Consider the following 576,716-nt stretch of genomic DNA (forward strand, 5'->3'; position numbering starts at 1 on the left):
TCGGACGAGGACATCCGTCCTGAGACGACTGTACATCTCTGTACGTGACAATAGATAGCAGGTGTGTTAACTCATTTGGACGGGAACAAAACAGCCACTAGCTTCTCAGAGTGAAATACTGACTGAGATGGTCAACACAAGTAGTGTGTTTTTAATGACTTTTTTTTATGGTAGATCTATATTGGTTTGAACTGGCACATCTGTTTGATGCACCTGCGTCCTTTCAAAATAACATCTGAATATGGAAAACTTGCTCTCTATAGAAGATCGTCATCAGAGCCATATAAGACCAGGGCTGCATCTGTAATTGCAAGCATTTTACTGTGGATTCTCTACAATTTCAAATACAAATAATTTTGCAGAACTCCCTGCTCTGCAGATGAGAAAAGAAAATGCCTTTCTAGTTGCTTTTCAGGTTATGAGTACCTGTATCAGGTTTCCTTTAGAAATTATAATATGACATAAAAGTAACTGGTGGTGTGTACAAATCTGTATTATGAGGTCAGTCAGTTTGTTTCCAAGAAGACTTGTAGTTGCAACACTTGGTCCACCATTGTCTGGGTACATCATCTCCTCTTGATTTTTTAATTCATTTTTATTTTGGTTCATTGATTTAGCGGATAGAATGTTCTGAGACATTTGTCATTTCTTTGGATGTATTCAGTCATTTTGTGGGGCATTGCCACTAAAATTCCTTTGTTCAATCTGGAATACTGTCTTTTCTCTTTTACTTTTGAGAATGTTTATAACTCGAATGTGATGGCTGCTATGAAGAAATTTTTAAAAGACTGTGCTTTGAATAGCATAGGCACTTCTCATGGTGTACCAGTTCCAGCTGATAGGTTTCTATTTTCCGTTGACCAGTGTCTTCAAGAGATATATTCTTCAAATTATACTTCTGTTGCATTTTGTAGACTGTAATTCCAACCATACATGATGCCACAATTCGAAAATTTGAGCTCTTTGTTTCACTTGCATATTAAACTCCTTTAAAAAAAGTTATTGCTGAAAAAAAAGTTATTGCTGAAGCTCTCCTCTCAAACTATATCACGAAATATGGTAACTGTCTGGACAAAATGGAGATGTAGTTCATACAGTGTGAAAGAATTTCAGATTGAATCCTTCACACAGAGTACACTGAGAGATTAAAACTGTGTTTCACACCAGGACTAGACACTTACCATATGAGCTAGCCAGCTGTGAGTGGTATATAGATGGTTCAGTTGGTTGTTAAGAGCTCTACCTCCACAAGAGCCAAGCTTCTGGTTTGGAATCTGAGTCCAGCTTAGACTTGTAACCTACCAAGGAATCTGATTTCAGTGCGTACTCCCCTGCCGAGTTAAAATATTCATTACAGGTAAACAATAGTGTTTCTGTACATCACTGAAACCATCTTCACCACCTCATACTTTAGGCATACATATCTACACTTAGTGTGTCCACACTGATCCACCCCCCTGGTTTATAGCTCCATTTCACAAGAACTCAGTGGTTTGTGCATCAGCTGAGCTTTGGTGTATTTTTTCCTGTGGATCACATGCCTGTTGTTTACAGCACATCAGATGTTGTAAGAATATGTAAACTGCCACACACATCTTCCACTACTTCATTCCTCACCAAACAGGCATCTTTGATCAGGAAAACACAGTGTTATTGAATCTTTTAACATGAAAAATATTGTAAAATTTGACACCATTTTTTCCGAAGTAATAGTGCTCTTACAAATGACTCATATGCTTCCACTGAGTAAAAACTTTTTCAGATTAAAGAGAGCAAAAGCACTACAAATATTAGCAATGTGCTTGCACCTTCAGAGAATCCACTGTAACCGACAGCATTATCCCACAATTGTCTCTTTTTGTTCATAGGAGGAAAAGAGAAGATAAGGACAATGTTGAGTCACTTATTACTTTTTTTAAATCATCATTTCCTTCATTTTCCTGCACAAGAGATGGTGAAAATGTAATACGCAAGTTTGAACTTGGCTCTACAGTATTATGTGGAAGTGTGCAATGTTTTCATTTGTGATACAGTTTTATGGTAATGTAAAGTACATTGTAAGGGGTAAATGTATATAAGATTTAAGAAAAAGTTCTAATATTAATTCTTATAGTATTTAGGGAGCTGCAATAACCAACAGTCTAAAAGCACTGTCAGCACACAAACACTATTGCAAGAGAACTAAAGCTGGTCTTTAGTAATATCGATGTTATGCTTACAAAACCCCACGTCGAGCTGAGAAAGAAATCCTTTTGCTTTGAAATGATGTACATTTTATTTGATTGAGCCATATTCTGCACAGAGCAGGTATGTGTGCTGTGAACAGTATAGCAATGGGGTATGTTACATTTGTTGAACTTCTGGAATGAACGGAACAGAAAAAAATAGTCATGTATGGAGACTTTTTACAGAAATTTCAAAGAGATCAAAACTGGTGGAATATGGTCCACAAAAACTAAGACTGCTATAAGGTAATAATTTTTTGATGCCTTCTGTTTTAAGCATAATATTTTGCTTCATATTTCATTTTTCACTTTCTTTCATTTTTTATGTTATTTATTTATTTGTCATTTTATGACATAAATATTTCTTGTGTGTGTGTTCTTTACATTTTGACATAAAGAATATATGGGTGCTGATGAACTTCACTCTTGTTTGCTTAAGTTTACCTCAAGTACACTAATAATCCAGTGTTTGAACAGTAGGAAAAAGAAAATGTACTCATTAACTAAGAGAGAGATATTGAAACGGGTAAAAAGGAAACACACACACACCACATTCTTTATATTATTTCCTAATGCTCATTTCAGTTTCCTTACAGTTTATGTCTTCCCTTATTTGCATACACACATACTCTAAAACAGTATCAAATTTAGATGAAAACCTGCAGGAAGGTGGCTGCATGTTTATTTACGTTGAAAGTTAACTACAATTATTTATACAGAATGTTGATACTCTTGAAGTCTTTGGATAAAACGTTTGTGTTGTAACTCACCTACTTGCAGCCCCATCACCTAAAAAACCATTACAGAGTTTTGGCATTACCCTTAGGGTCCTTTATAGATATATTGTTAACTGTAACCGTCCTATAATGAGGAATTCCCAAACGTACGTCCACGTCAAATGCATTTTAAGTGAATAATGGTAGTCTCACATATTCACTGTCTGCCTCTGTCAATTAGCATGTCTGGCTGCTCTATGGAATACCCTAATTCGATTCCCAGTACTGCCAACAATTTCTCCTCAGTGGGAAGCCTGGAACAGGCTGCACTCGGCCTTGCGAGGCCAGTTGAGGAGCAGCTTGACCAAACAACAGTGGCTCCAGGTCACTAAAACTGACAATGGCCAGAAGAACGGTGTGCTAACCACGTCTCCCTCTGTACTGCATCCAAATGACCCCATCAGGTGAGGACGACACGGTGGTTGAGTGGTACCAATTCGTCTGTCTGGCCAGAATGTGGAACTGTGCCCACATATTCCTCCGCATTCTTGTTACTCTCAGCACCAGAATAATAGTGCAGCTGAACTAGACATATTTGTATTTAAAGTCTGTTTATTCTGACACTCACCATTGCCATTATTGTTTCACAAATATGTCTGTTTTATGCACAATAATCTATCTGTACAAGGGTGGTCCCAGAACAAAGAAAACACAAAAAATTTGGAAAAAACTGTCTTTATTTTTCAACATAATTTCCTTTCAGCTCTGTACACTTTTCCCAGTGATGTTCAATACGTTTGAACCCTTTATATAATGAGATCTGTCTAACTCCTCAAAATAGCCATTAACTGCTGACATCACGTCTTCATTTGTTGAAAATCTTTGACCACTGAGTCTTTTTTTCATGTTTGTGAACAGAAAATAATCTGAGGGGTCTAAATCTGGTGAACAGGGCGCATGAGGTAGCAATTCAAACTTTAATTCATTAATTTTGGCCACTGCAATAACAGACTTGTGAACTCGTGCGTTGTCTTGAAGAAACAACACTTTCTTTTTGGACAAATGCGGCTGTTTTTGCTTGATTTCTTCACTCAAATGTTACAATAAGTTTGCATAATACTTGCCATTGATAATTTTTCCTTTTTTAAGGTATTTAATGAAAATTTTCTCATGCACATCCCAAAAAACTGGCACCACAACTTTGCCTGCAGATGAAACAGTCTTCGCCTTCTTTGGAGTCAGTTCTCCATTTTGTGTCCTGTCCATTGTTTTGATTGTTCTTTTGTCTTAGGAGCAAAGTGATGGACCCATGTCTCATCCACGGTTATGAAACAGCACAAAAAATCAGCTTTGTTGCTGCAAAACTTTGCTAAACACTCAGTTGAAACATATTCAAGACACTGTTTTCGCTTGAGTTTGAGCAAACAGGTCAGAAACCTTGCACACAGTTTTCTCGTGTCCAAATGTTCAGATAATTTGCAATGTACCACACTTTTTGAAATGCCTACTATACCTGCTAGCTCGTGCACTTTCAGTTGACAATTGTCCATTACAGCTTTGTGGATTTTATTCACCATTTCTGGAGTCTTCGCCTCATTTGGTCGACCACTGCGACACTCGTTTTGGCAGCTATACGTCCTCGTTTACACTCAGCTACTCAATATTTTACTGTTGTCAGTGAAGGAGCAAACTCTCCCAATCCAGCTCAGCTATAATATTGGTTGAGCTGTGGCCTTTCAAAAAAATAAAAATAAATGTATCACATGATAATGACCAATTTTCTCCATTTTCACAAGTTCACTCACACTGTTTACTATTGATGGCTACCAAACAAATACTAAACAATGTGGTGTCTTCAGACTTGAAACATATGCTTCGTAGATCGTTTACTTTCTAATCCAGAGATATTTTTCAACAACGACTGCCATCTCTCAGTCAGGCCAGGTACTTATGGGAACACCCTTGTATTACAGATTGCATATATCTTCCATTGGCACATTTTTGTGAGCTCAGATAAGTGTACTGCATTTCAATTCCATGTAGTTTGCTACAGTATGCAAGTTGATGCAGTTTTCGAGCATTTGCAACTGACTATAAGTGAATAATTAATATGAGAGTTTAATTCTGGAAATAACTGCCAGACTACAGATAAACAATTGTCCGATGTGTCCTCTTTGTCCAGGGTGCTGCTTCGGTGAGGCACCAAACAGCAACTTCCGAGTGTTACGGAAAGTATGAGAGAGGTGCCAGCAGATCGAGGTCGTGGGGCACATCTAGACAGGTCAGAGTTGGGGAAGTGTGGCAGGTGGAAGATGAAGGTTCCATTTGGATTCTATGTTTGAAATCTGTGCCATATTTGGGATCTGTAGCTTCCTAGAGCGAACCTGGGGTTCCGGCCCTACCGTCACAAATTTTGTGATGAGTCCTCCTCCTCCTCCTCTTCTTCTTTTTTGTATCCTTACGATGTATCTTCACAGGGTCACCACATTAAGTTTGTATTTGGCAATGTTCGTGGTAGAGGGCAGCCATATGCCCTTCCTGTTGCAATACCTTTCTCCATGGGTGGCATTTGAATACCCCATCTGCCTGTGTCTAGCATTATCTAATGTGAAAGTGTGCGAATATTTTTGAAATGTTTACGAGTTGTGTAACTTTGACTGTATGTGGGTATTGGCCAGTATTCACCTAGTTGGATGCAGAAAACCACCTAGAAACTATATTCAGGCTGGCCGGCATACCAATTCTCATCATTTATTTTCTGGGTTGATTTGATCTGGTGTCACTGGGCCTTTCTGAATCCTGGAAGTGGCATTCTAACATGTGTGACTATCTGGGCAGGTCAAATTTGATCATAATTAGCCCACAAACATACCATTTAGAGCAACTTTTGAATAATGCAGCATTTCGCATTTATTATTTAATTATGTAAAACTTTACTGCACAATTTATGGTTTTATGAATTGATGAGACTAAAAAATTGAAATCATTAAGTTATTCCACACAATTTATTAACATCAATATGGAAGGAAAAAAACAAAAAGCAGAAGGTAGAAATTTCTGTTCATTCAAAACTCAGTATTTTATTTTAAGAGTAATTTATTGTACCTATAAGCAAACATGTTTTGTAGATAACATAAAGGAAACAAATTATACCCACATTTTACTCAAGCACAATACTTTCCCAAGTAATCAGTTTTAAAAATGAAGTTTTAAATAATCTTGTTAGCTAACTGATTTGCGTCTAGACTCCATGCTAATAATGTTCCTTAATGTTTTTATAGTTTAGCTGACTTAAAATATACCATTTAATACCGAGCTCATCTACTGATGTGGACATTCGAATCCTGATTGACCCCAATTTTGAAAATGACCTCTATCTACTCTTGTCTGTGATCACAAGTGAGCAGCAATAACAGTATTAGGAAAATACCTCTGACATTTTACAGCTTCTGCTTCATTGAAATGAGACAGTAGTGTGCGAATTAATGTACACTCAGTCTCAAAACGAGTTCGGAGTGGAATCGTCAGAACTTCAGAAAAGTAATACATCTATACTGAGGACACTCATTGAAATGTTTTGCTTCAATACTTTGAAGAGATACATCATACTTGGGGAATCTAACAAATTTTGAGCAACCAAAATTGTGTTAACTATTATTTTAAGTCATGTTTTGCCAACTGAAGCAGCACATGTTCAAATTTAACATGAGGAAGTGCAGGTTCTGAGAAGTAACGGCTCCCTGGAATAATTTTAGCTGCACACTAAACACCTCAGCTGAAAAACCCACAAAAAAAATCCTCTTCACACCTTTTACGATTATAAGTAGGCCGTCACTGCAGTATTAAAACAAAGACTAATTCTCTTCTTAAGATTTTTGTGGAACAGCCTGGATAGCCTCCCTGTAAATGTGGTTCTGATCAAAAAAGCGATCCACTTTGCTCGATGTCTGCTAGTTGCCACTTGTGATTTGAAGTAGAAATACAGTGACGGCATACTTCTGCTGTAACTCTGTATCCTTGAGGTCATTTCTCTTGGAGGAAAGATGGAGCAGTGTCCTTTCACTATCACGGGGACACCTGAAGGTCTGCTCAGAGGATCAGTGTCGGGCCAAATACCTGGGAGAGCAAAATTCTCTGAGTGCCCATCCTGTGGAACTTTAGGTAGAGGACAAGCATTGCTTTTACATTATTTTCTATTTGTTTTTCACGTGACTTTGTGCTGACAGTACAATTCTGCACCAGTCACTCAATGGGGAATCGTTTGGTTTGTTTGGCACGACTATTTTTTCATGTGCATCTATCATCAGGTAGAGTTCTTACAGGATTTCAACTTAAGAATAGCAAACGACATAAAAAATATAAGTAAAAATCACTCCGTGCAAATGATGCAGTGTCGAATTTGTTCTGGGAGTACTGATTTGTGGATTCATTTAATTATGTACATCTTTTGTTGATCCATTTGTGCATGTGGTAAACTAGATTCTAAACTGGGTGCAAAAGTTCGTCTTATGGCTACACAGTAAATGTGAGAAGCACAAACTTAGTTGTGATTTGTCAATGACGGAACAGTGTTAAAACAGATGAAGAGAGTACAAGAAATAAAGCAGAAACCCCTTTGAAAACAGTATATCTGATGCCTAGCTAATCAAAATATAAAGTTATAGCAAATATTTTTTAAAAAAATATATTATTTCACCAACTTAATTTGTGTTTTAAATAATGTGGTGGTGTCACTACCACATAAATCTTTAACGTTATCTGGTAGTCATATGAAGATTTTAAAATTACAGCATTTAAACATTTATGATCTTTATTTTTAAAAACAATTCACAATGTGTGTGTGTGTTACTAGCATATTATAATTGTTAACTTGTTCACAACTTAACATGTCCATTTGTATTTTTGAGTTTTCAAATGTTTCCTTGTCTATGTTCAGCATATTTACATGTGTTAGGAACAGGCAAAAGAAAAATTGTATTTTTTCTTTATGTCTTATAAGTGCAAACTGATTTGTGAAAATTGAGGGCAAAAATCTGTATCACGATTTGTGAAAAGCTGGAAAGTAAAAAGTCTCCATACTAAATATATATCAGTAGCTTATTGGTGCATAGCTAAATGTTTAATGTGGGACCAGCATAGACAAGAGAAGCTATTCGAGAAGGAATGTTTTTCTGTTGGTGCAATTTCTTTGTTGTGATAAACTGTGAGCACATTAGCAACTTCGTACATGGCATTCCAAAGCAGCTCACAGCTTCCAGGCGGTACTGACTGTGAATTTTTCTCTCTGTAAATACGGCATAAAATGCGTAGTTTGATATAGTGTCCACAGGCGCACAAAAAAATGAAATAAATAAATAAAAACAGAAAAAAATGCTGAAATGTAATTGGTGTTAATATCGAAGAAGCAGTATATGTTATTCACACATTATTAATGTGTTAATGATTTACACACATGTTAATTGTTTACAAAGCATTGCATTAATATTGTATGTTATCGTTTGGAGGCAGCTTACGATCTGACTAAAATGTAGGCTCGGTCTGTAAAGTCTTTGTATGTTTGTTGTTGTTTTTTTTTATTGCCAAAAGTGATCAAAAACTGGCTTAGCACATCTGTGATTCTCTTAGGTATTTAATGAATGTCTTGTTAAATAAACTGGTGCGCCAAACATAGCCTTTTCTTTGATGGAGAATTATTTGTTGAATATTACCAACTTGTATCCTTTCAAGATAAACAAGCCTCTTGTAGGTATGTTAAATCTGTGCTTTAGTTATGATTTGGTGCTTCATACAGCTGGTTTGTCCCACCCTCTCCCCTGCCTAAAAAAATCCTATTCCCTTCTGATGCTGCCCCCAAGAAGATCGATTGTGTAAGTGAGACATGCTTATTCCTGATTTTGTTATCCTGTGCTACTATAAAATAGTACTGCAAAATATGAAGACAGCAATTGATAGCAGACAACATTTGAATTTTTATTTTTATTTGTGTGATGGTATGGAATTATTTCATTAGTTTCTATATGTAGGGCATCTGTAGATAATGCCTGAATGGATGGGAAGACAGCTAAACACTTGCTAAACTAAATAAGGTTTTCAAAATCAAGATCAGTATTTATTACCTATTTTGAATTATGACTGTATGACTTAATGCAAATACAGGGTGACACAAAAAAATGGGAATGTTTGAAATGAGTAGTGGCAGCCATGGGCAGGTGGCAACACAGTGGCAGCCATGGGCAGGTGGCAGCACTGCGAGTTCATGACAGCAAATAAAGTCCACCATTTCAATAATCATGGATCAGTGGAATGAACAACAGTGTGTTTAGCCATAAAAATGTTTTATAAAAACAATGATAATTTGGTAGTGGTGCAGAGGGATTTTCTACATTTTTATAATTTAGGATGTCATGACACCATTCTGTCAAAACACGCAATAAAATGTTGGATTAATAACTTTGAAGAGACTGGATCTGCCTTCAAGAACAAACCAACAGGACGACCAAGAAGTGTGTGTTCTCCAATGAACATTGATATTGTACGCGACTCTGTCTTACGGAGCCCATGGCGGTCAATTTGTAAGTGAGCAGCAGTGGTTGGAATGTCCTGGGAGTGTGTTCACAGAATTCTTCATCTTGATTTAAAATCTCATCCCTACAAACTACAGATGGTGCAACAATTGAAGGACAATGATTGCTGGTTATGATTATGATTCTCTTGACAATGAATTTCTAAACAAGTTGTGGATGTCAGATGAGGCACATTTTCGTCTCACAGGTTATGTGAATAAACAGAATTACTGTTAATGGCCAAATACAAATCCTAACGATGTTAAAGAGCGCCCTTTACATGCTAGTAAAGTGACACTATGGTGTGGCGCTTCATCCCATGGGATTATCGGACTGCATTTTTTCGCAAATGAACAGGGAAACACAATAACTGTCAATGCCAATTGTTACGTGGAGATGTTACAAACTTTTGTTACACCTGCATTGAACAACTTTCCAGACGTTCAAGAAGCCTGGTTTCAACATGACGGAGCGACGTCACACACTGCACGGTAATCAATGTGCAAATGTGCTAGAATTGTTTGACGACTGTTTGATTTCACGATTCGGTAACATTCCCTGGCCCCCTAGATCATCAGATTGATCCATTTGTGATTTTTTTTTTCTTGTGGGGCTACCTCAAGAGCAAACCTTGGATGAGTTAAAACGGAGAATTCAGGATGCAGTTAACAGTATCCCAGCTGAGATGTTGCAGTGGTCAATGAGGAATTTCAGCAACAGATTTCATGAATGTATTCATACATGAGGACGTCATCTAAAGGAAGTAATTTAAAAAAAATGATAAATCCCATAAATGTTTCATAAATGGCAAAGTTGTAAGGTTTCAATTACTATGAATGCAATTTCTTTCCTTCATCACTTCTAGTTTTATTGGATTGTGGAAATGTTTCTGGTTTTCTCTGTCACCCTGTACCATTTAAAAACTGAATGTTGCCCTGTGAGGACAGGATGGATCCATACTGAGAATTACCAGCAGAAAACTATAAATCTACAAGCAGACTCACATTCAGCAGATGAAATTCTGTGTACCACCAACAGACACAAATATGAAGGGATGCTAAAAAATAATACCTCCAAATTTTTTTATCCTGTTCTAAATATCAGTTGAAGTATTACATGTCACACATATTTCTCTGTTGACTGTCCTGTTTTTCTGGCGCAATTGCAACCCTCTACCACTAGAGGCCTCCAAATAGTAGTGTGTAACGTGATTAAGTTGGTGCTTGTGGAAACTGAAAGCATATATTCAAAGAGTTTGTTCACACATGGAGCACCCTCTCTTTCAGTGTGATAATTCCAAATCACACAAGAGTGCTGTGACATCTGCAGCCATCCGAAGCCTCAAGGTCAGTGCCACTGTTCATCCTCTGTACAGTCCCGACTTGGTCCCATCCAATTTTCATCTGTTTCCAATACTTAATTAGCACTTTCCAGGACTTCACTTTGACAGTGATGAAGTGGCACAAGCAGAGGTAAGGTTGTGGCTTGGTCAACAATGTTAAACATCCCGCAGTGATGTCATCAACAAATTGTTGTCTCGTGGGAACACATGCATTCATTATTGGGGCCACTATGTTGAGAAATAATGTGGGGACATAAAGTATAAAGATACAGAATGTTAGTCATGCCTGTTTTATTTAAACAGTTTTGTGAATTTTCACATTAAAAATTTTCAGACCAGTTTTCTGCATGCCCTCACAAGTAGAAAAAACTATCCTGCCTAAACAGTTAAACTGTGTCACACCAGACCATGCCTTGCTGAACCACACAGAAAGTAGAAAATAGGTTTGGTGCAGTGTGGAACATCCAGTGACAAAGGTAAACAGTTCTGTGCAGTTTCAAGCGATGACAAACGATTTCCACGCATTGTCTGTACGTCAGAGAAAATGGTTCATTTGTGTGTGTGCTTCATTTGGATGGGGTTTCTCACTCCTGAGCCAGAAAGAGATGGTAGAATACTGACAGGAGGTGTGTGAATTAATTTACATTCTATCTCAAAATGAGATGCGAATGGAATCATTGTAACATAGAAAACTTAATAGATCTATACTGAGAACTCTCACTGAGATGTTTTGCTTCAGTACTTTGAAGACAAACATCAGACATGTGAATGAATCACCAGTAGGCAAAAAAAAAAAAAAAAAGAAATATGCAACTTTATTGCTGTTCTCTCTTTATAAGATATTGTAGTTCCGTAATTGGTGTCTTGTTTCTTTAATACCAGTTCATTCAAACTGACTGAGTACTGGAAGTCTTACAATGACGTGCAACAAAAATTTGCAAGCTTTGCACCATTACTGAAACTTAAGTGACTTAAGATTATTTCCGCCTTATACACTACTGGCTATTAAAATTGCTACACCAAGAAGAAATACAGATGATAAATGGGTATTCATTGGACAAATATATTATACTAGAACTGACATGTGATTACATTTTCACTCAATTTGGGTGCATAGATCCTGAGAAATCAGTACCCAGAACAACCACCTCTGGCCGTAATAACGGCCTTGATACGCCTGGGCATTGAGTCAAACAGAGCTCGGATGGCGTGTACAGGTACAGCTGCCCATGCAACTTCAACACGATACCACAGTTCATCAAGAGTAGTGACTGGCGTATTGTGACGAGCCAGTTGCTTGGTGACCATTGACCAGACATTTTCAATCGGCGAGAGATCTGGAGAATGTGCTGGCCAGGGCAGCAGTCAAACATTTTCTGTATCCAGAAAGGCCCGTACAGGACCTGCAACATGCGGTCGTGCATTATCCTACTGAAATGTAGGGTTTCGCAGGGATCGAATGAAGGGTAGAGCCACGGGTCGTAACACATCTGAAATGTAACGTCCACTGTTCAACGTGCCGTCAATGCGGACAAGAGGTGACCGAGATGTGTAACCAATGGCTCCCCATACCATCACGGTGGGTGATACTCCAGTATGGTGATGACGAATACACGCGTCCAATGTGCGTTCACCACGATATCAGCAAGCACGGATGCGACCATCATGATGCTGTAAACAGAACCTGGATTCATCTGAAAAAATGACGTTTTGCCATTCGTGCACCCATGTTCATCATTGAGTATATAAAGGCACATTTGCATGCCGAGCGTGAGTTTCCTCGGAAACGCGAAATATTAATTAAATAAATAATCAGTGACAAATAAATAAAGCCTATGGCACACAACTGCAGCGCTGTGTCGCTGATAAAACAAAAGCACAATTACGTTACTCTTATGTTTGATTAAGAAATTGAGAGCTCTGGTTGAAGTGGTGCGAGAAGCACGTATTTTATTTTATTGTCTGGCACACCGCCATATTTCATGTTATAGAAGAATACTGCGAGTTGCAACCACACTAGGAACTCGATTCTGTAAAGAATTTATATTTATAAAAGTAAGTAGGATTATGAACTGTAGGCTTATTCATTGAATATATCTGATTTAACTAACTGTGTAACTTTTTTATGTTTAGTAGACAATCACCTCTGTACGACGTATTGGCATGGCTGGCAAATTATTGTAATATTGAGATTTAGATTATGAGTCCGCACCTACCGCAGCAGTCATTGGAAACGATTTAATTACGAAGTCCGATTATTCAGTTTTATTTCACGGTCAACTACGAGTAACATTGCCTTTACGAAAAAGCCATTGTCAAGCGTCTGATACCGAATAATTAAACGTCCATGTTCCAGATAAGCAAATACAATTGCAATCACAATCACCATCATACAGATAGAATAATTAACATATTTAAATAACAATATATTTTTTTATTTATTTTATTTATTTTATAAGTACACCATTGCAGGCGCTCCTGTCTGTGATGCAGCGTCAAGCGTAACCACAGCCATGGTCTCCAAGCTGATAGTGGATGCTGCTGCAAACGTCGTCGAACTGTTCGTGCATATGGCTGTTGTGTCGCAAACGTCCCTATCTGTTGACTCAGGGTTCGAGACGTGGCTGCACGATCTGTTACAGCCATGCGGATAAGATTCCTGTCATCTCAACTGCTAGTGATACGAGGCTGTTGGGATCCAACACGGCATTCCGTATTACTCTCCTGAACCCACCGATTCCATATTCTGCTAACAGTCATTGGATCTCGACCAACACGAGCAGCAATGCCGCGATACGATAAATCGCATTCGCAATAGGCTACAATCTGACCTTTATCAAAGTCGGAAACATGATGGTACGCGTTTCTCCTCCTTACATGAGGCACCACAACATTTCACCAGGCAATGCCCGTCAACTGCTGTTTGTGTATGAGGAATCGGTTGGAACCTTTCCTCATGTCAGCACATTGTATCTGTCGCTACCAGTGCCAACCTTGTGTGAATGCTCTGAAAAGCTAATCATTTTCATATCACAGCATCTTCTTCCTGTCGGTTAAATTTTGCGTCTGTAGCATGTCATCTTCGTTGTGCAGCAATTTTAATGGCCAGTAGTGCATTATTTGACTTTTTGGCACTCATCTCACCCACTGACACTGTTTTCTACATTTTTCACCCTTCAGCTGATGAGAAACAGCTATTGCAATTTTTAGTTTCATGTTCTGTTTTTTCTGACACATGTGCTCACACTTGAACTGTGCTGTGCACCTACAAAAACACCGTTCTATACTGTGCTACTCGGAGCTGCGCTACGCTGTGTGTTTGTGTGTGGTGCAGTACTGTGTAGCTGACTGTGTCCAATGTGTATACTACCTCCCTGAAAAAGGAGCTAACAGGTTTGAAAATTAGAAAAGTGTTTTCTGTGTTTTTATTCATGGATGTGCCCAGCATTGGAACATGGAGGGCACCAAACCCACAACTTTAAACATATCTCAACAAGATGTAATATACCTGAAAATCAACTGAGGATCACTATTTCCGTCCCAGTGTAGTACTGTATTACAGGGATTAAGTCTCAGTCAGAACTCGACTATCCCTCCCAAACATAATTGCTTTCCTGTTACCAATTACGGCACTGTACTCTGGTGACTGTTAAACCTAGTAGAGTCCAAACTCAAAACTCAATTTACTCTCAAAAAAGCACTCTGATAATCAATATGAACTGTAAAAAAGCAAAGGAAAAGTGTTATTTGCACTTTTTAACAATGCTCAATTGTATTTTATCACTGTCCATTATTTCTGTAGCAGCCAGATTTGATTCGGTGTGAATTCTGCAGCATCCACAGGGTGTACTCCAGTATTTCTCAGTTCCAGTAAGTTGGGAGCTCCTTCCTCCACCATAAACTCCTTTGAAATTATAATAAAATTTTACATTAATTTACAATATATAAAAATCACAATTCACATCATTTAGACAACAAAATTTTCGTTACTATTTAGCATAACATTTACCTGCGTGTAAGGTTGTGACACATTACCTATGTGACATTATTCTCATTTTGGCCCATCAAACCTTGGTCATACTAGTAAATCGTTAGCTACATGAAATATTTTCACATGTGAGATGTCATATAGCTGGATGTTGTCTTAGTTATTGATTGAGAGACACTATATATATGCCTTGGTTCTGGGTTGATAATTTGACATTACAAAGTTCTCTGTTGACTGACATTGTGACAAAGGACCTCTATCTTACTGAATATTGTAGAGGCATTTCTCTCAGTGTTCATTACAAATATTCCTCATTCTAGCTCACACTGGGGCTCTGAGTGATCCTCTCTGACTTTGGGACCTTTGTAGAGGTATAATATGTTTAATATTAGTTTCACTGGTGGTTCCCAAACCTGCACATCCATACAGGATTGTTGGCTGAACTATCAATTTATTAAGTTGAATTTTCACCTTCAGATGTAGGTATTTGCTGGTGAAAAGTTTTGTGATTGCCCTGATCATTTTATAAGTTGTTTTCTTCTATCCCATGATGTTAGATATGACTTTTAATGGGGAAAATGAAATATGGGAGGGTGGAACCTATAGCCAAGCAAATGCACTGAGCAATTTGTTTGGCAGATTCCATGTACAGGTAAGGACAGCTTGAGGCAACAACCTAATGGAAGCAGAGTAGATGAGATTAAACAATCTACAGAATTGGCATAAATGTGTGCAGTGTAAGACTGTATTACGTGGAGGGTGACTTTAGCAAACGGTGAATATCAAAGGGCTGCTGCTGCTTGTGGTAAAACAACTGCAGCAAAATTCTCTTCATAATATAAAATGTGAAAGAAAATAAAACATTTGTTCGAAAATAGATTATTTTCTAAAATTTAAAACTTTCCCAGCAGAAATTGCAGGTGAGTTGCCAGGTGTCAGTAACTTTCTGTCACCATATTTCACTGCAGAGTCTTCTGGCCACCTTCAGGTGATACGGGTAACAGTAAACCAAGCTTCCCCATTCACGATCCCGCCAGCACAGGTGTGCCACTGCTGTAAGTATACATACATAACCTGTCATGTTGGAGGCCCCATCGGTTTCCTTGTTGTGACACTTGTACGTTTATAGTACTCTCTGTGCCTGCCAAGATAAATACTCATTGTTCAGGAATGCAGTTTCGAGGTGTTCGAATTCTGCTTGTGCATTATCTGCTCCTCCATTTAAAGGCTGCACAGAACTCTACATAGAAAAACTTTGTGCCCTGTGAAGCAGACATTATTCCATGATTTTATCGTGTGAAGATGATTGATCTGATATTGGGGAGGTGAACTTTCACTGCAGCGGGTGCTCTCGTCAGCACAAAGACCTGCAGCAGAAATGCACTCACTCAAGCAAAGCACGTGCCGTGACAACTGGGTATACTGTGCGTGTGCCAGCAGGCTCTTAAATAGGAAAGCTCAGTGTAATTTTCTCAGTATACACTCGAAGATTGCTTAAAAACTCTTTGTCAAAATATTGTGGGAGCATCTTACTGGCATCCAGCAGTTTGTTCAAAATTTCATGGAACTGATTTTGATTTTATTGCAGATGTTGTAGACTCCTTTAACTTTGAGTAGCATCACAGCCCTTACCCATGCAAGTGGTGGAAATAATTAAAATGTACCCTGTGTGTCAATAACAAAACTCATCATAGAAGCTATTATTTTATTGCGAGTCTCATATGTAGTAGGTTCAGCAATATTGCTATATTGAGTGTTCTTTACCTGCTGAATGTGAATTTTTCATGTGTTCTAAAAAATCTGAATGTTGCTACATCAGCATAGCTTATGCGGAGAATTGCTTCAGCAATTGGGAATGTGGTGCAAGAGTCACACGAAACATGAATGGAAAAGTGGGAAAAACATCCTCTACTTACTAGCTGGTACCTCACCATATTTGTTTCTCATCAGCTCTGTTTTGTTAATTAGTTTCCGAAATTTCATTAACACTGCATGAGAGAAAAAAAAGAAAAGTGCCCAGAAGAAACTGTCAGATGTCAACATAACTTCGTACACATACACACCATTGCCTTGTATGTAAATGATTAGAAATGCAAATCTCTGTCACAGGTAGAAAGGCCACTCGAGTGCATTAGTGTCGCTCATACACTACTGGCCATTAAAGTTGCTACGCCAAGAAGAAATGCAGATGATAAACGGGTATTCATTGGACAAATATATTATACTAGAACTGACATGTGATTACATTTTCACCCAATTTGGGTGCATAGATCCTGAGAAATCAGTACCCAGAACAACCACCTCTGGCCGTAATAATGGCCTTGATATGCCTGGGCACTGAGTCAAACAGAGCTTGGATGGCATGTACAGGTACAGCTGCCCATGCAGTTTCAACACGATACACGGTTCATCAAGAGTAGTGACTGACGTATTGTGACGAGCCAGTTGCTCGGCCACCATTGACCAGACGTTTTCAATTGGTGAGAGATCTTGAGAATGTACTGGCCAGGGCAGGTGTTAAACATTTCCTGTATCCAGAGAGGCCCGTACAGGACCGACAACATGCAGTCGTGCATTATCTTGCTGAGCTGTAGGGTTTCGCAGGGATCGAATGAAGGGTAGAGCCATGGGTCGTAACACATCTGAAATGTAATGTCCACTGTTCAAAGTGCCCTCAATGCGAACAAAAGGTATCGAGATGTGTAACCAATGGCACCCCGTACCATCACGCAGAGTGATACACCAGTATGGAGATGATGAATACACGCTTCCAATGTGTGTTCACCGCGATGTCACCAAACGCAGATGTGACCATGTGATGCGTAACCACAGCCATGGTCTCCGAGCTGATAGCGCATGCTGCTGCAAACATTGCCAAACTGTTTGTGCAGATGGTTGTTGTCTTGCAAATGTCCCCATCTGTTGCCTCAGGGATCGAGACGTGGCTGCACGATCATTTCAACCGTGTGGATAAGATGCGTGTCACCTCGACTGCTAGTGATATGAGGCCATTGGGATCCAGCACAGCATTCCATATTATCCTCCAGAACTCATCGATTCCATATTCTGCTTACAGTCATTGGATCTCAACCAACGCGAGCAGCAATGTCGCAATACGATAAACCACAATCGCGATCGTCTACATTCCGACCTTTATCAAAGTCTGAAACATGATGGTATGCCTTTCTCGTCCTTACACGAGGCATCACAACAATGTTTCACCAGGCAATGCCGGTCAACTGCTGTTTGTGTATGAGAAATCGGTTGGAAACGTTCCTCATGTCAGCACATTGTAGGTGTCGCCACAGGCACCAACCTTGTGTGAATGCTCTGAAAAGCTAATCATTTGCATATCACAGCATCTTCTTCCTGTCTGTAGCACGTCATCTTTGTGGTGTAGCAATTTTAATGGCCAGTCGTGTTTTTAGTGTTGTTACGAGGCCCGTTAGGGTATATAAGGACCACGAACAGTGTCAGATGTTGAGTGAGCACTATGAAGGGCACGGAGATGCCGTGTGCTCATACGAGACACTGTCATTGTAGATTTCAGTTCGGACAGCCGGTCGAATCGAGCAGTATCTGGATTTGTGAGGCATTCAGGTGTGGCAGTGGCTCAATGTCAGACTGTGCAAGAATGTGAGGGCAGCCGTACCTGTCACCATTCTGGTCAATCGTGGCTGACCGCAACTATGGACAATCGCAGTATCGTGCACCCAGCACATCCGTCGTAAGGCCTTCACCTCTGCACCTGCCATCTGGGAATGAGTAATGGACTCCCTGAACATCCTGTGTTGTCCCGCACCATTGGTCTGATAGCAGCAGCTGAGCTAGAGAATTACCGTCCAATGCATAGGCTGCCGTTAATGCCACAGCACAGATGGCTGCATTCAGGACACTGCCATGTCTGGGAAGTATGGACTGCTGACAAGCGGCAGTGACGAATTACAGTTCCATACTACCCTGGGTGATCATCAGTGACGTGGCAATGTGTGAAGAGGCCCCATTCGTCTGATTGGTTCAGTTTGGAGAAGTGCAGTTGTGTTACGCGTGGCGTCACGGTGCAGTAGCTGTCAGGTAGAGAGTGAGGGAACTCTGACTGCATGTCGGTACATCACAGAGATCCTGCATCTCCACGTGTTACCTCTCGAGGACAGTATCACAGTGCCATTTTTTGATAAGATAATGCTCGTCCACATGTTGGCCGTGTCCATACAGATGGTCTGTGTAATGCTGAGCTACTCTTGTGGTCAGCAATATCCCCGTATTTGCTCCCGATAGAACATATGCGAGACAAGCTCGGGTGTCGAAGACGATATCACGAGCTGGTCCCACATGTGTTCTGTCGGGAACAGATCTGGGGATTTTGCCGGCCACAGGAATAGCTACAAACAGTTGTGGGCCGAGCTCACCTCAGGAGAGGACATGACGATCTTATGACAGCCTTATAAGCTGGAGCATATACTGTGTTCAAACATTATGAATCACCTCGAAGGGAATGATCTATTGATACGTAATCAGCATGGTTTCAGAAAACATCGTTCTTGTGCAATGCAGCTAGCTCTTTATTCGCACAAAGTAATGGCCACTATTGACAGGGGATCTCAGGTTGATTCCGTATTTCTAGATTTCCGGAAAGCTTTTGACACCGTTCCTCACAGGTGACTTCTAATCAAGCTGCAGGCCTATGGGGTATCGTCTCAGTTGTGTGACTGGATTCGTGATTTCCTCTCAGGAAGGTCGCAGTTCGTAGTAATAGACGGCAAATCATCGAGTAAAACTGAAGTGATATCACGTGTTCCCCAGGGAAGCGTCCTGGGACCTCTGCTGTTCCTGATCTATATAAATGACCTGGGCGACAATCTGAGCAGTTCTCTTAGGTTGTTCGCAGATGATGATGTAATTTACCGTCCTGTAATGTCATCTGAAGACCAGTATCAGTTGCAAAGCGATTTAGAAAAAATTGCTGTATGGTGTGGCAGGTGGCAGTTGACGCTAAATAACGAAAAGTGTGAGGTGATCCACATGAGTTCCAAAAGAAATCCATTGGAATTCGATTACTCGATAAATAGTACAATTCTCAAGGCTGTCAATTCAACTAAGTACCTGGGTGTTAAAGTTACGAACAACTTCAGTTGGAAAGACCACATAGATAATATTGTGGGGAAGGCGAGCCAAAGGTTGCGCTTCATTGGCAGGACACTTAGAAGATGCAACAAGTCCACTAAAGAGACAGCTTACACTACACTTGTTCGTCCTCTGTTAGAATACTGCTGCGCGGTGTGGGATCCTTACCAGGTGGGATTGACGGAGGACATCGAAAGGGTGCAAAAAAGGGCAGCTCGTTTTGTATTATCACGTAATAGGGGAGAGAGTGTGGCAGATATGATACACGAATTGGGATGGAAGTCATTAAAGCAAAGACATTTTTCGTCGCGGTGAGATCTATTTATGAAATTTCAGTCACCAACTTTCTCTTCTGAATGCGAAAATATTTTGTTGAGCCCAACCTACATAGGTAGGAATGATAATCAAAATAAAATAAGAGAAATCAGAGCTCTAACAGAAAGGTTTAGGTGTTCATTTTTCCCATGCACTGTTCGGGAGTGGAATGGTAGAGAGATAGTATGATTGTGGTTTGATGAACCCTCTGCCAAGCACTTAAATGTGAATTGCAGAGTAGTCGTGTAGATGTTGATGTAGATGTAGGAGGTGCAGTGTCACACTGACAAGTGGCCTCATACTGCCAACTTCTTCGTACATTTGACTCGATGTCCTAATCCCTAAGACACTGTCGTGTAATCTCTCGAGCCGTGAAGTTTCATTTTGTTTCCTCCTCCACTTCTGGGTCCTTCACTTTTTCGTCAGGCACTGTATTTGTCGCACAATGTACGGATTGGGCATATATTAAGAAAGAATGATGGACTGTTAAAAACAGTTTTAGAAGGTTATGTAGAAGGGAAAAGGAAGCGAGGAAGGAAGAGATCCCAGATACTGGATGACATGACGGACGGTACAACATACAGCAGCCTTAAGAAGGAAGTAATGGATCGCAGAAAATGGAGAGGCAAAGAACCTGCTAATATAGCAGATAACTGATGATGATGTACGGTCTTCAAATCGTTTGATTTCCTGTGCAGGGAAAACATCAAGTTTAAAATGAAATAACTGCTTAAAAGTGCAAAAGAATGAACGTTTTTCCATTAGTTATAGCAGTTCCATTTTTGGAGGAGGAGATCCAGAAAATCAGACATCTGTTGAGTTATGTGATTCTCAAAAAGGAGATTTGGCACTCAACAAGAACAGGGATTGTAGTACAATAATTGTACAGTCACAAACTTGTGCAAAACAAAGGTTTCTCAAAATTACTCCAACCAGTCGCCTTCCATTTTGTTCTTCAATTTTTATTATCCCGTTACCGGTTTCAAACCCCCTAGCGATTTGTCATCGGATGGTACTTATTTATTTATTGTTTGCAGAAGTGTGGGAGTTATATAGCTGTGTGTAAATATACTGTGTGAGCACTGAGTGGGTGAGAATGTGGATAATTCTTACCACATTCAGCCATTAAGTGTTTTGTTTATACATCTTGCCACAGCTACATGACTCCCATACTGCTGCAGACAACCAATAAATACGTGCCATCTGAAAATGAATCACTAGGCAGTTTAAAACTGATAATGGGATAATAAAAATTGAAGAACAAAACAAAAGGCGACTGGTTACAGTAATTTCGAGAAACATTTATTTGTCACAGTTGCAGTGATCCTCCTCTGTCATGGAAAAAAGTTTCGTGCAAAACACTTTGAGAAATCTGTGAATAGTTGTTGGACAGTTGAGATGTAGTGAAAAACCAGATTCCACAATATTGTTATCAATTTCCTGCACCAATCACTTACTGACTGCAGACAGATTGCCATTTCTGTCATCAGAAACATTTTTGCTTCCAATCTTCAACAAAAGATGCTCATTACAACATCTTCACTCGTGGCATTCAGTCTGTATACAGCACAAATTTAATGGTGATGATAACAGCTTGAGTTTTGTTGCCACTAAAAATGATATTAGTTAGTTACAATATTATGAAAAGGGTACATTGCTACTCACCATGAAGTGGGGATGATGTGCCTGTCTGCGACTCAACGTTCCCCCATATGGTGAATAACGATATATCCTTTTCATAATATTGTCATTATTCCATTATTCATTAGTTAGTTTTTATGTTCCATGGATCATTTTGCAAATCATATATTAATTCATAAATTTGGCTACAATCTGATCATTATTAGTGGTTTTTTTTTTTTTTTTTTTTTTTTTTTTATATACAGATGTGATACTGTAATTCCTACACACCACCCTTTACACATTACAATAATAGAAACTCTTCTACAGAAGGGGTGGTGTCAATTATCTACATCATTGCTCCTTTCGAACAGTAGTGGAATATTTACAACAAAATTCATGAGGGACTAAATACACTCTGAAGTAGTAGTCAGAATTCTCAACTCTATAAACAAATGTCTGCAAGAATCATGGTTAAGCATCACATATTATTCTTACAGCACATTTTTGAGCAATGAAGACTTTCTTCCTCAAAGATGAGTTACCCCAGAACACAACATAAGTCTGACAACCTCTGGACTGTGTATAAAGATTTGTTAAGGTGTTTCAGCAGGTCTGTGGTGTGCTGTTGCCATTTCAAGTTAATATTAGGCTGTAATCACAATAATTTAACACTGTTAACATCTTCTTCCTGCTTTTCTCTTATTTAAGGTGTATACTGGGAGGAAACATCTTACTAGTTCTGAACAATGTGCAGTATAGTATGTCTTTTCAAAGTTCAGTAACACAGAATTGGCTAGGAACAATTTACTAAAAGTCCATGAAAATTTCATTTTAGTTTAAACTGTTGTGATGTGTACTCTAGGGCAAAAAAGTGCAATGACGTATTCATTCATTCACACATTGTGTTCTGTAAATCCCATCATGAAGGATAGGCACCAGGGATGTGGAACAAGTCAAGTTACATATTAAAAGTTGGAAGCAATGCAGGGTACTACTGTAAAGTACACTAACATCCAATTACAAATAGTGTTAATCTACTCACACTGTTAAGTACAGGTCTTGCTTTTAGATTTCTTTTGTTATGTATTTTGGATCAATATGTAGCTCTCATATAACTAGAAAAGTTGCTACTTTGATAAAAGCCACTTCCAATTCCACTTTTCAGCTCCTGCTTTTTTCAATTATTCCATGGAAATTGAGAAACATACTGCAATCACTCACTAACAATCTGTTTATTGCAGATCTCACTAGATTTCAAGAACTATGTGGCTATCATCAGCCAAAAAAGGTACAAGAATACATTACAATAAGACACATTCGTGAATCATATCACGTTATAGTTCTACAGCATACAGCAGAAGTGACTATGCAATTTTGATGGATAACTGCTCAGTTGGTTGTGTGGGTAGGCAGTTGCATGTAACCTCTTCTGTTGGTAACTCCTCTTCAGTAGCCAAACATTGTTTGAACTGGAGGATATTGGGACTTTGCCACATGTGCAAATTTTTTAGAACAATCAATCTGTGATTGTGACCCAAAGAGCTTTTTGGCAACAGTTCAACATTGCACCAACAGTGTCGTTCCTAACACGAACACAATTCAGTCCTGGTTTGGCAGTTGGAGCAAACTGGTAGCACACTAAGAAGAGATTTACATGGCTGATGCAGATCCATCAGAACTACAGAAAATGTACAGCTTGTGAGAGCAGCAGTAGAGCAATTGCCGAGACGCTCTGCTTGAGGATGTATTGCTACATAGGGGTTTCGGGCCACAGTTTGACAAGGATTCTGCATTTTGATTTGCATTCCCATCCCTTCAAAATAATGATGGTTCAAGAAATGAGCCCAGCAGACTATGCCATCCGCCGAAATCTGAGTGAGCAAGTGCTTACACAGATCCCTCTGGAGGCAGCTTTCTTTAGTTGTGACAAGGCATATTTTTGCGTCAGTGCTGTTGTGAATGAAGAAAATTTTCGCTACTGGGCTAAAAATAACCTCTACTTTCCATTAAACTGATGCTGTGGTGTCCCCATATCAAAATTTTGTGTGAAGGGTCCATATTTCATTGAAGAAAAGGCGTAACTGTCACTGTGTATTCCAGATGCTACATTTCAAAGTTGTAAAATTTTCTGCAGCCAAGAGCAGAACAGACTGTTGAAGAAGAAGGTCTGGGGGACTTGTAGTTCCAATAGGATGGGTCTACAGCTCACACAGTCTGAAATTCTTTTAACGTTCTCAATAACTGTTTCCAGGAGGTCTGGTCTATTTGAGGGGTGATTGGAGGATTAGTGACTTCTTACTTTGAAGATATCTGAAGGGAAAGGTATTTAAACATTGTTGTCACAACCTACCAGAGCTAAGGAAACAGACTGTCAATGAAGCGAGTGCCATACCTTCTAATATATGTAAATTAGTTCTTCAAAACTTTGGAGATTGTCTCCATAAGTGTTTCACTGTGAATGGTCCCTATCTTGAGAACATTGTTTTCAATAGTGAATGAATACAAAATAGTATGAACTGGTAATTTTGATAATACACTACTGGCCATTAAAATTGGTACACCAAGAAGAAATGCAGACAATAAACGGGTATTCATTGGACAAATATATATACTAGAACTGACATGTGATTACATTTTCACGCAATTTGGGTGCATAGATCCTGAGGAATCAGTACCCGGAACAACCACCTCTGGCCGTAATAACGGCCTTGATACACCTGGGCATTGAGTCAAAAAGAGCTTGGATGGCGTGTACAGGTACAGTTGCCCATGCAACTTCAACACAATATGACAGTTCATCAAGAGTAGTGACAGGTGTATTGTGATGAGCCAGTTGCTCACCCACCATTGACCAGACCTTTCCAATTGGTGAGAGATCTGGAGAATGTGCTGGCCAGGGCAGCAGTTGAACATTTTCTGTATCCAGAAAGGCCCGTACAGGACCTGCAACATGCGGTCATACATTATCCTGCTGAAATGTAGGGTTTTGCAGGGATTGAATGAAGGGTAGAGCCATGGGTCGTAACATATCTGTAATGTAATGTCCTCTGTTCAAAGTGCCGTCAATGTGAACAAGAGGTGACCAAGACATGTAACCAATGGCACCCCATACCATCACGGTGGGTGATACACCAGTATGGCGATGAATACATGCTTCCAATGTGCATTCACCACAATGTTGCCAAACATGGATGGGACCATCATGATGCTGTAAACAGAACCTGGGTTCATCTGAAAAAAGAATGTTTTGCCATTTGTGCACCCAGCTTCGTCGTCGAGTACACAATCGCAGGCGCTCCTGTCTGTGATGGACAGTCAAGGGTAACCGCAGCCACGGTCTCCGAGCTGATAGTCCATGCTGCTGCAAACGTTTTCGAACTGTTCGTGCAGATGGTTGTTGTCTTGCAAACGTCCCCATCTGTTGACTCAGGGATCGAGACGTGGCTACACGATCTGTTACAGCCGTGCGGATAAGATGCCTGTCATCTCGACTGCTAGTGATACGAGGCCAGGATGGGGTTTCATATTACCCTCCTGAACCCATCGATTCCATATTCTGCTAACAGTCATTGGATCTCAACCAACTCGAGCAGCAATGTCGCGATACGATAAACTGCAATCGCGATAGGCTACAATCTGACCTTTATCAAAGTCGGAAACATGATGGTACGCATTTCTCCTCCTTATACGAGGCATCACAACAACGTTTCACCAGGCAACGCCGGTCAACTGCTGTTTGTGTATGAGAAATCGGTTGGAAACTTTCCTCATGTCAGCACGTTGTAGGTGTCACCACCGCCGCCAACCTTATGTGAATGCTCTGAAAAGCTAATCGTTTGCATATCACAGCATCTTCTTTCTGTCGGTTAAATTTCACGTCTGTAACACATCATCTTCATGGTGTAGCAATTTTAATGGCCAGTAGTGTATGTAAACCGACAAAAGAAATTTTTAGGAGTGATTAAATTTTTATGTTGTACGCGATATGAAATGTTGTATATTATAATTACTTGTAAATAGTTAACACCAAAATATCCTAAAAATAGAATTTAGCAGAATATAATGTTGCTGGTTTTTCTGTGCAATAAATTACTGACAAGAACTTGTCAAACATTGGAAATTTCAGGTAGGAAAATCAACAATGTAGGAAAAGTCAGACTGACACTTACTGTAAATTACACATGTTAAGTTGCAGACAGGCACCATTAGAGGACACTTACATAACACTTTTGGCCACAGCAAAAAGATATGCACACCTCGTGCACGAGTGATCGTCAACTCCAACAGCTTGGATCGGAATGCCAAGCTGCCGGCCCGTGCTGCTGGATTTGGCGGTCAAGTGTGCATGAGGTGTGCATTTCTCTTTTGCTCATGAAGGCTGTGACCAAAAGTTTTATGTAAGTATCTTTTAATGGTGCCTGTCTGCAACTTAACGTCTCTTCTTTACAGTAGGTGGCAGTCTATCTTTTCCTACATTGTTGATAAGAACTTGTATGTTATGATCAATAAACTTCTGATAATTAACAACACAACAGAACTGAAATGTGCCCCCAGTACCAAGCATGTATTTTCCTTGACCAAGTTACAACATAAATGGTCACTGAAAGCACAAGTGCTAAGAAAAGGACAGAAACACAATACACTGATCAGCCAGAATGTTAAACCACTGACCTGCTATCAATATATAGCTTTGTAGGTGATAGCAGCATCACCTGGAGAGGAGTGACTGCTACTTAGACATACACATGGCACATGTGGTATCAGTGAGTGTGCTTTTCATGTGTAGAATGGAGAAGGTGCACGAGGTTTGACTGAGGGCAGATTGTGATGGCCCCAGGCTCGGCACAACATGTCAGGCGTTTGAGGAGTGCTGTGGTGAATGTCTTCAACACATGGCAAAACCGAGGTGAAATCATGTCCACATGTATTGGGTCGGGCGGCAACCCCTCACTGAAGATGTCAGACATTGTAGGATGGGCAAGCTGGTAAAACAGGACAGGCGGCGAACTGTGGCAAAACTAGCATCAGACTTTAATGCTGGGTAGAGTACAAGTGTGTCTGAACATACAGTGCATCGAATACTCCTAATAATGGACCTCCACAGCTGATGACCCACATGTATGCCAATGTTAACACCATGACATTGGCAACTACAACAGGACTGGGCAGATGGTGATGGAGTGGCAGAGTGTCACACAGTCTGATGAATCCCGATACCGTCTTCATTCTGCCAATGGGAGGGTGTGAATTTGTCATCTTCCAGGGCAACAGCTCCTTGACATCTGTACTGTGGGACAGAGTCAAGCTGGCAGTGGCTCCATTATGCCTGGAAAACATTCACGTGGGCATCCACGGGTCGAGTGGAGCTTGTGCAAGGCACCACAACAGCCAAGGAGCATCGTCCACTGGTTGCGGACCACGTACACCCCTTCATATTTCTGACAGGTGTGGCATTTTTCAGAAAAACAATAAACTGGTTGCCAAGATCACAGGAATTCTTTTTATTCCACGATTACCAGTTTCGGCAAAGCTAAAGCCACCATCATCGGATCTTAGGACACATACAGGTTACATCATCAGTACCTAGCTTGCACTTGTATGATGGAGACACTTAACATTTATAACATCATCTCTCTTGGACACCTATGTGCTACTTACAACAATTTTGTAAGGCCTGCGTGTTGTAGGCAACTATTAATATCACCATTGTCTGCCTTGATGTTGTAACCTATATGTGTCCTAAGATCTGATGATGGTGGCTTTAGTTTCACCAAAACTGGTAATCAAGAATTCCTCTGATCTTGGCGAGCAGTTTATTGTTTTGTAACCTGTATGTGTCCTAAGATCCCATGATGGCGGCTTTAGTTTCGCTGAAACCGGTAATCATGGAATAAAAAGAATTTCTGTAATCTTGGCTACCAGTTTATTGTTTTACAAGCATCTAGATCACTCCCACATGAGCACAATGTGCTCCTTACAAATTTTTTCAGAAAGGTAATGCACCGTGTCACAAGGCCACGAATGTGACGGAGTGGTTCAAGGAATACAGCGGTGGGTTTCAGTTGATGTGCTGGCCCCCCAACTTACCAGATCTGAATCCCATCGAACACTTCTGGGACGTGACTGAACTTGGCATCAGAGCTCATCGCCTCCCTCCCCGGAATTTATGGGAATTAGGTGACTCGTGTGTGAAGATGTGGTGAGATTTCCCTCCAGCGACCTACCGAGGCCTTACTAATTCCGTGCCACAACACACCGTTGTTGTTATCTGTGCTAAAGGTGGACATACCAGCTATTAGGTAGATGGTCATAATGTTCTCACAGTGTACATAAGTGTGTGTAGATGGGACAAAGGAATGGAGGAGGTAGTACATCAGTAAGAAACAACTGAAAGGTTCGCTCATTAATATATAAAATAAAACTTCTCTCTTTTCTCCATATTTAAAACTTTTTTAATGGTGCTTTTGTTGTAATGACAAGAAATGTCAAAGAAAACGCTGCCAGTTTACAGTGCAACTCAGTGAATCTAAGTGAAACTATAGTCAATGCTGTACTCCGACAGACAGTTCCACACTAATAGTCTGTGTCAACTCAGTCTCTAGAGACAAAAAAAATACTTAAGAACTCACTCAAATCTATACATAATACAAAATATATGGAAGCAGGATTGTACAGTTTCTCTGAGACACAACACCAATCGTCGGGCGATCGACCACCTTCTGTCGTAATCAGAGCATGTGTTATGTGGCTCTCACAGTGACGCCGATTGCATTTTCGAGAACAAAATAAATTCACACTGTTTTGTAACTATTTACAATAGAATGTTCACAAAGTGTCAATAGAACGTATGAGCTACTAATGCTACAAAAACTGGAAGTTTCGGCTAAATCTGAGGGAAGAGACAGAGCACTCCTCGGTGGAATGGCCATGTGTGGGCACGGCTGACAGGAGATGGAAGCTGGCAGTTACTCATAAACTGGAAGCTAGGCAAGCCTGAAACAAAGTAGAAAATCATTCGTTAGCACTCATTAAATTAGTTTTCATTCTCAGGGACTGTGCCCTTATTTTTAATTCCAAAACATAATGTACTTTGTGGATAGCCCTCATATTTTTGTCTTTCCCGTTTTCAAATTTTACATTAATTACATTGCAGATAATCTAAAAGAATACTCAGTATATTGTATTTATTTATATTTTTTTTAAAGAGTGTAAAGGGAACAGTCAATAGGAATTTGGAACTGCAAATAAATTTCCAGGAAGGGATTGTAAGGCATACTTCTTATATAAAATTTGGCAGTTTTATCATGTTACAGATGATGGTTTACATGCACGGTGGTGATATTCATCATAAACATGTATGAAGCAGTAGTTTTTGGACCATTTTGCACATGTTATAGATCCTGCATTTTTACAACTACAGTTGTTTTAAAGTCTCTATAGAATAACAAACTTGGTTTACATTTATAAAATGTTCTGTTTCATCACACAATTTGGCAGAAAATTGTGCAGAATGCGCCATCTTGCTCCAATATTGGTGAGGACAGCTGGTGACATACAGTGGAATGTGTTTTGATGCAGCCTTTTTGGATGTGATTGGTTTTCCTCTCTCAGTGATACATCTGTAGTTTTGAAGCTTTTTGATCAAATTCTTTACCTGATGACAAAAACAGAAATCACAGGGTTGCACAAGCGTAGTGTGGGAATCACTTCAATACTGCTCAAAGAAAGAAAGATTGACATTGAAAATAAAAGAAGAAAAAAGAAGTTTGCACAAAGCTACTCAATGCCACAAGCTTCAGAATACCATTCCCCACACTTTCTCCTGCACCAGTTGCTGCATGGAATCTAAGATAACGTAAAGGTGGCCCACATGATGCCTTTCTTGTGCTCAACTTTGCGCATGTGCATAAATTTCCAGCACTGCAACTACACATGCACACTTGTGCATGTGTAATTACCTGGAAATGGAGGCCACATATAAAGCACATTGCTTTCTGGCTTTGGTGGGAGTCTTTGCGCTGTTGAGCAAATGACAGGCAGTTGGGCCCATATGTGTTTGACTGTGTAGTGTGATGCCTTATGTTGTGAAGTGATTTAGTGCAATGGAATGCTGCTCCTAAAGATTATTTGAATAAAATTTTGAGATGTGATGTTCTGAGCATCAAGTAGTAGATAAAAAGCTCTGATCATATTACTTTAAATAATAAGATACCATAAGTTTCAAAGCTGGAAAACAGAGCAGTATAAGCCAGAATTTATGAAAAACATTTATGAAAACTGTGGACAAATATTCATGCTACAGTGACTTAATAGTGCAACAGAGGAACCTGACATCCAAATGAAAGAAATGATGGGGTATGTGTAGGCCCTCAACAAACTACTAGAAATAGGAATGATGCAAAAAATACAAAATTGGAAAGCACAACCTCTGCTCTAGTGGATTCCAACATCTATAAAATTCTAAATTTGTTGAGCCTGAGGATGTTAATCTATATGTAATCTTTCACGATTAAAGTTTTGTGAAGAACTTTTTTTTTATATACAATAAAATACAAAAGATGCAATCACAGTTAATTAACATACACATTATGACCAAGAACCTCCATTAACTATCTCTCACTTTCAGGAATAATGACTGAAATAGTTTGTTTTGAAGTACAAAATAAACAGTTCAAAGTGGTACTGGTATATAAGTCACCTGTTACCAGCTAACAAAATGTTACTGTAGCCTTATTGCTGAAGTTTCTCTGACTAGAAAATCCAGAATCTCGCTGTGACTTGCTCCTGAAATTTGCAAACAAAATATTGTCACTCTGTATTTCTCATACCTCTCATATTTACATACTTTTTTACCTTGCATTTTCTTTTTCTGTCACCCTTTCATCACAGTACACACGCCATAAGGTCCCAGACAAAGATCCACAGCAGACTGCTTGTGCTGTGAGGCAATGTGCGGATGCAAGAATGCATGTGTATGCATGCATTCTTTCCACCAATTTTTGTGCACACCCTTCTGTTCCCGTGTGTCTGCACTTGCATACGTGGAAAGAGGCACCATATGGATCTACCTTAAATGGCTCGTGCATCACCCGATCTGTTCCAAAAACGCTATTTTTTCCAAACACTTAGCCACCTGGAGCTCCAATGTCTGTCACACTTGTTTCTGGTGAAGCCAAGCATTTACCACAAATTTGGACAAAATCAGTGGTGACAAGTAGATGTCATCCCCTTGTCAGTTATAAGCATTTACTACAGTTAGTGGACAGCTCACCCACACATCCATTCACCCACATAGTACAGTATGTCCAGTTGGACTGCCTAGTTTTAAAATGAAATAACATGAAATCAAAGATTGATGGAAGAATGCAACAAATGGTATGATTGTTGTGAAAGTTGTGAGAATTTTATGCAGAAGTTTTGAAGTAATAGACAAAAATGCTGCAAATAGATGGCACTGTCACTGCAATACCTTGGCCTATAAATTGTATTCGAAAGCCCAGAGTGAGCAGTTCCACCTCTGAAATGTGAAATGAGATTAGCATACCAAAGGAAGATACTGAAATCATGTATTCCACTGAACAGCATGCATTTCTGGTGCAGGACACTGTACTACAGCAAAAGGTGCAGTTTTGAAACACAGTTTAATTTTCCAATGTGAAAACCATTTGTAAGCTCTTCAGCACATGTCAAAAGGTCGGTTAATGTGGCTGATGATCTCATATGGAATGTCAGGTCCAGACCAACTGTAGTTACCCCTGAAAATGCCGCCACACTTTCTGGACACATCTGAACAAATCCATCTGAAGAACTGCACTGAACACTTGTTTGAAGCATTCGAGCATGGGTACAATACTGAAAAAAAATCCACACATTTCCTTCAAAATTCAAAGTCAGCAGGTCACACCCACACCCACTGTGTGATAAATGGCTGACTTTGTGAACGCAGCAATTGATAATGAAGGAGTTGATGTTCAATACAATGATGAAAATACAGGATATAACCAGCAGTAAATACACCAACAGCTGTATATTCATCTCTTGTTCACAGATGAAGCACACGTCCACAGGAATAAACAAAAGTGGCAATTTATGTTTCCAAAAATCTCCATTTGTGTTAAGCGTTGCAGTCTCCCAGATTTAGTATTTAGGCTGAAAAGGCATTATCAGTTCTTTTTTATGCAATAATTGATATCTGACGAATGTTATGTTGCAACTTCAGAACAACTGTAGTTTACACAAGGTGGGACCTGTCCACATCACACCAAACAGGTGTTTTGCTTTCTCGATAAATATTTCAGGAATACTGTCTTTGTGTTGGATTACCCAACATATACTGATACAAGCATGAATTGGCCTCTCTGTTCACGCAGGCTGACTTGTGAATATTTTTTGCAGACTGCATTGAAAGACACTCCCTACCAGAACTATACCATCATGCCAAATGAGGTCAGATCATCAATCTCTGTGGCGACTGAAACTATTTCCCTTGAGACACTACAAGATGTGAGGGCAAGTTTCACTGTTCATTCACACCACCTCTATACTGAAGGTAGAGGACATTTTGGAAAGATTGAAATGTGATTACAAAAACTTTTTGTAGAGAATGAATTTATTTATATATGCTGATACAAAATGTACAGCACACAGTGCAATCTATTAGCAGTTTCTACTGTTCTGAAATTGTATGAACTTCTTACTGTATTCACAATAAATATGCTTTTGTTGCACCCTTCTATCAATTTCTGATTTCATGTTATTTAATTTTAAAAACAATTAGTCCTTTTTTAACACCGTGTAAGTTCTGTAAATTCATTCATGAGAGACAGAAGGAAGTAAGTTTAAAGTTTAATATCTTACACATACCAATTTCATCAGGGACAGAGTTACTTATGTTTAGCTTCAAGTTTTCATGGTTCGGTTTTGCCTCAGATAGTTTGTCTTTGATAGGACTTGAGGCTGGGGTTAAGGATCGTGTTGTACAATATGGAGAGGAGGCATACATTATACTTATCTTGGCTTTTGTTGTGGAGGAAAATCAACTCTTAATTCTGTTTATTATGATACCTGCTTCACACAGCTGTACTTAATATGGTTTCTAATCACTACTGAACTTGACAAAACAACTGTTATAAGGTGTATAAAATGAAACACAATGAAGCAAGCAACATGATATATTTCTTGAATGAATTTTCACTCTGCAGTGGTATTGGAATGGCATTTTCTTCCAGGTATGCTAGTCTCGCAACTTCTGTGAAATTTGTAAGATAGGAGATGAGGTATGGGCAACAGTGAATCTGTTAGCATGGGTGGTTAGTCTTGCCTGGACAGCTCAGAGAATAGAGTTCTTGCCAGTGAAAGGCAAAGCTATCAGGTCTGAGTCCAGATCTGGGACACAATTTTAATCTGCCAAGGAAATTCAACATTGCACACTGGTGGCTATATTGCAAATACATATGAATATACACAACCTATATATGTGATATGTACACAAATGTTTCTATAATGCTTTCCTGAAGACGAGTGGCAGTACTGTGTAGGCAGCCAGTGCAACAAAGGATCCATTAAGGCAGGACTGGTGAGCAGTGATAAAACTTGTAACAGCTGATGGATGCTGACCAGTGGCCTCACACTGGTGTATTCAGAAAGGAACTGAGCTGTTAATGTTTGGTGAGGGAGCAGCAGTACTGTGAAGTTCTAGTTAAACCCACAAAGTCACGAATGACACGTGTTCACGATGGGGTTAATACTGCCTGTTAACGAAGTGCTAAAGATTTGACACCAACAAATAAATAATTGATGAGGCACATATTTCACAGATCCAGTATCCTGTGATAGAGCACAGATATGGAAAAAGTCAAGACATTTAATTCATTAATATGTTCGTGTCATTAACAATCACCTACAGTGGTTAAAAATACAAATTTCAGATATTACCTAAACACAGAGCTTGATTCATGGAGGACAAAGTCTGTTTGAATGACTTGCAGGACACAAGCAATGCAGTTAACAAGTTTCCAGTTGCAGACAAACCAAGGAAGTGTAAGAGATTGTTGGAAGCATTTTGGATGAACTGGGTATAGCAGCTTGCATAGATTTAATGAACAGCATCTTATTTCCAAACAAATGCCTCTCTGTTGCCTTTCAATAATTTTATTATGCCACTGGTGTTTGGGTTAAGTCCACCATCAGGAAATCAGGCAGAGGAGGAGGTTACAGACAATCATTCAGTAATGAACCTACATCAACATTAACCTGAAATAGGTTATTTACATCAGATCTGCATTATTTAATTACATAACCCCTATTCATATAAACTGAGAATATCTTATGTAGTGAATAGTCCTCTGTGACTGGAAAATATGATTACATCACTTCTGTTTACAGAAAGAGTAAAAGAATCGATGCAAAAAATTACAGACCGATAACTGATTTCCATCTGTTACAAGGTCCTGGAGCATATCCTAAGCTAAAACATTATGGCATTACTTCATTCCTTCACAGAGTCTTGCATTCAGTAGAGGCAAGTTAACAGGTGGATTCCATTCCCAGATTTCAGAAACTTATTCTACACTGTACAACACGGTTTGTTTCCTAACTGAGCTATGATGAATAAAACTTCTCAGATTCCATCCATTTCACTGTGTCAGAACTCTGCAAACTTCCAATGAGATTCACTCTCACCATCTTCTGGAGAAGTGTTTATGTGGGATCCCACAAGTATATCTGAGTTGCCACTCAGGTACATATATCAGATGCCTGCAGAATTTCAACACTTCTCCAGAAGGTTACGACAGTGAAACTCATTGAAAGTTTGCAGAGTTTCGACACAGCCACACGGATGGAAGCCTGAAAAGATTTCATCCACAGCTTGGAAGTTCTACATTCACATATGAGCTATGATGGTATGGAATATCTTCACAGATATGTGACTGGTACAATCAATTTTAGAATAATAAAACCCTTTATATTGTATTGGGGGGTGGGGGGGGGGGGTGGGGGGGGGGGGGGGAATGTTCAACAGAAATGAAAGTGACATCAGGTGTGCCTTTGTCCTGCATCAGTGTAGGAGTGGCATGGCTAAATGCCCTCCTTGTCACCATGCCATTACCCTGGGATGAAAATACAGGATATAAACAACAGTAAATAAACCAACAGCTGTATTTTCATCTCTGATTGATTTCCGGAGGCAACTAGTTTCAGTATTCCACTATGCCTTCATCAGGCCCTCTATGGTAATGTGGTGGTTCAGTTTCTGTTGCAAACAAAAAAGTATCATGCAAAAGCAAACCAATATCTGCACCAGCATATGTGACATAGCTGTACAATCCTAAACAATCAGTTCTCAGACTGTTAACTTTTGTAAGGACATGTGGAAGAGAAATTTGATAAAACCATTGAAACAAACACATGTGAGAGAGTAATATTTGTTAATTTCATACCATGTTTAGGTTCCAGATTACAAATGTTGCTCAATGTTATGACCATATGCAGCCGTGACAGTCCGGGTACCATTTCACAACTGTTCATGGAACCTTTCGAATAGTGGACCATGGAATGTCATGACAGGGCTTGTACACTGCTTGAAGATCACGTACTGCATCCAGAATTGTCAGCCACGACAACAGTAAATTCTTCAACAATTTGTGGTGCAATTGGCCATCGGGCTCTCCCACCAGTAATTTCCCAAATTGTCAGTTAATTCAAACTTCCAAAGTATGTTCTTCAACTCCAGTGGGGAAAGATCACCTCACCATATTGCTTAAATGCATCAATATTTGCAAAAAGCAGGAGAACTATTACTGTTGTTTTGATAAAACAGCTTTTTGAGTAAAGCCCCGCTCACCTTGTCCAGACTCATGCTGACTGTCTGCAACTGTAATGCACACTGATTCTCGTGTTTCAATCCTATGTCACTGTACCAGTAAGGGTGCCTAATGGCAAGTCATGACACTAACACTGCTACCAATTCAAATCCTGCAGCTCACAGTCTGAACATCATTCCTATAAATTTGGGTACCCATACGGTAAATAATTTTCGGTCTCTTTTGCTCAAGCAGTGAAAGTTTGATTATGCCACCCTGTGCACAAACAATTTATCAGATAGAAGTGGCAGCACTATCAGATTGTTCTCCGAAGCTGTTATGGTCTGCAGGGAAGTATTGTCATTGGACGGTCATAAGAAAATGCAAAATGACTTGGACAAAATCTCTAACTGGTTTAATGACTGGTAGCTCTCTTTAAACACTTGAAAAAAGAGAAAAAAACCAACAGTATCCAATTACAAGACCACCAGTGCTGAACCTCTTGAGTATATCACAGTGATACTAAGCGGTGATATAAAATGGAGGAACATGTGAAATTGGTTTACTAAACATGCTTGGCTTAAAATGTTGAACATGGCTGGAGGTAGCGTTGCAATAGTAGAAAATTTATTGAAAACCCCTTGACCTATAGTTCGTCATCTTTAAAACCATCTTCTTCAGATGGATTAATGAATAACACCTAAAATGCTTAACATTATATACATGTTCAAATATAGTTATAAAGGAAAAGAAAAGCAAATCACTGACTTGCAAAGAATTTTTACACTTTCTGGTTACATGATGTGGAGGTATGTTAAGTATGTAGGCATAAGGCACACATGAAGGTCAGATTCAGCTCCGTAACGACAAAACCACAAAATACCATGTTGACTCTCATCAGAAAGGGCTTCACAAATGCAAATAGTGAAATGATGTCGTGCTGATGTCTCCCGAGTTGAGAAAAGTTTAGGGCACAACATGGCTGTACATGTATATGTGGAATAAGTGTGTAAAAGTGCGGAAGAGAATAGCACTAAATTGCTAAAAATGACTAAATTAATAAAGTACTGATAAAGAAAAAGAGGTACTTAGTAACCTTATGGCAGTATAAAAGAAAAACACATGGCATTGTATTTGGCTGTCACTCAAAAATTTTTATAGAAACCATGAATTAAGTCAAATATAAAATAACTTGAAGTACATCATTTGTATGAGAAGAAAGCAAGGATGGGGCAAGAGGGAGGGATGGGGGAGAGACAAATAGCTGAAAGAGGGGATTTTGAGGATCTGACATGCCAATTGGACAGAATATGGCACGATATCCCTCAGGAGGACATCCAGTGACTATATCGGCCACTGCTAAGCCAAATAACTGCTTGCATAAGGGCCAGAAGTGGAACAACGCATTACTGACTTGCTCAATTTCTGAAAGCTCTTTCTCTCGAATAAATCATCCAATTTTTGTGAAATTGGAAATTGTAATCATTTGTTTGTTTGTACATGTACGTCACAACTGCTGATTTCCATCCCATTTGAATAATTCCTTCATGGTGAGCCTTTTTTTCCCTTAGAGTGTATAATGTATAACTTGCATAGAGATCATTACTACCAGATATGTTATTAGCCCTTTAATTCCTTTGTTAATAATTTTTCTAATCAGTATCCTCTAAACTATGTACTGACTGAAACTTCCTGGCATATTAAAAGCGTGTGCCAGACTGGGACTTGAACCCACTACCTTTATCCTTCACAGACAAGTCTCTTGTATCTGAGCTACCTGAGCACTATGACCTTTATGTACTGACTCATTCCATGACTGAGAGCCTCTGACTGGCATAGTCCCATGGAACCTCATAGAGAAACTTAAGAAATTAAAAGACAATAAAAAATAGGGAATGTACAAAGATATGTAGCCAGCCAATGGATAAACAGAATAGGACACAAAACATTAATAATGGTACAAAGTACACTCTACAATGGACTGATTGATGCTTGTGGAACATGTATGTTGTAGATGTAGATCAGATGACATACATAAATATCAGGTAATGGTTAAAATTAAGTACAATGCAAAGTATTTGCATGTTTTTTGAAACAAGAATAAGTTGCATTACAATTTGAAAAACTACACATTAATACAGAGTAGCAAAACTCCATACTTTTCTGTACAATACATATAACATATGTCTTAACAAGAAGTCAAAGACATGATAACCAGAGGATAGATGTTGGGATAATGCCTCTAGCTTCGATTTAGCCACACTGAATTAGAGGAATGTGAGATATCCCGACAACAGGATTTCATAGACAGTATGAAAAGCAATGAATGTAACTGACTTGAAAGGTGAAGCAACAACCACAACACTGTCAATTATTCCATACATGAGATTTCGAATCATGATGGGCCACTGTGAAAAAATATACCATTATGATAAGATATGATGACTTCTGCTATACTTATGTGAGAAGTAAGGAAATCTACAGTTCACCAAACCAGTTCAGATCCATGCTTGCATCTAAACTAATTAACAAGCTTTTGATAGAAAAATTGTCAAACAAGACAGCATGTTTTCTAAAGTCAGCAGTTATCCTGGAACAAAAGGAAGATCTAACCTTGCATGAAATGTTCTAATAATAGGTGTTTTACATATTTAATTAAAGCTGATATATTTTCCTATCTTCTAACTCATTACAGCATGATGCTCTTATAATGGAATCAGACAAACTGAAAAATAAGGAGAAGATCATAACTAAATATATAGTAGTGTGCAGATACAGCATCTGTTTTTGAAAAAAAGTGAGGCATTTCTTTTAAATAATGTGCAACTATCCTCACAGCAGGTGACATTGTTCTCAGCAAACTAACTGAATCTTGCATGGCAATAAGATTAGGAAGCAAATTAAGGGAAAAAATTACATACAATTTTGCACAAATCTCCTTATAATCTTTCTCATTGTCACTGGACTTCATAAAGTATCGCAGATACAACTGTCAGTTCTCTTTATGACATTTAAATTCCTTACCAGTTATCACAAATTCTCATCCTTAACGCGAAAAAGTTCTTCGTGTCTGAATGTTCTCTTCTCTGAGTTGTTCAGAACAACCTGGAATGTAGAAGCATCACATTAAACAAATGTCAGTCAGATGCAAAACTAGATATATGAGGGGTATTCAATAATTAAAGAAAACAAATTGATATAGAAATGGAACAGTCTGTAGGACAAGTTTTGTACTTTCATTGTTTTAGGTTGGCATCACTGGGACGAGCTGACAAGAGCTGACAGATAAAAATTGTACTGCTTATAACCTCAATACTGCATTTAGCAATGGCGTGTCCACTCAAAGTTTGCACATTAGTTGAACAACATTAAGTGATCTGTTTTCTGCTTTCTAGAGGTAAAAACCAACTACTGGTAAAATCTTTTCTCAAACAATTTCACAGTATGGTGAATGTTGCACAAGCCACATAAATTTTTATAAGTGGGTAGAACAGTTCAAAAATAGTCGAACATCAGTGACTGGTGAGCAGTGTCCCTCCCAGCTGGTAAGAAGTGTCAACTTCTTCATTCAATACCTTCCCTGACAACATTATCCATAAAGGTGAACATAACAGCAAAAACAGTTTTAGTAATTGTTGGGACACTTCATAACATCATCAGTAACACACTCTACTACAGCAAAACAAACATAACATGGGACCCAAATGAGTTAATGCAACAATGCGAGGAAAGAAGATTCGCAGTATTTACAGACTTGACAGAATGCTATGAAAGGGAAGGTGACCCTTTTCTAAACAAGATTTTAATGTGTGATGAAACTTGGTTACACAATTTTGAACCAGAGTCCATAAGACAAACCATGCAATCGAAGCACACCAGCTCACATGTTCGAAATAAATTCAAAATGCAAGCATCAGCAGAAAAGTCACATTGACTGTCTTTTTGGATGCCCGAGGTGTTATCTTTCATGATTATTTGGAAGATCAGCGTAATGATACCTTCATTACAATGTATGCAGATGACACTTCAGGCCTTTGTTGGGGAAATGATATTCTTAATCTCAGCATAGAGGTAAAAAAAATTTATAGATATTGCAAAGGAAAAGTTTGAAAATGACAATCTAAAAGTCAACTTACAAAAAATAAATATAATCCCCTTCAATGTTGGTGATTTGCAAACTTGTATTGATTCTCATGATGGTAATATTGTAGGGAAAATCTGCAGTGAGTGAAAATTCCTTGCTATATGCATAGACAGCAAGCTACTATGGACACAACAAATTGACAATGCATGTGCAAGGCTATCATCTAGCCTGTATGTTTTAAGAAGAATAGCTCCATATGTCAATAACCAAACAATGAGGATGATGTATTTTGGTTTAATACATCCATTTCTAGCATATGGTCTTGCACTGTGGGGCGGGGCTTCCAAAACTCATGTAGACCGTGTATTTAAACTCCAGAAAAGAGCCTTTAGAATATTAGGCAAAGAAAGAGGCTAAAACATCATGTAAGGAGTTGTTTATACAATTTAAAATTCGGACTATCTATTCAATGTATATGTCTGAAACAATAGTATTAACCATAGAAGATAAGAAATATACCTGTCGTAATACAGAAATTCACAATCACAATACCAGACAAGTACAAAATTACCATATGATACACAGAAGACTGAAAAAAACTGCAAACAGTCCCTATACTAATGAAGCAAAATACTTCACTGCACTGCCAAATGAACTGAAGTAATAACTGGAGAGACATTCAAAAAACATCTAACATCACGGCTCATTGAGGCGTGCTTCTATAGCCTGCTGTAGAAACTAAAATCTAAAGTATTATTATGTCAAATAATTTGGACTACATTCTTAAGTTCCTATTATAAAGCAAAATTAGACTGTATACTGTTGTATTGTACTACCAATTGCTATGCATGTAATTACATGTTTCACGCAAATAAATTACAAATTACAAAAATTACCGTAAACTGTATCTACTGCTGAGACAAGCTGACAAACAAAGGAAAGCCAGGAATGAGAGAAAAATACTGCGGGTCTCAAAGAAAAGGCGAGGTATCACTACACGACATGATGCTGCTGCGGTGGATGATGCTGCTGCCAGATATGATCAATAATGGACAGGGGGATCAGTCACAGTACCGCTCATATCATCATGACAAAAGTTCTGGAAAGGTTGTGCGCTGTCAGTTCCTCACAGGCTGCCAGAGGAGCGGAAGTTGAACAGAATGTCAACAACACTGCTGTAAATGTTTTTTATTTCAGTCTTTGATCACAATATGAATTCTTAATACGATGACCAGTTTCAGTCCTAATGACCATCCTCAGATCCAAGGGTGCACCCAGGATCTGAACTGGGGGGGGGGGGGGGGGGGCAGGTCATACTAGTCTCAGGAAACAAGGACTCAAGACAACATACAGCACTTCTTATTAAATAAAACAGTAAACCAGTGAAAAACTGCTTTTAATAAACATTTTAAATACAAGGATGCACTTGTGCAATCCGAGAAAACATGCAGCATTTCTTATTAAATAAAACAGTAAACTAGTGAAAAACTGCGAATATCTTCTGCTGCAGACCGCCCCCCGCCCCCCTCCCCCGCCCCTTGCTGGGTACGCCCATGCTCAGATCTACAATATACAAATATGTACACCTAGTGAGCAGTGTGTCTTTCAACATAATACAGCAATACGTATCACAAAACACTATCATACAACCAGGGAGATGTACAGAAAATATGGTAAAACGTACCTTTTTTACACCATGTCCTAAAGTGATTAGGCCATAATGGCATCGTGAAAACATATAAATATAATCAGCATAGCATCGTCATAAAGATCTAAAATAAGGTGTAGAATAGGCCGCATCGTCCCAACAGCCATTATTGCAACTGGCTAGTGAAGTACAGTAGCTAACAGAAATTTGTTTCCCTGCATCATTATAAGGAGAATGAAAACTGGCATTCTACTGATTGGAGCGTGGAATGTCAGATCCCTTAATCGGGTAGGTAGATTGGAAAATTTAAAAAGGGAAGTGGAAGGATGCAGGTTGCAGTAGGTACTGGGAGATGAAGAAGCTTGCACGGGATAGAGTAGCATGGAGAGCTGCATCAAACCAGTCTCTGGACTGAAGACCACAACAACAACAACATCATCCCTAGATGTCACTACAGTCAGCTTAGATGTAGTCATCATTTACGCAAAAAACATAATCTGATAAAAACACATTGTGTAAAATACGTGTAGCAGACTTTTAAAATTGATAACTATCATAGAACCTAAATTGTGATACATTAAAAGGCGGATATAGTTACCCGTATAAAATTATTAAAAGAAATGTATGAATAGGATAGGACCGATCCTTTTTATGGTGAATTTATGGTCAACAATTAATATGCATATTACATTGCCTGTAGCAACCTATAAATTGCCTATGAAAGATAAAATGTCTATATGACAGCTGAAAAAGGACAGATCAATGATCTGATGTTATGTAGGCGTGCACAGATCTTAAGAACTTAACCACTGGAGGGCTTTACATACAATGTAAACTTTTCAACAACATATTAACAGTCAATAAACAGAATTATATAGTCTGGTTATACATTTGATGAGTAGGTAGGACATTATCAGTTACAGGATTAGTGCAATTAATGAATGGAAGTAAGGTAAATGCCTACTGTTCTCAACATAAGTCATCAAGTAAGGCTAGGTATAAATACGCGAGGCATTATTTGGTTATTGTAGTATGTTATCAAAAAAAGCAAATTAGGCATTGGGCACAAAATCGCTTTGTCCATTGAGCACCCTAGTGGGCTCATGATTTTTTGCTACAGGCAATATAATATGTATATTAATTGTTGACCGTAAATTCATCATAAAAAGGATCAGTCCTATTCTATTCATACATTTCTTTTAATAATTGTATATGGTAACTGTATTCGCCTTTTAATGTATCACAATTTAGTTTCTATGATAGTTATCAATTTTAAAAGTCTGCTACATATATTTTACATAATGTGTTTTTATCAGATTATGTTTTTTGTGTAAATGATGACTACATCTAAGCTGACTGTAGCAACATCTAGGGATGATGTTGTTGTTGTTGTGGTCTTCATTCCAGAGACTGGTTCAGCTCTCCATGCTACTCTATCCCGTGCAAGCTTCTTCATCTCCCAGTACCTACTGCAACCTACATCCTTCCACTTTCCTTTTTAAATTTTCTAATCTACCTGCCCGATTAAGGGATCTGACATTCCACGCTCCAATCTGTAGAACACCAGTTTTCTTTCTCCTTATAATGATGTAGGGAAACAGATTTCTGTTAGCTACTGTACTTCAGTAGCCAGTTGCAATAATGACTGTCTGGACAATGTGGCCTATTCTACACCTTATTTTAGATCTTTATGACGATGCTATGCTGATTACATTTATATGTTTTGATGATGCCATTATGGCCTAATCCCTTTAGGACTTGGTGTAAAAAACGTACATTTTACCATATTTTCTGTACATCTCCCTGGTTCTATGATAGTGTATTGTGATACGTATTATGTTGAAAGACACACTGCTCACTAGGTGTATATATTTGTATATTATAGATCTGAGGATGGTCATTACGGACTGAAACCGGTCATCATCTAAAGAATTCATATTGTGATCAAAGACTGAAATAAAAAACATTTGACAGTATTGGATCACTGTTTCTATAGGCGACCATGTTGTAGTTGGTGAAACACTGCTGCACCTGGAATGACATCACAATGAAGAATATTGCTTCTTGTCTCATATTGTTATGGGAGATGAAAGACAGTATCACAATTTTGAGTCAGAGAATAAGCATCAGAACCAAGAGTGAAGCATACAGGTTCACTTCCACTGAAAAATTACAAAGATCTGAATGCCATTCAAAGAAAGTCATAACGATCTTTTTCTTTGATCTGTTCCTCATTGACTTTCTGGAACATAGCACCACAGTTAACACACAGTGGTACATGACAGTTTGCAAAAACTGAAACACATTGTCAAGTTGGCGGACAGCAATTCTGTTGCAGAACAATGCCCACCCATGTTTTCCAAGGCCGTTTCAACTGTGTTTCAGAAATATCACTGGGAATCCCTTAAACATCCTCCACAAAATCCCCATGTCTCCCGATATGATTTCCATATTTTTGGAGTCCCAAATAATGACATTTGTGGCTGTCTATTTGCCTCTAACACAGAGATGCATGCCTTGGTAGATACGAAGCAACTGCAAACATATTTCTGCGAAGGCATTTACAATTTCGTCTCACAGTTGGATAAATGTATTAACAGTTAAATTTGAAATAATAACAAGTTTACTTACTTTTCTCTCATCTGCCTCATTTTCGTATAACTGCCCCTTAAATTTTGTAAACTCTTCCACAATACCAACATTTGGACCAGAAATTCAGAAGTAAATAAATTACAGCTGTTGCAGAGCTATTTCAAGTCTCTTTTTATTTTCTGTACATGACTAGGATAGCACCTCCTAATGACCTGCATAAAGCGAGGCCCTGCAGTGTGTAGCAGAGTGCACTCACATCTAACAGGCAAGTCAGGCTGCCTCAAATTAGGGTTTTTGACAGTTTCCCTAAATTGGTTAAGGCAGATGCCACCCACCATGGATCCTAGGAACAGGACACAGCCTACTTTTTATCTTGTCCTGGTTCTATGAGTTTGTGTTCCATTTACAATAATAAAATTCTTGGAAAAATATTAAACAGTAACTTTTCTTCCTTCCTAGCAATTTGTCAAATGGTCATATACACTTCCGGCCATTAAAATTGCTACACCAAGATGAAATACAGATGATAAACAGGTATTCATTGGACAATATATTATACTAGAACTGACATGTGATTACATTTTCACGCAATTTGGGTGCATAGATCCTGAGAAATCAGTACCCAGAAAACCACCTCTGGCCGTAATAACGGCCTTGATACGCCTGGGCATTGAGTCAAACAGAGCTTGGATGGCATGTACAGGTACAGCTGCCCATGCAGCTTCAACACAATACCACGATTCACCAAGAGTAGTGACTGGCGTATTGTGACGAGCCAGTTGCTCAGCCACCATTGACCAGACATTTTCAATTGGTGACAGATCTAGAGAATGTGCTGGCCAAGGCAGCATTCGAAGATTTTCTGTACCCAGAAAGGCCCGTACAGGACCTGCAACATGCGGTCGAGCATTATCCTGCTGAAATGTAGGGTTTCGCAGGGATCGAATGAAGGGTAGAGCCACGGGTCGTAACACATCTGAAATGTAACGTCCACTGTTCAAAGTGCCGTCAATGCGAACAAGAGGTGACCGAGACGTGTAACCAATGTCACCTCATACCATCATGCCGGATCATACGCCAGTATGGTGATGACAAATACACGCTTCCAATGTGCGTTCACTGCGATGTCGCCAAACATGGATGCAACCATCATGATGCTGTAAACAGAACCTGGATTCATCCGAAAAAATGACGTTTTACCATTCGTGCACCCAGGTTCATCGTTGGGTACACCATTGCAAGTGCTCCTATCTGTGATGCAGTGTCAAAGGTAGCTGCAACCATGGTCACCGAGCTGATAGTCCATGCTGCTGCAAACGTCGTCAAACTGTTTGTGCAGATGGTTGTTGTCTTGCAAACGTTCCCATCTGTTGACTCGGGGATCAAGACGTGGCTGCACGATCCATTACAGCCATGCAGATAAGATGCCTGTCATCTCGACTGCGGGTGATACGAGGCCGTTGGGATCCAGCACGGCATTCCGTATTACCCTCCTGAACCCACCGATTCTATATTCTGCTAACAGTCAGTGGATCTCGAAGAACGCGAGCAACAATGTCACGATACGATAATCCGCAATCGCGATAGGCTAGAATCCGACCTTTATCAAAGCCAGAAACGTGATGGTATGCATTTCTCCTCCTTGCACGAGGCATCACAATAATGTTTCACCAGGCAATGGCGGTCAACTGCTGTTTGTGTATGAGAAATCAGTTAGAAACTTTCCTCATGTCAGCACGTTATAGGTGTTGCCACCGGCTCTACCCTTGTGTGGATGCTCTGAAAAGCTAATCATTTGCATATCACAGCATCTTCTTCCTGTCAGTTAAATTTCGTGTCTGCAGCACTTCATCTTTGTGGTGTAGCAATTTTAATGGCCAGTAGTGTAGCAAAAACTGAGACCTGCTACAGCTCTCTTTGCCAGTCTTTAGAGGAAAGAAATCTGTATCAACTCACATCTTCTAGAAATGAAAACTATAGTTCAGCTCATGTGACTATATTATGAAAATGATTGACTGCTACTCACCATATAGTGGGGATGTTGAATTGCAGGGAGGTACAACAAAAAGACTGTTAAACAAGTGAACTTTTGGCCAAAAGGCCTTCTTGTGAAGTAGACAACTCACATGCAGGGATGCATGCACGCGCACGCACACACATACACACACACATACACACACACACACGCACACACGACACTGTCTCTGGCTGCTGATGCCAGACTATGAACAACTGTGCATAATGGAAGAAGCAATCTAGATGGTGGGGGTAAGGGAAAAGCAGAGGCACGGAAGGAAGAGATAGCAGGACAGGGGTGCACTGCTTATGCGAGCACAAAGGGATGAGGTGGGGAGAGGGTAGAGTGACTAGGTGCAGTCAGGAGGTTAGAAAGAGGGGGAGCAGAAAAGGAGAGAAGTAAAAAGATTGTCTGTGCATTGGTAGAATTGATGGCTGTGTAATGCTGGAGTGGAAACAGGAAAGGGCGTGAGTGACTGGAGGACGGTGACTAATGATGGCTGAGATCAGGAGTGTTACAGAAAAGTAGGATATATTGCAGGGAGAGCTCACACCCACACAATTAAGAAAAGCTGGTGTTGGTAGGAAAGACCGAGATGGTGCAGGCTGTGAAGTAGTCATTAAAATGTAGAATGTCATGTTGGGCAGCATGCTCAGCAACTGGATGGTCCAACTATTTCTCAGTCACTGTATGTTGGTGGCCATTTATGTGGACAGACAGCTTGTCAGTTGTCATTCCCATGAAGAAGGCAGAACTGTGGTTGCACATTAACGTGTAGATAACGTGACTGCTTTTACAGGAAACCCTACCTTTGATGGGATAGGTGATGCTTGTGACTGCACTGGAGTAATTGGTGATGGGAGGATGTATGGGACAGGTCTAGGACTATCACAGGGATATGAGCCATGAGGCACAGGGTAGGGAGCAGGTGTGGATTAGGGATGGACAAGGACAGTGTGTAGGTTTGGTGGACTGCAGGATACCACTGTGGGAGGGATGGGGAGGATAGTGGGCAGGACATTCCTCATTTCAGGGTATGATGAGAGGTAGTCAAAACCCTGGTGCAGAAGTGATTCAGTTGCTCCGGACCTGGGTGGTAGAAAGACGTGACCGGAATGCTGCGCTGTGGCCAAATGGTGGGACTTTGGAGGTGGTGTGTGATTTGAGGGACAATGCATGAGAGATTTGCTTCTGTAAAAGTATGTGAGGATAATTACAGTCCTAGTGAGGCCCTCGCTTTTAAGAGTGGCCGTTCGTCACTACAGATGCGATGGCCACAGGCAACTAGGCTATACGGAAAGGACTTTTCGGTACGGAGTGGGTGGCAGCTATCAAAGTGCAGGTATTGCCGGTGGTTGGTAGGTTTGATATGGATGGAGGTACTGATGTAGTCCTCTTTGAGATGGAGGTCATATCAAGGATGGTGCCTCGTTGGATTGAGAAGGGCTAGGTGAAGCAAATAGGGGAGTAGGTACTGAGGTTTTCGATGAATGTGGATAGGGTGTCCTCACCTTCAATCCAGATTACAAAGATTTCGTTAATGAATTTGAACCAGATGAAGGATTTGAGATTATGGATGGTTAGGACAGATTCCTGTACATGGTCCATGTGGATGCCCATTACTGTATCACAAATTTGTTTGCAGGTGATGCCATTAAAATTGCTACACCAAGAAGAAATGCAAATGATAAACGGGTACTCATTGGACAAATATATTATACTAGAAGTGACATGTGATTACATTTTCATGCAATTTGGGTGGATAGATCCTGAGAAATCAGTACCCACAACAACCGCCTATGGCCGTAATAACGGCCTTGATACGCCTGGGCATTGAGTCAAGCAGAGCTTGGATGGGATGTACAGGTACAGCTGCCCATGCAGCTTCAACACGATACCATAGTTCATCAACAGTAGTCACTGGCGTATTGTGACAAGCCAGTTGCTTGGCCACCATTTACCAGGCATTTTTAATTGGTGAGAAATCTGGAGAATGTGCTAGCCAGGGCAACAGTTGAACATTTTCTGTATCCAGAAAGGCCCATACAGGACCTGCAACATGTGGTCGTGCATTATCCTGCTGAAATGTAGGGTTTCGCAGGGATAAAATGAAGGGTAGAACATGGGTCGTAACACATCTGAAATGTAATGTCCACTGTTCAAAGTGCCGTCAATGCGAACAAGAGGTGACCGAGATGTGTAACCGATGGCACCCCATACCATCAAGCCGGGTGATACGCAAGTATAGTGATGACGAATACACGCTTCCAATGTGCGTTTTCCGTGATTTCACCAAACACAGATGTGACCATCATGATGCTGTAAACAGAACCTGGATTCATCCGAAAAAATGACGTTTTGACATTCGTGCACCCAGGTTCTTCATCAAGTACACCACCACAGGCACTCCTGTCTGTGGTGGTGGTGGTGGTTGTTGGGATGTTTAAGGGGGACTAAACAGCTAAGGTCATCAGTCCCCCATTCCAAAAACAAGCGAGACAAAGTCGCAGAGCAGATAAAACCCCAAGGGGAAGGAGACTGCCCCCCCCCCCCCCCCACAGGTGCTAAAGAACACAAATTAGGCAACGAACACTACAGAAAAGAAGAGTACAGACGAACACCAGACAGAAAGAAATAGAAGAAAAGAAGATGGCCGGAGACTGGTTGACTGACCACGACAACAAAAAAGGGAAAGAGTCAACCATCCGATGAGACACCAAAACAGCAACAAATATGGAGAGACGCGAGGACAAAAGACACAGAAACGGAAAAGTGCAGGACCCCCCAAATGGATCCATAAAAAGGACTAGCACGGATAAAATGTAAAACATTGTCAGCCATGGAGGCATCGTCGCATTAAATCAAAGGCAAGGTGCCCGGGAAATTAAAAGACTGCCGAAGGGTCCGCAGTCGGGGACACTCCAATAAAATGTGGGCGACCGTCAGCCGGGACCCACACCGACACAGGGGGGGATCCTCCTGACACAAAAGATGGCCGTGCGTCAGATATGTATGGCCGATGCGGAGCCGACACAGGATAACAGAGTCCCTGCGAGAAGACCGCAGGGAGGAGCGCCACACATCGGTCGTCTCCTTGACAGCCCGCAGTTTATTAGGCATTGTCAAGCCTCGCCACTCAGCAGACCACATCCCAAGCACCTTACGGCGCAACACCAGCTGCTGATCGGGAGCCGTTAGGCCGATCTCCAAAGCTGGGGCGTCGAGCGCCCCTTTGGCCAGCCTGTCAACACGTTCGTTCCCCGGGATGCCAACATGACCTGGCGTCCAAACCAAGACCACCGAACGTCCAGAACGGGCAATGGCGGAAACAGACTCCTGAATAGAGGACACCAGAGGAGAAGAGGGATAGCAGCGGTCGATGGCCTGAAGGCTGCTCAGGGAGTCACTGCAGATGACGATGGACCTACCTGAGCAGAAACGCATATGCTCAAGAGCGCACAAGATGGCCACCAGCTCTGCAGTAAAAATACTGCAGCCAGCCGGCAAGGAGCGTTGCTCAACATGGGCAGCGTGAGCAAAAGTGTAGGCAGTGCGACCATCAACCAGGGAACCATCAGTGTAGACAGGCTCACAGCCCGGAAATGATTCGAGGAGCGCAAGAAAACGGCGACGGAGGGCCACAGGCGGAACCGAGTCCTTAGGTCCCTGTGCCAAATCCAGACGGACGGTCGGCCGGGACAAACACCAGGGAGGCGTAGGTGTACGGACCCGGAAGGGAGGCAGAAGAGTGAATGACCCCAGTTCTGACAGCAGGGACTGGACACGGACAGCTACGGAAAGCCCAGACCTAGGTCGCCATTCGGGCAGATGGAGGACCATGGCAGGGAAAAGCAGGCGACGATTGGGATGGTCTGGCGAGCAATGCACGTGGACAGCATAGTCGGCGAGCAGTCGATGGCGGCGAATCCGCAGCGGGGGAACCCCGGCCTCCACCAGTAGACTATGTACGGGGCTGGTACGAAAAGCGCCAGTTGCAAGCCGAACCCCACAGTGGTGTATGGGGTCTAACAACTTCAACACTGAGGGTGATGCAGACCCATAGGCCAGGCACCCATAATCAAGCCAGGACTGCACAAGGGCTCTGTACAATCGCAGCAGCGTGCAGCGATCTGCACCCCAATACGTGTGGCTAAGGCAGCGGAGGGCGTTGAGGTGCCGCCAGCATTTTTGCTTCAGCTGAATAACATGAGGAACCCATGTGAGCCGGGCATCAAACACGAGTCCCAAGAAGCGGCAAGTGTCCACCACTTCAAGCAGGTGGCCGTCGAGGTAAAGTTCAGGATGAGGGTGGACCGTCCGACACCTGCAGAAGTGCATAACTCGAGTCTTGGCTGCAGAGAACTGAAAACCATGAGTCAGAGCCCATGATGCTGCCTTGCAAACGGCGACTTGCAGCCTGCGGTCGGCGGCTCCCGTAGTCGTGGAGCTAAATGAGATGCAGAAGTCGTCGGCATACAAAGAAGGAGACACCGACGACCCCACTGCTGCAGCCAGACCATTAATGGCCACTAGAAATAAGGAGACGCTCAACACTGAGCCCTGCGGGACCCCATTTTCCTGTATATAAGATGAACTAGAGGTGGCACCGACTTGCACCCGGAAAGAGCAGCGCAATAAAAAGGTTTGAAGAAAAGCCGGGAGCCGACCACGAAGACCCCACTCATGCAACGTGGCGAGGATGTGATGCCGCCATGTGGTGTCATACGCCTTCCGCAGATCGAAAAATACAGCAACGAGATGCTGACGTCGGGCAAAGGCCGTACGGACTGCAGATTCCAGCCGCACCAAATTGTCTGTGGCAGACCGGCCCTGACGGAAGCCACCCTGGGATGGAGCGAGGAGACCGCGCGACTCAAGGACCCAACACAAACGCCGCCCCACCATACGTTCGAGCAATTTGCACAAAACGTTAGTGAGGGTAATGGGACGATAGCTGTCCACCGCCAGTGGGTCCGCACCAGGCTTCAAGATGGGGACAATAACACCCTCTCGCCATTGCGACGGGAACACGCCTTCGCTCCAAATGTGATTAAATATCGCGAGAATGTGTCTCTGGCAGTCCCTGGAGAGATGCTTCAGCATCTGCGCGTGGATGCAGTCTGGGCCTGGTGCTGTATCAGGGCAATCGGCGAGGGCAGCAAGGAATTCCCTCTCGCTGAAAGGAGCATTGTATGTTTCAGAACGACGCGTGTGGAATGAGAACGGCGTCCGCTCGGCTCGCTCCTTTAGAGAGCGAAAGGCGGGGGGATAGGATGCAGTCGCAGAGCTCTGAGCAAAGTGTGTGGCAAGCCGTTCAGCAATGGCGGCAGCGTCCGTGCAGACAGCGCCGTCCAAGGAGAGCCCAGGAACACCCATAGGGGCCTGGTATCCGTAAATCAGCCGGATCCGGGACCACACGAGCGAGGGGGAGACATGGGAGCCCAAGGATGAGACATACCTCTCCCAGCACTCCTGCTTACACCGTGCAATAAGACGACGGGCGAAGGCACGGAGCCTCTTAAAGGTGATGAGGGTCTCAAGAGACGGGTGCCGCCTATGACGCTGGAGAGCCCGCCGACAGTCGTGAATAGCCTCAGCAACCTCCGGCGACCACCAGGGTACAGCCCTCCTCCGAGGGTGGCCAGAAGAATGGGGGATGGCAGCCTCGGCCGCTGAAATGATGGACGTGGTTAAAACACGCACCACCTCGTCAATGTCACCCTGTGGGGGAGACTCAATGGTTGCAGCGGAAGTAAAAGCTGGCCAGTCAGCCCTGTGGAGAGCCCAGCGGGGCAAGCGCCCAGAAGAATCACACTGGGGCAGTGACAAATAGATGGGAAAATGGTCACTACCACACAGGTCAGGATGCACTCTCCAGTGGAGGGATGGGACAAGTCCAGGGCTGCAAATACAGAGATCGATGGCCGAGAACGAGCCATGGGCCACACTGAAATGCGTGGGAGCACCGGTGTTCAAGAGGCTAAGGTCGAGCTGAGCCAACACATGCTCCACGGCCCGACCGCGGTCATCGGAGACAGTCCCACCCCCTAGAGGGTTGTGGGCATTGAAATCGCCCAGCAGCAAAAAAGGTGGCGGCAGTTGGGCTATCAGAGCAGCCAGGACATGCTGCGCGACAGCACCATCAGGTGGAAGGTAAATACTGCAGACGGTAATAGCCTGTGGCGTCCACACCCGAACAGCGACAGCCTCTAAAGCTGTTTGTAGAGGTACAAACTCGCTGTGAAGAGAGTTAAGGACATATATGCAGACGCCACCAGACACCCTTTCATAAGCTGCCTGGTTCTTAAAATAACCCCGATAGCCACGGAGGGCGGGGGTTCGCATTGCTGGAAACCAAGTTTCCTGCAGAGCAATGCAAAGGAAAGGATGACAGCTGATAAGTTGGCGGAGCTCAGCTAGATGGTGGAAGAAACCGCTGCAGTTCCACTGGAGGATGGTATTAGCCATGGATGGGAAAGGCGTGAAGGGATTGGGGAGGCAGATTACGCCTCCGTGGCCCCTGCTGCTACTGAGTCACCACCTGGACAACAGCTATCTATTGCATACGAGGGACTGGCGAGATCCATGTCCTCAGTGGACGCCAGAATCTCCACCTCATCCTCAGACGCAGAGCTTGTAGGAAGCGGTGGAATGGGTGCCACCGCAATGTCGGTAGCCTTGGGGAGTTTCTTCTTCTTCTGCTTCTCGCACTGCGCCTTGGGTGGTTCAGGCTGGGAGGGCGTCACTGGGTCAGTCTCAGGGACAGACGATGACCGTGTGTCCCGACGACCAGGGACTGGCGGTTGTTTGAGCCACTTGTGGCTGTCGGCTTTGGAACCGGTCGGAACGTGCGAAGGGAAGTCCCCAAGGGACCCCTTCCTTATGAGAGTAGCCGAAGAAGTCTTACGCTTCTCCGGCTGGCTTATGAGAGTAGCCGAAGAAGTCTTACGCTTCTCCGGCTGGGAAGGGGGGACTGATGTCCCCGATGGTTGGGGGGGTGTTGCTCCTGAAGTAGATGGAGCAGGAGCAACAGGAGGTTTAGTGCCCCCCACCATCAAGGGGGCAGGTGTGGGACTTCGACTCTGAGAGCTGACTGGAGTGGATGGAATTGTAGAAGGAGTGACAGTTGCGGCATAAGAAGCTGTCATGCGCACTGGATGAAGCCGATCATATTTCCGCTTCGCCTCAGTGTACGTCAGGCGGTCGAGAGTCTTGATTTCCATGATCTTCCGCTCCTTCTGCAGAATCGGACTGTCTGGCGAGCAAGGCGGATGGTGTGCACCACAGTTCACACAGATTGGAGGCGGCGCACAGGGATGATCAGGATGGGAAGGTCGACCACAATCGCGACAGACGAGGTCGGAAGCACAGCGTGAAGACATGTGGCCGAACTTCCAACACTTGAAGCACCGCATCAGGCGAGGGATATATGGCTTGACATCACAACGGTACACCATCACCTTGACCTTCTCAGGTAACGTGTCACCCTCGAAGGCCAAGATGAAGGCACCGGTGGCAACCTGACGATCCCTCGGACCCCGGTGGACGCGCCGGACGAAATGGACACCTCGGTGCTCCAAGTTGGTGCGCAGCTCGTCATCGGACTGTAAAAGGAGATCGCGGTGAAAAATAATTCCCTGGACCATATTTAAGCTGTTATGTGGGGTGATAGTAACAGACACATCCCCCAACTTCGTACAAGCCAGCAAGGCTCGTGACTGGGCAGAGGATGCCGTTTTTATCAACACCGATCCAGACCGCATCTTGGACAAGCCCTCCACCTCCCCGAACGTGTCCTCTTAATGTTCGACAAAGAACTGAGGCTTCACAGACACAAACGAGTCCCCGTCAGCTCTGGTGCAGACGAGATACCGGGGCGAGTATCTTTCGCTCTCATTCACAGCCTTTCGTTCCTCCCATGGTGTGGCCAGGGAGGGGAACGATTTGGGGTCATACACATTAGCCTTAAAGTGAGCTTTGGAACGCTTAGAGACTGCTGACGGCTGGCCGCCAGCGAGAGATGATGTACCACGCTTCATTGCGGGTCATCCGCCCTGATGCCACCTACTCCGACCAAGGGCCCTCCCCACGGGCGCCACCCAGCCACAGCAAAGGCCACCTGGCAGGATGGCCATTGCCGGGAGTCCCGATGCCCCAGGGCGATGGGCATCTACTCCTTGGCATACGTGGGGAGTTAACGGCGCAGGTATCAGTAGAGCGATCCCTGTGTTGTCAGGGGGCTACAACCAAGAGGGTACATGGCGGCCCCACCACAATGGACTGGCTACCGTGCTGGATCTTAGGTGCAAAAATGGCCAAGGTCGTCATCGCAGTTAAAAGAAACACTGCAGAGTGCAGCGTGGTAATCGCCCAAGAGATCGAAAACGAGCGGGACACCATTGCAACGATGAGAAAGACGGCTAAAGGTCTAATTGCACGACGGATACAATGCACCATGTAAGGCGCCCTTCCCCAAGTGGCTCGCTCTTCGGAATAATTTAGAAAGATGGAGGTCAAACCCGAGAGGGGACCATCACATAAGGCCAAAACATGTGAGACTCCTTTTAGTCACCTCTTACGACAGGCAGGAATACCGCGGGCCTATTCTAACCCCCGAACCCGCAGGGGGCACTCCTGTCTGTGATGCAGCATCAAGGGTAACCGCAGCCATGGTCTCCGAGCTGATAGTCCATGCTGCTGCAAACATCGTCGAACTGTTCGTGCAGATGGTTGTTGTCTTGCAAATGTTCCCATCTGTTGACTCAGGGATCGAGACTTGGCTGCACGATCCATTACAGCCATGTGGATAAGATGCCTGTCATCTCAACTGCTAGTGATACGAGACCATTGGGATTCAGCACGGCATTCTGTATTACCCTCCTGAACCCACCGATTCTATATTCTGCTAACAGTCATTGGATCTTGACCAATGCAAGCAGCAATGCCGCGATACAATAAACCGCAATCATGATAGGCTACAATCCGACCTTAATCAAAGGCTGAAACGTGATGGTACGCATTTCTCCTCCTTACACGAGGCATCACAACAACGTTTCACCAGGTAACGCCGGTCAACTTCTGTTTGTGTATGAGAAATTGGTTGGAAACTTTCCTCATGTCAGCACATTGTAGGTGTCACCACTGGTGCCAACCGTGTGTGAATGCTCTGCAAAGCTAATCATTTGCATATCACAGCATCTTCTTCCTATCAGTTAAATTTTGTGTCTGTAGCACATAATCTTTGTGATGTAGCAATTTTAATGGCCCGTGGTGTAATTGTGGGTAAGGATACAATTGGTCATGGTGACCATGACTGAGCTTGTAGGTCACCATGATAGAGGTTATACGTCTGGAATCCATCAGGCATTGGGAAAGGTACAGTTGATAGTGGCAAGGTCCTGGACACTAGGGACATTGGTGTAAAGAGGAGTGTCATCAATAATGACGAACAGGGCACCACATGATAAGGGAAGGAGTGTAGGTTGTGGGTAACAGCTTGAAGACGTTGGTCTATGAGAAAAAATGTTCAAATGTGTGTGAAATCTTATGGGACTTAACTGCTAAGGTCATCAGTCCCTAAGCTTACACACTACTTAAGCTAAATTATCCTAAGGACAAACACACACACCCAGGCCCAAGGGAGGACTCTAACCTCCGCCGGGACCAGTCGTACAGTCCATGACTGCAGCGCCTTAGACCACTCAGCTATTACCGCTCGGTGGTCTATGAGAGCAGAGATTCTTTCAGTGGGGGCACAGTAGCTGGCAACAATGGGGTGCCTAGGTGGTTCGGTTTATGGACTTTAGGAAGCAGGGAGTGGTAGGGATGAGGAGAGAGACTCATGGGAGAGGTTCTAGGATGAGCCTCAGGATTTGAGGAGAGACTGGCGATTCTGCTGGATTTCTGGAATAAGGTGACTGTGGCAGGGTTTAGGTTGACGATCTGACAGCTGGCAGAGTTCTCTCACCAGACAATCCCTCACCTCTACCCTGTTAACTCTCCCCCTCTCTGCCCCAGCCTCCTCCTTACCCCCACCACCAGGCTGAGTCTCCCATTGTGCGCTGCTGCTAGCAATCTGCCTCGGTAGCTGGAGGCAGTGGTCATGCATGTGTGAGTTGGTTTGCATGAATGTGTGTGTGTGTGTGTGTGTGTGTGTGTGTGTGTATGTTGCCTAGCTCAGAAGAAGGCCTTTTGGCTGGAAGCTCACTTGTTAAGCAGTCTTCTTGTTGTGCCTGTCTTTGACTCAAAATCTACACCATATGGTGAGTAGCAGTCTACTCTTTTTATAGAAATGTTTTTATTAAATCTTGTATCTTCAGCATAATGTAATTGGGTTGATAAGATACCTACTCACCAAGTGGCAGCAGAACACGCACATAAAAGAAGGTTATAATTAGTCAAGCTTTCGGAGACAGTGGCTAGTTCTTCTGGCTGAAGGGTTGAAGGGAAATGAAGTGGTGTGAAGGAAAAGAACTGGAGAGGTCTAGAAAAATGGGTAGATTTGGAACATTCATGAAGAACCATGGGTCAGGGGTGACTTACTGGACGGGATGAGAAGGAAAGACCAGCTTTGAAAGCTTATTTATTTTATAATCTTATTTTATGGGTGTGTTCTGCCACCATCTGGTGAGCAGTTTTTTTTTTATCTATCCAATTACATTATATGGTCAAAAATTGATTGTTTTCATTATATCTTCAACAGTTATATCACTTAAAGTGTAGCTGTAATGTGGACTCTTTTTTTCAGTAGTTTTACATATTACTACATTATTTAAACAACAATAACTCCCTATGTAACAAAGTATTGACTAACTATACAAATTAGACATTTTTGGGATTGCAAATCATTTAAATTTGGACTAATCATGAGGTCAAAATATCATAGCAGAGGTACTGGATGTTCATTAAGGGAGTGAAATGCTTAGTTTGGTTTTCAGGGAATGGAAATAAAGCCAGTTGTCTCCCAGGGTGTAGCTCCAGATTTCATTTTGCAGGAAAGACTTCAAAAATATGGAATTAGCCAAGATTTACAATAGCAGTAAGGGGTAGCTGTTTTAAAGAGCCTCCTCCCCCTTCTCTCTCTCTCTCTCTCTCTCTCTCTCTCTCTCTCTCTCTCTCCCTCCCTCTCTCTCTCTCTCTCACACACACACACACACACACACACACGCACGCACACACACCTAGGACTGCAGTGAGATCAACATCTGAAAAGAGGTCGCCCAAATGCTAGTGCAACAGTCTGATCTATTACAAGTGTCTATGTTCCGCACTTCAGCCAGATGCAAATAAGTTTCTACCATTCAACAGTTTTACTAAATCCCTACCAATTCAAAAAACAATTAAAAGCATGTGATGTTAGCCTGTCCTTCTACAAGTCTTCTGATTACCTAGATTCAAGGGTCAAAAATTCCTGTCAGCTGTGTAGTGAGGGGATGTGTTCATTGTAGGCCTGCAAGAAAAATGGTTGAGTTCAGTTCTGTTTGCAGGCAATGTATCAACTTCAATTGAAGGTGATGATCAGAAAAAATTCTGACCTTTGTCATCGACACACTTGATACCGTAGAAAACTGTTTTCAGCAAAATGAGTTGAAGTTGCACATTGAAAAGACCCATATGGTTCACATCAAAACTGAACATCCCAAATAAGTGGAGCTTAAAATAACAACTGACTTATGGAAAAAGCTGACACAATTAAATTTCTTGTAGTAAATGTGGACAAGAAGTTGAGCAGCAATTTGAATATTGACTTGTTACGAAATGCACTATGTGATCAAAAGTATCTTGACACACCCAAAAACATATGTTTCTCATATCAGTTGCATTGTGCTGCCACCTGCTTCCAGGCACTCCATACCAGCAACCTCAGTAGTCATTAGACATTGTGAGAGAGTAAAAGGGAGCGCTACACGGAACTCACGGACTTCGCATGTGGCCAGAGCCATAAGACCTGGGTAATGGAACAATGAAAGAAAGTCATTTGGGTGGATAAGTATTCCACAGGCACCATTGTTACTTTGGGAGACACATCATTGCTACAATTGTATGACTGTTTCGCTGATCAGGTCCATCCCATGTTCCCCAATGGTGATGCTGTGTTTCAAGATGACAGGGCCCCTATTCACAAATTGTCACATCCTCCCTGACTGTCACAATTACCAGATAACAATATCATTGAGCCTTTGTTGTCTACTTTAGAGAGACGGATGTGTGATCACTATCCGTCTCCACCATAATTGCCTGAAGTCACCACTACGAGGGTGGTTTAAAAGTTCTCAGAATGGAATAGAAAAAAAGGACTTACATCACTGAAACTTTTTTTTATTTTTCAATGTAGTCCCCTTGTAGATTAATGCACTTGGTCCACTGATGTTCCAGAGCCTTGATACCATTTCGAAAATGACTTTCCTCCAGGCCTGCAAAATAGTTGTCAACTCTAGCTATCAATTCTTCATTTGAAGTGAATCTTCATCCACAAAGAGAAATTTTCAGTTTCAGCAAGAGATGGAAGTATTAACGGAGCCATATCAGGTGAATAATGGCAGATGTGGCAACAATTCATACCTAAGTTCGTGTTATTTTGCCATGTCGAGGGCACACGTGCGTGGGCGCGGATTGTCTTGATGGAAGGTGACTTTCTTCCTTGCTAAACCTGCTCTTTCTTCATGTATCTTTCGTTGCAATTTGTCCAGGAGGTTAGCATAGCATTCTCCAGTAATTGCTTGCCCAGTGGGGAGATAATCTACAAGCAGAATCCCCTTCGCATCCCACAACACTGATGCCATGACCTTTCCCACCAAAGGAATTGTCTTTGCTTTCTTTGGTGGTGGAGAATCAGCATGTTTCCATTGCTTTGACTGTTGTTTTGTCTCTGGGGTATAGCAGTGCAACCAAGTTTCATCCGTGGTCACAAACCGGCGCAAAAAATCTTGTTCGTTTCTCCTAAACATTCTTCCAATATGTCTATTCTCGCGATCTTGCAGATAATTTTTTCACTTCTAATTCTTCAGTTAGAATGTGGTATACCTTATCAGATGACATCTACCAAGCATGAGCAATTTCATGCACTTTCAATTGGTGATCCTTCATGACCATTTTGTGCACTTCTGCAATGACTTCTGGAGTAGTGACACATCTCGGCCAACCACTGTGAGGATCATCATCTAAGCTCTCCCCACCAAATTTAAATTCATTTGTCCACTTGGCAACAGTTGAATGTGAAAGAGCAGAGTTCCCCTATGTATTCTGGAAATCTGCAAGAATGTCCTTTGCTTTCATACCTTTCTTTATGGAGTACTTAATCGCTGCTCGAATCTCAATTTTTTCCATCTTTGCAAACCACTACGTGGGAACAACAACAGAGCCACATCACCACCACAGCTCTCTTCCAAGAGCACTGACGTGGCACGTGTTTACAGGCAACAGTCCAATGAATATCACGTGAGCAACTCATTGCGCTAGCACTGACAACTTATTATTTTGTAATCTTTATCTATCTCTTAAACGTATTTTTTGTAGTGGGACCTAAGTTACTGTTTACTGTTTTTGTTTTGTAATCTCTATCCATCTCTAAAATGTATTTTTTGTAGTGGGACCTAAGTTACTGTTTACTGTTTTTGTTTTGTTTTATGTATTACCATAAATTCTGGCCAAAAGCTTGTAAACTTAACACATTCCATATCCTGTGATAGTGTCACAACATGGATCACCGGAACAAGAGATAAATAAATAAAAATTGTGGTGAATCCGAGGACTTTTCAAACAACCCTCGTATTTTGCAGTCTCAATGGTACAAGATTCCCTTGAAAACCATACAGAACCCATCTTTATACATTCTGAGACAACTGGAAGCCGTTTCGAAAGTCAATGATTTTTCTACACCATTTTGGGGATGGTAATGTCTTTTGTTTTTAGTGTTTCCATATTTTTGTCCATATGCAAACACAGTCAAAAGAATCTTCCCACTCACTGAAACTTCCTGGCAGTTTAAAACTGTGTGCCGGACCGAGACTCGAACTCAGGACCTTTGCCTTTGCAGGCAAGTGCTCTACCAACTCAGCTACCCAAGCATGACTCATGCCCCATTCCCACAGCTTTACAGAGCGGTGCTCAGTACCTCATCTCCTACCTTCCAAACTTTACAGAAGCTCTCCTGCGAACCTTGCAGAGCTAGTACTCCTGAAAGAAAGGATATTGCACAGACATGGCTTAGCCACAGCCTGAGGGATGTTTCCAGAATGAGATTTTCACTCTGCAGCAGAGTGTGCACTGATATGAAACTTCCTGGCAGATTAAAACTGTGTGCCAGACCGAGACATTTGGAAGAGATGAAATAATAAATTTCCACAACCAACATACATGGGCCAATCACAATCCTCTTATTACCCCATGGGCTAGACATCAGCATCAGTTTAAGATTAATGTGTGTGCTGTAATTGTAGGTGACTGACTGGTAGGACCAAAGATTCTCCCAGCAGATCTTACAATGGAGTCTACAGGGACACTATTCGGAACACCCTAAAAGACTCATAGAAGATGTGCCCCCTTGAAGAAGAAGAAATATGTCATTTACGCACGATGGAGCTGCAGCAAATTTCAGTCTCAGTGTTCAAGATTCGCCGACTGGTATCTAGTGTGACAGACAGAGAGGCAAATGAGGACCAGTTCCGTAGCCTGCATGTTCCCCTGACCTCAGTCCTTTGCATTATTATCTCAGGGGACACCTTAAACAATTGGTCTATGGAGCAGACCAGCCAGATACATACACTCTTCATCAAAATGTTACGGGAACCTGTAAAACCATTTGAAACTATCAGGCAGTATTTGAAATGCTGTGATAGTCCATAATTTGACAAGTGCGTGTGATTAGAAGCAAGAGGAGGACATTTTGAGCATTTATTACAAATTTATGTGCAGATGAGCTCCAATCACGTAAATGATTAACTTTCATTATTAACTCAAAAACAAAAGATTTTTCAGCATGTGTTTTTTACAAACATTTTTTCTTCTTTTGGCACAAGGGACCTGTTCCAAAAGTCTGTAAAAATACACTCTATATATATCGTTTCTTTCAGGTTCTAAGATTATTTTGATTTTCAAGGATCCTGATATCCATACGAATTGTAGGTATATGTAATAGGAAATGCTTTCAAATTATTTTTGAATTTCTGATGATGTCCAGTTTTATCCATAATGTCTGTGAAAAACTTTGCAAAGAAGTTAGAATCAGGTTACCCTAATTTCAATGCACAATGAACTTAATTTAGTACTGTAGACAACTTAACATGCATAATGTTACTGCCACATACACCCGTACTCACATCAAACTCCTGCTTGATTGTCACACCCTGAAATGTTGCTGAACACCTCATACCATTCAGCCAGACGTCCACTTCAGAGTTGAGAAGAGGTGTGCCGAGGCGTGAGCAGTCCCGGCTCTGCAAAAGTAAAGTGGTGAGATGTAATCCTCTGAAATAACCCCTCATGTGCAAACAAATGAGCAGGAATTAACACAAATACTTTTTTAAGAGAAACAGTGAGAGAGAGAGAGCACACTAGCATTTTCCTATGCCATTCACAGTGTTTTTCTTCTCTGCTGTAGCAAAATCTACAACTTCACCATACTCTGCAAACCACAGTGAAGTGTATGGCAGTGTTTCTACAGTATCAATTTTAAAGCTTTTTTCCTATTGGATAAGGAACACAAATGGAAAAAATTCAGAAACATCATTCAATATGCCATACACAAATATGGTCTGAGCAAGGTCTTAAGGATAGCAATGACCCACTATGGCTTAATAGCCTTGTTAGTAAACTGCTCCATAAACAAACAGAGTTTCATCTCAGTTTCAAGAGAAGTCAAAACCTCACTGACAAACAAAAGCTGAAAAAAGTGAAAATGAGCATAAGGAGGACAATGAGAGAAGTGTTCAATGACTTTCAACCTAAAATTTTTGTGACCAATCTGAGTAACAGTTCTAATAGGTTTCAGTCTTTTGTAAAATCAGTAAGCAGTTTGAAATCATCTATCTATTCACTCAGAGACCATACTCGCACTGAAATGGAAAATAGCAGAGGAAAGGCCAAAATACTGAATTCAGTCTCCCAAACTTGTTTTGCGGTGGAAGATTGTAACACAGTCTGTTCTTTGCATCGTCGTACAAATGTCAAAATGGCAAATATTGAGATAAATGATTGTTGAATAGAAAAGCAACTAGAATTGTTTAGTAGTGGAAAAGCATCAGGACCAGATCCTGAAGATTGTACAAATATTATGTGAAAGAACATGTCTGCTTGTGGCAGCAGTTTAGTGTAGATCACTGGAGCAACAAAGAGTATCTAGCAACTGGAAAAGGGTGCAGGTCATTCCTGTTTACAAGAAGGGCCGTAGGACAGATGCACACAATTATAGACCTGTATCATTGATGTCTATCTAATGTAGGATTGTGGAACACATTTCATGTTCAAGAATCATCACTTTTTGAAGAATGAAAAACTCTTCTATAAAAATCAACACAGATTCCACAAACAGACACCTTGTGAAACTCCACTCATTCTGTTTCTCCATGAGATCCGTAGCCCTGTAAACAATGGTGCATTACACCCATACAGACGCAAATGTTTCTGGCTGTCTCTGCTTCTGTCATCCTTCTATTGAACTCAACAGAAGAATATGTCAGAAATGTTAAAATTTCTCGACTTGGCACTCCTTTTGCTACCATCCACAGCTCCACTCACTATCCCCAAATGACAAAATGTACACTCAAATATCAACAGTGAACTACAAATAAAAATGACAATTGATAAATAAACCCACAGCAACTGGAATACCAACATGCAAAACAAAAACTCTACACAGTTATGCACCAATCCAACAGATCAGAAGACGGCCCATACAGACATAGGCAGAAGAAAGAGCGCCATATTTGATGATTTCAGTTATGAATACATTAATAAACACTAGAGCAGGTTTGGGCCTCACCCACCAGTTATTTCAAAGCTGCAGAAAGGAGTGTTTGTGATACAGTTTATAGATTTAAGAGAAGATGAAAGTAAAGTTTAACAGTGAAACCCTTGCGAACTTCTCACACACTTGAAATTGTTTGGCTCTCTTCTTAATCTTACAGTGATACTCCTAGTGAGACGTGCACCATATTCACTTTTTCAATAAACAATTCCACATTAAGGCAGGCTGCAACCATGGCAGGCTGGTGGAAGGGTTGTTATCATGTGTGCACTAACCAATTCTCCAACAACGACTGCTGCTCCATGACAATCAGTGAGACGACTACGAAGCGGCAGTGTTCAGAGCACAGTTTTCTTACTGAGACTTCAGAGCTTACTGTCATACTGTGTGTAGCTCTATCGTTTAATATGTGCTGCTAAAATGTGTGAGGAAATGGTGATGTGAACTGTGGATACTAAGTCACTCGTGCACTTCGAGCCTAAAAGAGTGGTTAACAGGATTTTTTCAGTTTCAAGTGATTTAAAACACAAAAGAATTACAGACATTGGCTGTGAGTGGACACCAATTTGCATCAATGGGGGAGATTGAAAATTTGTATCAAAGTGGGATTTAAACCAAGGTCTCTTGCTTACTAGGCTGAGGCACTTACCGCTGTGATATCCACATACAGGGGTCATCACAACTGGACCAACTGCCCTAGCATGCCTCTTGTGAGACCTAAATTTTCGATTTATACACACAAGCTAATATAGTGCCCTATGCTGATTTCCTCATTACTCGCAATTTTTACCAATTCCTGTACAAGTTCAAGTGTGGTTACCATTTGGGTGTCCTCACACTAACTATATATAAGTGGTGTCTGTTCTTTCAGATATGTCTGAAATACAAAGACGATTTTGATCCAACAGCCGCTATGGATTAAGACACAAAGGTGTTCAGCATATCTGCCTAGTAAGGAGACCTGGGTTTGGATCCAGGTCCAGCACAAATTGTTGACCTCCCACATCGATTTAAATGGATGCTCACTTGCAGCCAATGTCTGTAATTCCTATGTGTATTAATTCATAGTGGCTGCTGGACCAAAATGGTATCTGTTCTTTTGGACATATCCAACAGAACAGACACCACATATATAAAATTAAGGTAAGGGTGGCCAACGATCCCTGTACTGCAGATGCATACCGGGCTCAAACTCTTACAGGAATTCACAAAATGCTGGAAGTAATTAGGATACTAGACAAGAGGCACTACATTTGTGCTGTGTGGTATCAATAGCTACGAGCCACAACGTAGGTGCGCTCTACTAGGTTGGCACTATGACACCGACACTGACAACAGCGCCCTCTAGCCGGCGCTGTGCAGCTCTATGAGCGCCGCTCCATATTCAGCCCGTTTGATGACCAAGCAACTTAGTTTCTACTTTATAGGGGGCTAGCCATTACAGACTTTGTTACTTCAGTGATAGTTTCTCCAACTACTAGTAGTAGTTATCGGTGATGCCTATCTAGCTTCGCACCTACGTGCTCTTCAGTGCAAAGTTACGTACGTCATTGACTACTATTCGCTATTAAATGTTCAGTAAAGTTAAACACAGTACCGAAGCATTTCACCTTTTCCTGCTCCTACTCACTTCCTACATTCGGCCTACCCTTCAGTTTACAGGAGCAGACCCACGCACTGCCTTCCAGGTGGGATACAAAACTGAGAATTTTGGTCTGATGGGAGGCGTGCTATGGTAGTCTGTACATCTGTGATGACCACTGTGTCCAAATGGCATGGTGATCAGCACACCTGTCTAGTAAGCGGGAAAGCTGGGTTAAAATCCTGGTCTGGCACAAATTTTCAATCTCCCCCACCGATTCACATTGATGCCCACTTGCAGCCAATGTTCACATATGTACAGTTTGAAGTGATTTTGATTTCCCCCTGAAGCTGATTTCTTCGATACCTGTTGACAGATGCAGGTTCTTGAGCTCCAGATGCTGGAGAAAGATGTTTCAAAGATGACTTCATTCACTAATGAAGTATTGCAAGAAAGTATTGTATTTGGATTTAATACAAGTAAATTTTGGTTTTGTTATGTTGCATTAACCTAACAAACATGTTTGCTTGTAGTTACAACACATTATTATTAAAACTAAAACACTGAGTTTTACTTGCCCATGAGTCTCAAGTTTTTTTTCTTTTTTTCTTTCTAAAAGAAATATAGTTGGCAATAATTACGACAGTAAACTGTGTTGAATGCCTTAATGATTTAATTTTTTTCACTTCTTTGATACTTCATTAAATTATAAATTGTGCAGTGAAAGTTTATGGGGCTAAATGAGAAGTCTTAAAAGATGTATTACTACCTTTAATTCAAAAATTTCTCTGTAATTCTGTTTTTGTGGGCTACTTATCACAAAGTTTCTTCTGATAGAGCCCAAACACAGCATCTACACAGTATGTAATACAGCCCTGATTACAGTCACTGTTTAATGTGAGGACAATATTGGAACAATTTACACCACAATACAGTGAACTTCCAAAGCCTGTAGAATCTTGTTGTTCTGTCTTGGTGTATCTCTCCTCACCTAGAGACACGAATGCTTTCTAATTTGCCCCCATTATGTCTTTATCCTCCAAACCCTTTCTTTTTTGGAAAATGAACGAATATTTGGTTCAGATAGGCAGCATGCTCATAAATATCACTGTATGACATCTTTGGCACTATTCCATAAGTAGAAATACTTCCTACCCCTGTCTGGTTTTACTGTCAAAATAGTTTAGTGAGGCACAAATAAGACTTACAAAAATTACCTGCCTATGTTACTAAAATCTTCTTGGGCTGGTTATCAAAACAGTGGATTTAGAATTAAAGCTTGGAGAAGGCAGTCTTAAGACACAATAAATGAGTACGTCAACTATGCGATCTCACAGCAAAATGGATACATAAAATCTTATCGGGCTGTCAACTGTTCTAGTGGTTGAGTACTTCACATGCCTGCAATGCTGGGAGGGATTTTATAGCTTCATATCACTGTGAGATCCTGCAGTTCTGATACTTGCCTGCATTGATCACAGACTGTTTGCTCCATGCTCATATTCTAAATAGACTGTTTTCCAGAAATTAGTGAAAAAAATGAAGCCCGATGCAGGAAGATGGAAAAAATGACAGAGAAATAAATGAGCAGCGGAGAAAAGCAGAAGTATTTCGGAAGAGTGTCAGAAGCCTGGTATGGAGAAAGGATGTACCCCAAATCAGTAGAAAGGTTATATTACCAGTGATACTATGTCCCGATCCTGACATATGCATCAGAAACCTGGGTTATGAAAGGAAGAGAGAAAAGCAAAGTACAAGCTAGTGAGATGAAATTCTTGAGAAACAATATTGGAGTGACAAAGATAGACAGGTTAAGAAATGAGAGGAACAGAGAGTTAATGAAGGTGGAGTCATTACAGGAGGAGATAGAGAAATCAAGGCTGAGATGGTACGGACATGTTAAGAGAATGGAGGAGAAGAGGATACTCAGGAGGATACACGAGACGAAACTGGAAGGAAAGAGGCCAAGAGGGAGGTGGCTGAAAGGAGTAGAGGAATGCATCCAGAAGAAAGGAGAAGACTGGACCAAGGTGAAGATGGAGAGATGGTGGCAAGACAGATGATGATGGAGAGGCCTATCTTCCATACAGACCCAGCCAGAGGCTGGAAACTGTTCAAGATGATGATGCTGAGTGAAAAATTCCTAACACAACAGTCATCAGGGAAACCATTAAGAAACTGACACAAAGATGGAGTATGTTGTTACTGCAGCAATAGTGGATAGAAATATCACATGTAAATGGTGCTACATTCCAACTGCTTCACCTGTAAACAGCAGGAAGCATAGGCACCTACCCTAATTCTTCTGCAGTGTGGAGTGCAATTGTTTATCACATACTAAGTGGATAACATCAGTTCTCCAGGATGCAAAACAGTTTTAGTGTTGCCTATAAAATGTAGTCCCTATGGCACGACATTCCTTGAAACCAAACAGCTCATTTATACCAAACTGGCAATTTTAGAATCCCTCCACCACTGGCAAAATTTCTGCAAATGCCCACAACGGACAGTGGAGGGTCAAGAGAATTTCAGCGGTGTACTTTTCAATTTTCTTCAAACTTACAGGATTTGAAACTCATTCCTTGGCATGAAATTCCTAAAACAGTACAACACAATTCTCAAAATAAGTCAATAAAATGACCTTCAAAGATTTCAAGATACCAGTACCTGCATATCAAGGCCATTTTGGTTGAGGATACGAGGCAAGATCAGTCCACCATCCAGACTGTTGTCCCTGCAACTGCTGAAAAGACTGCTGCCCCTCTTCAGGAACCACACCTTTGTCTGGCCTCTCAACAGATACCCCTCCGTTCTGGTTGCACCTACGTACAGTATGGCTATCTGTATCACTGAGACATGCAAAACACCTCACCATGGCTGGCCCATGCTTCATGCTTCATGGGGGTGGGGAGGGAGCCACTTTCAATAATCTGACTTAAATGGGAACCTTACAGGCTGGCTTGCTCCAATGTTCCCCATATTTACAGAATTTGAAGATCAGTGCTCAGACATCAGTTTCCGAAAGCAGTATAACACTATTCTCAAAAACACAAAAAGAAATGTTTTGAAGACTACACTATTCCAAGGCAAATATTTTAATAGACTCACTGATAACTAAGTGGTAATATAAATGTCTGCTAATTGCAAAGTCACTGGTTCGATTCTTGCAAGTAGTGATTTTTTTTTTTACTTTTATTTAAAATTTTTATTTTTTAAAAAGTTATCTGCATCTGATTAAGGCTATGGGTTGAAGTATTAAAAAGGTGGAATAATGACAGTATTATAAAAAGGATAGATTGCTACTCACCATATAGTGAAGATGTTGAGTTGTAGATAGACACAACAAAAATACAATCAAACAAGTAAGCTTTCAGCCAGAAAGGCCTTCATCTGAGTTAGGCAAAACACAGACACACACACACACACACACACACACACACACACACACACACACTCCTCCAAACACAACTCACACACACTTGACCACAGTCTCTGGCTGCCGAGGCTCGTTTGACCATCTTTTTGTTGTGCCTGTCTCTGACTGACCATCTCTGCTAAAAAGTGAAATTATGTTGTTTCTATTGGTAACATTGTCAAAAACAGTATAGTAGCTTTTCATAATATGAATCCACGTAATATGCAGAAGTTGTAAGAATTCTGTCGCTACGTGACCAGCATGGCTACCAGAAAGGTAATCCAGTTTTTTAGATTCTGACAAAATATTGTTATAAATGTAAATCACTGAACAAAGTAGACTCTTTCTGTTACAGCAATTGTGAGGGAACAAATGGTGGATTGGATACATCTGCAGCTATTGAAATTTTCAGCCGATCCACAAATAAAATGGGTGTTTGTTATTCTAAGTTCTTAGGTGATCAGGATTCAAAAGTATACAACAGCATAGTAGCATCTTGGCCTTATGCTGATAAGATCGTCATAAAACTGGAATGTGTGGAACATGTCCAGAAGAAGATGAGTAACAGGCTGAGAAAGTTGAAACTAAGGTTGAGAAAGATGAAACTTTCTTATGGTAAAACCATAAGGGTAGGCTGGCAGGCAAAATTATTGATGAATTCCAACAATACTATGGGATGCCATTAGAAAAAACACTGACAACATGATCAGAATGTCAACAGATGGCAAACCATCTCATCAACTTCGCCATCCCAGACCAGATCCACAATGCAAGTAACCTCTGATACTCAAACACTTCATACAGACAGGAACATTCCATCGCGGCAGGAGTCATGGAAGTCACAGAGCACATTTACAGAGATCTGGCACATCCTCGTTCATTGAAGAAGAGTTCACATGGGCAGACTCAGAATCCAAATGAGTCTTCCAAAAATCTCATTGGGAGTCACATGTCAAAAAAATTTTTGTTGGGAGGAAGACACTACAAATGGAGGAGGAGGGGGGCGAGGGCTGTGATACTGTCATTGCTTTTAATGATGACAGCACTCATAGTGTGAAAGTATTATAGCATTGTGAATTATCCACCGAGTAAACAGTATCAGAGAACTTCAACATATGAGCAAGGTTCATATCGATAAAGAATAGTATGCAGTAGAAATGGCCGCTAAGGAATCTGGAATGGAGAAAACAATGAGATCCATGGAAAATGACCAAAAGGATGATACCGAGTATGATGCAGGGAGCTTCTGAGGGAGTAAAAGCAAAAAGTAAAACATATATTAAGTTTTATCATTTCAAACTTTTGAAGCTCTTCATGAAAATTTTAATTTTCAGTTTCACATGAATCACTTTGGGTAGAGTATTCAAATTTTCAGGAAGTTGCAATGCAGGTTTACTGAGTCTTCTGAATTAAAATGAAAACATAATGTTGTTGTTGTGGTCTTCAGTCCCAAGACTGGATTGATGCAGCTGTCCATGCTACTCTATCCTGTGCAACCCTCTTCATCTCCCAGTAACTACTGCAACCCCTCACCACCCCCTCCCCAAAACACACACACACACACACACACACACACACACACACACACACACACACACACTCAACTTACACATGCACACACTTCCCTACAATATTAAATTGGTGATCCCTTGATGTCCTATCAAGTGATCCCTTCTTCTAGTCAGGTTGTGCCACAAATTTCTTTTCTCCCCAATTCTATACAGTACCTCCTCATTAGTTACATGATCTGCCCATCTAAGCCTCAGCATTCTACTGTAGCACCACATTTAAAAAGCATCTACTCTCTTCTTGTCTGAACTGTATATTACCCATGTTTCACTTCCTTACATGGCTGCATTCCATACAAATACTCTCAGAAAAAGTTTCCAGACACTTAAATTTATATTCAATGTTAACAAATTCCTCTTCTTCAGACACGGTTTCCTTGTCATTGGCAGTCTAAAATTTGTATTCTCCATGCTGCAGCCATTACTTTAAGTATCTATCTTCCTAATATAACTCCCTCAGTATCACCAGATTTGATTCAACTACAATCCATTATTTTTGTTTTGCTGTTTTTGATGTTCATCTTATAACTTCCTTTCAAGACTGTATCCACTCTGTTTAACTGCTCTTCCAAGTATTTTGCTGACTCTGCCAGAAATGCAAAGTCATCAGCAAACCTTGAAGTTTTTATTTCTTCTCCATGGACAAGAATTCCTATTCCAAATTTCTCTTTTGTTTCCTTTAGTGCTTATTGAATGTACAGATTGAATAACATCGGGAGTGGGCTGCAACCCTGTCTCACTCCCTTCTCAGCCACTGCTTCCCCTCCACACCCCTTGACAACTGCCATCTAGTTTCTGTACAAATTGTAAATAGCCTTTCATTCCCTGTATTTTACTCCTGCTACCTTCAACATTTTAAGGAGAGTATTCCAGTCAACATTGTCAAAAGCTTTCTCTAACTCTACAAATGCTATAAACATAAGTTTGCCTTTTCTTAACACAATGTTTAGTGTAATTAGAATGTTTCTGTGAAAGTACAAACAATTATACAAAATTGTAGGTGTATAGAAAAAAATTGTAGTATGTAGTAAAGCGAAGCCAAATAATGAAATTTGACATTGTCAATATAGGGCGCCTGAGTTCCCCTTAATGATGAAATGTTGAATAATAGTTCTTAATAACGGTGCATGGCAGAGCATACCTTGAACCACTATTTGTCATTTCCTCTCCTGTTCCACTTGCAAACAGAGTGAGGGAAAGACAGCAATCTCCTATGTCTCTGTAAGAGCCCTAATTTCTGTTATCTTGTCTTTCTGATCTTTACATAAAACATATGCTGGCAGAAGTGGCATCATTCTGTAGTCAGCTTCAAATGCCAGGTCTCTAAATTTCCTCAATATTATTCGTTGAAAAGAATGTTGCCTTCCCTCCAGGGATTCCCATCTGAGTTCCTGAATACTTGCACATTGAGTGAACCTACTGGTGACAAATCTAGCAGACTTTGGTGTGCTCCTCTAATGCAACTTGATAGGGATCCCAAACACTTGAGCACTGCTCGAGAATGGCTTGTACTAGTGTTCTATACACAGTCTCATTTGCAGGTGAACCATAATTTCCTAAAACTCTCTCGATAAACCAAAGTCAACCATTCACTTTCTCCACCACAATTCTTACACACTCATTTCAACATTATGGCTAGACACTTAATTGACGTAACTGTGTCAAGCAGCATGCTACTAACACTGTACTTGAATATTACAGGATTATCTTTCCTACTCATTTGCATTAACTTACATTTTTCTACATTTAGAGCCTGCTGCCATTCATCACACCAACTAGAAATTTTGTCTAAGTCATCTCGTATCCTCCAACAGGCACTCAGCTTCGACATCTTCCTGTACACCGTAGCATCACCATCAGTAAATGGCCGCAGAACGCCGCTCACCATGTCCCACCTGCTATTTGGAATTGCAGATGTGGGCCACTTCTTGCTAAGAGAGTCATGCTAGTTTTGCATACTGGACATTTAACTGCTGTAGAAAAAGATGAGCAGACTGCACAAAAGACTGACACTGTTGTTATGCCCAGAGGAATGACTTCAAAACTACAGGTTCTACTCGCAGATATGGCCACAGATGGGCCCTTCGACGACAAGCTTCGACAAATGTGTTCAGACTGGCTTCCGATAAATGACAGATGCCCTCACACTGACTGGTAAGATTAAGAAGCCATCAGACAACATTCTGTGAGTGGAGTCCCACTTCACAGTCCTCTATATCATCACAGCCTATGATCGAGGGGCTGAAGAAGTGCTGCATATCAAATGCACTGAATGGCAGTGTTGATGATGTACTGTGAGACGAGAATGAAGAAAATGATGACAGTCAGAGTCAGAGTGAATACTGGTACTGATAGTGACCAGCGTAAACAAGACAAAATATAGTACAACCTGCTAGTACATTAGGTGTCAATGTGTTGTATCATTTGTTTTTGCTTCTTCCTCGATATTTAGGTTTGGTGGTTTGGGGGAAGAGACCAAACTGCGAGGTCATCAGTCTCATCGGATTAAGGAAGGACAGAGAAGGAAGCCGGCCATGCCCTTTCAAAGGAACCATCCCAGCATTTGCCTGGAGCGATTTAGGGAAATCACGGAAAACCTAAATCAGGATGGCTGGATGCGGGATTGAACCGTCGTCCTCCCGAATGCGAGTCCAGTGTGCTAACCACTGTGCCACCTCGCTCGGTCCTCAATATTTAGGGATGTGACTTATATGTGGTGGTAGCTTATTATCAGATCAATATATGAAGGGAAAGTAGTATCTAGTATGCGGAAGGAACATAAATAGATACCATTTTAGTGGTGGTTGGTCCTCGATGAGAAGGTCTTCTATCGGACGGGGAGGACGATCTTCACGTGTGAGCTGTAGAGAATCAGGCGAAGTGGACTGGAGAGAATGTATAGAGGGTCTGGAGAAGTAAGCATAAGATGTATTAGTCCTGAACCATGATGACGTACTGAATGAATCTGAACCAAACAAAGGGTTTAGGAACTCGGGTAGATTGAAAGAATAGCTCTAAATGCCCCATGAAGACGTTAACACAGCAAGCTAGTGCTTCAACTACCTTTTGTTATAGCACTGAATGATCCTCCTGAAGATCAATGATACCCCTGGCATCTGGACACCTTACAAAATGTCTCAGTCCATTTTTAAGCTCCACTTTCCTGATAGCTGTCCCGTAGCACTATGTCCCTCTAACAGACCCATGCACTCACCCATCACATTCTTTACATTCTTACCAGAGGTTGGAGCATTTGCTAAAGAAACTACACACCCATTCCAGTCCTGTCACTAGTATGTCCTAATCTGATCAGGAGAAAGCCAACTTGTGACAGCAGACACCATTGCGTGCCAATTGCTTTGTACGAATGATCACAAATCAACTTTCTAACCACATGAAATGCCAGTACAAAACTGTCATCAATGAGTTGCTTGACACAACCAGCTGCAACAACAGGCTGGTCAGCACAACTTGGTCAGTTTCAGTGTCTGATTCAGAACCCATACCATCTGAATCTGCTGCATCTTCTCCCCCCACCCGTACACCCTCCTTTACTATTGCTGCCAGAATGCTAGCCACAACTATTGTTTGTTCATCAGCACAAATGAGAACATGTGATGTGCTCAGTTTTGTAGAACTTACACTATCCAATCAAACATATCTGGACATACCTACGTAATGTGGAAGCGACTGCTAGATGTTACGAGAAGTGGGGCCGCCAGTGTAAAAGGAGGCCGGAACTGTTTTGTAGTAGAGGAGCAGTAACAGAACAATGGTTCAGTGACTTCCAGTGTGGACTAGCCACTGGACATCACCCGAATAAGGAATGGGCATTTTAACTCTTTTAAAGCTACCTGAGCCAATTGTCAGTGATGTGATCCATATCAGTATTTGCGCCGCAAAAATACGAAAATGCACTGTCAGTGATGTGATTATGAAGTGAAAATGCAAAGGAACAGTCACAGCTAACGCAATATCAGGCAGACCTCACACAGCAAAGCACGGGGATCGTCAAGCACTGTTGAGGACGGTTGTAAAAAATCACAGGAAATCAGCAGAAGAAATCTCCCGTGAGTTCCAAAGTGCTAGGAGTAGCCCATCTAGCACATTGACTGTGTGTAAGAAGCTAAAAAGGATGGGGTACAGTGACCAAGCAGTTCCTCATAAGCCACACATATCTGTGGCCAATGCTTGCTGTGGTGTAAAGAGTGACACTGTGGGACAGTGGAGTAGTGAATCACATTATATTGTGTGCCAATTTGATGCATGGGTTTCAGTGTGGCAAACGCATGGAAAATGTTACATCGTGTGGTGCTCTCAGTGAAGCACAAAGGAGGTAATCTTATGGTATGGAGGGTTTTTTTGTCATTAGGGTTTGCTCCCCTTATTACACTTATGACAAAAAAAAAAAAAAAAAAAAAAAAAAAAAAAAAAAAAAAAAAAAAAAAAAAAAAATAATAATAATAATAATATGCTGTGGGGCAGAGCTCATCTAGTGCACATTTCTGCCCCTAAGTGTGTATAGCACAGCTCGTTATCAGTTCAGCACGACCACTGTTGTCAACCTGGCTTGTTATGTTTATCTGCAGTGATTGTTTTTGCTAGTGCTGTTTTGTTCTTGTTTCGTTTTTTATGATGGTACGTTTAAGTGAAGAAAGTGCAACTGTGAAATTTTGTTCTCTACTCAGTAAAAACTCTGCTTTTTTAATGTTAGAAATAACTTAGCAAGATTACACTATGGGAAAAACTAAAGTGTACGAGTGGTTTGCTTGATTTAAAAATGCTAACATGTCGACTGATGACAAACCTCATTCTGGACATCAATCAACTGCCTGAATTGACGAAAATATTGAAAGAATTTGAGATCCTGTGCTCACAGACCGTGAACAGACAACTGATCAATTGTCAGAGATTAGTGGGTTATCTTGGACTTCAGTTCAGTGAATTTTAATGGATGATTTGGGAATGAAAAGGATAGCTGCCAAGTTTGTTCCTCGCACCCGCACACACAGCCATCACTATTAGACAGTTTTTGGCTAAAAATGTCACTGTTCCACCACCCCACAAACCTTACTCACCTGACCCAGCTCTGTGCAGCTTTTCCTTACATGGACGGTTTGAAAAGTTCTCGGAACACCACGAGAAGTCAGCACTAGCCCAACGAGTTGTTCATGTGATATTCATTGGACTGTTGCCTGTAAACACGTGCCATGTCAGTGCTCTTGGAAGAGAGCTGGGACAGGGACGTGGCTATGTTATTGTTCCCGTGTAGTGGTTTGCAAAGATGGAAAAAATCGAGATTCGAACAGTGATTAAGTACTTTGTAAAGAAAGGTATGAAAGCAAACGGTAATTTCCAGAATACACTGGGGGACTCTGCTCCTTCATATTCAACTGTTGCCAAGTGCACAAATGAATTTAAATTTGATCGGGAGAGCTCAGATGATGATCTGCGCAGTGGTCAGCTGAGATGTGTCACTACTTCAGAAATCATTGCAAAAGTGCACAAAATGGTCACGGAGGATCACCGATTGAAAGCACGTGAAATTGCTCAGGCTTGACATATGTCATCTGAGAGTCTATGTCACATTTTAACTGAAGAATTAGAAATGAAAAAAATTGTCTGTAAGATGGGTGCCATGACTCTTGACACTGGATCAAATACGCATGAGAATAGATATATCAAGCTGCAGAATTCTTGGATACATTCTCAGTCTGAATATAATAAATTTTCTTGAGACTGAGACTCTCATGTCCACAAATCAGCACAGTTTTAGAAAGTACCGATTGCATAAAACTCAGCTCGCCCTTTTGTCACATGATATCTTGCGAACAATATGTGAAAAGGGGAGTTGCTGCTCACCGTATAGCGGAGATGCTGAGTCGCAGAAAGGCACAACAAAAAGAGTGTCGGAAAGTTAGCTTTTGGCCAACTGGGCCTTTGTCGAAAGTAGACAACATACACACACTCATGAAAATGCTACTAACACACATGTGACCACAGTCTCTGGCAGCAAGAGCCAGACTGCAAGCCGCAGGGCATTATGGGAGAGGCAAATGGGGGGGAGGGGGGGGGGTAAGGAGGAGTCTGATGTGGGGAGGGGGAATGACAGCAGGGTAGGAATGGGGGACAGTAAAGTGCTGCTTGTTGGACCAGGTAGGGATGAAGTGAAGAGTGGGGCACCTAGCTGCAGTCAGGAGGTTAGATAGAGGGTGGGGGAGAGGGGTGGGTGATCAGTAGGAAAAGAGAGAAGTTAAACGACAGGGTGCATTTGTCAAATAGAAGGCTGTGTAGTGCTGGAATGGAAACAGGGAACAAGCTGGATGGGTAATGACAATGGCTAACAAAGGTTGAGGCCGGGAGGGTTGCGGAAATGTAGGATATATTGCAGGGAGAGATCCTATTTGTGCAGTCCAGCATAGCTGGTGTTGGTGGGAAGGATCCAGAAGTCACAGGCTGTGAAGCAGTCACTGAAATGAAGGACAACTTCTTGGGTGGCGTGCTGAGTAACAGTGTGGTCCAGCTGTTTCTTTGCCACAGTTTGTAAATGGCCAATCATGTGGACAGACAACTTGTTGGTTGTCACACTCACGCCGAATGCAGCACAGTGCTTGGAGCTTAGTTTGTACATCACATGACTGGTTTCACAGGTAGCCCTGCCTTTGATGGGATAGGTGATGTTTGTGACCAGGCTGAAGTAGGTGGTGGTGGTGGGGGTGTATGGGCACGACTTGCATCTAGGCCTATTACAGGAGTATAAGCCATGATGCAAGAGGATGGAAGCAGGGTTGGTGTAGGAATGGACGAGGATGTTGTGTAGGTTTGTTGGGTGTCATAATACCACTGTGGGAGGAGTGGGAAGGATAGTGTGGGTAGGACATTTTTCATTTCAGGGCACAACAAGAGATAGTTGAAAACCTGGTGGAGAATGAAATTGAGTTGTTCCAGTTCTCAGTGATACTGAGTGACGAGGGGAATGCTTGTCTGTGGTGGGATGGTGGGGCTTCAGGAGGTGTTGTGTGACTGGAAAGATAGGCACAGGAGATATGTTTTCGTACAAGGTTGTGAGGGTAATTACGATCTATAAAGGCCTCAGTGAGACCTTCGGTATATTTTGAGTTGGACCGCTTGTCCCTACAGACATGACAGCCATGAGTGGCTAAGCTGTATGAAAGGGACTTCTTTGTATGGAACGGGTGGTAGCTATTAAAATGGAGGTATTGCTGGTGGTTGATAAGTTTGCTATGGACAGAGGTCCTGATATAGCCATCTTTGAGGTGGAGGTCAACATTGAGGAAAGTGGCTTGATAGGTTGTGTAGGACCAGGTGAAGTGAATGGAGGAGAATGTGTTGAGGTTATGGAGGAATGTGGATAGGGTGTCCCCACCCTCAATCCAGATCACCAAAATGTCATCAATAAATCTGAACCAGGTGAGGGGTTTGGGATTCTGGGTGTTTAGGAAGGATTGTTTTAGATGGTCCTTGAATAGGTTGGCATAGGATATTGTCATGCATGTGCCTGCTATACAATCCCACAGTCCTGTATCCCATACCACTCATTGAAACTCTAGCCCTCCAGAAACTAGAGTAACACGTAAAAATGCCACCTCAAAAACTCTCCAACCTGCTCACTTCCTACTCCCCTTTGGACAACAACTGCCCACGTCCCCTCACAGTTGACAAACCCTGCCTCACAGTACTGCTACATTTATCCCACCCTCCAAAATTCCCTCCAACCTCTACATAGAATCCAGAACCATAACAGACCCAAAACGCAGTCATGAACCTTTTCACCAAAAGCCTTAGCCCTTCAGAAGTATGAATCCTTTCCAAAGAGTTCACTTTTGCCCCACCCCAAAATTCAATCATGCAAGACTTGTTAAAGACCTTCTCTGCTTCTCTTGGTCACAGGAAACACTTTTTCACCACCAACCCTACCTACCAATCAGACTCAACTGAAGGACAATCTCTCCCTGCCTGACTCAGTTCACTTCTCCATCCAACTGTGATACACTCCTACTGTCCCCAAATCACTCCACTAACTTTCCAGAATATCTTAATCTCGAAACTTGCCTCACCCTCATTCCCCAAATACCACAACATGGGAACTATCCTCACATCCATAGAAAGAACCACAGTTCACCACCTAAAAACTGATCCCAACATTATAATCCTACCTGCTAAAAAGACTCCACCACTGTTGGTCTCCAGTCTCTCCTCAAATCCTTAGGCCCATCTCAGAACCTCTCCAGAGATTCATCTCTCTCCTCATCCCCACCATTTTTGGCACTCCTACCTTCTACAGGCTTCCTGCAGTCCATAAACCTTACCACTCAGGATGCCTCATTGTCGCTGTTACTGTGCTCCCAGTGAGAGATTCTCTGCTCTCGTAGAACACCACCTTCAGTCCATTACCCACAACCTACCCTCCTACACAAAAGACACCGACACTTTTCTTCACAGTTCCTGTCCTTTTACCACACTGTGACCTGCTCAACACTATTGATGCCACCTCCCCCTACACTAACATCCCTAATGCCCATGGCCTTACCGCTATTGAACACTACCTTTCCCAACACCCCACACATTCCAAACCAGCAACCTTCTTGCCAGTTTGTATGACGAACTATATCCTACCCACGATTATTTCTCCTTTGAAGGCATTACCTACAAACAAACCTGGGGTACGGCTATGAGCACCTGCAGGGCACCATCGAATGCCAACCTAATCAAGGACCATCTAGAGGAACCCTTCCTAAACCCGCAGAATCCCAAGCCCCTCACCTAGTTCAGATTTACTGATGGCATCTTCATGATCTGGTTTGAGAGTGAGGACACCCTGTCCACATTCCTCCAAAACCTCAACACGCCCTCCCCCCCCCCCCCACCCCCACCCCACCCCCCACTTGCTTCACCTGGTCCTACTCAATCCTACAAGGCACTTTCCTTGATGTTGACCTCCACCTCAAAGATGGCTATATCAGTACCTCTGTCCATATCAAACCTACCAACCACCAGCAATACCTACACTTTGACAGCTCCCACCTGTTCCATATCAAGATGTCTCTTCCATGCAGCCTAGCCACCCATGGTCATCACATCTGCAGTGACAAGCAGTCCCTCTGGAAATATACCAAGGGTCTCACTGAAGCCTTCACTGACCATAATTACCCTCCCAATAACAGACCACTCACCCCTTATCTCTCCAGTCACCCACCACCAAAATCCCACTGTCTGGCCACAGAAGAGCATTCACCTCGTGACTCAGTATCACCCAGGACTGGAGCAACTGAATTACATTATCTGCCAGGGTTTTGACTACCTCTTGCCATGCCCTGAAATGGGAAGTGTCCTACCCACTATCCTGTCCACTTCTCCCACAATGCTATTCCACCACTCACTGAACATACACAATATCCTCATCCATCTCTACACTACCCCTGCTCCGAACCCCTTGTCTAATGGCTCATATCCCTGTAACAAATCTAGATGCATGACCTGTTCCATACATCCCCCACAACCACCTACTCCAGTCCTGTCACAAGCATCACCTATCCCATCAGAGGCAGGGCTACCTGTGAAACCAGTCACGTGATCCACAAGCTAAGCTGCAATCACTGTGCTGCATTCTATGTAGGTATGACAACCAACAAGCTGTCTGTCTGCATGAATGGCCATTAACAAACTGTGGCCAACAAACAACTGAATCACCCCATTGCTCAGTATGCCATCCAAAATGTCATTCTTCTTTTCAATGACTGTTTCACAGCCTGTGCCATCTGGATCCTTCCTATCAACACCAGCTTTTCTGAACTGCACAAATGGGAACCGTCCCTGCAATATATGCTTTGTTCCTGTAATCCTCCTGACTTGAACCTTCGTTAGGCATTGTCCTTACCCACCTAGCACCTTCCCTGCTCCTGTTCCAGCACTTCACAGCCCTCCATCATTCCACCAATGCACCCTCAGTCTTCCTACTTCTCAGCTGCTACCCCTTCTCCCCCCCCCCCCCCCCCCCCTCTCTGTCTAATCTTATGACTGCACCTAGCTGCCCACCTGCTCTCCACCTCATCCCTGTATGCACCCACAAGCAAAACTTTACTATCCCTCCTCCTCGTTTCCCCCAACCTCCTCCTTACCCCCACCCAGTTGTCTCTTCTCTAATGCCCTGCTGCTCACAGTCTGGCTCTAGCTGCCAGAGCCTGTGGTCACGTGTATGATGGTTACATTTGTGTGTGTGTGTGTGTGTGTGTGTGTGTGTGTGTGTGTGTGTGTGTGTTTGTGTTTGTTGTCCACTTCTGACAAAGACCCAGTTGGCCGAAAGAGCTTAAGGACCACAAAGATAAGATACAAGAAATTATGGCTCATATGGAGGCATATGGAAAGTTATTTTTCTGTCACCTTATTTTTGAGTGGAAAAGGAAAGGAAAGGACTAGTAGCAATACAGGATATGCTCTGCCATGTGCCATATAATGGGTTGTGGAGTACCTATGTAGCTGTAGATGTAGAATACTGCTCAAGTGTGTGAGATAAGTACCAAGTAGAAATTGTTTTGTTAACTTACAGTTGGCTAACTTACCTTTTTCAGAAGAGAATAGCATTTCTACGCTCATGCTCATAAATTAAGGATAATGCTGACACATGGTGAAACAATGCTCTGGTGGGCGGTTTGTGGGTTTAAATCACCTCAGGGTTTGACCATGCTGTGCATTTGACTTGCGGTCTTCACACGGTGGTGCTGGCAGCAGTCCACATATGCAGAGGTGTGTTGGTGCATGTCAGAGTACAGTGCAGCAAGTAAGTGTGCAGACGTTTTCAGATGCACTAATGGTGATTGTGTGTTGTAAATGGCTGAAAGAACATATTTTGATGACGTTATGAGGGGTAGAATACTAGGGCAACTGGAGGCTGATCAAACATAGCAGGCTGTAGCACGGGCCCTCTGTGTGCCACAAAGTGTGATCTCAAGATTATGGCAACAATTCCAACAGACAGGAAACGTGTCCAGGTGCTACAGTACAAGACATCCACAGTGTACAACCCCACAAGAAGACCGATATCTCACCATCAGTGCCCGCAGACGGCCACGGAGTACTGCAGGTAGCCTTGCTCGGGACCTTACGGCAGCCACACAGTCTACAGACAACTGAACAGACATGGTTTATTTGCCCGGAGACCTGTGAGGTCCATTCCACTACCCCCTTGGGTCACAGGACAGCCCGTAAAGCCTGGTGTCAAGAACACAGTACATGGTCCCAGGTTATGTTCACAGACGAGTCTAGGTATAGTCTGAACAGTGATTCTCACCAGGTTTTCATCTGGCGTGAACCAGGAACCAGATACCAACCCCTTAATGTACTTGAAAGGGACCTGTATGGAGGTCGTGGTTTGATGGTGTGGCATAGGATTATGATTGGTGCACGTACACCCCTGCATGTCTTTGACACAGGAACTGTAACAGGTCAGGTGTACCAAGACGTCATTTTGCACCAGTATGTCCTCATTTTCAGGGGTGCAGTGGGTTCCACTATTCCTCCTGATGGATGATAACACACGGCCCCACCGAGTTGCCATCGTGGAACAGTACCTTGAAACAGAAGATATCAGGCGAATGGAGTGGTCTGCCTGTTCTCCGGACATAAACCCCATCGAGCACGTCTGGGATGCTCTCGGTCGATGTATCGCTGTACATCTTCAAGCCCCTAGGACACTTCAGGAGCTCCGACAGGCACTGGTGTAAGAATGGGAGGCTCTACCCCAGCAGCTGCACAACCACCTGATCCAGAGTATGCCAATCCATTATGCGGCCTGTGTACATATGCATGATGATCATATCCCATATTGATGTCAGGGTACATGCACAGGAAACAGTGTCATTTTGCAGCACATGTGTTTCGAGACAGTTTTCTCAACTTATCATCACTACCGTGGACTTACAGATCTGTGTCGTGTGTGTTCCCTATGTGCCTATGCTATTAGCACCAGTTTTGTGTAGTGTCACGTTGTGTGGCACCACAGTCTGCAATTATCCTTAATTTATGAGCATGAGTGTACCTTCATTTTGTCTGCGAACATTGTGGTCACTGAAATCTTTAACTAAAGGCAGTTGGGTGAACAATTGGTGTGCATTCTCCTTATGTTTCCACTTGTGTACAGCCAGCTCCACCAGGTGGATGAGTTATGTTACTCCAGTTACCGGAAATGTTTGCTAGTACAGGAGAGTCAGTTAGTTTTGTGTTACTTTTTTTTAATGGTACACTATCAAATTTTTGAACAAGTCTCCAGGAGAGCAAGTGTGTTACTGAATTAAAAATATACGGTGCTGTTTAAAAAAGACATACTGTTGTTATCTTCATAATTCGAAAATCAAGAAATACACCATCTATCTGTTGCCTCGATCCAAAGCTTTCAGTATGTGAGAAAAGTGCAAGTTAGGTTTCACATGATCGAAAACATTGCTTGTGTGAAACACAACTCGGACTTTTCTCACATGACATCTGAAAGCATTCGATTGAGGCAACCAGGTAGAGGCACCATTTCTTGATTTCTGAAAAGCATTTGACTCAGTACCACACATATGCTTATTGTCGTAAGTATGATCAAATGGGGTATCAAGTGAAATTTGTGACTGGATTGAGGACTTTTTGTTAGGGAGGATGCAACATGTTATCTCAGCTGGAGAGTCATCGTCAGATGTAGCAGTAACTTCAGGTGTGTCCTAGGGAAGTGTGTTGAGATCCTTGCTATTCCTGTTGTACATTAATGACCTTGCAGACAATATTAATAGTAAAATCAAGCTTTTTGCAGATCATGCAGTAATCTGTAATGAAGTACTATTTGAAAGAAGCTACACAAATATTCACTCATATCTTGATAAGATTTCAAAGCAGTGCAGAGAATGGCAACTCACTTTCAATGTTCAGAAATCTAAAATTCTGCACTTCACAAAATGTAGAAACATACTATCCTATGAGTGTAATAACACTGAGTCATTTTTGGAATCAGCCAACTCATACAAGTACCTGGGTGTAACACTTTGCAAAGATATGAAATGGAATTATCACATATGTTCAGTTGTGGCTAAAGCAGGTGGAAGACTTCAGTTTATTGGTGGAATTCTGTGGAAATGCACTCAATCTGCAAAGGAGATTGCTTACAAATCATTTGTGTGACCAGTTTCAGAGTATTTCCAAGTGTGTGGGACCTGTATTAAATAGCACTAACAGAGAATATTGAATGTATACAGAGAAGGGCAGCATGAATGTTCACCAGTTTGTTTTATCCATGGGAGAGTGTAACAGATATAGAGAAGGAACTGGTCTGGAAGAGTTTTGAAGTAGGTGTAAAATATCCGAGAAAGTTTATTAAAAAAGTTTCAAGAACCAACATCAAATGATTAATCTAGGAATATACTACAACCCCCTACATATCACTTGCATAGGGATCATGAACATAAGGTTACAATAATTACCGCATGCGCAAAGGCATTCAACAATCATTCTTCCTGTGCTCCAAACATGAATGGAGTAGAAAGCAACCCTAATAACTGGTACAATGCACTCATGGTGGTTTTTATAGTATAGATGTAGATGTAGATAACAATGTTACAAGAAAGGCCATCATTCTGGTAACGTCCTCCAGATAGCTGAACAACATTTGCTTGATATCTTTTTTATTTTGCCTCTGCACAAAAAGTTATTTGGTGTGGTCAAGGTAAATGGGACAACATGTGTATAGAGATGTATAGAGTATGATACTAATAAACATGTTTGCTTATTATGGCCTGTTAAATATGAGAGGAAAGAGGGAAAAAAATCACAATATAGCATTTTGGATACTGTGGGTGATTCTAAACATGTGAATGAAATTACCTTAGAGTGGCAGAAATCTTTCAAGTGACCTGCTTAGTTTTACAACACAGCAGTCCGAAGACTAGACCAGTGTGTGTCATATTACACTACTGGCCATTAAAATTGCTACACCACAAAGATGACATGCTACAGATGTGAAATTTAACCGACAGGAAGAAGATGCTGTGATATGCAAATGATTAGCTTTTCAGAGCATTCACACAAGGTTGGCACTGGTGGTGACACCTACAACATGCTGACATGAGGAAAGTTTCCAACTGACTTCTCATACACAAATAGCAGTTGACCAGCATTGCCTGGTGAAATGTTGTGATGCCTCGTGTAAGGAGGAGGAATGCGTACAATCACGTTTCTGACTTTGATAAAGGTCGGATTGTAGCCTATTGTGATTGTGGTTTATCGTATCGCGAAACTGCTGCTCGCATTGGTCGAGATCCAATGACTGTTAGCAGAATATGGAATCGGTGGGCTCAGGAGAGTAATATGGAACGCCATGCTGGATCCCAATGGCCTCGTATCACTAGCAGTCGAGATGACAGGCATCTTATCTGCACGGCTGTAATGGATCGTGCAGCCACGTCTCGATCCCTAGGTCAACACATGGGGACGTTTGCAAGACAACAACCATGTGAACGAACAGTTTGACAATGTTGACAGCAGCATGGACTATCAGTTCGGAGACCATGGCTGCTGTTACCCTTGACGCTGCATCACAGACAGGAGCACCTGCGATGGTGTACTCAATGACAAACATGGGTGCACGAATGGCAAAACATCATTTTTTCGGATGAATCCAGGTTCAGTTTACAGCATCGTGATGGTCGCATCCGTGTTTGGCGACATCGCAGTGAACGGACACTGGAAGCGTGTATTCATCATTGCCATACTGGCGTATCACCCGGCGTGATGGTTTGGGGTGCCATTGGTTACACGTGTCGGTCACCTCTTGTTCGCATTGACGGCACTTTGAACAGCGGACGTTACATTTCAGATGTATTACGACCTATGGCTCTACCCTTCATTCGATCCCTGCGAAACCCTACATTTCAGCAGGATAATGCACGACCGCATGTTGCAGGTCCTATACGGGCCTTTCTGGATACAGAAAATGTTCGACTGCTGCCGTGGCCAGCACATTCTACAGGTGTCTCACCAACTGAAAATATCCGGTCAATGGTCGCCGAGCAACTGGCTCGTCACAATACACCAGTCACTACTCTTGATGAACTGTGGTATCGTGCTGAAGTTGCATGGGCAGCTGTACCTGTACATGCCATCCAAGCTCTGTTTGACTCAATGCCCAGAAGTATGAAGGCCGTTACTATGGCCAGAGTTGGTTGTTCTGGGTAGTGATTTCTCAGGATCTATGCACCCAAATTTCGTGAAAATGTTATCACATGTCAGTTCTAGTATAATATATTTGTTCAATGAATACCCGTTTATCATCTGCAATTTTAATGGCTAGTAGTGTAGAATTTTACCTGTTGGAAAAGCACTTCCATATTATCTGATTCATTACTGCAGTTGTTAGTCAAATGTCTTTCACCTAAAAAAATGTGGATTGGAACAATGAATGTAGCTCTGAAAGCTTCAAATTGTTGAGAGATGTTAGTGTTGAAGCAACAGCTGAAAACTATGAAAACATTAGGAATGCTGGGCAAAGATTTTTGTTTTAGAGAAATAAGTAGACTATGTGAGAGTGACTATTTCTCCAAGTTGCAGTCAGGGCAATCAATTCACAGCAGTTGAGGCACTAAAATTAGCATCATCTCGCCACCTGGATTTACTTCTTTCCTCTTTTCCGTAAATTGACAGGAAAAATAAAATGCCAGAAAGATTCCCTCGAATGGTACATGGTCGATTTCATTTCCCATCCTCGTCCTGCATCTACATGATTACTCTGCAATTCACACTCCACTGATTGGCAGAGGGTTTCTTAGAAGCACTTCCAAACTATATTTCTAATGTTCCGCATACAAAAAATGAACACCTAAATATTTCTGCATGAGCTCTGCTTTCTCTTATTTCATTATGATGGTCATTTTGCCCTCTGTAATGGGAGTCCAAGAAATATTTTCATCTTGCAAGAAGAAAGTGCACAATTGATCTCACCACAATCAAAAACACCTTCATTTTAATTATTGCCACCCCATCTCACTTATCACATCTGTGACACTCTCTCCCCTACTACTCGATAATACAAAATGAGCTGCCTTTCTTTGAACTTTTTTAACCTCCTCTGCCAGTCCTATCTGGTAAAGTTCTCATATCGCACAGCGATATTCTGAAAGAGAATGGACAAGTGCAGTGTAGACAGTGTCTTTAGTAGAACTGTTGCCTCTTCTAAGTGTTCTGCCAAAAAAATGCAGTCTTTGTTTTGCTTTCTTCACAACACTCTCTGTGTGAGCATTCTAATGTAAGTTATTTGTAATTCTAATCCATAATTATTTATTTGAATCAACTGTTCTTAAATCTGTGTGATTCATTGTACAAGTTGAATTTAATCAAATTTTTTTGATAATCGTATGGAGAACACACCCCTTTTATTGTTCAGAGTCAACTGCATTTTTTCCGCTGTGCGAAATTTCACCTAAATAATTTTGCAACCCATTTTGATCTTCTGGTAACTTTATTAGATGGTAATGACAAAATCATCTGCAAACAATCTAAGGGGATTGCTCAGATTGTCTCCTAAACTGTTTATGTAAATTAAGAATGTATCTGTATCCCACCAAAACTGACAAATACAGCCAGTCCGGTATTTACCAACTTACTTGCAACTGCTGTCAATCTATATATGTGGGCCAAACATGCAGGAACTTCAGAACCAGGTATACAGAACAGCTCAGAGCACTGAAAAGCAATAGCTCACACTCAACATTTGCAGACCACCTGATAGCACACAATCACCACCCAACAAACATTGAAACTGACTTACACATCCTAAAAACTAGCAGCAGCCTATACCAAAAATTAATTATAGAAGAAAATTATCACATCAAAAAATCAATAGCCCAAGGAAAGAAAGTTCTCAGTGAATACACATCACTGTGCAACAAAACCCTCTTCGCCACAATAGAAAAACTAACAAATAATACCCACACCACACACCAAAACTACTCATGGGGGAAAAAAATCTTTTTTACCTCTCCCTCCCTCCCCCCCTCGCCCCTCCCTCTCTCTCTCTCTCTCTCTCTCTCTCTCTCTCTCTTTCTATCTAGCTCTCTTTCTGCCCAAGTACTCAACACACACGTGCAAACCCACACAAAATCATACACCACTGACGCCAAATACAATTCAAACTTGCACGCCTCACTCAGCAAAACATGCTACAAAACAAATGAACACCACACAGCCACAACAACACGTAATGGCAGCGAAAACTCTGCCTATGCTTTGAGTAACCGAAAAAAGTGCATTGCCAAGCAACCATAGGTTAAGAAGTAAGCCTGTTTACATCACCAACAACACAGGAGACTGAACCACAACTTCAAAACTGTAAGTTACATGCAGAAAATATGATACAGTCTCATTTCCGGTCATAAATGCATAACAAACAGAAAAATAAATTACATTGTGCTGTTTGCAGATGACAAGTCATATATTGTGTAGCAGAATAGCTACAAAAATAAATGGACAACAACATCATATAAGGTATGTTAACTAATGCTTACACAGACTTTTTGCCAATTAAGTTATAAATGCAACTTTTACATATTGTTGTAAACAACACAAATGTTAATATGTAACAATTTTAAAGTTAAAAATAAAAAATTGAACCCACTGATGATAGCACAAAAGTGCTGAAACATGTATGTGTGAAACAAAACAAAAAAAGATGTCTTGCACAAACTGGAACTTCTCTTCCCATTTTCTTAGCAAGCACGGATACAAGAAGAACTGCACCACAAGATGATTAAGAATGTGCTTGTTTGAAAATGTGAAGATGGGCAGCTTTACCTGCTGCTGTGAGCAACAGTCCTCTGCAAGGTACCTCACGAAAAAATCCACTGTGAGCACAATGTTTGTTAAGAAAATATTTGAGACAAACGAGCAATCATTGACAGCAGCAATTTCTCTCATGTCCGAAGCCAATTCCCATTTGCAAGATGTGACACTCATCTACAGTTCTGGCCAGTGAGGATCTTTTTACCACCACTGTCAGCACACAGTGTTACACAGCTGTGAGTGGAATACCATTCCTCATCATCATGACTCTGCACCGAAACATCGACAAATGGGGCAACTTGGCATGTGCTCCATCTCCAATGAGCATGTTGTGGACTAGGTATTAAACTCCAATTTTACTTCCTTCCCTTCTTGCTCTCAGATTAACTTGCAGTACATCTTTACAGTAATCGGTAATTATAAGAATGAATTAGTGTCGCAATTAATGCACAGTCCATGATAGATAAATACCCTTTGCCCACCCTGCCGAGTTGCTCGGAAAATTATCAGGTGGCCACTATTTTTCCTAGATTTATTTGTCATAAGTGTACCTCCAGCACACCTTGGTTGAGGCCACTACATGCCTCCTCATTGTCAATACACCTTTTGGCCCATACCGATATCAACGGTTGCCTTTTGGCAGTGCTAGTGCGGCCACAATTTTTCAGCACTTTTTGGAATAGCTAACAGCCTCTGTACTGGACTGCATCAATTACCTTGACAATACCAATGTTTTTTGTTCTTCCACTGAATACCGTCTTAGGAATCTCTGATCATTGTTTTCTTTTTTGCAGTCTGCAGGTCTCAAGTGAAATCTTGTCAAATCTCAATTTTTTTCAGCCATCAGTTGAGTACCTAGGTTTTGGGGTGTCTCACACAGGGGCCAAGCCACTGCATGACTGTGTTGACAAAATTGCGGCTTCGCCATGGTCAAGCTCTGTTCTAGGTAAAGCTGTGTACTACCATAAGTTTTTATCAAATGCATCCACTGTTACTCAGCCTCTCCATGCACTTTTGCATTAAAATATGCCTCTTTTGTGCCCCCCAGATTGTGATCCAGCATTCGCTTTGCTTAAATCTAAGCTTCAACCTGCCCCATGTCTGGCCACTTTAAAACCCAGTCAGCATCTTGTGTTGGCTACAGACGCTTCTCAGTAAAGTCTCAGTGCAGTGTTGGTGCACAAATACACTCATGGGTCTGAACGACCCATTTCTTACACTTCTAAGTCTGCAACTCCCGCTCAGCAGTGGTAATCTCAGATTGAAAAGGAGGCTTTAGTGACTGTGTTTGCCCTCAGGAAATTCACGTCTTCTTGTATGATTCAAACTTCCATTTAATCACGGATCACAAGCAGTTAGTTGCTCTTTTTAATCCTTCAGCTTCCGTCCTGGACAAGGCAGCGCATCACTTGCAGCAGTGGGCTCTCTTCATCTCTCAATATCATCGTCAGATCCATTACTGGCTGAAGGTACAACATGCCCAACCAAAGCTTTATCTCACCATCCAATTGGGCCAAACCCAGACTTTGATCAAGACGAGTTGCTTTGTTTCTGTTTAGACACTGTGAATCAAAATGCAGTTGACAGTTTTCTCGTAACTAGAGCTATGATAGCATCAGCTGTCACTGTGGATCCCGTACTTAGCTGGGTCCTCTCTTTTGTGCAGTACGGTTGGCCAGAAAAACCTGCGGGCCTTGCCTCGGATGCCTTGTGTAGTTACTCTTCCCTCCAGTACCAACTTTCTGTGTCTGACAGGGTTCTTTTGTTAATTATGGAGGACGCTGGTCCCCGGATTCTGATTCCTGCTTCCTTATGCCGTGATGCACTCTGGCTTCTGTTTGTTGGTCACCGGGGGCCTCTCGCACCAAAACTTTGGTCACCAGCATGTGTATTGTCCAGGCATACATGGAGACATTACACGGCTTAAGCTGCTTGCACCCAGTGTGTTCTCCAACAGGTGGCACTGCAGGCTTCCTTATCTCTCTGGCCGATGCCACAGTGCCGTGGGAGAGTCTACATGTCAATTTTGCTGGGTCTTCCTACATCATTATAGGCTCATTGCAGTGGATGCCTATTCCAAGCTTCCCTATGTGGCACGTTGTCTGTCCACATCTGCAGCAGACACTATTTTTGGCGCTGTCTAAGATTTTTGCAATAGAAAGACTTACATGCAGCATGGGTACTGATAAAGGCCCCCAGTTCGTTTCTTGAAAATTTGCATCTTTTAGTCAGACTAGTGGCATTCACCATCTCACAGCTCCCCCGTTTCATCCTTATCTAACGGTGAGGTCGAACACACAGTTCAGACATTTAAATCTCAGATGTGGAAGAATGGAACTGGCTTTCTGCTGTCACTGAACGTTGCTGGGGTCAGCACCTATGTGTCATTTGCGCTCCTCGTAGGCAGACATCCTATTACTTTGAGCAGTTGCAGCTGAGCATGGAGAGTCTGTTCTGTAGGGGTCACCACCTCCCTCACTGATGCATGTTCCTGCTGGGTCACAGACTGCCTGGGGCTCCTGCATCTGCCCTCACTCCTCGAGTGCTGCCCCTGCTGCACCTGACACTGCAGCCCACACTGCTGGGTCATTTCTGACATCGCCGCTGATGCCTCTGACACCAGCCACTGACCTCGATGAGGAAGTCGTGTAGAGATGTCACCCCCGGTCCTTTCCTACAGCCTCTCATGAGAAGGGAGATGGTGCACCAACCTGCCCCCTTATTATTTCTGCCCCTACTCACCAGTGCCTGCCCACTACATGATGCAGCAGTTGCCATCATCTGGCAATGAAATGGATATCGGCACTGTTATTGGTGCTTTCTAGGTATCTCTTGTATGCACAGTATATGGCACTAATGCTGACTGCAAAGTTCTCAAAGCAGTTCTTCTTCGGCTGGTGTTATGCCTTCTTTGTTAATAGACATAATTGTTAATGGTGGCCCTCTCTTGAGGGGCTGTAGGAAAAAGCAATGCATGAAATGCAAATCAAAAGTCTCCACTCGGAACAATCTCCTACAGAAACTGGTTGGATCACAGTGGGGTATTCAACTTGAAACAATCCGAACATCTGCAATGGCACTATGTTATTCTGCAGCAGAGAATGCCTGTCCTGTTTGGTATAATTCAACTTACGCCAAACAGGTGGACGTAGCTCTCAATGAAACCTGCAGAATTATAACAGGTTGCTCGAAACTCACTCTAGTCGAATGGCTTTACCACCTTGCAGGAATAGCACCAGCACCTGCTTGAAGAGAGATAGCTGCAAACGAGGAAAGAAAGGCAGTGGAACAGGAGATTACTCATCCTCTGTATGGGCATGAACCACATCCGCAATGACTGAAGTCAAGGAAGAGTTTCCTTAGGACATCAAAGGAACCGCTGCTGAAAAAGCTAGGTAACAACTATGAAGGGCTACGACCCTGGTTGGAAGAGAGTTGTTGAAGCTTTACCTCCAGGCAATGATGGGGAATGGACAACTTGGAAGTCCCTGAATAGACTGAGATCTGGAGTAGGAAGATAAAAACTTAACCTGGCAAAATAGAGATACACTGATCCAAATGATATTCACTGTGACTGTGGAGAAGAACAGACAGTCTGGCACATGCTTCGGTGCCGACTGTGTCCTGTCTCCTGTGCAGAAGATGACCTTCAACAAGCAACAGAAGATGCACTGGAAGTGGCCAAGTTTTGGTCAAAAGTAATTTAATCATAACTGCGAAAAATGTATGTACATGTACCTGTATGTTTCTGACAAGAGAATAATAAAAATTGGTGCTTTCTGTGACTTGTAATCTCAGTGCTTTGCGGGTGCTTTTTTGGTACCAGTGCATTATTTTGGTAGCACACAATTTTTCTGTACTATGTATTTTTCTGCGCCTATTTTTTTAATGAATGTATGTGATTTTCTCACTCCGTAAAAGGGAAGAGTGATGTACCTTCACTCATGACAGGTGCGATTTCAGAGATTGCATATCTGTACAGTTCATAGTTCTGCTAATAGAAATCACCTGGGTCGGTCCTCTGGTGAGCCACCAAAGAAACAGTATTATTTAAGTGATCACCAAAGAGTGCTCGTCCTATTCTTTGCACTGTATTACTGTTGTTCAGTCAATGTGTTCAGTGCTACACACAATCTCTATTTCACTGTATGTGTTGCTCTGTAAAGTACTGTGTTCCACAAACTGGGTTTGTTCTTGTTATAACAATTTGGTGCCCTTCACCTACAGAAACCTACAAAGGATGTTCAGAATGCACAAAACATAGAATTGCTGCTGTTTTTAATTTCAGAGGTGGGCTAACATTTTAATATGCATGTGGTCATAACATTTTGGCTCTCTGTTGTGTTTGTATTCCTTCTTCAAAACACACTTCTTTACCCTTTGAAACCACTCTCCAAACTAGAGTTTCCCTGTGTATTTTGGCTGCTGCATACATATATTGTTCTTCATCTGCAACAGCCCTTCATACATAGAAATTGTCATTCTTCCAGCCAAAATTTCGCTCATGGAAACAAGACAGTCATGTGGAGAAAATTCAGTGTTACAGGAAGGATCGACAAATGCTTGGAATCAAACTACTTTTCAATATGTACATACAGGGTGTTTATAAATTAATATCAGGGTTTTAATGCTTTATAATATTAATTACAATAAACTTACAGTTATAAATGATATGTCAAATGAATGAGCAACTCAAACAGTTTTGTTAGGCACAAGTGCGTATGCGCAATGTTTCTGCTACAATCCAGTAGACAGCGGTAGTAGCGAAGATGGCAAGTAGTGAACAGAAAGCGTTTTGTGTTTTGCAGTTTTCAAAGACTGAATCTGTAGTTACTGTGCAATGTGAGTTCCAGCTGAAGTTCAGTTGTGATCCTGCAGATGATAACAACACTCGTAGATGGTATCATCAATTTGAAGGTACCGGATGCCTTTTTAAAGGGAAGAGCACAGGACAACCTAGAGTTAGTGAAGAGACTGTTGAGTGAGTGAGAGAGTCATTCACTCGTAGCCCAAAGAAATCAGTCCGGAAGGCTAGTCGTGAATTACAAGTTCCCATGTTGACTGTTTGGAAAGTTTTAAGAAAATGCATACAACCACATCCTTACCGTTTACAGTTATTACAGGCTCTAAAGCCAACAGACCATGGATTATGTGCCAACTTCACAAACGAAATGTTGTTTCATGATGATGAAGATTTTCTGGATCATGTTGTCTTCAGTGATGAATTGACCTTTCATCTTAGTGGACATGTTAGTACTCACAATGTTCGCATCTGGGGCTCAGAAAATCCTCACAAGGTAGTACAAATGCAATGAGATTCCCCTAAAGAGACTGTTTTTTGTGCCATATCCCAGCAGAAAGTTTATGGGTCTTTCTTTTTTGGTGAACCTACTGGCATTTCTTACCTTGATACAATAGAGCAATGGCTCTTCCCTCAGTTGGAAGAAGATGAGCCAGAGAACTTCATTTTCCAGCAAGATGGTGCACCACCTCACTGGCATAGCGAAGTACACGATTGGTTGAACTTCACTGTACCCAAGCGCTGGATAGGCCGCAAGGGGCCTAATGACAGGGCTCACTTTGCATGGCCTCCACATTCACCTGACCTAACTCCACGCGATTTTTTCCTTTGGGGCTTCATCAAGGATCGTGTGTACATGCTTCTACTACCAGCAGACCTCCGTTAATTAAGAAACCGGATTGAAGCAGCTGTTGCTACAATCACTGAAGATACACTTAGCAATGTTTGGGAAGAACTCGGCTATCCACTTGATGTGTGCCGTGTGACAAATGGTGCTCACATTGAACATTTATAAGGTTCTTGGTAAAACTGTTTGAGTTGCTCTTTCATTTGACATATCATTTATAACTGTAAGTTTAACATAATAAATGTTATAAAGTGTTAAAACCCCGATATTCATTTATAAACACCCTGTATCTTACTGGTGCGCAGGAGTGTTGTCACAATGGAAGGACCTCCACCAGGTGGTCTTGGTCATACAGTTTGACACATCTCTGCAATGAGAGGCAGTCGTTCTGTGAGCAATTTTCCTACTATTTTCTTGTGAAAGGAAGAAAGGCAGGAGGGAAGTACAAATAGAGTTTAACGTCCTGTCGATATAGAGGTCATCAGAGACTGTGCACAAGTTCAGATTGTTTCAAGGATGGAGAAGAAATTCGGACGAGCCCTTTCAAGGAATCATACTGGCATTTGTCGGGAGCAATTTAGGGAAATCACAGAAAACCTGTATCTAGGTGACTGGATATGGAATTGGACTGATAGTGTCTCAAATGTGAGTCCAGTGTACTAGGCAGTTGCATTAACTGATACGTTTATTTCAAATGCGTGGACTATCACAGCATGCTCCCCAGCCGACTCACATTCCCACCTAGTATCACCTATCTGCATTCCCTGTCCATGTGCTCTGTGCTCACTACTTTGAGATTTCTGCAGGTAATCAATGTTTGACCTCTCACGGGAATCTTGAAGTAGTGAACATGGAGGACACAGATTGGGATGTGGATAGGTGGCATTAGGTGGGAATTTGGGTCGGCCGAGAGGCATACTGAGATAGTTCGCGCAATTGTGATGAACACTGAGTCTGGGTGATACAGCTGTCTAGAAAGCAGGAGAACACAGGTTCGAGTCCCGGTCTGAACACATTTTTATTTGTCAGTGCTGATTCCGCATAGAGTTCTGATGTATCTGATGTCATCAATTCTTCCCCTTTCTTTCCTTTCTTCCCCCATCACCCTCAATTTACATAATACTCAGAGATTGTCTAGCAGTGACAGTGACATACACCAAGTCTCTGACAACAGTGCAAGAAAACATGACACAAGGATGAAGTGCATTCTCTAAATGGTGATTAATAATTAAAATAAATTTACAACAGCCTTCAAAAAAGTTACAGAAATTAATGTTAAGCTACACAACTCACTCCAGAATGAGATTTTCATTCTGCAGTGAAATGTGCACTGATGTGAAACTTCCTGTCAGATTAAAACTGTGTGCCAGACCTAGACTTGAACTCGGCACCTTCGCCTTTCGCGAGCAAGTGCTCTACCAACTGAGCTACCCAAGCACGGCTCATGACCTGTCCTCACAGCTCATCTCCTACCTTCCAAACCTTACAGAAGTTCTCTTGCGAACCTTGCAGAACTAGCACTCCTGAAAGAAAGGATACTGTAGAGACATGGCTTAACCACAGCCACGGGGATGTTTCCAGAATGAGATTTTCACTCTGCAGCAGAGTGTGCGTTGATATGAAACTTCCTGGCAGATTAAAACTGTGTGCTGGAGCTAGACTCAAACTTGGGAACTTCGCCTTTTGTGGGCAAGTGCTCTACCAACTGAGCTACCCAAGCACGACTCACACCCCGTCCTCACAGCTTCACTTCTGCCAGTACTTCACCTCCTACCTTCCAAACTTTACAGAAGCTCTCCTGCAAATCTTGCAGAACTAGACCTCCTGAAAGAAAGAATATTGCGGAGACATGGCTTAGCCAAAGGCTGGGAGATGTTTCCAGAATGAGATTTTCACTCTGCAGCGGAGTGTGCACTGATATGAAGCTTTTTCACAACTCACTGTTAGCAGCCCATAAACGAAAGTTGCCATGAGCAAAACAATACAAGAGTAGCGTGCTCACAGGTAGATAACAGAGACATTGCTATGTGGCCAGTTTCTGATTGACACAACACGTGTGTCTTCTCACAGTGGAGATGAAATAAACAAGAATGCAATTACTTTGTTTGCATACAAGAAAATTTGTACGTTTTTCATCTCAAGTGTGGGTTGTAGCATGAAACTTCTTCTAGATGTGACCCTTCTCTGATGGAACACATTTGCGATTGTATACATTGCATCAGTTAATTTTTGTGTTACATCATCCACAGTCCCACAAAACACAGGTTTACGAGGGAAGATTAAAAAGTAATGGACAATAATTTTATCACTCATAAGTTTAACAGGTAATGAAAGAAAAAATCATAAATGAACTTACATCTTTTAACTAGTTTTCTTCATAGTCACCAATATCCTCAACACATTTCATCCATCGTAGTACCTGTTTCAATATGCCCTGTTCATAGAAATCGATTTTGTTGGAGTATAGTCATCTTTTGACTGCTGATTTCACTTCTGCATCTATTGAAAGGTATTGGCCAGACAGGAATTTCTTCAGAGGAACAAACAGATGAAAGTCTGATGGTGCAAGGTCCGGACTGTATAGTGGGTGCTGGAGGATCTCCCATTCAAATTTGAAGATTTTCCCACAAACAGGAGCAGCAACATTTGAGTGAGCATTGTCACAAAGAAGTCTGATACTGTCACATTAATGTTGTGGCATTTGTCATGAAGGGCATGCTGCAATTTAACCTATGTTTTAATGTAGGCTGCAGCATTCACAGTGGTCCCATGTTCAGCAAAGTCCACCAGTAGCACACCATGCATATCCTAGAACACTGTCACAAGCACTTCCCTAAAAGATTGAGTAACTTTGAATTGTTTTTCATACTGAGGAACCAGCACGTTTCCACTCAACAGACGCCTACTCAGTTTCGGGCACATAGTGGTACATCCGTGACTCATCACCAGTGACAATTTCCTTCACAAACTCGTGCTGTACTGGGCCATAACATGTTAGGTGATGTGAGCCCGTCATCTCTCTATGGCCCTTGTGGTTGTCTGTCACGTTCACTTTACAAAATTTCTTCATGTCATAAACAGCATTGTACTTTGCACATAGGAAATGTTGAACAGATGCAACCATGGTTCATAGATGCACATGCCCATCATTCAAAACTGCTGCCTCAGTGGCTCTGACATTCTGCATGATTGCAGCTGTTAATGGTTGCCTGGAGTTTAACAAATTGCTAAGGCTCACGCAACTCTCTCAGAACTATGCATACCACCTGGAGACATTGCTACAGCTGTACAGTCATCCCCATACATACCACACACGTCCCTGTGAATTTCACTCGCTTTATGCCCTTCGACCCACAAATATCAAACTACACTTCACTGCTCTTTGTGACCTAACAACAGTAACATGCACGCCACGTTCATTTAGTAGTTGAGGACTCTCTCGCTAGAGCTGAACGTGAAAGCAAAATACCATCAGTAGCAAAAACCGCAAATTATATTGTCATGAAAATTCACATTCCAGTTGCAATACCAGGTGAGAAAATAATTACTAAGCATTAATTACCGATCCTCCCTCGTATTAAAGTCCATCCAATACTGATATTCGGCAATTTCGCTTCGTCAGTGCTACTGTAGAACAGCGAGATCATGTACTCGACTTCTGTACTGAGTCATAACTAGTCTCACTCCTGCAACCCAGTTCTCAGACTTACCATACACATATTACTGCAGCAGAGCAAAAGGAAGGTGACACACAGTGACAAATAGGCAGCAGCTCAATTTTTAAAGTACATGAACTGCAATACTAGACACGTACTCGCTCTGTTTCCGATCGGCAGACCTCGCATGCTCCTACAGACAGCACTACTGTGCCTTCATCTGCACCTAACCTAATGTTTCTCCCCCTCTCGGCCCCAAACATTTTCTGCACCACTGCTACCCACCCCAGTAAAGCTCGTCTCCCACATCGCCTGGAGTCAAAGTCGTATCGCAGTGCCCGGAGATGACGGTGTCATTGTGTGTGTGTGTGTGTGTGTGTGTGTGTGTGTGTGAGTGTGAGTTGAGCTCATGTAAAAGGATGAATGATTTGATTTGTCTTTCTGGAAAGGTATCGAGATTCGAGGCCACTTTAAAGAGCAAGTTCCCACTCCAGGATCCAGGGAGACTAGCATTGAGTGGGAGGATCTGAGTAGCCTGTTCGGTGTAGCAGTAGCAGTAGCAGTAGCAGGTCCCCGAAGAGCATGTTCAGCAACTGGGTGCTGGCTGCTCCAAAGGCAGACAGTTCTGTTATGTCTATTCCTGTGCTCAGCCAGTTTTGTGGTGGTGAAACCTACATAAAAGTTAGTCGACAAATGACGAACACTGTTTTGTAAGTTCCTCTCCCTTTGATATTGTAGGATTTACCAGTTCTAAGGTCAAAACAGCTGGTAGTGAATGAGTAAACGGAGCAGGTTTTACAGCGGGAGGTATTGCACAGGTAGGGACATTGGAGTACAGGTAACAGTTTGGGGAGTTGTACAATTTTACTAGGATGTTACAGAGGTTAGGAGGTGACAGAAGGTGTCAGTGGGTGGTTTGCAGAAGATCTTATTTCGGGGCTAGGTTTGAGAAAGTTATGGCTTCAGTAGTATAAAGTATTGAGGCATAGAGGCAGGGATGGCATAGGCAATGCTTCTGAGTTGTTTAGAAGTAGGAGGCGTTTTAGTCGCAGTGTGAGCGGAGGGTGGTGCCACAGCCGTATCTCCTCGTCACTACTCAGTACCAGTCATGCTGAATAAGCTACCCTTCCTTTCTAAACTCCTCTATCCCATTTCTCTTTCCTTCCCACTGAAATAACTACAAGTTCTGAAAGCCAAGTAATGTGTCCCCTCCACTTCTGTATGGCCCAACAGGGTGTTTCAGAATTGCTCTTATGGCCTTCTAGTCCTTGTAGAGGGAACTTAGTACTCATATGTGTGAGTTGTGCTTGCATGAGCGTATACACATTTTCTACTTCAAAAGAGGCCTTTCAGCTGAAAGCTCAAATGTATAGAGGGTTTTTTTTTTGTGCCAGTCTGTGACTTAACAGCTTCTCATTATGATGAGTAGCAGTCTATCCTTTCCATAACACTGGACTTAGTAGGTAATGTTTTGATAAGCAACCCTTGTTCCAAACTGTACCAGCTGGATATAAAATAAATTTCAAAATCACGTGACTTTCAAAACTCTCACTTCACGAAAAATGGAGAAGAAGGTGCCAATACCAGTCTCTGTTGTAATTACCACACACACACACACACACACACACACACACACACACACACACACACACAGAGAGAGAGAGAGAGAGAGAGAGAGAGAGAGAGAGAGAGAGAGAGTCCAGTACTGGTCTGCAGACCTGTCTCATAGTTAAGTAGTTTTCTCAAATGATTTTGAAATATATTTACTGGTTGTGAACTCCTTGGCATCATCTGCACAGGTAGAGATACACACTGAAGTACCACAGAAACTGGTATAGGCATGCATATTCAAACTCACAGATATGTAAACTGGCAAAATACAGCATTATGGTCAGCAATGCCTGTATAAGACTACAAGTGTCTGGCACAGTTGTTAGATTGGTTACTGCTGCTACAATGGCAGGTTATCAAGATTTAAGTGAGTTTCAATGTGTGTTATAGTCGGCACACAAGCGATAGGACACAGCATCTCTGAGGTAGCGATGAAGTGGGGATTTTTCCGTATGACCATTTCACGAGTGTATGGTGAATATCAGGAATCAGGTAAAAAAAACATCAAATCTCCAACATCGCAGTGGCCAGAAAAAGATTCTCCAAGAATGGGACCAACAATGACTGTAGAAAATTGTTCTACATGACATAAATGCAACCCTTCAGCAAATTCGCACAGATTTCAATGCTGGGCCATCAACGCATGTCAGTGTGTGAACCACTCAATGAAACGTCATCGATATGGGCTTTCAGAGCAGAAGGCCCACTTGTTTACCCTCAATGACTGCACCGAACAAAGCTTTACGCCTGACCTGGTACTGTCAACACCGACAGTGGACTGTTGATGACTGGAAACATGTTGCCTGGTCGGACGAGTCTCTTTTCAAATTGTATTGAGCAGTTGGACATGTACGGGTATGGAGAAAACCTCACGATTCCATTGACCCTGCACGTCAGCAGGGGACTGTTCGAGCTGGTGGAGGCTCTGTAATGGTGTGGGGCATTGCAATTGGAGTCATATGGGATCCCTGATAGTCTAGATATAACTCTGACAGGTACATAAGCATCCTGTCTCATCACCTGCAACATACATAGCGAAGGGCTTCGAAGACCTGAAGAAAACAATGGCCGTGTTTATTGACCTAACATCAGCATATGATACAGTGTTGCGGAAAAGCATGCTTCTTAAGTTCTTAAGAATAATTCCATGTAAAAGAATTGCACAACTACTCAATAACATGCTGTCCAACAGGAAATTCCAAGTTCACCTAAAAGGTCAAGTAAGCAAGGAATACAATTTAAATGACGGACTACCACAAGGATCATTATTGGCCCCCCTACTTTTCAATTTATATGTCACTGACTTGCCCGAAACGGAAGCAAGAACATTTATCTATGCTGATGACATAGCCATGGTGATGCAGGCTAACGATTTTACAACTTCAGAAATGACTCTCACTCAGGATCTGCGAATTCTAGATGAATTTTTTAATGGATGGCGACTCAAAGTAAACAGAAATAAAACTGAATCTTCCACCTTCCATCTGAGTAATAGGCACGCTCACTATAAACTGCAAATTTCCTTTAGAAATCAGTTGCTGTTATATAACCCATTCCCAAAATATCTCGGCATGACCTTGGATCATTCGCTAACATATAGAAAACACCTAACTGAAACAGCATTAAAAATGAGAACCCGAAACAATATATTGCACAAACTCTCCAGAACAAGCTGGGGAGCTAAGGCATCAGTACTCAAAACAACTGCCCTCTCACTTGTATACTCTGTTGGGGAATATTGTAGCCCAGTATGGCTGAACAGCACTCTTACAGCCACGGTAGACACGCAGCTGAATGTAGCCATGAGAAGCGTATCCGGGACAATAAAATCCACACCCACAGAATGGCTACCTGTTCTGTCTAATATTGCACCACCGAAGTTACAACGTCAAGCAGCGTTGAAAAGGGAATGGGAGAAATGCTCCAAGAATCCCGAGTTACTGCTACACCAGGACTGTGATGCCACTCAAAGGCAACGTCTTAAGTCCAGGAAACCCTCCTGGAGACTTGGAAAAAGGCTTACTTCTGAAGGATTCCAACTAGAAACAGCATGGCAGGAAGAATGGTTTGCAGCCAATCCCGATTCTGCAGGTCTCATTGCTGATCCTACACGAGTCCCTCCTGGATTCCACTTATCTAGGAGGTCGTGGACCACCCTAAATCGCATGCGCACCAAGCACAGAAGATGCCAGGACTTGAAGCATAAGTGGGGAATTGCTGAAAGTGCCAAGTGTGACTGCAGACACCAACGACAAACAATACACCACATAGTCACAGAGTGTCCCCTACGGAAATATGCTGGAACTCTGACCAGCATACATGAGGTCTCTGAGGAAGCAATCTCCTGGCTGGATACTTTAGATATTAACCTATAGTTTTTATTACAACTTGAAGCTCTGTTTGTCGATATTACTGTTTATAAAAACCACATTTTCTCTTTTACATGTAACTCATCGCAGTGTTTTTATCCGTATGTATATTATTGATTTATCGATCTAATCTAAGACTTTTATTACCATAAATGAATGCAATCTATTTTATTTGTAGTATATGCATATTGTGTTACCAGTAACATCATTGCTGTTCAATTCAAGTAATGTATCCTTGATGCCAAACGAAATAATAAAAACCTGCATCTATTCATGCCCATTGTGCGTTCTGACGGACTTGGGCAATACCAGCAAGGCAATGTGATAGCCCGCACGTCGAGAATTGCTACAGAGTGGCTCTGGGGACACTGTTCTGAGATTTAACACTTCTGCTGGCCTTCAAACTCCCCAGATACAAACATTATTGAGCATATGTGGGATGCCTTGCAACATGCTGTTCAGAAGAGATCTTCACCCACTCGTACTCTTACGTATTTATGGACAGCCCTGCAGGATTTGTGGTGTCAGTTCCTTCCAGTACTACTTCAGACATTAGTCAAGTCCATGGCACATAGTGCTGTGGTACCTCTGCACGCTCGCAGGGGCCGTACATGATATTACGCAGGTGTACTAATTTCTTTGGCTCTTCAGTGTACTACCCAATAGTGACATATGAAAATTTGTACTGCACTGGAACTTGAGCTTGAATTTCCTTCTTATTGTGATCAGACACCTTAACTTGTTTGGCTGTCTGTACATACCCCCTGGACTGAACTAAACTTCCACATATACTGTCTTCATCCTTATGTACACAGAGTATGCACGGAGAGCCTATTTGGTTAAAGGTTTCTGCTTGTGGTAAGTGGGAGATCCAGGTTTGAAGCCTGGTCCGGCAGCCAGTTTTAATCTGCCAATTTGTTTAGAGCTGTAGATTTGATACCAATGTTGTAGACAGTGGTAGTTCTCATCTGTCACTCCTCTGCTTGTAATTTACAAGTATTCAAAGATATATATGCCACAAATTAGCAACTACAATTTGAATATTCTCGGACACTCCTACATCTCCACATACTCACATGCAATAAAATAAAAGCAGTATTTGATATTATGAACTCACAATTTAATGTAGCATTTGGACTGCTTTGCGTTAATTTTAAAATTGCAACATTTGTTGGGGTTTCTAAAAATAAAAGCGATGACAAGAAGGGAAAACTGATAAAAATATACTGTTGTAAAGATAAACTTTCATCACATTTAAATTAAGTCATCTACAGATTGGACACAGACAAAAGGACTAAAAGATTTTTTAACCATCCAGTATCTTTTCTCCAGAGACATGAAAGGAAATGCTAATCTTTTCCAGCATTTGCATAGCCAAAACTCTCTGGATTCCATTCAGTACATACAAATGTCTGTAATTCAGCAAGCTTCAAAACAAGTAATTACTTCTTACTGAGACCCCAGCATGGGCCTCAGACCATTGCAACCAATGTTCGAGTTACCTGGACTAGGGGAAAAATGCAGCCTGTCTATCTGTGTACTCATTTCACAACAGCAGCTAATCAAAGTCTATTAAACAGATATTCCTTCAGTTATTGGCAGAATATTATCAGAATAACAAGAATAAAAATCTGACTGTTGCTGATATTCTACAAAAATTGTTTGGCCACAAAGCGATTTTGGAAATTAAAATCAATTTGTGAATAAATTAACCTTTGTAGAACATCAATAAAACTTTTCACTATTTTGTTGGTTTGTGTATATATGTGTGATTAATCATATTCTCCTTACAAAGTTTCCAAATAAGGCCCAATGATAGTAAAAGAGTTCACTCATAGTTACTTCACATTCAGATTAAAAACTATGTAGCGACGCTTAAAAACTAGATAGCGAGTTTACATTACTGACTGACATTTTTGCCTGTGGATTTACTGACACAGCAGCTCTAATGTTGAATTATTTACAAATGTCAAACCTTCTGCACCCACTGCATATTTATTGTCCTTATTCCTTTTTTGTTTTGGAGATAAGTCACAATTCCAAATACAACAATTCAGTTTTCAAGTTTATGACTGCTTCAGTTTTCACCTAACACTATACAAAGTGATACAATCATTAATTTTACAAGTCTTGCTCCCTGTATGAAATGTAATGCAAAAATAATTGTGAACCTGAAACTATGATGTTTACCTTATTATTGTTACTGAATATTTACACCTGTGTAGGTCAAGAACTTCACAAAAATCATTGAAATTTTTAGTGTCAATACCAAGAACAGCAACACAAACTAGTGTCAGGGAAGGCAAATGGAAGATTTGTTAGAAAGTGAAGTGTACTGATACAGGAAACTGCATAGAAGATTTTAGTGCACTAATTCTGGAGTACTGGGCCAGCATTTGAGAGCCCTACAAACTTTTGCTGAACCCTTTCACATAAATTTAGAAAACTGGTATTCAAGAAATACTGTAATGGGACAATCCTGTGGGGACTGCCATTTATCTCATGTGGACATCATAAGAATATGATAAGCTATATATTACTGTAAGAGAATTCCGAAGATAAGATATGCAGATCAAGTAACTAATGAGGTGTACTGAATCAAATGATGGGTAAAAAAGGAACCTATAGTGCTAACTGACTAAAAGAAGGCATTAATTGGTAGGAAATATCCTGAGGCATCACAGATCTACGCACAATTCCAGTAAGTAGGTTAAATGAATGTGCAAAAATAATTGTGAACATGAAACTATGATGTTTACCTTATTATTATTACTGAATATTTATACCTTCGTAGGGCAAGAACTTCACAAAAATTGATACTGATATATCAGGAATATATCACATCATTGAAATTTTTTGTGCCAATACCAAGAACAGACATACATAAAACCAGTGTCAGGGAAGGCAAATGGAAGATTTGTCAGAAAGTACAGTGTCTGGTACAGGAAACTGCATAGAAGATTCTAGTGCCACTAATTCTGGAGTACTGGTCCAGCATTTGAGAGCCCTACAAAGTAAGCATAATGGCAGACACCAGTTCAGGGATACTCTGCTAAGACTGTAACAGGCCATTATAGTTCACACAAAAGTGTAACAAAAGTGATAGGGAAACTTGTATGAGAATCTTTGGAAGAAAAGTGAAACTGCTTTTGTGGAACCCCATCACACAAATTTAGAAAACTGGTATTCAAGAAATACTGTAATGGGGCAATTTTGTGGAGACCGCCATTTATCTCATGTGGACATCATGAGAATATGATAAGGAATACTGAGCTGTATATTACTATAAGAGAATTCTGAAGATAAGATATGCAGATCAAGTAACTAATGAGATGTACTGAATCAAATCATGGGTAAAAAAGGAACCTATAGTGTTAACTGACTAAAAGAAGGTATTAATCGGTAGGAAATATCCTGAGGCATCACAGATCTATGCACAAATCCAGTAAGTAGGTTAAATGAATGTGCAAAAATAATTGTCAACATGAAACTATGATGTTTACCTTATTATTATTAATGAATATTTATATCTTTGTAGGTCAAGAACTTCACAAAAATTGATACTGATATATCAGGAATACATCACATCATTGAAATTTTTAGTGCCAATACCAAGAACAGACATACATAAAACCAGTGTCAGGGAAGGCAAATGGAAGATTTGTTAGAAAGTACAGTGTCTGGTACAGGAAACTGCATAGAGGATTCTAGTGCCACTAATTCTGGAGTACTGGTCCAGCATTTGAGAGCCCTACAAAGTAAGCATAATGGCAGACACCAGTTCAGGGACACTCTGCTAAAACTGTAACAGGCCATTATAGTTCATACAAAAGTGATAGGGAAACTTGTATGAGAATCTTTGGAAGAAAAGTGAAACTGCTTTTGTGGAACCCTATCACACAGATTTAGAAAACTGTAATGGGAAATACTGTAATGGGAAATACTGTAATGGGACAATTCTGTGGAGACTGCCATTTATCTCATGTGGACATCATGAGAATATGATAAGGAATACTAAGCTGCATGTTACTATAAGAGAATTCTGAAGATAAGATATGCAGATCAAGTAACTAATTAGGTGTACTGAATCAAATGATGGGTAAAAAATGAACCTATAATGCTAACTGACTAAAAGAGGGCATTAATTGGTAGGAAATATCCTGAGGCATCACAGATCTACACACAAATGCAGGAAGTAGGTTAAAATGAATGTACTCATAGGTTGCAGTATTTCTGCAGGGATGAAGATTCTTACTCGGGATAGACTAGCCTGTGCCAGACCAGTCTTCAGACTGAAGACCGCAACAAAAAGATGCTTACAGAGGCAGCAGGTATTCATTTTGGTTGCTGTTGTCGATAAGAGGTCCCCTTCACTACAGACTGCACAGTGGCTTGCAGAGTACAGACGTAGCTCTAGACTCATGTACATGTAGTACACAAATGCACACAATTTTCTGCTATGCAGAAATCAAATATTCAGTTTGGAAGAAAATTATGGGTCACAAATTCACAGTCACAATTACTTGTATATTCAATTTCATGTAAAAATAAATTCAAATGCAGCTACTTTTGTTTTGTTTTAATACTAGGTGGAAAACTGACACTGAAGTAAAGCTAAAAAATCAAACTGAAGTGTGTGAAAGAGCAATTTGGCGCTGAAGTATGTCAGATGTTGTACAAACAATACACTTATGCCAAAATGAACTTTTACTCTGCAGCAGAGGTTGTGCCAATTTGAAACTTCTCGGCAGACCAAAACTGTGTGACAGACTGGGACTCAAATGTGGTACGTCCGTATGTCGCTTTTCACGGGCGAGTGCACTACTGTCCGGGCTATCCGGGCACAGCTCACGATGAGCCCTCACAAGTTTTACTTCAACGAGTACTTCTCGTCCCGCCTTCTGAACTTCACAGAAGTTCTCCCACTTACCTCGCAGGAGTAGCACCCTCAAAACTAAACCTGTGAGAATGGGTCCAGGGTCGTACCCGTACGTCTCGCCGCGAAATGCAAAGGTCTCGGGTTCGAGTCCCGGTCTGGCACACAGTTTTATTCCAACAGGAATTCTCGATTGACATACAGCGGAGAGAGACAGTTTCTTACTATTAAATACCTGAACCTCAGAGAGTTTGGTATCTGCTGAGAGCGAGGAGAGGGACAGGGTTGAAGGAAGGGGAGAGCCCAGAGAACAGAGCCGCTACTCACGAGTATGGCGGACGGGTCGACCTCGTGGAGGAGTCTGCCGTCTGGCAGGGCGACCTTGAGCAGCGGCCTGACTGACATGCGGGTGAGGTGCCCGGGGGCGAAGCAGCTGCCCCCGACCCACACCACCACCGCCTGCCCCGTTTCGAAAGCACACGCCTGCACGACACAGACAAAACACAGGTGGAGACATGCACGGCGGCACACAGCGGGCGAGGGATTGGGTCAAGGGAAGGGGTAAACACAGTTTGAAAGTGTGCGAGGAAAATGTTGCCTGTCCACTTTCGTCTCGGGATCTTCAGCTGGCATTTCTTTAACGATTGTTCCGATGTTTCACCAGCACATCTGGTTGGTATTCTCGAAGATTCAGTTTTCTTCCTGAGGAGAGGGGATTGTGCTCAAGTTGATTCCATGGATGGAGGTTATATGTACTCTACACACTAATGCCCACAGTTTCACAGGTCCTTGTCACTCTAGTTCCTCCACTGTTACTTGTAACTGTGGCAAGGAAATCTGAGATCCATTTACAGTGAGGTTAACTTCTTTCTTGTCAAAACTATTGTCATGTTTGTGAATTTATATGTCTTCCCTAAATGAATGGGCACAACAGCACTTCTTCACAGAAAGAACCAGCATGCTGGAGAGTTTTATTACATGGTCAGTTTCGCACAACGCATGATCTGCCACGTCCAATTTCTCGATGTGTCTCAACCTGCAATATCCTTAATGTTCCACGATTCTGGTATTAGTGGATCGTTCAATCATTTGACACAGACTTTTCCATGTGTGCACACTCCCTGTATTGTGAGTGGGTGTCTTCTAGCCTTTGCTAATCTGAGACAGACTCTGATCTTCCTGGTTGGTTTGTAAATAGTGTTTACACAGTATTTGTGCAATACAAGGCCATTCTGTCTGTCACCCTTGAGATATACGGACAAAGGCTGTACACAACATTTCTTCTTCCAGTATGTCATGTTTTGTGACACTTATAAAAGAGGTGGAGCACCCACTGTTCCTCAAAGTCCATTCTTGGTGTTACATCTCATGTCTGATGAGCTATGATTCACACATTCATCTCACACATATTATGAGTGCATTAATCATACCTCTTTTCTCGTTTGGGTGCCAATTTGAAAGTTTGTGCAGGTATCGATCTGAGTGTGTCAGTTGCTGATATACAATGTTACACAAGTTTTCACTATACCTTGTAACTTGTGCTTGCAGAAAGGGTAGATGCTGATACATTTTTTCATCAGCTATCCTTTCTGGATATGCTGGTTATGAGGAATGGTGAGAGCCCGGGCCACAATGTGCATCAAAAACTGCACACACTAAGTGATACCTGCACAAATTTTCATCACCTGTCTGCGAAAAGAGGTATGGTAAGTATAAACATGCAAGATGAATATGTGAGTTGCTGCACCCCAAATGTGAGATGCAACATCAGGAATGCCTTCAGAGTTACTAAGTGTACTCCATCATTTATATAAGAAATGTCACAAAATACAACACCCAGCTAAGTGCTGCATCAGAAGGAGAAATATCGAGTACAGTCTTTCTCCATACATCGGCCTCATACTGTGCAAATGCTTAGTAAATTGAGAAGGTATATCAGAGAGTGTCTCAGAACAACAAAGGACAAGAGGGTCCCATTCACAATGCGGGGGCTATACTGCAAAATGTGTACATGTCAAAAAGCCTCTGTGGAAATGTCCAGATGATCCACCAATACCACCACGACCAAACATAAATGGTATCGCAGATTGGGACAGGTCGAGAAATCGGCCATGGCAGAGTTCTTACTGTGAGAGACTGACCACTTGATATAATTTCCCAACAGCATTTCTCACTGTGGAGAACAGCTATTGTGCCCATTTGTTCAGGGAACAAGTAGAAATTCACATATGTGGAAATAATTTTAACAAGAAAGAAGATAGCCTCAAGGTAAATAGATCCCGGATTCCCATGCCTCAGAGAATGACTGTACTGAGTAACAATGGAGGAGCTACAGTGATAGTGACCATGGAAATGCTCACCCCCAGAGGCATTAGCGAAGAGTACATATAACCTCCATCCACGGGACCAACTCCAATGCAGCCCCAGCAAGAAGCTGAATCTTTGTGAATGCCAGATGCTCTAGCTGGTGAAACAAAAAAAAGGATCACTATAACAATGTTGGCTGATGGTCTGACACAAGTGCCAAAAGACAAGTGGACAAAAAAGGAGTGACAATTTTGTAGGAGGATCATTAATTAATTAAAGAGACAAATTAGTCTGGAGAAAAAACTGTTAGTAGAGCAAGTTTGATACTTTTATGGCTTTAAGTTGGCATCACTGGGATGAGCCCTGATCAGCTGATGTATCAACATTGTTTTGTTTATAACCTCAAAAATACAACTCAAGATGGTGAATACACTTGAAACATCCACATTAATTTAATAACTTTCTGTTATTTGTTTCTTACTTGCTGAAGGTGAGAAACCAGTAAATATATACTGTAGAAAGTCTAAAGTTTATGGTGAAGGTTGTATTAATTGTGCAAATTTTTACAAGTGGGTAGAGCAGTTCAAAAATGGTCCCTACTCTGTGATTGACAAACACCGTTCTGGCCAACCAGCTGCAGTTTCAACTCCCTCACTTGAAAGTCAAACTGATGACATTATTTGTGCCGACCACCGTGCGACTGTGGAAATGATAGTTGATAAGGTTCACGTAAGTAGTGGTACAGTTCGTAACATTATCTGTAACAAGCTGAAGTACCACAAACCATGTGCAAGATGGGTCCCAAAAGGAGCTGACGCAGCTACACAACAAAACAAGGTTGAGAGTGTGCACAGAGCTAAAGGAACGTTATGAAAGAGAGGGTGAGCACTTGCTCAGCAAAATTTTAACTTGTGATGAAGCTTGGGTTCACTATTATGAGCCAGAATCAAAAAGACAAAGCATGGAGTGGAAGCACACCAACTCACCTGTCAAGAAAAAATTCAAAACCCAAGCATCAGAAGGAAAAGTCATGTTGGCGGTGTTTTGGGAGGCTGACATCCAGTTTTTTGTGATTATCTCAAGGAGCAGCGTACAATGAACAGCCAGTACTACTTGGATTTGCTTTTAAACAAGGTGAAGCCAGCCATGAGAGAGAGACGTGGACCTCAGAGGAGAGGTGTGATTCTCCAGCAAGACAATACATGTCCTCATATTGCTCAACTAATCTGTGAAACCATCAACAAAATGGGCTGGGAAGTACTGCCTCATCCCCCTCACAGTCCCGATTTAGCACCTAGTGATTTTGAATTGTTTGATGCACTGAAGGATGCATTACGTGGGAAGAGGATCCAGGACAATGAGGACGTGAAAAAGTTTGTGGAAAATTGGTTCAAACATCAAGATAAAGAGTTATTTGCAGCCGGAATAAAAAAGCTTGTAGCCTGTTGGAACAAGTACATAAATGTTCAAGGGGATTATGTTGAAAAGTAGAAAAAGTATTATTTTGTAAAAATAAACACCTTTTTCTCCAGATCAATTTGTCTCTTTAATTATTGAATGACCCTCACATGTAAGGGAAAATTTCGTGGATGTCAGATGTTCTGTGTGGAAACTGAACATATCATCTGTAATGTCAATGTACATTGCTGCAAGAACAGCAGGGCAGAAGTTGAAAGATGAGGGCATACAACAGGTCACTGGCATAGTTGTACAGTGAAGGAATTTAACAAATTTGGTTTACTGAAACTGATGCTGTGCCAAGAATGGTCATGGAAGATAAACATAATTCACCATGTCACATAACAAGAGAAATAAAACAATAAATGGGAACACTGGGAAGATAAATTTGGCAAGCTGCATTTATTACTGCCTCTCAGATTTAGCTGCACATCAGTTCCATATGTATTTTTCTTATCACTGATATGAGGGTAACATATGTGAGGAGTGGCGCTAGGTAAGGCAGACACAAATATCACATTTTGATGGTTCTGGTTACCATGCAAACAAATGAGAAAAGAAATAATTCAGAGCTGACAATGAGAAATTAAAACCAGCATGCTGGGCTATTTGTCAAAATGATAAAACCTGAATAACAGCACACAGATGAGATTCTTATGTTTCCTGTATGGCAGAACACAGAGGGGCAGAGAGAGAGGTAAAAACATAAAAGAATAATGGCATGCAGAAGAAATGGTGCGTGGTGTACAAACATTCCAATCACAATAGCAACAGCATGACTTTAAGATGTCAGTGAATAGACTGTTAAACAGGGTTGTTTCTGCTTACAGCTGTAAAACAATTTTTTTATTTTATTTATGGTATTGCACAGGAATCCAGACATCAAGTGAGTATGGACAGTATCCAATTCATAAGGTACACAAATAACCACAAAACCATATAAAAATCATGACCGTGACATATTTCTTATACTCGTATTGTCCTACATGTTAGCCTACTGTCTAAAGGGACCATACAAACATAGGAAGTATGCTAGTTTTGTAATTTTTATGTGGTTCTGTGGTAATTTATACCAGTTGGAAATTGTCCATACTCGCTCGATTTGCGCACTGGAGGTTGTATTTGAAACTTCTGCCTGATGATGTGGAGTTACACAATTAACATAAATAAAAAATAAATTATTTTCTAGCTGTGACTGGAAACAACTGTGTTTAAAAATTACATGAAGGCCGTTGACCTGTCCCACGTCAAACTAGAGAGTAGGTTGCCATGTTAAGTGCCCCAGTACTGACCCCCAAGGCAGAAGACGTTTCAGAATCGATTCAACAGTTTTTGAAAGTCCAAAACTTACTGTTAGTGGGTGGTAAGACTGTTTTCTGTGAAGTAGTGCTGATAATCATAGAAATACTAGATAGAGAATGAAAATGACCAAAGTTCTGATTCAACAACAACTGATTTAAAAGCTCTCTTAGAGTGGTATTATAAATGCTGAATAAATATAGCCAGAAAATTTCTGTGCTTCATTATTACACAAAAATTGGAAAGCTACAGTATGACAGCCAATAAACATTGCAGTCATTAAGAACAGAGCATTAGCTTAGATTGTGAGATTGAAGCAGTCAGTTGTGGCATTGAGGAATGCATAGAAAAATTTGTTTTATGTTATTAATGATGTAACACTTTACGTCACATAATCAGAATGGAATATGAATTTGCATTATGAGATCCCTGATGTGCACAATTAGTGAGAAATACATGATCAACTGAAAATAGCTATGGTATACTCGTGAGTACACAATATGCTACAGGAATTTTTGTATTAGTTTACATATGAACTTGGATAACAACATTATAGCTCAAATATTGTAGACAAGGCAGCAGCAAATTCATCATCACGTGACAAAGATGTGATTGTGGCATGAAGTCTCTGCCTTACTCTTACTCCCTAGGACTATAAGTGGTAAATGAAACCTACCAGGTGGATTAGTATGAACTGCAAAAATAATCATGACTGTAGAAAATGTCATATCTGTATACTGAAAAACTTCTCTAATATGATATGTAAGTGTCCCTCATAAGAGCTGTCAGGCACATTTCCTGTGGTGTTTTGACAGGTATTTGCAATGTGGTTTCTGCAATGTACAGCTGGATTCAGTTCAAATAATTCATCATGTCTTTCACGTGACACCAAGTGTTTTTAGAAAGTGGAAGCTTGTTTCCCATTACAAACAAAATGATTTTTAAAACAGAATTTTATGTGCCTATTCAACAGAGTGGTCCCAAATTAATGATATTTGTTTTGTCAATATGTATTAACAGGGACAGTAAGACAGGAAGAATAACTAACACTCTTGGAGCAACAGCACTACCCTAGCCTGCTTGTCAGTCACTGCTGGAGTATTGCTTATTCTTCATGTTTTCTGTCCGCATTAATACATGTCGACTAAATACATAATGTCCTACACTAATCTGGGACCACTCTAACAAATGGGTATGTAAAATCCCACTTTAAAAATCATTGTGTTTGTAACAGGATTCAAACTGACGCTCTCCATTGAAACCTGGTGTAACGTGAAAGATGACGTGGGCAGTATTTGCTTGACTGACTGCTGCTATGCATTGCAAAAACAAAATTGCAAATACCTGCCAAAGCATCAGAGAAAATGTGCCTGATGACCCTTATGAGGGACACCCATGATACAGTCACAAAGAATACAGTGCTACTTTGAATCTGAATGTTAAATACGAGGGTGATTTAAAAGGTTCTCGGAATCACCACAAGAAGTCAGTGCTAGCACAACAAGTTGTTCACATGATATTCATTGGACTGTTGCCTGTAAACATATGCCATGTCAGTGCTCTTTGGAAGAGAGCTGTGGCTGTGGCACTATTGTTGTTCCCGCATTTGTGAAGATGGAAAAAAATCGAGATTCGAGCAGTGATTAAGTACTTCATAAAGAAAGGTATGAAAGCAAAGGACATTCATGCTGATTTCCAGAATACACTGGGGGACTTCATATTCAGTTGTTACCAAGTGGATAAATGAATGTAAATTTGGTTGGGAGAGTTTAGATGACGATCCGCTCAGTGGTCAGCTGAGATGTGTCACTATTCCAGAAAGCATTGCAAAAATGCACAAAATGCTCATGGAGGATCGCCAATTGAAAGAGTGTGAAATTGCTCATGGTTGCCGGATGTCATCTGAAAGGGTACATCACATTTTAACCAAAGTATTAGAAATAAAAAAAAATTATCTGCAAGATGGGTGCTGTGACTCTTGGCACTGGATCAAAAATGCACGAGAATGGACATAACAGAACAATGTTTGGTCCATTTTAGGAGAAACAAACAAGATTTTTTGCACTGGTTTGTGACCACAGATGAAACTTGGGTGCACTACTATACCCCAGAGACAAAACAACAGTCAAAGCAGTGGAAACAGACTGATTCTCTGCTACCAAAGAAAGCAAAGGCAATTCCTTTGGTGGGAAAGTTCATGGCATCATTGTACTGGGATGCGAAGGGGATTCTGTTTGTAGATTATCTCCCCACTGGGCAAACAATTACTGGAGAACACTATGCTAACCTCATGGACAAATTGCAACAAAATATACGGGAACAAAGGCCAAATTTAGCAATGGAGAAAGTCATCTTCCATCAAGACAATGTGCGTCCACACACATGTGCCGTCACCGTGGCAAAATTACACAAACTAAGGTATGAATTGCCACACCTGCCTTATTATGATATGGCTCCATCTGACTTCCATCTCTTCCCAAAACTGAAAATTTTTCTTGGAGGATGAAGATTCACTTCAAACAAAGAATTTGATAGCCTGAGATGACAACTATTTTGAAGGCCTGGACCAAACTCACTTTTGAGATGGGATCAAGGCACTGGAACGTAATTGGACTTAGTGCATTAATGTACAAGGAGACTAGATTGAAAAATATAAAAGTTTCAGTGATGTAAGTATTTTATTTTCTATTCTGTTCCAAGAACTTTTCAAACCTCCTTGTACTACATTAGAAATGATGTACCCCAATGATTTAACAGATACAACCAGATTTGTTCAAGTGAAAGTTAGAAGACTAATGGGATTGAGACACCTTATGGCTCTAAACAGAAGTCATGATGGTCCAAATATAAAAATTTTACTAATCATAGCAAATGTTACTTAAAAATGTGTAGTAACTATTGATTTGATGACAATTTACTGCTCCTCTCTTAAACCAGCTGAATTTTATTTGTATAAACAAGTTAAAACTGTTGCAACACTGTGAGACTAAATTCATGAGGGAGGTCAGTTAGTGTTAAACTGTTCCCTCTGGAGTCTGGTACTGCTGAAAAAGAAAGCCAAAAGGAACAAAAACATTTTATTAAGCACTTACTGACTGTGGAAACCACAAAAAACCAAGCTGATAGAACATATTTATTTCAGAAGTCCTACCCATTGTTAGACTGGAGGTAGTACACAAAACCACAAGAAAAATGACATCTGAGTTTTGGTACACTGTAATTTGGAGGTGGTCCTACTGGTGCATTATAGAATCCTGTGGACTGGATGGAACTTTACCAGGGATATCCTATTTGTTGCAATTTCTGCAGACCTACAGACCATACAGCTCAGAATACTATCTTCACATACTATAACAGCCATAAAGCAAAATCGTGACAATTTTTAATCATAAAAGGCTTGGATACTTACAGTTATGCCTTGTTATTCTACACATGTATTTGCTAAACTGATTTTGGTCTGGTGTCAAAGACCTCCCAATAAGTCCACAGAACCGAGGTCATGGTTTATGGCTGTAGGGACAATCCGAAAGTAATGCATAAAATATATAGGTATACAGAATCATCCGTCAGATAAAAATGTGCACCAGAACAAGAACTGAAGCACAGTCAGTGCTTATCACGGGCACATAGTAACAACACAAGTCACTCCTGTCTATTTTATAAGACGACTAAAATCCGAATTGAACTTTTGACCTGCCAATCTCTTTTCACCTCTTAAATTATCACGAGGACACACCCAGTTGAAAAGGGAAGTTGGAAAGGGAAGTTTCACCTCTTAAATTATCACGAGGACACACCCAGTTGAAAAGGGAAGTTGGAAAGGGAAGTTTCATTGATAAGAAGGCGCAACATAATAATAGATTCTGTAACATTCCTGTTAGAGAGCAATCTCAGAAGTTAATGAGTAATCCATTCATATTATGAAAATGTATGTATCTGTTGTTGTTGTGGTCTTCAGTCCTGACACTGGTTTGATGCAGCTCTCCATGCTAATCTATCCTGTGCAAGCTCCTTCATCTCCCAGTACCTACTGCAACCTACATCCTTCTGAATCTGCTTAGTGTATTCATCTCTTGGTCTCCCTCTACGATTTTTACCCTCCACGCTGCCCTCCAATGCTAAATTTGCGATCCCTTGATGCCTCAGGACATGTCCTACCAAGCGATCCCTTCTACTAGTCAAGTTGGGCCACAAACTTCTCTTCTCCCCAATCCTATTCAATACCTCCTCATTAGTTACGTGATCTACCCACCTAATCTTCAACATACTTCTGTAGCACCACATTTTGAAAGCTTCTATTCTCTTCTTGTCCAAACTATTTATTGTCCATGTTTCACTTCCATACATGACTACACTCCATACAAATACTTTCATACACAACTTCCTGACACTTAAATCTATACTCGATGTTAACAAATTTCTCTCCTTCAGAAACGCATTCCTTGCCATTGCCAGTCTACATTTTATATCCTCTCTACTTCGACCATCATCAGTTATTTTGCTCCCCAAATAGCAAAACTCCTTTACTACTTTAAGTGTCTCATTTCCTAATCTAATTCCCTCAGCATCACCCGACTTAATTCGACTACATTCCATTGTCCTCATTGTACTTTTGTTGATTTTCATCTTATATCCTCCATTCAAGACACTGTCCAATCCGTTCAACTGCTCTTCCAAGTCCTTTGCCATCTCTGACAGAATTACAATGTCATCGGCGAACCTCAAAGTTTTTATTTCTTCTCCCTCGATTTTAATACCTATGCCAAATTTTTCTTTTGTTTCCTTTACAGCTTGCTCAATATACAGATTGAATAACATCGGGGAGAGGCTACAACCCTGTCTCACTCCCTTCCCAACCACTGCTTCCCTTTCATGTCCCTCGACTCTTATAACTGCCATCTGGTTTCTGTGCAAATTGTAAATAGCCTTTTGCTCCCTGTATTTTACCCCTGCCACCTTTAGAATTTGAAAGACAGTATTCCAGTCAACATTGTCAAAAGCTTTCTCTAAGTCTACAAATGCTAGATATGTAGGTTTGCCTTTTCTTAATCTTTCTTCAAAGATAAGTCGTAAGGTCAGTATTGCCTCACGTGTTCCAACATTTCTACGGAATCCAAACTGATCTTCCCCGAGGTCGGCTTCTACCAGTTTTTCCATTCATCTGTAAATAATTCGCGTTAGTATTCTGCAGCTGTGGCTTATTAAACTGATAGTTCAGTAATTTTCACATCTGTCAACACCTGCTTTCTTTGGGATTGGAATTATTATATTCTTCTTGAAGTCTGAGGGTATTTCGAATGTCTCGTACATCTTGCTTACCAGATGGTAGAGTTTTGTCAGGACTGGCTCTCCCGAGGCCGTCAGTAGTTATAATGGAATGTTGTCTACTCCCGGGGCCTTGTTTCGACTCAGGTCTTTCAGTGCTCTGTCAAACTCTTCACGCAGTATCGTACCTCCCATTTCATCTTCATCTACATCCTCTTCCATTTCCATAATATTGTCCTCAAGTTCATTGCCCTTGTATAGACCCTCTATATACTCCTTCCACCTTTCTGCTTTCCCCTCTTTGCTTAGAACTGGGTTTCCATCTGAGCTCTTGATATTCATACAAGTGGCTCTCTTTTCTCCAAAGGTCTCTTTAATTTTCCTATAGGCTGTATCTATCTTACCCCTAGTGAGATAAGCCTCTACATCCTTACATTTGTCCTCTAGCCATGCCTGCTTAGCCATTTTGCACTTCCTGTCAATCTCATTTTTGAGACATTTGTATTCCTTTTTGCCTGCTTCATTTACTGTATTCTTATATTTTCTCCTTTCATCAAATAAATTCAATATTTCTTCAGTTACCCAAGGATTTCTACTAGCCCTCATCTTTTTACCTACTTGATCCTCTGCTGCCTTCACTACTTCATCCCTCAGAGCTACCCATTCGTCTTCTACTGTATTTCTTTCATCCATTCCTGTCAATTGTTCCCTTATGCTGTCCCTGAAACTCTGTACAACCTCTGGTTTAGTCAATTTACCCAGGTCCCATCTCCTTAAATTCCCACCTTTTTGCAATTTCTTCACTTTTAATCTACAGTTCATAACCAATAGATTGTGGTCAGAGTCCACATCTGCCCCTGGAAATGTCCTACACTTTAAAACCTGGTTCCTGAATCTCTGTCTTACCATTATATAATCTATCTGATACCTTTTAGTATCTCCAGGATTCTTCCATGTACACAACTTTCTTTTATGATTCTTGAACCAAGTGTTAGCTATGATTAAGTTATGCTCTGTGCAGAATTCTACCAGACAGCTTCCTCCTTCATTTCTTTCCCCCAATCCATATTCACCTACTATGTTTCCTTCTCTCCCTTTTCCTACTGTCGAATTCCAGTCACCCATGACTATTAAATTTTCGTCTCCCTTCACAACCTGAATAATTTCTTCTATCTCATCATACATTTCTTCAATTTCTTCGTCATCTGCAGAGCTAGTTAGCAAATAAACTTGTACTACTGTAGTAGGCATGGGCTTCATGTCTATCTTGGCCACTATAATACGTTCATTGTGCTGTTTGTAGTAGCTTACCCGTACTCCTTTTTTTTATTCATTATTAAACCTACTCCTGCATTACCCCTATTTGATTCTGTATTTATAACCCTGTATTCACCTGACCAGAAGTATTGTTCCTCCTGCCACCGAACTTCACTAATTCCCACTATATTTAACTTTAACCTATCCATTTCCCTTTTTAAATTTTCTAACCTACCTGCCTGATTAAGTGATCTGACATTCCACGCTCCGATCCGTAGAATGCCAGTATTCTTTCTCCTGATAACGACGTCCTCCTGAGTAGTCCCCGCCCAGAGATCCGAATGGGGGACTATTTTACCTCCGGAATATTTTACCCAAGAGGATGCCATCATCATTTATGCATACAGTAAAGCTGCATGCCCTCGGGAAAAATTACGGCTGTAATTTCCCCTTGCTTTCAGCCGTTTGCAGTACCACAACAGCAAGGCCATTTTGGTTAGTGTTACAAGGCCAGATCAGTCAATCATCCAGACTGTTGCCCCTGCAACTACTGAAAAGGCTGCTGCCCCTCTTCAGAAACCATACGTTTGTCTGGCCTCTCAACAGATACCCCTCCGTTGTGGTTGCACCTACGGTACGGCTATCTGTATCGTTGAGGCACGGAAGCCTCCCCACCAACGGCAAGGTCCATGGTTCATGGGGGGAGGGTATGTATCTATGTTTTCATAATATGAATGGATTAGTCATTAACTACTGAGAATGGTTTTGAGATTGCTCTCTATGAAAATGTATGTATCTATGCCCCCTATGAACCATGGACCTTGCCTTTGGTGGGGAGGTTTGCGTGCCTCAACGACACAGATAGCCATACCGTAGGTGCAACCACAATGGAGGGGTATCTGTTGAGAGGCCAGACAAAGATGTGGTTCCTGAAGAGGGGCAGCAGCCTTTTCAGTAGTTGCAGGGGCAACAGTCTGGATGACGGTCTTGCTGTTGTGGTACTGCAAACGGCTGAAAGCAAGGGCAAACTACAGCCGTAATTTTTACCGAGGGCATGCAGCTTTACTGTAAGGTTAAATGATGATGGCATCCTCTTGGGTAAAATATTCCGGAGGTAAAATAGTCCCACATTCGGATCTCCGGGCGGGGATTACTCAAGAGGACGTTGTTATCAGGAGAAAGAAAACTGGCGTTCTATGGATCGGAGCGTGGAATGTCAGATCACTTAATCGGGCAGGTAGGTTAGAAAATTTAAAAAGGGAAATGGATAGGTTAAAGTTAGATGTAGTGGGAATTGGTAAAGTTCAGTGGCAGGAGGAACAAGATTTCTTGTAAGGTGAATACAGGGTTATAAATACAAAATCAAATAGGGGTAATGCAGGAGTAGGTTTAATAATGAATAAAAAAATAGGAGTATGGGTAAGCTACTACAAACAGCATAGTGAACGCATTATTGTGGCCAAGATAGACATGAAGCCCACACCTACTACAGTAGTACAAGTTTATATGCCAACTAGCTCTGCAGATGATGAAGAAATTGATGAAATGTATGATGACATAAAATAAATTATTCAGGTAGTGAAGGGAGACGAAAATTTAATAGTCATGGGTGACTGGAATTCAACAGTAGGAAAAGGAAGAGAAGGAAATGTAGTAGGTGAATATGGATTGGGGGTAAGAAATGAAAGAGGAAGCCGCCTGGTAGAATTTTGCACAGAGCATAACTTAATCATAGCTAACACTTGGTTCAAGAATCATGAAAGAAGGTTGTATACATGGAAGAGGAGGCATTGAATATAATTGGGGAGAAGAGGAGTTTGTGGCACAACTTGACTAGAAGAAGGGATCAGTTGGTAGGACATGTTCTGAGGCATCAAGGGATCACCAATTTAGTACTGGAGGGCAGCATGGAGGATAAAAATCGTGGAGGGAGACCAAGAGATGAATACACTAAGCAGATTCATAAGGATGTAGGCTGCAGTAGGTACTGGGAGAAGAAGAATCTTGCACAGGATAGAGTAGCATGGAGAGCTGCATCAAACCAGTCTCAGGACTGAAGACCACAACAGCAACAACATGTATCTATGTGTGTATTTATGTTCCACATTTTGTCCTAAATAACTGGACCAATTTCAATTAAACTTGCTAAAGATATCCCTTACTATATGGCAATAATTGATGTCAGGGTAAGGACCACCTACCTGTCATAGATCAGAAGATATGGCATCATAAACAATGAGATGCACGAAAACTGGCAGATCATGTATGACGCTTAAATTTAGTTCTTCTCACTAAATTTAATTCTACTCACTAAATTTGCAATAACTTTCATAGACAGCGTCCACAATGCTGCTAAATGCATCTACAAAAGTATATCATCATATGTCACATAGCACAGGAGAAATGATGTTACTGACATAAAGATGCCGGCCGTAGTGGTCTCGCGGTTCTAGGCGCGCAGTCCGGAACCGCGTGACTGCTATGGTCGCAAGTTCGAATCCTGCCTCGGGCATGGATGTATGTGATGTCCTTAGGTTAGTGAGGTTTAAGTAGTTCTAAGTTCTAGGGGACTGATGACCACAGCTGTTAAGTCCCATAGTGCTCAGAGCCATTTGAACCATTTGACATAAAAATGCATGGAAAACTGGTGCACTGTGCAAGACATTTAAATTTATTACTTCTTTTCTACTAACTCTATTCACAATATTATGAAAAGGAAAGCTGCCACTCACCATATAGTGGAGATCCTGGGTTATGGATAGGCACAACAAAAAGACTCTCATAATTGAAGCTTTCGACAACTAAGAACTTCGTCACTGCAAGCAGCAGCACCAGCGCATGATGGGTGTGGTGACTGGGTGGGGGTAAGGAGGAGGCTGGGGTGGGGAGAGGGAGGTATGGAGGGCAGGGGAAAGGTGGGGAGGGAAGGGGGGGAAGTAGCTGAGCAGTAAAACGATTGGGTGAGGTGGTGGAATGATGGCTGCGTAGTGCTGGAATGGGAGCAGGGAAGGGGCTGGACGAGTAAGAACAGTGACTAAAAAAGATTGAGGCCAGGTGGCTTACGGGAACATAGGATTTATTGTAGGGAAAGTTCCCACCTGTGCAATTCAAAGCTGGTGTTAGAGGGAAGGATCCATATGGCACAGGCTGTCATGCAATCATTGAAATGAAAGACGTCATGTTTGGCAGCGTGTTCAGCAACCGGGTGGTCCACCTGTTTCCTGGCCGCAGTGCCTATCTGCGACCCAGCATCTTTGCTACATGGTGAGTAGCAACTTTTCTTTCCATGATACAGTGAATAGAGTTAGTAGAAGAGAAGTCAGTGACCATTCGTGCAGACAGACAGCTTGTTGGTTGTCATGGCTACATAGAATGCAGCACGGTGGTTGCAACTTAGCTTGTAGATCAAATGACTGGTTTCACAGGTAGCCCTGACTTTGATGGGGCAGGTGATGTTAGTGACCAGACTGGAGTAGGTGGTGGCAGGAGGATGTATGGGACAGGTCTTGAATCTAGGTCTATTACAGACCTGTCTGATATATCCTCCCACCACCACCTACTCCAGTCCGGTCACTAACATCACCTATCCCATCAAAGGCAGGGCTACCTGTGAAACCAGTCATGTGGTCTACAAGCTAAGCTGCAACCAATATACTGCATTCTATTTAGGCATGGCAATCAACAAGCAACTGTATGACAGAGGCAATGGTAAAATAAAATATTGTAGAGGTAATGATAACATATACTGAATGAGTCAAAAAATTAGGACCACTGTCCGCTGCAAGATTGAATGTCTCCAGAGTGGTATTCTGCCACTTGCCAAACATACACACTATTCTTCTCCATCTCTACATAATCCCTGCTCCCAACTCCTTGCCTCATGGCTGATATCCCTGTAATAGACCTAAATGCAAGCCATCCCATCAAAGGCAGGGCTACCTGTGAAACCAGTCATGCGGTCTACAAGCTAAGCTGCAACCACTGTGCAGCATTCTTCACGGACATGACAAGCCATTTGTCTGCACGAATGGCTGCCATCAAACTGTGGCTGAGAAACAAGTGGACCACCCTGTTGCTGAACACACTGCCAAACATGACCTCCTTCATTTCAATGACTGCTTCACAGACTGTGCCATATCGATCCTTCCCTCCAACATTAGCTTTTTTTTGAATTGCGCAGTCAGGAACTCCCTCTAATACATCCTATGTTCCCGTGATTCTCCTGGCCTCAACCTTCGTTAGTTCTTGTGCTCACCCATCCAGCCCCTTCCTTGTTCCCATTCCAGCACTACACAGCCATCATTCCACCACCACACACAGTCTTTTTACTTCTCTCCTATTCTGCTAGTCTCCCCACCCCCTCCCCACCTCTGCCCTGCCCTTTGTCTAACCTGCAGCACTTTACTGTCTGTCACCCCCTACCATACTATCCTTTTCCATCCCTGACCCAGGCTCCTCCTTACCCCCACCCAGTTGCCACTCCCATCATGCACTGGTGCTGCTAATCGCAGTGTGGTTTCAATTGCCTGAGACTGCAGTCATGTGAGTGAGTTGCGTTTTCGTGTGTGTGTGTGTGTGTGTGTGTGTGTGTGTGTGTGTGTGTGTGTGTGTGTCATCTATTGTTGACGAAGGCCTTAATGGCCGAAAACTTTAGTTGTGAGAATCTTTTTGTTGTGCCTATATGCGACTCAGCAACTCCGCTATATGGTGAGTGACAACTTTCCTCTCCATAATGTTGTCACATTCCACCCTGGATTTTCCATTGTTTGAACTCTATTCACAACATATTTCGCAGACAGTATCTACATATGCCCCTAAATGTACCTACACAATTTATTATTGTATTAAACATAGTTCAGAAGATATGATGTCATAAACATGGAGAGAATGAGAAAATTCCACATCATGCGTGAAGTTTTGATACATTTATCCTTTACTACTAAGACACTCCTACAGTCGAGTCAACTTAAGGAAACCCTTGGCAAGAGATAGCACTTTTGACAACTTTCAACTGCAAAGTGCACATGGCTGTAGGTGAAAACAGTTGCCACCTATAGGGCTATGAACTGAAGTTGCAATAGTGACATGTACAAAATTGCACTGTAGACACATGAAGCAGCCGCACCAAGTGTACAGAAACTTTCTGGGATATTAATATACACACACATTTCATTTTACGTTTTTGTTTCTAACACAAAAGTGGCAAAACAAATACATGTGAATGCCAAGTTTGAAAGGTAGTTTATATACAAAAATGACTGATATGCTTAACACAAAAATTTTTAATGGCTAAACCCTCTCACAAGCTACATACATAAAATGAAATCTTGAAGCTCTTTGATATGATTCTTCAAAGGTCTCTCCGAAAATGAAAAATATGTAATGTGCTATGACTGGAATATCAATGAGTCACATCTGGATTCGGCACGCACATATGCCTATATGCACACTTTGTAGGGATATGAAATGGAATGATCATATAGGCTCAGTAGTGGGTAAAGCAGGCAGTAGATTTTAGTTTATTGGTAAATAGTAGGTAAATGCAGTCAGTCAACAAAGGAGATTCCTTACAAACCAGCTGTGATACAAACTACAATACTGCTCTAGTGTATAGGAACCATACCAAAGAGGACTAATGGAGTATACTGAACATATACAGAGAAGCCCAGCACGAATGGTCACAGGTTTTTTTGATCCATGAGAGAGTGTCACAGAGATTTTAAAGAAACTGACCTGACAGACTCTTGAAGACAGACATAAACCATCCCAAGAAAGTCTATTAACAGTTTTGAGATCTGGCTTTGAATGATTACTCTAGGAATACACTACAAACCCCTACGTATCACTCACACAGCTGATTGTGAGGACAAGATTAGAATAATTACAGCACTTGCAGAGGCATCCGAACAATCATTCTTCCCACACTCCATATGTGAATGGAACAGGAAGAAACCCTAACAACTGGTACAGTGGGACATACTCTCTGCCATGCACTTCACAGTGGTTTGCAGAGCATAGATCTAGATGTAGATGTACTGACACTGTGCTTGCCAGTTGTATAAGAAATGTGATGGATAGCTGCAGAAACAGAGTACGCGAAGGAACTTGCCCCCCTTCTTGCAGCGGTCTCTAGAAGAGCGTAGTGTTCTAAAGGATTGGAAAAGGGCACAGGTCATCCCCGTTTTCAAGAAGGGACGTCGAACAGGTGTGCAGAACTGTAGACCTATATCTCTCACGTCGATCAGTTGTAGAATTTTGGAACACTTATCATGTTCGAGTATAATGACTTTTCTGGAGACTAGAAATCTACTCTGTAGGAATCAGCATGGGTTTCGAAAAAGACGATTGTGTGAAACCCAGCTCACGCTATTCATCCACGAGACTCAGAGGGCCATAGACATGGGTTCACAGGTAGATGTCGTGTTTCTTGACTTCTGCAAGACGTTTGATACAGTTCCCCACAGTCGTTTAATGAACAAAGTAAGAGCATATGGACTATCAGACCAATTGTGTGATTGGATTGAAGAGTTCCTAGATAACAGAACGCAGCATGTCATTCTACATCTACATCTACATCCATACTCCGCAAGCCACCTGACGGTGTGTGGCGGAGGGTACCTTGAATACCTCTATCGGTTCTCCCTTCTATTCCATTCTCGTATTGTTCGTGGAAAGAAGGATTGTCGGTATGCCTCTGTGTGGGCTCTAATCTCTCTGATTTTATCCTCATGGTCTCTTCGCGAGATATATGTAGGAGGGAGCAATATACTGCTTGACTCTTGGGTGAAGGTATGTTCTCGAAACTTTGACAAAAGCCCGTACCGAGCTACTGAGCGTCTCTCCTGCAGAGTCTTCCACTGGAGTTTATCTATCATCTCCGTAACACTTTCGCGATTACTAAATGATCCTGTAACGAAGCGCGCTGCTCCCCGTTGGATCTCCTCTATATCTTCTATCAACCCTATCTGGTACGGATCCCACACTGCTGAGCAGTATTCAAGCAGTGGGTGAACAAGCGTACTGTAACCTACTTCCTTTGTTTTCGGATTGCATTTCCTTAGGATTCTTCCAATGAATCTCAGTCTGGCATCTGCTTTACCGACGATCAACATTATATGATCATTCCATTTTAAATCACTCCTAATGCGTACTCCCAGATAATTTATGGTATTAACTGCTTCCAGTTGCTGACCTGCTATTTTGTGGCTAAATGATAAAGGATCTATCTTTCTGTGTATTCGCAGCACATTACACTTGTCTACATTGAGATTCAATTGCCATTCCCTGCACCATGCGTCAATTCACTGCAGATCCTCCTGCATTTCAGTACAATTTTCCATTGTTACAACCTCTCGATACACCACAGCATCATCCGCAAAAAGCCTCAGTGAACTTCCGATGTCATCTAATGGAGAGAAGTCTTCCGAAATAAGAGTGATTTCAGGTGTGCCACAGGGGAGTGTCGTAGATCCGTTGCTATTCACAATATACATAAATGACCTCGTGGATGACATCGGAAGTTCACTGAGGCTTTTTGCAGGTGATGCTGTGGTATATCGAGAGGTTGTAACAATGGAAAATTGTACTGAAATGCAAGAGGATCTGCAGCAAATTGACGCATGGTGCAGGGAATGGCAATTGAATCTCAATGTAGACAAGTGTAATGTGCTGCAAATACATAGAAAGAAAGATCCCTTATTATTTAGCTACAATATAGCAGGTCAGCTACTAGAAGCAGTTAATTCCATAAATTATCTGGGAGTACGCATTAGGAGTGATTTAAAATGGAATGATCATATAAAGTTGATCGTCGGTAAAGCAGATGCCAGACTGAGATTCATTGGAAGAATCCTAAGGAAATGCAATCTGAAAACAAAGGAAGTAGGTTACAGTACGCTTGTTCGCCCACTGCTTGAATACTGCTCAGCAGTGAGGGATCTGTGTCAGATAGGGTTGGCAGAAGAGATAGAGAAGATCCAATGGAGAGCAGCGCACTTCGTTAACAGATCATTTAGTAATCACAAAAGCATTATGGAGATGATAGATAAACTCCAGTGGAAGACTCTGCAGGAGAGATGCTCAGTAGCTCGGTACGGGCTTTTGTTGAAGTTTCGAGAACATACCTTCACCGGGGAGTCAAGCAGTATATTGCTCCCTCCTACATATATCTCGCGAAGAGACCATGAGGATAAAATCAGAGAGATTAGAGTCCACACAGAGGCATACCGACAATCCTTCTTTCCAGAACAATACGAGACTGGAATAGAAGGGAGAACCGATAGAGGTATTCAAGGTACCCTCCGCCACACACCGTCCGGTGGCTTGCGGAGTATGGATGTAGATGTAGACGTAGATGTAGATGTAGACAATTAAATTTATTTCGTAATAGCAACTATTCAACCAATTAAATTTGAAATGTGTCAGAAAAACAAAAATTAAGTTTTACGTATAGTATTCATCAGGCTTATATTGATACTAAAGCCTGTATGTGTTACCAAAGATTGTTGTTTCCATTAGACAAAAATGTAATTAGAAAATTTATGTTGTCTTCACGTAGCTGGTCGTAGTTTGTGTTCCAAAAATGAGCAGCATAGAGAAAGAAGTGATGACACTTTCTGCGGGACATGACCATCCTTTTGCAGGACAATACTCAAGCACATACAGTGCAAACTGTTACTGATTTGTTTGACTGACGGGGCTGCTAAGTGCTATACCACCTACTGCACTTCCCTGACTTAAGCCCTCGCGAGTTCAACTCATTTTCTAAACTGAAGGAAACACTTCACAGCATTCGCTTCAGAACTGCTAAAAATTCGTCAGGCAATATACTGTGCAACTCGAACTGTCAACACAACCAGCACCGATAAGAGTATTCTACGACTTCCACATCGCTGGCAATGGGTTATACACAATGCTGGTGACTAATTTGAAGGTCAGTAAAACTTCAAAACACATATCTATTTTGCACGAGTTGTAAATAAATAGTTGCCACTATTAAAGTTGCAACTCTCTCTCTCTTTTTTAAAAAAAATCAAAAGGTGTAATACCGGGGGTGTGAAGTGGCCTTGCAATTGGACCTCCCCATCACGTCTGATGACATTCAGGAGGTAAAATAGTCTCCCATTCAGATCTCTGAGCAGGAGCTCCTCATGATTTCATCACCAGGAAGATTGCAAGAATTATGCAGGGATGAAAAGGCTTGCACAGAAAAGTCTTCAGATGCTCTGTGTAGATGCATCTACACCTGACCATGCACATAAGTGCTACAGCCCCTGACAGTTCAGAGCTTGTTCGATGAACGCCTTGAATCTCGCTCTGTACAAACACGGTGGCAGGAGGTACAGTCCGATCAGGTGATCGACAATGATACCGGCCTGTATATTCACTGAAAACTGCTGTCCGTAGTGGTGGTATTCCAATGAGCTGTGAGGATTATGCCACACCCATGTACGGTAGTTAAGACAATGAAAGAACCTATCTCTGGTGAAATGTGCCTCAACTGTATACAACAAGTTGCTTAGAAAATTGGGCTTTCTCACAATGATGAGCAATATATTCATAAAACTCTTTATTGGAAATCATCCACATTAAACCCCAAAATCACCAGTGAAAATAGTGATACAGCCAGTTGTCAGGCAGGACGTGCCACACGCTACTCTCAGATATATCTAGACAATGGAATGCAAGCTTGTTGGAAGTTTTTCTTCCACATGCACAGCTATCTCCTTTACCATATTTACTATTCAAGTATTACGAGGGTAATCCCAAAAGTAAGGTCTCCTATTTTTTTATAAGTACATAGAGCTATTTATTTCTACAGTGGTTTACATCAGTTTACAGCTTGAACATTTAGCTATTTTTTGACATAATCACCATTTCTGTCAATGCATTTTTGTAGACACTGTGGCAGTTTTTGTATGCCCATGTCATACCAGCTCGCTGCCATGCTGTTCATAAAGTTATGAACCTCTTCTTTCACCTCGTAGTCAGAGCTGAATCGCTTTCCAGCCAAATGTTCTTTTAACCTAGCAAACAGGTGATAGTCACTGGGTGCCAAGTCAGGACTACAGGGTGGGTGGGTGATTATGTTCCACTGAAACTGTTGCAGGAGAGCAACGGTTTGCCAAGCGATGTGTAGGCGAGGATTGTCATGGAGAATGTGTACAGCCTTGCTCAACATTCCTCTTCTCCGGTTCTGAATTGCCCGTTTGAGTTGTTTCAGTCTCACAGTACCTGTCAGCATTGTGGTCCCAGTGGGCATAAAGTCGACCAACAATACCCCTTTCCGATCGCAAAAAATGGTTGTCATGACTTTACTGGCAGATTGTGTCTGTTTGAATTTCCGCGGCTTTGGCGAAGATGGATGCCGCCACTGGCGTGATTGTTGCTTGGCCTCAGGTGTAAAGTGGTATGCACAGGTTTCGTCACCCATGACAATTGAGTCCAGAAAGTTGCCCTGTTCGGCTGCAAGGTGGTGAAGAAATGTGCGGGAAGCATCAACTTGCCACATGTGGTCCTCAGTCAGCATGCGTGGCACCCACCTTGCGCACACCTTCCGGTAGTTCAATGTTTCTGTTAAAATTCTGTGATCGGTGCTTCGGGAAACCTCAAGAACCAACGTGCAGAGTTCATCCAGGGTGATCCGCCAATCTTCACGCATGCTTTGCTCAACCTTCAACACTGTCTCCTCAGAAATTGATGGTCTCCTGCTTCTTTGCTCATTGTGAATTTCGATCTGACCATCTGAAAACTCTCTACACCACTTACGAACATTTTTGACATCCATGCACAACTCACCATACACTTCTATCAATTGGTGATGGATTTCAATCAGCGCAGTGCCCTTTGCGTTCAAAAACCAAATAACTGCATGCAATTCGCACTTGGCGGCAACATCCAATGGGAGCTCCATTCTCAACAGCTGCCAAGTCAAGACTGCGCAGCACGCGCATGTTTACACACAGCGCATAAGCACTCTTCATAACAGTGTGACTCTGCCACATAAACAAAGTTCTGTACTTATAAAAAATTAGGAGACCTTGCTTTTGGGATTACTCTCGTACGTGGGCAGCCCACACCATGCACTTTTTTTTTTAAGAAGTAGCCGATGCCAGGATTAATCCCGAATCTGGTATGGTGAACATTCTCAGCTGTTTCACTGAAAGAATTTCATTTAATTTTGTATACGATATATTATATTTCAGACTAAAATGCATAAAAAAAATTAAGTTGTTACAATCGATACAGCTAAAATTCTTCTTCTTTTAGAAATATTTGAAATTGCGAAAAATCTGGCACACTTAAAATTCATATTATTAATTGCACATTCTAATGCTAGATATTAAATTTATTTCTGGATTCATTTACAAAGTAATGATATAACTTATTAAAGATTCTACTTTTGTCAAGTAAGTTTGTAAACTCTTTTGTTTTGTAAACTTTTTGGAATATTGTGAGTTCAGCAGAATGTTGGTAGTAGTGGGCATGCCTTTGATAGAATCAGATGTGTTTTTGATTGTGTCACTAATAATGTATTTTTGTGATGTAATATAATTTGTGGTGTGATAAAAGTGGAAATTGTAAAGATGGTGTAATATTGAAAAATGTGGCAAAGAATAAAATTCAAGAATAATACAAGCAAATCTTCATCAGTTATTTAGTCATCAAGAAACCATTACATTAAATCAAAATTTCAGCTGTGAGTATGTACTCCTAGATGCAAAAACTGGAGCCAACAACAACAAGAGAAAATGATGATAAGTAAAAAGTTGTTGTTTTGTATATCCCACACCTCACGAAGCTTTCAAAACTTGTGCAGAGACAGAGAATTTTAATAGTGATGTGTGGGATGATAAGATTACAACTGGGTGTAATAAACCTGTTTCCTGGACTTGATGGTGAATGGTTGAAATGTTCAAAGCTGTGGTTATTCCTGTTTGGATAATGAGTGTGGTGAGGGTACTGAGCTGTGTGTGAATTACCAATAGCTGTGTGGCGCATGAAATGTATGACTCATACTTCTGCAAATGTGTACCCTTCCATTTCAAACAGTACTGTACATATCACAAACACAGCAGTTACCTTGGTGATAACAGATGGAACATGTCTGAGTGACAAGTAGTTGTTCATACACTACAAAGAAACAGTATATTATGTTGGCTGAACTTGTAAGTTTGCATCGATTGTTCATGTTACTCCTGACATTCTGAAGCTTTCACTGGCTCAGTGTTACTTCCAAGACCGTGAGTTCCTGTTCCAAAATAGTTGTATAAGGAGTTTTCAAATTAAAGGTATGATGCATTGCAACAACCATTCTGGTTGAAATTTGCATAGTCCACTTTGGAATAACATAGTGAGACATCTAGACAATGGAAGCATGTGTCACCATCCCCCTCTAACAAATTGAAGACTGTGTCCTCAGCAGACAAGTTGATCCTCACAGTCTTTTTTTTCCATCCGAGTCCAATGACTCATCGAATTCCTCAAGTGTGGATAAACTGTTATCTGTGACATGTACTGTGAGACACTGTGAAGTCTAAGCAACTCCATCAAGAGCAAACAGCCTGGACTGCTCACAGATTTAGTGCATCTGTCTCACAATAATGCACTTCCACACATCTCTGAGGCCACACAAACTGTAATGGGCAAGTTCAAGTGGCAGCAGCTTGAACATCTGCCCTACAGCCTGGATATGTTCCCTGCTACTTCCCATACGTTTTGTCTGCAAGAATTCTGATAATTACCTTTGGAAAAAAAACTTCTTTTATACCTACAATGCTCTGTCTTTTCTTTTAAACACCCCTAACTGCATGATATAATACTGTGCGAAGAATTGAAACCAGGCCCCGGGAGTAGACAACATTCCATTAGAACTACTGATAGCCTTAGGAGAGACAGCCATGACAAAACTCTACTATCTGGTGAGCAAGATGCATGAGACAGGCAAAATACCATCAGACTTCAAGAAGAATATAATAATTCCAATCGCAAAAAAATCAGGTGTTGATAGGTGTGAAAATTACAGAACTATCAGCTTAATAAGTCACGGCTGCAAAATACTAACACGAATTCTTAACAGACGAATGGAAAAACTGGTAGAAGCTGACCGCGGGGAAGATCAGTTTGGATTCCACAGAAATATTGGAACAAGTGAGGCAACACTGACCCTACAACTTATCTTAGAAGATAGATTAAGGAAAAGAAAACCTATGTTTCTAGCATTTGTAGACTTAGAGAAAGCTTTTGACAATGTTGTCTGTAATACTCTCTCTCAAATTCTGAAGGTGGCAGGGGTCAAATACAGGGAATGAAAGGCCATTTACAATTGTACAGAAACCAGATGGCGGTTATAAGAGTCAAGGGGCACGAAAGGGAAGCAGTGGTTGAGAAGGGAGTGAGACAGGATTGTAGCCTATCCTTGATGTTATTCGATCTGTGTACTGAGCAAGCAGTAAAGGAAACAAAGGAAAAAAATGAAGTAGGAATTAAAATCCATGGAGAAGAAATAAAAACTTTGAGGTTTTCTGATGAAACTGTAATTCTGTCAGAGACCGCAAAGGACCTGGAAGAACAGTTGAATGGCATGGACAGTGTCTTGAATGGAGGATATAAGATGAACATCAACAAAAGCAGAACAAGAATAATGGAATGTAGTCGAATTAAATCGGGTGATGCTGAGGGAATTAGATTAGGAAATGAGACACTCAGAGTAGTAGATGAGTTTTGCTATTTGGGGAGCAAAATGACTGATGATGGTCGAAGTAGAGAGGATATAAAATGTAGACTGGCAATGGGAAGGAAAGTGTTTCTGAAGAAGAGAAATTTGTTAACATCAAGTATAGATTTAAGTGTCAGGAAGTCGTTTCTGAAAGTATTTGTATGGAGTGTAGCCATGTATGGAAGTGAAACATGGACAATAAGTAGTTTAGACAAGAAGAGAATAGAAGCTTTCGAAATGTGGTGCTATAGAAGAATGCTGAAGATTAGATGGGTAGATTACATAACTAATGAGGAGGTGTTGAATAGGATTGGGGAGAAGAGAAGTTTGTCGCACAACTTGACTAGAAGAAGGGATCAGTTGGTAGGACATGTTCTGAGGCATCAAGGGATTACCAATTTAGCATTGGAGGGCAGCGTGGAGGGTAAAAATCATAGAGGGAGACCAAGAGATGAATACACTAAGCAGATTCAGAAGGATGTAGATTGCAATAGATACTCAGAGATGAAGAAGCCTGAACAGGATAGAGCAGCATGGAGAACTGCATTAAATCAGTCTCTGGACTGAAGACCACAACACCAACACATGTGTCAACACCTCTATCAGCTCCTTCAATTTGTGAACAATCTTTAGACTCATCCTGTATATTCCTAGTGCAGTTAAAATAGATCAAAGGTATTGTTGTCACTGATTATAAGAACATTTCAAACAATTTGTTACACTGTTAAGTGTGTATCACTTCAGTCCTAACAACAAAATACACTTTGCTAGTTTACCAGATCTTGCCAAAATGATATTAGAAATTAATGGAACAAGTGAAATGTCTAAACCAACCCATATCAAATTGTTATAATGAGCAGTTGCAGGAAATGATGTAAGAGGAACATGTGGGTAAACACACTTACGAAGGAAACACTTTTATATGTAGTTAGTGTTTGTGTAAGGAACCAGTTATGTTATGTGTGAGTGAAATCGCCTTATTATTGGAAACATATTTGATTTCAAAATATTACCTCTGTGAACTATTCATAGCCAGCAGCTGCAATAAAATCATAAAATCTTTGAGAAATGGACATACTGAAATAAATCAAATAATTTTGTTATTTGGACCTATCATTGGGTATTTTGAAATGTAAGGTTAACTAATCACATATAACCTCTTTGGCTTCCAGCACAACAGCCTGCTACAAGAGTATTTCTGTATTCTGATGACCAGCTGCAGAAGTGCACCACAAACCAGTCAGAAATATAAAAGGAACTATTAAATTAAAAACAACAAATATATAATGAAATAATAAGCAACCAGCTGCATAAAAGAAATTTAATTTCTTTACCAGTTTGGGCACTTGGTGTGCATCCTCAGAAGGTTATACCTATTGCATTATTTGTGTGTGTCAACAAAACAGATTGGCTCTCTTCAGTTTCATTCATACCTAATGGGATTAATGTCTTTGAAAATTCCAACTGCTGTTAAGTACAACTGTTGACACTCGCAAATAATGCCATAGGTATAACCTTCTGAAGAAGGATGCCAAGTGCTCAAACCGGTAAAGAATTTCAATTTCCTTTCTGCAACTGTTTGCTTATTATTTAGTTAAATATGACTACGGTTGCTGAGGATAAATAAAATACTAAAACAGCAAATGTATGTGGATTCATTCCACATTGCAACTTCTTTAGAATCATTGTCACTGCACCATGCACACTTAACTAAATCCACATGCATCAACAGATACTAACTGAAAAATCATGCAGAGTTCATCATATCCTGGAAAGATAATGAACTGCAGGCACTACAAACAAGAACTGCTCTATATATTCTGGAAAGTGTGAAAGTTTAGCTTCCTGTAGAATAAGGTCATGGGAGTCTAAAAATTCTTTTGAATACAAACGGTGATTTTTGCGGACAAATCCAGATGGCTTTCTTTTCTATAGTGGTGTACATGTACAATTTGAAAACTTTTTGTGACATTCCAATTAAGCATAGCTTTTACCTTAGGGAGGGAAAATTCTAACGAGGGGGCCTTACAGATACAGAGTGGCCCTCTTCAGTTTTATTCATATTTAATGGGATTAACGCATTTGAAAATTCCAACAGTTCCAACTGCTGTTAAGTACAAAACATTTTGAGTTCATTAACACAGGTGGCAGTTGGTATTTGTGTAGTGTAAAAGTCTAGTAATTGCGAAGTTGTTGCTTTGAATCTCATCAATTTTCCTTACTTTTATTTCAATATCATATTTACTAACACATGGACATGTTAAGCAACAAATATAGAATCATAATTTTTAATAAAAATAACATCTTTTTATTTTTAATTTCTAATTGCACAAAAATGTGAGTATTCACAATAAATTAAAATTTGATATAATAATGCATGACATCAAATGGAAAAAAATACTTTCTTATTTCTAGAGGCTGAACAGTATTACTCATGTATGTAACTCTTTCATTTCACAATAAAGTGCTTCATATGTCTATAAAATTGTAATTTATTTTTCATGCAGTTAGTAATTAAAAACAGAAGGGTGTTATTTTTATTAGAAAAATGTACAATATTCATTAATTGACATCTTCATCTGTAAATAAACATGGAATTTGAATAAACGGAAAACAAAAAATGCTAATAATGAGATTCAAACTATATGCTTCACGATTACTGGTCTTTCACAGTATGCACTCACCTATATGTTAATAAACTTGAAATATCAAACTATGGAAACTCCAGATAAGAATATCAACAATGTAAGGGAAAGACAGATTGCTAGTTACTGTAAAAATGAAATGCTAAGTTGCAGACAAGCACAATTAAAAGACACTCTGGCAGCCTGGGCCAGAATGCTGTGGCTGAAAGCTAATGTGTAAGTGTCTTTTAATTGTGTCTGTCTGCAACTTAGCATGTCGTCTTTATGGTAAGTAGCAATTTATCTTTCCCTACATTTTTAAACTTGAAGTATTTTATAGTTAACAGTAGTCTGAATTATTCTAATTTTCAAAGATAATTTTTGAGTGTTTTTGAAAATTGTGTCATACTGCTTTATGAAATCGATTCTTTTTTGAGAAAGCGGATTATTTATTTAATTCATCTTTAAACAGTCTGCATGCTATTGATGATAATTTTTGTACAAATTAAACACAACAATACATAACACAGATGAATCATATAGATTTGCATACAAACATACAATGAGTATAAATCACAATTTTAGATCTTCTTTTGCATATTGAAAATATTCCTCTATGGACCTTGCCGTTGGTGGGGAGGCTTGCGTGCCTCAGCGATACAGATGGCAGTACCGTAGGTGCAACCACAATGGAGGGGTATCTGTTGAAAGGCCAGACAAACGTGTGGTTCCTGAAGAGGGGCAGCAGCCTTTTCAGTAGTTGCAGGGGCAACAGTCTGGATGATTGACTGATCTGGCCTTGCAACACTAACCAAAACGGCCTTACTGTGCTGGTACTGCGAATGACTGAAAAGCAAGAGGAACCTACAGCCGTAATTTTTCCCGAGGGCATGCAGCTTTACTCTATGATTAAATGATGATGGCGTCCTCTTGGGTAAAATATTCCGGAGGTAAAATAGTCCCCCATTCGGATCTCCGGGCGGGGACTACTCAAGAGGATGTCGTTATCAGGAGAAAGAAAACTGGCGTTCTACAGATCGGAGCGTGGAATGTCAGATCCCTTAATTGGGCAGGTAGGTTAGAAAATTTAAAAAGGGAAATGGATAGGTTAAAGTTAGATATAGTGGGAATTAGTGAAGTTCGGTGGCAGGAGGAACAAGACTTCTGGTCAGGTGAATACAGGGTTATAAATACAAAATTAAATAGGGGTAATGCAGGAGTGGGTTTAATAATGAATAAAAAAATAGGAGTATGGGTAAGCACCTACAAACAGCATAGTGAACGCATTATTGTGGCCAAGATAGACATGAAACCCACACCTACTAGAGTAGTACAAGTTTATATGCCAAGTAGCTCTGCAGATGATGAAGAAATTGATGAAATGTATGATGAGATAAAAGAAATTATTCAGGTAGTGAAGGGAGATGAAAATTTAATAGTCATGGGTGACTGGAATTCGACAGTAGGAAATGGAAGAGAAGGAAACGTGGTAGGTGAAAATGAATTGGGGGTACGAAATGAAAGAGGAAGCCGCCTGGTAGAATTTTGCACAGAGCATGACTTAATCATAGCTAACACTTGGTTCAAGAATCATGAAAGAAGGTTGTATACATGGAAGAACCCTGGAGATACTAAAAGGTTTAAGATAGATTATATAATGGTAAGACAGAGATTTAGGAACCATGTTTTAAATTGTAAGACATTTCCAGGGGCAGATGTGAACTCTGACCACAATCTATTGGTTATGAACTGTAGATTAAAACTGAAGAAACTGCAAAAAGGTGGGAATTTAAGGAGATGGGACCTGGATAAACTGAAAGAACCAGAGGTTGTACAGAGTTTCAGGGAGAGCATAAGGGAACGATTGACAGGAATGGGGGAAATAAATACAGTAGAAGAAGAATGGGTAGCTTTCAGGAATGAAATAGTGAAGGCAGCAGAGGATCAAGTAGGTAAAAAGACAAGGGCTAGTAGAAATCCTTGGGTAACAGAAGAGATACTGAATTTAATTGATGAAAGGAGAAAATACAAAAATGCAGCAAGTGAAGCAGGCAAAAAGGAATACAAACATCTCAAAAATGAGATTGACAGGAAGTGCAAAATGGCTAAGCAGGGATGGCTAGAGGACAAATGTAAGGATGTAGAGGCTTATCTCATGAGGGGGTAAGATAGACACTGCCTACAGGAAAATTAAAGAGACCTTTGGAGAAAAGAGAACCACTTGCATGAATATCAAGAGCTCAGATGGAAACCCAGTTCTAAGCAAAGAAGGGAAAGCAGAAAGGTGGAAGGAGTATATAGAGGGTCTATACAGGGGCGATGTTCTTGAGGACAATATTATGGAAATGGAAGAGGAGGTAGATGAAGAATAATGAGAGATATGATACTGCGTGAAGAGTTTGACAGAGCACTGAAAGGCCTGAGTCGAAACAAGACCCCAGGAGTAGACAACATTCCATTAGAACTACTGACAGCATTGGGAGAGCCAGTCCTGACAAAACTCTACCATCTAGTGAGCAAGGAGGATATAAGATGAACATCAACAAAAGCAAAACAAGGATAATGGAATGTAGTCGAATGAAGTCGGGTGATGCTGCCAGAATTAGATTAGGAAATGAGACACTTAAAGTAGTAAAGGAGTTTTGCTATTTGGGGAGCAAAATAACTGATGATGGTCGAAGTAGAGAGGATATAAAATGTAGACTGGCAATGGCAAGGAAAGCGTTTCTGAAGAAGAGAAATTTGTTAACATCGGGTATAGGTGTAAGTGTCAGGAAGTCGTTTCTGAAAGTATTTGTATGGAGTGTAGCCATGTATGGAAGTGAAACATGGACAATAAATACAGGGCTATTACAAATGATTGAAGCGATTTCATAAATTCACTGTAGCTCCATTCATTGACATATGGTCACGACACACTACAGATACATAGAAAAACTCATAAAGTTTTGTTCGCCTGAAGCCGCACTTCAGGTTTCTGCCGTCAGAGCGCTCGAGAGAGCAGTGAGACAAAATGGCGACAGGAGCCGAGAAAGCGTATGTCGTGCTTGAAATGCACTCACATCAGTCAGTCATAACAGTGCAACGACACTTCAGGACGAAGTTCAACAAAGATCCACCAACTGCTAACTCCATTCGGCGATGGTATGCGCAGTTTAAAGCTTCTGGATTCCTCTGTAAGGGGAAATCAACAGGTCGGCCTGCAGTGAGCGAAGAAACGGTTGAACGCGTGCGGGCAAGTTTCACACATAGCCCGCGGAAAATTGGCTCATGCCACAACTGGAGACCGACAGCGCCGACTTCATCTTTCAGCAGGATGGTGCCCCACCGCACTTCCATCATGATGTTCGGCATTTCTTAAACAGGAGATTGGAAAACCGATGGATCGGTCATGGTGGAGATCATGATCAGCAATTCATGTCATGGTCTCCACACTCTCCCAACTTAACCCCATGCGATTTCTTTCTGTGGGGTTATGTGAAAGATTCAGTGTTTAAACCTCCTCTACCAAGAACCGTGCCAGAACTGCGTGCTCGCATCAACGATGCTTTCAAACTCATTGATGGGGATATGCTGCGCCGAGTGTGGGAGGAACTTGATTATCGGCTTGATGTCTGCCGAATCACTAAAGGGGCACATATCGAACATTTGTGAATGCCTAAAAAAACTTATTGAGTTTTTGTATGTATGTGCAAAGGATTGTGAAAATATCTCAAATAATAAAGTTATTGTAGAGCTGTGAAATCGCTTCAATCATTTATAATAACCCTGTAGTTTAGATAAGAAGAGAATAGAAGCTTTCGAAATGTGGTGCTACAGATGAATGCTGAAGATTAGATGGGTAGATCACATAACTAATGAGGAGGTATTGAATAGAATTGGGGAGAAGAGGAGTTTTTGGCACAACTTGACAAGAAGAAGGGACCGGTTGGTAGGACATGTTCTGAGGCATCAAGGGATCACAAATTTAGCATTGGAGGGCAGCATGGAGGGTAAAAATCGTAGAGGGAGACCAAGAGATTAATACACTAAGCAGATTCAGAAGGATGTAGGCTGCAATAGGTACTGGGAGGTGAAGAGGCTTGCACAGGATAGAGTAGCATGGAGAACTGCATCAAACCAGTCTCAGGACTGAAGACCACAACAACAACAACATGGCAAAGAAAGCCTTAATTTTAAGCAAGTTTTGTATAACATTTTTGAAAATAGTGTGGGCTTCTGGTAGCAGTGCAAATGAGCAATTAACTCCAGGGTACATATAGCTGTTATGAGGCTCACTTAGTCTAGTAAAGGACTGGTCAATCATTTCTTCATGATGTGTTTTATGGTAATGAAATGATTACCTTAATATTTAGCTCTCTTACTTTTCTTTTGCATAACCAGGCAACTAAGTATAAATAATGAAAGGACTGTCATGACACCTAGTTCCTTGAAAAGTAGCCAATAGACTACACTATTTTTTTTAAAAACACCAGCTACATATTGTACTGCCCTTTCCTACCACTAGGAAACTCTATCTGTCAGCAGAGTTACCCTAAAGCAGTATGTTATTTGGCTATGAAACAATGCCTAATAGGAGCTAAGTATCGCATTTTCACTCTCCCACGCACACTCTCTAAGTTTATGTAACAAGTATAGGTTCTTGATAATTTAATCCATACAGTGTCCTTGTAATGCTTTCAAGTGTATTTTAAGTCCAAGCGTACACCCAGAAGTTTAACAGGCCTATGATCAATGTTAGTACTGCATAAACTAGACAATAAATTTTCAGCTTTATTCTGAATCACAGGTGATTCATTGTCTTTAAACCAGCTATTGGAAATTCTTTGTTTCTCTAAATCCTCTGTGTCATTTCCAGTTGGAATGAAAGTGGTATCAGCAGCATGAAGGACAAATTTACACGGCTGTTCATTAACTAAAATTATATTGTCCAACTGAAGGGGACCAGTCTTTAATATCCCACATAAGAAAAAACTATATCCAGCATTCAAAACTGTCATTAGGAATGAAGAGTAGGTTGGGAAAGAGGCACAGTTCATTCACGACACAGGTTGCAAGGGTTCCACCAACTGAGAGGATCGAGGCAGACAAAGAAACCTAGGTGTATCTTCTTCCAGTTTTGAATGCATCCATCAGCAGTCCTCAGAATTTCATTTCCTGCAAGTAACTATTAGCCAGGCATCCTGTTTCCTTATGATTTTACGGACCTCTTAAGGGTGGTTTCCTCTTCATACAGTTAATCACAACAAATGTCCTACTCTCTACTCTTTCTTTCTCTCTAATGTACAATGTTAGTCTTAAAAATAACCTTAACGTACAAATAATAGCTACAAAGTACAGAAAGGAAGCAAAACAGATGTTCTCACTGAACCTATGGCAATACTCAACAGAACTAGGAACAAGTAAATAACAATTTCGATTTATAGAATACGGCTTTAGTGTTTGAGAAGTGAGAGACCAATGACAGAGAAAAGTGCAGAACAGTTGCCGTACACTACATGTAGGTTGTCTTTTCTGTGGATGTGCACTTCACTCCATATTAGTGGGGGCATCAAGCTGCAAAATGTCTTTTTACGGCCTCACTGTAACCTGCTACAAGAAACAAAATATGCCCACTTGCTGCTGCACATATGACAGTATATAAAAAGTCTGTATAGAACACCAAACTGGCAACTTTGCCCCAAAAAGACATTCTACAAATTGGAGTGTGGTATATTATAAGTGTGCATGCTGCAGTGGAAACCCAAGGAATTTTTACAGAAGAATTGTCTAATTTTAAATTCAGTTGCCCCATCAAGCCAAACAAGGTGACGTGGTGCAGTGGTGAGACATGGGACTTATATCTGAGAAGACAGTAGGCCAAATCCACATACGGCCGTATAGATTTAGGTTTTCTGTGACTTTGCTAAATCTCCTCACATACATTTTACGACAAACTGTGGCACAACGGCTGTTACTAAAACTTTTATGTAGTAGGAATGATACCTTCAACTGTATTCGTAAGTCTGTTCGATCAGTATATCAAAGGTAGAATGTTCATGCGAATGGGCAGTTTGTTGCTGGTCATTCCCACGTAGAAAGCTTCACAGTGTAGACAGGTCAGTTGGTAAGCCACGTGGGTGATATCACACTTGCCTCTGCCTTTGATCGTGTACACCTTTCGGGTTACAGGACTGGAGTAGGTGGTGGTGGGAGGGTGCATGGGACAGGTTTTACACCGGGGGCAGTTACAAGGGTAGGAGCCAGAGGGTAGGGAAGGTGGTTTGGGGATTTCATAGGGATGAACCAAGAGGTTACGGACGTTAGGTGGATGGCGGAAAGACACTCTTGGTGGAGTAGATATACACAAATGCATAAATGATGCAGACAAAAGACAATACAGACGTCTTAGAACACAACACTGACAGAAAGTGCAAAAGGGGAAAGGAGGAAGCAAGGACGTAAAAGCCTGAACAGCTATGAGAAAGATGGAAGCCATCTATAAGGAAATTAAAGAAACCATTGGAGAAAAGACAAGCAGCTCTGTGAATATCAAGAATTCAGATGATAATCCAGTACTAAGCAAAGAAGGGAGGATTGAAATGTGGAAGGAATATACAGAAGGGCTATACATAGGAAACAAACTTACTTGAGGACAATATTATGGAATGGGCAAAGGAAGTAGATAAACATGAGATGCAAGATAGGATATTCAAAATAAATAAATAAATTTGATACAGCACTGAAAGACCAGTCCCTCACAATTATTGAGATCACTGTGGGATCAAAGCCTGACAAAACTGTTAGTTAGTTAATTTCTATGAGATGAGTGAAACAGCCTCAGACTTCAAGACAAATGTAATAATTTCAATTCCAAACAAGGCACAAGCTGATAGGTGTGAATATTACTGAATGATCAGTTCAAGAAGTCATGGTCACAAATTACTAAAACGAATTATTTAGAGAAGAACGGAATAATTGCTAGAAGCTGGTCGGTTTGGATAACAGAGAAATGTAGGAATATGCTAAACAATAGCTTTGTAGATTCACTATCTACACAAACAGCATTTGTAGATTTAGAAACAGTTTTAGACAATATTGACTGGAACACATTCTGTAAATATTGTTTAAAAAACAAATTAAAATCATTTGTATGTCACATATCCACTCCATAGAGGAATTCCTAAGTAGATAGTATGTATGTCACCAGGCTGTTTTTGTCAGATTTTGAGGTAGATTAAGATTAAAACAAAAAAAAAAAAAAAAAACAAAAAAACAAAAAAAAAATGCTAGATTTTTAAAATCCAGCAATAGGCATGTTTTTACAGACAATATGTTGTGTTCACAGACAAAATGTAAGTTATTTATGAACCTACTGACATGTTCCACATCGTAGTGGGTTGTCACAAATATGATCTACAGAAAATACAAAAATCTAACCTTAATTAAACTGAAATGCTGAAGGTAACAAGGGTAAAACACAGAGAAAAATAGGCTATTTACAAGTTTTACACAAAAACTGGCTTCCATTATAAGAGTCAAAGGACAGGAAAGGGAAGTAGTGGTTGAGAAGGAAGTGAGACAGAGTTTGCTGTTTAGCCGTGAAACTTATCCAGTCTGTACACTGGACATGCAGTAAAGAAAACCAAGGAGAAATTTTTAAAGTGAATTACATTTCAGAGAGAAGAACAAAAAATTTTTACATTTGTCAATGACGATGTAATTAAGCTGAAGATGGCAAAGGACTTGAAAGATCAACAGAATGAATTGGTTTATTGAATGGAGTTTTTAAAAAAAAAAAAAAAAAAAAAAAAAAAAAAAGGTGGGGGGGGGAGCTGGAATTTAGTTAAGATGAGATAATTAAATTAGTAAGATGAATATCAACACGAAAAATGCAACTGTATTGGAATTTAGTGAAATTAAATCAGATGATATTGAGATAATTAGATTACATAGATGAACATCAACAAAAGTAAGATGATGGTATTGGAATGTAGTAAAATTATATCAGGTGCTGCTAAGTATCTAGATTAGGAAATAATGCACTAAAAGTAGTATATGAGCATTGCTATATGCACATCTGCTAATGTCTGATGTGGAGAGAATATCAAATACAGAGTGGCAACAGCAAGAAAACTGTTTCTGGAAAAGAAAAATTTATTAACATTGAATATAAATTTAACTGTTAGGAAGTATTTTATGAAATTATTTCTGTGGAGTGTAGCCGTATACAGAACTGAAATGTGGGTGATAAGCAGTTCAGATGAGAAGAGAATAAAAGCTTTTGAAATGTGGTACTAGAGAAGAATGATGAAGATTAGATGGGTGGATCATGTAACTAATGATGAGCTGTTGACTCAAACTGAGGTGAAAAGAAACCTGTGGCCGAACCTGACTAATAGGAGGGAATCATGTGACAGGACACACCCTGAGGCATCACGGATTCATCAGCTTAGTAATGGAGGGACTTGTCAGGAGTAAAATCACTGAGGGAGACCAATGCTCGATTATAGTACACGTGTTCAATAGACGTGTGACGCGATTACTACACTATGTGATCAAAAGTATCTGGACAGACCCTAAAATATTACATTCTTCATATTAAGTGCATTGTGCTGCCACCTACTGACAGGTACTCCATATCAGCGGCTCAGTAGTCGTTAGACATTGTGAGAGAGCAGAATGGAGTGCTCCATGGAACTCGCGAATTTGTTCGTGGTCAGGTGATTGAGTGTCACTTGTGTCATACATCTGTACGTGAGATTTCCACACTCCTAAACATGTCTAGGTCCACCGTCTCTGATGTGATAGTGAAGTGGAAACACAAAGGGACACGTACAGCACAAAAGTGTACAGGCCGACCTCGTCTGTTGACTGACAGAGACCGCTGACATTTGAAGAGGGCCGTAATGTGTAATAGGCAGACATCTATCCAGACCATCACACAGGAATTCCAAACTGCATCAGGACTCACAGCAAGTACTATGACAGTTAGACAGGAGGTGAAAAAACTTGGATTTCATGGTTGAGCGGCTGCTCATGAGCCACACATCACACTGGTAAATGCCAAATGGTGCCTCACTTGGTGTAAGGAGTGTAAACATTGGACAATTGAACAGTGGAAAAACATTGTGTGGAGTGACGAATCACGATACACAATGTGGTGATCCGATGGCAGGGTGTGGGTATGGGGAACGCCTGGTGAACATCAGCTGCCAGCGTGTGTGGTGCCAACAGTAAAATTCAAAGGCGGTGGTGTTATGGTGTGGTCATCTTTTTCATTGAGGGGGCTTGCACCCCTTGTTGTTTTGCGTGGCACTATCACAGCAAAGGCCTACATTGATGTTTTAAGCACCTAATTCTTCCCACTGTTGAAGAGCAATTCGGGGATGGCGATTGCATCTTTCAACACGATCAAGCACCTGTTCATTGTGCACAGCCTCTGGCAGAGTGGTTCCACGACAATAACATCCCTGTAATGGACTGGCCTGCACAGAGTCCTGACCTGAATCCTATAGAACACCTCTGGGATGTTTTGGAACACCAACTTTGTGCCAGGCCTCACGGTCCAACATCGATACCTCTCCTCAGTGCAGCACTCTGTGAAGAATGGGCTGCCATTCCCCAAGAAACCTTCCAGCATCTGATTGAACGTATGCCTGTGAGAGTGGAAGCTGTCATCAAGGCTAAGGGTGGGCCAACACCAAATTGAATTCCAGCATTACCGATGGAGTAAGTCATTTTCAGCCATGTGTCTGGATACTTTTGATCACATAGTGTATGTAGGGATGAAGAGGCTTGCAGCACAGGAGAGACCAGTGTAGGCAGTTGCATCAAACCAGTCTTTTGACTGCAGATCACAACAATACAATCTGTCTAGGTTAATATACAAGAACAAGAGTTCAGTTAAAGTGGTATAGCCATTTATTATTCATGCGCTGTAGGGGCACATTTGAGTAAAAGTAAATAAATAAAGTTTTGCGTAAGGTGAACTCTTCAAATCAGTTTGATGCAATCACAATACTCCTGCTGATTTACTTCTGACAGGTTTTAATTATTATTTCACACTGATAGCTATTTTTACGTACCTGCCGTGTTTGCTCTGTAAGTAGGAGTGGTTAATAGATTTTTATGCACAACATATAGTACCACAGTTACGGTATATGACTGTACTGAGAACTATTTTTTCTTCTAAAACAGATTCAACCTGCACACTAAGAGATGCATATTAACTGGAAATGAAAGGATGACTGAAATAAGCACTTGGGGAAGTTATCACATAAAATTAGATTCTGTAGACATGCATTTCCTTACACAGATTCTCTGTGAGAAAGAATTTTTGATAACAGATTTCAGTCTCTCTCTTTTGACTATCTCACCATTTTTGCAACAGCTTTTGAACATATTCGTTCACATAAATTGTGCTCGGATTGATGTGTCGAGTTTCATGTTATAGGTGACTCTTGAAAATACACTTATAAGTATGAAGGTGATCTCTCCCTTAGCAATTGGAATATTTTAAGTTTTCACAAGCTGACATGTTCTGTGATAGAGGTCAGCAGTTCATAACTACCACCCATACACACAATGTTGAACACACTTTTATGTCTCCCTTCATAACAGACAACTAGAAACTCCAGAGCTGATATACTACAATTAACACACTGTGGATAGATCCTGAGTTTAAACGTGTTTTGTGTGCAATTCATTACAGATGGATCTCGAGATAACTCCTGTTTACCAGATGCTGTCTGAAGATGCCACCTGCTACGACTTAACTACTTGTCAATTTAATTGTTTACAACAGTCAATGTATCAGATGTGATTGGCTTCGTGTACTTTTTGGTTATTTAGTAATTTGATTGTATTTTAATATTTCAAACAGTTACTATTTTCATTTTCAAGTTCCTCCAGTTTTTACAGATGGTCCTATTCAGAAGACAGAAGTAAATGAATGAATCTGAAATAATTTTGTAGGTTTTTGACAATGATTACTCATGTGCTACGAAGTTGCTTCCAACAACAATGATTAAAATGGTTCTGTTCATGTAAATAACTTTGTCATAACATTCGCCCCTTGTCTTGAATGTTTTAACAGCTCGGAGAGTACAGAGCAGGCCACTGCTACAAAATCCAACTATTTCACAACTCTTAATGTATTTACATTCTGAATTACTAAGTAACTTTTTTTACTCCATAGATCATATATACACTCTATCAGAATAATATGGAGCATTTATATGTCTATGACAATTAAAAATCATCACATTTAAGGACAACGAACAGTGCTATGACCATGCTTCTTGTTTGGTCAGAAAAAGTTACTAGCAAGAAAATATTACAGAATACTGAATTTCAATATAATAGGTACAAGAGAAAACAGTTTTGAAGCACTAAAATGTGCTGCATTTTAATGTGAAGACTAATGAAAGTTGTCATAGCCCACTTTTTTAAATCCTTTTTGCTGTGAACATAACTGCTTCTGTTTCCGTACTGTCACACCTTGGCCGTGATAAATTCATGAGAGATGATTTACACTATTTTTAAACTTCCTCACAAATTAAAACTATGTGTCAGACCTTTGCCTTTTGTGATACATTCTAAATTTTTTTATTTTTCATTAGACACTAGAAAACATGTTGAAACACCCTCATGAAACTGACATGCTGAAATTTATTTATGCTGTAATGTGAACTACAGATAACTCATTTTCTAAATTCCATCTCCAGTGAAACAAAATATAACAAAAGCATAACAGATGGCCAACTATTTGCCACATGCAGATATGTTGTGGATGATAAGCTGTATAATTACAGCATTATTGAGTATTGTTTCAAAGGGTCACTCTCTACAAAATATTGTCAAAGGAAGGAAATAATGTATTCAGCTGAAACAGAATTGAATGCAGTAACATTTCTTACAGCCTTTTACATGACACAATGCTTTACTGTTTGTGTAATACAAAATAATGGGGAATAACTGAAAATATAATCCATATCCGTCATTTATTTAATTTTTTTGGGGAACAGAATTGGCTTTAATGATATACCTGCTCAATGCTATATGTTGCAGGGAGGTAAAGTACATAACCCATGAGAGGTAATACTGTGTGACAGAGACAATGGTAAAATAAAATATTGTAGAGGTATAACATACACTGAAGGAGTAAAAAAATGAGGTCCACTGTCCAGTGCAAGATTGAATGCCCCCACAGTGGTATTCTGCTACTTGCAGAACATACACAATATTCTTCTCCATCTCTACACAACCCCTGCTCCCAACTCCATGCCTCGTGGCAGATATCCCTGTAAAGGACCTAAATGCAAGCCATTCCATCAAAGGCAGGGCTACCTGTGAAACCAGTCATGTCATCTGCAAGCAAAGCTGTAACCACTGTGCTGCATTTTGCATGGACATGACAAGCCATTTGTCTGCATGAATGGCCAATGACAAATTGTAGCCAAGAAACAAATGGACCACCCTGCCTCTGATCATGCTGCCATCTTCATTTCAATGCCTGCTTCACTGCCTGTGCCATATGGATCCTTCCCACCAACACTATCTTTTCTGAATTGTGCAGGTGGGAACTTTCTCTGCAATACATCCTATGTTCCTGTACCCCTCTTCTCCTGGCCTCAAACTTTGTTAGTCACTGTCCTCACCCATCCAGCCCCTTCCCTGCTCCCATTCCAGCACTACACAACCATCATTCCACCATGACACCCAGCCTTTTTACTTCTCTCCTTTTCCGCTACTTCTCCCCCCCCCCCCCCCCCCCCACCTTTCCGCAGCCCTCAGTCTAACCTGCAGCACTTCACTATCTGCCACCCCTACCATAGTATCTCTCCCCCCTCCCCACCCCAGCCTCCTCTTTACCTCCACCCAGTTGCCACTCCCATCATGCACTGGTGTTGCTGCTCGCAGTGTGGTTTCAGTTGCTTGAGACTGCAGTCAAGTGTGTGAGTTGCGTAAGCATGAGTGTGTGTGTGTGTGTGTGTGTGTGTGAGTGTGTGTGTGTGTGTGTGTCATTTATTTTTGACGAAGGCCTTATTGGCCGAAAGCTTTATTTGTGATAGTCTTTTTGCTGTGTCTACCTGTGACTCATTTTTTTTCTCACTCTTTCATGTAATTGTTTTAGCACTTGAAAATAATAATAATGGTTAACTGTGGTAGCCTGGGGAACAAATTTTTGTTAGACAATCACTTTGACATGGAAACAACAAACGAGCATTATCTTCAGATGGGGTCTCACCTGCCTCGCTTTCTCTTTTCGCAGTGGTAAAGGCGTCTTCCACAGACTGAAATGTTGCTCAGTTCTGGGTCATATCCATAACACTACAATTTGTCACATGTGATGACTTTTTCTTCAAATTCAGTTTTTGGCTGTCCTTTCAGTTCCCAGCACACGTGCAAACGACTGGTTATTCAGTCATCAGAAAGCAGTTGTGGAATGAATTTTGCTGTAACACATTTCATCTTAATATTTTCAGTCAATATTCATTGACATGAACTCCAGTATATCCCATTCATTTCCACCAGTTTACTGGTTGTGCTACAATGACCAAACATGTCCCAGTCATGATTAGTTTTCAATTGACATCTGACCACTTTTACAACTGGAAAATGACTCATAAACCATTTCTTTGCTCAAAGCTTCCTCCACATAAGCCATCTGTTGCATTGCGAGAATTTCTGCTGCTGATTTCCCTAACAGGAAACAGAATCTGATGTTAGCATGTCGGTGTTTAATGCCCGGCACTGAAAAATTGCTGAATACGTGGTTTTGGCACTTACAAAAACAGTCACACTGATCACAAAAATGTTCCTAAAGCAATGGTGTAAGGGCAATTAAAATAAAATGGTGTCCAGCGAAGGCATCTACTGATTTTGAACTAGTGTTCTATCAACTGTCAATGAAAAATTATAATTTCTTTTGTCCCCCCTCTTGTATGAATGCAGAAGGCACGAGATCATTGAGATTGGACTACAGATCAATGGAAATGTGTCATGTCGGTTGGACGAATGACAGTTTTTGTTACACCAGACTGACAGTCATGTGTAGATATGCTAGCATCCATATGAACGGCTACCGAAACATGCATCGTGCTGCAAATACAGGGATGAGGAGGCAGTATTATACCATGGGGGATGTTCATGTGGGCTTCCACGGGAGCTGTGGTAGCAGTTGGACACACTGTAACATCTGTGGAGTACAAGAATATTCCTGTGCTCCACCTGCAGCCCTTTGTCTTTCACGTTTTCCTAGCAGTGATGGTACAACCATCTGTGTAATAAGATCACAATCATACTAGAGTGCTTCAAAGATGCTGATATGAACTCATGTTGATGTCTTTGCCATCTAATTTGCCTACTCTGAACCTGGAGGAACATATCTGCGACATCTACCAGCTCCACACATCTACAAAACAGCATGTGCAAAATATACCAGTGCATAGACATCTCATGCCATATATCTTCAGAAATCGACTGAGGACTTGTCAAATACTTGCCACACAGCATCGCTGCTGTATTGCATTCCAAAGGTGGAACGACATGCTATTAAGTGTATGGTCACAATCATTTGTATTGTGAATGTGATACACTGTTGCAATATTTGGCACAAAAGAAGTAAATAGAAGATACATAGAGCATCAAACGGTGACAGCAATGAAACGACTGAGTGAAAAAAGTTAACTATGACTGTGAAGATAAAACTTATTCAATATTTTCATCTCAGCAAGAGTCAATTTTTATGGCAAATTTAATATATAAAAAAAGGGAAATGAAATTGAATTGAAATGAGTCACATTACTTTTATAGAAAACTTATTTTCATTACTTTGCTAAATAAATGTAAAATTTATCTTTCATATATTGACCACTGTAATTCTTAAGTCACATACAGATTAAGCAGTGGGAAATGATACCACACTGCCCCAATATAGCAGAAAGAAAAATAAATTAACTTAAAAAACACTTGTTTGTCAGTGTATCCAATGAACTAACTTGCTTGGTCTGCTTTCTTTCACAAGAGATAACAGTCAATGTCTGTCCGCAAAGTTCTTTAATAAAAAGCTTTATTTGCTTCTTGTTTCTTTGCCATATTGTTCCTCTGTATACATTTCTATACCCAGGCAACGTTTTTATACGTGCTCCCCCCTCCCAGTTTCTCATTTTAAATCTGTATTTCAGTACAGTTCACAGAGCTGTCAGTTCTGAAGACTACCCTTTTCTTATTTCTCTGCATCATACTCAACAAATATGTCATATGTTTAAAATGAAATATTTCTTCACTTTAGCATCACCCTTTCTGTCAGGTAACAACTGCTGTTGGGGTAAGAATTACACCATGTGATCAAAAGAATCCAGACACCCCCCCCCCCCCCCCCCAAACATACATTTTTCATATTAGGTGCATTGTGATGCCACCTGCAACCAGGTACTCCATATCAGTGACCTCAGTAGTCATTAGACATTGTGAGAGCAGAATGCGCCACTCTGAAAAACTCACAGACTTTGAACATGGTCAGGTGATTGGGTGTCACCTTTGTCATATGTCTGCACGTGAGATTTCCACACTCCTAAACACCCCTAGGTCCACTGTTTCTGATGTGATAGTGAAGAGGAAACATGAAGGGATACACACAGCACAAAAGTATGCAGGCTGACCTCGTCTGTTGACTGGCAGAGACCGCCAACAGTTAAAGAGGGTTGTAATGTGTAATAGGCAGACATCTATCCACACCATCACACAGGAATTCCTGACTGCATCAGGACTCACTGCAAGTACTATGACAGATAGGCGGGAGGTGAAAAAACGTGGATTTCATGGTCAAGCGGCTGCTCGTAAGCCGCACATCACACCGGTAAATGCCAAACGGTGCCTCGATTGGTGTAAGGAGTGTAAACATTGTTCAACTGAACAGTGGAAAACATTGTGTGGAGTGACAAATTATGATACACAATGTGGGGATCCGATGGCAGGGTGTGGGAATGTCCAGTGAACGTCAGCTGCCAGCATGTGTAGTGCCAACAGTAAAATTCGAAGATGGTGGTGTTATGGTATGGTCACGTTTTTCATTGAGGGGGCTTGCACCACTTGTTGTTTTGCATAGCAGTATCTGTGGTGTCACCGCCAGACACCACACTTGCTAGGTGGTAGCCTTTAAATCGGCCGTGGTCCGTTAGTATACGTCGGACCCGCGTGTCGCCACTATCAGTGATTGCAGACCAAGCGCTGCCACACGACAGGTCTAGAGACACTTCCTAGCACTAGCCCCAGTTGTACAGACGACTTTGCTAGCGATGGTTCACTGCCTACTTACGTTCTCATTTGCCAAGACGATAGTTTAGCATAGCCTTCAGCTACGTCATTTGCTACGACCTAGCAAGGCGCCATTATCAGTTATTATTGATATTGTGAATCATGTGCCATCAAGAGCGACGTTCATCATTAATGGATTAAAGTTAAGTATTCCACCAGCTACGTCCGTTTTTCTAAATTCTAATTTCCTTGTCCTGTTCCAGACCTCATGCCAGCCTGCGTGAGCTAAAACGCGTGCCTTTCGGCCTCCTCTAGTAACACGGTGTTGGCTCTCCTGCTAACCACAACAGTATCACAGCAAAGACCTACATTGATGTTTTAAGCACCTAATTCTTCCCACTGTTGAAGAGCAATTTGGGGATGGCAACTGCACCTTTCAACACGATCAAGCACCTGTTCATAATGCACGGCCTGTGGAGGAGTGGTTACATGACACTAACGTCCCTGTAATGCACTGACCTGCATAGAGTCCTGACCTGAATCCTATAGAACACCTTTGAATGTTTTGGAACACTGACTTTGTGCCAGGCCTCACGGACCAACATCGATACCTCTCCTCAGTGCAGCACTCCGTGAAGAATGGGATGCCATTCCCCAAGAAACCTTCCAGCACCTGACTGAATGTACACCTGCGAGGGTGGAAGCTGTCATCAAGGCTAAGGATGGGCCAACACCATACTGAATTCCAGTATTACAAATGGAGGGCACCACGAACATTTAATTCATTTGCAGCCAGGTGTCTGGATACTTTTCAGTTCAGAAACACAACATCATTCACACTGAGATGTGATAAAAACTACTGCACTGTGCATGTCATTTAAATTTCTTATTCTTTGCTACTAACTCTATTTACAGCATATCTTATAGACAGTATTCACATATGACACTAAATGTACCTACAGAAAGACATATAGTTCAAGACATATGACATCATAAACACTGATATCTGTTAAAAATTGCTGCACGATGGATGATGTTTTAATACATTTGTTCTTTTCTACCAAGACACTCCTACAGTTGAGTCCACTTAAGGAAATACCTGACACCTGGTAACATTTTTGACAGCTTTCAACTGCAAAGCCCAAATGCTTATAGGTGAAAACAGTGGCCATCTATAGGGATATGAAGAGCCATTGCCATAGAAATGTTTACGAAATCACATTGTAGCCCCGAAGCAGCTGCATCCAGTGTACAGAAACTGTTCAGTATCATCTCACACTGAGTCTACTGCAGAGTACATATATGGTAAAAATAAATAAAAGGACAACATTCATCTTGGTCATAAGCCAAACATGTTTCTCTATTGTAGATACACTGTACTAAACAAGTGAAGTTTACAGGTTAGCATATGAATGTAAAGGACACCTTTCATGAATTTTGCGTACTATGTTTCTCACTTTGGATTCTGTACTTACACATTTGTACATTATGCATATTTCTCTGTATGAGTGTCTCATAATTTGAAAGGTGTTCCCACAATTCCAAGGAAATGAAGTTTTTTAATAAGTCAGTACAAACACAGTTCATTTTTTGTTTGTATTTCTTATAGAAAATTGCCCAAATGTATACCTGGACGGCGGCAAGTCAGGTTTGTTAGCTAGGAATCTATAAGTCTCTCCTTATTTAAAACTCACCCATAGTTAACATTCTTGCAGTTCAATTTTCATGGCAATTAATTTCACACTCATATCACAATGAACCACAACAATGACCTCAGGCATATACAGTATATTGTCTGACCAATGCCACAAAAGCTGAATGTCGCTATGATCCTGCCTCTGCCAACAAACATTCACACTATTGTATCCTCCACCCAGGCATTTTAAAATACACCATGCTTGTTTTACAATACTTTTACAATGTGAAATCTAAAACTACTTCCCTCCCCCTTTTCTGTGATTTGAAGCTCACAAATACACAAGCGACTGAAACATGTTTCATACCTTCAGGGATGATGGAGAAGGGTAACTTTGGTCCAGAAATACCAGGTCGAAAGTTATGAGTGAAAATCATTCTGATATCTCTGACAGTGGAATATGAGCACTGGTACTGTGACTGTGATTGTAGGACAGGCAACTTTCAGAGGTGATAGTGTGGACCAAAACAAGAATAAAACGTCTGGTAAACATGGGCTCTAAAATGCAGTGCACTTGTTCATCTTTGATATTGTGGAAAATATCTCTTCAACTGCAAGATCTTTGGTTTCTACATTTTTGGAGGAGGTAGGAAGGTCCAAAAAAGGAAAAATTGTGAGGAGATGGGTTTCACAGTGTTCTGGCATGGAATAGTAAGGGGTAGAAAGGAGAAATTTTTTTTTATTCAAAGTCATTTACATTGCCACAGGCAAACTCAAGTCATGCCAGAGACAGGAAGTGAGCCAGTATGTTGCAATGACCGATGACACTTCATTTGGCCTCTCAATAACAGAACTGAAGATTGAACAGGTGCTCATAGTTCTTAAGGTATCCATTTTAGAGTCCATATTCAATACACTTTTTTTTTTCTTGTTTTGATCCATACTACCACCTCTGAAAGTTGCTACCATACAATGTTAGTGACAGGTGTGAAAAGTATCAGAATGGTTTTCACTTATAACTTTTGACTCTATCAGTTCCAGATCGGGGTCCCTCATCTCAAAGTGAGACACTGAGAACCATAAGAGCCAAAAGCGTAGAACCAAAGTTTTGAGAAAAAAAGAGGTGTTTGTGAAAATCAGATTTATATACAAACCACCTGTCTAGTAGGTCTGTACTGCTTTTAACCAAGTCTCTGCAACGCATACTTTCTACGAAAAAATAATGTACCCACTTTATGTAATGAAACATTAATTAATATTTAAGATTGTATCAGTATAAATTTACAAAATTCCCACATACAGGTTTGTGATGAAGTTTGTAATTAATGTGAAACTAGAATCAGAACATAGAGAATAGACACTAAATGCACCACACACAATCATGATCTATTCCAATTCTTGGTCCTCTTTATCATCATTTTCATTAACTACATTCCGTGGCTTGTGGTTCAGATAAAACTGCCAATACACCTCTGATCATGAAGTATTACTACTGTATACATGATGTAGACACAAAATTATGTCGTCACCTCTAGATAACACTTGAGCAGTCCAAGGCAACAAATTTATGCTTCACACCCATACGGAAATGACTATCCGAGAAATCAGCGAAACAGCTTTTTGTGAACATTCATATACACAAAGTGGGGCTAGATGTACAGGTAAAGCTGGTTCACCGTAAGATCGACAGATGTGAAGTCACACAAACATGCTACAGTCTCAAAATCAATGATAGTGTGGTATGCTTTCTACTCGTATGGTTCTCAGCAACTCAAATGATACATTTACCTTTTTCTGCATATGCACACAGGGTGTACCATGATTCATGGTGTAAACACATAAAACTGAAAGTACTCAATACCAGAAGCAAAAAGTATCAGTCTACATTGGATCTAAAATGCATACCTTAAGCGGTAGGAACAGTTGCCCAATAGAAGAGATGTATTTCACAGTGTTGAAGATGAACAAGTGTTCATAGTTCTTACAATATGCATTTTAGATCTCATGTTTACTTTACCACAAGGGAATGGAAACTTGCACAGTTTTTTTGTGTTTGTTTGTTTGCGATTTCCTTTACTCCTAAATTATTCACATTCTTAACACAACTTTCCTTGCCATATTTGCAACAGGTTTCAATTTACAAATTCTGTCCAGTCACCCGACACCGCCCAAAGCTGGTACGAAACTAAAGATGGAAAAAGTGAAAACTGTGTTAAAATCTACATATACACAGATTTTTCCACCACAGTATTTAGAAAGTACTAAGTTAGCTTAGCAGCCATAGCACTACAAAAACAGAAACAGAAAAAGAAACAATGAGATTTGGAGAAGCATTTAACAAAGCAGGGCAAAGGTTTTGACAAAATAAAAAAAATGCATTGTGTTACTTGTGGAGAGTATATATTTAAAAAAATTATGATGTTCTTTACAACTATTACAACAAACATTCAAGAATATAATCTTGTCATTTTTGCTAAAATTACTGATGTGATAGTCCATGCTCGTATGCCTACCACCCCATTACAATATCAAAACAGTCTTAATAATTGCTTTACCAGTAGTAAAAATAACTAGAAATAAGGAAGCTCTGTAACTTAAATGTAATGATACTGCATAGGCATTTAAAAGAAACAAGAGACTGATTCTAATACAGGATACAGACCATCATCCAATACTCACACAAAATTTTATTTAGTTACACTACACACACTCTGACTTGATGATATACATTTGCAAGTGTTGAAGCTTGTCAATTATAACAGAGGCTCAAAAACAAAGCTAAGGAACAATGCTGTGCGACATTCATTTCGAAATCATAAATAACGTGTACTGTCACAATGATATGATCAGATTTCATTCTAGTTCTCTCTCTCTCTAATGCTAAGACACAAACCGAAAAATTACACAATATATGGCACATTTTCTGCATTTGAGTTGACACACACTGCTCATTCAGTCAATTAACAGAAAATTATGATACACATTCTGCATGCTTAGAATAGTATCCCCTCAAACACTCCTGCAACAATCACACCAGGTAAAACTCCAACGGAAATATACGGACAGGCAAGGTATTTCCTAAACTTTAGATGGATCACAAAGTTCACAAATGTTTGTATCTTGATTATTACTGATGAAGTAAACGTTTTCTAACACAGTTTACCAGTAACTTTGAAAATACTTTATTCCCATTCTAAGCTATTTTCATGTATTGCCAGCTATTCAAACAGACTGATTCTGTGGCCTTTGTGTGATCAGTGAAGTCAGTTAAAATCATCGCAGTTGATGATCTTTTTAAGGCTTTATTGTCGGAATGAGCAGTACTGAGTATCTCATGTCTCGAGCAGGGTGGTGCTCCTAACAGTTCCTCAACTTTTGTGTGGGCACGCCAGGGTTCTGAATACCCTTCTGTGCAATTTTGTAGTACTGAAGTATAATGCAGAGCATTCCAGCATGGCAGCACTAGGTATTTGTTTATCTGACTATACTCCCCCCCACCCTCCCCTCCTCCACTCAGAGCCCCCAGTAATTTGTAATTTCGCAAAGAAAACAGTAGAGGGCACTCCGTATACTGTGCATCCATTCGTGTTATACTTGTTTCTTTCGAACAATTTTAATCGTGTGTGCCATTTCCAATTTATCGACTATGAACAGGAAGATGAAAGTGGGAATGAGGAATAAAGAAGTTCAGAAATTGAGGCTTTCTTAGGAAAAGACAAACTTTCAAAATGGAGTAAAAAACCGGTCTCTAAACCAAATTAAAAAAAAAAAATAAGCAAAAAAATATTACAGAAATTCCGCCCAGTCTCACAAGTTATTCAGGTAATACATCTCATGAAAGGGACACATTTTTCAAGCTTTTTGAAACTGATATGACAGATATGATAATTTCCCATACTAACAAATAAATCAAACTACATATGTACAAGGGTAATCCCAAAAGTAAGGTCCCCTATTTTTTTATAAGTACATAGACCTGTTTATTTCTACAATGGTTTACATCAGTTTACAGCTTGAACATTTAGCTATTTTTCGACATAATCACCATTTCTGTCGGCGGATTTTTGTACACGCTGTGGCAGTTTTTGTATGCCCATGTCCTACCAGCTCGCAGCCATGCTGTTCAGAAAGTTATGAATCTCTTCTTTCACCTCATCATTGGAGCTGAATCACTGGAACCACAATTAACGCTGACAGATACTGTGAAACTCTTGAAAAAAACTCAAACGGGCAATGCAGAACCAGAGAAGAGGAATGTTGAGCAAGGGCGTACACATTCTCCGTGACAATGTTCACCCACACATCGCTCGGCAAACTGTTGCTCTCCTGCAACAGTTCCAGTGGAACGTAATCACCCACCCACCCTATAGTTCTGACTTGGCAAACCAGTGACTATCACCTGTTCCCTTGGTTAAAAGAACATTTGGCAGGAAAGCGATTCAGCTCTGATGACGAGGTGAAAGAAGAGGTTCATAACTTTCTGAACAGCATGGCGGCGAGCTGGTACGACATGGGCATACAAAAACTGCCACAGCATCTACAAAAATGCATCGACAGAAATGGTGATTATGTAGAAAAGTAGCTAAATGTTCAAGCTGTAAACCGATGTAAACCATTGTAGAAATAAACAGGTTTATGTACTTATAAAAAAAATAGGAGACCTCACTTTTGGGATTACCCTCGTACAAGAACAAACTACTTACGTACAAGAGATGTAAAGCTGGGTACTATTTGTTGTTTTATTTTTGATGGACATAAAGAAAGGTCAACATCTAAATGTGAAATAACTTTGGGAGTCAGATGGTACAGGTACGGATATCCTCCAGGCTGCAGTGAGCTATAAAAGATATTTAACTATTTCCTAAAGGGATTATCCCAAAGCAGAAAATGACATATTAGTGAAATTTGTCACACTACCATATTAAAGATAAGAATGTTAAGAAAACCATCACCACCACTGTTACATTTATTTATTAAGCCAGGAACAGTTTCATTCTGTACAAAGATCGTTAAGTGTCAACCTGGGAGATGTGGCATGGCGCCAAGATTTAAATGCTCAGTAATCTTGTCAGGCAATAAAGGTTTTTAAATGGTGACACCAGCACATTTCTGCTACTCTGTACAGAATGAAGCAGGTCACGGCTTAAAGAAATACACGTAACAGCTGTGGTAGTCTGAAGCACACCTTTAACAGTATTAAGGACAGATATGAGGAACAGTTGTACTGGAGACGGCTAGAGTAATTGGTAAAATCAAATGTTGCCAGGCAATCTCAACAACTGTTAAGCTACAAAGCCCCATCCACACATAAGACACAGGATGCATTACAGGAGCACTAAGATTTTTGTTGCTGATTCTACTGTATTCCAACGAAGAGGATGCCTATGCTTGTAAATGCATCAATTTAGTTCAGAGAGATGTCAGATATAACTTCAGCAAACACAGGGATCTATTGCCGGGCTCACTATAATAATGTCCTCTACAGAGGACAGTGAAGCAAGAGAAATAAGAAGCCGAGGGTTCCCATTTTCAGTGTGCCGCAGCTAAAAAATGTTATTCGACATACCAATAGTTGACACGCTCGCACAAAGGAAATGTGGTACCTCATTGAGAGATCAAAAACGTTTTAACAGCGCAATGCGATCTGAGATTCTCGGCACTACCGCTATGAAATCTGACTAGTTTTTATGCATGACAAATGTCTCTAAGTTGTATAAAGGGACTTCAATGTGTCACCCTGCTAGATATTTCACAGTTCTTCACCATCATTTTATTTTATATGAGAGGCTTTGTTTACGCAAAGACTGGTGACAATATTGAAAAAGACGACTGTAGCAACAGGTATAGCAATTACAAGGCAAGTACTACAGAAAGTGAAAAGTTTTAAGTAGCTGAGGAGCACAACGGAAGGCAGTGGGAGCAATGATAAGGGGATCAGTGAAAGAGTAGATGCAGACACAGATTTCTGCAGAGCGATGAAGCCCCAGTCTGGAGCAGACAAATATTACGCCGGGCACATTATGCTACGAGAACTGTGCATGTCACAGAAAAGTACACAATAAAAAAAAGGCAGACGAGTGGGTTACAGGCTTGTGAAATGAAATTTGGATAGGAATAAAAAAATGTGGGGATATCAGTGTGAATTTCGGCCTAAAAGATCAACAACAGATCAGATATTCATCTTGAGGCAAATACACAAAAAGGTGTACGAGCTTCACAAGCTTCATGTAGACCTCATGTAGACTCCATGCAGGCCTTCAATAGTCTCGATACGCCACACATGCTACATGATTTGCTACTACTCAAAGTACATTTCACTTATGCATGCAACACTGGCCGGTTCCTGGGCTGTAGTGCGAGTGGATGGAGAACTCGAAAAAGGGTTTAGTGTTATTAAAGAAGTCAGGCAAGAAGATGCTCTCTCCATAATGCTTTCTATTCTGCCTCTTGAAGCAGCCATTCGAAAGCTTCAAATACCTGGGTATGTAGGTACAAAGTCAGTCCAGATATGCACATATGCTGATGATGTATCAATTATTAGTAAAAGAATAGTTCCACTAGAGGGAAAAATAAGTGAGCTGAAAGAAGCCATACCACACGGAGGCCCTGCTATTAATGAATTTCACAAGGTAGGAAAATAATAACTTGGATAAATTATCACCAGTAGCTTTCAATTTTGAATGGGTGCAGAACTTTGACTAACTGGGATCTAATATTAATGGGACAATATGATGTCAACTGAAATAAAACTTTGTTTCCTAAGTGGTAATAGATGCTTCCACATGTTTCAGAAATTGTAGGTCTCTAGGTTATTAAATAGACAGCTGAAACTGCAAATTTATAAGGTCACGGTCACGCCAGTTGTCACCTACAAATGTGCAATATGGACACTAATGAGTATTGACGATCAACAGCTCATGATATTTGAACGCAGGGGTCTGCACAAGATTTACGGGGCAGCTCAGGAAAGCAATAGTTTCTGGAGAGCTAGAATGAACACTGAGCTGGATTGCTTCACACGAGGACCTGACATCGGAAGAATAGTGAAAGGTAAGGGAATAGCCTGGCTTGACATGACCTCAGGATGGATACTTGATGAAGAACTGAAATTGTCTTCAAATGAAGGCCAACTGGAAGAATACAGAGAGGAAGACCACAAAAGTGGTGGATATATGGTGTGGAAGAAGATGTAAAACCTCACAGTGTCAGAGAACTGCCCTGGGGGAGAGAGCAGAATGGAGGAAATGCCGAAGAGGTTAAGAGGCACACAGTGTAGTAATGCCACGAGATGAAGAAGAACTGATGAAAATGATGGAATAAGGAATGAGATGGTGAGTGAAATAACAAACAAAGAGGCCACATAAGAGGCAAGAAACTGACATTTTACAAGAATAAGAGTTGCCATGATATCAATATAGGCTCATGAAATTGCAATAGGAGGCGAGAGACTTACAGGAATATCATTGGAGTGAAGAAATGAACAAGAAACGAAAAGACAGAGACAGAATGAAAAAAGATACATGCTGGGAAGGTGGGGAAAAATGGAGAGGCTTATATTGTGAACAGACCCAGCCAAGGGCTGCAAACTGTACAAGATGAAGAAGAAGAAGAACATGATGATGACGATGACGATAAATGCAGGCTCTCTTGACGAGTTTCACTTCTCAATTTTCAGCAAGTGTCAAAATAATCATTACATAAGTTTCTAACTTGTCATCTTCAGGCAAATATGATTGGCATGAAACATGATGGAAGATTACTTCTGGACAAAGCTGTTACTCAGCTAACAACACAAAAAGAATTTGTCTGATACTATTTTGATTTGTCATGGGTGTGTGGCCACATTTACCTCCTGTTCTGCACTAATGAGGGGACATTATGGAGAAACACACTCTGATTTCCTTTATCCTTACAGGATTTGGAGGGCAGTGGCCAGACATCAATTTCCTAAAGCAGTGTGTCCTAATTCCCCCATAAAACTGGAAAAACCATCATAAAAGATTCCTGAGTACTCTTAAGCATAAAACATTCGCAGAATATTGAAGAATTTCTAAGTAGCTGAGCATATAGAGTAATGGGAATCTAAATGTGAAGCTGCCAGCTCAGATCTCACTAGTTGTAAAAAATTTACATTTACTTCATTTTTAATTCCATATATACTAACAAGTGGAAATGTTAGTCAACAAATATCAAATTATTATTTATTTAATAAAAACAACATGTTTTAGATTTAGTTATTATTAGCACAAAAATGAAAGTATTTGCAATAAATTAAAGTCTGGTACAAACATTTGAAACATGGAACAGAAAATCAAATACTGTTTTATTTCTAAAATTTTAGTGACATGTACAATTTTTAATTTATTTTTGATTGACCAGTAATTAAAAGTAAAAACACGTTTCTTTTATTAAAAAACACAATTCAAGATTTGTTAAATAGCATTTCCATTTTTTAATAAACATGAAACAAACCAAAGTAAAAAATTACCACTGGCGAGATTCAATCTGGCAACTTTAAGATTAAAACCGTATTACACTATGTGCTCAGTTACCAACAAATTCATAAATAAACTACAAATGTAAATGTAAAAACAAAACACCACTCTATGAATTAGGCCTTAGGCCCGATCCGACTGTCAGACTGCTGCAGTACGAGGAACGATGTGTGACCAACATGTTGCCAATCCCTCCCGCTGTTACAGCCAGTAGGTGAATCCCAGTGGTGGAACTTCTCATCTGTCCTCACAAGGCTCAGTGGATCCATTCCAGACTTCCCTACCTAAAATATCTGAGGAGGTACCGGGAACTGAACCCGGAGCCTTCTGCACTTAAGGAATCGACATTAACCGTTCGGCTATGGAGACAATCTAAAAATTAGAAATTTTTGGTATTTAGCAGCACTCAGAAATCTTCGGCAATGATTTGCAAGTTTTTTTGAGAAATACTGCTTCGGGAAGCTGATGTCCGGGTACTAATGTTTAAGTGTGAAGAAAATAGAAGAGCATCAGTCTGTGAGGTTCCCTTGTAGGTACAAACCATTATGCTGCTACGGGTGTTTATACATATCCTGTTACCTGGTTCCTCAGGTCTTGTGGACATGTATACACATGCTGCTCGGATTTTCCTACAGTGCTACGGGCGTCCGAATGTGTGAGCCACTGACCTCTTACTGCTGTGGCTGAGTTACTCCCATATCTCAGCAAATAAAAGTTTCGAGTATTTCTTGTACGACGTACGTGGCTCATTGCATACGAATGTTTGCAAAAAGACCTCATCTCTTGAATCGTCAATAAGATACGTCCGTGATTATGAACACATGATATGTGATGCGCAAGGATGTGAATGTGTGTGTCGCACATGACTGTTCTTCGGACGTAAGACACAATAACTTGAAAATAAAATGAGCTGTCCTTCCGCTCTCAATTTTACACAAAATTTCAACACCTTATCTATATTTCATTGACTGAAATGTATGAGCTAAAGTCAACCACATGCAAAGTTTATGCAATATGTTTTTACCTCTGCAAAATTTTTAAATTTTGCACAGTTTTACTAAATTTGATGTAGCATAGTAACTGTGGCATATAACGAAACGAAATTTGGTCCTTTAACAAGCAAAGATATCAAACTGCAAAATGTGCACTAGTGAATTTTTTTCACCTAATAGTTTTCATAAGAATGGGCGACCAGTATTTCACAGCAGTCAGCAAGTCCGCACGTCAGTACAGGGTATGTGGCACCCGACCATCCTTCAGATACAAAATGCATTAACTCAAGAAACAAATGAAATACCATTGTAGTCTCAATTTTAAATAAAATTTCAATATCTTATCTACATTTCAGTAACTGCAATGTGCGAGCTAAAATCAACTGTATGCAAAATTTACAGAATGCGTTTCTACCTCTGTGAACTCTCTAAAATTTCACAATGTGTTTAACTTAATTTGATCCAGCACACTAGGTATGACAGATAAAGAAAAGAAATTAAGTTCTTTATAGAGTGAAGATATCACACTGTAAGATGTTCAAACATCAAATTTGTCACCTATTATTTTTCAAAAAATCGACGATAAGTATTTCACATCGGCTGGCAAGCCATCTTTCAGCACACGCACCAGCATTTGCTGAGCAGTACAATCGCGACAAGTGCCACCTCAGCACAGTATGCAAAAGGCACATTCGTAGTGGCAAAAGGGTTAAGTATTATAACCTCACATGTTGCTCTGTGTATATGCTCACAACATTTTATGTTAAGTATTTAATACAATGAAAGGACCAGTTCTTTTCTCTTTCTTCTAATTCATAGGTCATACATGTTCTGCAGTGAGAATATCTAATTGAGAGTGTCAAGTCTGTAGAAATTAAAACAGATATAACTTACAAATTGGGATACTGCTGTACTATATTAAAAAAAAATCTACTAGTAAAAAAGATTGTCTTCCTAATAAGGGGAGGTCAGTATTGAGGAAACATAAAATAAATCTATAAGAAAACAAGAATGATAAAAACAGGCCACTAACTAAACCAAAGAATTACAGAAAGGAATTGGCTATACCCTTTCTGAGAATCCATTATGTCATTTGATTTAAATCATTTTTGGAAATGGTGCATAACATATGTGGCTGGATGGGATTTTCTACCCTACTGCTCCAAAGTACAACCCCATGTCAAGCACTGTACCACCTCACTTGCTGATACATGAAGAAGGAAACACTGAATCTTGAATGAGTACAAACGGACAAAAGTAAGTTACTTTCTTTTTAACTCTGAAAATAAATGTCCTGCTGCATTTCCAACTGATATTTTTAAGTATCACTTCATTATTGTTCTACAAAATTAAAGGAATGTGAGTAGATATGGTTTGACTACTGGGTGTCGCTCACTCTTTACTTGGCTTTTAATGATTATATTTAAATATCGTAAAGGGATCTGAAATACAGTAGGTGTACATATTTTGCTTATTGTTTGGCAAAAAACAAGCATTTGCTATAACATTATTTAGCGCAATGGACCAAAATAAAAGAAGCTATTAATTAACAGGATGTCATACATGATGAAATTAGCCCCACAAATTGTAATCAGTGACAAAAATACTTTTGCAAATAAAAATCAATGTTCACAACTGAGAGAGAAGCTCCTGTTTCTCACTATCAATGAAATCAAAATGCTCATTAAATCACACAAAAAGGAGAAACTGAAGCCAAGCACACATGCTTCTTTGGTCTACTCTTTAATTTTGGCAATAGCTCTTAGTTGTGTAGCTATTTAAATGTTACTGTCTTGATAAGTTTTTAAGTACAACCTGTTCATCTAGTGATATACAGTTTGCAGTTTCAGCTTTAGTTCCAACTACTTCTTGAGTTGCATATGAATAATATCTACATGTAAAAAAAATTCACAACACTGTATTAACCATTATGTGATACACAGCAGTAACAATATCGTCATTTCAGATTAATATTAACAATTATTCTAAAAGAACATAAAAAAACTACTTACCAGCAACTAAATTAGGATTAATTTGGAGTAATATCAAAAGGCCCATTAATTTGAAAATGTTGAATTTCTACCTTCTATTATTTTAAAAAAAATGCCTACACTAGCAGAAGGAAAAAGTAATAATATAGAGTTCGTATACACATTTCTTTTTCTGATTCTTATATGTCCCTTTATCCTACTAAAGTCTGACATTTGTTTTTAAATTTATGTTATTTCAGCCCTGCTCAAAACAAATTTGTTTTCACAGCTACAGAGTAGAAATTGAAAATCATTAAAATTGAGGCTGGCATAGTAGCAGACAAAGCAAAGAAATTCTCCAATTTAGGAAGCAAGATTAAACAAGGGCCAAAAAGAAAATCATCTACAACTTGTACACAAAACAGACTGCTGTTACAAGAGATGAAGGACATAAAAGGGAGTGAAACAGAGGTGTAACCTGCCCATGACATCATTCAAACAGTCCATTCAGCAAGCTTACAGGAAACTGAGAAGAAACTTGCAGAGGGAATTTAAGTTCATGGAGAAAAATAAACACTTTTGAGATTTGCCAAAGTTCTGTCAGAAATAGCAAAGAACTTGTAAGCACAGTTGAATAGTGTGGACAGTGTCTAGAAAAGAGGTTATAATGTAAATGAGGATAATGGAATGTAGTCGAGTTAAATCAGGTCATGGTGAGAATATGAGACATTAAAAGTGGTAGACGAGTTTTATTATTTTGGCAGCAAAATAACTGACGATGACTGAAGTAGAGACGATATAAAATTTAGATTAACAACACCAAGAAACCATTCCTGAAAAAGAGAAATTTATTTAATCTGAATATAAATTTAAGTGTTATGTATGCTTTTCTCACAGTATTTATCTGGAGGAACTGAAATGTGGACTGCAAACATTTCAGGCAGGAAGAAAATAGACTCTTTTGAAACGTGGTGCTACGAAGAATGCTGAAAATTAGAGGCATCAAGGAATTGATAATTTAGTGATGGAGGGAAGTGTTAAGGGAGAGCAGTTCTTGATGGCAGCGAGCAGATTCAAATAGATGTACATTTCAGTGGTTATTCAGACAGTCTCATATGGAGAGTTGCAGCACTTCAGTCTTTGGCTTCTCCTCTCACACTTCCATTTCTTCCAGTAACTTCTGCTAATGAGAAACTTTGTTCTCAGCCCACAAATGCACAGCCACTGTCCCAGTCTCTAGTCAGACACATACTATGAAATCGATTTCTGTGAACTCAACACTGTACTCCATTCGTGCACGCACCACCCACACTGATCACTCGTGCATAGCAGAGGAATATTCGTGTTTATTACAGTACTGTTATTTCATAAAGGCCAGTGGGTGGGAGCAAAATCAGATATATTGTTTGCCTGAAAATTTTAACTTATAACATTTTGATGAGGAACTCCATTGTTGGGGGAAGCGTACAGAATAGCTGGGAGGAATATCTATGTCACTTGCTCTTCTGGCCACTTCTTTCGCATTTTGTAAGTATTTCTAGATGTATCTGGCACACAACCTTAAGCTACTGCACTTTGAGAGTTGACATCACAGTGAGGATAAAAATTCACTATTACCAATATTCGTTGCAACAGATTGTACTACTGTGTTGATATTTAAAATTTATCATTTATTTTGTCATATCAACTGCACATTTATTTACATGGTATAAGTAGTTTCAATCAACTTCAATCATCTTCAGGTCTACGTAGTTGCATGAGCAATTCGTCATGTATATATGGGACTATACATCACAATACTGTGGTCTGAAGCTGTAATCCACAGTATTTTAATATGTAATTTCATACAGGTATGACAAGTTGTTTATGCAGCTATGCAGATCAGAAGATGATCAATTTCGGTCAAAACTAGTCAACAATAAAAATAAATATGAAACTGAGATGGCAAAACAAATGAAAAAACTTTATAAGACAGAAATGTCACAAAGTGAAATGTCACAAAGCAAAAATAAACTTACAGAAACCGAGAGAGTACTTTACAAAGTATCATCACGCACAGCATCATTTAATAATTACAAGTTCCTGGTGTGCTTGCAATTGTAATAACAGACTAATATTTGCAAAGAAATGTCAAATAAAATATAATGCAAACAAAAACATGGTATACAACTGGAGAAAAAGAGCAACCAGTCGGTTGTTGTATTTTTTTCAATTGATTTAATCTACCACCACACGTCACAATTGACATCATTGTGGCTAAAATAATGATAAAGTTATCACATTCACACTCATTTTTTCACAGCTGGAATATTTAATTTATGAACATGTCTCATCCCTTACAAATATAATCTATTCTGAGATAGTCAATCACTACATATTATATACAATACAAAATATTGACTTTATTTTGTTCTCTTTAATTAGCTCTACTTTTAATGGCCATTCCGCTAGGTAAGAATCACAACTACTCAGTTACACCAGACATCATCCCCTGTTACAAACACACTAAATTACCTGAACCAAGAACTTTCAAATATAACACAAACTCTCCAACAATTATTCTGCAAAATATAAAGACTTTCTCTGAGATCAATATCCACATAGGTTTTTGCATATTTCTAAGTTTGGTATTTATTAAAATAGTATCTAATATTAAAAGAATCAGTATATTCTAAGTGCAATGATATGGAGGAAGACATAAATGAAAATGAAATAGCACATTACTTAAAAATGCAGCACAGAATCCTTCTGTCACTGATTATAATGGACATGAAGTTAACAAATTTACAAATAACTCTAAAAAATGGACATGGGATAGAAAAGAAAGAAAACGTTCATTTCAAGTACTGAATCTTAATACAAATTACTTAAATGTGTATTGTATTTGTACAATAAGATACTACATTTATGGCCAAGATGTCAGGCAGTGACTTGTTATGAATCCGCTTATTTACATGTATTATCAAGTGATATTTCTTATTCTGATAAAAACTCTTTATATGTATCACACAAATCTTGAAAATTACACTAATAAATTATGTATGGTTCCTGTGTTTTCTAGCATGGACTTCTTCTTCATACTGATTAACGATAAACAGCTCTGAAATGTACATCTATGAAAATGGAGAAAATTATTACTAGAATTCCACTCATATACGCAACTCTCATTTCATCACTGTCAACTTTTGGTAACAACCCAATTTCTCATTGCCATGCTGAACAGGGATACCAACTGTATACCACAAATAAGACAGTAAGTTCAAAGACCCCCCCCCCCCCCCAACTGAAAAACACTACCATTTATGACCATCCAAACATGCATGCATGTATGAATATACTAACACACACAATACATTATAAGAGACAGTGTGTTAACATGAATATCAGTGTGTACTGTTTCAAATGATGGATCTAAAGAAATGCTGCACTTTGGTTACTGGCACCAATTGAATGCTTTACATAAATCTTAAGATCTGTCCTTGAAAGTATTGTACCATATCCAAAATATCAGCTTTCTACTTCTTAAAAATTGGTAGCATATGGACTAACTAAATGTAGTACTGGGTAGCACCACTCTACATGTACCACCCTCTCTGTGAGTTTCAGTTTCACTTTCACACAGAAACATTTAATTTCTGTCAATTTTAGGCACTAACACAATATAAAAATACACCTCTTATGTAATATCACCTGATAAGAGAAAAAGAATGATGTGTCTTCACAGAAATAATAACTTCCGATGAAATTTTTAGTAATGCCTCACTAGAATGCAGCTGTTCAGTGTCAAATCTACACAAAACCTGGACACAGTAGGTCAAGTAATGCTCAAAAGAAAATGAACAATCCAAAAAATACACATTCTGTTAAAAAACTGACCATCACTTATGAGCTACTTGTAGGGGCTACTGTACAAGTGAGGTGACAGAACAGAAAAAAACAAAATATAGTACCTGTAATGGAATGTAGTGTGGGGCTCCAACAAGAAAAGCAACTGGTAAACCTCAAAACCAAAAAAAGACATAGAATACAGAGTACTACATGATACAGCCAGTATCTAGAGTGTCATGCTCATACTTGCAGCCACATCTCAGCCACTACCAAGCCCATAGCACTACTGTTTCACATAACAGTCTGCAAATTGTGCCCGTCGCTCTCAAAGCACGGTTTCAGATAGAGTTAACACACACTGCACTGACGCCTCGAGGCTGTGAAGGGTAGGGCGGTCGCTGTACGTGATCTTGAGTGCAAACGTAATAAAAAACACTGACTGTCACTTCATATTACAAGGTCTCCCTTATTGTTAATAATATGGGTATCTTCAAGCAGTGAGCTGCATCCACAAATTCACTACATTATACAAAATGTGGGTCGTTTGCTAACTTGTCAGGGACTAACTTATACTGGGGTATGTATTAGCTTCATATGTCTAGAAAGTCTTTGGTATTGATGCAACATTGTAACATTACCAACCGAGGAAAATATACCACTTCATATTTTCTCCTCTTCCAGATGCCAAACATAAAAGCATAAAAATTCCCTCGAATGTATGACAAATGCACAAGCCATGGTTTCTTTTTTTTGAGTAAGTACCATTCTTAAATACTGCTATTGCAGTGACACAGTCCGTGATCGACAGAAGGGTGGCTACACACAGACGCTGTAATAGAATCTATCTTCTCTGTTTGTGTAAGTTTGTGCTTAATTAAAATGATTCAATTAATTAAACACCCTAATGATAGTGAAATAAGTGAAGTGATGTGCTCCCTGTGTACAAAAAATGTGAAAGTAGAAATTTTTCAACAAATTACGGAAGTTTCTGGAGAAATAGATAAAAGGGTAAGAAAATGGTTTACAGTGACACAGCATACTAATGTTCACAGTGCACAGTGAAATGGGCAAAAGGCAGCTGCCATATCTGATTCAACACAGAAAGTTAACACAAAAATTCAAGAAAATGGCTACCTGATGATTTTGTCCTTATCTAGTGTTTTTCATGCAGTTTAGAGATGAGTTATTTGTGAAATTTCACGAAACAGTGGAAAATAAAGACTCTAGGAACATACTGCCACCTCCACATCCTGTAGGATGACAGGATTACACTAATTATACAGTTTGCAAAGGCATTTAAGCAATCATTTTTCCCGCATTCAATAAGTGAAATGGAGGGAAAGAAACATTAATAAATGATACAATGTGGAGTACTCTCAGTAGTTTGCACTGTCTATGCGTACAACAGATTTAGAAATTTTAACAGAATGCCTAGTGATGACAATAATGTCATAATTGCCATTCGACAGTGATTGGCAAACTGATTGGGCGATTTTTTATCGAAATGGAATTGGGAAATGAACTGTTCGTTACAAAAAGTGCCTTAATATTGGTGAAAATTATGCAGGAAAGTAGATTAAGGTACAGAATATTGTGTGATAATATAATAGCTTTTGATATGCTTTTGTTCACTTAATATAAAAACAGTACTTACTCAAAAAAAATTATCTCATAAAACTGGTAGTAGAGCAGTCAGTGCGCAATTAGTTTCTACGTAATGGACTCTGTGAAAGCTACAACATAATGGGAGAAAAAAGTCTCGCACGACGCCAGTCGGCGAGTGCGCAAATTGTAAAGGAGCGTCAGAGTATCGGACAGGCACCACCGCCCGGACGCGGTCGCATTCCCGGGGAGCGGGTCCGCGGCGGCCGGGCTCAGGAGGAGCCCTCGCGGGAGGCGCGCCTGTGCGGCAGCTCGAGTACCTTGCGGGCGTGCCTCCGGCAGCGCGCCTCCAGCACGCTGCGGCAGTCTGGCGGCACGCGCAGCCCGAAGCGGGCGCCCGCCAGCAGGCCGCAGGTGGCGTGGAACGCGGCACTGCAGCCCTCGTGGCAGCAGCGCACGCACGCCCCCGCACGCACTCCGCAGTACTTGCAGTCCTGTGGACAGTCGGAGGCCAGGTCACGGAGGCTGTAACGAGGTAGTTTATGTTTCTTTACCCCCGGCCCTAGTTTTTTTTTTTGCAAATGTCTTCAAGTTTACCACATTATCACTTACCATATTTACTTGAATCTAAGCTGCACTCGAATCTAAGCCGCACCTGAAAAATGAGACTCGAAATCGAGGAAAAACAATTTACCGAATCTAAGCCGCACCTGAAATTTGAGACTCGAAATTCAAGGGGAGAGAAAAGTCTTAGACCGCACCTCCAAATCGAAACAAAGTTGGTCCATTGTAACATGAGAAACAATTTAGGTCGAATGGGTGAAGGGACTCACACCTAGTGAGTACGTGGCTGGCGACCACGGGGTCCCGAGCTGAGTACTGGCATTGCTTCCACTTACTTATGCCAGGCTCCTCACTTTTATCTATCCTATTTGGCCACCCTCGGCCAACTCTTGTTCTTTTCCGACCCTGACGCTATTAGGTTTCGAGGGCTAGGGGTCTTCCATTTCCAACCTATACTTCTACTGAGCCGAATATCTCCCGGGATAAGGAAACTACCTTCTATCAAGTGCCAACGGCCTTGTAGGAGGGCGGATGAGCGGCTAGAAGGAAGGGCACTCTCTTGCCCTTGGGGTGGGAAACTGCTCCTAAAGGCGGAGGAGCCATAAGGTGGTCAACGGCACAGAATGGAGAAGGCAACGGGAAACCACTCCATTAAAGACCCGGGCGGGTATCCCAAGTAATAACAGCTTATGATGGAAAGCTCTTTAGTTAAATTCTCCGGAGGTAAAATAGTCCCCCATTCGGATCTCCGGGCGGGCACAACTAAAGAGATACCAAAATCCAAAAGCATTAATGTAAGAAGGATAGCAACATGGAATGCCAACTCACTTCTTAAATGTGGTAAACTGGAAAACTTGAAAATGGAAATGAAATGAATGGATATTGATGTACTGGGAGTCTCAGAAATGAGATGGCCAAACGCTGGCGACTTTTGGTCAGGGGATTACAGAATCATACACACTGGAACAGCACAAGACAGTCCCGGGATTGCAGGAGTGGGAATTATCCTCAATAAAGAGATGGGGTTAAGAGTAAAAGGATTTGTTCAACATAGTGAGAGGATAATTTATGTCCGATTGGAAACTAAACCAAGAGACACAATCATAATCCAAGTATACATGCCAACTACGAGGCACGAGGATGATGAAATCGACATGATGTATGACCACCTTAAAGAAGTAATTGGCAGAATTAAAGGAGCTGAAAACCTTGTCATCATGGGAGATATGAATGCCATTGTTGGGGAAGGTAAAGAAGAGGATGTGGCAGGGAATTTTGGATTAGGATTAAGAAATGAAAGGGGGGATAAACTTGTAGAATTCTGCCAAAGAAATAAACTTTGCATTACAAATACCTTCTTTAATCATCATCCAAGAAGAAGATATACTTGGAAAATGCCTGGTGACATTAACAGATACCAAATTGACTTCATATTAGTGAAGCAAAGATTTAAAAACCAAGTTAAGGACAGCAGATCATATCCAGGCTGTGGTGTGGAAAGTGACCACATACTTGTTATGATGACGACTGAACTAAAATTCAAGAACATTAAAAGAAGAAGTACATGTAAATGGGATTTGACAAACCTGAAAAACGAAAATACACTGAAGCACTATCAACTAGAAACAGACAAGAAAACAAATACACAGGGCTGCAATGACATCCAAAGCAGCTGGGAAAAAATAAAAACTGGTATTTTAGAAGCAGCAGAAGAAGTAATAGGAAAAGAAAGGACAGAGAAAAGGAAGGAATGGATCACTAATGACCTACTAAATATGATGGAAGAAAGAAGGAAATAAAAAATTCTGTGAAGAAGGAAGACCAAGAGAAATACAAGAGTCTGAAAAACAGAATCAACAGAGAGGCAAAACAAGCAAGAGAAAAATACCTTGATGATCTCTGCATTTCAGTTGAGGACAACATGAGCAAGGGAAATATCGACAAGGCCTATAAATGTGCGAGACATTGCTTTGGAGACAGAAGAAACAAATGTAGGGCTGTGATGGATGAAAATGGCAATATGTTGGATGATGATGATGAAGTTGCAAGAAGATGGAAACAATATATAAGAAAACTGTACAGCGGACCAGACCTGTCTGAAAACATCATGGAAGAAGAAACAGAAGTAGATGCACACAACATAAGTGAACCTATATTAAAGGTAGAGTTTGAACTAGCTCTGAAAAAATTGAAAAACAACAAATGCCTGGTAACGACAAAATCCAGCCGAACTTCTGAAATCTGGAGGAGCAAAACTGAATCAGGAGTTGTATAATCTTGTTTTCAACATGTACGAGCAGGGTAAAATTCCTACAGACTTTGAGAAAAACATTATGGTCCCCATTCCAAAGAAGGCAAATGCTAAAAGATGTGAAAATTATAGGACACTCAGCCTAGTTACTCACGCCTCTAAAATATTAACCTCAATTATCCTAAAACGCATAGAACAAAAAGTCGAAGCTACACACTCCGAAGACCAGTTTGGATTCCGGAAAGATAGAGGAACCAGAGAAGCAATATTTGCTCTAAAACTAATAATAGAGAAACGACTAGATAAGAACCTGAAAACATACATAGCTTTCGTAGATGTAGAGAAAGCCTTTGATAATGTTAAATGGGATAAGATGTTTGAGGTACTCAAAAAAGTAGGAATAGACCGTAAAGATAGAAAAATGATATGGAACCTGTACAAAAACGAGACAGCAGTTATCCGTGGACGGACAAAACAAGAAGAGGTGCAGATACGGAAAGGTGTCCGGCAAGGTTGCGCACTAGCCCCTGTTATCTTTAATGTATACATTGAAGAGGCGCTGAAAAAAGTAAGGGAAAATTCACAGACAGGTGTAGTAATTCATGGCCAGCGAATAGATATGATAAGATATGCCGATGATATATCTGTCCTGGCTGAAAGTGAAGAAGGTCTTGTAGTCCTACTGAATAGAATGGATAAAGTTATGGGTGAAGAATATAATATGAGAATTAATAAAGCAAAAACAAAAGCAATGGCATGCGACAAAGAAGATCAAGTGAAAGTCCAAGTTCATGTAGCCAATGAACTGCTTGAACAAGTTGATAAATTTACTTATCTGGGCAGTAATATTACCAGGGATGGAAGGAGCAAGGCAGAAGTGAGAAGTAGAATAGCTCAAGCAAAGGCTGCTTTTAACAAGAAGAAAAACATATTAACATCTAAGAGCATCAGCCTTGAAACCAGGAAAAGATTTTTGAAATCACATGTGCGGAGTGTGGCATGCTATGGGTGTGAAACATGGACTCTCGGGACAGAGGAACAGCACAAGCTAAATTCTTTTGAAATGTGGTGCTATAGACGCATGCTCAAAATAAAATGGATCGACAAGGTCACAAACGAAGTGGTTCTGGAAAGAGCAGGTGAGAAGAGAAGCTTCTGGAGTTTCATTGTTAAAAGAAGAGTGCAATTTACAGGCCATCTATTAAGACATAAAGGACTCCTGAACACAATCATAGAGGGATATGTCGAGGGAAACAGACCAAGAGGAAGACCACAACTGAGGTACATGGATCAAATCGTGAAAGATGTGGGATGTAACACCTATAAAGAAATGAAGAGAAAAGCTGAAAGACGCACAGAATGGAGACAAGCTGCCATTGTAGCTGTTGCAAACCAATCCTTGGATTGACCACTACAGAAGAAGAAGAAGGGTGAAGGTATAGTACAGTAGTTTGGTTCAAGTCGTAAGCTTAGCCGTTAAGCTTTACCAGGTAGCCATTGCTATGTATCAGGCACTCAATCCATGTTTATACTGGTACCCTTCCTTATTCATGTGCTTCGTCTGGTTTGAATCAATTGTTTATTTTGCTTTGATCTGATAAGTGCCATTCTCTTTGTTATAGGTGTTTACGTCACTCTAAGCTGAAAATGCATTATTTTACTGTGTCATGCATTGTTTGTCACATTCTGATAATGAGTGTTTACGACCTGTCGCCGCTCGCGGCATGGCTTGCTTTTGTGGGCGCTACCGCAGCTTACAATAAAAAAAAGAGAGGAATTGCCTCATAAGCAAAACAATGGCAAGAGACTGCTTTTTGTTGTTACTTACACTGCTGCTTTTTTCGATAATGATCAACAAGAACCAAATAATAGACTGCGTATGATAGATGTTCTGAACGAGAGCTTAGCAAAAATTTTTCTCAGTTTGAAAATCTTTGCAGACACTTCTTTAGTACATTACATTCTGCACAGAAATTAGAGTCATCTTAGATTTAAAAACCTAGTCAGTTGCCGTGCTTCATTTCTATTCAGCATAAGAATAATACGAATATAAACATGACATGATATGTATATTCTAGCGCATTTGCTGTTGTCTCACTCTAGTTTTGCAGTTTATGAGGCATACAGGATTTAAACGAGATAGCAGCCAACACAAAAGAATACATGGCATAATGTTTGCATTCTTCTACCTTTTCTTTTAATTTATTTACTGACGCAGAGGTCTTGCTGCCAGTATTTATCTTTGTCCCTGCAAAGCATGACTGTGTAGTGCTACATATATTCGACGGCAGAACTTAGTTGTGGTGACACCTACCAACATTTTTTAGAACTTCCCCTTACTTTGGACTATTCTAAGCTGCAGGTGGTTTTTTCGATTACAAAAACCGGAAAAAAAGTGCGGCTTAGATTTGAGTAAATACGGTATATGTCGTGTAGTCAAATGCCATTTTACAAAACCCGAGGAAATTAGCAATGGAAAAGTAAAATGCTTAACTCAATTTTCAAATGTTCCTTTTACAAAGGGAAATCCATGAAAATCATCCCAATTTAATCATCATACCAATGAAAAGATGAGCGAAATAAGTATCAGTGCTGTTTCTCAAAACAGCTGAAATTGTTAAAATTGAACAAAGCTCCGGGGCCAGGTGGAATCCCTATCACTTTCTATATTGAATTTGCAACTGAATTAGCCCCTCTTTTAACTTAGAACATATTAACTTAGAACATATTCTGACCTCAAACATAATAACGTATCTCGAACAGAATGCCAGCCTGCTTGGATTCCGAAAACATCAATCATGTGAAACCCAACTCACGCTTTTCTATTATGACACAGTGAAAGTTTTGGATCAATGCAGGCAGGTAGATGCAGTATTTATTGATTTCTGAAAAGCATTTGACTCAGCATCACACATAGGCTTATTGTCAAATATGGGGGTATCAATTGAAATTTGTCACTGGATTGAGGACTTTTTGGCACAGATGATGCAGCATGTTATCTCGGATGGAGAATCATCGTTACATGTAGAAGTAACTTCAGGTGTGCCCCAGGAAAGTGTGTTGGAACTCTCGCTGTTCATGACCTTCCAGACAATATTAATAGCAAACTCAGACTTTTTGCAGATGATGCAGTGATCTAAAACGGAGTACTTTCTGAAAAAAGCTGCATAATTATTCAGTCAGATCTGGATAAGATTTCTAAGTGGTGCAAAGGATGGCAACTTGCTTTAAATGTTCGGAAATGTAAAATTGTGCACTTCACAAAATGAAAAAACGTAGTACCCTATGACTACAATATCAATGAGTCACTGTTGGAACTGGTCAGCTCATATAAACACCTCAGTGTAACACTTCATAGGGATATGAAATGGAATGGCGGGTGGAGATGCCTGAAAGAACAGCCACCATTCGTGGTCCCAAGCCATACATACACACTATTTAATTGATACTCTGACCACAGCCACAATTAAGCATTGAAATAATTCAATGGCAATAAGTGAAAATTTGTCGGACCGGGAGTCGATCCCAAACTTCTTGTTTTATGCAAGTGGTTGCCATAACAACTTCGGCTACCTGAGTGCACTTCACACTGACACAAATTCCAAACTTGTTGCACATTATGTATGTAGCAACCCCTGTCCATTACCCTCATTGCTCACAGCCACACACCGATTCCCACAAGAGGTCAGACAGATGGCACATCTGTACTGAATGAGCAATAATTGCCTTCGAGGTGCATATATTTACATGTGTGGTGTCTGTTTTTGCGGATATGACTGAAAGAACAGACACCATTTGTTTTTGATCCTGCAGCCATTTACACTGATGGAAAAAAAATTGCAACACCCAAAAATATTTAATGTAGAGTAATGAAATTTTGGGAGAACATCTGCCTTGGTGACACATAGGTGATTAACATTGCAAGACCACAGATTAATGTAAGTGTGAAATAACCCACTATAAATGTGAAATGCTGCTACATAATAACAAAATGTTGAATGAAAGCATGCAAATGTGCATGCACTGTGTTGTACAGGTGTCAGATATCAGTTTGTGGCATGGAGTTCCATGACTGTTGTACTTGCATGGTCAATACAGAGACGGTTAAAGCTGTTTGGGGATGACGCTGGAGTTATTGTCCAATGATGTCCCATATGTGCTCAAATTGGGACAAAGCTGGTGATTGAGTAGGCCAATGCAATATGTCAACACACTGTAGAGCATGCTGGGTTACAGCAGTAGTATGTGGGCGAGTGTTATCCTGTTGGAAAACACCCCTTGCAATGCTGTTCATGAATGGCAACCATGTGGCCATCCGGAGCGTGTTCTTCTTGCAACCATACATTCTTGTGATCCTGCTGCCAGCAGTCATGTACAGTGACTTCATTCCTGCCAAGTCTTTCTGCAATATTGGAGAAGGGACATCAAGCTTCTTGTAGCCCAATCACACGACCTCAGTGAGGTGTTGTTAATGGCGTCTGTATCACCTTAAAGCCATTCTTGTCCAACTTCAGGTCACAACATCCAATTTCAAATGTAACTAAGACTCACGGTTGTTACATAGTGTATTTAAAGCAAACCTGATTTGCATTCTCATAGTGGCACTTTAGCGCCAGTGGCATGAAATTTGAAAAGACATCATCTTTCAGATGTAGAAACATGTCTATCCAATTTTTGTTTATGTCACTCAACTCCTTCTTGATGCTGTGATTTTTTTTCCCCATCAGTGTATACATATGACAAAAACAGAAATTCCGACATTAGCCACAATAAGGTAAAGAAATAAATTCAATGGTGACAAGTGAAAATTTGTGCTGGAGTGTGATGCATGTGGCCCGCTATAATATTCACATAGTTCACAGCCCTCACGGTTCCTTCAATTACTGCCACAGGTCCCTGGAAGCCACAGTGAATTTTTCCCATACCCTAAAACTGTCCCCACTGCCTTGTGTCCATGGCATGGTGCACATTTTGGGCATGCATTTGGCGGGATTCGAGCTCTTCTGGACATGACTGTCACCCCGGTGTGTTCACTGCAGTTGTAATTTATGATGTCATCAGGTCACTATGGGAACACTTAACCCTACATTCGGCAGTGTGGGCAAGCCTCTGACCTCTCCATTCGGTGACAGTGCATGGACATCCAACAGCATTTCACTTGTGGTTCAACTGTTCTTTAGGCACTTTCTATCGATGCTCATGACAGTAGCATGCAAACAGCTGACTACCTTCACTATTTTTGAGATGAACATTCCCAGACACCAGACCAAAGGGACCTGGTCTTTCTCAAAGTCACCTGTACCAGTGAATTTTCCCACTTGCAGTCTATATCATGATTAGAATGAGCCTCTGTATGTCTCTGCTCCACTTAAATACTTCAATGACACCAGTTGGGATTCTATCTTGTAGTGGGTGATGGACATAACGTTTCGGCTCATCAATGTAGGTTTATTACAAACCAGATTTTGGTTTATTAGATCATCATCATGTAACATGACTAGCCTTCACAATGCAAAATAGTATGTGATAAACCAAAGCCTTGAAAAATTAAAGATATTACCTACAAAGAAAACCTCTAGTTAGAAAGGAACAGCCTCACCAAATGCTCGTCACTTGTGTAATATATCAAATATATTGCAATAATTAATAGCCTTTAAGTACTATAGTGTTTTATACCTGTGTAATGAGAAGAGTTGTGAAAGGAGAAATTACAACGTAATATTTGCCACTGTATGATGAATACAGTTCAATGACAGTCACATGCACTCTAATTGCTAACACAATAAACACATTGAATTATTGTTATTGTTTTCTGTACTTGGAAGACACAGGATAATATAGATTATGCCATCATCCTGCAAAATATGGTGAACCGATAGATAAAATACATTGCACATCTGGTCATATAGAACAACACCACAATCCTCACCAATTCACTTCGAGACATATGCCTTACTGCCAGTTTTGATATGAGGATCCTGACTACTGCTTGATTTATCTTTTGCTCTTTGGTTTATATTTACAGATGTGTCTAGCCTATCTGTTAGCAACATTATTATTATTATTATTATTATTTCTTTCCTTTCTCAGACATTATGTATGGTTAAAAATGGAAAGTGACGCGGACCTTGATCAAGTGTGACTTCCTTTTAGCTGTACGGTATATGTTACATTGCATTTAGGAACTTTCAGGTAATTGAACATGATCAATAATTACAGATTTCTGTAGTTGTATATATACGTTTGGATGTAGCTGTATTGCGTTGATGTACTGGTGGATACTGTGTGGTATGACTCCTGTAGTTGATAGTATGATTGGTATAACGTCAACTTTATCCTGATGCCACATGTCCTTGACTTCCTCAGCCAGTTGAATGTATTTTTCAATTTTTTCTCCTGTTTTCTTCTGTATATTTGTTGTATTGGGTATGGATATTTCGATTAGTTGTGTTAATTTCTTCTTTTTATTGGTGAATATGATGTCAGGTTTGTTATGTGGTGTTGTTTTACCTGTTATATTGGTTCTGTTCCAGTATAGCTTGTAATCATCATTCTCCAGTACATTTTGTGGTGCATACTTGTATGTGGGAACGTGTTGTTTTATTAGTTTATGTTGTATGGCAAGTTGCTGATGTATTATTTTTGCTACATTGTCATGTCTTCTGGGGTATTCTGTATTTGGTAGTATTGTACATCCGCTTGTGATGTGATCTGTTTTTATTTGTTGTTTGCAAAGTCTGCATTTATCTGTTGTGGTATTGGGTTCTTTAATAATATGCTTGCTGTAATACCTGGTGTTTATTATTATTATTATCATTCTTATTATTATTCCTATAACAGTTTTGACAGTTAATAATGCAATTTCCATATCAGTATAATTGTTTTCGTCCCTACATGTTTTATTTGATAGAAAGAAAGAATATTAGTGACTGTCTTTCTTTCCTTGTAAAATTATTTAACCAACAGCTATTTGACATCACTTACACTTTCCACTGCTGTACTGCCTTCTTTTACATGCCAGTTGTTGTCCTAAAGCTAACTACTAACACCATTATAGACTCAGCATATCCAAAAAGTTTTCACTACTATCATCCTAGCTGGCCCATTAATTACACTTCAGCGCATTTAATTCGTTTTGATTTGTCGCTCACGGCAAGGTCCTCCACTAACGCCGTCCCACTCTTCTTGTTTTCTTGTGGTCTTCATGCTAGTCTATCCTGTGCAAGCCTCCTCATTTCTGCACAACTACCACAACCTACACCCATCTGAACCTGCTTAATGTATTTGTCCTTTGGCCTACCACCCCACACTTCCCTCCATGACCAAACTGAAGATTTTTCCATGCCACAGAATGTGTCCTATCAACAGACTCCTCTTAGCGGAGTTGTGCCACCATTTTTCTCCCCAATTCTGTTTAGTACCTCTTCATCAGTTATTCGGTCTACCCATCGAATAATGCAGGAGTAGGTTTAATAATGAATAAAAAAATAGGAGTGCGGGTTAGCTACTACAAACAGCATAGTGGACGCATTATTGTGGCCAAGATAGACACAAAGCCCATGCCTACTACAGTAGTACAAGTTTATATGCCAACTAGCTCTGCAGATGATGAAGAAATAGATGAAATGTATGACGAGATAAAAGAAATTATTCAGGTAGTGAAGGGAGACGAAAATTTAATAGTCATGGGTGACTGGAATTCGTCAGTAGGAAAAGGGAGAGAAGGAAACATAGTAGGTGAATATGGATTGGGGGGAAGGAATGAAAGAGGAAGCCGCCTTGTAGAATTTTGCACAGAGCATAACTTAATCATAGCTAACACTTGGTTCAAGAATCATAAAAGAAGGTTGTATACCTGGAAGAATCCTGGAGATATTAAAAGGTATCAGATAGATTATATAATGGTAAGACAGAGATTTAGGAACCAGGTTTTAAATTGTAAGACATTTCCAGGGGCAGATGTGGACTCTGACCACAATCTATTGGTTATGAACTGCAGATTGAAACTGAAGAAACTGCAAAAAGGTGGGAATTTAAGGAGATGGGACCTGGATAAACTGAAAGAACCAGAGGTTGTAGGGAGTTTCAGGGAGAGCATAAGGGAACAATTGACAGGAATGGGGGAAAGAAATACAGTAGAAGAAGAATGGGTAGCTCTGAGGGATGAAGTAGTGAAGGCAGCAGACAATCAAGTAGGTAAAAAGACGAAGGCTAATAGAAATCCTTGGGTAACAGAAGAAATATTGAATTTAATTGATGAAAGGAGAAAATATAAAAATGCAGTAAATGAAGCAGGCAAAAAGGAATACAAACGTCTCAAAAATGAGATCGACAGGAAGTGTAAAATGGCTAAGCAGGGATGGCTAGAGGACAAGTGTAAGGATGTAGAGGCTTGTCTCACTAGGGGTAGGATAGATACTGCCTATAGGAAAATTAAAGAGACCTTTGGAGAGAAGAGAACCACTTGTATGAATATCAAGAGCTCAGATGGCAACCCAGTTCTAAGCAAAGAAGAGAAGGCAGAAAGGTGGAAGGAGTATATAGAGGGTTTATACAAGGACGATGTACTTGAGGACAATATTATGAAAATGGAAGAGAATGTAGATGAAGACGAAATGGGAGATAAGATACTGCGTGACGAGTTTGACAGAGCACTGAAAGACCTGAGTCGAAACAAGGCCCCGGGAGTAGACAACATTCCATTAGAACTACTGATGGCCTTGGGAGAGCCAGTCATGACAAAACTCTACCATCTGGTGAGCAAGATGTATGAAACAGGCGAAATACCCTCAGACTTCAAGAAGAATATAATAATTCCAATCCCAAAGAAAGCAGGTGTTGACAGATGTGAAAATCACCGAACTATCAGTTTAATAAGTCACAGCTGCAAAATACTAACGCGAATTCTTTACAGATGAATGGAATAACCGGTAGAAACGGACCTCGGGGAAGATCAGTTTGGATTCCGTAGAAATGTTGGAACACGTGAGGCAATACTAACCTTACGACTTATCTTAGAAGCTAGATTAAGAAAAGGCAAACCTACGTTTCTAGCATTTGTAGACTTAGAGAAAGCTTTTGACAATGTTAACTGGAATACTCTCTTTCAAATTCTTAAAGTGGCAGGGGTAAAATACAGGGAGCGAAAGGCTATTTACAATTTGTACAGAAACCAGATGGCAGTTATAAGAGTAGAGGGGCATGAAAGGGAAGCAGTGGTTGGGAAAGGAGTGAGACAGGGTTGTAGCCTCTCCCCGATGTTATTCAATCTGTATATTGAGCGAGCAGTGAAGGAAACAAAAGAAAAATTTGGTGTAGGTATTAAAATTCATGGAAAAGAAGTAAAAACTTGGAGGTTCGCCGATGACATTGTAATTCTGTCAGAGACAGCAAAGGACTTGGAAGAGCAGTTGAACGGAATGGACAGTGTCTTGAAAGGAGCATATAAGATGAACATCAACAAAAGCAAAACCAGGATAATGGAATGTAGTTAAATTAAATTGGGTGATGCTGAGGGAATTAGATTAGGAAATGAGACACTTAAAGTAGTAAACGAGTTTTGCTATTTAGGGAGTAAAATAACTGATGATGGTCGAAGTAGAGAGGATACAAAATGTAGACTGGCAATGGCAAGGAAATCGTTTCTGAAGAAGAGAAATTTGTTAACATCGAGTATAGATTTAAGCACAAGGAAGTCGTTTCTGAAAGTATTTGTATGGAGTGTAGCCATGTATGGAAGTGAAACATGGACGATAACTAGTTTGGACAAGAAGAGAATAGAAGCTTTCGAAATATGGTGCTACAGAAGAATGCTGAAGATAAGGTGGGTAGATCACGTAACTAATGAGGAGGTATTGAATAGGATTGGGGAGAAGAGAAGTTTGTGGCACAACTTGACTAGAAGAAGGGATCGGTTGGTAGGACATGTTTTGAGGCATCAAGGGATCACAAATTTAGCATTGGAGGGCAGCGTGGAGGGTAAAAATCGTAGAGGGAGACCAACAGATGAATACACTAAGCAGATTCAGAAGGATGTAGGTTGCAGTAGGTACTGGGAGATGAAGAAGCTTGCACAGGATAGAGTAGCATGGAGAGCTGCATCAAACCAGTCTCAGGACTGAAGACAACAACAACAACAACATCGAATTTTCAGCATTCTTCTATAGCATCACATTCCAAAATCTATCCCTTTCTTGTCTTAACAACTAATTGTCAATGTTTATTTCTGTACAAGACTACATTCTGTACAAATATCTTCAGGAAACACTTCCTCCAACACTTTAATTTATATTCAGTGTTAACAAATTTCTCTCTCTCTCAGAGACAACAATTTCCTTACTTCTGCCAGTCTTGATTATATATCCTCTCTACTTCAGTCACTGCCCGTTATTTTAATGGCCAAATACCAAAACTTATCTACCTCTTTCATAGTCTCATTTCCTAATCTAATTCCCTCGGTGTCACCTGATCGAATTCTATCACATTCCATTACCCTTGTTTTGCTTTTGTTGATGTTCATCTTATATCCCTCTTTCTTTCAAGACAACATCCATTCCGTTTAACTGCACTGCCAAGTATTTTGCCATCTTTCACAGAGTTAAAATGTTTTTGGAACATCATTTTTCAATGTAAAATCCCTGACACTGAATGCACGTATTCCACCGCTTTGGAAGTGCACAGATACCATGACAGAAGAATTCTTTTGGTCGTATTTGTAGCCAGTCATGCACTATGGTTTTCACCTCTTTGTCACTTCTGAAATGCCTGCCTCCCATCACTTCATTAAGTGCACCAAGCAGATGACAGTCACTTGGAGTGAGATGTGGTGAGTAACGATGATTTACCAGATATTCAAATTTAATTTCCCAAATAGTCTCAACTCGCTTGGGCATTGTCGCACTGCAGTAATACTCCTGAAGTCAGAAGTCCTTGTTGTTTATTCCTGATTTAAGAGCACAGTTGATTTTTCTGCACATCTGAGTAAGAAGTACTGGTTACCGTCACTCCCCAATCTGCATAATGCTCCAGAATTACTCCATTCGGATCTCAGAAGAGAATGAGCTTGACTTTTCTGGCAGACAGTCGCTCATGGAAATTTTCTGGTTTCGGCGATGAACCCTGACGCCATTCCACGCTCGATCTTTCCATTTCTCGTCAGTGATAGTGGACCCGAGTCTCATCGCCCATAACAATTTTTCCCAGAAATGCATCATCTTTGACGTGGAAACAACATAAAAGTTCTTCAGAGGGGTCGACGCGATCATCTTTAGATTCAGAAGTCGAGTGACGTGGCATCTGTCTTGTGGATGCCCTATTGAAGTGCAGTACACCGTGAACAATATTCTGCACCAAAGCAATACTAATCTCCAAACTTGTGGCTACTTCATTCAAAGTTATGCACCTGTTCCCATTCTCGCCCGTCCCTACACAGTGGTCCCGTCAGAGTCTCAGGGCATCCTCTAGAGAAATACACCATTTTTGAACTTCCTTCAGCACTCATACACTCGCTGCAATGACAAACATGAATCACTGTAATTCTGTGATGAATTTCAATCGGTCTGACACCTTCACTACACAGAAACTGCACTGTAGATCACTGCTCGATCGCGGTGAATGACTTTAGCAGGGTGGACAACTCAGTGCGGATGCTCCTGCTTCTTCCTGTGTTGTAGTATCACTCTGCCATCTGTCTGTCACTCTCTGAAACTCGGGTAACACTACTGCCACCTTCCAACTTCATCACACAACTTTTCGAAATTTTATAGAACTTTTCATGTTTTCATTCGAATCACCCTCATAATATCATTGACGTCTACCTGTTGTAGAATCTCAGAACATGCCCTGTGCAAACTGACAAAGATTCTGTAAACATCAGCCAAGCGGAATGTGATTTGGTCTCTTCTCATGTGCCATACCAAAAGCCGTGCTTCGAGGCAAACGGATGAATCCAGCATTTCTTAACTTCCAAAAATTATATTGACATGGCACCACATGGATGCTTAATAAGGAAAGCCCAATCAAATGGGGTATCAAAGGAAGTTTCTGATCAGACTCGTGGTAATTCAGTCAGAAGGTGCCATTTCTCTTCTCGATAAGATTTCACAATTGTGCAGAGATTGGGAACTTATTTTAAATATTCAGAAATCTAAAATTGTGCACTGAAGAAAAAGGGATGGGATGTTACATGTTACTCCACTGCAGAAATGCTACTACTAAGAAAAAGATTCCATGAGGGATGCACTGAAATTCTAAACAAGATACATTTGTCAACTTTATTATGTAAACGTAGCTGTTTATCTGCAGTAAAAGTAATATTAATGTTAAAATATTGTTGCCCCTCATTAGTTGCAGTTTAACATGAATGAAGCTGAAGAGCAATAAACCCGTTACTTTGTTATGATCTGCAAGTCAATAAACATATCTGCACAAATTTTATTAAAATTTGACATTATACATTTATAACATGTGACTTGTATGCTAATCAAATGATAAGTATATGTATCTAGTGTACAAATACACCACAAATGTGCAAAACCTTCTCAAAAGCTTTCAGCAGGCAATCTTCCCATCTCATGGAGAAGCAAAAGGAAACATATCACAGAATGAATGAAAAGTCTGAGCCCGATGTTTCTCGAATGTGATAAGAAGGCCTCAAAAACATATTAATGCTATGTTGGGTAAAATAGTGACTGCCTGCACCAGGGCTACATTGGGTGGAGAAACACAATACAGTATTATACCTAGTACGGTGTCGCGAACCTGTTGGCATTCAAAACAACTCCGAGTCATATTGTAATAGATAAATACGTGTCCTGTACGGTTTTCAGAGCAATCCTATACCATCTGGACTACCCGAGCCATTTGGATCCTTTCCTCCACCACCAGATTTTCTAAACTGTGCAGATGGGAGTTATCCTTACAACACTCTCTCAGTTCATGCAATTATTCCAGCCTCAACCTACAGTAACATACTGTCCCCACAACCTCCACCCAATAGTTTCAACCCCCTCTGTCCTATCATCTCCTCGCCATTCTCATCTCCCACTCTGTTTATTTGCTGCCCTCTGCCAACTATAATATCCCAGCCAAATCCACGCTAGTCTGAGGTATTTTATTTGTTTAGTTTTTTAAAGCTGCCCCAATCAGCTGACAAGCCAATGAACCTTCTATTGCTAAAGCTGAAATTGATAAAATACGGGAGCAATGCATTTACTCTGAGAAACAGGGTCACTCTGTGGCACGTAGTTGGCTATAATAAAAATTCTGTGATTGGAGATGAGGACTGGCTATAGAGAAGTGTCAATATAGAGACTTACGGGACTCAGATGCACATAATTGTCAGTTGTTAAGCACCATTTTGTAAAAGATAATCTGGTATAGAGTGGTATAAAGAAAGAGAAAGAGATCTGAGATTTTGTCACTGTAAACCTACATAGGAATATAAGGAAATTCAATCAATCTCAATTTTTTCTGAAGTGAATTTTGAGGAAGTAAATTGTGCTAAGCTTCTATAGGAACTTCGGACATTTGGTTGATGATGTTTGTGTGTGGATCTGCAAGCACGGTCAAGAGAATTTAGAAGACTTTCCTGTTATTGATAGAAATATCTGCAAATGGCTATGTATCGTATAACCAAATGTGGACCGAGTCGCACAGAATCTGTAGCCGAGAATCCTGTAAAAGTTCCTATTTATGAAAAGCAAAAGTTTTACAGGTGACCACATGGTACTGGCAGTTGCTTCTGCTTGATGAGATCGATGAGATTTCACCACCACAGAGTTATTATTCTTTTTAGGATAAAAACTTATCACTGGACATTTTTTGACGTACACTGAATGACATCTGCTCATGTTCTGTAAGACCGTGGAGGTGTGATAAGAACAGTAATCTGTACTCTAGTAAATGATAGTTTCAAGCATTAGTAAGAGTGTTTTTGCTTATACACAACACAAACTATCTCAGCACAGAGCAGTAGACACAAAGTCAGACGTTGGCGCATCTCTGTTAGCTTCAAATTATAATTACTTCAATTTTAATTGCTTTCTTTCCTCAATTAATTGCACCTCCAGTACAATATAGACACACATACATACAACAATATACACAAATATAATACGGGATGTACTGTACAATAATCCCACCCATCTTTCGCCGCTCCTCTCCTTTTTCACTCCCTTTTTCCCCGTCTCCCTGCCCCACAATCTCCTGACGCTGTACCTGTCGGCAGTCTAGTCCCTGAACACTCCACCAGACAGCGTTTGTCTCTCTCACCACCTGTACACTACTATCCCTTCCCCTTCCCTGCTGCTCTAGATTGCTGCTTGTGTAACACAAGAGTTTCATTCTGGTTCGAGATGCCGGAGATGGCGGTCTTGTGTGCGTGAGGTTGCTTACTTTTCTATACGAATGGTGTGTTTGTGTGTGTCTCTCTTTTGCTGATGAAAGCTGTGACCAAAAGCTTTATGTGAGTGTCTTTTAATTGTGCCTGTCTGCAACTTACCACGTCTTCTTTACGGTAAGTAGCAATCTGCCTTTTCCAACATTGCTGATTTAAATGTTTATTATATCTGTTGTTATTTCACCAGTTTTCTAATATGTCCCTCATATAGTGTATGGAACAGCTTTGGCAGCCAGAGGCAGTGGTTACATGTATGTGTAAGTTGTGTTTGCATGAATGTATGTGTGTATGTTTTCTAATACTGAAGAAGGCCTTTTGGCCAAAAGCTTACTGATTTAGCCGTCTTTTCATTGTGCTTGTTAGCGTCTCACCATCTCCACTATACGGTGAGTAGCAATCTTATCTTTTTCATAATAATGTCATTATTCCGTCCTGGATTTTTGATCGTATGAACAATGGATGAATTTACACCGCCACATGCTTTTGCTTTTATACTGCTGATAACTGTATTCCAGCATGTCACAGTTTTATGTTAGTGAGTGGGTTATACTATTCCATGTAAATAGCTTTGAAATTTTCATTTTTGAATGTTTGGCAATTTTGTAATTACGTGTATTTTATTTGGTGACTGCTTTCAGAATACTCGACAACGAACACGAGTCAAAACTGCAGTTGCAATAAATAATATTTTAACAGCATGAAGTGGAATTAGGTCACTAGAAAATTTCTAGCTGGCTACAGACCCAGTACTCATCAAAATTTTACATTACAGTTTGATTACATTATTGGTGAAAACTCAGTGGAAACAGCAACAAGTGTAAAATATCTCGAAGTAAGTGTCTGGAGTGAAAGAGAGTGGCACAAACACATACAGTTCAGTGTAGGAAAAGCAGATGCCAAGGTGAGATTCATTGAAAGAGTCTTCAGGAAATATAATTCATCCACACATTGAGATCCTTACAAACTCTTGTTTGACCAATTCTTGAGTACCGTTCATCAGTCTCGGATCCGTACTGAGTAGGATTAACACAGTAGATCCAACGAAGAGCAACACGTTTCATCAAGAGATTGTACTGGCGGTGTGAGAGCGTTACATAGATGCTCAACAGATTCGAGTTGCAGACACTACAAGAGAGGCATTGTGTGTCCTGGACAGAATTACTGTCAAGCTTCTGAGGGTATACTTCTGAGAAGAGTTGGCAGAAATATTACTTCCTCCCACGAGCAGAAAATCAAAGAAAGTAGAGCTCACACGGAGGTACACAGACAGTTTTTTTTTACTCAGGTACCATTTGTAAATGGCAGAGAAGGGGGACAATGATTGTGGTAGAAGATGATGATGATGATGATATTTGGTTTGTGGGGTGCTCAACTGTGCAGTCATCAGCTCCCGTACAATTCTCAATCTGTACACAGTCCAAATCCAGCCACTTTCATGAACGATGATGGAATAATGACGACAACACAAACACCCAGTCCTCGGGCAGAGAAAATCCCCAACCTGGGCGGGAATCTAGCCCGGGACCCCATGATCCAGAGGTAGCAATGCTAGCCACTAGACCACGAGCTGCAGTCTGTGGTAGAAGAGGTACTCTCAACCACACACGAGAAGGTAGCACGTGCAGTGCGTGTGTAGATGTAGATCTGTGGATCGTCTAATTTTGATCGCTTTCATATGTATTCCCTAGAATCAGTTTGTAACTCACCAGATGCCTAGCATACAGACTGATGCCCCTCACATCCAGAGCATCGTGGAATGGCACGCCGGGCAGAGCGGCCGAACACAGCAGGTGCACCCAGGCCCCTGAGTCGGTGCGACGTAATGCTCCGCCACGCATACTGCACAGTGAACAAACCTGCAACGACATGACACTTTATTTTTACTGGGTGACCTTTGTCATCTGCCGGACAGTTTCCATTTGGGTTCCAGATCAATTCATAAATTAACCTCCAATTGGCTATTAAAAATAAACTAATGCTCACAGTTTTGTGACACTCATGTGCTCAGAAAAAGTGACAGTAAGAGGCCAAAACAGACTGTGTTATAGTGTCTCCCATGAGCTGTGAGGTACTTCTGTCATTCGCTCCATGCGAGTGGGAGGAGTCGATGCCACCGGATTCATCATTGACTGTGTAGTGAGTCTGGGGATGGTGTTATGAGTGATAGTGTTCTGAGAGAATGGTGCACATAAATTGATGCTGGGCACAAGAATGTGCACAATGAAAGTGGTCAGCAGTCAGATTCAGATGTAACTAGTGAATTTGCATGAAGTGTTTCAGTTCAAATTTTCTAATCATTCCAAAGATGTAACTCATACTTTGCAAACGACATTTTTTAAGACTGTCACAGAGATGCTGAGTTACCATAAGGTTAGTGCAAAGTGGATAATAGTGTCCAGCCGATGGTCACAAAAGTGAAAGAATGGGTTTGGCCCTACACTCCTTCAGCTCTAGCGAGAAGAAAGGAAGGAATTTCTGAACAGAATTGTAAATATGGACAAGACACAAGTGTAGTATGAAAATCAGAAACTAAGGAACAGTCCAAAATATTCAAACAGACACTGTCTGATCATAAAATAATCATTACAGTTTTTTGGAATTGCAAAGGAATTTCATATGATTACATGAGAGTAGCATGTGAGAATACTGTGACACCACATTTTTGTTGTGAGACCCTCAGAAAACTCTGAACGTCAATGTGCAGCCCCCTACTGAGAATGGAACAGAGGAAAAACTCTCACTTTTTGGCTGGGAGATTTTTCAGTACTCTCCCTGCAATCAGAACATGACTTTCAGGACCCAAAGATAAAGGCCTGACCGGCTACCGAGTACTTCACGACCGACGGTGAGATCGACGAAGCTTTTAAGAAGCACTAGGCAACCCCATTCTTTAATGAAGGGATAAAGAAGCTGGCACCATGGTATGACAAATGTTGTAATTGGGTGGTAACTATGTGCAGAAGTAATGTCAACATGTAAGTACAGACATGTATATACAAAATGATTATCAGTTTTTATTTTCTTCTTTTAGCAACCAAACAGAGGTTAATTTATGAATAGCCTTCATATTTCAAATATGTACATCAATACAGTCTCTTAGAGATCTAGAGATAACAACATCATTTCCATCAAATTTCTTTATAAATAAACTGTTTATATGCAAGTCTTCTGCTGTGTCCGTTTTGACTGATTTGTCAGTCTATTTAAAAGCAACAGTATGTGAAACGAATTATTCTGGATTTTTCCTGCAACCCAGATACCACTAAGAGCTGTGCTTTATTATTCAGAGATTCACGGCAACCACAGTCCTGCGGCACTTTTGGCTGCTAACTCTGAATAGTACATTTCTGGATCAGGAGTACAACTCACCGAACCGAGGGAGCCGAAGAGACACCTCTCACAGCGCCAGTTGCCGCGTATGTTGCCCGCTGCACTTGGGAGCTGCTCACTGGTGCCGTAACACGTTGTGTGCACACACAGCTGACACTCAACACATGTCAGCAGCACCTTCACACCCGTGTGGGAGTCGAAGAAGCGCCGTGACTCCATCTCCTGGAATAATAATGTTCATGACTGTCTTGTTTAAAAAGTATACCAGGTGTACCGGTATGAAATGAGCGTTAAGATACAAATGTGTCGATAGGGAACAATTGTTGTGAACGAGCCTTAATTTTTTTTTTTTTTTTTTTTTTTTATTTGTATGTCAAAGATATTTAGTATAGATCAAGTCATGGAACAAACAACATCATATGTTTTCATCGTGTTAACAATGTCGAATTTTGTACCAGAAAGTGATGATTTGCAGAAAGCATTAATTTTTTGTTTTCATTTGAAAAAAAAAATTGCTGCAGAGTCACATCCAATGCTTGTTAAGGCATATGGTGATCATGCTCTATCAGAAGCAACATGCAAAAGATGGTTTCAATGGTTCACAAATAATGATTTTGATGTAAGAAATGAAGAACATGGAAGACCACCGAAAAAGTTCTTCGAAGACGCCGAATTGCAAGCAATATTGGATGAAGATGATACTTTGAGTCAGAAGCAAATGACAGCAATGCTAAATGTTGGACAACAAACAATTTCTGACCGCTTGAAAGCTATGGGAAAGATCCAAAAGTGTGGGAAAGGGGTACCATATGAATTGAATGAAAGACAGATGGAAAACCGAAAAACTATTTGTCAAATTTTGCTTCAAAGACATGAAAGAAAATCAATTTTGCATCAAACTGTTACTGGTGATGAAAAATGGATTTATTTTAAGACTCCTAAGTGGGAAAAATCATGGGTTAATCCGGGACAACCATCAACATCGACTGCAAAACCAGATCGATTCGGCAAGAAGACAATGCTCTGTGTTTGGTGGCATCAGAAAGGTGTGGTGTATCATGAGCTTCTAAAACCCGGTGAAACTGTGAATACTAACCGCTACAGACAACAAATGATCAATTTGAATTATGCATTGATCGAAAAAAGAGCAGAATGGGCCAGCTGAGAAGTGCCAAGTTGCCAGCTTTTTGGTGACCAAACCGATGCTCTTGGTGACTCCAGTTGTGACAAAGCCAGCTGGGATCTTTTTACTTCCTCTCCTGTTTTGCCACCTGTCTCTTTAAATTCATTTTATTTACTTTTTTGCCTAATTGCCTTTAACATACATGGGTACAGTCTGCATTTCCACAAAAGAGAAAGGCTGGCCCTCAGTTTTAAGGAATATAGCACCGGACCTAATTTTGTGCTTAGTTTTGTGTATGTTATCAATTTTCTAATTTATTTGGACTATTCCTAGTTAATTCCTTTTGTTATAGGGTAAAATCAGTAATTGTTTCATGAGTTAGATTCTATTGTTGACTTACAAACAAATATAAATTGAGTAATGATTATAAACATCTGGAAGAAGAACTACTAGGATACTTAAAGTATTTATTTGGCTCCATTCAAAAACCTATCCGCAAAGCCAGCTCTTAATTAATTCCAAAATAATTATCAGGTTTGTCAAAAGCATTGCTTGCGTGACTATATCTATTAATTTCATTATTTAAACAAATAATTAGGCCTAACCTTTGTGATAGGAGAAACTACTGAAAAGAAGAAATTTTTCAATGGGTTCAGCCATTTTGCAACATGTGATGAAATGGATACCAAGCAAACAAAATAAATCTGACATCTAACAGCAAGGAATATAAACTAAACAATGTATTCATTCCTGCAATAACCGAGCCATGGCACAACTACCAATAGTTTTGACAACATAATACTTTGTAATACGTTTATTCTTTCTTAAACGTCCTGTATAATAATTCAGCAAGAAATATATCACATAAGAATGTACAATCTGCAATGAAATTCATTACTTATTTACCTTACTACGCTCTGGAAACCATACTGGACTCACATACGGTTTCGTCACTGTCCGACTGTTCTTCCATTCGTCTAAGTTTATGTCACCTGAACAGCACTGAAAGAAGAAAGTGGTGAAAATTATAAAGATGATCCACAATGAAAAAAACCATTTTTGATATGGTTCTATATTTTGTAGCTGACACAGCACAAGACAAAATTCCCCAAAGTGAAATAATACACACAAAAATGTAAAAATCTAAGATTAAAATTAAATGTCTCGTCAATGTCAAAGTCATTAGAAGGAGTAAAAGTAATCTCTTAAAATATAGTTAAGGTGTCGGGTGTTTGATAGTCATAAAATCGAGACTGAAAGCGCTGCTACGCTCTCAGAAGCAGCTATCTCATACAGAAAATACATACACACCCACAGGGCCATTGACCTGGCCGACTACATTATTCTTGTGCTGTAATCGAATAGGATAATTTAGTCGTGTGTATTCTGTATTAGCTAACTCTGCCAGAAGGACACTATTCAAAGCTTAGTACAATTTTCAATACTATGTAAACTGAAGGCAGAGGGCGGAGGAAGGACAGGAACTACTCATATCAGCTACATCGGGACTTCATGCGGAATCAGTGGTGACGAGTATAAATGTATGCCAGACTGATATTCAACCCAGAATATCCTGCTTACTATGCAGCTGCATCATCCGGCCATAGAATTTATCGCAATTGCAAGGATTGTCTCGGCACGCATCTCGGCTGACCCACATTTCTACCCAGAGGCACCTATCTGCAATACCTATACACATCCTCCATGCTCATTACTTTGATTCCCATGGGAGGTCGGCTGTAATTGTGTGTGTGCACTGAAGCTGGTGGATTCATTGCCATTTCAGGCAAATCAGTTATACGAATCTGTGGCATCTGTTCTTTGGACATAATTTTCAGCATTGCTTGCATGTCTACTGATCGTTTGACTCCTCAACTTTGTATTCCAGAATTTCTTATTAGAACGAAAGAAATTATGAAGAAGAAAAAAGAACAGATACCACAGATTCATATAATCTTTGATACAGCTTGTATGTCTACTAATCACTCCATCTCATCTTTGCACTCCAGAATTCTTTATTAGAATGAAAGACTTTATGAAGATGAAACAGTACTATGGTGAGCAAATTAGAAGAGAATGTTGTGCATTTTCCTACCAAAATTAAATTCACTTGATGGATCCAGGAGAAAAATGTTCAAATGTGTGTGAAATCTAATGGGACTTAACTGCTAAGGTCATCAGTCCCTAAGCTTACACACTACTTAACCTAAATTATCCTAAGGACAAACACACACACCCATGCCTGAGGGAGGACTCGAACCTCTGCCGGGACCATCCGCACAGTCCATAACTGCAGCGCCTTAGACCGCTCGGCTAATCCCGCACGGCGATCCAGGAGAAATTTTCCCTTATTGTATGTGTGGGTATCTATATTCCCTTAAAATCAAATTTGTTGACAACAAATTATAAATGTAGTTTCACTTGACCCAGTACCCACAGTTGCTTCAACAGATGTCTACAAACCCCAACTGTGATTCAAATCATTCAGTTGACTGAATCGGGTTCACTGAAATGAAACGAAATGAATGAATTGATGGGTATGAGACCAACAGACACACAATGAAATGAAGTGATTACGGTGAAAAATATCAGATACATAATCTCATGACATTTATCAAAACAGGTATACAATAACTAACCAGTACTTTTTGGTTAAGACTGAAATTATCTCACAAAATCTTCTCCTTTAAGCCATCAATGGCCGAATACATGTAAAGTTTCTCAATATTGTGATTAGGTAAACCAGTTAACAGTCAATAAAATGCTATAATGTTTAAATAATTTTACTGTCCATCTGAACAATCAATTTAGACTTGAGGAAGTTCATTACTGGATGGCTTCAACACATATATGGGTGCAAGAAAGGCTCACAGATCTTTGATCAGATCTTTTATCACAGATTTTACAGTGTCTTTTTGTCCTACATTGAAAAACAATAAAAATTAGAAAGAATAATGAAAGTTCCTGTTATTCAAAAGACAAAATACTTTTGTACAGCTGATATGCTCATTCGAACAATTTCACGCTATGTCAATCCTACCACAAATGACTTAGTATGTCATTGAGTATTGACTTTGTGTTTACAAACCATCTCCTTGCATAGGAAAACACTGGGCCTCTTTGATCAGACTGAATATTCTTTAGCACTTCAGTGTAAATGCTGCATACCACTGTGAAGTTTTGGGTGATGCCAGACAGTGAACTCACCATAAATGAAGCAACTTGTTGATGAGAGAAGAGATTCTTCTGCAAGACAATACATGCACCTATACATCAGCTCTTTCAGAACAAAAATTGGCTGGGCTCAGCTGGGAAACACTGAGCATGCTCCCTGTAGGCCAGGCCTATGTACCTGAAATTTTTGTGTCCTTGGACCACTCAGAGAAGCTCTGGGAGGTCACAAAGGTTCTGTGAAAATTCTGCGGTTGAAGCCTGCAGATGTGACAGAGCCCATTCTTCAGGATATGAAAATTACCTATTTTGTGGGTAGCAGGGGGTTACAAATGTCTTGACTTTTAATTTTTTATTGCCAAACTCGTGTACCTTCTACTCACCCTTACACAAGAAAACCTGTAGCTTGCCATACTTGCTCTCTCACTTCTTCACAGTACAGCCCACCTCCGATGATGCAGCATGAGACGTGAGTAGTGTAAAACTGTATTTAGTGATGAGAGCAGTAACTGTTGGAGTGTCTCACACAGTACCGACTGTGGATATCTTGGCGTGGGCAATCGCAGCCACAGCAGTATAACTCTGTTGTTTGTCAGCGGTGCAGGGTATGTCCAGAACTTAATGCAACTCATTTTGTAGCCATTTCTATATCAGGGATAAGTACCCTCCTGGGAAGATAATCCCAAAACATGCATTTCCCACTTTGTCCAATGCACTCTCTAATACGTTCATAACCTGACCGGCATGATCAACTAGCCTGTTCTCAAATTCAGATACATAGACAACGATGATACAGCAATCTCCATTACTGCCAACATCACTTCAATCTGTGTGACAACAGGTGGAAAAATAAGAGAAAAAATTGTATTGATTTCATCAGCTACTATTGCTGTACAGCTATTTTTCTGTTTAATTGTTGAATGAGTCTCGAAACCTAGAAAAGGCCATGCTGTAAACAAAAATTATTGGCCGAGAAATTCTGTATCTATGTGAATGACCCTGATTCATGCACACAATCTTTTCCATTACTTTTGAAGGAGATCAATGAAAAATCCAGGATGGAATGTAACAATATTATGAAAAGGAAAGTTGCTACTCAGCACGTAGCGGAGAGGCTGAGTCGCATATAGACACAACAAAAAGACTGTCATAAATAAATGAAGCTTTTGGCCATTAAGGCCTTCATTAACAAGACACACACACACACACACACACACACACACACACACAGACAGATTTTAGTTCCCTGAGACTGTGGTCATATGTGACAGTTGCATTTGCGCGCACGCTGTGTGTGTGTGTGTGTGTGTGTGTGTGTGAGAGAGAGAGAGAGAGAGAGAGAGAGAGAGAGAGAGTGCGTGTCTACATCTACTGTTGACGAAGGCCTTAATGACTGAAAGCTTTATTTATTTGTGACAGTATTTTTGTTGTGCCTATCTGCAACTCAGCATCTTCGCTATATGGTGAGTAGCAACTTTCCTTTCCACAATATTGTTACTTTTCAAGAAGAATTTTATTGGCAGGTCTGTAGCTGATAAAGTTCTTGTTTTATGAAAAGGATAGTTGCTACTCCTCGTATAGCAGGGATGTTGAGTTGGAGGTAGGCACAACAAAAAGTTGTGTGTGTGAGTTGCGTTTGCTTGAGTGTTCTCTATTTCTGATTCTTGACAAAGGCCTTGTTGGCTGAAAGCTTATTGTGTGACAGTCTTTTTGTTGTGCCTATCTGTGACTCAGCATCTCCGCTATAAGGTGAGTAGCCATCCTGGATTTCTCATTGTTTAAAGTTCTTGCTTTTATGCAGCTACACTTTGTTTTCATTTCATGTATCTATGTTTTGTTTAATGCAACTAATTTTGCAGTAGCAGCCTCGTTCTCAATTAATCATTCCTGCCATCAGGAAAGCTGTCTTATTGGAATCCGTCATGACTACAGGTCACAGACAAACTAAAATTGCGTAGGATTCCTACCATCAGCATGATCATAATTGTACACACTCCCTTGTTAATGACTATTTTTCTTTGTCTTCAACCAGAACCGTTGTCCATTAGGAGTTCGTGAATTGCTGAGGAGACCAATTCCACAAGTACATTTTCTACTACAGTGAGGGCACATTCTGTCCAACAGAATCACAGGTTGCTGCGAGTTGTTGGTCACGAGGTTTTCTAGCTCTTACCTTCAGTTCCACTTGTCAGATCTTAGTCTGCCACTGTTGCTTGAAGTACTGTGAACAGTCATAAATAGTCCGACAAGCATGGTGAATGGAGACAGCATAGTTGTGTGGACATTAAATTTCATAAGTTGCATATATTTTGGTTCTTGTAATAAACAGTTATCATTTCAAAGAGTACACTTCAACATTGCCAGCCAACCACTTGAATAAAGTATATTACAGGTATGCCACTTTTGCCACATCAATTGCAGCATTCACCTGGAGCATTGCTAACAATATTTTCTGAGGATCTTCAGATGCCTTACAAGGTGATCCAGGTCCCGCATTCACAAGTGAGCGTTGGTATAGTGACGGTCTGGTAGACAGAGAGCTACCAAGTGCTGAGGTCGCAGTTGTCAGACGACATATCCCGCAAACAGCATAAAGCCACACTACCATGTCTTATATGATACGGAATCAATATTTGCATTAGTCGAGAGGTGACTTGCAGTAAGGAAAGTGCTTGACATTTGGCAGAATTCCACCAATGATCTCTAAGGTCAGTACTTGGTAAAGGTTGATGCAAAAATTTTGTTTGCCTGATACTGACAACTAAGCAGACGCTCATGTGTACCTCATAGAGTACATTCATAATTGCTTGGAGGGCTTCATATGAGTTCACCATAACAACATTTCATCTGAATACTGGAGTTTGATAACCTTCATTGTAGCTCTCAGTCTACTAGGATGTCAAGGAATTCTATAATGTGAGAATAGAACTTCTCTCGTGGGAACCCTGTTGTCGATGTTTACTTACAGTTCTCCGTTCTCCATCTGTACAGTATGTATAATAGGAGGCTACTGTAAGGAAGAATGCCAGTGCGCTTGTGTTTCATACCTTTGTGTGCAGCAAAACAGTGCACAGGGAACAGTGCGGGTACTGTTCGCTCCAGTATGCATTGAAAGCACGCTCCAGGGCCATATCTGCCGGCGCCGAGTGCTGCATCTCCTTCATGAATCCAGGACCTGCAGATAAATCAGAAAATGCAACTTATAATATACTGTCACCTCCAAGTAAATCGTTACTGGACTGTATAAGTGGGATCGATTGGTTCTGGAGGCGGAAGGGTTGGGAGTAATAATAAGGTAATGGGTGACTAAAGCACTCAAAATGCAAGTGCATGTATGTATAAGTGTCTGCAGAAGAAAAACTAATATAACATGGATGGTCCAGTAAAACATGGTGGAACTTCCTGGCAGATTAAAACTGCGTGCTGGACCAAGACTCGACCTCAGGACCTTTGCCTTTCACGAACAAGTGTTCTACCAGCTGAGCTGCCCAAGCACGACTCACGCCCCGCCTCACAGTTTTACTTCTGCCAGTACCTCGTCTCCTACCTTCCAAACTTTATAGAAGCTCTCCTGCCAGGAACTTTCATATCAGCGCACACTCCACTGCAGAGTGAAAATCTCATTCTGGAAACATCCCCCAGGCTGTGGCTAAGTCATGTCTCCGCAGTATCCTTTCTTTCAGGAGTGCTAGTTCAGCAAGGTTCGCAGGAGAGCTTCTGTACAGTTTGGAAGGTAGGAGACGAGGTACTGGCAGAAGTAAAGCTGTGAGGGCAGGGCGTGAGTCATGCTTGGGTAGCTCCGTTGGTAGAACACTTGCCTGCGAAAGGCAAAGGTCCTGAGTTTGAGTCTCGGTCCGGCACACAATTTTAATCTGCCAGGAAGTTTCATACCAGCGCACACTCCGCTGCAGAGAGAAAATTTCATTCTGATAACAGGGTGGATTCTATTACAGCTTTGCTTTTACACTTTATCACGGCCACTTTCACTTTGTATCATCATCATCTTCTTCTTGTGATTTTGTCTCGCATCAGCACAGAATCAGCATTGTTATTCATGGATTTGGCACGGTTAGTTTAAGGGGTGGCCAGATATCCTTCCACACTGTTAATCCACTCTCCACCCCGCATGGGAAATGTCTACATGTGTACCCCAAATGTCTGTGTATAGTGTTACCCATGTGAGAGTGGGCAAAAATCTTATAAATATTTGCAAATCATGTAAATGAGGTGGGACTTTGATACCAGCCTGGTATTCACCTAGTAGGATGTGTGAAACTGCCTAAAAACCACATCCAGGCTGTCGGCAACTGACCCTCATAGTTAATCCACTGGGCAGATTCGATCTGGGTCTGGCACATCTCCCCATCCCGGAAGCAGCACTTTAATGTGTACGGCTATCCGGGTGGGTCCACTACCACCTTGTATGCTATAGGTAAATAGAAAATCAAATTAATCCCAACAGAATGGAGGTATTTTAATCATTAAGAACAATTTGAATGACATAGAATTATTCGGTAGGATGCTTGAGTGCAATTACAGCAGAAAATAATCAGGAGGAATAAATGGAGCGGGAGGGGGGGGAGGGGGGGGGGGGTTCTAGCTCTATGGGATTTCATTTTCAACTTCCACTTTTCTGCTGAGACAATTATTAATATTTCTTTGGTGTGTTAATTTTGTTTTCTAGTTGTGTGAGATTATAGTTCTTTACCTACATGTAAAGTCCAGAATGAAGAAAGTTTTTTCACATGTTGCGCATATAAAGTTTTTTTTTCTCTCTCTCTTTCTTTCCAGTAATATGTAAGTAAAAATGCAGCTGGTATCATGAAGAAGGTGATTACAGCATAAGAAGGTTGACAAATCTATCATCAGAAGTCATTTCTGTGAATACAGACGTTCAGTAAGTGATAGTCATATTGGGCACATGTTAATAAAGCACTATACTGCATGTATACAATTTATTAAAATTATGTGGCTAGCAATTATATTAATAACATCCGGTCCACTAGTTCTGGAAATCTGAGCTAGCAACATGGAAAATTAATACTGTGCATTCCTCGGTTGTGATTCAGCGATTGTTATACTTTATTGGTAATAATTATCTGCATCCACCCACTTTAATAGTACATCATACACTGAAGAGTGATAGCAACCTCATTGTGAGAGCAGTGTCTCTTGAAACGTGTCGTTGAATTGTATAGTGTACCATTAAAGTGTTTGAATGCATATAATTATTACTAACAAACTATAACAAATGGTACCTCTTACCCAAAGAATCAGTATTATCAAAATGCTAGTGCCGGATGACACACTGTGGTTCTTCTACTTCTTCTACAATTATTAAAAATCTTAAGATATAAACTTATTTCATTGGATAGATAAAAAATCTACTCACCAACATGCACATAAAAAACTGTTGTGATTGGCAGTGGCTCCTCCTTCACGCAGAAGGGTTGGAAGGTTGAAGGGGGAGGAAAAAGGGTGAAGGAAAAGGACTGTACTTCTCATTCCATACGGTAAGTCTGCCCTGACCAACAGTTCAGGGGGACTTCCCCACAAAATCTACCCCTTTTCCTATACCTCTCACACACAATGCACCTAGCTTTTGACTCTTATGAACTCATGTACAATGTTTTAGGAGTTATCTCTGCTTTAGCATATTACCCTGTCTTCCACCTTTAAGGTCTGAGGTTTTCAAATCTTGTCGAGTGTAATTTCCTTCTCATGCCATCTGGTAAGTCTCCCCTGATCTAGGGTTCTGGGAGACTTTTCAAAACTCTACCCCTTCTACTAAACCTCATCAGTCCTTTTCCTTCCCCTTCACCCCTTCTACCAGAAGAAGGAGCCGTTGGCTCCAAAAGCTTGCATGCATAATAACTTTTTTATGTGTGTTCTCCTGCTGTCACTTGGTGAGTAGACTTCTTATATATCCAATTACATTAAGATATAAACTGCTAAAAACAGTCAGTATTATAAATTTTAACAAAGAATGCATGTTTTTATTTTATTTAATAATGCCACAAACTGAGTGTAAACAACCTGATGATGAGAGGATTGTCTCTTGAAACAGATGCATTGAAATGTATAAGAACCATTAAAGCAATATAACTATGTAGGCTCCCACAGTCTGTGTCTACCCTATTAAAATCCTTTCAGATGACATGCTGCACTATCTTATAAAATACTTAAAATAATAAAATAAACTGGAATTTTGGATGAGTTGCAAAAAGAGTTCCTCAGGGGGAGGGGAGGGGGAGGGGAGGGGGGGGGGGGGGGGGGGGAAGGACCCTCACAATCGATGGCTGTGATGCCAATGCTGCTACGGGGGTGTTTGTTATGTCTAGTCAGTCACCCGCCTGTGGATGTCACACAGGGAGCCTTTGCAGTATAATACTACTGAAGTGTGAAAAACTGCTAATAACCTTCGGGGGACTGAAACACACTTTTTTCGGAATTAAAAAGAATTTAATGTTTGTAAATATATGTCGAGATAAAGGAAAAATTACAATGTTTCTGCATTTCAGTGCATATTTTGCTGCGTAGGGGGATTCTAACCTGCATCTCATGAAAGGGCATACAAAACCACAATCTTCAGTGACAATAATGTATAAAGGATAGACTGTTACTCAATATAAAGAGGAGATGCTGAGTCACAGACAGGTACAACAAAAAGACTGCCAAACAAAAAAGGCCTTCTTCTGAATAAGACGACATATACACACACACATTCACACAAACACAACTCACAGACACAGGATCACTGAATCTGGCTGCCAAGGCCTGTCTGCAAATTCAACGTCCCCTCTGTATGGTGAGTAGCAATCTATCCTTTTCATAATATTGTCATTATTCCATAACGGATTTTTCATTGTTTGACTTAACATACCATTGTTTTTATTCCATTCTGGATTTTCCATTGTCTGACAGTCCTCAATGGGAGTGTCATCATTAGCCACATCTCCTATGTCAAATCACTATCTTCACTACTGCTGCTATTGACTCCTAATCTCTTCTAAATAGTCCCACATGTGTGTGACAATACTGTTCCATGTTGTAGGAATAATACTGCCCGGTATCTCAAGCACTAAAATTTCAATCTCTTTTAAACTGAAACTTTTGTTTCTGTCTGCAATATATAATTTCACTTGACTTCTACTGCATTAAAGTGGCAACGATATGGTCGAAGGTGCAAAGCTTTTGACCATTTTCTTCTGCAATTTCATCAATGTCCCAAGTGACATTACACGATTTATACTCTCTCACGATTTCCAGCATGTCTGCCTTTTTCATTTCCCTATCAAATGAATCTATGCTCTTCCTCTCTAGCTCATCCACTATGACCCACTTCCTGCTTCTGCATGTGGGGAATTTGTTTAACTGAGCAGAATAATATGGTGCACAATCAAATATTATGGCGGAGTTATATTCCATGTATGGAAACAATGAATGTCTGAACTGCTCTCTAATTTTCTTGGCCCTCATTTCTGCTGAGAAGTACCCAGATTTCTTCAATGTGAATGATAAAGCATTGGGGACAAACCCACTGACTGTTCCAGCATGTAAAAGAATGAGTCAACAGCTGAAGCTTTCAACATTTCTCGTGCAGTGTCATCAGTCCTCGCGATTGGTCTGGAATGATCAGCATTTACCAACGTTTCATCCAACCAAACAACTTTGTGAGATTTGCACTAACACACTTCTATCGGAGAACAATATCTCCAGGCAATGATATCCTATGCTCGAGCAGAATATTTTCCATCAAAACTCTACCTTCTTTAGCATCACTCAGAGGCTGGTTTTCTGTCTGAGAAACAACTCACTATCTGTCAGTGAGACAAGCAGCTTTCGGGTGGGCTACTCTTTCTGCATGTAACGGTCATACGTATGTCACCAAATTGCGTCCTCATGAAAATTACTAAGTTCTAACATTTTAGCAGGACAGAGTCTGGTTTTTCCTGGAGTCTCACGAACAGCAGTTGGTTCCTGTAGATCACCCCACTTGTTTAGCTGGTCGTGGCAGTGTCTGGCTAAATCATAGCCATGTGGTCACATTCAGCCCGGGATAGTGGGATAGCTGGCAACCGGAGTGTCGATAGTCTGTAACAAACTTCTATGTTGATGTTGTCGGGCTGCTTCATATTTTTGACTGCTTCTATTATTTTGTGTGTACATACTCATGGCTGTCTTGCCAGAATTCGTGCTTCTCGAAACTCAATAGCCTGCCCGCACTTGCGGTGATGTTCTGTTAGTGCCGATTTATTGTCCTGCCGAACCACATGCAGGGCTCTCATTACAGTATATGAGTGCTAACGGGCCTTCCAATTTCCCCCAGTTAGACAGCACTGCATTTACAGTGTATCTTGTAGACACCTGTGGCACTGAACACTTTTACTATGTCCACTACTAGTCCGTAATGGACTCTACCAGATCCTGAATTCTGTGGCCACTCTGGAAAACTGACTCGATGCCTCTTCAGCAGGGCATCTAGCCTACTCGATCACTGAACCCTCAGTGGACCACCGGGAATTGTTATTTTATTTCATTATCTGTATCTGGGTTCCTATTATACTTAGTAGCTTTTCTTATTGTTTTAGCTTGACATTCACTGGCTCAGAAAGTGTAATGCAACTCTTTCAATTTTTATTTGATAGTCTTTTAATCACTGATGCAGTGGGCTCAGGCAGTCAGTGTGTGTAGGATGGAACACTTCTGAGTTGGACAACATTGTGATTCAGGACCCATATGTTGTGGGTGGATTAGCAATAGACCTTGTGCCCCAGTATTCTGCTGGGAGTGCAACTGAGTTCCACACTAAGGGTCAGAGTCACAATGTTACTTTCTTGTTTTAGCATGAACTGGATCTTCTTATACCGGTTGTTTGTATGCTGATGGAACTTCTGCAGCTCTGCTTCTCTGTGCAGCCAAATGATGAATGTGTTGTTAACATATTGCAGCTGACAGTGTGGAAGGCATTGTGGGAAGCTTAATGTAGTTTGCTCAAGTGCTCGCATAAAGACGTCCGCAGCTATCGGAGAGGATGGAGGATCTTACTGCCACTCTGTCCATTTTCTCATATTATTTAAATGAAACAGGCTATCAATAAACAAAATCATACCAGATCACGGATATCAAATGGTATTAGTATCTGAATGATGCCGATCATCTCTTCTGCTGGTATGTTGGCGAAGAGAGACTTTATGTCAAAGCTGACCAATATACCAGTTTCTACATCTACATTTATACTCCGCAAGCCACCCAACGGTGTGTGGCAGAGGGCACTTAACGTGCCACTGTCATTACCTCCCTTTCCTGTTCCAGTCCCGTATGGTTCGCGAGAAGAACGACTGCCGGAAACCCTCCGTGCGCGCTCGAATCTCTCTAATTTTACATTCGTGATCTCCTCGAGAGGTATAAGTAGGGGGAAGCAATATATTCGATACCTCATCCAGAAACGCACCCTCTCGAAACCTGGACAGAAAGCTACACCACGATGCAGAGCGCCTCTCTTACAGAGTCTGCCATTTGAGTTTGCTAAACATCTCTGTAATGCTATCACGCTTACCAAATAACCCTGTGATGAAAGGCGCCACTCTTCTTTGGATCTTCTCTAACTCCTCTGTCAACTCGATCTGGTACGGATCCCACACTGATGGGCAATACTCAAGTATAGGTCGAATGAGTGTTTTGTAAGCCAGCTCCCTTGTTGATGGACTACATTTTCTAAGGACTCTCCCAATGAATCTCAACCTGGCACCTGCCTTACCAACAATTAATTTTATATGATCATTCCACCTCAAATCGTTCCGTACGCATACTCCCAGATATTTTACAGAAGTAACTGCTACCAATGTTCGTTCCACTATCATATAATCATAATATAAAGGATCCTTCTTTCTATGTATTCGCAATACATTAGATTTGTATATGTTAAGAGTCAGTTGCCACTCCCTGCATCAAGTGCCTATCCGCTGCATATCTTACTGTATTTCGCTGCAATTTTCTAATGCTGTAACTTCTCTGTATACTACAGCATCATCCGCGAAAAGCTGCAAGGAACTTCCGACACTATATATTAGGTCATTTATATACATTGTGAAAAGCAATGGTCCCATAACAAATGGTTCAAATGGATCTGAGCACTATGGGACTTAACTGCTGTGGTCATCAGTCCCCTAGAACTTAGAACTACTTAAACCTAACTAACCTAAGGGCATCACACACATCCACGCCCGCAGCAGGATTCGAACCTGCGACCGTAGCGGTTGCGCGGTTCCAGACTGCAGCGCCTAGAACCGTTCGGCCACGACGGCCGGCGATCCCATAACACTCCCTTGTGGCACGCCAGAGGCTACTTTAACGTCTGTAGATGTCTCTCATATGCTGACCTGGGGCAGCTTTTCTTAAGGATTTTACGTACTCCACAAATTTTTGGTGTCTGTGGGACTTTCATGAGCCTTTTCACTGTGCCTTGATTGATTCTGGTGTCTCAGATTAGAGCTCACACCTTCTTACTAATCTTCCCCATCAGATCACTCTTAAGTTCCACGTACATGAGATCGCTTGACAATAGATGATTTTTTATTCATATTGCACAGTATCCACTGCAAACATCGCACTTCCTTTATCTGCCTGGAGAATTGTTATGTCTTCATACCTCTAAGCTCTTCTACGGTTGTGATGGCCTTCCCTAGAGATGTTACATTTAGGTGGTTTTATCAGCTAAGTCCCACCCACACAGAGAATTTATGGAGTACCTAAGATCTATAATGAAAGCTGCCCCTCGGGCCTACCATTAATAGGATTGATACGCATACCTACAGTCTGGTGAGGTGTCGGGGTAGGAAACTATGTCCCCTCGTGGGACACACAAAATCGTATGTAAAAAATTCGACTCAGTTAGCTCAACTTACACAGGAGCAGCATGTACAACACACTGATGTATTGGTCAGCTTTACCAACGTAACAACATAAGAGATTATCAGCATTATTCAGGAATGAAAACCACCCGATATCTGTGATCGGGTGCAGGTATGTTTACCAAAAACCCTACTGAACCTGGCATGACAAATACTCTGAGTAAATGGATGGAATGGTGATGGGTAGCTCCCTCTGTCCAGTGTCAGAGGACACATTTACGCAATAATTTGAGCAAACTGCATGAAGCTTTGTGCAATTCTGTCCACGATGTCGGGTGTGAAATGTCGACAACGCACTCGTCATTTAACGACATGAATAAGCAGAGTTTCATAAATTTCGTCAGCATATTAACAGCCTGCATAAGAAATGTTAAAACAAAAAGTAATGATGCTATTCCATTCCTGGATGTGGAGGCCACACACCTTCCAATGGACATCTGAGACATGTCTAACAGAAACCCATGAGCGGGTAACTGCATGCTAAATCCCATCATCATCCAGCTCAGAGGTGTACTATCCTACACACAATGACAGCTTGAACCCATCCTATCACAGACAAAAACAATACTGAATAAGTATCTAAAGAGCTGCGTAACACCTTCTAAGCCAATGGGTATGACAATAAAATAATAAGAGGATCTCCTTAGTTCAGTAGGCAACGGCCTTGCTGCAGTGCATACACCGGTTCCCGTGAGATCACTTTTCAGGGTGCACTCAGCCTCGTGATGCCAACTGAGGAGCTACTCGACTGAATAGTAGCGGCTTCGGTCAAGAATACCATCATAACGACCAGGAGAGTGGTGTTACGACACCACGCACCTCCTATCCGCATCCTCCTCTGAGGATGACACGGCGGTCGGATGGTCCCGGTAGGCCACTCGTGGCCTGAAGACGGAGTGCTTAGTTCAGTAGGAGGAGAGAAAGAAGTAAAAAAACAGCTTCCAACAATGCACTTACGTTACGTCAAAGGCATCAGCAATTGAGGAGAATAGGTGCTTCGTCGGTGACATCTGACCAGTTTCCGAGAGTTGCGACAGGATTCAGGATCTGGTAGGGTCCACCAATGATGCAGTAACATTCCTTAATGCCACAGGTGTACAGGAGGTAGTGTGACAGCAGCACTGATTACATTGGGTAAAGTGGAAGACCCGTTAGCAAAAGCACAGCAGAAAGTGAGTGCCACGTTCGGTCGGGTCAGCACAACATATCGGCACTAGCAGAGCACCGTCGCAATTGTGGGCAGGCTATAATGTTTCTAGAAGCAGTAATACTTGCTAGACAACTGCGGATGTGCACATGCACAAAAACAGACACAATTGAAAACTTGGAGCAGCCCGACATCAACAGTGAAGACGGGTACATAATTCTGACGTCGTGTCTGCCTGCTAATGTTCGACGGACCACACACGGCAGCAGGGCAGCGGTTTTACTGGACACTATCACGATCGACCGAAACAATGTATCAACAAGTGCCGTTTTTCCGAAACTAACAGGGGGAAAACACGACCCCCAGAAGCTCGTTTCTGATTCGTAATGAGCAACCAATTGTTGGCGAGCCATGCGACCCACAGATAGATGATCACATATCCCCTCCCTGTCTCCTAACATCACAAATTTTAGTTTATGTCCAATGACAAGAAATAAATGTAATGCCAGTAGTCTAGTGACACCCTTTTCAATTGAAAAGCGATATGCCGACATCGCTACTCAGCTAGATAGGTGGTTGCGTGTTCCATTGATCAATCGCACGGTACGGTAGCCGTTATGATGAGGAAAGTGCTACTAATGCTATTCACAATTAATATAACAGACTGCATCCACTTACGCCGCTAAATGCACCTACAAAATTATACCGCGGTACCACACGTAGTACAGGAGCTAAGACATCAAAACACTAAGACATGTGAAAAACTGCCGAATTGCACATGATGTTGTAAGATGGCTATTTTTTGATGACGTTACTGGATGTGTTAATATTTGTAAGGGAAAATGATATATTTGAAGACCTGTGGTCAGAAAAAAAGTTGTTAGGCAACAGTGTGTGTCTGCGATGGCAGCACTGTGGAGTCGTAAACTCTTTGACACTCAGCAGTGGAAAGCTGCAATATGCGCAACAGGTAGGATTCGTTGTGAGTACAGTGTAATGGGTGCCAGAGCTGTTGGAGCTACGTTGAGTTGCAGATTACCACCAGGAAGAACGACGACTCAGAACAATGGTTTGATAGTACACGGACACAAAACGGTTTCGAAATGAAGAACAAGGTATTATTTGCTAAGATAAAAGTTTAATTTTATTTTTGTAGACTTGTATTGTTGATGTAGTTCATTCTCGCCGCAGTCGAGGTTTTGATAATATTCTTTTGATTAATCTTCTGAGTTAATTTACTGTACCATGGAAGTCATTAGATTAATTGAATTTTCATATTAGAGTCTGTAATTGTTTTCTTTCGTAAGATCCTTCCTGACTAAAATTTCAGAACTTACCGGTTGAGTCGCGTTTCATTAACTTTCAGTGTCAAGATTATGAACCCAATTTCCTTTGGACCAATTGTAGTTAGTTTACAATATTTTTTAGCTGTTGTGGGGGTGTCTTCTGTTGCTGTTCCTACCCACAGACCAAGTGAAACTTATTGCTTTACCTACTTGCTTGTTTATGAGTGAGATCAGTTTTCACACACACAAGTAAAGCCTACTCACTCACACTTGGCGACAGTCTGCATAGTTTACGTTAATTTGGTTTTCTTTATTTATTAAGCAAACAGCCAGTAGTTACTACAGTGTTTTTAACAATTTGTGTAATTCCTTTACAGCTTCTGATTTACTGGATGTGTATTCTGTGTGTATAATACGTGTGTGTGTTACGTAGGAAAAGTTACTTTTGTTGGTCACGGTAGATTTGTGCTTTCTTAGATAAATGTATTTTCGGCTTGTGTTTCATAATAAAAAGCAAACTCATTGTTGAAATTCAGTTTCATCTTCCGATTAGGTGTAGTAACAATGAATTTCTTACATCTTTTTTGAAGCAACAGTACTATCTGGCAGGTTTTAACCTCAACAATGGACACCGGGAAACGCAAAGCTTAGCAAAACTCCATCGAACGTGCGTAATCAAAAAAGTGGCGCTTTAACCGTGGAAAAAGTTAATATCATTCAACAATCTTCAGTTTCAGACATGGCTTGTAAATCTGATAACAGTAGAATGGATTTACGCGAAAGTACAACCATCAGTTTTCTGGCGTAATTGATCGATTCGGTCAAGAATTAAGTAATATCAAAGTGCCGGTACCCAGGGCAAATAATATTACCAACATGGATTCGGGATGTGTAACTGAAGACATTATGGATACAAATCCTGACACAAATTTAATAAATGCGGATGGTAGTCCAGTAAGATGTCGGTGTTTCAGCGGATGTTTTCACAGCTCGAGCGAAAATTTGACAACTTAGACGAAATCAGGAGAACAAACTGATTCATTAAATGAACCGTTGAAACAATAGCAAGAGAAGTTGCATTAGCAGAAGAAACAGAAAACCAGTTCAAAGCTGAATTACACCCTGTGATCGATCGCATGCAAATATGACACACCGTAGTTAAGCAACGGACAACGGAGCAAATACGATGGGAATCTTAACAGAATTACAAGCGTTGTACTTTATAAAGTGATTAAAATGTACAACAATACATCACACAACCACAGGAACAAAGGAGACAATATTCGGCGAGATATCATCGAAAAATGGCACAATAAGGGAAATGTTGCTATTCGTCATTACTATTTCGTAAAAAATTCCGTTGTCTTTAAAATGGTACAAATTGCGTAGTCTGTACACCTGAGAATGTTATCAATAAGTTGACCTGGTACACCAACCACAGCCACACTCATTTTGGACCACGAAAATGCTTTAATTAAAGATGTCGTGTTATTTCAACAATATGGAGAAGCTATGTCAAAAAGTCAAACCTTGCACCATACCTTATTCCGCATCTTTATTCCCGATTATACCGCCCAAAAATGATTATGGCAGCAGTTTACCTCCTTGGACCCCTGGTCAGATCAAACATCTTTGTGACAGTGGAGCTTACTTCTCAATTCGTAACTTTTACGCAAAGCCACAGCAAGGACTGTGTCACAAACTTTCACAAAGATTTTCTTAAAGCAAGTAGGTCACATTAATAATGTCATCTCAGGTAACTGAGAAGTTCGAAGTAATAAAAAGCTTGAAAGCTAAAATGTCAGCAGGAGTAGATGAGGTGTCTCTATATGTCAGTGTTATGACAGCTGCACAAATCGCAAGGCCCTTGGCATACATTGCCAACTTATCATTTAGTGAAGGGGTTGAAGCCATTATTCAAGAACGGTGACAACTATCGGGCAATATCCCTCCTTCCAGCGTTTCAAAAATCTAAAAAACGATAACAATGTTGTAGGGATAATAAATTTAGATCACTCCAAAGCATTTGACAACTGTCAATGAAGTCTTTCTTTCAGAAAGACTGGAAGCATTAGGTATTCATGGGACAGGGAAAAAGTGGGGTGCATCATACCTACAAAACAAAACACAGATTGTGACGGATGTCAGATTACTCCAGCCGCAAAGTAAATCTAGTATCAGATGCAAAAAAAAAGTGGAAATAGAAGTGCCACAAGGCAGTATTCTAGGTCCCTTATTGTTCATTGTCTACATAAATAACTTTCACACCTCAGGTGCCCAAAGCAAATGCTGTAAACTACTACTGATAAAGTGATAAAGAATGTCCACACTTGATTCAATGCCAACCGGTTGACATTAAATGCAAATGAAACAAATTTTACGCAGTTTGAGATAATATGTCAAAATGTAAATCTTAATCTGTTATTGGGTGACAAGGCCATAGAGTGGCATTAACAAAATTGCTGGGGGATTCATGTAGATGAAAATTTTAATAATCATGTAACGAAACTTATGCCTGTTTTGCTTGTACAATTATTGCAAATGTTTGTACTGCAGAGCATGCCAGGATGGCATATTTTGGCCATTTTTAGTCTCTTGCAACATAAAAGATAATATTTTGAGGTTCCACCACTTGCAGTCTAAAACAAATCTTTCTGTTGCAGAAGAGGGCTATCCGAATAACAACACACAGACATCCGCAGGCACAATACAAACCTTTTGTTCAACAAGCTTAAAATTCTAACAGTACCTTCCTTATGTATACAAGGTGGTCCGTTGATAGTGAAGGGCCAAATATCTCTTGAAATAAGCATCAAACGAAAAAAACTACAAAGAACAAAACTCGTCTAGCTTGAAGGGGGAAAATAGATGGTGCTATGGTTGGCCCGCTAGATGCCGCTGCCATAGGTCAAACAGATATCAACTGCATATATATATATAGCTGCCTCATCAGGAAAGAGGGAAGGAGAGGGAAAGACGAAAGGATGTGGGTTTTAAGGGAGAGGGTAAGGAGTCATTCCAATCCCGGGAGCGGAAAGACTTACCTTAGGGGGAAAAAAGGACAGGTATATACTCGCACACACACTCATATCCATCCGCACATACACAGACACAAGCAGACATCCTTTCGTCTTTCCCTCTCCTTCCCTCTTTCCTGATGAGGCAACAGTTTGTTGCGAAAGCTTGAATTTTGTGTGTGTGTTTGTTTGTTTGTGTGTCTATCGACGTGCCAGCGCTTTCGTTTGGTAAGTCACATCATCTTTGTTTTTAGGTGTGTGTGTGTGTGTGTGTGTGTGTGTGTGTGTGTGTGTGTGTGTGTGTGTGTGTGTGTGTGTGTGTATATATATATATATATATATATATATATAGGAAGCCCCATTTTTTATTACATACTCGTGTAGTACGTAAAGAAATATGAATGTTTTAGTTGGACCACTTTTTTTGCTTTGTGATAGATGGCGCTGTAATAGTCATAAACGTATAAGTACGTGGTATCACATAACATTCCACCAGTGCAGACGGTATTTGCTTAATGATAACATTACTCGTGTTAAAATGGACTGTTTAACAACTGCAAGAAAACGTCTATACTATGTTGATGTATGGCTATTGTGATCAAAATGCCCAATGGGCATGTTCTATGTATGCTGCTAGGTATTCTGGAAATCATCATCCAAGTGTCTGGACCATTCGCGAGATAGTTATGTTATTTAAGGAAACAGGAAGTGTTCAGTCACATGTGAAACATCAACCATGACCTGCAACAAATGATGATGCCCAAGTAGGTGTTTTAGCTGCTGGCGCAGCTAATCCACACATCAGTAGCAGACAAACTGCGCGAGAATTGGGAATCTCAAAAACGTTGGTGTTGAGAATGCTACATCAACATTGATTGCACCCGTACCATATTTCTATGCACCAGGAATTGCATGGCGACGACTTTGAACGTTGTGTACAGTTCTGCCACTGGGGACGATTACAGGTTTTTTGCATGCGTTCTGTTTAGCGATGCAGCATGATTCACCAAGAGCGGTAACGTAAACCGGTATAATATGCGCTATTGGGCAGCGGAAAATCCAGAATGGCTGTGACAAGTGGAGAATCAGCGACCTTGGTGGGTTAATGTATGGTGCGGCATCATGGGAGGAAGGATAATTGGTCCCCATTTTATCAATGGCAATCTAAATGGTGCAATGTATGCTGATTTCCTACGTAATGTTCTACTGATGTTACTACAAGGTGTTTCACTGCATGACAGAATGGCAATGTACTTCCAACATGATGGATGTCCGGCACATAGCTCTTGTGCGGTTGAAGCGGTATCATGACAGGTCGATTGGTCGTCGAAGAACCATACCATGACCCGCACATTCATATTTCTTTACATACTATACGGGGGGGGGGGGGGGGGGGGGGGAAGCAGTTGATATCTGTTTGACGTATGGCAACGCCATCTAGTGGGCCAACCATAGCGCCATCTGGTTTGCCCCTTCAAGCTAGACAAGTTTCATTCTTTGTAGTTTTTTCGTTTGACACTTATTTCGTGAGATATTTGGCCTGGTCACGATCAATGGACCACCCTGTAGTGTACAGAGTGTCCCATTTATCTTGACTGCCCTAAATAACTGTTTGTCCAGATGCAAATTACAAAATGTTTAAGCAAATGTTCTTTAGCCGTCAGTGGGACATCAATCAGCATGATTGCCTTCATTGTAGCTTTGTTTTTTTGCAAAGGTATGAGCAGTGGTATTACTTTTTTAAATGTCTTCCTGTATTTTTTATTCAGTAATTCATTTCCTCTCCTAAAGACCTATTCAAAAATGTATAACAGTGTACCATTCACTGGAACACAATATTATTAATTACATAACACAACATTGACATTGACGCTCCCAGCACTTAGTGCAGATACTCAGGTTAATGGAGCACATCCATGTGTTTACAGAGGACAAATGTAAACATAGTAGATTGCACACCTGTAATTCTGTCAACCATTGTCAGTTGAAGAGTTGTGTGAGTAGAATGTACACTAATGAAGAGAAGGCAGAAATGCAACTCATCTATGGGGAATTTAAGTGAGCAGAACAGTAATTGCAATATTGTTTTCTTATGTATGGGTACATTTTAGTACAGTAGTTTAGTCCTTTTAAATGCTGTTGTGTAGAGTAGGCATACAGTAAAGACTGTCCTTCCTACAAACTGCATTAACATAACGTTTCTCTTATTGTTGTTTTTGAAGGCAGGCGAAATGCTACGCAGGCAGTGGAACTGTACAGTGAGAGATCCTGACAAGAACCCACCTTCCCGACAGATGTTATCTTGTCTTGTTGTGACGCTTCAGGAAACGGGAAGTTTCAACCCACGACAACGCAATCATTGTAGCACTCGCACAGACGAAGCTGCCGAAGTTACTGTTCTCGCTTCTGTTGCTATGAATCCACATGTGAGCACATGACAGCTTGAACATGAGATTGGCATTCCTAAACCAGTGTACATAGTATTCTTACAAGTCACCGGTTCCATCCTTATTGTGTACACGTACATCAAGAATTGCATGGGAATAATTTCCAGAATTGTGTACAAGTCTGTCAGTGGGCACAGCAGTAAATCCTCGCCAACCCAAACTTCTCCAATGTTCTATTTACCGATGAATGTTCCTTCTCAAACAAAGGACTGGTAAATACAAGGAACATACATTACTGGTCCAGAAACAACCCACAATGGCTTAGACAGGTGGAACATCGGCATCAATGGACAGTTAACGTTTGGTATGGGATTCTTGGTACGTACTGCAATTATTGGCCCTTATTTCATCATTGGTAGTCTAAACAGCACAGTGTATACCAACTTCCTCAGATGCATTCTTCCTCCTTTTCTGGATGAACTGCTGCTAAGAATCAGAATGATTATGTTGTATCAACACAATGGATGTCCAGCACATAATGCCTTGCCTGCACGTCATGTTCTGAACCGATGGTAACCAGCCACAGGGATTGGTCGAGGAGGAACAGTTACTTAACCTGCTAGGTCTCCTGATTTAAATCCTCTGAACATTTTTCTTTGGGAATGCATTAAAAACTTTGTCTATCGTGATATTCCAACAACTCCAGAGGACATGCAGGAATGTATTATGCTTCCTTGTAATTCTCTTCAGCAGCCAACACTGGAAGCAGTAAATGGTTTTTTCATTCAACGAGTGCACCAGTGCATCGTTGTCCAGGGTCACCACTTTGAGCACCTTCGAATTTTCTACTCCTGGGCAATGGAACAGGTGAGTCAAAGTCAATGTTGAGTTCTGTTTTTACTTGGTTTTCATTTGTTTTCTGACAACTCCAGCAAGTGGAAGAGTTTGTGATCTCAGGCTCAAAGTTAGTGTTGTGTTATGTAATTAATAACATTGTGTTTCAGTGAATGGTACACTGTCATTCATTTTTGAATAGGTCTTTAGGAGAGGAAATGAATTACAGAATAAAATATATAGGAAGCCATTTAAAAAAGTCATACCGTTGCTCATATCTTTGTGAAAAAGAAAAAGAGCTACAGTGACGGCAATCATGCTGATTGATGTCGCCCTGATGGCTAAAGAACATTTGCTTGAAACATATAGTAATTTTCAGCTGGACAAAAGGGTCATTTGAGAAAATGTTCCAGCTGATAGTCTCAGATTTGGCTGAAATTTAGCACACCGACGCTACAAAGTGTGGAACACCCATGTACAAAATTCTAAGTTCCCCTGCCAATTAGTTCCAGAATTATGGCTTGTTAAAGAAGGTGATGTGATGTGACCCGGAAATTGTAACCCGCATGTGGCAATTTATCTTCAGACCCAACTTCCGGTCTTAATAACTTTGGAACTATTCCGCACAGTCCAGTGAAATTTTTACAACCCAGTAACATCCACTTAGAGAATGCACTCTATGAATAGAAACACCAACATATTTCTGAGGGAAAATAAAAAATTCCAAAATGTGATTAAAAATATGTAATACGTTAAAAAGTACATATTGTAGGTGCCCTCTATGCCAAATATAATTCACTCAAAAAGGGTATGATTTTTGGTAAGCTTAATGTGCCCTAAACACACACAGAACTCATCTTGCCCATATCAGTCACATAAACAGAATTTCAGGCACACGAAAATATAAAAATTTGAGAAATTACCTGAAAAACGTGTTTTCTGAGTGTGGTAGCACAAAAGGGACAAGTGATATCCAAGCCAAATTTCAAACACTGCATAAGTAGACCATAATATAATATGTTAAAAAATTTCAACTTGTTATTGCAAGGCATTTGTGTACAATAAAAGTTGACAGAAATGTATTTGGTTACATTTCTTTTAACAAGATTTAGCAAGTAATAGTGATGATGCAGACAGCTTGTTTCAGAGAAAGCTGCAGCAATCAGTGGGAACCATTAGGCAACTGAAAGTTAAACAATGGTAGTTTTCAGGGACAGAATGAGTCATTGTTAGGCAGGAACAACAAAGGAAACGAGCAACAATTATAGGTTATTCATGTTTTTAACATTTTAGTTCAGACTGGTCAGTACTGTTGTGGAAAGTCAGTATGGAGGCAGAACAGTGTACTAGTGGTGCTTTTGTTCAAACAAGTTGCAGTATTGGTAGAGCACAAGCATCTGAATGTCATAAAACAACATATGGAACAAAATGTGGCATTCACTTTGTACTGTAATGTCGGGATGAATTGGACCAAGATTTGTTGCTATGGAGATCCGGGTACACCCTGTGGGCACAAGAAGTACAGTTCCAGGAAACTTCAGTGTTTATCATCTGATGAAAGTGTTTCTGGATAAGTATTCTTTCCTACAAAGAAGTTGTTTTGATCCGTTTCGGATTCATAAGAAGACAGTGAAGTGTCGCCTCAGAGATATTGATATAAAATCAATATTGAAAGTGAATCAGTGCATGGGATTTAATATGAAACCAGGACAAAAGTTATGTTCCAGGTGTGTTACACTGCTAAAAAATGAAGAATATTCTTATAATTTACATGACAGTGATGAAGAGTATCAGCCACCTACAACCACAGCGGATGAGCAATTAAATACTTCAGTGACTCTTGGTTTGTCTCCCATGAAGACACACAAATTTGGGAAAAGAGACAGGCCCAGCTATAGTAGAAGAAAACTACAAGAAGCTCAAATTGAATTAAAACACAAAATAGCTGAAACACTAATGGTGGAAGAAGAAGAACTATCTGCTCCAAAGGAACAGAAATCATGCCAGAAATGCTCTTATTTGTACAAAATTGTACACAATTTGAAAGAAAAATGTACCATATCCACATGCCAGAAAAAAGTAGCTATTCTTACCCTTGCACCTTCCAGCTGGTCTATTGACTACACTGCAAAGGAATTCAGTGTATCTACATATATGGTAAAGCAAGCTAGGAAAATAAAATCAACCCAAGGAGTGCTTCCACAACTTCAGCAGGCTCATGGTAAGCAACTGAGTTCAGAAATAAAGGTGCTAGTGTCGGAGTTTTATGAAAATAATGACTACAGTCGAATAATGCATGGAAAAAGACTATGTAACGGTGAAAATGGGAAATGTAAGTGTACAGACGCAAAAAAGATCATTGCTATGCAACATATCAGAACTATATGTAAAATTCAAGGAAAAGTGTCCCAATACCAAACTAGATTTGTCATCTTTTCCAGTCTTCGGCCAAAATGGGTTGTGCCTGTAAGTGCAAGGGGGGCACACAATGTTTGTGTATGTGAGACCCATCAAAATGCTAAGCTGATGTTTGCTGTTATAAAGGATTCTGGTCTGGATTACAAAGGTGCAATGAAGCTGCTAGTGTGTGACATCATTTGCTACCACTGCATGATACACAGGTGTGAAAAGTGTCCTGGTAAGGCAAATCTTGCAGAACACATGAATAACAAACTGTATGGTGAATTCCTTATGGATGACGATGAATTTGTTTCTTATACACAATGGACACACATGGATTGCAAAAGTCTTGAAACAAAGCAAAGTACAGTGGAAGATTTTGTTGAAATGTGTTGTCAAAAAATGGACAAACTGACCACACATGGCTTCACAGTAACAGCACAATTGGCTAATCTTCAGTTTTGTAACGATAATTTGAAACAAGATGAAATTATAGTAATACTAGACTTTTCTGAAAATTATGCATTTATAGTTCAAGATGCCATCCAAGGATATCATTGGGACAACAGTCAACTCTCCAGCCATTTGCAGTTTACTATAGAGGTGAATCAGGTGATGTGTCTGTCAGTCATGAACCTGTGCGTTTTTAGTGACTGTTTAATTTGTGATGCCATTGCAGTTCATGCCCACATTCGCACTGTCATGGCATATGTGAAAAACAAGCTGCCTCACATACATTTTGCGAAATACTAAAGTGATGGGGCAGCTAGTCAGTAAAAATCTCAAAAATTCATGCATGCATTACCATGATTTTCAGATTCATGCAGAATGGAATTTTTTCGCAACAAGTCATGGTAAAAATGTATGTGATGGTATTGGTGCTACCATTAAGTGCATGGCATCACAAGCTAGTCTGCAGCACCCTACAGAAGGTCACATTCTAACACCTCTTCAATTATTTACCTGGATACAGAAAAATATCTTTGGCATAACAATAAACTAAAAATCTCAAAAATTCATGCATGCATTACCATGATTTTCAGATTCATGCAGAATGGAATTTTTTCGCAACAAGTCATGGTAAAAATGTATGTGATGGTATTGGTGCTACCATTAAGTGCATGGCATCACAAGCTAGTCTGCAGCACCCTACAGAAGGTCACATTCTAACACCTCTTCAATTATTTACCTGGATACAGAAAAATATCTTTGGCATAACAATAATTCGATGTTTCAAAAGATGAGGTGAAATCAGTCTAAGAGTTGCTAAAAAGCAGACTGGAACACGTTAAAACTGTTGCAGGCACAAGGAGCCATCACCACCTCTCTCCACCGGACTCTGACAATGTGCAGATGAGCAGACTGTTGGGTTATAACTATAGGTTCAGGCACAACATGTGTCTTCACAGGATTCAGAAGCAAAAGCAGCAACATACAACCAGGTTGCTATGTTATATTTATGATGACAAATGGTACTTAGGATGTGTTGCAGAGTTCTGTGAAGCAGAAGGTGATGTATTTGTTAATTTCATGACACCAGCAGGACCAGCAAGATCATTTCATTGGCCACGTTTGACAGACAGGTGTTGGATTCCTTTTGAACATATTCTTATGACAGTTCCAGGTCCTACCATAGTACCAGGAAGACAGTACAATTTGCCACTCAATGTACGGAGTACAGTAGCTAAAGTGTGGGAGAACTTCTGTTCGAAGCACAATCGACTGGTTTTTAGCAGTTCAGGTGCAGTAAACATTAATGATAGGTTGTGAAAATCTGTCTATATGTTGTTGCTTGGTGATTAAACAGTTGTGGGAGAGGATAAGAGGAGGCAGAACAGTTTACGATATGTTTTTACAAAATTGTGTTGTGGAACAATGGCCACATCACCAAATACATCTGTCAACTTCCATTGTGCACAAATGTCTTGCAATAACATGCTGAAATTTTGAGATATGTATCATAATGGTCTACTTACGCAGTGTGTGAAATTTGGCTTGGATACCATTTGTCCATTTTGTGCTACCACACTTCGAAAATCCATGTTTTTCAGGTAATTTTTCACAATATGTACCTTTTAACGTATTAAATTTTTTAATCACATTTTGGAATTTTTTTATTTTCCCTCAGAAATATGTTGTTGGTGTTTTGATTCATGAAGTGTGTCATCTAAATGGATGTTACTGGGTTGTAAAAATTTCACTGGACTGTGTGGAATAGTTCCAAAGTTATTAAGACCTGAATTTGGGTCTGAAGATAGATTGCCAGATGCGGGTTGCAATTTCCGGGTCACACCACCTTCATTCACAAGTCAGAATTCTGGAACTAATTGGCAGGGGAAACTAATACTTTGTACATGAGTGTTCCACACATGGTAGTGTGTGTACTGAATTTTAGTCAAATCTGAGACTATGAGCTGGAGCTCCTGGTTGAACTGACATAGAATGACCCCAAATAGTTTAAGGCTGGTCAAGATAAATGGGCGTCCTGTATACAAATGTTTTATATGCTGTACAACATACTGCCAGCCAACATCAGAAAGTTAGATGAAAACAGATTTAAAGTAGAAATTATAGAATTTCTATATGAACAATGTTTTTATTTGGTAAATGACTATTTAGGCCAATAAATAATTCTGATAATGTTTATATTAAGGCAAAACTGAAAACACTATCTTTCATCTCATAAAGTGTTACTTTTTTAAATCTGAAGGACAGCTGTTGAGTGTGGTAGAATCTTTACTGAATTATTGTAGTGAATAAGGGCTTCTTGTTTAGGGAAGACAAAATTAAAGCCTTAGGGCAAACAGACTGACTGTTAGTGTACATGTATAAAAAGTTGTATTACTGTGTCTTGTATGACCAGGTATTATTCTTTGTACTACTTAATGTAAAATTTTGTACGTTCATTTTGCACAGATTGTTTCCCATAAATTTACTTTTGGACGACATCCATATAATATTTATTGTCCACGGATGGATAATTAATAAAAATAAATAAAATTCTATTCCAAAAGTTGGTTAAACACATTAAAGGCTCACAGAATACAACCAGTGTTTATATCTTCATATTTGCCTCACTCATATTCCATCTGAGAGGATTATGGAAGAGATTAATAAGCTTTGTGGATTGTACTGCCATAAACAAAATAAGAACTTGAACAAATAACATCTCCTCATTTCAAACCATATTAAATGATGTCCCTCATGACTCTGCATCTTTCCCACCCACCCATTACTGAAATGGCCATCACTCACATTAAGGATGTAGCAGAAAGTCAATTCCACAGTGCTAAAGCTAAAATAAGAGACTTTAAAGTAGGACAGAAGGTACTATTAGAGCACATCAAATCTCCAGCAAAGGTAAGTATATGAGCAAAAAATTCTTGCTGTCGTACAATGGACCATATTGAATCAAACAAATCCCATGTGAAACAGTAGAGGTAGAAACCTTATGCACTAAAGTATCGAGAGATTTGCATCACATGTTGAGCATTTTCTCGAATAGTTTTTGTGTATTTGTCATGACATATTACACTTGTCTGATTATACTGCACTGTGAAGTGAAACATCAGACATACACCTTTGTTTATGACCTATAAAGAAAATATATTAAGTGTGAAATGATGAAATCCTGTTGAATAGTTAGTTTTGTAGAGTATGGCTAAAGGATATACAGTGAATGAACAGCTATGATATTGCCAGTGATATAGTCTTTGTATTGTCTACTTATGTGTGAGCAGAACAGAGAAACTGTGTGTATTGAGTGAGATGAGATAAAGTGTTGATATTTATAGGGTATAGGCCTACTTTATGGAGTTTGTGTTTAGTAGTAGCCTGTTGTGCTTGAAGATTTTTATGGAAGCACTTGCAGTTATATTTCCACTTACAGTTTAATGAGGTAAGGAGAAGTGACACTCGGCTTCTGTTTTACATTCAACTATGACATTACATTAGTCTCACTATGTTTAATGCAAGAATAGGAACCAGTATGTGGAAGTTTGATGTATTCTTTGGTTTGTTGGAGAGAGTACATGTTTTATTTATTGTGTACAGATTTACACCTATGGTTCTTTCATATACAGATGTTAATGGCATTTGCTCTTTATACAGCAGTATTTATCTCAGTGTATCTGATTTGAGGAATTTGCTGATATTTTTGTTTTCTGATCAATTTAATTTGGTACGAAATATATGCTTTTGTGGATTTTGCTGAAGATAAGTGAATTTACTCTGCAAATATTGTCTAAATGATCCAACAGGGACTTGTAGAGTAATGTGGCTCATGCTATTAACTGCTATGTCTCAGCCTGCAGATTTTAAGACAGTTTTCTATAACAGCATTTTACCGAATAAAAAAAAAGAGGAGAAAAGAAAATACAGCATAATGATAACAACTAGTGTCATAGAGCACATAATCCAGAAATAAAAGGTAGTTGTATATGAAAATATGTACGGTTTTGGAAGGCAATAATAATGACCCAATTTTCTTACCTTCTCCAGATTTTTTTCCCTTGCAATGTGTTTTCTTGTTCATCACTGTGTATGGTACACACTGTGAATATGTTTATTTGCTAACAAGTTCTCTGGATATTTTGTTTTATATGTAGTGGCAATGCATCTCTGTATAAGTTTGACATACAGTACTTTTGAGTTTTCTGTTTTATTCACTTTAGAAATTTGCTTCAAGTAGAATTTTTCTTCTCTTGGTATGAATGAATGGGAGAATGTGGGCACCCCATGCACTAGATTAAGCATTAATTTTAAGGTTTCACACAGAACAACAACATAAATCTTGGCCTTGAGTGAGTGAGAAAGAGACTGTCAGAGACAAAGGTATACCTTGGTATGACAGGATTATAAAGTAATAAAGCATAAAGGTATATGAAGTGGCAGATACTGCAGTACATTTTTTGCAACAGGAAAATGAGTTTAAGAGAGAAAGGAAATGAGTGTGTTATATACTTGTGAAATAGTTGAAGACGAGCTTTTCTTGGCAGACGAAATGCAAGCTTGCTAGTAGAATGACAGAGATTTATTAACATTAGGTGATGGAAACAGAGCTTTATGATTAACAAATGAAGAGACAGAGATTTACGTGTAAAACATGATGAAAAAGTGGTCTTAGTCTTATCAAACAGGCATTTGAAAGTACGATGAAATTTTGATTAATATATGGGTACATGGACAATGCATTCACTCCCGTGTGACCTATCTCTAAAACTTTCCCTTCTGTGTTACACTATTTTTTTCCTCTAGGATTTAAGTTTGAAGATTTGTACACACATTTCATAATTCAATTCTGTGGTACTTCAAACGCACTACTATTTGTACAAACCTTGTGTTTTACTATGATATTCACTTACGATTCAACATTCTAAGAGGATGATAATTTTGAACGTTTTGATTTAAATTTGTACTTATGTTTTGCCAGCAGATACGTACAGTTGTTTAGGTTAATTTATGGTTTCTATGGTTTATGATGTATGAGCATTATTTATTTATTTATTTATTTATTTATTTATTTTTTTTTTTTAATTAGATTCTATTGGATTTTTATCCTTCTTCTGCATTTATATGCAAATATTGTTGTACACATGTACTTGACTCATGTGGTTTTCTTCATGTACGTGTAAATATTAATATAATTCATATGTACATGTGCAATTTTTATTCTGTTTATGCTTAGTAGTTTGTAAGTGCCATGGTGATGCACACCACAATCAATTTGCCAAGATATTCTGATTATTGGACAATACCAAACTACATTATTGCAAGTTCTGCAGCACTGTGTGCTGCCAACTACAGTCAATTTGGTTTGCAGAAACAAAATTGCTGATTACTGTGCAAAGAAATTATCATGGTTTATATAAATGTGATCCACCTGATGTGAAAACAATTGAGGAATGGTGTAGGAAGTTCTGGCAACGGGAAGTGTTCTGAAACGTTTTGGTGGTGTAGATTAGAGTTTCCGAAGAGACAGCGGAGTACATCAAACATTTCTCAGAAGCCCACGTAAGTCAATTCGTCAAGCATCTAGGCAACTTGATGTACCTTGATCAACATTGCCTCGTGTAGTTCACCAGCTTCTTTGTATGTGTGCTTACAAAGTGCAAGTTCTGCAACATCTGATGCCGAACTACAAACCACGCTGGCAGCAATTTGCTGCGGATATGCTGCAGCATATTGATATCGATGCCAGCTTCCTGAAGAGATGTTTATTCTCAGATGACGCAACCTTTCATCTGCCCTAAAGCTAAACGTCTGGTGCGGGCTAATGCACGACAGGATTGTTGGATCATTCTTTGTTGTGGAACAAACAGTGAATGAATGGGTCAGTGTATCTGGACATGTTGTAGCAGTTTGTGTACCCTCAGATACAAGTTTTGCAACCCAACATCATTTTTCAACAGGATGGAGCTCCACTGCATTTCCTGGATAGGAAATTTCCCTTTCGTTGGAACCAAAGTGGACGATATTCCTACATTGCGACATCGTATAACTAATGCGATCGCAACAATAACAGAGGAAATGTTACAAGGAACTTGGCAAGAAATTGAATAGACACTCGATATTCTTCATGTTACCAATAGTTCCCATGTAGAAGTGTGTTGATGATAAATAAATAAATAAATTCTTTCAGATGCACTACAAAGTGGTGCATTTTCCATTGTCCTCTCTCTCTCTCTCTCTCTCTCTCTCTCTCTCTCTCTCTCTCTCTATCGCCAGTAATCAAGATTAGTCCACAGCTTCTGCTTCAACTATGTTCCTGTACCATGGATTGGAGTACTGTTTCCAGTGAAAGATTTTACATGACTCATTATTTTGCATTGTAGATGCTACGTTTAGACGTCTTAGGTGAAGGCACCTGCAATAGACAATTATTCCTGCAACAATTTACTGCATTTAGATGATGTATTTAATAATGGATGTGTTATGTTGTGAACATTGAACAAATAGGACTTTAGCCAAGTTTGGTCCTGTCTTAATGGAAGATCTGTGTTGAGAAATGATTTGTCATTTTTTGGACTGCTTACTAATTAAGCTGTGAATTTGCAAATATTTGTGCCTGTGCATCCACACACAGAAATGCAGTACTCTGAGCACATAGTTAAAGCGAACATATATTTTTAGGAATTTAAGTATTTTATGTTTTATACTTCCATGGTAAGTTACAAAAATATAAAATTTTTTGTTTGCGGAGTGAGAGGTGATCTAAGATTGCTGTTTTTCTCAAACATTTCACACTGAGCAAATCAATCAGTAGCGTATTTAGGTTGTCAGTTCACATTCTCAGGTATGTATTTACGATAAAACACAGACAAGCAAAGGCTACTCAGTTACACTTAGTGACAGTCTGCATAGCTTATGTTCTTTTGGTTTTCTTTGAAGCAGTTTATTTATTTTTCAGCAAACAGCTACAGCTAGTAGTTACTACAGGGTTTAACCATTTGTGTAATTCCTTTTCAGCTTGTGATTTACACACGCAAATAAAAGCTTCTCATTTACAGTGTTTAAATTTATAACTTCTTTACTACTAACTCTGTTCACAACAGTTTGCTGACAGTATCCACACATGCTACTGAATATACCTACAACATTATATTATAGTATGAAACATGGGTCAGTAGATATGTCAGCACTGAGAAGCATGAAAAACTGCCGCATTGTGCGAGGATGGGGGTCGAGTTTGGGTTTGTGCTGTGCACCATCACACATTCTGACAACCAACGAGTGTTCTGAGTGCTCTGCTGTGAACGTCGCAGCCAATGTGAGAATTAAACGTGATCTTAACATGTCATTCAGTGAATTTTATTCCAGTTGTCGAACTTGTCACGGCTGATGGTGGTGGTAAGAGACAAAATCTGCACAAGCAAATTCCTGTCATTGTCTCGAGATACATAAACCTCCATCATTCACTGAACGTACTATAACTATTTGCAACATATTTCACAGACAGTCTCCACATAGATCAGGAGATATGTCATAAACACTGAGTTGTGCTAAAAATATTGCATAATGCATGAAGTAAAAGTTTTATTCTTTACTAAGACACTCTTGTTTATTCTTTACTAAGACACTCTTGTTTATTCTTTACTAAGACACTCTTGCAGTTGAGAAACTTAGGAAAATCCCTGAAGCCTGGCAGTGCTTTTGACAGCTTTCAACTGTGAAATGACAACTGCTGTAGGCAGAAACAATAAGCATCTATAGAGCTACGAAGAGGTGTTACCACAGACACAAAAATAGCCTTGTAGACACGTGAAGCAGCTGCGGCCAGCATACAGAAACTGCATGCAGTCATATCACACTGAGTCTACTGCAGGACTATATATAAGGTTCTGTTTGAATACCTGGGGAATGCAGGGCTTGTTAGCTATGGTAGTTACTGATAAAACATAATTATTTTAGTTCTACAGTTGGTTATGTTTATGGATTCTTATATCATTCATTCATAGAACCATTTTAGTTATTATCTTATGGTTGCCCTGTTCATGGAATACATTAATACAATAGTATTATGTAAGTAGCCACAGAGTTCAGCATGTCTTTTTGGCCAGGAAAGTGACTGACCTCCTTCGGGAGACAGCTGAGGTGGTTCGCTGCGAGGACTGTTGCAGGCCGGCTCCTCATCTGCCGGCACCAGAAGCGGGGCGGGTGAACAGGAGCTGCCATTGCCTGTAACATTGGGGACAACTCTATACCTCCACTCAAATAACAATACAGAGCATTAGAGTTCCTGTACGAGTGTGCAGGAATTAAACCTCTGTTAAATTATTTAGTCTTTTATTCTGTATAACCATTCTAACACTTCCTTGTGATCATAGTATATGCCATTACATTAAATGGTTAATGACTAATAACAATAATTTGATCTACAGTTAGGGGTGTATAAAGGAGGGTTCAGGAAGAGCAGATCAAAAGTATAACAAGTCATAAACTTAAAGCACATCTTAGAAACTAGGAAAATCAGAAGCTTTAAATATGCAGCAACGTTTGCTGATTTTAAAAAGGCATATAGTTCTACTGATGAAAATACATTATTGAACATTTTTAAGAGTTTGAAGAAGATAATAAAACAAGAATTACAGCACAATCAGTTTAACAGCTCATGCATCCAAGCTGCTGACAAGAATAATATACAGAAGAATGGAAAAGAAAACTGAGGATCTGTTATATGATGATCAATTTGTATTTAGGAATACACCACAGATAGACAAGCAGTTCTGGCGTGGTTGATAATGGAAGCAAAACTGAAGAAAAAGCAAGCGATATTGACAGGATTTGTCGACCCTGGAAAAAGTGTTCGAACAATTTAAAATGATGAAAGATACTTGAAATTCTGAGCAACTTAGGAGTGAGTTATAGGGAAAGACAGATAATATACAATACGTACAAAACAAAGTGTGAACAGTAAGACCGAAGACCAAGAACGAAATGGATGGATTAAATGGGGGGATATGGGATATGTAGTCTTTTGCTCCTACTTCTCAATCTATACAATGAAGAAGCAATGATGGAAATGAAAGAAAAATTCAGGAGTGGGATTGAAATTCAGGATAAAAGGATATGAATGATAATTCGCTGATGACATTGCTATTCTCAATGACAGTGAAGAAGAAAATAATTGAGGACATAGGTTGCAATTGGTGCTGTGAGATGAAAGAGTTGGCACAGGAGAGGAATTTGACAGGCTGCATCAAACCAATAACAAAAGGTAAGTAAGCTTTAACCAATACAACATCATAAGTAAAATTTATTGGAGAGCTGTCAGAAAAATTTGAAATAAAATTTAGAATTTGACAAGGAGGTGGCTTGTAACCCTTGCTTTTTAATTGTGCATTAGAGAAAGTGGTTGGGGAATGGAGGAAGACCATAAGTACTGAGGGCATGCAACTAGGAAGAAAGCCAAACAACATTATTGTAGATTGTCTAGCATCTGCAGATGACATAGCACTTACTATAGCCTCACTTGAAAGTGCACAAGAACAAAACACAGAACTGCTATGTCAAGCAGCAAAAGTGGGTCTACAAATATAAACATCGGTAATGCGCCTCAAATGTTTAAGATAAATACACTAAAAATATATTTACCTTGGAACACAAAACTGAAACAGTGGTCAGACCAGAAATACTCTATGGAGTGAAAACTCTTAAGCTGATTGATTACAAAGGGCTCGATAAAAAATTGAAAGAAGAATTCTAAGAAAATACTAGGACCCAATATTAGCAGCAAATTAGAATACCGGTTAACACCTAAAACAGAACTTTATCTAAAAGTTGCCAAGTTAATGGATGTACTGAGAAGGAATTAAAATTCTATGAACATGTATGCTGCGTGAACACCTACACAAATCTTTACCAAACAATTGTAAACCCAGAATCACATGGCTGAGAGGAGTGGAAAGCGATATAAAAAATGTGGGTCGGCACAGACACGATAAGAAGCAGCATACTTATTAAAGAAGCAATAGTAAAGGCAAGCTTTTAGAATAGAAAAAAAAAAACACGAACTGAAAGATGTATGCAAGAAGAGAAGCGTCGTCATTCTCAAGGAATGAACAAAGTGCGGGGCCACAGGAAACTACAGTTGAAAATAAAGAAGTGGAAACAATGTTGATGTATCGTACCCTCTAAAAGGGTTAAAAAAAACTAATAAATTATGTAACAGCATTACTGACTGGTACTTAACTTTAGGACGTGAAACTTGAAGCACTGTCGATACATACATATAAAACTAAGTGCCCTGCTTTTAGAGCTAATACTTCCTACATGGTAAATGTTCCAGTTTTCCTGCAGACGTAGTTCTGCTGTGGTACAGATAACAGGTGCACCACAGTGCATGAGTGAAATGGAGCAGTAACTGGAAATGTACTTCCACGTGTAGGTAAGGGAGGCAGTCGACATCGACAACAGAAGGCGCTGAACGTGCGATCGAGGAACTGACTTGCACCAATAGCAGGGTGACTATTGCAGACATTGTTCAGCAAATGCGCAACTCAAGAGGCAGTGCTCATTTCATTGTCTGCAGTAGATAAAGTGCCAGGTTCTGTGATCATTGTCACCTTCACAAAAAGATGTGAGCTCAATGACCGGAAAATTAAATAAAAGCAGTGTTGTACAGCATGAAAATGCAACACCCGATATGTCGACATTTTTGATGGGAGGGTCAGAAGCATCCACCCTACAGTCCAGATCTTGCATCGCGTGATTTCTATCTCTTCTTCAAGCTGAAGGAACATCTCGGGGGGGGGGGGGAAGAGATTTTCTAATGGTGAAGATGTTTATACAACAGTTCTCAAATACCTTCTAAAATGACTTTCAAACACTTGTTTGTATTCAATGTTCACAACTATCTCTTCTTCAGAAATGTTTTTCTTGCCATTGCTAGTACACATCTTATATCCTCTCTAATTGGACCATCATCACTTATTTTGCTGACAAAATAGAAAAACTCATCTACTACACCAAGTGCCTTGTTTCCTAAAAGTCTGAGTATCACCTGACGTAGTTAGACTACATTCCATTATCCTTGTTTTGCTTTTGTTGATATTCATCTCATACCCTCCTTTCAGAACAATTGATGTTTCAAGCCCTTTGCCATTTCTGACGGAATTACAATGGCATTGGCAAACCTCTCTGTTTTTATTTCTTCTGCGTGAAGTTCAATTCCTACTCTAAATTTTACTTTGGTTCCCTTCACTCTTACAACTGCCATCTGGTTCCTGTACAAGTTGTAAATATCCTTTCACTCACTGCATTTTAACATTGCTACCTTCAGAATTTCAAAGAGAGCACTCTAGCCAACATTGTCAAAAGCTTTCCTGAAGTCTATGAATGTAGGTTTGCCTTTCTTTAACCTATCATTTACGAGTAGTTATAGGGTCAGAACTGCCTCCAGGATCCAAACTGATCTTTCCAAAGTTGGCTTCTACTAGTTTTTCCATTTTGCTGTAAAGAATTGGTGTTAATATTTTGGAATCATAACTTATTAAATTGATAGGTCAGTAATATTCACACGTCATCACATGCTTTCTTTGGGAACTGTATTTTTATCTAGTTATTTGCCCATCGGAGCTGCTGTTTATCACGACCACCTTCAATTCTTGCCAACAACTAACCAAAACATATGCTGTAGATTAATGTACACCATTCTGAAAGGTACAAAAGAAGATTCAGTACCACATGGATACAGCTGTTCTTTCTAAAGAAGTTCATTTTGTCAATAACAAACCTCGTGTGACAATACATGTACTTTGTCAGTGAGAAATTCCTAGATAGTCAAATGAGGTCAGCTGAAATGACACTGTATGGCATGAATAGCATATCTTTGTGCCTGAACTGAGTTGTCCTCAAATATCATCCTTTATGACACAAGGAAAAGTAAAACAACTTGACTGTATCACAAACTATCAAACTTCTGACTACAAAGCTGGATGCATTCAAGACGTCCTATAGTTTAGCAACAATGACACTCTTGTAACACCTCACAGACTTACGTCTCTCGTTTCGGAAACAGAATGTAGTTACTTCTACTGAAACTGCATACCAGCTAATTAGCTGTGGACTAGAAACTAATTTCTCCAAAATACTTTTTACTGACTTGAATCTATAACATTTAGGCTCATGCAATTAACAAATATGAGGGCTATTTTTAAAGTAGTAGCTTATTTTTTAACAAAGAGGTGAATGAAATTACAGAATTTCTTTTACAACATTGTGAAAGTACACACTCGGATTTATTTTTCCACAGTTTCCAGCCGCATTGGGACACACATCATAGCATTTGATGATCTCTGAAAATACACAGTCGTACCATTCTGCCTCCTGCACCTGTCGTGTCGCACAAATTTCTCATACTGTATAAACTAGAATGAAACCAACTGTATAATTAATTCTCTAATTTTTGTTCTTGTTTGCTATATCTGCAAGGTGCATTAGTGAATATTTTTTCAAGATGTGACTGCAAAAAAAAGAAAATCATAGTCTGTCCAAAATAACTGACTTATTTTGCAAGACTGCCAGGTTATTTTGGTATTGCAGTATATTGTTTCACATATTTGTCAGTTTTCTGGTATAACGGAGTTAAAATAAATAAGATATGTACTTAGCAAAAGCTAGCAATACAAATACGAGGGCTGTTCAATAAAGAATGATCATAATCTTTTTTATGGTCATAATTTCTCGGCCCTAAAATTTAATCTTACAATATTCTGTTAGTTTAATGTGCAACAAACATGCCATAGTAGTTTCATTGTTGGGACTCCTGGTACCTGCCTGTGAGAGGCAGGCAAGATCAGACATGTTCCGTATCACCCACCGCTGCAATGAAGATAACATGTGAGGAACAATATGCTGCTTTCGTCATCGACAAATGTTCAGCCGAGGCCAATGGAGAGCCTGTTCTTCCCTACAGCACAGCACAGCTCAAAGGTGGTTTAAAATGTTTAAAGAGGGGAGACAATTTCAAAGGTGGACCCAGTGCTCCAGTTACTGCCTTTATGGAAGAAAACATCAACACTGCTGCCGTCATTGTGAGAGAGGATTGATGAATTACCTTAAGATCACTTTCTGAAATACTGAACATTTCATTGAGTGCTGCCCACACGTTGGTGACAGAAAAATTACACACGACATGTGTTTGTGCACAATGGGTTCCAAGACTTGATTTCCAAACAAAAGGACATTCGTGTACAGGTCTGCATGCAGTTAAAGTTGATGTTAGAGGAAGATCCGGAGTTTCTTTCAATTGTAATCATTGCTGATGAAATTTGGCTTCATCATTTTTATCCTGAGAACAAACAGCAAAGCTCAATGTGGAAATCTACATCTACATCTATACTCCGCGAGCCACCTTACGGTGTGTGGCGGAGGGTACTTATTGTACCACTATCTGATCCCCCCTTCCCTGTTCCATTCACGAATTGTGCGTGGGAAGAACGACTGCTTGTACGTCTCCGTATTTGCTCTAATTTCTCGGATCTTTTCGTTGTGATCATTACGCGAGATATATGTGGGCAGTAGTAATATGTTGCCCATCTCTTCCCGGAATGTGCTCTCTCGTAATTTCGATAATAAACCTCTCCGTATTGCGTAACGCCTTTCTTGAAGTGTCCGCCACTGGAGCTTGTTCAGCATCTCCGTAACGCTCTCGCGCTGACTAAATGTCCCCATGACGAATCGCGCTGCTTTTCGCTGGATCATGTCTATCTCACCAACCCCCCAAAAATCAAAAGTGGTTGCTTCTGCTGGGAAAGTTAGATCATCTCATTCTTTCATAGTCATGGAATGGTTTTCAGCATGTTGTACCTGCACACACATCAGTAACTGGACAATACTACAGGGATGTTCTGGAAACATTGCAAGTCCGTATCAGGCACAAAAGACCACATTTCTGCACCACCATAAAAAGCGGCCACATATTGTCAATGTTGTTGCTGAATACCTCTCAAAAATTAACGTGATTTGCATCCCTCACCCTACCTATATTCCAGATTTAGCCCCATGTGGCTTTTTTCTGTTCCCTAACATGAAGAAATGCCTTCGTGGGAGGCATTATCAAACTTCAGAACCAGTGGTGAAGGCTGCGTAGGTAATTTTGAAGGACCTCTCAAAAAATGGTTTCCGGCATGAATTTGAAGACTGGCAGCAGTGCTATTGAACAGCCCTCGTATTATGTAATATAATCACCAATCTAGCAGAGGTCTCGAATGTTCTTCTAATTTTATTCCTGATTTACAGGATTTTTTGTTACCTGATGACATTTCTAATTTCAAAAAAATCAGTTTCATGAAAAATGTAGTTAACACACAACGATAATAGAAACAAAAAAATATACTTTAAATTTTTTTTTCACGGTTCAGTTTCAAAATTCTGGTACAAAGATATCCAACAAGATATCACTGGCCGTAAAGCACAAAATTGTGAATTTTTAGACATTCAAAAGGCTATCTTATCTGCAAATATACCTGATTATCTAGGTTCAAGAACAGGCCTCTATTCTTAAAGAATTGTGGTAGCTGTTATTCTTTGAAAGAATGTTAAACTGGCAACAGTACAAAAAGTGTAGCTGTTCTGAACTAACAAAGAAAAATCAACTGCCACAGTACTGGCTTTCATGCTAATTTTAGTATGCTGATTGTAACCTGTTTTCTGATAGAAACTAGTTCACTTATGTTGCATTAATAATTGCCTGTCTTTGTTAATTAATGCTTTGGTTAATTAAACATCTCTTAAGGTATTTCTTCTTACAGGGATTTGTACAACCTGGGTAACACAAAGGCAGAGAGGGCTAAGGTAGCTAGGACTGCCGCAGTCATGATGATAGAATGTAAATTGCTGATATCTGGTGACTTTTTTATTTATTGTTTATTTTACATTTTGGCTTGCAATGCTGGAGACACCATCAGAGACTATAACAACTCAGAAAGCAGTTACAATCTGAAAGAAGCTCAGCAAGCCCAACTGTTTACACATGCCTGGGCATCGATCAGTTCATAACATCAGACCGTTGACTAAGATTGCAGAGATGCACCAGTAAAGATGCTGAATGAAATGTGTTTGGCTGTTAACAGAGCACCGTGTCAAGCCTTCAGTTACTACCATAGCAGAACATTGTCAAGTGACCTTTCACAGAGCTCAAAGGAGCTCGGGTCATATGTAAAGAGACAGGAACTGAAATTGAAGGTAGCAAAGCAAAAGCTGAAATGCTTAACTCCATTTTCAAATGTGCATTTACAAAGGAAATCCCTGGAGAATTGGCCCCAGTTTAATCCTCATCACACTGAAAAGATGAATGAAATACATATTAGTGTCAGTGGTATTGAGAAACAGCTGAAGTCTTTAGAAGTGAGCAAAGCTCCAGAGCCCAATTCAATTCCTATCAGATTCTATACTGAATTTGCAGCAGAATTAACCCTTCATTTAACTATAGTCTACTGTAGACACCTCAAACTGTGGGCAGTTCTTGGAAAAACCAATGGTCACATCACTACAAGAAGGGTACATTGAGGAATTTCAAAGAAGAGCAGCACATTTTGTATTATTGAGAAATAGGGGAGGGAGTGTCACTGTCATGATAACAGGATTTGGATGGAGGTCACTAAAACAAAACCGTTTCTCACTGTTGTGGGATCTTCTCAGGAAATTTCAATCACGTACTTCCTGCTCTGAATGCGAAAATATTTTGTTGATGCCGACCTATGCACGGAGAAATAATCATCATAATGGAATAAGGAAAATCAGAGCTCGCACGGAAAGGTATAGGTGCTCATTTATTCCGCACACTGTTCGAAAGTGGAATTACAGAGAATTAGTGTGAAGGTGTTTTGATGAATCCTCTGCCAGGAACTTATGCGTGATTGGTAGAGTAGCTGTGTAGATGTAGATGAAGTGTATCATGGAAACTGTGGGTGCCCCTCGTACCAAGTGATTTGTATTCCATGAAAACCTAGTACGTTAGTTTCAAGAACCAATATTAACTGATGAATCTAGCAATATGCTGCAAGCCCTTACATGTTACTCCTATATGGATGGCAACAACGAGATTAGACTAATCACAGCATGCACAGAGGCACACAAACAATCATTCTTCTCACTCCATACATACACAGAACAGGAACAAGGGACGGCAAGTGGTAAAATAATGGCAGTTACCCTCCACCATGTACTTCACAATTGTTTGCAGATTATGGATTTACACATAGAAGATTTCATTACTGAGATAACCAAATCACTGTAATTGGTACAAACAGTAGAATCCTCTGAATGGACCCTTTCCCCTCTCCTGAGCTCTTCATTTATCCTTTCCTTTCTGTCATAGTTGGCTCTTAAAATCTGCTCTTTTGAACTTAATTTAACCTTTGTCACCAAGGACAGAGAACCTGGAGCACATTATGGAATAATGAGAGTGATGATGGCATCCAGTGTTCCATCGCACGTAGCAGACAGTAATTTGTGACTGAAAAGTATAGACGGAACAATCTGCAAAACAGCAGTAGCAACGACACCTAAACTGTGCATTTTGGGACCATTCTTCTGAATTGACAAAGGAATGTATCGGATTCTACTGCCTCTGCCCTAATCTTGTCATATTACAACTGAGGTGACAATAAAAGGCCTTGGTAATTTAGCATATAAACCATACATTTAATCAGTACTACACTGAAGTTATAAAGAAGCTAAGAATTTCTGTCTATGTTAATGCTTCACATTTTACAAGTTTTTAGGACATCACGAAATTACATTATACCATCATTGTGGTGTCTACTCAATAATTATTTCATTAACTACAGCCACTGTGTTTCATGCATATGCTCGAAATTTTTTTTTAGTTATGATTCCCACACAACTGAGAATCTGCCACTTATTGTTCTCACATTACGATCTCACAATAAATTGTTGAAGTTTACCATTCCTGACACATGTGGCTATAAACTCACAATTTACGAAACTACCTCTGAGAATCTAGCAAATTCACATTACGTACACTGTTTTCTGATTTAAATATATTAACTTAAAAGTATCACATTCCATAAGGAAACTTCTTTTTCCTGTTTTACATGAGTCTTTACACCTGTAGGCTCCCGGCATTTCGTTGGAGAATTAGAAAGCATATCATCTCAATTCCAGATCACAACTTGGTATGAACCTTAAAATATGGAGTGCATGTAACATGTATAAATTTATGATAGATGAGGTAAAAGAAATCATTTATAAAAATGGTTTAGACATACAGTGGTCACGTGTGTGCGAGTTGTATGTGGAAGAAAAGAATGTGTGTGTGTTGTTTAAGTCTTGTTTAACAATCTTTTTGTTGTGCCTGCCTGCAACTCACCATTACCTCTATATGATGAGTAGCAACCTATCCTTTTCACATTATTTTGGAAAGCTTTACAAAATGCTTTTTTGCAAAGAGATTAATGGCGATTATCATTTGTTAGTTGTCCAGTTTTGATTTACTCAGCTTTTGTGGAGTGCTCTCTACAGAAAGGAACAATGCAAGTTTGTGAGATTCCATGTCTATCTCAAACACAAGTAACCTAGCACGCCATTATGTCGATGACATGCAGAAAACCTGAAAAATCTTTTATGTCAGAAGTTGGAAAACAATTGCACAAATAGTCAAACGTTTACACTTTCAAAAAAATGCCCAAGGCAGCTCTGAAACTGTATGTACAGTCAAACGCAAACTGTTGTTTATGTTTAATAATAAGTTTTTAATAACAAATAACTGACATGCCAATGAATATTATCATATTTTCCACTGCCGGAGTACATTCAGCGTCTAAGTCTGCACGAATTCAGGCCTGGTCGTAAGCCACATGAATGAACGCAAATGCTATGCTGCAGAAATGAGTTTAAATGAAAATAACAGACATGTCAATCAATATTATCACATTTTCCACAGCTGGAGTACATTTAACATCTAAGTCTGCACGAATTCAGGCCTGGTCATAAGCCACATGAATGAATGCAAATGCTATGCTGCAGAAATGAGTTTCAATAAATATTCCTTGTAAAATTGTATTTTGCCCAATAACAATGCAGTAGTTTATGTCAAATATTAAAAATAAAAACTTTTGTCGTATGGGAAAGTTGTACAGTGTATTTGGCCAGCAGAATATAGCTTTACTACTATTTAGGGAATTGTCCTACTACTATTTAGTGATTATTCCCTTATTCCTGAATTACTTACATAATTATGTTATACATGGTGGTCGGAAATAGTCGAAAATCTTGTAAGAGTGTTGCATGGTAGGCTGCACTGATAAATAATCATTAAGAAAAAATATTCAATAAGCTGCACTGTTTCTGAGTTAATTAGCACTGAAGTTAGCAAATTGAGCTGTTGCGTGCACAAATTTAAGTGGCTCAATAGAGGTGGTGTTGCCAAACGTGTTCATTTGGTTTCCTAAAACTGGACAAAAGAGCAACACAAAAATTGGGCTCAGGGTGATAGTGAAGGTCCAACCCGCGCCCAAGGCTGAGTCTTTCGTGCGCTATCGTCTACACTGTGAGAACAACTGACACTAATTGTACCTGGCGGGCAGCTCGAATTTGCATGGTCAATGACCCAACTGGCTAACTTCAATACTAATTAATTCAGAAATGATAAAAGCACAAAAATTTTTTCTTAAAAATTAATTCTCCGTACAACCTACACTGCAACACCCCTACACGCTCTTTAGACTGTTTCTGACTACCCTGTATAAACATCCCATATTAAAAATGTGTGAAAGAGACAGAGCCAAAAAGTGGAACTCAGAACATCATTTGTCATCTCGCGTCAACAATGTCGACTGTTGTGGGCTTATACAGACAGTTGATACTGTCCCTAGAATATGGGAAGTGTGTGCTTCATTGAAATAAATGCAAAGTTAAGTGGCAACAACTTATGGAACAGGTAAGACATGTGGCAATAATGCTGTAAGCTAAACAAACACAAACTGTTATACCAACCCAAACACTACTCTCTTGTGAACTATCACTTCACCACACTTACTAGTCCAGCACAATGAAAACGCACTTTCACTGAGGAAACACCATTCCCATTATGTCTACATGATTAGTCTGCAATTCACAATTAAGTGCCCGGCAGAGGGTTCATCGAACCACCTTTAAAGCTACTTGTATACCATTCCACCCTCAAAAATCATGCAGGAAAAATGAACACTTAAATATTTTTGTCTGAGCTCTGATTTCTCTGAATTTATTACGTGATAATTTCTCCCTATGTAGGTAGGTGTCAACAAAATATTTTCACAATTGGAGGAGAACGTTGCTGATTGAAATTTCATGCGGACATCCTTCTGTAGATAAAAAAAAAGCCTTTGTTTTAATGACTGCCATCCCGGTTAGTGTAATATATCTGTGGCACTCTCTCTCCCGTTTTGTGATCGTACAAAGTGAGCTGCCCTTTTTTGAACTTTTTCGATATTCTCTGTCGTTAGTGTGAGCAGTCTCTTTAGTAAATCTATTACATGTTCTAAGTGTTCTGCCAATAAATTTTCACTCTTTGGCTTGCTTTCCGCACAGCATTATCTATGTGATCATTCCAATTTAAGTTATTTATATTGTAATCCTCAAGTATTTAGTTGAGTTTGCAGACTTTAGATTTGTGTGATTTATAGTGTAACTGATAACTGAAATTTATCACATTGTTTTCAGTGTTCATGTGGATGACTTCACATTTTTCACGATTTACAGTCAATTGCCACTTTTTGCGCCATACAGATATCTCGTCTAAAACATTTTGCAATTTGTTTTGATCGTAAGGTAAATGGCAGCAGTATCTGCAAACAATCTAAGAGGACTGCCCAGATTGTCTCCTAAATCATTCGTGTAGATCAGGAACAACAGCAGGCCTATAACACTTCCTTGGAGAATGCTGGACATTATTCTCTTATATTCTATGACTTGCTGGCAGTTATTATGAACTGTTATCTTTCTGGCAGGAAATCATGAATCTAGCCATGCAACTGAGATGATGCTCCAGAGGCATGCAATCCAATTAGAAACTGCTTGTGAGGAATAGTGTCAAAATTCTTCTGGAAATCTAAAAAATATGGGATCCATTTGACGTCCCTGTCAATAGCACTCATTACTTGTTGAGAATAAAGAGCTAATTAAGTTTCAAAAGAGTGATATTTCCTTTCCCTTACTTCATTTCTACACCTGGTCCAGAATAACAAAAGTGACTAACACCTTATTGTTTACAAGGCAATTACCTTAGCAACAGCCAGTCACAGTACAAGTTTTGTCACTCTTTCCGTTCTGTTCACAGTCACCATATGATTCTGCTGCCTCAGTAGCTGGTTACCAGTTGGTTGCTGACAATTGTGGTCTGCAACTTAATTGTTGTAATTGATTCTTATATGCTGTTTTTCTGTTGTGGTATGTTTCTTTTAGTGGATATGTGAAGCCAACTTTGAAATTGGTTCAAAAAGTAATAAGATCTTGCAAAGTAAACTGAACACTGTACAGTATAAGAGAATGTAAAAACATACTCCAAAGCTGCTGCTACAGCTGTAAAGTGTTTGCACATAGTGGCAAACAGGCAACATTCCCACCTCCTGTGCTGAACTGTCAACACTTTTGTTATTCTCATCCAGCTATAGTAGAGTAAGAGTGAAGTCGTATGGTATGTTTGAATGGGAGGATCAGAGAAGTGTATTTAGATGTCTAACTGGGTCGGCTTTTCTTAGATTGTCCATGTTGCCACCTTAGCCTCCACAAAGGGGGAGAGTTACATCTCATCCATATCTGTAGAGTCTAGGTGGCTGTAACGGCTGTGTTTTCATTATTATGTCATGCTTGAGTTATAAAATTGTGAATCAACTCTGTTAGTAGCACTATATGGTCATGATTAGCCTCCACAATTACTTATGAGTTTACTCCTCAGCCATTACACAGGGGATTGACCTGTTACCCTATACAGGAGTATATAAAGTTAGAAATGAAAATAATCAATTTTTGAAAATATAATATAATTGGATAGATTTTATGTAATGCAGACAATTAGTTCAAACAGTGCTAATAAGACAGAGTAAAGTATTAAAAATGTATATCCCTAAGTGTTTTATTAAATTGAAATCGTTGCTAGAAAGTCTGTAGGTCCTTCTCAATATTTTTGGGGAAGAGATCTTTCACAAAAGTAGTCATAAATATTTCCAACAGTAATTTGGTTTCTGGGCATAATTTTCCATTACTTCTCTTTGAAAACATTGCTGGAGAAACTCAGTGATCAAAATAGAATATCATCTTCATTGTCATCTCCTTCCAAGGATAAGGTGGAGTAAATCACCTTTTCCAGTCCCTATCATCCATCTCTTACAAGGTCTACCTATTTCTCTTTTTCCAGTTGTGTGACAATTCTTTATCTTTTTTGGAAATCTAGTTTCTGTCGCTCTGTCAACAGGATTCTTCCATCTCCTCCTCTTCTCTTTTATCTTGCCATTAACTGAAAAGATCTTTAAATCCGATCTTATTGTTTCATTCCTTATTTTATCCATATCTCATGAAATTCAGCTCTGCTGCTTTTATACATGATTTTTCTTTCTTTGTTACTATCCATGATTCGCAACCATATACAAGACTAAGTATAGCCATAACTTTGCTGAATTTTACTTGTGTTCTTTTCTTGTTTGTCTTCCGAAAGTTCTTTCAATTGTTCCGCAGATAGCTCGATATTTATTAACCTCCTCCTTGATGTCTTCATCATAGTTAAAATTAATATCAGATTCTTGAGATACTTGTTATAAACTTTTCTTATTTATTGTTATTTTCGATCTGATAGGATTCTTTCCTTTGAAAGCCATTCTCTTTGTTTTATTTGCAGATAATGTTGTAATATATTGCATTTTGGCTCAATATATATACTGCTCTTTGTAAATTATCTTCTGTTTCCTGTATAATTATCTTGTGATCAGCATATATCAAGAGTATTTAATGGTACACCAGATCCAGTTCTAATTCCTAAGTAAAATTCATCTTTCCACTTCATAGCTGGATTGTGATCGTATAAATTAAATGAAGCGGGTGATAGACTGCACACTTTTTGAACACCTTTATTTATTAAAATTTCATCAGACTCTTTATGGTATTAATATGTTTTGGAAAAACAGCTAAATGTGTTTCTAAGCCAAATTCCCAACATTTTTCAATAGTTTGCTTTATAAATATATTATCGTTACACTGACGTCCCTTTCTGATGCCTAATTGTTCTACTGAGATCATTGCATCAGAGATAGTTTGTAGTCGTTAATGGAGAATATATATAATTTTTTTTTTTTTTTTTTTATAAAGAAGTAATTTAAGCTGTGTTCCATTCTTCAGGTACAGAACAGTTTTTCCAAAAGGTATTTAAAAAATAGTTCCTCCCATTTGATTAATTTAGCATTACTGCCACCTAAGCCAGTAGTTTTTCCATTACATTTAATGCTGCTTTTTAATTATTTTATGTCTGTTTGATCGACAGAGTTATTATCTATTTTTCTAAAGTAATTTTCTTAACTATCTTCACCATACCATATACTTCTCTAATGTGTATCTATTGATCTTCTGTTATTAAGAGTATATTGATGCTTGCCGTATCTTTCTGTTTTATTCATCTGCTTCATATTCTGTCTTGTGTTAAAGTCGTGTTCAACATTAGCTATGAATCTTTCCCAGGATTCACAATGGTATCTTTTTATTAAAATCTTTGTTTAGAATATTTGAAATTAATTATTTATAGTCTTAAATCACAATAAACATGCCTTTACAATCTAGACTGTTATAAACTCTTTTCCAAGTCTCTGTTAGACCTTGGAACCTTTATTACCGACTCAGAGGTTTTAAATATTGGTATATTTGACTTCAGTCCAAAGACTAGTTTGATGCAGCTTTTTAACACTAATCTACCCAGTGGCAATCCTCTACATTTCTGCGCATAGCTACTACATCCTACGCCCATCAAAACCTGCTAATTGTATGCAAGCCCTGACCTGTCTCTACAATTTTTACGTCCCACATTCTCTCCATTACCAAACTGACTATCCCTCAATACTTCAGAACATGTCCTATAAGCCGATCCCTCCTTTTAGTGAAGTCTTGTCACATATTTCTTTTTTCCCCATTTGGATTCGGTATCTTCTCATTAGTTGTTCAATGTACCCATCTTAAGTATTCTTAGCAGCGCGTTTCCATTCTCTTCTCATCTGAACTGTTTATCGTCCACATTTCAATTACATACATGACTGTTCTTTCTGGAAATACATCCTAACATTTATGTTTCAGAAATGCTCTTCTTGCCGTTCCCAGTCCATATTTAATATTCACTTAATTTTGGTCATGTCGATGATCAGCTATTAAACAGATTTTAATATTGTATTAACATTAAATAGTTTATTTGAGAATAGCTAGTGACTGTTATAAAGATAAACATTAAGCACCTGGAACATTATCACAGAATTTATAAAGATATTTTAATTGCGGTGATCATTTCCAGCCACTCTGCCAGTCCTGACGTGTGTGTGTGTTACCTTTACAGTGAGTAGAAATCTATCCTTATCGTAACTGTTGATATTCCAACCTGAACTTCCCACGGTTTGACTCACTGGGAAGAGACATATATTATCAACTCGGCACTGACAGTGGGCGAAATTAATCTCATCTAGTACTTAAAAAATGGTGGAGAATGTAGTGTAATCTGTGAAAAGTTAACAGGGTGTTCAATAATTAAAACCAAAACTGACGAGAGTGAAAATATTTGATAATAGAAGTAAAAATGTTCCAGTATACACGTATCTGCAAAGGAATCATTTGCTACATAACTGCGAACTTGTGTTTACGACACACAACTGAATCCAGTGTGAAATATTGTTCTAAGCAGTACAAAAGAATTTTAATTGGAAACCTTTTGGTTGTGTCACCATCCAAATGGGCTCAAATTTAACCCACAATTGAGGAGTGTAGCTGATGGACGAAGGGCAGAGGAACATTTTGCTGTCGACACAAAACAAAATCTAATGCACTGATGCAGTCTCAGATAGATAGGTCAGTTGGGCCTGTACCTTGACCTCGAAGATCGTCTGGCCTCATTGCTTCAGATTTTGTGTTTAGTCATCCCAAAAGTGCAGTGTGCAGCACTCGTGTCACTGCACTTGAAAGAAGCGGAGCAACAAACGTCTCGTATAGCTTTACAAGTTGATTTGGGGTGTTTGAAAGAATAACTCTCACTAAAGATGAGTGTAATAACTCCTTTAACAGGTGTGAGTGAACAGTAAATTGTAACCTGTATTGTTTTCCTTGTTAACATAGGCCACTGGTAACTCGAACCCAATGAAATGCGATCTTAATACTTAAGTTTACATTTTAAATACATTCGTTCCAACTAGGACAATATTTCATACTGAAGTCAGTGACAGCTCATAACCACACATTTGTAATTATCTTGCCAAATGACTCACCTTTTGACCCACATTTACTGAAACATTTTTCTTTTTCTAAGGAGTCTTCAAAACATAGTAACAATTGAACCGATTGAAATCTGTATACATGTCTTTGGGATAACGTAGCAAGATGTCCAGCGACGCAAATCCTGTGTCATCACCTCCTCCTAATAAATTCAAAGCTGTGCCCTCAGCAGGCAAGGTGACACTCTCCATCTTAGATCTGATACTTATCCAGTTCCTCACGTACAGAAAAATTGTTCACAGTTATGTGTACTGTGAGACACTAATTAGCCTATGCAAGTCCATCGAGAGCAAACAGCCTGGGCTGCTAACAAAGGGTGTGACTCCGCTCCATGACAACATGCATAGAGGTCACACAAAGTGTAATGGCCAAATTCAGGTGTAAGCAGCTCGAGCATCTGCCCTAGAACCGGACATGTCCCCATGGGAGAGAGGGGGGAGTGCGTCAAAACAGACAACAAATTGACGGATAGTGATGGGACTGGTTCCTTCACATTCTGGGAACAGGGAATCCTTCGGCTCATGAAACAGTGTGATAGTTGTGCTGAGGCCTCTGGTAATTACTTTTAAACAAAAACTTCAATTATGCCCACAGTGTCATTTCATGCCACTTCTTTTGAACACCCTGTCATATTATCATATATTTTCACCTGTGTTGCTTTTCACTATTAATTACGATATACTCTGTATAGGTAATAGAATGGCCACAAGTTGGGGAAAAATTGCTGATTCTGTGCCCCACAGTTTCATCTACAGAACGTCCCAAACATTTGAAGTCAAATTTGTATCTACAGCAGATGACCATAAATGATCAATATCACAATAAGGAACAAACAGCTGGAAATGAGTATTCAAGGTTACGGCACAACTTGGATGAGCAGTGCATGTGAAGCACATGGTAGTAAACTGCTTAACAACAAACAACAGCCTTCCACACAAATGATAGTGGAAAAAAAAAACTATGATGTATCCGTGGTAAGGTTTATCATAACCAGTTATGAAAGATGGAGCACTACTTATCACAAGACTGGGAGAGATAATATAATACCGATAAAAGTTTTCAGTTAAGTTGCCACATTAAATTTGGATAATATCTCAAGTTTTTGATGATTGCCACCATCATCTCTCCACTGCAGTTCATGGGGAGCAGGGGAAATTATATTACCAGCTATACACACAGCAATCCGCAGAAGCATAACCTGACAAAGAAAGAATCACAGAGGAAGACTTCATACAACTTGCCATCCGATAAGAGTGGTGAAGACACAAGCAAAGCCAGACAGCGAGTGCAAACCTAATATATAGATGAGAGGCCTCGGCACACCCTACCTCCGTGATGTTATCGTAACACAATATAGCCAATCAGCTGCCGTTCTCCAGTATGAAAAGTGAGTGCCTCGCCAGTTTCACAAGAGGCATATCTAGCCTGTGATAAAGACAAGAGAGACAGCTCATTGAAAGTTCAGGATTTTATCTGAATTGGACACGACGAGTTAACAGAGGATTTTTTATCTTAAGAATCCATTGCAAGCCAGCCATACACATTTAATATATATCGCAGAAGCATGTAGTAACAATGTTAGACAAGGAAAGGTGCTACTCACCATATAGCGGAGATAGGCAGAACAAAAAGATTCACACAATTAAAGCTTTCAACAATTAAGGCCTTTGTCAGCAACACACACACACACACACACACACACACACAAACCCAACGCACACGTCTATTGCTGACAAAGAACTTAATGGCCGAAAGCTTTAATTGTGTGTTTTTATTGTGCCTATTGCGACTCAGCATCTTTCCTACATGGTGAGTAGCAACTTTCCTTCTCTAATATTGTTATATTCCATCCTGGATTTTCCACTGTTAGAAGGAAGTAGTAGCTACACAACTGAAAAAATGTACAGAGAGAAGCTATCCTACAGACACCACCCAAAAAAAGTATTACCATGAATATTAACTTACAAAGAAACTATGTCATTACAGCTAAAGAGAGCTGGCCAAGGTATCCAGAAAGTTTGTACAGTAGAATTTGAATAGATGGCACTGGAAGATTCTGCTATAAGCACCCATCAGTTTGGTCAGGGAATGCACTCTTGGAAGAATACAGTATGGAGACTTGACGGGGCACCAGCTACACCCCTGCCACAGTTGGGATAATGATTTTAGAGACAAGATATCAGCCCTCTTTTAATGCATGCACCAAGGCTTGCAGTGGTTGCTTTAAACAGATGCTATGTGTTTAAGTTTTATCTGTGGTGTGTAAGTTGTTTATGATGATTAAAAGATAAATATTAATCTCTAGCAATTAGTTCATTGTATGAAAATACTAAGTTCCAGATTATCTCTGTCTTGGATTTGTATATGCAGTTATAAGAGTAGCAGGTGACAAGGTTGTAGCCTATACCTGATGATATTCAGGTTGTAGCCCATACCTCATGATATTCAGGCTGTACACTGAGCAAGCAGTAACAGAAACTAATAACAAACTTGGATAAGTATTTAAATTAATGGGAAAAAAGCTGAGGTACAGGAAAATCCATTCCAAACAAGCAGTACTGTTACAATGACAATCTTACAATAAACTACAGCAGGCAGACACTAATGGTAATAATTGTGAAGAATGGTTTCAATTCCATGTAAAGCATCCTTCTGCAGGAACCAACTTCAATAATTAACTGCATATGCTATTATGTCTCTGTCTTTAACAGCTTTCCAGTAAATGTGTGCAAATTCTTTACATACAAAACATCAGCAAGAAGTACAAATCTGTGGAAAAATTTTCATTGCAAACCTAGGACACATTTAGTGTTACATACATTTGCAAGTATTTACAGTGTAAACAGTCACAAAAATAACTGTGGTATAAAAACATAATAAATGAACCTCATTTATTATTTAACTGAAAATACATCAGTTGTGGACGTGGGGAAAAATTTTGACAATGTTGACTGAGATATTCTCTTTGAAATTCTGAAGGCAGCAGGAGTAAAACATATGGAGTGAACAGTTACATTCAGCTAGTACAGAAACCAAACATTATTATTAAGTGTCTGAGGAGACAAAAAGGGAGCATTGGTGGAGAAGGGAGGGTCTGTCGCCGATATTATTCAATCTGGGCATTGAGCAAACAGAAAAGGAAACCAAAGAAAACCAGGAATTAAATTTCAGGAAGAAGAAGTAAAAGATGAGCTTTGCCACTGACAGTATAGTAATTGTACATGATCTGGACGAGCAGTTGAATGGAATTTGCAGCATCTTGAAATGAGAATATAACATGAACATCAATAAAAGCAATACAAGGATAACGGAATACAGTCAAATTAAATCAAGTTATGCCAAGACTACTAGATTAGGAAATGACACACTTAAAAGTAGAAGATGAGTTTTGCTATTTGGGCAGCAAAATAACTGACGTGGCCAAAGTAGAAGAGGATATAAAACACACCAGCAATGACATGAACAACGTTTGTGAAGAAGAGAAATTTGTTACAAATTTAAATGTTCAAAAGTCTTTTTCTGGAGATATTTTTCTGGAGTGTAGCAATTGTACAGAACAATAATCAGTTCAGACAAGAAGAGAACAGAAGCCTTTGAAATGTGATGCTACAGAAGAATGTTGAAGATTAGCTGGTGCCCTGAATAAATGTTTAATAACAATAGGTTTACACTGAGTAAATGTATATGCCATTAACTGTGATGATGACCAGCCAACTGATAGTCTGGTACTTCTACAAACAGAACAGGACCACAATTCCATGGCATTAAAAAAAAAAAAAAAAAAAAAAAAAAAAAAAAAAAAAAAAAAAAAAAATACATCTAATGCAGAGACAATTTCCAAATGGTGTAAGCTTTCTGCATTTTATATAATCTGCAATTTTGTTCACAAAAATTTTTGTTTGGCTATCCTGTCTGCTGTTATCACACTTTGAAAATTAATTATTAGTGAAACAGAAAATGCCAATTTCATTAAGTAGCTTACTTCCAACTGTATTTGATGAGTAGTAATGTTCCCAGTTATCAGTGAGTTATCCGAGACTCCATATCTTGATAAATTCTCAATGTTTAACCATAGAGTACATATTGCAAAAGTGTTGAGAAGATAAAAAGAGGTAACCATTACTTGACAGTGCTGAGAGTCACCTATTCCTTGCTTGTGGAGCAATAGGCAAACTGAGAAACCAGGGCCTGCCCTTCTGCCTGCAGTGAATGGCATATAAGTAAAATTTTAGGTTCACAATACCACATGAGGAAACGTTCAGTGTTTCATTTCAACCACGGAGGTTGACAGGAAATATTTGAAACCATTACAGCATATATTTTTGAAAGTCAGTCATTACCATCACTGGCTACTCATGGGATAGCCCTGATTTCAAAGTAAAAGGCTAGCTTCAGGCCATATGCGACACTACATTCATTTACTTTTATTGAATATCAACGAAAACCAGGAGGATAGCATTACACAGAATACTTCAGAAAAATACAGTAGCAAACTCAATAAATCAATTTTTCATCCTACTGAAATAAATGTGTGTGTAGATTAATTTTTTAATTAAGATAGTTTTTGTAGGATTGTGAGAGTTGTTCAGCCTCGTTTCTTTATTAATTACGTGGAAGTTGAGTAAAAATGCAAAGTCTGTGATAAAAATAAGATAAATTGTGGGATAATCAAACAGAACAAAAACGTCCAGGAATTCAAAATAGTTAGAAAACTAGATTTTGAGAGAGTGTTTGTGACACAAAAATTGTAGCACGATTTACTTGTGCGTTTGGGACTGAGAAGCTACATCTATTTTCTTCCTAGACATTTCACAAGATTCCCAGGAATTTGGTTATTTTTATTCTGCTAAAGAAATTTATGTCTCTGTCAATTACAAGCATTTTGTATTCTGAAGAAAACAGTAACTGTGTCATTCTAACATAAACATTAAAAAATAGTAGGAAAAATATACAAAATGTACTCCACTTGTAATGGTTGTATTCTGTTATATTTGGCACTGGGTCTCTTCAGAGCTCAACAAAAGCATACTCAAAATTTTTTAGGTTACATTTACACATGTCAATGACGTGGTGAGTATCTGCAGCTGTCAAATCTCTGGTATAATTTATGAAACAAACATATGTATGATGAGATACAGGTGATCACATAAAAGTAATAATTTCATTCAGTATGGGTTGTGAGAAACAGAAGCATTAACTTTAGGTTGTTGTCATGTGCAAGATATATGCATAAAATATAGCCATAAAGCAAACTTCAGGTTGGAATATCAACAATACATGGAAGAGAGAGATTGCTGCCCACCATAAAAATGCCATGCTGAGCTGCACAGGCACAAAAATGCACTTGCACATCAGCTTTCAGCCAAAATCCTCACCAGAAAAGGAAACCCGTGCGCGCGCGGCCACACACACACACACACACACACACACACACACACACACACACACACGATTTGTTCATGCAAGCACGCGCGCACACACACACACACACACACACACACACACACACACACACACACACACACACACACACGTGACCACCACCTCCAGCAGCTTGGACTAGACCAGGGTTTGCAGGGACTAGACTGCCAGCAGGCGCAGCGTAGGGAGACTGTGGGACAGGGAGGGTGGGGGAGAGAAAGAAAAGGAGCGGCAGGGGGATAGAAGGGGAAGGGGGGCGGTGTTGCGTTGGCAGAAGGTGGGACTCAGTATTTGGGGGGGGGGGGGGATAGGGATAAGGTCATAGGACCGAGTGGGTGGAAACTGTTGTGTGTCGTGGGAAAAGTGGGTCACTACAGGACTACAGGGATTATTTCAGGAACAAAGAAGGTGCTGTAAGGGTACCTCAAATTTGCGCAGTTCAGAGAAGCTGGTGATGGAGGGGAAGATCCAGATGGCTCCGATAGTGAAGCAGCATATTGTGCCACAGCGTGATCTACTTCACCCTTGGCCAGTTTGGCACCCCCCAGATTGCTGCTCCATTTTACGTGACAGTTGCATTCCAGCCGGAGCTGGTGGCTGTACGTGTATGAGGTGTGCTAGCTTTTGTGAATCTATCTTTTCCTTATATTGTTGATGTACCCATAGCAGCTTGTCATCTCATTACTACCTTTTTTTGAAACAGAGGAGGTAATTAAAAGAAACAAACTAGATAGTTACTTATTTGTCCAACACAGAAGTTCCCTATTACACAATCTACTGAGTTTGTAGTGACAGGGCGTAGAAACTTCCAAAGTTATTAAATTTTACTAAGAGATTTGAATTGAAATTTATTATTGAGGATAAAGGTTTCTGCCACCTGCTTGTAAGAATGTAATTCATTTAGTTGAAAGAATGGTATTTAAAGAAAAAAAAAATCACAAAATAAAACTTCAACAAATTAGAGATTATGTACAATTCCAACATAAGACATTTCTTAATGGAAACACATCTCTTAAAAATAAGTGTTCTCAAAAGAAACTGTATATATATTTGATTTTAATTTAAACAACAAATACTATCTTTTGTAACACTGAAAGAATAGGCTCCAAAAATATATACCTTTGTTGAAATGAACTTGAAAAGTGTATTTTTCCTAGAAGGTTCTTTAATGAGCAGCTTAGATACAAACTGCACAAAATGCAGGTATAGTCACGTGTTTTTGGTGCATTCAGTAGTTCAGTTGCCCAGTCACTTCCCTTGTTAATCAATCAATCTTTGTAAAAACGTTTTTCCTGATGTGTATTTTCTGTATGCTGTTTTCTAGGAAATGTTTTTCAAGAAAATAAATGTCATGAATTTAAAATGGTGAAAGATATTTCGATCAAAATAAATAAATAAAAACCTTGCCCCAGAGCTAACAAAACAGAGTTGACCTGCAAGCTAAATATACACTGCAAGAAAAGATTAGTATATTCCCTTGGTATTTGTGATTATTTTTGCCAAATGATAAGTATATTGTGTAACACCAGTTTGAAGTCAGGAAAGAGAGAAGTTCTGGGGAAGCATCCTGCAGTTTGACTGAAGACACTGGGAAGAAACTAAAGCAGTGGAGCAGACAGGCAGAATAGTGCCATCGTTAAGATTTCGCTGTCTTAACCACTGAGCATTGACACTCACCAAAACACAAAATTTCAAGTATGTGGCATTAGCTACACAGTAGACTCGGAAGACAAAGCAGGTGACTTCTGTCTTGTCACGTACCAAAACAGCAGAGTTTGAAATCACCTCTCTACCGTTCCATATTTCACACACTGGCAACCCCAAAGCCTCTCGCAGAAACAGCAGAGGTTCACATCTGACGCCATATGTCCTCTGGCTCCACTCTGTTTGGCACAATATCTCTTCGGATGGTGTGTAAATTGCAAAGAAATGAAGTTTGAAACGTCAGTCGAGATACTGCAACTCGATTTCTTGTACACCTGTATCTATCCAGTCGAGAAATACAGATGAAAGCACAACACTGCAGGTACTTTGCATCAGGTGTGAACCCCTGCTGTGTCTGTTGGCAGAACTGTGGTAGTCTGCATATTAAAGACCTCTGAATCTAAATAGCACACGAGAAGCTAGCGTGCTGTTCTTGCAGTGGCACACGCATATCACCATGCTACGATAGCTCGCCATCTCTCTCTGCAGGCTCACTGCTAACATGTTGTTGCTGGGGGATCGTACAGTGCAATGAGATCTGATTCCCGAATTTTGGTAAATTTCATCAATATGGATATGCAGTTTTTGATGGTACATTCTGTGGTTTTTGCATTCAGTCTGATTATGTTGTAGGTTCCTGCTTGATTTTTGGGTGGTGGTGACGGCACCATTCAGCCTATTTATAATTTGAAAGTATGCTCACTTGGCAAATTACTATTACTTGAACAGTGAATGTTGGGTCTTCATTTGGATCTCATACGATGTAAATTGTGAGAGTATTTATATTTGTTATTGCCTTCATTAGTGATTGGGGGTACATTATGTTTTTTAACAGATATATCCTTTTTTTTATTCAGATACCCACCTGAAGATGTGACCAAGCTACAAAACAGGTCTTTCTAAACAGAGGATCTTACATTCCACGAAATGAACATTCACAGTTGTGCTTGCCCAGAACAGAAAGTTGTGTTGAAGCTCTGTTTCAATGTAACAAGCAGCTGCAATGGAGAACTTGAGCACTGTTTTTGTAATACACAAAATCTTGTGGACTCAAGCAAGACAACACATCAAATTAGCCTGTGGAATTCAGTTAAACGATACATATTGATGGTAACAGGAAGACTAATCGCAGGACTGTGATGACAATATTCTGCAGCAAAGCGGATGTATGCAAACACTGCAGGAAATCTTGGTTTATGTCTGCTGCCAATAACTGTTATCCTCGAATGGAATATAACACAAGATTAATTTCATGCTGTTTCACTGATTGTCTCTAAATTTACACTCTAAACATTTTGTTTCCAATGAGAACGTATATGTTTTCTGTTAACACTGGACGTAAGAAATGTACTGCAAATGCACACTGTTTGGGCTGATTCTACCTATACATCACTGAAACAAAACTGAAAACATCTTCAGAAAAACAGCAGAAAAGTCACCTAATGACTCTTTGGAGGTAATTTCACATACATTGCCAAGGAGAGGGCGACACATGCACATGTGTGATCTAAAGATAAAGCTATACATTTTGCAGCACAGTGTGGTCGTACATACGATTCCTGAGCAGTGACATGTATCGCCAAGTCGCCTTAACAACCAACAGTACTCACAACTGGGAATTATAAAATAAGACATTCTAGGTGGAAGTGCAGATACTGTGTGGGATAACTATTTTTATTTGCACACAGTGAGCTCAATCAGAGGACAGCACACATTTTCGACACAAAACAGTAATCTCAGCGGCTCCGTGAGAGAAAGTAGCTGCTCCAATGCAGAAATAATTGTGCGACATATCACCAGCTTGTCTTACAGATGCACTGTATCTAAACTATAGAGAGAAACAACCGAAACTTGTAAAGGAAAGACTGTGTTGAATTAGTTTACAGTTCTGAGTTCAGATACGATACACAGAGTCAAGAAAATGTTAAATGTAAACATGCTTACGTGCATTTTGTGAAGGTACTGGGAATGGAGGTTGAACAATGTGTAACAGCAACACAAGTACAGACAGACCGCAGGTCTGAGAAGAACCAAGGGGATCGCTGTCCAGAAAAAAAGATGAGCAAGAGGTAAATTAATATTCTAGGTTACTGACAACCAATGAACTCACTATCCCATCAACACTTAGTATCCAGCTGGTGTGTGTATTGTGGAACATAGCTTGTGTGCCTAGGAACAGTAACAATAACAATTCTACTGTGCTGCTATTAGGTGTCCAAGTTTATTACGGAAGAAGTCAAATATTAAGGTAAGGCCAGCAGTGTCTGTGTCATTCTAAAACTTGAAGAAACTGCACATCTGACACTAACAGCAGCTGACTAGTACACATGTAACTGATAGAAGACTTCTGTAGCAATCTTCCTTACTTATTACATGGAATTATTTTTTTAGATAATTTGTAGCATCCCCCTAAAAACCAATAAAATGTACATAAACTGTTTAAGGTTCTTTCTTGCACTCATTTTATCCAGACAAACTGAGTGGCTATTAATTCTTTGAGTTCCTTATCGAATAAACTAGGAGGTTTAATGTGTTTTATAATGAAAGGTAGAATACTCAACAGTACGAAATATAATTTCTCACACTGTCAGCACAAGAGAGCAGTGGCCAAGAGGGTATTCCTTATACTACGTGTGCTTTCATGTAACGCCCATAACACTAAAAATTGGATGACAAAGACATATTTTTGACGAAATAAGAAAATTGAATCATTTCAGTATCTAAAGTTTACAGGTTAATTATGTCCCAATTGCACAAGAACTTGCCATTACTTATAAAATTCACATGGTTACGGTGCTAGAAGTACATATTATGCACGGTTAACTTGCCTTTTAACATGTATGAGATCAGTTTTCACCTTGTTTATATTTACAGTCTCTGCCAACACTTATGCCACCCTTCCCCAACAATTGTTTTTATCATTCTACCTAGATTCCATTGCTGATCTCTACCTACCTAAAATGCCCTGAATTCTTGGCTACAATGACTTTGATTTTGCAGTTGGTTATTTTGTCTATAATTAGATGATTTATCTGTGTCTGCAAACGGTTAAACAATGCACCACAACAATAGTGTCTTCCAAAGAGCTGTTGCCAACTCCAATGTAATGAAGTTTCATATTTTTTGTCAGTACACATGGTGGAAAGGAAAAGATCATCCACATATGTACATTCTCCATGCTGCGCCTTCCTTCAAACAATTGAAAATCACTTCATACTGTTCACGGCCTTACCTTTGCCTTTTAAGAGAAAGAAAGTGATAATGTTTCCATACAGTACCTTCAAACATTCAATTTCACACCTTCCTTCAGCAATAGTTATTGTCTGCATGTAACCATTTTTAGAAGGATTATACATCATATCACAGTTCCAGCTGTACTACTGCTGAAAAAACTCATTACACAAGTAGCCTCCAAAGCTTTACCCACTCACTGAATTTTTATGTCAGTCCGTATTCATGTAAATTACATTGCCTCTTTGAATAGCAGGTAAATAAAAATTGCTGAACAACGTGGCATTTGTGTCGAGCAAGGGAATCCTTCATTCCTGATGATCAGACGATAGTGCTGATGACTAGGTGGTGAATGAGTTTAAGTAATGTGTGCTGTGTGCAGGCAGAAAGTGATCAGTGCATAAAAAGTTCATTGGAGCCATAAGGTACAAAGCCTCCATTAAAAGTGCTTACAAACTGAAAATATTTTACAGCTGCATTACATATTTGAAGACACTGACAAATCCAAAAATTCGTAAGTAGTTTGCTATATTTGATGATATCCATTGGATTATTTAACAGCAAATAGCTGGTATAACGGTAATAGGGGACAATGGTACCAGTTTCAGAGGCAATACTGTCACAAGCTGTAGGACTGTAGCTGCCAATATAAAACACCTTCCTCACAAATGATTTCACCGACTCAATAATTGTTTCCCCCTATGAAAGTGACACCAGATACATTTAGGAAAAACTCCATCCATTATCGTACAGTAGGCAGCCAAAACATACAAAAATTAATGTCTGGTCGTTTCTCTGAACTCCAAGCTCTGGCTAACTTCTCTAAATTGTTCCTTTCTTCATGCGTTTTCCAGAATACTTTCCTCTCTTCTCCTCATGTCATTCCAAGTGTGTGCACGTACACATTTTTTCTAACTTACAAGTGACTGAAGTAAAAAGGTATCACAGTGTTACAGCATGGTTGCCTACTGAAGAAACAGATACAGTATAACCTACTGAAAAAAACATAGCCACAGTATAACCCCACTTTTATATTCTCGGAATTAATGTTTTTGTGCCATTTACAGCATATTTTTCTCTCCCCCATCAAATTTCCTAAGTCCACAATGTTAATTTGCACCAGATTTTGTGTTAATATACAATCCTTTTCCTGCGATTTGTGCATTACGAAATGATGTTCGTGGAGAAAAAACTGATATGAGGGCGAGTCAAATGAAAACCTTAAATTTGTAACGACAAATGAAATTTTGCGCCACTATACTGCAAGTTGTTAAATGTGCTACAAACAGCGTGCAGAATGGCCTGTAGGTGGCAGCATAGTGCAGATGCACACATGCCGTTGCAGTACTAGTATAAAAATGGCCGCCCCACTCGAGACTTGCACCAGGCAAGAACAGTGTTCTGTTATTCAGTTTTTGCGTAGCGAAGGTGAAACCTATTGAAATTCATCGACGAATGAAGGTTCAGTACAGTGATTCATAGTGTTTGTCACAGCAGCAAGTCTATGAATGGAGTAGGAAGTTCGCAAATGGTCGCTCCTCGTCCAGGTCAGGCACAATGAGTTGTGACTCCACAGAGCATTGCAGCAGTTGAAGCCGTAGTGAAGGAAAACTGCCAAGTGACACTGAATGACATGGCAGCATATTTACAGATTAGTCATGGGACAGCACACCACATTGTGCATGATGTGCTCCAGTTTCACAAAGCGTCTGCAAGATGGGTGCCACAGCAGCTGACTCCTGAAATGAGAGAACGACTTGTTGATGCTTGTGAAGAACTTCTTCGGTGCTTTGAACGAGAAGGTGATGGCTTCCTTGCAAGAATCGTTACTGGGGACGAAACTTGGGTTCACTTCCACCAACCGGAAACGAAGAGAGCGATCAAGGAATGGCGGTATTCATCATCAGCAAGTGATTTCCATATGTTTGGACCACTCAAAGACGCAATGGGAGGAAAGAAGTTCCATTCTGATGAAGAGCATGGTGTATGAGGGGTTGTGCGGACTTCCAAAAGAATTTTTTTCTACAGGAATTTATGCACTCTGTGATTGCTGCAGGAATTGCATTGAGCGTGGGGGAGATTATGTTGAAAAGAGATACAGCTTTGTACCACTTTTGCACAGTAAATAATATTTTTAAAAATATTTAAGGTTTTAATTTGACTCACCCTCGTAAATGACGCTGGCATGCACCAGGCCTTCAGGTAATGTTTACAAATTTTTAGACATGAACAAGTACCTAATGAGAATTGTGATGCCTATTGCGTATCGTACATAAAACACAGAAATACAATATGGGATCCTGTACATAACTTTTACTGCTTAAAAAGATATTTCCCACATTTTACATTACATTTTTACAGTATCTTGAAAAATGTAAAAGTGGGGTTTCACTGTGCATTGTGAAGGCCTTCCCAGATGGAGTTAAATTCAACAAAAAAACTTCCAAAAATGAGACTGTATAATGATATAGAATGATTTTCTGATCGATATGTGCAATGGAGGCTAACATTATGGAACCACACAATACCTAGCACAATTTCATTGAATAAAAGAGCAATTGCCTAACTGGTTTTGGTCATAGTGCCTAAACTCAATAGCACTCCTGTATAATTCAGTGGAAACGTGCTAATAATATTTACTGCAGTGACATTACCATGACAGTTCATTTAATAAATGTAAGCACTAATTCCAATGATAAAATTATATCTGTCTCACTTGATAAAGACTCTACAACAGCCTTATACACAGAATGGCAACGAAGTGCGTGTTAAGGTTCTTTAAAGCCGACATTAGACCTTCTTTCAGGTAAATGTTAAATTTTTTGGGGGGGGGGACAAATTTGATATAAAACTGTCTAGAAAGCTGGGATGATAGGATAGGAATGAAATGACTAGAAATTTGAAGACTATTGTGCAAACGTTGCACTGTCTCAAAAATGTCATGCTGACTTTTATTAAGAAATGCCAAGTATTTTATTAATCATGAACACTCTCATCACAAAACAAGATTTTTTTAAATACCAGAATGATACAAATATATGCTTATGGGGAAAATTGAACCCTAGTGAACATAAATGGCACTTCTGCATACGAAAAACTTTGAGGAGTAAATAAAAATAAGACTGTGAATATCACAGTAACATACAGTCTTGGCCATAAACAAGCTGCTTATGGCTGCGTAATAGCTAGCGAAATAGTTCAGTCTAAAACATTTATATGTACAAATATTTCTGCAACAGACATAACATACTTTCTTTATAAATAATTTGTACAACAATAAAAAAGCAAAAATACTATTTGAGGCTACTTAACATTCTACTGCAGAAGAAGATGCAGAAAATTTAGTGCTTTTCAGAGATCTCACATACAGTAAAACCACGATTTTATGCTCTCTACAAATGTTAATGAAAATGGGTCAAATGTAGGAACTGAAAGGTTTTTTAAAAAATGACATTTTTGAGAAACAATCAGTGCATGATGTTTAAAGAGCACAGATACCATACTGAAGCTGATATGTAAAATCGGGGTTTTACCGTATCATCCAGTAGTGTGTGTTATGCATGCAAAACCGAATAGAACAATAAATCCAAGTCAGCAGTTGTTCAGCATTTGTAATTTCTGTATTACATGTGCAGTTTCTTTATAAATTTTCTTTTACAGATAAAAATATAGCGATTTATACTTTTTCTATCATCTATCAGAAGGAATGCAAAATGGCAAGCCACAAGAACATCTAGAATAAAAATTTAAGAAACTGTCAAAAACAAAATTACAAAATAAATTCAATTTTAATCATAAACTGAACAACATTATGGTAACTTTCACAAAAATCAAACGATTTCAATGATTTTCTTGTAACAATATAGGTTAATAGAATATTGGTATCCATCGGTGAGACATATAAATGGCTCTGCACTGTTAGCACAGAATACCACAGGATCATTTCCATCAAAACTTCAGGCATCTGCTGTATAAAGGCACTCTAAGAGAAAACACTACGATTACAGCATTCCTCTTCACAAAAATGAATTTCTCATGTGACTGAAGACTTTCTGAACATGCCATCTGCAGTTTTGAATGAAAAGTTATTTCCTAATTCTGAGCATAACTGGGAAAGCACACAGTACAGGTACAATGTTTGCAATACTGTAGTCTCCGACAATTGGCAGTGATAGTTTATTAACATTGACTAATAAAACTATTGCTTGAATGCTTTCAGAATTACATATATTAGTTTCTTATCAAATGTTAGACCAAAGATACAAAGTATTTTTGGAAGCTTTAAGTGAGCAAACTTGTAAATGTTGAATCCTAAGCATCAGAATCCAATATCTCTTTCTGAAAATAAAGTTGGTGAGGGAAATGACTATAGGAAAAATCCTTGGGGATTCTCATTATCTTGGTATTGGGCCATGGTTCAAACCATGTTTCTGTGATGGATGTTTTGTCTCCTGATGTTGGAGACATCAGATGTTGTAAAGACTCAGATAGTAGTTTCAAACTCAAACAAGCTCAGAAAGTGTATGTGTGTCCACACAACAGTCGGATTGTAACATCGTCGTGCCACTTCCTAAGATTGCAGAGTTGTGCTGGCGGGTGCTATGAAGGCTGTAGTGCAGAAGAGTTGGCACCGTTTTTTTCTTTATTTGAAGAGTAAGTGTCGTCTGGATGACAAAGATAAAACGACAATAGCAGACTAAGCACTGGGACTGGGGGAACTATCCAATTTGTTTCTCAGATGGTACTGTTTCATCAAGGTCCAGTCATTACTATGCTATGTTATACAGGGAGACCATAGAAATTCAAAAGCACTTAGACAACTTTCACTAAAAAGGAGGACTGAAATTAGGAGTGTTGTAGCTCTTAGCACTAAAGAAACAAACAGCACCAACTCTTCCACGACTCTGTGATCTTTGGCAGTGGTTTGATGAAAAAAACAAATTGACCGATGTGTGGAAATGTAGAAACAGAAACAGTTCGGCTCACTTAGCTTGTTTGACTTCCCAACTGTTATGTGAGTTTTTATAGCTGCCAATTATATCTCCAGCATTAGTGAGTAACAGTGCCTGTGAAAGCCTACACCATCCGATTAAAGGAAAGAAGTCAACTGCCTAAACCAATTGTCGACTTTTCGGGTAACTCTTTGTCACACCTGCTGGCTATCACTGCCTTTCCATTTCTCACCATCCCCTCCACTGGATCTGGAGAGATGATCTCACTCTGATAACTCAAAGTCTGACAATTTACTGTAATTCTTTCTCCATATCACTATCACCACCCTCATAAAGACTGTTACAACTTCCTTTGTATGCACCGCTGCTTATATACACCAAATTTCTGTGGCCTATAGATATTCTAACTCAGTCTAAGTACAATTTTAAAAAATTAAACATTATGCACAATATTAAACCCAACTCCGCACCACAATTTTTGTACATAATACATCTCTCAACCTGCAATAAAGGAATATGAGCATGTACCCTGAGCGAACACCAAGTGTGCTGTAGTTGTGGACGTCTCAGTTCTTTCTAAAACAATAAATGTGACACCTACAATAGCAGCTGTAATGTTGTAAACATCACAACTGAAGGGAAGCAGTTGTTTGTGTGTGTGTGTGTGTGTGTGTGTGTGTGTGTGTGAGAGAGAGAGAGAGAGAGAGAGAGAGAGATATTACTATGAATTTTAATCAATCTTAGTGTATATAAAAGGGGAAAAAAAGACTAATCAGAATGAATAATCCAAAATAATAATAATAAACAGTCTATCTGGACTGTTGTTGTCATTTACTGTACAATCTCTGTGGAACAGTCAAGTAGTGGGAAGAGCACTCAGCAGTCGGATTATGTCACAATGTGTGTGGGACACAGTAGCGTTTAGTGGCAAGACCTATCATTGTGTGTAATCTGGTGCCATCCTTCCCACTCTTTGCAACTAGAGCGACTAGCCACCACTTCTACACGAACGGCTATTTGCGCCTGTAATTCTCACCGGCAGCTGCCGAGGCGACCGTCGTGGGTAGTCTCGTGATGGCGACCGACAGTGGCCTCACCAGGTCAGGGCGACACACCTGGCGAGTCGTGCCGCAGCCAGGCGCGGATCCCGATCCGGGTGTCACTGACTGCTCGTACTTGAACAGCACCTTCTCGTCCTTCGGTTTGACACTGACCTTTGTCAGCGTACACGATGGCAGAGGCGCGCCTTCGGCTGCCGCGTACAGTGTTACCGACTGCTCTCGCTTCTTGTCACTCTTCTCCTGCCCCGGGAGAAAACACTCGCTCCCACCAGCGTACCGCTCCCCTTTCACCTTAACGGCACCGTCGGGAGGTGTCGAAATGGCTGCCTGGTCATTCCCCAATTTCTCTTCACTTTTGGGGTTGTCACCTATAAAAAGATGAACCAGTTTGACTATAGGCTGTTGGGAGCGCTTCTCCCCCTTTTTCTCAAACAACTGCACATCAAAATAATAATTCACACAAACATAAAAAAAAAACATTTATCAGCAAAAAATAAATTAAAAATTCGATCATTTTGGGTTAGGCTTTACTGTGAATGTTATTGATGTCAAATTAAACAAGTAGTTTACTATTACCAGAATCTCTCTCTCTCTCTCTCTCTCTCTCTCTCTCTCTCTCTCTCAAAAGTTTGAAACATGTCACCTGATTATATATACCAGTAAGAAATTTAAGCTGTATAAACTTGACAAGAGGGACAGTGTATCACTTGAAATATTTAGTCCCACACGTATTCACCCCACACGTATTCACAAACTCAAAGATCTCGACGATCCTTTAAAACTTATTCCAAAATAAGTAATGTTCTTATGCCACGTACTCTTTGCACTCTGAAATAATGTCTCTGTTTTGCTATACAATATGTTCCTTACACCTAGAAGTTTCTAGACACCACTCTTCGTCTACAAAATATGCAAATTTACATGTGACATTTTAACAACAGAGAAAGGAGCCTGTGACCACTGGAGGTATTCTAATTAAGTTGCTTTATTTTCACCTTTAGACATATGCTTAGTTTTTAGTCAAAAACCTCCAAAGAGCCGTGTTCTGAAATAGTGTTTTTGTTTCTCCACTAGACAGTGCCACAAGTTAGCCCAAAATCGTAACACAACATGCACATCATACAAATATGTAAATCCGCCTGATGATGGGAGGTTTAAACCTTCGAAATGTGTTGTTGATATAAATAAACAGTGACTGGTAACAGTAAACTTGTTGTTTCATTCAAAACTTATAACTATTTTTGGAAGAGCCAACTAAATAAAACTACCCAGCTTCTGAGACAGGTAGCTAAATTAGGACTATTGTTCTTCATTGAAATCAGCAAGAGCTCACACACGGATGACATTAAGAAGAGGAAAAGTTCAGAAAGCAGAGAGAGAAGAATGGACAGAGATCAGTGTGGCAGAGAAAGAAGCTACAAGAACTCTAATCCAATACAATGAAAAAGTGTGCAAATTCACTACAAACATCTAAATTGGGAATCTTTAATTCGATGCAAAAAATTTAGACATTACCAGACAGTGAACTGATGTAATTTCTGCAGACAGACAGTCTGAAGATCACAAGAACAGGACCACTTATGAGGCTGGATTTTTGAGGACAAAAGAAACATTGGAAGATATTGGTACCCCAAAGAACAGGAGGTGCTTCACATAGAATATGAACAACTTCAGTGAAAACGTCTGAGCTGACAAGGAGAGAACCCCAGTGATGGGTTTGACTTCTTGAATCCATCTATGCCGTTATATAGGTGGACCCTAATTTGCGAGTAATTGAGAAAAAATATTTTTGAATTTTACATGTGTAGCATAACTGTCATACTGCAAGCCTCAAATGTGGGAGGTTGTGGATTCAAATCTCTTAATGTACTTAAGTGAAAGTTTCATACTTTCTACGATACGATTGGAGCCCTCACACCTGAAGATGATATAATGCATCGGCCTATACGATTTCGAAACAAACTGTTTCGAAACATTACATTGTTCTCCTTCATTTGTTTCAAAACTGCTACGTGTGAAATTTTTTATTTTTAAATCTTCATTGAAATTACTTTGATATTACCTTTATCCCATCAATTGGTTTATATGTAATTTTTTTATTTCTATTCCTCTCTCACATCATTTTAATCACCCTATTAACTTTTTCAATTGCTCTCATCTTGTCTTTCTATATTCTTTCTCCATGTGGAATCTTCATGCACGCGATTTTAATTATTTTCGAATATTAACATCGATTTAATTTCTTCCATCTTATCATCCCATATTTTTGTGCATGTTATTGCGTTCATTATTTCTATTCCTAATTTTGCTTTAACTCCTTTCTACTTATATTCCCTTCTTTTGTTTAAATCTTCATCTACATAATGTTGTCTATAGGACAATAAGAATTTAAATTTTAAATGTTTGTACATTTTTAACAAAAATTACATTCTGGACAATACTGCACAGTCATTATAAATACATTATTTAGTCTTTTGTTTTTGAACTGACAGATCCGCATTTTCAAGTATTTAAATTTTATGACAGTTAAATAAAAATAATTAAGTTCACATGCAGAAAGATTCCAACTGGAAAAAGAATGATGGGAAGAGAGAATGAGGCCAATTTAAAAATTTTATAGGGTTATGAAAATGATGTAACAAAGGCATACAAACAAAAAAAGTTACATCTAAACCAATTAACTGAATTTAGAATAATGGCCAGAATCATTCTGATAAGGATTCAAAAACAAAAAATTTCAAAATACCTGATGTTTTGAAACCACATCTCACATATGAGGCTTCTACTATAATCAATACACTACACAGCCTGTAAGGTGTAGAGTATCAGGCAAAATCATGAATATTTTTAATATCAATTATTGGCAAACGAGCCCGTCAGGATGAATGGTTGCAGGGTGTGATACCTGGGACCTTAACCCACAACACCGCACAGATGGTTTCAGAAAGTAGATCCCAAGGCTGGGGACATCTCCTCGTGAGAGGCCATTGCCTACATATAAAAATATTCCCAAATGTTTCAACACCAATTGTGCAAGATCTTTTCAGTGGTAAAAGATCAACAACACTGAGGGGGGCCCCAAATTTACACAGTCACATAGGGGGCATCACCATTTGTTACGATACCCACTGCAAGGTTCCTTCTCGCTGACGCTGTCTTTCTCGATTTGAAAGTCATCCACTGTTGCTCTGTCAATGCAAAGTCCAATCTGTACTTTTGTAAGTTAATACTGTCTTCTTTTCTACTGAAATGATTATGTTATTTGCAGAGCTCAATGGCCTCTATACATGCCTCTCTTTGTGAACACACAGTCATGTGTCATCTGTGCTAAAAACAGTCATCTCACGGAATTTAATTTTGTGGTTTCTGTCTTGGTAAATGTGTTCAGCTACAGCCAATCTGTCAGTATGTCATACGTGGTAATTAATTTTGTGTTCAGCTAAGTGTTTGTTAATAAACTGCTGCCTACACTGTTCAAGAGGTACACACTGTCAACTGTGAGTATTTTGCTTCTTTCTTAGTTTTGCTGCCACAATTCCTGCAATTATGTAGTTCTACAGTAACTGCAGTTCTGAAATAGCTGTTGCTGTTTACACAACTAGGAACAGGTAACAGTTAAATACTTGCAGTAACAATAACTTTTTTTTGTTTTTTATGTTTTGGGGGGGGGGGGGGGGGGGTATTGTAGCCTGTCCCCGATGTTATCCAATCCGTAAATTAAGCAAGCTGCGGTGAGCGGAGAAGACATTTGGAAAGGAATTTAAAGTTCATGCTCAGTTCCGCTGGGGCAGCTGTAGTGGTTGCATGAATGTTAGTGAGCACTGCGCTACTGGTGTGCACAACTAAGGAGAGAGAGTGGACAGACTGTGCTGTGTACCACACTGTAAAGTGTGGAACTGCTGTTTTTGCATCAACGGGCAAACTGTTGTGTTACCTGGCACACAGCACGGCAAAGCAGGGCAGTGTTAAATAACGTAACAGCCAAGCATACAGGACAGAGTGGGTAGCCCAGGTTGCCGAAAGCACTAATGAGCGAGTGCAAGAACTATAGGAATAAGCTGACCGCAGTATAACCATTTCTCCCATGCAATCCACTGCACTGCAAATCCGAAGTCGTCGTCAAGTCTGTAGACTCAGACACCGTAATTGAGCTGAAAGCAGCAAATGTGGCTGACTACAAGATGCTAAAGAACACTGCAGCTGCACACACTGCTGACGTACCTGTCAAGAACGCGGTGCCATAACCCCGACTTTATGAAGGCAACAGTCATTTCTGAGGGGTCTGTCTGGGATCATCATTGAGAAGCAATCCAAGAGTCCATCAGGATTCCACAATGCAGCAGTCAAGATGCACAACCGGACGAACAAGAAAAGGTTGCCTCTCTTCATAGTCACTGTGCGAACGGCAAACGATGACACATACTCGGTGCGGACGCTTCTAGGCTTCCCAGTTGAGGTGCAGGTTCTTCCTGTCAACCTGGACACTTCACTGTCGTGCTACTAGGGCCAGGAAGAAAAGCATGTGGTGAAATATTGCCACAATGCTGCAAGATGCTTAAATGTGCAGGGAAGCATGACAGCCACACATGTACCACCAGCAGAGACTAACGACCAACCTGAGACAACTGCGGTGAACCAAACTGGCACAGCTGCCAGAATTCTGCTGAGTGTGGCAACATCAATTAGAAGATGAAGGGACCAGCCAGCGTCTCTCAATGTTGAAAAAGAGAATGTTGGAGGTGCAGGAATGGTTAGATCGCATGGCCAGCTGCCCACCCTGCCACTGAGAGTGATGGACTTTGAGGAGGAGGAGGAAGGGGGGGGGGGGGCTGCCAAGCAGGGTTAGTCGACCTCTTCACTCCAAACGGCAAAGATTGTCACTACACATTGCTGCATCAGAAACCAGCACAGCAGCAGGCCAAAAAGACGAAATCCACCACCAGAACCAGAACCACCACATCGATGCGGCTCTACAGGAGGCCAGGAGTTGCTTCAGGATGGTGCACCATGCAGAGATGGAGGCCGCCTCCTGCAAGAAGCACACCTTAACTGGCAGTGACTTGAGCCAAGGGCAGTGAAAATGGATGTGCAGTCGTTCAAGGCAATGGCCTTCCAGAAGAACACACCATGCAGAACCAAAGCACGCAAACCAATAGGCAGAAAAAGATGATGGCAAACTGTGTCACACAAACAACATACGTCGCCAGAGGAGACATGGCGACAAGCACTGACAGGGAGGCACAAACCAAGGAGTCTGGCACCTGGCATGGAGATCTGATAAACGGGACATACTGGACCTGACAATTCCAAACTTGGAGGAACGACACAGCTGGCTGGAGATTTGGGCGAGGGGGGAAGGAAACTTAAGAAGAGGAGGGAAGAAAGCCATTGTTGCGGCGGCTCTTAACAGCAGCAACAACCACCACTTTCGCAGGCCATCTAGCCTAACTACCACAAAGTGTGATGGAGGAAATGGACCCACTATGCGGAGCTGGACAACGACACCAGTGCAGACAAACCAATATGTACACAACCTAGTACATCCCATGCGGATGTGCTAGAAAAAGTAAAAAGGTGGCAACACCAGCAACTCTGGCCGGGTTTTGCAGGTTTTACTCATAAGGCGAATTCCGGAGCTGTCCCCAAAATTTCTGCAAATAAATTCCCAATTGGGAGAAATAAGACCCCTCCTCCCTTCTTTGCAAGAGATAATACAGACGTGTCCAAATTATTAGACTAAACAATTATTTTTTATACTCAAGTTTTCTCGTGTAAAAATAGGAGAGAAAAGTGTAATAATTGATTTGTTTTAATGGTTTGATTGATGCCACGAAATTTCCCTTCCAAGCAACTCACAGATCACCGATTTTTTCACAGTTGGTAACATTTGTTATTTTCCGTCCAAATGGTGTTGGTGTTAATTGTCGATGTATGTACTTTGAAACTGCGTTTACAGTAATGTTTTATGTTTCTGTAGTGTACTTCAGCTTGTTATTTATTCTATCAACTTCTTGCTACATTAACAAAACATTATATAATGTAGCTTGTGTACTTGCCTGTTTTTAACCATAGGAATAAATCGTGGAGTTTCCAAAGAAAGTGAGGTTATGGGGAAGACAATAGATGTTTCACCTCAGGAAGTTTCATCTGTGGTAGCACTTCTTGCTGAAAATCATTATATACAGCAGGAAATTGATGACAGAACGACAATATCACAAAAAACTTTCAGCAGAGTCAAACTTTCAGTGCAGAAAGGTGGTGAATACAAGCCAAACAGGAAAGGAAAATGTGGATGTAAAGGGTAAATCAGTCCTAGAAAAATGAAAAAGACTCTCAAACATGGCAACAATGAACCGTAAGCTTACTTCTACAGACATGAGCCATCAGCTGAAAGGTTTGGGTGTCGAAGTTTCACCTGCAACAGTGAGGAGAAGACTGTTAGAATGTGGTTTAAAGACATGCCGACCAAGGAGAAACAGAAAATCACACCTGCCATAAAAACCAAAAGATTGCCAGTGGGCTAAACAACCTCAGGAGTGGACAAGAGAGGACTGGGCTAAGGTATGTGCAACAATATGGTAAATTAAGTGGGTCTGGTCACTAAGATTAGGGGTTTTAATTTGAAATTGTGATGTTTTATTGATACTGAAGAAATGTACATTTGAATTTTGGGACTGCAGAGGTCTCCTATGCTACTATTCCCAACTTTTCTAACTTGCAACCAAAGTGTTACCAAGTACTTGGAAGAAAAGCAACAAAGTGTTGCCCTGGCCAGGGAATAGTCCTGATATGAACCCAATTGAAAATTTATGGGACATTGTGAAACAGAGGATAAGGAAATCTACAATTACCACCAAACAAGATCTCATAGAGAAACTGGAAGAATTCTGGTACCATCACAATGTCATGTGAAAAGTTAATAAAAACTATGCTAAAAAGCATAAAAAAAGGCATGCATACAAAGTACTGAATGTACACATATAATCTGTATGTGGATGTAAATATGTAATAAATGTAGAGTTTTGGGAAAAATGTCTTTAGTCTAATAATTTGAACACATCTGTAAATAAATGAAATCAAATAAAAAAAATCCCTAAAACCAAGATGCTTGAGCGGAGGAGAAATAAAAACTCTGAGGTTTGTCAATGACATTGTAATTCTGCCAGAGACAGTGAACAGTTATTGGAGTGGACAATATCCTGAGAGGACGATAGAAGATGAATAACAGCAAAAGCAAAAAACGGGCAATGGAATGTAGTTTAATTAAGTCAGGCAATGGTGTGGTGGTTAGATTAGTACACTAAAAGTAATAACAAGTTTTGTTATTTGGGCAGTAAAATAACTGATTGTCTGATGCAGAGGGGATATTAAAAGTAGATTGGCAATGGCAAGAAAAGCAATTCTGAAGAATAGAAATTTGTTAAAATCAAGAACTCTCGCTATAGATTTAAGTGACAGGAAGTCTTTTGTGAGGGAATCTGTCTGGTGTGTATCCTTTTATGGAGATGAAACACAGACCGGGGTGGGGGGAAGGATTGGTTGTTACGACACATTCTGACACATCAATGGTTCACTAATTTAGTATTGATGGAAACTGTGGGGTGAGGGGGGAATTAAAATCGTAGATTGAGACCATCAAGATGAATACAGTAAGCAAGTTCAGAAGGATGTAGGTTGTAGGAGATCATGGGATACAGAAGCATGGAGAGCTGCATTAAGCCAGTCTTCAGATTGAAGATGATGATGACGACGACAACAACAACAAAAACAACAGGTATAGGAGTTCAATGCCATGCACCAAATCACTAAGAAAGTTAAGTACATTTATTGTAAATATTTGAAGTTAATAAATAATATTTATGCTAGTGCTGCCATGTCACAGCAGTGTATGTTAAGATACTGATGGCGTTTGTATACTGCCGCCTTACAGACAATAGCAGAAATTTAATTTTCTGCTACCATGGATGTTTGGGCTGAATTTAAACAACATTTTGTTACAACAGCCCGACACTTCTTTTTTATAAAAGAAGTTTCGAAGGGCAAAAAAATTCTTTATCTGACAACCGCACACGTCAAATTTTAAATAATGGCTGCTGTTATGGATCCAAAATTTTTCTATGCTTCTAGTCCTCAATGTGTTAAGTTTAGAATGAATGTCAAACGATCAGATTTAAGAAATTCATTGCACATTCTCACACAAAACATAACTCATCTTGCGTAAAAGGGAACTTAACTTTGAAGGGAACTGTTAAATTACTTTACATAATATATTACATTTTGCAGTGACACCGAATGTGTTGTTTATATCCTTCCAGTGTGCCAATACAAGTCATTTTACATTTATTAGTCCTCAATTCCTTTTCATTCATTAGTCTTATAAATGAACTCCACGTATTTACACAATAAGTCTATAGAATGTTGTCAACAGCAGCACTACTGATTACCGTAACTCTTGTTATAAATTGTATAAAGGAGAGTTAGATTCTATTAAATGACATAACTATATAATAGATTTGCCCTGAACATATAATTAAAATTACCTCTTAGCACTACAGTAGGTACATATGACAACATTTGAACTTTAATAATGCATAAAATTATTTCATAAAAAACCATGAATCATAAGAGGGAGGCCACTGTATCATGAATTCAAACTTCCCATCAATTCTACTTCTGCAGCACAATCTTCAAAATGCTAACCACCACAAAATCAGAGGCTGTACTTTGTATTACTTCTTAATATAAACGGCAACTCTGGCTTCCACTTCACTTCCGAGAGTAGTTCGTGGTCCCAACAAAACTGCATAACCACACTTAATAAATAGAGAAATTAGTTGCAGCCATTTTGCGTGCATAAATTCGCATTCGATCCATCAGATTGCCTGGGATTTCCACCAGTGATCAGCAACCAATCTTTGCGATATACCCACACACATGCAATCACCGACGTGATCTGTCGCCCCCGTGACAGGTCATTGCAATCAGTCAGTTGTGCATGGTGCCATGGTGCCCTTCAGAAATATGAACAGTTGTGACATCAAGCTTGTCGAATGCAATTTATCGTTATGAAGTACTGCATAGTTTTCATCCTAAAGCCTTTGAAACATTTTGCTGTCAGCAGACGCTTGTGTGGGCACTGTATTTTGTTGTTGTGCATTTTCTTTGGGACTGAAGTTTCATTTTCATACTATTCTCTCATTTATGTTTCACTGCTGCAGTAGCAGCCAGTCTAACAAAAATTTAACACATGACTAAAACAACGAAAATTCCTGGGATTCTAAAAAAATTTGAGTGTTTTTTCCCCAGATGAAAATATTCCTGGGTTTTTCCCAGTTGTCCCATAGCATATACATCCTGCTCAAACACAACAACTTCTCATTTTACAATTTATGAAAGTTCCCAAAGTTAAGAGTAATCAGTTTTTTTTTTTTTTTTTTGCCTTTCCTATAATAATTAATAATAAAAAATTAATATTATTATTTTTATTTATTATTATTATTTAATTTCTTTTTGTACAAATTACAATTCGAAACAATGCTCCTCGTGTGTGAGATTGATGATGTAAGTAACTTTTGCAATGTGCATTATTTCCAGTTTCGTATGCAGAAGATTAATCCTGCAACAATAACATAAACGTGAGGCCTAATGAGCACCTTTAAAAGCAGCCATGAATACTGAAAACTGAATCTGCTTGAATTTCCTATCCAGTTTTGATCACAACCAACAAAAATTGGTGACGCATCACTCAACACGTATAAAAACATGAGGAACTTCAGATTCCAGAAAATGTAAAGTCTGTTTCCTTGATCTAGTGAGCTTATAAAGTTGTATAATCATAAAAGGATCTATATGTATATATCATATGTATATATGTATATACCATTACATGTAATTCAATACCCTGTCCCATAATGTCCACAGCAGAAATAGACTGAAGAGACAAAGAAACTGGTACACCTGCCTAAAAATGTGTAAGACCCCCGCGAGCATGCAGAAGTGCTGCAGCACAACATGGCATGGGCTTGACTAATTTCTGAAGTAGTGCCAGCATCATGACTCCTGCAGGGCTGTCCATACATCTGTAAGAGTACGAGTGGGTGCAGATCTCTTCTGAACAGCAAGTTGCAAGGCATTCCAGATATGCTCAATAATGTTCATGTCTGGGGAGTTTGGTGGCCAGCGAACGAGTTTAAACTCAGAAGAGTGTTCCTGGAGCCACTCTGTAGCAATTCTGGGCATGTTAGATGTTGCATTGTCCTGTTGGAATTGCTTACGTCCATCGGAATGCACAATGGACATGAATGGATGCAGGTAAACAGACATGATGCTTACGTACGTGTCACCTGTCAGAGTCACGCCCCACACCATTACAGACCTCTACCAACTTGAACACTCCCCTGCTGACATGCAGGTCCACGGATACACAAGGTTGTCTCCACACCCGTGCACATCCATCCTCTCGATACAGTTTGAAATGAGACTTGTCCGACCAGGCAACATGTTTCCAGTCTTCAATAGTCCAATGTAGTTGCTGACGGGCCCAGGAGAGGCGTAAAGCTTTGTGTCTTACAGTCATCAAGGGTACACGAGTTGGCCTTTGGCTCCGAAAGCCCATATGATGATGTTTCATAGAATGGTTTGCACGCTAACGCTTGTTGATGGCCCAGCATTGAAATATGCAGCAATTTCCGGAAGGGTTGCACTTCCATCACACAGAACGATTCTCTTCAGTCATTGTTGGTCCCATTCTTGCAGATCTTTCTCTGGCCGCAGCAATGTTGGAGATTTGATGGTTTACCAGATTCCTGATATTCATGGTACACTCATGAAATGGTCATACAGGAAAATCCCCACTTCATTGCTATTTCGGAGATGCTGTGTCCCATGGCTTGTGTGCCGACTATAACACCAGGTTCAAACTCACTTAAATCCTGATAACCTGCCATTGTAGCAGCAGTAACCGATCTAAACAACTGTGCCAGACACTTGTTGTCTTATACAAGTGTTGCCGACCACAGCGCCGTATTCTGCCTGTTTACATATCTCTCTATTTGAATACGCATGCCTATACCAGTTTCTTTGGCACTTCAGTGTAAATTTAGATGCAGTTCAATAATGTGTCCTACAATGTCCACACCACAAATAAATTATCTAATATACTTACTTTATTTTATTCTCACGCACAACTAATTCACATTCAATGGTAAACAGTATAAACTGGATGCAGGTCTACAAATGGAAAGTCCGATCAGTAGTAACTTAGCTAAAATCTTCAACGATCCTCTTGAAAATAAACTTTCAAACAGTATAGCTGTACACTACTGCAATTACGTACATGACAGATTCGTAGTACTGAAGAAGCAACTGTAATTTTACTAAGTAGGATCAATAGAATATATATAAAATAGTTATGGAAAGTAAAGACACATTGATTTGCAGGCTGGGGGGAGGGGGGGGGGGTCGATATATATATATATATATATATATATAAAAAACAAAGATGATGTGACTTACCAAATGAAAGTGCTGGCAGGTCGACAGACACACAAACAAACACAAACATACACACAAAATTCAAGCTTTCGCAACAAACTGTTGCCTCATCAGGAAAGAGGGAAAGAGAGGGAAAGACGAAAGGATGTGGGTTTTAAGGGAGAGGGTAAGGAGTCATTCCAATCCCGGGAGCGGACTTACCTTAGGGGGAAAAAAGGACGGGTATACACTCGCGCACACACACACACACACACACACACACATATCCATCCACACATATACAGACACAATCAGACATATTTAAAGGTCACACTGATCAAGATCCTATGGAATTGCAAGGATACCAACTTTATAAAGGAATACCAGGAAAAATACATCACGAGAAAACTGTCCATATTCCTTTTTTTAAATTGGATTTTTGTGGCAAACAATAAAGCCACTGCAACTTCTTAGGTCGGTGACTGCAGTTAAATTTTAACATACATAAAATTACATATACAGTATTCTGTGTGTCAGCTATATCCCCATTTCTTGTAGGTAACCATTGATTACACTGTTCTCACTCATCAATGTTTTAAAATTTGTTTGCAGTGGACTCTTCAGTTCTGTGAGGCTTTTAAAGAAGTTTGTTTTAATATGGAGCATAATTGGAACATCCCAAAATGGTGATCAGGATCTCCATCGTCTTCTGGATGTTCACTGCATGTGGGAGAATCTATCATACCTGGTCCACTTGTTTGACACTTTCTTTTGCAAGACCATGTACTATTCAATTATGCCAAATACCTGAGCACCCCTTTACCACATTAAATGTACGGATTTATTTTCATTGTTGGCTTTCTTATTAAACTCACCACACTGTAGATACAACTGTGATCATCTTTCCACTATCAATGCTCAAATTACTCCAAGGCACTTCTAGAATCAGTCAGAATTATTGTTTTATTCACTTTTTCTGTTCCGAAGTTAACTGCTTCTTTAACAGCTGTTTCTTCTGCAGTGTAAATACTTCTTAATGGTGGTAATAAAAGATGTTTAGCTATCTACACAACCTACGATAATAAAATGTGCAACCAACTTCCTCATGAGATTTGCATCTGTCAGTATGCATACCTGGCCATTTGTTTTTCAGGCAATTTATTACTTCCCTATTACCCTATTCTGACTACTAGCTAAAAACTTCAGGTTGGCAGACAGTTGTTTCATATTCTTTACTGAACATTTGTATTGTTTGGTTCTCCATGTCAAGAGGAAATGAACTTTAGTAAATTTCAGAATAAATGACTCTATGCGTTTATTGCCCAGGCTTGTAACCGTAACTTTGAAATCTGCAAATAACATTTACACAATTATTAAAACACGCATGCACACACATGAGTGCACGCCCCCCCCCCCCCCCACACACACACAAACACAAACACACACACACAAACTAGAACCCTGAGACACAGAACAAAAAATTCTGGGATCTCCTGGATTAAATATAAATGAAAAAACCTGGAAATGCCCCAACTTCAGGGAAGACAAAGGTTAGCTAGGCCACATCTGCATGGATAAAGTCATAAGGGCAATAAGCACAGGATTTGACTACTAAATTGTAAAGACCAAAATAAAATTAACCCCTATGGTAAGAGGAAACCTCAAAATAAAAGCAGGAGAAAATTCAACCGAAGCAAATTAATAAAAAAATACTGAATACTACATTAACTGTGGGGGAAGCTACCAAACACTAAATCACTACAAGAATTGACCCTCAAAAATTTTGTAGTAGAAGAATTAGCTCCAATTAATACCAGGGAAAAAACATTGCTGGCAAAATGAAGAAAATGACCAGGCTGTAAAGACAAGAGACAAAGCTTGGATAAACCATCACGCCCAGAACCCAGAAGAAACAAATTTATTGATGATGATGATGATAATAATAATAATAATAATAATAATAAAGCATCCCATCCCTAAAATAATCAGACGAACAAAACGTAAACATTTTTAAAATGTCCTACAGAGGATGGACAAAAATTTTAGGAAAAAGCAATCTTGAGATTATTACAAAAAGTTCAGCAATTATCTTTAAAAAATATGAACCCCCAGCATTAATGCAGAGAGATAAATAAGAAAAGTTAGCACACTGTAACCAAGAAAAAGGAGATCTTCACATGGACAATCAAAAAAATTATAAATAGCTATCACCTGCTAGAAAAATTTTCAGTAATTGTGGACATGTCCATTTCAACCACCCTTGATCTCTCATATCACCCAACGATCAGTGAGGTAGAACTCACAATCAGAGAGCAAGTATATAACATGCAGTGAAGCCTGGAACCATAAAAAACCAGGAAAAATTCAGGAAAACTGCAATACTAAATATTCACAAACATCTAGTTCAAATGTGGATCAGAGAAAGAATTTCAGAGCACTGGACCACAGGAATAATCCAACTATTGTTTAGAAAAAGGAGATAAAACCAGTCCACATAATTATAGAGGAATAATCCTTGCTGACTGCACATACAATTTTTTGCCGTATAATTTACACCAAGATCAAAAACACACTGTAACTGTAAGCTGGAGAATGCCAAGGAGGATTTCGCCCATACAGAAGCTGCACAGACCAAATTCTCTGTCTGACACCAACAAACCAGTATTACAAGTACAGAAATAAACAGCTCTTCATTTAATTCATAGCTTTCAAAAATGCGTATAGTAGTATTCACACAGCCAGACATCTAAGAATTGTCGCATCATATTGCCTTCATCCGAAATTAATGAAAAAACACCATATTAAGTTTAAGAAATAGAAATTCCCACATGAAGTTCAGAGAAGACATTTCAAATGCTTTCACAATAAGAACCAGTCTCAGATGAGGAGATGGATTACCCACAATGCTTTTCAATGTAGTTCTTGATTCTGTAATGAAGATTTGGCAGAAAGAAAACTTGTTGCAATCAAAATTGGGTTTGTGGATGATTTAGTTATCTTTAGCTCTTGACATGGAAGAAGTTCATACCCAGATCACCAGTCTCCAAAAAGTCACCTTAAAAATAGGATTATACGTACCCTACAAGTAAAGCTTTCATGAACAACCAAAAGATTAATATGGTTATACAGTATAAAGGAGAAAGAAACAATAATACAGAGAGTAAACAAAATGATATAATCTCAATTTCTAAACTGATCAATGTATAACATGAAACACTTTTCACTAGATACAAAGATCACACACTACGAAACTGTAACCCTACTGGCAGCCACTTACGCTTTGAACCGCTGTACCAACTTAAAAATGAAAGAAGAATCATCAGAATTTGGAAAAAGAAAAAATACGAAGTCAAAGTAATCTGGAGAATCATCTCCAATGAAACTACACTATCAATCAAAAGTTTTCGAACGCCATGGAAATGAGATTAAAAAAGAAAGCTGGTCATCAGATTCGAATATGAATTAGCTATAGTGTTCCCCCAGTGTAATGCTGAATATAATGTTTAAGAGTAGCGTGCCACACTTTTAAAAATGAAATCATTCAAAACACAGCTTTTCGCTGTTCAGGATCCAAGCATTGCATGTCGTTAATTTTGTATAGTGGTGGCATAATATAACCTTTCCTCATTAGATGGCTTTCATAGGATGTCAACAAATCTGTAAACACATATACAGATGAGAAAGGGGCATGTAGTTATGCATGAGATATCAAAGAGTGAACTTCAGTGAGTGCCCAGTGTAAACATCGATAATGGGACAAAGAAAGGAGCTTTGAACAGAGAAATGTTCTGCAATTGCATCTTTATGTGCAGCCTGTCTTACTATGCAACAAATAGCACATGCAAATATTTCCTAGAGATGTTTTTTTCTTTTTCTTTTTCTTTTTTTTTTGTTTTTTTTTTTTTTTTGTTTGTGGTTTTAGGGCGCAAAACTTCTATGGTCATTAGCGCCCAGCCCGTGACGTAGAAAACAGGAAAAAACGAAATTTAAAATCAGCAGCAATGGGAACAAAGTCATAAAATTTGAGAAACTAAAGGCAGAAGGAATGCTTAAAAATCCACTATAGAAAGGGGTTGGTTGTCCCCCAAAAAAAAGGCTTCAAATGACTGACGTCATTTCACTGTCACTAATAAACTGTAGAACGCGGTCAGCTGAGCGCGTGTCATCTGCTAAAATCGACGATAGATCAGGCGATAGCTGTGGACGGGAGCGTAACGGATTAAAATAGGGGCATTCAATTAAAAGGTGTCTGACCGTCCACGGCTGAGAGCAGTGGGGACAGAGTGGGGGAGGATCACCGCTTAAAAGATGTCGATGACTAAAAAGACAGTGCCCTATCCGGAGTCTAGCTAAAATTACCTCCTCCCGACGACACGTTCGGGAGGAAGAGGTCCATGCGCAAGGAAGGGCTTTCACTTCCCGCAATTTATTATGGGGAAGTGTTGACCAATGCGCATGCCATAAATGAGCAACTTGGCGACATAAACCGCTCCGTAGATCGGTAAACGGAAGAGACTGAATAGCTGGCCGAGGAAGAGAGACTGCAGCCTTGGCCGCTATATCGGCCGCCTCATTTCCACAGATACCAGCGTGTCCCCCACAGATACCAGCGTGTCCCGGGAGCCAGAGGAACGCCACTGAGACGCCCCCCAGGTGGAGCAAGCGCAGACAGTCCTGAATGCGGTGGACCAGAGGGTGCACAGGGTAAAGAGCTTGGAGACTTAGGAGAGAGCTGAGAGAATCTGAGCAGATTACGTACTGTATCCGCTGATGGCGGCGGATGTAGTAGACAGCCTGGAGAACAGCGTAAAGCTCCGCAGTATAAACCGAACACTGGTCGGGAAGCCGAAAGTGATTTGGGGTGTCGCCAACAATATAGGCACTCCCTACACCTAACGATGTTTTCGAGCCATCGGTGTAAATAAATGTGGCTTCCGTCATTTGTGCACATAGAGCAGCAAATGCCCGACGGTAAACAAGTGTAGGGGTACCATCCTTGGGAAATTGACATAGGTCTCTGAGCAAGTCGATCCGGGGACGGAGCCAAGGCGGTGCTGTACCCCAAGTTGTCAAGAAGGTTTTAGGAAAGCGGAAGGAAAGAGAATGGAGCAGTTGACGGAAGCGGACTCCCGGGGGTAGTAGGGAGGAGGAGCGGCCTGCATACCCGACATCAAGGGAGGCGTCGAAAAAAAGGTCATGGGCTGGATTAGCAGGCATGGAAGACAGATGGCTAGCATAACGACTCAGAAGGACTGCCCGCCGATTGGATAGCGGAGGTTCAGCAGTCTCAGCATAAAGGCTTTCCACAGGGCTGGTGTAAAAAGCTCCAGACACTAAACGTAATCCACGGTGGTGGATAGAGTCGAGACGCCGAAGAATAGACGGCCGAGCAGAGGAGTAGACTATGCTTCCATAATCCAATTTCGAGCGCACTAAGGCGCGATAGAGGCGGAGAAGGACCACTCGGTCCGCTCCCCAAGAGGTACCATTCAGGACACGGAGGGTGTTAAGGGAACGCAGACAGCGAGCCGAAAGATAGGAAACGTGGGAGGACCAGCACAGTTTTCTGTCAAACATAAGACCCAAGAATTTAGCGACGTCGGAAAACGGAAGGTTGACAGGACCTAGATGTAAGGAGGGCGGAAGAAACTCCTTACGTCGCCAAAAATTAACACAAACGGTCTTACTGGGTGAGAAACGGAAGCCGGTTTCGATGCTCCACAAGTGGAGGCGATCGAGACATCCTTGAAGACGTCGTTCAAGAAGGCTGGTCCGTTGAGAGCTGTAGTAGATCGCAAAATCGTCCACAAAGAGGGAGCCCGAGACATCAGGAAGGAGACAATCCATAATTGGATTAATGGCGATGGCAAACAGTACAACACTCAGCACGGAGCCCTGGGGTACCCCGTTTTCTTGGGAGAAAGTACGGGAGAGAGTAGTGTTCACCCGCACCCTAAATGTGCGCTCTGCCATAAATTCGCGAAGAAAAAGGGGCAGCCGGCCTCGAAAGCCCCAAGAGAACAGTGTGCGGAGGATGCCTGTCCTCCAACAGGTATCGTATGCTCTCTCCAGATCAAAAAATATTGCTACCGTTTGGCGTTTCCGGAGGAAATTGTTCACGATATAAGTGGAGAGAGCAACAAGATGGTCAACGGCAGAACGATGCTGTCGGAATCCGCATTGGGCTGGTGTTAAAAGACTGCGGGATTCCAGCCACCAAGCTAAACGGTAATTCACCATACGCTCCAAAACCTTACAGACACTACTCGTGAGAGAAATGGGGCGATAGCTAGATGGGAGATGTTTGTCCTTTCCAGGTTTCGGAACGGGAACGACAATAGCTTCCCGCCATCGCCTGGGAAAGGTACTGTCGGTCCAAATTCGATTATAAAGGCGAAGGAGGTAACGCAGGCTATGGGTTGATAAATGCAGCAACATTTGGACATGGATACCATCCGGTCCTGGGGCGGAGGAGCGAGAAGAAGAGAGTGCATGTTGGAGTTCGCGCATGGAGAAAACAGTATTGTAGCTTTCGCGATTTTGAGAGGAGAAAGCAAGATGTCGCACTTCCGCTGCACGTTTCTTCGGGAGAAACGCTGGTGGGTAATTTGAAGAGCTCGAAATCTCAGCAAAGTGCTGACCCAATGAGTTAGAAATGGCGACGGGGTCCACTAAGGTATCATGCGCGACAGTGAGCCCAGAGACCGGGGAGAAACTAGGCGCGCCTGAGAACCGTCGAAGCCGACTCCAAACTTCCGAGGAGGGAGTGAAGGTGTTAAATGAGCTAATAAAGAATTTCCAGCTTGCCTTCTTGCTATCGCGGATGACGCGACGGCATCGCGCACGGAGCTGCTTATATCGGATACAGTTGGCCAAAGTTGGATGGTGACGGAAAATGCGAAGAGCACGTCGCCGCTCACGTATTGCGTCACGGCATGCCTCGTTCCACCAAGGAACTGGGGGGCGCCGGGGCAATTCGGAGGTGCGTGGTATTGAACGTTCCGCAGCTGTGAGAATAACGTCGGTAAAATGTGTGACCTCATCGTCGACGCTGGGAAAGCGACGGTCATCGAATGTCGCTAGAGACGAAAAAAGTGTCCAATCGGCTTGGGCAAACTTCCAGCGTCGCGAGCGCATATATGGCAGTTGAGGCTGCAGTCGAAGAACACATGGAAAGTGGTCACTCGAGTGTGTATCATCAAGGGCGAACCATTCAAAGCGCCGAGCTAGCGGAACAGTACCGACCGCAAGGTCCAAATGAGATAAATTTGCCGTGGAGGCTGACAAAAATGTGGGGACCCCAGTGTTGAGGCAGACTAGATCCGCTTGGTGGAAGACGTCTAGCAATAGTGAGCCACGGGGACAAGGATGTGGAGATCCCCAAAGCGGGTGGTGGGCATTGAAGTCCCCAACCAGCAAATAGGGGGGTGGAAGCTGATCAAGAAGATGAAGGAGATCAGCTCGTGCCAGTGGTGTAGACGATGGAATGTATACCGTACAAAGAGAGAACGTGTATCCAGAAAGGGAAAGACGGACGGCGACAGCTTGTAAGGAAGTGTTTAAGGGGATTGGGTGATAATGGAGAGTATCATGGAGCAGAATCATGAGTCCTCCATGGGCTGGAGTGCCTTCAACAGAGGGGAGTTCATATCGGACGGACTGAAAATGAGGGAGAACAAAGCGGTCATGGGGACGCAGCTTTGTTTCCTGAAGACAGAAGATGACCGGCGAGTAGGATCGTAAGAGGATCGACAATTCATCCCGATTGGCGCGAATGCCGCGGATATTCCAGTGGATAATGGACATAGGGTGAACAGAAAATGGAGAAACGTGACCAAGGGTGCTGTCAACTCAACGACTGCTCAGAGCTTGCGACCGACAGCATGGAATGGCATTCAGTCGAAGGCAGAAGATCCTGATCCATAGGTTGGTCAGGAGCAGCTCCTGCCACCAACGATCGGCCAGTTGACCGGCCACCAGCAGTGCGCCTCGGCGACACAGAAGATGGCCGAGGGCGATTTCCGCCAGGTGGTGCTGTAGATGGGACACGCCTTGGCGGAGAAGGAGAGGAACTGTGTTTCTTCGTAGCCTTCTTGGAGGTATGATGTTTAGATGAAGGACGAACCGATGGTTGTGAAGTTGCGGTACGTAAAAACTCTTCACGAGTATGCTCTTTTTTCGAAGACTTGGCGTCTGACTTTTGGGCTCGAGATTTAGCAGAACCCGATGAAGGGTGAGCCATAGAGTGGGCAGGCGAAAGTGGTGAGGTTGAACGGGCGATCTTTGCGCTGGCCGATCTGACAACCGTGGTACTAAATGTGAGGTCGCAAGTCTGCGTGGCCGCCTCCTTTGTTGGCCGAGGAGAAGCAAGGACAGTGCTGTATTTTCCTTTCTGAGGCACAGTGGGCTGTCGACTGGCGAGTAACTTTCGAGCAGCAAAGGTCGACACCTTTTCCTTTACTCTGATCTCCTGGATGAGCTTTTCATCCTTAAAAACGGGGCAATCTCGAGAGGAAGCAGCGTGGTCACCCATACAGTTGATGCAGTGAGGGGATGGAGGTGGACAAGCACCCTCATGGGCATCCTTGCCACACGTAACACATTTGGCCGGATTGGAACAGGACTGGCTGGTGTGATTGAACCGCTGACATCGATAGCAACGCGTAGGGTTTGGGACATAAGGGCGAACGGAAATTATCTCATAGCCTGCTTTGATTTTCGATGGGAGTTGAACTTTGTCAAATGTCAAGAAGACAGTGCGGGTTGGAATGATGTTCGAGTCAACCCTTTTCATAACCCGATGAACAGCGGTGACGCCCTGGTCAGACAGGTAGTGCTGAATTTCTTCGTCAGACAATCCATCGAGGGAGCGTGTATAAACGACTCCACGCGAGGAATTTAAGGTACGGTGCGGTTCCACCCGGACAGGGAAGGTGTGGAGCAGAGAAGTACGCAGCAATTTTTGAGCCTGGAGGGCACTGTGTGTTTCTAACAACAGGGTACCATTCCGTAATCTGGAACAAGACTTTACAGGACCCGCAATTGCGTCGACACCTTTCTGAATAATGAAAGGGTTGACCGTGGAAAAGTCGTGACCTTCGTCAGACCGAGAAACGACAAGGAACTGTGGCAACGATGGAAGAACCATCTGTGGCTGAGACTCAGTGAACTTACGTTTGTGAGCAGACATAGTGGAAGGTGAGGAAACCATTGCGGAAGAATCCCCCATGATTACCGGCGTCTCCGATGGCGCGCTCCTCCCTTGTGGGGGCCCTCACCGAGGGCACACCCGCCTTAGGTGATTGTTCACACCTCAGGTCACACCTCCCGACAAACGGACGGAGGGACCAATCGGCACTTTCGGAAGGTATCAGCTCGGGTAATCACCCCTCCCTGGGCCTGGCCGTTACCAGGGGGTACGTACGTGTCCTACCTGTCTACCCGGGGCGGGGAATTACGCGTTACCCCGTCACCGGCTACGCAAGGAAGTGCGTGGGTCGGCCTTCAGACACGCACAGGGAGGAAGAAAGAGACAGGGAAAGGAAAGAAGAGAGGTCTCAAACGCCGCAGCGGAGAAAAGGGTAAAGAGAAGAGGTAAAGAGAAGAGGTAAGGAAAAGAGAAGGACGAAGAAAGATGAAGACATACAAGCAAGGAAGGCGAAGAGTGCAGTACATTCACAAGCGTCCGTCTCCGGACGTAGGCACAAACCATACTCCCCAGGGGGGGAGAAGGGGAAGGAAAGAGCCAGAGGTGAGGGGGGGGGGGGGGGGGGGGGGGGCGAAGACGGGGGATGGGGAAGGATACGGAAAGGGAAGGTATGCAGCCCGGAAAGGAAGGAAGGCCACATTAGCTCGGGGTCCAGTGCTCGCTACACACGTATCCACAAAAGAGTTGTGGATCCCCTGGGGGGTCCTAGAGATGTGTCCATTATACCTTACAGAGGCATGTGTATATCCCCCAGAATATAGACCAAACTCAATAGGGTAGAACCAAAAGACACATAAAAAAGTGATGACAAATATATAATAGTCACAAGTAAATGTGATTGCTTCAAAACAGCGCCAGTTTCAGCAATAAAACTCAGCCACAATAGGGAAAAGCCAGCGAGTAAGTACTATGGAAAGACGTCTTCAGGCAGTGAACCTTAACGGGTGTGTGGAGGCTAAGAAAGAATTACTGATGGCTATTATTAGGCAGAAGAACCTATGCTGGGCAAGACAACATGGAAGTTGGACAGTAAATCAGTGGGAAAAAAAAGTCATTTTTCACTGAAAAATCCAAATTTGAGGTCTCTGGCAAAAAGCGATGCAAGTTTGTTCGGCAGTCGCCTGGTGAACAAATGTGATTGTTACACCAATATGTATCTCCAACATTAAAGCATGGAAGGGGTTCCCTTATGGTTTGGGGGTGTTTTTGAAGTTTTAAGACCTGTGATCTTGTACAAAGAAACAGGACTACAATCGCATTCTACAGTATCAGCCAAAGCCACATGGAAGATGACTGATTGGCAAGGGATTCATCCTACAGCAAGTTAGCGGCCCTAAACACACTTCAAAACTGTGGATAGAATATTTGGCAAATTTACAAAAAAAGAAGGAATTGAAAAATGTGATCTGGCTGCCCCAATTCCTCGAATGTAATCGTATTGAACAGCCTTGGGACCAAACTACAAGAGGAATGGTGGCATATCACCGAGGAAACCCTGCCGAAGCTGACAGAAAGAATGCCTCCCATATGCAGAGCAGTGATTGAAGCCAAAGGACGCTACTTTGAGGAGAGTAAAATTTGGCTGCATGTATTTAGTTTCAATAAAAGATCATTCCAAATTAAATTTTGAATATTTCTAACATTTCTGGTTCCAATTTCCATTTCTTTCCTCAAAATCACTAATGTTCAAAAACTTTTGATCAATAGTGTAACTGCTGGGAGATTAGCTGAATCAACAGTGCAATGAAAAGGAAAAGATTCTTATTTCTTTAATGTCTTGCAAATGCAAGGACACAGAATTTTAAAACACCTTGTGACGAGAAATATTAGAATGAAGACAGAAGGACAATGGATCTGAGAAATTCAGCAAGATCTTAAAGCTGTTGGTCTCCAGGTAACAGATGCAGGAGAACAAAGTTAAAATTAATACTCTTCTTGAGAACCACAAATTTTCAGCAGAAATTACACACAGAATGTCTACTGAGAAAATTGTGATCAGAAAAAGTTAAACAGTCGTGGGTGGATTGCAAATGCCAAACATTACAACTTCCAAAGAAAAATTGAGTATGAAATGACTCAAGTGGTCCAATGGATCCAATATGACCAATAAAGTTAATGAGGAGGAGAAATCTTGCACTTCATCAGTGAAGTCTGGAAATCCAAAATACGTTGACTGGCAGAAATCCAAAGTGACTTCCAGAAGTCGGTACTGACCCACTGACAAGTACGGGGACTTCATACAGGCAGAAACTTCAATACGAAAGAACCCAACAGAAAGGAATTTAAAACTCAAAACACACAGAAGCAAGAAAGAATGCAGCTCCAAAGTTATAGGATGTTTGTATTGAAATTATTATTACACTCTCAGTTTGTGTGCAACAATGCCACTGTGTTACTGAATAGAGATCACAATCAATTAAGGAAGTAAAACGCACATATTCGCACACACAAAGCAGGTCTGTTCCACATCCAACTCTAAAAGGAAATAAATTAATGTTTCCTCCATGCTTGAGAGACAGAGAGAGAGAGAGAGAGAGAGAGAGAGAGAGAGAGAGAGAGAGAGAGAGAGCTACAAGCAATGATGAATGAAATATAAATAAGAACGACTAGTTTGTAATTAAAAAATTCTTGGCAACAAGATTTGTGGCCAGTTCAAGCTCGTCCCCACCCACCCAATGCTTAAGTCACCAGGCAGCTGATAGGAATGAAGGAATGAATTAGTCACAATCTTGCAGCAAGGCTATACTGGCAATTGTTGTGAGGGATTTAAAGAATTAACAGAAACCCTAAGGTAAGATAATCCAAATGGTAATCAAATGAAGGGTGTTACAACCTTATTTCTGAATACTGCTGCTTAAATGTGTGCTGGCAGTGTTTTGTGGATGGAAAGTTTAAAGACATCATTTTGAACAGTTATCAATATTCACAACCACCAAATGAAAACAGACTTACCTTTCTCGAGGATAACATTCTCCACAAAGTCATCCAGCACTTTTTGCAGTTCTATAAGCTTCTGCTGATCGGCAGGACTCAGATTCTTGCGGGCAGATATCGGTGGACGGACGGGCGGCCTCGGAGGCCGACCGGACGGGCCCACGCCGTTGAGCCTGCTGCCGCGCTTACGCTGCTGCCGGTACGCTGTAGCACGTCTCCACTGCTTCGCGTCACCTGTGTCGAGAGAGATATACGTCTGAAGACCGTAACAAACCGGGGCACACTGAAACGGCATCTGTGTTTGAGTGAAACCTCCACTTTCAAGTTTATTACCTAATCCCCACCTGCATCACTGTACTCATTTGATAGAATATTATCCTCACACAAACAATGTGTGCCATCACTATATATAACAGCCATCAACAAGAAATACAGATATGGCCAGAATCAAATTTTCATTCTGCAGCAGGAAATATAAAAGGTACTACACAAAATTTCTGAGAATATCCCTGTAAAAATCAGAAAACTTACATTACGTCTTAATTTCAACCACCACCATCAAAGTAGTCCTCCACTCAGTTGTATACAATGCTACCAGCCTCTTTCCCACCGTTGGAAGCAGTGCTAGAAGTCTGATGGTTGAATCGTATTCAAAAATTAGTTGAGATTCCACTCAAATCTGTTCTACGGAAACCAAATCCCGCCCTTCAATTTCAGGAGGAAGAAGAAATGCAAAGGACAAAATCAGGCAAGCAGGGTACGTGAGGGACAGTTTAGTTATTTTTGCCAGGAATTTCCCCTACTGTGAGCGATATGTTTGCAGGGTAAAGCCTAGTTTACACAACAACAGTGGCTTGTGCCACTCATTGCATGAAAAGAGTTGCACGCAAATGGTTTCGTACACGTCTATAAACATGGCGCCGATAGAGTACACTTCAGTTTCATCATTTGTGAGAGCTGTATATTCTTAGCAACTGTACGAATAGTGACGGCTGTACGAGCTGTGGTGGAGTTAACACTTCTTTGCACAAAATCATTGCATAAGACAAAAGTAAAGTCGAGGAACATGTTTTGAGTTTTTGACTGGATCAAGAATAGAAGTCAGCTCAGTTGCTCAGCAACCTAAGAGTTATTTAAATTATCTCAGAATGTCACCAGACCAATTCACGTTTCTTTTAAATACAGTTAAAATGCAATAATGAAAAAAGATACTGTAATGTGTGAAGAGAATGTGGATAGCGTAGTTTATCAGCCAAGGACATGGAGAAGCACAAATGCCAGGAGGCTGATACACGCAAAGCTGCAAGTCGGCAGCAATAATTATTCAAAACAGGCCGCATTAAGAAGAGAATCATTTTCCATCTACCTTCGTACCTTGGCAAAATTTAAGAATTTAAAAATATATACCAGTAGTAAAAATTGTGAATGTGAAGTACTGATGTGACTTTTCAAATAAATAAATACTGAGTAAAGAGCACAGCTTGGCAGACTTCTGTATCCTTTTCTCCTGTACACAATTTTCCTCAAAAAACAAACCAGCCAACTTGAACCACGGGATTTTCGCCTTTTAGATGCAGGCAGTTCCAGCGTCAGATGTTGTGCTTGCCTGTATTTTTCTTAGCTCATTTGTATAATACTCCTGACTGAATGTATTGTGTACTGTAGCTCACGTGTCCTTCAAAGTTCAGATCGTGTAGGACGGCCACAAATGCAGCAACAGGTTGCCTTCTGTTTTTGTAGTCAACATCACTGAAATTCCCCAAACACCTATGTATGGCATACATGAAAGAGCGGTATTTCTTCCATTCTGAATTGCATATTTGAGTTTGTTTACACTATACTGACACACCTAACATCAGAAACTCGTGCAAGTAGTGTCGCCAAAGTTGGAACAATACGAAAGAACTTAGTTTCACAAACAAGTTGCGCAAATTAGCACTGTATATGCCGATTAGTCAGGTAGCGCAGTTGCATGCAACCTAGTGCTGTCATGTAAACTAGGCTTAATTGTCACAATGCAGCAACCAGTCTTTGTTCTTCCATGTCGTGGCCCACTTGCTTCTAATATCTTCCCTCTGTCTCCTCAAAACAACATAGTAAAACTTCCCTACGACTGATCGACCGCATGGGTGAATTCCTTATGGACAATTCCATGAAAGTCAAAAATAGTCTCGAGTGTCAGCTCAATGTTGGTATGAATGTGGCACACTTTTCGAGGTGTGGAGAGTGTGCTGCCTTCCACTGGAACAATTGCTGTTTTGTATCTGGGTCATAATAGTACACTTGTGATTTATTGGTAGTTACAACACCAAACAGGAAATTTGGATCATCTGGAACTGTTATTTGCAGTTCAACACGTACGAACCCAACAGTCTCACTGGCTGGCAATAAGGAACTAACTTTGCTGCAATTCGTCAGCAGGAATGTGTTGAGATGCCCCTTATGTAATTACAATGGTTTCACGAACATCGTGGATTGTCTGTTTTTTGTCCTGCTGGATCATTACACGCACTTTCGGCGAAATTTTTCATAGCTGTGAATTATAGCAGTCAGCCTGAGTGTGTCATCCTTCACAAACTGCCAGCCATACCGAAATGTCTTAACATCGCTCAGACGCTCTCGCTTGGCCCATAGGTCACTTACCAAAAGCCTCCCTTAGCATGTGGTGGTCTTCAACTACAGTTTTTCAGAGCTTAAAACAAAACTTTAGTAGATCCTTTGTTACTTCATCACTGGCTGTGAATTCCTTGACAGGGATGTAAGTATTATACAATAACAACACTGGTCTTGATTCCACATTGTCTCTTTTGCCCTGTTGCAGGAATCCAAGTAATTTTGGAAGTTACGTGATGAATTTAGTGGAGTACAATGTAAGCAAGTAGTCAGTGTGACATACAAGGTGTGATCAAAAAGTAACAGAATTTTTTTTTTTAAAAGTTCCCAGGATAGGATTTTCAGTTTTTTCATCTTGTTGGTAGACATGTTCCTAAAACATGTTTGCATTTTCAGCTGTTTTGAATATTTACTTTTACAGCTGACGGTCTAAAAGTTATCTTGTGTTCACAACTGCTCAGCAATTTTTAATTTTGAAAAAGGTGGATCAAACAATTTGCATTAAATTTTGCTTTAAATAATGGAATAGAGTGGAGGAGCGTACTCAAGAAGTTGACTGTGACTTTTGGAGAATCTACTAAGATTAAGACAAGAAATTACGAGTTGTATAAACATTTCAAACAGGAGTGAGAAGACACTTAGGATGACAGCCCTGGATGCCCTAGCACATCGGTTACCGACAACTGTGGAAGACAGAAAGAAAATGAATCTGGAAAATTACTGAATCACCATTAGAAAGGTTGCTGATGATGTCAGCATATGCTCTGGTTCATGCCAAGCAATTTTTTCAGATGTTTTGGGCACGAAACACATAGCAGTACAATTTATTCCAAAATTGTTGAATGTCAACTAAAAACGACATCGTGTATACATCACTCAGGAATAGCTGAATGAAGTCCATGACAATACAGATCATCTGAAGAAGGTTACAACAGGTGACAAAATTCAGCTGTACAGGTACGATTTTGAAACCCAAGGCCCAATCATCACAATGGAAACTGCTTGAAGAGCCAAGGCGGAAAAACATTTAACAAGTTCCATCATATGTGGCAGTTCTTCTCATGGTTTTCTTCCATTATAATGGGACAGTGCATACGAGTTCCTGCCTTATGATCATACAGTCAATTAAAGGACTACTACTTGGAAGTTATGCAGTGTTTACATGAAATAATTAGAAGAAAACACTCAAAATTGTGGTAAAACCAGTCCTGGAAATTGCAACACAATAATGATCTGTCACACCTCAATGCTCGTTCACAATGTTTTGACAAAAAACAAAACCGTTACATTGCATCAGGCATCGTATTCATTGGACATTTCTATTTCCGTGGCTGAAGAGAACCATGTAACGACATCATTTTGCTACCACTGTTGAGATAAAAACAGAATCACTAAAGGAGCTCAACACCATACCGGAAATTGAGTTCCAGAAATGCTTCTAAGTTCGGAAAAAGCACTGATACAAGTGTATTACATCTGAGGGGGATTAGTTTGAAGGGGACAAATTTGATGACAACGAATAAATAAAAATTCTTTAAGAAAACACTTTACTTTTGATCACATCTCGTATGGAGGTTTGGAGTGGTTCGAGGAGTGTGCACAGACAGCAAAAGAGGTTAAGGCGATTACTTGCAGCAAGTGGGAAATCTGAGTTCGAGTCTCTGCCTCGCACGAATTTCCATATGTCAAACTCGATTGTAATCCATAGCTAGTACAGCCAATTCCAGGCATTTACAGTCAGCAAATTATTTTCACATTATTTCGTATAACTGTGGATCATCATCGATGGCCATGCTTCAGACACGCGTGTATACAGTAGAACATGTAGAAAAAAAAAAAAAAATCAACACTGATGCACCCACAATGGTGACACGTGCCACAGTCTAAAGATACAATTAGAAGGGCCTCGTAGTGGAAGCTTGTACTGCCAATTGTTAGAGCGTAATTCACAGAAATTTTGGGTAGCATCTCATACTGTATTGAAATTTCCTGACAGATCAATACTGCATGCCAGATTGGATTAGCCCAAATTTTTTCCCTTTAAGTTCACTAACCCACTGACATAAGGCCCCATTTCAACTCTGAACATAAGTCTTCCAGAATCTTTCGCCTACTTGCAAAATTCTACACAAGCTCTCATGCTTCTCTCACCACTGGAAAAGAGAATACGCCTGAATATTCAGCCACAGCTTAGGAGTTGTATCCAATTCCAGGCCGATGCCTTCAGATGGGCCATAAATGTGTGAAACGTTTGGTCAGATGCGAAGTATGAGGATCCTATCAATTCACCTTCGCACTTAACTTAAATGTGTCAAAGTTTTACCATTAAATAATTTTTTTAGAAAAAAATGGGCCTCAGTTTAAAAAGATCAGATGAACATAATAGAGCACAAAAGATTCACGGTTAGATATTAAGTAGTTTATGAGCTGTTAGAATACAGATATTACAAAGGGTTGACATCTATGGAAGTGCAATTTAAAAACTGAAAACAACACAAAAGTTGAAGTTGAACTATTCCTGCTTTTCTAATAATAAAAATAGTTCATGTATCTTCTCATCCGTCCACTTATTTTTCACTTAGTAGCTGTATGGCAGACTGCCTAAATTTTTGGTGGTATTTCCAGAATGATAGGGAGGACCATTGGAATTTAACATCTTAATGACAGAGAAGGTGTCTTCTGACTGGTAATGAATCATTACCAGCATTGCACAGGGCTTGCTGTTACATCCCGTTACCATTACCATTAGATATTAAAATCCTTACACTATACACCAACAAGGACAAAATAATACCCTTTGCTGAAACTTCCCGACAAGTTGAAAATACATGTCAGATTGAGACTTGAACTCAAATCAACATGTTTTGTTACCAGTAGTCTCAAAACACACTGAGCTCTCAGGTGAAGTTTGTTAGTTCAATGCTGTCAGTACATGTACCATACTTTCTAATTATCTCAACTCGCCCCTGTAGCCGTGGTCGCCACTGAATGCCTGAAAGGTGGCAATTGACTGAAATAATTTGCTCAAATCTTGTGATAGGAAAAATTTTCAGTATTTAGCCGTAAGTTTGCGGAATACATTCCCAATCACCACACTTTGCAACAATGACCTGGACGAAATTCCAAACCAATCTTCAGTGACTTAGGGAACTGAGGTCGTTGGCCCCCTCATTGTTATTTGAGAGGAGTCTGCTACATGCTAACACAGGATTTGACCTTCTGCCTTCTATCATCATCATACCATGACACCACACTACACAAACTCTCATACAATCACCGACACTCGACAGAGTGTGAGCACTCGCACCTGCTTACGCTCTCACTTGCAATTGGAGAAGCATTACCCTTGAAATAGGGAGGGAAGCTTTGACAGCAGTGCCACCTTATAGCAGCAATGGCAAGCTGGCATTGTGTTAACACTGACAACATCATCCATTTCAGTTTGCAGTGCGAGGACTCTTATCATTTTACACAAAAATATTGGGTTTGCAAAATGTTTATTGTACCGTAAGATGCTGAATACTTTCAGAATACTCAATTTACAATGGCATTACATAACTTACCATGGCACAGAATACGGAAATGGAAATGTATAGGACCTGAACATATATAAGAGGTTTTGAAACTTCAAGCTCTATCAAGAGGAAGAAAAATTAATTGAGTGTGCTGTTTGGATTAGCTACAAGTTGCATTACTTTTAGTATAGTCCTTGCACCCTTTCACAGACAATGATTTAACCTAAGAATGGTTGGTTACTGCAGCTGAACATTTACATTCACTGCAGGTAGAACAACTGTGTCTGGCCTTTATCATACATGACAATCATGTGTTCCGCACAGATGTTGAGAGCCATTTTGTAAAAATATTCTTTGTCTATGGAAGTGCACAACACAGACACAAATTATTCTATTTTGACATTTTGCAACTGTTATTTCTGACAAACTGATGGCCTATCTATGGACAATGATTTAGCAACATCAATAAGAAAACTGTCAATGAGTGACTCTCATTTAATCATATCATGGGTCAATGACATTTCAATACTACTTAAGTAGATAATGCACTGGTACATTCTTCTCCTCCTCCCATTTCATTCAATATTAATTTTATACTAGTTTAAATCTGTTTTAACAACAGTACGATCAGAGAAAATTATATAAAAAATGAAAGAAAGAATTACAAAGAAATTGAAAATTACCTGATTGACTGTCGACACTGCTAGGAACTGCGAATTCTGAAAATCTGCCGGAGACTGGGCGACTAGATTTACCGCCTTCTGATGCAGAAGTTCCCACTCTGTCTAGGGAGCGATCAGAAGGTGCTCCTTTCCTCCATGCCCCAGCCTTTGAAATTGCGCTACCTTTGGAATTTGGCTGCATGGACCGGAAAACAAGAAACTTCATAAAATTTCCTCCATTTTTATAAATTTCACATTGTGTCAAACAAGTTAGTCTTATATTACAGTTTGTGCTTTTGAGAGTTGTACGTAATGGTTTAATCTAACTTTAAATGGGGAAAAAAGGTGATGGGTGAAAAAAAGAAAGCGTAGCTCATAAGTCTCTTTTATGAGAACAGCATTTCACAGTTATACCCAGATAGCTATCTACCTTCCACAATGGTCAGAATTTCCACGAGAGTGACCAAAACAGGCAAGTGTTCGTTTTCTGAGCTCAAGAGCAGCGAATTAAGACGTCTTAGAGTATAGGTTCATATGTGGTGAAATAATTTAACGCAATGTGTGAATCACAAGGTAATACACAATCAGCACAATCTCAGAAAGGATAAAATGAAGTAAAAAATCTACAACACTTTTTCTGAAGGATTTGTCTTAGCCATAATGGAAAACCACCTATATGTGGGATTTGAACATCACCCCTTTTGAATGCAAGTACAGTGAGCTACACAAGTGGCATCCATCTATTCCACATTAAAAGTCTCTAAGCTCTCTTTATCAACCAACTGTGCTTCTTAGTGACAACACAATATTCTCCACCTTCTTTTATACTGCCTCTTGTGACATCTAGTCTTCAAATCTGCATCGTATAGGAATATCCAGGTGCTTTTAAACAGATGGTGTATTTTCTCTACAACTACAAAAGGATTCTTACAAGAATTTCCAAGCTAAGTCATTAAGTTAATTATGTACTCACATTGTCTTCTGATCGTGCTCTGGCCCTTGCTAGTGACAGAGCTTGACTGATTCTCTTCAGTATTGCTTCATTCTGAAACACAAAAAGAATTTTTTTTAAATTACATTCCAGTGGTAGTTAACATAATGGTTCTTCACAGAGTACACAACAAAATATAAACTCCCTAGAGCAAAAACCAACCAGATTTCTGGCGCTAGCCTTCCAACTAACTTCTAACATGCTAACTTGTTTATTAAAACAGTGTGACAAGAATTCAACAAAGCATTCATTCACAGTAAATCCACAGTATGAATATAAAGAAGTTTCATGGGTCAAGGAGCATGTAATCAATGGGATATACAAGGTATGTCCACAAAGTAAGTTCTCTTCGGTTGTATAAAACAAATGTGTACAGACACACAAAAAATATTTATGGTACAAAAATCTACAACTGTTAAACTATTTTTCTACATAGCTTGCGAAACTTTGTAGGCAATTATCATAGCGTGGCACAAGTTTCTGTATGCCTACTTCATAGAAGGTTGCCGCCTGTGTATTCAACCATGTGGTAACATGTTCTTTTAGCTCGTCCTCACTGTTGAAATGTTGACCACCAAGGACAGATTTTAGGTGTAACAAGAGAGAAAAGTCGCTAGGAGTGAGGTCCAGGCTGTATGGATGATGATCAAACGCGTCCCTGTGAAATTCTCATAAGAGTTGTTTGGTCACATTTGCCGTGTGCAATCGGCCATTATTGTGGGAAAAAACAACACCTTTTGACAGTAATCCTCAGCGCTTGTTCTGTATTGCGTGGTGCAATTTCTTAATGGTCTCACAGTAACCATGTGCATTGACTTTTTGGCCTCATGGTAAGAAATCAATCAGCAAAATGCCTTTTCTGTCCCAAAAAACAGTGCACGACTTTTTGAGTTGTCAAGATTTGCTTGGGTTTAACCTTCGTTGGGGATGAAGTGTGCCTCCATTCCACTGATAGACATCAGCTTCTGCAAGACTGTTCTCTGTCACTAATGCAGTAGACTCAAGGGGAAATACGACAAAAATGTTACTTTTATAGTCTGTCAGATATATAATGCCAAACTATTGCTGTATTTATTGAGTAATAAATATGATATTACAATGGTTATATGTTGTTTCCCTTTATGTCTTCCTACAAATTCATTACTTACCAGCCATCTTAAAAATACAAATACTTTGAGGTCGACCTTCATCACCAGCAACTGTTTTTACACATCAACCACTAGCCCCCCTTTTCACACCTCGTGTGTATGATACTACCGCCATCTGTTTCTTAACCCTAGGACGCCTAGGGAGGGGGGGGGGGGTTCACTGAACCCACAACTTTTTTTATGTCCCCTGCTTTTGCCCAAGTAACTTTCATACTACATATTTCCTTTGAGTTATTGTTTGTTGGCTATTTTATGAAACGTTAGTGTAAATATATTTTATAGAAAATTCCTGCTTTGAAAGAAAAAATAAACAAACTTATTATGGGTCCAACAACCCCCCCCCCCCCCCCCCCCTAGGCTTCCATGCTATAGAAAATTTCCCTTGGTAGGATTTCGTATTTCTCATCTCCACAACAATGCAAGTTAGTTTCTTGTTGGTTGGTATTCTTGATATTCACAACAATCGGTTTACTTTCAGAGGAAGTGATTGTTGATGTCAGTCAGCTGTTATTTATCTTGTAAACTTGCAGTGACTTAGTGCAGTTCCCTACTGTTCACAACCAGACTTAGAAATGACTAAAAGAATACATGACTCGTCTTTAGAAAGAGTTCTGAATGAAATTTTAGATGAAGATTCTGACTCGGGGAGTGAAAGTGAATATGAGGATGGTGTTATGGAGTATGATCCAGATCGGGAAAGTGATGTGGATGTTAGAGAAGATGAAGATAGCGCAGCTTCAGGCAGTGACAATCAGGATGTTATTGTGGCCAAGTCTGGAAGAAGGTTCGTAACCATACAGCCTAGAATTCCTCAGAGGTCTGTTGCTAATATAGTAAGGGAGCAGGCAGGAGTAACTCCAGCTGGTGTTTGCTATTCACCTGAAGGACCCTTGAAGTTACTTCTTACACCTGACATCATGGATGTTATAGTAAAACATTCAAATGAAGAGGCAGTTAGGCGAAATGTTACTTTGGTTAATGAGAAAGAATTTATAGGAAGCCTGATACTTATGGGGGCAAATAAGGGCAACTCTGTCAGTGTACACGATCTTTGGTCAGACCTAATGGGTCGGCCAGTTTACAAGGGTATTATGGCAAGAGAACGTTTCGAGGAACTTATTGCAATCATAAGGTCTGATGACAAAAGTACCTGCCAGCTAAGAAGGGAAGCAGACAAGTTCACGGCAATCCATGATGTTTTCAACAAAGTGAATGATAGGTTTCCACTACTGTATAAACAAGGGGTCCCACCTCACCACTGATGAGATGCTCGGCTTGTTTAGAGGGCGCTGCCACTTCAAAGTATTTATGAAGGATAAACTGGGCAAGTACGGCATCCTTACAAGCATGATGTACGAGGCAGTTGACATATACGTCTTGAATATGGAACCCTATTCAGGTAATGTTCAGAATTTGTCGAAAGAAGAACGGGGTTCAGCAGCTGTCGTCAAACATCTGGTAGCACCTGTGAAAAATACTGGTCGAAATATTACTACAGACCGATACTACACATCGGTGGATTTGGCGGAAGAGTTATACCAAGACTACAAAGTTACTACAGTAGGAACTCTCCAGACAAACAGGAAGCATATTCCAGACATAATGAAGAACACGTCAAATCGAGAGCTATATTCATCGATGTTGTTGTTCACAGACCCATCAACAGTTAGGCCTCCAGTAACTTTGGTGTCCTACATAGCCAAAACGAAACCAAGTAAAAACTCACTGATGTTGTCAACAATGCACCAAGATAAAGGCACTGTTGGAGGAGAGAAGAATAAAACCGAGATAAATGCATATTATAATTCCTCTAAAGGTGGAATTGATACCATTGATCAAATGGCGCTTATGTACACCTGCAAGAGAGGGACAAAGAGCCTCTATCGGTATTTTACTCTCTCATCGACATTTGTGCTATCAATGTAACCACCATATTCATCCAGCAACATCCAAGATGGAATGAAAAGAAACAACAAATGGAAACTTTATTTTCTGCAAGCTGGGATGGAACTAGTGAAATTGCAGGTAGAAGAAAGAAGTGACAACAGAAGCACGCCAGCCTCCTGCAAGGAAAGGTGGGTGCCATATTTGTGTAAGAGAAGCTAAAACAAAGAAGCAGAAGTACAACAATCTAAGTAAACCAAAACAGTATTGTGAACAGTGTCATAAACGTGTGTAACACACATTCAGAAAAAATTGTGAAGTGTGTCTCTTGCCTTGAAGTTGAGGACTCAGAGTAGTCTATTGTATATGAACATATCTGTATTTCGTAGTTTAATATGTCAATTTTTTATTCACTCAATGCAATATTTATAACAATTAACAACATTTATAAACTGATGCCTTAGTTAAAATACATAAACCATTTTGAAAGTTGTACTTTTTCGTCAGTAAACTTATGTAATACATGTGGGCTCGCCGAACACCCCCCCCCCCCTCTATTAGGCATTCAAGTTAGAAAAAAAAAGGAAAGGCTTGTGCGTCCTAGGGTTAATGAGTAGATAATGATAGCATTTTAAATCTTTACACCTTGTTAGTCATAATATGAAATACAAAAATCAAATGTTTGTTGCCCATGGAATTTGTTAGATAAGCATCCTGCAACTGGAATAAGGCAACTGTACCTACGTGTTAGCTGTTTAGTAATTTAAATGACAAAATTGACATTTGCATTAATGGTTCAAATGGTTCTGAGCACTATGGGACTAAACATCTGAGGTCATTAGTCCCCTAGAACTTAGAACTACTTAAACCTAACTAACCTAAGGACATCACACACATCCATGCCGGAGGCAGGATTCGAACCTGCAACTGTAGCGGTCGCACAGGTCCAGACTGAAGCGCCTAGACCCACTCGGCCACACAGGACAGCATTTGTACTAATTTGCCTTTAATAGTGATAAGCCTTGTTCAATCACTGCAACACATGGGATGTCAGGGTTTTAAAAAAGAAACAACAGAAATACCTTGAGATTGGCTGTGGGTCCCAACAGCTTGATGAGAGCTCTGAGCTGTCTGCTGCGTTCTGAACTCACTCCGACACTTGCCGGCTTCACAGCAGAGATGCTCCCTTCTCTGCTCTGCCCTCCGGAAGTGGGCTTTGCACCCACAGTGGGACGGTAGGCCAACAACTGCTTCAACGTATTGTTCTGGATGGGCTCTGAAACACCCACTGTGCCAGGCGGTGTGCTCTCGCCAGCAGAGTCTGTCCTCTGGTTGACATCCGGTGAAACAGAACCGCCTTTTGGAGGCAGTAGGTACATCGTCTGCAAAAATTGTTTAGTTGTGTATTCACATCCCAAGAGAGATGAGATTTTTGAGAAAAAAAATTCAAAATGTGAACCACATAACCCACTAGTGAAATAAATACAGTGTTATTTTTAAGTATCCCTGGGTTTTCAGAAGATGAATGTGCAAAAAGTTAAAGACGTACACAAAAAAAGACCTGTCAGCAGACGGAGCATTTCTGGTTCACAATACACCTTGACATAGTTGCAGAGTTCACGGTTAGTCAGCACATGGTGTATAATGGAGTAGTGTGTGCATTTAGTGTCCCCAAATTTGCTAAATGTGGACATACTGTGGCATTTCGACAATGATTAAGACAAGTTGCAAGGACAAATAAATCCAAGTTTGATACAACTCATTGCGTGGAACAGCGGGAAAAAAAAGGCAGACTAAAACCACCAGCAGAGAAAGTGGAGTGTTTGCAGGAACTGTTTGTCGAGAGCCTGAAGAAACGGACAACACGAGCAAACAGAGAACCACAGATTCCACAGTTGACAGACAGTTGCATTCTACAGAAATGTTTGCATGTTAAAAGCATACCGACAGCAATTACATGTGCTGACTACTCCGGACAATGATCTTCGCTCTGACTTTTGCAATGACCTGCAGCGGTACTGGACGAAGACATTTTTCACAGACATTAGTTTTCAGAGATGAATCCACAAATCGTGTCCAGGAATGAGAATTGTCATTTCGTGTGTGTTTGGGACACAGAATTTCCACATGAGACTGTGGAACACATTTGTGATTCACCTAAAGTTAACATCTTTTGTCTGTGCCCACTCCAAAATTTTAAGGACCATTTACTCTGCAGAGAGAACAGTGACACGTTTCGTGTATCTGGACATGCTGCAGCAACGCTTTATGCCAACATTATTGCAAGGTTGTGGAAACAATTTTGAAAACTTTCTTTCAGAGGACTTATCACCTCAATGCTGAAATGCCAAGCCAGTAGCATGTTCGTCTCGAGCCTACTAGTAGTAATTTATACAGCCAGCCATTATGGGAATGCAGCATATTATTTACGAAAGTCATCCAATAAGTAAGTTTATCCATTTTATTTCTCTGCAAAGTAAGGTGTGCACGAGGGCCGCCGTGTTTGACTGGTTGACTCACAAAGGCTTATGATGCTTACTGCCACATCTTGCCAGTATGCTCTGTCAACTAGCATGGACTTACCACTACAATGTGTGTCTGCTTGTGAGCAGTGCTCGGTCATTAGTTTTTTCATATCAAAATAACTTTCCACTGTCAATATCCGTCGGACGTTAACCTCTGCCTACGCTGTACGAGCATTCAAATGGAGATTAGAACTGGGTCCAGCATTCAACCTCTGAGACAAAACAGCTAGAGCATAGTGTGGAGCAAACCCAGTGAAAATGACAAAAAAAAAAAATTAATAATAATAATAATAATAAAAATTAAAACATGGCAAAGACCATAAGTGGCAGGAGAAGTTATGGCAACCAATTTTTGGGACTTGTCAGGGACGTCACTCATTTACTACCTGCCTCTTCCTCAACAATAATGCTCGGCTTCACAAAGCTCTAACGACCTAGGCGGAGCTCGATTCGACTCTGAAATGTTCCTGCATCCTCCATATTCACCACGTCTCACCCCCCACGTAATTTTCACGTTTCCCCAACTCAAAGGTCATCTTGGAAGTGATCACTTCAACACCAATGATGAAGTCACATTAACATGAACAGCTGATTACGAGCACAGGACCCAAGCTGGTACAAAACAGCTTGGGAAAAACTTGTGCCACATTACCAAAAATGCTTCTATCTAAAGAGTAACAGAATTTGAGTCACATTGTTACAGTAGCATATTGTTACATTCCATCCTGGATTTTCCACTGTTTGATTAAAAAGCAACAGATGCATTGTCAATAAAATTATCTCAGCTTGATTACTTGTGAGTAATCTCTTATATATTAAAGGCAATGTCCTGGTTGGCTGGCTTGCTGGCTCATCATCGGCCAGTCCGAATCATCGGCCAGTCCGAACCGCTCAGGACAGAAGCTTGAAATTTGGAGAACATGTGGATCTTACACTGAAAGTGTCACTTAAGAAGGGATATTTCAAAATTCCAATCGTAAGTGAGTGAAATAGGGGATGAAGGATTTTTCTGAAAAATGCCACTTAAGGCAATTTTGACACGAGACCTACAAAAATTGGTATTTGGTCTCTGTCAGAAATGTGTGTTTCAGCAGTTTTGGAAATCTAACCCTATGGGTGTGAAATAGTGGTTGAAAGCTTTTTTTAATATATCATTATTACAGAACTACTTAAGTATTTTTAAACCTATGTCTATGAACATTGGCATTTGACTTCTTGGTTACAAATAAAAACACACATTTCACTGTTTTTGGAAATTGAAACCCTAAGGGGTGAAATAGGGGATGACAGTTTTTATAAAAATATTTTATAATTAAAGCATTTTTAAAGCTAACTATGAAAATTTGAATTTGGCTTCTCAGTTAGAAATGACAAAAATACATGTTTCACTGTTTTTGTAAATTCAACCCCATGGGCGTGAAATGGAGGATGAAAAATTTTTTGAAAATGTTTTATTGTGAAAGCATTTTTTAAGCTAAATCTAAGAAAATTTGGATTTGGCTTCTCTGTTAGAAATAAAGCAAATGCATGTCACTGTTTGTGGAAATTCAACTAAGGGAGTGAAATGTTTTATGAAAATATTTCATTGCCAAAGCATTTTTAAAGCTAAGTCTTTCAAAAACTGGTGTCTAGCTTCTTGGTTAGAAATGAGAAAATACAGGTTTCGTTTTTCTTGGAATTTTAACCCCTAACAGGGTGAAATAGGGTCACACTGATACACTGACTCATCATCGCCCAGCCCAAACCATTAGACAGAAACTTGAAGTTTGGAGAGGGTGTGGATCTTCCATAGCAGACATCGTTTAAGAAGGGATTGTCCCCAAGGGGGTGAAATAGGGAATGAAATGCTTTTTGAAAGCATGTTGCTATTAAAGCAACTTTGAAGCTAGAACAACAAAAATTGGTACTTGGTTTCTCAGTCAGAAAATACAAAATAAATGTTTCACCATTTTTGTAAATTCAAACACTAACGGGGTTAGTTGATGAAAGTTTTTTTTTAAAATAAATAATTATGAAAAAAACTACAGGCTGTCCCTCTCGAAAGTGGCTCCAAAAACAAACGTTTGCTTATACTGCACTTAAAGGCTTTGCATAAAAATCATACCTTGTTCATGGGGTAATAAAACTGGATCATAAAAAGGTGCTGGCAGTGACCAGCCTCAACTCATAAAAACAGTTGAACACGACGCTGCAGATTCTCAAACGCTGCTGCCACAACCTTTCAGTCACTGCCTGAATTTCACGGATGGTGATCTCTCATAAATCTTCCAAGTTGTGTGGTTTATTCCTGTAGACCTTGCATTGCAGAGGAAAAAGTCAGGTGGTGTTACATCAGGTGACCTTTGTTGACACACTCCTTTCAATATCACTCGGCCAAGGAAAAATTATTCGACCTCAGCCACAGCCACTCAAGACGTGTCATGTGGCGCCATCCTGTTGTTACCACCCGACGGTAAGTTCTTCATCAGCTACCTGTTTCACAAATTCCCAGAACATTTCGATGCAAACTGCACTTGTCACGATAGAAACCCAATTTTTTGTGAATGCAGGAGTTGCTCGAACAGTGCATGTGAATTCACATTACACTACATACGTATAAACCGAGTGTTTACATAGCCAGAGCATTGGAACCATGCATCATCACTGAATCATGTGTACTGCAATATTCCTGGCCTCTGAGCAATAAATTGCTGAAGCTATCAGGAAAATGTAATGTGTTTGTCTTTGTCATTGACCTTCAGTTCCTGAACAACTGTAAACCTATATGGATACATTTCAGCTTTCTTCGCAGCTCTGTGACATGCTCTGCGACATTACACATACCAAAAATAAACGTCGAGCATTTCATCTCAATCGCTCTTTCTTCCAATAATAATGGCTGTCCCCTGCTGTGGAGATTCAACACCATTCCACTGCTCCCCATCTTGTTTGATAATTTTTGTATGCAGCATTTTAGATCGCATATGTTTGTCACCAAACCGTTCAACGAACATTCACTGACATGTCTTAATAGAACCAGCAGTCCAATATTGTTTAATAAGAAACATGTGCTCTTCGACAGAATAGTGATACGTTATTACTGAACACTGAACTCCAGCCACAGTGACACACAAAACACACTGTTGTGTCAAACAATATTGCAGAACGAGTGTTGCGATGTCAAACCTCATAAATTACACAGTGCAATTTCAGTGTAAATACATACACGTCTGTGGGGTCTCTTGAGTGGGACACCATGTACTAAAGGATTTTTAAGGTTACATCTATGAAAATTGGTATTTGACTTCTCAGATAAAAATGAAAAAACAATAAAAAAAATACATGTTTCAGTGTTTCTGGAAATTCAACCTCTAAGGCTGTGCAATAAGGTATGAAAGTTTTTAAGAAAAAATTTTGTTGCATTAAAAATTTTTAAAGCTGATTTTATGAAAATTGGTATTTCACTTATCAGTTAGTTATAAAGAAATATTTGTTATGGGATGAAAGTTGCTATGGAACATCTCCACAAGAACACAAAAGGCATGATTAACAAATCTTTTGACTCCAGCTACCAAAATTGCTTTTTGGTCAGAAGTACATTTGGAAAAGACCTTGCTTATAAGGCCTTAATTAGTGTGAAAAGGTTAGAAGATGTATCCATTTGTTAACAACATAAAAATCTGATTAAATAAAAACAAAAAAAATCTCTAATAGCCATACTGTCTACGCAAGCGAAGCTAGCACTTTTTGTAAAATAGGGAAACTTGTTTATTGGACATTCCTCATAAATCACTACCTCAGAAATTATTTGTCAACAAAATTATCGACAAAATTTTCAGAAAATGACCTTAACTATGTTGACAACAAACAATGACTGGAAAGAAGCTTTCAGCATGGTACACTCTTAATCAATCTATGAAACGAAGTCTTACACTGCAGTCTCTTTGCTCTAGTTTCCAGCAGTCCTGTTGTGGGACACTGGCAAAAACTAGTCACAACGAAATACAATAAATAAAGCAGAATTAGGAAAATGCCCCCTTAGTTCCATAAATTTCTTGTGCAGTGTCCATTGTAAAGAAAATGTATGAAATTTATAGGTTCTTGTTCCTCTATCTTTCAATGGCTCGATAAACACTGTGCACTGAAATTATCAGTATCCTTCAAAATATTTTCATGTACTGCTTTATAAATTTTTTTTCTTTCCACGGGGTCAATCAGCAGTTCCCAATTTCTTTAGAGTATCTCACATTCCGTGTGCGTGCACGGACACTCCTACACTTAGCTGATGATGTAAGTGTTGCTTGTCATTAGTGGACAGCACAGCAATACAATTTTTTCCCCAAAACTCAACTGGCAAGTAAACAATCCAGTTAATGCCTGTGCAGACATTTGAGATACACAAGTACGTGGCTTAAAGGGTTAGTACACCAGAATACCAAATTACAAGAAATTAACTATCACAAATTATTCAAGTTTCAAAAAAGACATACTTTTTGAGAAGATTTAATCGTTTACTTGACCTCTATTGACATTTATCTGGTATGCTACAACTGGCATGTTGAGTGACGAAAAGTATTCGCATATTTGCTTTCAGACAATGGAGATTGTCACATTGGTATGCCTGCCAACAGCAAATGCCACCTTTGGCTGCATCAAACTGTCACCATAAACCCATTGAAGTGCTCCGAACTTGTGTCAATAATGTAGAAGGAGCTATAAGCTCTGTTAATATCACACAGGTGAGGTCACAATGTTGTCCAACTCAGCACCACATACAACCATTTTATCCAGCCATTCTGGGTGAATGCGTCATTGTGACATACCCGTATGAGGCAAAATGTACCAGTATGACAAAAGCACCGCCCTGAAGACTAATCACTCACACCGACTTTTGTGCTAATATCACACCATTTGACACTGAAGGGGCTTTCTGGTACTTTGTCATGAACTGTATATCAAAACTGAAAAAACTGCAGAAAAAATAGAAAATTAAAGAGGTGGAACCTGGATAAGTCTAAAGAACCAGAGGTTGAGTTTCACAGTGAGTATCAGGCCATGACTGACATGAACAGGGAAAAGGAATACAGAAGAAAAAGAATTGGTAGCTTTGAGAGATGGAATAGTGAAGGTAACAGAGGATCAAATAGGTTAAAAAAAAAAACAATGGCTAGTACAAATCCAGGAGGTACTGAATCCGATTGATGAAAGGAGAAAATATAAAAACAAGCAAATGAAGCTGGTGAAAAGGAATACAAATGTCTAAAAAATGAGATTGACAGGAAGCGCAATATGGCTAAACAGGAATGGCTGGAGAACAAATGTAAGAATTTGGAAGCACATTTCACTAGAAGATAGATAGATACCGTCTACAGGAAAACTGAAATGGTCTTCGGAAAAAAGAGAAGCAGCGATATGAATAACAAGGGCTCATGTGAAAAGCCAGTATCAAGCAAAGATAGGAAAGCTGAAGGATGGAAGGAGCACAGAGGGTATATACAAGGGCAATGTACTCGAGGGCACTATTATGGAAACGGAAGAGGACATAGATGAATACGAGATGGGAAATACGATAGGGCGAGAAGGATCTGACAGAGCACTGAAAGACCGAAGTCGAAACAAGGCCAGGGAGCAGACAATACTCCATCAGAACTATTGACAGCCTTGGAAGAGCTAGCCATGACAACTATTCCATCTGGTGTGCAAGATGTGCGAGGCAGGTGAAATACTCACAGAATTCAAGAAGACTAGTAATTCCAGTTACAAAAAAAGCAGGTGTTGACAGGAGTGCACATCATCAGTTTAATAAGTCGTGATTGCAAAATACTTCATCACAGTAGAATGGAAAGACTAATAGAAGCTGACCTCAGGAAAGATCAGTTTGGGTTCAGGAGAAATATTGGAGCACATGAGGCAACACCGACCCTACAACATATCTTAGAAGAGAGGTTAATAAAAGACAAACCTAAGTTTACAGCCTTTTGTGATTTAAAGTGTTTGAAAATGTTGAATGGAATGCTCTCTTCGAAATTCTGAAGGGAACAGGGGTAAAATACAGGAAGCTAAATGCTGTTTACTGTTTGCACAGAATTCAGATGGCAGTAATAAGGGTCGAGAGGCATGAAAGGGAATCAGTGGTTGAGAGGGAGTGAGACGTGGTTGTAACCTATACCCAACATTATTCAATTTGTACATTACAAGCAAGCAGTAAAGGAAACTTGAAGAAAAATGTGGAGTACGAATTAAAGGTCAGAGATACAAATTAAAAACTTTGAAGTTTGCTGATGATGACATTGCATTTCTGACAGAGACAGCAAACTACTTGGAAGACCAGTTGAACGGAACGGTAAGTGTCTTGAAAGAAGCATTTAAGACGAGCAATAACAAATACAAAACAAGGACAATGGACTGAAGTTGAATTAAATCAAGTGAGGCCTAGCAAATTAGATTAGGAAACAACGACACTTAAAGCAGTAGATGAGTTTTGCTATTTGGGCAGTAAAATAACGAATGATGGCCGAAGTAGAGAGCATATAAAATGCAGACTGGCAATGGCAAGAAAAATGTTTCTCGAGAAATTTGTTAACATTGAATATAGATTTTACGAGTTAGGAAGTCTTCCCTGAAGCTATTTGTCTGGAGTGTAGCCATGTGTCTTCCTCAGTTCTAATGCAGAGTACCTCTACTCACAACTAACCAAAAAGGTCTATATTTAAGGTATTCTGAAAATTACATCTGATGATAAATCATTGAAAAATAGGAGATGCATGGCTAAAACCAGAAAGCACACAGTAAAATATTCTAGCACAGATATAGTATAAACTAAGGAATAACACCAATATACTGTGGAAAAATCAAAACGCTAGTAGGAAGAGAAAAGTTAGTTCATCTTATCCTCATATTACATTTCATCACTCCCAAAGAGAAGACATCTTCCTCAGGACATGTCTGTAAATACATGTTATTGTCATACTGCCATGTCTACTACATCCACAGCCTAAATGCAGCAAAATATAAGAGAGATTTATGAACAAGCGTTTACTGCAAACACAATTCATTCAATTCAGTGAGCTCTCAACCTAGTGGTTCATGTTCATAGTAAAGCTGTGGCTGAAAGTCACTGAAATGCTTGTGGTGTCAAAAGCTGATTTGTGGACGTTATAGACAAATATATTATTTGTCGAAATCTTTACTTCTACTGCTTAAAACCAACAATGAGAACAAAACTGTGTGGAAACTTGCAAGAAAATAGGAAGCAATCTTCTCTTCTCTACTTCGAGGACCAGTCACCAATTTCGCTGCTCTCAAGTTTAGAAAATTAATTATACAAAGAGGAAAAGAAATGTTTGAAACAAGAACTATCAAAATTATGCCAGTTCATTAGCTACTAATACTGGTGGCAGCAATGGAAACAAGCGAGCACAATACCTCTACAAACGATGCATTATGAAAAAAGTAGCCAAATCTGAAACAATAATTAGCAGCAGCAGCAGCAAAATACTAAACCGCAATAGGATAATTAAAAATGCTAAATACAGCTGGCAATTAAGTCTTACAAACTGAACCAAGTATATAAAAAAAAAGTTAAGCAGAAAGCAGTCCACAGCTTTACAACAAACATATATGCTAGGAATAATTATTTCACTCCAATTGCTACTACAGACAATATGAAGGTCCACAGGTGTATCACAAGTGAAAAAAAACAACATGTAATTATACTCAGTGGGCTCATATTAAAGTCATCTCCTGTGAGTTACACTATATCACTTCCATTTGATGAATGGAGAAAATGGAACTGTAAATTGTGAGTGTAACCTAGCATTCTTCTAATTAATGTCTACTTTACTTCGTACAAGATAACAGATGTGTAGTCAACAGATACAAATACCACAATGTAATGTGTATGGGAACATATTACTGCCACAGTGGGCAGGGAATATGTCTCCGAGTACTATCCACATCAACTCAATCCTTTTTTCTATTACCACTGCGATAAATGCAAATTTTAGTTTTTATCTCTGACGTATACTGAGCAGCAAACTAATGCTGGCAGTCTGCTGTTATTTATTGCCAATGTAGTGCATATGGGACAAATAGCCAGTGGTAACACTGTTTCCCGTCAGATTACCAACGTTAAGTGCTGTCTGGCTTGGCTAGCACTTGGATGTGTCATTGTCCGGGTCTGCCAAATGCTGTTGGCAAGCTGGGTGCACTCAACCATTGTGAGGCCAACTGAGAAGCTACTTCATTGGGAAGTTGCGCCTCCTGTCTCTTACACTGACAACAACCGCAAGAGCAGTGTGCTGACCATATGCCCCTCCGTATCCGCATTCGGTGATGCCTAAGGGCTGAGGATGACGTGGCGGCTAGTCTGTACCACTGGGCTTTCAAGGCATGATCAGACGGAGTTTTTCCTTTATGGATAGTCTACATTTCCCATAAAACAAAACATATTTGGAAAAGGTTATTAGTTAAGGTACAAATGTTCTGAGAGCATTGTCTATGGCACAGTTACTGTTGTTTAAAATCTTTTCCAGTATTAAATAAAAATTCGCAAAATGTTTATTCAAAGACAATTGGAACACACAGATTAATTATATCACCATTTTACTATGTTACAAGTAGTCTTTTAAACCTTTAAGGAACAGGAGTTTTTCTATTTGCAAATTAAATTTACATTAACTTGGATCTGAAACAAGATGCTCATTATGAATGAAATTTTAATATATCAAACAATGGAAAATCCAGGATGGAATGTAACAATACCAGAGAAGGAAGTTGCTACTCACCATACAGCGGAGATGCTGAGTCGCGATCGACACAGTAAAAAGATTCACACACTCATAGCTTCCGGCCATTAAGGCCTCTGTCAGCAGTAGACACACATATACACACGCGTACACGCACGCAACTTGCACACATGTCTGCAGTGTGGTTTCAGCTCTCCGAGACTGCAGACGTGTGTGCAAGTTGCGTTTGCGTTTGCGTGTGCGTGTGTTTACTGCTGACAAAGGCCTTAATGGCCGAAAGCTACAGGTGTGTGGATCTTTATACTGTGTCTATCGCGACTCAGCATATCCGCTATATGATGAGTAGCAACTTTCCTTCTCTGGTATTGTTAAATTTTAATATATTACAGAAGATCATATAATATGTTGTGTTTGCTGACTAACAGCACAATACCATAAAACAAAGAAAGAAAGATTGCGAGAGGAAATCAAATGCATACAAGACTACATAGAGAAGATTCAAGTATCGAACAATCAGTTCCGAAAGTAATTCCGTGATAAATTGATAGATCAGGTGGTTTACTTCTTTTAAAACAAACTGTACTCAGTGAGCAACATATGCCACGAAATGAATTTTGGAATGTCAATGGTGCCAAAACGGGGGAGGGGAAGATGTTTAGAGGAAAATTAGAAACGTCTTTGGAGGAAAGAGAAGCAACTGTTTGAATATCAGAAGTTCAGGTGGCAAGTGAGAAGTAAGGAAAGAAGGTGAAGCTGAAAGGTCGAAGGAATATATTGAAGGGAAATTAACTGAAGGTAGTATCATAGAAAGTGAAGATGTCAGAGAAGATATGATCGGTGAGAAAAATTTGATGGAGCACTGAAAGTGCTACGTCAAAACAAGGCCGCTGGGGTAGCCAACATTACATAGAATTATTGACATCCTTAGGAGAGCCAGTGTTGCAGGCATTACCTGAACACCGAGCAAGAAGGTTTAAGAAGAATTAATACTTTCTTAATCTGACAAAATGGAATTCACACAAATTCTCTTAAAAGCCTATCTAATGCTGAGGTCATTGTCAGTAATGTGTGGTGCTAAGAGTAAAGCTATTAATGATTCCAAGAACAGTTAATTAGGTGTACAAATTTAAAGGAAAATTTTTGATGTTTGCTCTGCAGGCAAAGAAATGAAATGCTCCAGGATTATGGAAACAGAATTTGGTTCAAGTGATGCAGACCACAGCAATTGCTGTGAAGCTAACTCCATAACCAGGAAGCTCAAAATGTACTAGTAGAACTTTAATAAACAGAGTAGAAAGAAGTATTTTCAACTAAACTAGACAAGTATAAAGTCGCAATTTAATATCATCAACGCAGTTGTAAAGAGTTGTACCGTATCCTGACAGTTCAAAAAAAGAGTTGCAACCTCTCAAATTTGCTTGCGTTATTCTGGCTGAAAACAGAGACTGCAACAACATACAAAAACCCGCCTCTAACTTTACAGAATATTGATGGAACAGTTATACGAGGGTTGAAACACATATAGTGGCAACTATTTATTCACAACAGATACAAAAAAGTTACATGTTTGTACCTGTTAATTTCCTTCAAAGTAGTCATCAGCATTGTGTAGAACACGTTGCAAGCGATGAGGAAGGTGTAGTATACCATTAGCAGGGTCTTTTCTGATGATGGTGCGAGTGGAGCGGGCTAATGCCTGTGAATCTCTGAAATAGTTCTGAAGCAAATGCCACGGAGTGGTTCCTTCATCTTTGGAGTCAAATAAAAGTCACAAGTCCGGGGAGTGTGGTGGATGGTACAGTACTTCCCAGGTCCATCGACTGAACAGAGCAGCCACAGCTTGCACTGTATGCGCATGCACATTGTCGTGCAAAATGATGGGTGGGTTGCGCAGAACGTGTTGGCACTTCCTTCGCAAAGCTGGTAGCAGGTGATGCTCCAAAGACGAACAGTAATACTGTGCACCGACTGTCTGCCGTGGAAGAACGTAACTCGTTAGGATAGCACCATCACAGTTCTACACAAGCATCACCATAACTTTCACCATACTGGAGCTCTGACACACTTTTGACTTTCGCGGCGACCCATAATGACGCCATTTGTTAGATTGGAGTTTCAGTTTTGGCTCATACGATCTGACCCACGTCTCATCCAGTGTTATGATACACCATAAGAAAGCCTTCTCTCCTTCACGCTTATAGCGCTCAAAGTGCGTCTGAGCAGCATTGTAAGGCATCCATATCTGCATTTCCATGAGGTCATGCTGAACCTGTCATGATGCAATTTTTTGCATGCCCAGGCATTCCATCAGGATGCAAAGCATAGTTGTATGCGTTAATCCAGTTTCGTGGGTAAGCTTGAGAATTGAATGGCGTTTATCACTGTCCACTAACGAACCAACAGCATGCACTACTACTTCAGAGACGCTTGGACAACCTGCCCGACGCGTGCCTGCCACAGTTTGCCGACCTTCGTTGAAGGCTTTTACCCAACGTGCCACTGTTCTGTACAGCCTTGCCGATTCGCCGCACGCCTCTTCAAGACCTTAATGTCACTGTCATGCTGTGGGACCTCTGGCACATTCAATCTTGATCCAACTCCATTGTTCCTGTTTCGAAAACACAGTGACACCGTTACGTTAGACCGCTCGCTCACAAGTGAAGGTGTTTCCCTCGACTGTGCGAATGCCGGTGACGTGGGACGGGTGAGTCCATTTGCCCGGAGGTAAGGTAGGTATGTCAACAACATGTGCTATCAGCGACAATAGTAGATTCCATTGCATAGTGCTTCCACAGCAGTGTTGCCACTATTTAACTTCCAACCTACATATATGTCACTAATGTAAGATTTAAATAAAATTATTGAAACAGGCTATAATCAGCCTACACATAAACAGGAATTATTACCAAATTCCAAGGTACTTTAGTACTATGGACCTTACAGTAAGTTATTAGCAGGTGCATTTGGCTCTTTAGTTCCAACCTTTAACAGAATTCTTGTTTTGGCCTGAACATCTGAGTTTCCACGTTGCTTCACACTTTAGCCCAAGCCCAGGAAGAGAACTTATTTTAAAAATGTTTTATGCCTCTTAGCTACAGAATTTTGCAAAAAAACTATTGTTTAATTTGCAAATTGCTGAAAAAATTGCAAGAGAAAGGAATAATTATTGACTTGCTGACATTCCATTTTGGTACATGTCAGATGCCTGAGGAATAATGCAATTACTATTACGACTAATACTCAGATCTACAACAGGGCTATGTTAAAGTACAGTAGTCAGCAAAAGAAGATCCCAACAGTTGCAATTGGTGTGGCACAGCTGCTTCACGCGTCTAGCTGGTCTAATCACATAACATTATTTTGTATACAATTTCATGGGAATGATCACTGTTCTCACAACTCTACAGGTGACTATTGTTTCACTTGCCACTATTTGCACTTTGTGGCTGAAAGCTGGGAACAGCACCGATAGCTGACAGCGCTCTCTGTTTTCACCGCATTCTCTCTCGTGTGTCAATACAAAGAATATGGAACTTCAGTTCAAACATTTGGTGGAAATCTATTGGCTACTGTAGAACTTATGTCAAAGGTATTATGGACCTTTTAAGTATAAGTAGCTCTTCAGGTCAAACTGGCAATCACATTTTTATTTCTTGAGCACAAGGACAGTGGGTACTACCCTCTAAAGCTTCAAGTTTAACTCTTTATTTCAATTCCAAAAGCTGATACCTAAAATCATCGGTGCCAATGACAGCGGAACACCCGACACCACAGACAATCCGACAGCCATCAATGTACACAAAGGTACTACCACTAAGTACTGTGCAAATGTTGAGACACTTACAGCAATAGATCGAATCTGGAGTAGTTTCCTTAGGAAGCGAACGAAGCCCAAGTGAGTATGGCCCGCCACATGAAGTCAAGGTGGTCCACTGGAAAAGTGGCAGGTAGCATGAAGTTAAGCTGCCAGAGCAATTGCCAAAGCGAAATCCAGGAGAGAACAGATAAGAGGGACAAAACCCATAGTGGCAGTCAAAGGAGTTATCGAAGGAGGAGGCATAGGATGGGTGGCCAAACACGGCATAGAAACAGCATGCATATCTGCTGAGGAGATCATCGTCTCGGTACTACAGCGGTAGTTCAGCAGCTTTTGCATAAATACACTCAACCGGACTCCTGTAAAAAAATGCCGGTGACCAAATGGATTCCACAATGGTGGATTGTTTTCATACGGCGTAAGATGGATCGACGTGCAAGTGCACGAACGGAACACCCACAGTTTAGTTTCGAGAAGACAAGGGAACGGTACAAAGGGAGGACGGTGATCAGATCCGCTCCCCAGGAAGCACCCTTAGGACACGTGGGACTGCGTACAGCTTTTCTATTGAGCCTGGGCCCCAAGAATTTCGTTGTTTAGACAAAGTGAGGGGCAACAGGCCCAAGATATAAATATGGTGGAAGAAACCCACTGGGCCGCCAGAAACTCATACAAACGGATTTGTCAGTGGAAAAGCAAATGATGTTGTCGATGGTCCAAGAGTAAAGATGATCGAGACTTTACTGAAGACGTCACTCGAGGAAACAAGTCCATGGTGAACTGCAATAGATCGCAAAATCATCACCAAAAAGGGAGCCGGAGATGCCCGGCAGGGAACAGGGCACAATAGGATTAATGGGTACAGCAAAGACGATAATGCTCATAACGGAGCCCTGAGGCACCCCGTTTTCCTGGATAAAGGTGTCCAAAAAGGCAGAACCCACACATGCCTTGAAAACCCCGTCTTTTAAAAATTCCTGAAGGAAACGTGGCAGGTGGACTTGGAAGTACCGAGTGTACGGAGGATACCAGGCCTCCAGCACATGTCATAAGCTTTCTCCAAATCAAAAAACTCGGCCACAGTCTCGATATTTGTGCAGAAAACTGTTCGTGACATGGGTGGACAAAGTGACAAGATGGTCAACTGCAGGATGGCGAGCCCAAAATCCACATTGTGCGGTGGTTAGTAAATTGCGAGACTCGAGCCACCATTCTCGCCAGGCACGAATCATATTCCATCAACCTGCAAACACTGCCAGAGAGAGAAAAATGTGGCAGTAGCTAGAAGGAAGGTGTTCGTCCTTACCGGGCTTGAGTATGGGCATGACTGGTTTCACACGAGCATCTGGGAAACATGTCACATGCCTGGATGCTACTGATGTATGAAGGATAAAGTGCTTGCCCGCAATGAACAGGCACTGCAACATCTGAATGTGAACGCTGTCCGACACTGGGGTGGAAGATCGAGATGAAGTGAGAGCATGATCTAGCTCTCTCATAGTAAATGCAGCATTGTAGTATTCATGATTCTGAGAGGAGAAGGGTATCACCCAAGCTGCCTCCACTTATTTCCAATGGGTGGAGCTCGAAATCTCCGCAAAACAGTGGCCCCTGATGTTAGAGATAGCAATGAGGTTCACAATGACATCATCTGCTACAGTTGTGCCGGAAATTGGGGAATCGACCTTGGTACCAGATAGACATCGGAAGTTGGCCCACACGATGGAAGAGGTAGTGGCAGTGTTAAAAGAACTGGTAAATGAAAACCAGCTAGCTTTCTTGCTATCCCAAAGAATCCGACGACACTGCATGCGCAATTAACGAATGCAGTTCGCCATCATACGATGATATTAAAAGTATGGAGATCAAATCTCTGTGTGCGAATTGCATCACAGCAGGCCTCAAGTCCTCCATGGGACCAGGATACGGTGCAGTAAAGGTGAAGAGCAAAGAATGAGACAGTCTTTGGCAGTAAGTATAATGTTTGTAAGGTATTCTACCTGATCATCACAACTGGGGAAATGTTGTTTGTCGGAGGTCGCTAGGGTGGAGTGTAGCCTCCAGTCGGCCTTAGAAAGCTGCCAACTGGCTTAGCACATAGGTGGGGTAAGAGTCAGCAAACAGATAGCACATGGGAAATAGTCACTCGAGTACATGTCAGAGACAACTGACCACTAGAGATGACAGGCAAGCTGGGCAATGCAGAACAAGAAGTCCAAATGGGAACAGGTGTGTGTGGAGTCTGAAAGGAACATGGGTGATCCAATGTTAAGGCAGATGAGGTCGAGTTGATTGAGAAGGTCAGACAAGACGGCAACTTACCGACAGGTTCTGAATGAGCCCCAAAGGCGGATGGTGTGTACTGAAATCACTGAGTGGGAAAAGGGGGTAAGGGAGTTGCCCAATAAGCTGGAGGAAGTCTACCCTGATGACACCAACTGCCGAAAGGATGTAGACGGTACAAAGAAAAAGGTGAAGTGGGGAAGAAAAATGAGGTGTTCAGTGATATGGTTTGACTATGAACACCATCCCAGATGAGCAGCAAGACACGCCCATGAGATGGAATACCATCCTCCACAGGGAAGGTAAAAATGTGCCGGAAAGAAATGAGACACATCAAAGAGGCCGCGAGGATGCAATTTTGTTTCCTGGAGGCAGAAAACAAGGGGACGCTGCAATTCCAAGAACTGCCGGAACTCCTCATTATTGGATCTAACACCACAAATGTTTCACTGGAGGAGAGTCATGACGGGGAAACAAACAAAGGGTTGTCACCTTGGAGGCTGCCGAGTGCCAGCCTTCAAAGACTCATTGCCACAGGGCAGGATTCTGTTCCACGAAATCTAGAGAGGTCGGCATTGGGTCAGCCTCCGACAGGGTAAGGTAGTTTTTCCATCCGAATCTCCTGTACAGTCTGCTCACTGAGATACATGGTTCATTCTCACAATGAGGCTACATGGTCACCACTGCATTCGATATCGCGAGGAGAAAGAATCATGAACATCCTTTTCACAAGTAACACATTTAGCCATGTTTCGACAGGACATTTGAGTGTGGTTGTAACACTGACACTGGTAGCAACACATCACACTGGGAATGTACGGTGAGCTGTGACTTCATAGCCTACTTTGCTCTATGATGGAAGCACTACTCTATCAAAAATGAGAAATAGAGTGTATGTAAGCACTAAGGTCGGATCAAGCTTTTTCATTTCCCGATGGCCTACAGCGATGCCCTGATCAGAGAGGTAACTTTGGATTTCTCCCTCAGTCAGAACATTGAGCAGCCTAGTGCAAATGATATAACGTGAAGAATTCAACATTTGATGGGCCTCAACATGAAGAGGATAGGTGTGTAGGAGTGAAGTCGTCATCGGGCTTGAGAATCTTATTGATCTCCAAATGCAAAGTACTATTATGTAAACAAGAGCAGCATTTCACAGGACTGGCAATTGCATCAATAAATTTCTGAATAAAAAACTGATTAACCATAGCAAAAGATTGACCTTCAGTATGTGATACCATGAGGAACCGAGGTGCAGCTTGGAGAGTCTTGGAATTTTAGCCTCATTCCGTTTATGTCTACTAGACATAGACTGAAATGGTGAACGGCTCATTGTGAAAAAATCCCCCCACGATTGCCAGCATCTCCTATGGTATGCACCTTCCAACTGTGGGCCTCCACTCTGAGATGGTCTCCCCACATTAGGTGATTGTTCACACTAGGACACGCCTCGCAAACTCCAGATAAAGGGACCAATTGGCAATGTGGGACGGTAGTAGCTCAGGCAATCGTCCCTCCTGGGTCTGGCCTGTAGTAGGGAGTACATGCTAACCCTATCTGTCAACCTGGAGCTGGGAATTATGCATTACCCAGTCCCTATTATGCATCAGACACATGGGCCGGCCTTCAGGAGCACACATGGAGGAAGACGAAACAAAGAGGAACCTCAAATGCCGAAGCAGAGGAAGGGTACGAAATGTAGAATGAAGAAAGAAAGAATGGAGGAGGGACTGTTCTGGTGACAGGTTACTAAAACACAAAACACATTCCCAAAAATATTCCAGGCATGTTCCCCAAAGGAGGGGAGAAAGAATAGCAGGATAGCTGGCATGCAGCATGGAAGGGAAAAGGTGCTGCAATGGCTGGAGACCCATGGTAGGCAAGTATGAGCTCATCAAAGAGTGTCAAGCTCCTGGGGTGTGGACCCTACCTGATAAATATTTCACAATACTTGTGCTTAACGTGTGTCGTGTAGTTTTACATCCTTGGTTGTATCAGCTGTATATTTTTTGATAAAATCACCTATCTGAGAAGATCTTTGTTATTGTCAACAGTTTTGTGTAAGGTCTTCCAGGCGGAATCTACCTCATTACCTGACATGCTTGTGTATATTAATGACCTGAGCAATCAGTTCCCAACAACAACAATAGTGCTGAAGAAAAGAAACATCAAGTTGGCAAAAGTTTATGTCTAAAGTGGAAGTATTTTATCACCTGAAATTCCTACATCTCCTGCCCCCGTGCTTCATATTTAGCAAAATTTCTAGCTAAACTTTGTCTTTTGGACATCTGTGTTACATGTCAAAACAGGATCTCTCTCTTAGACTTCCAAAATTGTAAGTAAATGCATTCACTTCACATGTAGTACATAGTTCAACATGACATCGGAAAATCTGGGTTAAATACAAACAATGAAAAGAGTAAAGAGAAACAACTTAATTTATATCTTCTTAAAATTTCTTATTTAAAATGATTAAAAATCATTTTGTACCACTATTTCCAACAACCTATAACATAATATAATACCACACCACCTCTATATAAGTGATGTCATCCACCTACAATGTCATTCCAAAATTACAAACAATTTCACAACATGGGAAAGTTCCGTCATCACCAAAACTTACCTGTGGATATACCAAATGAAGGAAACAAATCATTATACCAAAAGGAAAATCCATTTGACAAAACCAATAAATAAATAAATAAATAAATAATCTGGAGACAGAATTGCTGACTTTCAAGAGCTGAAATTAGTGCTGCCAAAAACACACACAAAAGTACATACACACTGTACAGGGTGTCCATAATGTCCTGCTATCATTTCAAAACATCATAGCTTGGAAACTGGACGGACAATTGTGGTATGTTATAAAATGTTTTTCAGCTATCAAAGTTTACTCCTTTGTAAAGATGTGATGTGAAAATAATAATAGAGGACACGGAAGGGTGGACAGTGCAATTTCTCTGGATGGAAAGTGTGACTGCTTCAGTCATCCACAAGAGGTTAATAGCACACGTGAGGAAACAGCACCAAGTCACAGATCTATTTTTCTCTGGGTATTACAGTTCAGAGGCAGCAGGGACTGTGCTGAGGAACTCCAAAACATTGCGCATCCAGCAACTGCACGTGTACCAAACAGTGCTCAGTGTGTTGATAACTCGAAACTGGGGCTTGTGCGAATCTCGTTTCATGAACTAGAGAAGTAAACAGGTGTGCGAACAGTGTATATCCCGTCACCTCACCATTGCACAGAAACAGAAGTGTGTGGAGAGATGTCAATTATATGTGCAACATTACAGTGTACAATCCGGTGCTGTTCTCTGAGTGTTCGGTCACCATCAAAAAGTCACGGTTCTTCCGAGACACTCCAGGAAAGAAACAGTAGAAGCGCACTGGGAGCCCTCGTCCCAACAACTCATGGATGGGACTTATTGTACAGAAAAAAATGGCGACTGTGTTCTGGGATCACGAAGGGATAGTATGGCAGGTTGCCTCCCTCCCAATATGAACCTCGACAGTGATAGGTACCGCAGCTTACTGAACCAAATCTGTCGACACATTCAACACCATTGGCATGGAAAATGGGGCCGTGGCATTCCGATCTGACAAGATAACATGTGGCCACATGCCGATCGCCGGACCATCGCCACCGTGCCCCGACTGGGGTTTGCTAGGCTGCCACACGCTACACAGCTGCAGGATCTGGCTCCTAACAATTTTGCCCTATTCAACACAATGGAGGAGGTCATGTGTGGTAAGAAGTTCACCACCAATGATAAACTTTATGCAGCTGTACATCAGTGGCACTGGGAAGACGCACCAGGTGAATTGTTTGCTATACAAATATGGAAGCTGCCAAAACGACGGTAAAAGTGCATAGACATTGGTGGGGAATGCCTGTAATATAATTTGGGTGTGTTTTCACTATATGTTCCCTGTAAACAGAAAATAAATAAATAAATAAATAAATATAGTGCCACTAATTTTTAATGCCCCAAATAATACATGAGGGTGTATAGGTGGACGAGGAAAAAAATTCCCAGATTTTTTCCCGGTTAAAAGTACACTTTTCCCTGGTGAAAATATAATTTTTCTGTTCTAAAGTGACAGTAAACTTTTCCTCGAAACTGTAAAGCTTATCAATCCTTTGAATGCTGAAAGTTTAATACACGAACGTAGAACTTCCAGCCATTTTTAGAAAATGAACATCCCCCCATCCCCTGGGAGGGGAGAAAGGGAGGGGAAGGCACATGTTTTAGACATATCTTCGATGTGCAGCAACATGTATACTGCATATTTTTGTATTATGAAAGTATATATTTGAATTCTACCAAACACAGCACTGAAATTGATACTGTGATGCGCTTTTGTAAGCCAGTCATAGGTCACTTCACGTGAACTCACCAGCCGACGACTGCGGATCTTCAGAGCATAGGACACATGATGTATTCAACCAATAGCAACATCACTGTTCAGAAGCACGAGCATACAAATATGAATAGTCAATGGTTTAAATTAATATACAGGGGGGAACTAACAACATATTTCAGCCTTCCATAATTATGTGAATATATTTCAATTCACTTGATAGCTCCTGGCCACAGAAATCTATTTTGTTTTCATTTGACGTGAGAGCTGTAAATGGAGAGGAAGCAGCAAAATAACTAAAAGTAAAAACTGGTCACGCAGAGGCTATTCCCACCCCACTGCTACTAAGACTGCTCTGCACATGCGTGAATCTGGCAGCTTGGGCACACCGGAAAAATGTTTCTGGGTAGCATCTGGCTGCTTGTTGTTACTGCTGATACAGCTAACAGCCACACATGACTCAACTGCGCATGTGCATGAACCCGCTGACAACTGTTCAAATGAACCTAATGTGAACCGTTGTGACGTCACACTCATTGGAAGCAGTTTGTTGTTATGAAGAATTGCACAGTCTTCGTCCTAAAGCCTTTGACGCACAGTATTGTTTATTGTTCTGCACTGGCGGGATACAATAATATTCTTTTGTCATAGTATTCAGTTCTTACTAGTCAAAATTACCGTATTTTCTCGAATCTAAGCCGCACCTGAGAAATGAAACTCGAAATCAAGGAAAAAAAAAATTTCCCGAATCTAAGCCGCACCTGAAATTTGAGACTCGAAATTCAAGGGGAAAGAAAAGTTTTAGGCCGCACCTCCAAATCTAAACAAAGGTGGTCCATTGTAATACGAGACACAATTTAGGTCGAATGAATGACGATACAGCTACAGTAGTTTGGTTCGAGTTGTAAGCTTAGTAGTTAAGCATTACCAGGTAGCCATTGCTATGCGTCAGGCACTCCGTCCGTATTTATATGGGTACCGTTCCTTTTTCACGTGCTTCGTCTGGTTTGAATCGATTATTGCGTAAAAAAAAAAAAAAAAAAAAAAAAAAAAAAAAAGAGGAATCGTCTCATTAGCGAAACATTGGCAAGAGACTGCTATTTGTTGTTACTTACACTGCTGCTTTATTTGATAATAATCAACAAGAACCAAATAATAGACTGCGTGTGATAGAAGATGTTGTGAAGGAGAATTTAGCGAAAATTTTTCTTCGTTTGAAAATCTTTGCAGTCGTCTCCTTAGTACATTACATTCTGCACACAAATTAGTCATCTTAGATTTAAAAATCTAGTCAGTTGTCGTGCTTCATTTCTGACTGTATCACCATTCGGCGTGAGAATAATACGAATATAAATATGGCATGATATGTATATTCTCCCGCATTTGCTGTTGTCTCACTCTAGTTTCGTAGTTTATTAGGCAGACAGGATCTAAAGGAGATAGCAGCAAACACGAACAAATACACGGCAAAATGTTTATATTCGTGTTATTCTTATGGTGAAGAGAATACTGCATGTGATTCACAATTCATAAAAGTTCCTATTAGCAACCATCTCTTGTCGCAAGTGGGAAAAAATTCAGAACGTAAAGTTGGCCATATTGATAAACATCCCAAACAGTCTTACCAGTCAGATTTTCGTAGTACATTGAAAGGCTGCTACATTCATAGATGAACAATACGGAATTTGTATTTACTTCGTTGGATAATGTATGAAAATGCAGTGGTGGAAACTCAGAGCAGAGAAAAAAACTCTTCTTCCACCTTAATTTATTTACTGACGCAGAGGTTTTGGCGCCAGTATTTATCTTTGTGCCTGCAAAGCATGCCTGTGTAGCACTACATATATTCAATGGCAGAAGTTAATTGTGGCGGCACCTACCAACATTTTACAGAACTTCCGCTTACTCTGCACTCGATTCTAAGCCGCAGGCAGTTTTTTGGATTACAAAAACTGGAAAAAAAGTGCGGCTTAGATTCGAGTAAATACAGTACAAAAAATTAACTGAAAACCAAAACAATTAAAAATTCTTGGAATTCTAAAAAATTCCCCGTTTTTACAAGTTTTCTCCTGGATGAAAAAAATTCCCAGATATTCCCGGTTGTCTTGGGACGTATACACCCCGTACATATCTAGTAGGCTACACCTACAATCCATATAAAACCTTTGAACAGCTCTCACTGAGGAGGAGATAGGCTTCATTTATGTTAAGTTTTGGTGAAAATACAGCTGTATGAAACAATCTGATGATTTGTAATAACTCTATACGCTTATGTCTAAGGTAAAGCAGTATTACAAGAACAGTTCACTTCTGCATGTGCAGTGTTTCCGAATGGTGTACAGGCTTATTCATAAATACTTCCATAGTTTCAGAAAATGACTGACAGAAAACACACTCCAATCAGCAGATAGATTATCTCTCCAAGTTTTGATTTATATTACACATCATGGTGTAGTTGCAGACTACACCACTAGGAGCCAGGCGTTTCAGAATGCAGCATATTATGGGAATAGTGTGTCTATTTTGTGTCCTCTAATTTCTGACGGTGAGTCAATTGTGACATTCCAGTGACAATGCCTTATCAAATACAAGGTAAAAGCTGCAACAGACAAAACAATCCACTGTCAGTACAACACATTCCGTGAGAGTGGCCGCTTATGTGGTGTGCGGAAAACAGACCAGCTAAGACTTTCAACAGAGAAAGTGGGATCCGGACAGGAATCATTTGCCAGGAGCCCAAAGATATGACGATACATGCAAGCAGGGAACTGTAGGTACCGCAATATTTGCGTGCAGAACTGTTCCAGATTCAGATGTTACATGCACTGACTACTCGGGACAATGAGCTTCATTCTGACTTCGATTATGACTTGCAGCTGCTACTGGAGGAAGGTGGTATCTCACAGAAGTTAGTTTTCAGTTACAAAAACACATTTTGTGTGTGGAAAGGTGAACTGTTATAATATGCTCGTTTGGAAATTCACCATTCATACGAAATTCTGTAACAAATTCGTGATTCACTTAAAGTTAATGGCTTTTGTGCCATGTCATCCTTCAAAGTCTACAGGCCATTTTTCTTTGCAGAGAAAACTGCGATCGCTTTTGCGCACCAGGAAATCCTATGCCAATATCACAGCAAGACAGTGGAGGCTCCATTTTGTAACACGGTGGTGCTCCACCCCATGGTCACGATTATATCAATGACTGACTGTGCCTCAGCATTGGATTACACAAGCTTCCCTTTGCAATTCTTCTCTTCTTCAGTGTTCCACACGGTTACATTACATAACTCTGTGTGATTTCTTGTTATGGGGTTATGTCAAAGTTTAGGTGTTCCTGACACCATTGCAACTTAATCTGAAATATTTGCAAGGAAGTGTAATAAACACAATCGTCGATATCGACCTCGACACGTATGGCAAGAGTTCAGCGACTGAAGTTTGTCACCTCACAAATGATGTCCATACTGAACACCAACCATGTGGGTCAAGGACGTTGAAAGACTCTCTATCCACTGATGTGCATATATTTCTGTATGTCTTTTTGTTTTCACACAGTCAGCTTCTGAAACCCTGGAAGTACTTATGTACACACAATGTGGTGCACCCTTTAAATCACAAAATACGATAATCCTCTTTCGTTTCCATCCCCCCCCCCCCCCCTCCTCCAAAAAAAAGTCACAAAACCAGATGTTCAAAGAAGATATTATCTAGGATGTTAAATAGTTTGTAGATCTCAGTGTGAAACAACATACCATGTAACTGCAATAATACAGGGTGGTTATAATTAAACTTTCGCTACTTGAGAGGGCTCCAATAAAAATGAGCAATCTTACGACAATGAGATTCTGTGGAAAACATCTTTGAGGACAGGTGGCACAGAAATAACAAATAAAGCCTCGAATGAAGCACATTTTAGTTTCTACGTGAGAGGGTGCTAAGGATACTATTACACAATTGTTCATAGCACTTTTCAAATGATGGATCGTGGAATGTTCAGCTGTGCGACACAGCTTTTGCACTGCTCGTTGATTGCACATTGCGTCCAGCATTCTCAATAATTGTGGCACAACTGGCTGTCAGCTTCTCCCGAGAGCATTCAAACTGCCGACCTTCAATCCTGCTGCAGAAAGAGCACCTCTTCATATACCGGGTGATCAAAAAGTCAGTATAAATTTGAAAACTGAATAAATCACGGAATAATGTAGATAGAACGGTACAAATTGACACACATGCTTGGAATGACATGGGGTTTTATTAGAACCAAAAAAACACAAACGTTCAAAAAATGTCCAACAGATGGCGCTTCATCTGATCAGAATAGCAATAATTAGCATAACAAAGTAAGACAAAGCAAAGATGATGTTCTTTACAGGAAATGCCCAATATGTCCACCATCATTCCTCAACAGTAGCTCTAGTCGAGGAATAATGTTGTGAACAGCACTGTAAAGCATGTCCGGAGTTATGGTGAGGCATTGGCGTCGGATGTTGTCTTTCAGCATCCCTAGAGATGTCGGTCGATCACAATACACTTGCGACTTCAGGTAACCCCAAAGCCAATAATCACACGGACTGACGTCTGGGGACCTGGGAGGCCAAGCATGACGAAAGTGGCGGCTGAGCACACGATCACCACCAAACGATGCGCGCAAGATATTTTTCACGCATCTAGCAATATGAGTTTGTTTTTTTTTTTTTGTTCTAATAAAACCCCATGTCATTTGAAGCATGTACGTCAATTTTTACCTCTCTATCTACACTATTCCGTGGTTTATTAAGTTTTCGAATTTATACTGACTTTTTGATCACCCAGTACTTTAATGAACCAATACTCATGCACTACTGCAGTTGTTGTGATAAAACAGCTTTGCAAGTAAAGCCCTGTCCATCTTGTCCAGACCCCTGTGCAACTGCAGTGCACCCCTATGCTCTCGTTTCGACCTTACATCGTCCTACCAATAATGGTACCTGGCGGCAAGTCGTGAGACTAATATTACTAGCGACGCAAATCCTGCAGCGCACAGTCTGAACGTCATTTCTATAAAGTTGAGCACCCGTACAGTAAATAGTTTCGCCGTCTACATCGGCTCGAGTAGCAAAAGTTTTATTATAACCACCCTGTGTGACGATGTGGGACGTTAAACACTATTTAGAGCTCGGTGTAAAACAACACAGTTAGCCTCTCGCCAGTGCCACACAGTATGTAAGTGCAATAATATGTCATTACTTTTTTGGCGTCAGCAGGCTGCTTTGCGACGTCGATCTTTGGCAGAATGAACTCCCCCAGCAACTTTACCACCTTCTGGCTGGGCGGCCCTGTGTGTACGTGTGTGGCAGCGTGCCAGCCGAGTTTCTGTTGCTGCTGCTGTGGCTGCCGAGCGGTTGCAGCAAAGTGGGAGAGCGAACCGGCCTGCCGGCTCGCAGAGGAGCTGTCCTCCGTTTGGCCCAGAGGGCGGATTTCACCAGTCTCCACATTGCACATGAACATGTTGTTCTTGCCAATATTTACCTGTTTGGTCAAAATTGCAGTGTTAAGTCAGTGTGAACACAATACCTAAACTAGAAATCTATGTACCACAATGGATATCATGTCTGTTACACTAACTTGGGTCCCACTAATATACAGGTGAATCACAACTCCACAGAAAACTTTTCAGAGATAGATGCTGTAGGATGGGCTAAAACAAGGAAAAATGTGTAGTAAACATGGGCTGCAAAATGCATACCTTAAGATCAATGAGCATTTATTCATCTTTGCTACTGTGTAGTGGATCTCTTCTACTGAACAAGTGCCCAACAGCCCTTAAGGTATGCATTTTAAAGCCAACATTTACTAGACATTTTTCTCTTCTTTTTGTCCATACTACAACCTCTGAAAGTATGTTAGCGGAGTTCTGGTTCACCCTGTGAACAGGATGAATGTAAGTGTGGAACCATCTTCTGAAACAAAAACAGGATAGTAAAAACAGAAATTTGAAGTCAAGTAGTACGAGATGGTAAAATCTGTGAGGCTATGTTACTAACTGGGCCACCATTTTGAAAGCTGCCATCTTGAGTGCAACACATTTTTTTCAAATGGAAAGGGTATGATGTGGCATACAAAACAGATAGAGAATAACATTAAATAAACAGTGATGATGATGTGTTGGTGTAGGTGCACTACAACAAGGTCTTTGGTGTGCACTACAATAAAGTCTATAGCGCCTGTATTAAAATTTTATGAGAAGTATGTGGATAAACGTTGCAGAATAATAAAACTTTAAAAATAAAAAATACTTAAAATCACATTGTATACCCTTTTAGAGATATCCAATTTACTCAAGATTAATTGTTGCAACAGTGCTTATGAGTACATGAAATGCTTACATTTATAGAACAATAGCACAAGCGGTTCCACGGTACCAGTTACTGACCCAAGCTGAAACACCCATGTTAGTATGTGCACAGGTGGCAATGCAGGTGCTGACCCTACCATCCACTCGATCATACAGATGGTGAATAAATCCTGGGAGACATGGTGTCACACCTGCTGGCCAGGTTCTGTAAGAGTTGGTTGACAAGTCACACGAGTCACTTCTCAACCCATCATACCCCTCAATTGGGGACAGACCCAGAGATTATGCTGGCTGCCAGGGAAGTTGCTGCACATCTTGCAGAGAATGTGGAGTTTCGTGGGCATGTGTGGGAAAGCATTATCCTTCTGGAACAATACATCATACAAGAACAGCAAAAAAACGAGTCCAACAACATTCTGCACATATCGAGCACCGGCAAGTGCCCATACAGCTCACGTTTACCAGTGGTAAACGTGAGCTGTAGATGGTCACATACCACACAAAGGCCTGGGATGGTGGCAGTGTGTGTGTGATGAATGTACTCTATGAGACAGTGCTCACCAAGTCTACATTGTGTGCTCAAACGGCCGTCACTTGCGTGCAAGCAGAATAGGCTTTCCTTGCTGAAGACTGTGACGCACCATTCCATCTTCCAAGTTTTCCTCTGAGGGCAGCATACGAGCTGTGCAGGTCGATGGTGTGGCTCGAGTGGAAGACTGGCTAGGGGCTTGCATGCCTGCAGTTCTACTGCTATTAACGGCTTTTGCAACAGTGTGTGTTTGACATGTCTGGGCTCAAAAGCCATCTTATCCGTGCTGTGACAGCTGAACAATCTGCCACTGATACCCTTACAATATGACGATCCTGGTAGATGTCTGTGCTGTGTGGACATCCAGATCATCATCTACAGGTAAGACAATGTTCACGTGACCATTGACACCAGCATCGTTGCACAACTGGCGCAGCACGTCCAACGTGTGTGACAATTCTTTGAATGCCACTCTGAAGGCCGGCGACAATTTGACCCGTTTCAAACTTGTTCAGTTGGCTGTAGGAATTATGAATGTGTGTCTGTAATATGGTTACCTGCTTGCTTCACATTTTTGCACCACACTGAGCCTTATGGCTGAGTATTCCCTCATTAAAGGGTAGACGCAGATGGCCCTCTGGTAGCTATGTCACTATGTTATCTGTTGGGGGATAACTTTTTGAAGCTATTATCAGTACATCTACTAGTCCCATGAACAAAGAGAGAAAGAGAAAGAGAGAGAGAGAGAAGCATCCCTGTTAGAACAGAGGATTTCAAATGAAGGCATCCATACCAACAGTAGAATGGTTAAATTTCTAAAAGTTTTGGGAACCTGGCTTTTGAACATAAATAGAGAACTGGACAATTGAAAACAGCTACAAACAAAGCAAAATCAGACAGTTTAGTGGTATCTTTCAGTATGGGTCTGAAGTCCTGTACTCTGTGCATCTTGCAGCAAACTGATGATCAGCTATATGTCAATTATGAGAATTTTGGTACACGTGTTAGTTAAAGTCTACGAGGAATGAATGATGCAGATAACCGTAATCTTACAACGCTCCAGGATACCCACTGAACATATCCTGTAGCCTTTGTGTGTTATCATCAGCATGTGTCTTGTTAGAACATGTGACGTAAGTGCAGAATTAATAAACCTAAGCTCAAAAGAAAGGCACAGTAATTTTTTCCAATGTAAATTTCTGCCTGTAAGTTATGTCACATGACCCCCTTGTCATTTGAAAACAACGAACTGTATACAAACTTTTCAGTTCAATAAACTTTACCAACAGCCGTACACTTTAAGATATTTTATTTCGAAAGCAACCAGTTTCGGCAATTCATTTTGCCATCTTCAACCCCATGCACTTTTTTCAAATCAGCAAGCTTATCGTATGGCACCATAAAACTGGGTATCGTGAATCCCAATCGTCGTGCACCTGGTTCATATGATAGCATGATAGCAACTCAAAGTTGCTGTCAAGTTTTCATATGAACCAGCTGAACAATGATTGGGATTCATGATAACCAGTTTTATGGCACTACACGATAAGCTGATTGATTTGGACGAAGTGTATGGGGCCTGAAAATGGCCAAATTAATTGCCAAACTGATTACTTTTGAAATAAAATAAAATATCTTAAACTGTACGGCTGTTGGTGAAGTTTATTGAATTGGAAAGTACATACCAGCCGATGTCACCTGGCCATAATGGACTAACAGAGATTGTATAAAAGGTGGTAGCTGCCAAAATGGTGGCCCCTTTCCCCCTCACGGTCCCCCCCTCCCCCCATCTGATACTAATAGACTTTAAAATTCTGTATATTCACCTCCTTTTGGTTTAGAAGATGTTTCCACACTTTCGGACCATCCTGTACATTAATGGACTTCCTGAGGACAAGTTCCCCCGATAGGCAACAGACAAAGTGAAAAAAGAACAGGAAGGGCCATGTGGTGGGATTGGGGAATCTTAAGTAGGATGACAATATTGCACAACTGGTACCTGGATAATTCAGTGAAGTATAAGAAAGGAGACTGTACCAAAGACTAAATTCAAGTATACAATTTGATACCTTGTAATAGTACTATACATCTCTGTGAAGCCACGTCCACACTGATGTTTGTAACACATTTCAAACAATGATTCTGGCAACTACATCTGACCCTTGTTTGCAACATGCTGCAAACCCATTTCAAAAGGTGGAAATAGCTGTCCGAGCAGTGATGGTCCAGATTAAAGGAAACATTTCCTGCCAGCATTACTGCATCTTACCACTGCACAGCACTAGTGTCTGTATATGTTTCGGTCATATGCATATATGCGTTTGCTTGTATTGTTCGCCGATACTGAAATGCAGTGGACGAAGCCACATGTTTGGAATTGCTGTTACTTTATATGAGGCAGACGAATGCCTATGGAATGTCACAAGTTCCAGTAACTAGAATGTAAATTAAAACAGGACTCTTTGGAAAGAACAGCTACTGTATTTAATACCAGCAGTTGCTGCATCAGGATGCAGGTTTGGTCGCAAATTATTCAGTAGCTCCACATATTTAGGTGTTATGTCATATATGGCTCGCTATGATATGTGAAATAAAAATGCGAGGCTTTGACTTTAATTTCATTAAGAGAGAGAGAGAGAGAGAGAGAGAGAGAGAGAGAGAGAGAGAGAGAGAGAGCAATTCTTCAGATTACTGGAACTGCTTTCTTTAACTGTGTGTTTTTGAAATACATGGTTTTATAGTATTTATCAGAATTTTGAATCTGAGGATACATTCTAGTAAAGCTACAGAAAGCTTCATCTACAACAACTCTCAACAAACCATTGAAGTGCATGGCAAATGGTACATCCAATAGTACCAGTTCTTGAGGGTTTTTTCTTATTCCATGCTCTTGTGGAATGCGGGAAGAATGATTGCTTAAACACCTCTACACACGCAGTAATCAGTCTAATCTCAATGGTGCGATCCCAAGTTTTCTGCTGAGTCACCAATTCCATTTATGCACAATATTTCGACAAGTGACCCAGCCATCTTCTTCAGATGCTGGGCATTTTGCACAAATGAAAACAGCTCAGCAGAACACTCCGAACACCACCATTAATCAATCGCGCACAAAAAAAAAAAAAAAAAAAAACCAACACACCAGATCACAAGTTTAATCTTGTTTTCACAATCCCTGCAGGCGAGATACATAGGAGGTTTCAGTATAGTACTAGATTTATCACTTAGTTGGTTCCCGAAATTCTAAGCTCGCTTTCATGGAACAGTTTGCATATCTCTTCTAACATTTTGACAGTTCACTTCTTTGTGTTTTCTTCCACAGTCAGTCTATTTTAAGTCATTCCTGGAACTTCTACGTTACATTGCAGTCCAAGAATGAGAGCTAATCTCTCTCTCTACATTTGTTTAATTTTTTTTGAGGATTAACAGTGCAGTGCCACATATCAAAATACTTTCCTCGACACCAGACATAGAGCAGCAATTGGTCCAGACACACTAATGAGAAAGATGCAGACAATGCAAGCACACTGCAAGAAATGTTTCCTTCCAATGTGCACGGATACCTTTAACGAGAAAAGATGTTTCAAACTTGTTAAAAACAGTGCAATAAACAAGTTTGCAACAAAAACATGTTTCCAGTCCCAGCATGGACATGGCTTGAGATTTGAAGAGAGAGAGAGAGAGAGAGAGAGAGAGAGAGAGAGAGAGAGAGAGAGAGAGAACTTAAAATCTTAGAAGAAACCTGAACCGAAGAAAGAGAAAATTTAAAAAAATTAAAAGAGCAGGAATTTGGGTGATTTGGGTGAATAAGGAGTCAAGCACACAATTACATGTTGCACAAACAGTGTTAGGAACAGATGAGACTGGGAATAGAGATGACAGGAGAGCAAAATAGGGAAACTGTTTACAACTTCATGCATCTTTTGGAATGTTTGTTACTATTTCAGTGAGCCCTACGGTCATTGGCATATGTTCGTATACACAGTATATACAGTTTATCCCTGCTTTATTTCCTTTTCTTTACTGATTCTTCATTTTCTCATTTTAATAAAAAAAAAGTAATTTTGTACTTACACTGAACTCCATTACCCAAACTGTTAATGTTGTTTAGTGTCGTAAAAGTATAACAAAAAGGAGGAATCATGCAGACAAACAAAGAAAGGATGACGACAAGAGTTGACAACAGAAAAAATGCACACAAATATGTTAGTGTTTTGTGAAGTCATCAGGCAGTGTGAGATAAAGGGGCTCTCTTGTAGCTACCAAACATGGGCGGCTAAACTGTGTTTATTTGATACTTAAGTGTCTTTCAGCACTGCATATTATTGACCATTCCAGATAACAGTGATTACATTCCTTACATATTCTAACTGCAGGCTGAATGTGCCAATCAAGACAAAACCAGTGGTTGTCTTAACAGTAGAATGCCACACCTGTGAGATTCAGATCCTGAAAGCTTCACAGTAATTGCAGGCGATGTTTGAAATACTTGTAATTTTTCAACGGCCAATTGTCAAGCTAATGCTGTGCAGTTGAGACATCTTTCGTCTTGCAGTGTCCCCCACATTGCATTCAGCACCAGGTTTTTATTCACACTACTTTCAGTTATACAGTTATCAACCTAAAGCTTTCAACCCATGCAGGGTGGCCAATTTATCTTGACGGTCCCAAGAAGCAAAACAAAAGCGTATCAAGCAAATGATGTTCAGCTAGCATGGAGACATTAACCAGTATGATGGCCTTCCTTGTAACTTTGTTACGAAGACATGAGCAGCAGTATGTCTATTTGAAATAGTACCATACAGAGTGAGGCGAAAGTATTTTAACATTAAGTGGGTGCTCTCTCATTTGTTTTTTTTTTTTTTTTTTTTTTTTCCTGCAGATTAAACCATGGTGTCCTGATACTCTGTTGGGGAACGAAAGAATATTGCTGCCTGGATGGAAGTCTTTCAGTCCCCAGGGATTGAAGAGGAATAATTCAAGGCCTGGACAGGACGGGATGTACCATTGTGCCTCACAATTGGTAGGATCTACGAGAAGCTTGTAAAGATGGGTCCATTCAAGACTGCTGCAAGGGAAACAGTGGTAGAAAGAGATCTGTCTGAACAGAAAAGATCATCATCGTTGTCCAAGGAACGACTGTAGCCAGCCCACCTACGTCCTCGCGCAGACTTTCTCTTGAGTCTGGAATTTCTCAAAGGTCAGTGGTTAGAATTTTGCACAATGATTTAGGAATGAAGCCATACCACTTGCAGATTGTGCAGCAGCTCACAAAAGCGGACAAGCAAGTATGTGCGAGTGCTCCACAAATTATATTGTAAACTGTGCACATGAAGCCTGATATTCTGTTCATGGTTTCTGATGAAACAACAGTCCACACCAGTGGTCATGTGAACATGCACTACTGTGTCACCCGGGCAGCCACACACACCCTGGAAGTTCGAGAGCATGTGCAGGATTCCCCTGAGGTAAACACCTGGTGTGTAGTGAGCAAATATGGAGTGACTTCATTCTCCTTTTTTGAAGGACAGACTGTCAGGGGAGAGAATTACCTTCCCACACTCAGTACATTCACAGGGAAGAATGCACCAGTTCCCATTCTCCAGCGAGGATACTTAGAGGACAAAGGCACCACTGCCCGATACAGTCAGACGGTTCGGGATTACCAGCATGAAACATTCGGTAAATGTTGGATTGGTGAATGTGGTCCTCTACCACGGCTGGCACATTTTCCTGACCTGATGCTATGTGATTTTTGGTCAGGGGGCGTGTCTACGCCAGCAAACCTAGAACTGACCACCTAGCAACCTGCAGCACCGCATCACTGAGGTCATCACTTCTACCTCTGCCCAAATGGCCCAGTGGGCCTCAAAATTAACTGTGCACAGACTATTATTTTACTTAATTTTATCTATTGTTTTTCAGTGTTTCGTCCAGTGACTGTTTACTTTCGTAAAATGAAGAACAAACCGCCTTCAGTCATAAGTTGCATTTATTTACTGCACTATGCAGTTTAACATTGTATGATGCCTGCTTCTGTTGTGCAGTTGGTTTACACAATACACATCTTTAATTTCGCAGTACATACTGGGGTGGACTATGTATACATAAAAAATGTAGACTTTAACGGCCGAAAATATCATGTCCATTATAATTATCCGTGCTGTTATGCCGTGGTCGGCTGATGAATTCTGTGTCAATTCCCAACGTTTCGTCTCCAACTGCGAGAGACATCTTCAAGGGGGTCCGTAACTCGATGGAAGGTCCAACACACCCACTGGCTCAGTAGCGAGACAGTGGGTGTGTTGGACCCTCCATCAAGCTACGGACCCCCTTGAAGATGTCTCCCGCAATCGGACACGAAACGTTGGGAATTGACACAGAATTCATCAACCGACCACGGCATAACAGCCCGGATAATTATAATGGACATGATATGTATATATCCCAGTATGTACTGCAAAATTAAAGATGTGTATTGTGTATACCAACTGCATAACAGAAGCAGACATCATACAATGTTAAACTGCAAACAACTAAAAAAACCTGATGTAAATCACTAAAAAGCACCTGAAGATCAGCCTCCAGGGCTCGAAATGCATAGTGCAGTAAATAAACGCAACTTGTGACTGAAGGCAGTTTGTTCTTCATTTTACTCTATTATTTTACTGAGTAAGATGTGTGCCAAGTTAAAACACAGTAACCAAATGCATTGTTTGTAATTTCACATAATTAAACATCCATTTAATGTTAATGTCTTTTAGCCTCACCCCATATATTTTTTGTTCGGTAATCCACTTCCTCTCCTCTCAAGATCTGTTCAGAAATGTATTCTAATGTGTAAACGGACGCACGCACTCACGCACACATACCTACCCCCATGCACACCAGTTGGGCTGCAGTGCTGGGAAGTCTTGTCAATGTGCCTGTCAACTGTTCAACACAACTATACAGTGGGAAGTTAACTTCACACCTTTCATTATTTTAAATTGAGCCACACTTCAGTACTAAGAAAGTTGTTGATATCCTATACATGCAGCTAAGAATATTTGGGTGCAAGAACACAGAGGGAATAAAGCCATTATTTGTTACAGTGCAGTTTCCACCAGACAACTTTGTTAATGGTTTGAAAATAGCCTATAGAGAAAGGAGTCAACTGAAGGTAATGATTAGTTGGATTGTCTGTCATTCAGTTTAGTGCGTTTCCAGCACTGCGGCACACAAAGCAGAAGAATATTGTAGGGAATGGACAGTCATTCCTGTACGTGCATTTGAGGTTAAGCACAAGAGGAGACGGAAACACTTAGTGAAGCAACAGCTATTTGGCACAGAGTTGAGAGTCAATGCTAACCTGAACATGGAACGGTGTTTTGCTGGGGAAAGGTGGCACAGATGACCTTTGCACAACAACCCTAGTTTGTGACTGGGCGTCGAAGTTTTGTCCCGGAGATGTTAGAGGCAGTGGCTGCTGCTGGCCAAGTGTGTGGCTCACTGACTCCTAGAACACACATACACACATCATACGATCCAAGTCAAAAGTCGTAATAGTCAGTTGCCACATCCTAAAGTAGCAGCACTGTGAAGCCTGAGTATCTGGAAGGCTGGAAAACCGAATGACACTTGGTACGTGTACCACTGCTCTGTGATCACTTACACTTCAAAATCAAAAGTTGGTAAACACTGATGGGATTTTCATTATTAAACAACACTGGCATTACAGAGCGCATCACTGTCGAGTTAAGAGGCTTTTGCTCAGGCTGCACTAATTACCTACAACATAGTAATGCTATTTTTACTATCTTAAAAATATAACTGTTTTTAGTTTGTAAATTAGCTGGTACACTAAAATTGTGTGCCGGACTGAGACTCTAAATCGGGACCTTTGCCTTTCGCAGGCAAGTGTTCTACCAACTGAGCTACCCGAGAACGACTCGCAACCTGTCATCCTCGCAGTTTTACCTCCACCTGGTTGTGAGTCATTCTTGGGTAGCTCAGTTGGTAGGGCACTTGTCCACAAATGCAAAGGTCCCGAATTTGAGTATCGGTCTGGCACAGTTTTAATCTGCCCGGAATTTTCATATCAGCGCACACTGCACTGTAGAGTGAAAATTTCATTGCGGACTGCTGTTATTGTTCACTACTATTACTGCAAAATTGTTGCGCCTATCTTGGCCACTTGTTTACATGCTGACTGCTTCTGTCTCTTGGTCTTTGGACAATGTTCATTTCATAGTTTTTCTGACATTTTGCTAGCACAATGACTAGCAAAACATCAGAAACATCTTTGAACATCAAGATCCTGAGACAAAACCCCATCAGGCAATATTATTATTATTATTATTATTATTATTATTATTATTATTATTATTATTATTATTATTATTATGTTTTATTAGCAGCAGCAGTATTACGACCAACAAATGTCTGTAAATCATCAGTGGTATTTATCCTAGTATTATAATCCAGTTCCTCATTATTATAAATGAAAAAATCTCTTTCAAATATGCAAGCTAATTGCTCGACTGACTTTGGTATGCATCCCCTTCACAATGTATGTGCACACTACTAACTAGTGCAAAACAGGCATGTAGAATAAGAATATACTGTTCATTACGACCAAAATGCATAAACACCCAAGCACAACTTCAGCTTAGACTCACTTAGCATATTTACCACATCCTTACTGCAGGATATGCATTCAAAAGTGACAAGCATTAGATAGAACTCTGAAAAAGAGATCATACAGGAAAGCAAAGTCTAGTGATAAATATTGCAGTCAGTCTCTCTCTCTCTCTCTCTCTCTCTCTCTCTCTCGACACACACACACACACACACACACACACACACACACACACACACAAAAAATTGTATCCTAACTCTCGCACAGAAGCAGGAATAAGGTTGTATAAAACAACTTCAGCTGCATGCCCATTTGACCATACCAGCATCATCTTTAACCGAGCGCTATGTGCCTTGACTACAAAGTTTCCAGATAGATACGCACACTAAAATCTAAGGCACTATGGTGAGTAAAATGCAAAGGAAGATGGTATTCTTATAAAAGCAAAAGCTGTTTTTCTGGCAAGAATGATGCAAAAATACACTGTCAACCTATAATATGTGAGTAAGCAGAAAAAAATGTGTTAGACCTTCAGAAACATGACATCTGCCCAAAAGCAGTAAATAGTATGCACAGGACTGTTGAGTGTGAGAGCTGATCGTTAGTTGCCATAAGTTCCTTTATACAGCTTTAAGACCCAGCACCCAATCAGCTGTCATCTCTGACAAAATACCTGTGATGCTCTGGGCGGCTGTATCACCACGAACTTGCCACCGTCATACGGTTCCATTTTAAATGGTACGTAAGTATTGGCAAGTTTTAGATACCTGCCCGTACCATCCTGGTCTGTACCAATATTCCTCACAATTAAAACCTAGAACAAGGTAATAATTTAAGTGTCAAAAGCATCATCAACAGCTGGGCCTTACAAGTAACTATTGGGACTTCAGCTCAATTGCAACGAAGGCAGCAATAACCACTTGCCGAGCCTTATCAAGCTCAAAAAAAGATTATTTTCTTACCACACAAAAATTTGATAATCAATAAATAGGAAGCGAAACGGATCTCTAAGTACACCTTCAAGTTTTCGCAACACAACATCGGTCCACTAGATTTCGAGCATATGTCTTCTGAAATCCTGTTCCTTCACATTTTGGCCATACATATTAGGACCAACTTCCAAGTGAGCAAACGGACAGTCTACTCATTCTGAAGATGACCAAAATATCAGGGGAAGAAATAGGGTCTCATCAGTTGCACATCAAGTATCTAGTGGATTGTGGATCTCAAAATTTTCTTATCATACTGTATACTCTGTTTAAGATTTGCACTAGCAACAGTTTACATCTGTTAACAATATTTCAACTGGGAACCTGGCAGTAATATTCATGTGAGATGGAAAAGTTGGGTGTAAACTGCTTGTTAACAATTTACTAACACACTGCACAAACTCCGAATTGGTACCACCACCATAATAACTAGACATGGCACATCGACGAGTGACAGCAGCAGTGCCTTCGAATGTGGAATTGTGAAACACAGCACAGTGACTGGGGATATCTTTTATTATGATTGTGATACGTGCACAAAATTTACAAGCCTGGAAGATTATGCACTGCCACCTCACCATGCTGTGACTGACACATATTCAGCTGAAATATCATGTTCAGTTGTAAGAAAGTGGCTGCCTCCACGAAGAATGCCGGAAATGTGCAAAATACCCAACAATGTCTAAATCCTCTTACGTTTCTTGTAGTATTTGGGTGACTTTTCTAAAGAGGCTTTACGTGATTATGTAAGCATTTGTGCTCTCTTTGGTCAAATCGCGCAATCGCCATAAATGAGTAGTATCCAGGTTTCTGGCAATGGTGTTAGTACTTCTGGCCTCCCCACAGACACCAGGCAGATGCGGAATTATATTGTGAGATTTGATACAGAATTTTGGTTGAGAACATTTTTCAGGTGCAAGGTGGCGATTCATTGGAAGAGGAATCAGAACAATCCACACTAATTGCCCAAGAATCTCCATTAGTGTTTGTGAGCATACTCTCATTTCTGACATGAATAATAATATTTTCGCTACTCATGACTCATTTCATTTTCTGCACCTTGATCACTTTCATGAACAAAATTACAATCTACATCTGAATTATCATTATCACTTTCCTCAATTATCGGATGCTGCCAAGCCATTTTCGGGCAGTGTTATCATCAGCAAATTTAACTGTGTGGTTCATTTACATACTGAATAACATCAATAACATTATTTCAGATCATTTCACAGTAATAAACAGAAAGTTATAATTCATTAGAAAACCTGATATTTTGACTTAACATACTGTTGTAAATTTCAAAAAAGTTTATAATTTCATTTTCATGATTGCATTATTACATTCCCATAGAAATTTTAGGAGAAACATATATGTTGTAATTAAACCAATAATTACTTAGCAAAATTTATGACTTTCAATTTTCCTAAAAACAGGTTTTTGGAGCATTTATCAGTCTACTGATGTATTTAACATGACTTACACACTTTATGTATCACGTCAGTAACAAAAAACTAATTAGATCAGTTGAAATTAACCTTTTCACTGGCAAATTTTGAACATTCTGATGCAAATACTATTGATTTTCAGTCATTTTGATAATACAAAATTATCATACAGAACTTTAACCTGAAATTCCATTTTGGCAGTTTCCACTGTACCTTAATTAATGTTAGAAATAAAATCCCAAGTGAAATCAAGATGTAATTAATGACTTTATGATAGACATTGTTGTTTTAACTTCATAATCAAATTTCCACACAAAAGTCAAAAGAACAATATCTAGAAATGTGTTCGGAATGAGTCATCATTTATTGTCTTTAATACTGTACTAACAGTTTGTTGTAAATCATTAACTTTTCATTATAAATCAGTAAATTTGATTGTTTTCGGCAATAGGCTAAAGAACATACATAGTTAAGATAGGGTATATATACTGAGCAGTGCAAAGCACTTTAAGTCAGTTGCAGTTTGGCCAATGTAACGATGCAAAGTCTATAACAGTTGTTGCTTTGGTAGAAGATAGTTCATGTGTGAACATCTTTGAAATTGCTTACAGTAAATACATCTGCTGTTAAAAAGGTTTCATCAGTGTGTTGGAAAATATTATTTTAACATCAAAGTTTTCATCATGTGCGAAATCCAGGTAAATCTGCAATACACATCCCCTTAACAGACTTTATTGGTGGAGGAGATTCAACAGTTCAAAGCTAAGTATTCCACTGCAAAAATTATATCACTCTCATCATACGACAAATCTCTCATAATGAGAAGTATTTTACCCAGAAGTGCAGTTGGAGTACCATTAGAAGGTCTAATCCCAATCACAAGTTAATGGTTATGGTACAGAACTAGACAAATATATTTTTCTGTGAGCTTCCTTGTGGTTTAGCTGGGTCTGAACATCTTCCAGATTATACGTCACTTCCCTTTCATTTCAAGAAAAGATAAATTTCCTCACAAATTGCAAATAAAACCTGAAGAAAACTTCAACTAAGCTATTTAACTGTATTGTTACAAGGTATGTCGCCATACCCTCTTCCGTAACTTTCAGGAACCCTTTGAGCAGCTAGTGATTTTCACCATAAAATTTACATACTTCTCCACAATTTTCATTTGATGACCAATTCCCCGTTTCATCAAACAATGCCTAACTACGAATTAAACAATCAATAATCAGAACCTCTTTGCCAAATTTACTGTTGAGTCTATTTTTCAAAACGAGACACAAAACCTTGGCAACACCCAACCACTTCTGGTACTTCAGTTGTGGGTATAGAATGGAGAGTCTTCCACAACTGTTTAACAAACATGGTTGTGGTGTAATCAAGCATTAATACATGTAAGAGTTCCTTAGTACTTGCAGTCCCATATTGGCAGTGCACAGAAATATTGGAGGCGAAGAAGAGTCAAACAGGTATTTGCTTTTTCCAAGTGTAAGTGAAAGAGCAGAAACAATTAGGTCTTATTTCATGAGCTGTGTCCCTAAATCCACTGCAATATCCAAGATTAGACACGACCCTGTTTGCTTCAAAAGGTGAATTACTTCAACTATCCGCAACTCCCTCGAAAATAAACAATCTGCAACAGCCACTGTACAAAAACGTAGAGCAGGTTCCACTGAAAACAGCAAGGCACACCTTGCTATAACGTAAGTGACTTTGTAGCTCACTCAAATGCTACTTTTCCAGTGTTTTCTTCTCTGTGGTTCACATGTAAATTATAAATGTTACAGTATGTTCATTACTGCAATATATTTTTGATATTTATACCTCCTGTTATGTTGTTTTTGAACATAGGCAGTACAGCTCTCAAAGCACTTTATTGTCTACTTGGTCATAATGCAATTTGTGAAGACATCTATAATGATGTTGCACAATTTACTTCACAATAGAATTGAACATGATGGGGATTAATCCTCATTAGTTAACAGAAAAGTCCCCTCCCATAACAGACACAGGACTTTTACACTAAGCAACATTTTTGTATACGCTCTAAGCCATGCGAGAGTACTATGTGATATACGTCTCTAACACACAGTATCTAGCTATGGGTCACACAAATATTTTACATGTTATTTCCTTTCTCCTATTTTAAGCAGGCAATTGTATTATTCTACGATACTGAAGTATGTAATTGGCAAACAAGAGAGATAACCAATTATGTTATTGAGACCATGTTGACACGACTAAACACTGAAGCTCATTGCAATTTCTTGAGAACTAATTTAACTCATGAATAGGGACAGGAAGAAATCTTTATTTTATGGCCAAATCTTTCTCTTTTTTTTCAAATTAGTTAATACTTACCTCAATTTCATTACTATTTATTTGTCAAATTGGACGTATTCTTTGTAAAATTCAGTGTTTGCCTTATTTTTTCCAAATTTAGTGCTTTTCCCCCCCCCAAATTTAATGTTCCCTTCTCCTTAGTTGGGTGTTATTTGTCAATTTAGTGGTTTCTTTTTTTTAGAAAATTTGATTAAAGTTTTTTGCTGAATTCAACATTACTTTTTTCCCCAGATTCAATTTTCCTTTTCACAACATTCGGCGTATCCCAAATTCAATACTGTTTTTCCAGAATTCATGGTTTTTTTGCACAATTCCATATTATTTTTGCAAATTGAGGTACTATTTTCATCAGAGAATGTCATGCAGGAAATGAAGGTTATGTATGAAACTAAGCCTTCAGAAGATAAGTCAAATTGCTGATTTATCATTCAATAACCATCAGTTAGAAACATTAGTAAACTACAGTCCTGAGGTAAATATCATTTCTATATGGCAAAGTTAAAAATATCGCGATCTCATAAAAATTGCCAATTTCATGTTATTTCCACTTAAAATCGCGTATTTTGTGTTATTGTTGTCACAAAATTTTCCCGTCTCTGTTCATGAGTTGTATAGAACATTTCAGATAGGTGTAAATGAAGTGTTAAACAACTGGAATGCCTGCTTCTACATTATACACAAAAACTTGCTGTGTTCAAAGTTGAAAGCCATGCAGTAAAATCAACAAGCACTCGGGCCACAAGTATTAAAACACATACAGAGTTTTCAGATTTTGGAGAGCAGACCTTTGATGGTTTGATGTCCTTCACTGGTGAAGACCCTGTCGTGACATCGACAGTGGCTCCAACACTTGGAACTTGGCTATCCAGGATGGGGCATTCCACGTCTAATCCACTTGCAGAGGGCACGTGCTCAGTCGTCAACACCGGTGATGTATTCTTCGACTGCAGATTCAGAAGTCCATGTACAGCATTCATGTCCTCAGCTGTAAAATCTGCATCTGCAAAATAAAATGAATTGGGCCTTCCTTTTTTTGTCTAATTAAATGTAACACTGGAAGTGATGTTTGGAGATCCAATGACATTGTAAGAATAATGAAAATTTCATAGAATACAACGTCCTTATTTACAGACTTTCAAATGCTTTTGACAGAGTATACAGAGGTACAATGCTGTCAAAACTTTCAAATGACGCTGTCAATGGAAAGCTTACGACATTACTACAGCTATATTTAACAAACCAGCAACATCACCTTCAAATCTTGTGCAACAATGGGATCATCATAGAACTGAAAAGGTCCAAAATAAAAATCATAAAATCTAGTGTGTCACTGGACTCACTTTGGGACAATTTTCTTTTATAAGATATGTAAGTGACCTTTGATGTACTGAAGATCACGAATCTTTCCTCACCGTGTATACGAACAGTACATCTCATCTTTGAGAGGCAAAAAATCCCGGTAATCTTCATAAGGAAGTGTAAATATTTATAGAGACTGCAGAATGCCATTTTGAAAGTGAAAATTTAATGGTTAACCTCTCAGAAACCAAAGTAATGCACTTTCAGCTTGGAGGATCAAATGAACACCATGCAAGGTGGACAACACAAGCTCTATTTGCAATACATAATAAACTGATATGGAAACATCAAGTTGATAGTGTTGCAATATTCAAGATAATACAGAGGGGTCCAGAAAAATGTACACTGATGTCCAAAATTAAAGCAACAACTCGCTATTTCCCTGTGTTGTGTCTAATTCACGGCATATAATCACACAAAATGCCAACAGATGTCCATACAATCGTGTTCTGCACCGAAGATGGCATTCCGGTCAATGGACAACCACATCAACGATAACATCAGAGCACCTATCAAAAGGGATAGCATTCCCGGGTAGTCACAAATCCACAATTGTTGCGTATACATCACAGATGGTGCAGTATGGCACAAAGAAGACACCTACCAGACTCTCTGTAATGCAGGGTCATAAGGAGAATGAAAGCAGGACAGTTGCTAACAGATGTGGCCCGAAGGCTGAATGTGAACTGTTCCATTTCTCGGATGTGGTAACAATTTCTAGCGAATGAAACAATATACTGAAGACAAGACCAAGTCCAACCACGTGCGATATCAAAAAGAGAGGACTGTTATTCGGCCATAAGGGCACGACGGAACACCTCATCATGAAACTATAAAGGTGAATCAGCAATGTTTAACTCCTGTCAGGTATTGTGAGGAGATTTTAGTACCGCATGTGCCACTGTTGTGGGGTGGGCCCAGACTTCGTATTTATGGACGATAACACTTGACTTTAGAACTACTGACGGCCTTGGGAGAGACAGCCCTGACAAAACTCTACCATCTGGTGAGCAAGATGTATGAGACAGGCGAAATATCCTCAGACTTCAAGAAGAATATAATAATTCCAATCCCAAAGAAAGCAGGTGTCGTCGACAGATGTGAAAATTACCGAACTACCAGTTTAATACGTCACGGCTGCAAAATACTAACGCGAATTCTTACAGACGAATGGAAAAACTGGTAGAAGCTGACCTCGGGGAAGATCAGTTAGGATTCCGTAGAAATATCGGAACACGTGAGGCAATATTGACCCTACAACTTATCATAGAAGCTAGATTAAGGAAAGGCAAACCTACGTTTCTAGCATTTGTAGGCTTAGAGAAAGCTTTTGACAATGTTGACTGGAATATTCTCTTTCAAATTCTGAAGGTGGCAGGGGTAAAATAAAGGGAGCGAAAGGCTATTCACAATTTGTACAGAAAACAGATGGCAGTTATAAGAGTCGAGGGGCATGAAAGGGAAGCAGTGGTTGGGAAGGGAGTGAGACAGGGTTGTAGCCTCTCCCCGTTGTTATTCAATCTGTATAGTGAGCAAGCAGTAAAGGAAACAAAAAAACATACGGAGTAGGTATTAAAATCCATAGAGAAGAAATAAAAACTTCGAGGTTCGCTGGTAACATTGCAATTCTGACAGAGACAGCCAAGGACTTGGAAGAGCAGTTGAACGGAATGGACAGTGTCTTGAAAGGAGGATATAAGATGAACATCAACAAAAGCAAAACCAGGATAATGGAATGTAGTCGAATTAAATCAGGTGATGCTGAGGGAATTAGATTAGGAAATGAGACACTTAAAGTAGTAAAGGAGTTTTGCTATTTGGGGAGAAAAATAACTGATGATGGTCATAGTAGAGAGGATATAAAATGTAGACTGGCAATGGCAAGGAAAGCGTTTCTGAAGAAGAGAAATTTGTTAACATCGAGTATAGATTTAAGTGTCACAAGGACGTTTCTGAAAGTATTTGTATGGAGTGTAGCCATGTACGGAAGTGAAACATGGACGATAAATAGTTTAGACAAGAAGAGAATAGAAGATTTCGAAATGTGGTGCTACAGAAGAATGCTGAAGATTAGATGGGTAGATCACATAACTAATGAGGAGGTGTTGAATAGGATTGGGGAGAAGAGAAGTTTGTCGCACAACTTGACTAGAAGAAGGGACCAGTTGGTAGGACATGTTCTGAGGCATCAAGGGATTACCAATTTAGTATTGGAGGGCAGCGTGGAGGGTAAAAATCGTAGAGGGAGACGAAGAGATGAATACACTAAGCAGATTCAGAAGGATGTAGGTTGCAGTAGGTACTGGGAGATGAAGAAGCTTGCACAGGATAGAGTAGCATAGAGAGCTGCATCAAACCACTCTCAGGACTGAAGACAACAACAACAACAACAACAACAAAAACAACAACAACACACTTTACCTCATTGAGCACGGGTGGTTGATATTTTCTTGGAAATGGCATAGTGTTGCCTGCTTGGTCTCCCAATTTGAATCCCATACAGCATGTCTGGGATCCGCTAGGGAGACCAACCATTGGCAATTTCAGCTCACGTGAGGTAAGTTCCGATAATGGAGTTCGACTTACACGAATATTTGTAATCTTACCTTCACTCTTAATGCTCTTGTTATGACAGTCACTATTGGCAGACTCGCCAGCCGGCTGCGTTGGGCGCTGTGGCTGCCGGAGCGCTTCCACGATCCGCGTTAGTGATGGCCCGCTGCCACCGGCCGCAGACAACCTCTTTTCTGCGGCCTCCTCGTAGTGGCGGTCTATCAGCTCCAAGTACTCGTCGATGCAGCGCTTCTCCGTCACCGTGACAGGGTGGCGCTTCAACTTGGGTGGTCGGCTCTTCGATTCAAGCTCTGCGGCCGCCACGCCCTCCCCTTCCTCGGCGGCCAGGTACTGCAGCAGTGCATCCGGGATGCCCGCCTCCTCCAGCTCCTCCGGGCTGAAGTCCAACTTTAACTTGTCGCGGTGGCGGTGATGGTGACGGTGATGGTGGTGGTGGTGCCTGCGGAAAGAAAATGGGGAAGCGATATGTAGACACCGTCGAGTCTGAAGGCTGCTGTCTCAACTTATTACAGAGACCAAAGAATTTTTCAAGAAAAGATGTCTTTCACTAAAAATAATTTGCAAATTATCAGTGTTATCATTTTGGAGTAAAAGTAAACCAGTCACGAAACACTAATGGCTTTGAATGTTTGACAAGCACATTAACGAGACTGAAATATTTGTCAGAGAGCCAGTAAAATTTCCAGGATTGCCTCTGCTAATCAGTTAGTTGTTACCTTTACTCCAAAACTATTTAGATTCCGCCAAAACTTCCAATAGCCAAATTATCTCATCCTTGGTGGCCTTGTTCCATATTTTCTTGGGGGTCAGAATGTTAATTTGGATTTGTCAATGTCAGCGGTAGAGTATAGATGGGTGTCCTCCTGTTGCCACCTTCTCCCCACTTGTATGGCAATTGTGTACTCCATCTCTTTTGTGTCTAGTATTAGTACACACAGAAGTGTAAAAACACATTCAAAATGTTTGCAAATTGTGTAGCTGAGGCCATCCTGGTATTCAGCCAGTCAGATGTGGGAAACCACCACAAAACCTGGCCCTCGTCGTTAATATTATGGATGGATTCAATCTGGGACCACTGGTGTTCTCCTCAATTTCAAAAGTGGTGTGCTAACACACACAGCTAACAGGGTGGTTGCATTACAAAATTATAAGCGTAACCATTTTCAAACATCCAGTTCCACCAATTCTGACCTACAGACCAGAATGCTACGCACAAGTGAACAATTTCATGCAACATCAACTCTGACACAGCCTATGATCTATGTCTATTCTTTGTTTTCGAGGAATATTATTTATTCTGTTGTTTGTTCGCTCTGTCACTCTAATGTCATTTTGTGTTACGGGTTATTCCTATAGTAATAAAAAGAGTTTTGCTAATACTCTGCAAAACAAAAGCATACCTCACGATCACACACACACACACACACACACACACACACACACACACACACACACACACACACACACACACGATAACCGGACTGCTCTTTATTGTTGGGGAACACAGCAGCAGTTGTAGGCAATATGAGCTCCATTATCTAGCTGCGGAAACAAGTAATATGACGTCCTCCGTATCACTGTCAGTATAATCCCAAGGAAATGACAAATGCTCAAATAAAGCCAGAGATAGCAGAAAAGGATTCTAATTTAAAATTAGTGACGTGAGAAAATTACTGGAACACACCATTAAACACGCGACAATAGAAGACTGGCAGAAATGTGCTGTTTGTCTCAAGCAACTACTACAAGAAGAGACTTCTCAAAGGATGGAATTCAATAATACGAACACATTCAGAACGTTGTAATAAATCTACATGAAGATAGTGAAGAGTGTTCCAGTGATGACAATGACGACGAAGGTAGTGAAGATGATGTCCACCCACTATAATTTCTGTTTGGTGGGTTAAATTTAAACTTTTTGTTCTTGTTGTTGTTGTTGTTGTTGTTGTTGTCTTCTGTCCAAAGACTGGTTTGATGCAGCTCTCCATGCTAATCTAACCTGTGCAAGCTCCTTCATCTCCCAGTACCTACTTCAACCTACATCCATCTGAATCTGCTTAGTGTATTCATCTCTTCGTCTCCCTCTACGATTTTTACCCTCCACTCTGCCCACTAATGCTAAATTTGTGATCCCTTGATGCCTCAGGACATGTCCTACCAACCGATCCCTTCTTCTAGTCAAGTTGGGCCACAAACTTCTCTTCTCCCCAATCCTATTCAATACCTCCTCATTAGTTACGTGATCTACCCACCTTATCTTCAGCATTCTTCTGTAGCACCATATTTCGAAAGCTTCTATTCTCTTCTTGTCCAAACTAGTTATCGTCCATGTTTCACTTCCGTACATGGCTACACTCCATACAAATACTTTCAGAAACGACTTCCTTATGCTTAAATCTATACTCGATGTTAACAAATTTCTCTTCTTCAGAAACGCTTTCCTTGCCATTGCCAGTCTACATTTTGTATCCTCTCTACTTCGACCATCATCAGTTATTTTACTCCCCAAATAGCAAAACTCCTTTACTACTTTAAGTGTCTCATTTCCTAATCTAATTCCCTCAGCATCACCCAATTTAATTTAACTACATTCCATTATCCTGGTTTTGCTTTTGTTGATGTTCATCTTATATCCTCCTTTCAAGACACTGTCCATTCCGTTCAACAGCTCTTCCAAGTCCATTGCTGTCTCTGACAAAATTACAACGTCATCGCCGAACCTCAAAGTTTTTATTTCTTCTCCCTGGATTTTAATACCTACGCCAAATTTTTCTTTTGTTTCCTTTACTTCTTGCTCAATATACAGATTGAATAACATCGGGGAGAGGCTACAACCTTGTCTCACTCCCTTCCCAACCACAGCTTCCCTTTCATGTCCCTCGACTCATAACTGCCATCTGCTTTCTGTACAAATTGTAAATAGCCTTTCCCTACCTGTATTTTACCCCTGCCACCTTTAGTATTTGAAAGAGAGTATTCCAGTCAACATTGTCAAAAGCTTTCTCTAAGTCTATAAATGCTAGAAATGTAGGTTTGCCTTTCCTTAATCTATTTTGTAATGTAAGTCGTAAGGTCAGTATTGCCTCACGTGTTCCAACATTTCTACGGAATTCAAACTGATCTTCCCCGAGGTCGGCTTCTACCAGTTTTTCCATTCGTCAGTATATAATTCGCGCTAGTATTTTGCAGCTGTGGCTTATTAAACTGATAGTTCGGTAATTTTCACATCTGTCATCACCTGCTTTCTTTGGCATTGGAATTATTATATTCTTCTTGAAGTCTGAGGGTATTTGGCCCGTCTCTTACATCTTGCTCACCAGATAGTAGAGTTTTGTCAGGACTGGCTCTCCCAAGGCCGTCAGTAGCTCTAATGGGATGTTGTCTACTCCCGGGGCCTTGTTTTGACTCGGGTCTTTCAGTGCTCTGTCGAACTCTTCATGCAGTATCGTATCTCCCATTTCATCTTCATCTACATCCTCTTCCATTTTCATAATATTGTCCTCAAGTTCATCGCCCTTGTATAGACACTCTATATACTCCTTCCACCTTTCTGATTTCCCCTCTTTGCTTAGAACTGGGTTTCCATCTGAGCTCTTGATTTTCGTACAAGTGGCTCTCTTTTCTCCAAAGGTCTCTTTAATTTTCCTGTAGGCTGTATCTATCTTACCCCTAGTGAGATAAGCCTCTACATCCTTACATTTGTCCTCTAGCCATCCCTGCTTAGCCATTTTGCACTTCCTGTCAATCTCGTTTTTGAGACGTTTGTATTCCTTTTTGCCTGCTTCATTTACTGCATTTTTATATTTTCTCCTTTCATCAATTAAATTCAATATTTCTTCTGTTACCCAAGGATTTCTACTAGCCCTTGTCTTTTTACCTACTTGATCCCCTGCTGCCTTCACTACTTCATCCCTCACAGCTACCCATTCGTCTTGTACTGTATTTCTTTCCCCCATTCCTGTCAACTGTTCCCTTATGCTGTCCCTGAAACTCTGTACAACCTCTGGTTTAGTCAGTTTATCCAGGTCCCATCTCCTTATATTCCCACCTTTTTGCAGTTTCTTCAGTTTTAATCTACAGTTCATAACCAATAGATTGTGGTCAGAGTCCACATCTGCCCCTGGAAATGTCTTACAATTTAAAACCTCTTTCCTGAATCTCTGTCTTACCATTATATAATCTAGCTGATACCTTTTAGTATCTCCAGGATTCTTCCATGTATACAACCTTCTTTTATGATTCTTGAACCAAGTGTTAGCTATGATTAAGTTATGCTCTGTGCAAAATTCTACCAGACAGCTTCCTCTTTCATTTCTTAGCCCCAATCCATATTCACCTACTATGTTTCCTTATCTCCCTTTTCCTACTGTCAAATTCCAGCCACCCATGATTATTAAATTTTCGTCTCCCTTCACTACCTGAATAATTTCTTTTGTCTCATCATACGTTTCTTCAATTTCTTCGTCATCTGCAGAGCTAGTTGGCATATAAACTTTTACTACTGTAGTAGGCATGGGCATCGTGTCTATCTTGGCCACTATAATACGTTCACTGTGCTGTTTGTAGTAGCTTACCCAACTTCCTATTTTTTATTCATTATTAAACCTACTCCTGCATTACCCCTATTTGATTTTGTATTTATAACCCTGTATTCACCTGACCAGAAGTCTTGTTCCTCCTGCCACCGAACTTCGCTAATTCCCACTATATCTAAGTTTAACCTATCCATTTGCCTTTTCAAATTTTCTAACCTACCTGCCCGATTAAGGGATCTGACATTCCACGCTCCGATCCGTAGAATGCCAGTTTTCTTTCTCCTGATAACTACGTCCTCCTAAGTAGTCCCCGCCTGGAGATCCGAATGGGGGACTATTTTACCTCCGGAATATTTTACCCAAGAGGACGCCATCATCATTTAACCATACAGTAAAGCTGCATGCCCTCGAGAAAAATTACAGCTGTAGTTTCCCCTTGCTTTCAGCCGTTCGCAGTACCACAACAGCAAGGCCGTTTTTTGGTTAGTGTTACAAGGCCAGATCAGTCAATCATCCAGACTGTTGCCCCTGCAACTACTGAAAAGGCTGCTGCCCCTCTTCAGGAACCACACGTTTGTCTGGCCTCTCAACAGATACCCCTCCGTTGTGGTTGCACCTACGGTACAACTATCTGTATCGTTGAGGCACACAAGCCTCCCCACCAACGGCAAGGTCCATGGTTCTCTTTCTTCTTATTAATATAATTATATAAGCATAATAATCTCCAGAGTCATGTATAAACATACTGCAATGTGCCAAACAAAGTTCATTAAGGCGTAATAAATTAATTCTAAAACATGACAATGCTGATTATTGTCAATACCTCGTTTGAGTGGCCATAGCTTGCGAGGAGGAGGAGGAGGAGGAGGAGGAACCTGCAGAGTGGCAACAAAGTAATGTGAATGTGACCTCAAGCATCCTGGCCACGATGGAAAAAAAAAAAAAAAAGAGTATAATTCCAAATCACTCATTTTCCAGTCATCCACTGTCTCGTGGCATCACTCTCCGCTTCAGGAGTCATTTAGCTCTTCTTTTTTTTTTTAAGCCCTACAGGCAATCATTGTGCAACCTGGATTTCTGGTAGCACTTTGGAACTCACAAGTTATTCCCTCAACTAAATTTATGTGATTTTTCACAACCACCCTCTGCAACGTTCGACAGTCCCTGCCGGTCAGTATACAAGGTGTGGCTGATGCCTGTTTATCTGTGGTTCTCATTTCATATTCCGACTTCACAGTCACATCACTACTAGTCATCTGAGACACCTCTAAAACAGCTGTAATGTCCACGATGGAATTTTTACTCAGGTGACATCCAATGCCTAGTCCACCTTTGGAGTCACTGGGTTTTCTGAGCCACATGCTGTGCTATTACTGCTTTTCTACTAAGGAACAGAATACTCCTCCTGTTTTACCGGTAGATCCACTTCTCGTGACAGCTCGTGATCTACAGTGAAACTCTGCTTTTACATTTTTCAAGGGACTTCCCAAAAAATTCTGGAAAATGTAAAATGTGGGAAATAATGTTTTAAGCTGGGAAAGTTACTAAGAGATGCAATACGCTAAACAGATTCAGAAGGATGTAGGCTGCAGTACGTATTTGGAGATGAAGAAGCTTGCACAGGATAGAGTAGCATGGAGAGCTGCATCAAACCAGTCTCAGGACTGAAGACCACAACAACAACAACAACAACAACGTACATAACAGGTATCTGAAGACTTGTCAGAGAATTTTTTTATTATCTAATAAAGGTTTATTATCTAATAAAAACCGCTGATGTAACAGGAATTGACGACTGTCTGAGAAGTGGAAACATATGACTTAATTTCAAACATCATAATTCACGTTTTCGGAAAGCTGGGCTGTCATTCATTATTTAAATAATGAAATACTGCACTAGTTACGTATTTTTTCACGCTTAATGACGCATTTTGAGAATTTTTAATTTCAAACATCATGATCGATGTTTTTGGAAAGCCTGCAGCTGTCATTCATTATTTAAATAATGAAATATTGTACAAGTTACGTATTTTTTTTATGCTTAATGACGCATTTCCAGAATTTTTAACTTCAAATGTCATAATCGATGTTTACGGGAAGCCGGCAGCAGTCATTCATTATTTACAAAATGAAATACCGCACTAGTTACACGTTTTTTCATTCTTAGCACGACGTGTTTGGAGACTTTTCTCGTTGTCAGGTGCAAATATGTAAATAAGTATTTGGAATGGTGTTTGAATATGTGTTATTCTGCGTCTCTTGCACTGTACAAGTACAGGTAATCAGGTACCATGCCTCATCAGTTATGTAGAAAACCACACACACACACACACACACACACACACACACCAATCACTCACATTGTTTATTTGTGTAACATAAAAAATTACATATGTAAATACTGCACTTGACAACAAGAATAAATTCTCAAAACACGTTTTTCTCAGCATGAATACAATACGTAACTGGCGCTGTGTTTACACTAAAAACATTTGAGCAACACAAAGTGAATGATGGTATTAACTAGTGCTCCACGTGGCCAAATGCCAAAACATGCTAAATACGGTTCGCAAAGGTGTCATGATGATCACAACAATCATGAAACTGCATTTGCGCAGTAGCGACAGTTTGGAAATGGTTGTGATTGGTAATGATATCTTCATTCGAACGAACCTAGTTACTCCCATCAGCCACCATGCCAAGTAGAGCTTGGCAGCGGCGGGAGATACGGCACAAATTGTTACAACTATTACTCTTTTAGCCGATCAAATCTGCTGAATAGAGTGCCCTGTATGTACTACACAGTTGTGTCTGGATACTTTCCATCAGCTACTGTACGAGTTCCGTCTAAGCATTCGTCAAGTGACGACGACGAAAAAAATAAGAGGTCAGGCAGACTTTACAACTAAAGACAAGACAACATATTTTTCTCGAACAGCAGTGACATGACCAGTTGACCACAAAGCGGTCGTGTACATAGTCCAGTACGGTTTGAAATTCTCAACAGATACACAGCATCATTGATACCTAAGACATATTGTCCCGATAAGTTATACTACGCAAACATTCCAGAACGGCTACAAAGCAAAAACAGTGCAGCAGTGAATACAGGATAAAGGGGCGTTTTAATCCAACCACGATAACCAGTACAGCAGAATCTTATCGTTGTAGTGTAATGGACAGTGCAATAGCTTGCGTGTCAGGGAGGCTAGTTACACCTGGATCAAATCCACACAATGGATTAACGACTGAGCCCGTGTACCGACCGGACCAAGCCTGGTTTAAGTGCCGAGCTGGTCTCCAATTCTGCCTCGGAGGATACAAGACACAAAGCAGTTAAAATCCAGTAACACATAGGACAAAGCTTGCACGATTCACCTATGGCGCACACCACTTTCCTGCCTTAGGTTACCTCTACTCCAGTGGCTTCAAGAAAGACATCTGGCCACAAATTTCAATAACAAAGTCTGCCACATTCTCAAACAGCTGAAAGGTAACATACAGGATAAAGCTCTGGACAGAAAGAAGAAGGGAATGTACTGGTTGTTGTGCTCACAACATCTACTCTATTTTATGGAAGGAAGTCCTGAGGATTCCAGATGTGTGTGTTTTGTTAATCTACAACTTTTAACTTCTTATGTTCCACGAACTGTATGTAAGCATGAGCATTCACAGCAACGTTTGCAGAGCGTCACTTGGACTCCGTCTTAGCATAAAAAAAACATCTGCTACTGCAAGAGACAAGATTTATTTGGCTAAATGACATTGTATGTACAGGTTTCTCTCTCTCTCTCTCTCTCTCTCTCTCTCTCTCTCTCCATATTCCTGTTTCACAGAAATTTGTAAGTGCTCATCCTTACTACAGGCGAGTCCCTCTCATACAAGGGACTGAGAGACCTGCCATTCCTCCTCTTAATCTTCCCCAACCAACCCTCTCTCCTCCCCAAAAAAGGAACTATTAGGCCCAAAAGCTACATAATGTGTCACTTTTACTTCTATACACGTCTAGCACCAGTACAGCACATTTCATCTCTTGCAGGTTAAGTTCAGGCCAGCAATTCCATCTCATGATTTATTACAATTCTCTCACTTGAATTTTCCTTTGACACACTTAATTATCACTTACACTGTTCAGTCTTCTGTATGAATAAATTTCTTTCTTTTTTTTTGCAACACCAGTGTACCAATTTCATCTCTTGTCTCTGGTTTGTCTATTTCTTTTTCTGTTTGAGGTACACAAGTGAACTGGGTTAGTGGTGACCAGCAAATCACCAACTCTTTAATTAAACATAAAAAATAAAAACACCTGGGCTTCCACGTACTACTTAACAATTGAGTTAATGAGCTATGTATTTGACATTAAGTGTGTAAGAGAGAAAAAAATTGAAATCATGTTTAAAGCGTGTTTGCAAGTGCTATCATTATCAAATACTGGACCAGTGTAGTCTGGGTAATTTGTGCTCTGTTTTAAGCAAAAGCTAGTTTATAATGCCACACCTCCAGACTTGTGTGTCATACAATGATACAATTTTGCAGTTGTAGTCAGTGGTTTACGTGGAGCGTATCCACAAAATTAGCAGAGAATAAAATTCTTAACAAAGAAGTAATAAGTTAATGTCAAGCCTGAAACAGAAGTTTTAATGTATGAACAATGAAAATGCAGTAAGAAATAAACTTTTTTTCCTTCAATCATTTTGTGGGGATTGTCAGTGAGAAAAAGTTTTATAAAGGTCTGAAATTATGTGTTAGGTTTGTTCGAAGTCACTAAGGGTGCTCATTCCCACATACTGGATGAATATACTCTGGGTAATTTGCGCATTATGAGCTATGCTGCCAAAGACGTGCCCAGTTTGCAACTTATTGTGTAAAACAAATGTAAAATTATACCTCTTAATGAGTTGGTTATGACAGCATTTTAAACTTTTGAATGTGGTAAATAAGAATATGAAGCACTGAAAATAAGAATTTAGTAATACAGATTAGCATATGCAAGTTTCTACATAACAGGTCGCACAAAAAACCAGTTAAAATTACTTGCAAATTTCCTGTGTCTGCAATCCATAGAAGGTTTAGGAATATTTTATAATAGATTAAATAAAGCCATTTTCATTTTTTCTTTACCAGAATCTATTCACAAATGTAATGGGGACAACATCTGACAGAACTTTAACAAGAAAAGTGTTCCACTAGGTACCTTCTGACTGCCAGGAAAATACAAAATTAAATACCAAAAGGATACCTACCTCTTATGTTTGCATTTCTTCGTCCTCGCACCTTCTTGTTGCGACTGAAGTTCGTGCTGACTGTCTTCGCAGCTTTCGTCTTCCTCCAAATTGCTCAGCCTCTTTGTCGGGCTGCAGTGTTCACTGTTTCGCCTCCGTTTGCGTTTCTTGCGGAGCTCTTCCTCATATAAGAGTGTCTCTGTTATATCTGAAAAGTCAGTTTGTTTTAATGACTGGAATTATTTTCACAGTAGTGGAAGCTGAAAAACGGTAGGGCAGGTTTGCATTACTCCTGTTGCATACAATTCTTTTATCTGATTATATGCAACCCAACGAGGCAGATAATAATGTAATAATGTAAACACGTATGACTTAGTTTAAGTTAGACATTTTAAGCCAACAAAATCCATGTTGATGCATGACAGTGGAACATCTTGGGTGGAAAGAGCAAAGACAACAACCCAACATGCAGCCAAGACATCCAACAGCCAACTTGGAGAGAAAAAACATTTACAGCATTACTAAGCTTTTCAGACAAAGTTCTCCATCAGAACTAACTGAAGAACAAACTTGTCTGAAAGCTTGTCAATATTTTAACCCAAATTTGTGTGCGCCAATCGACCACTCGACTCCTGTCTATAGGATGGTGTGTTACCATTACTCCTTCTATTATTTAAAATCTGCATTAATACAATGGTAAGATGACGAGTGAGCTGTGGAAGGCAAGGTGCAGAAAATACAATAAAAAAAATACAAAACTCCCCATCTGTCCAATCACCACTGCAAAAAGTTACTTAAGACATGGGTGTGAACAATGAAGTAAGTTGACGATTTACTGCACCTTCATACTTCTCAAAAACTAATCTGTGAGAATCCAGAGTCTAGGGATTCTTCTGTTGTCGCTCGGTACAAAATATTTCTTTGTCAACAGTTTTGTTTTACGAGGTTATCGACCGGCAATAATCTGCAAACCAATTTAAAGATAAATACATAGTTTAGAAAATTCACAGCTTGTATCGCCACGGAAAAAAAGTGGATGGAGAAACTTCCAGTGAAACTGTGGTACTTTCTGAAGACTTATACTTCAATTTGCTGTTATTCATTTTCTCAATTTTTAATGTAGAACTTATTAAAATAAAAAGACTTATTAAAGCAGTGAGATAGTTGACCTGAGCATACGATAATACCACACATAAAATGCAACTGGCACTCTTGCGAAGGAGATAAAAGCCTGATGCTAGAACATGACTATTTCACAAACTTCAGTATTACTGTGGATTGAGGCACCAAAAAAAGTTTGTAGTTAAGGTTTAAGATAAAATGAAACCCCTTTTTTATGCTTTTTAGAGGACTTTCCATTTTTCCAGATTCACAAAAATTTTTTAAAGGGTGGAAAACTGCTTGCATCCAACACCAAACCTTGAAATTTTCTACACATATGCTAAAAATGATTTTTTAAGAAAAATATGCAAAACGCAGGATAGCATTTGGCAACAGGTGGAGCTGACACATTAAATATGACTGTGAATCCAATCAGAGAAATGTGTCCTATAAACACCATTATAAAGTTAAATGTATATAGATACACAGCAGCACACTGAAATATAATTCTGTACAACATTATCAGCAACATTTAGTTAAATTTTAATTGCCCTGTGAGAAGCTATCCTAATGGACAGCTCAAAAATTGTGGCATATTCCAGATAAAGCAATCAAGATGTGTGACAATTATGATCGTAATTTAACACTGTTGCTACTCGTTTCACTTGCATCTGTTTAAGTTGTGCTATTAGTTCCCTATATAACCACCACTTTTGAAATCAAAGCATTTTCCTCTCCATTAACATTGTTACAGTAAGTGTAAACGATGGGAAATATATAATTGCATTAACACAAAAGCGGGCGAAAATTGCCTTCAGATTTTCTGTGCACGCAAAGGTACTGATAGAAGATTTCATAAATAGCAGAAAAATATTAACTAGGGGAAGCAAAAGCAGGGTTGTACTGCACTGCCAATTGTCAGGCCTTTCAATATGGACCACTAAATCAAATACAGAAGGGCAGGGAAGGTTAGTGACTGTACCCTTGCTAAAGGAACAATAATGACATTTGTCTGGAATATTTAGAGAAACAGCAGAAAACTTACATCTGGAGGTCCAGATGATGACCCCATCCTTACTTGCCCTGTATCTGAGACAAGTGTCAATTACTGTACCATTTTACTCAGTAGGCTTCTAGATAACATTTTTGTCTCAACAATGGTAATGAATTAAAAAATTCTAAAATATGCAAATGGTAGGTTAGTTCATGTGTAAACATTACCTCTAGGGAGATAGATGAATGCACATACAGCCACAGATATACAGCAAGAGAAAAAAGACAAAGAGAAGTTTGTCATTGCAAACTTTTTTTACTGTCATTTGCAACAGTACACAATAGTAAATTACAATCTACACACATTCCGTGACATCGGGGGTCTCCCCACAGAATCCAGTGGCACGACAATAGACGGTAGCCATTTTCCGCAAAACCAAGAGAGAAGAGAGACTACAATATGAGTCGAGCACCCATTCAGGACGGATGTTACCCGATTGGAACATTACTCTTACGTAAGAATGCCGTTCGGCGTGGAAGTAATGTGTGCCAATGCCTCGAGGAACTTACGAAAGTGGAAGGAAATGCTGCTCGACCATGGTGAATGGTTGCTTAGTGGGTAAGTGCATTCAGGTGTGGTAGAGCTGTAACAGCCAAAATGCACCAATCCAAGAGGCCTGTCAATACGGATACATGGATCGCCCAATGCTTGGAGGATGAGAGAAGATGGAAGCTGCGGGAATTACAGCACCATACTGTGATTGAGACGACGATATTCTACAAGATTTTAAGCAACTCGTTACATGAGCATAAAGTTGCTGGAAAGTGAGTGCCTCACGCACCAAGCGAATAGGAAAAGTCGACATTACAAAACTTGTCGCGTGCATTTAGCGCATTACGAGGAGGGGGGAGACAATGCACTTCGGAGAACCGTCGCCGTAGATGAATTTTGGGCCAGGGCCTACAAGTCGGAACTGAAACGCCAGTCCGTGAAATGGCATCATTAAGGTTCACCACAGAGGCATAAATTTTGCCACAATCCCTCTCCTGTCGAGTTAACGGTCACCGTAGCCTGTGACATTGGAGGAATGAGTTTGTGCCATTTTATCCCACAAGGACAAACTTTTCATGCACTGCACTACTGCTCCACTTTCCTGTAACACCACCAATGACAGGCTATTTGGGAGGAATGACCCGAACGTCTACACGATTCATTAATCCTTCAGAAAAAGGCGAGAGCCTATACGGCAATGTGTGTGCGGAATCTGTTCGCACGATGGGGATGAGAAGTACTGGAGCATCCACCGTGTTCCCCAGACTTCTCACGTTGCGATTATGACGTCACACCAAATCTGGAAGAGTCGTTGCACGGAAAATGCTTTCGAACACGTGAAGACATTGCCACAGCAGTGACACAACAGATCCGATGATTCGCTCCTGGAGAGGCCACACTGGTGGCAATGTGTGACGGATTTCTTGGGAGACTATTTCGAGGGATCCTACGATGTCACAAGTCCGTGTTCCTGCCCTGTACTACTGTGTACTGTTGCAACTGTGAGCAAAACACATTTCAAATTACAAAATTTGTTTTGTCTTTTTTACTGTGCTATATCTTTATGGCACTGTCAGTGTTCATCCATGTCCTTAAACGTAATGTTTACGTATGAACTAACCTTCCATTTGTATATTTCAGAATTTTTTTATTCATAACAATTTTCAAGACAAAAAAATAGTTAGAATGCCTTTTGCAACGTCCCTCTTATTTTCGGAAGTGGTAGTAGAGACACTTCGAATAAAACATTCCACGTAACATGTGTTCAATTTTCATTGGTTATAAAGAGAAGTTTTCATATTGAATGTTAGTACTCTAGTATCTATGGGTTCATTAATTACAATATTATGAAATGAATATATGCTCACCACGTAGGATAGACACGGAGTCGCAGATAGGCACAACAAAAAGACTGTTATACACTGCTTCTTCTAAAATAGGACACACAGACATGGACACACAAACACACACTCTAAAGCCCAACTTGCATACACAAGGCCACTGTCTGTGGCCACCTCTAGAAAGAGTGTGGCTCTACAAACACACACTCTCTCTCTCTCTCTCTCTCTCTCTCTCTCTCTCTCTCTCTCTCTCTCTCTCTCGTGTGTGTGTGTGTGTGTGTGTGTGTGTGTGTGTGTGTGTGTGTGTGTGTGTGTGTGGTTGTGGTTTCTGCTTCAGAAGATGACCTTTTGTGTGGGAACAGCACGCCTACTGCCACCTTGGGGCACCATTATCCTACCCAGTGTTCTCCACCCCTCAAAGCACCCAGACTTTGCTTTAGTTTACCTTCTCAACTTGCCACATCCCCCAAAATCCCCTACCAACATTCCAAATCCAGAGCTTAAACAATCCCAGAACACCGTTAGTTAATCTTATCACCAAAATCATCAGCCCCACATAAGTTTGGCCTATCCAAAAGCCTCAGTTTTAGCCCTGCACAAATATTTAACCACACTGAACCTGACAAAGACCTACTCTCCTTTTCCCTACCCCCGCAATGAAACATTTGCCACCAATTTCTCCAACCAAAGCCAAAGTAATTCCAACATTGAACCCTGCCTCTCCACTTCGTACCACCATCCAACCGCGATCCTGTCCTACTACACCTAACCACCTGCAGGTCATCTTCTGGGAATTCTTTACCTCCAACTTGACCTCATCACCCTTCCCCAGGTCCCCTCCTATGAATACTAACATCTGAACACCAACTATTCTTCAGAGGAAAGGGCAGCAATATCCAGTCACAAAACAGTTCCTGCCCTAAAATAATGATGGAAGCTAAGACTTAAACGTCTCAAGCAAAATTTAATAATATCAGATCCTGACCTGATCATCCTCCCTGCGGGCAAAGACTCTACCACTGTCTCAGCGACTACCTGGCAGAAGGTATCTGCCAGTTGTCCGACTCTTCCATCTACAACTCTGCCAGAGTGGTCCCATCCCAGTAGTCCAACATAACCTCCAATTCCTGCTTAAAGCTTTAGGTCCTTTCCAGAAATTCCACCCTGAATTCACTTCCATTCTCACCCATATCACACCCCGCACATCCACTATCTCATCCACCTTACTAACTTTATCCTAACCCACAATGACTTCTCCTTTGAAGAGAAAGTATATAGGCAAATCCGTGGCACAACCATGGGCACCAGCATGGCACCCTCCTATGCCAACACTTTTATGGGCCATCTAGAGGAGAGCTTCCTAGCCTCCCAAAACACCAAATCCTTAATCTGGTTCAGGTTCACTGCTGATGTCTTCATAATCTGGGCTCAGGGCCAAGACACCATATCTCTGTTCCTTCACAACCTCAACACCTTCTCTCCCATCCACTTAATGTGGTCCTCCTCAACCCAGCACACCGCCTTCCTAGATGTTGGCCGCCTCCTCTCTCTGATGGCTCCAACCACACTTCACATTAAACCCGCCATCCACAAACAGTACCTGCATTTTGACAGCTGGTCATGCCTTTCACGCCAAAAAATCCCTCCCATACGGCCTGGCCACCCAGGGGCAGCATATCTGCAGTGACAAAAACACTCTTTCTCAGCATGCTGAGGGTCTCACCGAGGCCTTCACAGACAAGCACTATCCGCCAGACCGAGTCCGCAAACAGATCTCCCGTGCCATTTCTTCCACACCTCCAATGCTCCCAGCATCAAGAACCAGCCACAAAGGTGTGTCCCTTTCATCACCTAATACCACCCAGGCTGGAACAACTGAGCCACATCCTTTGCCAGGACTTTTACCTATCATCATGCCCTGAAATGAGGGACAACCTCCCCAAGATACTTCCCACCCCTCCCAAAGTGGTGTCCCACTGTCTACCCAACCTCCACAACATCCTAGTCCATTCCTATGCCACTCCCAATCCCAACTCCTTGCCACAGGGATCATATCCCTGTGAAAGTTCCAGGTGCAAGATATGCCCAATCCACCCACCCAGCACTTTCTAGTCCAGTCCTGTCACAGGCTAGTCTAACAAATGTTCAAATGGCTCTGAGCACTATGGGACTTAACAGCTATGGTCATCAGTCCCCTAGAACTTAGAACTACTTAAACCTAACTAACCTAAGGACAACACACAACACCCAGTCATCACGAGGCAGAGAAAATCCCTGACCCCGCCGGGAATCGAACCCGGGACCCCATGCTCGGGAAGCGAGAACGCTACCGCGAGACCCCGAGCTGCGGACTGCTAGTTTAACATATCACAGGTCGGGCCACCTGTGAAAGCAGTCGGGCTGTATACCAACTCTGTTGCAACCATCACACAGCTTTTTTTATATAGGTATGACTATAAACCAGCTGTCCACAACAATTAACAGCTGCCACTAAACTGTGACAAAGGGCAAAGGAGACTTCCCTGTAGCACAACATGCACCTGAACACAACATGATTGATTTCAATGGCTGCTTCACAACCCGGGCCATATGGTAACTCCCCTCCACCACCAGCTTTTCTGAATTGTGCAGATGGGAGTTATCCATGCAACACGCTCCCAAAATGATCTGGGACTCAACCTATGGTAACATACTGTCCCTACACTCTGCACCAAACAGTTTCCACCCACTGTCCTATTATCTCCTCCTTTTTCACATTCCCCCGTCCTCTTTGTATGCCCCCCTCTGCCACAGTATCTGCCAGTCCATTTTGCTTCCCTGCTCCTCTCCTTTTTGCTACCTTTTTGCCCCCCCCCCCCCTCCCTCCTATCCTACCTCCCAGCACTGCACTTAGCAGTAGCAGTTGTTAGTCCCTACGTGCCCCACAAGATAGCTCTTCTCCCCATCCTTGCTCTCCTTATCCTGCTATCCCTCCCCCTTTCATGCCCCACTCCAGATTTCTATTCACATAACAGTTGCATTCCAGTTAGAGCCTTCTGGTGGTAGCAGTTGTTTGCATGTAAGGTGTGTGTGTGTGTGTGTGTGTGTGTGTGTGTGTGTGTGTGTGTGTTTGTTTCTTTCCCCGAAGAAGGCTTTGGCTGAAACCTATAATGCATAACAGTCTTTTCATGGTACCTGTCTGCAACTCAAAGGGTTTTCTTTGCAATGAGTAGCAATCTATCCATTTCCTAATAGCACAAATGAAATATGAACTGTTTGCTAATGGGTCTAAACGACACCTCCCATGCACTGAACAAATATGATTAGGAATTTAATAAAGGAGGAATTTAATAAAGAAAAATCATTAATTTTACTAGTACCACAGGTTTTGACTGACGTATGTCAGCCACACTTTTAAGGATTGCCACATTTTTAAGGATTACACATGCTGTAAACTAAAATAAAGATTTATTAGTTTATTGATAAAATGGAAGGTTGCCAGGTCCAGAAGACCCTTGTTATTCATCCACGGGTTAACGCAAACTTTCTAAAAATAATTTGTGTTGTTTAATGAGAATAATGTCCTACTGCACACTTCTCAAGAAATGTTAATAATTCTATGTGAGTTGAAGAACAGTAATATCCTGTCTAAACTATGCTGCTGCTGTAGAGAGATTCAATTTGTGACATGCTAATTGCTTATTTTCCACACTTAATAGCAAACTATCAGTTACTGTACTCCGACTGCAGTTACTGCACAAGACCAACCAAGTTTAGTATGTGCTACCCATTTATCTGTACCAAAATGAAGTACAAGACACACAAACTGGCCATAAACAATTGTGCAGTTAACATCAAAGTGGTAAAGTACTTGAATTTCCAAGTTTTAGTTTGGAATGCATTACTGACAATAGCACACTTTCACTACCAAAATTTCAACCAGTTATTGATAGAGTTGCAGGCTACTGACAGCATCTGTGTAGGTAAATTGGGTAGACTATAACTTGTTACATGGAATGTTTTAGTCTATACTACCACATCCTAAAATATTCTGCTATTCTTTCTGAAGCATCCTGTAAGCATGCATAACCTAATCATGAAAGACTTTGAGAAAAGGAAATATAAGTCAACGGGTGATAGACTACACTCCAAGTTTTATCACAAATCAAACATTCATATTACACGAAACATGAAGAAGAAAAAACAGTATGACCTGAGTACTCACCCATCTCTCCAGCTTTCAGCCACACATCCTGCATGACCTCAAATGTCTTCTCATCCATTAAGTCGATTTCTTCATTGCGTATCTCCTCCGCTATCCTGATTACCTCTGAAGGTAAGTCGTGTGGATATTCGAGACCGTCCAAGTCTTCTAGGTCGGAAGGCAACTCTGTAACGCTGCCGGGAGACACCTTCTTGCGGTGGTGGGTCTTCGCCCTCGGAATGTTCATGAGCACGTTCTGCGGCATGTCGGCATTGCTGTGGCACAAAATACTGTGAGAGCAAATTTCTGGCCTCTGTCCTCGACCAACAGTATTTACAAGGCAATCGTGCACGTGCATTTCGCACAGTCTCACAGAGTTAACTGACATGAGAGGCTCTTTTGATTACACTTCCACATGGCAAATTGAAATCTAAATCCTTCATACTCATGTTTCAAACCCTAGAAATCTTAAAACAATACTCCAACACAAGAAGTAAACTTTCAAATGGAGAAGAATGACTTACTGTTTCACATTTCTTGGTAACCACCACTTAAAAATGAAGTAACATTTGCAAAAAAATTTCTTCTTCCTTTTTACAAGGGCAACACCACAAGTAACATCTCTGAAGAGATATTGTTAGTGTGGCTGTTGGTCGCACTGCTGTAACTTGTGGTTTTGCACTCCCAAGCAGGCATACATACACTTTGCTTGTACGGTCTGTCTTGACCAGGCAGCCAGTCAAAATTGATTTCCTGTTTAACACTACAGTCAAGTGCGAAGTTCACAGCGCTATTAATCGCTAGTTGACTGATGCGTACGGACAGTCGTGCTCGGATGTCAAAAGCGTTTGCAAGTGGTGTCATACCGTAAGTCACAACAAGGGAAGGAGCAGTAGGCCGTCAATTTCCAACTAGACAGTCTTAAATATTGAGAAAATTGTGTGTAAAGACTGCAGGATATCTCTGGATGATTTATGTAACATGGTTCCTGATGTTTCGGAAAGCAACATCCACTGGATTTTAATGGAAAAGCTACAGTATTGGATGATGTGCACATAATGGGTACCGCAAATGCTGACAAAACCATGAACAACAATGAGTTGATTCTTCCCATATATTTCTTCAATGTTATGCAGATGAAAAGGACAACTTCTTGGGCTCAATTGTCACGAGTGATGAAACCTGGGCATTCCACTTTACACCTGTGTCAAAACAAGTCCTGCGAGTGGCAGCATTGCTCTTTGGCCAAGTTGTAAAAATTCAAACAAACACAGTATGCAAGTAAAGGGAGGGGTACTGTTGGTCTGCCTGCTGAGACAACAATAAGCACTGATAAATATGGTGCAACACCAAAAAAACTCATAAGGGTAATTCAGAACTGCAGAAGAGGAATGTTTAGCAAGAGTGTAAGCAATCACCATGACAATGCCTATCCACACATGGCCAATCAGGCTGTCTGCCTCCTGCAGAACTTGGGCTGGAATGTCAGCACCCATCCACTACCTAGATGTGGCTCCGAGCGGCTGTTACCTGTTCCCTAAGTTGAAGGAACATTCGTCTGGGCAGCAGTTCTGCTTCGACAAGATAAAAGATGAGGCTGAACACTTCCAAAAGCGAACTGGTGTAACATGGGTTTTGAAAAGCTGCTTCAGCGTCTATGAACACACATCAACTGAAATAGCAATCATGAAGAAAAATAAAACATTTTTTGACCTTTAAAATGATTTAACTATAACAAAGTAAATAGTTTTTTGTCCACCTAAAAATATTATTCCACATTACACATCTCAACTCCTGCTGTCTTCACTGTAAATATGAAGCAAATCATACACCAAACCTAAGAAAATTTGTGTCTTTTGGTTGGTTGGGGGATTAAACGGACCAGACTGCTACGGTCATTGGTCCCTTTTCCAAATACTAAAAACACCCACAGAGAATAAAAAACGTTCAACAGAATAGATGACAGATGACACAGAACGGGAGAAACTTAGACAAAGACCAGACAAAACAAATTAAAATCACATAGTGTGACGGTGGTTGGCCGACCATAGGAACAAAAAAAAAAAAAAGAGAAGCCAACCACCGAGAGACACATTAAAAACTCAGTTTAAAATCGTAGGCCAAAGGCCAGAATCAACACAAAAAAACAAACACTCAAATTAAATAATAAAAACCCCTGCCCGAATAAAACGCAAAACTAGCCCTGCCATGACAGAGTCATCAGCTAAAAGGGCAGGGAGCGTATCAGGCAGCGCAAATGTCTGCCTGACCACAGCTAAAAGGGGACAGGCCAACAAAATGTGGGCCACTGTCAAAGCCGCCCCGCAACGACAGAGGAGGGTCCTGTGTGTCGGCCGGGTGTGGCCAATGCGGAGCCGACAAAGGACAACTGAATTTCTGTGATTGGCTCGCATGGATGACCATCACACACCCGTGGTCACCTTGACAGGACGGAGTTTGTTTGGCGTGGGCAGATTGCTCCGTTCAGTGTCCCAAAGCGAGAGAACTGCGCGGCGTAAGACAGCTCGCAAATCAGTCTCCGGGTGGCCAATGTCCAGAGTTGGTTCACTGGTGGCCTGTCTGGCCAGGCGGTCCACATGTTCATTGCCGCGTATCCCAGCGTGGCCTGGGGTCCACACAAAGACCACAGAGCGGCCGCAACGGGCAAGGGCACGGAGGGACTCCTGGACAGCCATCACCAGACGAGAGCGAGGGAAACACTGGTCGATAGCTCGTAAACTGCTCAGGGAGTTGCTACAGATAACGAAGGACTCACCTCAGCAGGAGCGGATATACTCTAGGGCACGAAAGATGGCGATCAGCTCAGCATTGAAAACGCTGCAGCCAGCCGGCAGGAATCTTTGTTCGTAATGGTCCCCTAGAGTTAGAGCATAACCGACCCGACCAGCAACCATAGAACCGTCAGTGTATACAACAACAGAGCCCTGATACGTGGCTAGGATGGAATAAAAGTGGCAGCGGAAGGCCTCTGGAGGGACTGTCCTTCGGGCCCTGTGCCAATTCGAGCCGAAGGCAAGAGCGAGGAACACACCATGGGGGTGTTCGCAAAGGGGGCCAGAAAGGAGGTGGAACAGGGAAAACCCCAAGCCCAGAGATAAGCTCTTTGACACGGGCCCCAATCGTACAACCTGACTGGGGCCAACGTTCTGGCAGATGGACGACCGATTGCGGGAACAGAAAACGATAATTTGGATGCCCGGGCAAGCTAAAAACACGGGCAGCATAAGCGGCCAGTAAACGTTGGCGCCGCAACTGCAGTGGAGGGACACCTGCCTCCACAAGTAAGCTGTTCACAGGGCTGGTCCGGAAAGCACCAGTGACAAGGCGTATCCCGCTGTGAAGGATTGGGTCCAGCACCCGCAACGCCGAAGGGGATGCTGAATCATAAGCCAGGCTCCCATAATCCAGACGAGACTGGATTAACACCTGGTAGAGCCGTAAGAGAGTAGATCGGTTGGTACCCCAGCCGGTGTGGCTCATGCATCGCAGAGCATTTAAATGCCGCCAACACATCTAAGAAAACTTGTGTCTTTTCTACATGTCCATTCACTGCTGCAGAAATCTTGGGTAAGCAGTGATCTAGCCTCATATGTATTAAAATCCACCTTGGACTTTCATCAAAGCTCTGTTTCTTGTTAACATAAACATTACTTTAGCAAGGCCTGAATGAAATATAACTGGGTTACAAGATTCTGTATGAGTTTATAATAATGCATATGAAGTTTAAAAATATTAATACAACAAACAGACATTATAAATTTAATTTACTTCTATTTTTGTAAAAAAAAAAAAATAAATAAATATCTTTGTACACACACAACTAACCAACTGAAACAGAACTACAACCACACAAGCCATGAAAAGTTATTTCTCGTGCAGCTGCTGGAAATACAGGGTGTAACAGTGCAGATATTTCTACCGGTGACCAAGGATGGTGTAATGGACAACATTACATCAGTATAGGCATGAGCAAGACACTAATACTTATTTTCCTCTGGGCAGAAGGTCAGGTGTTGAAGTTTGGACATGTCGACACAAAACAATAAGTCTATACTGACTAGCGTAGTCCACTTATTCGTGCAGTTACAGCCTCATAGGAAACCTCAGGTAATAAAAAGTTTGTGACGTGTTTGGGGGAAGACTGTTCAACAGAGAGGGGGGGGGGGGGGGGCAGTAGGCAATGCGTTGCTGGGATGGGTCTGGCAAGAATTTGATTACCGTATTGACGTCTGCCAGGTCACTCATGGTTCGCATATCAAATGTCTGTAAAAACTTTCAGAGTTTCTCTTCAAAATGCAATATGTATGACATCTTTAGTTCTTGTGCAATAAATACCTGAAAGTATTCCCGGACTTTATATACACCCTGTATTTCTAGTACTAATGACATTTAAAAGAATGCTTGCAATATATAACAAAGACTGATAAAGTTAACTGAAATATGAAAGTAAGGGAAATAAAACAAGCATCCAAAAGATCTTTGAAAAATGAAGTCTCACTATGAAAGGACAGTATTTCTGATATCTCTGAAGGGAACAAGTGCAAAAGAGAAGTGTAATGGGACCAGTAGGGTTAAGTATTGCACATTCAGGACAAAAATTTCAGAAACAAAAAGCAGAGAGATGAATTCAGTAAATATTCAAACATGACTTCAGTTAACAGTCCCGAGAAGGGAATTTTCATATGGAAGAAGGAAGTGTTTGAGAAAAGGCAAAAGTGTATTGAGAAATCCTAAGAATAGTTACAACCTGTAATATACTTTTTGTTGACAAAATGTTAGAAAAGCCTTTACCTCACACTATTTGTTATATACGAGAATGTAGGATTTCTCGGCAAATTTAACTGATGAAATTTTGTCGGGTCATCAGTAGAGTCGTGGCAATGTGGTGTCCCAATGTTTCGACAAGTTTCCTACTAGTCACCAAAGCACAAGGTGACACGACGGTTTTGAACAGTATAATACTGTACACATAGTGACAGTAGTAGCTTTCCTTCACACAAGACGGCATTTCAGTAACAGTGGAGCAGTGGGACTTGCAACATCAGTTGTTTATCTGTGACAGTTTCATCAAAAGTGGCGAGTCTGATACAGTTACGCAGCAAATATTTTGTGCGCAATTAAATCCTGGCTGACATTGAGTTGTTCTGAGTTGACTCAATCCTCAGATGGGTGAACACATCAGATCAGCTGGGAACATGACAGATAAGAAGCATACAGGCCTGAGACCCAATGTAATGACACTAGAAAATGTTGCAAGGGTAAGGGAAGCGATAGTTAGAAGCTCAGAATGGTCAGCTAGAGTCACTAGTGAGCTAAAAATCAACTGTGATCAGTTAGACGAATTATGCGTACATCAAACTTCCGTCTGTACAAACTTCTTATTGTTAAACAACTTAAGCCAACTGATTTTGCTGTATGTGAAGATTTCACATGCAGTATGCAAGTGATTGAGTGATAACGTGATTTTACTGATGAGCAATGAAGCTCATTTTCATTTAAACAGGACTGTCAATAAACAAAACCTACATTACTGGGCTCCTGGGCAACCACACCTTACTCATCAGCATCCTTTACACTCTGAAAAAGTCAGTCATGTGTGGTCTTGGCAGTATTGGCATTATTGACATTATTGGACAGCAGTTTTTGAACAAAATGGGACCACAGTCACTCGAGACAGTCATATGCTTGAAACATTCTTGAGACCAGAATTGAGAAGACAAAGAATACCTTTTAAAGATGTTCGGTTCCAGCATAATGGAACTATATCACACACCACAAAGCCATTTTTCCTGGACATATCTATCACCTCTTGGATTGACAATGTCCCTTGGTCTCCCAGGTCTTCAGACTTATTAATGTGCGACTTTTTGTTGTTGTTGTTGTTGTGTGGTGGTGGTGGTGGTGGTGGTGGTGGTGGTGGTGGTGGGATGGGTACCTCAAGAGTCAGGAAATTTGGACCAGCTGAAATAAGTTATCATTCAACAAACTGCTGCCACCCCTGCAAAGACATTGGGTTTGGAGAAGAGACTTCAGCTGTGCATTCGAAATGATAAGGCGTCAACTCGACAACATTATTTTTCACAAGTTTAAGTCTGGCCCGCAACAAATGGCAAACAATGAGCTTTGATTTGTCAATAAACACACATGAAGTTTAAAAATTTTTTTACTTGAAACCCATACATCTCCCGTATGTCAACCTAAGTACGAATGTTGGTAATGTACAAGGAATGAATACTTAACTTTTGCTGGATACCTACTGCTGTTCTGAACTGTAAAAATATTTCTGGCAGCACCCACTGAAGACTTTAATGCCCTTACATTAATTTAGGTTGCTTACTCATTGTAACAGCATTCAATTAACTGTGATGACTTAAATACCAGTGCCTCACGCATTTTTTCTCAAGACTTTCATAATAAAAATCTGTAGTAAACATTTATAAAGTGAGTTATGTGGAAGTCTGAAGCTGATGGAGGAGAGAGGGGGGTGGAGGCAGTGGACCTGTTAGATACACAATGAAGATGCACCACTGCTAACACATTGGATGAGTGTTTGACAGTACGGTACAGGTTCTGTCAGAAATTATTCCCCACAATGAAACTAATGTCACAATCAAATTTCTTCATTACAAATTACCATTCTACAGAACAAAATGTTGTACTGCAAATAAACTTGAGATCTCAATACATTACTGGTTTGTTAATACACTGATTGCCACAGCAAAGTTATAAGGAAAATATGCTGATGTTGACCAAGAACCACTACACCACAAAAGGCAAAGTTAGTCATGCAGTAATCAAACACTGAATTACATCATTATGAAAACCACACTAATCACATTATGTATGCATGTACGTATGTATGCCTTGCACATTATATTAACATCAGCCACGAAGTAATAATTGCATGTAAAGGAAACCAACACCATAGCCCTAAATATTACACCACCAGGTTTCACTTTTCAAAGCTTCTGTAAAAGCAGTCTATTATCCAACACCTCTCAGTAAGTTAAAAATGAATAAGAGAGTGGCAGTTAGATTAACATTTCAGAAGTCTATCGCTTTGCAGACTGACAGGACTGACTCGGGGGAAAAAACCAGGAACTTTAAGGTAAAATGACACACACACTGCGAAAGTTTTAATGATAACGGCTTTACACTTACTAAAAGCTAGCAATACTATAACACAAAACACAGCAGATTCAAAAACATTGAAAAAAAGAACAAAAGATCATACAAAAAAATCCATCATTCAGCCTAAGCAGCAGCCATGAGATCAAACAGTTTGCAGACATTCACAATGACATTAGAAAACGTAGATTAAAATTTTACGGTTATGTGAATTGGATGAAACTTGAGAGACTTGCAACCCAAACAGTTGCAATATTATGGAAATATAAGTAAATAAAAACAGAGCTCATGAAGTGGATTGGGGAAATAAATAATAAACTAGCAGGCAAAGTTTTGGGTCTAATGTTCAATGATGAAAGTTGACTGGGACAATATACCGTACGAAAAAAACTTCAGTAAACCGAGCTGAAACGAGGAAATGTGTTAAAGCAAATAAAGAAGAGAAATGTGGTGACAGAGGTAGGCTTTTTATGTATTACCACCCATAAGGAATTCAGAGTTCCACATATTGGTGTCTTCCCTTCATCTTTGTGTCCTATGATCGACCCTTTTTATTTTATTTCCATCAACCCATCCATCCTCCCCTCGCCCCACGCCACCCACCAAATGCTGATAAAAGGATGGAACTGTTCCCAATGAAAACTAAAATAGTTTCATGTACTTTTATACATGCTCTGGTGGGCAGTTTGTGGGTTTAAATCACCTCAGTGTATGACCATGCAGTGCATTTGACCTGCAGTCATCGCAAGGTGGCGCTGGCAGCAGTCCACATACGCAGAGGTGTGTTGGTGCATGTCAAGAGTACGGTGCAGTGAGTAAGTGTGCAGAGTTTTCTGACGTTCTAATGGTGACTGTGTGTTGAAAATGATGATGTTATGAAGGGTAGAATACTAGGGTGACTGGAGGCTCGTCAAACACCGCAGGTCATAGCACGGGTCCTCCGTGTGCCACAAAGTGTGATCTCACGATTGTGGCAACGATTCTAGCAGACATGAAATGTGTCCAGGCGCTACAGTACGCGACATCCACTGTGTACAACACCACAAGAAGACTGATATCTCACCATCAGTGCCTGCAGATGACCACGGAGTACTGCAAGTAGCCTTGCTCAGAACCTTACCGCAGCCACTGGAACAGTTCTCCAGGCACACAGTCTACAGACGACTGAACAGACACGGTTTATTTGCCTGGAGGCCTGCAAGGTCCATTCCACTGACACCTGGTCACAGGAGAACCCTTAAAGCCTGGTGTCAAGAATACAGTACATGGTCATTGTAACAGTGGTCCCAGGTTATGTTCACGGACGAGACCAATATAGTCTGACCAGTGATTCTCGCCGGGTTTTCATCTGGTGTGAACCAGGGACCAGACACCAACCCCTTAATGTCCTTGAAAGGGACCTGTATGGAGGTCATGGTTTGATGGTGTGGGGTGGGATAATTATTGGTGCACCTACACTCCTGCATGTCTTTGACAGAGGAACTGTAACAGGTCAGGTGTATCGGGACGTCATTTTGCACCAGTATGTCCGTGTTTTCAGGGATGCAGTCGGCCCCACCTTCCTCCTGATGGATGATAACACACGGCCCCACCGAGCTGCCATCGTAGACGAGTACCTTGATACAGAATGTATCAGGTGAATGGAGTGGCCTGCCTGTTCTTCAGACATAAACCCCATTGAGCTCATCTGGGATGCTCTAAGTCAACATATTGCTGCACATCTTCAAACTCCTACGACACTTCAGGAGCTCCGACAGGCACTGGTGCAAGAATGGGAGGCTATATGCCAGCAGCTACTCGACCGCCTGATCCAGAGTATGCCAACCCGTTGTGGGGCCTGTGTGTGTGTGCACATAGTGATCATATCCAATATTGGTGTCGGGGTACATGCGCACGAAAAAGTGGCATTTTGTAGCACACGTGTTTCAGGACGGTTGTCTCAACTTATCACCAATATTGTGGACTTACAGATCTGTGTCGTATGTGTTCCCTATGTGCCTATGCTATTAGTGCGAGTTTTGTGTAGTGCCATGTTGTGTGGCACCACCTTCTGCAATTCTGCAATTATCCTTAATTTATGAGCATGAGTGTGTCTGTCTACTAGCAGTATTAGTACTGTCATCTCCTGAAGGTTACACTGGCCAGCAATTGTCTCATAATTGTGTCATTTTTGCAATAAACATTGCAACTCAAGAAAAATTGTACCAATCCCTCTGTTGTAACTACACTTTCCAGATGACGAAGTACGAAGTCTGGAAACATGTCTATCATGTTAAGAAACTATAATGTGACTAGTTATAATGTTAACGTGCTCCTACATTTTCATATTACACAATCTCTAGAGGCCCCAACTCAAAATAACTTAAATCTAATCTTTATCAATGACACATATTAACCAAATTCAGCCTAAGACTTTGTATAATTTTGGATGCCCACTAATGGAAATGATGAGTCACCAAATGTGGAAATTAGATTCTATACAAATTTCCAAAGGCTGTGTGTTAAGGGCAAATGTGGGAGTGCTCAAAATGAACCAAACAAAGTAAACAAAAGAAGTGTTACTGAACAGTGCTACAAATACAATTACGCATCCACACGTGCAAAGACAGAATATGCATAGACATCAAAACTGATCAAACGAAATGATTAATGCAAACGATTTCACCCGACTCTTTTGTAACTATGTAAGAGACTTTCCTAAAAGCAGTTACTACTTGTGAGACAAGCAAGCGTGCACGCAAGACATAATTCACAAGCGAAGCAAACCACCGTACTCACTTTTTGTTTGCAAGAACTTCACGCTGCGTGGGTGGAGGTGCAGCGTAGTTTCGCGAGGGATCCTCGGGGTGGGGACCCACGTCTTTCCCCTGCAGCCAAAGGAGGTAGCGGTCTGGCTGGAGACGCTTCACAAATGTGTCCATACTGATTTTCACCATGTCCTCCCTTAAAGGTAAAATCTGAATTACAATATGTACACAAATTGCGCGCGCACACACACACACACACACACACACACACACACACACACACACACACACACACACACAGAGAGAGAGAGAGAGCGAGAGAGAGAGAGAGAGAGACCAGACATTGTGGGACATTTGGCAATGTAACTCATACACAAATTTACATTCTTATTGCCAAGCTAAATTTTCCATTTCCACTTTCATTTCAACAAGTTAATATACAAGTCTCAAGATTTTCATGGCTGTTGTCACTGAAGGTAAAATCATCTACGATGTTGGCTGCACCATGTTCAATTTGTTCTACACTGTCGAAGTTTCGGCCCTTCTGCTGGTGTCGTCTTCAGGATCTTCTGGTGTTTACAGTTAGCTGAACATTGTCAGATTTCGCCCTTCATTGAAATCACATGTTGCAATTGTGTTCCTTCACACATTCTTTTACGGTGCTTTCCATTTCAATAATATACGAGGGTCACCCAGAAAGTAATGCACTACATTTTTTTCTTACAATTATTTACCGAACACGAGAAAGAATGATGTTTCTTCTGAACTTCCTATTTTTCCAGATAATATTTCTGTTCTACGGCCTGCCTCCAGCGAGACAAAGGCATATATGCCCCATCAATACCATTCCTTGTTCTGGTCACAAAGCCATTTCTTCTCAAAATGTCTTCCACATTGTTTAATGGCCCAAACAAGTGAAAGTTTGTGGGAGCTATGTCTGGCCTGTAGGGTGGACAGGGTACCACTGTCCAGCACTGTTTAGTGATGTGTTCCATATTTCTGAAACTTGGGTGAGGCCGAGCATTATCACCTAGCATCAAAGAATTGGTGGGTCATTATGGTGTCACAATCAGTGGAAGCACTTCTCTAGTTTGGTTAATGTGTTCACACATGCTTCAGAATTAATGGTGCTGCCTCCCTTTTGGCATCACAAACGAGCACATTAGTGAGCTGCATCTTTTCAGATCTGACAGCTGCTGATGGTCTCCCTGAATGCTGCAAATATCTGAGCTATGCCAAACTGCATTCTCATTATGGCCTCACCCTCTTTGCCCAATGACTAACCATATGTGTATGTACTGCAGATGCTCTGTAAAATGCACACAACAGGTTGTGAATGTTCCCAACAGTTTCTTTCTCCGCAGTGAGAAATTCAATGACGATGACACTGCTTGTAACATATGTCATTTACGTATGCCATTTTGAAACAATGCTGCAATTACGCTATCTGTCTGGAGGAAACAGAAAATTTTAGTGCAAACTCCAGAAACTTTAAGTAATGCAAACCTGAAGTTTCACATTTGTAACATTGTCGTTGGCTGAGAAAAGAAATGTAGGGTATTACTTTCTGCATGACACTCTTGCACACCGCCACAGCCACTGATCACCTTATGGATGCTTGCAGTTTTAAGATAATCGGGTGTATCCATTTTGCAGCACAAAAAGTGTTCTGATCTGACTGAGAAATGTGGTCTGTGTACCATGTGTCTGCAGAATTCTTCTGATGCGGTCAGGAACTCTGGAAATGAAAAGTAAAATAACAGCTTTCTATCCAATAGTGGTGGGCCAATAGTAGCAGGAATAATTTTATGCCATTCTTCAGCGTCAGCACCTATACAGGTGAATGCAACACTGGTCCTTGATATTGCTCATCTGACTGAACACCAGTAGATCATAGCAGAGGAGCCAAATGTCTGTCATTTAGAAGAAATTTAATGTGATTTGGCCTAATACCATAGAAGACTTTTACCTCGAATAACTAGTTATCATCTTCAGGTTTCAAATCACAAAGCACACACTGCCAGCTATACACTGTGTAGTGTACATGTACACCATCCAGTCACCAGTTACTATAGCTGTCATAATGTGGTGGCCCACCTTTTGGACATAGTACCCAGAGTTTACTTGCTGTGTTGTCAATAAGGTTTTTTACTCCAGCAAATTCCCGAAAATAATTAATTGCCGAACAACAGCATCTCTTATTAATAACACAGTAAGTAATCAATATTTTCAGATTTGCGTGGGTGAAAATAGAAGCTCAATAAGGAAACTAAATAATGGCCCACCACTGGGCTCAGTTTTCAAAAATTTCTCCTGTTCAGCTTTTATATTTATGACCTTCCAAAAGCATCTTCAACCAAATTCTGTTGTTCAAATGATATTGCTCTAGCTTCTTGTTGGTTGGTCAGAGGGTACACTAACAGAGGACTTGGTGGCCCTTAATTCATGTTTCGCAGAGTATAATGCTTTGGCGTGGTGTAATAGCCATCATACCAGCCTCGTCGACGCACAGCTCAACAGCATAATACATACAATTACTGGTAAAATCAGACCAACTCCTATTTGCTGGCTTCCCCTGCTAAGCAATATCTACTAACCACAGATTCATAAACTAAGACCCTGTTTAGAGATTACTGCAATATACAAGAGAATAAGGACCTACTCATTCATCGTAACATACCCGTCTTAACGAAGAAATAGGCTTCGTTCAAGATACCCGTCACTACTATACTCTGAACAGCTAGCTATAAGTAACACAAAAGTAAAAGATCTTTTGAACAAGAAGCGTCAACACATCATAAATGACCAAGAAATAAAAGGTTCGAGAAATGTAACTGTTATACTGTGGGTGTCTAACTCAACGGGGAAACTGTGGGTCAAATTAAATAGAATCCGCATTGTGTGTGGCCGGTGCTCTGATTCACTGTATAAATAGGGTATTGTGGAGTCTGCAAGTTGTGACTGTGGCGCACAAACAATCTATCGGACATGAGAGAGAGGAGCGTGTCCGACAATGCAATACTGTATTTACTTGAATATAAGCCGCACTTTTTTTCCGGTTTTTGTAATCCAGAAAACCGCCTGCAGCTTAGAATCGAGTGCAGAGTAAACAGAAGTTCTGAAAAATGTTGGTAGGTGACGCCACAACTAACTTCTGCCGTCGAACATATGTAGCACTACACAGGCATGCTTTGCAGGCACAAAGATAAATACTGGCGCCAAAACCTCTGCGTCAGTAAATAAATTAAAAGAAAAGGTAGTAGAATGTAAACATTATGCCATGTATTCTTTCATGTTTGCTGCTATCTCATTTAAATCCTATCTGCTTAATAAACTACAAAACTAGAGTGAGACAACAGCAAACGCGCTAGAATATACATATCATATCATATGTTTATATTCGTATTATTCTTATGCTGAATAGTGATAATATAGTCAGAAATGAAGCACGGCAACTGACTAGATTTTTAAATCTAAGATGACTAATTTCTGTGCAGAATGTAATGTACTAATAAGGTGTCTGCAAAGATTTTCAAACAGAGAAACATTTTCGCTAAACTCTCGTTCAGAACATCATCTATCACATGCAGTATATTATATGGTTCTTGTTGATCATTATCAAAGAAAGCAGCAATGCAAGTAACAACTAAAAGCAGTCTTTTGCCATTGTTTCGCTTATGACACAATTCCTCTCTTTTTTTATTGTAAGTGGCGGTAGCGCGCACAAAAACAAGCCATGTCGCGAGCGGCGACAGGTCGTAAACACTCATTATCAGAATGTGACAAACAACGCATGACACAGTAAAATAATGCATTTTCAGCTTAGAGTGACGTAAACACCTATAACAAAATGAACGGCACTTATCAGATCAAAGCAAAATAAGCAATCGATTCAAACCAGACGAAGCACGTGAAAAAGGAAGGGTACCCGTATAAATACGGACGGAGTGCCTGACACATAGCAATGGCTACTTGGTAAAGCTTAAATGTTAAGCTTACGACTCGGACCAATCCATTCGACCTAATTGTGTCCCATGTTACAATGGACCAACTTTGTTTGGATTTGGAGGTGCGATCTAAAACTTCTCTCCCCCCCCCCCCCCCCCCCCCTTGAATTTCGAGTCTCAAATTTCAGGTGCGGCTTAGATTCGGGAAAATTCTTTTTCCTTGCTTTCGGGTATCATTTTTCAGGTGCAGCTTAGATTCGAGTAAATACGGTAATCACATGTGGAATGATTTTATGAATGCCAATGTCACAGGGGTGGGATGGATTACAAACCTATATATTAATATTCAGTCTATTTACTTTTGTTTTATGCAGTGACATCCACTGCATATTATAGATGTACTAAATGTGCATGCCATACGAATAATAATAATCTGCTGCTGCCTTGCAGAACTGTTGCACTTGGCATTAAATGAAAGGCTCCACAGTACTGAATCTACATACCTGCAATGACACTGAGATGCCCTCTTTCCATATTCCACCCAACGGGGAGTGGCAAAATTTGTTGACTCTGCACAGTTAAAACCATGGTTGAAACCTGCATGGTATCCGTATGGAAATGTTATCATGATTTCACCTGCTTCCTGAGTAATCTGTAATCAAGCAATCACAATTCACAAATAAGAATAAACTGATGTATATTTCTTTTTTCAATAAGACAACCACGCAACATTTAACCCACACAAAAAATTTGACAAACATCTTAACAGAGAAAAATCTTTCACTTTGAAAAAACAAACAAAATTTGAAGGCTTTCAGTCGGATGTCACAGCTGCGGTAAACCTTTCGAGATGTGAGGTCATGGTCCAAGAAAATCTTCTGTTCCTGACATTTCATCCAGGACTGCGCTGGACATCCTCACAGGATCTCCTCCGCTGAGTCTTGCCGACTGACCGGTCAGATGCCCAAGAGTGACAAATTCTGTAGGAAAGGGGGCGTGGTCAAAGTAACATGTGATGAGCAGAGATAATCCTCGTCAGAGTAATGGATCAGATCGATAAGATTTTACAGAAACATGATATCTGACCGGTCTTTAGACCAACAAAGAAAATCAGTCAAGTACTCCAATCTGTGAAGGATAAACATCCTCCTCTGTTGACATGTGGTGTATACAAAATTCCACGTATGTGTGGTAAATACATGGCTAAAAGAGCACAAAAGTCTTTGCCGACTAGGAGAAATAGAGGAATCAACTGTATCAGAGCATGCTCTTCAGTCAGGACACCACGAAAAGAAGTTTTCTGAAACAGAAATTTTATCTACAATGTCAAATTATCATCCACGACTATGTACAGAAGCCATTGCAATTTATAAGCATTAGGATAATTTTAATAGGAAAGAGGAGCCAATGAAACTTAGAGAGACGTGGACAGTAGCTCTGCAGAATCACTAGACAGTTTTATCTTCGACAAGGCGACAATTGATAGTTAAGTTTTATTTCTGACAAGGATTATCTTTGCTCCCATCACGTGTTACTTTGACACAACCACTTTCACACAGTATTTATGTCACACTCGGATGTCCAACCGATCAGTCGGCAAGACTCGGCGGAGGAGTGCTTCTGAGGATGTCCAGCGCAGTCCGGGACGAAACGCCAGGAACAGAAGAGTTTCTTGGACCATGACCTCACATCCTGAAAGGTTTACTAGCAGCATACTAAATTTCATTTTTGAAACTGTAGAGGCTGTAACAAGTGTTTTCCCGTTTGGATTATTACAGCAACAGGAACAGAGCATCTCCTTCGAAAAAATAGAAATTTGAGGAAAGTGAACAGACAATTGACAGGTAAGCACCACTGTACAAGTAAAGATGCTTTGCACATATTTCTGCTAACTCAGCGGCATGAATTTCTGTTTCCCAGATCACTTTGAAGGAAGTTTCACTGGAATTTGCGAACTCAACACAACCTAAATCTGCACCAACAACACTAATAAATGTGAGAGAAATGGGAAACTCAAATTCTATTGTTACAAGAAATATACCAACGACGTAAACACCACTTTGAGACAGGAAATTACAAAATCTATAAAGGACTGCCAACCATGCCCACTTACAATGCTGCACTAAAGTACACGAAGTAATCAGTATGAATAATCTGATAACACCGACATGGGAAAAACATCAGAAAAAGCATATGACATTGGAAGCACTTTTAGAAGTAACATACTTTTAGAAGTAACATACTACTAGTCACCAAAAGGAAATATTGCTGGGCAACTTCAAAGAATGTATTAGCAAAGCAATAAATATAGAAAGTTGGGGTTATACCCAGAACAAATACAGAAAGGTAATAAGAGTCAAAAACCAGCCTGTGAGCACCAAACGACAGTGACACAGGGTGTTCACAAAACATGTACACATGAAATATCTGTCTTATTAATTTAAATGAATCCACTAATAATTGTGACATTATCCTCAAAAACATGTAGTGGAATGAAGAAATGTGACTGATTACAGTTATTTGAAATTCATAATAGTCTACCTGCCTAATCTGAAACACAGGCATTTACACTTATACCCAGTTTAGGATTACTGATGATTGGTTTGTGGGGCGCTCAACTGCGCAGTCATCAGTGACCATACAAAGTCCCAATTTTTACAGAGTCAAATTTTTTTTACACTGTCCAGTCTAGCCACTGTCACAAATGATGATGAAATGATGAGGACAACACAAACACCCAGTTCCCAGGCAGAGAAAATCCCCATCCTTGCCGGGAATTGAACCCGGGACCCGGTGATGCAGAGGCAGCAATGCTAGCCACTGGACCATGAGCTGCGAACTAAGTTTAGGAGTAAGCAACAAAGGTTTTTTCCTCCAAAACTGTCATTGACATTTATCAGAACAAGAGGGAAAATGGCGGGGAAAGGGGACGGGACAAGTAATCCCCAACTAACATTGTTGAGCAGAATTTCAGATTGATCTTGAGATAATCAGAGTACTGAATCACAAAGAAATCATAAATGTCGCAGACAAAAATGAGAGTTACAGGTTAAAACAAGCATCTGTTTACAGTAGAAGTAATACACTGGCATAACAAATATAAAGTGTAAATAAGTTTAAGATGAAATAGCTTCTTCAGAATTATTAGAATATGACTCTAAAGACTTCACAAAAACTCCATACGCCACACGTCTCAAACATTATAAATGCACCAAAAAAGAGAAAGATGCTGGAAAGAATGAAAACCAAGTAATAGCTCAATGATTTTTCATCCACTTGCCTTTCAGAAAGATCAAATTTGGAAATGGCATCACTCATACTGACAGAAGTTAAAATAAACACAAAGGTGCCACAAAACAACTGAGTAATTGGTGAAATATGGAAATAGATAAAACTAGAGAAAATTCTTCAGGAATAGTGAAAAACATCTTATATTCTGATAAAGCCACCACAAGAAAGAAGTCTGCAGTAATCACCACAGAAAGGATATCTACATTAGTTTACCTACTTGAAACAAAAGAGAGGAAAACCAGATACAACTACATAGAAATCTCCCTATTCTCTGCCGGCTACAAGATGCTCTTATAGGCCCAACTCCATAATATAAAAGTACAAAATGACAACCCAATTAGACAACAATTAATCCTAAATCTCTAAAACATCCTTCAACACACCATATGATAGACAAAAATGTACAATATTCAAAATGAATGTAAAAGTAACCAGACGAAACCTGACAAATAGAACTTCATAAGTCAGACTCCTGACAACTTTCTGACCCACTCGAATTTAAGGATGAGGCCAAAGGGGCAACTTGTCACATTACTGGCCAACTCAGTTTTCAAAGTTATCAAGAAATTGCAGAATAAAATTATAGATATAACTTTCAGCAGATGCCTACCAAACAATATTCACTCACTGTTTCTAATGTTTGCTGCTGATCTTGCAAACCTCTCCAATAATAAACTATAACCCCCTATGTATTGCTCACAGAGAGAGAGCATGAGGATAAGATTAGAATAGTTACATTTTTTTTGTTTGGTTTTAGAGCTGAGCGAATCTGAGCATACAATATACTGTATCCGCTGATGGTGAGATATGTATTGGACAGCCTGAAGAACAGCGTAAAGCTCCACAGTAAAAACCAAACGCTGGTCGGGGAGCCGAAATCGATTAGGGGTGTCGCCGACAATATAGGCACTCCCAACACCAAATGATGTTTTTGGGCCGTCAGTGTAAATAAATGTGGCATCCTTCATTTGTGCGCATAGAGCAGCAAATGCCCGACGATAAACGAGAGAAGGGGTACCATCCTTGGGAAGCTGACAAAGGTCACAGAGCAGGCAGGTCCAGGTGCGGAGCCAAGGCGATGCTGTACCCCAGTTGTCAAGAAAGTTTTAGGAAAGTGGAAGGAAAGAGAACATAGCAGTTGACGGAAGTGGATTCCCGGTGGTAGTAGAGAGGAAGAGCGACTTGCATACCCTAAATCTCAGGAGGTGCCGAGGGGTGGGGGGTGGGGGGGGGGGGGGGGGGGAAGAAAAGGTCATGGGTCGGATTAGCAGATACGGAAGACAGATGGCTAGCATAACAATTCAGAAGGACAGCTCACCGATTGGACTGCAGATGGTTAGCAGTCTCAGCATAAAGGCTTTCCACAGGGCTGGTGTAAAAAGCTCCAGATGCTAAACGCAATCCACGGTGGTGGACGGAGTCGAGACACCGAAGAATAGACGGCCGAGCAGAGGAGTAAACTATGCTTCCGTAGTCCAATTTCGAGCGCACTAAGGCACGACAGAGGCGGAGAAGGACCACTCGGACCGCTCCCCAGGAGGTACCATTCAGAACACAAGAGGGTGTTGACGGATCTCAGACAGTGAGCCGAAAGATAGGAAACATGGGAGGACCAGCACAGTTTTCTGTCTAACATGTTGTTGTTGTGACCTTCAGAACTTAGCGACGTCTGCAAACGGAAGGTCAACAGGGCCTAGATGTAGAGAAGGCGGAAGACACTCCGTACGATGCCAAAAATTGACACAAACTGTCTTACTGGGAGAAAAGTGGAAGCCACTTTCGATGCTCCAAGAGTGGCGGCAATCACACATCCTTGAAGATGTCGTTCAAGAAGGCTGGTCCGTTGAGAGCTGTAGTACATCGCAAAATCATCCACAACAAGGGAGTCCGAGACATCGGGAAGGAGACAATCCATAATTGGATTTATGGCGATGGCAAACGGTACAACACTTAGCACGGAGCCCTGGGGTACCCCGTTTTCTTGGGAGAAAGTACAGTAGAGAGATTAGTGTTCATCCGAACTTTAAATGTGCGCTCTGCCATAAATTCATGAATAAAAAGGGGCAGTCGTCCTTGAAAGCACCAAGAGAACAGTGTGCGGAGGAGGCCTGTCCTCCAACAGGTATTCGCATTCTCTCTCCAGATCAAAAAATATTGCTACGATTTGGCGTTTTGTGAGACAATTGTTCATGATATAAATGGAGAGAGCAACAAGATGGTCAACTGCAGAACGATGCTTTCTGAAACCGCATTGAGCAGGTGTTAACAGGCTTCGGGACTCAAGCCACCAGGCTAAACGGCAATTCACGATCCGCTCCAAAACCTTACATACGCTACTCGTGAGAGAAACGGGGCAATAGCTAGAGGGGAGATGTTCGTCCTTTCCAGGTTTCAGAACAGGAACGACGATAGCTTCCCGCCATCTTCTGGGAAAAGTACTGTCGGACCAGATTCGATTATAAAGGCGAAGGATGTAAAGCAGACTACGGAGAAATATGGAAATAGGTGGAGATAAAACTACAGAAAATTCTTCAGGAGTAGTGAAAAACATCTGATATTCTGATAAAGCCAACATTTGGGTGTGGATACCATCCGGTCCTGGGGTGGAAGAGCGAGGAGAAGAAGAGAGTGCATGTTGGAGTTCCTGCATAGAGAAAACAGTATTATAGCTTTCGCTATTTTGAGAGGAGAAAGCAAGAGGTCGCACTTCCGCTGCACGTTTCTTCAGGAGAAAGGCTGGCGGGTAATTTGAAGAGCTCGAAATCTCAGCAACTTGACACTATTGACACTAGTCAATGGTGTTTCACATAAATTGACTGCCTCAGGGGAAAAGATTAATAGAAGTCGAATATCTTTAGCAAGTTGACAAAAATAACATTAATGTTCTGCAAGGCAGTTAATGCCAGAGTGCCACAGAAAACAGATACTAATAACGTATTTCAGATTTCCACAATTATGTGAATGTACTTTAATTCACTTGATAGCTCCCAACCACAGAAATCGATTTTGATTTCATATGAGGTGAGACCTGTAAACAAAGAGGAAACAGCAAAATCACTAAACGTAAACACGAGTCACTATCCCCCTCCCCACTACAACTCAAGACTCCTCTGCGCATACGCGAATCTGGCAGCTTGGATGCATCAGAAAAAATTTTTCTGGGTAATATCTGGCTGTTTGTTGCTACTGCCTTGCCAAAATGAGAGAAGGTATTACTCATACACGACTCAACTGCACATGCACATAAGCCAATTGGCATCTGCTCAAACGACCCCAATGTAAAGCACTGCAACATCACATTCATTGGAAGCAGTTTATTGTTATGAATTATTGCATAGTCTTCATCCTAAAACTTTTGACACATTGTGCCATTGGCAGACACTTTGTGTGCAATGTGTTTTGTAGTAAATGACGCAACCTCCCATGAACCATGGACCAAGCCTTCGGGGAGGCTTGCGTGCCTCAGTGATATAGATAGCTGTATCGTAGGTGTAACCACAACAGAGGGTTATCTGTTGAAAGGCCAGACAAATGCGTTGTTCCTGAAGAGGGGCAGCAGCCTTTACGGTAGTTGCAGGGGCAACAGTCTGGATGACTGACTGATCTGGCCTTGCAACACTAACCAAAACAGCCTTGCTGTGCTGGTGCTGTGAACGGCTGAAAGCAAGGGGAAACTACACCAGTAACTCTTCCTGAGGGTATGCAGCTCTACTATATGGATAAATAATGATGGCATGCTCTTGGGTAAAATATTTCGGGGGTAAAATGGTCCCCCACTCTGATCTCTGGGCGGAGACCACTCAGGGGGAAGTCGTTATCAGGAGAAACTAACTGGCATTCTATGATTCGGAGCATGGAATGTCAGATTCCTTAAACGGGAAGGTATAAAATTTAAAAAAGGAAATGGATAGGTTGTAGTTTGATATTGTGGGAATTAGTGAAGTTCAGAGGCAGGAGAATCAGGACTTTCAGTCAGGTGAATACATGATTATAAATACAGAATCAAACAGGGGTGATACAGGAGTAGGTTTAATAATGAGTAGAAAAACAGGAACATAGGTAAGCTACTATGAACAGCATTGTGAACACATTATTGTAGCCAAGATAGACACGAAGCTAACCATGCACCACAGTAGTACAAGTTTACATGCCAACTAGCTCCACAGATGAGGAGAAGATTGAGGAAATGTATATCGAGATACAAGAAATTATTCAGATGGTTAAAGGAGCTGAAAATTTAATGGTCACGGGGAACTGGAATTCGATAGTAGAAAATGGAAGAGAAGGAAAAGTAAAAGGGGAATATGGAGTAGGGGAAAGAAATGATAGAGACCTGGTTGAATTTTATACAGAGCATAATTTAATCGTAGCTAACACTTGGTTGAAGAATTGTGAAAGAAGGTTGTAAACATGGCAGGGACCTGGAGACATTGGAAGGTTTCAGATTGATTGTATAATGGTTAGACATTGATTTAGGAACCAGGTTTCAAATTGTACAACATTTCCTGGGGCAGATGTGGACTCTAACCACAATCTATTGGTTATAAACTGCAGATTAAAACTATAGAAACTGCAAAAAGGCAGGAATATAAGGAGATGGGTCCTGGATAAACTGAAAGAACCAGAGGTTGTAGAGGGTTTCACAGAGAGCGTTAGAGAACAATTAACAAGAACAGGGGAAAGGAATACATTAAAAGAAAAATGTGTAGCTTTGAGAGATGAAATCTACATCTACATCTACATTTATACTCCGCAAGCCACCCAACGGTGTGTGGCGGAGGGCACTTTACGTGCCACTGTCATTACCTCCCTTTCCTGTTCCAGTCGCGTATGGTTCGCGGGAAGAACAACTGTCTGAAAGCCTCCGTGCGCGCTCTAATCTCTCTAATTTTACATTCGTGATCTCCTCGGGAGGTATAAGTAGGGGGAAGCAATATATTCGATACCTCATCCAGAAACGCACCCTCTCGAAACCTGGCGAGCAAGCTACACCGCGATGCAGAGCGCCTCTCTTGCAGAATCTGCCACTTGAGTTTAGTAAACATCTCCGTAACGCTATCACGGTTACCAAATAACCCTGTGACGAAACGCGCCGCTCTTCTTTGGATCTTCTCTATCTCCTCCGTCAAACCGATCTGGTACGGATCCCACACTGATGAGCAATACTCAAGTATAGGTCGAACGAGTGTTTTGTAAGCCACCTCCTTTGTTGATGGACTACATTTTCAAAGCACTCTCCCAATGAATCTGAACCTGGTACCCGCCTTACCAACAATTAATTTTATATGATCATTCCACTTCAAATCGTTCCGCACGCATACTCCCAGATATTTTACAGAAGTAACTGCTACCAGTGTTTGTTCCACTATCATATAATCATACAGTAAAGGATCCTTCTTTCTATGTATTCAAAATACATTACATTTGTCTATGTTACGGGTCAGTTGCCACTCCCTGCACCAAGTGCCTATCCGCTGCAGATCTTCCAGCATTTCGCTACAATTTTCTAATGCTGCAACTTCTCTGTATACTACAGCGTCATCCGCGAAAAGCCGCATGGAACTTCCGATACTATCTACTAGGTCATTTATATATATTGTGAAAAGCAATGGTCCCATAACACTCCCCTGTGGCACACCAGAGGTTACTTTAACGTCTGTAGACGCCTCTCCATTGATAACAACATGCTGTGTTCTGTTTGCTAAAAACTCTTCAATCCAGCCACACAGCTGGTCTGATATTCCGTAGGCTCTTACTTTGTTTATCAGGCGACAGTGCGGAACTGTATCGAACGCCTTCCGGAAGTCAAGAAAAATAGCATCTACCTGGGAGCCTGTATCTAATATTTTCTGGGTCTCATGAACAAATAAAGCGAGTTGGGTCTCACACGATCGCTGTTTCCGGAATCCATGTTGATTTCTACATAGTAGATTCTGGGTTTCCAAAAACGACATGATACTCGAGCAAAAAACATGTTCTAAAATTCTACAACAGATCGACGTCAGAGATATAGGTCTATAGTTTTGCGCATCTGCTCGACGACCCTTCTTGAAGACTGGAACTATCTGTGCTCTTTTCCAATCATTTGGAACCCTCCGTTCCTCTAGAGACTTGCGGTACACGGCTGTTAGAAGGGGGGCAAGTTCTTTCGCGTACTCTGTGTAGAATCGAATTGGTATCCCGTCAGGTCCAGTGGACTTTCCTATATTGAGTGATTCCAGTTGCTTTTCTATTCCTTGGACACTTATTTCGATGTCAGCCATTTTTTCGTTTGTGCGAGGATTTAGAGAAGGAACTGCAGTGCGGTCTTCCTCTGTGAAACAGCTTTGGAAAAAGGTGTTTAGTATTTCAGCTTTACGCGTGTCATCCTCTGTTTCAATGCCATCATCATCCCGTAGTGTCTGGATATGCTGTTTCGAGCCACTTACTGATTTAACGTAAGACCAGAACTTCCTAGGATTTTCTGTCAAGTCGGTACATAGAATTTTACTTTCGAATTCAATGAACGCTTCACGTTTAGCTTCTGTTTGTCTGAGAGGTTTTGGCTGCATTTAAACTTGGAGTGGAGCTCTCTTTGCTTTCGCAGTAGTTTCCTAACTTTGTTGTTGTACCACGGTGGGTTTTTCCCGTCCCTCACAGTTTTACTCGGCACGTCTATATCTGGTAAATTGAAATCTCCACCTAAGACTATAACATGCTGAGAATATTTATGTGAAATGTATTCCAAATTTTCTCTCAGTTGTTCCGCCACTAATGCTGCCGAGTTGGGAGGTCGGTAAAAGGAGCCAATTATTAACCTAGTTCGGTTGTTGAGTGTAACCTCCACCCATAATAATTCACAGGAACTATCCACTTCTACTTGACTACAGGATAAACTACTACTAACAGCGACGAACACTCCACCACCGGTTGCATGCAATCTATCCTTTCTAAACACCGTCTGTACCTTTGTAAAAATTTCGGCAGAATTTATCTCTGGCTTAAGCCAGCTTTCTGTACCTATAACGATTTCAGCTTCGGTGCTTTCTATCAGCGCTTGAAGTTCTGGTACTTTACCAACGCAGCTTCGACAGTTGACAATTACAATACCGATTGCTGCTTGGTCCCCGCATGTCCTGAAGGCTGCAGAGGATCAAGTAGGTAAAAAGACGAGAGCTATTAGAAATCCTTAGGCGACACCAGAGATACTGAATTTAATCAAAGAAAGGAGAAAATATAAAATGCAATACACGAAGTAGGAGAAACGGAACACAAACATCTAAAAAATGGGATCGATAGGAAGTGCAAAATGGCTAAGCAGGAAAGGTTAGAAAACAAATGTAAGGATGTAGAAGCATATATCACTAGGGGTAAGATAGATACTGCCTACAGGAAAATTAAAGAGACCTTTGGAGAAAAGAGAACTGCCTGTATGAAATATGAAGAACTCAGATGGAAAATCAGTCCCAGGCAAAGAAGAGAAAGCTGAAAAGTGGAAGGAGTATACAGAGGGGCTATACAAGGGAGATGTACTTGCAGGCAAAGTTAGAGAAATGGAAGAGGACATAGGGGTAAGATGACAAGAATTTGATAAAGCACTGAAGGACCTAAGTAGAAAAAAGGCCCCAGGAGTACACAACATTCCATTAGAGCTACTGGTAGCCTTGGGAGAGACAGTAATGACAAAACTCTTCCACCTGGTGAGCAAGAGGTACGAGACAGGCAAAATACCCTCAGACATCAAGAAGAATATAATAATCCCAATTCCAAAGCAAGCAGGTGCTGCTGACATGTTTGAAAATTACCAAAATGTCACTTTAATAAGTCACAACGGCAAAATACTAACACTAATCCTTTACAGAAGAATGGAAAAGCTGGTAGAGGCCAACCTTAGGGAAGATCAGTTTGGATTCTGGAGAAATGTAGAAACAAGCGAGGCAATACGAACGACTTCCATAGAAGATAGGCATTTGTAGAATAAGAGAAAGCTTTTGACAATGTTGACTGGAATACTCTCTTTCAAATTCTAAAGGTGTCAGGGGTAATTTACAGGGACCGAAAGGTTATTAACAATTTGTACTGAAACTAGATAGCAGTTCTAAGAGTCGAGGGGCATGAAAGGGAAGCAGTGATTGAGAAGGAAGTGAGACAAGACTGTAGGGAATTATAGTCCATGAAGAAGAAACAAAGACTGAGGTTTGCTGATGACATTGTAATACTGTCAGAGACAACAAAAGAGTTGGAAGAACAGTGAACAAAATTGACAGTATCTTGAAAGGAGGATGTAAGACTAACATCAACAAAAGCAAAACGATGATAATGGAATGTAGTCGAATTAAATCAGGTGACGCTGAGGGGATTAGATTACAAAATGAGACACTTAAAGTAGTAAATAGTTTTGCTATGTGGGAAGCAAAATAACTATTATGGTCAAAGTAGGGAGGATATAAGATGTGGACTGGCAATGGCAAGAAAAGTATTTCTGAAGAAGAGAAATTTCTTAACATTGAGAATAAATTAACGCATCAAGAGGTCTTTTCTGTAGCCATGTAGGGAAGTGAAACATGGACAGTAAATAGTTTAGACAAGAAGAGAATAGAAGCTTTCAAAATGTGGTGCTACAGTAGAATGCTGAAGATTAGATGGGTAGATCACATAACTAATGAGGAGGTATTTAATAGAATTAGGGAGAAGAGAAATTTGTGATACAACTAACTAAAAGAAGGGATCAGTTGGTAGGCCACATTCTGAGGCATCAAGGGATCACCAGTTTAGTACTGGAGGGAAGCATGTGAGGTAAAAATCGTAGAGGGAGACCAAAAGATGAATACAGTAAGCAGATTCCGAATGATGTAGGTTGCAGTAGTTACCCTGAGATTAAGAGGCTTGCATAGTATAGAGTAGCACGAAGAGCTGCATCAAACCAGTCTGAAGACCAGAACAATAAATGACACATTTCTTTTGCAACCTAAGTTTTATTTTTTTTTCTCTCATTTATGATTTACTGCTGCAGTATTATTCTGCAGTAGTGGGCTAATGTAAAATTTTTTGTTAGAGTATCAGTTTGTACGAGTCAAAACCACAAAAATTTAACTGAAAACTAAAACAATTAATTTCCGGGTTTTCTCCTGGACGAAAAAATTCCCAGCTATTTGTCGCATTTCCTGATTGTCCCAGGGGTTATACAGCCTATAGGAACATGTGAGGCAATACTGGCCCTATGACTTATCTTAGAAGATATGTTAAGGATGACTAGAATACGCTTTTTGAATTTCTGAAGGTAGCAAAGGTAAAATACAGGGAGCAAAAGACTACTTAACCAGACGGCAGTTATAAGAATCGAAGGGCATGGAAGGGAAAAAGTTGCTGAGAAGGGAATGGGACAGGCTTATAGCTTATCCCCAATGTTATTCGATCCTTACATTGAGCAAGCAGTAAAGGAAACCAAAGAAAAATCTGATGTAGAAATTAAATTTAATGGAGAAGAAATAAAAATTTTGCCATTTGTTGATGGCACTATATTACTGTCTAGAGATGGCAAATGACTCTGAAGAGCAGCTGAATGGAAAGGATAGTGCATTGGAGGAAGAGGGTGGGGGTAATGAACATGAACTAAGGTAAAGGAAGGATAATAGAATTATGACAAATTAAATGAGTCTATGCTGAGGGAATTAGATTAGCAAATGACACATTAAAAGTAGCAGCAAAATAACTGATGATGGAAAAATAGAACAACATATAGATTGGCATTACTCAGAAAACCCTTTCTGAAAAAGAGGATTCTGTTAACAATGAATTAAATTTAAGTGGTAGGATGTCTTTTCCAATGGTTATTTGTCTGCATTGTAGCCTTGTACATAAGTGAAATATGGACAGTAAGCAATCCAAACAAGAAGAGAACAGAGCTTGCGAAATGTGGTACTACACAAGAATGTTGAAAATTCAGCAGGTAGACCAAATAACTGATGAGAGGGTACTAAATAGAATTGGGGAAAACAGAAATTTCTGGCATAACTTTACTAAAACAAGGAATAGACTGAGAACAGACAGCCAGAAACATCAAGAACTGTCCATTTGGTAATCAAGGGAAGTGGAGGGGTGGAGAATAAAAACTGGAGAGTGCGACCAATGCTTGAATACAGTTCAGTTCATTACACAGAGATGAAGAGACCTAAATAGGCCTACGCCCATCTGAACATTTGTTAGGGTACTGTTTCAAAATCTGAAATAAGTCGACAAAGAGTTTTGAGATTTTTGATAACAAGACTTGTCGTTCTATAGTACTATAGATTTTAAATATATATTTCTATACAATATAATAAGAAAATAATTGTAGTTTATGTCTGTCCAATGATTTATTTCAGTACTGTGTAAAAATTCGAAGTAAATCAGTCAAGAACTCCTTGTTATTTTTGAGAATAAAGTTTCCCATTCATTAAGTAAGCATTGGGACTGCTAATAGTTTTAAAAATATCGTGAATCTGATATATCAGTATTTAAAAAAACATCATTATTGGTCGTCAATATATTTAAAAAAGACTTTCGATATATCCACGGAAAAAATATTTAAGTGTCGGAGGGGGAAAATTATCAGCTGCACATTACTGCCAGTTTTAGAGCTGTATATTTAAGAACTGTACATCAACAGGTTGGCTGGCAGCTTTTCTAGGAGCTCTTTGCGGTGTGGGGGAGTAGCCATGTATGTGAAAAACGGTATCCCATTTGAGTCAATTGATGTTTCAAAGTACTGCACTGAAAAGGTGTTTTAATGTTGTGCAGATGTGGTTAAATTTAGTGGAGCTAAACTTCTTACTGTTGTTATTTATAGATCCCCAGACTCCGATTTCACAACATTTTTGCTAAAGCTAGAGGAGGTTCTTGGTTCACTTTATAGGAAATACAAAAAGTTAGTTATATGTGGTGACTTCAATATTCATTGTATAAGTAATTGTGCAAGGAAAAGGATGCTGGTAGGCCTCCTTAATTCATATAATCTTATGCAAACCGTATTCTTTCCAACGAGAGTGCAAGGGAACAGTAGAACAACCATAGACAATATTTTTGTTCACTCGTCATTATTAGGAGGGCATTCTGTTAGCAAAAAGGTGAATGGCCTTTCAGATCATGATGCACAAATTTTAAGTCTAAAAGTTTTTTGTGCTGCAACACATGTTAAATATAGTTACCAACGTTTTAGGAAAGCTGATCCAGTTGCTGTACAGACTTTTGTAAACCTTATCAAGGAACAAGAGTGGCAAGATGTTTATAGTGCTGATACAGTAGACGATAAATATAATGCTTTCCTCAAGACTTTTCTCGTGCTCTTTGAAAGTTGCTTTCCGTTAGAACGTTCAAAACAGGGTACTAGCACAAACAGGCAGCCTGGGTGGCTGACTAAAGGGATAAGAATATCTTGTAGAACAAAGTGGCAATTATATCAAAACGTTAGAAACAGTCAAAATCTGAATGCAGCAGCCCATTACAAACAGTATTGTAAGGTGCTTAAAAAAGTTATTAGGAAGGCAAAAAGTATGTGGTATGCAGATAGGATAGCTAAGTCTCAGGATAAAATTAAAACCATATGGTCAGTCGTAAAGGAAGTGGCTGGTCTGCAGAGACAGGTCGAGAATATAGAATCAGTGCGTAGTGGGGATGTCCGTGTTACTGATAAGTCGCATATATGTACAGTACTTAATAATCACTTTCTGAATATAGCAGGTGAACTAAATGGAAACCCAGTCCCAAGAGGGAATCATATAGCGCTCTTAGAAAAAAGAGTTCCGAGACTGTTACCTGAAATGCTCCTCCATGATACTGACAAGAGGGAGATTGAGTTAATAATTAAATCACTAAAGACCAAGAACTCTCATGGATATGACGGGATATCTAGCAGAATACTGAAGTATTGTTCCACGTATGTTAGCTCAGTACTTAGCCATATCTGTAACTTTTCCTTTAGGAGTGGTCGGTTTCCTGACCGATTAAAGTACTCGGTAGTGAAGCCACTTTATAAAAAGGGAGACAGGGATAATGTTGACAATTATAGACCTATTTCTATGCCATCGGTGTTTGCTAAAGTTATTGAGAGGGTTGTATATACAAGGGTACTGCAGCATTTAAATTCACATAATTTGCTGTCAAATGTACAGTTTGGTTTTAGAAATGGCTTAACAACTGAAAATGCTATAGTCTCTTTTCTCTGTGAGGTTTTGGACGGATTAAATAAAAGGTTGCGAACGTTAGGTGTTTTCTTTGATTTAACGAAGGCTTTTGACTGTGTTGACCACAAAATATTACTGCAGAAGTTGGAACATTATGGAGTAAGGGGAGTAGCTTACAATTGGTTCGCCTCCTACTTTAAGAACAGAAAGCAGAAGGCAATCCTCCGCAATATTGAGAGTGGTAATGATGTTCAGTCCCAATGGAGCACTGTTAAATGGGGCGTTCCCCAAGGGTCGGTGCTGGGGCCACTGCTGTTCCTTATTTATGTAAATGATATGCCTTCTAGTATTACAGGTGATTCAAAAATATTTCTGTTTGCTGATGACACCACCTTGGTAGTGAAGGATCTTGTGTGTAATATTGAAACATTATCAAATAATGTAGTTCATGATATAAGTTCGTGGCTTGTGGAAAATAATTTGATGCTAAATCACAGTAAGACTCAGTTTTTACAGTTTCTAACCCACAATTCAACAAGAACTGACATTTTAATCAGACAGGATGGGCATGTTATAAGCGAGACGGAACAGTTCAAGTTCCTAGGCGTACAGATAGATAGTAAGCTGTTGTGGAAAGCCCATGTTCAGGATCTTGTTCAGAAACTAAATGCCGCTTTATTTACCATTAGAACAGTATCTGAAATAAGTGACATTTCAACACGAAAAGTAGTATACTTCGCATATTTTCATACGCTTATGTCATATGGTATTATTTTTTGGGGTAATTCTTCTGATTCAAAAAGGGTATTTTTGGCTCAAAAACGGGCTGTTCGAGCTATGTATGGTGTAAGTTCGAAAACCTCTTGTCGACCCCTATTCAATAGTCTGGGAATTTTGACATTGCCCTCACAGTATGTATTTTCTTTAATGTCTTTTGTTGTTAGCAATATTAGCTTATTCCCAAAAGTTAGCAGCTTTCACTCAGTTAATACTAGGCAGAAATCAAATCTGCATGTGGAATGCACTTCCTTGACTCTTGTGCAGAAAGGAGTGCAGTATTCTGCTGCGTCCATTTTCAATAAGCTACCACAAGAACTCAAAAATCTTAGCAGTAGCCCAAACACTTTTAAGTCTAAACTGAAGAGTTTCCTCATGGCTCACTCCTCCTATTCTGTCGAGGAGCTCCTGGAAGAGATACAAAATTAAGCAAATTCCAGTGTACATTTTTGATTTTCTTTATTTAAACTAACGACTTGTCGCCTGAATATGTTTCTTATATTTCATTTTATCTGTTTCTACAATCGTGTTATAATTTCATGTATTGACTCGTTCCACGACCATGGAGACTTCTCCTAAATGTGGTCCCACGGAACAATAAATAAATAAATAAAAATAAATAAAACAAGGTAGAAGCTTGCTCATCCCCCTTACAGCAAGAATTGGAAGGAAAACACCATAAAGACCAATCTTGTAATTTAGATTTTTGGTCATCAGTTTCAGCATTTGTATTTGAATGCCGGTGTGCAAAAAATAGCACACTAGTCATGTTAAAAAATTTTTTTTTAACACAACTGGTTTGTTATTTCTTTACACAGAGTATCTTGTTATTCCATTCACACTGCCAGCCCCCAGTGCAATTGGACTGCTACTATATGCCATCTATACTTGCTTCACACAGTCAAAGAGAAAGACTGTTTATTAAGAGTATTGGGGAAAATTATGAAGTATTTTTCCAAATTTTTGGTAACAACATTAAATGACTTGTCTTTATATAGCAGTTGGCTTGTTACACACATACATCCATTGCATACATTATCCTCATACTGTCTTCCATTGACTCATTATCTTTCATCCTTGAGAAGCCAATAAATGAGTTAAGGAGAAATCTGATAAAAATGCAAGAAAACAGAAGCTCTTCTGCAACATCCAGCAATGAATCGCCATCTTTAGTTAATTTACATAAAACAGTTCAACAAAAATGTGTAACAGACAAAAAACGTCTCCGAGACAACTCTAACTCATCCAAGGAGTTTTTCTTAAAGCTTGCAAGTTTTGCATGTACCTGTGAATGACTCGACTCGGCATTTCTGCTATTTGGTGAGTTATCTCCTTTACTCCTAAATTATTTAATGTAAAGAGTATCACACATGCTATGAAAGTTACTCACTTTATTGAAAGGAATGGAGTACTTTCTCATTACTCTCGGAGATATTAGCGACATTTTGTGCCGCAGGAAGGCAGGACAGCTTTTTGAAGCCTCAGGGAAAAATCCTGTTGCCAACCGCTCAAACCTGCGGCCGTGCTCTGGTGGGATGGCATACCTGAAACAGGTAAGGACAAAATTAATTACACAGAATAGCAGTACCATACGAGCGAATTTCAAGCTATGCTTGAAGATGAATGTTCATTCCTTCAAGATAACACACAGATCCTGAAAATCTCTTTTTGTCTTAGGGGAAATTTTTTTTTTCTTTTACAATATTAACCGTTTGGAAATGTATTTGTTCACACAGAAACCACATAAGGCCAACCAAAACATCCATCCAAGCTCATTCTGCAAACTGTAACTCACTTTACTGATTACCACAATCACACAATTTACTTCCAATGAAGGAGGACAATTTTGAATATTGAAATGCATGCTTCAACTTTTATTTTTTCCTATCCACTGTTCCATGCTTCAAGTATGTGATTAGCAGTTGTCTTCATTTCTTTAGTGTTTGTATTCTAACAAGGATTTTTAATTATTACATTACAATTAAATACCCTTCAAAGCAAATAATGAAAAACTAATATCATGGCACTCCATAACAAAGTAACTATACCTCACATGGCACTATGGAGCCTCATTGATAATTAAATAAATAAATTGATTAAGAAACCTTTTTGTGTGTGGTATTCAAGTTTGACACTTTTCTTTGTCCAGTCCTACAGTCTCTCCTTCATTAAATTGGGTTTCTTGGTCCTGGCCCACTCTTTTTTGTTTCCCCATTCATGAGCTCACTTACCAGCTGAAGAATGGACACATTCCTGTTCAGGTTATTTCTGGTTCGTGATTGAAGATGATCCACGCATTCACTGCTGCAATCTCTATGATATTGTAAAATACACCCATCAACTGTCTCCTGCAAGTAACCTTAGTTGAATAGTTAAAAGTTATTTGAATGCCCATATGTTCAGAGCACACTTGGTGGTGGTTTAGAAGGTAACAGTTAAGTTTCTTCTTGCTTTCTTTGTTCACTGCTGCTTCTGGGTGTAGAATGCTGAGAATAATGCCATTCTTATTCTTCCTCCCTCAGTACACTGTTCTAGTGCCCCCTGGTTTATCAGTCTATTTTAGGATGACTGTGGGAAGCGGATCAGAATTGTTCCCATTAACAACGTTTTCTTCTACCAGAATTTTGTGGCAAGCTGATGGGCACTATCTGTTATCACGTTCCTTCCTCAGTTTAGAAACGACTCCACAAAGCAAAGAATGACACACTTTCCCTATTACTGGTTGTGTCTTCAGCTTTGCAAGTGCACTTAAGATACCACATCTGCAGCAATTAAAAACTTGAGTCCAAGTTGGCATGTTTGTTTGGCATCTAGTAGGTAAATCTGCACATTCCTTTTCTCGGGTAACTGCTCATCAACTGCAATAGTGTCACCAGGTTGGTACCAGCAGAGGCAGTTTTGCATGGACTGTTTCCCATATTTCAGAAATGTGAACAAATTTGTCAACACGGGTGCCTCGAGCTCGGGACAATTTCTCAAGTTTGCAGAGTGTGTCTTGTCATTTTATTCCTGACCTATTAGGCCTCCAAGGATGTGATCAAACGACATCTGAACACTTTTTGCACAAAAGGCACCTGTTGAGTACATGAAACGAACCATAGCCTCAGATTACTCCAAAAATATGGTCTAAGTGGTGCTTTTATTCCATTCTGAGCATCTGGTTGTGTGTGTGTATTTTTATGACATGGAGCATGCAATCATCAGAAGGAAGTCAGAAGGTCCTGTTGACAGTCATCTAATCAGTAGCAGGCAAACAAAAAGTGCCATCCCCTCTCCTTTAGGGTGTTCAGAACAGCCCTTCTTCCAGGAAAGAGTATGTCTGTGACCTTCCATTCCATCTCTAGCTGCTGTCTTAACTATTGTGGAAAGAATTGAGATGGGAGTCACTTAAAGTCGTGTTCAATTCACAATCAACTGTCTCTAGTAGAGACCACCACCTGAATATGATAATCCACTTTCTGGTTCAGTATCTCTGTTGAGAGTATGCAAAATTTCTTCGTTAGAAAGACCCTCCTAATGCAACATGACTGAAAACAACTGTTACAGGAGGTAAACTCTACCTGTCTGATGAAGCAAGTAATAATAAGAATACACAAAATACAACAGAAAAATTATGTCACAATATTAGACAATGTATGTATGTAGTATCTCTGTAATTATGAAAGCAGCAACATACTAAAAAGGAGTTAACCAGGGGCTCAACAAACACCTCGAGTTGATCTTTGCACACTTCATAAAAATCAAGAAATTAAACAAATTGCAGTACATTATTGCTAAAAGTAGAAGAAATGAGAAAAAGTCAAAAAGTTTGGAGAAAGCATCTTGAAGACTGAATTCGTCACATCAGAATTAAAAGTTGCAATGTGTGTTTAAAGCCCTTTACTGTTCTATGTTAATATTCACAGCTCCCTGATGGTAGCTACCTACACTTTTTATTTTTTCTTACAGTATTTATTTTTGTATTGTGGCATGCTACAGTGTCTCTATGAAATGAATTTAAAAATTAGAGTTCTTTTAACAAAGAAAAAATATATGTTCCACAATGATTTTAACTATGACAGTTATACATTTATTGAAGATAGTGCTACAAACCCCGATAACACACCAGAGACTATATATGTTGAAGATCCTGTTAAATATGGTTTAATACTATTACTGCCACCAGCCAAACAAAAAGTAGTTTAAATATGGCCTCGCTTACAGTTTTGGGGAATCTCTTAGTGCTGCAAGTATACAAATGTAATGTATGTCACGGAATACTTGTAAGATTGCAAAGTTACCTTTCATCATGCAATAAAACAAAAGCTGTTTTACTTTTCAACAAATGTATAAAAAAAAATCATTGTCTCTCACATGTACATCATATTAAAAGGAGGTGCTGGTAAACTTCAGAGAGGCATTCCACGTGAAACCAATCAATCAAAAAAAACTGAACCTTAATTATTCAGAATTTATCACTTTATCCCACCTATCAAAGCAAGATAAAATCCAAATATATAAATTTTTTTTCAAGTTATGAATTTTTAAAGTTTTCAAAATTGTGCAGTTTTTTCCACGTATCGAAACCTTAAAATGGCCATATCTCAAAGTACTTGAAATAGAGACCTGAAATTTATACCACTTTATTCAGTTTATTATAGGCTTTAAAAAATGTGCTGCCTGACCAAATTCATTAAAACATTCTTCCAAATCCAAAACGTTTTGGAATACTAAAAAATTCCAAATTGGATTTTTTGTTTTGGGGGAGAAAAAAGTATGTTAGTTAATGTGTGTGTCAAATTTCCTGATGGTATTCCATAGGGAACATATAGAAATAAATCTTATTTTAACTATTTGTAATGCCGACTGTATCTCAACTGCACTTTGTTGGTAAGCTAGTTTATTAAGCTACCGTTAAAATGAAATTATTGAGAACTAATTAAGCATACTTTACCAAATCATTTTAAAACTGTATTAAACTATGCCATACAACAACTAACAAAAATAATGCAAAGGACAGCATGCATTTTCTATTTTATATAACTAATTTACAGAAGTAGTTTTGTGTGTGTGTGTGTGTCACATACTTTCACTTCTACTGACAGTAAGTCACTTCACATCACCAGATATGAATCGTTTGGACAAAATTCGCAAAGTATTGGTCAGGGAATAAGAACCAGGGTGCTTTGAGCCTAAGTGATAATGGGGCAGAAAACCGCCAGTATCACGATTTAAAACGCTTAATCGCCCATTAAAATGTTGAAAGACATGTATTGGAGTACAACAAGCACTAAGCCCAGCCCACAAAATGGAATACTATACTTGCTGTGTTCCAACACAAGCAGTTCAACGTTTTATTGGGAAATGAAGCATTTTAATTTACAGTATTCTGGAGTATTGCTCTGCGGTGTGGGATCCGCGTCAGGTGGGACTGACAGATGACATCGAAAAAGTACAAAGAAGGGCAGCTCGTTTTGTATTATCACAAAATAAGGGAGATAGTGTCACAGACATGATACGTGAATTGTTGTGGCAAGCATTAAAACAAAGGCTTTTTCATTGCTACGGAACCTTCTCATGAAATTTCAATCACCAGTTTTCTCCTCCGATTGTGAAAACATTCTGTTGGCACCCACCTACATAGGGAGAAATGATCATCGCAATAAAATAAGAGAAATCAGGGCTCGCACAGAAAAATTTAATTGCTCGTTTTTCCCGCATGCCATTCGAGAGTGGAACGGCAGAGAGACAGCTCGAAAGTGGTTCATTGAACCCGCTGTCAGGCACTTTATTGTAAATAGCAGAGTAATCACGTAGATGTACACGTAATTCATGACACTGGCACATTTGTGTCAGTCACCGGACAATGCTCATACAGAATAAAATCAGTGACTTAAATGCACAGAAAATAAAAATCAAAGTGGTTTCTTAACATCCATATTAATCAGCTGCGAAACAACAACATTATCAAATATTAATTTCCTCCGACTGTTCGAGTAGGATAAAGCATATATGCCATCAGTCACTTCTATGTGAGAAATGATAATCGTGTAGCATAAAAAAGGAGTTTGGCAGAACATTTTATTAAGCCCTAGCAGTCACAGAGACACAAAAGTATCAGGCATTTATGCCTATCAACAGAAGCCAACGCAAAGGAAAAAAATTTTTTCCGATTTTAAGGATTTTGGTAGTCATAAAATTCAAACAGATCCAGATGCTGTTGAACAGATTATAGGGCTTGTTGCTTGCATGTATGACAACAAACAGTGGACGGCTTTTATGCTACCCAGAGATGAAGAAGTAGAAGTAACACGTCATTGTGGATCAACTCTTTCCTCTTCATAACCAAGACGGCCAGATAAATTAACTGTGATAAAAAAAGTTCATACTTTGTAAATCAAATCCCTCAAATGCCACTGGAAGAACATATAGACTTTACACGAAGAGCTGCAAAAAATCTCAAACTGTATTGCACGTGAATGTGCTGTTACATCAGTTATATCATTATTGCTTGGGACAGCGAAGTTATGTCATTTAAATGAAAAGTGCAATTCATAATTTTAGACTCTAATAAGATTGTTGGTGGATCGCCATGCCATCTTTTTTGTTGAAGACGAGTAAAAAATTTCATTTTTCGACACACACTAATAGCACATTGTTAAATAACAACAGCTACATCCTTGTTTAATTAATAATATTGATCAATAGTAATATATCTGTAAAATGAAGGGATTATTATGTAAATTCTGTGTAGTGTTGTTTTGCGAATGTGTTATGGTGTCTGTTAAAATGTTTTCACAATTAACATCAGAAAGCTAATTGTGTATTGAAAATTAAGGGTATAATTCTGTTAATGTAAAAGTGTCACTAAATAAAAATAATAATTTGACAATTTTATTTAGTTTTTGACAGGTTACCCATAAAATTTATTATACGTTCCCGCTGGAACATCATGAAGTTTGACACACAAACTAACAAATAATGTATAAGTAAGATATCTTTTAATGTACAAGTAAGATACCTTTTTCCTCGAAACAAAAAATCCAATTTTGAATTTTTCAAAATTAAAAAATAATTTAATCTGAGAAAATGCAGCATTGTTGTTAATATCATCACACATACTCTAAAGCTTATATGAAACTGAATAATATGATACAAATTTTAGGTCAGTAAGTCCAATAGTTTTTGAGATGTGATTTTAAGGTTTCAAAATGCAACAAAAACGGCACAATTTTGGAAGTTTCAACAATTAATAACTCAAAAATGACAGATCACAAAAGATTTTCATTTGGGATTTCTAACAATGGAAAATCCAAGTAGGAATTTAAGATTTCTCATGCAAACAACTATAAGTGCACAAAAAAATTATCAAAATATGAGATCAAGAACCAGACCATTGGTTGATTTCACACAGACTGATCCCACACTCTTATGACCAATTCCTATTACTTTCACATCAACATGGATGGAAAATTACAGCACGAGTACAGACAGATTTAATGTTAACATATGGCTTTCAACGCAACAGTGGTTGTTAGAAAAGCAAATTAAAGCAAGTTAACACACTAAGTCACTGCCAAAAATGCTTGAAAGTGACAAAATTAACCTCACCCATTCATGATCACAATGAGCAAGCACACGCTGCCGATTACCATATCAGAAGTTTACCAACATCTCAGACACATTTTAACCAAATGAAAGACATACATAGAGCATGTTTCAGTACTGATTAAACAATGGAAAGTCCAGGCTGTCACATCAACAATATTATGAAAAGGATGGATTGTTGCTCAGTGCAAAGATGGCATGATGATTTGGAGACAGGCACAACAAAAGAGACTGTTACAACACATTCAGCTTTCAACTGAAACCTTCTTCAGAAAAAAAAACACACACACACACACACACACACACACAGTGGCTGGAGATAGCCGTCATGTGTGAGCGAGGTGCGCTTGCTTGTGTGACTTTTGTTTCTGAAGAAGACTTCGGCCAAAAGCCCAATGTGTAACAGTTTTCATTGTGCCTGCCTGCAACACAAAGTGTCACCTTTATGATGAGTACCAATCTATACTTTTAATAGTGATCAAACTTTTAATAGTGATGATATTGTGGTTACTAAGATATTGCAAAGAAACATGTCAGTGAAAACAAATATGCGCAGATATTCTGTCAGTCAAGTACTGGATATTAGCAAGACTTGTGACAGGCTGCTCATTACACTTAGCAATCTGAGTACTGAAAATTGGGGGAAAAAGAAAAGACCTTACAGAACAGTAGCTGAATTTCAGAACTGCACCCACAAATACAAAAATTCATAAATTGCTGAAGCTAAAGACAGTCTCCAGCAATATATCTCCTATAAACCTGCAACAAACAGTATACAGCGAAACATTCTTGTAAACTTATTTTTTTACATGTGCAAGTTCCGGGTCTACAATGAGAGCAACTGTGACTGTGGTGACGATATGTTCATGTGGTAGCTAGGGATGAGCAATTACTTCTAATTAATCAATTAGTGGTAATTATTCTGGTAATCTAATTTCAATATACCCATATTTCTTTCACATCAATTCATTTAATGCAATGTATTATCCTTATGACATGGAAACAAATCGGACTGTCCACTAATACTCATCACATACCATCAGCTGAAGCTTGAACATTTCACGTTGACTGTGTCCTGTTTATGATTGCTGCCAACATAAACGATCTAATAGCAGTGGCTCTTATGCAGCGCCACAAAGTTGTGTGTTCTTTGTATCAATTCGGCGAGAATGACATACCAAGCTTGGCTGTAAATACAGCCGTAACCATGGTAAATGCTACTGTCCTGAAGAAACAGACACAGAAGGTTGTTGAAGTCTGAAAATCAAAAGTACAGTTACTGGCTAGTGTAGATAATTTTTGTGGGACCCTAATTTCAATACATCAGGAGCAGAGCTCTTCCACAACAACAAACAAAGCTAATTTAGTGTCTGAAGTTCCGACGATTTACACCAACATGTAACTGACAGAAAATCTCTGCACTTCTGGAAAGACAATGAGGCAGTGTACTTTTTTTACTGTACAGTGCGTCTAATACACATCTAGGAATAGTGGTTCTGGGGTAGAATACACAGAGGATATGGTGGCCAAGACACAGTGGCCAATTTTCACTCAACGAGCTGGGAGAGTTCATTTGTTCTTTCGGAAGGGGCACGTTTGCCAGCTTTCAACAGGTCAACCACACACTGCGATGACAAAGTCAGGGTGCACGCACTGGAGTTTTTCTCAAATGATTTTACAGAATCTATTCAGTGAAAAAAATTTCATTTTTATGTTATAGCTCTGTGTGTCAGCTCATGACATATTTTCACTAAGAGTTTTATATCACCGAACAACACTGTCCTTTGTGGTAAAAGTGGGAAAGCATATCTCGGACTTAATGTTAACTTTACAGTGCAACACATTTTTAATTAAGTTAGTGAACTTGTGCATCAACATGGTGGGAATTTGCCAGTACAGTGCAACCACATTTTATGCAACTTCTTATTCTTTGGAACACTTTTCACGAGTTTTTATAGATTTGCTTGTACGGTATGATACTACACACCATTTGTAACGCATTTTCCAAAACGTCAATTCCAAAACAAGACATCACTGTGGATTAGCATTATGGCAGTAGCAGCAGCGTGCTAGCCAGTGACGTTACAGGTATCACATGACTCGAATGGAGCGTTTTAGCAGGCTTTCAAATTATGAGTTTCATTTTCATTTTTATAAAAGAATACTGAAATTGAAGAGTATAAAAAATCTTGATAGATGCACAAAATGATATAATTAATCATTTAAGGCAACACAAGCCCAATGTACGTGCTCCTACTGTTTTGCTCATTTTAAACTTCCACTCTTACATCACTTTTCTGCTTTTCAGATTTATAAACTGGTAAACAGTCTTCTGTTCTCCCTTCCTTAAATATATCTGCCTCCTTAACTTTATGTTGACTTCTGCACCTATTTCCAAAGCAGACTTTTTTCTCTACACTAACACTAAACATTCCCAGGCCCCAAATTACAAAATTTGATGTATACCCAGTCCACATACGAAATCCACATATTGTGCCCATATTAGCAACAGTTGCAGAAAATGACTATGTCTTCTCATAGCTCTTACGGAAATTTCTTGACAGGTTCGAGTAATATTACATACAAAGAAACGATGACATCTGAATAAAAAAAGGCACGTGAGAAACATTTTACGTCTACTTTCTTTACTTACCATGTCTTTGGTGCCCCAAAATGGAGATAGTTAATACTATAGAGATCCATATCTTCTGTATGCCATGCAAAGGTGGTTTTCCACATTCCAAAATACAAGTACGCGGTGTTAACTCCATCTATGCTAATGCCGTAATCCTCATTCACATAATCTAATATGGTTCCCAGATGGTTTATGTTCCACACCTGCAGACAATATGGTGTACAGAATAACCAACAAAACAGTAATATTTTATAAAATAAATAGAAATAAAGCTGAATATTATTCTTATTTGTAGAATAAAACACGGAAAGATAACATCACAAATATGAACTTATCTCACACAGCAATTAAACAAAATCTGTACCATAGTATATAATATGGATATAATGAGGATCACCCTGTGGCTAAACATGCCTTGGTGCACGGCCAGCACATCTTGGCACAGTGTTACACCGTCCGGGTTATCTGAATACTTCCCACTAACACCAACCTGTCAGAACTCCGGGGATGGGAACTTGCCCTTCAGTATATCCTCTCTTCTCGTTATCTGCCAGGCCTCAACCTCCACTAATTTCAAGTTGCCACTGTTCATACCTCACCTGTCTTTCAACAACATCTTTGCCTCTGTACTTCTGCCTCGAATGACATCTCTGTCAAAACTCTTTGCCTTTACAAATGTCTGTGTATGTGCGGTTGCATATGGGTGTGTGTGTGAGTGTATACCTGTCCTTTTTTTCCCTCCAAGGTAAGTCTTTCCGCTCCCAGGATTGGAATGACTCCTTACCCTCTCCCTTAAAACCCACATCCTTTCGTCTTTCCCTCTCCTTCCCTCTTTCCTGATGAAGCAACCGTTGGTTGCGAAAGCTTGAATTTTGTGTGTTTGTTTCTGTGTCTATCGACCTGCCAGCGCTTTCGTTTGGTAAGTCACATCATCTTTGTTTTTAGATATATAGTATATAATATTTATTTTATAGAGTGATGCAGGCAATATAAACAAAGAAGAGCATTGGCAATCTCCGTTATTTATACCTCATATTTCTATTTCTTCTCTATCTAAATACTTTGGTATGAACAGCAATCCAATGGAAAAAAAAACAAACACTGGCCGATCATTCATGCAATCCACCATATTCAAGAAAACGGAGAAAGCAAAATTGAAATGCATTTTTACTTCGGAATTTCTTGTCAGAGCTGCTGAACAGTAACAAATCTTCAAAAAACTGTACTGTAAGTACTGCAAACAGAACCAAAAAAGCACAGAAAACCATCCCAGCAGTCAGAACTGGTAGTTCCCTTGATTCCAGGCGAAGATCACAAAAAAATCGTTCTCCACCACAATGACCATCTTCAGGTCTGATAACAGAAGTAGCCTCATATCATCATAATACGATTAAATCAAAGCGGCATTGTCAAAGGAAATACACAAAATTATTTTGGCACTGTCAAACACACTATTATAATACAGTGTAAATGAGGGCACAGTGCAGGCTGAATCATAATTTGATCATCATGTTACAAAACATTTTAAATTAATGTCAGAAATCAAATTTTACTCTGTATTATTGCAACATATAGGAGTGAAGTCTCCCCCCATGAACCATGGACCTTGCCGTTGGTGGAGAGGCTTGCGTGCCTCAGGGATACAGATGGCTGTACCGTAGGTGCAACCACAACGGAGGGGTATCTGTTGAGAGCCCAGACAAACGTGTGGTTCCTGAAGAGGGGCAGCAGCCTTTTCAGTAGTTGCAGGGGCAACAGTCTGGATGATTGACTGATCTGGCCTTGTAACACTAACCAAAACGGCCTTGCTGTGCTGGTACTGCAAACGGTTGAAAGCAAGGGGTAACTACAGCTGTAATTTTTCCCAAGGGCATGCAGCTTTACTGTATGGTTAAATGATGATGGCGTCCTCTTGGGTAAAATATTCCGGAGGTAAAATAGTCCCCCATTTGGATCTCCGGGTGGGGACTACTCAGGAGGACGTCGTTATCAGGAGAAAGAAAACTGACGTTCTATGGATCGGAGTGCAGAATTTCAGATCCCTTAATCGGCAGGTAGGTTACAAAATTTAAAAAGGGAAATGGATAGGTTAAAGTTAGATATAGTGGGAATCAGGCGAATACAGGGTTATAAATACAAAATCAAATTGGGGTAATGCAGGAGTAGGTTTAATAATGAATAAAAAAAATAGGAGTGCAGGTAAGCTACTACAAACAACATAGTGAACGCATTATTGTGGCCAAGATAGACACGAAGCCCACACCTACTACAGTAGTACAAGTTTATATGCCAACTATCTCTGCAGATGACGAAGAAATTGATGAAATGTATGATGAGATTAAAGAAATTATTCAGGTAGTGAAGGGAGACGAAAATTTAATAGTCATGGGTGACTGGAATTCGACAGCAGGAAAAGGGAGAGAAGGAAACATAGTAGGTGAATATGGAAATGAAAGAGGAAGCCGTCTGGTAGAATTTTGCACAGAGCATAACTTAATCATAGCTAACACTTGGTTTAAGAGTCATGAAAGAATGTTGCATACATGGAAGAACCCTGGAGATACTAAAAGGTATCAGATAGATTATATAGTGGTAAGACAGATTTAGGAACAAGGTTTTAAATTGTAAGACATTTCCAGTGGCAGACGTGGACTCTGACCACAATCTATTGGTTATGAACTGTGGACAGGAATGGGGGAAAGAAATACAGTAGAAGAAGAATGGGTAGCTGTGAGGGATGAAGTAGTGAAGGCAGCAGAGGATCAAGTAGGTAAAAAGACGAGGGCTAGTAGAAAACCTTGGGTAACAGAAGATATACTGAATTTAATTGATGAAAGGAGAAAATATAAAAATGCAATAAATGAAGCAGGCAAAAAGGAATACAAACGTCTCAAAAATGATATCGACCGGAAGGGCAAAATGGCTAGAGGACAAATGTAAGGATGTAGAGGCTTATCTCACTGGGGGTAAGATAGACACTGCCTACAGGAAAATTACAGAGACCTTTGGAGAAAAGAGAGCCACTTGCATGAATATCAAGAGCTCAGGTGGAAATCCAGTTCTAAACAAAGAAGGGAAAGCAGAAAGGTGGAAGGAGTATTTAGAGGTTCTATACAAGGGCGATGTACTTGAGGACAATATTATGGAAATGGAAGAGGATGTAGATGAAGATGAAATGGGAGATACGATACTGTGTGAAGAGTTCGACAGAGCACTGAAAGACTTAAGTCGAAACAAAGCCCCGGAGGTAGACAACATTCCATTAGAACTACTGATAGCCTTGGGAGAGCCAGTCCTGACAAAACTCTACCATCTGGTAAGCAAAATGCACGAGACAGGCGAAATACCCGCAGACTTCAAGAAGAATATAATAATTCAAATCCCAAAGAAAGCAGGTGTTGACAGGTGTGAAAATTACAGAACTATCAGTTTAATAATTCACAGCTGCAAAATACTAATACGAATTCTTTACAGGCAAATGGAAAAACTGGTAGAAACCGACCTCGGTGAAGATCAGTTGGGATTCCGTAGAAATGTTGGAACACGTGAGGCAATACTGACCCTACGACGTATCTTAGAAAATAGATTAAGGAAAGGCAAACCTACGTGTCTAGCATTTGTAAACTTAGAGAAAGCTTTTGACAGTGTTGATTGGAATACTCTCTTTCAAATTCTGAAGGTGGCAGGGCTAAAATACAGGGAACGAAAGGCTATTTACAATTTGTACAGAAACCAGATGGCAGTTATAAGAGTCTAGGGGCATGAAAAGGAAGCAGTGGTTGGGAAGGGAGTGAGACAGGGTTGTAGACTCTCCCCAATGTTATTCGATCTCTATATTGAGCAAGCAGTAAAGGAAAGAAAAGAAAAATTCGGAGTAGGTATTAAAATCCATAGAGAAGAAATAAAAACTTCAAGGTATGCTGATAACATTGTAATTCTGTCAGAGACAGCAAAGGACTTGGAAGAGCAGCTGAACGGAATGGACTTGAAAGGAGGGTAAAAGATGAACATCAACAAAAGCAAAACGAGGATAATGGAATGTAGTCAAATTAAATCAGGTGATGCTGAGGGAATTAGATTAGGAAATGAGACACTTAAAAGTAGTAAAGGAGTTTTGCTGTTTGGGGAGGAAAATAACTGATGATGGTCGAAGTAGAGAAGACATAAAATGTAGACTGGCAATGGCAATGAAAGCGTTTCTGAAGAAGAGAAATTTGTTAACATCGAGTATAGATTTAAGTGTCGGGAAGTTGTTTCTGAAAGTATTTGTATAGAGTGTAGCCATGTAAGGAAGTGAAACATGGACGATAAATAGCTTAGACAAGAAGAGAATAGAAGCCTTCGAAATGTGGTGCTACAGAAGAATGCTGAAGATTAGATGGGTAGATCACATAACTAATAAGGAGGTATTGAAGAGAATTGGCGAGAAGAGGAGTTTGTGGCACGACTTGACAAGAAGAAGGGACCAGTTGGCAGGACATGTTCTGAGGCATCAAGGGATCACAAATTTAGTATTAGACAGCAGCGTGGAGGGTAAAAATCGTAGAGGGAGACCAAGAAATGAATACACTAAGCAGATTCAGAAGGATGTAGGTTGCAGTAAGTACTGGGAGATGAAGAAGCTTGTACAGGATAGAGTATCATGGAGAGCTGCATTAAACCAGTCTCAGGACTGAAGACCACAACAACAACAGGAGTTAAGTCATCTCCTTGTTACCCTCCATCTGTCTTCACATAATGAAGCCATATTTCTTGCTCTATGTAATTGGTATTATAACAATATTACTTAACTTGAAACAAGTTTTTCTTTAGTACTTAAAAGGTTATTGTTCTTTACTTATCATGGATAGAGAATTCTTTTAAGTTTCAGTTATTTAATTGCGCTGAGAAGTGATTCACTTTTAACTTTCAGTTATTTAATTGCACTGGGAAATGATTCACTTGATGAGGTGTCAATTGCGTGCCATCGTATGCACAGTTGGGTTTGCACCAATAGAACCTTGCAATCTAAATTCCTTATGGCAGAGTCCAATTACTGTTTCTGTGAAATGCAAATCACCTGTTGTATTAAACCTCATATTATTACAGTCTGCCATCAACAAGCTTTTCCACTCCCCAATGATGGCTCTGCACCTCACACTAAAAGTAATCAGAAATTGCAGGTAACTGAGCCATATTTGGCCAAGTAGGAGCTATAATATTAACTAACATTGAAATTCTAACTACTCGTGTTCTTAAATGTGCTCCTGCTGTTGTCACCGTAGTGCATCCCACTTCCGAACAATGGCCTTTTGGAGGATTACAGTCCAATCGTTTTCTTCGACATGTATTCTTTTGACAGAATACATTATAAACAATGTAAGACTACATCTGTTTTAATCAGATCTGAAGCTGGTCATTATGAAAAAATATTCTGACAATACACTTTTTTTCACTGACTGGAATCACAGCTAAAAATTCCATGCTTCCCAGATAACTATCTTTATTCGTGCCAAAAAAGTAAAATTAATAGTTCCTTCTTTGCGGAAGACAGAGGGATAGGTTGGGAAAGGTTAAAGACGAAGAGCATGTTAGTCAAACCTGAGAGTGTGACAGACCTGCCTGTTGTGAGAATGAGGGGAGAGAAGGATGGAAAAGGTAAGTACTGGGCACCCATTTTGCCTCACCATAATTTTAGTTTTCTCAAATGAATTTCGTTCTTCCTACTCGTAAATAGTTGTATCACTGAATCTCTCATCAATAATTGGGGAGGGGAAATACGAAAATAATTCAAATGGCTCTGAGCACTATGGGACTCAACTGCTGTGGTCATAAGTCCCCTAGAACTTAGAACTACTTAAACCTAACTAACCTAAGGACATCACACACATCCATGCCCGAGGCAGGATTCGAACCTGCGACCGTAGCGGTCGTGCGGTTCCAGACTGTAGCGCCTTTAACCGCTCGGCCACTCCGGCCGGCCCAAATACGGAAATAAAAAAAAGGTAACTAAAGCCGGGTTCACACAGGCAATAAAAGTATCGCCACTGCTAATGACGAACTGCAGTTGCTTTGTAGTTGCATGTGTGAACTCCTAGTTTTCGGTGGCGCCATTTAAGAAGTGCAACTTCTGTCACGCCACAAAAAGTTGAACTTGGTTCTACTTTGTTGCGCCATTTTGCCTTCTCCACAATCTAATAACGTCATTCGATTGCTACCTCGTGGCTGGATTCAAACCTTTCTAGTGCGTATTCGTTCGCAGATAGTGCTTTTGTTTGTGCGTTTGCTTTTAATACGTCGAAAAAGTGGTCAACAGCGACAATTATGAGATTCTTGGAGGTGTATCAAGAACGGGAATTTCTTTTGAACCACAAAAGCGAATCATACAAAGACAGAAATTTGAGAGATGCTGCATTAATTGAAATAGTAAACAGTATGCGTGAATATGTACCTGGAATTGATGTAGTCACAACAAAATTAAAAATTCGAAGCATTTGAAATGCTTACATAAGTGAACATAAAAAAAGTACTGAAATCATTTAAGAGTGGTGCGTCTACAGATGGTATTTATAAACCCAGCCTTACTTGGTTTGAAGCTGCAGACTGGTTCTTAAAACATGTAGTCTAGACAAGAGAGATGAGAAACACTTTGGTAATTAATATTTTACATTTATTATGTTTCCTAAACATCTTATTTAGTAATATGTACAGCCGTTTAATCAACTGAGACAGGTGACGCCATTTAGCAAACTGCGCAATTACGAAGAATTTGTGGCGTCCTGTGTGAACGGTAGCTCACAGCGCCACTCCTGAATGACTTGACTTGTGGCGATACTTTCGTTGCCTATGTGAACCCAGCTTAATATCATTAACATGTCAAAACATTTCTCAGGTGACAACATTTGCTAATCCACATAGTGGAATCATTTACAGATCCATCTAGTTCAATTACAATGGAGGAGGCATTTTTAAAAGAATGTTAACTGCCACAAACTCTGCTGATGAGAATCCCATGAAAACTGTTCTTAACTGGTCTAAGTTAATAAACACTCACATAAATGGTTACGAGTACTGAAACAAAAATTCAAATTAATTAGAAAAGACTGGAGAAATGTATAAAAAGCTCCCAGAAAAGGCCAATGCCTATGTACAAGTGCATCGTCAGTTATTAAAACTCTCAGGGTACATTATTCGACACATCATAATATAGGTAACAAATCAATTTAATAATGACTATTTGCTGACCATTTACAGTGAAATTTATACAGTAGTTGTGGTGGGGAGGGGGTGTTAATGTTTAATAATGGCAGTAAGCCTCTAACTCTTTTGCATTCTTTAAGCAATAACTTTCAAGAAATGAAATGATTATTTCAAATACGAGAAGCAGCCAGGAAGAGACTTGTCACTCAGATTCAAATTTAGATTTGCAATAGGCCATGCTTTTTAAAGTTTTGAATAAGTTATCAAACACACTGGAAGCAGCATTATTCATCCCTCACTGAGCGAAAGTCATTTTTACTGCAGGGTAATGGACTATTTTGATCCAGTAATGTATGGGCATCATTATTCCCTCTAAACTGGAAGACTGTGCACAACAAATCCCAACACAAAACATACTCTTACATCCTGTGATGTTATAGTTAAAATATGTAACTCCTTAAACATTTGTGTGACATAATCCATATCTATTCAGATGGGAGGAGGGGAAAGTTCTGTTCCTCTTGAACAGCTCTAGATTTTTGTTGTCTTTTGTTTCTTGAGAGATAATAACTTCCAATGACACTCTCAATTCTCTTCCTGTAACCTTCTGATTCTTTTTTTAAGGTTAAAAAAATTTAATGCCTGTACAAAAAAATGATGTTTTTAGTCTATATTAGTACTACACAGTGCAGTTACAGTTATTTGTTGCCATTTTTTTTATTGCAGAGCCTTGTAGAAAATTTGAAAGCATCCAGATAATTCTATAACTGAAGCTTTATTGAGAATTTTGCTGATTAACTGAGTTGTAGGGTGTTCTGTGGAAAGGGCTGTTTGAAAGAACTTCTAAATGGCATCAAGGACAGTAATGTGTGCAGACTATTTGCATATACAAAAAGGGTGATTAAAGACTAGGAAGGAAAAAATTTTTAAAAATCTGTCTTCAGTTTGGGAATGAGTGAGCTTATTGCCTAAATGCTTTGACAAAACAACCAAAACAGTAACCAAACAAGGTGAAGTCTCCCATGATGCAGATTTTGCATCTGTTGAGGACGAATTACACTCTCTGAACCAGTCTACTAAAGAGGAAAGTGTTAGTACTGTTAAGAAACCACAGCCAATCAAGTCAAGTCATCAGCTGCAGCCATAAAAAAAAATGAAGAGAAATTACTGAAGCTGTGGGGGAGCACAACAAAATAAAACTGACGACAATCTTGAAAGTAGAAATTCCATCTTCAGAAGAAAATGAGCCAAAGAAAGCTTGCACGATTTGTCAGGAATTTTTCTAATATTAATTCAGTTGTTGAATCGTGCATATTCTACACTAAAAAGGTGCAAGCTCTAAGAATTAAAGCAGAACTGTTAAAAAAAAAAAAAAAAAAAAAAAAAAAAAAAAAAAAAGAATGATTTTGCACCACATTTCCACTGCACCAAAATGCATGGTGGACAAAAACAAGAAACGTTATGTCTATAAAACCAGATCCCTATTATGACCATCCTGAGAGTGCCAGCAAGAAAGATACTATAATAAAGAGCGGAGAGAGGGAAATGATACATGAACTGTTGTATTAAACTTATACCAGGCATGAGAAAGATTACACAAAAATACTCCCTGGAAGATCACAAACATAACACTCCAACACCTGTTACAGTCACCTACATTTAACACACACTTGCATACACACCTCATACTTCACGATGGAAAGGTGTCTGTGAGCACAAAGGCTAGAGAAAACCTTTCCAATTAGATGGCTGAACCTGCTCCTGGGAGTCTACCAGGCATCCGTGCCATACAACTTTACTTTTACTTTTAAAACAAGATATAAAGTATTGCGTTTTAAAGTGATAATACTGTACACACGTGCTTTGTTGGCAACATGCAAAATTCTTCAACAACTGCGATCAAAGGCAGGAAAGGTCATCAATATTACCAATGGTGCTCCTAGACACCTTCAAAAATCACTACCAACTGTCTGAATTGACTACCTCGCTTGTGCCAACAGAATGTTTACACATTGCTGCTGGTCAGAGGAAAGGGCCTTGTGATGGTGTAGGCAGCTGCTGAAGCATCGTGCTATGAAACAATCTTTCCAGCCCAATTACAGCTGTAATTCAGAATGCCAAGGATATAGTGAAGACACACACATCTACAGCCCTCATTCTGTTGCCAAAAGAAGAAAGTGAAGAATTCCACCAGCAGAACACAGAAGAACAATCCAACCAAACTACCCTGTGAAAGGAATTCAGAAAGCCCACTTCTGATCTCACTTTGAGAGTGAGGGTGAACTTTTAACACACTAACTTCAAAGAGCGAGAAAGAAGAAATTTCATTTGCCCAGCCAAGACCTTAGAAACAGCAGGAGAACTATTTGCAAAGTGAGACACTTGTGGCCTGTGTACATAACTGACTGGTTGATTGCAGAGATTATAATCAGTTACAAGTTCAATGCTACCATGTGGAGTGGTTGCTGTATAGAAGTTTCCAGCTGCAAGACAGTAACACCATCATCAGTGCTCACGGTACTCACTTTCGGTTCAGTATGTTTTAAAGATTGTGGATGCCCCAGTTCCTCCTGGTTCAACAGGATGACATCACTCAGTATAAAAAGAAGATACAGATCCAGCTGAACCTATTGTTAGTTCATTGATTAGCTAATTTCAGTTCTAAACAGGGAGCAGAGAAGTTATAGGCTTTAAAACCTTTTACGTTTTTCTAACTCTCATATATTTGGAATGATTTAATGTGTTTGAAAAATGTGTCTCTTACTCATCTTCTAGAAAAAATAAAATTTCATGGAAGTAAGACTAGCTTTTGATCACCTGTGTGTGATAATGCAGTAATTGAAAATGGTTTAACATATAGCAAAATTTCAGCTGTTTACAGAACATTTTCAACTGAAAAGTGGAAGTTCTCCTTTTCAGGGAATGATACTAATCATGGTATGCAGGATGGCATTTTAAAATAATTGCGCGCGCGCGCGTGTGTGTGTGTGTGTGTGTGTGTGTGTGTGTGTGTGTGTGTGTGTGTGTGTGTGTGTGTGTGTGTGTGTGTGTGTGTGTGTGTGTGTAAATAAAAAATAAATTTAAAAAAATAACAGCAACTGTTCCAGAGATATAGCATTTCTTTCCAAGATTTGCATGTGCAAAATGGTGCTTGAGGCATCTTGGATCAGGAATTCTTTTGGACGAAACAAAAATATACAAGTTTCTTACCCTGTCCTGAATTTTAAAATGGGTTAAATTCAGTAATATCTGAGAGTATCAAGATAACCTTTCTCTTGGCTGATTTAATTAATATGGACAGCACCATGTAAAAAAAAAAACCTATCATCATCATGATGTTCTCTTCAGTTGTATAGCCCCTCTCTTTATTCCTTCCTCTTTTCGTCTTATCTTCTTTGCCTGGTAGTGGCTCGATATGCTCCCTTTTCTCCAAAGGCCTGTCTAACTCGTCCTGTAGTTGACATCTATCTTTACCTTTGTTACGCAAACTTCTACAACCTTGCATGTTTTCTCCACCATTCCTGCTTTGTGTTTTACACTTCCTGTATCTCTCTCTCTCTCTCTCTCTCTCTCTCTCTCTCTCTCTCTTTTTTAACTTCTGTATGCATCCTTGCCTGAGCTTCATTTCATCTCCTACTATCATTTAGCATATTCAAGGGTACCCACGAGGCCTATCAGTTCTCTAGTTTTTCCCTTACTGCCCTCCCAATTTTATCTCTCTAAGCTCACCATTCATCTTCTATCATATCCATTTCACCTATTCGAGGGAGTTGGTGCCCATTTCTACATTTATAATTATCAACAACCTCCAGCTGTTTAAATTTATCCAGATCACATTTCCTCAATCTCTTACCTATCTTCTATTTCTTCAGGTTTAATCTGCAGCTCATAGTTAACCTAAAAATATAAAATGTACACACAGTCTGAACTGTAGCATAGCTACCAACACCGAGATGTCAACCAAAAGAAACCTCTAAAGTATTAATAATGGTCTTATGACAAAAAATTATTACCTTTAGTCTAACAGAACAATGGTACACAAATATGACAATGAGTAAGAAAATAACTGATAATACAATAAGCACACATAGATATAATAAAAAATCCTCTCAAAAAGATTTTTTTTAAATAAAAGCACTTACATCAACATCTTTATCTGTTAGTGAGCCTGAGACATCTGCTCCATAAATTGGTGAACCATACATTATTTTCTTCCAGTACATGCTCTCAAGCTCTTCATAATCGTTGTGCTTTGGTGTATTGTAACTGAAACAAAGTTTCCAATAAAAAATCCAATTGAAAGAAAAAAACCACACACACACACACACACACACACACACACACACACACACACACACACACACAGAGAGAGAGAGAGAGAGAGAGAGAGAGAGAGAGAGAGAGAGAGAGAGAGAGAGAAGAAGAAGAAGATTTATGATTTATACAATACCCAACTATTATCTAGGGGCAAAAGTTCTCCATGCCTAGGACAGTATTAACATTTTCTACTGTTGGTTGTATTTTATTTTAACTATGGCTTTCTCTCTAATATTAATAATGGATAAATTACAAGAACCATAATGCATAAATACCGAAATCTAATTGTGGTAGTGATCTTAATGTTTGAAAGATCTTTCTAAAAACTTAAAATAGGTGAATTAAACTATGATTCAGCAGTGTTCTAATCTACAAACAAATTTTTTGGATGGGGATAATCATTTCTCCCAGACTCAAAACTACTTTTATCTCTCACTATCCTCCACCAACATTTCTGACAAAGTAGGAGAATATGACAGCAACTGAACCAAGCTCATTACTCTTACAAAAACATTTTGCAGCAAGAACAAACTGCATGCACATAAAAAGAATGTGCAATTTAACACTACATAAGCTGCATATGGTGACCCTTCTCCTGACTTATACCTAGTATCTGACAGAAATCCTATACATATCATGACACACAAATGATAAACATTGTAAATGCCAATTTTTACATATAAATATGGACACAGAAAAACTCACCTATCACTGCAAGCTAGATCCCTGTATTCCTTAACAGTCATTGCTTTCTTCTGTACATTGATTTGAGTATAAAGACCAGGTTTCCCATCAACAACCTGACAGATTGGAGCTGGTATGTTCAAATCAATTTCATCTATATTATATCCCGATTTTCGTGGCACCCATTCTGGTGGTGGTATGATCTGCAAAAATAAGTCATGTCTAATTATACGTGCGATTTTGTACTATGAAATTATTATAACGACATTTAAAACTCTGATATACAAAAATAACTCCGATGAGAAGTTTAACTAACCTGCATAAGTACAACAAAGAACCATTTGATGTTTTTATAGAAGGAAAGAAAGGGAGCAAAGAACACAAGAAACAAGCTGTGGTACGCTCGTACTGAATTCTTCAAATCATAACAAACATTAACCGCCAGTGATAATCAATCTGTGCATTCATCTAGATATTGTAGGTTTACCGCACTATATATTCCAAATAAGCGCTAAACCGCTAATGTGTTTTCATTCATTCATTTGCTCATTTCACGAATTACGGTAAACAATTATGTTTTGAAAAAGACCAATAACAAATCTCTACTGATGATTCGTTTCTGCGCCGACAAACAAAAAGAAAAACAGGCAGAAGTATGATGCTTCATATATTTTTACAAACTCGATGTTGAACAATGTTCAACTAGTAACACTAACAATCCGCAAAACATATTATTAGCTGTAACACTTTTACCTTAGCAACGCCGGCTTTGTGGGCGCCTTGTGATTCCATGTAGCCAATGAATTTTGAGAAATCTTTAAATTCCTCGTAGGTTGGCCGAAAAACCATTATCTTCCGTTCTGGATTCTTATCTTCCATTTTTTCTTTTTATTTTTCCTGCAAAATATGAATGCATCACTTCCATACCCAAACGACGCCAAATTGACAGATACACAACACGGTATGATGCAACGGTGTGTTCCACATAATATAGTTTCTAACAAAAAAAGTTATCATTCTAACAACACTCATAGATAATAACACTTAAAACACCTGGAATTTGTATCTGAAATAATCACCTGGCTAGCGAGGAAGTGAAATCAAACTATTTAAAAACGTATTTGTAAACATTGTAGTTCGTTTCTGAGTAAATTCTCTTGTACGCTCCAATCCATTAAATGTATGAGCAAACACTGTCTAACGTGATACTCATAACAGCCAACACAATGCTTTAACGATTCTAAAAACTATACTAATTTATTATGTGCTGGTTAGTGGAAGCCAGGAACCGAAACACATTAACGAAAGTCCGGAGACAATCCACAACGCAAAGTATCACTGAAACTCATAGCGTATGTACGTACTAAGACGAACAGCACTTGCGAATAACTAACTAAAAACTCGGGCTGAAAAATGAGTGAGCTTTGTCCATATCTTAATTCAATGAAAATGCTAGCACTACCGCATAGACGCCATCTTCCTGCCACTGTCCCGTGCCACCATAATCCCCTGGGTAACCAATCACGGAAACAGTCTCTCACACTGCACATAGCGTAGTCACGTATTCCTAACTGATGCTGAACTTGTGTTTATCACTTACCTTATAAAATTCTATCAACAACAATTTCAAGACTGCTTCATATTTTAAATTCGGAGACTTCTGAAGTATATTTGTGATAACGTGAACTACCGCCGTTAGATAACATATTTTCGACAAAGACTCTTCAAAATGAACAATCTTTGAAATTTTATTGTCCTGTTTGTAAGTATACGGAAACCATCGAACGAAAGGCACAACGATTTAATGTTAATAGCAACGTCTTCTCATTATCTATAATCTTAACGAAAGCGAAATGCGATGGCAAAGATGTCGAGCGGAGGAATGTTGTTAATTCCTCCCTTGCGAAAAAAAATCGATTTTTCTTGCATTAAGGAGGCAGCATTCACTTTTTATTTCGCAGCATTCTGTGCACTTACACTGTCGTGCTCCTGCGCCTCAAACAACCTTTTCTGATGATTCTGTCATCCGAGCTGCAGTATGACATTCACGCTCGTGATGAAATTCTGTAACACATACGACAAGAAACCTATTTACGGCTGTTCTGAGTATTGAATCATATTTGTTTTCTGTTTATTCCCGCTGCATATATATAGGCCTACATCCTTCCTTGGGAGAAGCGGCCACTGTTGAATCGAGTTTAGTGCGCTGTGAAACAAATGTGAAGATTATGCAGAAAATATCCACTGCCTTAGAAGAAAGTTCATAAAAAATAGAGTAACTAATCGACACCCTTAGAGGCCGTTCATCACAAAAACGTGCAAGTTAAAAACAGTTCTGTTTAATATTTCAATTTATATTTTCGACGTAGCTACTTCTGATAACTCCTGTCCGTTACACAAGTTATTTCACGAAATCTTACGTCGTTTGTAAATGTTTATGAAGTCAGACAAATAACTCCCATAAGGCAGGGCGTATTTTCCGATCGTCTTTACCGTTACGTGTTCAGAAATTTCCGAAACATCAGATCGTCAACTATGCTTTAATGATCAAATGAAATATTTTAACATCGTCCTGACAATATTATTTGCCTTTCCATAGATGCAACTGTAATTACTCATTGTTCTGGAACCTTTTATCGTGCTAATTTTGAAAGCCTATGCTTTACCAGCACCAAAACGATACTAGATATACAAAATGCCGTCCTCGCACAGTTATAGCTTACTACTGAAAAAAAAATGTGTTCCTGGTGATAATCCGCTCTCACCAATCATTCTACTGCAATGCCTAATGTTATTTCTGCAGTGAGGTAAACAACGGTCGGCCCGCAGCTGCATAGGATTAGTTGCTAATAAAAAGAACAAAACCATAATATTTTCTTCTTTAAATTATCTTTCGATTGCTATCAGTTGTATCTTCGTTTGATCTCATTTGCAAAATTAAACACGCGTTAGGCTCTGAAAAGTATTGTTGCTGGTCTATCGTGTTTTTGTTCATTTTACTGGAAAGGGTATGTTACTATTGGCAAAATTCACAAAGTATTAAAAAAATAAGAAAAAAGATATTAAGCCATTTCACATTTTATGTCAGTGTTCCACATTCTGCCGTGAATGGCTGTGAAATGAGCCAACACTAAACTTGGGCATCACTGCGCATATGATATTATAACTACCATCGAGTTTTCGGGGGAAGAAAATTTAATTTATACGTAATTCTGTCTTTCTCTATATTGCAATTGTCGCTGTGTAGTCCACTACGAATATTAAAGACATGGGCAGTTAACATCTTCGTCTTGTTTCGCCCCTTAGTGGTTAGGTTGCCGGCATTTTGCGTTAGCGAACATCGAGAGATCGATCTAGTTTTTGTGATGTCAAATCTATTACCACAGAATACAATCTTCCTCCTCATTGTTTACCCAACTATTTGTAGATACTTACAGGACGTAACTTCGACAACGCGTATATTTTTCACGTTAATACAACGATAGATTACGATCACGACGGGAGTCACGTGACATCACAGCTGACCGTTGGCTCCACTGGACACAAAGGAGCATCGGTAGGCGGTACAGAAACAAGAAGGGACAAGTACCGGCATTCGATATTGCGTATTTCGGGTTGATGATCAGAGAAGTCTTTATTAGTGTCTACACCTGCAACCGGACTTGCATTTTAAATGAATATCTAACTTGTAACAAGTACGGTACCGGTATCCGTTAATGGACGATAGGGGGTAGCGCCCATTCTTGGTGGCTTTCTTATGAATGAAGCATTTTAGAAGTGATTCATTGTTTTAAAACTATTATGTGGTTTACAGTTTCTCTTTTTCCTTGAGTCACATACGTTGTGGAGATGTGTATGCTCCAGCACTATATTTTTAAAATGCATCTTTGCTGCTATGTTAAGCATATGGACATAGTAAAAAAGTATCAGCTCTCATTGGTCCACTGCTGTAATAGTCTGCAGTTATTCCCTTGCTGCAACTCAATCTTTCAGCAGTGTCTTTACATTATGTGGAGAATTTCATCGTAAATCTTCATACTTGTTTCATTTCCCAAATTTCAAGTTTCCATTACAACGTACAAAAAAAGTCCCCAATCTTTAATGTGGCAGTGAATTAATTTTCATAAAAATTGAAAGGCAGACAGTAATGAGTAGTTTTGCTGCAAAAGAAGCATAGCTTTTCAGTTACGATTTATCGCCGAAAGTTTCAAAATTTAAACCAAATTATTTGTGCATTGTAGCTTAGTTTACGGGCGCAAGGATTGTATTGCAATGTGTGGGAATCGTATCGTCTACGGCGACTCACGGAGAGGCCTATAACAGTCCCATTTTGTATAAATCTGCTTAAATTCTCGCAGTTCAAGACATTTCAGAATTTCATCTTGTTTCGTTCTTCAGGTCGAAGACTCCTTTGCTGCAGCTCTCTAATGTCTACATCCCTACATTTCTACTTGTAGTAACTACAACGTAAATGCACTTTGACTGGTTTACTAGAGTTAATTCTCCCGCCCCCTCTAACGCCAAACACACATATTCCTCTCCATCTCCAAATTAACTATCACTTGATGCTTTACCATTTCTCTTCCTTTCAGTTAAGCTGTGACAAGTTTCTTCTTCCCGATTCAAGTTACCTTCATAAGATCAATTCAAATCCGATGGAGTACGATGCTGCTGGTGCGGAAACACTGAGGGAGCATTGGTTCAAATGGCTCTGAGCACTATGAGACTTAACATCTGTGGTCATCAGTCCCCTAGAACTTAGAACTACTTAAACCTAACTAACCTAAGGACATCACGCACATCCATGCACGAGGCAGGATTCGAACCTGCGACGTAGCGGTCACGCGGTCCCAGACTGAAGCGCCTAGAACCGCACGGCCACGCATGCCGGCGAGGGAGCATTGGAAAATGGTGCAATGTTTCTGTCAAATTAGGTAATGTTCACGTAATAAAAGCAATTCATAGTGAAAGGTAACTTTGTTTTTATGTGAATACAACCTGAGAATGAAACTAGCATGCGTCAGAATCTATTTTGGAACTTGATGATGAGAAAGAATGAATAGGTTTAGATGTTCCCATATCAGGGAATATGTGACTTCATATGTTGCAGAAAGCTTTTCGACTTATTAACTAATCCTCAGTAACAGACCTACCTGCTTCTATAGTCACGTAAATTCTTTCCGAAGTCACATGCCTTAAAATTGTGGCATATAGGTATACGAAACACTCTTAATAAATGTTGCAAGATCATGATGAAAAAATAGGGAAGAGTTTATGATCATATACTACATGTTTGTCTTGCGAAGTGTAATTTCTAACAACATGCATGCAGATATTCTAGCAGTGCAGTCAACAGCCAATGATTGCTACTGCCGTTAATGGCCTTGAAATCTCAAAGTCCGCCTGTGACCGAAAGTGAATTTCTCAGCATGGCAAAGAAATCGCGCTGCTGTAAGTGCATTATATATATATATATATATATATATATATATATATATATATATATATATATATATATATATATATATATTATACTGGTAAATGTTGTGTGTAACTTACGTCAGGAGTTGCTTATCTGCGGAATAGTTATGTTTTTATTTTTTTAGTGTGTTTTCTTCAAATTAGTAGATAAAGCCAGAATATTATGCCATCGTAAATCATTAATTTTTACGCAGTATATTGTGAATTCAAATATGCTGATTTTCCCAAAATATTTCCTGTCGTTTCTGTTTCACAGTTCTGACAAATTTTCAAAATACATCATGTGACGCCGTAGGCTGCTGCTAAAATATTCTTTAATATGCGAGCCGTTTTGGTAAAAGACCATTTTCTAGCACAGCTTTGGCCAACAGCAAGATTTATACTGAAATGCAAAGAGGTTAAAAAACATAAACAGTAACAAGAAGTCGACTGCAAACATGCTTGTGTGATACAAAATTTGTAATTGATAACTATTATCGAATAGCAGCCGTAGTTTGAAACAAAGAGAACTATACTGGCAGATAGGCGTTCAATGCTGATGAAGATTTATAAAGAAAATGCTCCTTCATTTTCAACAGTTGCGAAATAGATGGCTAAAATGAAATGTCGCTGTACTTCCCTGGAAAGTGGTCCTTGTGAAAGACATCACAGATGGAAACTCGAAGAATGGACACCACATACTAGTTCACGACGGCATTCATGGCTTCTGAGTTGTTCTGAGCCGGGGATGCGCAGTAGACAGCTGCGCAGCTAGCCAACCAGCGCTGTCTGTTTCCGCGTTCCACACTGTGATAAACTTCCGTTGTATTTGAGCGTTCTATCGTCCTTTACGAATGTAGAACTACGATTGACTGATTTCTGTGTGTTCTGTGACTTTTCTCATAATGGCTGAGATGCCTAGAAGGCGCCAAGTGTATCACAAACAGGCACGGGGCCTTATTTTTAAAGTTTACTCGTTCTTCGAACGTGAGACTGGTTCAGACGAGAAGGTCTTCGACGTAGCCGAGATACAGGAACTTAACGAAGTTGCTGCCGATGCACTTTCAGCCGAGTTGACAACACAGCATTCCTTGTGAGCTGCGCAGCCAGAGGCCATTAACGCTGCTGCCGACTATAGTATCAAATAATCTGAAATTTGATATATATGAGGTAGGTGACATTATCGATATATCAGAAAATGTGTATGGAAGTTTCTGCACGTGTGAGTTACGAGGTGCACTGAAATTCTAACGCCTCCTATTTCTTTTATTGGGACTCCAAACACAGAAACGTGCAGTTCGATTTAAAATACGTTTGAACACGTTCTGAAAGCGTGACAGGTGGCAGCACTGTATTGGACACAGACCTTTAATGGCAGCAGCGAGAATGAGGACTGTTTTTGATACTTAAAATGGAGACATTTTCAATGGCTGCACATGGGCTTTTTCACCAAGACAACGCACCAGCACATTGGGTGAATGTGACAGAGCTGTTTTTTCGTGACAACAACTTTGAAGTTTATAAACTCTCCGTGGTTTCCCATTCACAAGTCGTACCGCTATTGCATCAGCTTCAACTGTTTTTCAGTGCTTACGCCGGTTTCCTAAACAAGCGTGCGTAGCGGCCACGGAATTGTCGATGTTGTGAAAAATGCATACAACGGTAGGGAGATTGTGACAAGTAGGGGGACAAGTTTCAAAGTTATTGTATGGTTTGTTTATGACTAAGAAATATCAGAGGTATTATAACTTGAATGCATCTCCTATATGCAGCATTTGATGACCAGGAATGAATATTACAATCATTTTGTTAACAATGTCTGGCTGATTTCAAAACAAAATCCAACAGATTTTTTTTTTCCATAGACGAGACATGGCGGAAAGGAATCAGCAATCATCATCCACTTCACATGCCAGGAAGGTTTGTGGTCAGTTTTCTTTGGGATGCAAAAACGACTTATTTTATTGATGCTTTGTGCATTATTAGAAATGATACACAGCTGTGACTACAAAGGATGCCACATGCCATACGATAAGCAATGTGGGGCTGCATAGTTATGACCCGCCACCATAGTTATGGCATGAATGAGAAATTCGTTTCATCGATTGTGACAGACATGGATTTCCTATCTTGAAACGAAGCACCAGTCAGGTAAATGGAACCACACACATTAACCATCTCAAAAATTTTTTGAGGAAGTATTCTTACTTCACTATACTCCAAAGGGCACTGTGGTTACAGGTGCAACCTACCAACATGTTTTGAAAAACGAGCTCCTTCCAGAATTACTCGTACGACCCATTCTAGAATACTGCTCAAGTGCGTAGGACCTATATCAAATAGAACTAACAGGAAATACTGAACATATACAGAGAAGGGCTGCATGAATGTTCACAAGTTTTTTTGACCCATGGGGGAGTGACACAGAAATGCAGAAGAAACTGAACTGGAAAACCCTTGAAGATAGATGTAAGCTATCCAAAGTTTCAAGAGACGATTCCATGATGATTCCAGGTATATGCTACAACCCCCTGCATATCACTCACAAAGGGATCGTGAGAGCAGGCTTGGAATAATTAACGCATACACAATGGCATTCAAACAATTATTTCTCCCAGGCTCTATAGGGAACAGGAAGAAACCCTAATAACTGGCACAATGGAACGTACTCTCTATCATGCTGTTTTGCAGAGTAGAGATAAGAGTGCATGAAAAGGCCAGAACAGGCTGCAACTGTGCTCTTTCACCATGACACCGCACCAGCACATCGGGCGAATATGACACTGTAGTCTCTTCATGAGAACATTTTGGAACTGATTACTCGTGATCCTCACTCACTTGACCTGGCTTCTACTGGATTTTGGCTGTTACCAACGATGAATAACGATCTCCATGGTCATATATTCATTAGCCATGTCGTGTTTACATCACTGATTTTCCAGTGGGAAAACGAGAATACTAAAGAAGCGTTTGTAGCATTCACAGAATCATGGCGTCAATGTTGTGAAAAACGTTTACGGCTGCTGGTAGATTACATCGAGAAGTGACACACGTTTAATATTCTCGTGTCATTAATCCGTGTGGAAAAAGGAGATGCTATCATCCGAATGTAGCGAGAATAAGGACTTACTTAATGCTTAAAATGTCTTGTTTTCGTTAAAAGAATTGCATGTAATCACTTGCTTTACCCATTTGCTTGGTGTGACACTGACTGAAATTCATAGCCAGATAAGTGAAACGTGAGGTGATGGTGTCACAGATGTGCCTCATTTGCATTAATGGGTGTGGCGGTTCAGAGAAGGCAGCATTCCATACAACAAATTGAGAAAATCACAGCCTCACACTAGCCAGTCTGAGGACATAAATGAGTGAGTGCAGACATTTGTCTTGGAGGATCACTGAATGAACGTGGAACACATCACTGCCGAAGTACGTATTTACTCTATGTGATCAAAAGTATCTGGACACGCCGAAAAACATAAGTTTTTCATATTAGGTGCATTGTGCTGCCACCTACTACCAGGTGCTCCACATCACGACATTAGTAGCCATTAGACGTCGTGAGAGAGTGGAATGGGGCGCTCTACAGAACTCATAGACTTCGAACGTGGTCAGGTGATTGGGCGTCACCTGTGTCACACGTCTGTATGTGAGATTTCCACACTCCTAAAGATCCCTAGGTCCACTGTTTCTCATGTGATAGTGAAGCGCAAACGTGAAGGGACACGTACAGCACAAAAGCATACAGGCCGACCTCGTCTGTTGACTGACAGAGACCACTGACAGTTGAAAAGGGTCGTAATATGTAATAGGCAGTCATCTATCCAGACCATCACAAAGGAATTCCAAACTGCATCAGGGTCCACTGCATGTACTATGACAGGCGGCTTTCATGGTCGAGCCGTCATAAGCCACACAAGCCACATATCACGCCAGTAAATGCCAAACGATGCCTCGCTTGGTACACAATGTGGCGATCCGATGGCAGGGTGTGGGTATGGCGAATGCCTGGTGAACGCCATCTACCAGCGTGTGTAGTGCCAACAGTAAAATTCAGAGGTGGTGGTGTTATGGTGCGGTCGTGTTTTTCATGGAGGGGGCTTGCACCCCTTGTTGTTTTGCTTGGCACTATCACAGCACAGGCCCACATTGATGTTTTATGCACCTTCTTGCTTCCCACTGTTAAAGAGCAATTCTGGGATGGTGATTGCATCTTTCAACACGATCGAGCACCTGTTCATAATGAATGGCCTATGGTGGAGTGGTTACACGACAATAACATCCCTGTAAAGGACTGGCGTGCACAGAGTCCTGACCTGAATCCTATAGAACAACTTTGGGATGTTTTGGAACGCCGACTTCGTGCCAGGCCTCACCCACCGACATCGATACCTCTTCTCAGTACAGCACTCCGAAAAGAATAGGCTGCAATTCCCAAAGAAACCTTCCAGAAACTGATTGAGCGTATACCTACGAGAGTGGAAACTATCATCAATATTGAATTCCAGCATTACCGATGGAGAGCGCCACGAACTTGTAAGTCATTTTCAGCCAGGTGTCCAGATACTTTTGATCACATAGTGTATGTGGTATCTGTGTACATAAACCTGCAGGAAGGTCTGAAAACGCGAGAAGTGTCCTCCGGATGGGCGCCACCAATGCTGATAGATGACCACAAGGTTGCACAAGTCTGATGTTGCAGGCAATGTCAATGCCTAACGATGGAGTGAGTGAGGTTTTCTTTTCATCGATAGTGACAATGGATATGGATGCCATTTTTCAATCCTGAAATGAAGTACCAGTCAGCTCAATGGAAGCATACACACTCACTGTCACAAAAAAGTGAGGAAATGCCAGTGGTGAAAAAAATGATGGTAGCAATGTTTTGTGACAGTAGTGACGTAATTTTTATTTATCGCACTCGAAAGGGCACAGTGATGACAATTGCATCCTACCAAGATGTTTTGAAAAACGAGCTCCTTCCAGCATTACATGACAATCGACCAGAACAGGCGGCACATGTGCTCTTTCACCAAGTAAGTGCACCAGCGTAATGGGCGAACACGAGACTGCAGTTCCTTTGTGACAAAACCTTGGAACTAATTTCTTGTGCACTTACCCACCTGACCTGGCTCTAACCGACTTTTGACTGTTTCAAACGATGTAAGTCATTCTCCATGGTCACAAAATCACTAGCTGTGTCGTGACTGCCTCAGCGATTTTCCAGTGGTTAAACCAGACTCCTAAAGAGTCGTTTGCATAGCCGCAGAATCGAGGCGTCAGTCTTCTGAAAAATACGAGGGTCAATCAATAATTGGTCTGGGGAAAAAAACTGTTAGTAGGGCAGGTTTGGTACTTTTATGGCTTTAAGTTGGCATCACTGAAATGAGCCCTAATCAGCTGAGATATCAACATTCTTTTGATTATAACCTCAAAAATACATTTCAAGATAGCGAGTCCACTTGAAACATCCACATTAGTGGAAGAACGTCCTGTTATTAGTTTTTTACTTGTTGAAGGTGAGAAAACAGTGAATATAGAAGTTTATGGTGAAGGTTGTATGAATCATGCAAATTTTTACAAGTGGGTAGAGCAGCTCAAAAATGGTCACTACTCAGCAACTGACAAACACCGTTCTGGCTGACCAGTTGCAGTTTCAGCTCCCTCACTTGAAAGTCGAGTTGATGACATTATCCATACCGACCGCCATGTGACTGTGGAAATAATAGTTGATAAGGTAGAAGTTAGTACTGGTACAGTTTGTTGTGAGTTGGCAAGACAGCCAAGCCACTAGGAGGTGAAGCCGAAAGGCACGCGTTTAAGCTCACGCAACAGTTAAAGGATTTGAGTCTAGCAAATAAAGTACGTAGCTGTTGGAATCCTTAACTTTAATCCATAATTGGTGAACATCGGTCTGACGGTACATGCATCACAAGATAAATAGCAATTGATAATGGCGCCTTGCTAGGTCGTAGCAAATGACGTAGTTGAAGGCTATGCTAACTATCGTCTCGGCAAATGAGAGCGTAATTTGTCAGTGAACCATTGCTAGCAAAGTCGGCTGTACAACTGGGGCGAGTGCTAGGAAGTCTCTCTAGACCTGCCGTGTGGCGGCGCTCGGTCTGCAATCACTGATAGTGGCGACACGCGGGTCCGACGTATACTACCGGACCGCGTCCGATTTAAAGACTACCACCTAGCAAGTGTGGTGTCTGGCGGTGAGACCACACAGTTCATGACGTTATCTGTAACAAGCTGAAGTACCGCAAAACATGTGCAAGATGGGTCCCAAAGGAGTTGACGTGGCTACAATGGAAACAAGATTGAGAGTGTGCACAGAACTAAAGGAACATTATAAAATAGAAGGTGAGCACTTCCTGAACAAAATTTTATCTTGTGATGAAACTTGTGTTCATTATTATGAGACAGAATCAAAAAGACAAAGAATGAAGTGGAAGCACACTGACTCACGTGTCAAGAAAAAATTCGAAATGCAAGCATAAGCAGGAAAAATGTTGACGGTGTTTTGGGATGCTGAAGGTCCAGTTTTTCGTAACCATCCCGAAAAGCAGAGTATAATGAACAGCCAATGCTACTCGGGTTGGCTTTTAAACAAGGTGAAGCCAGACATGAGAGAGAGACATCATGTATCTCAGAAGAGAGGTGTGATTCTCCAGCAGGACAATGCATGTCCTCATATTGCTCATCTAACCCGCGAAACCATCGACAAAATGGGCTGAGAAGTACTGCCTCATCCTTCTCACAGTCCTGAATTAGCAACTAGTGATCTCTATCTTTTTGGTGCACTGAAGGAGGCATTACGTGGGAAGAGGTTCCAGGGCAATGAGTATGTGAAAAAGTTTGCGTGAAATTGGTTCAAACATCAACATAAAGAGTTCTTTGTAGCCATAAGAAAAAAAGCTTGTAGCCTGTTGGAACAAGTGCATGAATGTTCAACGGGATTATGTTGAAAAGTAGAAAAAGTATTGCTTTGTAAAAATAAACGCTTTGTTCTCCAGATCAATTTGTCTCTCTAATTATTGAATGAGCCGTGTATGTATTTGCTGTTAGGGGATTAAGTTGAGAAGTGACACAAGATTCAGAGTTTTCGCGTGATTAGTTTGCGGGGAAAATAAGCTGCAGTTGTTATAATTTGGATTCACTTCATAGTTAGGTCTGCCACCACAGGGGACACTGATGCATGCGACTGCTTCCTTCATACGCCAGACTGTTCGCAGACGAGCATTCATGAGCCAATCGCTAATAGAAGAGGCCACACATCTGAACTCGGCCAGTTGATATTGATGGTCAGTTGCTGAAAGGTTACAGTCGCCAAAAGTTGGCTACAGTTGTTGTAGTTAAAACACTGCAGCTATTGATGAGTGGTCATCGGGTAGTCTACACCAAGTGTCAAAGTGTTTACAGTTGATCCCAAACTATAAACTATCTGACAGCACTCCAGACTGAACAGCTACTAGATAGTTAGTCAACATTCATGTATGTTAAGTGACTTATAGATTAGGGTGCCCACTTATGCCATTTTCCACGGAACTGACCCTTTTTTTCCAAAACATCCTGCTGTCCCGAAAGTTTCTTTGGAGATGCTGAATGGTCCTGCTTCTGTGATTCCACTCAGCCCCAGTATTGTACTCTACCAGCCGTTTGATTTGCAATTTATTGTACAACTATAGCAAGGAAGCACAATTTTACTACTTGTTCTACAGTCTTTGTTTATTTACTGTTAATGTTTTGTGCTGCTGGTAGTACTGGTTCACGTATGATCACTGTTTCATCATGCCAAAACTAAAGTGTAATATTAACAGTAATATAAAAAGTGAGTTTCCTTTTATCATGTAGTAGGGAAGCATTAGAATGTAAGTTGCGCAAATCGAACTTTGCTATTGAACAAGGTGGAAGGTCTAACTTTGTGAGTCACGTTAAGAAGAAGAAACTCTTTGTGGGCAAAAAAAAAAAACAATAAAAAAAAAAAACATGAAAGTGGAGGCTTTGCTCATTGTCAAAATACACTTGACACTTGACTTTTACGACAAAATGTCAAAAGAAAAAGCAATTCTTGATAAGATACATGAAAGTGTACGGTGACAGTGTGGCAGAATAATTGTAAAATGTCATTTGGGACCATCTGAGTGCATGATGCAAAGGTAAGCTTCTATTTTGTTTTCTATAAGGCCTTCAGTGTAGTAGATATCTTGTAAAGACACTTTACATACTTGGTGTTTCAGAAGTGACGGCAATAATTCACACATGGAAAGTACAGGCCAAAACTAGCTAAAAAGCTCCAATAAACATGGGTCCACAAATCAACAGTTGCTGAAGTATCGCATTTCGAGTTGGGAACCAACTGTAATCGCCCGTGGATAGCATTATATTTACTTTGGTATCTCAAGATTTGGGATTGACTATCTGTTTGTTTATGCATGTGGAACTACTTCCCTTTGCCCCTCCGTGCACTGTGCTGTACAGGCCTCACAATCAGTTACGAATAGAGATGGGCAAACTGAAACACGTAACTGTTTCGAAACAAATGAAACAGTACAATGTAATGTTTCGATACGCTGTTTCGAAACAGTTTGTGTTTTGTAACCTAATAAACCTACACATTTTATCATCTTGAATGTCTACTGTATAAGTATGCCCATATAAACACAAATGAGGTGCGAGAGAGCTGATCATATCGCAGAAAGTGTGAAACTCTCACTTAGACGTCTTGGCAGTTTCGTATTTCCTGCAGCAAATGCGCTGCTTTCGTGTCGTGTGAATTTCATACTTTTCAATTGGTTGAGGACAGCCATAGCTGAAGACAGAAGAACCACCACGAACGGAGCTGGAGATGGGAGCAAACTGCAGAAACAACGGATATGCTACTGGGATTCCCACATTCCGTTAGTATGGGTAATATACCCATCCTGCTAATTTCCACGCACACTAAGGGAATCATTGTGGATAATAGGCACAGTGACTGTAGACTCACAAATAACGCCAAATAATTCGAATAAGTAACAAAATATAACAGAAAAAAATTTTGTCTTGCAAGGTGTTTCGAACCGTTACTATAAATTCACCATGCTTCCCAGCCCTTCCCGTTCACCATTCCTCTATCAGTGATATTTCAAACAGATTGCTTGCAATTATACCTACATCAAATTTATGTATATGTCTAATAACTGTCACTCTACGCCTTCTTTATTCAAAATGTTGTAGGCTTACTTGCGTTTCTTAATGTTATTACTGTACATGAACGGAAGCGTATGTTATAAAAAAGTGTAATTTAACTGAATGATTTTCACATATTTATTATTTGGAATGTGAATAGTATGCATTGTTCTATTGTTTGGTTGGTGTTTATAAAGCAGAGGCATGGTTGTTTGTGATGTCCTTAGGTTAGTTAGGTTTAACTAGTTCTAAGTTCTAGGGGACTAATAACCTCAGCAGTTGAGTCCCATAGTGCTCAGAGCCATTTGAACCATTTTTTTTATAAAGCAGATGTTACGCCATTTCGTAATACGACAGTCAGCTAGAAACGAAGCTTTATTTTCGGATATCTTAAGCTTCATGTTATTGTTTGTCAAAAAGATTTCGACACTCTTGAAAGTGTTTCATGAAGTGTTATGTTGTGTTTCAGTACCTGTGCCGAGCCCGAATCTCGTCCGACACAGAGCGGAATGAAACATCACTGTTTCGATACAATTAGTCCGTTCCAAGCACAAGTGGACTGAAACAGCCTTATTTTGAAACAACGATACAGTTTCTGTGTCTGGCTCGAGATCGAATCTGGTCCGGTTGTCCGAGACAGGGGCGAAATGAAACACCACTGTTTCGAAACAGTGAACCACAGCCGTTCCGAAACACTGACACAGTTCCACGTATCGATACACTGTATCGAAACATAGAAACTGTGGCCAAGTCTACCTGCCAGATATCGCGATGTATCCAAGGCATCCAACGTGCTCGATGGTAGTGCGCCATGCTTCCACTCCGGGGGCGAATACACTGGGGTCCTGACACATCCATTGTAGTTTCATGATAAGACGTACCGGGAACAAACCCGTCAACAACTGTTAGTTCGCGAACAGAAAGTCTTTTACAAATTGTGTCGGCCCTGAAAAGGGCCTTTTTTGTAGCTGGGGCATTGTTTACATAAAGCTGGTGCTCGAACTGGAGACCCTCTGACGCGACACAAGCTTGGTAACGTCGAACGGTGTTTTGCCGAACTCTTTCAAGGATTCCTGGCATTGCCCTGATGTGACTAGCGGCATGTCGAATGCGATCCATATTCCCCATCAACCAACGAACAGCAACAGGGCAACCCCACGGCCAATCAGAGCGCGTGGCGCCAAGTTTCTATAGTTTAAAAATGGTGCGTTGTCGACCTTCACAAAATTAGTAATATTGGTTGCTACTGGCATCAGCTAACCAGGGTTAAAATTTCGTGACACAATTTTTCTCCACCCTGTATAGAGCTACTAGTAATACATTTTTATGTTATATATCTAATTTTTTTGTTATGGTGTGTCACGTACTCACTTCCCTACCTCAATATTGACACGGTAGGTGACAATATCTCTGCATATTGTATTTGTAGTATTCTGAACAGTAGATTTTTTTCTGCTACTTGAAAGTGGATAATCATAATGTAAACCAGTTCGACCACGCAACGAAAATCCTACATATAATACCTAAAGGCACAATAATGACCATTTTAAAAGAAAAATAAATATACACATACACGAAAATACTCAGACAGAATCTTAAACGAACAGACAAAACTTAAGCTTAAAACTGTTATTGAAAATTTCGTCGAAACATAGTAATAGAGCAAAGTCTACTCACACTAATCTGTACAAAGTATCTATAACCACAATTCCATAGATGAGTAAGTTAAATTAACCATACAACATCGTTGACTTCTGTGAAGTAAAGCTGTCAGATTATAGAAAACTAAAATTTCAACAAAACTTACTCAACAACCTCTACAGTTGAGAAAAAATGTGTACAAATAAAAACAACTCATAGTGCTCTACAAATGGAACTAAGTACTCGACACACTGCTACAAACCAATTAGATATATAGCGACAAAAATTGTATATACTTGCAGTTGTAGATCGCTTGAAAACGGTAACGCAGCCGAAATAATCTTATCGCCTAATTTTACAACTATTGAATAAAGCTATTTTTTTAAAATAGCAGCGTCCTGATAGAATAATATATTTAAAATGTCTTTGCAAGTAGACTTCTGTGTTCATTAAATTTTGTCAGTAAAATTTCTCTCTCACTTTTCCTTAATTGTCCTACTTTTTTTCTAAACTTTTTCAAATGTCCACTTTTTAAATAAAAATGATATGAACACCCTACACATTGCGGACATGAGCTAGTGGATGTGACTGCGGCGTTACTGCTTGTACATCACATAAAGAATCAATTTAGTAAGAACAAAATAAATCGGGCTTTGTGGACTCTTTTTTTTTTTTTTTTTTTTTTTTTTTTTTTTACTGAAGCAGAATGCTTCAAAAATTTAACTGGGGAACTCAAACTGGATACATAACCTTTCCAGAATTTTACCACAATATCGTAACACGATTTCGAAAATCTGCTACAAGCAACTGGTCCGAGATTTGCTAACATAGATTCAAACATTAGAAAGTGTACACCAGGTATAACCCGACTGTACCATCTTCCCGTTTTCAGTTACTGGTAATTCGCACCTACTTTACATATGCCATTCATCAAGAAGCATTAGGGCACCAGAAGTTTGCAAATCTTGGTTAGAACGTAACGTAACGTAAAGTACCTAGCGACTGGAAGAAAGCGCAGGTCGTTCCCATTTTCAAGAAGGGTCATAAATCAGATGCGAATAATTATAGGCCTATTTCGCTTACGTCAATCTGTTGTAGAATAATGGAACATGTTTTGTGTTCTCGTATTATGACGTTCTTAGATAATACAAATCTCCTTCATCATAACCAACATGGATTCCGCAAACAGAGATCATGTGAAACTCAGCTCGCCCTATTTGCCCAAGAAATTCACAGTGCCGTAGACACTGGCGAGCAGATTGATGCCGTATTCCTGGACTTCAGGAAGGCATTTGATACGGTTCCGCACTTACGTTTAGTGAAAAAAATACGAGCTTACGGAATATCGGACCAGGTTTGTGATTGGATTCAGGATTTCCTAGAAGAAAGAACACAACATGTCATTCTTAACGGTTCAAAATCTGCAGATGTAGAGGTAATTTCGGGAGTACCGCAGGGAAGCGTGATAGGACCTTTATTGTTTACAATATACATAAATGACTTAGTTGACAACATCGGTAGCTCCGTGATGCTATTTGCAGATGACACGGTTGTCTACAAGAAAGTAGCAACATCAGAAGACTCGTACGTACTCCAGGAGGACCTGCAGAGGATTAATGCATGGTGCGACAGCTGGCAGCTTTCCCTAAACGTAGATAAATGTAATATAATGCGCATACATAGGGGCAGAAATCCATTCCAGTACGATTATGCCATAGGTGGTAAATCATTGGAAGCGGTAACGACCGTAAAATACTTAGGAGTTACTATCCGGAGCGATCTGAAGTGGAATGATCACATAAAACAAATAGTGGGAAAAGCAGGCGCCAGGTTGAGATTCATAGGAAGAATTCTAAGAAAATGTGACTCATCGACGAAAGAAGTAGCTTACAAAACGCTTGTTCGTCCGATTCTTGAGTATTGCTCATCAGTATGGGACCCTTACCAGGTTGGATTAATAGAAGAGATAGACATGATCCAGCGAAAAGCAGCGCGATTCGTCATGGGGACATTTAGTCAGCGCGAGAGCGTTACGGAGATGCTGAACAAGCTCCAGTGGCGGACACTTCAAGAAAGGCGTTACGCAATACGGAGAGGTTTATTATCGAAATTACGAGAGAGCACATTCCGGGAAGAGATGGGCAACATATTACTACCGCCCACATATATCTCGCGTAATGATCACAACGAAAAGATCCGAGAAATTAGAGCAAATACGGAGACTTACAAGCAGTCGTTCTTCCCACGCACAATTCGTGAATGGAACAGGGAAGGGGGGATCAGATAGTGATACAATAAGTACCCTCCGCCACACACCGTAAGGTGGCTCGCGGAGTATAGATGTAGATGTAGATGTAGATGTAGAAGGACATGATTTCATTAAGGGAAATTTGAAATTAGAATACGGTTCTTATTTTATTTTTGTGCACCAGTACTCACTACAGTTTACACCACCATTTCCTGCTTCTCGTACTTCTCGAAATAGTATGAAACTCAAAGCGCCGCCAAATGCTAACCATGTGCAACATTTTTGGGACGCATTTGGCGTAAGTTCGAAGACTTCGGAATTTGTTGTATGTCTCATGAGATGTGATGCTGAACTCATCAGCAAAAGCTTGCCAATATATATATATATATATACTACTGGCCATTAAAATTGCTAAACCAACAAGAAATGCAGATGATAAACGGGTATTCATTGGACAAATATATTATACTAGAACTGACATGTGATTCCATTTTCACGCAATTTGGGTGCATACATCCTGAGAAATCAGTACCCAGAACAACCACCTCTGGCCGTAATAACGGCCTTGATACGCCTGGGCATTGAGTCAAAGAGAGCTTGTATGGCGTGTACAGGTACAGCTGCCCATGCAGCTTCAACACGATACCACAGTTCATCAAGAGTAGTGACTGGCATATTGTGACGAGCCAGTTGCTCCGCCACGATTGACCAGATGTTTTCAATTGGTGAGAGATCTGGAGAATGTGCTGGCCACGGCAGCAGTCGAACATTTTCTGTATCCAGAAAGGCCCGTACGGGACCTGCAATATGCGGTCGTGCATTATCCCGCTGAAATGTAGGGTTTCGCAGGGATCGAATGAAGGGTAGACCCACGGGTCGTAACACATCTGAAATGTAACTTCCACTGTTCAAAGTGCCGCCAATGCGAACAAGAGGTGACCGAGACGTGTAACCAATGGCATACCATACCATCATGCCAGGTGACACGCCAGTATGGCGATGACGAATACACGCTTCCAATGTGTGTTCACCGCGATGTCGCCAAACACGGATGCGGCCATCATGATGCTGTAAACAGAACCTGGATTCATCCGAAAAAATGAAGTTTTGTCATTGGTGCACCCAGGTTCGTCGTTGAGTAAACCATCGCAGGTGCTCCCGTCTGTGATGCAGCGTCAAGGGTAACCGCAGCCATGGTCTCCGAGTTGATAGTCCATGCTGCTGCAAACGTTGTCGAACTGTTGGTGCAGATGGTTGTTGTCTTGCAAATGTCCCCATCTGTTGACTCAGGGATCGTGACGTGGCTGCACGATGTGTTACAGCCATACGGATAAGATGCCTGTCATCTCGACTGTTAGTGATACGAGGCCGTTGGGATCCAGCACGGCGTTCCATATTACCCTCCTGAACCCACCGATTCCATATTCTGCTAACAGTCATTGGATCTCGATCAACGCGAGCAGCAATGTCGCGAGACGATAAACCGCAATCGCGATAAGCTACAATCCGACCTTTAGCAAAGTCAGAAACGTGATGGTACACATTTCTCCTCGTAACACGAGGCATCACAACAACGTTTCACCAGGCAACGCCGGTCAACTGCTGTTTGTGTATGAGAAATCGGCTGGAAACTTTCCTCATGTCAGCACGTTGTAGGTGTCGCCACCAGCGCCAACCTTGTGTGAATGCTCTGACAAGCTAATCATATGCATATCACAGCATCTTCTTCCTGTCAGTTAAATTTCGCGTCAGTAGCACGCCATATATATATATATATATATATATATATACTACTGGCCATTAAAATTGCTACACCACGAAAATATATATATATATATATATATGAGGTGCATTCAAGTTCGAAGGCCTCCGATTTTTTTTCTCCAGACTGGAAAGAGATAGAAACATTCGCATTGTTTTAAAATGAGGCCGCGTTCATTGTCAGTACGTCCCAGAGATGGTAGCACCATACGGCAGATGGAATTTTACCGCCAGCGGCGAGAATGAGAACTGTTTTAAATACTTAAAATGGCGACGTTTTCCTTACTTGAACAGCGTGCAATCATTCGTTTTCTGTATTTGCGTGGTGTGAAACCAATTGAAATTCATCGACAGTTGAAGGAGACATGTGGTGATGGAGTTATGGAAGTGTCGAAAGTGCGTTCGTGGGTGCGACAGTTTAATGAAGGCAGAACATCGTGTGACAACAAACTGAAACAACCTCGGACTCGCAGAAGCCGGTCTGACGACACGATCGAGAAAGTGGAGAGAATTATTTTGGGGGGATCGCCAAATGACTGTTGAACAGATCGACTCCAAAGTTGGCATTTCTGTGGGTTCTGTGCACACAATCCTGAATGACGACCTGAAAATTCAAAAAGTATCATCCAGGTGGGTGCCCCGAATGCTGACGGACGACCACACGGCTGCCCGTGTGTCATGTTGCCAAGCAATGTTGACGTGCAACGACAGCATGAATGGGACTTTCTTTTCGTTGGTTGTGACAATGGATGAGACGTGGATGCCATTTTTCAATCCAGAAACAAAGCGCCAGTCAGCTCAATGGAAGCACACAGATTCACCGCCACCAAAAAAATTTCGGGTAACCGCCAGTGCTGAAAAAATGATGGTGTCCATGTTCTGGGACAGCGAGGGCGTAATTCTTACCCATTGCGTTCCAAAGGGCACTACGGTAACAGGTGCATCCTACGAAAATGTTTTGAACGACAAATTCCTTCCCGCACTGCAACAAAAACGTCCGGGAAGGGCTGCGCGTGTGCTGTTTCACCAAGGCAACGCACCCGCACATCGAGCTAATGTTACGCAACAGTTTCTTCGTGATAACAACTTTGAAGTGATTCCTCATGCTCCCTACTCACCTGACCTGGCTCCTAGCGACTTTTGGCTTTTTCCAACAATGAAAGACACTCTCCGTGGCCGCACATTCACCAGCCGTGCTGCTATTGCCTCAGAGATTTTCCAGTGGTCAAAACAGACTCCTAAAGAAGCCTTCGCCGCTGCCATGGAATCATGGCGTCAGCGTTGTGAAAAAGTGTACGCCTACAGGGCGATTACGTCGAGAAGAAACGCCAGTTTCATCGATTTCGGGTGAGTAGTTAATTAGAAAAAAATCGGAGGCCTTAGAACTTGAATGCACCTCGTATATATATATATATATATATATATATATATAATCCCGTTGCTGTACACAACTAACTGACAACAAGCTACAAAATACGGGCCTTTATGCGCACGCGCAAACTTTCGAACAAAAGCGAAACGATATTGTTTTCTATCAGACACGTGGATGTAGCGCTGCGGGTGCGAGGAATACGAAACAGAGGTGAGAGCGAGAGGGAATCATTTACAGACAAGAAGAAACAGATATTGCCCTACAATAAGAAATATTCGCTAACTTTGCTGGACAATATCGGCAAACTCTCGGCAATACGTCGGCCAACAGCCTGCAACATCATCAATATAACCCATCCATACCGCCAAATTGCCGTCTACTGCAGCCACATTGCAGCAATGTTTACGGCAACGCTATTGGAGCCAAATACTGCTGCAAAATATGACCTATCTAACAGCACCTGGTTAAATCAGTGTTGAGAATTTTTACTATAGTGTCGGGGCCGTTGCCAGGTGTTTTGCCGCCCTAGGCGAGAACTGAAAAATGACACCCCCTTCATTTTTATTACCATTGGTCTCCCCGATAACCCCCCCCCCCCTCCCTACCCCCCGCGCCTACATCACCAACATCCAACGGCACAACAACGCAAATCTCCTTTTATACTTTTAATCATTAAACTAAAATGACCAGACGTCCGCATTTCCTGGGGACGGTCCTCAATTTTGATGCCTTGTCTTACATTCCTTTTCAGTTTCTTACTTTTTGTCCTCAATTTTTGAAATTTCCCAAAATTGAAATAGGAAGTATGTGGCGAGGATTTTAAACTAGAACTCAACTGAACATACCAGCACAACCAAATGTACCTGAGAAAAGACGATGTAATGTCTCTTGCAGCGGTCTCTCCGCGATATTTTCAGAAATTTTATAAATTATATAACTCAGTACATATCTCGAAATATCTCTTCTTATCTTACCGATTATCAATGCAAAGTAGTTTCAAGCCCAATTATTCCTTGGAGCGTCCATTTACTCCATGGAATAGCTTCTCTGCTATCTATGTTTTCTCTTGGGAAAAGAATGAAGGAATTCTTGCCGATTAGTCGTGAAAGAAGGAGGATGTATATGTATGTATTGTTGAGCTAGTCGCCATCTTGATGAGATTCTGTATGAGAAGGAATTTAATACATGAACTAAACTAAAAGTAAGTGTGTTCGCGTATTATTTAACTTATTATTATTGACAGTGTCTGCTTACTACGCTGTGTTGCACGGGATCGGTGGGGAACGTCTGATTTACACTGGACGAACCTGCCGTTTTGTATGCTCAAGATATCCAGTTATTTCAAATAAATAGGCTAACACGGTCTTACCAGCAGATCTCCGGTCTTCCCCATGTGATCACCGATAGTTAATAATTATTACAAATGTTTCCAGGAGATCGACTGACAATTTTCGTCGCACCGAGACTTCGAAATTGCTTCACTGCCTTATGGAATTTAAGTTAAGCTCAATCAGTATTGAACTGTGTGAATGTGATAAGCCTGCTTTGTGAATGAAAATTCCCTTAACATACGCATGTTTTTTACTATCCTGATCAGTGAAGCTAAATCAGGCCGGTGTGAGAGAGGTTTTTAAAATTAAAAAAAAATATATATTAAAACGGGGTAGTTCTTTTCTCTTGCTGCGAGTCTCAGACACAGAGATAGAGACTTACAGACAGACACAAATTCATTTTTATGCATCTATATCTATATTTACATCTATTCTCTGCGAACCGCCGTGAGGTGCTTGGTAGAGGGTACGTCCCATTATAGCAGCTATTAAGGTTTCTTCCTATTCCAATCACATATCGAGCGCAGGAAGAATGATTGAATGGCTCTGTGTGTGCAGTAATTATTCTAATTTCATCCTCACGATCGCCATGTGAGCGATATGTAACGGGTCGTAGTATATTCCTAGAGTAATCATTTAAAGCCGGTTCTTGAAACTTTGTTCTCAGACTTTCTCAGGTAGTTACGTCTATCGTCAGAGTCTTCCAGTTCAGTTCCTTCAGTATCTCTGTGACAGTCTCGCTTGGATTAAACAGAGCTGTGATCATTCGTGCTGCCCTTCTCCGTTCGCGTTCAATACTTCCTGTTACTCCTACCTGGTACGGGTCTCACAGAATTGAGCAATATTCTAGAGCCGGTCGCACGAGTGACCTGTAAGCAATCTTCTTTGTAGACTGATTGCACATCCACAATATTCTACACTATCTGATCAAAAGTATCCGGACACACCGAAAAACATACGTTTTCCATATTAGGTGCATTGTGCTAGCACCTACTGCCAGGTACTCCACATCAGCGACCTACACAATGTGGCGATCCAATGCCATGCTGTGGGTATGGCGATTGCCCGGTGAACGTTATCTACCAGTGTGTCAATTCGGAGGCGGTGGTGTTATGGTGTGGTCGTGTTTTTCATATAGGGGGCTTGCACCCCTTGTTGTTTTGCGTGGCATTATCACAGCCCAGGTCTACATTGATGTTTTAAGCACCTTTTTGCTGCCCACTGTTAATAGCAGTTCGGTGATGGCGATTGCATCTTTCAAGATGATCGAGCACCTGTTCATAATCCACGGCCTGTGGCGGAGTGGTTACACGACAGTAACAACCCTGTAATGGACTGGCCTGCACAGAGTCCTGACCTGAATCCTATAGAACACCTTTGAAATGTTTTGGAACATCGAATTCGTGCCAGGCATCGCTGACCGACATCGAGACCTTTCCTCGGTGCAGCACTCCATGAAGAATGGACTGCCATTTCCCAAGAAACCTTCCAGCACCTGATTGAACATCTGCCTGCGAGAGTGGAATCTGTCACCAAGGCTAAGGGTTGGCCCGTCAACATACTGAAGTCCAGCATTACCAATGGAGGGCGCCACGAACTTGTATGTCATTTTCAGCCAGGTGTCCGGACACTTTTGATGACATAATATGACAGTAAACCGAAGTCTACCACCTGCTCTCCCGGCCGTTGTGTTTTTGTGACCGGAGCCGCTACTTCATAACCATTTGCCCAATTGGCCTCTCAAGGGCTGAGTGCAACACGCTTGCCAATAGCGCTCGGTGGACCGGACGGTTACCCATCCAAGTGTTAGCCAAGCCCGATTGTGCTTAACTTCGGTGATCTGACGGGAACCGGTGTTACCGCTGCGGCAAGGCCATCAAAATGGCTCTGAACACTATGGGACTTAACATCTGAGGTCTTCCGTCCCCTAGAACTTAGAACTACTTAAACCAAACTAACCTAAGGACATCACACACATCCATGCCCGAGGCAGGATTCGAACCTGCGGCCGCAGCACCAGCGCGGCTCCGGACTGAAGCGCCTAGAAAGGCTCGGCCACAGTGGCCGGAGCAAGGCCATCGTCCATAGGAAATAACAGTAGAACTAAAAATATCAACAGAATCACTCATTGTCACTACAAGTGACGCTTGACAAATGATCCGGAGAGAAAGAAACAGAGGGATTGAGGGAGGCAAAGACCAAGCTCCTCGCTCCAGTGGTCGACAGAGGTGAATCAAGATCACGTTTGTTTCTGTTTAGTATTTAAAAGCGGTTGCTTTAGTTTAAAAGTAGAGGCGACATGTTTACTTTTGTCAGAGTAAGTAAAGACTAAGTAACTATTCCGTGTGCTTTTGAAAACAATTCAAAGTTTTAATTTTTCTTTTTTTTTCTCCTTGTTTGCTCTATTTTTTCGCTCTTTGATCTGAAATTAATTTTTTCCGCCCTCTAACAGCGTAAAATTTTGCAGCGCTACGCAGCCGCCTAGCCTTCCCGAAATGAATCGCAAATTGTTGAAACCAAATGAGTCACAATTTTCAGTTATCTTTTTTCAGTGGGTAGTACATTTAAGAGTACAGCGTATCGTTGGTGTTGAAATGAAATACGTCATGCTTCTACAAATGGTGATGGTGCACTTCACGCTGTTTGTTGTTGAAATCTCTGACTTATTCCTTTTCAATATATTCTGCTCGTTCCCACGCATAATCTGCTTTCTTCAAATACTACACATTGTTGATGTAATTATCCACTTCCTTTGTTGTGGTACTAACAGTCACTGTTAATGTTCACTGAGCGGCAGTTTGTTGTATTTCTATGGCTCCAAAAAGGAAGAATAGCAGTGCAGACGATAATAGAAATAAGGTAAAGGAAGCTCGTACCAAAGGACTGCCTTATCGAAATTACAGAGGAGATTATGTTCCAGGCAAAGCAGTTAGAGAATCTTGCACGTAAATATCAATCTTCCTTGGAACAACCGTAGGAAACTGTATAGATGTAAATAATATCAATATTACCTGCAATACGAATATTTTGTTATTAATTTCCTTTCAGCTACAGAATGAAATGTTATGACTCCATTGACGTAATTCAACGTAATAACATTTTGGCCAGATTTCTTGATCTTCCTTCCAAAGATGCCCAGGAATTACATCTGCAGCGCCTTATTGAGGCAAAGGAAGTAAAGCAGAGGCGTCCTCGGAAATCTGATCCAGAATGTTGTGAAAATTGTAGGGATGCAGCGTTTCTTTACCATATAACGCTTGGAAGTGAAAGGAAACTAATTTGCAAGAAAGCTTTCCTGAATATATATGCAATGACGAATTCGCGAGTGTTTCGAATCTGTATATCGATGGATCAGTAAGACATACTTTTCACATAAGTACAAGATATGAGCCCATCATTCCAGGGTTAATGGACACCATTACAATGGCCTACCCAACATACCAAGAACCTACTTCCAGAATGAAGATGGAAGATGTGAAGAAAGTCATTGAATATGTGCCTGCTGCAAAGAGATCATTCTATGAAGAAGTGCTTTCTTGGCCAGTGATTGAGTAATCGTTATTGCTGTTAAAATAATTGTTTGTTGTATTATGTCAGTCCATGCTAATATATTATGAAGTGTTCATACAGTTAAATCCTAAAAAATGAAAAATATGTTTGTAAATTGTTGAAACCAAATTAGTCAAAAAACTTTGAAATCATTAAATATCGAAATTATGTACTCTAAGTTAATTATTTCTCCCTCAATAAAAGCAAAATGAAGTCACTTTCAGTTCTGAAAAATTCCAGTAATGTAGCAGTAATACATATGCCAGTATTCAGTTTTCTGTTTCTCCTGAAAAGTGTAAAAAATGACTTATTTGTTTTCAACAATTGACGATTCAATTGTAGAAACTCCCCTGTATAGTGCCACAACTGTTTATCACACTATGCTCGAGTGCTCATAGTCTACCTATTCTGAACGATGATTCATTGTGTCGCCAACGTTATTTTTTATTTTTGTCACAATATTAATTGCCCTGTGGAGATTAGTTGCAAGCAAATCATCTCTATACAGCTATTACTTTTATGTGCGAGGAGAGGGACTTCTGGCCACCTTTATGTTGGTGAATGCAGCAATTATGTTGTAAAAGCTACCTTGAACACTACGCAGCTCTTCTTACAAGGGAACCTCCCCATCGCATCCCCCTCAGATTTAGTTATAAGTCGGCACAGTGGATAGGCCTTGAAAAACTGAACACAGATCAATCGAGGAAACAGGAAGAAGTTGTGTGGAACTATGAAAAAAATAAGAAAATATACAAACTGAGTAGTTCATGTGTAAGATAGGCAACATCAATGAGAATAAGAGCTCAGCAGCGCCGTGGTCTCGTGGTCCTTGGTTCAAGTCTTCCCTCGACTGAAAATTTTAATTTTTTATTTTCAGACGATTATTATCTGACAAACTCTTATTTTTTCATCGCTTTTTTGGGAGTGATTATCACATCCACAAGAAAACCTAAAACGGGCAAGGTAGAAGAATCCTTTTACCCATTCGCCAAGTGTAAAAGTTAGGTGGGTCGACAACATATTCCTGTCATGTGACGCACATGCCGTCACCAGTGTCGTATAGAATATATCAGACGTGTTTCCCTGTGAAGGAATCGGTTGACCTATGACCTTGCGATCAAATGTTTTCGGTTCCCATTGGAAAGGCACGTCCTTTCGTCTACTATTCGCACGGTTTTGCGGTGTGGTCGTAAAACAGAGACACTTAACTTATTACAGTGAACAGGGACGTCAATGAACGAACAGACAGATCATAACTTTGCGAAAATAAAAAAAGTAAACTTCTCACACGAGGGAAGACTTGAATCAAGGACCTCTCATTCCGCAGCTGCTCACGCTAACCACGGGACCACGGCGCTCCTGGGCCCACACTCCCCTTCATGTTGCCGATCTTGCGCATGGACTACTCAGTTTGTATATTTTGCTTATTTTTTTCATAGTTCCACATAACTTCTTCCTGTTTTCACGATTGATCTGTGTTCAGTTTTTCAAGGCCTATCCACTGCGCCAACTTACAACTAAATCTGAGGGGGTGCGATGGGGAGGTTCCCTTGTTAGCCATCTTCACAAAAGTATGTGTGCGAAGTGTCAGAGGAATTAATTCGTCAATCAGAGCAGTGCACATCTCCGCATACATATTTTTTTTTGCAATGAGCAAAGTGTCGAAAATGCTACTCCAAGCGGGTGTAAAATGAATGTGCGCAACGGAAAATACTGAACACGACAGTTAAGATTTGGCCCTGTCTGACTACCCCCTGAAGCAGATCTTAGGACCTCTTAATTGTGATATTATTTCCTCCTTCTTGCTCTTTAACATATATATTACAACCTAAACATAAATGAATGATTAAGGCAACTAGTAACTACTAAATGATAAATGTTGTTTCTGCTTACACATTTATTGTAGATTAAAAACCCTTTATTTTACAAATGTTTATAATTCCTACTTAATATTACTGATTAATTGCCCAAATCTTCCCCTTTTTATGGTTACGCGATCTAATATAAATAATGCGAAATGACTGACATCATCAACATACCAAACACTAGAAGACACTACTTTCAAAGATGATCTACAGTGGTGTGCAACCTCAGTGGAAATAAAACTTACGTGATCACACCTGTTTAGCCATATAGCCCTAATAAGCCGAAGCAATTAGCAATATCACCGCATGTACTGCGTCCGGTATGTCGGAGTGATGGTTCTCGTACACATCTGCGGAGATGGAAGAACTCCAGCCACAAAATAAACTCTTTCAAAGACTAGGACGGCAGAAGACTGTCCTCTGACTAGTATAATCTACACTACTGACCATTAAAATTGCTACACCAAGAAAAAAAGCGGATGATAAACGGGTATTCATTGGACAATTATATTATACCAGAACTGACATGTGATTACATTTTCTCGCAATTTGGGTGTATAGATCCTGAGAAATCAGTACCCAGAACAACCACCTCTGGCCTGGGCATTGAGCCAAACAGAGCTTGGATGGCGTGTACAGGTACAGCTGCCCATGCAGCTTCAACACGATACCCTACTTCATCAAGAGTAGTGACTGGCATATTGTGACGAGCCAGTTGGTTGGCCACCATTGACCAGACGTTTTCAATTGGTAAGAGATCTGGAGAATGTGCTGACAGGACAGCAGTCGAACATTTTCTGTATCCAGAAAGGCCCGTACAGGACCTGCAACATGCGGTCGTGCATTATCCTGTTGAAATATAGGGTTTCGCAGCGATCGAATGAAGGGTAGAGCCAGGGATCGTAACACATCTGAAATGTAACGTCCACTGTTCAAACTGCCGACAATGAGAACAAGAGGTGACCGAGACGTGTAACCGATGGCACCCCATACCATCACGATGGGTGATACGCTAGTATGGCGATGACGAGTACACGCGTCCAATGTGCCTTCACCGGAATGTCGCCAAACACGGATGCGGCCATCACGTTGCTGTAAGCAGAACCTGGATTCATCCGAAAAAAATGACATTTTGCCATTCGTGCACCCAGGTTCGTCGTTGAGTACACCATCGCAGGCGCTCCTGTCTGTGATGCACCGTCAAGGGCAACCGCAGTCATGGTCTCCGAGCTGATAGTCCATGCTCCTGAAAATGTCGTCGAACTGTTCGTGCAGATGGTTGTTGTCTTGCAAACGTCCCCATCTGTTGACTCAGGGATCGAGACGTTGCTGCACGATCCGTTACAGCCATGCGGATAAGATGCTTGTCATCTCGACTGCTAGTGAAACGAGGCCGTTGGGATCCAGCACGGCGTTCCGTATTATCCTCCTGAACCCACCGATTCCATATTCTGCCAACAGTCATTGGATCTCGACCAACGCAAGCTGCAACGTCGCCATACGATAAACCGCAATTGCGATAGACTACAATCCGACCTTTATAAACGTCGGAAATGTGATGGTATGCATTTCTCCTCCTTACACGAGGCATCACAACAACGTTTCACCAGGCAACGCCGGTCAACTGCTGTTTGTGTATGAAAAGTCGGTTGGGCACTTTCCTCATGTCAGCACGTTGTAGGTGTCGCGACCGGCGCCAACCTTGTGTGAATGCTCTGAAAAGCTAATCATTTGCATATCCCAGCATCTTGTTCCTGTCGGTTAAATTTCGTGTCTGTAGCACGGCATCTTCGTGGTGCAGCAATTTTAATGGCCAGTAGTGTATGATGTACAACCTATCAAATGATACCTAATTCCGGTTGTAAATGTGGCAAAGTATGTAGATGAGTGTTTGTAAGGTGCGTAATTATAGCCACCTTAAAAGTGAGGGAACTGAAGTGGGAATTCTTGGAGCATCCACATTATTCAACAAAACTGTCACCTTCTGAGGTATGCACGTCCCCACATCCAAAGGCAGTTATGATTTGAAAAGCTATTGAATCAATGAAGAAGCTATTGCGCCGTTTTCGACTTCCATTATCTCCTTTTTTTGTAGCAATGTGTGGAGGGATTGGAAACAAGATGATTACGTGTCCAAAGATCATAGGTCGCTGCACGTACTACCTTTTAGGCAGCAGTGATTAGAATACTGGGGAAGTGCAGTCAGTCCACAAAGAAGATTGGTTACAAACTACTCATGTTACCAGTTCTAGAATATTGCTCAAGTGTGTGGACCCATACCAGACTAACAGGGGATATTGAACGTATACAGAGCAGGAGCCGGCCGGAGTGGCCGAGCGGTTCTAGTCGCTTCACTCTGGAACCGCGCGACCGCTACGGACGGAGGTTCGAATCCTGCCTCGGGCATGGATGTGTGTGATGTCCTTAGGTTAGTTAGGTTTAAGTAGTTCTAAGTTCTAGGGGACTGATGACCTCAGAAGTTGAGTCCCATAGTGCTCAGAGCCATTTGAACCATTTGAACAGAGCAGGGCAGCACGAATGGTCACAGGTAGCCCTATTAGATTGTTTGCATATGATGCTGTCATTTACCGTTCTGTAAAGTTATCAACTCACCAAAACGAATTGCAAAATGATTGAGATAAGATATCTATATGGCGCGAAAAGTGGCAGTTGACCCTGAATAAAGAAAAGTGTGAAGTTATTCGCATGAGTACTAAAAGAAATCCGCTAAATTTCGAATACATGGTAAGTCACACAGATCTTAAGGCTGTAAATTTAACTACATATTTAGGGATTACAATTACAAATGACCTAAATTGGAACTATCACATAGTAATGTTACGGGTAGAGCAAACCAAAAACTGCGACTCATTGGCAGAACACGTAGAAGGTGCAACAGGTCTAATAAAGAGACTGCTTACACCACGCTTGTCCGCCCTACTCTGGAGTATTGCTGTGCGGTGTGGGATCCGCATCATGTGGGACTGATGGATGACATCGAAAAAGTTCAATGCAGGGCAGCTCGTTTTGTATTATCGCGAAATAGGGGAGATAGTGCCACAGACATGATACGTGAATAGGAGTGGCAATCATAAAAACAATGGCGTTTTTCGTTGCGACAGGATCTTCTCATGAAATTTCAATCACCAATTTTCTCTTCCGATTGCGAAAACATTCTGTTGGCACCCACCTGCACAGGGAGAAATGATCATCACGATAAAACAAGAGAAATGAAGACGCCCACAGAAAAAAATTAAGTTCATGTTTTTTCCCGCGCACCGTTCGGGAATGGAACGGTAGAGACAGACAGCTTGAAGGTGTTTCATTGAACCCTCTGCCAGGCACTTTATTGTGAATGGCAGAGTAATCACGCAGATGTAGATGTAGGTTTGTTTAATCCACGGGAAAGTGCCCCAGAGATACTGAAGGGACTGAACTGGAAGACTCTTGAAGATAGACTAAACTATCTCGAGGAAGTCTATTAACGAAGTTTCAAGAAACGGCTTTAAATAATGAGTCTAGGAGTGTACTGTAGTCCCCTACTTACCACTCACATAGGGGTCGTGAGGATAAGATTAGAATAACAAGTGCACGCACAGAGGTATTCAAACATTCTTCCCGCGCTCCTTACGGGAATGGAACAGGAAGAAACCCTAATAACTGGTATAACGGGACGTACCCTCTGCCATGCACTTCACGGTGCCTTGCAGAATATAGATGCAGATGTTGTTGTTGTGGTCTTCATTCCAGAGACTGGTTTGATGCAGCTCTCCATGCTACTCTATCCTGTGCAAGCTTCATCTCCAAGTAACTACTCCAACCTACATCCTTCTGAATCTGTTTACTTTATTCATGCCTTGGTCTCTACCCTCCAGGCTTCCCTCCAATACTAAACTCATGATCCCTTGATGCCTCAGAGCATGTCCTACCAACCTATCCTTTCTTCTAGTCAAGTTGTACCACAAATTCCTCTTCTCCCCAATTCTATTCAGTACCTCCTCATTAGTTATATGATCTGCCCATCTAATCTTCGACACTCTTTGTAGCACCACATTTCGAAAGCTTCTGTTCTCTTCTTGTCTAAACTATTTATCGTCCATGTTTCACTTCCATACATGGCTACACTCCATACAAATACTTTCAGAAAAGGCTTCCTGACACATCTGTACTCGATGTTAACAAATTTCTCTTCTTCAGAAACGCTTTCCTTGCTATTGCCAGTCTACATTTCATCTCTCTACTTCGACCATCCCCAGTTATTTTGCTCTCCAAACAGCAAATCTCACGTATTACTTTAAGTGTCTCATTTCCTAATCTATTTCCCTCAGGATCACTTGATTTAATTCGAGTACATTCCATTATCGTCGTTTTGCTTTTGTTAATGTTCATCTTATATCCTTTCAAGACACTTTGGATTCCGTTCAACTGCCCTTCCAGGTCCTTTGCTGTCTCTGAGAGGATTACAATGTCGTCGGCAAACCTCAAAGTTTTTTTTTTCTTCTCTATTGATTTGATTCCTACTCCAAATTTTTCAGATGTAGATATAGTGCTAATATCAGAAGTGGATCAGCTGAAACTGGTATTACTGAATTGCTAAGTTCTAGCTGTACTGTGGCAGGTGTTCATTGTACAGGTCCTAATACCATTAGTGATGTAGACGTAGACACAAATGTAAAAAGCCTAAGGCCTAATCCATGAGTACTGCTTACTTACTTTATATTTCAATTGATTTTTGGAAATATTGCAGGAGATAACACAGTTTTGCCAATGTTTTACAGCCTGTCCAGTACTAAAAACTTGTCAGAAGCGTTATAACAAGAGAATTGTCACGTAACTGTGCAGAACAGAATCCCAGTTTTCACTACAGCAGAGTGCGTGCCTTATTACGTGGCTGCACAGACAGCTGCGGTCTGGTGGGGGGAGGGGAGGCATCGACAGCTGTGGTGGGGGCCCCCTTACCGGCGGCAAAGCGCCGTAGGGGAGGTGTATTTCTACAGTTGGTACCTTGACACACAAACGCTTATGACGTGATACTCGTAAGCTGCAGCTGACGGGTCTGCAAACAATCGTATTAAGTTATGCCAGTACGACAAGTAGTTGGACATGTCAACCGTTTATTGCTGTAAGCTCTATGTGTCACAGTATCACGTTGAAATTGCAACAGCGGGAGAGATTTATTTCCACCTGTCTTCTACATCTCTCTTCGTTCTCTTGTTGCCGTGTTAAAAGTGTCTTCTTTTCTCAAAACACAGTGGGTTTTACTCAGTTTCACCTCACTAACAAGCTAATGCAACTGGCAACGGTGTAGCCAAGATTTTGTCAAAGGGGGAGAGGGCCCGATTTATTAAAGATGATGTTACAGAGACTCATGTTTTTCATTTATTCTGAAAATTTCCATAAGAATCGACGAACCATTTTGTTCGACAATGCTCTCGGAGTTTTCACCAAGCGGACGAAGATATGCAAGTATTTTAATATGTTATTCTACAAGTAAAACTAAAGAGAAAAGTTCAAATAAACATAGGTCCGCAAAGGTTTAGTTACGGAGTTACGGCTAATAAAAGATTTTGCCTGAAACTCGCTAATATGAAGCCATCGCAAAACTGCACGAGGTTAAAGTAAAGCACGATTTCCATTTATTTTGTTGTTATTGATCTGATGAATCTAATAAAACATGTCCCAGACGTGTACCTGCAGTAGTTTTCCAGAAAATCCAGAGAAGCAATGCCATAATTTTTAATTTATTAACTAATTGGCCCAATTTGTTATTTTAAATTCGAGACAATTGCACAAAGTTTTCAACAGAAGTCGTAGAAAATTGAATTTTGGAAAAATGACGGTAATAACGTTAACTGAAAGGCATACCTATTTCATAGTAACAGTAACTAAGTGGTTTCACTTAAATACACTGTTGTTATTATGTTCTTTCACTTAACAATACAGAAAATTAGCTCGTTTCAAGGTAAGGAAACGAATGAAACAATTCACTAACGGTTGCCAACAATGACATAAACGTTTCTACATTCTTAATGGAAAGTAAACAAATTTACTTGTATAACAATCTTTGCTTCTCTGTGCATGTGCTTCGATAAGTGCCGATGTGATAAGGAATACCACTCAATCAATGATAAGAAGATTTAAGCAATGCAGTGATATCAATGGTCATCTCTTCGAACATTTTCTGTAAATGAACGTTCATACCACCTTTGTGACTTTCGTTGAACTTCAAAGACCTTTCTGTTGCACATCATTGGATCCGTCTCGATAGCCGCTATCAGAAAGTAAGTGCCACACTATAGCATCCCATTAAAAAAAAAAACAAAGTTGACCTTCATATCTCTGACGCGACTCCACCTAGCAACAAAAAAACCAGCATCATATTATGGCCCCTGTTGTCTCTTGCAACTTTTGCCCCACAAACTTTTCAGCTCCTGTCACGCTTTCGGAGTTATTCTAGGTGACAATAGTGACTCACTCTATATAGACGTTGCCGACCGCCTCGTCGTATTCTGCCTGTTTACATATCTCTGTGTTTGAATACGCATGGCTATACCAGTTTCTTTTGGGCTTCAATGTAATTTCCAATTACACATTAGACAGTGCCAGACATCTAGTAATGTTTGACTCTTTCTGTGCACAGTTAACAGATGCAGGGGAGCTATATACAGTATTCCAACAAGATGGAGCAACCATTCACACATCTGACGGAACTATGGTCCACATCTCCAACATGCGCCTGAAGATAGACTTGTCAGTAGAAGCCTCTGGCCCCAAACGTCCTTTTTATTTATGTGGTACACTAAAAGGCAATATGTTTGCTGACAATCGTCGATCCTATGCCCATTTCCACCACTTCCAGCATCTCCTATAAACAGGTAACTACATGTTTTTTAACGTTACTATTATCTAGACTGTTTTTAGTTGGTTCATTGTTACTTGAATCCCGGGCGTCAGGCATACCGGTGTTATGGAGATCTCCTGCCGTCTGCCTATAATCACCCTGTGCTATTGAATAGTTTGATTTAACAAATTTTTCTTATTAATTTCGTTAAAGTAATCCGCTTGCAGAATTGTAATGTTTGTCCAGCACTTTCGATCTTTCCTGTTTAGAATGATTTTTACTGAGGTAATATAGTTTATCTTTTTCAGCTGCTCAAGGTTCTGGATTGTCAGTCCAAAGCTACTTAAGACATCATGTAAATAGGCTGTTTAGGTTTTTATGTTGGTAACGCCACGTAGCGCTCTGTATGAACATCACTGACTGTGCTGTGTGCAGTCTGTGGCTGGTTTGCATCGTTGGAATGTTTGCTATTGCAGTGTTGGGCAGTTGGATGTGAACAGCGCGTAGCGTTGCGCAGTTGGAGGTGAGCCGCCAGCAGTGGAGGATGTGGGTAGAGAGATGGCAGAGTTTTGCGAGCGGACGATCTGGACGTGTGTCCGTCAGAAGAAGGAAATTTGTTAGACTGGATGTCATAAATTATACATATATATTATGACTTTTGAACACTATTAAGGTAAATACATTGTTTGTTTTCTATCAGAATCTTTCATTTGCTAACTATGCCTATCAGTAATTAGTGCCTGGCAGTATTGGCGCTGGCTGTATTGCAGTAGTTGGAGTAACGAAGAGTTTGGTGAGGTAAGTGATTCATGAAAGGTATAGGTTATTGTTAGTCAGGGCCATTCTTTTGTAGAGATTATTGAAAGTCAGATTGCGTTGTTTACTGTTGATCGGAATAAGTAAAGAGAGAAATGTCTGGGTACGTACAGTTTTGCTTAGCTGTTTGAAAGTCAAATAACGTAAGAGGTTACCATCACTGTCATTCTTAATTTTTCTAAGGGGATGTTTCAAACATTTATGCATTTGGACTCGATGCCGTGACATTAACGGCGAAATCTACGCAGTCGCTGTTACTAAATGACAGAAGCACGAAAAGTGGGTCTTATCCTTGTCACATAACTACAATTGTGATCAAAAGTGTCCGGACACATGGTTGAAAATGACTTACAAGTTCGTGGCGCCCTCCATCGGTAATGGTGACATTCAGTATGGTGTTGGCCGACCCTTAGCCTCGATAACAGCTTCCACTCTCGCAGGCGTATGTTCAGTCAGGTGCTGGAAGGTTTCTTGGGGAATGGCAGCCCATTCTTCACGGAGTGCTGCACTGAGGAGAGGCATCGATGTTAGTCGGTGAGCCCTGACACGGATTCGGCGTCCCAAAATATCCCAAAGGTGTTCTATAGGATTCAGGTCAGGACTCTGTGCAGGCCAGTCCACTACAGGGATGTTATTGTCGTGGAACCACTCCGCCAAAGGCAGTCCATTACGAACAGGTGCTCGATAGTGTTGAATTGTTCTTCAACAGTGGAAAGCAAGAAGGTGCTTAAAACATCAGTGTAGGCCTGTGCTGCGATAGTGCCAAGCAAAGCAACAATGGGTGCAAGCCCCCTCCATAAAAAACACGACCACACCATAACACCACCGCCCCCGAATTTTACTGTTGGCACTACACACGCTGGCAGATAATGTTCACCGGGCATTCGCCATACCCACACCATACCATCGGATCGCCACATTGTATACCGTGATTCGTCACTTCACACGTTTTTCCACTGTTTAATCGTCCAATGTTTACGCTCCTTACACCAAGCGAGGCGTCGTTTAGCATTTACCGGCGTGATGTGTGGCTTATGAGCAGCCGCTCGACCATGAAATCCAATTTTTCTCACCTCCCACCTAACTGTCAGAGTACTTGCACTGGACCCTGATGCAGTTTGGAATTCCTGTGTGATGGTCTGGATAGATGTCTGCCTATCACACATTACGACCCTCCAACTGTCGGTGGTCTGTGTCAGTCAACAGACGAGGTCGCCTGTATGCTTTTGTGCTGTACGTGTCCCTTCACGTTTCCACTTCACTATCGCATCAGAAGCAGTTGACCTAGGGATGTTTAGGTGTGTGAAAATCTCACGTATGACAGAAGTGACACCCAATCACCTGACCACGTTCGAAGTCCGTGAGTTCCGCGGAGCGCCGGCCGGAGTGGCCGAGCAGTTCTAGGCGCTACAGTCTGGAACCGCGAAACCGCTACGGTCGCAGGTTCGAATCCTGCCTCGGGCAAGGATGTGTGGATGTCCTTAGGTTAGTTAGATTCAAGTAGTACTAAGTTCTAGGGGACTGATGACCTCAGAAGTTAAGTCCCCTAATGCTCAGAACCAGTTTGAACCATTTCTGAGTTCTGCAGAGCGCCCCTTTCTGCTCTCTCACGATGTGTACTGACGACAGAGGTCGCTGATATGGAGTACCTGGTAGTAGGTGGCAGCACAATGCACCTGATATGAAACACGTATGTTTTTGGTGTGTCCGGATAATTTTGATCACATAGTGTATTACATGGGGAGGTTAACATACCATCGATACCGAAGGGATCTCACCGCTTAAGTTGGCACTTTATAGCCGTGGAGTATGAGTTACACCATCTATTCCTATTGGCTCAAAAGCATGAGTGGCGTGTAATGATAGCGGAGGACGTAAGACAACGCGGAAATTAAGACGAACACTAACGAGAGTAGACAATTGCACCGTATAATGCACGCGTTACTCAAGATGATAAAACATGATGTCGACACTTTGTTTGCTGTGCCTCCACGAATAACAGAGGGAAGGAAAGACTCGTAAAGGAAATGTATTTTCCTCGACGTTGCGGTCACCAGATGGGAACTCTGTTAATAGATTGTACAAGGAAAAAGAACGTGCTGTAGTAGTTGGCAAATATCTATTTTAAATACCAGTTCATACAGGGTGTCCTGGATTTGAAAATAAATACATCGAAAATACGGTCGACGGACGAGTGCAACAACAGGTATTTCATTGTGAAAGCTGTAAGAATTTTATACGCGATGCTGTATGGAAGATTCGAAGTAGTCCTAAAAGCTGCTGACAGATGTACGCTGTACCGCACATAAAGTTACGGCGTTTGTAATCACACTCGCCCTCTGCAAGCTGCTTTTGCAATCACATCACAGACTTTCCGAAATGTCCACCACTCCTAGAACAGAGATGGCGCAAACGAACGATGAAACTTGCCATCACATCCTCTTGTGTCTCAATGGCAATGGATTCAGATACCACACAGGCCACAGACCAGTGTGGTGTGGCGGTTCCCTTAGAAGGTGTCTTTCAATGTGTCAAAGGAATCAGATTGGGCGAATTTGGAGGCCAATCCACCGCTGCGGCAGTACATTTGCAGTGATCCGGGGCAATGATTCTGTTCTCGAAGTAAGCGGAACACCTTGAAAGCTGACGTCTATGATTCCGCTGTGTACATACACAAACTCGGAGATATTATTATCGCGGGTGGTAGCGAGCGAGCAGTTGTCGAGGGGAGTCGGAAGTGGCCAGACGGAGGGTGTGTTGGTGAGAAGCCGCCTGACATGAAAGGCCACAGCTGTGCCGTGGTCGTGCTAGAAGCGCCGGAGGAGATTTGGGTATTAATTGAACATTTTTTGTAATTTGCCTTTGCGCTGCACGTCGTTGTTGGTTGTTTGCGCACTGCACGGATTTTGTCAGATTTATGTATGCATACACTCAGAGTAATATTCGTATCTTTGTTGTGGCCAGAAAAAGCAGGTAAAAACTCACTTGACGCCTTCCACTCCTTCCAAATTAATGATACATGTGTAGACCAGATGTGGCTTGAATTCAGAGAAATAGTATCGGCAGCAATTGAGAGATTTATACCAAATAAATTAACAAACGACGGAGCTGATCCTCCTAGGTACACAAAGCACTGTTGCAGAAACACCGAAACAGACATGCCAAATTTAAACAGACGCAATATCCTCACGATTGGCGATCTCTTACAGAAGCTCGAAATTTAGCGCGGACTTCCATGCCAGATGCTTATAACAGTTTCCACAACGAAACTTTGTCTCGAAACCTGGTAGAAAATTCAAAGAGATTCGGGTCGTATGTCAAGTATGTTAGCGGCAAGAAACGATCAATGCCTTCTCTGAGACGCAACGACTGTGGTTAAGGTCTTACGGTTTTGTGTCCTGTCCAATTTGTTGCCTCGGATTTTAGGGAGAGGATTTTAATGTGCTGCTGGGTGACTGGCTCACCCAGGTTTTAGGTAGAGGTCCGCCAGTCACGATTACCTACTTGTTTCACTTCGATTTCTGTTCTCTTTTCCTTGTGTTTCCTTTCCTTTTTTAGTGCGTTTCTTTTCCTCTTGTTTTGCCTCTGCATAAGAGTATTTGGAACTGCGTCAGGCCTGTCTTTTAGCCGTTCTCCTTGTTCGCTGTCCGTCCTCGTCCCTTCACCGCATTTGTTCCTGTTTCTATGCGTTTGGGCGCTGATGACCACGCCGTTTAGCGCCCGAAAACCTCAAACCACACACACACACACCGCCTTCTCTGAGCGATAACAATGGAGATACTATCGAAGACACTGCTGCCAAAGCAGAGTTACTAAACACAGTCTTCCGAAATGTCTTCACAAAAGAAGACGAAGTAAATATTCCAGAATTCGATTCAAGAACAGCTGTCAACACGAGTAACGTAGAAGTAAATATCCTCGGAGTAGTGAAGCAATTTAAATCACTTAAAAAAACAAGTTTTCTGGTCCAGACTGTATACCAATTAGCTTCCTTTCAGAATATGCTGATGCATTAGCTCCGTACCTGACAATCATATACAACCGGTCTCTCCACTGAAGATCCGTACCCAAAGACTGGGAAGTTGCACAGGTCACACTAATACTCAAGAAAGGTAGTAGGAGTAATCCACTTAATTACAGGCCCATATGATTAACATCGATATACAACAGGATTCTGGAACAGATATTGTGTTCGAACATTATGAATTACCTCGAAGAAAACGGTCTATTGACACACAGTCAACATGGGTTTAGAAAAAATCGTTCCTGTGAAACACAACAAGCTCTTTATTCACAAGAAGTGTTGAGTGCTATTGACAAGGGATTTCAGATCGATTCCGTGTTTCTCGAATTCCGGAAGGCTTTTGACACTGTACCACACAAGCGGCTTAAAGTGAAATTGCGTGCTTATGGAATATCGTCTCACTTATGTCACTCAATTCGTGATTTCCTGTGAGAGAGGTCACTGTTCGTAGAAATTGACAGAAAGTCATCGATTTCTGGTGTTCCCCAAGGTAGTGCTATAGGCCCTTTGCTGTTCCTTATCTATGTAAACAATCTGAGCAGCTGTCTTCGGTTGTTTGCAATGACGCCGTCGTTTATCGACTAATAAAGTCATTAGAAGATCAAAACAAATTGCAAAACGATTTAGAAAAGATATCTGAATGGTACGAAAATTGGCAGCTGAGCCTAAATAACGAAAAGTGTGAACCCATCCACATGAGTGCTAAAAGGAATTCGTTACACTTCGGTTACACGATAAATCAGTCAAATATAAAGGCCGTAAATTCAACTAAATACCTAGGAATTCCCACCTTTTTGCATTGGGTGCGTGGGTGTCAATTTAAGGAGATGGGACCTAGATAAACTGACTAAACCTAAAGTTGTACACAGTTTCAGGGAGAGTATAAGGGAAAAGTTGACAGGAATGGGGGAAAGAAATACAGTTGAAGAAGAATGGGTAGCTTTGAGGGATGAAGTAGTGAAGGCAGCAGAGGATCAAGTAGGTAAAAAGAGGAGGGTTAGTAGAAATCCTTGGGTAACAGAAGAAATATTGAATTTAATTAATGAAATGAGAAAATATAAAAATGCAATAAATGAAGCAGGCAAAAAGGAATACAAACGTCTTAAAAATGAGATCGACAGGAAGTGCAAAATGGCTAAGCAGGGATGGCTAGAAGACAAATGTAAGGATGTAGAGGCTTATCTCACTAGGGATAAGATAGATACTGCCTACAGAAAAATTAAAGAGACCTTTGGAGAAAAGAGAAGTTTGGATTCCGTAGAAATATAGGAACACGTGAGGCAATACTGACCCTACGACTCACCTTAGAAGAAAGATTAAGAAAAGGCAAACCCACGTTCCTACGTTCCTAGCATTTGTAGACTTAGAGAAAGGTTTTGACAATGTTGACTGGAATACTCTCTTTCAAATACTAAAGGTGGCAGGGGTAAAATACAGGGAGCGAAAGGCTATTTACAATTTGTACAGAAAGCAGATGGCAGTTATGAGTTGAGGGACATGAAGGGGAAGCTGTGGTTGGAAAGGGAGTGAGACAAGGTTGTAGCCTCTCCCCGATGTTATTCAATCTGTATATTGCGCAAGCAGTAAAGGAAACAAAAGAAAAATTTGGCGTAGGTATTAAAATCCAGGGAGAAGAAATAAAAACTTTGAGGTTCGGCGATGACATTGTAATTCTGTCAGAGACAGCAAAGGACTTGGAAGAGCAGTTGAACGGAATGGACAGTGTCTTGAAAGGAGGATATAAGATGAACTCCAATAAAAGCAAAACGAGGATAATGGAATGTAGTCGAATTAAGTCTGGTGATGCTGAGGGAATTAGATTAGGAAATGAGACACAAAGTAGTAAAGGAGTTTCGCTATTTGGGGAGCAAAATAACTGATGATGGTCGAAGTAGAGAGGATAAAAAACGTAGGCTGGCAATGGCAAGGAAAGCGATTCTGAAGAAGAAAAATTTGTTAACATCGAGTATAGGTTTAAGTGTCAGGAAGTCGTTTCTGGATGGATTTGTATGGAATGTAGCCATGTATGGAAGTGAAACGTGGACGATAAATAGTTTGGACAAGAAGAGAATAGAAGCTTTCTAAACGTGGTGCTACAGAAGAATGCTGAAGATTAGATGGGTAGATCACATAACTAATGAGGAGGTATTGAATGGGAATGGGGAGAAGAGGAGTTTGTGGCACAACTTGACTAGAAGAAGGGATCGGTTGGTAGGACATGTTCTGAGGCATCAAGGGATCATCAATTTAGTATTGGAGGCCAGCGTGCAGGGTAAAAATCGTAGAGGGAGGCCAAGAGATGAATACACTAAGCAGATTCAGAAGGATGTAGGTTGCAGTAGGTACTGGGAGATGAAGAAGTTTGCACAGGATAGAGTAGCATGGAGAGCTGCATCAAACTAGTCTCAGGTCTGAAGACCACAACAACAACACCTAGGAATTACAATTACGAACAACTTAAACTGTAAGGCTGACATAGAAAATGTTGTGGGGAAGGCTAACCAAAGACTGCGTTTTATTGGCAGGACACTTAGAAAATGCAAAAGATCTACTAAGGAGACTGCCTACACTACGCTTGTCCGTCCTCTTTTAGAATACTGCTGCGCGGTGTGGGATCCTTACCAGATAGGATTGACGGAGTACATCGAAAAAGTTTAAAGATGGGCAGCACGTTTTGTATTACCGCGAAATATGGGAGAGAGTGTCACTGAAATGATACAGGATTTCGGCTGGACATAATAAAAAGAAAGGGGTTTTTCGTTGCGACGGAATCTTCTCACGAAATTCCAATCACCATCTTTCTCCTCCGAATGCGAAAATATTTTGTTGACAACGACCTACATGGGGAGAAACGATCAGCACGATGAAATAACGGAAATCAGAGCTCATACGGAAAGATATAAGTGTTCGTTCTTTCCGCGTGCTAAACGAGATTGGAATAATAGGGAGTTGTGAAGGTGTGAGTATAGACATTGTGGAATAATTAAAAGTATGCGTAAAGTTTGTCATCATTTAAATATTCAATTTTCTAAATATAGTAAATTAAAAGTTTTTATTGGTGTCTTTCGTTTTTCTTTACAGCCTTTAACGTCAATAAAAGCAAAACGAGGATAATGGAATGTAGTCGAATTAAATTAGGTGATGCTGAGGGAATTAGATTAGGAAATGGGACACTTTGGTAGTAGGTGAGTTTTGCTACCTGGGGAGCAAAATAACTGATGATGGTCGAAGTACAAGAGGATACAAAATTTAGATTGGCTCTGGCAAGGAAAGCGTTTCTGAAGAAGACAAATTTGTTAACACAAGTATAGATTTAACTGTCAGGAAGTCTATTCTGAAAGTATTTGTATGGAGTGTGCCTCTGTATGAAAGCGAAACATGGACGATAAATAGTCTAGAAACGAAGAGAATAGAAGCTTTCGAAATGTGGTTCTACAGAAGAATGCTGAAGATTAGGAGGGTAGATCACGTAACTAATGAGGAGGTGCTGAATAGAATTGGGGAGATGAGGAATTTGTGGCACATCATGACTAGAAGAAGGGATCGGTTGGTGGGACACGTTCTGAGGCATCAAGGGATCACAAATTTAGCATTGGAGGGCAGCGTGGAGGGTAAAAATCATAGAGGGAGACCAAGAGATGATTAAGCTAAGCAGATTCAGAAGGATGTAGGCTGCAGTAGGTACTGGGAGATGAAGAAGCTCGCACAGGATAGAGTAGCATGGAGCGCTGCATCAAACCAGTCTCAGGACTGAAGACCACAACAACAATAACGTTTAATGTTCTTTGACCAAATACCTCCTGATCATTCAGTTTCTATGTATAAAAGTATGGCAGTAAGTGTGGCAATTAGCCCGTGCGTTACATTCTGCAAGGACCGCAGTATCGCTTTTTGAAATATTTTAGCATGTTGCTGATCACGCAAATGCCGGGGCAACATAGGTAAGTTGTCTGTTGCGTATAGGAGCATTGCTGAACAGTTGTTAGGAGACGTTAGAGGATATTTTACAAGTCGCAGTCGGATGGTTGAGAATTGATTTCTTTATAATTCGTGGGAGGAGTAATTAATTTTCTGTTTCTAGTTCTGTTTCTTTTTGTTCTCACTCAGAATTCTATTATTGTGAGAGATGGAACGACACAGATATTCCCGTCCATCTTTTAGAATAATTTACTCAATAGAGTTTCAACCCGTTCGATGCGATGTGGTCTGCCCCCATCTTGCGCGAACCACTCGCCAGATGTGTGGCTCCAAACTATTCCAGAATTACAATGTATCGTTCGCTCAGGGATTTCACTTCATACTCTTTCAGCCTTTTCGGTTACAAATCAACCATGGCTAGGTTGACTAAGTTTTTTAGAAACAAATAACGTATCTTGTTACAACTAGAGGGAAATGGAAATCATATATCTAAAAATGAAGCCTTTTCAATATTTGTGTACTTATTACGTTGCTTTTAAAAGGTTAATACGAGGGTCATTCAGTAATTAAAGAGACAAAAATTCTTTTTCTTGACGTTTGAACCAATTTCCCATAAACTTATTCACGTCCGCGTTGTCCTGGAACGTCTTCCCACGTAAGGCCTCCTTCAGTGCACCAAACAAATGTAAATCACTAGGTGCTAAATTAGGACTGTAAGGGGGATGAGACAGTACTTCCCAGCCCAATTTTTCGATGGTTTCACGGGTTAGTTGAGCAATATGAGGGCGTGCTTTGTCTTGCTGGAGAATCACACCTCTCCCCCGAGATCCACGACGTTTCTCTCTCACGGCTGTCTTTGCCTTGAAACGAAAAATCCATGTAGTATTGGCTGTTCATTGTACGCTCCTCTTCGAGATAATCACAAAAAATTGACCCTCGGCATCCCAAAACACGGTCAACATGACTTTTCCTGCTGGTGCTTGGGTTTTGAATTTTTTCTTGACAGGTGAATTGATGTGCCTCCACTCACGCTTTGTGTTTTTGATTCCGGCTCGTAATAGTGAACCCAAGTTTCATCACAAGTTAAAATTTTTATGAGGAAGTGCTGACCTTCTGTTTCATAACGTCCCTTTAGCCCTGTGCACATCCTCAACCTTGTTTCCTCGTGTAGCCGCGTCAACTCCCTTGAGATCCATCTTGCACATGTTTTGCGGTACTTCAGTATGTTACACATAATGTTATGAACTGTATCAGTACTAACCTGAACCTTATCAGCTATCATTTCCACAGCCACATGGCGGTCGGCACGAATAATGTCATCAATTCGACTTTCAAGTAGGGAAGTTGAAACTACAACTGGTCCGCGAGAATGGTGTTCGTCAGTCACTGAGCCGCGACCATTTTTGAGCCGCTCTGCCCACTTGTAAAAATTGGCACGATTCATACAATCTTCACCATAAACTTTAGACATTCTACAGTATATATTCACTGGTTTCTCGCCTTCGGCAAGTAAAGAACGAATAATAGAACGTTGTTCAACTAATGTGGTCTTTTCAAGCAGACACACCATCTTGAAATGTATTTTTGAGGTTATAAACAAAAGAATGTTGATACATTAGCTGATCAGGCCTAACCTCAGTGATGCCAACTTAAAGCCATAAAAGTACCAAACTTGTCCTACTAACAATTTTTTCTCCAGGCCAATTTGCCTCTTTAATTATTGAATGATCCTCAAATCTGTTGCTGCATTATAAATTTATTTTTAAATAAATGAAGTTACCTTTTTATCATGTTGGAATTGTGAGTTCTTTCGTATCCTGCCTGGAAGGCTGCGCATGGGTAGGAGCAGGAAAAGGTGGAAATCTCTCGGTACTGCAGTGTGAATTAAAATCACCATTACTTTAGCAACAAGAGTAATACATAACTTTGCCCTAAGGTGCGAAGCTGAAGCGAAGTGTCTCGGCTGTCTGCTCTTGATCAAATGGGCAGAATCTACAGTGGTGCTCGTAGAGCCGAACTGCACCTGCTAGAGGGCGCTATCGTCGTTGTCTGTCGTAGTGCCAACTTAACTGGCAGCTACGCCGAGGCATCCTAGCTATTGATACCACAACTTCGGGTCCTGTGCATTCAGAAAATAATAATGTGTGATGGTTGGATTCGGCTTTTCGCAGGTACTCAGTTACTGTTTTGCTCTCATACCCAAACATGATTCAGCACAGTCGAGCGGGGTAGCGCAGTGCTTAGCACACTGGACTTGCATTTGGGAGGACGAAGGTTCAGTCCCCCATCCAGCAGTCCTCGTATCTACAGGGTGGAGCAGTGCAAACGCAAGTGTTTTGAACCGCTAGTGCACGGCGAAGAGAGGGGGTATTGACGACGAATGAATGTCAGCAGACTGCCCATACAATGTAGTTTCAGTCACTATGGAGCGTAGAGCATCGTATGTTCGTTGTCAAGCAGCACTTTAGAAACAGTGATTCCGTAGTCACAGTGCAATGTTTTTTCCGTCAAAATTTTAGAGTTGGATGTCGAAGTTCTTCTTCTTCCGTGTCCGGATGCACCAATTATATCTTCCCTTCCCAGTAATTTGCAACGTAGATTGCTTTGTCATTGACTTTCAAAATATCATCTTTAGTGCATGTTATAGGGATATATGGGCAGATCAGTAGGTGGTCCAAGTCCTGTATTGCTCCGCATTCACACCTATCGCTATCACTGTAACCCCATTTAAATAGGTTTGATTTGCACCCAGTTACTCCAGTGCGCAGCCGGTTTAATGACCTCCAAGTTGTAAAAGGTAGTTGAAATCCTGCAGATCCCTCCTCAAGTAGTTCCATTGTGGAGTGTGGCACCATTCCTTCCCAAAGAGATAGCCGCCTTGCGACGGGCTCGGTGACGAGCTCTTCAATAGTTTCAATGAAACTCCTGCGGGATTTCAGCCGGATACGTTGTCTTCGGTGCATATGCATCGGGTGTCGAGGATCATTCTTTTGTTTTGATCTTTCGATCTCGGCGGCTACTTGTCTGCGGATAGTGGGTGGTGCTATGCCTATGATGGGGTAAATGGTGTCTGTGGGAGTTGGTTTGAGGCATCCTGTGGCAATAAGTACAGTGTCGTTTACAGCGACGTCAACTTGATACCTCCAAACTGGCGCCTCATATTCCGCTGCCGAGATACTCAGCACCAGACCCGTGGTGCGCAAAACATGTGGTTGAGCTCCCCACGATGAACCTGTTAGCTTCCGCAGTATGTTGTTCCTGGCACAGACCTGCATGAGCCTCCACGAAGATTGCGTTCACCACTCGGACAACAAGCAATCGGGCGTCCCCTGGAAACGACCTAGTCGGCCAATCCTGCAAACACCGGAGCACCAAAACCAAAGATGACGTCGAAGTGTAGTGCCTGATCGAATTACTGTGCTTCGATGGATTGCAGCGTTTAGAAGTACTGTTGTGACTTGGCAAGACAGCCAAGTCACTATGAGAGGAAGCAGAAAGGCACGCGTTTAAGCTCACGCAGGCTGGCGCGAGGTCTGGAACAGTTAAGGGAACTAATAGTAGCAAATAAAGTACGTAGCTGATATAATACTTAACTTTAATCCACAATTGGTGTACATCGCTCTTGACGGTACATGTTATAATCTCAATATCAAATGCTATGGCGCCTTGCTAGGTCGTAGCAAATGACGTAGCTGAAGGCTATGCTAACTATCGTCTCGGCAAATGAGAGCGTAGTTGTCAGTGTAGCATCGCTAGCAAAGTCGTCTGTACAACTGGGGTGAGTGCTAGGAAGTCTCTTTAGACCTGCCGTGTGGCGGCGCTCGGTCTGCAATCACTGACAGTGGCGAGACGCGGGTCCGACGTATACTACCGGACCGCGGCCGATTTAAAGGCTACCACCTAGCAAGTGTCGTGTCTGGCGGCGACACCACAAGTACTGTATCGGTAATGAGAAACACACCACCCGCTCTTCCCCGTTCAGTTCGTACTCCGGAAAATGTAGACCGAGTGAGAACGGCCAGTCTTGCAAGTCCGAAACGATCGGCTAGACCAGGGGTCTCCAAACTACGGCCCGCGGGCCGAAACCGGTCCGTTGAGGGCTGGCAAACCGGCCCGCGTTAGCTGGCCGGACATCCCCGGTATCCGGCCCGCCAAATATTTGAGGTGCTACCTATACTGCCAACAATTGAGATTCGAGGCCTATCGCGAACAATACACCGCGACGTTGTCGGAGCTCTATCTTTACAAAGCAGAAGGTCATGGTTAAACTTGTGGCTATCCACAATAAACAGACAGACCATTCTCCATGCGATAGTGAAAAAAAAGAACGGTTAACAGACTAGTTTGGCGAAAACATTTTAAGTAAAAAAATTCTTTGCATTTTATTCTACTCATGAGTCTGGTGCAAATCTTCCAAATGAACGCCACTTCGGCGACTAGCCTTAGTAATCAATCATTATGGAAGGTGCTTCTTAAGTGAGGTTTCACTTTCTTTTGATTACGTTGTAAAATACACATAGTAAGTAAATCGTACAAAATATTATTATTTAAAGGCAAATTTAAAGAAAATACAAGACCTGGTGTACATAATGATATTGGATATTTTAGTTGTAACTGATGTATAAAAATAACTGTAATTAATTTATAGCCGGCCGAAGTGGCCGTGCGGTTAAAGGCGCTGCAGTCTGGAACCGCAAGACCGCTACGGTCGCAGGTTCGAATCCTGCCTCGGGCATGGATGTTCGTGATGTCCTTAGGTTAGTTAGGTTTAACTAGTTCTAAGTTCTAGGGGACTAATAACCTCAGCAGTTGAGTCCCATAGTGCTCAGAGCCATTTGAACCAATTAATTTATATCTTGAAAACTCTGTGTTAGAATATTCACATAAAGAAATTTAACATCTTAGTGATAATTAGTGACTTTTATGCAGCTGTAACTTTCCTTTCATAATTACCTCCAGTTGTGGCGACTTCAAATGCTCATTACTTAATTTTGATCTATAAATACTTTTTGCATGTTTCATTTTGGAGAAAGTTTTTTCACACAGATAAGTAGTGCCGAAAGCGGAAAAAAAGCCACGGGCAAATTTATGTACATTTGGAAACTGTGTGGATAGAAGACACTTATAAAGTTCCAGTAATGTTGAACGTCAAGTCATGGAAACAATCACTGCTCAGAGACAAGAAGACAAACGTAAAATGTTCGCGAAAGCGAAGACGTATGTAGACAATAATATTGCGACAGTATCGGACAAAATTAATACCATCGAACAGTTGAACGCGGAATTACGTGATGAGATTTCTGACCTTAAATCAAAAACAGATACACACACAGCAGATATTCAGATAGTGACAGACAGATTCGAAAATTAGAACTAACACAGAATTCCGATGTAATTCAAGCTGACGTTAAAAAACTGAACGAAACTACACGTAAGTTGCAAAAACAGATTAATGCCTCTGATTCTAAAACCGATGATCAGGTAAAAATACTGACTGAAAAATGTGATGAATTGGCCAGTCGTATTGATGTTATTGAAAGTAATAATGACAGCAAATCATTTAATCAAACACCTGAATTTCAAAATTTACAGCAGACAATTAATGAGATCGATTCGTCTAATAACACGTTGCGTAGAAAGGTATCGAGTTTACAACAAGAAGTAACAGAGATGAAAAGTATTTCAGTTAATAACACATCACAGCAGACGCCACTTTGCGAACATCTGTCAGACTCGAGCAACGCGTATAATTTGGGTAATCTACAGAGAGTACGGGACTTTGATTCCGAACAACCACAGTTCAACAAATTCTCTTACAATCCTGAACCTGTTCCATCACACAGAGACGATAATTTTGATTACAAACATTTTCTGTCAGTGAGAAAGTTTAAAGTGTTTAAAAACGACAGAACACAGATTCACCCGCTAGATTGGATACAACAATTTAGCTTTGCTTTTCCACCGACTTGGCCCGTTACGCATAAACTTGAATTTATTTGCAGCTTTTTGGAAGGCGAACCGGCAACTCGTATGAGACCGATCGCGAGGCAATGTTACTCGGTAGAAGAATTTCAGAATTCCTTTCTGTCAGCGTACTGGTCGAAGACGACACAGCGCGGAATTAAAGATCAGTTAATTAGTTTACCAAATTATGAAAACACAAATTTTCCCAATGTGACGCAATTTTTTGAGCACATGGTGCAGCAAAATCAGTATTTAAGTGAACCCTATAGTGAATCCGCACTCATTCAATTATGTATCTCTAAATTACCACGGTCATTAAGAGTGTCACTTTTAACAGGTCAACAAAAAGAAAATATTTTAGCATTCAGAGATCTGTTGCAGCTTTTAGAAGTACAGCAATCTGATTATTCTTTTGTGAACAAAAATTTTTCATATAATAACCAGGGGCATCCAACTTAACAGTAATTATGATCAGACGCGTAATTTTAATAGAAAAGGTAACAGACGCTTTAGGAACGACAACTACCAAAACTTTAATAACAACCAAAATTCTAAGTATCAATATCGTCAAAATTTTCAGCAACAGGAACCACACTTTAGTAACAATAGAGATGTTTCACAACAACAACATCAAAACCAGCCGGTTAGCATACCTAACCAACAATGGAATGCACAAGGTCAACCTAACTTTAATGTTTCGCCGCGTGGACGTATAGTCCCAGATCCAACAAATAGTAACACACGGCAGCAAGGAAACAACTACGTACAGAGAAGACAGTATTTCAATTCCTATCGCAATACACCGTATAGGAATGACTATTACGACAGACGTAAAAATAATGAGAACAATTTTCAGCGTACATCTAAGAATAGTCGGTCTTACCAGCAACAAAGTAATCAACAAGAACATATTCTCATGAATGAACCCGACAGTAGATACCATCCAGAACGTAATACGTCTGGAAGAAGTAATAGAACTGTTCAAATAGTAGAAATGCCACAGCATCCTCCTGATAACAATAACACGTCAGATAGAATCTGACTAGATACTGTACAGGTCGCATCTTCCAGTAACACGAGCACTACTTTAGACACGCAGAATGTTGTTCACGAAAATGTAATTACTTTTGACAACATACGAGACACTCTTTTACAGGAAAGACCTGTCGTTCAGAAAACCATTTTACATCCTGTTATCGAAATTAAAATTGGTTCATCGAAATTCTCAGCAGTAATTGATTCCGGCTCACCTATATCAGTAATAAATAAAGAAACTTTTAACGAGTGTAACAAAGAGAATACCTATCCGACATTACCTTTAGGCAAAACAAAAGTGAAAGGAGCAGTATCGAGTAAAGGAGTAGACGTTAAATTACAGACGCATTTATCATTTTGTATTGGAGGTCATACTTTCCACTCAAATTTTTGGATTGTTCCTTTATTGACAACAGACGTAATTTTAGGTACTAATTTTCTGGTACAACACGACGCAGTAGGTGATTTTCAGAATTCTTATTTAATGTTGAAGGATGAAAATATACAATTTGCTATAGAATTTCAGTACTCACTATCTGCGGAAGAGCAAACAATTAATCGCACAGAGGTCATTTCCGCAACACGTAACATAGGCTGTAATTCTGCATTGTTCACGGATACGTATGTACACAACTATAACACTCCAGACGAAGCTGACTACGACGTAATACAGATGATTTCTGATAAGGTTAAAGAGAGCAGTGCAAATACAGACGACGAACGCACGCAGCTACACGAAATTCTTTTACAGCAAGCTCCAGTTTTCGACAACATTCCTGGTACTATGTCCGGCTTTATGTATGAATTTCAAGTCAAACAGCACCACACATTTAAAGCCAAGCATTATCCCATTCCATATATCCACAGACAACAGGTTAAAAAAAGAGTTGCAGGATATGCTTGACCAAGGAATTATTGAACCGGCAGTTAGTCCGTACATAAACCCGCTACATATTGTTAAGAAAAAAGATGGCTCACTTCGCCTTGTACTTGATTCACGTCACATTAATGACATAATTATTAATGAAACTGATCGACCACAGACTTTAGAGGAACTTCTACAGAAATTTCACGGTACAGCTATTTATTCCACACTAGATTTGAAATCGGGATTTTGGCAAATTCAACTTCATCAGAATTGCAGAAAATACACAGCTTTTCTCTGTTTTGGCGACTGTTATCAATTTTGCAAATTACCGTTCGGCTTAACTATTTCTTCTGCAGCTTTTATTCGCGGTTTGAACACTATACTTCCGACAGAACTTAAAGACAGAATTACGACGTACGTAGACGACATTCTTATCGCAGAAGCTAACTGGTCTGAACACAATATGATTCTTGAACAACTGTTGCAAACTTTTCATGCTCAAGGACTCACAGTTAATCTTAGTAAATGCACTTTGGCAAAACTTCTATAAAATTTCTTGGACACGTAATTTCAGCAGAAGGCATTGCGCCTGATCCGGAAAAACTTCAAGCTCTACGTGACATTACTATTCCTACAACGAAGAAGCAATTACGCAGTTTTTTGGGCTTAATTAACTTTTTTCGCAAATTTATGCATCATTCCGCTTTAGACACGCCTAGATTATGCCAATTAACAGGTAAAAACAGTATTTGGTCTTGGGATAAGCAAGCACATTCTGAATTCATGAACCTGAAACATGCTCTGTTGAATGCTCCACTTTTATCGCACCCAGATCTTACCAGAAATTTTTCCATTGCCGCCGACAGTTCTAACACCGCTTTAGGCGTACATATTTTCCAGGAAATTGAAGAAGATGGTTCTACAGTAATTAAAAACACCGCATTTGCAAGTCGCATTTTGTCACCTGCTGAACGAAATTATTCCGTTACAGAACTGGAAACACTATGTGTTGTATGGGCTTTCACGAGATTTCGGCACTTTCTTTATGGCAGACATACCACCGTCTACACAGACCACAGAGCGATACAATTTTTACTTTCGGCTAAATTCACTCACGACAGATTAAGCAGATGGAAACTTTATTTACAGGAATTTAATTTTACAATAGTTCACATTCCCGGCACACAAAATGTTATAGCAGACGCACTATCGCGTTCTCTGAGCAACAATCAGCAAGACGTAGCAACCAACTTCTGCAAAGCAAATTTCAGTGTCATGTACATTCAACAAGTAGCATTTGAAAATTTTATTTCATCGTCATTACAGGACATAGCACAAGAACAAAATAAAGACAACGTGTGGAAAGAAATTAAACACCTTTGGCAAGATGGGAATAATGTTACGATTAGAAACCATTACACTGTACGCAATGACATTCTGTTTCGCCGCTCTCATCCTGACAGCAACAACTGGTTATTATGCATTCCTGACGAACTGGTTAACAAATTAATCTGGTACACTCATTTAAGTTACGCACATTACGGACCCAGAAAGTGTTTTCTTATACTGAGACAGAACTGTTATTTTACCAACATGGAGAAACGTATACGACGAGTTTTAGCGTCTTGTAAAATTTGCCAGAAAGCTAAGTCAGACACCACTTCACATATTCCTCCATTATATCCCATTATACCTGTTAAATTAAGACATATGGCCGCAGTAGACATTTTTGGTCCAATTCCGAGAACTAACAGAGGTTTTTGCTACATATTTGTCGCTGTTGAACTCACTTCAAAATTTGTTACTTTCACTCCGTTGCGCAAAGCTACTGCTAAAACTGTTTCGAAAGCATTTGTAAAACATTTTCTATTTCATGTAGGGCATGTGATGAAAGTAATTTCTGACAATGGATCATAATTTCGTTCTGCTACATGGACACGTATGTTACGAGCTAGAAACATTTCTCCGATCTATATATCCAAGTACCATGCTTCTTCGAACCCCTGTGAAAGATTAATGAAAGAAATTGGTAAACTGTGTAGAATATACTGCCACAAAAGACATATTGATTGGGACACACACATATTCTCATTCCAAGATGTAATTAATTCCATTCCAAATGAATCCACTATGCTATCTCCGTCTGTTATACTGAAAAACGTTGAACCACCAAACAAAATTAAAGAATTAGTAAACTTCCCTACCTGTCGTCGACTAAGACACCACGAAATAATTGACATTGCGCTGAACAACATCAAACGTGCCGCAGAGCGCCGGAGAAGACAGCAAAAACAGGTTTGTAGACGCCGAGACTTTCACATTGGACAGAAGATATTAGTGCGTACACACTATTTATCCAACAAAATAAAAGGTAGGTGCAGTAAATTTGAACTTCTATACGCAGGACCATATCGGATTCGCAGCATCCCTCGCCCCAATGTTGTACACGTCGAAACTATGAGAACCAGAAAATCGAAAGGCAACCACCATTGGTCAAATATTAAACCCTTTATTGAATGAAGACACTGTATGATTCAACACACTATGATGCCATTTACTAATGCAATTATATTCACATGACTAATTATTGATGATTATCGTATTTTTCTTGGCAAGTGCCCGGCAAGGTAAGGTTAGCAGGTCGCTTTTCTTGTCGTTACACATCAGACCGTGCATATTTTTCCAGATGAACTTACGCATTTTATGAATAATTATGCAATTCTATGTAATGACGTATTAATTTTATCAAATTCTCTCTCCATTAAAGTCTTTAATTTTCGCCTCTATTAACTACAGTACATACAAGCTGAACACAACGAACGTCACATTTTGTCTTTTTATGTACGATTGTTTTCATGTTTTGTTTATATGCACTGTGAAATAGTTAAAGTATAACACACCAGTTGGTTTTGACATTCTTTTTGCCCTATGACATCTCAAGATCGTGACTGTTTTACGTTTTTTGCTGCTGCATTGTATTATTCTGTGTACATTTTTGCATCTGAACACTGTTAATGTCTTTGACATATTACGTTTTCTGTCATGTTATGCTGTATGGTTAATTATGTCACCATAAACCAGTCATTATTTAGTGGGTATATGATTTAAATGCAAGACATTAATCTCTGTTCATCAATTTCAGAAAGAAATGATGCGTGTAAGAAATAAATTCAACAGAAATGGGAATTTCACCTACGGAATAAACGAAAGAAGATGGAATAACTTTATGAGGAAGAGGAAATGGATCAGGATTAACAAGCATTAACAAGAATATACTATACTCATCGTAGAATAGCAGTCTTAACTAATTTTTTCTTTCAGAATACAAGGTGATTGATGCAGGCTGTCAGACAGAACTACGCATCTTAGTTTTAGTGATGAAATATGCTAGAGATAAGGAATAGTTGTGTAATGAGTAATGAAGTGATTTTTTTGCAGATGATAATGAATGCTGATGAATAATGATGAAGAATATGCTGCTATGAATAATGAAGTTTTTCTTTACAGGTGGTGATGATAATGGAGTTTTTGATGATATGGATAATGAAGTTTTCTTTGGAGATGAGGATAATGTTGAAGTTATATTTAGGCTATGTAGTTATTTAAGTATTTGTTGCAGTTCGTTTTGACAGCAAGTGTTATATTGCACAGTATAATGACTGAAGGTTTTGGAAAGGACTGCTATGGAACACATTTTTATACACATTTAACTACCTGTTTATTCGAAGTTCACTACTTTTCAGCATAAAATGCATTTCTCTTTTCAGGTTAGTAATCCATTTTTAAATATTTTTTCCAGGAGAAATTATTTATGAGATTAATGTGCTATAAGCAGTTGTTCATTAAATCTATGAATGTGGTTACATATACTCTACTTGTTTCATAATCTTGCCACAGCTGACTTATGATGAATGACGTTACACATTTTTCATTTATACCAATAACCCAGAAGCAAATTCTTCTCTCTTGCTTTCCCCTATAATTTCCCCTATAATTACCCTAACCAATGCATTGCTAACAAAAAATGTATTACCAGTCCCAAATAATGTTACTAGTTTAAGAGAATTCTGAATAAGACTGATCAGCTCTGAATAGTATGTCACTTCAGTAATGACTTCTTAATTATACAAAAAAATATATATAAAATAATAATGCTTTGTAACTGGCTAATAACTGCCACTGGTTATTGTAATGAGACTACTTATAATGCCCATGATTATTAATGCTATGACTGTAATTAACTGATTTTTAATCATGACTTCTTAATGGTGTGTATCACCAGTTTCAAATAATGCTACTCATTTAAGAAAGTTCTGAATAATACTGAATGATGAACAATGTTTTATACTATTCAATACTTACTGGCCACTGAGTGCCAATAATTAATCTAATTAAATGAATTATGACCTTTCATGTTTTGGTAACTGGCCAAAGAGTGCCAATAATTAATGTCACTAAATGAATTACGTTAATAATTATGCCATTAATTAGCTCCTGTTTTCAATTATGATTTTTCATGTTCTATAACTGGCCAATGAGTGCCAATAATTTGTATAACTCAATGTATTATGTTAATGCTAGGCCAATAATTGACTTTTTTTTTTTCTTTTCAATGAAGACTTCTGATGAACATTATTCTGTCATACTAAATATGCTTTGTAACTGGCCAAAGACTGCCACTGTTTATTGTAATACGATTACTCATGATACCAATAATTTAATTTTATGAACATTATTCTGTAATACTACATACTTGGTACAGAAATGTTCAATAACTGGGCTATGAATGCCGCAAACTACTACTGTAATTCTCAATGAAGCCTATTATGTGACTTAATGTCCTTCACCTTATGAGCTAACTACCCTGAATTACTGCAATATCCATTTGTCCTGTCCATCCTCATGATCATGGAGCACTATATTTGATTTTTGCACTAATTCTACGTTGGTGTGCCTTGTAAGAGCGTGGTGTTGACACGACATGCTGTCCACCACCGTGAGTGATGAAGACGTTATTATGGTCCTACCGTTTGGTGTACCTAATGTACTGCCAAAATGAAAACATGGAACATTACTACGACAGTTCAGTGTCTTGGCTACGCTGATAAATTCTGATGGGAAAAGAACTTCAAATTGTGTCACTTGGTGTTGTACTTCTGTGGAAAGATATGGACTTTCAGAACAGCTGTGTGCAATCTAAAGTGCTACAACCATGATGCAATCCTTCCCTTTCCTATCCTAATTCTTGTCACATAGTGAAAATCATTTTTTTTGCTAACATCATTTATGTTCATGGGCTACACATTTTTTTCGATTTGCTGAACTCCAGTGCGAGTACACTTATGTCACTTGTCGACATGATTTTTTTTGCCATTATGTTTAATTGTTGTGAAAATGCTAAAGACATTTTTTCGATTTGTTCTGAAGTACAGTATATGTGCACTCTTGTCTTTTATATTGTATATACATTTTTATTTTGATGATATGTTCTGAACTACAATGCATGTGCACTTATGTTATGTGTTAATATGTTTTCTACTGAACTTCAGTGCCTGTGCACTTTTCTCATTTTTCAATATGATTTGTACTCATTCTGTATGTTCAATACTTCAGTGCGTATGCACTTATGTCATTTGTTACTCATTGTATATACATTTCGTCATTTGCTGATATGTTCTGAACTGCAATGCATATGCACTCATGTCACTTGTCAACATGATTTTTTGCCATTCTATTTATTTGTTCTGTAAATGCTAAAGAATTTTTTCAGTGCGTGTGCACTTTGTTATCTGTCAAATAATTTGTATATACAGTTTTCTGATTTGCTACTATGTTTTGTACTCACATTTTGTGTTTGTCTGAAATGTTTTGTACTCGGTGCATGTGCCCAACATTTAATTCATGTATCTAAATATTCTGTAAATTGTACAAGTTGATTAATTAAAGAAAAAATTTTGCCGCGCTTGGCAAGTCCAAATGACTCACCATCGCTGCCAAATTTTTGCCCCCCCCCCCAGTGGAGGGTTATGAAACACGTATGTTGTGTGGCGGCGATGGCGAGGCATTACAGAGTCTCTGACCAGAGAGCCATTTATCGTGGCTAGTCTGCGCTTGACCGCGCGAGAGTTGCGAGCGGGACTCTGTCAGTAGTAGTCGTGCAGTACAGTTGCGAGCAGTAGTCAGTGGGCAGTCTGTCAGTAGCAGTAGGGCAGAGCAGTATGTCGGTAGTAGCAGCCCAGTGCAGTTGTGTGTGAGGAGTCGGCGGGCGTCGACATGGCACTCTGGTCAAGATTCAGGATGAGGTATATTATTTTTAAATGCGCTCAGCTAATAATGTAAATTAACTGTAACTAATTTGTGCAATAATCGCCCCAATAATAATTTTGGTTTTCAAAGCAATATTTTTAACAAAAGAACTATTTAATTGAACAAACGATTTCCTTCCATTTCCTTTAAAGAAAAGTTTCAATTAAATTTCAAAAAAAGCCGTGGCCAACAATAAGAGCAGAACTTTGACATGCAGTTATACTGAGGTAAGAAATTAATTCTGATTTTTGCACAGGGCCAAAGACCGATATTTTGGTTTAATTGAGCTTACATTGTCAATGAAGTCTCATTAGCATTGAATTGTTTTTTCATCATTTTCGTGACAGCTTACACCTTGAGTCAGATTGCGATTCTCATTTTTATTGTCATTAAATTTATTTGCTGGGAGCTACGTTAGGTTGTATTCTTGTTAACATTCAACTATTGTGTTTCAAAATTTCTCTGGGGAGCTTACATTTAGCACAATGTCCATTAGCATTCTCAAATAATATACTTTTAAAATTTCGGTGGGGAGGTTACAATCTTGATATCGTTTTAATTTGCATCGATATCTGAAAAACTGTGCTATTTAATACTATAAAACTAGGGAGTAGTCTGCCTAAACAAAATGCAATGAATTTATTTTTAAGGTACTTTAATTACTAAATTAAATACTCACAATTACACTGTAGTTCCACTGAAAAATACAGTGAAAAAATACTCAAGTCGTGCTATATGTATTTCGATTTTCAGATTTTCCTTGTCTCTTCGAATTCAAACTTTGAATTGTCCACACTTCGTCGTCTTACCTACTAGTACAGCGCATAAAACACTAAAAAACTCGTTAGACACTCGTAACATAGACACAATCACGCAACAGAACTATCAAATATGTGCTCTGGCTCTGCTACTCGCTACAAAACTACATAACTAAACTTATTGTTGCGCCGCTTGAAATAACAATGCGTTGACATACTCTACCTCTGTTACGTCTTGCAGTGATAGTGTTGCTAACAATGATTTTGAGATTTCGTTAACTTTGCAGGACGCTTTCGTGAAGAATGTGCAGTGACATACTTTTTTGTCCGTGAAATTCGCCAGAATAAAATACGCCAGAATTTCGGTCAGGTACGTCCACCATTCAAAATTATGTAATTAAATAAAAATCCTGATTCGTTTCAGTGCTAGCTATTCCCACAACCTTAGATTTTTGCTATTTCATCTTTCCTTTAGCCTTACATTACGGTGACCATGGAGTGCTAGAGTGCTTTAATCCTATTAGGTAGGTCTTGGTCCTCATGACTTCGTGGAGGAGTCAATGTGGCCCGCGGACTAAAAAGTTTGGAGACCCCTGGGCTAGACGACAGGCTGTAGCCTGTTGACTTTGAATGTTTTTCTTTAAAAAAGTCGCTACATTGCAAATAAATAATTTCAAACTGCAAGACGTAACAGAGGTAGAGTATGTCAACGCATTGTTATTTCAAGCGGCGCAACAATAAGTTTAGTTATGTAGTTTTGTAGCGAGTAGCAGAGCCGGAGCACATATTTGATAGTTCTGCTACGTCCTTGCGTGATGATCTCAAGTTTCACCCGTACAAGATAATGATCGTCCAGCAGCTTAGTGAAGGACATTTTGTGCAGAGCAGTGAGTTTTGTCGCGTAATGGACGGAATTTTTACGGTAGATGCAGATGCTACAGTCTTCATGAATGATGAAGCACATTTTCTTGTAGACGGTTACGTTAATGTTCAAAATTGTCAGTACTGGGCGCTGGAGAACCCACATGAATTGCACCAAAGACCTCTCCACAGTTTAAAAGTAACAGTGTGGTGCTGCGTTTCAAAGATGTGAATTGTTGAACCCTATTTTTTTGAAGAGGAAGAAACTGCAGTTATTGTGACATCAGCTCGCTACGTTAAAATGTTGAACAACTTTCTTTGTCCAGAACTTGAAAGGCGTCAATTAAACATGAGAGAAATACGGTTTCAGCAGGACGGTGCCTCAGCTCACATGGCGAGAGCATCCGTGGAAGCAGTTCGACAAATGTTCCCGGGACATGTTATTTCGAAATATGATTATGTTTACTGCCCCCCTCGCTCACCCGATTTGTCGATATCCGACTTCTTTTTGTGGGGATATTTAAAATGAAAAATCTGCATGAACAAGCCTCGCACAATCGATGACCTGAAGAATTCCATTCGTCGGGAAATTGAAACCGTGCCAAATGAAATGTTGGAGACAGCCACACATAACTTTCGAGGGAGGATCCAAATTTGTATCCAGCAAGAAAGACGTCATCTCCTAGACATTCTTTTTCGAACCTACACTACTGGCCATTATAATTGCTACACCACGAAGATGAAGTGCTACAGACGCGAAATTTGACCGACAGGAAGAACATGCTCTGATATGCAAATCATTAGCTTTTCAGAACATTCACACAAGGTTGGCGCCGGTGGCGACACCTACAACGTGCTGACATGAGGAAAGTTTCCAACCGATTTCTCATACAAAAACAGCAGTTGACCGGCGTTGCCTGGTGAAACGTTGTTGTGATGCCTCGAGTAAAGAGGAGAAATGCGTACCATCACGTTTCCGACTTTGATAAAGGTCGGATTGTAGCCTATCACGATTGCGGTTTATCATATCGCGACATTGCTCCTCGCGTTGGTCGAAATGCAATGACTGTTAGCAGAATATGGAATCGGTGGGTTCAGGAGGGTAATACGGAACGCCGTGCTGGATCCCAACGGCCTTGTATCACTAGCAGTCGAGATGACAGGCATCTTATCCGCATGGCTGTAAAGGAATGTGCAGCCACGTCTCGTTCTCAGAGTCAACAAGTGTGGACGTTTGCGAGACAACAACCATCTGCACGAACAGTTCGACGACGTTTGCAGCAGCATGGACTATCAGCTCGGAGACCGTGGCTGCGGTTACCCTTGACGCTGCATCACAGACAGGAGCGCCTCAGATGATGTACTCATCGACGAACCTGGGTGCACGAATGGCAAAACGTCATTTTTTCGGACGAATCCAGGTTCTGTTTACAGCATCATGATGGTCGCATCCGTGTTTGGCGACATCGCGGTGAACGCACATTGGAAGCGTGTATTCGTCATCGCCATATTGGCGTATCACCCGTCGTGATGGTATGGGGTGCCACTGGTTACACGTCTCGGTCATCGCATTGACGGCGCTTTGAACAGTGGACGTTACATTTCAGATGTGTTACGACCCGTGGCTCTACCCTTCATTCGATACCTGCGAAACCCTACATTTCAGCAGGATAATGCACGGCCGCATGTTGCAAGTTCTGTACGGGCCTTTCTGGATACAGAAAATGTTTGACTGCTGCCCTGGCCAGCACATTATCCCGATCTCTCACCAACTGAAAACGTCTGGTCAATGGTGGCCGAGCAACTGGCTCATCACAATATGCCAGTTACTACTCTTGATGAACTGTGGTATCGTTTTGAAGCTGCATGGGCAGCTGTACCTGTACACGCCATCCAAGCTCTGTTTGACTCAATGCTCAGGCGTATCAAGGGCGTTATTACGGCCAGAGGTGGTTGTCTGGGTACTGATTTCTCAGGATCTATGCACCCAAATTGCGTGAAAATGTAATCACATGTCAGTTCTAGTATAATATATTTGTCCAATGAATACCCATTTATCATCTGCATTTCTTCTTGGTATAGCAATTTTAATGGCCGGTAGTGTAATTAACGTATGTATATTTCAAAACTGCATTAAAAAATATATCACTTAATCCTTGTTTTTATTGTTTTTATCAAACAATGTCCCAGTCATTCAACAGCGAAAAACATTCGTTTCCTCTGCTCCACCCTGTATTTCTGTGATTTCCCTAAATCGCTTAAGACAACTGCCGGGATGGTTGCTTCGAAAGGTCACGACCGATTTCCTTCGCCATCCTTCCCTAATCTGAGCTTTCGCTCCGTCTCTTATGACCTAGTTGTCGACGGGACGTTAAACACTAATCTCCTCCTCCTCCACGATTCACCACAGTTTTCACATTTTCAAAGCATTTCTATCTCATTTATCTATTTTTCTTTGCCTTTGTCCTGAGGCTGCGAACCGAAATCAGCCACAGGTCTAATTTACTGCACAATGCCATCATTGCTATATTTGCTTGTCCTGAAATGGTTCATATGGCTCTGAGCACTATGGGACTTAACTTCTGAGGTCATCAGTCCCCTAGAACTTAGAACTAATTAAACCTAACTAACCTAAGAACATCACTCACATCCATGCCCGAGGCAGGATTCGAACCTGCGACCGCAGCGGTCTCGCGGTTCCAGACTGTAGCGCCTAGAACCACTTGGTCACGCCGGCCGGCCTGGCTTGTCCTGAGCTGTGAATTTCTTGTCCAGGGTGTCCCACAGAAAACTGGTACACTACTCACTCAAGATTTGAGTAACAATGAACTAATTAAAAAACAGCAGAGAACAGATAATAGTAACGTTAATAAACATGTAGTTACCTGTTTTTAAGAGATATGGTAGGTATGGGCATCCAGACACCATTGACTTCATGTGATGACGTTACCAGCAACACACAGTAATTCTACAGGCGTGATGTTGGTATTTTCTCTAGTAACGTTCCGTTTAAAATCGTCTGTTGCGGGAGGATTGCCAACATACACTTAGCTTTTTAGTGTGCTACATAGATAAAAATCACGTAATGTTGTGTACAGGTAATTTCGGGGTCGGAGACCTCTACTGACAAGTCTGTCTTTCGGGAACACGTTGGAGATGGCCATACTTTTGTTGAATGTGTGAGCAGTTGCTCCATCTTGTTGGACTACTACATACACATACGTTCTCTGCATCTGTTAACTGCACGTAAAAAGAGTCGAAGATCTCTAGATGTCTGGCACTGTTTAAGGTGTTATTGAAAAATATATGGCCAATAATGCACGTCCCAGACAATGCACACTAAACAACTATTTTCTCTGAGTAGAGAGGTTGTTCATGCAGAATATGTGGAATGCCCTGCGAACATTCTGCAATACTGGGAGTTTACATAATCTGACAAATGAAACCAAGCCTCATCTACATCTACATCATACTCTGTAACCGATCTAATGGTGTGTGGCGGAGGGTACTTTCGGTACCACTATCTAATCCTTCCAACCCTGTTCCACTAGCAAATAGTGCATGGGAAGAATGTTTGTCGATAGGTCTCCCTGACATAAGATGTATGTGGGGGGAAGTACGAGGGCTATTCAGAAAGTAGGAAACGTTTCGTCTGACGCCGCTAGGCGCGCGCCGATCGCGTATAGTTTGGTATGTGCGTGATTAGCAGCTCAGTCGGCATCAGTCCATGACGGCGGAAACGTCTCTGTGCGTCTGGTTTTTTCGATATTCGAATTTGAAATGTGCACTGCAATCGAAAGTCCCACCAGTTGTGAGGTGCGGTCTGTGATACGGTTTTTGTTGGTAAAAAACCTAAAACCTGTCGAAATTTATCGTGAACTGTGCGAAGTGTACGAAAACAACGTAATGAGTGATGTTCTGTCCGGAAATGGTGCATTCGGTTTAGAAATGGCCGAATCGACGTTCATTATGAAGAGAAGAGCGGACGCACGAGCATTGTGACACGATCTTGTTGCTAAAGCTGATGAAACAATTCGTGAAAACCGTCGTTTCACAATAACGGAGCTTTCGCTTTCTTTTCCATGAGTTTCACGGACTTTGTTGTTTGAAATTGCTACTCAAAAGCTAGGCTACCACAAATTTTGTGCACAATGGGTGGCCAAAATGCTTACAGAGCGCCATAAAGAACAGCAAATGGGAGCTACATTGACATTTCTGGAAATCTGCAGTTGATAAATTATATGTAGAAAAAAAAGGGAATAGCTGTGTTGTCTTCCTAGAATAGACCCCAAACGTTCACTTTTGTTGATTCATGCATTCTAGGTACATGACAGCAGCGTTTCTTATGATTTTTGTTACGATCTGCACCTAATATTAGCTGCCTTACAGTCATATTTATTTAGAATGTCTGACACCCTGGGCTTCAGAAGACAGTTCAGATGTTTTGTCCATTTGTGCGCTAGTGGTAAGCTAAGTTTGCACACATTAGTACACACTCTATGCAGATACAAAGGTCGGATGTACGACAACTTGGATCCATGGCTTCGTGGAGTCTGTGCCACATTCGAACCATACCATCAACTCTCACCAACTGAGATTAGAACTCATCTGACTAGGCCACGGTTTTCCAATCGTCTAGGGTCTAACCGATATGTTCACGAGCCGAGGAGAGGCGCTGCAGGCAATATTGTGTTGTTAGCAAAAACACTTTCGTCGGTCGTTGGTACCATAGAATATATACGCCAAATTCCGCCACGCTGTTCTAACGGATACGTTCGACTTACGCCCCCACCCCCAATTGATTTCTGCGGTTATTTCACGCAGTGTTGCTTCTCTGTTGGCACTGACAACTTCATTAAAACGCCACTGTTCTCAGTTGGTAAGTAAATGCCACTAGCAACTGTGTTGTCTGTGGTGAAAGGTAATGCAGCACACGCATGATACTGTGGATCTCGGAATACTGAATATCCTAACGATTTCCCAAATGGAATGTCCCATGTGCCTACCTTCAACCACCATTCCGCCTTCAAGCTAATTTCAGCCGTGCAGTCATATGCACGTCGGAAATCATTTCACATGAATCGCTTGAGTATAAATGACAGCTCCACCAATACACTGCCCTTTTATACTTTGTTTACACGATACTGCCATCATCTGTTGTTGTGGTCTTCAGTCCTGAGACTGGTTTGATGCAGCTCACCATGCTACTCTATCCTGTGCAAGCTTCTTCATCTCCCAGTACCTACTGCAACCTACATCCTTCTGAGTCTGCTTAGTGTATTCATCTCTTGGTCTCCCTCTACGATTTTTACCCTCCACGCTGCCCTCCAGTACTAAATTTGTGATCCCTTGATGCCTCAGAACATGTCCTACCAACCGATCCCTTCTTCTAATCAAGTTGTGTCACAAACTTCTCTTCTCCCCAATTCTATTCAATAACTCCTCATTAGTTATGAGATCTAACCATCTAATCTTCGGCATTCTTCTGTAACACCACATTTCGAAAGCTTCTATTCTCTTCTTGTCCAAATTATTTATCGTCCATGTTCCACTTCCATACATGGCTACACTCCATACAAGTACTTTCAGAAATGACTTCCTGACGCTTAAATCTATATTCGATGTTAACCAATTTCTCTTCTTCAGAAACGCTTTCCTTGCCATTGCCAGTCTACATTTTATATCGGCTCTGCTTCGACCATCATCGGTTATTCTGCTCCCCAAATACCAAAACTCCTTTACTACTTTAAGTGTCACATTTCCTAATCTAATACTCTCAGCATCACCCGACTTAATTCGACTACATTCCGTTATCCTCATTTTGCTTTTGTTGATGTTCATCTTATATCCTCCTTTCAAGACACTATCCATTCCGTTCAACTGCTCTTTCAAGTCCTTTGCTGTCTCTGACAGAACTGCAATGTCATCGGCAAACCTCAAAGTTTTTATTACTTCTCCATGAATTTTAATACCTACTCCGAATCTTTCTTTTGTTTCCTTCACTGCTTGCTCAATATAAAGATTGAATAACATTGGGGAGAGGCTACAACCCTGTCTCACTCCTTTCCCAACCACTGCTTCCCTTTCATGTCCCTCGATTCTTATAACTGCCATCTGGTTTCTGTAAAAATTTTAAATAGCCTTTCGCTCCCTGTATTTTATCCCTGCCACCTTCAGAATTTGAAAGAGAGTATTCCAGTCAACATTGTCAAACGCTTTCTCTAAGTCTACAGATGATAGAAACGTAGGTTTGCTTTTCCTTAATCTAGCTTCTTAGATAAGTCGTAGGGTCAGTATTGCCTAACGTGTTCCAGTATTTCTACGGAATCCAAACTGATCTTCCCCGAGGTAGGATTCTACTAGTTTCTCCATTCGTCTGAAAAGAATTCGCGTTAGTATTTTGCAGCTGTGGCTTATTAAACTGATTGTTCGGTAATTTTCACATCTGTCAACACCTGCTTTCTTTAGGATTGGAATTATTATATTCTTCTTGAAGTCTGAGAGTATTTTGCCTGCCTCATACATCTTGCTCACCAGATGGTAGAGTTTTGTCAGGACTGGCTCTCTCAAGGCCGTCAGTAGTTCTAATGGAATGTTGTCTACTCCCGAGGCCTTGTTTCGACTCAGGTCTTTCAGTGCTCTGTCAAACTCTTCACGCAGTATCACATCTCCCATTTCATCTTCATCTACATCCTCTTACATTTCCATAATATTGTCCTCAAGTTCATCGCCCTTGTATAGACCCTCTATATTCTCCTTCCTTTCTGCTTTCCCCTCTTTGCTTAGAACTGTGTTTCCATCTGAGCTCTTGATATTCATACAAGTGGTTCTCTTTTCTCCAAAGGTCTCTTTAATTTTCCTGTAGGCTGTATCTATCTTACCCCTAGTGAGATAAGCCTCTACATCCTTACATTTGTCCTCTAGCCATCCCTGCTTAGCCATTTTGCACTTCCTGTCGATCTCATTTTTGAGATGTTCGTATTCGTTTTTGCCTGCTTCATTTACTGCATTCTTATATTTTCTCCTTTCATCAATTAAATTCAATATTTCTTCTGTTACCCAAGGAGTTCTACTAGCCCTTGTCTTTTTACCTACTTGATCCTCTGCTGTCTTCACTACTTCATCCCTCAGAGCTACCCATTCTTCTTCTACTGTATTTCTTTCCCCCATTCCTGTCAATTGTTCCCTTATGCTCTCCCTGAAACTCTGTATAACCTCTGGTTTAGTCACTTTATCCAGGTCCCATCTCCTTAAATTCCCTCCATCATCTATGTTTGTGCAATTCGCTATCCCATGATCGCAGTGTAACTGATAGAACATGTGGAACTGATTTATGCTAAAAAAAAATTAGTGGCAATTTTGGCCACCAGGTCCCAATCTCGCGTTGTACAGCATCTTGTCGACAACTCTGGTGCTTATATAGGACAAATTGTGTAACTAGTGGTTAATAATAAAATCAACATCATGCCTTTTCCATTGTTTGACCCTTTCTGCCTGAATCTAATTCCTAATCCATTACATGTGGAATGGTTTCTGTTGTATCCCCACTTTCACATCGTCTCATCTCTGTAGAGCTGTACCATGGGAAGCAAGGAAAGGATGTTGGTTAGTGGCCAGTATCCTCGTTCTATAACACAAACTACACGCAATTATTAACTGGGTTCTTTATTCATAAACAAAGAGCTACTTAAGCTTCCATGTGCTGATGTACAATCTCTCCTATCTAATCCACTTTAGCCTATAGTCCATCTTGCATTCACAGTGTCAGATTTCAACCTGGCAGCAAACATTTCAGCTAATCTGTTTCCAGTGTAAATCGGTTTCACATTAACGCATTACAATGTCTACCAAGTTTCACTACATTATGATAATTGCAGGCCACAATGAACTTCTATGAGAAGTTGCATTTTACGTATAACCACATGGTATGTGTCATACAGCGATATAATTTTGCAGCTATATTCAGTGGGATATGGAATACCATCTGCAAAAGTGTTCCAAACAGCGTAAGTTCCCCAGTACATGTTTCTGTATGAAACTTAGCCCAGGTTTACTTCCCACTCTATAAAAAATCTATGTAGTGCCAAGACTATATACCCATAAACTCTTATCCTACTTAAACTCATGAGCTAACTTTGACTAGACAGAACCTAATTTGAATTGAACTGTAACTGGTTTGAATACATCTTGTGTTTATATTACATGTACAACTGAAATAAAAAAATTGTCTAGCCATAACCAAAATTTCCACTTACCTTGCATCTTGAGAACATTGTTACAGATTTCTCAAAAGTACAACAATATGCAGCAAGCAGGCAGAGGACAGGCTACATTTCTATTTTTAAATAAAGTCTCCAAACAATATTCAAACTGTTGCATACTGTGGTGTCACCGCCAGACACCACACTTGCTAGGTGGTAGCTTTAAATCGGCCGCGGTCCATTAGTACACGTCGGACCCGCGAGTCCCCACTGTCAGTGATCGCAGACCGAGCGCCACCACACGGCAGGTCTCGAGAGACTTACTAGCACTCGCCCCAGTTGTACGAACGACTTAGCTAGCGATGCAACACTGACGAAGCCTCGTTTATTTGCATAGAAGATAGTTAGAATAGCCTTCAGCTAAGTCAATGGCTACGACCTAGCAAGGCGCCATAGCAATTGATAGTTATCGTATGAAGCATGTCTCATCAAGAACGATGTATACAAATGATGGATTAAAGTTAAGTATTCTAGCAGCTACGTTCTTTTCTTTATAGCATTCATTACGTATCCTGTTTCAGACCTCACGCCATCCTGCGTGAGCTTATAGCGTGCATTTCGGCCTTCCCTAGCTATATAACAAGCGGCGACGAGGCTTAAAAGAGGATTTCGCGTTCGTATTGCTCTAATTTATTTGTGTCATGGCTTCGCCACAATCTCCAGATGTACTGTCCGAATTTTATCGCTTGCAGAATCAGCAGACGCAGGCGTTATTGGATGCCCTTGGACAGCTCGTCCAGGGTCAACGTGCAATGCAAACCGATGCGGCAGCTGCCGCTTCACCGCTACCGCAGCCACAACATGCTGTTGCACCCCAGTTTCGTCCATACGATGCGGAACTGGAAACATGGACGGAGTGGTCACGCCAGTTTGGATTTCATCTTGCCGCCTACAGAATTCAAGGTAACGAGCGGCAGCCTCATTTATTGGCGTGTGTTGGGGTGCACACATACCGTGTGATAGTGAAATTGTTTCCCCGACGTGACGTAGCAACTCTGTCCTACGAAGAAATTTTGTCGGCATTGGACGCATATTTCAAAGAAACAGTCAATGCCGTTGCAAAAAGGTATACGTTCTTTCGTACAAAACGTACGGCCGGTCAGACAAATAGGGAGTGGGTTGCAACATTGCAAGGCCTTACTAGGGATTGTGCCTTTGAGTGTGAATGTGGACTCCCTTATTCAGATACAATGGTGCGTGATGCAATTGCACAGAAAGTTTCTGATGTTGGTATACGGGAACAGATTTTGAAACTAGTCAATCCCTCCCTTCAACAAGTGATAGACATATTGGATAGGCAAGACACACTTGACTTTGCTCAGGAATCATTTGAAACTTCGCCGGCCGTGTGTCACGTTAACCGGCCCGCCGGGCGCGCTGCACGGAACGGTAAACAGCCCTCGCGCACGTCCGCGCAGCCACGTGTCCCGCGCCAGCATGCAAATGCAGTACTAAAGTCATGCCCGCAGTGTGCTACTAGACATTCGCGTGAGAATTGCCCGTCACGCCAAGCTATTTGCTTTTTCTGTAATAAAAACGGACATGTTCAGAGTGTTTGCCAGAAAAAGCTCAGATCGGACACTCACGACCATTCTAGGCCCTTTGCTTCGCGCCGGAATCGAACCAAGAATACTCAGGCTCGTGAACCTTCGCCCATGGACATTCGTGTAGTTCATTCCACTCCGCCCAGTGCCACTCTCTCCAACAGTGACTGTGTTCGTCCCACAAAAACTGTGCGTCGACATCGATGGAAATCACGTCAAGTCGCGAGTGATTCTGTACCAGTGTCTTCACGTTGCACGAGACAGTCGCTCTTGTCATCAGCAGGACAATAAACTTTTTGTAGCCTTGGACATTAATGGCAACGTAATACCATTCCAGCTCGATACCGGAGCTGCAGTTTCCTCGATCAATCACGACACGTACAAACAGCTGGGCAAACCTCCGTTGCGTGCCGCAAATGTTAAGCTAACTACATATTCAGGACAGCAGATCCCTGTGTTAGGACAGTGCAGCCTTCTTGCAACATACAAGGGACAAACAAAACTTGTGTCATTTTACATTCTTCGTTCTTCTTCTGCAGTGAACTTGTTTGGTTTAGATTTATTTCAGTTGTTTAACTTGTCTATAGTCAATCAGGTCCTATCAGTGAACCAGACTGTGCCTTCAGACAGTGTTTCTAGTCTATGTGAAGAATTTGCAGACATTTTTGCACCGGGCCTTGGTTGCGCTAAGAACTATAAAGCACATTTGGAACTGAAAGTAAACGCGCAACCAAAATTTTTCAGAGCGCGCAATGTTCCCCACGCATTGCGTGATGAGGTCGCAAGAACATTACACGATTTAGAATTACAAGGTGTGATTGAACGTGTGCAGGCTTCTCTCTGGGCATCACCCTTAGTAATATTGCCAAAACCTTCCGGAAAATTGAGACTTTGTGTGGACTTCAAGGCAACAGTGAATCCCCAACTAGTGATTGCAACTTTTCCTTTACCCCGCCCAGAAGATCTTTTTGACAAACTGTGCCCGGGCACATATTTTTCTAAGTTGGACCTAGCAGATGCGTACTTGCAAATACCGGTGGACGAAGAATCCCAGCGCGTATTGGCGGTTAACACGCATCTTGGGTTGTATCGCTTCAAAAGACTATTGTTTCCGAAATGGCCCACAATTTAAGTCCGCAGAATTTCAGTCATTCTGCAAGGCCAATGGTATTCAACATCTGACGTCTGCGCCGTTTTCGCCTCAGTCAAACGGTGCCGCCGAACGATTGGTCCGGACTTTCAAGTCACAGATGTTGAAGTTGAAAGAGTCGCATTCTCGGGAGGACGCGTTGTTGCTCTTTTTGTCTTCGTATCGCTCTCAGCCCCGAGATGGTCGCTTGCCGGCTGAGTTGGTCCATGGTCGTCCTCATCGAACCTTGATGTCTTTGCTGCATCCGCCACATCAGGTTCCTGTGCAGCGGCAGCTGCCTGCTTTTGCTCCTGGCGACGTTATATTCTATCGCAACTATCGCGGTTCACGGCGTTGGCTCGCAGGGCGCATTCTTCGCTGCCTCGGCCGCCCGATGTATTTGGTTTTGGGGGCCTCTGGTGAGGTGCGTCGGCATCTCAATCAGCTGCGCCTCTGTCGTCGCACGGGCTCTGCCGCTCCCCGTCTGCTTTCAGCGACGGTGCCGTCCGGTCAGCGCCCTGGGGACCCATCTACTGGCTCGCCTCAGCCCCAGGTGTTACCGACGCTGCCTTCCATTTTGCCCCATGGCGACGCGACGCCGCCGCCGCCTCTTCTCCCGCCACGCAGTGGACGCGTCGCTGCAGCCGCCAAGCGCCTCCCTGGGTCACGCGCCGCCGATCGCTTCCCGTCACCAGCAGTCCTCCGACATGGAACTCTTGCCCGCTCCGGACCACATGGCGTCTTCGCGCGTCGGGTACCCCGACGCGATGGAGGTCGACCCTTCGGCCCCTCCTGTCTCTCTACGGGCGCATACACCGCATGTTGGCGTGCACCCTGGACTAGGTTTTCAGGCGTTTCCTAGCTCCCCTCGGACCGAATGGCAGGGTGCGGGTGGCACAGACTCGCCTGTTGTTAGGCTTCCCACTTTATCGCATACGTCAACATGAGGTCCTCCCCACGGCGGGCGGAAGCCTTATAACACAACCGTTCGCCGATTTGCGGGGGAGGAATGTGGTGTCACCGCTAGACACCACACTTGCTAGGTGGTAGCTTTAAATCGGCCGCGGTCCATTAGTACATGTCGGACCCGCGTGTCGCCACTGTCAGTGATCGCAGACCGAGCGCCACCACACAGCAGGTCTCGAGAGACTTACTAGCACTCGCCCCAGTTGTACGGACGAATTAGCTAGCGATGCAACACTGACAAAGCCTCGTTTATTTGCATAGAAGATAGTTAGAATAGCCTTCAGCTAAGTCAATGGATACGCCCTAGCAAGACGCCATAGCAATTGATAGTTATCGTATGAAGCATGTCTCATCAAGAACGATGTATACAAATGATGGATTAAAGTTAAGTATTCCAGCAGCTACGTACTTTTCTTTATAGCATTCATTACGTATCCTGTTTCAGACCTCACGCCATCCTGCGTGAGCTTATAGCGTGCATTTCGGCCTTCCCTAGCTATATAACACATACCATATGGTGCAATCCTGCAATGTGTAATGATAAACCTTCTTTAAATGGTGGGATGGCGAGAGTAACTATTCCTATGAAATGATATTCTAAGATAACGCTTTTAGAATAAAGTATGTATTCAAAAAGACAGAGCAATTTTTCGTGTGACATAAAATTGGTTTGAACAATACTATACTTCATGAAGTGAACAATGGTTTGAAAAGGGTGCAACGTTAACGGAGAATTTGTGTAAGAACCAAACAGCTTGATGAGTTTATATCTGAATGCATTACTCAGGAAAGTGGGGTGGTCTTTCTCTCCGCAAATTAAGTAGCTGACAATAATTATACCAACAAACTAGCTGTGGAGTGCTGCAGTATTATGTCAACTTCTTCCCTTCAAAAATTTATATTCTTTTCACCTTCAAATATATACATCATATTCATCGTTGCTATCCTTTACAATAAATCTTGTTTTCGTCTAACACATACAGTCACAAGTCAACACAACACTAATTAATGTGACCATCACCTAAGACTATATCAGACTGTGTAGAGTCAAAGAAAGTACCACAGCAAGACCAAAAATTGTTTAACAGTAACATAACCTGCTCTCTCTCTGACATGCGCATCGATAACTTACAAAATCAAAATAAACCCTACCCCACATATCCCCCACCTTCTACAAGTAGAATTTCGTATGAGGGTAATTTCAGATAGGAATAGGATGAGGTCAAAACTCTAAACATTATGGATAGGAACATAGGAATCATGTTACGAATACAAAGAGAAACATCGCTTTACAAGAATATGAGTTCAAGAACTATAAGTAAAAATATTTACATGATCTACAAAGATGTGAATGAATTAACCAATAGATTTCACCACAGCTAGGTTATTCTGTTTCATGATGTCTATGAGAATGTTCTACACAGGGCTATTTTGAAAGTTTATATGTCACATTTTGTATCATAGTAAGTAGTATTGGTGATCTACACTGTTTTTGTAGCACACAGGAATTAGGTTAGTGTGTCTATATCACACAAGGCCTACATTTCTGAAGCACAGTCTGATATGGTGATACTAATTTGCACAATGAAAGCAGATAGAAGTGTATCCTTGTCATGTCACAAAGGCCAAAGTTTCTTTAGCTCATTGCAATTATGTCACAGTGCTGGGAAGTTAAATGGAAGCAGACTCAGTGAGATTAAGCACAGTTCACAACTGACAACACCACACAGGCACAAACAGTAAAATATGTGGTAGTACCTTCTTGAAACAAACTATAGGTCCATTGATAACTGCAAAACCATCTTGCTTGTAGTATCAAAGAGTTCTTATAAAAGTCAGTTGCAACGCGAATCGGTGAAGCATGCCAACATTTGGCAAAGAATATTTCAGTGTATAACACTGTGCAACAATGAAAATGTAAATCGAATGAAAATAGCCAATTCCTATCAATTCAAATGTGCTGATCGCGAATATCACAAAAACAATTCAAAATTATCTCTAGTTTTCATTTTACACTGTTTTATTATGGTGAGATAATTATATAGGGATTATTATGTTAAGTTTAAAATCAAATATTATAATGGTTTGTCAAAGTCATAATAACTAGTAGCAATGGATTATATTATTGTCCCTGGTTTTACTTGTGTGCAATATTTTGGATATAACCATTTCGATACCAATTTTAGTGATCCTTTTGCCTCCCTCCTCTTCAACTTCAGTGACTTTATTAATGCATGTAATAATTTTTGGCACATTTGTTTCCCAATTAACTACTAGTTGTTCAAGTTGACTGCTATTGGGGTGAACAAAAATGCCACAAGTAACAACACTGCCACGAGTTTGTGTTAACAGTGCTGAAAAATTTTGCTATTTGTGTGGAGAAGTGACATTTGCTTCACAAAAACAGCAAATAACTCCATTAATTAAAAAAGCTTCCAGTTGTTATTTTGGGTGAAAAATAGGTGGTCAGGATAAACCCTGGGCTCCACATGTGATCTGCATCACTTGTGCCAGCAACCTCAGGGATCGGCTGCATGGGAAAGGACGTTCAAGGCCTTTGCAGTGCCTATGATCTGGCGTGAGCCAAGTATCAATGTCAGTGACTGCCACTTTTGTATGGTTCCTCCTATCAAGAAGGGAATATCTAAGAAGAAGAAGTGGATGATGATCAACCCTAACATTCCATCTGCCATACGTGCAGTTCTACATGGGTAAGGACTGCCAATGGGGATTCTGACTGTCCTGAACCATGTACATCATAAGATCCAGAGTTTCTTCCAAATATATCAACTGATGATCCACAAAAATTGTCTCAAAATGGGTTAAGTGATCTCTTTAGAGATTTTGAGCTCTCTAAAGCGTAGGCTGAGATTTTAGCATCAAGATTGCAGTAGCGCAATTTTCTGGAAAGCAATGTAAATGTTTCATTCTACCACAGAAGAGAGCAACAATTTACTCCATTTTTTAACATGCAAGATAGTCTTGTGGCATGTGTAGACATAAATGGTCTAATGAAGGCTCTCAGAATTAATTACAACCCCAATGACTGGAGACTCTTTATTGATTTGTGGGAGTTGAGCATAAAAGCAGTGCTTTTACATATCAGTAATGAGTTTCCTTCTATTCCAGTTAGGGATGGTGTGCATATGAAAGAGTCATACCAAAACATGAAAATTTTATTAGAAGCCATCAATTATGATGACTCATAATGGCAGATTTGTGGTGGCTTGAAAGTGGTTGCATCGTTATTAGGTATGCAGTTAGGGTACACTAAATATTGCTGCTTTCTCTGTGAATGGTATATCCCACCTCGTGCATCTCATTACAGTAAACATGACTGGCACACCAGAAAATCTCTTCAACCAGGTATAAAGACGATTAAGAGTGAACTCCTAGTAGACCCTAAAAAGATTCTGGTCCCGAGCTTGCACATCAAGTTGGGTATCACGAGAAATTTCGTTAAGGGAATGAACAATGATGGTGACCTGTTTAAGTATTTAAGGCAAAAATTCCCTTACTTAAGTGATGCCAAAGTAAGTGAGGACATCTTTGTAGGCTCACAGATTCAAGAGCTTTTTGGAGACCACACTTTTGACAGAATCATATAAGGTGATGAGAAGCATGCATTGGAATGTTTTAAGACAGTCTGTTTACAGTTCTTAGGGTACAAACCGAGCAATAAATTACATGGAGATTGTAGATAACATGTTGTCATCTTATGAAAAACTTGGTTGCAATATGTCATTGAAAATGCATTTATTACATAGTCATCTTGACTTCTTCCTCAAAGATTGTGATGCAGTAAGTGATGAACATGGGGAACAATTTCATTAAGATATTGCCACATTTGAAAATATGCCTGAAAGTGGAGCCCTACTATTTTAGCATATTACTGCTGGACTGTCATAAGGGACATTACCGGGTATGTGTATAAACGTCAATCCAAGCGAAAACGTTCATGTTCTGAATTTATCTCTGAACAAAATATGCATATGGGCATTTAACATTTGTAATCCTTTATATACATTTGTGATGATTTAATTTATGTATTTTCTTTTGTGCTTTACATAGTTCTGGTACAAAGCAGACATACAAAATATTTTCATTTATGTAATATTAATCTTTATTTTTTCTTAATATTTTACTTTTGTACTTCCAGAATAGCACTGAAATTTATCAATGCATAACACATAACATGATTAAAGTAATTATTCACTTACAATTTGTTATGCTGAATCTCTTTTACTTTTGTACTTCCAGAATGGCACAGAAATTTATCAATGCATAACAAAAAAATGGTTCAAATGGCTCTGAGCACTATGGGACTCAACTGCTGAGGTCATTAGTCCCCTAGAACTTAGAACTAGTTAAACCTAACTAACCTAAGGACATCACAAACATCCATGCCCGAGGCAGGATTCGAACCTGCGACCGTAGCGGTCTTGCGGTTCTAGACTGCAGCGCCTTTAACCGCACGGCCACTTCGGCCGGCAATGCATAACACATGACATAATTCAAGTAATTATTCACTTAAAATATGTTATGCTGAATCTTGGAACATGAATGCATATTTAGTTAGTGAGTTATTTGTACAAAAATGTAGATTACTTTTTAAGAGAGCTAGAGCTAAATATTTATGAAGATGGTTATTTTGTATCACGTTATACTGAAATAAACGTAACTAACTCAGACTCATGCAATTTACATACTTTCACTTCAAATTTGTTGTTCACTGTAATCAGTAGACGTATTTCTTCTGCCCTGGCGATGGTTAATCAGTTACAATTTGTTACATTTGCGCTATGCAATAGCCTATACTAAGACAGGAGTAATAAGACTTTACATAGTTCTACATATGGACTGCACATATAGTGTAATGGTAACAACTGATATTTATGTCTATAAAAATAGAAAGAATCAAATGGCATCATGGTCTTACTATAATGAGTTACAGAAACAACAGACAAGTAAATAATGTGAAACAGTGTAGAGCAACAGCCATGATAAGAAACGGTTATTATAGGTGTACAGAATGATGTACAGGAAATTCCGAATCTATTCAAATACACTCCTGGAAATGGAAAAAAGAACACATTGACACCGGTGTGTCAGACCCACCATACTTGTTCCGGACACTGCGAGAGGGCTGTACAAGCAATGATCACACGCACGGCACAGCGGACACACCAGGAACCGCGGTGTTGGCCGTCGAATGGCGCTAGCTGCGCAGCATTTGTGCACCGCCGCCGTCAGTGTCAGCCAGTTTGCCATGGCATACGGAGCTCCATCGCAGTCTTTAACACTGGTAGCATGCCGCGACAGCGTGGACGTGAACCGTATGTGCAGTTGACGGACTTTGAGCGAGGGCGTATAGTGGGCATGCGGGAGGCCGGGTGGACGTACCGCCGAATTGCTCAACACGTGGGGCGTGAGGTCTCCACAGTACATCGATGTTGTCGCCAGTGGTCGGCGGAAGGTGCACGTGCCCGTCGACCTGGGACCGGACCGCAGCGACGCACGGATGCACGCCAAGACCGTAGGATCCTACGCTGTGCCGTAGGGGACCGCACCGCCACTTCCCAGCAAATTAGGGACGCTGTTGCTCCTGGGGTATCGGCGAGGACCATTCGCAACCGTCTCCATGAAGCTGGGCTACGGTCCCGCACACCGTTAGGCCGTCTTCCGCTCACGCCCCAACATCGTGCAGCCCGCCTCCAGTGGTGTCGCGACAGGCGTGAATGGAGGGACGAATGGAGACGTGTCGTCTACAGCGATGAGAGTCGCTTCTGCCTTGGTGCCAATGATGGTCGTATGCGTGTTTGGCGCCGTGCAGGTGAGCGCCACAATCAGGACTGCATACGACCGAGGCACACAGGGCCAACACCCGGCATCATGGTGTGGGGAGCGATCTCCTACACTGGCCGTACACCACTGGTGATCGTCGAGGGGACACTGAACAGTGCACGGTACATCCAAACCGTCATCGAACCCATCGTTCTACCATTCCTAGACCGGCAAGGGAACTTGCTGTTCCAACAGGACAATGCACGTCCGCATGTATCCCGTGCCACCCAACGTGCTCTAGAAGGTGTAAGTCAACTACCCTGGCCAGCAAGATCTCCGGATCTGTCCCCCATTGAGCATGTTTGGGACTGGATGAAGCGTCGTCTCACGCGGTCTGCACGTCCAGCACGAACGCTGGTCCAACTGAGGCGCCAGGTGGAAATGGCATGGCAAGCCGTTCCACAGGACTACATCCAGCATCTCTACGATCGTCTCCATGGGAGAATAGCAGCCTGCATTGCTGCGCAAGGTGGATATACACTGTACTAGTGCCGACATTGTGCATGCTCTGCTGCCTGTGTCTATGTGCCTGTGGTTCTGTCAGTGTGATCATGTGATGTATCTGACCCCAGGAATGTGTCAATAAAGTTTCCCCTTCCTGGGACAATGAATTCACGATGTTCTTATTTCAATTTCCAGGAGTGTAAATATGTATGCATAAAAGCAGTAAAATACACAACAGTATAGACAATAAGGTAGAAAAAGACACATAATGGCAGTGATCACACACCTGACTTCTCAATCAGAAGCTTTGGAACAGGAGCATATTCGCCTTTTTGTGCTCTGATAGGAGCATTTTTCCGCTGGTTCCCTTCTTTTCCATGCAGCAGCATGGTATGTTACTCATATGAAAAGATCTTTATGTGTCAAATTTTGATAGTTTATTTATGCGTAACTGAAATAATGCAAAACTAATTTTACAGCTCAGACCGGATTTTATGTGGAAAAATAAAAATAAAAAAACGAAAACAGATGTACATGCGCTTCAATATTACGACATGGGTTTCCCCAAACCCTTCTAACGATAATGGTGACACTTTACAGCATATTTCTCCGTCCTACGTCATTTTATAGCCTTCGTTTCGACTCACAATGGATTTTAAGTGCTTATTTTATGTGTACAGGTACAGAAAATTTGAAGTTCTGTATCTCGTAAATGGATAAAAATATCAAGGAAATTTTCTAAGTTGTTCGAGCTCCCAATCTTAGGAACAGGTCACCAAGAGCAGTCATTACCAGCAGGGGGAGCGACTGTTAAAAGTAAGTTTACGAAAACAGCCACAAGTTGCACTTTGTATTTGTTATTGACCTGTTCCGCTCTTCAACTGAACAAGAGCAGCATCACAATATACAGGGTGGTCCATTGATCGTGACCGGGCCAAATATCTCACGAAATAAACGCCAAACGAAAAACCTACAAAGAACGAAACTTGTCTAGCTTGAAGGGGGAAACCAGATGGCGCTATGGTTGGCCCGCTAGATGGCGCTGCCATAGGTCAAACGGATATTAACTGCGGTTTTTTTTTTAATAGGAACCCCCATTTTTATTACATATTCGTGTAGTATGTAAAGAAATATGAATGTTGTAGTTGGACCACTTTTTTTCGCTTTGTGATAGATGGCGCTGTAACAGTCATAAACTTACGGCTCACAATTTTAGGCGAACAGCTGGTAACAGGTAGGTTTTTTAAATTAAAATACAGAACGCAGGTACGTTTGAATATTTTATTTCGGTTGTTCCAATGTGATACATGTACCTTTGTAAACTTATAATTCCTGAGAACGCATGCTGTTACAGCGTGATTACCTGTAAATATCAGATTAATGCAACATATGCTCAAAATGATGTCCGTCAACCTCAATGCATTTGGCAATGCGTGTAACGACATTCCTCTCAACAGTGAGTAGTTCGCCTTCCGTAATGTTTGCACAGGCATTGACAATGCACTGACGCATGTTGTCAGGCGTTGCCGGTGGATCGTGATAGCAAATATCCTTCAACTTTCCCCACAGAAAGATATCCGGGGACGTCAAATCCGGTGAACGTGCGGGCCACGGTATAGTGCTTCGACGACCAATCCACCTGTCATGAAATATGCTATTCAATACCGCTTCAACCGCACGCGAGCTATGTGCCGGACATCCATCATGTTGGAAGTACACCGCCATTCTGTCATGCAGTGAAACATCTTGTAGTAACATAGGTAGAACATTACGTAGGAAATCAGCATACATTGCACCATTTAGATTGCCATCGATAAAATGGGGGCCAATTATCCTTCCTCCCATAATGCCACATCATACATTAACCCCCCAAGATCGCTGATGTTCCACTTATCGCAGGCATCGTGGATTTTCCGTTGCCCAATAGTGCATATTATGCCGGTTTACGTTACCGCTGTTGGTGAATGACGCTTCGTCGCTAAATAGAACGCGTGCAGAAAATCTGTCATCGTCCCGTAATTTCTCTCGTGCCCGGTGGCAGAACAGTACACGACGTTCAAAGTCGTCGCCATGCAATTCCTGGTGCATAGAAATATGGTACGGGTGCAATCGATGTTGATGTAGCATTCTCAACACCGACGTTTTTGAGATTCGCGATTCTCGCGCAATTTGTCTGCTACTGATGTGCGGATTAGCCGCGACAGCAGCTAAAACACCTACTTGGGCATCATCATTTGTTGCAGGTCGTGGTTGACGTTTCACATGTGGCTGAACACTTCATGTTTCCTTAAATAACGTAACTATCCGGCGAACGGTCCGGACTCTTGGATGATGTCGTCCAGGATACCGAGCAGCATACATAACACACGCCCGTTGGGCATTGTGATCACAATAGCCATACATCAACACGATATCGACCTATTCCGCAATTGTCAAACGGTCCATTTTAACACGGGTAATGTATCACGAAGCAAATACCGTCCCCACTGGCGGAATGTTATGTGATACCACGTACTTATACGTTCGTGACTATTACAGCGCCATCTAGCACAAAGCGAAAAGAGTGGTCCAACTAAAACATTCATATTTCTTTACTCACTACACGAATATGTAATAAAAATGGGAGTTCCTATTTTTTAAAAAAACGCAGTTGATATCCGTTTCACCTACGGCAGCAACATCTAGCGAGCCACCCATTGCGCCCTCTTGTTTCCCCCTTGAAGCTAGACGAGTTTCGTTCTTTGTAGTTCTTTCGTTTGATGCTTATTGTGTGAGATATTTGGCCCGGTCACTATCAATGGACCACCCTGTACAGTTTATAGTTGCCTTTAAAAAAGTTTGCTGACAGCTCTAAAGATTAATCTGGCTGTACTACAGTACTTAAAATTAACGTTTAAAGTATAAGTACAGTGGTAAATGATGACACTGACACTGACAGCGCTGTTACGTTAATCCTTAGAACTGTCAGCCAACTATAAACTGTACATTCTGATAATGCTCTTGTTCATTTGAAGTGCGAAACCGGTCCATAAAAAACACAAAGGGTGACTTGTGGCTGTTTTCGAAAACTTAGTAGAAGTTTCAGCCTTTTGCAGTGCACAGCCGTCTTGGAATCCGCGGCTGAGTTTTTGTGTGAAGAAATGGTAAGAAATACCACTTTTCTGAGCTTTCCTAAGGACCTGCCTACGAAATAATGCTGGGCCCATAAGCCCTTTAATGCCAACCAAAGACCACATCAAACGCAAAAAAAGAAAGACATCATTTAGTGATTGCGCCAATAAACACACACATCCGATTTCAATTGGGCAAACCTACATTTCTGGCATTTGTAGACTAAGAGAAAGCTTTTGACAATGTTGACTGGAATACCCTCTTTCAAATTCTAAAGGTGGCAGGGGTAAAATACAGGGAGCGAAAGGCTATTTACAATTTGTATAGAAACCAGATGGCAGTTATAAGAGTCGAGGGACATAAAAGGGAAGCAGTGGTTGGGAAGGGAGTGAGACAGGGTTGTAGCCTCTCCCCAATGTTATTCAATCTGTATATCGAGCAAGCAGTGAAGGAAACAAAAGAAAAATTCGGAGTACGTATTAAAATCCATGGAGAAGAAATAAAAACTTTGAGGTTCGCCGATGAAATTGTAATTCCGTCAGAGACAGCAAAGGACCTGGAAGAGCAGTTGAACGGAATGGACAGTGTCTTAAAAGGAGGATATAAGATGAACATCAACAAAAGCAAAACGAGGATAATGGAATGTAGTCGAATTACGTCGGGTGATGCTGAGGGAATTAGATTAGGAAATCAGACACTTATAGTAGTAAAGGAGTTTTGCTATTTGGGGAGCAAAATAACTGATGATGGTCGAAGTAGAGAGGATACAAAATGTAGACTGGCAATGGCAAGGAAAGAGTTTCTGAAGAAGAGAAATTTGTTAACATCGAATATAGATTTAATTGTCAGGAAGACGTTTCTGCAAATATTTGTATGGAGTGTAGGCAAGTATGGAAGTGAAACATGGACGGTAAATAGTTTGGACAAGAAGAGAATAGAAGCTTTCGAAATGTGGTGCTACAGAAGAATGCTGAAGATTAGATGGGTAGATCACATAACTAATGAGGAGGTATTGAATAGAATTGAGGGGGAAGAGGAGTTTGTGGCACAACTTGACTAGAAGAAGGGATGGGTTGGTAGGAAATGTTCTGAGGCATCAAGGGATCACAAATTTAGCACTGGAGGGCAGCGTGGAGGGTAAAAATCGTAGAGGGAGACCAAGAGATGAATACACTAAGCAGACTCAGAAGGATGTAGGTTGCAGTAAGTACTGGGAGATGAAGAAGCTTGCACAGGATAGAGTAGCATGGAGAGCTGCATCAAACCAGTCTCAGGACTGAAGACCACAACAACAACAGGAGTAGCATTAAATCTGCAAACAGTTATCATTTTACTGAAATCTAAATACCTTTGTAATACTGACTTTCTCCAGTAATCTGTAACTCTGGAAATCCAAACTCTCAGTTATAATACTTTTGGAAAACTGTCACCTCAAGTGATCAGCAACATGCGCTACATAATAGCGGGTAGCAATTATTGAACTATGTGAAAAAAAGGTAAATTAGTTACAAACTACGGCGTGCACACACTTTATTCAACATGTAAACCTCACTACAGCTATTCGGATTTAGGCTATGATTTGTTCGATGTGCCTGCGATCATTGGCGACGATGTGGCGCAGACGAATAGCGAAACTCTGCATGACACCCTCAAGTGTCGGAACATTGATGCTGTCGATGACCCCCTGAACTGCTGTTTTAAGCTCAGCAATTGTTTCGGGGTTATTGCTGTACACCGTGTCTTTAATACAGCCCCACAAAAAGGAGTCACATGTGTTCAGATACGGAGAATACGAGGTGCATTCAAGTTCTAAGGCCTCCGATTTTTTTTCTAATTAACTATTCACCCGAAATCGATGAAACTGGCGTTACTTCTCGATGTAGTCGCCCTGCAGACGTACACATTTTTCACAACGCTGACGCCATGATTCCATGGCAGCGGCGAAGGCTTCTTTAGGAGTCTGTTTTGACCACTGGAAAATCGCTGAGGCAATAGCAGCACGGCTGGTGAATGTGCGGCCACGGAGAGTGTCTTTCATTGTTGGAAGAAGCCAAAAGTCACTAGGAGCCAGGTCAGGTGAGTAGGGAGCATGAGGAATCACTTCAAAGTTGTTATCACGAAGAAACTGTTGCGTAACGTTAGCTCGATGTGCGGGTGCGTTGTCTCGGTGAAACAGCACACGCGCAGCCCCTCCGGGCGTTTTTATTGCAGTGCAGGAAGGAATTTGTTCTTCAAAACATTTTCGTAGGATGCACCTGTTACCGTAGTGCCCTTTGGAACGCAATGGGTAAGGATTACGCCCTCGCTGTCCCAGAACATAGACACCATGATTTTTTCAGCACTGGCGGCTACCCGAAATTTTTTTGGTGGCGGTGAATCTGTGTGCTTCCATTGAGCTGACTGGCGCTTTGTTTCTGGATTGAAAAATGGCATCCACGTCTCATCCATTGTCACAACCGACGAAAAGAAAGTCCCATTCGTGCTGTCATTGCACGTCAACATTGCTTGGCAACATGCCACACGGGCAGCCGTGTGGTCGTCCGTCAGCATTCGTGGCACCCACCTGGATGACACTTTTCGCATTTTCAGGTCGTCATGCAGGATTGTGTGCACAGAACCCACAGAAATGCCAACTCTGGAGGCGATCTGTTCAACAGTCATTCGGCGATCCCCCAAAACAATTCTCTCCACTTTCTCGATCGTGTCGTCAGACCGGCTTGTGCAAGCCCGAGGTTGTTTCGGTTTGTTGTCACACGATGTTCTGCCTTCATTAAACTGTCGCACCCACGAACGCACTTTCGACACATCCATAACTCCATCACCACATGTCTCCTTCAACTGTCGATGAATTTCAATCGGTTTCACACCACGCAAATTCAGAAAATGAATGATTGCACGCTGTTCAAGTAAGGAAAACGTCGCCATTTTAAGTATTTAAAACAGATCTCATTCTCGCTGCTGGCGGTAAAATTCCATCTGCCGTACGGTGCTGCCATCTCTGGGATGTATTGACAATGAACGCGGCCTCATTTTAAAACAATGCGCATGTTTCTATCTCTTTCCAGTCCGGAGAAAAAAATCGGAGGCCTTAGAACTTGAATGCACCTCGTACATTAATTTTGTGGAAAATGTTGTGAGGATGATAGCAGGAAATTCTTCAACTTCTTCTTAAAAGCAGCAGGGGATTGAAATATCTGCAAAGTAAGGGGAAGTTTGTTCCAGAGGCGGACTGCGTCAACAGAGAAGGGAGTGGGTACAGTTAGGATACCACATAAAAGCGACCTTGTGTTTCTATTACGATGGCATCAAAAGGTGTTTAATCTCTATAGCAAGGTACTGGTGCGCTTGCACAATGAGGAGCTGGTGAAGCAGACATAGAGTGTGGTAGTCAAGCAATTTGTCCCGCCACAGCCACCCTAGCTGGGAGTATGAAGCACTGGTTGTATCGGTGAATGTTGCAGGTGTAACCAACACCGACTCAAAGGAAGGCCTCGGCTCTTGTTGGTGACGTCACGTCAGCTAGGCACGGCGAACGCCAGGTCTGTTGCAGGCAGAAACGCCTGGGCGTGCTTATCACTATAAATCTCTTATTTTTGGACAAACTGTTTGGTATTGTTTTGGATTCTGCAGTTTTATTTAGATGAAAGATTTTCTTACTATCGTAAAGCTACAAATGAAGATCATAGTTCTGTATTACTGAATCCTATCGAAACAAACGTAGGTCAATATGAGAAGATGCTTTGCCCCATTGCGAGCTTCGGAAATTTTACATTCAAGAAACTATATTTACTTGATCCATTTAACTATCGAAACTTACCCCAACCCGCTTACAATGAACTCGTTACTTTTATTTATTCATTTATTTTCGCTTGACATCGGAACTGGAAATGTGAACTAATTTACATGTGTAAATGTTCAACTGTTGCTAGTCATTAGATTACAGTCGTTTTCAACGAAAGGAATTCAAAACAGGAAACAAAATAGCGTCATACATCGAAAATACTGCTGAGCTTAAGCTTTTTTAAACATGCACAATAGAAAAGATAAATATTCCCCTCTTGCAACTGAAAGGAGAAACTTTGTAAGATAAAAAAAAATTATTTGATCAAACAGGTATCTCTCTCTGCCTCTTCCTCTGTCCCCCACACACTCCCCTAACGTGTACAATTGCAAGATATTTCATTAACATTCAGTGCTCCTCACCGCATAGTCAACCAAGATACCTAAGGAAGAGCACCAATATGTTCACAGTTTCTTGTAAAAGCAACCCAGTACAAACGTAACTTCCTCAGATTTACAAATAAGGTAAAGAAGCACGAATTCTGTTGCTGCTGGGCCATGAAGTTGTTTTTGTGTGCCAATCCTTAAAACAGGTGGAAATTTAAGTTCAGAAGTACACTATTTGTTAAGAAGTGTAATGAATTGCACAATTAGTTGACTGCAGAAATCTCTCAGAACAATGTGTGTTGGTCAACTACCGCCAATAGTTTCACATTTTCCTGTGTCAGGGAGGGAGACACCACCATTATGAGCATGCCTGCAACAGACCTGGCGTTCGCCGTGCCTAGCTGACGTGACGTCATGAGCAAGCGCCGAGGCCTTCCTTTGAGTCGGTGTTGGTGTAACGCACACAGGCATTCACGGTTAGTTCTAACGGTCTTTTGTTTCCACTACTCGTGTCACGTCGCATTACAACACAATAGTGGAGGTTCAGTTGAAAGAGTGCTCGTACGAGCTGGCGTTTCACATCCTGTGGAAATATGTTTCGAAGCTTTTTGATTGCTTAGAGATAGAGGGGCATCTTCTGGCACAGTGCGACTGTATCCTCTGCTCAGTTGAGAAGCTCATCCAAAGTTACACCCAAGTTCTTAATTGTTTCTGATATGGTACTGGAGTACCGTCAAGGAGAATAGGAGGCAGCTGTTCGCAGAAATTTGAACTTATTAATTTCTGATGAGCTATAAAGACGACTTGTGTCTTAATTGCATTTAGTTTAAGCCCCAGATTTTTGGCCCGTGTTATCACTGAAGACAGATTGTCATTCATCTGAACGATTGCAGTGTTTATACCTTCAAGTCTGACACTTGAGTAAAGCTGAAGGTCGTGGGCATAGAAATATGTGCAGGAGGACAGAACCGATGAAATGTCATTGACATACAAGGAAAACAAAGGTGGGCTTAAGGCTGATCCTTGTGGCACTCCTGAGGAGACATGTTTCCAGGTAGATTATTCATTTACGCAGGCAATACATTGCTGTCAGTCTTTTAAGTAGCTTTCAAACCACCTCATTGCCGTAAAGTTGACAGTGTCAAAAGCTTTGCTGAAGTCTAGTAGCGTCAATATTGTTGCCTTTCGGCTGTCGACGGCGCATTTCAGGTCATCAGTTACTTTAATTAAACCATTGTTTACCTGTGGTGTTTACGGAAACCGGATTGAAATTTGTCATATAGGTTGAATTCATGCAGGTGTTCAGTGGTTTAATAATGAACAATATATTCCGGTGCTTTGGAAACCGCTGGCAGTATGCTAATTTGTCTGTAATTACTAGGCAGTTGGGGGTTTTCGATCTTATGGATGGGTCACATTATGCTCCTTTTCCATCCGGTGAAGTACAAGGGCTATTCAGAAAATAAGGAACGTTTTGGCATTAAAAAAACTAAGTACAAGAAATACATTTTATTACATACATCTGAAAGAGCGAATGACATACTACCTTTCCTCATAGTTACCAAACACACTGGGGCACTTATCATAGCGGTGCACAAGCTTTGAAAGGCCTTCGTCATAAAATTCTGACGCCTGAGACTTCAGCCCGTGAGTCACGCCCGCCTGGAGTTCCGCGTCGTCATCCAAGCGCTGCGTTGCAAGCCGGTTCTTCATCATGGGTAACAAGTGGAAGTAGCTTGGTGCAAGATCGTGGCTGTAGGGCGGATGCGGGAAAATTTCCCATCTGAATGAATTAAGGAGTTCTTTAGTACGGTTTGCCGCATGAGGTCGGGCATTGTCGTGCAAAAACAAAATTTTAGACGTCAGCTTTCTTCGGCGTTTGTTTTGAACTGCTCTTCCAAGACTGTGCAAAGTTCGACAGTACCGGGCAGAATTTATTGTTCCTCCACGTTCGAGAAAATCAATAAGAAGCACACCTTGCCTGTCCCAAAACACTGTCGCTATCAACTTCCTTGCTGACAAGGTTTGCAAACATTTTCTTGGTTTTTGGGGGGACCTTGAGTGGCCCCACTCCATGGACTGTAATTGTGTCTCGAAATTAACGTGTTTCACCCAAGTCTCGTACCGGTTACGATTCGATCCAGTAATGAATCACCATGTTTGTGGTAGGCCTCCAGAAATGTCAACATTGCCCTCATTCGCTGTTCTTTATGGTGCTCTGTCATCGTTTTGGGCACTCATCGTGCAAATGTTTGTGGTAGCCTAGCTTTTGAATGACAATGTCAAACGATAAAGTCCGTGAAACTTGTGGAAAAGAAAGCGAAAGCTCTGTTATTGTGAAGCGACGGTTTTCAGGAATCGTTTCATCAACATTAGCGACAAGATCGTCAGTCTGGAGTCCACTCTTCTCTTCATCATTTCTTCGGCCACTTTTAAACTGAATGCACCATTTCCGGACGGAACATTCACTCATTACGTTGTTTCCGTACACTTCGCACATATAAATTTCTATAGTTTTTAGGTTTTTTGTCAACAAAAACCGTATCACAGACCGCACCTCACAACTGGCGGGATTTTCGATTGCAGCACACATTTCAAATTCGAATATCGAAAAAACCAGACGCGTAGAGACGTTCTCCCTGTCACGGATGGATGCCGACTGAGCTGCCGAACACGCACACACCAAAATACTCGCGATCGGAGCGCGCCTAGCGGCGTCAGACGGAAACGTTCCCTTCTTCCTGAATAGCCCTCATACATTCCGTTCACGAGGGAAAAACTAAATATGTCAGTTAAGGCAGGTACTAAGATATCGGCAACATTCTTAATCACGGTTATACACTACAGGCCATTAAAATTGCTGCACCACGAAGATGACGTGCTACAGACGCTAAATTAAAGCGACAGGAAGAAGACGCTGTGATATGAAAATGATTAGCTTTTCAGAGCATTCACACAAGGTTGGCGCCAGAGGCGACACCTACAACGTGCTGTCGTGAGGGAAGTTTCCAACCGATTTATCATACACAAACAGCAGTTGACCGGCGTCGCCTGGTCAAATGTTGTTGTGATGCCTCGTGTAAGGAGGAGAAATGCCTACCATCACGTTTCCGACTTTGATAAAGGTCGGATGGTAGCCTATCGCTATTGCGGTTTATCGTATCGCGACATTGCTCCTCGCGTTGGTCGAGATCCAATGACTGTTAGCAGAATATGGAATCGGTGGGTTCAGGAGGGTAATATGGAACGCCGTGCTGGATCCCAACGGCCTAGTATCACTAGCAGTCGAGATGACAGGCATCTTATCTGCATGGCTGTAACGGATCGTGCAGCCACGTCTCGATCCCTGAGTCTACAGATGGGGACGTTTGCAAGACAACAATCATCTGCACGAACAGTTCGACGACATTTGCAGCGCTATGTACTATCAGCTCGGAGACCATGGCTCCGGTTATCCTTGACGCTGCGTCACAGACAGGAGCGCCTGCGACGGTGTACTCAACGACAAACCTGGGTGCACGAATGGTAAAACTTAATTTTTTCGGATCAATCCAGGTTCTGTTTACAGCATCATAATGGTCGCATCCGTGTTTGGCGACATCGCGGTGAACGCACACTGGAAGCGTGTATTCGTCATCGCCATACTGACATATCACCCGGCATGATGGTATGGGCTGCCATTGGTTACACGTCTCGGTCTCCTCTTGTTCGCATTGACGGCACTTTGAACAGTGGACGTTACATTTCAGATATTTTACGACCCGTGGTTCTACCCTCCATTCGATCCCTGCGAAACCCTACATTTCAGCAGGATAATGCACGACCGCATATTGCAGGTCCTGTACGGGCCTTTCTGGCTACAGAAAATGTTCGTCTGCTGCCCTGGCCAGCACATTTTCCAGATCTCTCACCAACTGAAAACGTCTGGTCAATGGTGGCCGAGCAACTGGCTCGTCGCAATACGCCAGTCACTACTCTTGATGAACTGTGGTATCGTGTTGAAGCTGCGTGGGCAGCTGTACCGGTACACGACATCCGAGCTCTGTTTGACTCAATGCCCAGGCGTATCAAGGCCGTTATTACGGCCAGAGGTGGTTGTTCTGGGTACTGATTTCTCAGGATCTATGCACCCAAATTGCGTGAAAGTGTAATCACATGTCTGTTCGAGAGTGGAATAATAGAGAATTACTGTGAAGGTGCTTCGATGAACACTGTGCCAGGCATTTAAGGGCGCTTTGGAAAGTATGTATTTAATGTAGATGTAAATGTAGACAACTGAACGAAATAGTGATGTCAGAGCAGTTAGATGAGTATTTTTTCTGAGTCTCACAGCTGTTTTGAATCTACATGTATACTCCACTAGCCACCAAGCAGTGTGTGGCGAAGGGCACAATTCGCGCCAAAGTCATACAGGGTGTTACAAAAAGGTACGGACAAACTTTCAGGAAACATTCCTCACGCACAAATAAAGAAAAGATGTTATGTGGACATGTGTCCGGAAACGCTTAATTTCCATGTTAGAGCTCATTTTAGTTTCGTCAGTATGTACTGTACTTCCTCGATTCACCGCCAGTTGGCCCAATTGAAGGAAGGTAATGTTGACTTCGGTGCTTGTGTTGACATGCGACTCATTGCTCTACAGTACTAGCATCAAGCACATCAGTGCGTAGCATCAACAGGTTAGTGTTCATCACGAACGTGGTTTTGCAGTCAGTGCAATGTTTACAAATGCGGAGTAGGCAGATGCCCATTTGATGTATGGATTAGCACGGGGCAACAGCCGTGGCGCGGTACATTTGTATCGAGACAGATTTCCAGAACGAAGTTGTCCCGACAGGAAGACGTTCGAAGCAATTGATCGGCGTCTTAGGGAGCACGGAACATTCCAGCCTATGACTCGCGACAGGGGAAGACCTAGAACGACGAGGACACCTGCAATGGACGAGGCAATTCTTCGTGCAGTTGACGATAACCCTAATGTCAGCGTCAGAGAAGTTGCTGCTGTACAAGGTAACGTTGACCACGTCACTGTATGGAGAGTGCTACGGGAGAACCGGTTGTTTCCGTACCATGTACAGCGTGTGCAGGCACTATCAGCAGCTGATTGGCCTCCACGGGTACACTTCTGCGAATGGTTCATCCGACAATGTGTCAGTCCTCATTTCAGTGCAAATGTTCTCTTTACGGATGACGCTTCATTCCAACGTGATCACATTGTAAATTTTCACAATCAACATGTGTGGGCTGACGAGAATCCGCACGCAATTGTGCAATCACGTCATCAACTCAGATTTTCTGTGAACGTTTGGGTAGGCATTGTTGGTGATGTCTTGATTGGCCACATGTTCTTCCACCTACGCTCAATGGAGCACATTATCATGATTTCATACGGGATACTCCCCCTGTGCTGCTAGAACATGTGCCTTTACAAGTACGACACAACATGTGGTTCATGCACGATGGACCTCCTGCACATTTCAGTCGAAGCGTTCGTACGCTTCTCAACAACAGATTCGGTAACCGATGGATTGGTGGAGGCGGACTAATTTCATGGCCTCCACGCTCTCCTGACCTCAACCCTCTTCACTTTCATTTATGGGGGCATTTGAAAGCTCTTGTCTACGCAAACCCGGTACCAAACGTAGAGACTCTTCGTGCTCGTATTGTGGACGGCTGTGATACAATACACCATTCTCCAGGGCTGCATCAGCGCACCAGGGATTCCATGCGACGGAGGGTGGCTGCATGTATCCTCGCTAACGGAGGACATTTTGAACATTTCCTGTAACAAAGTGTTTGAAGTCACGCTGGTACGTTCTGTTGCTGTGTGTTTTCATTCCATGATTAATGTGATTTGATGAGAAATAATAAAATGAGCACTAACATGGAAAGTAAGCGTTTCCGGACACATGTCCACATAACATATTTTCTTTCTTTGTGTGTGAGGAATGTTTCCTGAAAATTTGGCCGTACCTTTTTGTAACACCCTGTATATCCTCCTCCCTGTTCCACTCGCGGATAGCGCGAGGGAAAAACCACTGTCTGAACGCCTCAGTACGAGCTCTAATTTCCCTTATCTTTGAATGGTGATCATTGCATGGTCTGAAAGTTGATGGTAATAATATATGCTCTACATAATCGGTGAAGATCGGATTTCGGAATTTCGTGAGCAGCCCCTTCCGTTTAGCGCGCCGCCTATCTGCAAGTATGCCCCACTTCAAACTTTCTCTGAAATATGCAATGCTCTCGCGATGGCTAAATGTACCAGTCACGAATCTTGCCGCTCTTCTTAGACCTACTCAGTCTCTTGAATCAGACCCAACTGGTAAGGGTCTAAGACTGGACGAACTAACGTATTATGAGCTATTTCCTTCGCTGAAGGACTGCATCGCTTCAGGATTCTACCAATAAATCGCAATCTAGAGTTCGCCTTACCCGTTACTTGTGTAATCTGATCATTCCATTTGAGATCATTTCGAATATTCACACCCAGATACCTGACGGATGTTACCGCTTCCTAAGACTTGGCATTTATTTTGTACTCGTACATTAAATGGGGATTTTCGCCTTGTTATACGCAGTAGGTTACACTTACTAATATTGAGAGATAACTGCCAGTCATTACACCACGCATTTATTTTCTGCAAATCCTCATTGATTTGTTCACAACTTTCGTCTGATACTGCTTTCCTGTAGACTACAGCATCATCGGCAAACAGTCTTAATGCCGCTGTCAGAACGTTTATGTAAATCGTAAAAAGCAGCGGACCTATTACGTTGCCCTGGTGCACGCCTGAAGTTAGGTTTGTTTCTGTTGAAGTCACCCCGTTCAGGACGACATACTGCTCCCTGTCTGTTAGAAAACTTTCTATCCAACCACATATGTCACTGGATAGACCGTCAGCGCGCACTTTTTGTAGCAGGCGACAGTGTGGAACTGAGACGAACGCCTTTCGAAAGTCCATAAATATGGCATCAATCTTGGAGCCGGTACCTAGAGTCTGAAGTATATAATGCACAGAGAGGGCCTGCTGTGTCTCGCATGACCGCCGTTTCCTAAAACCGTGCTGGTTTCTGCAGATGAGCTTCTCAGAGTCTAGAAAGTCATTATGTCTGAACACAAAATATGTTCCATGATTCTACAACAAAACGATGTCAGTGACATTGGCCGGTAATTATATGCATCCGATTTTCTACCCTTTTTATAGATTGCTATGACCTGGGCCTTCTTCCAGTCCCGTGGAAGTTTCCGCTGTTCCAGTGATCTCTGATAGATGATGGATAAGACTGGTGCTATATTTGTAGCATAGTCAACATATAATCTTACGGGGATACCGTCTGGGCCAATGCTTTCCTGGAGTCTAAGGATCTTAACTGTTTTACAATCCCAGATACACTAAACACTATGTCAGCCATCCTTGCGTTTGTTCGATAATTGAAAGGGGGAATGGGGCTGAAATCCTGTACCATAAACTAGTTTTTGAAAGCTAGGTTTAGAATTTTGGTCTTCTGTTTATCATGATCAGTTACATTACCCGTACTGTCGGCAAGAGAAGGTAAACCATCATAAACTTTTACTTACGTTGGAACGTTATAGAATTACGAAAAAAGCTGAACAATGGTTCTTTTCATACCTAGACAGTAGGAAATAAAACTTGTTCTCTGGTGTCAACGAACGGGGGACAGATTTTATTCTGTTAACGCGGCTGTGCGCGTTAAGCCTGTCCTATTCCTCTCTGCATGAGAAGACTCTTTCTCACTACGTTGCTGTGAATTAGGGGATGTTGCAGGGTTCTGTACTTGTTCCTAAAACATGGCAGGTCACAGAAAACAATTTCTATTTCCTGTAACACAAGTATCTCTATGAAAAATGAAATGATGGTATGACATTCTTGGCCGGGATGTGCCAGTCGTGTTCGGCGGCCAACTGCTAGTCTCTCTATGGAAAATGTGGAATGCAATGTAAATGATTCAGAAACAGGGTAAAAATAAAATTTTTTCGTAAGTCACAAAAAAAAGTGGTTCAAATGGCTCTGAGAACTATGGGACTAACATATGAGGTCATCAGCCCCCTATAACGTAGAATTACTTAAACATCTACATCTACATCCATACTCCGCAAGCCATCTGACGGTGTGTGGCGGAGGGTACCCTGAGTACCTCTATCGGTTCTCCCTTCTATTCCAGTCTCGTATTGTTCGTGGAAAGAAGGATTGTCTGTATGCCTCTGTGTGGGCTCTAATCTCTCTGATTTTATCCTCATCGTCTCATCGCGAGATATACGTAGGAGGGAGCAATATACTGCTTGACTCCTCGGTGAAGGTATGTTCTCGAAACTTCAACAAAAGCCCGTACCGAGCTACTGAGCGTCTCTCCTGCAGACTCTTCCACTGGAGTTTATCTATCATCTCCGTAACGCTTTCCCGATTACTAAATGATCCTGTAACGAAGCGCGCTGCTCTCCGTTGGATCTTCTCTATCTCTTCTATCAATACTATCTGGTACGGATCCCACACTGTTGAGCAGTATTCAAGCAGTGGGCGAACAAGCGTACTGTAACCTACTTCCTTTGTTTTCGGATTGCATTTCCTTCGTATTCTTCCAATTAATCTCAGTCTGGCATCCGCTTTACCGACGATCAACTTTATATGATCATTCCATTTTAAATCACTCCTAATGCGTACTCCCAGATAATTTATGGAATTAACTGCTTCCAGTTGCTGACCTGCTATTTTGTAGTTAAATGGTAAGGGAACTATCTTTCTATGTATTCGCAGCACATTACACTTGTCTACATTGAAACTCAATTGCCACTCCCTGCACCATGCGTCTATTCGCTGCAGATCCTCCTGCATTTCAGTACAATTTTCCATTGTTACAACCTCTCGATTCACCACAGCATCATCTGCAAAAAGCCTCAGTGAACCTCCGACGTCATCCACAAGGTCATTTATGTATATTGTGAATAGCAACGGTCCTATGACAATCCCCTGCGGCACACCTGAAATCACTCTTACTTCGGAAGACTTCTCTCCATTGGGAATGACATGCTGCGTTCTGTTATCTAGGAACTCTTCAATCCAATCACACAATTGGTCTGGTAGTCCATATGCTCTTACTTTGCTCATTAAACGACTGTGGGGAACTGTATAGAACGCCTTGCGGAAGTCAAGAAACACGGCATCTACATAACTAACCTAAGGACATCATACACATCCATGCCCGAGGCAGGATTCGAACCTGCGACCATAGCAGTCTAGCGGTTTCGGACTGAAGCGCCTAGATCCGCTCGGCCACCGCGGCCGTCTCGTAAGTCACAGAACACAGACTGAGGCATGTCAGAGACAAAACGCAGTGCATATAGTTTTTAACGCGGAACTACCACAGCGGCCGAAGTTTAACGCCACATGGTAATCAAATGATCAGTGAAATAGAACGTGTTGAATTCTAAGGGCTAGAGACAGATGAAAAGTTCTCGCGGAAGCACCCCTTTCAAAATTTAAATGGAACACCCTCTGCTGTCTCTCATAATGAAATGTGAAACATTGTTTTCTTTGTATACGTTCTTTCTATCCTGTGACGTTTACAATCACTATCTGAAACTTGACAGTTGATGTTAGTCATATGTAGCCAGTCTTCAATAAAAGTGCAGATGAGGCTGTCTATTACGCACTACACTCCATTCACTTGTGCTCTGTGCCACTATCGCAAAAATCGCTAAGTGTGAGAGTCTTTTTTCCATCTTGTTTAGTTTTCTTTCTTTTCTTTGTCATTCTGGCCTCCTTTGTCATGCTTGCAGCAGGTTTCTCAGCCTCAGCGACATGTTGCCTGTCAACTCGTAGCAGCCCAGTTTCCATATTGTCCCCAGTTTTGGTACCTAGACTGCTTATGGATTTTAACTTGTTTGTATTCCATCATTAAATCTTATTATGGCTTCCATCTGAAAAGCTCACGTGCTAACAAATAACAATTTTTGGCAAATGTTTCCAAATGCAACTACTGAAGCTTTCATTCGGATTCGGATTCTATGCTTTGCCATGCAAACTTTTTTCCCGGAGTTTAGAATCTGAAAGACCTCATATACCTTAATTCTAGTTACCGGTTCCAGTATTTGTTACTTTTTGTGAATTTTCGTTACTTATGTACAGGTTTCTGTTTTAGGATTTCTGTGTCGATTTCTCCACATTTCAGCTACTGTTCTTGTTAGGTTTCATGTATGTTATCATTTATTTCATGTTTCCGTCGTCGTGTTACATTTTAGTTTCTCGATGTCCAAACCCGCCATTTTCCCGCGGTAGTCGCGTTACATTCGGTAATTATTACAAAAAATTAATGCTGTTTCACAATATTACGACTTCATCATGCGTTATATTGTAATGTGTTTAAAGGTTCTCTGTGCTTTTCTTACTCGCATAAAATACGACATGCCTATTTCTCTTTTTCTGTTCTTATTTATTTTTATTACCTTCAATTCTTTTCGATATAATGCGCGACTAAATAAGGACACTATAATTTTATCGTATGCTGCATTCGTCTGTTCACGAATCTGATCAGTTACTTTCAAAGATTGCCTCCATGTAGCGTCTTTGCCTTAGGTATTACGTCATTGCTCAAAGCACGGCCGCCTGTATTAGAGGCCGGAGGACTGAAATGTGGCAACGTTACGTTAAAGCCTACCGTATGGCTGTGGCTACAAGGTAGCAAACGGAAGCAGTCGTTTACGTACTTTCGCGGTGTCTGTTTTATCCGACATTACAGTGTAATTATGCTATACTGGACGCTGCAAAAATTATAGCATGTAGTCGTGACTACAGTCGAAGAACACAATGTAAGTATACAATTCTGTGAAGTTTGTAGCGTTTTTACATGTATATGTGCAAGTGTGCTACGTGATCGACTTTCGTCTATACAACTGCAACAAAAGTTCTACTATATTCTAGATATAATTTGAAAATAAAGTTTTGAATTCATAAGTTTAGTATCAGAATCTTCTCCTAAGTGATTTTGTGTTAATATTATGAATATTTCTACACATTTGATTCTATTTGTAGACTTGTGTTTCGTGATGTCCAAGCAGTAGAAAAAACCAGTCCACCCAAATTCTCATTTGCTATTTTTACATAATAGTATGTTGCTTTAAGATGTTCGCAATTAATGCATCATTCTATTTGCAGATGCCAGAAAAATGTGTTCCTGGTTGCAACAGCAACTACAAATCCAGCAAGGAAGAGGGTTACATCTCAGTGTTCAGATTCCCTACTGATTCCCTAACGGATTCATGTCTCTGTGGAAGGCCACTTACTGATATCTACAAAAAGCTGGTTTCCATTATGTGTAACATATTGTTAAATAATTACACCAAACTCCAAAATGATCATTTAATATGTTCCAAGAAGGAGGAAGTTAATAGAAAATTAAAAACATTACATAACTTTTGACACAAAATTATGAAACTTTTTTCTTACCCATTACCTCAGTCCTTAAATGCTCTGATTAGTACTGGCAAGGAGGAGGTGGCCACTATGAAATAAACTTTAATGCACTGATAAATTTCAGTCATGCTTCTTATGCAAATCCTACAGCAAGGTCCCCAGTTCATTCTGACTCAGAAAGATGTGTAGATTGTGTATGACCTGTGATTAAAAAAAAAATCTAACCTACTAATGAACAATACACAAAAAAACGCTCGTTAAAAATATTGTTATTATGCCACCCTCGTATATAAAGGTGTGAAAGATATGTTGCAGCTGTCAGAAACTCTTATATTAGTTTGTCATTTATATAGGAAGGAACATGATAATATATTTCAAAAAACAGACTGAAATAATTGCAAGTCTGCAAATAATGTTAGTAGGCATCTCACAAAATTGTTTGCTGAACTTGTATCTCCACATCTCGGGTACGAAACGTCATAATATACTGCTATGAAGCACATGTGAGTTATTGTAAAGTTCATCGTTGCAAGGAAACGAGAATAAAATGCGTAATTCCGACATAAAGTCGGCGTAATACTGCGAGAAATTAGCTTTTCTAGGTTACTGTGTTACTTATAGGGACCAAATCTACAAAAAAAGAAAGTGATTGCGTATTTATATCTGACACGTCGTCTGCAATCGACGAAATCTAAACTTCAGTCTCGGCCCAGCTGCTCACGCTAGCCGGCCTACTGACGTCACAGGCTACGACGTTGTCAGCTTGACGACTACGGCCGTGCTCAAAACCATCCGCCCTCGTTAGCCAAGTGGTGCTGGTATGGTAGCTCAGCGTATTTGGTCAGAGGGTTAGCTGCCCTCTGTAATAAAAGAACTGAGTTAATCGATCAAGGAAGAACTTAAACGGGTGTCTTACGACGTCCACCCCGAGCAGATGCAACGAACGAAAACGAACGAAATAATATTAAGAAAATAAAAAAAAAGTAGTCAGCGCTGCGGAATGCCACGCCAAGAGGCTCGGGTTCTATTCCCGACTGGGGCAGGAGATTTCTCCGCTCAGGGACTGGGTGTTGTATTGTCCTCATCATCATTTTATCCCCATCTCCGACGCGCAAGTCGCCCAATGAGGCATCGAATGCAATTAGTACTTGCCCTTGGCGGCCGAACTTCCCCGAATGGGGGTCTCCCGGTCCACAATGCTGTACGCTCATTTCCATTGCTCAAACCCGACGGGCGCAACCGGACACTATAACTGCCCGCGAAGAACACGGGTAAACTCACGTAATCTACTTGTATCGACAGAAAGATCGATTGCAATAAATCCTTGCTCGTAGCACAGCTGATTTGTTCTTCAAGGATATTACACAAACGAGTTGCTATGGAATTGGCGGGGCCAATATTAAATAACGATATATTGTGTGCAAGGTTTTCTGTTTGACAGCTGTGTGACAGTTGGGGATTCGCGCGTCGCATCTGCTTTAGAAAGGCATTTAAACACGAATAGGATGAGGTACTACACATAAAATCAGGAGGACTCATAGTGCTCTATTAAACAAAAATTTCCAGTTTTTGGGGCTCTCATGACGTCCACGTCTCCTCCAAGTTGTGCGCGTTGTCACTGTCATCCCGTTTAGATGGGGCTCCTAAACCCGCTTCCGAGTGGCCACGAAAAACTTCACTGTTTTCCAGATGCCATATTTCACTGCTCTACCAAATTTGCTTCACACCTTCCGAAATTCGGTTTTCGTCTTTCAGAAGATGTCACACGAGAATATAGTGAGTGGAAGCATGGAAGGTGAACGCGGAAACATTTTTCACGGGCAAGCGCACCGGCTTAGGTTAGGCCGGTATTGTTGTTGTTGTTGTCTTCAGTCCTGGATTGGTTTGATGCAGCTCTCCATGCTACTCTATCCTGTGCAAGCTTCTTCACCTCCCAGTACTTACTGCAACCTACATCCTTCTGAATCTGCTTAGTGTATTCATCTCTTGGTCTCCTACGATTTTTACCCTCCACGCTGCCCTCCAATGCTAAATTTGTGATCCCTTGATGCCTCAGAACATGTCCTACTAACCGGTATCATATTTCATTGACAAAGAAATATAATAAAATATTCGTCAAATTTCTTTGACAAAGATCTTTGACGTGGCGCTAAAAAGAGGTATTACACTGTCGTCATATTTTTCGTCAAATGTCGAGATGGCGGATACCAATTTGTTATGCGCTGCACTTGTTGGTACCACAATTGCATTGTGTGTGTATTTGGAAGAGAAGTGCGGGAAAAAAGGGAACACACTTGAATGAAGCCATAGGTATTACATCGAGATAATAGAAACATTCAGCAGAATTTGGTACGAGAACTACAAGTGGAAGATGTGAAGTCTTAAATATAAATTACTTACGAAATGAATTTCAGTATGTGCTCAGTAAAGTAGCTTCTCATATTACAAAACAGAATACTCTCTTGAGAAATGCTATGTGTGCAGAAGACAGGCAAACTGTGGCACTGGGATTTCTTGATACAGGAGAGAGCTACTCTAGTTTACAACACAGCATTCGAGTATCACATTGCACATTAACCAAAATAATTTCAGAAACGTGTGAAGCGGTTTATAAATCTGTGGAGGTAGAATACGTAAAGGTAAATAAATGTTTAGTACACTATCTGGGCAATAAGAACTATTTTTATGTTTGAATAATTTAATTAATGGAATTAGTCTTTCAACAACGATAAAATTAATAACAGATGGAGTGCTTTTTAACATCTGCCATCCAGAGTTAAAAAGAATGTAGAATAGAAAGCTACGAAAGAATCTTCTATTTTAGAGTGTGGCCACATACTCTATTTCGGCTTGCTGAAAAGCTGCTTGGATGTTTCCAGATGTAGAGGTGGTTGGCTATAGTTGTGACTGTGGACGTATGTCGCCTACAGCCTATTCCATCTGCTCATCAACACACAAATAATATCATGCACTGTGCCCATTGCTCATTCCGCCCCCCTTCCCCTAGTCGAAGCAAGTTAAATTAAAAAAAAGAGTCGAAGGAAACACCAGCTTTGAAGCCATGTTTACAAACGTACTACAGACGTGCAGAGACGTGAAATAGCTGTAGCGACACCAGCGCTGCAAGCGGTTACATTTCACATTGCAGTGGACAGAAGACGAACGACTTTTATGATGAAATCTAAGGCGGGCCCCTAGATTTGATCATACTTATTTGACGACAGGCGAGGTTTGACGGTGTTTCTTTATTACACCGTCAAATTTGTTTGACATAATCAACTTTGACGAAGAAAAATGATACCGTAATACCTTAGCGTGATTATATTTGTTGACGATAGGGAAAGAGCAGGAATTTATTGTTCCGGCGGGCAAGGCGACGGAACGTCCAGTCACAATGTTAAAGGCTTGCAAATTTGGAAAGGAGACACACGAAGCCGATCAGAGTGGACTTCAAGTTTCTACGCCAAAGAAGGAGAATCAAGGTGCTCACAGTAGGTATTCCATACACGATTAATGTACTAGCAGGCAGCAATTTTTACGCTAGTACCACAGTCTAATATAAAGCATATCAAGTTTGCGAAAACCACACCTTTTGGCGCACAAGACTTAATATCAAGGCTAGCAAAAAAAACTTTTAGAAAAATTGTTCTGTCTGTGGGATTCGGTTTTAAAAGGTGCCATGATAAAAGTGCTGTAATGTGCGAATAAGTGAATACGTAGTACAAATTACCTGACGGTTGACGTCTGTCACTTCTTGCTACAATTTTGCCACATCGGCTGCCGTTTACCGCTGGGTTAGGCGACACACAAACGCGGTGGGTAGCTTCACAAATGCATTAATGCGGTACGTGCAGCGATGGAAGCAGTCGCCGTAAGGTATGTCGGAAATGCGACTAATGACTACTGCAGCAGACAACATGTTTCGTAGTTCAGAATTTAAACTCAAGTCCTAAACTAGCCACAACCTAATGATGTGCAATGTATCCAAGAAAACGGCAGCAGAACTAAAATCACCATTGATTTGTTCACGGCGATTAAAGCTAACCTCTATGAGTAAACTCAATACAGAAAAATTTCAGTTTCAAATCTGAAAGTAAACTGCAATTCGTCACTGTACTGTTTACCCGAAACTATCCTCACACTCAACAGGTTACCTTCCATTAGGAACGTGGGTGCACTCAACGACTATGGTAGGACTTTCAAGTGATAGAGCACAGCAATCAGTTTTTCCTTGCAGGTTTTATAGCGCAAAACTAGATTTCGCTAGTGCCTAGTCGTTATCAATGCATTATTTTGTCGTATCAATGCGTGTTCTAGTACGTCAGTTCCCTGTTGTTCGGCCTTCTGTTACAGTGAAGAAGTCTTTCACAGTCTCAAAAGAACTGTGACAGAAGCTGGAACAGCAGGAGACTAGAATATGCATTGATACAATAAATGGTGCACTGATAATGGGTAGGCAGTAACCGAAATCTAGACTTGCCATATAAAACCTGCAAGAAAAGGACGACTGATTGGTGTGCTCTATCATTTGAATATCCTCACTGTGAGGTCATGCCCACTCGTCTCGTTGTTGTTGTTGTGGTCTTCAGTCCTGAGACTGGTTTGTTGCAGCTCTCCATGCTACTCTATCCTGTGCAAGCTTCTTCATCTCCCAGTACCTACTGCAACCTACAACCTTCTGAATCTGCTTAGTGTATTCATCTCTTCGTCTCCCTCTGCGATTTTTACCCTCCACGCTGCCCTCCAATACTAAATTGGTGATCCCTTGATGCCTCAGAATATGTCATACAAACCGATCCCTTCTTCTTGTCAAGTTGTGCCACAAACTCCTCCCCAATTTTATTCAATACCTCCTCATTAGTTATGTGATCTACCCATCTAATCTTCAGCATTCTTCTGTAGCACCACATTTCGAAAGCTTCTATTCTCTTTTTGTCCAAACTATTTATCGTCCACGTTTCACTTCCATACATGGCTACAGTCCATACAAATACTTTCAAAAACGACTTCCTGACACTTAAATCTATACTCTATGTTAACAAATTTCTCTTCTTCAGAAACGCTTTCCTTGCCATTGCCAGTCTACATTTTATACCCCCTCTACTTCGACCATCATCAGTTATTTTGCTCCCCAAATAGCAAAATTCATCTACTACCCTAAGTGTCTCATTTCCTATCTAATTCCCTCAGCATCACCCGACTTAATTCGACTACATTCCATTATCCTCATTTTGCCTTTGTTGATGTCACTCGTCTCGTATAGAGTGCATTCTCTGAATGCTATACAAGTCAAGCAAATCACATTGATAGTTTTTATTACAATAAAGAAGATAGACAATACTTAACTGAAGTGAACATGTCGCAAGCAATTGGCGACAGGCAAACAGTCAGTGTCATTGCAAAAATGAATGTAATTAAAAATTGTAAAAATGAAATGGCAATAAATTATTTTATAGATCTGGAATCATAAATATTATCATTGAATTACTTGAGTAATTGACGTGTACGATATAAGTTCTTATAAACATTCTCGTCCATACTCCATAGTGGACTTGTCTTTGAGGTTGTGACTGCCTTCTTAAGACACAAGCAAATATACAGAATTTCTGCGCCTGTCACCGTTTCTATTACCTAACCACAACTTGTTTCGAAGTTTACTGTATAACCTTCTGGCGGTACATGTTAAAATTACGTCGATTTACCTTCAGTATGCGAGCAACAAGAAGCTATCGTGCGCAGGCGAAAAGTGATGCAGTTTTATCTGCATCGAAACGTTTGTGCATATTTCAATTAAAACCTTACTTGTTGCTTGTAGAGCATGCAGAAATCACAGATGTTGAGCGTTTTTTGAAAAAAAAAATTAATCTATCATGAGCTATTTAAGGTTAATTAAAGGTATGTCCACATGATGCCTCTTTTGTCGAGCGCAGTGACAGACGCAAAGGAATAAATGGAGGCGCATAAAAATTCGTGGAAAGAACGCATGTTGGTTTGCGTGGGCGTTCTCGTGCTCACTCTATGCTTCATTGTGCAAATAGTCTGTTATGAATTCCTTTCTTTGCTTGGGAGCTTCTTTTTCATTTATTGTGAGTAACAGAGGTACGTGGAATACGAAGTGACGGCCACATGGTGTTTGCAAATTTCATATGCCACGACGAGATTTTAGGTTTCCTGCTTGGAAAACTGCGGCGATAAGGCTGGCAATGAAATTTCGTTAGCTAGTAAATGGCGACTTGTATACCAGTTTGAACTATTTATTTCTCACTTCAAAATAAAGCATTTCAGTGATTATTTCTGAAACTGAGAAATACTGAAGGCACGTCCTTAGTTGTTATGTGAAGCTAATTAACTTTCAATGCGTCAATTATATTTTATTTGCTTACACAACTTTAATCATCAAAGGTGATGTGTAGATGAATATCGCCGCACTCGACAAATTTGGGAATTTCAAAGACGCCAGAATCCAAGTAGAACGGAGCTTGTTTTTTCACTGTTTCATTTTTTTGCGTCATCAATGTACTTCATTTCAATTTCTAGTAGTTTTTTGAGGAGATAAGCATACCCCATCACTTCTTTTCTTCAAATGTTAGTCTCGCCATTTGTTGTGCTTTTTAAGTCGCCATAGCATGAATATTCTTCCACAGTTTTTATATCGGCCAATGCGTTTCATTAATTTTTGGCGTATGTTTCTCAGTTTTTCTGCTTCTGAACTTACGGTATCTTATTCTTAAGGGGAGACAGGCGCGAGCCATCTTCCCTGTGCCGGCAATGCAAATTCCCGAGGTATTCAGGTACCTTTTCCGAACAAACTGTTAAACATGGAACCTTGGAACTTGGTATGCATATTTTCAGTAACAATTGCTTTAATCTAGTGCAAATTCAGGCTCATCGAATTTGTAGAGGCTGTTTGACAGTTTTTCAAACATATGGTTTCTTTTTTTGTGATAAAATTTATAATTGTTTTCGGCCTACCTCAAAACAAATACACGCACAATGCCAAATGTGCATGTGCTTGTTCATTTGTTGTCCTGGAACAATTGCACAAAATTTCAACGTTCTGTGACAAACCATTCAGGAAATAATGGTACCTAGAGGATAAAAAAATGTAGTTTTGAGAAAACTTGGTTTACAGTTTTATTTGAATATTATTTACAAATTTTTGTTACAGTACATACAATTAATATTTTCCCGCACAATATTCAGCATCATCTGAATTGTAGGCATCCTCCCTTCATTTATTCTTGGCTCTTCTTCTTTTTCTCTCTTCTTTTGTGCAGTTGAGAGCAGGTATGCCCGTTTTACGAATTCTTGAAAAATCGATATTACGCAACGCCAGTCTAGTGTTTGAACCTGCAGTTACTACAAGTCTCTCCAGTACCTCAATTTTTCTTTATGTCCCATCATTAAAACACAAAACAGCGTCTAATACCCCAAATTTTAAAGTTTCATAATGTACAAAGACTGTTTTCGGTAGGCGATTCCAACTTACAAACTTTTTCAAATTTTGAGTTTTTCCATGTAAGCACTCCCTGAGCAGATCAGTACTAGCCAAGTCCCTAAATATAGGTTTTATTGCACTCTTAGCTGCTAGAGGTAAAGAGCGTTTGAGTTTATAATTTTCACCAGAACATAATGCCCGATTACATTTGCACCAAGTTTCAGGACCGTTTGGACAAAAGCTGTGTTGTGGGTCTTCGTCACTTGATACTTTATGGAAAAATATTGCTCATACAGCTCTTCTCATATTTTTCAAATCATTACAGTCCTTCTTATGGCTAACCCACAGTAAACTTGCAGCTTGTCTGTTTCACAGTTTGTAAGACGTCCTTTTTTCATCTTCTAATTTATTTCCTGCCTTTTCCTTTAGAACCTTTCTCAGCCTTGAGTCAAATCTTTTCTGAACATGTCCTATGCGTTCTAGTTTTGTAATATGAATGTCAGGGCCATATGGCTTTTCTTCACAGATTTTTGCGAAGGCTTTACTGTCGCCATCACCGAGAAATACGTGCACATGACAGGGCGCTGAAATATTTTTCGTACTCCAGCCACCTCCATACCCCCACTTGTTCCACTGTAATTTTTTCACATATGTGTTTTGCTCCTGGGTCATTTTGACAAACAAAGCAAAATTTACTCATCACTTCTACATCTAAAACTTTTCCAGTGTCAAAAAATGTGACAGAAACGCTGCCATGAACCATCAAAACAAGCTATGTGTGGAATTATCTTCGGTGTTTTCATTTATCGCTTGCTGAGCTGCTTCTTTCATTGACAAGTTACACACCTCACTGACAGCTGACCCAATGACTTTATTATAAACCGAAAATCGCGTGGGAGGCTGACCAACATCTAAAAGTGCACAGAAAATCTTTCCCGCCTGCATACCTTTACCTATTGGTCTGAGTCCATACGCAATGCGTATATTATTGTCATATACCTTCGTTGGACCTAAGCTAGACGTCATTGTTGCCGCAGTATATTTGCACTTAACACATTCTAAAACTAGCTGACTCATTGTTGCCGCAGTATATTTGCACTTAGCACATTCTAAAACTAGCTGACTCACAATACCCTTGAGAATATTTCTATTTTCACCCAAAGATATAATACCGCCACACTCCTTACATCGTGTATGTGAACTGATAAATTCACACGGTGTCTCCAAGTCAATTATAATATTTCCTCAGTTTTCTCTGTTTTGAAGGTTTATGTAACAGTCAAACACAGAATCAAGTTTTACTTTCAACTTCATTCTTGATGCACTTACGGGTTGCTTGTTTGAAGTATGTGAAGGCAGACATTCTTCTTGTTTGCTGCTTTTGTTACTTGTGTATTGATTTCCTCTGAATCTTGTTTTTGGTGAAAACTTCCTTATTCTCGGCATTTCCTTTGCAGAAATGAATCACAACAGCAATTCGGGTGTGTAAAGAAACAAAACGAAGTGATCATCGTCTGTTGTCACATGACGTTCAGTTGTCACCCTGATTATAGTCTGTAAAACCATTGAAATGTAAATCAAAGATACGAACATCACAAGGACATACACGGGGTCATATGCACGAAATATTACAGTAACACGAAAATGGGTGTGGCACTTGACGGACAACATATTGTAAAATTGGCGATATCTCGGAAAATTATCGTCAGATTTGCATGAAAAAAAGCTCGTTTTGCAAAGAAAACTACAAAGCATTTGAGATGAGCATAAAAGAAATTTCGATTTTTTTGAGGCGATTTCGCGCATGTCTCCCCTTAACAAAAATATGAACGGATAGCTTTTATACAATAATTGAGGATCAGGACAACAAATCTCGAATTTTTATTCAAATAATCTTCTTAAGTGGCACGCCATACGACTTTCTTCTTTATCTGTAATCGTCTATAAACTTACGCGTGTTTCCTTTGGAGTCAACAAACATTATTGCACTCTGTTCGCTTCGCAGCATAACCTCAACACATTAAGCATGGACCTCAGGTAACTCTAGTTTGCTATAAACCACAAAGATTCCCACCGAAGGCGGGTAGCAGTACGCTATACGCACGGCCTCCATTTCCAGGAAATTACACATGCACAGATGCGAATGCGTAGTTGCACTGTGGTGGTTTCCACGTCAACGGATTTGCAGAAATAGATTCTGCAAGAGACTTGCGGACTCGCTAGTGGCCAGATACGTAAAGGAAACTAAAAGCTTGTCTTTCACTGCCTGTGGAACTAGAGAGGAGCGTTCTTTTTACTTGAGCTAAGACACTCTTGAGTCTACTTTCTTAACAAATACAGAAGCAGCTACTATCTGAGTCTAATCGTCTTCAGATTCCAATGTAACTTGCGATGAATGCTGCAATAGTTCCTCTAAATAGGATGTGGCCTATTTTGATATTCTCATCCAACAGTGCTAGTGCTTTATCTCAAATGACTTCATTGCAGACAATAAGTTGATCCCTAAACCTCCTCTCTTCTAAAATGAAACTTGTCCTCCATATAGTTTGTTTACATTCTCCTTCCATACGCTACTTTCACAAGTACATATCGCCGTAAAATTCAATGTAGGAGTTTATTCTTTTCCCAATATTGTATCCCTGAGTGTTAGCGACATCTGTATAATTATGACGCAGTTGTGCAATGTAGGTCCATCACTTATTCCTAAATCCGTTCCTGGAGGGCAACCAACGCGAAATGCACTTCAGCACACACAGGTTGCGACACGTAAATGCATGTTATACTATTATGATACTGGTACTTGTGAAACTGCATAATGTTTCACGTACTACCGGCATTTAAGATACCGTAACCAACACATTTCTCTATAAGTGACGAAGTTTAAAATACTCAGGCAATGCGCTGTGAAAAAAGAAAATAAATATGACTTTTAAGTTCAGAAACAGAAATTTACTAAAAATTATATGCCAATCATGTGTGTAGATGGGCACATTTGTAATTGTTCAACACGGCGATACAAGGAAATTTCGCGACTGTTGAATAGTACGGAGTCATCTCGTTTGAACAAAATCAATATCTGTAAATATTTTAAGTAATATCATTTTGAGCAGCACTCTAAACATTACCGTGTCTCGTAAACAACTCAGTGCTGTATGTCAATTGAAAATAAAAATAACTTTCAACATTAGTTGCTCTAATATCGTCGATGCTTGTGAGATGTTACAAATTGTCCCACAAGAACTACTCGTGATAATCGTATTTTAATTCTCCGTGACACCTACCGGTACTTACGGAACATCTTCCCTATGGAAGAAACGAATCCTGCTTCTGCATAGCCATGAACTACGATTGTAGGTCGTATTTTATTGGGACTTGCTTCTTTTTTTACATATTAATGGGTGCCCCAATTATACCGTTCTCGTCGAGGAATGTCCTCATCATTCAGTAGATTTGTTCGATATATCGATAATGGAATCATTGTTGCATTATTTACGTATCATTTGTTAGCATGGGTTTCTAGTATTGTGCATCATTATCTAAAAACAATTTAAGTGAGCTAGATGAGCCGATAGGTGAATTCATCGACAAAATAGCTCATCGGTTGTCGGCCTATCCAATAGCAATTTGTGAAACAGGAGTTCGACTCCCACAGTAAGAAAGCTGTATTGCACTGTTGCTACTGTGAACGTGGGCAGTGAGAGAATCATTTACTAACAAGAATGTAGCATCAAGGATCTGGAGCCACATCTAAAAATAAGAAAGAATTAACAGAGCCTTGCTTGTTTAAATGCGACGAAATTGAGCACCGGTACGGTACATTAAATATGAAACAGTTTTTTGCACCTTATTTTATAATAGCTGACTAGATAAATTGTTTAAATGTGTAGACATACACACGCGATAAAAAGTATCCAGCAACTCCCAAAAACATACGTTTTTCATATTAGGTGCACTGTGCTGCACCTACTGCCAGGTACTTCATATCAGCGACCTCAGTAGTCATTAGACATCCTGTTGAGCAGAGTTGGACGCTTTGTGGTAGTCACGGACTTCGAACGTGGTGAAGTGGTTGGGTGTCACTTTTGTCATTCGTCTGTAGGCCCTAGGTCCACTGTTTCTAATGTGATAGTGAAGTGGAAACGTGAAGGGTCGTGTATAGCACAAAAGCATACAGGCCGACCTCGTCTGTTGACAGTCAGAGACCGCCGACAGTTGAAGAGGGTCGTAATGTATAATAGGCAGACATCTATCCACACCATCACACAGGAATTCCAAGCTGCAGCAGGATCTACTACAAGTACTATGACAGTTAGGCGGAAGGTCAGAAAACTCGGATTTCAAGGTCGAGCGAAGGCTCATAAGCCACACATCACGCCGGTAAATGCCAAACGACGCCTCGCTTGGTGTAAGGAGCGTAAACATTGGACGACTGAATAGAGGAAAAATGTTGTGTGGAGTGACAAAGCACGGTACACAATGTGGCGATCCTATGGCAGGGTGTGGGTATGGCGAATGCCCGGTGAACGTCATCTGCCACCGAGTGTAGTGCCAACAGTAAAATTCGGAGACGGTGGTGTCACGGTATGGTCGTGTTTTTCATAGAGGGGGTTTGCACTCCTTGTTGTTTTGCGTGGCACTATCACAGCACAGGCCTACATTGATGTTTTAAGCACCTTCTTGCTTCCGACTGTTGAAGAGCAATTCGGGAATGGCTATTGATCTTTCAACACGATCTAGCACCTCTTCATAATGCACGCCATGTGGCGGAGTGGTTCCACGACAATAACATCAGTGTAGTTGACTGGCCTGCACAGAGTCCTGACCTAAATCCAACAGAACACTTTTGGGATGTTTTGGAACGCCGACTTCGTGCCAGGCGTCACCGACCGACATCGATACATCTCCTCTGTGCAGCGCTCTGTGAAGAATGGGCTGCCATTAGCCAAGAAACTTTCCAGCACCTGATTGAACGTACACTTGTGAGAGTGGCAGCTGTCATGAAGGTTAAGGATGGGCCAACACCATACTGAATTCCAGCATTACCGATGGAACGGTGAACGGTGAACGTCATCTGCCACCGAGTGTAGTGCCAACAGTAAAATTCGGAGACGGTGGTGTCATGGTATGGTTGTGTTTTTCATAGAGGGGGTTTGCACTCCTTGTTGTTTTGCGTGGCACTATCACAGCACAGGCCTACATTGATGTTTTGAGCACCTTCTTGCTTCAGACTGTTGAAGAGCAATTCGGGAATGGCTATTGCGTCTTTCAACACGATCTAGCACCTCTTCATAATGCACGCCCTGTGGCGGAGTGGTTCCACGACAATAACATCACTGTAGTTGACTGGCCTGCACAGAGTCCTGACCTAAATCCAACAGAACACTTTTGGGGTGTTTTGGAACGCCGACTTCGTGCCAGGCGTCACCGACCGACATCGATACATCTCCTCTGTGCAGCGCTCTGTGAAGAATGGGCTGCCATTAGCCAAGAAACTTTCCAGCACCTGATTGAACGTACGCCTGTGAGAGTGGCAGCTGTCATGAAGGTTAAGGATGGGCCAACACCACACTGAATTCCAGCATTACCGATGGAGGGCGCCACGAACTTGTAAGTCATTTTCAGCCAGGTGTCCGGACAATTGTGATCACATAGTGTACATACGTAGCAAATGAATGAATATATCATTGTTAATTGGAAGGAGGTTGAAGGAGATTGGTGACACTGGGCGTAACCTTATACTGCATAGTGTTAATATTTGGCTACATTAGATTTAAAAAATATTAATTGGCTAAATATTATATTGGCTACATTAGATTTAAAACTTCCCCATGAACCATGGACCCTGCCGTTGGTGGGGAGGCTTGCGTGCCTCAGCGATACAGATGGCCGTACCGTAGGTGCAACCACAACGGAGGGGTATCTGTTGAGAGGCCAGACAAACGTGTGGCTCCTGAAGAGGGGCAGCAGCCTTTTCAGTAGTTTCAGGGGCAACAGTCTGGATGATTGACTGATCTGGCCTTGTAACAATAACCAAAACGGCCTTGCTGTGCTGGTACTGCGAACGGCTGAAAGCAACGGGAAACTACGGCGGTAATTTTTCCCGAGGGCATGCAACTTTACTGTATGGATAAACGATGATGGCATCCTCTTGGGTAAAATATTCCTGAGGTAAAATAGTCCCCCATTCGGATCTCCAGGCGGGGACTACTCAAGAGGACGTCGTTATCAGGAAAAAGAAAACGCGTTCTACGGATCGGAGCGTGGAATGTCAGATCACTTAACCGGGCAGGTAGATTAGAAAATTTAAAAAGGGAAATGGATAGGTTAAAGTTAGATATAGTGGGAATTAGTGAAGTTCGGAGGCAGGAGGAACAAGACTTTTGGTCAGGGTTATAAACACAAAATCAAATAGGGGTAATGTAGGAGTAGGTTTAATAATGAATAAAAAAAATAGGAGTGCGGGTAAGTTACTACAAATAGCATAGTGAACGCATTATTGTGGCCAAGATAGACACGAAGCCCACGCCTACCGCAGTAGTACAAGTTTATATGCCAACTAGCTCTGCAGATGACGAAGAAATTGAAGAAATGTATGATGAAGTAAAAGAAATTATTCAGATAGTGAAGGGTGACGAAAATTTAATAGTCATGGGTGACTGGAATTCGGTAGTAGGAAAAGGGAGAGATGGAAACCTAGTAGGTGAATATGGATTGGGGCTAAGAAATGAAAGAGGAAGCCGCCTGGTAGAATTCTGCACAGAGCACAACTTAATCATAGCTAACACTTGGTTTAAGAATCATGAAAGAAGGTTGTATACATGGAAGAATCCTGGAGATACTAGAAGGTATCAGATAGATTATATAATGGTAAGACAGAGATTTAGGAACCAGGTTTTAAATTGTAAGACATTTCCAGGCGCAGATGTGGACTCTGACCACAATCTATTGGTTATGAACTGTAGATTAAAACTGAAGAAACTGCCAAAAGGTGGGAATTTAAGGAGATGGGACCTTGATAAACTGACTAAACCAGAGGTTGTACAGAGTTTCAAGAGAGCATAAGGGAACAATTGACAGGAATGGGGGAAAGAAATACAGTAGAAGAAGATTGGGTAGTTTTGAGGGATGAAGTAGTGAAGGCAGCGGAGGATAAAGTAAGTAAAAAGACAAGGGCTGTTAGAAATCCTTGGGTAACAGAAGAAATATTGAATTTAATTGATGAAAGGAGAAAATGTAAAAATGCAGTAAACGAAGCAGGCAAAAAGGAATACAAATGTCTCAAAAATGAGATCGACAGGAAGTGCAAAATGGCTAAGCAGGCATGGCTAGAGGACAAATGTAAGGATGTAGAGGCTTGTCTCACTAGGGGTAAGATAGATACAGCCTACAGGAAAATTAAAGAGACCTTTGGAGAAAAGAGAACCACTTGTATGAATATCAAGAGCTCAGATGGAAACCCAGTTCTAAGCAAAGAAGGGAAAGGAGAAAGGTGCAAGGAGTATATAGAGGGTCTATACAAGGGCGATGTACTTGAGGACAATATTATGGAAATGGAAGAGGATGTAGATGAAGATGAAATGGGAGATACGATACTGCGTGAAGAGTTTGACAGAGCACTGAAAGACCTGAGTCGAAACAAGGCCTCGGGAGTAGACAACATTCCATTAGAACTACTGACGGCCTGGGGAGCCAGTCCAGACAAAAATCTACCATCTGGTGAGTAAGATGTATGAGACAGGCGAAATACCCTCAGACTTCAAGAAGAATATAATAATTCCAATCCCAAAGAAATCAGGTGTTGGCAGATGTGAAAATTACCGAACTATCAGTTTAATAAGTCACAGCTGCAAAATACTAACGCGAATTCTTTACAGACGAATGGAAAAACTAGTAGAAGCCGACCTCGGAGAAGATCAGTTTGGATTCCGTAGAAATATTGGAACACGTGAGGCAACACTGACCTTACGACTTATCTTAGAAGAAACATTAAGGAAAGGCAAACCTACGTTTCTAGCATTTGTAGACTTAGAGAAAGCTTTTGACAATGTTGACTGGAATACTCTCTTTCAAATTCTAAAGGTGGCAGGGGTAAAATACAGGGAGCGAAAGGCTATTTACAATTTTTACAGAAACCAGATGGCAGTTATAAGAGTCGAGGGGCATGAAAGGGAAGAAGTGGTTGGGAAGGGAGTGAGACAGGGTTGTAGCCTGTCCCCGATGTTATTCAATCTGCATAATTGAGCAAGCAGTAAAGGAAACAAAAGAAAAATCCGGAGTAAGTATTAAAATCCATGGAGAAGAAATAAAAACTTTGAGGTTCACCGATGACATTGTAATTCTATCAGAGACAGTAAAGGACTTGGAAGAGCAGTTGAACGGAATGGACAGTGTCTTGAAAGGAGGATGTAAGATAAACAACAACAAAAGCAAAACGAGGATAATGGAATGTAGTCGAATTAAGTCGGGTGATGCTAAGGGAATTAGATTAGGTAATGAGACACTTATAGTAGTAAAGGAGTTTTGCTATTTGGGGAGCAAAATAACTGATGATGGTCGAAGTAGAGAGGATATAAAATGTAGACTGGCAATGGCAAGGAAAGTGTTTCTGAAGAAGAGAAATTTGTTAACATAGAGTATTGATTTAAGTGTCAGGAAGTCGTTTCTGAAAGTATTTGTATGGAGTGTAGCCATGTATGGAAGTGAAGCATGGACGATAAATAGTTTAGACAAGAAGAGAGTAGAAGCTTTCGAAATGTGGTGCTACAGAAGAATGCTGAAGATTAGATGGGTAGATCACATAACTAATGATGAAGTATTGAATAGAATTGGGGAGAAGAGGAGTATGTGGCACAACTTGACAAAAAGAAGGGACCGGCTAGTAGGACATGTTCTGAGGCATCAAGGGATCACAAATTTAGCATTGGAGGGCAGCGTGGAGGGTAAAAATCGTAGAGGGAGACCAAGAGATGAATACACTAAGCAGAATCAGAAGTATGTGGGTTGCAGTAAGTACTGGGAGGTGAAGAACCTTGCACAGGGTAGGGTAGCATGGAGAGCTGCATCAAACCAGTCTCAGGACTGAAGACCACAACAACAACAACAACAGATTTAAAAGTAGAACATATTCAGTACCTTAAGGTTATTCAAATTTTATTTCGTAAACTATGAACTTACCACGTTTACAACATGTTTTGACGACGTAATGTGCGAGTTTCAATTAAACAGAATGCAATCAAATACTATTAATCTACGTGCCTTAAATAATTAAGTGCTGTTAACTTGGATTAGGATCAAGGCTCCAGCTATGGTGACTACATCAGTTATGGCCACTTTGAGGTAATTAGTGAATGTTTAAGCTTCTTTTGAATACCAGTCAATATTACAATAGCAAAAACAACATGAAATGTGCTATTTAATTAGAAGCATTTCTTTCTTTGTTCTTGTTTGGAACCATAATTTTGTGAAAAGGTCTGTGCTGAGGAAGTTGAGTTTTATAGAGTTTTCTTTAAGGAATGTATAATGTATGTTTCATACTGTACATGTTTAAATAAGACGTCAGAAGAAACTTAAGTCGTTGGGAGCTAAGATTAAGTATTATGGATTAATTTCTTACAAGTTACAACTCGAAAAACATGGCATTAAACTTCTATGGCCATTAACAGATCCATATTTGGTTCAAAAAATGGTTCAAATGGCTCTGAGCACTATGGGACTTAACATCTTAGGTCATCAGTCCCCTAGAACGTAGAACTACTTAAACCTAACTAACCTAAGGACATCACACACATCCATGCCCGAGGCAGGATTCGAACCTGCGACCGTAGCAGTCCCGCGGTACCGGACTGAAGCGCCTAGAACCGCACGGCCACCGCGACCGGCTCCATATTTGGTCTTGGTTCCCTGTTACGGCCATGATGAGCCACAAGTAGACAAATGTGTGTTACGTTTTGGCCACGTTTTAGGCTAATCAAAAAAATAAAAAAAATAGTGTGAAAATCGATCAATAGATGTATGCGTCAGAATACGCAATTGAAAACACGTCATGCGCAGGATCCATTGAAGTTGGTATAAACACGCCGGGTTTTGCTCCTTTCGCGTCTGCGACGTTCACCATGACTGTCTCAATGCAGGATCGCGCTCTGCTTGTAAGGCTGTATTACAAGAATGATGACTGCACACGTCGCTCTGCAGAAGTTCCGGACACTGAAGGGCTTGAAAAAAGGCGTTGGCCCGATGACTGCCGTGGATCTGGAGGAAATTCGAAAATACGGGTTCTTTTGGTGTGCAACCTGGTAGAGGGAGGAAACGAATTGAGTCGACGTCAGTGGAAGCAGCGGCCACAGCAATGCAGGAGGAGACGATGTTGGTGTGCAAACGTGTAGTGCACGGAAAATTGCCCGAACATTGGACATACCCGTGAGCGCGGTGCGTAAAATCCTACTAAACATCCTTCTTTGATATCCATTAAAAATTGCCCATGTGCACAAGTTGCTTCCTGTTGACTTGCCAGCGAGAGAGACCTTTGCTTAAGAATTTCTTGCTCGTATGGAAGTGGACAATGTTTGGCCGTGGAAGATTTTGTGGGCAGATGAAGTCCACTTCCATCTGACAGGATATATCAATACACAGAATTGTCGAAAATGAGCACGCGCAAATCAACCAGTACCACTTCACCATGAAAATGTCACTGTATGATGCGGGTTTACGGCATCATTTATCATAGGGCCATAATTTTTCGAATAGACCGGTGCTTCCGGCCCTGTTACCTGTACCGTCACTGGGAAGCGCTACGAGTATCTTTTGCGCAAACCACGTCATTCCAGCTCTCCAACAGCGTGGATGTGTGGATGGGATCATTTTTATGCAAGATGACGCACCTCCGCACATTGCAAATCCAATTAAGCAGCTGCTGAAGCGGCATTTCGGAAATGCTAGAATTATCAGCCGCCATTTCCCTACAGCCTGGCTGTCCCCATCACCTGACCTTAATCCGTGTGACTTCTTCTGGCTCTGAAAGATGTTGTGTTCAGTGCTCCGACTGCAAACTTAGCTGCATAGAAGGCACGCATTGCGTAACACATTCCGAACGTGACCACGGAAACATTTCGACCAGTTGTGGAACATACTGTTTCTCGATTTCAACTTGTTGCAGAAAATAGTGGACAGCATATTGAACATGTTTTGCGCCAGTCACACGGAAATTAATAATCCGATTTGATTTTGATTTATGCTTTCTATGCTGTTTTTGGCCTCATGACAGAACCGATTTTTCCATCCGATGTGATATGACCAAATTATGGTGCTTACAGCGCCATCTACTGCTACAATTTGTAACTATTTATTTTTCTTCTGCCATCCTCCAATAATATTCCATTGCAATTTGACGTCCCGTCCGGGATAACGCGCTGCTGGCAGTGTGAAAATATTCTAAGTCCAAGGTGCCGCATGATACATAAGCGAGCGATCGCCGCGCAGCGGCTCATTCGCGCTGCTGCTGCCGGACACGCAACTGCATTGAACGCCGCCACGATGCTTTACAGAAGACTGCGTCGTCGTTCTAAACAGACAATTTACAAAACAATTGAGAACATAGAATTCTCTACATCTGCTGCAGACAAGAAGAAGAATACAGTGAAGAACACTGCTGCTACTGCACTTGTCGACGGACCATGTATTTTCTGTGGATGTAGACTTAATTTTAGCATTGACATAAACGATTCTTTCACTCATGGTAACGGTTGGCTTACTGTAGCCATTGTACGAGGTGGTACAGGAGTACCTTCTGTTGGCGGCCTTGAAAGTTTTGTAGACAGAGACATTATTGCCTACCGTACCTATCACATAGGAGAACTTGCTAATAAAGACTTTGGTAAATCTGTGTATATGTCACCATCTGCATTGTCTTTGTATACTCGTAGTAAGAGAAAAATATCTGTAAATGAGTCTGTATTCATTTGGGTTAAAGGCAAAGGTGTATGTGAATATGTAAAATTTGTTGGAGACTGTACTGTGTATTTTCATAAATAAATTGATCTGTAGACTTAATTTTAGCATTGACATTAACGATTCTTTCACTCATGGTAACGGTTGGCTTACTGTAGCTATTGTACGAGGCATCCCCCGATCGGACTACGACTGTGGTTGCCCGGGATACTGCCCGCATTGAGGCTGATCCCTCACCTGTGGTAGAGTGGGAGGTCGTCTCAAGGTGTGGCAGGGGGCGAAAGACATTCCGGAGGGCTGAACGGAAGGCCTCTCCAGTTTGTCTGACGAACCGGTTTCAGGCTCTGTCTCAGGCTGATATTGATTTTCGGCCTGACACGGCTGCTTGTCCTGTTCCAGAGGTTGCCCCTCAGTCTGCAAGATCCGGGCGGTCGCAGAGGGTGGGCTTACTGGTAGTTGGGAGCTCCAACGTCAGGCGCGTAATGGGGCCCCTTAGGGAAATGGCAGCAAGAGAGGGGAAGAAAACCAATGTGCACTCCGTGTGCATACCGGGGGGGAGTCATTCCAGATGTGGAAAGGGTCCTTCCGGATGCCATGAAGGGTACAGGGTGCACCCATCTGCAGGTGGTCGCTCATGTCGGCACCAATGATGTGTGTCGCTATGGATCGGAGGAAATCCTCTCTGGCTTCCGGCGGCTATCTCATTTGGTGAAGACTGCCAGTCTCGCTAGCGGGATGAAAGCAGAGCTCACCATCTGCAGCATCGTCGACAGGACTGACTGCGGACCTTTGGTACAGAGCCGAGTGGAGGGTCTGAATCAGAGGCTGAGACGGTTCTGCGACCGTGTGGGCTGCAGATTCCTCGACTTGCGCCATAGGGTGGTGGGGTTTCGGGTTCCGCTGGATAGGTCAGGAGTCCACTACACGCAACAAGCGGCTACACGGGTAGCAGGGGTTGTGTGGCGTGGGCTGGGCAGTTTTTTTAGGTTAGATGGTCTCGGGCAAGTACAGAAAGCGCAACAGCCTCAACGGGTGCGGGGCAAAGTCAGGACATGCGGGGACCAAGCAGCAATCGGTATTGTAATTGTCAACTGTCGAAGCTGCGTTGGGAAAGTACCAGAACTTCAAGCGCTGATAGAAAGCACCGAAGCTGAAATCGTTATAGGTACAGAAAGCTGGCTTAAGCCAGAGATAAATTCTGCCGAAATTTTTACAAAGAAAGGATAGATTGCATGCAACCGGTGGTGGAGTGTTCGTCGCTGTTAGTAGTAGTTTATCCTGTAGTGAAGTAGAAGTGGATAGTTCCTGTGAATTATTGTGGGTGGAGGTTACACCCAACAACCGAGCTAGGTTAATAATTGGCTCCTTTTACCGACCTCCCGACTCAGCAGCATTAGTGGCAGAACAACTGAGAGAAAATTTGGAATACATTTCACATACATTTTCTCAGCATGTTATAGTCTTAGGTGGAGATTTCAATTTACTGAGATGTTTGGGACGGGTGGTAGGGACAGAGCATCGAGTGACATTATACTGAGTGCACTATCCGAAAATTACCTCGAGCAATTAAACAGAGAACCGACTCGTGGAGATAACATCTTGGACCTACTGATAACAAACAGACCCGAACTTTTCGACTCTGTATGTGCAGAACAGGGAATCAGTGATCATAAGGCCGTTGCAGCATCCCTGAATATGGAAGTTAATAGGAATATAAAAAAAGGGAGGAAGGTTTATCTGTTTAGCAAGAGTAATAGAAGGCAGATTTCAGACTACCTAACAGATCAAAACTAAAATTTCTGTTCCGACACTGACAATGTTCAGTGTTTATGGAAAAAGTTCAAGGCAATCGTAAAATGCGTTTTAGACAGGTACGTGCCGAGTAAAACTGTGAGGGACGGGAAAAACCCACCGTGGTACAACAACAAAGTTAGGAAACTACTGCGAAAGCAAAGAGAGCTTCACTCCAAGTTTAAACGCAGCCAAAACCTCTCAGACAAACAGAAGCTAAACGATGTCAAAGTTAGCGTAAGGAGGGCTATGCGAGAAGCGTTCAGTGAATTCGAAAGTAAAATTCTATGTACCGACTTGACAGAAAATCCTAGGAAGTTCTGGTCTTACGTTAAATCAGTAAGTGGCTCGAAACAGCATATCCAGACACTACGGGATGATGATGGCATTGAAACAGAGGATGACACGCGTAAAGCTGAAATACTAAACACCTTTTTCCAAAGCTGTTTCACAGAGGAAGACCGCACTGCAGTTCCTTCTCTAAATCCTCGCACAAACGAAAAAATGGCTGACATCGAAATAAGTGTCCGAAGAATAGAAAAGCAACTGGAATCACTCAATAGAGGAAAGTCCACTGGACCTGACGGGATACCAATTCGATTCTACACAGAGTACGCGAAAGAACTTGCCCCCCTTCTAACAGCCGTGTACCGCAAGTCTCTAGAGGAACGGAGGGTTCCAAATGATTGGAAAAGAGCACAGGTAGTCCCAGTCTTCAAGAAGGGTCGTCGAGCAGATGCGCAAAACTATAGACCTATATCTCTGACGTCGATCTGTTGTAGAATTTTAGAACATGTTTTTTGCTCGAGTATTATGTCGTTTTTGGAAACCCAGAATCTACTATGTAGGAATCAACATGGATTCCGGAAACAGCGATCGTGTGAGACCCAACTCGCTTTATTTGTTCATGAGACCCAGAAAATATTAGATACAGGCTCCCAGGTAGACGCTATTTTTCTTGACTTCCGGAAGGCGTTCGATACAGTTCCGCACTGTCGCCTGATAAACAAAGTAAGAGCCTACGGAATATCAGACCAGCTGTGTGGCTGGATTGAAGAGTTTTTAGCAAACAGAACACAGCATGTTGTTATCAATGGAGAGACGTCTACAGACGTTAAAGTAACCTCTGGCGTGCCACAGGGGAGTGTTATGGGACCATTGCTTTTTACAATATATATAAATGACCTAGTAGATAGCGTCCGAAGTTCCATGCGGCTTTTCGCGGATGATGCTGTAGTATACAGAGAAGTTGCAGCATTAGAAAATTGTAGCGAAATGCAGGAAGATCTGCAGCGGATAGGCACTTGGTGCAGGAAGTGGCAACTGTCCCTTAACATAGACAAATGTAATGTATTACAAATACATAGAAAGAAGAATCCTTTATCGTATGATTATATGATAGCGGAACAAACACTGGTTGCAGTTACTTCTGTAAAATATCTGGGAGTATGCGTGCGGAACGATTTGAAGTGGAATGATCATATAAAATTAATTGTTGGTAAGGCGGGTACCAGGTTGAGATTCATTGGGAGAGTGCTTAGAAAATGTAGTCCATCAACAAAGGAGGTGGCTTACAAAACACTCGTTCGACCTATACTTGAGTATTGCTCATCAGTGTGGGATCCGTACCAGATCGGTTTGACGGAGGAGATAGAGAAGATCCAAAGAAGAGCGGCGCGTTTCGTCACAGGGTTATTTGGTAACCGTGATAGCGTTACGGAGATGTTTAATAAACTCAAGTGGCAGACTCTGCAAGAGAGGCGATCTGCATCGCGGTGTAGATTGCTCGCCAGGTTTCGAGAGGGTGCGTTTCTGGATGAGGTATCGAATATATTGCTTCCCCCTACTTATACCTCCCGAGGAGATCACGAATGTACAATTAGAGAGATTAGAGCGCGCACGGAGGCTTTCAGACAGTCGTTCTTCCCACGAACCATACACGACTGGAACAGGAAAGGGAGGTAAGACAGTGGCACGTAAAGTGCCCTCCACCACACACTGTTGGGTGGCTTGCGGAGTACAATGTAGATGTAGATGTAGATATATGTAGACGTCATTCTGACCAGTGGTGTTATTCCTACAGCGGTTTGAAAGTTTAATTATAATCACCCCATAGAGAAGGGCAAACACAGTTGGGACAATGCAATACAGAGGGAACTATCTGGCCAGCAACTGCAATGGCTTCAAACATCCAGCCAACATGTTAACCAAATTGTCCGTGACGACCACCGTGCAATGACAGATGAATTCTGTTGCCAATTATCTGTTGGTAAAGGCGCTGTGATGTCCATTATTGAAAAACTGGGTTATTCCAAGATTTGTGTACACTGGGTACCGAAAATGATGAATGACAAGAATAAAGAGGCAACAAAACAATTGCATCCAGTGTGTTGTGTAGAGTAACATGTGCTACTAGTGAGAATGACGTGTGTTCCACTGAGGACAATCACACTAGTGAAAGATGGCCATGTTACTTATAAACATTGTATGAAGTGGAAAAAGATCCACCGTGTGCACACCAGTCTGTGATCTACGCAGATGGTGTGTATGCATTGATGTAACACAGCAGGGGCAAGGCACGGTGTGCTGGGCACAGTAGCACTTGCTGCATGTGGATGTTTAGGCCTCAGTGATGCCTCCTGAAGGTGTCACGAAGTTCTCATAGAAAATGGACATACTAAAGTGTAAACCTCAAAACAAATGAAGATTGTAAATCTTTGATCTTAAGTCGAATTTGATGTGATCGGACATACTGATCAATGTGTTTGAGTTTACGAGTTACTGATATAAAGATCTGTCACTTAATTGATGTAAGTAGTTGAAACAATACAGAAGATTATGACTGATGACGTGCTCGTCTTTCAGTAGCTGGAAATAGTGAGACACTCTCTTACAGCATCGTCCTGCCCGAATATGGCAGGTTTGCGCCGTGGTAAGGACTAGCCAGATTGCGAGAGCAAAAATAAAATAGCGACCATATTGGAAGAACAATCAGTGGTAATGTAGACCATAGCAAACTGACAGATCAGCCACCCAGTGTCTCCTACTTGTTGTGTTACAGCTGAGTTACTGCACACATGTGAGAGGAAACACGTCAGTTGCACCATCAGACTTACATCTCTTTGGTCCGCTCAAAGAAGCTCATTGGGGGCATTACTTTGAAGATGCATAGACCTCGAAAAATCATGTGTGCCATTGGCCGAGGAAGCCTGACCACGATTTTTACTGCACAAGTATATGAGCTCCTGTTTCAAGGTGGGAAAAGTGTGGTCAAAGATGGTGTTTATATAAAAAAAAATGACGAACTGTGCATAGTGTAGCTATTATCCTAGGTAAATGGCATTTACTTTTCTTGTAAAATAAAAATTAAGAAATAGGATGCATTACTTTCTGACTGATGCTTGTATAGACAGTCTCATTCTGAGGCAAATTGCTGTTTCCCAGTACATCTACATCGATACTCCGCAAGCCACCCAACGGTGTGTGGCGGAGGGCACTTTACGTGCACTGTCATCACCTCCGTTTCCTGTTCCAGTCGCGTATGGTTCGCGGGAAGAACGACTATCTGAAAGCCTCCGTGCGCGCTCTAATCTCTCTAATTTTACATTCGTGATCTCCTCGGGAGGTATAAGTAGGGGGAAGCAATATATTCGATACCACATCCAGAAACGCACCCTCTCGAAACCTGGCGAGCAAGCTACACCGCGATGCAGAGCGCGTCTCTTGCAGAGTCTGCCACTTGAGTTTATTAAACATCTCCATAACGCTATCACGGTTACCAAATAACCCTGTGACGAAACGCGCCGCTCTTCTTTGGATCTTCTCTATCTCCTCCGTCAGACCGATCTGGTATGGATCCCACACTGATGAGCAATACTCAAGTATAGGTCGAACGAGTGTTTTGTAGGCCACCTCCTTTGTTGATGGACTACATTTTCTAAGCACTCTCCCAATGAATCTCAACCTGGTACCCGCCTTACCAACAATTAATTTTATATGATCATTCCACTTCAAATCGTTCCGCACGCATACTCCCAGATATTTTACAGAAGTAACTGCAACCAGTGTTTGTTCCGCTATCATATAATCATACAATAAAGGATCCTTCTTTCTATGTATTCGCAATACATTACATTTGTCTATGTTAAGGGTCAGTTGCCACTCCCTGCACCAAGTGCCTATCCGCTGCAGATCTTCCTGCATTTCGCTACAATTTTCTAATGCTGCAACATCTCTGTATACTACAGCATCATCCGCGAAAAGCCGCATGGAACTTCCGACATTGAGGACTTGAAGCCTCCCAGTTGCTTCATCCATAACATAGTCTATTTGTCTATTCCTCAGGTAGGATACATAAGGAAGGTTACAAAGGCAGGATAGATCACTTAGACCTCAGGATGAGACAGACCCACCTACAGTGATGATGAGAGGAAACAAAGATAAAGGGATCAGTGCAGAGGGAATAGGTGCGAGATGGGACACTGGCAACCACTGTGCCAGTTTCAGTCCAGTGATGATAAGGACAGAGTGAGAAGTGAAAATGGATTAAGGTATGAGAAGTGAAATAAATCATGCAGTTAAGAACTAGAACTGGGGAAATGAGAAAGGGGGTAGGAGGAGAGCAAAAATAAAAAAGTAAAAGCATGAAAGGATTGTAGCACCACTTTTACTCATATATGTGTCTGTTGGCAGTATTATGCATCTCCCCACCTGAAGGTAAGTCCTGGCTAGTTATTCTGTCTCATAATTAATTAGTTTTCTCAATATAATTAAAGTGCAGCTACTCATGGAGGTCCTGTGAGAGATGTTAATTAGTGTGTGGCAGCAAAACTTCGTAGATAGGCTAATGCGTGAATGCAGAACTGATTTATGCTGGGAAAACAGTTGATTCCAGTTGTGGCCACCAGATACAAATCTGGTGCTGTACACTGTATGACGGTATGATGGCCACACTTTCATATGACAAGCCATAACGTGAGTGGTCAGTATGGCTACTGAGAAGAGGGGCTATGCACTGTCAGTGAAACAGTCTTTCGTGAACCACAGCAATTACAGTGCTGCATCAAGATAGTATCACCAACTGAAAGGTCTGAGGAGAGATCTGATCTCATTAAAAGGTTTCAAGAAGATGATAATGAAATATGAAAACACATGGAAGAGGAAGGCATCCAATCCCAGTGGAGATGATTGACAAAGTTACTCGTGCTGTAACTGACGATGCAGCACGTGCCCCGTATTGTGCTGCTGCTCGTGCAGGGTCACAAGGATTGTCTATAACGAGGTCCACCATACGGAAAGTTTTGCAGTCTATTTTGCACTGGTGCCCTAAAAGATCGAAACGATGAAGCAATTGAAACCTCACAGTCCATAGTGACATTCTGAATTTGCTCTTCAGTTTTTGGCACACATTGAATTTGATGACATGTGGGCAGGCAATATTCTTTGTAGTGACCTGGCACATGAAGCAGTGAATACACAAAACTGTTGAATTTGGTGTACCGCTAAACCATTTGTTTCACACAAAGAGTCATTGCACTCACCTTATGTGGCTACAGTGTGGATTTATTCTTGGTCCATTCTCGTTTAAAGAGAGTGTACCCAGGGAACCTGTCAGGTGTACCACGAGATCTGCACGTTATTGAGACCGCCTTATACAGCTTGAGAGTTCCTGCTTTGAAAGAGCACTTCCTTATGCAAAGATGGGGAAACACCTCGTGTCACTCGCCCAGTGAAAAATCTACGGAGTACAGCTTTCCATGAACATATCTTCAGAAGTTTGCACATGCATAGTCTGCAAGATCACTTGATCTGAATCCGTGTGACTTTTAGTTCTGGGGATATCTAAAAGAATGTGTTTAGCCAGGGACACATTTGGTCTCTATCTGACCTGCAGGTCAGTATACAGGAACACATTGTTCAGATTCCACCGGAACTGCTGTGAGCAGTATGTTGTTTTACGGCTGCAGCATGTCATCGACATCTCAAGTGGTCATATTGAACAAGATATGTAAGCAGTGATTAATAATAAAATCAGTACTGTGCCTTTGTCACTTCTTTGACCTTTTCTGCCCATGTTGCACTACTAACTCATTACATGTGGAAACATTCCTATATGTCTTTCTTGCAGTCAAGCACCAGATCGACACAGTTGTAACAAATCTGTTTTCAGCTTAAATCAGTTCCGCATTAACTCAGCATATCTAACCAATTTCACTGCCATACAACAATTACATCCCACACTGGACCTCCATCAGTAACTGCACTTTAATTATAAGGACCCAGTACAATTGTCTGTTTAATCCAATATTACTTCCAGGTATTTGTATGACATGAGTGACTCCATTTGTATTTTGAAATGCACAGTATTACGTTTAGAATCAGCTGCCAGTCTTCGCATATTTTCCAGATCAGTGGACAAATTATTACAATATTTCATGGATGATTGAGAAAACAGACAGGAGATTGCACAGGATTCGTAGGCTACGATAATAAACGTAAGTAGTAGATTTAAGGGTAAAAATATTTATTAACACACAAAATATATTTTCAATTAATTTTCATTCTTTTCAATATATCAGACTTCCTCTCTATATGGAAGAAAAGTACATCAAGAATTTATTGTGCTGGAGATTAATTTCCATTTAAAAAAATCAGTCGAGTTCATATTACATAGCCAAACACTTCTAAAAATCAGTGTATAAAGTTATATTAATACATATCACAGGACCATATCACTCAGCAGAGCTATGGACTCATGGGGTGAAAGTCTGAAATACAGTCTTAATGGTAAAATTCATTTGTCTACACTCCAAATGTATATATAAATTACATAAACTTTTGAGAAAAGACAATCAGACAACATACATGGCACAGTCAATAGCTACAGACAGATTTCAAGATCTGAGATCTGCTCCACAAAAAATCAACTACAACATTAAAGAGTTGTTACGATAAATGGTAACGAGTCAATACAAATTAGCCCACAATTTTATTCTATATTTTTGTGCCCTATAACAGGCGCACAGAAGCAAATTGGAAGATACTACAAGAATAATATTACCACAACCTACAAGTGACGAAACTGATCACATTATTAACTATTATTTGACTTTGAATGGGTCCCTAAACTGTGTTGGGTTTTACGAAATCCGTCAGACCAGTGGCAGAGAAGAAGTCTTCCTGTGGCCTGTCGGAAGGGCGAAAAAAGTGGAATTCCCAAGCAATCCAACAGAAAACAGTATGCAGATGTGTTCTGTGCAGACGGAACTCATTTGAACATTTAAAGCACTGATTTTGTGCATACAGCAGTAGAAGTTTTTATTCTGATACTACAATTTCAACATTACGCTTTTGCAAACATAAATATCCAACACTGTGTTATACATGGTGGTTTATCGGTTTGAAAACACACTTACAATTGAAAATCATGTGGATAAACAAGTTTGAAGTCGTGTAGTAAGAAGTGGGAACGAGAGGAAACCTATGAGATTATTTTAATGACAGTAACCTACAGTTCACAAGACTTTGTGCAAACATGACATCATTTTGATGTCACACACTATATTGAAGACGAAAAGAGTTGTCTATTGATTTTTGCAATCGTCCGGTTTACAATACACGAGGCACTTTGATCAAAATGACAACATTCCCCTCAAGTAGAGAGAAATGGAGGTTAAGATTTTTCTTCGCTGCAGGATACATTAACCTCGAAGTTACATCGTTTGTAAAAGTGTAAAATTCTGCTTTCATGTGGACTGGGCTGTGGATAAGGGAGAGATTAAACTGTTGGCAAGATTTAACTCTGAAATGTAGTGAATATGTTGTACTAACTATTTTACCTAATAAGCGTTCATCAAGTCTGAAAATGTGATGACTTACTGATTTACAAGGAGGGGGGGGGGGGAGGGGAGAGGGGGGAGGGGAGAGGGGGGAGGGGTGTAATTCAAGCCAGCTATCACTCAAGCTGACAATGTATATATTATGTATATATTCAACAGTTTTCAGCTTATTTTTAGAAACTCTGAAAATTTGTTTCAGGATTTGGTCTGTAATTAGAAAGGGTGGGTAGCAGTTCTAGCAGGCACATTAAAGCAGCAACTGTTTCAAAACACCAACACATAGAGGATCTCTCAAAAACATGTCATTACTGATAAAATTTGTTGTACTAAAATCACAAAAAGCATAATATTTGTGGTTGCAGATGTACTTTAATTGAAGATGTCAGCCTGGAAAAGAAGTGTTCTAAAAGAACTAGACCGTGAATTATCTTTTATGCACTTTATAGATAGTTGAGATTAAGTTATTGGTACCTTTTAATTCTGTTGCAAATGTGTTAGTCTTACCTATGATTTTTATTCTGAATGGTAGTTTGCTTTACCAGATGATCAGCGTGTGAATAATTATTCGTTTTTGCGTGCTTCGTGCTCGATTTGTAAATCATTGACAATGGCAATAATAATAATATATTAAATATAATAATAATTGTTATTATTATTATTTAGGCACAGCAGGATGTGAACCACAGTTTGTAACTCAATGCTTATAACCACTACACCAGGATGAACTAGAGGAATTCCAGTCCTTGTACTGTAACTTAGACCTCATGAAGGCTTTAACAGCTGATATGTCATTACATGATGTTTAAGTAGGACAAATCGTACCAAGAATGACAGGTCTTTATAAATTTTTAATGTGCCGTTGCCTTGAAACAACATACTTTTGTAATACGCAAGTTATGATATGAAACTACGGGATCCGATGCGGTGTTTACCAAGCACCCGGCATCAAATGCGAACAGAAGTCAATAGCAGTTCCTGTGGTCTTCAATAAATGTGTGTGATGTCAAAATGGTGTCATTTTTGCACGGTCTTGTGAACTGTAGGTTAGCTGTTAATGGCATGGCAGCCATTTTGAAACCTGTCATCCTGTACACAACTTGTAATTTTTCAATGAAAAGCGGGTCATGTGACATATCAGACTGGATAGAGAATTGTATGAGAAAACCAACAGTGCATTTCATTTGTGTGTAGCTTTATTCATTCTCAAGTTATTACTGATATCTCCTGCTTATACATGATAGGAAACGTGACAGTACTAACACAAGCCACACACACTGAGATTGTCCCGATATAAGGAGATAAGAGCATCTGTGTTATCACAGAGGGTTTCAATCTACACCACCCAGACATATCACCCCTTACTCACAGTGCACAGGTGAAACTCCTCACGAAATTCTGTGTAATTAGCTGTGTCACAGAGATTAACCAAAAGGTCAATAGTATGAAATGGCTACAGATGAAGCAACAACAATTGTTCTGCCACTGTTCGGTAGAGTAAATTTGGAAATTTGTGCTAAGCTTTATGGGACCAAACTGCTAAGGTCATCGGTCCTTAGGATTACACACTTCTTAATCTAACTTCAACTAACTAACAGTAAGAACACCACACACACCCGTGCCCAAGGGAGGACTCGAACCTCCGACGCGGGGAGCCGCGTGAACCATGGCAAGGAGTCTTGAACCACACGGCTACGCCACGTGGCTCCGTAGAGTACTGAGAGTAGTACTTGACACATGTATTAGTTGATTTTGGTGAGGGGGCCAAGCGGTGAGGTCATCGGTCCCATTGGATTAGGGAAGGATGGAAACTGGTGTCAGCTGTCCATCGGCAATGAGAATTTTGGTCACATAGAGTATGATGTAACTTGAGAACGAATAAAGCCATGGTCAAATGACAGACACCACGGTTTTTCTTGTAGAATTCTCTATCTGTCTTATATATCAAATGCCCCCCACCCCTCCATTAGAAAATTGTGGACTGAATCCAAGATGACAACTTCCAAACTTCATAACATAGCCTCAATGATTTTCCCCCCCTCTCCCATCACCTATTGATTGACTTTAAATTTATGTTTATCCACTCACTTTTGTTTTAAAAACACGATTCCAAGGCTACAGACCACCCTGTATTTAAGTCTACATGTAAATACCAGATGTTTGCTTGTGGCAGTAACTGCAGCTGTTGATTACTATCTGTGCCGTGACATGGAACTGAATATTTATGCTCGACAAAGGCACGCTGAAATTGCAGTAGCAGAATAGAAATGTCAACAGCCACCTTTTAAACAATTTTTACAAGCTGCAGACCCATATTACAAGAAGTTAGTGACAACATGTCAACTCAGGTGGGTCCTGCCACTAACTGAACATATTTGATAAATCAACAAATTTGCTGCATTGATCTTTTTCATTACACATCAGACCTCATATACAATATTTTTCAGAAGAGGACAAGAACAAGTCTGCAGCAAACTGCTCATCATCCTCTGCTACTGAGTTGGCGAATTTCATGAAATTAGTCACTGTTTGAGAAGACTAAGAACACACTAATTCACCAATACAAACAAATATTTTAGTGATATCAACAGTCACGTTTCTTGTACGTTAAGGTAATATACTGAAAAGAATCAATCTGAGAACTTTTCACAATAGATAATAGTCTTATAATTCTGTATATATGTAATAGCCCAGTAAGTTGTGATTGAAAGGATTAACTGTACAAATGTATGTACATCTACAAATAATATCACACATACAAAGATAAATAGCTGAAAACCTGTCAGTAACTGAAGTTCATGTACTTTTGGAGCTTTCATGGTAAAAGCAGCTAACTGTGTCTGCAATAGCACAGGTCCTGCATTTCTTACAAAAGTCAAAGTTTTCAACAAGGATTAGTAATTAAACTGTTGATTTTTCAGTCTTACATCATCAGTTCTGTAAGCAAACGAATATCATTTATCATTATACTAGTGAAGAAGGAATGGGCATATAGATGTGAATCCTACTGGTCAGTTTATCTGACAGCTCACGAAGTCTCCACAGTAACTGGGGTGTCAGAGTTTTTATGCAGATTATGATGTCAGTGCTAGTAAAACATGCAGTTCCACACTCGTCTGTCTGTCAGCAAAATTTTCTACTCACTGCAGTGGCCAAGAAACCAATGCTAGCATGAACTGATAAGAGATCTCTTATCTGGATTGTGGCATCCAAAGGACTCCAGCCTATCGGGTCTGCTTATACACCTTTCCACACCGAAGACTCGAAGTTCCGACAGACTACAAAATAGCCGACGTGCGATTCATAAGCTCAATGTCGCACGATGCTGTGCACTTTGTCACATAATCGCTTCCCCTGACTACATCTAATTCCTGTCCAACCAATTAGTATTTTGTGGACACAGCATCCTACACAACATCACCATATTGTACATTTACAATAATTCACTTTCAAACTATGGAGTAGAAGAATTTACAGAAGAATAGAAAAATGCTTATAAATGGAAGAAAGACTAATGAAAGACAAATTATTTTCATGGAACTTGTAGCCTTACAAGGAAAGGTACACATAGCTGTCGCTGACTTTTGAATGAGACCAGTTTGCTTATGTTTCAGAACACAAGAAAACACATATGGTGTTATATGATATGCTGTGGGCCATCAGATGTAGGAGAGGGAGAGAGAGAGAGAGAGAGAGAGAGAGAGAGAGAGAGAGAGAGAGAGAGAGAGAGGGAGAGGGAGAGGGAGAGGGAGAGGGAGAGAGAGAGAGAGAGAGAGAGAGAGAGAGAGAGAGAGAGAGAGTGAGAGGAGTGTAAGGAAATGAGCAGACGTGGGACCGGACTGCCGGTTACATCGGTTACATATTAAGAGATGAATGCGACGTGCTGTATGCATAGTTTGTTACAAAATGAAAATGGCTATAAAGTTGTTAATGGATTTTTTACGTATTTCAAAGGAAAGGCAAACTAGAGTCAATCACATAGTTTGCAGACAGATTAAAAATAGCTACTTGATACAGACATCATTGATGAAGAGTACATGAAGAAGTCACTGATGAAAATGATATTGAATGTGATTTTGGGGATGATCCAATCATACAGCTAGAAAAGAGCTGACTTAAGATTTGCAGTGAGGTATTATGTGGCAGTGACGAGAGCAGTGTTTCCTCACATTATCCACCACCAAAGACAAATAGAACAAAATTTCCTGAAGGCTACTTGGCTGATGCTTAAAAAATCTGGACAAAGCAGCCAAGAGGAAATGATGATCCACAATGGTACCCTACTGGAGCAGCCCTACACATTGAACCTAGAGTCAAATTTACTATCATAATGGGGAGGGGGGGGGGGGGGGGAAATCAGTTTTGCAAAACTTCGAAAAGATGCTGAAGTAACATGGCAGAAATAGGAAGGTGGTACAATGAAGAATAAATCGTGAGGTACATGGTCTGTTGATTGCAATGCGAAAATAGCATGTAATTTATATCTGACTGAATGTTATGACTCTGGATGATGCCTTTTAAAGCACAAATTGATTCCAACGCTATCTTAATATTCAAAGCTTCCAAAACATGGTTGCAGTGGTTCAAGAAAAAAAAAAAAAAAAAAAAAAAAAAAGATTGTTTCTTGCATGACCACACATTAAGTTGGTAGCACATTTTTTGTGATGCTGCTCATGTAGAAAAGGAAGCTAACAAGTTTGTTACAGAAGTAAGGTGTTTCATGGAACAGTATGATTTTATGCTACAGCAAACAGTTAATGCAGATGATCAAAATTTACTAAAGAGTTATGTTCTGGGATAGCTCCATTATGGGAGCAAACACTATTTATGGTGCCATGTGTTTAGGTGCAACAACCACCCATTCATACATGATAACGTCTGCTATTGTAATAGATGGCCAGATGGCACCCTTCTTCCACATATGTATGTTGTTGTCTTGGAACCCAGTGGAAATCTTTCAGCAAGCACGACACTTCAATAACTCAAGCATACAGTGAAAGCATACAGTGTGCGATCAAAAAGTTGTATGACTGAATTTCTGTAGCTGTAGTGCGAACGGAGCAATGTAGGGGAGAGGGGGGGGGGGGGAGGGGGGAGGGGTCGGGACCGCCTGGTTGTGATAGTGGGGAGCCTTCTGCAGAGACCGATATTTTTTCCAGTCACCTGCAGGGAAGCAGAGAGTGGGCACATCGATTTTTGTGGTCCTCCGTTCAGTAGTGTAATCACATTTCAAGATGGAGAAAAATCTCAAGCAGTGCTAAGCCATCAAATTCTGCGTGAAACTCAAGAAAACTGTGATGGAGACCCTCTGAATGATTAAGGATGCTGCCCTGAGCTGCTCAACAGTGTTCCGTGCGGCACAAGCTGTTCCAGGAGAGGCGAGAGTCCGTCGAAGACAACCAGTGCACCGGTTGCCCACCAACTCCAAGTATTGACGAAAATGTGGCCAAAGTGAAGGTGCTCCTGGACTCTGACTGGTGCTTAAACATTTGTCTGATGATTGACGAGTTTGAGATTTTGTACAGTACCATCCAAAAAAATTGTTACTGAAAATGTGTGCCAAGTTCGAGAAAAAAATTCTGAGCAACGAACAAAAACTGAATCTTGTTTACATTTCCCAGGACATTCTGAACTGTACCCAAGAAAACCCAAATTTTTTTCACAATGTGATTACTAGTGACAAATTGTGGTGTTTTGAGTACAACCCGGAGGCCGAATGCCAGACCGCTGAGTGGCACATTGGCAATTCCCTGCATCCGAAGAAAGCCAAAATGAGCAAGTCGAGGGTCAAAACTGTGCTCATTTGCTTTTTTGAGCACCATGGTGTAGTTCACCGGGCATTTGTGCCCCCTGGACAAACTATGAATGCTCAATTTTATGTGGAAGTGCTCGAAACATTGTGCAAACGAGTTCTCCGTGTGCGGCCAGACATCGCTGTTTGCTGGAAGCTGCACGGAGACAATGCACCGTGCCCCTGGGCGGTCCAGGTGTTGGAACACCTGGCCAAGCACAGGACTGCCAACATGCCTCGCCCTTCCTACAGTTCAGATCTGTCACCGGCAGACTTCTTCCTCTTTCCCCGGCTCAAACGGGACCTCGAGTGACACTGATTCGGCTACATAGAAGATGTCCAAAATGCCGTGACAGTATCTCTAAAGAGGATCACAGAAAGTGAGTTCCAGAAGGCGTACATGCAGTGGGAATTGCATTGTATGTGTTGTGTTGAAGTGCGAGGGTGTTATTTCGAAGAATACGAAGGATTTGTACCAGTTAGTTCAATAACAAAATTTAAATTAATTAAGTCCTACTACTTACTGATCACACCCTGTATTCTAGCGGGTCACCAAACATGACAAAAAGGGATTTGAAAGTTGCTCCTGAAACAGGCATTATAGCTGAATTTTCACAGAAAAGATTGAATTCTTGTTTTGGGTGATTTGTGGACAGTAAATAATAATGATGCTCTATACAAAGAGACATCTCCAGCGGATGCTGAATTCCACAAGAAACTGATCCCTGCAAAATGCACTGGATTAATAAAACCAGTGGATATTTTCTTCAACTGTCTATTCAAAGGTACGGTAGGTACTGTCCATCACAGATACAATAGTGTTATCGTCTGAAGGTAAAGTGCGGCAAAGAGAACAATTTGTTCACATTCAGTTGTCTGTGCAGTTCTGATTTTTGGCAAATAGATTCCAACATTGCTTTCTTCAAATGCAGTTACAGCGATGAACGTCAAGGATCATTTCAGAATACTGTTTCGGGGTGGTTTATGAGAAGAATATTTCAAAGACAGCTGTGTTTAGCTCATCCTCATTTGTTGTGATCACTGTGAATGATATTTATCTCTTAACTACAGATTAATTATATTACTGCATTGAACTACCATGGGTGCGTAATGTATTTTATTTCCATTATTTAAATGTTACTGAATCCATTTCCTCATATATCTACGATAATCAGCTGCATTTGGACTAATCTGCACAAGCCTGTCTGTCTTCATTTGGCATCTTTTAGCTCCTAAGTTTCATGGCCATAGCAGCTGTAATTTGCATGATAAGTGTATTTTTGGCTATTCGACACACCAAATAGATCTAAAGTAAGTGTGACAACAACTGGGCACCCGTCCTTGTTACAGAAAACATACTACAGTAAGGTGGAAGACAATTTTCAAAATTCTTATTAGGGTAACAGTGATTAAGTACAGAGACATGAATAATCTGTTGGCCCTTCAAAAACCAAATATGAGTAATAAGAATCAGGAATTGAGGAAGAGAAGCTCATGTTAACAATAGTGTAAGGCAGATACAGGTCCTCTCCATTATTGTTTTACTTCTTCCATGAAGAAACATTGTAGAAAAATTTCAAAATAGAAACACAAGAGCAATGTGTAAGCATACCTAGACCAGACGTTTCTCTTCGCACTGAAAGTTGAGAAAACCGAGGCAACTTATTGAGTGGATTCAAAAGCATATGCATTACAGTTGGTTAAGGGGACATAAATCTATGACAAAAGTGGCTAAGTTCATTTGAAATCAGATAGTGACTAGCATAACAGATTGTCCAATGTGGTTGTGTACACAGGGAAGACACTGGACAGAATGGTGCAGAAGGGGAAACTTTCTTCCAGAGAAAGTCTCTCTTAGAATCTCTGATGCAGAATGGAGAATCCATCAATCTGTAATGACATCATGATTGACAGGACGTGGATTCTGTGGGTCCAGTTTCTAAGTTTTTTAGTTGAGAGCTTAGCATAGGACTTGAAAGTAGTCTGTGGAATCCAGAGGAGGAGGAACCAGCGGCATTTGAAATATGATGCTATATAGATATGCAAAAACTTAAATTGGCAGGTTTCGTACAAAGCTCAGTGTTAATGGAAAGAATATGTGAGGAGAGTGTCATGTGGAAAACATTCACCAGACGGAGTGACGGATTAATCAGTTCTGCTTCCCACTCCTTTAATCCCTTATATTAAGTGTGGAAAAATTCAATATGTTTACAATCAATTTTAGTTTGCATATAGTGCCTGCCTCTCCCCCCCCCCCCCCCCCTCCTCATCTGTGTCTGGGCCCCGAGGTTATTTTTGGCACTAATATCTGGCTCCCTGCTAAAGCTTGGAGATCAGCAGAAGATACCTGGAAAGATTAGGAAAGCATTTACGCTGCAACCAGCTATTTAGACTCACCACTGAATGGTGATGGTGATGGCGATGATGATGATGATGGATAAATTAATGAGGCATTTGCGGAGACAGCCGGCCATAGTAACTGGGTGGTGGAAGGAGTGCAAGATGAAAATAATTGTAGCAGGGGACAAGGATTACAATTTGCAACAACAAAAAGATTACCACAACAACAAGAAGAAATTCAGAATGCAATGAAGACAGTTTGTGGTAGAAAAAAACTTCTCCATTAGCTGGACTGGAGTCCAGAGAAGACTGAAGAGGAGGAGGAAGATGAAAAGTTTGTCTAAAAGGCACATATTTCACAGGCTTAAGAACATGGAATATTTAACTGCAAGAGAGGGCAATGAAGTAGGAAACACATAATATTTGCTAATAAGCCAGTTGGTGGCCTGCCACCATAAATAAGGTAACTGTGTCTTGGTGACACATTGGAAGTGGGTCATATAAGAGGAAGAATACCTATCAGCTACATTTAGTTGGTAGGTGGTAGAAAAACTTTTTCCAATTACCAACATTATTGGTTTATCATCATATTTGTCATTCAGCAAAGCCTGTAACTTTATTAACAATTGGACGCCTGAAACTTCCTGGCAGGTTAAAACTGTGCACCGGGCCGAGACTCAAACTCAGGACCTTTGCCTTTCGCGGGAAAGTGCTCTATCACTGGCAGAATTAGAGCTGTGAGGACGGGGTGAGAGTCTTGCTTGGGTAGCTCAGGTGGTAGAGCACTTGCCCAAAAAAGGCAAAGGTCCCTAGTTCGAGTCTCGGCCCAGCACACAGTTTTAATCTGCCAGGAAGTTTCATATCAGTGCACACTCCACTGCAGAATGAAAATTTCATTCTGGAAATTGGATGCCTCTTTGATGCCTCTTATGCAACATACAGCATCAGTATCTGTGTATCTCATTGCAGTTCTCATCTATAACTGTTCCAGCATTTCCGGCAAAACAATCTTCACAGTACTCTGAACTGGACAGCAATGCTGGCTAATGCTTTAGTTCAGAACTAATTTTCACTTCCTTGTGGTGTTCGCTAGGTATAATCTGCACCTAATTAATAGTAGGCAACCCACTTCATGTTTTCAACTAGTACCTGCACTGACACTGCAAAAATGGCAATTTCTTGTACATTGCTACGTACTGGACCGGACAGCGCCCACTGGTACTAGCAGAGTTCTGTCTGAGCCACTTCTTTCAATGATTTTGTGAGCAATAGCCCATTCATAAATATGGTCATTCCATTGCTATAACTTACATGGGACCAGCAGACTTCCTTGCAGCAAAACAATCTGTCCCTCAATCCCTTAAACAATAGCTGTCACTCACAGGTACCTGCCTACAAGGATGAGGAGATTTGCATTTAACGTCCTGTTGACAAGGTGGTCATTAGAGAAAGAGCACAAGCTCGGACTAGGGAATGGGGGGAGAAGGAAATCGATGGTGCCCTTTCAGAGGAGCCGTCCCAGCATTCGCCTTAAGTGATTTGGGGAAATCGTGGAAAACCTAAATCGGGACGGCTGGATGTGGGTTTGAACTGTCATCCTCCCGAATGTGAATGAGTACCTACACCACCCTAATGGCAGGGAGTACTCGGATGTGCTAAGAGCCCAATCTGATGCTGCCTGGCCAGCACCTGTCGTGCTGTATACAAACATCAAAGTGGCAACACTTCTCGAGGCAGCTCCAGCCCTGCACAGGGCCCTATTGTACACATACCACACGGCTGTTGAGCAAAGTAACAGGTATAACTCCTTCTGGTAGTCTCTTTTTTTTTTAGAGTCCTGTTCCCAAATTTTTGCAGATATCAGATCTTGCTGCAAACACTGAACACAAATAGGTACAGTTTAATGGAGACAGCACAGAACATTCTAACTGTACGGTGCATCGGAAAGCTTTCCAGTGCCGACGATCACGTGCGGTTGGTGTGCGCCCGACGGTGTGGCGGCATCATGGTGCTGTGACAAATTGCGGACCCCACCGGTCACTTCCGTTCCCACGCTCCTATACGGAACGGCGACGTCCGCAGTGTAGTTCCTGAGTTCCGCGATGACGTCGAACATGTCCACAGTCTTGTCGCCGTGTGAACCATGGTGGGACGTGCGGTAGCTGTCGCGCGGGTACGAGCCGTCCGCGTCCGGAATCCTCTTGCCGCCAGAGCTGCAGCCGTACAGCGTGTAGTTAAGTGCTTCGTCATCGTCCTCTTCGTTATCGTCCGACAGCCTGTCGGAAATAGCACTCATCCGCTTCCCCGGCCGGCGCACCTCCGCATACACGGAGTGCCGCTGCTCCTCTTCGATAAATGTGCTCTTGCCAGACTGAAATTAATGTCGGGAAGAAAATGACGTACTACATAACAGCACTTTAGCACTAAAAACTGTTACAATTGAGCAAATGGCGAAACACATTAAGAAAGAAAAGTGTGTAATTAATTGTGATCTCTCGGGTTTTCTCCGTGTGACTGATTAAAGGGGTGCTTCTGGGTACTCAGTTGAATTGCGGTTTCCATTTTACACACAGTGTTTTGATGAACAACTCGGTCGTCTTCCTGAGGTGCTGTGAGTTTTGCTATTGTACGTGCTTGCTGGAGTCCAGGCATATGAAGAAGACAACTGGGTTGGTCATCAAATATTGTTCATAAAGTAGAAATAACTCAACTGACTATTCGAAACCACACCTTTAGTTGGACAGTTAGTACCAGGTTTGAACATCAAAATTGTGACTCCTTGCTACAATGTAGAACAAGTCAGTTCTACACTAATAGTACACTTTATAAGTGAGAAATATGATAGCAGACCCATACTTGACAACTTGCATTTTTGTTGCTTTTTTGGGTTCTGTTACTTCAATCAGTAAAAACAGAACCCTTATAGGATCGCTTTGTTGTTCGTCCGTCATCTGTCTGTTTGTCTGACCATTATAGAACCTGTTTTCTTGGGAACTTGAGGTCATATCAACTTAAATTTACATCACATACTAAGGTCCCTTGGAGGTGTAAAAAAATTTAAACTTCTAAGTCAGTGTAATCAAAAGATATGGCCATTTATGTCACACATTTTGATACTTGCAAATTCAACTCATAAATGTCTATAGTATACTTCCCATTGACCTGGAATCATGAAATTTGACAAAAAGCTATGTTTCACAGTACAAGTAAAGAGAAAAATCTTAAAACTGTAATTTTGTATTCATATCACACAAAAATATTTTTTGTCAATTTTTTGTCTGTCCATCTGTCTGCTAAACGCCTTTTTCTCAGGAACGGGTAGGTGTATCAAGTTCAAATTAATGTCACGTACTACAGTCAACAGTTCCTTGGTGGTGTAAAAAGTTTAAATTTCCAAGTCAATGCAATCAAAAGGTAAGGCTGTTTATGTCATGTATTTTGATACTTACAAACTCACTTATCAAAAGCTGTAGTGTGCTTTGGCAAGAAGCTAGGTTTCACGGTACAAATAAAGGAACAAAATTCCAAAAATGGTTCATTTGTAATTATATCACAGAAAATTCTTTTTTGTCTATTTGTCTGTCTATGTGTTGTTATCTATCTTTTCTCTAAGGGATGGGTTGACATATCGAGTTGAAATTTCTGACACATACTGTCGTATCGGCCGCCGCACAGCAGCCGTCAACTCAGCGCGGCGTGCTACAACATGCGCGGCACACAGCGAGTACCGCTGGCGCCGCACACGATGTCAACAACTGGCACAAAAGAACGCGTCGTCGCGAAGTTAGCGGCAGCGTACACACCACTATCGATACGGATTACCCTAGCGGCGCTGTCCTTGCCACCAGAGTGAGCAACCGTATAAGGGTGCCATCTACAGACACTCTGATTGGCCGGACCTGCGGATTTAAGTGAGCTCCCTGAGCCCATTTAACCAGTTCAATCTTCGCCGATGACTGTGTTACTACCCGGCTGCTGGATTCACGACGACCGAACCGTACTGTGGCCTCCCTGGCCGGAAACTTGCGAGGCGTCGGTATCGGCTGGTTGGGAGTGATTTGGACTTGTATTCTCTACTAGTGACTCTGATTTCTCCTTGGCGCTACAGCCAGCGAAGTGTCGTGTAGTCGAACATAAGTTTTGTTTTGAGTGACAGAAGATCAAATAAATTTGGTTATCGTGGAATATTTGTTGTGTTATAGTGCGGACATAGTCCCTTGGCGATATAAAAAATTTAAGATTCTGTGTCAATGAAATTAATGGCAATTTATGTAACACATTTTGTACTGATATCGAAAACCGGCAAAAATTATTGAAATTTGGATGAGTTATTATCCCAGTTTTTTTCATACATGCAATGATTTATTTTATGTTTTATTCTCTCCCTAACCCCCCCCCCCCCCCGCCCTCCCACTCCCTCTCTCCCCCCAACCAATCATACACACACAAATACTACCGTGGATTCAGAAATTATTCTACGGAGTAATTTATCTGCAACACTATAAACTTTCTCGCAGAAGGTATCCAAAAGTCTTTGAAAAATTGTAATTAAAATTATTGTGTTTTACCTAGGTCTTACTTAGGACTATCATCTGCAATGTAGTCCCTTTGGGTGTGAAACTGTCAATCGCAACATTTCTGTCGCTTCTGAAATGCATCCTATAAGCCTTTTTTGTTAGATTATTTAGTACCCTGAGTGATTCTGCTGGCATCTCGACCACTGTACCAAACTTTTGCTCCTTTAATTTGATTTTCATCATGGAGAAGAGGAAGAGATACATGGGGGTAAGTCTGGTGAGGGTGGTCAGTAGCGAATAACTGTCATTTTGTTTTTAGTCAAAAATGTCTGAATAATGTAGGGTGCATGTGATGTCGATTGTCCTTCATATGCTACTTCTTATAGCTTTCTCTTGTCCTCCTTCAAAGTCTAAGAACATTGTGATAGGAGTCTGTATTGAGTATCTGCCCCAGGCAGGCAGATTCTTTATGAACAAACCTGCCAATTAAAAAGATAAAAGAAATTGGCCAACATGAAGGACTGTGACAACTACTGTTTATGGCGGATTTAAACAGTGTGCTGGATCGAGACTTGAGAAAGGGACCTCTGCCTTTCACTGACAAGTGTTCTTCAACTGAGCTAACTGGGCATGACTCACGACCTGTCCTCACAGGTTTACTTCTACCAGGTATTAGATGAGGTACTGGTGGAAGTAAAGCTGTGAAGCCAAGTTGTGAGTTGTGCTCGAATAGCTCAGTTGACAGAAGACTTGCCTTTGAAAGACAAAGGTCCCAAGTTTGAGTCTCGGTCCAGCACATGGTTTTAATCTGCTGGGAAGTTTCATATTGGTTCACACACTGCTACAGAGTGAAAATTTCACTCTGAAGTTGCTGTTTAGTTTCAAGGTAGAAGCCGTAAACCAAACTCTCATCACCAATGAATGCTTTTGAAAGAATGTTTGGATTGTCTTGAAACAGTTGTTCAAGTTTACTACAGACTCCCACACTACGTTCCTTTTGATCATGCTGATACAGTCGTGTGTAAAACTTTGCCACAATCCTCCTCACGTTCAGTTCTTCTGACAGAATATTTTTACATTTACTGTAACTTATTCCAGGAACAGAATAATGGTGTTTTATTTTTTGAAATTACTCTTCTGTACAATTTATTCCTACCCAGTACCACCCCTTCTTCACAGTGATATTAATATATTATAGCAACATATGCACAATTAAGGAGCTACTGATGTAGGATGTAATTTGAACAATACCTTCTTTCCACAGAAGACTGTCTGTTTCTTTGCATGCATTTTTATGTACGAGCAGTAAGTGTCAAAGTAAGTGGTGTTTGGTTCTGGGGGCTGCTTGCCATCCAGTGTGCTCTTCTGCTTCCTGCAAACAAAAGAGAATTATCTGCATTGTAATAAAAAGTTGCCACTCTTACAGCAGTTGCAATGGAAAATAAGAAAAGCAAGTTACAAGAATGGTGACAATGGGGTAGCAGGTACACATGTCATAGGCCAGTTGCAGCTCTGTGTCATCATGTGTACCAAAGTCATTATGTTCTTGAGAATCCAGTGATGTCTTTCGAGAAAGTAGACCCAGAAAAAGTTTTCTTAAATTCAAAATCTCCAGATGAAACTGAAATTCAGAAGTAATTAAAGAATTCAAAAATTACAAGGCTTCTGGAGAGGGAAACTTGGGGAAAAAAAATTCCTGAGAATTCCATGTGTGAGGAGGAAGATTGTGTCAAGAAGCTCCTGATAAATTAATTATGAGTGTGGGATAGTGTGGAGAGGGGTGATGGAGCATAATGACGTTTTTTGAGTGTTGGGAAGGTGTGGAGGGGGGTGCGGGAGGGGAGAAGGGAGAGCAAATGACCTTTTTTCCCCTCTCAGCTCTTAACTAAATACCAGCCATGAATAGTAGTTTAACCACGCTTTTTAAATATCGATAATTTATATGGAATAATATTCATATAATGAACACACTTTGAAATATGAAGTATTTTAAAACTTGTAATCTTTAAAACTCAATAAAATTCAGTTTCAATGCTAGGTTAAAAATGTGGAATTCTCTGAGATTTTATGATCCATGTTTGAAACTTCAGAAAGTTTTGGAAGAAATTTTGGAAACAAAGAAAATTCCAGAAGAGCTGAAATACTATCACATTCATTACACAACAGAGGAAATAAGACTGATGTTAACAACTATAGAGGAAGCTCTCTAGTGGCTGTTATGTATAAAATCTTATCGAGAGCCCTTTAAAATGGTTTGGAAGAGCAATTAGGCCCTATGCTTTATAAATACCGAGGGAAGTTTAGAAAGGTTCAGCCCTGTGAACAGCAGATTATGAATTTCAAATGCGTTGTAAGGAACTATTGTTTAAGAAGTAAAAATCTTGTCATAACCTTTGTAGAACCCAAAAAAGATGACGACTCTGTAGACAGATAATAGTTCCTCAATACATTAGAAGAATTCAGCTCAGATTAAATTAAAAAAAAAAAATTAAAAAAAAAATTAAAAAAAAAAAACAATTCTTTGGCAATAATTACAGAAACACTGATGGAAACAAAGTCCAGGAGAAATTCTGGAAGCTTTTGAAATCAAAACTGGTGTAAGGTAATGTGATAGCTTCTTCCCAATGCTCTTCAAATGCAATGTCTTGGGTGCATCATTTCAAGTGATAACAAGATAATAACCAAACTCAAAAATCAGCTCAGTTCTGCCATCAAGTTCGGAATCTGCACTGAAACAAATAAGTTCCCTCAAGATCAAAACAGACTCTCCTTCAGTGATATTTTATACTCTTAAAAGCATATGCCCAGAAACCTCCACAACAACCAAAGAGGCTGACAATAAACTGTAAGTTGCAGAAGTGAAGTTCTGACAAACTATTGTCCAGAAAACTAGCAAGTATAGTGTAAGAAATGAAAAAAATTAGAGAAGAGGTTGACAACAAACTGTCAGCTGAAGAAGTGAAGATCTTACAAGCCATTGTTTAGGAAATATAGGCTATGAGACGAAAAAAATAAGGAAAGAAGCTGGAGTGCACACATCCTTGGGGGATGGGGGTGGGGGGGGGGACCACTATCCGATCCCGGTAGCGAAGTGGTCAGCGTGACAGAATGTCAATCCTAGGGGCCCGGGTTCGATTCCCGTCTGGGTCCGAGATTTTCTTCGCTCAAGGACTGGGTGTTGTGTTGTCCTATTCATCATCATTTCATCCCCACCGACGTGCAAGTTGCCGAAGTGGCGTCAAATTGAAAGACTTGCACCTGGTGAACAGTTTCCCTGACAGGAGGTCCTAGTCACATGACATTTATTTACCTTCTACACTTCCCTCCAATACTAAATCGATGATACCCTGGTGTCTCAGAATGAGTCCTATTAACTGATCCCTTCTTATTGTCAGGTCACGCCAGAATTTTTTTTTCCTCAATTCTATTCAGTACCTCTTCATTTGTTATTCAGTTTAACCATCCAATCTTCAGCATTCTTTTATAGCACCACATTTACAAAACTCGTATCTTCTGCTCGTCTGAAATGCCTGTCATCTACGTTTCACTTCTGTACATCCTACACTCCACACAAATACATTTAGAAAAGACTTTATAACACTGTTGACCATCATCAGTTATTTTCACAGTCACAGGCAAAGCACGAAGTTTTCATTTCTTCTCCCTGTACTTTTAATTCCCTTCTCCAAATTTCTCCTGAGTTTCCTTCGCAACCTGCTCAATGGACAGACTGAATAACATAATTGAGGGTATAGGCGACAACCCTTTTCAACCACTGCCCTTTAACGATACTCGACCGTTATAACTGCAGTCTGATTTTGTACAAGTTGTAAATACCCATTTGCTCACTTTATCCCTTGCTACCTTCCAAATTTCCAAAAGTGTAACACTATCAAAAGCTTTCTACAAATTCTATAAAAGTAGGTTCGCCTTTCCTCAACCCACCATCGGAGAGAAGCCATAGTCAGTAGCGCCTCATCTTTTCCCACATTTCTCCAGAACTTAGCTCATCTTCTCCAAGGTTGGCGAATGGCTTAAGTATCGATAAAGGAAAATTGCCTTTAGGAATTGTAAAATGACAACAATACAGAATGGCTGATGACGCAAACACTGCAAATGAACACTGCAGGAGGCAAAATTCCAGATAGACACAAATAAAAGTAGAAAATTAGTTTTCAGATCTATTAGTTCTTTCCTCGGGGAAGAAAGGAGGAGATATTCGCCAAGGTCTGAAAGGAGGACAGGTTATTAAGAGTGTTTGTGTGTGTGAGGGTGCGCGCGCACATGCGAGTGTAGGCACGTGCGATTGTAAAATAGCTGCGGCCCCGGAACTGATCCATTTTTAAAATCCTTGTAATATGCTAGTTAACCATATCTTATCCTTTCTGGATGCCAAACATTGCGACTGCATTTAAAATTGTGGACGATCTGTATGGAAACCGACAAGATACTTTATAGGGCATTTAAAAACAATAACTAGTTCCTCAGCCAGCTTTCAAACCGTTGTAGGTGCGCCATCAGATTGTAGCTACTTACAGGTATTGTATATTTTGTACTTACTGCATCTCAGGTCATGTCACATTCACAACTTCTGGGATTTCAAAGGCTTGCCACGATCCCAGTTGCACCTGGTACAAAGTATAAAGTGCCTATAAATAGCCAAACCAGGTGATGAAACTGCATTAGTGCAAAACCTAGCTAATAGAAGAATAAAAGCTTTAAAAAAGCATGCTCAAGCTACTGGTTGAAGCTTTCATGCAAACTGTCCACTGCTCAGTGTTGTCTACTGTAGGGCTTCTGGCTGTGGTGGACTTTGTGTGAGGCCACCCACGAAGTGCTAAGGTTTTAAAAGGTAGCCACAGACACTGTATACATTACTAGACAGCTGAGATACTCACCAGTTCCAGCTGTAGGCTGGCTATCTAATGGCCTGCAGGAGCAACAACAATTTTATTTTCAGTATTTCATATAATTAATGGTTGAATTGGGAAATTCAAAGTATTTACTCATTGAAAGGTACAATATTACATTAAAGGTTTAAAACAATCTGGAATATGCCTTTGATAAAGTTAACAGAGAAAAACTGTGGAGCATAATGAAGTAAAGAAGGTACCCATTCCATTTAATAAACACTTTAAGAGTTCCATATGAAACCACAGTAATAACCTTAGATGCAAATGGAGTCCTGACAGCATGTTTCAGCATTAACAGGGCAATCATACAGAAAAGGCTGTAGCATTTCACCCACACTTGAAATACATATGTATAAAGAGAATATACTATGTGAATCGAACACTGAGTTTCATGCAGGTATTAGAACAGAGGGAGAGACTACTCAGAATTGTGTTTTATATAGGGTGTTCGGAAATTCCCATTAAAAACGTCTAGGACATGTAGATGGAATGAGTATGTAATATTTTGAGTAGGAACCAAGTCCAGGAACATAACTTTTCTGTTCTACGATGGTTTCAATTCACGTGTTTAACTTGTCCACCTCTGCATGAGGAGCTGAATTAGGCATGACATAGTACAATTATTTGGTAATAGTTTGAAAGCAAACATAACAAAACATCAATTTATCACTTAAGTACATTTGATTGTATTAACACTTAAACATTACACATTTTCATTATTCAAAAACAGAAAAGAACCCAGCACACTGTATGTACAGAATAGTACTGGTGCACTATGACAGCAGCTCAATGTGGTAACTGTCGATGTTGTTACAGACGTTGTATTTGCGGATCGTGTTCTGGTACACATTCTCCATCCCACCTGGACTACCCTCTTGCATACCAGGACAAGCAATTCTGGGACTTTTCTCTTTCCCTCAGCTGATGTGGGTGCTTTACACATCCAAATTGAAACTGTCATTGAAAAGAAACAATATATTTCTGAACATGAGTTCCTATTCAAAATATTATGTACTCACTCCCATCCACAGGTCCTTGAATTTTGTAGGGGAATTTCCAAACATCCTGTACACAGACAACGTAACCATTTTAACAGTTAAAGGGAATGATACACGAAAAATAATTCATCTTCTGAATAGAATATGACTATATCCATAAGGAAAACTAAAACAATGGTTTTGTTAGGACAGAACCCTGCTACAAACAAAAAAAGTGTTGAACAATACAGCAGTAGAACAGGTCGGCCATTCTGTAGTGTGATATAACACAAGAGTATGATGAAAGTACAGCCAAGAGAGTAGTAAAATTTGGAAAATACATGGAACAATAAACAGGTACTTTACAAACATTATAAATAAATAACACGAGCACATTTTTATAAAAATAACAGCCATCTGCACACTACTCTACAGAATGAATTGTGCATCTTTTACAGTGCCAAGAAGTAAGATGTGGGCAGCAGAATTTCTTAGGGTCATGAAGGGTCATAACAGAGACAGATTTAAAAAAAGCAACATTAGGAAGGAACTAAAGACATTTAATGTAAGAAATAAAATTACCGACGACAGAAGAAAATGGAGTTAATATTCCAACAGAATAAACAGTGAGCACTACCTAACAAAATCAGAAATTATTATGCAGCAGGCTGAAGAAGTCTGGGATACCAGAGGGAACAAACAGACACCTTAACAGGCAGAGGCCTAATATTTGACAAGCAGAAAAAGTAATCTCAGACACTTCCATGCAGTTTTTACTTACACAGTTTTTACTTACATCATTCAGTTGACTTACCCTTTCCCTGTTGACACAGGTGTGACAGGAAACGGCTCTAGCGGGAGGGTTGCCACCTGCTCCCGTGCCAGAGATATCGACTCCCGCACGGAGGACAGCTGTTGCAGTTTCTCCACCGAGGCGGCTGCGCCCACAGTGGGGAGTGGCCGTTCCGGCACCCGCCGTCCGCTGGTCAGCTGGCCGAGGTTACCTTTGAGGATGCACTCGTAAATGTCACACAGTCCGAGAGCGTCTGTGGAATGGGGCGCCGCAGCCGGAGGTGCGGGCGGCGTCTCGGCCTGTACCGGCCCAGGAGGTGGCTTCGGCATGTCGGAGCACGGCGTGTCGTGCAGCAGCAGGCGAAGCATCGGCTGGTTCGGCCGCGGTGAGCAGGCGGGCAGTGGTGGCAGCGGGGGTGCCGTATGGACAGGTTTTGGTGTCGGCTCACGATTTCTGCAAAAGACAAATGGCCTCACCTGATGACTAAAATAATTGCTCTTTATGCGTCATACAGTGTTATTTGTGTCATGTTTCCTTCCGAAGTATAATACATTGGTGTACAGAATTAAAGCAACAAGTTTGCATAGTTGCCTTTATTTTTCCACAATACAGTGTAAGCAGGTGATAGTAAAGTAGAAACAATGTGAAGAATACAAAAAGTAAACAACTGCAACATGCATAATGGTAGACAAAAATGTTCTTCATTTTTTTCCAAATTGACGGATCTGCACTCCGACAGCTGGTTAACGTGCTCAGAATGTGGTGTGACCAGCTCTTGCAGCAATACGGGCCTGACAACAATGAGGCTTGGTGTGAATGATGTCATAAATATCACGTTTAGGCAATAACGCCAATTCCTCCTGCAGAGTTGCTCGCAGTCTCGAAGAGGGTTCGTGGATACTGAGGTGATGCAACCTATCTCCCAAGAGCAGCCATGGGATTCAAATCGGGAGAGTGACTTCGCCATGCCATATATGCAGTATTTTCTGTTTCCAAGGAAACATCAACTACCCGTGCTCTACAAGTTCGAGCATTATCGTCCATCAATATGAGGTCTGTGCCCACAGCACCTTTCGACAACTGCACGTGAGGTCCCAAGATCTCCTCACGACACCTGACAGCAATTAAACCTTCCTGATTCACCCGTACAATTTCATGAAGAGGTGTTCGAGTGGCCTGCCCATGCCATTAGGGATCCTTCTCGGTAACAGGCTCTTTTGACAACATTTGGGTCCAAAAATCGTGTTCCACATTCCTTCCAGATACGAATTCATTGAGAATCACTCTCCAGACCAAATTGGGACTCATCTGTGAAAGGAGCATTGGCTCACTGTTTAACTGTCCAGGTGGCATGTTGGTCACTCCACTGCAGACGATCCCTTCTGTGAAGGTGCATCAGAAGTACACATACAACATGTCTCTGACAATAAACGCTACTCTGTCAAAGGCTACTGTACATTGTTTGCTCGATACAGCACATCCAGTGGATGCTGCGAGGTCAGATGCCAGTTGCTGTGCAGCACTAAAGCCATATCGTTATGCGCTTACAACCAAATAATGGTCCTCTCTTTCTGATGTTAGACATGGTTGGCTGTGCCCTGATCTTTGGGATACAGTTTTGATCTCCATAAACTGTTGCCACCGACGAAAAACAACAGAATGATTCACACTGAACCATCAGCCCACATCAGTTTGCAACTGTCCTGCTTCTATTCTTCCTATAGTCCTCCACCATAGAGAGTCTGGCAGGTGTCTTTTCCTTGCCATATCACACCATCTCTGCCTGTGTACACAGTGACGGGACTACCCGGCAAACACTATTCCGTTCGACAAGTGCCCTGACGTCGTCGTCGGTATGGTTGTCCATTGACCAGAATGCCATCTTCCATACAAAACACAATGGTAGGGACATCCGTTGACAGTTTGTATCATTGTATCCTCAATCAGGGAAATAATGGTTTGTTGCTAATTTCGGACAGCAGTGTGTTAGTGATGATAATAGTGTTAAAGTTCTGTCATCTTCCAGTAGCTCACACAAATTTCACCTGGAATTCTTCTCAATAACAGTCATCTTATGACAATTTCCTTAATGTTGTGGCCTTGTGAATCAAATCTATTGGTTACTGCACACAGTTCTTCTCTGACGAAATAGGTGTGAAGAATGTGATTGAGTTCTAATATATTTGGCAGCTGCAAAATTATATCTCAACATTCCCTGATGACACTGTCATATTTTAAATTGTCTCAGATATTCTTACAATATACTGTAGCTCCGAATCATTACGTCGATACACATCTAAATATATCTGTCACATCTAGTGACCGAAATTCAAATTAGTAATGAAATGAAAGAATTATTTTTCAGTCCTGTTTTGTTTTTACAGTTGTTGACGGTTATTCTTCTTTAAGATGTCCAAAGCACTTCCAAGTAGTGACTGCACACCACAATTAAAACAACTGCACCACAGATAGGTCCGCTCGGTGCTGTCTTGCCTCACAGACATTCTGTATGCGCCCTGTTTCGTGGATTTTAATTACAAATTACAACAACCTCGAACAGTGGGATTCTCCCACCTATTACTACACTACTTACACTTTTTTCTAAAATCGAGGTACAGGTGGAACATATATATCTGGACGAGATACAGGTTACACCTCACCTTCCGCTACCCCTCCAATTGGTTTGCAGATTTTTGTCATCGGCACAGATTTTTGTCATCTTCATCAGTCATGAATTTTGTGAAGGCTGATCAAATTGGTTGTTGTGCGATTCATGTGTTGTGGTCAATGGAGAATACTTTGAAGATGATCAAAATTTGGTGTAAAAATATTAAGAAATAAAGACGTTATGATGAATTTCCCATTTTTTTGGGGTCCTCCCTCACACACGGGCTACATGCTGTGTATAATAAACAATATTTTGAAAAACTATTTGCAGTTTCTGTTCCATTCTCCAAGCATAGCAGCTGTCATGAAAATGGGTGCCTCAAGGTTCTCCACTGCCCCTACAGCATTGCAAGTGAGTGATAATTTCAAATGATGTTTTTAGTGTACAATATGGTGGAGTGCTTTCGAAAGAAAATTCTTGCCAGCTAAAAACAACAACAACAACAACACACACACACACTAACATTACAAGAAAATTTGAAGATTTTTTTTTTTTTTTTAATTTCAACTTCCGGATTTAAGAGGACCAGTGACATGTTTGGACTGAAAATAATGTATGAACATTCTCAAAGTTTATAGATGCATTTATACATATTTTATCATGAAACATAAAAGCATTCAGAGATAAAAAAATTAAACGCCATAAGAGATGTGTAACTGTTCTGCCTGTACAACGAAAAATGTCATTGCTGACGAATTTGTGTTCTGTTAAACCTCGTAGAACTTTCAGTGAGAAAATTGCTAAGAAAACTGTTGAAATAATTTTATTAACATCAGACATCATTATATTGTACTGTGTCACATATGAACACATTTTATTTATAACAGACTCTGTACATGAAGTGCAAGTACTTCCGTGACACCACCTGGATTTTAATTCTGACAGCTCATCTTAATATGACCGTCAACATATTTATTTGCAGCTCTTACTGACCCTTCCACACTGCACAATTAAAGTAACTACAAGACTACTGCCCCCAGCATGCAGTAAGTGCATTTTACAAGAAACTTCATTTCTCAGGTTACCTTCCATTCGGAAAGCGGATGCACTCTGTGACTATAAGTGACTCATAAACTACAGAGTGCAGCAATCAGTCGTCCTTTTTAGATTTTATTATGCAAATCTGGATTTCGGCTAGTAGCTAGCCATTCTCAATGCTAAAAATAGAAGAAGTACGTAGTCAGATGCATTAATAAAAAGTTATAACTAATGGCATAACTTATATGGTTTGTGTGTATTACATACTGCTATTTTTTATTCCCTATTGTTCGGGCGTCAGTCACAGTTCTTTGAGTACTACTATATACAGAGGGCAGGCTGTGTGGTGAACATATCACTTGGTTGTATGGTGCCCTCTGTCTGAACTGCATATATAATATTTAAGGGACTCCAGAAACTATCCTTAGAAAGTACAATGTGACAATGGTACCAAAAATAACTTAGGATGTATTTTGCAACACTCTGTAGATGCAAAAAACATATTTCATGCTTCTGGAGTTTATAAAATTGATTGCCCAGACTGTAGGGCCTGTTATGTTGGCCATACAGGAAGGAGGCTGGAAATTAGGTTTGGAGAACACGTCGTGTTGGGAAGAAAAGATACCATGGAGAAATCGAGTATGGCTGCCCATTTACTTACAACGAAACATAAGATGCCGACTTTGACATCTAATGTGAGGTTATGCATAAATGTGAGAAAGGCAGGTTCCTCGACCTCCTTGAAGAGCTGGAGATCTTCTGCCATTACAAGAATGCTGACAGCAACCTGATTGATGACCAGGTTGTTGTGAAAAATGGATGGTTCTGGGAATTATTTGAAAACTTGTTGCTAGGAAGCAATGTAAGGTTTGACCCAGGGGAACAAAATAGCTCCTGCCGTCTTGTCAATATGTCGCAGCCATTACCATAATATTGTATGAGTATGATAGTTATAATTTTGAACCTACAGAACTTTCTCCGTGGTATGTTAGCTGAGATGCATGTACATTGTTATTAACAGCAATTCAGTGTATTAGTTTTATTGTATTTATAAGAAAAATCAGTTTGAAGTGACAAAGAGGTTAGTACCCTCTACATCAGTAACGGAATAGCCCAGTTACACCAACCATCCATCTGGCTGACATTTGGCGCCATCTATGAACTATTTAATAAATATACCTGTTATGATATTTTAATAAAAACAGAAAAATAATACAAATATAGAAACATTTATATCAGATCAAATCTAATAGTTGTACATAGCATGTGCCTCCTTGTGCCTTATAAATAATTTTTTAAAAAAAGGTTTTACCCATCTGAAGTTACTTAGATGTTTAAAGAATAAAACAACTGACTCACAAGGAGTGAACCTGGAAATTTTCTTATATATATTTTCTATATTTACTGGCAAATATGAAATAAGTCGGACAGCAATGTAAAGAATTTTACTTATGTTTTATTTTATGAAATTCCCACGTAAATTTGAAGTGTTTTACTTTCCTTAAATATTGTATATGAAGTTCATATAGAGGGCGCCATACAACCAGCCGATGTGTTCTCCACACAGCCTACCTTCTGTATACAGTAGTACTCAAAGAACTGTGACTGATGCCCAAAAAACAGGGAATTACATTCATTGAGAATAAAAAACAGCGGTATGTAATATACAAAGCATATAAGTTATGCCATTAGTTGTAACTTTTTATTAGTGCATCTGACTATGACTATGTACTTCTATTTTTAGCATTGAGAATGGCTAGCTACTAGCCAAAATCTGGATTTGCATAATAAAATTTAAAAAGGACGACTGATTGCTGCACTCTATAATTTATAAAACTTCGTTTCTGCTGCCGCGATGTCTCTGCATCAAAAACCAGGTGAGCAGAGAAGACAAGAATGAAGGTCTCTCTCAGCCAGAGTAATTAATTTTTCCATGCAGATTTCCCTGTGTTTTTCTACCCACTGGATACTCTACTTTGTTGTCATTAGTTCTATGCTCTAGCTTTCTGTCAAATTCTATAATTTCTGTGTTCATTTATATTCCTTTCTTGGAGGATCAAAACATGAATTCTCATTTAGAAATTCTGCTGATATTACTGCACTTTTAATATGGAATACAATCGACTTGGAAATACTACAACATTTTGTCATCATTTTATGAACGGGCATAAAATTTATATTATTTTCGGGTTCTCCACTGCTGGCCAGACCAGTAAAAAATATTCAGAACGTTCAGTATAACAATTTTAAATTGTTTTCCAATGGTACTTGGACCTCTGGGCATACCAATCGGAGTAATAGTACACTTAGGCTCTAGTTTCTGCATTTTGCTCAATACAAACACACGTCGATGCACCATTCCAGAGAAGACAGACACATCACGCAGAAACACTGAGCTACTGCATTGTTAACAGTGTACAATCGGTAACAGAACTATGAGGTGGGTGAATCGCAGTGCTTAGTGGCAATGGTTTTCAGGAGGCAGGTGCAACGTTGAGGTGTCTAATGTCGTGTAGGATACTTCAGTATAGAGCACAAGTGGCTCATAATCAAAGGCTCTGAGGCGGAACCACCCCACACTATATATCAAAATAAATTTCTCAATAATGTATAGCAGAATTTAAATGATCAGAAGGCATTTCACACATTTCCCACACAGATTTAAATAATGCCGGTCAACGTTTTTGGAACTGTTGATATTTGATATCATGCAACGTTTTTCAAACAGGTAGCCTTATGTCTTAAGGCTGCACCTAGAAATGCAGCTTAGCTCTTTGTAGCAGAGGTTTGCGGGTGTGGCTTCCTCAGACTACAGCTCTTATGGGCATCCCAAAGGCTCTGGCGTTTGAGCCAAACTGCACACAATTTTCACGTTCCACTGCTTACAGCAAAAGGGAATGAACAGCGCCGTTGAAGCTATGCTATCAAATTCCTGTCTCTGTTTATCTTTATTACGCTATGATGTGTCATTAACTGACATTTAATATTATTGTTTGGTAGTGTTTTACACAGTTTTTTTTTTTCTGCCATTAGCTATTCTATCCACTAGAATAAGTTGGCAAATGTCTCACCAGAATGCACTAGAGTGTACTGTAACATAAGTATTACCACCTAGTAATAGTTTTGCAAATGATTGGAGGAAAAAGTGCACAAGATATACCCCCGCATGCAATTAGGATGAAAGGGAACGAACTTGGTGCACCCAGAACCGATATAAACATCAAGAACAAAAACAGTAAAAATCCAGGCAAGGTTGAACACACAATTTTACACTACAATGTACAATGTAGCCGGGTGGTTGGGACCACTTTATCACTTATAATGCATATTTTTGTAATACACAAGTATAAATACTACAAATACAGTGTGTAAATTACCAGGGCAGTTGCCAGTGTGTAAATTACCAGAGTGGTTGCTTGGGTTAGTCATGTCAGCCCATCACAGCACAAAATCCATTACGTCATGAAAACGTCACTGATTCGTTACGCAAACTCATAAACACCGTGGTCTGAGAGCACAAAACATTAAAGTCTGACATTTAGAAATGAAAAAACTAGAAACATGAAGCATGCAACATAGCTAACATACACCCCATAAACGATCTTTCCAAAATGTGTTTTTTAGTTTGATTTTTTATGGTAAACTGTAGCGAAACGCAACACTGAGGGATAAACAGGTTACCTATAAATGTTATCTTGAAGCTAGCTTTTGATGCTATTTAGTAGTTGATTGTGAAATGGAAAGAAGATACAGCATGTAAACATTTGGAGCTAAGAGAGTGATATTGCCCCCCCCCCCCCCCCCCCACTCTCTCTCTCTCTCTCTCACACACACACACACTCCTGAAATCTTAGTTGTGGTGACAAACTGATATGTTATTTATTTCAAGTTTCTGCTATCAGTCGCTTTTAATTTTATGCTTAATCTAACATAATGCAACGTGTTTCGAACATGTTTTGTTCATTTTCAAGCGTTTGTACATGCATACATACATACATTCAGAAATGTTACTTAAAAATAAACAGTTTTAAACTACAGATACAGACTCACTTGCTATAGTCCGCCATCTCGTGTTGTGTGTATAACATCGAAGCAATTTGTGCAGTGGCATTCAGTGACAAAATATAATGTGCAATAGTGTAATGTCAACCAACAGCTCCGCCATTACACCAGTGATACAAGTAAAGCAGCAAGAGGATGCAACTGTAAGTGATAAACTATGACATAAAAGCCTCTCACACTATTTTCGTAACACATAACTGATGCAAATCTATCTGCATCCGATACAGGCTGTGATATACATAGTCAACAACAAAGAAAAAATCCAGCAGAAGACATCACTGACTTCGATTTATAGATATACACTGCCCCCCTCCTTCACCCCCAAATGCCACACCAGCAGCTACAGTAAAAAACAAAGTGTTCTAGATTAATTTAGTTTAAAACTGTTTATTTTTAAGTAACATTTCTCAATGTATGTATGTATGTGCAAATGCTTGAAAATGAACAAAACATGTTCGAAATGCGTTCCATTATGTTAGATTAAGCATAAAATAAAAAGTAACTGGTAGTAGAAACTTGAAATAAATAATTTTCCCACACAGTCACGGTTTACAAACAAAGCCATCATGAAACTTCCTGGCAGATTAAAACTGTGTGCCCGACCGAGACTCGAACTCGGGACCTTTGCCTTTCGCGGGCAAGTGCTCTACCAACTGAGCTACCGAAGCACGACTCACGCCCGGTACTCACAGCTTTACTTCTGCCAGTACCTCGTCTCCTACCTTCCAAACTTTACAGAAGCTCTCCTGCGAACCTTGCAGAACTAGCACTCCTGAAAGAAAGTCATCATGGCTGAAAATAATTAAAACTGATATGTACCATAGCCCAAGGTCTAGATTAGTTCCAGTCAATAAAGATCACTGCCTTCCCCAGTATGGAAACCACGAGCCTCGCCTGGTATAGATATAAACACTGCATACTTTTTTAAATGAATGACTGCCCCCACCTGGGACTCACGATGGTGGACACTGCCCGCTGTGGCGTCTCGGTGATGGTGCGCACGCAGTTGCTGGGCTGTGATCTCTTGATGACTGGCACTGCTCCGCACGTCTCGGCTGCCTTCGGGCTGCCATTTGCGCCAGACGGGGTAGCCTCTCTGGCATGGACTGGCACCGGCTGAGGAGCTGGCGGTGCTTTTGGGGGATACTGTGGAATCTGTAAAGAGAAAAAAATTAAGCTGCAATTCATTATTTAGACAATTTTCCAGTACTATCCAGTTCCTTTTAGTTATTCAATATAAGGCTGCCACATCCCAAGTACGGGTTTCACAAGAGATCGAATGACTGCAACTCATACTAAAGAGAGTTCAGCCAGTTGAGAAAAGCGAGAGAGAGAGAAAGACTTGCTTGTCTAGATTAAATTTCCTGAGGGGAATATAGGGGACCAGAAGATGACGATGATAATAATTAACTCAAAAGATACAATTAACTTCTGAGTTTTATTCAGATTATTAAGTACAGAAATGACTTCCTTAGCACAAGTGTTCCCATACTAATAGCTAAGTCCTGCCATAGAGACTTTGACTGTCGCTGTTCTGTCTGCTTACTGGAATCCTCGTACAACTAAAATCCTCGTACAAAATCTAACACCTTCAGAGTCCTGCAGCTAAGTAATCCACTGCCCCCCCCCCCCCCCCCCATCGACAGCACTTTCCCTGAGGACCACAGTTCGCAATTCTGGAGGCAAACTGAGGAGAGTTCCATTCTTCCAATGTTCTGGAGGGGTACAGTGATGTTACATCCGGTGTTGCAATGTGGGGAGGCATCAGATACGACTTCGGGTCACGGCCGGTAGTGACTGAAAGAACTCTGATAGCACAACGGTATGTCACGGACTTCCTGGATCCTCACGTGTTACCTTTCAGCGACAGTATCGTAGTGTCGTGTTTCATCTGTGTGAACTGTCTGTGTGATGGGATACTTCTCTGACCCACAAGTTCCCCCAGTCTGTCTGAGGCAGAACACACGTGGACCACTTTGGACGTGGACTTTGTCCAGTCTCCAGGATATCGAGGGCTAATAACAACTGTTGTGGGCCGGCTTGCCTCAGGAGCGGGTATAATGGCTTTATGACACCCTTCCTGACACATTCAAGTCAGAGGGGGTGGGGGTGGGGGGTGCAATGTCGTCCTCTGAAGAGTGGACTCGTACTGGAATTTCTTTGTAAATTTGATTGGATTTTCTAATCTCTGAAATTACACCACAACCCCTCTCGAGCTCCGTTTCGTCAGGCAGTGTCTGCAGGTGCCAGTGAAATGCAGTGTCGCATCCGGGAATTGTAGATTCAGAATAAAAGATGTGCAGAATTTATTTGAGTAAACCATCAATGATGTTACTGTGCAAGTCTGAAAATTTGCAAGAGAAGTACTTCCTGAAGAAAAGTAACTGAGAAAATTTGGTTGAAAACACTGTCATTGCTTCAAAAGACTACCCAGACACTGTGTTTTCAGATACACACAGTACTTCAGAATATGACACCTAAACAACAATAAATTGTCATGTTTCTTGTTCCTTCCCTTTCCTGAAGTTGTAAACCCTGTTTTCTCTCTCTGCCCCCTTTCCAGCCATTTTTGCCTTCCCTCTCTCCACTCAAAAATTTATGAACACAAGGCAGAACAGCCACTGCTTGTACCATATTTATGCTTAAAGAAGGAGACCAGTTGTGGAGAGACATGCTGCAATGGAGATTCTCGATTCGGAACCTGACCTGGCAAGCTGGAAACTGGTAACTGAGCAGAAAAAGGAAGTTTATTCTGAGGAAAATAAATGTGAAAGCAAAGAAATTTAGGTGCAACATAATTTGCTAACTTCTTGCAAACATCTGTACTGGGGAGTACAGTGTCGCTGCCAGTGAAAATTAAATGACAGCAGTGGAAATCTTCCTTATACTATTACAAAATTAGCTGCAAATAGTTTCTTTCTTCTTGTTTTTATGTAGGTATGCAAGAAGCTTGTTTTGGCATTTGTGCTACTTACAAGTGTTCCTGTTGACATTACATTGTAAAGCATTTTATTTTACGTCTATGTAACAGTACTATGGCAAAGATGCTGAGTCGCAGATAGGTGCAACAAAAAGACTCGCACAATTAAAGCTTTCAGCCATAGGCCTTTGTCAAAACACACACACACACACACACACACACACACACACACACACACACAAACGGAACTCAGACACATGACTGCAGTCTCAGGCAACTGCAACCACACTGCCATTCTTACATTTCATCCTGGATTTTCCATTGTTTGATTAACAGTACTATGGGATTAAAGAAATAAAAAAGTTATGTTCCAAGATGTTTTATGGAGGTCACTCCATTTAGATGCAAGTATAACATAAGATAAAAATTTGATAATACTGCTACATAGACATAGAACAAAATTCTTTATAAATGCAATGTCAACAGGAACACTTGAAAATGGCACAAATGCCAAATAAAGCTTGTCGGGTACTTATGTAAAAATGAGACGAAATAAACTATTAGCAGCTAATTTCATAAAAGTATAAAGAAGATGTCACATCGTAATCTAATGGAAGCTGTGGGTCCACAGAATGAAAGCGCAGTTAAGTTCCAGAAAGGTAGAATGTAATGTGTGCTCCGCGGAAATGAAAAATATGCCAGTGGAATGAAAAGGATGCCAGTACCTGAATGAAACCGACTTTCTCAATATCGGTGGTGTCAGCTTCCACCTCTCTCTTCGGCCGTTTGCGACCATTCCCTCTGGCGCGGAGCAGTTTCTTCTCTCCGGTCGTCTCGAGGAAGTCCACCGGCACAGGAGGCCGTAACACCACGTGCCGCTCGCGCGGAGCGGGAAGGCAGTGGCGGGGCACCCGCGGCGGGTCCGGCAGGGCTCCCGGCGGAGGTGTCACGTTACGGCGGAATACGGGTAACGAGGAGCACGCGGCCGGGTCTGGCGGGACGCGCACCCGCCTCTTGCGCAGAGGCCTACTGGAGTTGGCATCAGAGGAGCTGCCGCATGCAGTGGGCATGTCGGCTGGCTGTTTGGTTTCATCTGTGATAAGAAAAAAAAACATATAATTGGACTTCTGCTAACAGAAGAGGAAAGTAATACACTGAGAAGACAAAATTGTGGGGTTGCAATATGCATATATTAGGTCTACAACTTTGCTTCCGCCATTTTGCAATAGACAGCAGTAACGGCAAGTGGGGTACGGGTGGTTGCTCGTATGTGTAATACAATAAGCTTAGGCATCTGTAAACATAATGCCATAAAAATATTAGTTGATTTGTGATTGCATCATAAGGTTATTCTCAATTAAGTACATCAACTTACGTACCCATTTCTCGCCATTTGTGGTAAGTTCTCATTTTCTACTTTAACGTGAAGAAATCTGCGGCTGTGGTTCTTAAAATGCTGGGTGAGACCAATGGTGAGGGAACTATTAGTGGAAGAACGTGCAGAGAATGTTTTCAACACCTTAAGAATGGTGATTTTGATGGCAAAGACCGTAATGGCGGTGGAAGATAGAACGTTTTTGTAGCTACTGAAACAGATGAAGACAGTCACAGGACATCATTATCGAAAGCAATTGATGTGTTGAAGCCCAGCACTGTAACACAAACGGCCACAATACAGCAATAGACACGTAGAGGTAATTTTGCAGTAGGCCAGTGCTCGACCCATGTCGCAAAACCTGTCAAAATATACATGGAAACGCTGAAATGCGAAGTCCTATCCCTCCCGCCGCATCCTCCATACGTTGCTCTCTCTACCACCTTCTTCGATCAATGGCATACAGTCTGGCTGAGCAACACTTCCGATCATATGAACAAGTGCAAAATTGAATCGATTCATGGATCCCCACAACAGACGCCCAGTTCATCCACCACGGGATTTGTATGTTATCCGAAAGATGGGAGAATGTAGTGGCCAGCAATGGGCAATACTATGAATCATAATTTTTTTGTACGTTTTTCACAATAAAGCCCCGAACCTCAAGAAAAAATGGCGGAAGCAAAGTTGTAGACCTAGTATATATGCGGTGTGATTGGAAAGTTTTAAAAATGGGCTTGTAATTGCACAATGGTGGTACTTACATGCTACTGTGATGCATCTCCTTCAAAATAGTCCGCTTCTGACTGAACACACCAACTCCACTATTGGAAGCATTCATGGAAATTTTTTTTCTGAAATGTATGAAGGACGCTCTCCATATTTGCATGGATGTCTTCAATCAAGTCAAATCGTTTCCCTTTCAGTGAAAATTTCAGTTTAGGAAACAGGAAGAAGACTGTCGGGGCCAAACCAGGGGAATATGGCGGTCGTCGAAGCAGAAGAATTTTGAATTTGGTCAAAAATTCAACGATGGAGAAGCCACGATAAGCCAGAATATTGTCATGGTGTAGCACCCAACTCCTGCCTTTCCACAATGCAGGCCTTCTCTTCTGCACCTGTTAGCACAAACGCTCAAGGACGCATTTGTTGTATTCCTGGTTAATTGTCTGTCCTCCAGGGGTAAATTCATGACGCACAATACCGGTAGAATTGAAAAAAAAATCACGAACATTGTCTTCACGTTTGACCAACTTTGCTGTGCTTTTTCCAGTCGTGGTGAACCTGGAGTCTTCCACTGTGAAGACTGCACTTTGGTTTAAGGATCATATCCATATACCCACGATTCGTCACCTGTAATTACCCTATTTAACAAATCTGGGTCACTTTTAGTCCGATTAATCAGTTCTTGGCACACTTCAAGTCGGTATTGTCTCTGGTCACTTGACAACATTTTTGGAATGAATTTTGCGGGCACTCGACGTGTGTTCAGATCTTCAGTTAAATTGACTGAACAGCATAGAAACTTAAATTAAGTTCATCAGCAATCTCCCAAATTGTAAGTCTACAATCTGAGCTCACTAAGTCATGAACTTTCACAACATTTTCATTCGTTTTTGAGGTGGAAGGACAGCCAGACCTTGGTTCATCTTCAAATTATTCGCAGCCAGTTTTAAATCTATTGACCCAGACAAAAATATTTGACTGGCTCATACAATTATCTCCAAAAGCTGTTTTTAATAGTTTGTAAGCCTCAGAAGCTGATTTCCCAGTTTTAAAAGAAAATTTCACACAAACTCATTCTTCCATTTTTATGTCCCTTTTCACGCAGACAGAATCCAGCAACAAGCCCTAACAGACCTGCACTCAACCAACTGCCACAACAAACTGAATAAAGGCAACACAGTTTCCTGTCAGAGGGCATTCAAGAACAAGGCAATGACTCACTCCCCACCGTCCGTGTACCTGCCCGCCAAACCAGTAAGCAGTAGCAGATCCATTCTTAAAACTTTCCAATAACGCCTTGTAGATGGTAGTCATATCATGTACACAAAGTGTAAAAGGGCAGTGCATTGGGGGAGCTGTCACTTGTAATCAGGTGATTCACATGAAAACGTATCCGATACGGGTACAGCTGCACGGTCGGAATTAACAGACTTTGAACACAAACTTGTGGTTAGTGATAGATGCACGAGATATTCCATTTCAGAAAACATTAAGGAATTCAATATTATGAAATCAACAGTGTGAAGAGCGTGGTGCAAATACCGAATTTCAGGCATTACCTCTCAACATGGACAACACAGTAGTCAACGCCTTCACTTAGAGACCGAGAGGAGCAGCACTTGCATAGACTTGTCAGTGCTAACAGACAAGCAACACTGCATGAAATAACTGCATAAATACATGAGGGATATATGACAAATCTAGAATGAAATTTTCACTCTACAGCGGAGTGTGCGCTGACATGAAACTTCCTGGCAGATTAAAACTGTGTGCCGGACCGAGACTCGAACTCGGGACCTTTGCCTTTCGTGGCCACGTGCTCTACCAACTGAGCTACCCGAGCATGACTCACGCCCCATCCTCACAGCTTTACTTCTGCCAGTATCTCGTCTCCTACCTTTCCAAACTTTACAGAAGCTCTCCTGCGAACCTTGCAGAACTAGCACTCCTGAAAGAAAGGATATTGCGGAGACATGGCTTAGCCACAGCCTGGGGGATGTTTCTAGAATGAAATTTTCACTCTACAGCGGAGTGTGCACTGACATGAAACTTCCTGGCAGATTAAAACTGTGTGCCCGACCGAGACTCGAACTGGGGACCTTTGCCTTTCGCGGGCAAGTGCTCTACCAACTGAGCTACCCAAGCACGACTCACGCCCCGTCCTCACAGCTTTACTTCTGCCAGTACCTCGTCTCCTACCTTTCCAAACTTTACAGAAGCTCTCCTGCGAACCTTGCAGAACTAGCACTCCTGAAAGAAAGGATATTGCGGAGTCATGGCTTAGCCACAGCCTGGGGGATGTTTCTAGAATGAAATTTTCACTCTACAGCGGAGTGTGCACTGACATGAAACTTCCTGGCAGATTAAAACTGTGTGCCGGACCGAGACTCGAACTTGGAGTGCAAGGTTCGCAGGAGAGCTTCTGTAAAGTTTGGAAAGGTAGGAGACGAGGTACTGGCAGAAGTAAAGCTGTGAGGACGGGGCGTGAGTCGTGCTTGGGTAGCTCAGTTGGTAGAGCACTTGCCTGCGAAAGGCAAAGGTCCTGAGTTCGAGTCTTGGTCCGGCACACAGTTTTAATCTGCCAGGAAGTTTCATATATGACAAATGTCCGCAGCTCGTGATTTTACGGTAGCGTTGTCACTTCCTGCGCATGGGGTCCCTGGCTCGATTCCCGGTGGGGTCGGGGATCTTCCCTGCCTCAAGATGACTGGGTGTTGTTGTGTCGTCTTCATCATCCATCATTCATTCCCATTACGCTCGGAGGAGGGCAATGGAGAACCACCTCTGCTAGGACCTTGCCTAGTCGGCAATGCGGGTCTTCCGCATCATCCCCTACACTCCTCAGAGTACGGGACCTCATCATCATCATATGACAAAAGTATCCCTCAGGATAGTGCAGCGAAATTTGGCGTTAATGGCTACAGCAGCAGACAAGTAATGCGAGTGCCTTTACCAACAGCATGACATTGCCTGCAGTATCTCTCCTGGGTTTGTGACCATGTCAGTTGGACCCTAAAACAATTGGAAAACCATGGCATTGTCAGACAGGACCCAATTTCGGCTTGTAACAGTTGATGGTAGGGCTCGAGTGTGGCACAGATCCCATGAAGCCGTGGACCCATTTTGTCAGAAAAGCACTGTGCAAGCTGGTGATGGCTCCATAACGGTGTGGGCTGTGTTTACGTGGAATGGAGTGGTTCCTCTGGCCCAACTGAACCAATCGCTGACTGGAAATGATTATTTTTGGCTGCTTGAAGACCATTTGTAACCATTGTGGGCTTCATGTTCCCAAACGATGATGCATTTTTACGAATGACAATGCACCACGTCACCGAGCCACAATTGTGTGCGTTTGGTTTGAAGAACATTCTGGACAGTTCCAGTTAATGATTTGGCCACCCAAATCGCCCGACACGAATCCAATCGAACATTTATGGGACATAATTGAGAGGTCAGTTTGTGCACAAAATCTTTTACTGGCAACACCTTTGCAATCTGGACAGCTGTAGAGGCAGCATGGGTACACACTTCTGCAGTAGACTTCATATGACTTATTGAGCCCGTGCCATGTCAAGTTGCTACACTATGTCATGCAAAAGTAAGTCTGACATGATATTAGGAGGTATCCCATTAATTTTCTCACTTCAGTGTATACATTTCTTTCTTTAATATCTTCAAATGTTCTAAAATATTCTCAAATGTTCTGGGACACAGTTAGTAAATGGCACATACTCGTATCACACTGACCCGCATTCTGGCAAAATTGTCCTAAAAGAAGAATTGTGCAAAGTAGTAAAACAGAGGAAAAATTATGTTCTCTTGTAGAGAGAAATTATGTAAACAAAGGCAGCTTTTATGTAGTCTCGTTGTTTACTATGGTTCCTGTAAATGAAGCTATAGCATTCTTTATTCTTTGAGTTGTCAAGGTTGAACACCTGGTTGGTTAGGAAGGAGTTGAAGTTTGTGGTATGTAACTCGTATGACCCAATCTCATTTTCTGTAACGTTGAGACATGTTGAATGCGCTGTTCTCTTACGTTTTGTACTTTTTTATAACAGAGGTATGAAGATGGGTATAATCCCGAAACACGTGACATGTTCTAATAAAAGAGTCAATTGAACATCTCATGACTTTATTGCAATTGTACAGCATTCGTTGCCAATTATTAACATAAAATGATTGCAGGCCTCAGATGGGATTTTATGTCCTGTATATCACACAATTCGTTATTGGTGTAGGAATGTTTTTCCCATCAGTGTATTATCTCTGGCTGTAGACTCAACCCCAGTCTGCCATCAGCAATGGAGCATAAATCTCTGACAATGCCAGCCACTCGTGGTGTTGAAATGACAGAAAAAATCCCTAAACAAACATCAGCCAAAGAGCTTGAGATGAAAGGCAACGTGCAATATCTCAACAAATGGATGTGAAAGCCTCGACAGTTTTGCAGACTGTTATGAATTCTGCCAAGAAATGTGCAAATCTACAAAACATGTTTGATGGACAGCCATCTCATAAATGGAAGTGTATAGCAGCATGTGGCCTTGTTTATACATTCCTCCCCCCTCCCTCCCCCACCACCCTAAAGTACCTTTGATGTTATCTACCACTGTCAGATGACGAATATACCATACAGTCAACACTGTAGTTGACAAATTACCTGTACACATGGATGTTGCCTGTGAATACTCAGTTCCTCCGTCATTTCCATGCGTTGCAGTGACAGTACTGATGCACATCGAGTTATTTGCCATTGCTGCTCTATTCACAGGACTGGGAACGATACTGGAATCTGTGAGGACAGTCTCAGCTGCAGTACTGCTTTCAGGTCCAGCACATTTGGTAGGTTCCTCTCTTGCTTTTTCTGCAGTTCTCTCCTCTCCTGGTTCCACTGTGCTTGCTGTGGAAGAGGAAAAAGTAATTACAAATATGACCATCTCATTAATATCCACTTTGCATAAAGTTAGCTCCATATTTGCCATATGTGGCTAACAGTCTGCAAAGATCAAACAATGGAAAATACAGGATGGAATGTAACAATATTTGAAAACGAAAGCTGCTACTCACTATATAGTGGAGATGCTGAGTCACAGATAGGTACAATACAATAAAAAAGACTGTCACAAATATAACTTTTGCGCAGTAAAGCCTTCATCAAAATTAGATGACAATCACACACATATGTACTCATGCAAACGCAACTCACACACACAACTGCAGTCTCAGCCCTGAGACTCAGCATCTCCGCTCTGTTGTGAGTAGCAAGTATCCTTTTCACAATATCGTAACAGTCTGCAAAGGGTTTATAGAGGAGAAAAATTTATGAAGAAAGCAACTTATTGGAAGCACTTACCAATAATGTATTGAATAGAATTGGGGAGAAGAGGAGTTTGTGGCACAACTTGACAAAAAGAAGGGACCGGTTGGTAGGACATGTTTTGAGGCATCAAGAGATCACAAATTTAGCATTGGAGGGAAGCGTGGAGGGTAAAAATCGTAGAGGGAGACCAAGAGATGAATACAATAACCAGATTCAGAAGGATGTAGGCTGCAGTAAGTACTGGGAGATGAAGAAGCTTGCACAGGATAGAGTAGCATGGAGAGCCGCATCAAACCAGTTTCAGGACTGAAGACAACAACAACAACAACAACAACAACAACAACAACAACCAATAATGTTCTAAAAATGTCAGTAAAATTTCTGAATTAGTTTCTACAAAAGATATACAGTGCTTTTTAGCTAAAGAATAATGTCACAGTATACAAATAAAGGAAAAGATTTTATGTACCTATATTGGACAGGAATCACTTGACACCAAGTTTATGGAACCTCTTTTTAGCTAGTTAGAACAGGAAATAATACATTTATCAACTCTTTTCAGTATCCCCAATTGTATACTGAGGTGACAAAAGGCATGGGATAGCAACATGCACATATACAGATGGCGGTAGTATCACATGCACATGGGATAAAAGGGCAGTTCAGTGGTGGAGGTTTAATTTGTAGTCAAGTGATTCATGTGAAAAAGCTTCCAATGTGATTATGGCCGCTTGGTGGGGGTTAACATACTCTGAACACGCAATGGTAGCTGGAGCGAGATGCACGAGACATTCCGTTTTCGAAATTCATTGCTTTGGGATTCACAGCACCCAGAATGTGCTGAGAATACCAAATTTCAGGCGTTACCCCTCACCACAGATTACACAGTGGCTGATGGCCTTTGCTTAATGACCAATGAGCGCAATGGCATTTGCATAGAGTTGTCGATGCTAAGAGATAAGTAACACTGCATGAAATAACAACATAACTCAATGTGGGACAAACAACAAATGTATCCATTAGGAAAGTGTGGTGAAATTTGGCATTAACGGGCTACTGCAGCAGACAACCGACATGAATACCTTTGCTAACAACACGACATTGCCTGCAGCACTTCTCTGGGCTCGTAACCAAATCGAATGGATCCTAGATGACTGGAAAACTGTGGTCTGGTCACACGAGCCCTGATTTCAGCTGATGGTAAGTTATGAGTACGATGCAGACTCCACAGAGCCATGGATGCAAGTTGTCAACAAGGCACGTGCAAGCTGATGATGGTTCCATAATGGTGTGGGCTCTGTTTACATGGAATGTGTGGTGTCACCACCAGACACCACACTTGCTAGGTGGTAGCCTTTAAATCGGCCGCGGTCCGTTAGTATACGTCGGACCCGCGTGTCGCCACTATCAGTGATTGCAGACCGAGCGCCGCCACACGGCAGGTCTAGAGAGACTTCCTAGCACTCGCCCCAGTTGTACAGACGACTTTGCTAGCGATGTTTCACTGACAAATTACGCTTTCATTTGCCAAGACGATAGTTAGCATAGCCTTCAGCTACGTCATTTGTTACGACCTAGCAAGGCGCCATTATCATTTGCTATTTATCTTGTGATGCTTGTACCGTCAGACAGATGTTCACCAATTATGGATTAAAGTTAAGTATTCCAAAAGCTACGTACTATTTTTGCTACTATAAAGACCTTGTCATTTTCCAGACCTCACGCCAGCCTGCGTGAGCTTTAACGCGTGCCTTTCGGCTTCACCTCATAGTGGCTTGGCTGTCTTGCCAAGTCACAACAGAATGTACTGGATCTTGGTTATGTTCTGCTGCTTGGTGACCATCTGGAGCCATTCGTGCACTTGTTCCCAAACAGCAATGGAATTTTTAGAAACGACAACGTGCTGTCACCTGACCACAATTGGTTTGAAGGACATTCTGGACAGTTTGAGCAAATGATTTGGCCACCAAGATCACCCATCATGAATTCCATCTAACATTTATGGAATATAATCGAGAGGTCAGTTCATGCACAAAATCCCGAACTGGCAATACCTTCGCAATTACGGAGATCTATGGAGGCAGCATGGCTCGATATTTCTGCAGGGGCTTCCAAATACTTGTTGAGTGTATGACGTGTCAAGTTGCTGCACTATTTGAGGAAGGTGGTGGTCTGACACAGTATCCCATGATTTTTGCCACCTCACTGTGCTTGTCTGTTAGGCTTCACAGGAATAACCTTCAATCTGAAATCTAAAGATCTGAACTTTCCATATTTGTGCTCTCTCCCTTCTCGCAAAACACAATGCACTTCTTAAAGAATGTTTTCTCTTTCTCTTCAAACAATTATTTTCAGTATAAGTAGCTGGTAAGTGTGATAGCATTTCCGGGTGATGTTCGTCTTCTAATTTCATTTCCAGTTTCTAACCTGTGAGTGATTTCTTACATAAGCCCGTAAAGGTAATGCTTTTTCCCTAAGTATGCAATAATAATCGTGCAATAAGTACACAATTGCTATCGTGTGGATTAAAAAATTTTAGGTGGTGAAACTATTGAAAGTTGCATGTAAATTTGAGTAAGAACATCAGTGATTTCTGTTTTACGTTGAATATTGACGAGTTTTAAGTGAAGCTCCTGCAGGCGACATCTTTGTCTGTCAAGGAACTCACAATTTATTATTGCTACACAGAACACTCTTATGGGATTTGGGTTTAATAATTGTGATTCAGAATGAACTACAGTTTTAATTATACTGGAACATAATTTGCATTTGTACTGTCCAAAGTGGACAGCATTTGCCTAAACCAGCTTCGAAAACTGCCTAAAAACCGCACCTAGGATGGTCACTGTATATGCCCTTGGTCATTAATCCAGCACATAGACCAGCCGACCTTCCTGTCTCGCAGACTAGTGTGCTGTGCATAAGCAAGTCTAATGCTGGGAAATCTCCTTTGTGCAGAGAAACTGCAACAGAAGGTACCTGACAGACTATAAACATTTTAGTAATGCCCGATATTATTGGGAATGGAGAACACAATCTCTACGTAATTTTTTTAAAATTTAAAAGATTGTTTTACAAAAATTTTTTAACGCCTGGATCATATTTATGTAAGACAATTAAAATACGATGACTAGCTGGTTTTGATTGTAAGTAACAACATATTCGGCGCTGTAAACAAGCAAAACACAGAAATGACCTAAGCTCTTTACAACGTAATATTTGAGATAAAATTGTTTGAAGAAAACACAAAATATGTAGGTGGAATCACTTGCTTTAGCATAAATTGGTTTCGCATTAATACATTACTGTATCTACCAAGTTTTGTGGCCATACAGTAATTACAGTTCACACTGGACATCCATGACTAGCTGGACTTTAATTATAGCCCTCCAATATGTTTTTATGGCATTCAATTAACACTTGAGTCTTGTATGTTCAATTTCAAATTACAGTCATATATGAAATTTATACTGCATGTGTTTACATTTTTAGTAAGAATGATAGAGTTTTTATTCTTCTAATGAATCCTCCTTCAGTCACTAAAAAATTACTAAGATGCGCCTATTTGTGCGTTTTTGCATATTCCTATATGTGTAGAATCCTGGCTCAGTTTTGTTGTAGCTGTTAGCACCAAATTTCTTAGTTGTATTGCTTTCTACGCAGATGCACGTAATTGCATGATGATTTTTACTGTTACAGCCAGTTCATGTTTAACCTGCATTTAATACATGCACGGTAGTTTATACTGAAAGCATTAAAAAAATTTTTGTCAGTGTGACACTGTAAAGTCAACAGTGATGCATGTTCACTTTCTATGAGGGCTGTACCAAAAGTAAGGTTCCCATATTTTCTACAAAAAGAAAACGTGGCTTAATGTCATTAATTTATATGTCGTTGAAAAGCTCACACTTTTTTCTATTTTTCAACAGCCTCCATTTTTTTCAACACGCTTTTGAAGGCAGTGCTCCAGTTTTTGTATTCCTAAGTCAAAGAAGTCTCTTGCCAACCCGTTGAGGAAGTGTGTGACTTCTGCTCGCGAGCCCAGCAAACACATACCTTGCGATAGTCCAACTTTTCTGTTAAAGTTCTTCCAGCTGTGCCATGGGAAGCTTCAGGAATGCGTTCAACAAGTTCACGGACAGTGATCCTCCTGTCTTTGAGCATCTCACTGTTGATCTAATGGACAGTCACATCTGAAACCAGTGGTCTTCCACTCCATTCTTCATCGTCAACTTCTGTGCAACCCTCAGCAAAAGCCCTACACCACTTGCGCACGTGCTGAAAGCACATGCACTCTTCACCATAAACCTCAGTCAGTTGCCAATGAATCTCCACAGGCGGTAACTTCCTTGTGTGGAGAAACCGGAGTACTGCTCGAACCTCGTACTTGGCGGGAGCGGCGATCAACCCTTGCATCTCTGATGCCTGCCAAGCCACTGAGTGACGTAGCGAATCGTAGACGGGCGGGCTCGAGAGTGTATGAACCACTGCGCACAGAACTGTTGTCAGATTTAGCCTAGCACCTTCCCCCGAGGCTGTAGCTCATTGGGAACCTTACTTTTGGTACAACCCTCGTATATATGATGTTTTCTTTTACATATGATGTTATATACTGCCATTTTCTACCATAGTTGTTAGTTGCATCTGTACTTTGTGCTTTCTTCAAATGATTTTACCTTTCTTATTAGGTTGTAAAATGGTTTTTCTAAGGTAATTTTCTGTATATTGCTTGTTTACAGATCTGACAACAGTTATTACTTACAGCTGAAAATAGTTAGTCATCATATTTTAATTGTGTTATACAAATGCAATCTAGGCATTAAAAAATTATTTTTTTAAAAAAAGAAAGAAAATTAAATTTTAACACACGACCTTTCTGGCTGTCATGTTCCACGTTCTACATCTACATCTACACTATACTCTGCAAGCCACTTAATGGTGTGTGGTGGAGGGTACTTTTGGTACCACTAACTATTCCATCATTCCCTGTTCCACTCACAGATGGCATGGGAAGAACGATTGTTGGTAAGCATCTGTATTAGCTCTAATTTCTCAAATTTTCTTGTTACGATCATTACATAAGACGTATGTGGGAGGAAGCAATATGTTGTTGGACTCTTCCCGGAGAGTGCTCTCTAGAAATTTCAGTAGTAATCCATTCCTTGATGCTCAATGCCTTTCTTGTAAAGTCTGCCACTAGAATTTGTTGAGCATCTCTGTGATGCTCTCGTGCCAACTAAATGATCACGCAATGGAAAGTGCCGCTCTTCATTGAATCTTCTCTCTCTCTCTCTCTCTCTCTCTCTCTCTCTCTCCTATCAGGCCTACCAGGTAAGGGTCCTATGTTGACGAACAATGCTCAAGAACCAGTTGAACAAGTGCCTTATATGCCACTTCCTTAATGGATGAGTTACATTTCTTTATGATTGAGTCACATTTCCTTAAAATTCTTCCTACAAAGCTCAGTCTAGCATCTGCATTTCCTTCTACACTACTGGCCATTAAAATCACTACACCACGAAGAAATGCAGATGATAAATGGGTATTCATTGGACAAATATATTATACTAGAACTGACATGTGATTACATTTTCACGCAATTTGGGTGCATAGATCCTGGGAAATAAGTACCCAGAACAACCACCTCTGGCCGTAATAACGGCCTTGATACACCTGGGTATTGAGTCAAACAGGGCTTGGGTGGCGTGTACAGGTACAGCTGCCCATGCAGCTTCATCACGATACCACGGTTCATCAAGAGTAGTGACTGGCGTATTGTGACGAGCCAGTTGCTTGACCACCATTGACCAGACGTTTTCAATTGGTGAGAGATCTGGAGAATGTGCTGGCCAGGACAGCAGTCGAACATTTTCTGTATCCAGAAAGGCCCGTACAGGACCTGCAACATGCGGTCGTGCATTATCCTGCTGAAATGTAGGTTTTCACAGGGATCGAATGCAGTGTAGAGCCACGGGTCGTAACACATCTGAAATGTAACGTCCGCTGTTCAAAGTGCCGTCAGTGCGAACAAGAGGTGACCGAGACGTGTAACCAATGGCACCCCATACCATCACGCCAGGTGATACACCTGTATGGCGATGACGAATACATGCTTCCAATGTGTGTTTACCGCGATGTCGCCAAACACGGATGCGACCATCATGATGCTGTAAACAGAATCTGGATTCATCCGAAAAAATGACGTTTTGCCATTTGCGCACCCAGATTCGTCGTTGAGTACACCATCGCAGGCGCTCCTGTCTGTGATGCAGCGTCAAGGTAACCACAGCCACGGTCTCCGAGCTGATAGTCCATGCTGCTGCAAATCTCATCAAACTGTTCGTGCAGATGGTTGTTGTCTTGCAAACGTCCTCATCTGTTGACTCAGGGATCGAGACGTGGCTGCATGATCCATTACAGCCATGCGGATAAGATGCCTGTCATCTCGACTGCCAGTGATACAAGGCTGTTGGGATCCAGCACGGCATTCCGTATTACCCTCCTGAACCCACCGATTCCATATTCTGCT

General features: G+C 40.6%; 2 protein-coding genes across 8 annotated transcripts in view; both read right to left on the reverse strand.

Annotated features, from left to right (window-relative positions):
* Positions 1-28,337: 28,337 nt before the first annotated feature.
* LOC124718871 (lysine-specific demethylase 4C-like) lies at positions 28,338-408,596 on the reverse strand. 7 transcript variants are annotated; one of them, XR_007005926.1, is made up of 31 exons: positions 408,190-408,596; positions 407,864-408,007; positions 407,132-407,313; positions 406,252-406,375; positions 394,949-395,133; positions 386,099-386,252; positions 369,004-369,152; positions 364,585-364,749; positions 354,679-354,947; positions 346,509-346,695; positions 336,763-337,169; positions 333,583-333,797; positions 328,691-328,831; positions 326,749-326,895; positions 317,761-318,042; positions 291,893-292,192; positions 287,761-287,832; positions 286,809-286,983; positions 280,016-280,231; positions 256,359-256,751; positions 223,632-223,736; positions 196,124-196,251; positions 190,812-190,907; positions 188,822-189,004; positions 187,159-187,308; positions 168,560-168,733; positions 105,875-106,030; positions 61,357-61,473; positions 38,723-38,803; positions 29,356-29,550; positions 28,338-28,889 (listed from the first exon to the last, which is right to left on the reverse strand). XR_007005926.1 is itself a non-coding variant. In XM_047244505.1 (30 exons), exons 2-29 carry the CDS (start codon positions 407,987-407,989, stop codon positions 38,729-38,731), a joined length of 5,058 nt encoding a protein of 1,685 aa, XP_047100461.1. In that variant the 5' UTR covers positions 407,990-408,007; positions 408,190-408,596; the 3' UTR covers positions 28,338-28,889; positions 38,723-38,728. The 7 variants fall into 7 exon arrangements, 6 of the variants coding, with proteins under 6 accessions (XP_047100461.1, XP_047100460.1, XP_047100462.1 ...); XM_047244505.1 differs by lacking the exon at positions 29,356-29,550 and having other exon boundaries at positions 354,679-354,932; XM_047244504.1 differs by lacking the exon at positions 29,356-29,550.
* A 138,151-nt stretch (positions 408,597-546,747) lies between these two features.
* Positions 546,748-576,716, reverse strand: part of LOC124718678 (zinc finger protein 665-like) — a 66,158-nt gene continuing 36,189 nt past the window's right edge. Inside the window, exons 7-12 of the mRNA XM_047244303.1 lie at positions 569,528-569,767; positions 563,492-563,859; positions 560,793-561,001; positions 552,160-552,591; positions 550,354-550,385; positions 546,748-546,827 (exon numbers count right to left, since the gene is read on the reverse strand). Coding sequence (XP_047100259.1) covers positions 546,748-546,827; positions 550,354-550,385; positions 552,160-552,591; positions 560,793-561,001; positions 563,492-563,859; positions 569,528-569,767 — 1,361 coding nt within the window. The remainder of the gene's footprint in view (positions 546,828-550,353; positions 550,386-552,159; positions 552,592-560,792; positions 561,002-563,491; positions 563,860-569,527; positions 569,768-576,716) is intronic.

Source organism: Schistocerca piceifrons, chromosome 10 (genome assembly GCF_021461385.2).
Source record: "Schistocerca piceifrons isolate TAMUIC-IGC-003096 chromosome 10, iqSchPice1.1, whole genome shotgun sequence".
NCBI lineage: Eukaryota > Metazoa > Arthropoda > Insecta > Orthoptera > Acrididae > Schistocerca > Schistocerca piceifrons.

Bases quoted from the DNA above. Each gene is read 5' to 3' on its own strand.
- LOC124718871 (XM_047244504.1), bottom strand. From the start codon at position 407,989: ATGGAAGATAAGAATCCAGAACGGAAGATAATGGTTTTTCGGCCAACC. The intron at 395,134-406,251 runs GTAAGTGCTTTT...TATTGTCTGCAG, and splicing joins TAACAGATAAAGATGTTGAT to GTGTGGAACATAAACCATCT. The intron at 256,752-280,015 runs GTAAGTCTGTTT...ATCTTTTTATAG, and splicing joins GAATGTTATCCTCGAGAAAG to GTGACAACCCCAAAAGTGAA.